Source organism: Panthera pardus, unplaced genomic scaffold, assembly GCF_024362965.1.
Source record: "Panthera pardus isolate Hobbes unplaced genomic scaffold, ASM2436296v1 HiC_scaffold_27, whole genome shotgun sequence".
Taxonomy (NCBI): Eukaryota; Metazoa; Chordata; class Mammalia; order Carnivora; family Felidae; genus Panthera; species Panthera pardus.
The window spans coordinates 55,951,524-56,509,554 of NW_026526843.1; the positions used below are offsets into that span (position 1 = coordinate 55,951,524).

General features: G+C 36.1%; 1 protein-coding gene and 3 pseudogenes across 2 annotated transcripts; 2 read left to right on the plus strand and 2 right to left on the minus strand.

The window, feature by feature from the left end:
• Positions 1-19,765: 19,765 nt before the first annotated feature.
• LOC109255075 (uncharacterized) lies at positions 19,766-463,120 on the minus strand. 2 transcript variants are annotated; one of them, XM_053891448.1, is made up of 14 exons: positions 462,975-463,120; positions 461,185-461,378; positions 459,312-459,458; positions 373,397-373,560; positions 348,388-348,426; positions 302,931-303,130; positions 299,344-299,431; positions 212,771-212,812; positions 172,594-172,713; positions 95,017-95,138; positions 93,099-94,609; positions 80,826-80,915; positions 23,230-25,841; positions 19,766-20,133 (listed from the first exon to the last, which is right to left on the minus strand). In XM_053891448.1, exons 3-14 carry the CDS (start codon positions 459,388-459,390, stop codon positions 20,095-20,097), a joined length of 5,106 nt encoding a protein of 1,701 aa, XP_053747423.1. In that variant the 5' UTR covers positions 459,391-459,458; positions 461,185-461,378; positions 462,975-463,120; the 3' UTR covers positions 19,766-20,094. The 2 variants fall into 2 exon arrangements, with proteins under 2 accessions (XP_053747423.1, XP_019285039.2); XM_019429494.2 differs by lacking the exon at positions 348,388-348,426.
• On the minus strand, positions 36,144-36,765 carry LOC109255055 (chromobox protein homolog 3-like; annotated as a pseudogene).
• LOC109255054 (natural resistance-associated macrophage protein 2-like) lies at positions 340,342-348,249 on the plus strand (annotated as a pseudogene).
• On the plus strand, positions 451,615-452,096 carry LOC128773806 (UPF0547 protein C16orf87 homolog; annotated as a pseudogene).
• Positions 463,121-558,031: the final 94,911 nt, after the last annotated feature.

Consider the following 558,031-nt stretch of genomic DNA (forward strand, 5'->3'; position numbering starts at 1 on the left):
GAGAAAGAGAGAGAAAAAGTGCTAGAAGGGTTATGTGAGCAAATCATAGAAGAAAACTTTCCTAACCTGGGGAAAGACACAGACATCAAAATACAGGAACAGAGGACTCCCATTAGATTCAACAAAAACCAAACATCAACAAGGCATATCAGAGTCAAATTCACAAAATACTCAGGCAAGGAAAGAATCATGAAAACAGCAAGGGGAAAAAAAGCCCTTAACCTACAAGGGAAGACAGATCAGGTTTGCAGCAGAAACTTGGCCTATCCACAGAAACTTGGCCGGCCAGAAAGGAGTGGCAGGATATAATCAATGTCCTGAATCAGAAAAATATGCAGCCAAGAATTCTTTACCCAGCAAGGCTGTTATTCAAAGTTAAAGGACAGATAAAAAGTTTCTCAAACAAAACCTAAAGGAGATTGTGACCGCTAAACCAACCCTGCAACAAATTTTAAGGGGAGCTCTGTGAGGGGAGAAAAGACAAAAAAAAAAAAAAAAAAAAAAAGACCAAGAGCAACAAAGAGGAGAAAGGACCAAAGAACACCACCAGAAACTCCAGCTCTACAATAAACATAATGGTGATAAGTTCATATCTTTCTGTACTGTAAATGTCAATGGGCTAGATACTCCAATCAAAAGACATAGATTAACAGAATGGATAAGAAAACAAGATCCATCTATATGCTGTTTACAGGAGACCCACTTTAGACCTAAAGACACCTTCTGATTGAAAGTAAAGGGATGGAGAAATATCTATCATGCTAATGGCCAACAAAAGAAAGCCAAAGTAGCCATACTTACGTCAGACAATCTAGACTTTAAAATAAAGACTGTAACAGGAAATGAAGAAGGACATTATATCATAATCAATGGGTCTATCTACCAAGAAGACCTAACAATTGTGAACACTTATGTGTCAAATGTGGTAGCACCCAAATATGTAAATCAATTAAACACAAACATAAAGGAACTCGTTGATAATAATACCATAATAGTAGGGGAAATCACACCCCACTTACATCAATGGACAGATCATCTAAACAGAAAATCTACAAAGAAAAAATGACATTGAATGACACACTGGACCAGATGGGCTTAACAGATATATTCAGAACATTTCATTCTAAAGCAACAGAATACACATTCTTCTCGAGTGCACATGGAACATTCTCCACAACAGATCGCATACTGGAACACCAATCAGCCTTAAACAAGTAAGAAAGATCGAGATCATACCGTGGATACTTTCAGACCACAACACTATGAAACTAGGTATCAACCACAAGAAAAAATTTGGAGAGGTAACAAATACTTGGAGACTAAAGAACATCCTACTGAAGAGTGAATGCACTAACCAAGAAGTTAAGGAGGAAATTAAAAATTACATGGAAGTCAATGAAAATGATAACAATGCAGCCCAAAACCTCTAGGACATAGCAAAGGTGGTCATGAGAGGAAAGTATATAGCAATCCATGCTTCCCTAAAGAAGGAAGAAAGGAAGGTCTCAGATACACAACCTAATCTTACACCTTAAAGAGATGGAGAAAGAAAAGCAAATAAAACCTAAAACTAGCAAAATACAGAAAATAGTAAAGATTAGAGCAGAAATCAGTGCTATCAAAACCAAAAAAAGAAAAAAAAAACACAGTAGAACAGACCAATGAAACCAGAAGCTTGTTCTTTGAAAGAATTAACAAAACTGATAAACCAGTAGCCAGTTTGATCAAAAAGAAAAAGGAAAGAAACATATAAACTACCATATATACATATAAGCATATAAACCAGAAATATATAAACTACCAAAACTGAAACAGGAAGAAAGAGAAAATTTGAACAGAGCCATAACCAGTAAATAAATCAAATTACTAATAAAGAAAATCTCCATAAAAACAAGAGTCCAGGGCCAGATGGCTCTCCAAGGGAATTCTACCAAAGTTTTAATGAAAAGTTAACACCATTCTCTTGAAGCTGTTCCAAAAAATATAAGTGGAGGGAAAACTTCCAAAGTCTTTTTATGAAGCCAGCATTACCTTGATTCCAAAACCAAATACCTCACTAAAAAGGAGAATTAGAGACCAATTTCCCTGATGAACATGGATGCAAAAATCCTCAACAAGATGTTATTCAACCGGATCCAACAATATATTAAAAAAATATTCACCACGACCAAGAGAGTTTATACCTAGGATGCAGGGCTGATTCAATATCTGCAAAACAATGAATGTGATTCATCACATCAATAAAAGCAAGGACAAGGACCACATGATCCTCTCAATAGTTTCAGAGAAAGCATTTGACAAAATGCTTTCCTTGTTAAAAACCCTCAAGAAAATAGTGAGAGAAGGATCATACCTCCAGATCATAAAAGCCATGTATGAAAGACCCAATGATAATATCATTCTCAATGGGGAAAAACTGAGTGCTTTCCCCCTAAGGTCAGAAAAAGACAGGGATATCCACTCTAGCCTCTGTTATTCAATATAGTATTGGAAGTATTAGCCTCAGCAATCAGACAAGACAAAGAAATAAAAGGCATCAAAATAGGCCAGGAGGAGGTCAAACTTTCACTCTTCACAGATGACATGACACTCTGTATGGAAAACCCAAAAGTTTCCACCAAAAAACTGCCAGAACTGATTCATGAATTCAGCAAAGTAGCAAGATATAAAATCAATGCACAGAAATTGGTTGCATTCCTATACACCAACAATGAATCAACAAAAAGTGAAATCAAGGAATCGATACCATTTATAATAGCACCAAAAACCATAAGATAGCTAGGAAAAAATCTAATGAAGGAAGTGAAAAATCTATACACTGAAAACTATAGAAAGCTTATGAAAGAAATTCAAGAAGACACAAAAAAAATGGACAAGGAGGTTGGAGGGAAGATGGCGGCGTAGGAGGACGCTGGGCTCACCGCGCTTCCTGCTGATCACTTAGATTTCACCTACACCTGCCTAAAGAACCCAGAAAACCGCCAGAGGATTAGCAGAACGGAGTCTCTGGAGCCAAGCGCAGACAAGAGGCCCACGGAAGAGGGTAGGAAAGGTGGTGAGGCGGTGCACGCTCCACAGACTGGCGGGAGGGAGCCGGGGCAGAAGGGTGGCTCGCCGGCCAAGCAGAGCCCCCGGGGTCTGGCTGGCAAAAGCGGAGGGGCCAGACGGATTGTGTTCCGACAGCAAACGCGACTTAGCGTCTGGGATGTCATAAGTTAACAGCTCTGCTCGGAAAGCGGGAAGGCTGGAGGACAAAGGGAGGGAGAGCTGCTGAGCCCCCGACGGCAGAGCTCAGCTTGGCGGGGAACAAAGGCGCTCGCCAGCGCCATCTCCCCTGCCCATCCCCCAGCCAAAATCCCAAAGAGAACCAGTTCCTGCCAGGGAACTTGCTCGCTCCGCACAAACACCCAACTCTGTGCTTCTGCGGAGCCAAACCTCTGGCAGTGGATCTGACTCCCTCCCGCTGCCACAGGGCCCCTCCTGAAGTGGATCACCTAAGGAGAAGCGAGCTAAGCCTGCCCCTCCTGCCCCCGTGCACCTTGCCTACCCACCCCAGCTAATACGCCAGATCCCCAGCACCACAAGCCTGGCAGTGTGCAAGTAGCCCAGATGGGCCACGCCACCCCACAGTGAATCCCGCCCCTAGGAGAGGGGAAGAGAAGGCACACACCAGTCTGACTGTGGCCCCAGCGGTGGACTGGGGGCAGACATCAGGTCATACTGCGGCCCCGCCCACCAACTCCAGTTATACACCACAGCACAGGGGAAGTGCCCTGCAGGTCCTCACCACTCCAGGGACTATCCAAAATGACCAAACAGAAGAATTCCCCTCAGAAGAATCTCCAGGAAATAACAACAGCTAATGAACTGATCAAAAAGGATTTAAATAATATAACAGAAAGTGAATTTAGAATAATAGTCATAAAATTAATCGCTGGGCTTGAAAACAGTATAGAGGACAGCAGAGAATCTCTTGCCACAGAGATCAAGGGACTAAGGAACAGTCACAAGGAGCTGAAAAGCGCTTTAAACGAAATGAAAAATAAAATGGAAATGATGACAGCTCGGATTGAAGAGGCAGAGGAGAGAATAGGTGAACTAGAAGATAAAGCTATGGAAAAAGAGGAAGCTGAGAGAAAGAGAGATAAAAAAATCCAGGAGTATGAGGGAAAAATTAGAGAACTAAGTGATACACTAAAAAGAAATAATATACGTATAATTGGTATCCCAGAGGAGGAAGAGAGAGGGAAAGGTGCTGAAGGGGTACTTGAAGAAATTATAGCTGAGAACTTCCCTGAACTGGGGAAGGAAAAAGGCATTGAAATCCAAGAGGCACAGAGAACTCCCTTCAGACGTAACTTGAATCGATCTTCTGCATGACATATCATAGTGAAACTGACAAAATACAAGGGTAAAGAGAAAATTCTGAAAGCAGCAAGGGATAAACGTGCCCTCACATATAAAGGGAGACCTATAAGACTCGTGACTGATCTCTCCTTTGAAACTTGGCAGGCCAGAAAGGCTTGGCACGATATCTTCAGTGTGCTAAACAGAAAAAATATGCAGCCGAGAATCCAGCAAGTCTGTCATTTAGAATAGAAGGAGAGATAAAGGTCTTCCCAAACAAACAAAAACTGAAGGAATTTGTCACCACTAAACCAGCCCTACAAGAGATCCTAAGGGGGGATCCTGTGAGACAAAGTACCAGAGACATCACTACAAGCATAAAACATATAGACATCACAATGACTCTAAACCTGTATCTTTCTATAATAACACTGAATGTAAATGGATTAAATGCGCCAAGCAAAAGACATAGGGTATCAGAATGGATAAAAAAAAACAAGACCCATCTATTTGCTGTCTACAAGAGACTCATTTTAGATCTGAGGACACCTTTAGATTGAGAGTGAGGGGATGGAGAACTATTTATCATGCTACTGGAAGCCAAAAGAAAGCTGGAGTAGCCATACTTATATCAGACAAACTAGACTTTAAATTAAAGGCTGTAACAAGAGATGAAGAAGGGCATTATCTAATAATTACAGGGTCTATCCATCAGGAAGAGCTAACAATTATAAATGTCTATGTGCCGAATACCGGAGCCCCCAGATATATAAAACAATTACTCATAAACATAAGCAACCTTATTGATAAGAATGTGGTCATTGCAGGGGACTTTAACACCCCACTTACAGAAATGGATAGATCATCTAGACACACAGTCAATAAAGAAACAAGGGCCCTGAATGATACATTGGATCAGATGGACTTGACAGATCTATTTAGAACTCTGCATCCCAAAGCAACAGAATATACTTTCTTCTCGAGTGCACATGGAACATTCTCCAAGATAGATCATATACTGGGTCACAAAACAGCCCTTCATAAGTTTACAAGAATTGAAATTATACCATGCATACTTTCAGACCACAATGCTATGAAGCTTGAAATCAACCACAGGAAAAAGTCTGGAAAACCTCCAAAAGCATGGAGGTTAAAGAACACCTTACTAACGAATGAGTGGGTCAACCAGGCAATTAGAGAAGAAATTAAAAAATATATGGAAACAAATGAAAATGAAAATACAACAATCCAAACGCTTTGGGATGCAGCGAAGGCAGTCCTGAGAGGAAAATACATTGCAATCCAGGCCTATCTCAAGAAACAAGAAAAATCCCAAATACAAAATCTAACAGCACACCTAAAGGAAATAGAAGCAGAACAGCAAAGACACCCCAAACCCAGCAGAAGAGGAGAAATCATAAAGATCAGAGCAGAAATAAACAATATAGAATCTAAAAAAACTGTAGAGCAGATCAATGAAACCAAGAGTTGGTTTTTTGAGAAAATAAACAAAATTGACAAACCTCTAGCCAGGCTTCTCAAAAAGAAAAGGGAGATGACCCAAATAGATAAAATCATGAATGAAAATGGAATGATTACAACCAATCCCTCAGAGATACAAACAATTATCAGGGAATACTATGAAAAATTATATGCCAACAAATTGGACAACCTGGAAGAAATGGACAAATTCCTAAACACCCACACTCTTCCAAAACTCAATCAGGAGGAAATAGAAAGCTTGAACAGACCCAGAACCAGCGAAGAAATTGAATCAGTTATCAAAAATCTCCCAACAAATAAGAGTCCAGGACCAGATGGCTTCCCAGGGGAGTTCTACCAGACGTTTAAAACAGAGATAATACCTATCCTTCTCAAGCTATTCCAAGAAATAGAAAGGGAAGGAAAACTTCCAGACTCATTCTATGAAGCCAGTATTACTTTGATTCCTAAACCAGACAGAGACCCAGTAAAAAAAGAGAACTACAGGCCAATATCCCTGATGAATATGGATGCAAAAATTCTCAATAAGATACTAGCAAATCGAATTCAACGGCATATAAAAAGAATTGTTCACCATGATCAAGTGGGATTCATTCCTGGGATGCAGGTCTGGTTCAACATTCGCAAATCGATCAACGTGATACATCACATTAACACAAAAAAATAGAAGAACCATATGATCCTGTCGATCGATGCAGAAAAGGCCTTTGACAAAATCCAGCACCCTTTCTTAATAAAAACCCTTGAGAAAGTCGGGATAGAAGGAACATACTTAAAGATCATAAAAGCCATTTATGAAAAGCCCACAGCTAACATCATCCTCAACGGGGAAAAACTGAGAGCTTTTTCCCTGAGATCAGGACCACGACAGGGATGCCCACTCTCACCGCTGTTGTTTAACATAGTGCTGGAAGTTCTAGCATCAGCAATCAGACAACAAAAGGAAATCAAAGGCATCACAATTGGCAGAGATGAAGTCAAGCTTTCGCTTTTTGCAGATGACATGATATTATACATGGAAAATCCGATAGACTCCACCAAAGGTCTGCTAGAACTGATACATGAATTCAGCAAAGTTGCAGGATACAAAATCAATGTACAGAAATAAGTTGCATTCTTATACACTAACAATGAAGCAACAGAACGACAAATAAAGAAACTGATCCCATTCACAATTGCACCAAGAAGCATAAAATACCTAGGAATAAATCTAACCAAAGATGTAAAAGATCTGTAAGCTGAAAACTATAGAAAGCTTATGCAGGTAATTGAAGAAGATATAAAGAAATGGAAAGACATTCCCTGCTCATGGATTGGAAGAATAAATATTGTCAAAATGTCAATACTACCCAAAGCTATCTACACATTCAATGCAATCCCAATCACAATTGCACCAGCATTCTTCTCGAAACTAGAACAAGCAATCCTAAAATTCATATGGAACCACAAAAGGCCCTGAATAGCCAAAGTAATTTTGAAGAAGAAAACCAAAGCAGGAGGCATCACAATCCCAGACTTTAGCCTCTACTACAAAGCTGTCATCATCAAGACAGCATGGTATTGGCATAAAAACAGACACATAGACCAATGGAATAGAATAGAAACCCCAGAACTAGACCCACAAACGTATGGCCAACTCATCTTTGACAAAGCAGGAAAGAACATCCAATGGAAAAAAGACAGTCTCTTTAACAAATGGTGCTGGGAGAACTGGACAGCAACATGCAGAAGGTTGAAACTAGACCACTTTCTCACACCATTCACAAAAATAAACTCAAAATGGATAAAGGACCTGAATGTGAGACAGGAAACCATCAAAACCTTAGAGGAGAAAGCAGGAAAAGACCTCTCTGACCTCAGCCGTAGCAATCTCTTACTCGGCACATCCCCAAAGGCAAGGGAATTAAAAGCAAAAATGACTTACTGGGACCTTATGGAGATAAAAAGCTTCTGCACAGCAAAGGAAACAACCAACAAAACTAAAAGGCAACCAACGGAATGGGAAAAGATATTTGCAAATGACATATCGGACAAAGGGCTAGTATCCAAAATCTATAAAGAGCTCATCAAACTCCACACCCGAAAAACAAAAAACCCAGTGAAGAAATGGGCAGAAAACATGAATAGACACTTCTCTAAAGAAGACATCCGGATGGCCAACAGGCACATGAAAAGATGTTCAACATCGCTCCTTATCAGGGAAATAGAAATCAAAACCACACTCAGATATCACCTCACGCCAGTCAGAGTGGCCAAAATGAAGAAATCAGGAGACTATAGATGCTGGAGAGGATGTGGAGAAACAGGAACCCTCTTGCACTGTTGGTGGGAATGCAAATTGGTGCAGCCGCTCTGGAAAGCAGTGTGGAGGTTCCTCAGAAAATTAAAAATAGACCTACCCTATGACCCAGCAATAGCACTGCTAGGAATTTATCCAAGGGATACAGGAGTACTGATGCATAGGGGCACTTGTACCCCAATGTTTATAGCAGCACTCTCAACAATAGCCAAATTATGGAAAGAGCCTAAATGTCCATCAACTGATGAATGGATAAAGAAATTGTGGTTTATATACACAATGGAATACTACGTGGCAATGAGAAAAAATGAAATATGGCCTTTTGTAGCAACGTGGATGGAAGTGGAGAGTGTGATGCTAAGTGAAATAAGCCATACAGAGAAAGACAGATACCATATGGTTTCACTCTTATGTGGATCCTGAGAAACGTAACAGAAACCCATGGGGGAGGGGAAGGAAAAAAAAAAAAGAGGTTAGAGTGGGAGAGAGCCAAAGCATAAGAGCCTGTAAAAAACTGAGAACTATCTAAGGGTTGATGGGGGGTGGGAGGGAGGGCAGGGTGGGTGATGGGTATTGAGGAGGGCACCTTTTGGGATGAGCACTGGGTGTTGTATGGAAACCAATTTGACAGTAAATTTCATATGTTAAAAAATAAAAAATAAAAAAAAAAAGGAAAAAAAAAAAAGAACTGAGAACAAACTGAGGGTTGATGGGGGGTGGGAGGGAGGGCAGGGTGTGTGATGGGTATTCAGGAGGGCACCTTTTGGGATGAGCACTGGGTGTTGTATGGAAACCAATTTGACAGTAAATTTCATATGTTAAAAAATAAATAAAAAAAAAAAAAATAAAATAAAATAAAATAAAGGAAAATCACAATCACTAAAAAAAAAAAAATGGACAAGGATTTCATGCTCCTGGATAGGTAGAACAAATATTATTAAAATGTCGATATTACCTAAAGCAATCTACATATTCAATGCAATCCCTATCAAAATAGCACCGGCATTCTTCACAGAGCTAGAACAAACAATCCTAAAATCTGTATGGAACCAGAAAAGACCCTGAATAGCCAAAGTGATGTTGATAAAGAAAAACAAAGTGGGAGGCATCACAATCCTGGATTTAAAGCTGTATTACAAAGCTGTAATCATCAAGACAGTATGGTACTGGCACAAAAATAGACACACAGATCAATGGAACAGAACAGAGAACCCAGAAATATACACACAAACTTATGGCCAACAAATCTTTGACAAAGCAGGAAAGAATATCCAATCGAATCAAGACAGTCTCTTCAGCAAGTGGTGCTGGGAAAACTGGACAGCGAAATGTGGAAGAATGAACCTGGACCACTTTCTTACACCATACTCAAAAACTCAAAATGGATGAAAGACCTATACATAAGACAGGAAGCCATCAAAATTCTCGAGGACAAAGCAAGGAAAAAACACTTTGAATTTGACCACAGTAATTCTTACTCAACAGGTCTCCAGAGGCAAGGGAAACAAAAGCAAAAATGAACTTTTAGGACCTCATCAAAATCAAATGCTTCTGCACAGTGAAGGAAACAATCAGCAAAACTAAAAGTCAACTGATGGAATTTATTTGCAAATGACATATCAGATAAAGGGTTAGTATCAAAAATCTATAAAGAACTAATCAAACTCAACCCTCAAAATACAAATAATCCAGTGAAGAAATAGGCAAGAGACATGAATAGACACTTCTGCAAAGAAGACATCCACATGGAAAACAGACACATGAAAAAATGGTCAACGTCACTCATCATCAGGGAAATACAAATCAAAACCACAATGAGATACCACTTCACACCTGCCAGAATGGCTAACATTAACAACTCAGACAACAACAGATGTTGGCTAAGATGCAGAGAAAGAGGATCTCTTTCACACTGGTAGTGGGAATGCCAACTGGTACAGCTACTCTGGAAAACATTATGGAGGTTCCTCAAAAAATTAAAAATAGAACTACTGTATGACCCAGCAATCATACTACTAGGTATTTATCCAAGGGATACAGGGATGTATCGAAGGGACACATGCACCCCAATGTTTATAGCAGCACTATCAACAATGGCCAAAATATGGAAAAAGCCCAAATTTCCATCGATGGATGAGTGGATAAAGAAGATGTGGTATATATATATATACAATGGAGTATCACTCAGCAATCAAAAAGAATGAAATCTTGCCATTTGCAACTACATGGACGGAACTGGAGGGTATTATGCTAAGCGAAATTAGTCAGTCAGAGAAAGACAAAGATAATATGACCTCACTCATATGAAGACTTCAAGACACAGAACAGATGAGCATAAGGGAAGGGAAAAAGTAATATAAAAACATGGAGGGGTCAAAACATAAGAGACTCTTAAATATGGAGAACAAATAGAGTGTTACTGGAGGGCTTTGGGAGTGGGGATGGGCTAAATGTTTATGGGGCATTAAGAAATCTCCTGAAATCACTGTTGCACTATATGCTAACTAATTTGGATGTAAATTAAAAATGTAAAAGTTAAAAAAAAGAAGCATTTCAAATCAATAACCTAAATGTATAATTTAGGGAACTAGAGAAAGAACAAACTAAAGTAAAGGTAGAAGGAAGGAAATGATAAAGATTACAGCAGAGTTAAAACAGAGAAAAAAAACTAGAGAAAAGAAAATGTATAGGAAAAAAACAATGTTAGTTCTTTTAAAAAGTTGACAAAATTGAAAACCCTTTAGCTAGGTTGTCTAATAAAAGAGACTCAAGTTGCTGAAATAAAAAATGAAATTTGGTTCAGTACTACAAATTCTAAATAAATAAAGATTATAAGAGAGTACTATGAACAATTATATGCAAACAAATTGATAACCTAAATGAAATGAACAAATTCCTGGAAACCTAACATTTACCATGAATAAATCATGAAGACAGAAAATCTAAATAGATCTATAACTAGTAAGGGGATTGAATCAATAAGACTCTTCTGACCAGTTAAAACCATGGACCTAATGGTTTCACTTGTGAATTCTGCCTAACTTCTTTTTTGTTTCTCCACAATTTATTTTTTATTTTTAAATTTTCCCTCTTTTTTAAAAATAGAATTTATTGTCAAATTGGCTCACACAAAGTGTATAAAGTGTGCTCTTGGTTTTTGGGGTAGATTCCCATGGTTCATTGTTTACATACAACACCCAGTGTTCATCTACCAAACTTTTAAAGAATTAATTACAATCTTTCTCAAATGTTTCTAAAAAAATTAAAAGGAAGGAACACTTCCTGACTTATTCTGTAAGGCTAGTTTTATCCCGATGCCAAAGTCAGAAAAAAAATCTCAAGGAAAGAAAAACATATCAATATCCCTTATGAACACTAATTCAAAAATCCTCAACAAAATAGTAGGGAACAATTCAGCAACATAGTAAGAGGATTTCACATCATGACCAAGTAAGATTTATTCATTGAATTCAAGGATATTTCAGCATATGAAAATTGGTCAATATACTGTACCATATTAACAGAATGATGGGAAAAATCACATGATCATCTTGTTTAATGTAGAAATAAATTGACAAACTTCAACGCCCTTCTATGATAAAAATATATACTATACTGGGGATAGCAGGAAACTACCTTAATATAATAAAATCCATATATGAAAAACCCAGAGAAAAAATCATACTCTATGGTGAAAGACTGAAAACTTCTCTTCTAAGATCAGAAATACAGAAAGGATGTCCTCTGTCAACACTTCTATTCAGCATAGTGGTGGAAGCTGCAGTCAGAGCAATTATACAAGAAAAAGAAATAAAATGCATCCAAATTGAAAAAAAAAAGAGGTAAAATTATCTGTTTACAGATGACATCTTATATATAGAAAACTTTAATGATTCCACACTCAAAAAGAAAAAAAACCTCTCTGGTGCTAATAAATGATTTCAGTGATGTAGCAAGATATAAAGTAACACAAAAATCAATTGCATTTCTAGGCATTAACAATGCACAATTTAAAAAGTAACTCAAAAAAGTTCCACTTAAAATAACATGAAAAGTTAGGAATTAACTTTACGAAGGAAGTTAAATACTTGTACAGTAAAAACTACAAAACATTACTGAAAAAAATTAAAGAAGACATAAATAAATGGCAACAAAACTGTTCATAGATTGGTGGCATTAATACTGTTAAGATGTCGGGGTGCCTGGGTGGCTCAGTAAGTTAAGCATCTGACTTTAGCTCAGGACATGATCTCACAGTTCGTGAGTTTGAGTCCCGCATCAGGCTCTGTACTGACAGCTGAGAGCCTGGATCCCGCTTCAGATTCTGTGTCCCCCTCTCTCTCTGTTCCTCCCCTGCTCATGCTCGCTCTCTCTCTCTCTCTCTCTCAGAAATAAATAAATAAATAAATAAATAAATAAATAAATATTAAAAAGTACTGTTAAAATGTGAATACTACCCAGAGTGATACATAGATTCAGGAAATCTCTGTAAAATCCCAATGATTTTATTTCCCAAACTAGAAAACCCATCCTATAATTAATTTGGTATCTCAAGGGATCCAAAATAGTTAAAATAATCTTGAAAAAGAACAAAGCTGGAGGACCCACAATTCCTGATTTCAAAACTTACTGCAAAGTTACAGGAATCAAAACAGTGTGTCACTCTCATAAAGACAAACATACAGACCAATGAAAAAATTAGAGAAGCCAGAAATAAATTTTTGCATACATCATCAAATGATTTTTGATAAGGCTGTCAAGATCATTCAATGATGAAAAAACTGTTTTTTTAAAAAAATATATTTTTAATGTATTATTTATTTAGACATAGAGAGAGGGAGACACAGAATGCAAAGCAGGCTCCAGGCTCTGAGCTGTCAGCACAGAGACCGACGTGGGGTTCGAACTCACAAACCATGAGATCATGACCTGAGCCGAAGTCAGACGCTCAACAAACTGAGCCACCTAGGCGCCCCTTGAAAGAACTGTTTTTTTCAAGAAATTGTGCTGGGAAGATTGGTTATTTACATGCAAAAGAATGAAATTGGGCCTTTACCTAACACCACATACAATAATTCAAAAATGATAAAAACCTAAATGCGAGACCTAAAACTATAAAATTCTTAGAAGAAAAAAAGGCAAAATCTTCATAACATTGGTTTGGAAGTGATTTCTTTAGTATAACACTGAAAGCACAAGCAACAAAAGAAAAACCAAATTAGATTTCGTGAATAAAATTTTAAAATGTGCATCAAAAGATGATGTCAACAGAATAAAAAAGCAACCAACAGAATGGGAGAAAATATTTGCAAATCATATATCTGACAAGTGATTAATATCCACAATTATATAGAGATATCCTAAAATTTAATAACAACACAAATAATGATTAAAAATGGGCAAAATATTTAAATAGACATTTCTCCAAAGAATATGTAAAAATGGCCAATAAGTCCGTGAAAGGATGTTCAAGATCACCAATCATTGGGGCGCCTGGGTGGCTCAGTTGGTTAAGCGTCCGACTTCAGCTCAGGTCAAGATCTCATGGTCTGTGAGTTCGAGCCCCACATCGGGCTCTGGGCTGATGGCTCAGAGCCTGGAGCCTGCTTCCGGTTCTGTGTCTCCCTCTCTCTCTGCCCCTCCCCCATTCATGCTCTGTCTCTCTCTGTCTCAAAAATAAATAAACATAAAAAAAAATTTTTAAAGATCACCAATCATTAAGGGAATGCAAATCAAAGCTTCATTTGGATACACCATTTCACACTCATTAGGACAGGACCCATAAAAAAAAAAAAACACACACACACAAAAAAACATAACAGAAGATAACGTGTATTGCCCAGGATGTGGAGACATTGAAACTCTTGTGCGCTATTGGTGGGAATGTAAATTGGTACAGCTGCTGTGGAAAGCAATAAAGCAGTTCCACACACATACAAAAATGGAATTACCATATGATGAAGAAATTACACTTCTGGGTATATGCTCAAAAGAATTGAAAGCTGAGTCTAGAAGAGATATAGTACTCCCATGTTTGTTAACAGAATTATGTCATTAAATCTAAAACATGGAAGCAACACAAGTGTCCATTGTTGGATGAATGGATAAGCGAAATTTGGTATAAATACACAGTGGAATATTATTAGCCTTAGAAAGGAAGAAAATTCTGACATATAGTACAACATAGATGAACTTTGAGGACATTATGCTAAGTGAAAGAAGCCAGTCACAAAAAGACAAATACTGTATCATTCCACTATATGGGGTACTTAGAGTAGTCAAAACCACATTGACAGAAAATAGAATGGTGGTTTACATGGGCTGTGGAAAGGGGTGGATTTTAAGTTATTGTTTAATGTATATATAGTTTCAATTTTACAAGATAAAGAGATTTTATGAAGGTGGATGGTGATGATGGCTGGATAACATTATGATTATATTTAACAGCACTAAGCTGTACACTTAAAATTGGTTAAGATGGTAAATTTTATGTTAGGTGCATTTCACCACAATAAAAAAATAGGTGAAAAAAGGAAATTTATTTTTTAGGTAATTTATATCTATGCAGATAAAGCAGTAATCTACAAAAATTAATTACACATATAGTAGTTGTTTTATGTAAACATTTAAATTGTTACTTTCTTCTTGAAGGTTTTCATCTTTAGCATAAAGGAACACAATATTGATTCTAGCATTAAATAGAATTTGTTACAAGCATTTTTTTTCTGAGCCATGGTTTACTTTCTGGAAATCATCACTGCCATACAAATATAAGTGTTCCAGTTCCAAGTTCTTGGAACTTGTATCATCTTGTATTTGTAGCTTGAGCAACGTATTTTGTCTTTTGAAACTTTGTTCCGTATTTTCATATACAACAAAGCTACTATTACATGTGAGGATCACTCTAAAGGGTAATTGTTAAGATCAAATATTTTGATAATGATTCATGCAATTGCTAACCCTACATATAAATGCAATGTCAATAAACATGTTTTTTTCCCCCTCTTCTACATCTGGGGTATATTAAAGGTCAGGGCTTATTTTAGATGAATTTTGAACATCAGCACCTAATTGTTACTCAGGAATCTCAATCTTAATTTGTCACAAACTGGTATCAGTGCCACCACCTCATCTCCATTCTCCTTCTTTATATTTCAACTTGCTTAGTGGCACCACCATCTTCCCAAACCAGAAAGCTGGGAGTTGAACTAAACTTTTACTACTTCCTTTCCTCCCACATCAAATAATCCAGTATTCCAGCCATGTTTGTCTTAATAGCTTTCAAATGTGTATTCTCTTCTTCATTCTTACTACTTACTGTTTTGTTTCAAGCTCTTTGGAATTAGATTCTGGACCACCATAACTGTGTCTTAACAGATGTTCTATCCTTCTTTTTCCCTGTGCCTTCTCCTTAAACCCATCCTCCACACCACCACCAGAGTTATTTCTCTAAAGTGCAGTCACATTGCTACCATGCTTAAAACTTTTTAAAGGTTACCCATTACCTCTGGGATGAGGTCTAAATTTTCTAATATGGCAAACAATTTTCTTGCTTAATTTTTAAAAAAATGTTTTTATTTTTTGGAGAGAGGGACACAGAAAGAGGGAGACTGAGGATCTGAAGGAGGCACCGCGCTATTAGTGCAGAGCCCCATGTGAGGCTCAAATTCACAAACTGTGACATCATAACCTGAGCCGGTCTGACGCTTAACTGACTGAGCCACCCAGGCACCTCTCTTGCTTGTTTTTCCAATCCAACTTTTCATCAGCACATCACACCAGGTATTATACGCATACCAAACTATGGGTGGTTTCCCCAAAAGTGCAATGATCTTTCTCAGCTGACTTTAAGAATAGAAACTTGAAAATAGAAGGAGCAATATTGTTATTGAAATCTGAGGCTTTATGGATGAGATAGATTTTGAGTTGAGGGAAGGTACCAAAAAGAATATGGTGCCTACATACACAAGTAAGTCAATGTAGGGGAAAAGTGGGGAGATTCACCTCGATGGAGCAGAGGGTTGAATTTCAATAATAAAAACGAGGCATACGAAGAGAGTGGTGACAAATAGTGGAGGTCTTATAAAAAATTTTGGTAGGTCATCAGGCTTGATTGCCTGTGTGTCCTGTAGTCCTCAAAGTGTATCTGGTGTTAATTCGTCACAAAAAGTGGTTTTTTTTGTTTGTTTGTTTTTTGTTTTTTTTTTTTGTTTTTTGTTTTTTTTAGTAGACCTGGCAACCCAGCCCTTGTTTCTAACTGTAAAGGAAAAAAAATGTAGGCTTCTTTTAGTTAATTCACTATATTTTCAGCTCTTTTTCCATGAGCTATAAAAAATCTGTAACATTTTTTGAGTTGCTTTACGGCAGCTCCAGAGACAGCTTTATTGCATCCAATTCATTCATATCTAAAACTTCTTGGTAAATGACATATGTTATCAATTTTTCTAGTTCAGCAAGGTTGAATGGGATATATTGTAAGTTAAGACTCCAAGACACTGATGAGTCTCAACTATTTTAATTATGTGCACCACATTCATAAAACAATAACAATAATAAACATTAACAATAAAATAGCAATTGATTATGGCTGATATCAAATCTAGATTGGACATCACAATATTAAAAACATCTGTCATGAGATTTACTAAAAGTTAAGACCATCTTCTTCTGGAGACAGAGACTTATACACAAAAGATGAAGAGAATTTATGGATGGAGAATCTAACTGCACTTTTGAATCGTTAACAATACAAAATAATTTTTATATAGTGGCTAGAAAGGAACACAATGTGCCTTTTTTCTTATTTCAGAATCTGCCAGAAGCAAATAGGATGAATGGGGTGATTGTCACAGGGTATTTTGCAGCAACATTGTTGGCCCCATGGACATGCAATGAGGAGGGGATAAAATAATAAACATATAATAAACATTGCTCAGGGATCTCTGCAATTTTTGAAGTTATTTGCTCATATCCTCAAACCTTCTTGGCTGTGCTTTTGTCCTTTCCATTTCAAGGTATTCTTTTCACTAATCAAGGGTCAAGGTTTTATCTGCTACCTGTCTGGAGGTTGAGCTGCAACAATAGGATAAAAAGAAACTTGGGAGTTAAAAGTTGTAATGAAAGAAAAAAATATTTTTATCAGAATAATTTTGGTTATTTAATAGAAAATATTAGATATCATGACCCTTGAAAGCTACAGACCCATGCTCAAAAAACTACTTTGATTATCTAATAATCACAACTATAAGACTGTAACCTGGGTTTCTGATAACATTAGGTTAACACAATATTTACTACACTTGACACCTTTAATTACATGTTATTTTCAATAAATGAAATTAACTCTGAATTTTTCATTATAGACTCTGATTCTTTTTTCACTTTGTAGTTGTGTGACCATAAAAAGGCTAGTTTACTACATAATGTAGTCCTCATTTGTAAAATAAGAATAAGGAAAACGACGTAATTTCATCAGGTTGTTTAAGAGGGTTAAATGAACTATTACATGTAAAACTCAAGAATGCATGTCAGACAGTAAGTGCTATTAAATGTTGGTTATGAAATGGCTGCCTGAAGACTTGCATTGAAGTTTATGTATTTTTATATATTTTCTAATTTCAACATTGATGTCTTTGTTTTGTAACATATTCTATTTCTAAAATATATTCAAGACTAGTAGAAAGCCATGGAAATACTCATACTGAGAACTGATTGTTTTTGGAACTTTTGCTTTAAACTCTCAAAATTAGCAATCTTATTCTGATTCAGAGCCTTTTGCAACTATCTATAAATGGTCATATCAAGGCCTAGGATAAAATTTTGTTTGTCTCATTATCTATCACTGTGTAGTCATGTAAGATGAACTATGCTTCTTGGCTGTGAACAGTGTCCATTTGTGGTATAATATTTATGTGATGAAATAAGATAGTGCTGGTGCTTGTTTCTTCTATTGTTTCCACTTCATTTACAACTTGATCGGTCATTCTTTTATTCAGGGAGTACCAAGATAGTAAGCGTGAACAAACAGATTGTTCCCAACTTCTTATAAAAAGTATTATTTGTAATAAAAATGATATTCTTACCAAAATCACTGTAGAAATTCAGATGGCTGTGGTTCTCAAAGTGACACAAAAGCAGAACAAGTTATCAATGGTGTGTATGTGTGTGTGTGTGTGCGTGCATGTGTGTATATTTGTATAGGTTCTTTGTAACAGGGTGAAAATGAGGTGGTAGTGGATATATTAGGAGACTCACTTTCAAGAATCAGCAATCAGGAGGTACACTTTGAACAGCTTGACAGCTTTGTTACTTTCTGAATGGAGTTAGTAGATCGGGGTGTTAAAGTGACCTCAGAACAGGAAAAACAGAAACTGATGGTGAACAAGTGAGCATTTGTTAATGTAGCATGCTTATATTCTTGGCATTTGAAACTTTAAAAAGTCTGCAATTGTCTCTCTCTCTCTCTCTCTCTCTCTCTGTGTGTGTGTGTGTGTGTGTGTGTGTGTGTGATGAGATAGGGACAGGTCAGGAAATACAAAGGATGGTATAGAAGAAAAATATTTTTTCAAATGGACTTGGACTAGCCAGAACACATTGGGATTCAATGATATGGTAAAAAAAAAAACAACAAAGATTACTGCAATCATGTTTATTATTCCACAATATCCCTCTTTCTCCATATGACATTATTTCCTTTGTCTTTACCTCAAATATAATCCCCTCTTGCTACTACCTTCTTATCAACATTCTTCATTTTACTGAGGGACTCTATTACAATGGGTCAACAGTTTATATCCCATAAACATTCCACTTAATGAATCTAGGTATCTTAGAAGTGGATTGGTTGACATGACTCATGAGAGACAAAAACTGAAATTTCATACTTTGCTTATTTAATCATTTCACATTTATTGTCTTTGATACCCAATACATCCAAACTCAGACTTAAAAACTTTGGAAAATGTAGTTTATTAATTGTCCCTCAAGTAGAAGATGAAATAAATTCAGACACAGCTGTTCCAAACCTGGAAAACATGGCATATTGCACAGACCCTGCAGCTGTTGAATGCACCACATCTACACTGGTGTCACTGTAGCAAACATTTGTGATATTTGAAAATCTAGTGAAATCTTTTTGAGAATAAAATGCCTCTTTAGTCAATTATTTAAGATTTATGATGTTGAGTGATAGTCTTAAATTTCTCATAAGTTTGTCTATACCAATTTTTGGACTCAGGTTGATGTTGTCTGTTTTTCTTTATCTCCTCAGATAAGATTCATCATTGATCCTGTGGTTAAATTTGAGGAGGCTAGGCCAAAGACTCGTGAGGCATCAGGAAAAATATATAACTTTGAAATTCCTACAGAAAGAAGGTCATTGGCACAGATTTTCGGTAATGGTGGCAGTAATAAAGTGCACTTTACTTTGAACTTGGGATAACTGGTTTTGCTTTGGACTGCTCACTTGGGTCATTGTATATTTGTGGTTGGGTCATAAAACTATACATGGTGCAGATAAAGGGAGAAGGCTGGATTCAATGTAAGACTTTGATCTTTTAACAAACCAACAATTGTTTTTTCCCAAACTATTCAGAGAACAATGAGAAGAACACATGGTTGGCAGGAGGAACATTTTTATTTGCTTGATATTATTTATTCAGTTACATTCAATTTGAGATCTTTTACTAATTCATTTCAAAAAGAGATGCCAACTTAGTTCACCATATTTTGATTAAACACTTTCAGGACCCTATCTTATCTAACAAGGAATCCAGCAATAGGATACCTGGGAAACACTTTAGTATTATGAAGAAATCATCAAATTGATGTATAAAGGAGTGAATTTATGGAAAGGTTTGGTGCACAGATGACCTCAGTAAAGAAATTCAGCAATTAACAGACCTTGAGCAAGTTGACAGTATATTTGGATAGGAGATGGTTTGTTGTTATTTTAGATTGAAAATCCCCAGAAAGCTTGTCTCCCACTGTAACAAAACACAACATATCACCTTTTAAAAAGCTAGAAATAGAAAAACTGTTTATCTGTATGCAAAATACTTAATTAAGAAGCTACAAGGCAGGGCATTGCTTTGATTATCTGTAGTATATTGGTAAAATATACATAAATATGCCTAAAGGTTAGGTTTAAACAAGATTTACTTCAATGAATATTAAGCAGAAGAATTAAACCTCTTTATGTATCTTAATGGCTCTATGATCAGAAAGGAAATGATACACTTGCATGGACCATTTTGAAATGAAAATATGAACACTTCTGGCCACTTCAGTTAATCCATTTGATAACATTATACTATGAATTTAGCCTCTCATGAACCAAGACTTACCTGTAGACTTCCTCAAGTATTCAAGATATTTATAAACAAAAGACTTAATTTTGAGACAATTACTAGAAACACCAATTTAAGAGAACTTTGGTACAAAAAGCATAACACATTTGATATGTTCAGACATCTGTCACTAAGAAGACTTGTATACCTCTGTATTTAAAACACTCTGGTTATAGTAGACTATACTATATGAAAAATTTCTTCCATATCACTACTGAATCATTTTTTTATTTTTTTAAATATATAATACATCAGAGATTACCACTTCTTTTATGACCCCAATGCAATTTTTATTAACTACATTGGATGCTGTCAAGAGGTTCAACTAATTAAACACTTGCATGATTTTTTATAAATAAAATCTATTTTCAAAGTTTAAGATAGGGTATTACTCCTATCTATTTTATATGGAATCATATTGTTTCTTCAGAATTGTAAATAATTTCTAGATAACTTATTAAATGATACTAGGATTTTAATAACATGGTTCTAAAACCACTATCCATGGAAATCAATGTTAACCCTCACAAAAAGGAAGATAGTTTCAAGAGTTGTGACCTTGTTTGGTTATTTCTGAAAAGTTCAACACAGTATAATAATTAATGCACACGTATTTCCAACTATTTTAATACATTGGTGACATGTGATCTGAACAATGAAAATGTTTTCTAACCATTCTTGAAACTCAGTGAGATGTCATTTTATTTGTCTTCACATAGTTTCTCTTCTCCAATAGCCACTTGTTTTCCCATTAAGATAGAAAATGGTTAAAAGCACTTTAAAGGGCACTATGTTTTTTACTTTGCATATTTTTTGAGCCTTCTACACTGCTTAATTATTAAGTGCCTATTGAAATAATGAATGAAGATGGTACAAATGGCTTGACTATATATTCTTATGTTAAGTTGGTTGTTTGATTCATTTATGGTTAGTAGAAAAGTTTTATAGCTTTTAAAATGAGCTTCTCTCACTTCTTAAATTGTTTTAATGGGGAACATACCTCCATTATCCTCATTGTAGTTGTTTGTGATGGAGATATAGAAAAGGATGTGATAAACCAGGAAAATGTGGAAATACAAAGGCTCTGAGGGAAGAATTCTCTGTTTCTCTACATCCTCTATTTGAAAAACATGATTATTTTTGGGGGAGAGGGAAATGCCTTACTTTGAAGGTAATTTTCATTTAAAATTAACATGATATGTTTCACATACCCATACTTAGGAAACAATTCTTATATACTAGGATTCAAACTGCAAAGTGTTCCTTAACTAGTAAACTAGAACTTATGATAACCATGTTTTCACTAATCCAAAAACATCAAAGCCATAAAATAAACATACTTCAAAAGTTTTCATGCTACTATAAAAGTTCATTTGTATAAAACAACTAGGAAAAGTATCTCTTTTTTTCTGGTGTTGAGGCTTGTATCTTAACAATATTATTTTTGTTACTTATTGGACATTACCCATAAATTTATATAAGGTGGAGTTATTCAACTATACTAGGTATTTACAACTGTTTCCAGAGAGGGGGTTCTCTTGGAAAAATCACAAAATTGTTCTCTATTAAAGTAAAAGCACTAGAGAGATACCAATTTTGTACTTTCTCTTGGCTATAAGAATATATGTTTTATTTTAAAATGTACATTTATATTCAATTACACATCTATTAGAAAACAAAGTAATTTTTTTCAAGTTGCACATTTAGGCACACAGACACTACAATCCAAATTAAATGTATTTGTTTACGGTGTCTAATAAGACTAAAATTCAATTGTGTACCAACTTAATTATGTCTCAATGACAGTATGTTGGTATAGCTTCATCAGAATGAATATTAGTTGATGGTGTCAAAAATAGTTTTCAAGGGGCGCCTGGGTGGCGCAGTCGGTTAAGCGTCCGACTTCAGCCAGGTCACGATCTCGCGGTCTGTGAGTTCGAGCCCCGCGTCAGGCTCTGGGCTGATGGCTCGGAGCCTGGAGCCTGTTTCTGATTCTGTGTCTCCCTCTCTCTCTGCCCCTCCCCCGTTCATGCTCTGTCTCTCTCTGTCCCAAAAATAAATAAAAAACGTTGAAAAAAAAAATTTAGAAAAAAAAATAGTTTTCAAAACATATAGCAATCTTAGTTTGTGCATACAATTCAGAGTTCTAGAAGAAATATTTGATAAAGATTAAAAATATAATGTTACTTATTTTGAGGAAAATAAGATAAAGCAAATTTTAAGTCAAAAGTAGAAAAAGTTTAGGGTTCTTTGCTTCTTAATATGTGAAAAAACTAAGTAAAATTATATTTATTTAAATTAGAAATTAGAATATAATACTTTTGCCAGCTTCCTTATAAAATGGGAATTTTGGAGATAGTAGTTTCAAATGTCTTGATTTATGGTATTTAAGATTCATTTGACTTTACTCTTTATGCAAATAGAGGGATGAAACCAATACTTGGCTATTTGTACCCTTGATGGAGGTAGTATATGAGCCAGCCACAGTGCAATCAAAGCCATGTTTCTATTTACCAGCTGTATAGCACATGTATTTTTCAAATGGAAAACCATGTTTCTGGCTACAGGAGTCAAAAAATAAGTAATACTGGACATCTTGTCTCCTCTCTTCCATGGCTTACATATTCAAGTAAATTTTGAAAAGGAAGACTTTTTGGTCCTGTTCAGTGACCTAACACTATGAATTGTAGGAAATGGAGAAGAAAATCAAAGTCTACATTTATATAAACTTACCTTAAAAAATAGATTCACAGCCCCTGATGATACAGCAAACTTCACAACATCTGGTGGTTCAGCTTCTACTATAACGTCAAAAATAGGGAGTGGAATACTTGAATTGGAGTGAAAGTTTAAATCGGCAGGATACTTGACACCAATTGGATTCTGGATCCTGGACAAATCTTTTAAAAAGCCAACTTCCTTGGCATCAAGGACATCCTTGGACTTAGTGGTATGATTAAAGCTAGAAGAATCCATGGAGCCAGAAGAGTCCTTGAGGCAGGCACCAAATTTGTGGTTATCAACAACTGTATAATTTATACCAAGCTTAGATGAATCAGAAAATTCAGAGGTGATCAAACTTTCGGGAGTGGAAGTATAGTTTGTGCCAGCAGCAAAAGTGGGGGAGTTAGCATAAACAATATTAGGAATGGAGGAACTGGTACCAATTTCTAATTCAGGCTCAGACAGATTATTAATATTGCTTATACTGGTGGAATTATGAACATTATGAATATTTGTGGCATCATAGTTGGAGTTGGTGACAAAGTTGGAATCAAAGGCATGAATCAATCTAAGGTCATGGTTAATGCCTGAGGCACAGTTGGTGCCAGCAGTATAGCTAGGGCTAACAGCACCACTACAACTAGTTGTATTGCTAGTGTCAATGACATTGGCAGTAGTTGTAGAGCTGTGTCTGGCAGCATAACTGTTTTTGGCAATATAGTTGGGGTTGACTACAGAGCCAGAACCTACTGCATGGGTAAATCTTGAGACACAGTCATGGTCTGAGTCATAGTTTGGGACAACTGCATAGTTGTGTCCAGCAGCAATGGTGGGTTTTGTATCATACTTGGAGTCAGCATCCTTGTTAGAACTAATAGCACTATTGTGGCTTATAGCACTACTAGGCCTGACATTATAGTTAGATCCAGGGTCAATTTTAAGGCCAGAGCCATTGTCACTGGGGCCAGGGCTATTGTCGTTCAGGCCAGGACCATTGATTTTGAGGCGGGAGTCATTGTTGCTGGAGTCAGGGCTGTTGGGACATAATACGATATTTTGGGGGTCAGGGGCATTGTTTTGGAGGCCAGATATATTGATTTTAGAGCCATGTCTATTGTTGGGGCTAGTACCATTGTTGGGGCAAATGTCATTGCCTGATCCAGTGGCATTTCTAGTGCCAGCACCATTATTGGAACAAGAAGTGCAGTTCAGGCCAGTTCCATTCTGCAGCACAGAGGTAGAGTTTGTACTAGTGCCATTGCTGAAGTTAACAGTACAGTCCTGATCAACACAATTGTCTAGGCCAGAGGTATTGTCTGAATTAATGGTATGTTTCCCCCCATCAGAATCAGTGCTGTATTTGGAATTAGCATCATTGTTAGTGGCATCATCAATGTTAGAGTCAGGTTCATTGTTGGAGTCAGTTCCATTGTTAGAGTCACCATCACCGTTGGAATCAGCTCCACTTGTAGGGTCAGCATCACCACCAGGATCAGATCCACTGTTTGTGTCTGCATTATGTTCAGCATTGCTATCTTTGGAATCACTGTCATCAGGGTCAGACTTATCTTTGGGATCTTTCTTATCTTTGGTGTTGTTTTCATCCTCAGGGTCTATTTCCTTTTCAGAATCTTTTTCATCTTCAGAGTCTGTCTCATCTTCATGTTCTGTCTCATATTTGAGAAGAGGCTCGTAATTGGCACTAGCCTTATCTTTGAGGTTTCTAGCAGTAATCAGTTTAGTATCATTGTCAGGTTTGGCCTCATTTTCAAGTTTAGCAGTAAGGTTAAACATGCCCTCATTTTCAAGGCCAGGAACATTGCTGGTGTTGATAACATTGTCTGGGCCAAGTGTACTATGGGAGCTCATAGTATTTTGAGGATTCATGGGAAAGGTATGGGTAGCAGTAGAGCCTATGTGATTTTGGACAGCTGAGCAACTTTCACAATGTAAATAAGAACTTGAGCCCAAGGAATATTTAGAATCCTCCTGGTGTAAAGGACAGCAAAAGCCCACAGAATGCTTAGGATCCAGGGATCGAGATAAAGGGTTATTCTGAGAAGTCTTGTGATATCTAATAGATTTGAGGTTCAGAGAATATTTAGAATCCAAGGGAATTTGGAGATGTAAAGAAGAATCAGGGTCTGAATCATTATCAGAGTTTACAAGACATTTATGAAAAGGAGAATTACCGATTTTCATAAAACATTTGGAACATACAGGAGCCCCAGTGTCTAAAGAATATGTGTTATTTCTGTGAGTCTTGGGGTGTACAGCATACTGAGGGCTCATGGACATAGGGTGGCAGAGAAGTGCTGAGACTTTGGAGGTATAATCCTCAGCATTTAGAAGATTAAGAGGATTCATTTGAGACTGGGAACTCCGAACATTTTGTGGGAATTGATAGTCGTTGCAACAACTTTTACAGACAGAAATTTTGTGCCTTCTGTTTCTGTGATACTTGTTATCTGTGAATGTGTTTGGGTCTGAAATGCTCTGGCTGTGCTCTTCCTTTAGCTTTTGCTGTGACTTTTGATTGTCATTGAGAGTTGGAGACACTTCTTTAAATCTCACAATCTTGTCATCACTCAGATATCTTACAAATTGAATTCTGGAAACTGCTAGGAAAAGAATAAATATGAGCAAAAATAAAAAATAAATAATAAAGTTTTACCTTGACATTCACATTACAACACAAATATGTGCAAAGAAAAAATGCCATTTTATTCAACAGATTATTGCTAACTGGTATTTCAAAAGGAGGCCATGATCCTAAATTTTCTGCTCAAGTAGGTGTCATCTTGAGCTTATTAATAAATAAAAAAATGAAAGATTTTATCTTATATTTCTTATTAACAAATAAAAAATGAAAAAAATCATCTTATATTTCTATACTACTCAGATTCAGAGAGCTTATTTTTAAGGAGATAACTCATTTAACAGGAATTCATTGGCACAATGTGTCCAAAATAAAACTGACTTTAGAAAGTTTGGTTACCACATATCTGCATTATCTTTTTCATTTTGCTTCCAGAAATACGAGCTATTTATTATTTACTGGAATATAATCCCTGTAATTTATACCATCTCCATGCTTGGAGACAAAAATTTTCTTTGGCTTGATATGTATGTCAAAATTGAAAATTTTTCTGATATTATCAAGGATCAATTTCTGTAGCTATCATGAACTCATTGGAACATGATTTTGAAAATATAGACATTTACCAATAAAACTGAACTAAAAAATTCAGTAAATGTCATTGTTTTCTAGGTAAATGGGCAGAAAAAAAAATAAAAAGCAACAAAAGAAGACCTCCTTCTACCATTTCCTCAAGGTCTTAAAGACATTTTTGTTATGTTTTGGCACTAAACATAAAATCATACTTGGGAAAGAGTCAAAGAATGTTGGGTGGTAGTTTCCACTTAGAAATTGATAGTGACTTTTTACAGAGAAGGAGATATGTCTTTTCATAAACTTTCCTTTAAGGGCATATAGAATCCTTAAGATAAATTTTTAATTGCATACTCTTTAGGCATTTATAAAAGAGACAAATTAAATTAAATACATTCTGAAAAGTATTCAATAGGGTATGCTACATATGACATTATCTACAATGAAACTTTTTTTTTACTGTATAACCCTCACAGATTTATTTCTAAGAAAAGGAGCTCATATTCTTGTAAATACATGAAGTCATTATGTTGCTTTTGATAACATGATAGCATTCACTGGTGCTCACGTAATGCAAAAGACATGAGATGTTCATAGTATTTATATGTTTTATAGTAAATACTAGAAGCACAACTACAGATTTTCTATCCCAAGCCATGTATAAACAAATATTGAAGGAAAGTGGTATTAATATCTGGTATTCAACAGCACGTATTATATATTTTACTCATACACTGATATTATTATAAATTAGTGACAGGGGTTTAGAGCCTGACAGAAACAAAAAAGTGATGTAATTTTGCTATTTGTAGTACTTATTCACATTAAAGATAATAGTCAAATATACTAAAACAATTATAAACAATATGGCTGTAAAACAAATTGGAAGTATAAGGGTATTCAAGGTATACAAGGTTCTTAAACTGGATGAGAAAAGAACACTGAAAAATGTCATATCAAATATGAGAGCTATATCACTAAATTGATTAATATCTTAAAACTAAGAGTGAGATGAAAATCAGACAGCAGTACTCAGGCTGCTCTATAGAGATAGAGAACTTAAATTATAATCAAGAAAGTATCTCTCAGTTAAAGCCTGAAGATGTATTTCTGACTTCCAAAAACCAAAGGATATGTTCATATGCATAAGAAAAATAAAAATCAACTTATTTAAACATGATTATCTGTACTTGCAGAGTTTGGTGTGGCTACAGCACAGAATGCATTGGGTGTATAGTGGAGATCTCAATCAGAAGTACTCTTTTTATGCCTTTTAAAGGAGGAGATAGAAATGAATAAATGACAACATAGTAGACTCTTAATGACATTATCAGAGAATAATAGTGGTTTTTATATGATTTAGAGGACTCAATATTATGTGTGTAAGAAAGATCGCTGGTTTTCAAACAGCCTGTGTTTGAGAATTTGGTTCTATCATGTGTTAGTGATATGATTTGGGCAAGTTATACAACATTCAAAAGCCATCGTTTCTTCAGCCTAAAACAATTATATCTACCTTTTAAAGCTGTTGTATGGGTTACATGAGATACTCTATAAATGTTAGGTATTTCTATTCTCTCAAGATACAAAAATATAATATTGTGGAGATTGTTGTACTAGTTTTTCCCCTTGTGAATCTTATATACCTAGTGACTAGTAGCCAATTTTGAACTATTCTGTTAATTTTCTAATTTTCTGAAAGTTGGGAAGAATAGTTATAAGGACTAAATTTTAGGCATTTTAAATTTATATACAGAATTACAATACTATTGTTCCAAGAAGTCCAATAGCTATATTTCCCACACTGTTTCATAGAGTGAAAATAAAGCTGATTCATCATAAAATATGTTGTTACTAAAAAAGGTATTTATTTAAATATAATTAAAGAAATAGTTATCAAAACAAACTATAGACACAGCAAGATTATGACAAGTGCAAATTCCTACAAATTGACAATTATTATTACTATAATTGTGATAGCTTGAATGATATGTAATTGATACTCATGTCATTAACTTTGAAAAAAGACTTGATATTCAAATGAAAGGAGACAACTTTTATTTTATTTTATCTTACTTTATTTATTTTATTTTACTTTATTTTATTTTGTAAAATAATAGAAAAATATTTATTGACCACCGTTTACCAGTATTTACAATAAAGTAAACAATATATACAGTTGGAGAACGTTCTGATTACTACAAAGTTATTTTTCCTGGTTTCTGCTGAACCAGTAACTCAAATACTGAGAAGATTGAACCTACATGTAAGGAAGGAGTTGAGGTAAAGAGTAAAAATGCAGGTCAAGAATTTAGATTACAGAAGTTTGTTTACCCATTTATTCCAGCAGGTCTTAAATTGCCAACATCTCTAACCATCTGGTTATTATTAGGTTTCCATGAGTGAAGTCTTAGATATTTCATGAATCATGACCTTTTAGTCAATATAGCACAGGGATTTCAACTTCTTGAAAAGGAATGGTGTGCTAAGAGGAACCTTTAATGTCCATTTAAGTTTTGTTTACCTAAATAAAACACACCAGGACTTGATTAGTTTTCTCATTTGGGTGGGGAGGTTGTTGGTAGTGATAATATTTTCCTTTCAAGGATCTTGCAAATAAACTTGTATTTAAATGACTATAGATCTGGATATGGATACTAATATGGCTGCTTTTAAACTGTCCAATTTAAATTGTTTACATTATATTTAAGTTGTCCAATTAGTTACAAAACTTGAAAGGTTAAAGCTTCAGGAATTTTCAATTTAACTTAAAGTGATTTATTTCTAAAGTTTCTAAAAATGATGCTATTCCAGAAACATGGGCTTATCCATGGTTATTAAATGCTGTTTTTGTTTTAGTGAATGTTAAAAAAAAAGAAAGAAGGAAAGAAAAGAAAACCTCTACGTATATATTTTTACACACACACACACACACACACACACACACACGCCTAAAAAACCAAAAAAAATCAGAATGGTCCTTAGGCATATAGGAGTTAAACACAAATTCTGATTGAATAACATCTATGGAGATTTCTCCCAGTATTTAGAAAAACTGTTCTCGAATGCAGGGGAATAATATACCATGGTCTCAAATATTATTTTCTGATAAAGTAATTGCAGAAAGCCTTTATTTGTTCAAAGTAAACAGTAGATGCAAAAAACAAAAACAAAAACAAAAAACCCCAACAACTTCCCCAATACTACTTGAAAATAAAACTTGATTTTTATTAGCATGTTATCTATTCACACTAATAAATTAAAATCAAGACCCAAAGAAACACAAGCAATTACTGAACTTCACTTTGGGACCAGAATGTCAAGTTAGTCTCTCTTCATAAAAAGCAAAAATATTTTTTTTAATTTTATGTATTTATTTATTTATTTATTTATTTATGTTTACAGGTGTGTTTATTTTCTTTAACATTTTTTATTTTTTAAATATAAACATTTTTGTCAAATTTGTTTCCATACAACACCCAATGCTCATCCCAAAAGGTGCTCTCCTCAATGCCCATTACTCGCCCTCCCCTCCCTCTCACCCCCATCAACCCTCAGTTTATTCTCAGTGTTTAAGTGTCTCTTATGGTTTGGCTCTCTCCCTCTCTAATTTTTTTCTTTCTTCCCCTCCCCCATGGTCTTCTGTTAAGTTTCTGAGGGTCCACAAAAAGGTGAAAACATATGGTATCTGTCTTACTCTGTATGACTTATTTCACTTAGCAGAACACTCTCCAGTTCCATCCATATTGCTACAAAAGGCCATATTTCATTCGTTCTCATTGTGAAGTAGTATTCCATTGTGTATATAAACCACAATTTCTTTATCCATTCATCAGTTGATGGACATTTAGGCTCTTTCCATAATTTGGCTATTGTTGAAAGTGCTGCTATAAACATTGGGGTACAAGTGCCCCCTATGCATCAGCATTCTTGTATCCCTTGGGTAAATTCCTAGCAGTGCTATTGCTGGGTCATAGGGTAGATCTATTTTTAATTTTTTGAGGAACCTCCACACTGTTTTCCAGAGTGGCTGCACCAGTTTGCATTCCCAGCAGCAGAGCAAGAGGGTTCCAATTTCTCCACATCCTCTCCCGCATCTATGGTCTCCTGATTTGTTCATTTTAGCCACTCTGACTGGCGTGAGGTGGTATCTGAGTGTGGTTTTGATTTGTATTTCCCTGATGAGGAGTGACGTTGAACATCTTTTCATGTGCCTATTGGCCATCCGGATGTCTTCTTTAGAGAAGTGTCTACTCATGTTTTCTGCCCATTTCTTCACTGGATTATTTGTTTTTCGGGTGTGGAGTTTGGTGAGTTCTTTACAGATTTTAGATACTAGCCCTCTATCCAATATGTCATTTGGAAATATCTTTTCCCATTCCATCGGTGGCCTTTTAGTTGTGTTGATTGTTTCCTTTGCAGTGCAGAAGCATTTTATCTTCATGAGGCCCCAAGTGTTCATTTTTGCTTTTAATTCCCTCGCCTTTGGAAAAAAGTCAAGTAAGAAATTGCTTCGACTGAGGTCAGAGAGGTTTTTTCCTGCTTTCTCCTCTAGGGTTTTGATGGTTTCCTGTCTCACATTCAGGTCCTTCATCCATTTGGAGTTTATTTTTCTGAATGGTGTAAGAAAGTGATCTAGTTTCATTCTTCTGCATGTTGCTATCCAGTTCTCCCAGCACCATTTGTTAGAGACTGTCTTTTTTTTCCATTGGATATTCTTTCCTGCTTTGTCAAAGATTAGTTTGCCATACTTTTGTGGGTCCAATTCTGGAGTCTCTATTCTATTCCATTGGTCTATGTGTCTGTTTTTGTGCCAATACGATGCTGTCTTGATGATTACAGCTTTCTGGTAGAGGCTAAAGTCTGGGATTGTGATGCATCACACTTTGGTCTTCTTCAGTATTATTTTGGCTATTCGGGGTCTTTTTTGGTTTCATACAAATTTTAGGATTATTTTTGTTCTGCTTTGAGAAGAATGCCAGTGAAATTTTGATTTGTATTTCATTGAATGTGTAGAATTCTTTGGGTAATATTGACATTTTAAAAATGTTTTTTCTTCCAATCCATGAACACGGAATGTTTTTCCATTTCTTTATGTCTTCTTCAATTTCTTTCACAAGCTTTCTATAGTTTTCAGCATACAGATCTTTTACATCTTTGGTTAGATTTATTCCTAGGTATTTTATGCTTCTTGGTGCAATTGTGAATGGGATCAGTTTCTTTATTTGTCTTTCTGTTGCTTCATTATTAGTGTATAAGAATGCGACTGATTTCTGTACATTGATTTCGTATCCTGCGACTTTCCTGAATTCATGTATCAGTTCTAGCAGACTTTTGGTGGAGTCTATCAGGTTTTCCATGTATAATATCATGTCATCTGCAAAAAGCGAAAGCTTGACTTTGTCTTTGCCAATTTTGATGCCTTTGATTTCATTTTGTTGTCTGTTTGCTGATTCTAGAACTTCCAACATTATGTCAAACAACAGTGGTGACAGTGGACATCCCTGTCATGTTCCTGATTTCAGGGGGGAAGCTCTCAGTTTTTCTCTATTGAGGATGATGTTAGCTGTGGGCTTTTCATAAATGGCCTTTATGATGTTTAAGTTTGTTCCTTCTATCCCGAATTTCTCGAGGGTTTTTATTAAGAAAGGATGCTGAATTTTGTCAAATGCTTTCTCTGCCTCGATTGACAGGATCAAATGGTTCTGTTCTGTTCTTTTTTTCTTTTCTTTTCTTTTCTTTTCTTTTCTTTTCTTTTCTTTATTAATGTGATGTATCACAATTGACTGATTTGCAAATGGTGAACTAGCCCTGCAGCCAAGGAATGAATCCCACTCTATCATGGTGAATAATTCTTTTTATATGCTGTTGAATTGGATTTACTAGTATCTTATTGTGAATTTTTGCATCCATATTCATCAGGGATATAGGCCTGTAGTTCTCTTTTTTTTACTGGGTCTCTGTGTGGTTTAGGAATCAAAATAATGCTGGTTTCATAGAATGAGTCTGGAAGTTTTCCTTCCATTTCTATTTTTTGGAACAACTTGAGAAGGATAGATATTATCTCTGCTTTAAATGTCTGGTAGAATTCCCATGGAAGACATCTGGTCCTGGACCTTTTTGCGGGGTGGAGATTCTTGATAACTGATTCAATGTCTTCCTTGGCATGGGTCTGTTCAAGTTTTCTATTTCTTCTTGCTTGAGTTTTCAACGTGCATGGGTGCTTAGGAATTTGTCCATTTCTTCCATGTTATCCAGTTTGTTGACATATAATTTTTCATAGTATTCCCTGATAACTGCTTGTATTTATGAGGGATTAGTGGTAATAATTCCATTTTCATTTATGATTTTATCTATGTGGGTCATCTCCCTTTTCTTAATGAGAAGCCTGGCTAGAACTTTATCAATTTTGTTTATTTTTTTCAAAAAAGCATCTCTTGCTTGCATTGATCTGCTCTACAATTTTTTTAGATTCTATATTGTTTATTTCTGCTCTATTCTTTATTATTTCTCTTCGTTTGCTGGGTTTGGGGTGTCTTTGCCATTCTGCTTCTCTTTCCTTTAGGTGTGCTGTTAGATTTTGTATTTGTGATTTTTCTTATTTCTGGAGTTAGGCTTGGATTGCAATGTAATTTCCTCTCAGGACTGCCTTCACTGTATCCCAAAGCATTTGGATTGCTGTATTTTCATTTTCATTTGTTTCCATAAATTTTCAATATCTTCTCTAATTGCCTGGTTGACCCATTAATTCTTTAGTAGGGTGTTCTTTAACCTTCATGCTTTTGGAGGTTTTCCAGACTTTTTCCTGTGGTTGATTTGAAGTTTCATAGCATTGTGGTCTGAAAGTGTGCATGGTATGATCTCAATTCTTGTATACTTATGAAGGGCTGTTTTGTGACCCAGCGTGTGATCTCTCTTGGAGAATGTTCCATGTGCACTAGGGAAGAAAGTATATTCTGTTGCTTTGGGATGCAGAGTTCTAAATATATCTGTCAAGTCCATCTGATCCACAGTATCATTCAGGGCCCTTGTTTCTTTATTGAACCTGTGTCTAGATGATCTATCCATTGTTGTAAGCGGGGTATTAAAGTCCTCTGCAATTACCACATTCTTATCAGTAAGGTTGCTTATGTTTGTGATTGTTTTATATATTTGGGGGCTCCTGTATTCAGTGCATAAACGTTAATAATTGTTAGCTCTTCCTGATGGATAGACCCTGTAATTATTATATGATGTCCTTCTTCATCTCTTGTTACAGCCTTTAATTTAAAGTCTAGTTTGTATGATATAAGTATGGCTACTCATCTTTCTTTTGACTTCAAGTAGCATGATGGATAGTTCTCCATCCCTTCACTTTCAATCTGAAGGTGTCCGCAGGTCTAAAATGAGTCTCTCGTAGACAGCAAATAGATGGGTCTTTTTTTTTAAATCTATTAAATCTATGTCTCTGGTACTTTGTGGTCCTTGCAACATTTCATTCACAGAATCCACCTTAGGGTCTCTTGTAGGGCTGGTTTAGTGGTGATGAATTCCTTCAGTTTTTGTTTGGGAAAACCTTTATCTCTCCTTCTATTCTGAATGACAGACTTGCTGGGTAAAGGATTCTTGGCTGCATATTTTCTGTTCATCACATTGAAGATTTCCTGCCATTCCTTTCTGGCCTGACAAGTTTCAGTAGATAGGTATGCCACTACTCTTGTGGGTCTACCTTTGTAAGTTAGAACGTGTTTATCCCTAGTTGCTTCCAGAATTTTCTCTTTATCCTTGTATTTTGCCAGTTTCACTATGATATGTCATGCAGAAGATCGATTCAAGTTATGTCTGAAGGGAGTTCTCTGTGCCTTTTGGATTTCAATGCCTTTTCCTTGCCCAGGTGAGGGAAGTTCTCAACTATGATTTGTTCACATATGCCATCAGTGCCTTTCTCTCTCTCTTCTTCTTCTGGAATTCCTATGATACAGATATTGTTTCGTTTGATTCCATCACTTATTCTCATATTCTCCCCTCATACTTCTGGATTTTTTTATCTTTTTCTCAGCTTCCTCTTTTTCCATAATTTTATCTTCTAATTCACCTATTCTCTCCTCTGCCTCTTCAATCTGAGCTGTGGTTGCCTCCATTTTATTTTCCACCTCATTTATAGCATTTTTTACTTCCTCATGACTTTTTCTTAGTCCCTTGATCTCTGTAGCAATAGATTCTCTATTGTCCTCTATACTTTTTACGAGCCCAGCAATTAATTTTATGACTACTATTCTAAATTCTTGTTCTGTTGTATTGCTTAAATCATTTTTGATCAATTAGTTGTCTCTACTACCTGAAGTTTCTTTTGAGGAGAATTCTTCTGACTTCTCATTTTGGGTAGTCTCTGTGGTGGCTCCAAACTGCAGGGCACTTCCCCTGTGCTGTCAGGAGTAACTTGTGTTGGTGGGTAGGGCCGCAGTCAGACCCGATATCTGCCCACAGCCCACTGCTAGGGCCACAGTCAGACTGGTGTGTACCTTATCTTCCCCTCTCCCAGGGGTAGGACTCACTGTGGAGTGGTGTGGCCCCTGTCTGGGCTACTTGCACACTGCCAGGCTTGTGGTGTTGCTTCTATGGGATCTGTTGTATTAGCCAGGGTGGATCCAGAAGGTGCACATGGCGGGAGAGGCAGGCTCAGCTCGCTTTGCCTTCAGTGGTCCCCTGCGTGAGTGGCCCTGCAGCACTGGGAAGGAGGCAGGCCGATCAGAGGGATGGATCCGCAGAAGCACAGCATTGGGTGTTTGTGTGGTGCAAGTTCAGTAATGGGAGCTGGTTCCTTTTGGAATTTTGGCTGGGGGATGGGAGAAGGAGATGGCTCTTTCCAGTGCCTTTGTTCCCCGTTGGAGCTGAGTTCTGTCTTCCAGGGCCCAACAACTCTCCCTCCTTGTGTCCTCTTGCCCTCCCCAGTCTCTGAGAGCAGAGCTGTTTACTTTCAACATTACAGATGTTAAGTCCCACTGGCTGTCAGAACTCATGGAGTCTGGCCCCTCCGCTTTTGCAAGCCAGGCTTCAGCGCTCTGCCTTGACTGGTGGGGTTCCCCTCCACTGATCTGGCTCCCTCTCACCAGTCCGTGTAGCATGCATTGCCTCTCCGCCCTTCATATCCTCTTCTGTGGGCCTTTTGTCTATGCTTCACTCCTGAGAGTCCGTTCTGCTAGCCTTCTGGTGGTTTTCTGGGTTATTTACACAGATGTGGATGGAATATAAGCAATCAGCAGGACGAGGTGAGCCCAGTGTCTTCCTATGCTGCCATCTTCCCTTCTGAGTCCCCCAGGAATCACCATCTTCAGTTGTGTTTTTTTAAAAATGCATACGATGGTTTGCAAATGCCTGGGAACGGCTGCTGGATCTTCCCGTCCTCTGTGAAGACCCAGTGCGTGGTGGTGAAGGCCCCTCGAGCTGCCACACTCAGCAAGGTGGAAAGACTCAAATGTTTATTTTTGAGAGATAGATAGATAGATAGACAGTATGAGCAGGGGAGGGGCAGAGAGAGAGGGAGACACATAATCCAAAGCAGGCTCCAGGCTCCGAGCTGTCAGCACAGAGCCCAACACGGTGCTCAAACTCACAAACTGTGAGATCATGACCTGAGCTGAAGTTGGATGCTTAAACACCTGAGCCACCCTGGCACCCCCCAAAAGCAATTATAATTTGAGGACACTTTATATTTGCCTCTTTTGCCAGTACTAAGTCTGCCTCATCTGAGTCTTTCATTTCATGAGAAGTATTAATTTTTCACTGCTGTCTGTAGCATGAATAATTCATTCAGGATCAAGACCTCTGGAAAAATCTCTTGACTCAGCAGCAGCATCTCTTTCTCCTTTGCTTTCTTATTATCAGATTCGCTGTCAGATATTTTCTTTGTGTACCATCTTTTTCTTTGTCAGCTTTTTGATGATTAAGAAATGCTTTGGGGCGCCTGGGTGACTCAGTCTGTCAAGTGTCCAATATTGGCTCAGGTCATGATCTCATGGTTTGTGAGTTTGAGCTCCGCATAGGGCTCTGTGCTGACAGCTCAGAGCCTGGAGCTTGCTTTGGATTCTGTGTCTCGCTCTCTCTGCCTCTCTCACACTCTGTCTCTCAGTCTATCAAAAATAAATGAACATTATTGTTTTTTAAAAAGATGTTTCAATTAACTCTGGACTATCTAAATTTTATTCAGGTTCCCAAGTATTATTAGCGTCTGTAAGTCCTTTACACTTCAGGAAATACTCCATCTTCCCTTTCACTATACATTGGTTCAGTACTTTTTCCACCAAAATTCTTCAGGGTATGCCTCTTCTACTTTTTTTATTCTTTCCATTCTGTTTCTTTCCCATTTTTTGCAATGTAGTTTTATTGGAAACCATTATTAAAAGTTTTTCTTTAAATTCTAGTTAGTTATCACACAGTGTAATATTAGTTTCAGGTGTACAATACAGTGATTCAACACTCACGTACAACACCTGGTTCTCATCACAAGTGCATTCCTTAATACCCATCACATATTTAACCCATTTTCCCACTTACTCCCCTTCTGGTATCCATCAGTTTGTTGTCTATAATTAAGAGTCTGTTTCTTGGTTTGCCTCTCTCTTTTCCCTTTGTTTGTTTGTTTTGTTTCTTAAATTCCACATGTGAGTGAAATCATATGGAAAAGCATTCCACATTCATGGATTGGAAGCACAAATATTGTTAAAATGTCTGTATTATCCAAAGAAATCTACACATTTAATGTAATCCCTACCAAAATTCCACCAACATTTTTCCCAGAGCTTGAACATACAATCCTAAAATTTGTATGGAACCACAAAAGACCCCAAATAGCCAAAGCAAAGCAGGAGGCATCATAATTCTGGACTTCAAGGTATATTACAAAGCTGTAGTGATCAATACAGTATGATACTGGCACAAAAACAGACACATAGATAAATGAAACAGAATAGGAAACCTAGAAATGAACCCACATCTATATGGTCAATTAATCTTTGATAGAGATGGAAAGAAAATCCAATGGAAAAAAGTCTCTTCAACAAATGGGGCTGGCAAAACTGAACAGTAACATGTAAAAGAACGAAAATGGACCACTTTCTTACACCCTACAGAAAAATAAATTGAAAATGGATGAAAGACCTAAATGTGGGACCGGAAACCATCAAAAACCTAGAGGTGAACACAGGCAGTAACTTCTTTGAAATCTGCTGTGGCAACTTCTTACTGGACACGTCTCCACAGGTGAGGGAAACAAAAGCAAAAATAAACTATTGGGACTTCATCAAAATAAAAACCTGAACAGTGAAGGAAACAGTCAACAAAACTAAAAGACAACCTAAGGAATGGGAGAATAGGTTTGCAAATGACATATATGATAAAGGGTTACTATCCAAAATCTACAAAAACTTGTCAAACTCAACACCTAAAAACCAATCCATTTAAAAAGTGGGCGGAATACATGAATAGACATTTTTTTCCAAAAAAGACACGCAGATGGTTAACAGATATATGAAAAGCTGCTCAACAACGCTCATCATCAGGGAAATACAAATCAAAACTATTATGAGACATCGTATCACACCTGTTAGAATTGCTAATGAACAACACAGGAAACAACAGGTGTTGGTGAGGACGTGGAGAAAAGGGAAACTTCTTACACTGTTGGTGAGAATGCAAATGGATATAGCCACTCTGGAAAACAGTATTAAGGTTCCTCAAAAAGTTAAAAATATCACTCTCCAGGATCCAGCAATTGTACTACTAGGTATTTACCCAAAGGAAACAAAATACTAATTCACAGGGATACATACACCAGAATGTTTATAGCAGCATTATCAACAATAACCAAATTTTGGAAAGAGTTCAAATGTCCATTGACTAATGAATGGATAAAGAAGATGTGGTATATATATATATATATACACACACACACACACACACACACACACACAATGGAATATTACTCAGCCATAAAAAATGAATGAAATCTTGCCATTTGCCAACAATGTGAGAGTATTATGCTATGTGAAATAAGAGAAAGAAAAATACAATGGAATTTTACTCATATGCAGAATTTAAGTAAGAAAATAAATAAGCATAGGGGAAAAAAGGAAAGACGAACTAAGAAACTGACTCTTAACTATACAGATGAAACTGATGGCTACTGGAGAGGAAGAGGGCATAGGGAGGATGGGTTAAACAGATGATAGGTATTAAGGAGGGCACTTGTGATAAGCACCTGGTGTTGTATGTATGTGATGAATCACTAAATTCTATACCTGAAACTGATATTGCACTGAATGTATGTTAACTAGCTGGAATTGAAATAAAAACTTGGAAAATAATTAGAACTACCCTAGGATCCCGCAACTTCACTACTAGGTATTCACAAAAAGGAGACAAAAATACAAATTCAAAGGAATACATGCACCCCAGTGTTTTATAGCAGCATTATCAACAATAACCAAATTATGGAAAGAGCCAAAATGTCCATTAACTGATGAATGGATACAGAAGATATGGTGTGTGTGTGTGTGTGTGTGTGTGTGTGTGTATAAATAAATATATATATATATATTTATGTATGTGTGTGTATATATATATATATATATATATATATATAAAGAATATTACTCAGCCATTAAAAAGAATGAAATCTTGCCATGTGTAATGACATGGATAGAGCTAGGGAGTATTATTCTAAGTGAAATACATCAGTCAGAGAACAACAAATACCATTTTTAATTGCAGACTCGAATAGCTATTATCCACCATCTCCAAGCTGTTCCAGTCTCCAGTCTGCAGTGTTTTTGGCCCTGTATGCCTCAAGCTCCAGCCACATCAGAGGGGGTTGGGGGTGGGGAGCTGTTCTGGGCTGGTGCCAACAGGAGTGGACGGTAAGGGGTGTGGGTGGGATTACAACGTTATTTTACTGGGTGGATAAAAACACTGTCAGTAGTCAAACGAAAAAAAAAAATGTTTGTTACTTTCTTTAGTGTTAGGCATAGATTTAGAAATTAAATGTTAAGATAGTAAAAAGACAGCAGTACTTTTACTGAGAATTCTTCCATTTACTGAATTTTCATGATTCTCAATTTTTAATAAATGTTTAAAATTTGTTTATGTTTATTTATTTTTGAGAGAGAGAGAGAGTGTGAGCATCAGTGGGGGAGAGGCAGAGAGAATGGGAGAGACAGAATCTGAAGCAGGCTCCAGGCTCTGAGCTGTCAGCACAGAGCCCGATATGGGGCTCAAACTCACGAATTGTAAGATCATGACATGAGGCAAAGTCGGACGCTTAACTGACTGAGCCACCCAGGTGTCCCTTTAGTAAATGTTTTAAAAAAAACATTGATAAGCTTATAATTTTGTTATATAGAAATCAGAACACTTATATAATTGAGGTTTTTTTTTAGTTTTTCTTACTAATGATATTTTCAAATACCTTACTTTTAAAAACTACACAAGAGGGTTGATATCACTAAAACTGGAATAGTAAAAAGGCACTACAGGACTCCATACCTCTGCAAAGCAAGTAATGAGGTAGCAAAAGCTATTAAAATCAACTTCTTCAAAAATACGGAATCAATGAGTGGATAAAGAAATTGTGGTTTATATACACAATGGAATACTACATGGCAATGAGAAAGAATGAAATATGGCCTTTTGTAGCAACGTGGATGGAGCTGGAGAGTGTTATGCTAAGTGAAATAAGTCATAGAGAGAAAGACAGATACCATATGTTTTCACTCTTATGTGGATCCTGAGAAACTTAACAGAAGTCCATGGGGTAGGGGAAGAAAAAAAAAAAGAGGTAGAGTGGGAGAGATCCAAAGCATAAGAGACTCTTAAAATCTGAGAACAAACTGAGGGTTGATGGGGGGGGGGGGGTGGGAGGGAGGGGAGAGTGGGTGATGGGTAGTGAGGAGGGCACCTTTTGGGATGAGCACTCGGTGTTGTATGGAAACCAATTTGACAATAAATTTCATATTAAAAAATAGTGGGGAAAAAAAGAAATAGACAGCAGGCAGGATTTGGCCTACAGGCGATAGTTTGCCTTTTCCTTTCATAAAAAGTTACACTTTATTTGGGATACACCAGCCCTTACTAAATTAGTATGCCATATGAGCTTCTGCATCATTACTCTTTTATTATTAACAAAGAAAGCACTAAATGTGAATGTGATTTCTTCAAATAAAAAACCAGATTAAACTAGTAAAAAAAAAAAAAGAAAGAAATACGGAATCAAAAACTTACAAAAATCAAAACAAAGCTTGATGAAGAAAGCTGTTGTTTTGTAATAAAAAGTGCCGTGGCATTTAAACTGCTCAGTTATCTTCCATACTGCAGATCAATGGTGGCAATGAGGATGACAGCCTTCATTGACAGTGAAAGTTGCTATTATGAGAGGGAGCAAGATATTCAGTATTTTTACATAGTTGTAGCTGTGAGTTTCAGCTTGTCTGTTGGCTCCCTGATGGATTGCTGCAAGAACTTCATTTTTCCTTGCCCAACTTGGAGCATTTCCATGGCTGAGGAGCGTCCTGGATAGATTTTACTAAAAGCATTTAAAGGAACAAGCATTGTCCACAGCAACCAGGGTCAAGGGACAACTGTTTGAATAAGCAATAGACAGAATTAAAAAGACCTGAGAAGGAAGAAGTTATAAAAGAGGGTACATAGGTGGAATAAATATTTTTTTAAGTTTATTTACTTATTTTGAGGGAGAGAGAGAGAGGCAAAGAGAGATGGAGACAGAATCCTAAGCAGGCTCCAGACTGTCAGTGCGGAGCCTGACACAGGGCTCAAACTCACAAACTGGTGAGATCATGACCTGGGCCGAAATTGAGTTGGGTGCTTAACCAACTGAGTCACTTAGGTACTCCAAGACTTTTAGCAATATCAAATATACTTGAGAATTAAAAATGCTACATTCAAGTTCCAGTCCAAGATGACAATGTAGAAAGACCCTGAATTCATCTCCTTCATGAAACACATCAAATTGCACATGTGTATAGAATAATTCCTCCTGAAGAACTGTGGGCTGACTAAACAGCTTCTGTACAACAAAAGATAGAGAGGCACAAAGAACATCAAGAAAGATAGAGACATGGTAACAGAGAAAACCCCCACTGTCTACTCTGGGAACTGTAGTGGGGAGTGATAGTAATGAGGGACTGGGAACAGACTCCTCTATCCTTGGGCATAGAAAAAAAAACTGCAATTAAAAGAGCAACTAACATATAACAGACAACTCTAGAACTCCACCAAACTGCTATAAGAACTGTTGAAAAGTTCTCTGGGTCATAGGGACTGGAGAATTATAGGTTTACATTCCCCTTCCACCTCAAAAGTGCATACCTGAACAGGGTATGGATGCCATAACTGGATTGCCACCTCAGTGAGTCCAGGGTTCACAAACTCACACCAGCTCTGGCTGCACTGGACAAAAGGGCAGAGGAGCTATGGGAATGGTCAGAGAAACCAGCTTACCACGTCAGCAAGTCCAAGGTCTGCAAGTCCATACCAGTCCCAGCTGGGCCCACGACCGAATGAATGAATGAGTGAGTGAGTGAATAAAGCTGTTTTTTTTCTTGACTTTTTTTCTTTTCTCTTTCCCCCTCTTTTCTCTTGTTTCAAAAGCCACAGTTTAAAACAGCCACTAGCATATAAAAAAGGCAGAATTAGAATTCTGCCAAATGGCTGGAGGAGCTACTGGAACTTTCTTCAGGTGGGAAGGCCTTATGGAAATGTCCTACACTCCCCCCTACCTTGAAAGTACAGTGCATAGTCCGGGTGCCCTAATCTGCCTGCCACCTCTGTGGCCCATAGCCAATACCAGCCCCAGTTATCCCACCAAGGTTACCATAGAGTGGTTGGTGTATGCCAGGACACCCTTGGCTAGTGCTCACTACAACCTCAGCCTTTGCATCAAGGTGACACAGGTGTAAAGCACTGTGGAAAACTTCAGGCCTACAACATTTTGGCCTTGGGAAGCTTGCTAGGGCACTCCTCATGCAGAGTGCTCTGGAACATCTTAGACATCTGTTTCATGTCCAGCCACCCTGCTAAAGTGCTCTCTGCACAAAATACTCTGGGAATCCTTGGCCTGTGCTTGCATTAGTTTCAGTGACCCCCACCAGGGCACCCTGTGTGAAAAGACCCCAAGAACACACCTAGCCATAACAGCCTCATCTCCAGTTACCAGGACAAGGCACACCTGTGCTAAACAACTTGTGACATCCCAGGTTCTACTCGACTTACCTTCAGCTATCCGGTCAGAACTTTTGTCCATGAATTCTAGGGACCCCACCAGACCATGCTGATTTAGCTTCAGCTTTCCTATTAGGGTACCTCCCTAGAAACTCCAAAACTGTACCCTGGCATGGCTCCTGTCACCCCTTAAGGGTACCCTCTGTGTGGAGAGTCCTGGAACACCTTGGTTTGTATCCACATCAGCATCAGATACTGTATCCAGGTACTCTATATGCATAGAGCCTGTGGACCCCCATCTTTCACCCACTTTAGTTTCAGCTATTCTGCCAGGGTGTCCTCTGTGCAAAAAGCTCAGGAACATCCCAGCTTACACACTGCCTCAGCTCCAGCTGCCCCACCAGGACACCTTATCCATGGAACACCCTGGGGCACCTAGCTTGCACCCATTTCAGCTTCATCTGGCTGCCAAGTGTATCATCAATACATATGACCCTGAGTCAACGTGGAAAAAGGGCAATAGAAAGCATTCAAGCTGAACAGTAAAAAGAGAAAATAATTTAAAAAATAAAGACAGGTTAAGGGCTCACTTGGGCAACATCAAATGAACAAAAATTCAAATTATTCCCAGAAGGGAAAGAGAAAAAGGAGTAGAAACCTTATTTGAGGAAATAATAGCTGAAAACTTCCCTGACATAGAAAAGGAAATAGATTCTTACTCGACACATCCCAAAAGGCAAGGGAATTAAAAGCAAAAATGAACTATCAGGACCTCAGCAAAGATAAAAAGCTTCTGCACTGCAAAGGAAACAATAAACAAAACTAAAAGGCAACCAACGGAATGGGAAAAGATATTTGCAAATGACATATCAGACAAAGGGCTAGTATCCAAAATCTACAAAGAACTCACCAAACTCCACACCTGAAATACAAATAATCCAGTGGAGAAATGGGCAGAAGACATGAATAGGCACTTCTCTCAAGAAGACATCCAGATGGCCAACAGACACATGAAAAGATGCTCAATGTCACTCCTCATCAGGGAGATACAAATCAAAATCACACTGAGGTACCACCTCACGCCAGTCAGAGTGTATAAAATGAACAAATCAGGAGACTATAGATGCTGGCGAGGATGTGGAGAAACGGGAACACTCTTGAACTGTTGGTGGGAATGCAAACTGGTGCAGCCACTCTGGAAAACAGTGTGGAGTTTCCTCAAAAAAATTAAAAATAGAACTACCCTATGACCCAGCAATAGTACGGCTAGGAATTTGCCCAAGGGATACAGGAGTGCTGATGCACAGGGGCATATGTACCTCAGTGTTTATAGCAGCACTTTCAACAATAGCAAAATTATGGAAAGAACCTAAATGTCCATCAACTGACAAAGGGATAAGGAAGATATGGTTTATATATACAATGGAATACTACATGGCAATGAGAAAGAATGAAATCTTGCCACTTGCAGCAATGTGTATGGAACTAGAGAGTATTATGCTAAGTGAAATAATTCAGAGAAGACAGATACCATATGCTTATACTCATACGTGGATCCTGAGAAACTTAACAGAAGAGCATGGGGGAGGGAAAGGGGGAGAAAGTTACAGAGAGGGAGGGATGCAAACTATAAGAGACTCTGAAATACTGAGAACAAACTGAGGGTTGATAGGGGGTGGGGGAGACGGGAAAGTGGGTGATGGGCATTGAAGAGGGCACCTGTTGGGATGAGGACTGGGTGTTATGTGGAAACCAATTTGACAATAAGTTATATTTAATAAAAAAAGAAAAGGAAATAGATACCTATGTCTAAGAAGCATAGAGGATTCCAAATAAGATGAACTCAATGAAATCTATAACATGATATATAATAATCAAAATGTCAAAGGTAAAGGTAAAGAGAGAATTTTAAAAGCAGCAATAGAGAAACAAAAAGTTACCAAAGGGGGAACTATAAGGCTATTACCTGATTTTTCAGCAGAAACTTTGCAAGTCAGAGGGGAATGCCATGATATATTCAAACTGCTAAAATGGAAAAAATCGCTACAACCAGGAATACTCTATCTAGCAAGATTATCATTCAGATTTGAAGGAGAAATAGAGTTTCCAGATAAGTTAAAGGAGTTTATCACTACTAAACCAGGATTACAAGAAATGGTAAAGGGACTTCTTTCAGTGGAAAAGAAATGGCCATAATTAGACAAGAGAAAATTATGAATAAAAAGATGTAAAATATGACAGCATATATATATAAAGTGGAGGAAAGAGTAAAAGAAGAAAGAAGTTCTTTTTTGAGAATATGTTTGAACTTAAATGACCATCAACTTAATACAGATTGCTATGTACTTAGGATGCTATATAAGAACCTCATGGTAACTCCAAGCCAAAAACTTATAATAGATACCCAAAAAATAAAGAGAAAGAAAGCCAAACATAATGCTACAGAAAATCATCGATCACAATAAGGAGAGCAAGAGAAGAGGAACAGAGAACTGCAAGGCAATCAGAAAACAAATAACAAAATGACAATAAATACATACCTATCAATAATTACTTTGAATGTAAAAGGCCTAAATGCTCCAATAAGAAAACAAGGTGGTGGAATGGATAAAAAACAAATCTATCTATATGCTGCCTACAAAACACTCATCTCAGACCTAAAGACACATACACATACACAGAAAATGAAGGGATGGAAAAACATTTACCTAACAAATGGAAGCAAAACATCTGGGGCAGCAGTACTTATATCAGAAAAAAAGTAGATTTTAAAACAAATACTATAACAAAAGACAGAAAAGGACAGTACATAATGTTAAAGGGATCAACCCAAGAAGAGGATATAACAATTTTAAATATCTATGCATCCAACACTGGAGCCCCTAATTATATAAAGCAGATATAAAAGGACACAAAGAAAGAACTTGATGGTAATGCTGTAATAGTAAGAGACTTAAACATCTCACAACATCAATCAATAGATCATCAAGGAAGAAAATCACTAAGGAAATAGCGTCTTTAAGTGACACATTAGATTAGATGGATATAACAGATATATTCAGAACATTCCACCAAAAATGACAAAATACAAATTCTTTTGGGGTGCACACGGAACATTCTCCAGAATAGATCACATGATAGGCCATAAAATAGTATCAATAAATTTAAGATTAAAATCATACCATGCATCTTTTCTGACCACAATGGTATGAAACTAGAAATAAATCACCAGAAAAATGATTGGAACACAAACGTGTGGAGGCTAAACAAAATAACACTAAACAACTAATGAGTCAACAAAGTAATCAAAGAAAACAATTAAAAATACATAGAAACAAATGAAAATGAAAACACAATGGTCCCAAATCTTCAGGATGCAGCAAAAGCATTTGTAACAGGGAAACATATAGCAATACAGACCTACTTCAAAAAACAAGAAACAATTCAAATAAAAAACCTAACCTTACACCTAAAGAAACTAGAAAGAGAAGAACAAAGCCCAATGTGAGTAGAAGGAAAGAAATAAAGACTTGAACAGAAATAAATGACACAGAGACAAAAGACAGAAACAAACTGATGAAACCAAAAGCTGGTTCTTTGAAAAGATAAACAAAATTGATAAATCCCTGGTCATATTCATAACAAGAAAAGAAATATATAAACAGAACAATAAACTAAAGAGGAAAAGTAACACTGTCACTACAGAGGTATTGGCTTATAAAAGAGTACTAACCAAAATTATGTCCTAACCTAGAACAAATGGATAAGTTTCTGGAAACATATATAACCTCCCCAAACTCAATCAATAATAGATAGAAATTCTGAACTAAATTCAGCAATGAAACTTAATCAATAATAAAAAAACTCCCAAGAAACAAAAGTCCAGGACTAGAATTCACAGGTAAAATCTAACAAACACGTAAAGGACAAAAAATACCTATTATTCTCAAAGTATTCTAAAAAAAAAAAAAAAGAAGAGGAAAAATATCCAAATTCATTATGTAAGGCCAGAATTACCTTGATACCAAAAACTGTTGGGGTTATTACTGAGGATGACAAGATTATACACAATGCTTGGCTAGCTAAAATGTAACACAGAGATTTCTGGTGGGTTGCAATTAAGCTTGGGAGAGGCGTGGGTCTCTTGGAATGCTGGAGGCCTGTGGCAACTGCCCTGACTGTGGAATTCCTTGGGAAGGCCCTCCCAGGTATTTCTGCAGTCCTTGGGGAACTCCATCATCTATACATTGTATACAAAGTTTAGCAAAACAATAGGACACATAGACCCTTGTTGTATATCTATGATTTCATTATCCTCTTATGATTGTTCACCTTTAAGTCATACACCCTTTGTTTTTGCATGCCCAAAATGTTATATGCCCTCTGTACACAACGAGCCAACTGAGACTTGTGATTGGCATGACACTGCAATAAATGAGAATTTGAGTGAGGCAAAGGGGGTCTTCATTTGTGAACATTGACCCCCATGCCTTCTCTCTTTCTCAGCAAAGTGTAGAGTAATCTTTCATCAGTCGGCCCAGGGTTTGCTGGCCATTCCCAGCAAAAAACATATAAAGACACTAACATAAAGAACCACAGGCTGATATCTCTGATGAAGAGAGATAGAAAATTCCTGGATAAAATGTTAGCAAACTGAATCCAACCGTACATTAAAAAAATCATTCACCACCACCAAGTGTGTACCAGGATGTAAGAGTGGTTCATTGACCAATCAATCAATGAGATAGATCACATATATATGAGAAAGGAAAACATGATAATTTTAATAGATGCAGAAAAAGCATTTCAAAAAGTACAACATCCATTCATGATAAAAGCCCTCAACAAAGTAGGTTTAAAGGAAACATACCTTGGGCGCCTGGGTGGCGCAGTCGGTTAAGCGTCCGACTTCAGCCAGGTCACGATCTCGCGGTCCGTGAGTTCGAGCCCCGCGTCAGGCTCTGGGCTGATGGCTCGGAGCCTGGAGCCTGTTTCCGATTCTGTGTCTCCCTCTCTCTCTGCCCCTCCCCCGTTCATGCTCTGTCTCTCTCTGTCCCAAAAATAAATTAAAAAAAAAAAAAAACGTTGAAAAAAAAAAAAATTTAAAGGAAACATACCTTGACATAATAAAGGCCATGTATGAAAAAAGCCACAGTTTAACATCAAACTCCATGGTGAAAAACCATAGAGGGCTTTTCCCCCAAGGTCAGGAAAAAGGCAAGGATGTCCATTTCCATCATTTTTATTCAAGATAGCACTGGGAGTCCTAGCCACAGCAATGAGACAAGAAAAAGGAATAAAATGCATCAAAATTGGTAAGGAAGAAGTAACATTTCAATATTTGCAGATAATATGATACCATATACCAAAAACCCTAAAGACTCCATCAAAAAACTACTAGAACTGATAAATTCAGTAAGGTTGTAGGACACAGATCAATATACAGGAATATGTTGAATTTCTATACATTAATAATGAATCAGCAGAAAGAGAAATTAAGTAAACAATCCCATTTACAATTGCACCAAGGATAATAAAATACCTAGGAATAAACTAAGCCAAGGATGTGAAAGACCTTTACTCTGAAAAGTATAAAACAATAATGAAAGAAATTGAATATGACACAAATGGAAAGATTTTCCATGCTAATGGATAGGAAGAACAAATATTGTTAAAATGTCTATCCTACCCAAAGCAATAAACAGATTTAATGCAATCCCTATCAAAATACCATCAGCACTTTTCACACAGCTAGAACCAATAATCCTAAAACTTATATGGAATCACAAAAGACCTTGAAGAGCTAAAGCACTCTTGAAAAAGCAAAGCAAAGCTGGAGGAATCACAATTCCAGACTTCAAGTTATGTTACAAAGCTGTAGGGAGAAAAACAGTATGATACTGGTACAAAAACAGAAACAGATCAATGGAACAGAATAGAAAATCCAGATGTGAACTCACAACTATATGGTCAATTAATTTTTGACAAAACAAGAGATAATATCCAATGGGAAAAAGACAGTGTCTTTCAAAAATGATGTTGGGAAAACTGGACAGCTACATGAAAAGAATAAAAATGGACCAGTTTCTTACACTATCCATAAAAATAAATTCAAAATGAATTAAGGACCTAAATGTGAGTCCTGAAACTATAAAATCCTAGAAGATAGCACAGGCAGTAATGTCTCTGAAATTCCCCATAACATTTTTCTAGATATGTCTCCTGACGTGACAGAAACAAAAGAAAAAAATAAACTATTGAAACTACATAAAAATTAAAAGCTGCATGGGAAAGGAAACTATGAACGAAACTAAAAGCCAAACTACTGAATAGGAGAAGATACTTGCAAATGAAGACAAACAGATTGCCAACAGACACATGAAAAGATGTTTAACATCATTCATCATCAGGGAAATGCAAATCAAAACCACAATGAGATATCACCTCATACCTGTCAGAATGGCTAACATCAAAAATAGAAGAATAACTGGTATTGGTGAGGATGTAAAGAAAAAGGAATCATTTTCCATTGCTGGTGGGAATGCAAACTGGTTCAGCCACTGTGGAAAACAGTATGGAAGTTTTTCAAAATATTAAAAATAAAACTAACATATTATCCAGTAATCACACTACTTGGTATTTACTCAAAGAATATGAAAACACTAATTCAAAAGGTGCATACACCCACATGTTTATTGCAAAATTATTTACAATAGCCAAATTATGGAAACAGTCCAAGTGTCCTCTCTGATAGATGAATGGATAAAGATGTGATACACACACACACACACACACACACACACACACACACACACACTGGAATATTACACAGCTATTAGAAAGAATGAAATCTTGTTATTCAGAACAACATGGATATACCTAGAGGGTATTATACTAAGTGAAAAAAGTCATACAAAGGTAAGTATCTTGTGATTTCATTTACACATGGAATCTAAAAACAAAGAAATTAACAAACAAAAACCAGAGTGATAAATACAGAGAACAAAGTGGTGGTTGGCAGGGTGTAGAGAATGGGGCATAGGTGGCATAGGTGAAGGAGATTTAAAGATACAAACTTCTAGTTATAAAACAAACACCTCATGGGGATAAAAAGTAGAGCATAGGGAATATAATTAGTAATATTGTAATAGTATTGTATGGTGATAGGTAGTAACTACACTTATTTTGATGAGCATTTTATAATGTATATAATTGTCAAATCACTATGTTGTACACCTAAAACTAATATAATATTGGATGTCAACTATACTTCAATTAAAATAAAAAAATAAATTTTTTTTGGTATCGAAGTCCACTGTCAACAAAATGAAAAGACAACATACAAAATCCAAAAAAATATTTGCAAATTATATTTCTAATAAGTTTCTAGTATTCAGAATATACAAAAACCAATACAAGTTGTTATGGGTTGTATTGTATCTCTTAAAACAGGTATGTTGAACTCCTAACTCCCAGTACCTTGAATGTGAACTTATTTGGAAATAGAGTCTTTACAGAAGTAATTAAGTTAAAATGAAGTTACTAGGGTGTTCTCTAATCCAATATGACTTGTGTCTTCATAAAAAGGGCAAATTTGAACACAGAGATAATGAGCGAAGACTATGTGAGAAGACACAAAGAGAACATCAAGTGAAGATGGAGGCAGAGATTGAAATTATGCCGACACAAGCCAACAAACACCTGCAGTTACCAGAAGCTGGAAAGGGCAAGGAAAAAATCCTCTTTCTAGAGCATTGAGAAGGAGTATGGTGCTGCTAAAAACTTTATTTTGTAATTTTAGCTTCCAGACCTATAAGATGTTTTTTTTTTTTTCCTAAGCCACTCAGTTTGTGGCACTTTGTTATGGCAGACTTAAGAACCTAATATACAACCCAACAACAAAAACTAACTCAATAAAAAACTGGCTTTTGTTTGTTCATTTATTTTATTTTTTAGATTCCACATATAAATAAAATCATACGGTACTTGTCTTCCTGTTTATTTTTTTCCTTTTAGTTTCAGGTGTAGAATTTAGTGATGCATCACTCACATACAACACATACTGCTCATCACGAGTGTCCTCCTAAATAATCATCACCCATTTAACACCCCCTCCAGCCCACCTCCTCTCCAGCAACCCTCAGTTTCATCTCTATAGATAATAGTCTGTTTTCTGGTTTGCTTCTCTTTTTCCCCCATGTATGATCCTCTGTTTCGTTTCTTAAATTCCACATATGAGTTAAACCATATGGTATTTGTCTTTCTCTAACTGACTAATTTCACTTAGGATAATACTCTCTAGCTCCATCCATATCATTGCAAATGGAAAGACTTTTGTTATTTTTATGTTTATTTTTGAGACAAAAAAAGAGACAGAGTGCAAGTGGGTGAGGGGCAGAGAGAGAGAGGGAGACACAGAATCTGAAACAGGCTCCGGGCTCTGAGCTCTCAGCACAGAACCCAATGAGGGGCTAGAACTCAGGAACAGTGAGATGGTGACCTGAGCTGAAGTTGGATGCTTAACCAACTGAGCCACCCAGGTGTCCCGCAAATGGCAAGATTTCATTTTTTATGGCTGAGTAATATTCGATTATATATATATATATATATATATATATATATATATATATCCATTATGTATATCCATGAATATATATGGATATTTTTATGGCTGAGCAATATTCCATTATATATATATATATCCATTCATATATCCATGTGTATATATATATATATATATTCATTTATCAGTTGATGGACATTTCATAATTTGGCTATTGTTGATAATTTTTCTATAAACATCAGGGTGCATGTATGTTTGAATCAGTATTTTTGTATTCTTTGGGTAAATACCTAGCAGTGCAATTACTGCATTGTAGTTATTTCTATTTTTAACTTTTTGAGGAACATCCATACTGTTTTCCAGAGTGGCTGCACCAGTTTGCATTTCAACCAAAATTATAAGAGGGTTCCCCTTTCTCTATATCACTGCCAACACATGCAGTTCCCTATGTTGTTAATTTTGGACATTCTAAAAAGTGTGAGGTGACATCTCATTGTAGTTTTCATTTGTGTTTCAGAGTTGAGCATCTTTTCATGTGTCTGCTAGCCATCTGCAGGCCTTCTTTGAAAAAAATGTCTATTCATGTTTTCTGTTAATTTCTTAACTGGATTGTTTTTTTAGGTGTTGAGTTTGGTAAATTCTTTATAGATTTTGGATAGTAACCCTTTATCATATATGTCATTTGCAAACATCTTCTCCCATTCCTTAGGTTGCATTTTAGTTTTGTTGATTGGTTCCTTCACTGTGCAGAAGGCTTTTATTTTGATGAAGTCCCAATAATTTTTGCTTTTGTTTCCGTTGCATCGGGAGACATATCTAGTAACAAGTTGCTATGGCTTATGTCACAGCCATATATCTAGTAACAAGTTACTATGGCTTATGTCACAGGTTATGGCTTGTTCTCCTATAGGATTTTGATGGTTTCCTGTGTCACATTTAGGTCTTTCATCCATTTTCAATTTATTCTTGTGTATGGTGTAAGAAAGCGGTCCAGTTTCATTCAACTGCATGTTGCTATCCAGTTTTCCCAATACCATTTGTTGAAGAGACTGTCATTTTTCCATTAGATATGCTTTCCTGCTTTCTCAAAGATTAGCTGACCACATATATGTGGGTTCATTTCTGGGTTTCCTATCCTGTTTCATTGATCTATCTGTCTGTTTGTGTACTAGTACCATATTACCTTGATCATTACAGCTTATTAATATAACTTGAAGTCCAGATTGTGATGCTTCCAGCTTTGCTTTCCTTTTACAAAATTGCTTTGGCTATGTAAGGTCTTTTTTGGTTCTGTACAAATTTTAGGATTCTTTGTTCTACTTCTGTGAAAAAGGCTGGTGGTATTTTATTTTATTATTTTATTTTTTTAATATTTATTTATTTTTGAGAGAGATAGACAGAGACCGAGTGCAAGTGAGGGAGGGACAGAGAGAGACACACACACAGAATCCGAAGCAGGCTCCAGGCTCCAAGCTGTCAGCACAGAGCCCAATGCGGGGCTCGAACTCACAAACTGTGAGGTCATGACCTGAGCCAAAGTCAGACCCTCAACCGACTGAGCCACCCAGGCGCCCCAAGGGTGGTAGTATTTTAAAAGAGATTGCGTTAAATGTGTAGTTTGTTTTGGGTAGTATAGACATTTTTGTAATATTTGTTCTTCCAATCCATGAGCATGGAATATTTTTCCATTTCTTTGTCATCTTCAATTACTTTGATCAGTGTTTTATAGTTTTAGAATACAGATAATTTACCTCTTTGGCTAGTTGTATTCCTAGGTATCTTATGGGTTTTGGTGCAATTGTAAATAGGATTGATTCCATGATTTCTATTTCTGCTGCTTCATTATTGGTGTATAGAAGTGCAACAGATTTCTATACATTGGTTTTGTATCTTGCGACTTTCCTGAATGCATGTAACAGTTCTAGCAATTTTTTGGTGGATTATTTTGGGTTTTCTATACAAAGTATCATGCCATATGCAAATAGGGAAGTTTTGACTTCTTGACAATTTAGATGCCTTTTGTTCCTTTTGCCTGTCTCATTTCTGGGGCTAGGACACCCAGGAAATATTGAAGAACTGTGGTGAGAATGGAATCCCTGTCTTGTTTCTGACCATAGAGGAAAAGTTCTCAGTTTTTGCTCATTGAGGATGATATTAGCTGTGAGTTTTTAATATATAGTGTTTATGATGCCAAGGTATGTTGCCTCTATCCTTACTTTGTTCAGTTTATATGTTTCTAGGAATTTATGCACTTCTTCCATATTGTATGATTTGGTAGTGAATATGTTTTCATAATATTCTCTTATAATTGTTTATATTTCTGTGGTGGTGGTTGTGATATCTCTTTTCTCATTTGTGATTTTATTTATTTGAGTTATTTATCTTCTCTTTTTGATAAGTCTGGTTCTAGGGGTTTATTGATTTTATTAATTTTTTCCCAAGAACCAGCTCTTGATTTCATTGATCTGTTCTACTTTTTTTTCTATACCATTTATTTCTTCTCTAATCTTTATTATTTACATTTTTGTGCTTACTTTAGGTTTATTTGGTGTTTTTTTCCTAGCTCCTTTATTTGTAAGCTTAGGTTGTTTATTTAAGATATTTCTTGCTTCTTGAGGTTGGCCTACATTACCATATATTTTCCTGTTATGACCACTTTTGCTGCATCTCAAAATTTTTGGTCTAATGTCTTTTCATTCTCATTTGTTTCCATGTGTTTTTTTCCTCTTTAATTTCCTAGTTGAACCCATTCATTCTTTAGTGCCAAGTTCTTTAACTTCCATGTATTTGTTATCTTTACAATTTTTTCTTGTGATTGACTTCAAGCTTCATAGTGTTGTGGTCTGAAAATATGCATGGTATGATATCAATCTTTTTGTACTCGTTGAGGGCTGATTTGTGACCTGGTATGTGGTGTATTCTGGAGAATGTCCCATTTGCACTTGAGGAGAATGTGTATTCTGCTGCTTTAGAATGAAATGTTCTGAATTTATCTGTTAAGTCCATCAGGCCCAGTGTGTCATTCAATGCCATGATTTCCTTTTTGATTTTCTGCTTATATGATCTGTACATTCATACAAGTGTGGTGGTAAAGTCCCCTACTATTATTGTATTATTATCAATGATTTCTTGTTTGTTTGTAATTATCTGTTTTGAGCAAATCTTCAGCTGTGACTTCTTGATCTTTCTTTTGGGGAGAATTCTTCTACTTTGTCATTTAGTCTAGCTTTCTGTATTTTGAGTATTATGAAAGCCAATTATGTTTCCTGCTCCTGAGAGTAATGATATATTAAGAAGGGGTATACACTGTCCAGGACTTGGCACTTCAGAAGTGTTCCTGGTGTATATTGTTTTTACCCTGCTGTTGTGCTTTGGCTGCTATTTCCCACAGGTCAGTCCTCCACAGAGTTCCTCCTTGCTTGCTTCCGTGGTGGGGGGTGGTATTTGGACCTTTAACTAGGTGTGCTTTTATTTGTTTGTTAAAGTAAGCCTGATTAAAATGACTGATCCAAAAGAAAGAGAAAAGGAAAAGGAACAACAACAACAATAACAACAACAAAAAGACAGACAAACAAAAACCTATAAGCCTGATTCCAGTGAAAAGAAAGAAAGAGAATCCTGATTCAAAAAAAAAAAAAAAAAAACAAGAAAAGGAAATGAAAAAACCGACAAATAAACAACAAAAACCTATAAGCTCGATTCCAAAGGAAAAAAGAAAGAAAGAAAGCCTGGTCCAATTTCCACTAGAACTGAAGGTGATGCTTTGCTGCACTCTATGATCAGTAGACTTGGTGCATACAGGGGGCCTTTATTGGTCCTCTGGGGGAGAAGCCCACTGCGCTGGTTCACAGACCAGCCCCAGTAAAGATGTCCCTGCAGGGCGCCAGTGGGTGATTTTCTGTAAGCAGCTTCAGGCTCTACTGAGGGCTCTCTGTTGCTCACTGAATTCCGACCATGCTGGTGGGCAACGAGGGGAAGATGGTGTCACCCTGCTCTCTCATCCCTGGGAAGGGGAGCTCACACCCGCCACTGTTCAGGAAACCCTCACAGTAAAGTGAACAATGTCCCCTCCTATGTCCCATGCTTCTGTTAGATCCCTGCCCTCAATCTGTCTGTGCCTGGGTAGTAGGCATGCCCATGCCACAGTTCTCCTGTGTTTTATATCTGTTGCCTGACTTGGATTCAAGCCTCCAAATCATAAAGTACCTGGCAAGGCATAGACCAGCTCCTCTCCTCTGGAGGAAAGCCTTGCAGCACTGCACCTGGCAACATTCTGCCCCAGAAAAGCCATTGCATGACAGTGAAAGTGCCTGGAATTTATGGTGAAGCACAGCAAAAAGCTGCAACCAGGTAATCTGACGTCTGCACTTCTGCCCTCTGAACTTCTGTCCCCTGTTGTTGAATGGCCACTAAATGATGCCCTCTCAATGACGTCTTTTGTCCTTGGAGAGGCAATATACACTCTTCTAAATGTTCTCCAGCAAGAAGAATGTTCTCTCCCAGTGTGAACAAGGGGATCTCCACACCACACTGTCCACTGTCCACTGTCCACTGTCCACTCCCAGGCTTCTGCCATTCTTCCCAGGAGCACCACTGTCTGCCTGTCAGCAGGACTTCTAAAACCTCAGAGTTTGAGCTCCACTGTTTGCAAAAAATTGTGATAGTCAGTTCTTCTTGATTCTCTAGTCAATAGTTTTGAGGGAGTGTTTTTCTTATACAGGACCCCAACATGCTTACATCTCTCCCCTTCTCTCCTTCTCTGTCTTCTCTCCATGAAAAGGGCTCCCTCTCCTCCGCAGCACCACAGCTTTTCTCTCCCCCAATTCATGTCTCTGCACCTCTTACCCGCCATGTTCTTTCCCTCTAATTAAATAGATTGTTCTTTAAATCCCTCAGATGAATTATCCTAGGTGTTCAAAAGGATTTGATGTTGATCTAGCTCGAGTTCAAGGAACAAGGCAACCATGGGTCCCCCTACTATGCCATTTTAACTCTTCCTCCCCTTTATATTTGTTATTAATTTAAAAAATATATTTGGGTGTTTCAAGTTGGGGGCATAGATATTTACCATTGTTAGATATTCTTGTTGTCTTGTCCCCTTTATTATGATATAATGCTCTTCTTCATCTCTTGTTAAAGACTTTGGTTTAAAATCTAGTATGTCTGGAGAGCCTGGGTGGCTCAGTTGGTTAAGTGTCTGACTCTTGGTTTTCATTCAGGTCATTATCTGGCGATTCATGGGTTTGAGCCCTGAGTTGGGCTCTGTGAAGGCAGTGAGGAGCCTGCTGGGGATTCTGTCTCTATCCTTCTCTCTCTGCCCCTTCTCCACTCACTATTTCTCTCTCAAAATAAATAAACTTAAAAAAATATGTTAAAATCTATTATGTCTGCTATAATAAGCATTGCTACTCTGGCTTTCTTTTCACCTTCATTTGCATGATAAATATTTTTCCACTCCCCTCACTTTCAATCTGCAGGTGTCTTTTGGCCTAAAATGAGTCTTCTGTAGGCAGCATATAGACGGGTCTTGTATTTATCCATTCTGACACTGTATGTCTTTTGATTGGAGCATTTAATCCATTCAAATTCAGAGTAATTACTGATAAATATGTATTTAGTGCCATTTTATTACTTTTTTTGTTGTTGTTTCTGGATATTTTCTCTGTTCCTTTCTAGTCTTTGTCACTAATGGTCTTGCTTTTCTTGCATGGTTGATTTAGTGGTCCCGAACTCCTTTAGTTTTTGTTTGGGGAACTCTTTATGTCTCTTTCTATACCTTTCCTTGCTGGATAGGGTATTCTTGGCTGAAGATTTTTTTCCATGCAGCACATTGAATATATCATGCCACTCCCTTCTGGTTTGCCAAGTTTCTGTGGAAAGACCTGTTGCTAACCTTATTAGTTTTCCCTTGTAAGTTAGGGACTTTTTTGTCTTGCTGCTTTTAGGATTTTTTCTTTATCACTATAATTTGCAAATTTAGCTATAATATGTTTTGGTGTTGGCCTAATTTTGTTGATTTTGATGGGAGTTCCATGTGCATCCTGGATTTGGATGTCTTTTTCCTTTCCCAGATTAGAGAAATTTTCAGCTCTAATTTCCTCAAATACATCTTCTGCCCCTTTTCTCTCTTCTTTTCTGGGATTCATATGATATGAATGTTATTAAATTTGATGGAGTCACTGAGTTCCCTATGTCTACTTTCATGATACATGATTTTTCTCTCCTTTTGTTTAGTGTCATTATTTTCCATAATTTGATCCTCTACATCACTTATTCATTGCACTGCTTCTTCCATCCTTGTGGTCATTACATCCAGTCAGCATTAAATCTTGGTTATTCTATTTTTCATTTCAGCCTGATTGTTTTTTAGCTTTTTTGCCTCTGTGGTAAGGGGTATGTCTCCCTGATGTCTTCCATGCTTTCCTGAAGCTTAACTAGTATCTTTATAATTGTTGCTTTAAATTCTGTATCAGACATATTACTTGTATCTGTTTCCATTAGATCCCTGGCCATTATCTTTTCTTCTTTCTTTCAGGATGAATTCTTCTGTCTTGGCATTTTGTCTAGGTCTCTGTCTTCTTCTGTTTGTTAGGAAAGCCTGTTATGTTTCCTACTCCTGAGAGCAATGGCTTTATGAAGAAGAGGTCATAAAATGTCCAGGGCCTGGGCCTTCATGAAATGTCTCTGGTGTGTGCTGCATGCACTCTACTGCTGTGTTTTAGCTGCTCTATCACTGTGGTCAGTTGTCTGCAGAGTTTCTTCTTGCCTGCTATGGGAAGTGTTTTGACCTTGGCCAGAGTGTGGCAAGTTTCATCTAGGTGTGTTTTTGTCTACTTGCTAAAAGAGACCTGATGCTATTTCCACAGGAGCTGAAGCTTTGCAGAACTTTATTGTCAGTAGATGTGGTGTGTGTTGGGGGGAGGAAGTTGTGTTGGTCTGGGAAAGGGGCCCACTGTGTTGGTTTTTAGGCAGAGAAAATCACTTCCAGCAGAGGGCAGCAAGATGAGACTTGGAATAAACAGATTAGGCAAACAGTGTTGGTGCTGTGCTGTTTACTGAGGTTGGGTCTGTTGAGGGGGCAGGGGAGGGAAATAAAACTCCCAGGAGAGGGGAGTCTGTGCTTGAGTGCTCTGAGGGTAACACTTTGAGTAATGAATAATTTCCCCTAATGCATCGTAGGCATTTTTCAGATTGCTGATTTCACACTGTTTCTGGGTTGGTTGCCTGCCTGGAGCAGTGCAGTGTACCTTGGGCTCTACCCTAGCCAGGTCTGCTGAACTTTTAAAACACAAAACTTCAGGGACCTGGTGTGGCAGGGATCCGCACTGGTCATCTGAGGAAGGGTCTTGCTGCACTGAGACTGATGCAGGTTTGACCAAGAAAGGCAGATGTGCCAGAGTATAGGGACATAGGATTTGGAGCAAAGCAGACTAAATAGTCAGTTTACAAGTAGCTGCCTTCAGCAGGTGTCTCTGAGCCTATACTGTGGGGCAGAAGTGGGGGGAATGGCACCTACTGGTTCTTTTGTCCCCAGAGAGGCAATGCCACCTGTCACAAATGCTCCAAAAAGTGCAGTCTCTCACTGTGCCCCTTTAGGTGATCCTCAGATCATCTAGTCTTTCTGAAGGCTGTCTGTATCTTCTCCAAGAGCAGAACAGCATCCTGAGATATGTATTTCAGCCAAGCCGGGTATCTCTAAAACTCAGTCGTTGAGCCCCACTGCTTGCAAAAACTCATAAAATTCAGTCCCTTTACTTCTCCCAACCAAAGGCTTTGGGGAAGTTTTCTCCTTGTGCTTATCCCAGTGCACTCTACATTCTTTTACCTTTCTCTGTGACCAAGGTTCTCTATTTTTTCTATTTGTTCTATTAGTCCTCAGGCCTATTTTTTAAGTATTTAGAATGATTCGAAAGTTATCTAAGCTGTGTTCAAGGGCAAGCCTAGCATCTTCTTGCTACACCACTGACTTAGTTCATTGTCTTTCTTTTTCTGACTTATTTCATTTAGCATATTACCTTCTAGGTACATTAATGCCATCATAAATGGCAAGATTTCATTCTCTTTTTTGGCTGATTAATATTCCATTGGTTATATATACACCACATATTCTTTATCCATTCATCTATTCATGGACACTTGGATTGCTTCCATATCTTGGCTATTGTAAATAATGCTGTAATAAACCTGGTGGTGCATATATATTTTTGAATTAGTGTTTTTGTTTTCTTTGGTCAAACATCCAGTTCAGAGAACAAATTCACTTGCCAGAAGGGAGTTGGGTGGGGGATTGGTAAGATAAGCAAAGGGGACTAAGAGGTACAAAATTCCATTTTTAAAATAGGTAACTCATGAAAATAAAAATTACAGTAAAGCTAATATAGTCAGTAGTATTGTAATAATGTTGTTTGGTGACAGATGGTGATTACACTTACTGTGGTGATTGCTGAGTAATGTTGAATCAATATGTTGTACACCTGAAACTTATATAATGTTACATGTTATTCATACTTTAATAAAGAAGATTCAAGGCAAAAATAAAAAGACACAGAAACAAATACTTTCTCAGAAATAAAATAGCAAATGACTTGAATAAACATTTCTCCAAAGCAGACCCACAGATGTTCAAGAAACACATAAAGAGATGTTTAATTTGATTAAGAAAATGTTAATCAAAACCATAATTATATACCAGTTCACATTCAATAAGATGGCTAAAATTAAAAAAAAGAAAAGAACTAGTGTTGGAGAGAAATTGGAACACTCATACATTGCTACTAGGAATACAAAATGGTAGAGCCATTGTAGAAAACAGTTTGGATGTTCCTCAAAAAATTAAAAAGTATAATTACCACTAATATAGTGTGTGTGTGTCTGTATATGTGTGTGTGTGTGTGTGTGTTTGTGTGTGTGTGTGTGTGTGTGTAGCTAGCTATCCATATTCATAGGTATATACTCTAAAGAATTGAAAATAGGTATTCAGAATTGAATGCCTATATATACTCTAAAGAATTGAAAATAGGTATGAATAGGTAAATATTCATAACAGCATTTCACTTGGAAGCTATTCAATTATCTATCAACAGGTGAAAGGGTAAACAGAATGTTGAATATACATACAATGGAATATAATTCAGCCATAAAAAAGAATGAAATACTGATACATACTATAATATTTGAACCTCAAAAACATGCTAAACCAAAAAAAGTCAGACCTACAAGGTCACATACAATAATATTTCATTTTTATTTAGAAATATATAGAATAGAGAAAGTTACAGATAGAAAGCAGATTAGAGGTTGCCAGGCCCGATGAGGAGGTAATGGGGCCATAATTTACTCAAATTTTAAAAGTAATGTGTGCTACATTTTCTCAAATGGTTTTTAGGAATCTCTTATAGATCACCTAAAAAGTTTTCTTTTTTATTTTGTTATGTGATAAATTATTAGTTTATTTTTGAATGTTAAATCAGCCTTATATTTCTAGAATAAACTTTAGTCATGATGCAAAATCTTTTAATAGTTTGCTGAGTTAATTGGCTGATATGTTGTTTAGGATTTCTGCATCTATGTTTGTGAATGATAATGTTCTGTAATTCTTCATTCTTGTCATATATTTGTCAAGTTTTGGTGTCAGAGTTATGCTATCCTAGTAAAACAAGGGTTGGGGGGCTTCCCTTTTTCTATTCCCTGAAATAATTTGTGTAAGATTTGATTAGTTTCTTCCTTGAATGCTTGTTAAGTTACACCAGTGAAACCACCTGAGCAAGAATTTTATTTATGGAAAGATTTTTTTAATTAAAATTTCTCTTCCTGGGTCTCCTGGGTGGGTTGGTTGAGCGGCCAACTCTTGATTTGAGCTTAGGTTGTGATCCCACAGTCCTGGGATCAAGCCCCATGTCTGGCTCCATACTGAGCATGTAGTCTGCTTAAGATTTTTCTCTCCTCCTTCTGCCCCTCTCCCCCACTCTCTCTCTCTAAAATAAATAAATAAAATAAAACAAAAACTTTAAAAAATAAAATTTCAATATTTTTTTTCACATAGAGCTTTTCTATTTCTTCTGCTTTGGATGTGGTTTTATTTTTATGCCAATTTGTCCTAAGTTGTGATATATTTAATAGAGGAGTGTTAAAACTTCCAACCAAAATTGCAAGTTTGTCTATTCTTTTAGCACTTCCAATTGTTGCCTTATATATTTTGAAGCTGTGTTATTAAGTGCACACAATTTTAAGAAAATAATATCTTTGACACATAGTATCATTTTATAATTATTAAATATACTTATTTTTATTTGGTAGTGCAATTGGTTTTGATCTCTAATCTGATATCAATCAGCCACACAAGCTGTCTTCAGGTTAATATTAGCATGGTATATATTTTTCATTAAAATGTTTCAACATATATCTGTTCTTATATATCAATTGTGTCTCTATTAAACAGTGTGACTTGTGTCTTGTTTCTCAATTCAGTCTTACAATCTCTGTAATTTAATGAAAGTTTGTGAAATTTTTTCCAACTAAATTTCATGTATTTATTAATACATTTGCATTTATTTCTTCTATTTAACTGTTTGATTCATATTTATCCTATCTGATACTTGGCTATTTAACTGTTTGGTTTATATTTAGCTTATCTGATACTCGGATCTTTATTCCCTCTTTTCCAGTTCTTGGGCTGTCCAATATAGTAGCCATTAGCCACATTTGCCTATTGAACACTTGAAATGTAGCTAGTGTAACTGAGAGAACATTTAATTTTTTTAACAGCTTTATTAAGTTATAAGTGGACATAGAAAAACTACACATATTTAAACTGACAATTCAGTAAATTTAGTATATGTATAAACCCATAAAAACATCCCCCAAATCAAAATAGTTTACATAGGAAAAAGACTGGGAAGATGGTGGAGTCTAAGCTCACCTTGTCCCATGGATACAACTACATAACACTCATATCAGTTAAAAAAACCCAGAAAATGACCTGAAGACTGGAAGAAGAAACTCCACAGCTAATGGTAGAGAAGATGCCACATCAAAAAAGTGGGAAGGGCATAGATGCAGTTTGGGAGGGAAATGGACCATGGGTGACTGCAGTAGGGACCATGGGAGTAGGGCAAAACACAGACTATTATACCAGAAAGCACACACAGGGAAAATGTATCCTCATCACATTTGGCTTTGAAGCAAGAGGGGCCAAATCTCCTAAGTTCATACAACCAGTGGGACTTACAACCTTAAAATCAGCAGCTGGGTTCTGAAGGAGTTGCTATGGAATTAAGAAGAGTTCTCACCCTTAAGGAGACAGCTCCACATACAGCTGGCAGAGATACAGCTTGGAAGCACCAGTTTGAAAAATTCCACCATGGGCAGATAAGAGGGAAGTTATTTATTCATCTCAAAGCATGGCCTGGACAAAGATCATGAGGAGACCCTTCCAGGAACAAAGGAATTGGCAGGTGCCATTTCCCTCCTTCAACCCCAGCATAAACACACAACCATCTGTGGGAAATAGCAGATCACCAACACTCCTTACCTAATGTGTTTACACCAAGCTCCCAGCCCCCATAATTTGGTAGATCCACACTTCCCAGCCATGCTTTCCACAATTCTGTTGCTGTGGGCTCCCTCCCCAAGAAGACCAGCACAAAAACACCAACACTTAAGTCCCAACAAGAGCATTTTTTGGGACCTCAGTTCCTATGGCAGAAGCAGCCGTGGAGGTGGAGGCAGTGGCAGCAGCATGGGCAGCAATGGCAGGTCTCTTAGGGCGAGCAGACCAGCACATACTTTGTTAAAATATATCCCTCCCACCTGGTGACCAAAGAATGCCCACAACAGGCAAAGAGAGCTTCTTCAGACAACTGGACTGAAGCAAAAATCAGCCAAGACTAAACAGCAGGACATACAAAACACACAGAGGAGAAACCCCCTGAAGCACCAGGTCCTAGGGAATAGGGGACACTGCACTGCAGGGCACTACAGGACCTCTTTTACCTTCAAGAGTAGGAGATGTGGCTGACTTTCCTCATACACAGAAACAGAACAGAGAGTTAGAAAGAATGAGGAGACAGAGGAATATGTCCCAAATGAAAGAACAGGGCAAAACCACAGCAAGATATTTAAGTAAAATAGATATAAATAATATACTTGATAAAGAATTTAAAGTAATGATCATAAAGATACTAACTGTATTTGAAAAAGAGTAGAGGATATCAATGAGAGTTAACAAAGAGTTCAAAAAGAACCAACCAAAGATGAAGAATACAATAAATGAAATTAAAAATACATGTGATAGAATAGATAAGAGCCTAGAGGAAGCAGAGGAACAAGTAATGTCCTAGGAAACAAAGTAATGGAAATTGATCAAGCTGACCAAATGAGGGGAAAAATTATGTAAAATAAGAATAAACTTAGGGAACTCAGTGACTCCATCAAGTGTAATAACATTCACATTATAGGTATCTCAGAAGAAGAGAAAAAAGGGGTGGAAAATCTATTTGAAAAAGTAAGGGGTTAAAAGTTCCCTAATCTGGGAAAGAAGACAAATATCCAGATCCAGGAGGCACAGAGATCCCATAACAAAATGAATCCTAAGAGGTCCACATAAAGACACATAATAATTAAAGTGGCAAAAAGTAATGATAAAACATTAAAAGCAATAAGAGAAAACAGTTACATACAAGGGAAACCCCATAAGGCTATAAGCAGGTGTTTCAGCAGAAATTGTGCAAGCCAGAAGGGAGTGGCATGATATATTCATAGTGCTGAATAGGAAAAATCTGCAGCAAGAATACTCTATCCACAAAGGATATTATTCAGAAAAGAAAAAAAGAGTTTGTCAGACAAACAAAACTTAAAGGAGTTCATGACCACTAAATCAACTTTACAAAGAATATTAAAGGGTACTCTTTGAGTAAGAGTATAAAAAGTTGAAGCATAAAAACAGTAAAAATCAGTATATGTAAAAATCAGTCAAGGGATTCACAAAATAAAAGAATATAAAATATGATTAAATTTACCTAAAATGTGGAAGGGAGAGGAGTAAATAAAAGGCTCAAACTTTAAACAACCATCAAGTTAATACAGATTGCTATATTCAGAAGATGGTATATACAAACCACAAAAAAATCAATAAGCAGTAATTGATATGCAAACTATAAAGAAAAAGTAATCCATGTATATCACTAAAGAAAGCCAGCAAACCATGAAAGAGAGCAAGAGAATAAAGGATCAGAGAAAAACTACAGAACAAACCACAAAACAAGTGACAAAATGGCAATAAATAAATGTAGGTCAAATAACATGCTATGAAACAATGAATGGGTCAACCAAGAAATCAAAGAAAGAAATTAGAAAGTACATGAAAACAAACAAAAATGAAAACACAATGGGCCAAAATCTTTGGGATGCAACAAAAATGGTTTTAAGAGGGAAGTTTATAGCAACACAGGTCTACCTAAAGAAGCAGAAAAATCTCAAATAAACAACTTAACCTTCTACCTAAAGGTGCTAGAAAAACAAAAACAAAAACAAACCCCAAAACCAACAGAAGGAAGGAAATAGTAAAGATTAGAGCAGAAATAAATGATATAGAAGTAAAAACAACAACAACAATAATAGAACAGATCAAGGAAGCCAGGAGCTGGTAAAAATCAATAAAATTGATAAACAGATAGCCAGACACTTTGAGAGAGAGAAAGGACTCAAATAAATAAAATATCCAATAAGAGAGGATAAATAACAACAAACACCACATAAATGCAAGCAATTGTACAAGAATATTATGAAAACTATTTGCCAACATATTCAATAACCTAGGAAGAATTGATAAATTTAGAAACATATAACCTACCAAAACTGAAAAGGAAAAAACAAAAGTTTTTTTTGAGCAGACTAAGTACCAGCAAGGAGGTAGAATCAGTAATAAAAAAATTGACAACAAACAGAAGTCCAGGACCAAATGTGTTCATGAGCAAATTCTAACAAACTTTTAAAGAACCATTAATACCTATTCTCTTTAAACTAGTCCAAAAAACGGAAGAATGAAAACTTCCAAATTCATTCAATGAGTCCAGTATTATCCTGATACCAAAGCCAGACAGGCCTATAACTCTGGTAAATACATGCAAAAATATTCAAAAAAATACTAGGAAACCAGTACATCTGGGCGACTCAGATGGATGACCCTCTGACTCTTGATTTTGGCTCAGGTCATGATCTCACAGTTGTGAGATCAAGCCTCATGTGGGGCTCCATACTAGGTGTGGAGTCTGCTTGGAATTCTCTCTCTCTCTCTCTCTCTCTCTCTCTCTCTCTCCCTCCCTCTTTCTCTCTCTATCTTTATCCCCCTCTGCCCCTCTTCCCCACTCACACGCTCTTTCAAAAAAAAACATACTAGGAAACAGAATCCAATAGTACATTAAAACAATCATTCACTACAATTAAGTGGAATTTATTCCCAGGATGCACAGGTGGTTCGGTATTTGCAATCAATGTGATACTTCACATCAATAAGAGAAAGGATAAAAACCAAATAAACAGTTCAATAGATGCAGAAAAAAACATCTGATGAAGTATAACACCCATGCACAACAAAAACCCTCAACAAGGTGGGTTTAGAGAAAACATACCTCAACATAACAAAGGCCATATATAAAATATCCACAGCAAACACCATACTCAATGGTGAGAAACTGATAGCTTTCTCCCTAAGGTCAGGAACAAGACAAGGATTTCCTTTCTCACCACTTTTCTTCAACACAGTACTGGAAGTCTTAGCTACAGCAATCAGACAAGAAAATAAATAAAAGTCATCCAACTTGGTAAGGAAGAAGTCAAACTTCACTATTTGCAGATGACATGAAGACCTATATATGGACACTCTAAAGATTCCACCATAAAGCTATTAGAAATGATAAATGAATTCAGTAAATTCACAGGATACAAAATCAATATGCAGAAATATGTTGCATTTATATATACCAAAAAATGAAGCAGCAAAAAGAGAATTTAAAGAATAAATTCAACTTAAAATTATACCAAACAAAATAAGATACCTAGGAATTAACCTAACTAGAGATGTAAAAGACCTGTACTCTGGAAACTATGAAAAACTAGTGAAAGAAATCAAAGATGACAATCAGAAATGGAAAGACACCTCATGCTCATGGATTTGGAAGAAAAAATATTGTTAAAAAGTCTATATTACTCACAGCAATCCGAGGCAATTCCTATAAAAATACCAGCAGCATTTTTTTTACAGAACTAAAACAAACAATTCTAAAATTTATATGGGACCACAAATGACTCTGTATAGCTAAAGTAATTTTGAAAAAAGAAATGCAAAATGAATATATCAGAATTACAGACTTCAAGTTATATTACAAAGCTATAGTAATCAAAAGACTACTATGGTGCTTGCACAAAAATAAACACATAGATAAACAGAACAGAATAGAAACCCAGAAATAAACCCACAATTGTAGGATCAGTTAATCTTTGAGAAAGTGGTGAAGAATATCAAATGGGAAAAAGACAGTCTCTTCAGCACATGGTGTTGGGAAAACTGTGCAGTTACATACCAAAGAATGAAACAGCACCACTTTCTTACACCATCCACAAAAATATACTAGAATTGATCAAAGACCTAAAAGTGAGATGTGAAACTATAAAAATCCTAGAAGAGAGCACAGGAAGTAATGTCTTGGCTATGAGTCATACAGACATTTTTCCTAGACATTTCTCCTTAGGCAAGGGAAATAATAGCAAAAATATACTATTCAGACTACATCAAATTAAAATGTTCTGCACATCAAAGGAAGCAACCCACAAAACTAAAAGGCAGCCTATTGAATGGGAGTTGATAATTGCAAGTGACATATCTGATAAAGGATTAGTATCCAAAATATACAAAGAATGTATTAAACTCAATACCCAAGAAACAATCTAATTTAAAAAATAGGCAGAAGTCATAAACAGACATTTTTTCAAAGAAGACATCCAGATGGCCAACAGACACATGAAAAGATGCTCAACATCACTGAACATCAAAGAACCGCAAATCAAAGCTACAATGAGATACCACATTACACCTGTCATAAGGCTAAAATCAAAAACACAAGAAACAACCTTTGGCAAGAATGTGGAGAAAAAAGAACAGTTGTGAAATGTTGACGGGAAATACAAACTGGTATGGGTAATGTGGAAAGTAGTATGGAACTTCTTTAAAAAGTTAAAATTAAAACTATCCTACTGCTATCTAGGAGTTTCACTACTGTGCATTTCCCCCCAAAATTAAACACTAATCCAAAGGTATACATGCAACATTATTTAAAAAAGACAAACAATGGAAGCATCCCAAGTTTCCATCCATAGATGAATGGATAAAGAAGAAGTGATGTGTATATAAATATATATACAATGGGATACTATGCAGCCATAAAAAAGAATCAAAGCTTGCCATTTACAATGACATAGATGGAGCTAGAGAGCATAATGCTAAGTGAAGTAAGTCAGTCACAGAAAGACAAATACCATATGTTTTCACTCATATGTGGAATTTAAGAAACAAATCAAACAAGCAAAGGGAAAAAGAGAGAGTGAGTGGCAAACAAAGAAACAGACTCTTAACTATAGAGAAGAAACTAATGGTTAGCAGAGGAAAGGCGGGTAGCAGGATGGGTAAAATAGATGATGAGGATTAAGTAGCTCACTTGTTTTAGTGATCACTGGGTGAAGTATGGAATTGTTGAATCACTATATTGTACACCTGAAACTAATATAACACTGTATGCTAACTGTACTGGAATTAAACATTTTTAAAAAGTTACCTCTTTGAAAAGATTAGCAAAATTTGAACGTCTTTGGATAAACTTATTAAGAAGAGAGAAGTCTAAAAAAAAAGAAGAGAGATGTCTCAAAGTATTAAATACAGAAATGAAAGTGGAGCATTACTGAAGACTTTATAGTAATGAAAGAGATTATAGGGGAATACTATGAACAATTGCATAAAAATGCATTAGATAACCTAGATAAAACATACAAATTCATAGAAACACACAAAATTCCAAAACTGATTTAAATAAAAATAAAAGTTTTGAATAGACATACTATATGCAAAGAGATTGAATCAGTAATCAAAATCCTCCCAACAAAGAAAGGCACAGGACCAGATTATTTCACTGATGAATTCTATCAATATTTAAAGAATTAACCCAATCCTTCTCAAACTGTTCCATTACACAAAAGAATAGCACTTCCTAACACATTCTGTTAGGTTGGAATTACCCTGATAACAAACCAGATGAAAAAATCACAATAAAAGAAAATTATATATAGATTAATATTTCTTTTGAATATAGATCTAAAAAATTCTCAACAAAAGAAGAGAAAACAGGAAACAGACTTCAGCAGCATACTTAGAGGATTATACTTGGAAAAATAAGTAGAATTTATTCCAGGAATGCAAAATCAATTTTATATGCAAATATCAGTTAATGTTATACTCCATATCAATACAATAAAAAATCACATGATCATATCAATATATGCAGAAAATTCACTTGACAACTTTCTATAACCTTTCATGGCAAAAACATTCAACAAACTAAGAATAGAAGGAAATTTCCACAATATCTACAGCCACTAGAAAAAACAAAAACTAACATAATACTTAATGATGAAAGGCTGAGTTTTCTTCATCTAGAAGGAGGAACAAGACAAGGATTTCACTTTTTTCTCTCTTCTCTTCAGCATTGTACTGGAGGTTTTAGCTAGAGAAATTAGGGGAGAAAGAGAAAAGCATCCAGATTGGAAAAGAAGAGGTAAATTATCTCTATTCACAGATAATATAATTGTATACCTGGAAAATTCTGAGTAATCTATTAAAAACGATTAGTACTTATGAAGGATTTCACCAAGTTTCAAGATACAAGATCAATATTCAAAAATCAATTGTATTAGAAGGGGAGCTAAGATAGTGGCATAGTAGAAGGACTTGATGCTTGTATCATCCTTTGAACACAGCTAGATAACTATCAAATCATTATGAATACCAAAGAAATCAACCTGGGGACTGACAGAACAAACTGCACAACTAGAGGGAGAAAAGAGGCCACTTTGAGGAAGGCAGAAAGTGTGGAGATGTGGTTTGGGGAGGAAAAGGATCACGTGTCCTGTGGAGGGGAGGGAGCCCTGGTTGTAAAGAGAGGTGAGAGAGAGTGGAGCATACAACAATATGCACAAGGCTAACACTTCCCTAAAGCCATTGGCTTGGAAAATGAGAAGGGCTGCTTTTCATGAGTTTTTCTAACCAGCAGAGATCAAAGACTGGAGTTTTAGTGGTCCTCAGGCTTGGCTAGGATAGAGACATAAGGACACTGCCCTACTCCTGAAGAAGAGGAAGGCTAGAAACTCCAGGATAGACTGCATGCTATGAGGATTCCCTAAGTTGCACAGGGAGAGTCTACTCCAGACTTTTTGGAGTGTATCTGTGTGAGGTAGCATAGCTTCTCTGGAGACAAAAAACTAGAGGGCAGCCTTTCCTTCTTTATCCTGTAGCATTGGTGCAGAGACAGTGTTTGAGGGTGGTTGACTGGGAAACTGGCACTTTAGCCTGCTTTACTCCAAATACCATGGCCCTGTACTCTGTAAAAATTGCCCTTTTGGATCAAACATGCATCAGTTCCAGTGTGGCAAGACCCTTTCCTAGAGGACAAGCATAAGTCCCTGCCACACCAAGCCCCTGTAGGTTGGAATTTTAAAAATAAGCAGGCATGGCTGAGATAGAGCCCAAGGTGCCCCGGGCTGTTCCAAGCAGGCAAATAACCAAGAGACAGACAGTGTGAGATGAGCGATCTGAAAAAAACCTGTGATGCTTGAGGGAAAATTATTTGCTCCTCTGAAAGTCCTTCTCTGAGAGCACCTAGCACAAACCCTTCTCTCTAGGGACAAAAGAGCTGGCTGGTGCCATTACCCTACCCTACACCTAAGCAGAAACCAACTTCCATAAACAGCATTGTGCCAACACTGGCTGCCTAACCTGCTTACACCAGGTCACAACCCTGAACTTTGCTGGTACTGCTTTTCTCAGGCAAGTGTGCCTATGGATCAGTGTAGCAGGACCTTTCCCCAGAAGACCAGCACAAATCACCACAAGCACCACCTCTCCTGACTGTAGGGTTCTGCAAAGCTTAAGTTCTAGTAGAAGTAACATCAGGTCTCTTTGAACAAGCAGACCAGAGCATATCTAGTTAAATTTTGCCACACTCTGGCCAAAGTCAAAACACTCCTAATTTCAGGCAAGAATAAACTGCAGATTACTGACCACAGAAATAGAGCGTCAAAACAGCAGCAGAGTGCATGCAGCACACATCAGAGACACTTCAGGACGCATTAGGCCTGGGACATTATATGACCTCTTCTTCATAAAGTCATTTCTCTCAGGATCAGGAAACATAACAGGCTTTCCTAACAGAAAAAGACAGAGACCTAGACAAAATGGCAAGGCAGAGGAATCCATCCCAAAAGAAAGAACAAGATAAGGTCATGGCCAGGGATCTAACTGAAACAAATAGAAGTAATATGCCTGATCCAGTATTTAAAGCAACAACCATAATAATACTAGCTGGGCCTGAGAAAAGCATGGAAGACATCAGGAAGACCCTTATTGCAGAGATAAAATAACTAAAAAAAAGATCATACCTAAATGAAAAATTCAATAACCAACATTTGAAACCAACTGATTGTAATGACCACAAGGATGGAGGAAGAAGACGAACAGGTAAATGATATAGAGGATAGAATTATGGAAAATAGTGACACTGAACAAAAGTGGAAAGAAAAATTTTGGATCATGAGAGTAGAATTAGGAAAGTCAGTGACTGTATCAAATGTAATAACATTCGTATCATAGGAGTCCTAGAAGATGAGAAGGAAAAGAAGGCAGAAGGTCTGTTTGAGGAAATAATAGCTGAAAATTTGGGATAGGATACAGACATCCAAATGTAGGTGGCACAGAGAACTCTCATCAAAATAAATAAAAGCAGGTCAACACCAAGATATACTGTAGTTAAATTTGCAAAATATAGTGATAAAGAAAAAATCTTAAAACAGGAAGACAAAGGGGTGCCTGAGTGGCTCAGTCAGTTGAGCGTCTGACTTCGGCTCAGGTCATGATCTCATGGTTCGTGAGTTCGAGCCTTATGTCAGGCTCTGGGCTGACAGCTCAGAGCTTGGGGCCTGATTCGGATTCCATGTCTCCCTCTCTCTCTGCCCCTCTCCCGCTCTCTCTCTCTCTCTCTCTCAAAAATAAACATTAAAAAATTAAAAAAAAACAGGAAGGCAAAGAAAGTCCCTAACTTACAAGAGAATACCCATAAGGTTAGCAGCAGATCTTTCCACAGAAACTTGATAGGCAAGAAGGGAGTGGCACGAGTGGCAATGTGATGACTGTGAAAAGACTGCAGCCAAAAATATTCTATTCAGCAAGGCTATCACTCACAATAGAAGGAGACATAAATAATTCCCCAAACAGAAACTAAAGGAGTTCATGACTACTTAACCAGCCCTGTAAGCATTATTAAAGGGGACTCTTTAAGTGAGAAAGAAAGACCAAAAGTGACAAAGACTAAAAAGGAACAGAGAAAAACTTCAGAAACAATGACAAAATGAGTAATAAAATAGCACTAACAACATATCAATCAATAAGCACTTTTAATGTAAGTGGACTAAATGCTCCAATCAAAAGACATAAGATGTCAGAATGGATTAAAAAAAGACAAGACCCATGTATATGCTGCCTACAAGAGATTCATTTTAGACCTCTGCAGATTGAAAGTGAGGGGATGGAAAAACAATTATCATGCAAAAGAAAGGTGGAGTAGCAATACTGAAGTCAGACAAACTATATTTTAAACCAAAGACTGTAACAAGACATGAAAAAGAGCAGTATATCATAATAAAGCTGAGTATCAAAGATCTAACGATTGTAAATATCAATGCTCTCAACTTGGAACAACTAAAATATATGAAACAATTAATAAAAAACCTAAAGGAACTCATTGATAATAAAAATATTATAATAGGGGACTTTAACACCCCACTTACATCAATGGACAGATCATCTAAGCAGAAAACCAACAAGGAACCATGACTTTGAATGACACACTGGAACAGATGGACTTAACATATATTCAGAATATTTCATCCTAAAACAGCAGAATACACTTTCTTTTCAAGTGCACATGGGACAGTCTCCAGAATAGATCACATGCTAGGTCACAAATCAGCCCCCAACAAGTACAAAAAGTACCATGCATATTTTTCTGATCACAGTGTTGTGAAACTTGAAGTCAATCACAAGAAATATTTGGAAAGACCACAAACATATAGAAGTTAAGAAACATCCTACTAAGGAATGCATGGTTCAACAAGGAAATTAAACAAGAAATAAAAAGAAAATGGAAACAAATGAAAATGAAAACACAATGTCCCAATACCTTTCAGATGCAGCACAAATGGTCATGAGAGTGAAATATATAGAAATAGAGGCCTACTTCAAGAAGTCAGAAAAATCTCAAATACACAACCTATCCTTACACCTAAAACAGATAGAAGAAGAAAAACAAAGCATAAAGCCAGTTGAAGAAGGGGAATAAAGATTAGAGCAGAAATAAATGATGTAGAAAAAAATCAGTAGAACAGATTACTGAAACCAGAATCTGTTTTTGAAAATTTAATAAAATTGATAATCCCCTAGTCAGACTGATCAAAAAGAAAAGATAAAGGACTCAACTAGATAAAATCTCAAATGAAAGAGGAGACAGGAGAGATCACAACCCAAATAAAAGAAATATAAACAACTATAAGAGAATATTATGAAAAATTAACACCAACAAATCAGTCTGGAATAAATGGATAAATTCCTAGAAACATAAACTACCCAAACTGAAACAGGTATAAATAGAAAACTTGAATAGACCAATAACCAGTAATTGAATCAGTATGAAAAATCTCCCAACAAACAAAAGTCCAGGGTCAGATGGCATCACAAGTGAATTCTACCAATTATTTAAAAAAATAATATTGATTTTCAAACTATTCCAAAAATAGAAATGGAAGGAAAACTTCAAATTCTATGAGGTCTGTATTACCGTGATTCCAAAACCAAAGACTCCAGTGAAAAAGAGAATTGCAGGCCAATATCCCTGATGGACATATATGCAAAAACTCTCAAGAAAAAATTAACAAACCAAATCCAACAATAAATTAAAAGAACGATTCACCAAGATCAAGTGGAATTTATCCCTGGGCTGCAAGGATGGTTCAACATTCACAAAACAATGTGACATATCACAATAATATAAGAAAGGACAAGAACCATATGATCCTTTCAATAGATGAAGAAAAATCAATTGACAAAATATAATTTCCATTCATGATAAAAACACTCAGCAAATTAAGGATAGAGGGAACATACCTCAGGATATTTAGGCCATATGTGAAAAAAAAACAGCTAATATCATCCATAATGGAAAACAATTGAGAGCATTTCCTCTATGGTCAAGGACAAAACAGTGATGAGCACTCTCACCATTACTATTTAACATAGTACTGGGAAGTCCTAGCCTCAGCAATCTTATATCAAAAAGAAACAAAAGGCACCCAAATTGGCAAGGAAGAATTCAAACTTTCAGTATTTGCATATAATATGATATTCTGTATAGAAAACTAAAGATACCTCCAAAAAATTTCTAGAACTGATACATTAATTCAGTAAAGTTGCAGGATAAAAATCAATATACAGAAATCTGGTGCATTTTTATACACCAAAAATGTAGCAGCAGAAAGAGACATCAAGGAATCAATCCCATTTACAATTGCATGTAAAACTAAACATACCTAGGTAAACCTAACAAAAGAGTTAAAATCTGTACTGTGAAAAATATAAAACACATCTGAAAGACATTGACGATGACAGAAAGAAAGAGGAAAACATTCCATGCTCGTGGATTGGAAGAACACATATTGTTAAAATGTCTATTATACCCAAAGCAATCTATATATTTAATGCAATCCCTATCAGAACACCAAAAACATTTTTTAACAGAGCTAGAACAAACAATCTTAAACTTTGGAACCACAAAAGACCCTGACCAGCCAAAACAATCTTGTAAAAGAAAAGCAAGGATGCCTGGGTGGCTCAGTTGGTTAAGCATCTGACTTCGGCTCAGGTCATGTTCTCACCATTTATGAGTTCAAGCCCCACATTGGGCTCTGTTCTGACAGCTCAGAGCCTGGAGCTTGCTTCAGATTCTGTGTCTCCGTCTCTCTCTGCCCCTCCCCTGTTTGTGTTCTCTCTCTATCCCAGAAGTAAATAAACATTAAAAAAAATTAAAAAAAAAAAAGAAAAAGCAAAGCTGGAGGCATCACAATTTTGGACTTTAAGTTATATTAAAAAGCTGTAGTGATGAACATAGTATTGTACTGGCACAAAAATAGACACATAGATCAATAGATCGCAACAGAAAATCCAGAGAAAAACCCACTACTATATGGTAAACTAATCTTTAACAAAACAAGAAAGAATATCCAATGGAAAAGAGACAGCCTCTGCAAGAAATGGTGTTTGCAAAACTCATCAGAAACATGCAAAATAATGAAACTGGACCACTTTCTTACACCATACACAAACATAAATTAAAAATGGATGAAAGACATAAATGTGAAACAGGAAACCATTAAAATCCTAGAGGAGAACATATGTAGTAACCTATTTGACATAGGCTGTAAGAACTTCTTACGAGGTATGTAAACAACTATTGGGACTTCATCAAGATTAAAAGCTTCTGCACAGCAAAGGAAGAAATCAACAAAATTAAAAGCCTTCAGGATAGGAGAATATATTTGCAAATGACATATCTGATAAAGGATTAGTATCCACAATATATAAAGAGCTTATAAAACCCAACACCCAAAAAATGAATAATCCAATTAAAAATGGTAGAAGATATCAATAGACATTTTCCCAAAGGAGACATCCAGATGGCTAACAGTCATATGAAAATATCCTCGACATCACGTATCATCGGGGAGATACAAATCAAAACCATGATGAGATAACACCTCACATCTGTCAGAATGGCTAAAATTAATGACACAGGAAACAACAGGTGTTGGCGAGGATGCAGAGAAAGGGAAGCACTCTATAACTGTTGGTGGGGATGCAAACTGGTGCAGCCACTTTGGAGAACAGTATAGAGGTTCCTCAAAAATTAAAAACAGAACTACCCTATGATCCAGCAATTGTGCTAATGGGTATTTACCCAAAGGATACAAAAATAGTGATGCAAAGGGATACATGCACCCTGATGTTTATATCAGTATTATTAATAATAACCAATTATAGAAAGAGCCTCAATGTCCATCAGCTGATCAATGCATAAAGAAGCTGTAGTACATATACACAGTGGAATAATACTTAGCCATAAAAAAGAATGAAATCTTGCCATTTTCAATGATGTGGAATGAGTTAAAGAGTGTTATGCTAGGTGAAATAGAGAAAGACAAATACCACCTGATTTCACTGGAAAGTGAAAGGTAAGAAATGTGGAAGGTAGGAAATAAACAAAAAATGAACATAGGGAAAAAAAAGATAGAAAGCAAGGCAAACCATAAAACATAGTGTTACCTAAGGAGAACAAACTGAGTGCTACTAGAGGGGAGGTGGTCAGGTGGAAGGGTGAAATGGGTGATGGGTATTAATGAGGGCACTTGTGATGTGCACTGTGAAAGTGGTGAATCCCTAAATTCTACACTTGAAACCAATAGTACACTGTATGTTAACTCACTGGAATTTAAGTAATAACATAAAAAAAATCAATTTTATTTCTGTATACTTGAAATGAAAAGTGAAAGAATATAATTAAAAACTCAATTTATAATAGCATTAGAAAGAATAAAAATTTTGCAATAAACTTAATAGAATATGTTAAAAAATTACACTTTAAAAACTACAAAACATTGAAGAAAAATTTTTTAATATAATTTATTGTCAAGTTGGTTTCCATACAACACCCAGTGCTCATTCCAACAAGTGCCCTCCTCCCTGCCCATCACCCACGTTCTCCTTTCCCCCACCCCCCATCAACCCTCAGCTTGTTCTCAGTATTTAAGAGTCTCTTATGGCTTGTCTTCCTCCCTCTCTGTAACTTTTTTTTCCCCTTCCCCTCCACCATGGTCTTCTGTTAAGTTTCTCAAGATCCACATATGAGTGAAAACATATGGTATATTTCTATGACTGACTTATTTCACCTAGCATAATACCCTCCACTTCCATCAATGTTGCTGCAAATGGCCAGATTTCATTCTTCTAATTTCCAAGTAGTATTCCATTGTATATATAAACCATATCTTCTTTATCCATTCGTCAGTTGATGGGCATTTAGGCTCTTTCCACAGTTTGGCTATTGTTGAAAGTGCTGCTATAAGCATTGGGGTACATGTGCTCCTATGCATCAGCACTCCTGTATCCCTTGGGCAAATTCCTAGCAGTGTTATTGCTGGGTCATAGGGTAGTTCTTTTTTTAACTTTTTGAGGAACCTCCACACTGTTTTCCAGAGTGGCTGCACCAGTTTGCATTTCCACAAACAGTGCAAGAGGGTTCCCCTTTCTCCACATCCTTGCTAGCATCTGTAGTCTCCTGATTTGTTCATTTTTGCCACTCTGACTGCCATGAGGTGGTATCTAAGTGTGATTTTGATTTGTATTTCCCTGATGAGGAGTGATGTTGAGCATCTTTTCATGTGTCTGTGTCTGACACATGGTGTCTCCTTTAGAGAAGTGTCTATTCATGTCTTCTTCCCATTTTTTCACTGGATTATTTGTTTTTCAGGTGTGGAGTTTTGTGAGCTCTTTATAGATTTTGGATACTAGCCCTTTGTCTGATATGTCATTTGGAAATATCTTTTCCCATTCCGTTGGTTGCCTTTTAGTTTTGTTGATTGTTTCCTTTGCAGTGCAGAAGCTTTTTATCTTCATGAGGTCCCAATAGTTCATTTTTGCTCTTAATTCCCTTGCCTTTGGAGATGTGTTGAGTAAGAAATTGCTGCAGCTGAGGTCAAAGAGTTTTTTCCTCCTTTCAGGGTTTTGATGGTTTCCTGTCTCACATGTAGGTCCTTCATCCATTTTGAGTTTATTTTTGTGTATGGTATAAGAAAGTGGTCTATTTTCATTCTTCTGCATGTTCCGGACTCATTCTATGAAGCTAGCATTACTTTGATTCCCAAAACAGACAGATACCCACCAAAAAAGAGAACTACAGGCCAATATCCCTGATTAATATGGAAGAAAAAATTCTCAACAAGATCCTAGAGAATTGAATTCAACAGCACATGAAAAGAATTATTCACCATGATAGAGTGGGATTCATTCTTGGGCAGGGATGGTTCAATATTTGCAAATCAATGTGATACATGACATTAATAAAATAAAATATAGGAACCATATGATCATGTTAATAGATGCAGAAAAATACATTTGACAAAATACAGCATCTTTTCTTGATGAAAATCCTCAAGAAAGTCAGGATAGAAGGAATATACTTAAACATCATAGAATCCATTTATGAAAAACCCACAGCTAATATCATCCTCAATGTGGAAAAAGTGAGAGTTTCTCCCCTGAGATCAGGAACACGACAGGGATGCCCACTCTCACCGCTGTTGTTTCACATAGTGTTGGAAGTCCTAGCATCAGCAATCAGACAACAAAATGAAATGAAAAGCATCAAAATTGGCAAAGATGATGTCAAGCTTTCACTTTTCACAGATGACATGATACTTTACATTGAAAAACCCACAGACTCCACCAGAAGTCTGCTAGGACTGATACATGAATTCCGAAAAGTCGCAGGATACAAAATTAATGTACAGAAATCGGTTGCATTTTTATATGCTAATAATGAAGCAATAGAAAGAGAAATAAAAAAAAAACTGATCCCATTCACAATTGCACCAAAAACCATAAAATACTTAGGAATAAACCTAACCAAAGATGTAAAAGATCTGTATGCTGAAAACTATAGAAAGTTTATAAAGGAAATTGAAGAAGATACAAAGAAATGGAAAATCATTCTGTGCTCATGGATTAGAAGAATAAATATTGTTAAAATGTCAATACTACCCAAATAAATCTACACATTTGATGCAATCCCAATCAAAATTGCACCAGCATTCTTCTCAAAGCTAGAACAAACAATCCTAAAATTTCTATGGAACCACAAATGACACCAAATAGCCAAAGTTATATTGAAGTAGAAAACGAAAGTGGGAGGCATCACAATCCCAGACTTTAGCCCCTACTACAAAGTTGTAACCATCAACACAGTATGGTATTGGTACCAAAACAGACACATAGACCAATGGAATAGAATAGAGACCCCAGAATTGGACCCACAAATGTATGGCTGACTAATCTTTGAGAAATCAGGAAAGTGTATCCAATGGAAAAAAGACAGTCTCTTTAACAAATGGTACTGGGAGAACTGGAAAACACTGAAGAAATTTTAAAAGATCTAAATTAATGGAAATATTCTATATTTATGTATCAGAAGACGTAATATTGTTGGGATGGCAATAATTCACAAATTAATCTACAGATCAACACAATCACTATCAGAATCGAAGTTGACTTATTTTAATGAATTAACAAGTTGATCCTAAAATTTTACGTGTAATTTTAATGGACCTAAAATAGGCAAAGCAGTCTTTAAAAAGAACAAAGTAGGAGTACTCATGCTTCCATTTTAAAAATGTATTACAAAGCAACAGTAATTAAGACAATGTGGTAAAGCATAAGATAAGCTTATAGATCAGTGGAATAAGACTAAGATACAGAAATAAAACTACAGATCTCTGGTCAACTGATCTTTTTTTTTAAATTTTTTTTTCAACGTTTTTTATTTATTTTTGGGACAGAGAGAGACAGAGCATGAACGGGGGAGGGGCAGAGAGAGAGGGAGACACAGAATCGGAAACAGGCTCCAGGCTCCGAGCCATCAGCCCAGAGCCTGACGCGGGGCTCGAACTCACGGACCGCGAGATCGTGACCTGGCTGAAGTCGGACGCTTAACCAACTGCGCCACCCAGGCGCCCCTGGTCAACTGATTTTTGACAAGCAGCCAATACCATTCCATGGAGGAAAATAGTCTCTTCATCACGTGGTATTGAGTCAACTGGACTGTCACATTCAAAAGATTAAATTGTTCCCTCACATCACACTATACAGAAAAAAAATAACTCAAAATGCATCAAGAAATTAAATGTACAAACTTAAACTATAACATTATTAGGAAGTAACATAGTTATAAATCTTCACAATCTTGGATTTGGCAAATAATTATTAGATATGACACTCAAATTATGAACAATAATAGGAAAAGAATAAATAATCTTAACTGTATTAAAGTTAAAAAGTTTTGTATTTCAAAGGACACCATCCGAAAATAAAAAGGCAATACAGAATGGTATAACATGTTTGCAAATTGTATATCTGATAAAAAACATGTATTCAGAATATATAAAGAACTTACAACTCACTAACAAAAAATAATAAAAATATAGACTATAAAAGATATTTGGATGGATAGATATTTATCCAAGGAAGATCTACAATGGTCAAAAGCACATAAAAATATGTTCAACATTATTAGTCATTGGGGACTTACAAATAAAAATCATAAATTAATAACATTTCATACTACTAGGATGGTTAAAATAAAAAGGTCAGATAATGAAAAGTGTTTACAAGAATGTGGATAAATAGGAATCCTCATACAATGATGGTGGGAGTGTAAAATTATGTAGTCACTTTGGAAAACAGCATGACAATTAAACATGGAGTAACCATGTTATTTAGCAATTTTTCTCCTATGCATATAATGAAGAGAAATGAAAACATGCTACAATATGGACTAACCTTGAAAGCATTGTACTAATTGAATGAATGCAGTCGCAAAGGGCCATGTATTATATTATTGTACTCATAAAAAATGTCCAAGATAGGGAAATCTATATAGACACAAAGCACATTAGTGGTGTCTTAGGGATAGGGAAATGGGAGAGGTAGGCAGATGATAAATATAGAGTATAGGATTACCTTTTATGGTGATAACATTTTTCCAAAAGGGATTTTTGTGATGACTGCACATATCTGTGAGTATACTTAAAACCACTGAACCATGTTGAGTGGGTGAATTATATCACAATAAAGCTGTTTTTTTTTTTAATTTTCTGGAAACTGAGAATTTAATGAGCTTCCCTGGTAGACAACATCTCACAGATGTTGTCATAACTTGCTAGATGAATTAAATGAATTTCGTATGACTCCGTTGGAAGTGTGGACTCTTGGAACCTTGTACCTGCTTCCTGATAGTCTTCATTCTATGCGCCTTTTCTCATTACTGATTTTATCACGTGATCTTTTGCTGTAGTAAATTTTAGCCTTTAGTACTACTGTATGTTGAGTCCAGTGTATACTCCTAGAGAATGACTGTATTCAGATATTGCCTTGGGGATCCCTGATACAACAAATACTGGCTTAAAATTTTCCAAATATTGACAGAAAATATCTAAAACCATTTGGCAATTTCTATCGAATATACTCACCTCTGTTATCAATTTGTTGTGCAGACTTTTGTTCTTCAGTTCTCTTTCTTTGGCTAAATGGAGATGACAAGAAAACAGGCCTCCAAAAACCTGAAAACATTAAATAGACATAACTATTTTCCAATTCCTAATAAGATTGTAGAAAGGAAACATTATATGATTCTGCAGTGAATTAATGTTTATGATAGTACTATTTTTATTCAAATTAATGGAGATCCTCTTCCCAATTTTCATGGAGCTTATTAAAGCAATATTGAAGATGAAGTTAAAAATATTCTACCATATGCTATTGATATAGTTACCTCACATAAAAATTCAGAATATTCTCAGTTAAGTTTTTCTAAAAACTTTTATAGTCAATTCATGTCCTAATAAATGAAATATTGGCATAAAATTGCCTAAAAAGCACCCATTAGGATGACTACTGCACAAAAAACAGGGGCACCTGGGTGGCTCAGTCAGTTGAGTGTCCAACTCTTGATTTCAGCTGAGATCGTGATCCCAGGGTCATGGGATCAAGCTCTGTGTTGGGCTCCATGCTAAGCATGAAGTCAGCTCAAGATTTTCTCTCTCTCTCCCTCTGCCCCTCTCACTCACTAATGCACTCTCTCTCTCTCTCTCTCTAAAACTAAATAAAATTAAAAAATTGAAAAAAAAACATAAAACAATTATTGGTGAGGATGTGAAATGGTACAGATATTGGAACCCTTGTGCACTGTTAGTGGGAATGTAAAATGGTAGAGCCATTATAGAAAACAGTATGACAAATCTTCAAAAAATGAAAAAATATATATATAATTAACATATGATCCAACAATTGTCCATTGATTATATACCCCCCAAAATGAAAGCAGGATCTCAAAGAGATATCTACCACTCATATTTATAGTGACATTATTCACAATAGCCAAAAGATGAAAGCTACCCAACACCAACATCTATCCAGGGAGACATGAATGGATAAACAAATTCAGGTATATCCATACAATAGAATACTATTTATCCTTAAAAAGGAAGGAAATTTTGACACATGCAACAACATGGATGAACTTCAAGGATATTATGCTGACTTCAAGAAGGCAAGCAGATATACACAAATACTATATATGAAATAAATACTTATATGAGATGCTTTGCCAAAATCATAAAGAAAATAAACAAGCGTGGGGATAAAAGAGAGAGCGAGGCAAACCAAGAAACATATGCTTAACTACAGACAGCAAACTGATGGTTATAAGAGGCGAGGTGGGTAGGGGAATGGGCTAAATAGGTGATGGGGATTAAGAAGTGCACTTGTGATGAGCACAGGGTGTTATATGGAAGGTTGAATCACTAAATTGCACTCTTCAAACTAATATTACACTATGTTAACTAACTGGAACACAAATAGAAACTTAAAAATATCATAGAGAAAGGAAGTAGAATTGTGGTTGCCAGGGACTGAGGAAAAAGGGAAATGGTAAGTTATTGTTTAATGGGTATAAGGTTTGTTTTGCAAGATGAAAAGAGTTCTGCAGACTGGTTGCACAACAATCTGAACTTACCACTAAACTGTACATTTAAAAATGATCAAGATACTAAATTTTATTTTATGCATATTTTACCACAATTTTTTAATGAAACAAAAATGGCTAACAACAGGCTATGTAGGATATGGAAATATTCTCATGTCAGACGGAATGGAGAATTCAATTTAATAATCCCAAAATGGTTGTACTTGGTGTAAAATTTTAAGGTGCAAGATAAATTCTAAATATAATTATAACAGACATAGAAGTTGAGTAAACTAGTTAATATTATTAATGAGATTTATACTGTTCCCAGGAAAAGTAGTGTGTGAAAAAGATAAAAAACTGTTTTATAACCAGCTTTTCATTTAAAAATATTATTTAGAATCCATAGTCAGAGGAGCAAAACGACTTAATTTTTGGCCTAGGAAATGCAGCAAAGTCATTTCTCCTGTCTCTTTACCATAGAAAGCATAGATAAGGGGCAGACACAATGCAAGCTCTGACTTTAAGAAGAGTGTATTGCTAATCAACATCACAGAAATATAAATAGTCATGAGAATATTATGAAGCATTATATGCCAACAAACTGGGTAATCTCAAAGACATGGATAAATTCCTAGAAACATACAAACTACTAAAACTTAAACAGGAAGAAACAGAAAATTTGAACAGACCTGTAGGGAGCAAAGAAATGAATCAGTAATCAAAAATCACAAAAAACAAAAGTCCAGGGCCAGATAACTTCCAAGGGGAATTCTACCAAACATTTAGAGAAGAGTTAACATGTATTCTTCTCAAACTGTTCCAAAAAATAGAAATGGAAGGAAAACTTCCAAACTCCTTCTATGAAGCCAGCATTACCTTGATCCAAAACCAAAGACCTCACTTAAAAAGTCCAACATCCCTGCTGAACATGGATGCAAAAAATTATCAAAAAGATACTAGCAAATCGAATCCAACCGTACATTGAAAGAATTATTCACCAGTACATTGGAAGAATTATTCACCATGATCAAGTGAAATTTATTCCTGGGCTATAGTGCTGGTTCAACATTTGCAAATCAATCAATATGATAAACCACATTAATAAAAGAAAAGATAAGAACCATATGATCCTCTCAATAGATGCAGAAAAAGCATTTGACAAACTACAGCATCCATTCTTGGGTCTTTCATATATGGCCTTTATGATGTTCAGGCATGTTCTTTCTATCAGTTTATGTTTTCCATATAGAACATCTGAAGATAGGTGAAAGCAGCTAGCAAACTTTTGATTTATATATGAAAGGGCTTCACCTATGGATTGACTATACCCAAGTGCATGCTTTACATTAATAATAATCCACATATTAAATACAGTCTAATTGCAAATATTTAAAATGTGCCAAAGACTTTTATAAAAAAAAAAATTAGGCTCAGGTAAAGTGTAGTTAATTGACTGGTTTCATGTGGAATATTTCCTCAGTTAGATTATAAACTTCATGAAGTCACAGATGTAGTTGAGCTAACAGTAGACTAGGAGTTTCTATACTCTAGCCTAACCACTGATTACCTATGTTACATTTAGGAACGTAGTCTGCTTGAGTCTCATTTTCCTCATTTTTTAAAGCAGAAATAATAATTTTTTACTGTAGTAGCTCTTTCTAAATAAGAATAATGTGACGTTAGGGGAGGAGTTAAGATGATGCATAAGTAGGAGGACCCTGGTCTTTCCTTGTCCCTCAAACACAGCTGTATTGAGGTAAGATTACTTGGAATATTCAGGAAATAGAGTTGCAGAGTGGCAGAAGGATCTTCAAAGTTACAAGGAGACAGCATGGCAGATTAGAGGTGCATGAATGTGAATTGGGGGAGAGAAAATGGTGGAGACGCAGAAGGGAGGAACCCTTTATGTGGAGAGACAAAAAAATAGGAAAAGAGAGGGGTTGAGAAAGTGTCTCATTGAGTTAGCACAGGAGGAAAACCTCTCTGGACCATGGAATGGGGAGCAAGAAGTACCGAGTATCTCAGTTCTTTTTTGCAAACAGCTTTTGGAGCTCAAACTCTGAGGTTTTGGAAGTTTGTGACTTTGTCAGGAGCAGAGCTGTTGCACATGCTCCTGGAGAAGGGAGCTGGCCCAGGACTGTATAGTGTCGTGAAATGATCTCCAGGGTGCCCTGAGAGAGAACAGTCTCTTTCCTGAAGTACTTTTGGAATAAGGTTTATTGCCTCCCCGAGGACAAAAGACCCTGATGTTGCGATCTAAAGGCCTTTCATCAGCAGGATGGAGAGGCTCTACTCCCGAGGAGGGGAGGAGATGCACACTGTGTTGGGTCCTTTAAGACTTTGGATTTTGAATCCCAGCCTGCACCAATGAAAAAGTGCAAGAGAGTTTTGGTGAAGGGAGAGTTAATTTCTCTCACTATACTGTGAGGGCTGCCTGAATAGCAGAGGTGGAGATCTCTGGTCTGGTGATGAGAGATTGGGGTGGTGCCATTTTCCCCTTAACACCAACATGGTGGGACTTCGGAAAGGAACACATCAGCCCCCAGTGGGGCAAGACACATGTACACCAAACCCTGCCACCTCCGTGACTGGCACCTGATTATTTACTGGGGCAAGACTGACTCTGAGATGACACAGTCAGTCTCTCCTCCAGACCAGCACAACCACCACCCCTCAGGCACCAACAGACAACTGTGTATTTTCTTTTTTACCTCCTTCTCCTTTCTTTTTTCTTTGGAAATTAGGCTCATGGTTTCTGATTTGTTTTCTCTCATTCCTTTTATCTTTTCTTTTTATTTTGGATCAGGCTTTTTTACTCTTTTCTTTACCCTTCTTTTCTCCTTTCTTTTGCTTTTTTTTCATTTTTTTTTTGCTTTATTTCTCCTTGGAGTAAGCCTGATATATTTTTCATTCAAATTTTCTTGTTCCTTTTCCTTTTCTCTTTTTAGTATAAGGCTACCCTCCCTTTTTGCCCCCAGGGTTACTTCAACAAGCAAATCAAAGCACACCTAGTTAAAGGTCCAAACCCTCCACCAGTGCAAGCAAGGAGAAACTCTGCAGAAGACTGACCAGTGGGAAAGAGTAGCCAAAACACAACAGCAGAGTGCACACAGCATACACCTGAAACACTTCCTGGAGTGCCAGGCCCTGGACAGTGTATGACTCCTTTTAAATATAGTAGTACTCTCAGGTGTAGGGAATATAACAAACTTATAAATCACTCAAAAGACAGAAACTGAGCCAAAATGACAAGATGGAAGAATTCTCCCCAAAAGAAAGGTCAAGAAGAAATTAGTCATGGACTTGCTCAAAACAGATATAAACAATGTATCTGAACACGAATTTAGAACAGTCATAAGACTACTATCTGGGCTTCAAAAAATCATAGAAAACACCATAAAAACCCTTGCTGCAAATATCAAAGACCTAAGAACTAGTCAGGATGAATTTAAAAATACTATAACTGAAATGCAAAATAAACTAGATACAGTGACAGCAAGCATGGAAGAAGCAGAGGAGGGAATAGGTGAAATAGAAGATAAAATTATGGAAAATAATTAATCTGAAAAAAGAAGGAAAAGAAATTACTAGATAATAAAGGGTGACTTAGAGAACTAAGTTATTCCGTGACTCAAAACAATATCCATAACACAGAAGGCACAAAAGAAGAAGAGCAAGAAAAAGGGACAGGTTTATTTGAATAAATTATAGTTGAGAACTTCCCTAATTTGGGGAAGGAAACAAGCATTCAATTCCTAGAGGCACAGAGAACTCCCTTCAAAATCAACTAAAACAGGTTAACACCACAACATATCTTGGTGAAACTGGCAAAATACAAAGATAAAGAGAGAATTCTGAAAGCAGCTGGGGACAAAAGGTCCTTAACCTATAAAGGTAGACACACAAAATTAGAAGCAGACCTGTCCACTGAAACTTGGCAGGCCAGAAAGGAGTGGCTGGAAATATTAAATGTGCTGAATAGGAAAAAATATGTAGCCAAGATTCCTTTATCAAGCAAGGCTGTCACTCAGAATAGAAGAAGAAATAAAGACTTTCCCAGACAAACAACAAGGAAAGGAGTTCGTGACCACTAAGCCAGCCCTGTAAGAAATTTTAAAGGGCACTCTCTGCATGAGAAAAAAAAAAGGCCAAAGCAGAAAAGACTACAAAGGAGCAGAGAACATCACCAAAAACACTAACTCTACAGATAACACAATGGCTCTAAATTCATATCCTTCAATAATCACAGTAATGTAAATGGACTAAGTGCTCCAATCTAAAGACACAGGGTATCACAATGGATTAAAAAAAAAAAAGATCCATTCAAATGCTGCCTATGAAAGACTCATTTTAGTCTTAAGGACCCTGCATATTGAAAATAAGGGGATGGGGATCCATGTATCATGCTAATGGAGGTCAAAAGAAAGCTGAAGTAGCCGTACTTATATCAGACAAACTAGATTTTAAACCAAAGACTGTAACAAGAAATGAAGAAGGGCATTATATCATAATTAATGGGTCTATCCATTAAGAAGATCTAACAATTATAAATATTTATGTCCCCAACTTGAAAGAACCCAAATATATAAATAAATTAATAACAAACATCAAGAAACTCATTGAGAATGATACCATAATAGTAGGAGACTTTAATACAACACTTACAACAATGGACAGATCATCTAAGCAGAAAACTAACAAGGAAGCAATGGATTTGAATGACACACTGGACCAGATGGACTTAACAGATATCTTAAGAACATTTCATCCTAAAGCAATAGAATACACATTCTTCTTGAGTGCACATGGAACATTCTCCAGAACAGATCACATATTGGGTCACAAATCAGCCCTCAACAAGTACAAAAAGATAGAGATAATAACATGCATATTTTCAGATTATAATGCTATGAAACTTGAAGTCAAGCACAAGAAAAAATTTGGAATGCATTTAAATACAAGGAGGTTAAAGAACATCCTTCTAAAGAATTAATGGGTTAACCAGGAATTTAAAGAAGAAATAAAAAAAATACATGGATGGAAATTAAATGAAAACATGACAGCTTAAACCCTTTGGGACACAGCAAACACAGCCCTAAGAAAAAAGTACATTGCAATTCAGGACTATCTCATGAGGCAAGAAAGGTCTCAAATGCATAACCTAGCCTTATACCTGAAGGAGCTAGAAAAGGAGCAGCAAATAAAGCCTAAAGTCAGCATAAGAAGGGAAATAAAAGGATTAAAGAAGAAATAAATGATATAGAAACAAAGAAAACAATGGTAGAACAGATCAATGAAACTTAAGGATAGTTTTTTAAAGAATAAGCAAAATTGATAACCCCCTAGTGAGACTTATGAAAAAGAAATGAAAGAGGACCATAGCAGATAAAATCTGGAATGAAAGAGGAGAGTCATAACCAACACCACAGAAATACAATTATAAGAGAATACTATGAAAAATTGTATGCTAGCAAACTATACAATCTGAAGGAAATGGACAAATTCCTAGACAATCACACACTACCAAAACTCAATCAAGAAGAAATAAAAAATTTGAACAGGCCCATAAACAACAAAGGAATTGAATCAGTTATCAAAAATGTCCCAGCAAATAAGAGTCTTGGGCCAAAGGCTTCCCAGGACAATTCTACCAGACATTTAAGGACAGTTAATACTTATTCTTCTGAAACTGTTCCAAAAATTGGAATGGAAAGAAACCTTCCAAACTCATTCTACGAAGCCAGCATTATTACATTGATTCCAAAACCAAAGACACCATTAAAATGAGAATTACAGGCCAATATCCCTGATGAACTTGGATACAAAAATTCTCAATAAGATACTAACAAATCAAATTCAAAAATTATTCACCATGATCAATTGGGATTTATTCCTGGGCTTCAGGGCTGGTTCAGTATTCACAAATCAATCTATGTGATACATTACACTAATAAAATAAGGCATAAGAACCATACAATCCTTTCAATAGATGCAGAAAAAGCATTTGATGAGACACAGCATCCTTTCTTGATAAAAACCCTCATGAAAGTAGGGGTAGAAAGAACATGTGTTAACATAATAAAAGGCATGTATGAAAGGCCCATAGTTAATATCATTCTCAATGGGGAAAAATGAGAGCTTCCCCCCTAAGGTCAGGAACACAACAGATATGTCCACTATCACCACTGTTGTTCAACATAGTACTAGAAATCCTAGCCGCAGCAACCAGACAACAAAAAGAAATAAAAGGCATACAAAATGGCAAAGAAGTAGTCCAACTTATACTCTTCAAAGATGACTTGATACTCTACATGGAAAACCAAAAAAGACTCCATCAAAAAACTACTAGAATTGATACTTGAATTCAGAATAATCACAATATATAAAATAAACACACAGAAATCTGTTGCATTTCTATACACCAATAGTGAAACAGTAGAAAGAGAAATGAAGGAATTGATCCCATTTACAATTGCATACAAAACCATAAGATACCTAGGAATTAACCTAACCAAATAGGTTAGGTCTGTATGCTGAAAACTACAGAAAGCTAATAAAAGGAATTGAGGAAGACAGAAAGAAATGGAAAAACATTCTGCACTCATGGATTGTAAGAACAAGTACTGTTAAGTCTATACTACCCCAAATAAGCTACACATTCAGTGCAATCCTTATCAAAATAACGCCATCATTATTCACAGAGCTAGAACAAACAATCCTAAAATTTGTATGAACCACAAAAGACCCAAAATAGCCAAAGTAATGTTAAAAAAGGAAACCATAGCTGGAGGCAGCATAATTCTGGACTTTAAGCTGTATTACAAAGTTGTAATCTGTAATCATCAGGACAGTATAATACTGGCACAAAAACAGACACATAAATCAATGGAACAGAATACAGAACCCAGTAAAGGACCCACAAATGTATGGCCAACTTCTTCAAAAGTCTTCAAGAAAGCAGGAAAGAGTATCCAATAGAAAAAAGAGAGTCTCTTCAGCAAATGGTGCTGGGAAAACTGAACAGCAGCAACATGCAGAAGAGTGAAACTGAACCACTTTCTTACACCATACACAAAAATAAACTCAAAATGGATGAAATACCTTAATGTGAGACAAGAAACCATCAAAATCCTACAGGAGAAAACAGGCAGCAACCTCTTTGACCTTGGCCACAGCACCTTCTTACTAGACATGCGTCCAGAGGCAAGGGAAATAAAAACAAAATGAACTATTGGGACTTCGTCAAGATAAAAAGTTTCTGCACAGCTAAGGAAACAATGAACAAAACTGAAAGGCAACCAACAGAATGGGAGAAAATATTTGTAAATGACTTATCAGATAAAGACTTAGCATCCAAAATCTATAAAGAACTTATCAAACTCAACACCAAAATAATAATAATAATAATAATAATAATAATAATTCAATGAAGAAATGGGAAGACATGAATAGACACTTTTCCCAAGAAGACATCCAGATAGCTAACAGACACATGAAAAGATGCTCAACATTACACATCATCAGGGAAATACAAATCAAAACCACACTGAGATACCACCTCACACCTGTCAGAATGGCTAAAATGTACAACTCAGAAAATAATAGATGTTAGCGAGGATGTGGAGAAAGGGGAACTGTTTTGCACTGTTGGTAGGAATGAATACTGGTGCAGCTACTCTGGAAAACAGTATGGAGGCTCCTCAAAAACTAAAAACAGAACTACCCTACGACCCAGCAATTGCACTGCTAGGTATTTATCCAAAGGATACAAAAAATGCTGATTTGAAGGGGCACATACACCCCGATGTTTATAGAAGCACTATCAATAATAGCCAAATTATGGAAAGACCCTAAATACACATCCACTGATAAGTGGATAAAGAAATGTGTCATATATTTACAATGGAATACTACCAGTGATAAAAAAGAACAAAATCTACATTTGTAACAATGTGGATAGAACGAGATTGTATTATGCTAAGTGAAATAAGTCAGGCAGAGAAAGGCAAATATATGATTTCACTCATATGTGGAATTTAAGAAACACAACAGATGAACATAGGGGAAGGGATGGAAAAATAAGATAAAAACAGAGTGGGAGACAAACCATAAGAGACTCTCAAATATAGAGAACACACTGACTGTTGTTGGAGGGGAGGTGTGTGGGGGGATGGGCGAAATGGGAGATGGATATTATGGAGGAAGTTTATTGGAATGATCACTGGGTGTTATATGTAAGTGATGAATCACTGTGTTTTATCCGAAACAAATACTACACTGTATGTTAGCTAACTTGAATCTAAATAAATTAAAAGTAAATAAATAAAAATTACAAAAAAGAATATGAGGTTAAACAAGAGTTGAGATATAAACAACATACTTAAAAACTCAGGCTCTGGAGGCAGATAAATCCAGTTTCAAAGTCCAGCACAACTCTTTTGAGGATTATAGCCTCATTTTTCTCACTATAAAATTGGGATAATTCATGTTCTTCTAAATTATTTTAATGTTCATTTATTTTTGAGAGAGAGAGAGAGAGTGCAGAGGAAGGGCAGAGAGAGAGGGAGACACAGAATCCGAAGCAGGCACCAGGCTCTGAGCTGTCAGCACAGAGCCCAACACAAGTTTCAAACCCACAAACTGTGAGATCATGACCTGAGCCGAAGTCGGACGCTTAACTGACTGAGCCACCCAGGCACCCTGGGATAGTATATATTCTTCTTAGCTGAAAGATGTCTTCATGTTTAACAGCACAGACTTTGGAGCATGGGTTAATATCTTGACTGCCATGTATTATGTTACCTTGGTTAATTATATAATTTCTTTGTGCCCCAGTTTCTTTATTGGTCAACTAAAAATGATAAACGTGACTATGTCCTAGATTGCTGTAACGGTTTAATGAATTCACACATGTAAAACTTGTGAATTAGTATTCATTAATTGGTTCTGGTGAATTGGTACTAACAGATTAGTATGCATACAATGCTTAGAGTTTTTCCTAGCAGTGTCGTATAAAGCTTAGGTATTATCAGTAAAGGATGGGTTTAGATGTAATAATGCATGTGACTTGTGTAGCACAGTGCTTGACAATATTAGATGGTAGTTATTTTAATATTAATGGACTTTGGAAGGCTGAAAGGTGTTATATAAATTTAAGGTATTATACATTTATGTTTTTATTATATGCTGAGCATATAGTAAGCACATGATTGGCAAAATTTTACAAAGCACATCAATAACAGTGCAGTTGAGTTCTTTAGACGTAGTTATGCTATTTCACTGGACATTTATTAGATACTGTTTGAAAATATCAAAACTGAAGCTGAATGTGAAATGTTAATCTTTATACCCTCCATGCTGATTTATACAACTCTTAAAGAATCACTAATATTGCCTTGTTAGAAGAGAATGATATTTGGTTAGGAGAGAATTCAACTTAGTGTTACAAAATTCAAATCCAGTAAAAACATTGTTTTAAGGGTTTTCCCCCTCTTCATGAAAGGTAGCATACTTCTTTCACCACCCTACCAATATGTTGCATTGTAAGAGGATCTCAGAAATTCATTTCTTACACTCCTTAATCTTTTCCAATAGAATTTCATTTCTAATTGAAACCAGATTATTTTTGTTAGGGAATATAAAGAATGAGATGAATATTTTCCTCTGACTGTTCAAATAAAATATTGCACAGTTAATCCAATTGAATTAATGGCTTGAGGATAAATGTACCTGTCTGACAATCAAGGAAACCCTTGGATAACACTTTGTGTTAGTAAATGCCCAAAAATGTATAGTATATTTTTATTGGATTCAATAACCTGTTCTACTTAAAAGAATATGACATGTAAAAGTTAGTATTATATAGGATAAATTTCAAAGACTCCTGTATAAATAGCATATTAAAATAGGAAACCTTTATCATACATTAAATATATACTATTTCAAATGATCTATTTTTGAAGAGTCACTGGAGTTTATTGAAGCACCAAATTTCTTGTTATATTTTCAGAGGTAAAATCTCTTTTGAATGTTTAGGGGTCAAGTTCTTAGTTTTTTTTTTTCTCCTTTGAATTGTAGCTAAAGGACTCTGTGGAAAATGAATAATACGAAGAAAAACATTTTATGAAATGATAATAGTTCCTTTGTTTTAAGCATACCTTAATGCAATGGTTTAGGAAATGGAGAATTATAATGATGTAGTGTGAAGTAAAAGTAAATGTGACTAACAAGGTAAATGCCAAGTATTTATTGAGAATTATGCAGCTTTTATAATAATTTTGAGAGAAGCAAGTTAAGTTGGATGTCTGTATAGTTAGGCTTGGATACTTCTTTTCACACCAACAAATAATGGGGAAAAGTTTATGAGCAATTTCTACTGACCCATTCCAGAACAATCAGAGCAAAATTTAGCATGCTGTTTTCTAGGCAAAAATAACCATCTTTGCTAATAATCCTCTAATTTTTCTTCTTTTATGAAGTATATAAAGAGAGATGATTTGTCTAATTTTATCGAAGATTTTAAGTAACCTCTACACCCAACATGGGGCTTCAATTTACAACCCCAAGATCAAGAGTCACATGCTCTACTGACTGAGCCAGCCAGGTGCTCCTATTTGCCTAATTTTTAAAAGTGAATGGAAATCTAGAATGAAGATGCCTTTTCTCTGAGCTTCTGATGAAATGATCTCAGGCCCAAACCCGTTAAAGCTACTGACATTTTGTAATTGTCACCATGTTATTAATTATACTTTCAAAAGTCACACATATTTAGGCTTACCCTGAGGACGATTGTCCTTCTTGCGAGCACCAAGCCTTTGTGCTTCATTTTCTGAGTCAATGGGGTGTCTTTCATTGTGAAATACAATCTTGTGCTCTTGTTCACTGTCAGATGTTATGAGATACCTTTTCTTGTCTTCATCTGTTTGAAGTCTCTTATTTTCAAATATCAGACACTGTTCCTTCGCCATATCCATCATGAGTCTTTCACTTTCAAACTCATTTTTATGTCTTTTATTTTCAGAATCTGCTAGATATTTTCCAGAATTGGGGTCTATTTGATGTCTTTCAAAGCTATCCCAACGTTTTTGAGGGTCATCCCTACATTTTCCAGAGCTATGCTGAATTCTTTCAGACCTAAATTGATATCTTCCAGAGCTATCCCAACATCTACCACAGTCAAAGTCCAATTTTTGTCTTTCAGAGTCAGTCCAGCATCTTTTAGATTCAAACCTGAGGCCCATCCATAAACTTTCCAAGTCAGAGGCCCTCTGGCAATTTTCAGCCTTAACTGTGTGTTTCACTGAATCAGAGACCATCTCTGGGCTTTCAGAATCTAAGTCATTTGTATGTCTTTCAGACCAAGAATCCATCCAGCATCCCTCAGTATCAGTGCTGAACTGGAATGTTTTAGCATCCATGACACATTTCACAGCTGTTGAGGCTAGCCCATATCTTTCTGAGTCTGAGTCCATCTCACATGGTTCAGAATCAGATTCCATTATATATCTCTTAGATCTTATCTTTTCCTGGTGTTTTTCTTCCCCCATCAGACATACTGACGATGCAGAAGCTAAGTCCATTTCATCTCTATCCATGTCTGAGTCCATCACATACCTCTCAGAAGCAGAGAGCATCCAGTGTTGTTTTGTCTCCCTCAACATTTTCGGAGATTCCATCAGGCTTTTTACAGAATCTGAAGCTATTTGGCATTTTTCTGCCTTTAGCAGGTGTTTCACACATGCAGAAGCCATATGGCATTTTTCTGAGTCTGAATCCATCTCAGGTCTTTCACTGTCTGAGTTCAACCCATATTTTTCAGAGTCAGAGTCTGCCAAACATTTTTCTGAATCTGAGTCCATCCAGTGTTTCAAAGAGTCAGAGTCCATCTGGCATTGTTCAACTCCCACTAGCTGTTGCTCTGACTCCATCAGGTCTTTCATAGAACTTGAAGCCACCTGGTATTTTTCTGCTTCTTGCAGATGTTTCACAGAGTTTGAGTCCATGAGACATTTTTCTGAGTCTGAGTCCATTCCCCATATTATTGAATCAGAGTCTTTTGAGTGATGTTCTAAGTCAGAGTCCAAACCAATGCCTCTATCAGAGTCAGAATCAATCACACATCTTTCAGAGCCAGATTCCAGCAAGAGGGTGTCACTTTCAATTATTTTTAGGTCTTGGAGACTTTTATAGGCCAAAGAACCTGCTGAAATCTCAGAAATTTTTGTATCAGAAGCTTCTGTTTCAGACTTGCTTCCTTCATCATGTGACATCACAATTGCTCCTTCATTACTTAAAGAAAGACAAACATGAACACCTTAAAAATATTCATCAAATGTTAAATGTTTTCTCTGTTGAAAACCTTTCTGTGTGAACAATACTATAGAGTACACATTTCTATCAGGTTGTAGAAAGTAAGAAACACCACCAACATTCTTGTGAACAAATTGGAATAGTATCAGTGTAAGCAGATTTTACACTTGTATTTACCCTTACATTAACTGTTTTCCATTACAGCTGAAAGTAATAGCCTGCCTAGGATACTCTCTTGAAATGTACTATTTTCTTGTTCCTTTCTAATCAATGAATCATTATATTGGGACTTGAATATCATGTTAAGAATGTAGTGGAAAATAAAACAAACTTTCTATATTCTACACCAAGTAAAGGTTGTAGATCTGGTTTTTAGTGAGGCTTACCTTGGAGTGTTGAGCCTTTCTGGGCAAAAATATTCAAATTTGTCTGGTACTATTTCAATTGGAGGGGACACATCTTGAAGTGAGAATATAAGTTCACTTGATGAATTAGTTGTAGTTATTGGCTGTAAAAGCAAAATAAATCATAAACCAAGTTATAAGTTCTCAGTTGCATTTACCGTGAAAAATAGCACACTTAGTAATTTTGACTGAGGGGAGTATATCACTTCATTAGCTTCACTTGTGCTTGAGGGAAAGTCATAGTGAGAACCTCTTCCAAAGTAAAACTTCAGAATTAATATTTAAGTATAAGGGCAGACATGATAGATATGTTGTAAGGTGTGTTCCTAGCCTCTACCTTTCCAAGAACTAATGACCATTCCCAATGCTGCATTGGTACTGTTACCAAGTCCCTTGGTTGTAGGTAGCTGGAATATTACCCAAACTGGAGTAGATTCTCTTTACTTGGGACTTAGAGTTAGAATTCAGAAGGTGTTTTTCTGCTGTGTTTGAAGTGTGGACAGGTAATCTCAGGCACTATGAGAAAACAGTCTGTCATATGCCTAGAGAAGTAGAAAAAAGTCAAGAAGCAGAGAATGTGAAGAATAAAACAGCAATACATAAAGGAAGTTAAAACCACATACCATATGACTCTAGACAGACAAAAACATTTTTACATGGGTTCCTGATTCCAGTTCCTCCTAAATATTTACTTTCTGTCCTTGAGTTCTCTATGGTAATGATGATCCTTGACTTAAGTTCTTATCACCTTCCTTTTGTTTTTTCTCGAGGTAGTATGAATGGGGTTCTGTTTCTTTCAACCAAAAGGAGCCTTCAGGGACATCATAGTTGCTGTTAATATTTTATTGTTAGCCTTCACATATGAAGGCTTCACACACATTTCATGAACAAAATGAATTTTATCTACACAAAAGATTTACTCCATTTTCAATAAAACCCGTGCAAAAAATAGACTTATAACATGACATTTAGGTATGATATAAGAAAAAAAACATTCCACGAGGTGTAATATACTCTATAATTGATTATAACAAAAGATTTAGAATGTCCTGTCTCAGCAGACAACTGTGAGGCTCACATGAACTAGCGATTAAGAGAAAACACTCACTATGAAAACTGGTAAAGACATAATGTGTAAAGGAAATGTAATGTTGATTTATATGGCAAACAAACATGAACAATACTGAAATTTTCACACCCTAGGAGAGGTAGATAAGAAATAAATTTCATGTGCTTCTAAACATTCGTCTAAAACATGCCAGTACTCAGAATTTCTTTTACTCATAGTCTCAAATCATAGTAATAGCTTTTCTATTATGACTCCAATTCACTAGTTTTCATTAGTTTGAAAGTCAAGACAAAAAATTAAAGGGTGAGGAAAAATATAAGCAAAATTTATTCAACTAAACATAATATATGCTTAATAAAATAATATTTGCCTTTATGAATTTGTAACTAATATCCTTTCATGTATTGGATTTATCAGGATACCTGGCCTCCTCAGGAACTATATAGATTATGTTTCTATTCTTTCCAAAAGAACCAAAGGCAGCTACATATTCTACTACATTGATAAAAAAATCTAACAGAAAACACAATAAATATGGAATTCACAGTGGTTATTTAGGATTGTCATACTTCCTGATGTTTGGGGACTTTGACTATAACAAACATTTATGTCTGCTTTTTGTAAAACTAAACCAAATATCTTCCTTAGTAAGAATACTTTAAAAGATGGTGTAGAGTATCAGAAGGTTTAAGTATTCTTCCTAGTAATACCACTTTCCAGAGGTGACACTTTTGAAATAAATATTTTCTGCTAGCTGATTACACTTCAACTAACATCAAAAGAGGGGAAAAGATATTTATAAATTAATTAGAACTCTGTAAAAGCTAATGTATCTTTATCTCTAAGGCTATGCTTTCTTGAGAACTGTAATTCTGAACAGTACTGATTTCTAATTGAGAGAAAAAAATGCTATGAAAACTAAATTCAATTAGATTGTTAAATAAATGTCTCCAACTAATGAATCTGTAAAAAGTTCCCCCTCTTTCTAGAAAGTTGCTTCTTTCCTCTAAAGCATTAATGTACAGTTTTGGGGTGCCTAGGTGGCTCAGTCGGTTGAGCGTCTGATTTTGGCTCAGGTCATGATCTTGCGGCTTGTGTGTTCAGGCCCCACATTGGGCTCTGTGCGGACAGCACAGAGCCCGGACCCTGCTTCTGATTCTGTGTCTCCCTCTCTCTCTACCCCTCCCCCACTCACACTCTGTCTCTCTCTCAAAATAAATAAACATTTAAAAAAAGAATTAATGTACACTTTTATACTGTACACTAAACTGATTTTTAGTTAAGTCAGTAAAACTCTGTCCAAAGGTTTATATCCACATTTTTCCTTTATTCCTTTACCTATTTTTACTGCATCTTATATAGAACAAAGTTGTAATTTTATCCCATAATCTTAACAGATTACTTTAGCCATTAAGAAGAATAAATTTATTAGACCATTTCCTGATCTGATGACATCAGTGCCATGGCCACACACCTATAATATATAATTGTATTCTAGTTAGCCACTGTTCTAAAAGAAATAGACTCACTGTTATCTAGGCCTTAGAGTCTAACAGCTGACTCCCAGGCAAACTCCTAGGTGCATGGGGAATGTGAAGATAACAAAAAGGTTTGGTTAATAAGCTACATGGAAAGGTTTTGCTCCATAATGTTGTTTTTTTTTTACTAAAAAGTATTTTTGTGTAACTAATGTTAATCTTAATGCAATTATATGATAAGGAAGTCATAGCATGTGATTTGAAAAATTTTGAGGATGCCAAGGCTTAAATAGGGAGTTTAAGGGGAGCAGGGATAGAGCACAGTAAGAATCCCCTTTACTTTCTAAAAGAAGTAAGACCCAGGGGCACCTGGGTAGCTCAGTCGATTGGGCATCTGACTTTGTCCCCAGTGATCTAGCAGTTCATGAGTTCAAGCTCCACACCTGGCTCACTGCTGTAAGTGCAAAGCCACTTCAGATCCTCTGTCTCCCTCTCTCTGACCCTCCCCTGCTTGCACTCTCTCAAAAATAAATAAAATATTCATTGAGTAGGGCACTTGTTGGGATGAGTACTGGGTGTTGTATGTAAGCCAATTTGACAATAAATTGCATTCGTAAATAAATAAATAGATAGATAAATAAATAAATAAATATAAAACTTTTTAAAAAATCTAAAAAAGAAATAAACGAAGTAAGGTCTGTACTTATGAAACTTAACTCTTAAATGGTCCTCCTTTTGGTAAACTATCCCCATCATTATACATGGTACATTTCCCTAGAGGTTTACTTTGGGAAAGCATCACTTGTAAGAATTCCCATTTGCTATTCAATTTCAAGGAAAGAAACCAGAATATACAAGTATGTTAATAAGCACCCAAAGTAGAGCCCAGTTTAAGAAAACATGAGCTAGATGAGGGGCTGGAAAACTATGCCCTATTGGCCAAATCCAGCCTATGATCTGTTTTTGTATGACCCAAGAGCAAAGGAAGACTTTTATATTTTAAAAATGTAAAAAAAAAAGTAAAGTGCAAAAAAGTTTTTTAGCCCAGCAGGGAGAATAATTCCTTCAACAGTTTAGGAAATAGTCTCTTGGCCTGCAAAGCTCCAAATATTTAAGATCTAGTGGTTTACAGAAAAAGTTTTCCATCCTGTGAACTAGATGATTTCCAATGACTTTTCTGACTAAGAGTCCATGAGCTTAGTTTTAAATTAAAAGCCTTATGTTTTAAATTAAAAGCCTTCTAAGTACTCTGAGATGGCTTTCCCATGTAGATAAATGATCAATTTGCTTAACTTTCTAAGAGTTCAGAGGCTTCTCTTTACATCTCTTATGGGGTTAAAGTCATACAGCAGTTTGCCCCTAGAGAAATTTGTGACTAATGCATCTGAAAATGTAATCTGTGAGTTTCCTAAGAAGGATTCTCTGTGGATCCTCTCATTTGGACTAAAGAAAAAAATGATTCAATTAATTCACAAACACTACACATAGGCCTTTTTACATTAAAAATTATGTGGAATTATGGGGGCGCCTGGGTAGCTCAGTCAGTTAAGTTTCTGACTTCAGCTCAGGACAGGATCTCACAGTTCATGAGTCTGAATCCCACATTAGGCTCTCTGCTGTAAGTTCAGAGCCTGCTTTGGATCCTCTGTCCCCCTCTCTCTCTCTGCCCCTTCCCTGTTTGCACTCCCTGTTTCAAAAATAAGTAAACCTTAAAAAAAAGATTTTTTGGAATTATAGAGTACTGAACTACCCAAGATTTTGTTTTCCCTACACCTAAAAGGTGATTCTAAGAGTTGCCAAGAGAAGGGGTGAATCTTAATAATAGACTCTGTTTCCAGGAGAGTTCCTAGGAATGGGGATCTCACATATAATAGGATGCGGCTACACAGAAAGTGGATAATGAATATTACTCCTCTACCTTACAAAATAAAAGCTTTCCATTTTAATTTTACAAGCCTCACAGTGGCTTCTCCTTATGAGTGGGATGATTAGATATAATATAAATTAATCACTTCAGTTGACAATGTTTTTATCACTCCCTACTAAAATCTCTTTTAGTCATATATATTTTGCCAAACTACTGTATAACATAGGGAAGATTAATAGTGCCTAAAGTTATCACAGATCTAAAAAATGTAAGGAAGTATTTCTAATTACATGCCAAAGAACAGTAAACATTATTATGAGATCATTACTTTCTCTTGGTTTGATTTTTTTTCTTATTCCATATACATATATAATTGTTTCCTCATTTTTTCTAGTTACCTATTATCTTGGCAATATGCTTGAAATATAAGTTCTATATAATTTGAATATGATTCTATTAAGCAAACATAACTATTTAAATTAACAATTACCAGGTTTCCATCAGCAATACATTTTTTCAACCTTTTATAGTTAGTGAGTCATGCTGCATTCTTACAAAATATGTTGGAAAGGACACTCCAGAGAAAAATTAATTTGTAATAAGTGTCAAATAATCTGTATCAAGATATTTATTTAATTATTGTACTGTCTTTTAGCATTTGTTATTGTAAAATATAAGATTATAAATTTAAATAGATCTATTTTTTAAAAATTTATTTATTTATTTTGACAGGTAGAGGGGCAGAGATAGAGGGAGACAGAGAATCCCAGGCAGGCTCTGCATTGCCAGTGTGGAGCCTGACGCAGGGCTCAAATTCACAAACCATGAAATCATGACCTGAGAAAAAATCAATTTGGATGTTTAACCGACTGAGCCACCCAGGCACCCATAGATCTATGTTTTATATAAAACATTTATTCTCTATAAAAAATAATGAGATACATCCTGATATAAATTTTTAAATGTGGGGAGTCTATTAAAAGTAATTTTGATAAAAAATTTCACATCACAATTTTCCCTTGGATTGTCTCCCAGCTCCTTCCCAGTACATTTATACTATTACAGGAATCAACCACAAGGATATGATTAACAATATGGGCTATGGAATTAGACTTACCTGGGTTTGAGTTGGGGCTTTGCTATTAATTATTGTATGAACTTGGGGGAAGTTACTTAACCTATCTATGCCTCTGTTTCCTTTTCTATAAAAGTGAAGATAAAAGGGTTCATGTGGCATCTGAACAGCAAAGGGAGCAATCGACACAGCTAAAAGACAATCTAATGAATGGGAGAAGATACTTGCAAATGACATATCTGATAAATGGTTAGTATCCAAAATATATAAAAAATGTATACAACTCAATGTCAAAATATCCCAAAGAATCCAATTAAAAAATGGACAGAAAACATGAACAGACATTTCTCCAAAAAAAAAAAAGACATATAGATAGCTGAAGACACATGAAAACTGCTCACCATCATTCATCATCAGGGAAATGCAAAAACACAATCAGGTATCACCTCATACCTGTCAGAATGGCTAAAATAAAAAAACACAAAACAAGTATTGGTGAGAGTGTAGAAAATAAGGATCCCTCTTGCACTGTTGGTGGGAATGCAAACTGGCACAGCCCCTGTGGAAGACAGTATGGAGGTTCCTCAAAAAATAAAAATAGAACTACCCTACAACCCAGCAATTGCACTACTAGGTATTTATCCAAAGGATACAAAAATTATGATTAAAAAGGGCACAACTATTGCACTACTGGGTATTTACACAAAGAATGCGAAAACATTAATTTGAAGGGATACATGCACCCCTATGTTTGTTTATTGCAGAATTATTTACAATAACTAAACTGTGGAAGCAGCCCAAGTGTCTATAGATAGACGAATGGATAAAGAAGATATGATATATATGTATATATACATACACAATGCAATATTAATCAGCCATATAAAGAATGAAATCTTGCCATCTGCATTGACACGGATGGAACTAGAGAGTATAATGCTAAGTGAAATTAGAGAAAGACAAATATCATATGATTTCACTCACATGTGGAATTTAAGAAACAAAACAAATGAATAAAGGAAAAAGGAGACAAACAAAAAAGCAGACCCTTACCTATGGAGAACTAACTGGTAGTTGCCAGAGGGGAGGTGGGTGGGGGAATGGGTGAAATAAGTGATGGGGATTAAAGAGTACATTTATCATAATGAGCACTGAGTAATGTATGGAATCACTGAATCACAATATTGTACACCTGAAAGTAGCATAACACTGTAAGTTAACTATATTGAAATTAAAATTTAAAAAAACTTGATAAAAAAAGAGTTGATGTGAAGATTGTAGGAAATATAATTAGATTGTAGGAATATAATTGTTTAACACAATGTTTGGTAATTAATAAAGCATTTTATATGTACTTACTGTTATTATTATTATTAATTTATCCAAATTATCTTTAAGTTAAAATGTAGCTAAGAAAATTCTGCTCTATTGTAATTTTACTGAGTATTTGCTAGTAGTTTATTGAGTTGTATAATTAGTATATTATAGGGTACAAAATATTTAAAACATTTAGTAACATAAAGCATTCAGTTTTTGTTTTTATATGACTACTTAGGCATATAATAGGCTATGTGACTAGTGATTTGCCTGCTGTTACTCATTACCACTTTTTCCCTTTCCAGTTAATTTCATTTATGTTTATTTTTTTGGTTGTTATAATAATAATAGAAATAATTGCCGTCCATAAAATTAAAGAGATTACATTCTGGTTGAATCCTAGAACACTTTTATATGTTGATATAGTGAATAGATAGCAAAAAGCAGGTATGATATACCAATTTTTTTAAGGCTGAGATGACTAAAATGTTCAAGAAATAAATCTTCCTTTCCTACTAAAGTAAAGATGCACTAGTTAGAATTCATAGATGATGTCATGGGCATTGGTTTAATATGCTTGTGGCTGTTGTCCAATTGTATCACGCTATAGATGTGCATGCTTTCTGAAACATAGTTATAGGGTATCATCTTTCTCAAAGGTACTCTTAAGAGCATAAGACTGATGTAGAAGTAAGCTCTCACAATTTATGGTATGTTTGCTATTGCATGACAATGGTAGAATATATGAGTAGCTAAAGACAAAAGATGTCTCATATCCACATGTACAAAATCATAATTACCGAAGTTATGTATTACATTGTTTATTCCATTGTTCAAAATTATGAGTTTGTTAACCTAAATATTTCATTATGAGTTTATTACAAGTTTCAATATATGCACTGATTGAATTTGACTCCCCAAAATAAAATGTAACATTTGTAAGCATCTAATTAATAATCTATTCAATTTGGTCATTAAGTGACCTCATTAAGGTAGAAGCACTTAAAGGAAATAGTTTTTCTAGTGAAGAAAAGCTAAACAGTAAAATTAGTGAATTTTCTAATTTTTCCTCCATGTTTTATGGAGGAAATATTTCAGATACAGTATTTCAGATATAATATTTCAGATACAGTACTTTGTGGATTCTATTATAAAATAAGTTTACAAAACTTTATTTTTATTTAAAATAAATTTTAATGTTTATTTATTTTTGAGAGGCAGAGAACGAGTGGGGGAGGGGCAGAGAGAGAAGGAGGGACAGAATCTGAAGCCGACTCCAGGCTCTGAGCTGTCAGCACAGAGCCTGGCACGGGGCTCAAACAAACGAACCATGAGACCATGACCTGAGCCAAAGTCAGATGCTTAACTGACAGAGCCACCCAGGTACCCCTACAAAACTTAAAACTTAAATTTGTTCCATGAGTTTTTATAAAATCAGGACCAACTTTCTAACATAATAGTTTTAATACTTCTCTCTTTTCATTTTTTTTTGTTGGTTCTTCTGTATTATTGGCTAGTAGCAAGAAAGGCTACACAGGAAAGATAATGATACTGAATGCAAGGCCAAGGAATTAGGACTTGGTATTATGTAGAAAATACAGATGCTAAGGAGCCATCAATCCTACTTCTAGCACATAGTACTTGAACTCTAAATATGAAAAGGATGGTGCTAGATGATGCAAAGGAACACCAGGATAAATCAAGCATGGATCTTCCATCATATTGCTGTCACACAGGGTTATGGAAAGGACTAATATATTATTAGGAATAACAAATATAAAGAAGATACAGGTAAGTGTAACAGAGGAAACAAGGGAACATGGTATCTTGCTAGCTGTATCTTGTGTATACTTAATGGAAAAGGTGATGTTCAAGCTTGAATTTAAAGATGGGTAGAATCTGGATAAACTTAAATGAGGGAGAAAGAGCATAAGAGACAGAAAGCATGAGGAAACACACTGAAGTGACAGAGCACAGAGCATATAGTGTCAAATTGGCACTATCAAAGTGTGAGTGGAAACCAATGTGGGAAATATGTTTGAAAAGGTAGAATTAACAACAGATTATGGAAGACCTTAAAAGCCATTCCAGGGATGCCTGGGTGGCTCAGTTGGTTAAGTGCCCAACTTCAGCTGAGGTCACGATCTTGCTGTTTGTGAGTTTGAGCCCCATGTGGGGTTCTGTGCTGATGGCACGGAGCTTCATATTCTGTGTCTCCCTCTCTCTGTATGCCCTCCCCACTCACACTCTGTCTCTCTCTCTCAAAAATAAATAAACATTAAAAAATTTTTAAAAAGTCGTTCCAAAGAATTTTGATTTTGTTCTGTTGACAATTAAGGAAATACTGAAGGTTAAGAAGCACCAACATGGTTAAGTTTATGGTTTGATGAGATTAACACAGCAGCAGAGTATAAAATATACTGATAAGGTAAGCAAAATGGGGAGAAAACCCTGGAAAATACTTAAAAGGGAGTGCTGATTATAGTGATGTAAATAATTTGGCAATCTTTCTCTGCAAAATAAAAGTATAAAAATGGACAAAATCAAGGAAGATGGTGGCAGAGTAGGAGGACTCTATGCTTATCTCATCCCATGAACAAAACTAGATAAATATAAAATCATTATAAATAACCCAGAAATCAACCTGAAAACTGACAGAACAAACTCTAAAACTAAAGGGAGAGAAGAAGCCACATCAAAGAACGTAAGACTTGCAAAGACATGGTTTAGGGGAAAAATGGATCATGGGTGTTGGGGAGAGGAGGGAGCAGTGTTTACAGAGAAGGGTGAGAGAGAGTAGAGCATATAGAGGTATGTACAAGGTGAATATTTCTTCAAAGTCATTATCTTGGAGAGCGAGAGGAACTGAATTTTGTGTTTTCAACCAGCAGGACTTAAGGCCTGGAGTTCTAAATGTCAGAAGGCATGGCTGGGATAGAGCTCAGAGGGCACTGCCCTGCTCATGGAAAGAAGGCAGGCAAACAATGCGGGGATAGAGTACTGGAACAACAATTTGAGGAATGCATAGAGCATACAGTGGGGAAGTTATTCACTCTTCTAAGAGACTGTCCCTGAGAAGCATTCACTTGAGATGCCTCTCTGGGGACAAAGGAGCTGGCCAGAGCCATTTGCGTCCCCCGCCACTCAGCATAAACACAGGACCACCTGTGAGAGGCAGTGCAACAACACTGGTTGCTTAATTTGCATACTCCAAGATCCACACCCCTATGCTCTGGTGGGACTGCCCTTCTCAGCCAGGTTTCCCTCAGTCCAAGCAAGGCAGACACCTCTGACAGAAGACTAGCACAAGCATCTGCCCACACATCTCTAAACCTGGAGTTTTAAAGGTCAGCAAGCATGGCAGGGATAGAGCCCAGAGAGTACTGCTCTGTTCCTGAAGAGAAGGCAAGCAAAAAACTCAGAGGCAGACAGCATGGAAGCAGCAATCTGAAAACACCTGGGAACACAGAGGGGAGATTATTCCCTCTTCTCAGAGTGCTTCCCCAAGAAGCAGTATTTACAGAGACTCCTCTCCAGGGACAAAGAAACTGGATGGTGACATTTCCCTACCCTCAGCATAAACACAGAGCCAGCTGTGGTAAGCAGCACAGCCCCAACACTGGCTGTCTAACATGCTTACACTAAGCCCCAACCCTTTGTGCTCTGGCTGCACTACCCAACTCAGTCAAGCTTACCTCACTTCCAGTGTGGTGGACTCCTCTTCCAGAAGACCAGCAAAAATCCCTGCCTATAAGAGGTCTCCAAGCAGTGAATTCTTCAGGGACTCAGTTCCAATGGAATTAGTATCAGGTATGATTTCATAAGCAGACCCAGAATACACTTAGTTAAAAATTGCCACATTCTGGCCAAGGACCAAACACTGCCTAGCAGGCAAAGAGAGACTCTGCATACAACTGGCCTGAAGGATAGAACAGCCAAAACACAAAGCAGAGTGCCTTCAGCACACATCAGAGACACTCCATGAAGCACAAGGTCCTAGACACTACCTATTCTTTTCTTCATAACAAATTACTTTTGGGAGTGGGAAACATAACTGCCTTTCTAATACAAAGAAGGCAGAGACTTAGACAAAATGCCAAGATGGAGGATTTATCCCAAATGAAAGAACAAGATAAGGCCACAGCCAGAGATCTAAGTGAAACAGATATAAGTAACATACCTGATGGAGAATTTAAAGTGACTATCACAATGATACTCATTGGGCTTGAGAAAAGAATATAAGACATCAGGGAGACCCTTACTACAGAGATAAAAGAGTTAAAAAATAATCAGTCAGAAAAGAATAATGCAATACATGAGATTGGAAACAGGGTTGATGCAATGAACGGCAGGCTGGAAGAAGCAGAGGAAGGGATTAGTGATACAGAAGACATAATAATGGAAAACAATAAAGCTTAATTAAAAGAAAGAATTATGCAACACAAGAATAGACTTAGGGAACTCAGTGACTCCATCAAATGTAATACAATTTATATAATTGGAGTCCCAGAAAAGAAGACAGAGAAAGGGGGGAAGACCAATTTATTTGAAGAAATAATAGCTGAAAACTTCCCTAACCTGGGGAAAGAAACAGATATCCAGATCCAGGAGCCATAGAGAACTCCAATCAAAATCAACAAAAGCAGGCCAATACCAAGACTTAGTGTAATTAAATTTGCAAAATATAGTGATAAAGAAAAATCTTAAAACCAGCAAGACAAAAGAAATTCTTGACTTGCAATAGAAGGCCCATAAGACTAGCTGGAGATTTCTCAACAGAAACTGACAAAGCAGAAGGGAATGGCATCATATATTCAAAGTGCTGAATGTGAAAAATCTGCATCCAAGAGTACTTTCTCCAGCAAGGCTGCCATTCATAATAGAAAAAGAGATACAGAATTTCCTAGACAAACAATAACTAAAGGAGTTCATGACTACCAAACCAGTGCTGCATGAAATATTAAATGGAAATTTTTGAGTGGAAAGGAAAAACCAAAAGTGACAAAGACAAGAAAGGATAAGAGAAATCTCCAGAAGCAATGACAAAACAAGTAATAAAGTGGCAATAAATACACATCTATCAATAATTACTTTGAATGTAAATGGACTAAATGCTCCAATCAAAAGATATAGGGTTTGAAAATGGATTAAAAAAAGACCTACTTATATATTGCCTTCAAGAGACTCATTTTAGACGTAAACGCACCTGCAGATTGAGAGTAAAGGGATGGAGAAACATTTATCATGCAAATGGATGTCAAAAGAAAGCTGGAGTAGCTATACTTATATCAAACAAAGTAAACTTGAAGACAAATACTGTAACAAGAGGTGAAGAAGGGCACTATATCATAATAAAGGGGACAATCCAACAAAAACAATTATAAATATTTATGCACTCAACATGGAGCACCCAAATATATAAAGCAATTAATAACAAACATAAAAGACCTAATTGATAATACAACAATAGTAGGGGAATTGATCACCTCACTTACAGCAATGGACAGATCATCTAAGCAGAAAATCAACAAGGAAACAATGGCTTTGAATCACTGGACTAGACAGACATAACAGATATATTCAGAACATAAAACAGCAGAATGTACATTCTTTTCAAGTGCACATGGGACATTGTCAAGAATAGATCACACATTAGGTCACAAATCATGCCTCAACAAGTGCTAAAAGACTGAGATCATACCATTCATATTCTTTGACAACAATGCTATATAATTACAAGTCAACCACAAAAAATATTGGAAAGTAATAAATACATGGAAGTTAAACAACATGCTACTAAAAAACGAATGTGTCAACCAGGAAATATAAGAAGAAGTTTAAAAAAAATACATGGAAACAATGAAAATTAAAACACAGTGGTCCAAAACATTGGGATGCATAAAAGGAGTCCTAAGAGGGAAGTATATAGCAATATAGGCCTACCTCAATAAGCAAGGAATATCTCTAATAAACAACCTGACTTTACACATAAAGCAGCTAGATAAGGAACAACAACCAAAGCTTAAAGCTAGGGAAAGGAAGGAACTAATAAAGATTAAAGTAGAAATAAATGATATAGAAAGGAAACAAAAAACCACAAAACAACAAATCAATGAAACTAGGAGCTGGTTCTTAGAAAAAAATAATAAAATTGATAAGCCTCTATCCTCACTTATCAAAAAGACAGAAAAGGATCTAAATGAATAAAATCACAAATGAGAGAGGAGAAATAACAACCAATACCACAGAAATACAATGGAAGTGAGTATTATGAAAAACTATATGCCAAGGAATTGGACAACTTGGAAGAAAAGGAAAATTTCTAGAAATATATAAAATACCAAATCTGAAACAGGAAGAAATAGAAAAGTTGAACAGACTGATAAGCAGCAAAGAAATTGAATCAGTAAACAAAAATCTCTCAACAAACAAAAGTCCAGGACCAGGTGGATTCACAGGAGAATTCTACCAAACATTTAAAGAAGTTAATACCTATTCTCAAACTATTCCCAAAAAATAGAAAAGGAAGGAAAACTTATAAACTCATTCTATGAGGCTAGTATTATCCTAGTATCAAAACCAGATAGATACACTAAAAAAGAGAACTACAGGCCAATATCCCTGTTGAACATGGATGTAAAAGTTCTCAATAAAATACTAGCAAACTAAATCCAACAATGTATTTAAAAAATCATTCATGGATGCCTGGGTGGCTCAGTTAAGCATCTGACTTTTGATTTCATCTCAGGCCATAATCTCACAGTCATGAAATCAAGTCCCTTGTTTGGCTCCATGCTGGGCATGGAGCCTGCTTAAGTTTCTCTTTCTCCCTCTCCCTCTTCCCCTCTCCTGCTTGTGCTTGTTCTCTCTCTCTTTCTCCCTCACAAAACAGTATTTCAGTACAATCAAGTGGGATCTAGTCTTGGGTTGCAAGAGTGGCTCAATATTGGCAAATATATCAATGTGATACATCACATTAATAAAAGAAAGAAGAACCATATGATAATCTCAATAGATTCCAAAAAAGCATTAGACTAAGTACACCCATTCATTATATAAACCCTCAACAAAGTAGGGATACAGGGAACATACCTCAACATAATCAAGACCATCTATGAAAAACCCATAGCTAATATCATCCTAAATGGAGTAAAACTGGCAGCTTTTCTTCTATAGTCAGGAATAAGACAAAGTTGTCCACTCCCACCACTGTTAATTAACAGAGTACTGGAAGTTCTAGCCACAACAGTCAGACAACAAAAAGAAATGAAAGGCAGTCGAATTGGCAAGGAAGATGTAAAACTTTGACTACTTGCAGATGACATGATACTCTGTATAGAAAACCTGAAAGACTCCACCAAAAAACTGCTAGAACTGATAAATTCAGCAGTCTCATGATACACAGTTAATGTACAGAAATCTGTTCCATTTGTATATACCAATAATAAAGCAGCAGAAAGAGAAATGAAGGTATCAATTCCATTTACAATTGCACCAAGAACAATAAGATGCTTAGGAAAAATGCATCCAAAGTGGTGAAATACTGGTACTCTGAAAACTATAAAACACTGTTGAGGGGCGCCTGGGTGGCTCAGTCGGTTAAGTGGCCGACTTCGGCTCAGGTCATGATCTCGCGGTGCGTGAGTTCGAGCCCCGCGTCGGGCTCTGTGCTGACCGCTCAGAGCCTGGAGCCTGTTTCAGATTCTGTGTCTCCCTCTCGCTGACCCTCCTCTGTTCATGATCTGTCTCAAAAATAAATAAAATGTTAAAAAAAATTTAAAAAAAACTATAAAACACTGTTGAAAGAAATTGAAGATGACACCAAAAAATGGAATGCTCCATCTATTCTCGTGGATTGGAAGAAGAAATATTGTTACAATGTCTATATTACCAAAATAACCTACACATTTAATAAAATCATTATCAAACCACCACCACCAACAGCATTTTAACAGAACTACAGCAAACAATCCTAAAATATGTATGAAACCACAAAAGAACCCAAATAGCCAAAGCAACCTTGAAAAAGAAAAGCAAAGCTGAAGACATCATAGCTCCAGACTTCAAGTTATATTGCAAAGCTATAGTGAACAAAACAGCATGGTAGTGGCACAAAAAGAGACACATAAATAATTAGATTACAATAGAAAACCTATAAATGAATCCACAACGATATGGCTAATTAATCTTCAACAAAACAGGAAAGAATATCCAATGGGAAAATGTCTCTTCAACAAATGGTGTTGGGAAAAGTGGACGGCAACATGTAAAAGAATGAAACTGGACCACTTTCTTACACCATACACAAAAGTAAATTCAAATGTATCAAAGACCTAAACATGAGACCTGAAACATCAAATCCTAGAAAATACAGGCAGTAACCTTTTTGATATTCAGACATACAAACTTCTCTGTAGATGTTTCCTGAGGCAAAGGAAACAAAAGCAAAAACAACAACAACAACAACAACAAACTATTGTAACTTCCTCAAAAAAAGAAAAACAAAAAACCCCAAAACTTCACAATGAAGGAAATAGTCAACAAAACTAAAAGTCAACCTTTGGAATGTGAAGAGATATTTGCAAATGACATATATGATAATGGGTTTGTATCCAAAATATATGAAGAACTTATAAAACTCAATATTCACATAATGAACTGTCCAATTAAGAAATGGGCAGTAGACATGAATAGACGTTTTTCCAAAGAAGAAATTCAGATGGCTAACATGAATAGATGCTCAACATCATTGATCATCAGGGAAATACAAATCAAAACTACAATGAGATGTCACTTCACACCCATCAGAATGGCCAAAATTAACAACAGAAGAAACAACAGGAGTTGGCAAGGATGTTGAGAGAAGGAAACCTTACACTGGTGATAGAAATAGAAACTGGTACAGCCACTCTGGAAAATTATACGGAGGTTACTCAAAGATTTAAACTAGAACTACCTTATGTTCCAGAAATTGAACTACTAGGAATTTACCCAAAGATTACACAAATACTATTTCAAATGGATACATGCACACTAATGTTTATAGCAGCATTTTCTACAATAGCCAAGTTACAGAAACAGCCCAAGTGTCCATGGACTAATAAATGGATTGAAAGAAGTGGTGGATACATAATGGAATATGAGTCAGCCATAAAAAGAATGAGATCCTGTCATGTCCAACAATGTGTATGTAGCAGGAGAGTATCATGCTAAGTGAAATAAGTTAGTCAAAGAAAGAAAAATACAATATATCACTCATATGTTGAATTTAAGAAACAAATGACTGAAAGGTAAAAAAAAATAGAAAGAGGCAAACTAAGTAACAGACTCTTAGCCATAGAGAACAAACTAGAGGGTAGAATAATGGGTGAAATAGCTAATGGGGATTAAAGATTGTACTTATTGGGATGAACACCAGATGCTGTATGGAAGTGTTGAATCATTACATGTTACATGTTAAACTAATATTACACTGTATGTTAACTAACTGGAATTTAAATATAAACTTAAAAACAATAAAATGTCTTCATTTGAGACTTCATGTCATATCAAATTATCTCATTGGAATTACTTTTTCCAAAATGTGAATTCAACTTCACGTAGGCTAGAGGGGCTTGAAAGAGAAAAGCATAAACATTTTTATAAAATATCTCAAGAATAAAGTTTACAGTATATTAACTTATGATATTTTTAATGTGTATGGATACTTATTCAAGAAAAATACACCACAAGTATATGTTTTCACTGGTATTACCTTAAACTATTTAAATGTTAGTGTTTAAATTTAGCCAACTATGTTTAACCCCTCCTATAAGTTCAGTTATTTATTGGAAAAAATTCTTGACATCATTTGGATATAATCTGGGGGGGGAGGGTAAAAGTTGTTTTGAATATTATAGATAACAACAAATATTCGCCTTTAATTTGAACTAAGAACATTATTTTCATAAATTCCCAAGAAGACAAGTTTAAAAGAAAATGTCAGATATTAAGGGATTAGACAAAATTAATATATTTCTCCCTGCCTATATGACCTTACCCAGTTTTGTCCATCAAAATCTTCTAAATCCAGATTATATCTTACTCTATGAAAAAATTTTCAGATTAACAGTTTAATTTCATTTGAATTTACAATACTTTAGTTTTTTGTGTGCACTTAATTCTTGGACAATCATCTATTGCCTTATTTTATTTTATTATTTATTATCTTTTTAAAAAATTTTATTTTGAGAGGGAGAGACATAGCATTAGAGGGGAAGGGGCAGAGAGACAAGGAGACACAGAATCCGAAGCAGGCTCCAGGCTCTGAGCTGTCAGCATAAAGCCCCGATGTGGGCCTCGAACCCATGAACAGTGAGATCATGATCTGAGCTGAAGTTGGTCACTTAACCGACTGAGCCACCCAGGTGCTCTATTGCCTTATTTTAGTAGTTGGTGAGTCTAATCTGATTCTAAAACTTTTTATGATTGACCAGCATGGTACAATCTTTTTTTTTTTCAATATATGAAATTTATTGTCAAATTGGTTTCCATACAACACCCAGTGCTCATCCCAAAAGGTGTCCTCCTCAATACCCATCACCCACCCTCCCCTCCCTCCCACCCCCCATCAACCCTCAGTTTGTGCTCAGTTTTTAACAGTCTCTTACGCTTTGGCTCTCTTCCACTCTAACCTCTTTTTTTTTTCTTCCCCTCCCCCATAGGTTTCTGTTAAGTTTCTCAGGATCCACACAAGAGTGAAACCATATGGTATCTGTCTTTCTCTGTATGGCTTATTTCACTTAGCATCACACTCTCCAGTACAATCTTTTAAAATACATTTGAATTTGATAGTGTTGCTATAAACATTGGGGTGAATGTGCCCCTTCAAAACAGCATACCTATAGGAAAAGGGGTTCCGGAAGATGGAGGCGTAGGAGGACGCGGGGCTCACAGCGCGTCCTGCCGATCACTTAGATTCCACCTACACCTGCCTAAAGAACCCAGAAAACCGCCAGAGGATTAGCAGAAGGGAGTCTCCGGAGTCAAGCGCAGAATAGAGGCCCACGGAAGAGGGTAGGAAGGGCGGTGAGGCGGTGCGCGCTCCACGGACTGGTGGGAGGGAGCCGGGGCGGAGGGGCGGCTCGCCGGCCAAGCAGAGCCCCCGAGTCTGGCTGGCAAAAGCGGAGGGGCCGGACAGACTGTGTTCCGACAGCAAGCACGACTTAGCGTCTGGGAGGTCATAAGTTAACAGCTCTGCTCGGAAAGCGGGAAGGCTGGAGGACAAAGGGAGGGAGAGCTGCTGAGCCCTCGGACGGCAGAGCTCAGCTTGGCGGGGAACAAAGGCGCCAGCGCCATCACCCCGCCCATCCCCCAGCCAAAATCCCAAAGGGAACCAGTTCCTGCCAGAGAACTTGCTCGCTCCGCGCAAACACCCAACTCTGTGCTTCTGCGGAGCCAAACCTCCGGCAGCGGATCTGACTCCCTCCCTCTGCCACAGGGCTCCTCCTGAAGTGGATCACCTAAGGAGAAGCGAGCTAAGCCTGCCCCTCCAGCCCCCGTGCACCTTGCCTACCCACCCCAGCTAAGACGCCAGATCCCCAGCAACACAAGCCTGGCAGTGTGCAAGTAGCCCAGACGGGACACGCCACCCCACAGTGAATCCCGCCCCTAGGAGAGGGGAAGAGAAGGCACACACCAGTCTGACTGTGGCCCCAGCGGTGGGCTGGGGGCAGACATCAGGTCGGACTGCGGCCCCGCCCACTAACTCCAGTTATACACCACAGCACAGGGGAAGTGCACTGCAGGTCCTCACCACGCCAGGGACTCTCCAAAATGACCAAACGGAAGAATTCCCCTCAGAAGAATCTCCAGGAAATAACAACAGCTAATGAACTGATCAAAAAGGATTTAAATAATATAACAGAAAGTGAATTTAGAATAATAGTCATAAAATTAATCGCTGGGCTTGAAAACAGTATACAGGACAGCAGAGAATCTCTTGCCACAAAGATCGAGGGACTAAGGAACAGTCACGAGGAGTTGAAAAACGCTTTAAACGAATTGCAAAACAAAATGGAATCCACGATGGCTCGGCTTGAAGAGGCAGAGGAGAGAATAGGTGAACTAGAAGATAAAGTTATGGAGAAAGAGGAAGCTGAAAGAAAGAGAGATAAAAAAATCCAGGAGTATGAGGGGAAAATTAGAGAACTAAGTGATACACTAAAAAAAAATAATATACGCATAATTGGTATCCCAGAGGAGGAAGAGAGAGGGAAGGGTGCTGAAGGGGTACTTGAACAAATTATAGCTGAGAACTTCCCTGAACTGGGGAAGGAAAAAGGCATTGAAATCCAAGAGGCACAGAGAACTCCCTTCAGACGTAACTTGAATCGATCTTCTGCACGACATATCATAGTGAAACTGGCAAAATACAAGGATAAAGAGAAAATTCTGAAAGCAGCAAGGGATAAACGTGCCCTCACATATAAAGGGAGACCTATAAGACTTGTGACTGATCTCTCCTTTGAAACTTGGCAGGCCAGAAATGCTTGGCACGATATCTACAGTGTGCTAAACAGAAAAAATATGCAGCCGAGAATCCTTTATCCAGCAGGTCTGTCATTTAGAATAGAAGGAGAGATAAAGGTCTTCCCAAACAAACAAAAACTGAAGGAATTTGTCACCACGAAACCAGCCCTAAAAGAGATCCTAAGGGGGATCCTGTGAGACAAAGTACCAGAGACATCACTACAAGCATAAAACATACAGACATCACAATGACTCTAAACCCATATCTTTCTATAATAACACTGAATGTAAATGGATTAAATGCGCCAACTGAAAGACATAGGGTATCAGAATGGATAAAAAAACAAGACCCATCTATTTGCTGTCTACAAGAGACTCATTTTAGATCTGAGGACACCTTTAGATTGAGAGTGAGGGGATGGAGAACTATCTATCATGCTCCTGGAAGCCAAAAGAAAGCTGGAGTAGCCATACTTATATCAGACAAACTAGACTTTAAATTAAAGGCTGTAACAAGGGATGAAGAAGGGCATTATATAATAATCACAGGGTCTATCCACCAGGAAGAGCTAACTATTATAAATGTCTATGCGCCAAATACCCGAGCCCCCAGATATATAAAACAATTACTCATAAACATAAGCAACCTTATTGATAAGAATGTGGTCATTGCAGGGGACTTTAACACCCCACTTACAGAAATGGATAGATCATCTAGACACACAGTCAATAAAGAAACAAGGGCCCTGAATGATACATTGGATCAGATGGACTTGACAGATCTATTTAGAACTCTGCATCCCAAAGCAACAGAATATACTTTCTTCTCGAGTGCACATGGAACATTCTCCAAGATAGATCATATACTGGGTCACAAAACAGCCCTTCATAAGTTTACAAGAATTGAAATTATACCATGCATACTTTCAGACCACAATGCTATGAAGTTGAAATCAACCACAGGAAAAAGTCTGGAAAACCTCCAAAAGCATGGAGGTTAAAGAACACCCTACTAACGAATGAGTGGGTCAACCAGGCAATTAGAGAAGAAATTAAAACATATATGGAAACAAACGAAAATGAAAATACAACAATCCAAACGCTTTGGGATGCAGCGAAGGCAGTCCTGAGAGGAAAATACATTGCAATCCAGGCCTATCTCAAGAAACAAGAAAAATCCCAAATACAAAATCTAACAGCACACCTAAAGGAAATAGAAGCAGAACAGCAAAGGCAGCCTAAACCCAGCAGAAGAAGAGAAATCATAAAGATCAGAGCAGAAATAAACAATATAGAATCTAAAAAAACGGTAGAGCAGATCAACAAAACCAAGAGTTGGTTTTTTGAAAAAATAAACAAAATTGACAAACCTCTAGCCAGGCTTCTCAAAAAGAAAAGGGAGATGACCCAAATAGATAAAATCATGAATGAAAATGGAATGATTACAACCAATCCCTCAGAGATACAAACAATTATCAGGGAATACTATGAAAAATTATATGCCAACAAATTGGACAACCTGGAAGAAATGGACAAATTCCTAAACACCCACACTCTTCCAAAACTCAATCAGGAGGAAATAGAAAGCTTGAACAGACCCATAACCAGCGAAGAAATTGAATCGGTTATCAAAAATCTCCCAACAAATAAGAGTCCAGGACCAGATGGCTTCCCAGGGGAGTTCTACCAGACATTTAAAGCAGAGATAATACCTATCCTTCTCAAGCTATTCCAAGAAATAGAAAGGGAAGGAAAACTTCCAGACTCATTCTATGAAGCCAGTATTCCTTTGATTCCTAAACCAGACAGAGACCCAGTAAAAAAAGAGAACTACAGGCCAATATCCCTGATGAATATGGATGCAAAAATTCTTAATAAGATACTAGCAAATCGAATTCAACAGCATATAAAAAGAATTATTCACCATGATCAAGTGGGATTCATTCCTGGGATGCAGGGCTGGTTCAACATTCGCAAATCGATCAACGTGATACATCACATTAACAAAAAAAAAGAGAAGAACCATATGATCCTGTCAATCGATGCAGAAAAGGCCTTTGACAAAATCCAGCACCCTTTCTTAATAAAAACCCTTGAGAAAGTCGGGATAGAAGGAACATACTTAAAGATCATAAAGGCCATTTATGAAAAGCCCACAGCTAACATCATCCTCAACGGGGAAAAACTGAGAGCTTTTTCCCTGAGATCAGGAACACGACAGGGATGCCCACTGTCACCGCTGCTGTTTAATATAGTGCTGGAAGTTCTAGCATCAGCAATCAGACAACAAAAGGAAATCAAAGGCATCAAAATTGGCAAAGATGAAGTCAAGCTTTCGCTTTTTGCAGATGACATGATATTATACATGGAAGATCCGATAGACTCCACCAAAAGTCTGCTAGAACTGATACATGAATTCAGCAAAGTTGCAGGATACAAAATCAATGTGCAGAAATCAGTTGCATTCTTATACACTAACAATGAAGCAACAGAAAGACAAATGAGGAAACTGATCCCATTCACAATTGCACCAAGAAGCATAAAATACCTAGGAATAAATCTAACCAAAGATGTAAAAGATCTGTATGCTGAAAACTATAGAAAGCTTATGCAGGTAATTGAAGAAGATATAAAGAAATGGAAAGACATTCCCTGCTCATGGATTGGAAGAATAAATATTGTCAAAATGTCAATACTACCCAAAGCTATCCACACATTCAATGCAATCCCAATCAAAATTGCACCAGCATTCTTCTCGAAACTAGAACAAGCAATCCTAAAATTCATATGGAACCACAAAAGGCCCCGAATAGCCAAAGTAATTTTGAAGAAGAAGACCAAAGCAGGAGGCATCACAATCCCAGACTTTAGCCTCTACTACAAAGCTATCATCATCAAGACAGCATGGTATTGGCATAAAAACAGACACATAGACCAATGGAATAGAATAGAAACCCCAGAACTAGACCCACAAACGTATGGCCAACTCATCTTTGACAAAGCAGGAAAGAACATCCAATGGAAAAAAGACAGTCTCTTTAACAAATGGTGCTGGGAGAACTGGACAGCAACATGCAGAAGGTTGAAACTAGACCACTTTCTCACACCATTCACAAAAATAAACTCAAAATGGATAAAGGACCTGAATGTGAGACAGGAAACCATCAAAACCTTAGAGGAGAAAGCAGGAAAAGACCTCTCTGACCTCAGCCGTAGCAATCTCTTACTCGGCACATCCCCAAAGGCAAGGGAATTAAAAGCAAAAGTGAATTACTGGGACCTTATGAAGATAAAAAGCTTCTGCACAGCAAAGGAAACAACCAACAAAACTAAAAGGCAACCAACGGAATGGGAAAAGATATTTGCAAATGACACATCGGACAAAGGGCTAGTATCCAAAATCTATAAAGAGCTCATCAAACTCCACACCCGAAAAACAAAGAACCCAGTGAAGAAATGGGCAGAAAACATGAATAGACACTTCTCTAAAGAAGACATCCGGATGGCCAACAGGCACATGAAAAGATGTTCAACGTCGCTCCTTATCAGGGAAATACAAATCAAAACCACACTCAGATATCACCTCACGCCAGTCAGAGTGGCCAAAATGAAGAAATCAGGAGACTATAGATGCTGGAGAGGATGTGGAGAAACAGGAACCCTCTTGCACTGTTGGTGGGAATGCAAATTGGTGCAGCCGCTCTGGAAAGCAGTGTGGAGGTTCCTCAGAAAATTAAAAATAGACCTACCCTATGACCCAGCAATAGCACTGCTAGGAATTTATCCAAGGGATACAGGAGTACTGATGCATAGGGGCACCTGTACCCCAATGTTTATAGCGGCACTCTCAACAATAGCCAAACTATTTAAAGAGCCTAAATGTCCATCAACTGATGAATGGATAAAGAAATTGTGGTTTATATACACAATGGAATACTACGTGGCAATGAGAAAAAATGAAATATGGCCTTTTGTAGCAACATGGATGGAACTGGAGAGTGTGATGCTAAGTGAAATAAGCCATACAGAGAAAGACAGATACCATATGGTTTCACTCTTATGTGGATCCTGAGAAACATAACAGAAACCCATGGGGGAGGGGAAGGAAAAAAAAAAAAAAAAAAAAAAAAAAGAGGTTAGAGTGGGAGAGAGCCAAAGCATTAGAGACTGTTAAAAACTGAGAACAAACTGAGGGTTGATGGGGGGTGGGAGGGAGGGCAGGGTGGGAGGGAGGGCAGGGTGGGTGATGGGTATTGAGGAGGGCACCTTTTGGGATGAGCACTGGGTGTTGTATGGAAACCAATTTGACAGTAAATTTCATATATTAAAAAAAAAAAAAAAAGAAAAAAAAAATTAAAAAAAAAAAAAAGAAAGACATAGGAAAACAAAAACAAAAAAAAAACAAACAGCAAAACATAATTAAATTAAGGAGAAAAAAGAAGCCCAATAAAAGACCTTTAATAGTTAATTAAAATCCTCCAGATTTTAACGAATTATTAAAGGAGAGGGAGGGATTGTTTAAAGCACAATTTGAGTATATATATATATATATATATATATATATATATACATAATAAATCCTGTTATATTTTGTGGTAATCTGGACTATATACATAATATTCCATTTTAATTATGGTGCATATTTCACCTTGTGTAGCTGTTAAAATATCTAATACCATTTTATTTTGTAGAACTGTTTTATCTATTTGAGTTATTTTAGTGTTTAATAACATAATGTTATTTTGAGAGTCATTTAAGTCCTAAATCATGTACCAGGTGGTATTTACCAGCATAGAGACTGTTTTGTTTAGCAAAATATCAGATAATTAATAAGAGACACTTTATGAAAATAAAAGAAAAATATGGGTGAATAGAGCAAATTATAAAAAAAAAAAAACAAACAAACAAACAAAAAAAAACAGCATACCTGCAATAGCCAAAGTATGGGAAGAGCCCAAAGTTCCATTGATGGATGAATGGATAAAGAAGATGTGGTTGTGGTTACTCGGCAATCAAAAAGAATGAAATCTTGCCATTCGCAACTATGTGGTTGGAACTAGAGGATATTATGCTAGGCGAAATTAGTCAGTCAGAGACAGACAAATATCATATGAATTTACTCACATGAGGACTTTAAGATACAAAACAGATGAACATAAGGGAAGGGAAGCAAAAATAATATAAATACAGGGAGGGAGACAAAACATAAGAGACTCTTATGGAGAACATACAGAGGGTTACTGCAGGGGTTGTGGGAGTGGGGATGGGCTAAATGGGTAAGGGGTATTAAGGAATATACCCCTGAAACCATTGTTGCACTATATGCTAACTAACTTGGATGTAAATTTAAAAAAAATAAATTAAAAAAATACATTTGAATTTGAATACATTTAGGCAAGCCCATGACTCCTGGTCCACATCTTTCCCAGTCACTTCTTATTTTTATATATCTGGCCTGCTTCAATTATTTAAGGTACCATTCTGAACCCTAAAGTTATCTGATTATAACCCTTGAGTTCAAGTTTTGATTTCTAACTATGATGTAAGTTACTAGGAAGGAAAAACTCATAATTTATAATCTCATTTTAAGAATTCAATGACTTCAAATAATACTTAAAACTAAGGAGGAATCTCCATATGTCACCATTGGATGAATAATAGATTAAAACAAAGTTAAGGAAATAACAGAAGAACTATATTGCTATAATTTTTTGTTGTTCCTAGTTATTGATTTGCTGACAAATACCCAAGACATAGCTATAATATCTCTGAATTAGATTTGAAAATGTTTTTTTTATAGATCAACTAACTAATGTATATCAACATTTAGGTTATTAGTTTGTAAAATTTACAGTGTGATTTTCCCCTGCAGATTGGTTACTATTGACTACATATGAAGTTGCTGAGCTGCAAATTATTATTCTTTGCTAATAGAAATGTTAGTAATTACAAAGGTCACATTGATTTATGTCAAATGACAAACTCTGGAAGCAGTATTAAAGGGATAGCATGTGACTTATGGATGTAGCAAAATCCTAGCTAATAGGTCAGTTCTTCATTTTTTAAAATTTTCTTATTGTCATGACTAAACTACCAGTTACAGTGTTCAAAATGTATTTGTAAAAAATAGATTTAAACAAGCTGTATTTTTTCTGTTTAAAGATAAGAATAATTATCAAAAATAATAAAACACATAGGAATACATTTAACTGAGGAGGTGATAGATCTGTACACTGAATACTATAAAATAATAATAGAAGAAATTGAAGACATAAATAGATGGAAAAACACCCATGTTCATGGGTTGGAAGAAATAATATTAATTAAAATTTCTATACTACCCAAAGTTATCTACAGATACAATTTAATTCTTATAAAAATACCAATAACATTTTCACATAAATAACAATTCTAGAATTCATATGGAACCACAAAAGAACCTAAACAGCCAAAGCATTTTTGAGAGAGAAGAACAAAGCTGAAGTTATCACACTTCCTGATTCCAAAGTATGTTACGAAACTATATTAGTCAAAACAGAATATTACTGGCATAAAAAACAAATACATAGACCAATGGAAAAAAGTAAAGAGCTCAGAAATAAACCCATGCATATATAGTCAACTAATTTTGACAAAGGCACCATGAATACAAAATTGGGGAAAGGATGGTCTTTTCAATAAGTGGTAGTGGGAAAACTGAATATTCTCATACAGAAGAGTTGCACTATACACAAACATAAACTCAAAATGGCTTAAATATTTAAATATAAGATCTGAAGCTGTAAAACACCTAGAAGAAGAATAGGGAAAAAAACTTTTTGGCATTCATCTTGTAATGATATTTTGTATATGACACAAAAAAGTACAAACAATAAAAGCAAAAACAAGTGAGATTACATAAAACTGAAAATGTTCTGCACAGGAAAGGAAACAATCAACAAAACAAAAAAGTAGCATATAGAATGAGAGAAAATATTTGCAAACCATATATCTTATATATGGATATAAGTTTAATATCCAAAAAATATAAGTAAATCCTACCACCCAATAGCAAACAAAAACAAAAACAAAAAAACTACAAATAACCAAATTTAAAACTGGGCAAAGGACCCGAATAGATAGTCTTTCAAAGAACACATAGAGAAGAGAATGAGTTAAAATGATGGATAGTAGGAGGACCCTGTGCTTTCCTCACCCCTTGAACACAGCTAGATAAGTACCAAGTCATTCTGAACACCCAAGAAATTGATCTGAGGACTGAGAAAACAAACTGCACAGCTAGAGGAACAAAACTGATGGAAGTTAGGAGGTTTCCAGAGATGAATTGAGGGGAGAAAAGAATCACAGGTGCTGTGGAGGTGGGGGAGCCCTGATCACAGAGATGAAAGACAGAGAGACAGAGACAGAGACACAGAGAGGAGCAGGGGATTGAACAAGAAAAGCACTTTCCCAAAATCATTGACTGGGAAGACAAGAGGGGCTGCTTATCACAAAGTATTTATAAACAGCAAAGCTCAAAGTCTAAAGTTTCAGGAGTCCCTGCCATGGTCTGAGTCGAGCCTGGTGGGCATAGTGGCACTCCTGAAGAGGAGGGTATAGGCCCTGGAGCAGACAGCATGGTCTGGGGATCCCCCTGGATCACACTGGGAGAGACAGGTCCCCTTCTTATGGTGCATTTGGGAGAGGTGGCACTTCCTCTCAGGGGACAAAAGGCAAGGCAGGTGCCATTGAGTTTTCTCCTTCATCAGCATAGCAACAGAAGTGTCTGCTGAGGGCAGCTAAACTGGGAAACAGCATTTGGCTGCACTTTACCATGAACTCTAAGCCCCTGTGTTGTCATGCAACTACTTTTCTGGGATAAGCCAGCACCAATAATTAGGGAAGCGAGACTATAGCCTAGAAAATCATTGCAGCCTGAACCATGCCAGGTCCCTAAAATCTGGAGTTTTGAAACCCAGCCATGTGCCTGAGATAAAACACAAGAGCACTGTGCAGTGGGGTGGGGAAAATGGTTCAGACACAAACAGGGGAAAGGCATGGATTTGACAGAAGCCTGGGACACAAGAGGGGAGATATTTTGCTCTTCTGTGAGAGCTTCCTGAAGAGCAACAGTCAAGAACTCCTCTCTCCAGGTAAAAAAAAAAAAACCTGCCCAACTCCATTTTTCCTCCTCCCATCAGCACAGATCCACTTCAGTCAGAGTCACAGCGCCCCATAGCGGAAGCTTAAACCACTTACACCAAGCCCTAGCCCCATGGGCTCTGCAGGTGCCTTTTTTATTAGAGCAAGTGTGATTAAGAGCCACAGCTGTAGTAGACCCCTTCACTAGAAGACCAGCACAATACCCCAATATGCAACAGGTCTACAGATCATAGGGTGCTGCTTCAGATCTAGTGGAAATAGAACTAGGCAAGGCTTTCCTAACACACAAAAGACAGAGACCTAGAAAAAATGCCAAGATTGAAGAATTCATCCCAAAAGAAAGGACAAGAAGAAGTCACAGCCAAGGAGCTAATCAAAACACATATAAGTAATATGCCTCAACCAGAATTTAAGACAACAATCGTAAGGATACTGGCTGAGCTTGATGAGAAAAGCATAGAAAAAATCAGAGAGACCTTGACTACAGAGATAAAGACCTAAAAACTAGTCATGCAAAAATTTAAAAAAATGCTATAACTGAGTTTCAAAACTGACTGTATATAATAATGACCACAAGGATGAAAGAAGCAGAGAATGAATAAGTGATAGAGAAGATAAAATTATGGGAAATAAAGAAACTGAAAAGACTAGGGAAAGAAAAATACTAGACCATGAAGATAGAGTTAGGGAACTCAGAACCTCCATAAAGTCTAATAACATTTGTATCCTAAAAATCCTAGAAGAAGAAGAGATGGAAAAAGGGGGAAGAATGGTTATTTGAGTAAATTATAGCTAAAAATTTCCTTAATGTGAGGACAGAAACAGACTTCCAAATCCAGGAGACACAAAGAATTACCATCAAAGTCAACAGAAGCAGCCTAACACCAATATATCATAGTAAAAATTTGCAAAGTACAGAGATAGGAAAGAATCCTGAAAGAAACAAGGGTAAAGGAATCCCTAACCTACCAGGAAAGACATATAAGTTAGCAGCAGCTCTCTCCCCAGAAGCCTGGCAGGGCAGAAGGGAGTGGCATGGTATATTCCATGTGCTGAATGAAATATGCAGCCAAAAATACTTTATCCAGCAATACTGACATTCATAATAGGAGACATAAAGAGTTTACCAAAGAAAAACTAAAGGAGTTTGTGACCACTAAGCCAACCCTGCAAGAAATATTAAAGGAGACTGAGTGGGAATGAAAGACCAAAAGCAACAAAGACTAGAAAGGAACTCAGAAAATCTCCAGAAACAATGACTTTACAATGTATTACAGGTAATACACTGGTACGAAATTCATATTTACCACTAATCACATTGAATGTAAATGTACTAAATGCTCCAATAAAAACACATAGGGCAGGGGCTCCTGGGTGGCTCAGTCGGTTAAGCGTCCGACTTCAGCTCAGTTCAGGATCTCATGGTTCCTGGGTTTGAACCCCGCATCGGGCTCTGTGCTGACCGCTCGAGCCTGGAGCCTGCTTCAGATTCTGTGTCTCCCTCTCTCTCTGCCCCTCCCTCGCTCATGCTCTGTCTCTCTCTCTCTCTCTCTCTCAAAAATTAATATTTTTAAAAAATTTTTAAAAAACCACATAGGGCATCAGAATGGATAAAAAACAAGACCCATGTATATGCTGTCAACAAAAGCCTCATTATAGATATAAACACATTCAGATTGAAAGTGAGGGGATGGAGAACTATATATCATTCTAATGTATGTCAAAAGAAAGCTGGAATCTGATACTTATATCAGACAAAGTAAATTTTAAAGCAAAGCCTGTAACAATAGATGAAGAAAGAGATTATATCTTAATAAAGGGGTCTATCCAACAAAGTACCTAACAAATTTGAATATTTATGCCCCCAATATTCGAGCACTCAAATATGTTAATCAATTAATAATAAAAATTAAGAAACTCATTGATAATAACACAATAATAGTAGGGGAGTTTAATATCCCACTTACAACAATGGAGAGATCATCTAAGCAGTAAATCAAGGAAACAACGGCTTTGAATGACACACTGGAACAGATAGATTTAACAGATAAATTCAGAACATCTCATCTTAAAGAGGAAAAATACATATTCTTTTCAAGTGTACATTCTCCAGATTAGATCACATACTGGGTCACAAATCAGGCCTCAAGAAATAAAAAAAATAAAAAAAAAAGATTGAGACCATACCATGCAAATTTTCAAATTACAATGCTATGAAATGAAAAGTGACCCACAGAAAAAATTGGTAAAGACCACAAAAACATGGAGGTTGAAGAAAATGCTGTTAAAGAATGAATGAGTTAATCAGGAAATTAAAGAAGAAAAACACATGGAAGCAAATGAAAATGAAAACATGACATTCCAGAACTTCTGAGATGCAGCAAACAAGGTCCTAAGAAGGAAGTATATAGCAATACAGGGCTACCTCAAGTAGTAAGAAAAGGCTCAAATACCCAACCTATCCTGACACCTAAAGAACTAAAAAAGGAACAGGAAATAAAGGGTAAATCCAGCAGAAGGGAAATAATAAACATTAGAGCAGAAATAAATGATATAGAAAACAAACAGTAGAACAGATCAATGAAAGTTAGAGCTGCTCCTTTGAAATAATTAAGAAAATTTATAACCCCTAGCCACACATATCAAAAAGAAAAGAAAAAGGACCAAAGTAAATAATATCGTGAATTAAACAGGAGAGATCACAACACCACAGAAATACAAGTAATAATTAGAGAATATTAGGAGAAATTTTATGCCAACAAATTATGAAATATGGAAGAAATGAATAAATTAATAGAAAGGTACAAACTACAAAAATTGAAACAGGAAGAAATAGAAAATTTTAACAGACCCATAGTCAGCAAAGAAATGGAATCAATAATCAAAAATACCCCCCCAAAACAAACAAACAAAGAAAAAAAACAGGGTGAGATGGCTTCCCAGGGGAGTTCTACCAGACAATTAAAGAGTATTTATTAACTATTTTTTTTTTCACATTGCTCCAAAAAATTGATAGAAAGAAAACTTCCAAAGTCATTCTATGAGGCTAGCATTACCTTGATGCCAAAACTAGTCATAGATCCCCACTAAAAAGGAGAATTACAGGCCAATATCTCTGATGAAAGTGGATGAAAAATTTCTCAACAAGATACTAGCAAATCGAACTGAACTGTACATTCAAAGAATTATTCACTATGATCCAGTGGGATTTATTCCTAGGTTGGGGGTGGTTCAATATTCACAAAAATAAATTAACATGATACACCATATTAATAAGAGGAAGGAAAAGAACCATATAATCCTGTAAATAGATGCAGCAAAAGAGTACACTTATCATGATGAGAATTAATATACAGAATTGTTGAATCACTATACTGTATACCTGAAACTAATATAACACTGTATGTTAACTATACTGAAATTAAAATTAAAAACATTGAAGGTAGAAGTTAAGACAGCAGAGTAGTAGGGGGACCTTATGTTTGCCTCATACCTCAAACACAGTGAGAAAATTATCAAATTATTTTGAACACCCATGAAATTGATCTGAGGACTGAGAGAACAAACTGCACTACTAGAAGTAGAAAAGAGGCCACACCATGGAAGGCAGGAAGTGAGGAGATGTGATTTGGGGGATAAAATAATCACAGGTGCTGCACCATAGAGCACTTATGAAAGAAACTGAAGAAGACACAAAGAACTGGAAAAACATTCCATCCTCATGGATTGGAAGAACAAATATTGTTAAAATGTTCATACTACCCAAAGCAATCAACACATTTAATGCAGTCTCTATGAAAATACCACCAGCCTTTCTCACAGTGCTAGAACAATCCTAAAATTCATATGGAACCACAAAAAATTCCAAATAGACAAATCAATCTTGAAAAAGAAAAACAAAGTTGGAGCTGTCACAATTCTGGGCTTCAAGCTAAATTACAAAGCTGTAGTGATCAAGACTGTATGGTACTGACACAAAAACAGACACATAGATCAATGGCACAGAATAGAGAAACCATAAATAAACCCACAACTGTATAGTTAACTAATCTTTGACAAAGCAAGAAATAATATCCAATTTAAAAAAGACAGTCTCTTCATCAAATGGTTTTGGGAAAACTGGACAGCGACACACAGAAAAATGAAACTGGATCACTTTCTTACATAATACATGAAAATAATTTCAAAATGGATGAAAGACTCTAATGAGAGACAGGAAAACATCAAAATCTTAGAGAAGAACACAGGAAAAAAACATCTTTGACATCAGTCATAGCCACTTCTTACTAGAAATGTTTCTGGAAGTAGGGAAACAAAAGCAAAAATAAACTATTGGGACTTCAAAATAAAAAGCATCTGCCCAGTGAAGGAAATAATCAAGAAAACTAAAAGGCAACCTACAGAATGGGAGAAGAGATTGCATATAACATGTCTAAATAAAGGTTAGTATTTAAAATCTATAAATAACTTATAAAGCTCAACACCCATAAAAGACATAATCAGTTAAGAAAACACTAGAAGACATGAATAGACATTTTTCTAATGAAGACATACAGATGGCTAACAGATACATGAAAAGATGCTCAACATCACTCAAAATCACAATGAAATACCACTTCACAGCTTTCAGAATGGCTAAAATTAACAGCACAGGAAACAACACATACTGGCAAGAATGTGCAGAAATGAGAAGTCTCTTACACTGTTGGTGGGAATGCAAATTTGTGCAGCCACTGTGAAAAACAGTATGGAGGTTACTCCAATAATTAAAAATAGAACTACTCTATGACTCAGCATTTGCACTACTAGGTATTTACCCAAAGGGTACAAAACTACGGATTTGAAGGGACACATGCATCCCAATGTTTACAGCAGCATTATCAACAATAGCCAAGTTATGGAAGGAGACCAAGTTTCCATCAATTGATGAATGGGTAAGGAAGATGTTGTATAGATAGACAATGGAATATTACTCAGCCATAAAAAATGAAATTTTGTCATTTGCATTGACATGAATGCAGCTAGAGTACATTTTGATAAGTGAAATAAGTCAGTCCAAGTTAGACAAGTACTATATGATTTCTTTCACATGTAGAATTTAAGAAACAAACAGATGTACGTAGTGGAAGGGAAAAAAGAGAGAGGGAAAGAAACAATAAGAAACTCTTAACTATAGAGAACAAATGGACTGGATGCAGGTAGGGGAATGGGCTAAATGACTGATTGGTATTAAGGAAGGGACTTGTGGTGTTGAGCACTGGGTGTTAAATATAAGTGATGAATCATTAAATTCTACTCCTGAAACCAATATTACAGTATATGTTAAGTAACTAGAAGTTAAATATAAATTTGAAAATAAAGTAAAATAAAATGAAGGTAAAAAATTAAATTAAACTAAAATAGAAAACTTAAAAAATAGTTAAAATAAGTTAAAATAAATATTTATTACAGTGGATCAACAAAAATTTTGAATAAACAGAAGAAAGGATGAGTGAACTTGAAAACTGTCAATTGCAATGATCAATTCTGAGCAAGTGAATTTAATAGGAATTTTTTTTTAAATGAGCAAAACCTTGGAGACTGATGGGACAGTGATACGTGTACTGACATACATAATAGGAGTTTCACATTAGAGAGGAAAGACAAAAGGGAAGAAATTATAATTGAAGAAAAAATGGTTAAAAATTCTAAATATTTATGAAAAATTTTAAACTACACGTCCAAGAAGCTCAATAAACACAGGATAAACTCAAAGAGGACTCCACCAAGACACATCATAACTGTGAAAAACAAAGAGGAGATAATCTAGAAAAGCAGCAAGAGAAGATGACTCAAATGTACAAGGCGAAGTCTTAATAAGATTGAGATTGATGCTGAATGAGATTAATGTACTATTTCTCATCAGCAACCAAGGAGGCCAAAAGAGGGTGGGCTGATATAAAGTGCTGAATGACAAAACAAAAACAAAAACAAACAAACAAAAAAAAACCTATAGCCAATAATCTATATTTAACAAAAATCTCCTTTAAAAAATGAAGGAGAGGGGCGCCTGGGTGGCTCAGTCAGTTAAGTGTCTGACTTTGGCCTAGGTCATGGTCTCGCGATTCTTGAGTTCGGGGCCCAGGTCCGGCTCTGTGCTGACAGCTCAGAGCCTGGAGCCTGCTTCGGATTCTGTGTCTCCCTCTCTCTCTGCCCCTCCCCCACTCACACTCTCTCTCTCTCTCTTTCTCTCTCAAAAATAAACATTAAAAAATTAAAAAAAAAATAGATTGCTGTAAGTTAGGATGTTAAATGTAACTACATACGAACTATATATGTAAGTTTTTATATACTTGAAATTAAGTTGGTTATTAACCTCAATTAGATTGTTATAAATTAAGATGTTAATTGCCAGAGCAACTGCCATTAAAATAACTAAAAGACACAGAAACAAGAGAAGTAAAATGATACACTAGGAAAATGTATTTAACACAAAAAAGGTAGTGATGGAATATAAAAAGGGACATTGAAAAAATAAGGCATATAGAAAACAGCAAAATGGCAAGTGGAAATCCCACCTTACCAATAATTATATGAATTCAACATTCCAATTAAAAGGCAGAGATTGGCAGAATGGATAAAATTTTAAAAAATGTGATGTGACTGTATGTCTTCTACAAAAGACACTGTTTAGATTCAAAGATACAAATTGGTTGAAAGTAAAATAATGGAAAAAATATACCATGCTAACAATAACCAAAAGAGAGATGGAATGACTATACTAATATAACAAATACATTTTAACAAATTGTTACTAGAGACAAGTATATTTGATAACAATAAAAAAGGAAATCAATCAAGAACTTAGAACAATTCTAAACATATATGACCCTAGCAGGAGAGCTCCAAAGTACCATGAATATGGATAATAGGTGATTGCTCACACCAACTTAATGATTAAGCAGAAAGAAATTTCCCTGATATCAAGAGCAAATTACCTTTTTTAAATACTAAATTTATTGTCAAATAATCCAGTGAAGAAATGGGCAGAAGACATGAATAGACACTTCTCTAAAGAAGACAACCAGATGGCCAACAGGCACATGAAAAGATGCTCAACGTCACTCCTCATCAGGGAAATACAAATCAAAACCACACTGAGATACCACCTCATGCCAGTCACAGTGGCTAAAATGAGCAAATTCTGTTTAATATTCCTTTAGAATGTATTAGTAACAGATGGGGCAAATCCATCATTTAATGCATTGTATAGAGCTGTGAAAATATAGAAAATGACAGCAGTGTTTTACAAATATTAAAAAAAAATAAAAAGAACTATTTTTCACTGCTATCTGAATAAGAATTCCCTTCAATGTAAGAGTGCTCAAAATGGAGAGGGTGTTTGGGCAACTGTCCTTTACTAAAGTTTTCTTAGGTTCAAACAAAATATTTCAACTACAGAAGCAAGAGACAAGAGCATGCTTTTTAAACACACACACATACACACAGACACACAGACACACAGACACACACACACACACACACAGGCTAAACATAGATTACTTGATCCAGAATTTCAAAACATAGTTTTAATCCTTTAAATAAAAACAGAGATATCACCATAATACTAGAGTTGAATGATTTTCTATATTACATGTTTCATAGAAGGGATAGTGATCATTACTATTCTACCTACACTCTTCTCCAAATAGAACTCTCGAAATTTTAAGTCATTCATCTTTACCCATTGCAAGTAAACAATGAGTTTGAAAACTTCACTTATATAACTATCATTTCACTCTTTTGTATAAAAGAGACCACCACTTTCCAGAAATATGTTTCACTTGGAACCAATAATGGCACAATGAGGAATACAAATTTATTATTTTTTTTCAATCTGATGATGACAGAACTGCATTACTTCTGCTGCCCTAAGCTCCTCATGGCTCTGTTCTCCAAGTTCTGACATTTTAGGCTTTGTGTTAAGAGTACCCTATTACCTTTTCCTAATCCTGGAGGTCCTCTTCAGTTTAACCTTTTTCCCATTTATTTCAGAATTTCTTCCTTGACTGGAGATATTACTAACTATAAAGTCTAGGCTTTGTACAAATATTTTCTTGGGGCACCTGAGTGGCTCAGTTGGTTAAGCATCCAACTCTTGATTTTGGCTCAGGCAATGATCTCACAGTTCATAAGTTTGCGTCCTATGCTGTCAGCACAGAGCCTGCTTGGGATTCTCTTTCTCCCTCTCTCCCTTCCCCTTTCTCTCTTTCTTTCTCTTTCTCACAGAGCCTGCTTTCTCTCTTTCTCTCTCAAAATAAGTATACATTTAAGAAAAATAAATAAAAGCATATTTTCCTTCTCTTGTTGGAGAATATTTAAAGTGGCTAATATGGTTCTGGTCCAAATGGTGATGTAGCAGGACCCTGAACTCACCACCTCCATGGAACATACTAAATTACACATATTTATAGAACAATTCTGCCTGAAAAGAATTGAGGACCAACTGAAGAGCTTCTGCACAACAGAAGACAGACAATGGCAAAAAAAGAACTGCAAGACAGATGGGGTAACCATCTGTTAATGGTAACAAAATGAACCTTCACCCCTGACACTGGGAACTGCAGTGGGGAGAGATAGTACTGAGAAACTGCGAACAAATTCATCTGTCTTTGGCACAAAAATAAAAGCCATGGTTTAAAAGAGCAATTAGCATATTAAAGAGCCAGCCCTAGAACTTCAACAAATGGTGAAGGGAGCTGTTAGAACACTCTACAGGTGGGAGGGGCTAGCAGACATAGTTTGTTTCCTTACCACCTTAATAACATGAATGGAAGCAGAGCCTGGTTGCCCTAGCTGGCCTGTCACCTCAGCAAAAACCAGGTTTCCAGCCCACATCAGCCCTGGATGCCCTGGGGCACAGGAAAAAAAATACCTTGATTTAAAAGAACAACTAGAATATAAAAGAGCTAGCCCTAGAACTTTTCCAAATGGTGAAGGAGCTACTGGAACTCTCCCTGGATGAGAGGCGCTGATAGACACAGTCTATGCTTCCCCTTCACCTTGAAAGCACAGACAAGTGCATGGTCTAGGTGTCCTAACTGGCCTGCCACTTCCGTGATCTTCAGGCTTCATGACAAAAACCAGCCCCAGACATTCCACCAAGGTGGCCACAGGGTGCACACCAGGACATACCTGGTTAACACTTACTATAGCTCTAGCCTTTGCTGCAATATGAAACAGAAACAAAGCACTTTGAAAACTCCAGGTTCACACGACTTCAGCTTCAGATGGCTTGCTCAGGCACCCCTAGCACAGAGAACTCTGGAACCTCCTGGCTGATGTTTGCTTCAAATTCAGCCACCTTGCAGCCACCACCACCACCCCGTGTTGAGTGCCCCTGAAAGTCCTGGCCTGTACCTGCATTGAGTCACCCCCTGGGAGCACCCTCTGCATGGAGTACACAGGAAGACCCTTGCCTGCACTGGCTTCATCTCAGGTTGCCAAGCCATTGCACCCTTTGTGCTGAGCACACCGGCACATCTCAGCTTACACCCAACTTCAGCTTCAGCTGTCTCACCAGGTTGCCCTCAGTGTGGAGAGCCTGGGACATCTGGCTTGCACTCATTTCAGCCTCAGGTGTCTTGCCAGAGTGCTGTCAGCATACAGAAACCCGGGAAACCCTGGCCTGCATCCACTTCAGCTTTATCTGTCCTGTGAAAGCCTCCGGACCTCTCAGTTTGCACATTTCCTCAGGTCTACCTTCCCCACCAGGGCACCCTCAACACAGAGAACCCTGTGATACCCCAGCTTGTACCAACTTTAACTTCAGCTGACCTGATGGGGTCCCCTCAGTACTTAAACTCTGGGCCTGAACCCAATTTAGTGTCAGCTGTCAGCTGTCAGCTTTAGCTGTCCTGCCAAGGTGCTCACTGCATGGAAAGCCCCACAAACTCTTGACCTGCATGTTTCCTTAGCTTCAGCCAACATGCCAGGGGACATTCTGCATGAAGAGCTCTGGGACAACCTGGATAATACCAATTTTACCTGTAGCTATCCTACTAAGATTCCCTCTGTTTGTAGAGCATTGGGACACCCCAGTTTGCACCCATTTTAGCTTTACCTGTCCTTCCAGGGAACCCATTGCATGAATAGCCCAGGGACTACAATGATCTGTTCTCACTTCAGCTTTAGCTGCCTGACAGGTCACCCATTGCATACATAGTCTGGGGACCCCCATCCCATGCTAGAAACAGCTCCAGACAGTCAGCAGAAGTCACCAATCACACTCATTCTACACAGAGTGACCATACACAGGACCATTCCTTCAAGTTTAGAAGAAATATCTGTTCCACCTAATCTGTAGATACAAACACAGAAAGTCAAGCAAAATGGGAAAACAGAGGAATATGCCCCCAAAGAAAGAACAAGAAAATATCTCAGAAAAAGGACTAAATGAAACAAAGATAAGCAACATGTTTGATAAAGAATTTAAAGTAATGATCATAAAGATGCTCACTGGACTGGAGAGAAGAGTAGAAGAACCAAGTGAGACCTTCAGTAAAGAGACAGAAAACATAAAAAAGAGCCAATCAGAGTTGAAAAATAAATGAAATTATATATATATATATACATATATATATATATATGCTAGAGAGAATCAACAGTATATTAGTAGATGGAAAAGAAAGTATCAGTGATCTGGAAGACAGGGTAATGAAAACTACTCAGGTAAATAGCAAACAAAAGAAAAGTTTAAAAAATGAAGATAGGTTAAAGAATCCCTTTGAAAACATCAAGTGAACAAATATTCATATTATAGGGGTCCCAAAAGAAGAAAAAGATAAAGGGGCAGGAAAATTATTTGAAGAAATAATAGCTAACAATTTCCTTAACCTAGGGAAAGAAATAGACATCCAGGTTCAAGAAACACAGAGAGTTCCAAACAAGATAAACCCAAGGAGATGCACATCATAATATATAATAATGAAAATATCAAAGACTAAAGATATAGAGGGGACTCTGGGTGGCTTAGTGGGTTAAGAATCCAACTTTGGCTCAGGTCATGATCTTGTGGTCCATGAGTTTGAGCCCCGCGTCGGACTCTGTGCTGACAGCTCAGAGCCTGAAGCCTGTTTCAGATTCTGTCTCCCTGTCTCTCTGACCCTCCCCCATTCCTGCTTTGTCTCCCTCTCTGTCTCAAAAATAATTAAACATTAAAAAAATTAAAAAAAGAGAATTTTAAAAGCAGCAGGAGAAAATAAAACATTTACCTACAAGGGAAACATTATAAGGATATCAGTTGAGTTTTCAGGAGAAATTTCAGTCTAAAAGGGACTGGCATTACATTTTCAAAGTGCTGAAAGTAAAAATAAATAAATAAAACATAAAAACAAAACCTCTAATCAAGTATGCTCTACTTAGCAATGTTATCATTCAGACTTGAAGAAAAGATAAAGAGTTTCACAGACAAAAATTAAAGTAGTTTATCATCACTAAAACAGCCTGCCAAGAAATGAAAAAGGACTTCTTTAAGTGGAAAAGAAATAACCATAGTTAAGCATAAGAAAATTATGAATAAAAGTTGTAAAATATGACAACATATACATAAAATGTGGAGGAGGGAGTTTAAAAGTTTTTTAAGATTTTGTTTGAGCTTAAATGACCATCAACTTAACATAGACCACTATATAGTTGGCATGTTTTATATGAACTTAATGGTAACCAAAAACCCAAAACCTATAATAAATATAAAAAATGTAAAGAGAAATAAAGTCAAACAATACTACAAAAACTCATCATTCATAAAGAAAGAGAGAAAGAAAAGAAGAAAGAGAGGACTAGAAAAACAACCAGAAAACAATTAACAAATGGAAGTAAGCACATACTTATTAATAATTAATTTAAACATAAATGGCTAAAAAGCCCAGTCAGAATACAGAATGGTGAAATGGATTGAAAAAATAAGACTCATCTGTATCTTGCCTGCAAAAGACTCATCTCAGACCTAAAGACCCATGGAGACCGACAGTGAAGGGATGAAAAAAAAAAGATATCTCATGAAAATTGAAGTGAAAAAACAAAGCCACGGTAGTAATACTGATATCAGACAAAATAGACTTTAAAGCAAAGATTCGTAAGAGACTAAGAAAGGCATTACATAATGATAAAGAGATCAATAAAGGAAGACAATATAACAATTGTAAGTATTTATGCATCCAACACTGAAGAACTTAAATACATAAAGCAAATATTAATGGACATAAAGAGACAAATTGATGGTAATACAATAATATTAGAGGTCTTTAACTCCTCACTTATATCAATGGATAGATCATAAAAGCAGGAAATCAATAGGAAAACATTACCTTTGAATAACACGTTGGATCAGATGGACATAACAGATAATATACAAAACATACCCTCAGATTATTGCTGGGGAGATGGCAGCGTAGGACACTGGGCTTACCACGCGTCCTGCTGATCACTTAGATTCCACCTACACCTGCCTAAATAACGCAGAAAACCGCCAGAAGACTAACAGAATGGAGTCTCCAGAGCCAAGCACAGATGAGAGGCCCACGGAAGAGGGTAGGAAGGGCGGAGAGGCGGTGCACGCTCCAAGGACTGGCGGGAGGGAGCCAGGGCAGAGGGGCGGCCCGCTGGCCAAGCAGAGCCCCCCGAGTCTGGCTGGCAAAAGTGGAGGGGCCGGAAGGAGTGTGTTCTGACAGCAAGCGGGACTTGACATCTGGAAGGTTATAAGATAACAGCTCTGCTCAGAGAACGGGAGGGCTGGAGGACAACAGGAGGGAGAATTGTTGAGCCCCAGACGACAGAGCTCAGCTTGGTGGGGAGAAAAGGTGCTTGCCAGCACCATCTCCCTCGCCCATCCCCCAGCCAAAATCCCAAAGGAAACCAGTTCCTGCCAGGGAACTTGCTTGCAACACGCAAACACCCAACGCTGTGCTTATGTGGGTCCATCCCTCTGGCGGCGGATCTGACTCCCTGCCGGTGCTGCAGGGCCCCTCCCAAAGCGGATCTCCGAAGGAAAACCGAGCTGAGCCTGCCCCTCCCGCCTCTGTGCACCTTGCCAATCCACCCCAGCTAATACGCCAGATCCCCAGCACCACAAGTCTGGCAGTGTGCAAGTAGCCCAGACAGGCCATGCCACCCCACAGTGAATCTCGCCCCTAGGAGAGGGGAAGAGAAGGCACACACCAGTCTGACTGTGGCCCCAGCAGTGGGTTGGGGGCAGACATCAGGTCTGACTGCGGCCCTGCCCACCAATGCAAGTTATTCAAGACAGCACAGGGGAAGTGCCCCGGAGTTCCACACCACTCCAGGGACTATCCAAAATGGCAAACGGAAGAATTCCCCTCAAAAAAGGTCCAGGATATAACAACAGATAACGAAATGATCAAAAACGATTTAAACAATATAACAGAAAGTGAATTTAGAATAATACTCATAAAATTAATCGCTGGGCTTGAAAAGAGTATAAAGGACAGCAGAGAATCTCTTGCTACAGAGATCAAGGGACAAAGGAACAGCCAGGAGGAGCTAAAAAATGCTATCAGTGAGCTGCAAAATAAAATGGAGACAACCACGGCTTGGATTGAAGAGCCAGAGGAGAGAATAGGTGAACTAGAAGATAAAATTATGGAAAAAGAAGAAGCTGAGAAAAAGAGAGATAAAAAAAATCCAGGAGTATGAGGGGAAAATTAGAGAACTAAGTGATGCATTAAAAAGAAATAATCTACGCATAATTGATATTCCAGAGGAGGAAGAGAGAGGGAAAGGTGCTGAAGGTGTACTTGAAGAAATAATAGCTGAGAACTTCCCTGATCTGGGGAAGGAAAAAGGCATTGAAATCCAAGAGGCACAGAAAACTGCATTCAGACGTAACTTGATCTGCACGACATATCATAGTGAAACTGGAAAAATACAAGGATAAAGAGAAAATTCTGAAAGCGGCTAGAGATAAACGTGCTCTAACATATAAAGAGAGACCTATAAGACTCGTGACTGATCTCTCTACTGAAACTTGGCAGGCCACAAAGGAATGGCAGGAGACCTTCAATGTTATGAACAGAAAAAATATGCAGCCGAGAATCCTTTATCCAGCAAGTCTGTCATTTAGAATAGAAGGAGAAATAAAGGCCTTCCCAAACAAACAAAAACTGAAGGAATTCATCACCACTAAACCAGCCGTACAAGAGATCATAAGGGGTTCCTGTGAGACAAAGTACCAGAGACATCGCTACAAGCATGAAACCTATGGACATCACAATGACTCTAAACACATATCTTTCTATAATAACACTGAATGTAAATGGACTAAATGCTCCAACCAAAAGACATAGGGTATCAGAATGGATAAAAAAAACAAGACCCATCTATTTGCTGTCTACAAGAGACTCATTTTAGACCTGAGGACACCTTCAGATTGAGAGTGAGGGGATGGAGAACTATTTATCATGCCCCTGGAAGTCAAAAGAAAGCTGGAGTAGCCATACGTATATCATACAAATTAGACTTTAAATTAAAGGCTGTAACAAGAGATGAAGAAGGGCATTATATAATAATCACAGGGTCTATCCATCAGGAAGAGCTAACAATTATAAATGTCTATGCGCCAAATACCGGAGCCCCCAAATATATAAAACAATTACTCATAAACATAAGCAACCTTATTGATAACAATGTGGTAATTGCAGGTGACGTTAACACCTCAATTACAGAAATGGATGGATTATCTAGACACATGGTCAATAAAGAAACAAGGGCTTGAATGATACACTGGATCAGATAGACTTGACAGATATATTTAGAACTCTGCATCCCAAAGCAACAGAATATACTTTCTTCTCGAGTGCACATGGAACATTCTCCAAGATAGATCACATACTGGGTCACAAAACAGCCCTTCATAAGTATACACGAATTGAAATCATACCATGCATACTTTCAGAACACAATGCTATGAAGCTTGAAATCAACCACAGGAAAAAGTCTGGAAAACCTCCAAAAGCATGGAGGTTAAAGAAGACCCTACTAAAGAATGAATGGGTCAACCAGGCAATTAGAGAAGAAATTAAAAAATACATGGAAACAAATGAAAATGAAAAGACAACAATCCAAACGCTTTGGGATGCAGCGAAGGCAGTCCTGAGAGGAAAATACATTGCAATCCAGGCCTATCTCAAGAAACAAGAAAAATCCCAAATACAAAATCGAACAGCACACCTAAAGGAAATAGAAGCAGAACAGCAAAGGGAGCCTAAACCCAGCAGAAGAAGAGAAATAATAAAGATCATAGCAGAAATAAACAATATAGAATCTAAAAAAACTGGAGAGCAGATCAATGAAACCAAGAGTTGGTTTTTTGAGAAAATAAACAAAATTGATAAACCTCTAGCCAGGCTTCTCAAAAAGAAAAGGGAGATGAACCAAATAGATAAAATCATGAATGAAAATGGAATTATTACAACCAATCCCTCAGAGATACGAGCAATTATCAGGGAATACTTGGAAAAATTACATGCCAACAAACTGTACAACCTGGAAGAAATGGACAATTTCCTAAACACCCATGCGCTTCCAAACCTCAATCAGGAGGAAATAGAAAGCTTGAACAGACCCATAACCAGTGAGGAAATTGAATAAGTCATCAAAAATCTCCCAACAAATAAGAGTCCAGGACCAGATGGCTTCCCAGGGGAGTTCTACCAGACATTTAAAGCAGAGATAATACCTATCCTTCACAAGCTATTCCAAAAAATAGAAAGGTAAGGAAAACTTCCAGACTCTTTCTATGAAGCCAGTATTACTTTGATTCCTAAACCAGACAGAGACCCAGTAAAAAGAGAACTACAGGCCAATATCCCTGATGAATATGGATGCAAAAATTCTCAATAAGATACTAGCAAATCGAATTCAACAGCATATAAAAAGAATTATTCACCATGATCAAGTGAGATTCATTCCTGGGATGCAGGGCTGGTTCAACATTCGCAAATCAATCAACGTGATATATCACATTAATGAAAGAAAAGATAAAAACCATATGATCCTGTCAATCGATGCAGAAAAGGCCTTTGACAAAATTCAACAACTTTCTTAATAAAAACCCTCGAGAAAGTCTGGAGAGAAGGTACATACTTAAAGATGATAAAATCCATTTATGAAAAGCCCACAGCTAACATTATCCTCAATGGGGAAAACCTGAGAGCTTTTTTCCCTGAGATCAGGAACAAGACAGGGATGTCCACTCTCACCGCTGTTGTTTAACATAATGTTGGAAGTGCTAGCATCAGCAATCAGACAATAAAAAGAAATCAAAGGCATCAAAATTGGCAAAGATGAAGTTAAGCTTTCAATTTTTGTAGATGACATGATATTATACATGGAAAATCCCATAGACTCCAACAGAAGTCTGCTAGAACTGATACATGAATTCAGCAAAGTTGCAGGATACAAAATCAATGTACAGAAATCAGTTGCATTCTTATACACTAATAATGAAGCAACTGAAAGACAAATAAAGAAACTGATCCCATTTACAATTGCACCAAGAAGCATAAAATACCTAGGAATAAATCTAACCAAAGATGTAAAAGATCTGTATGCTGAAAACTATAGAAAGCTTATGAAGGAAATTGAAGAAGATATAAAGAAATGGAAAAACATTCCGTGCTCATGGATTGGAAGAATAAATATTGTCAAAATGTCAATACTACCCAAAGCTACCTACACACTCAATGCAATCCCAATCAAAATTGCACCAGCATTCTTCTTGAAACTAGAACAAGCAATCCTAAATTTCATATGGAGCCACAAAAGGCCCTGAATAGCCAAAGTAATTTTGAAGAAGAAGACCAAAGCAGGAGGCATCACAATCCCAGACTTTAGTCTCTACCAGAAAGCTGTAATCATCAAGACAGCATGGTATTGGCACAAAGACAGACATATAGACCAATGGAATAGAATCGAAACCCCAGAACTAGACCCACAAACGTATGGCCAACTCATCTTTGACAAAGCAGGAAAGAACATCCAATGGAAAAAAGACCGTCTCTTTAACAAATGGTGCTGGGAGAGCTGGACAGCAACATGCAGAAGGTTGAAACTAGACGATTTTCTCACACAATTCACAAAAATAAACTCAAAATGGATAAAGGACCTGAATGTGAGACAGGAAACCATCAAAACTCTAGAGGAGAAAGCAGGAAAAGACCTCTCTGACCTCAGCCGCAGCAATTTCTTGCTTGACACATCCCCAAAGGCAAGGGAATTAAAAGCAAAAATGAACTACTGGGACCTCATAAAGATAAAAAGCTTCTGTACAGCAAAGGAAACAACCAACAAAACTAAAAGGCAACCAACGGAATGGGAAAAGATATTTGCAAATGACATAGCAGACAAAGGGCTAGTATCCAAAATCTATAAAGAGCTCACCAAACTCCACACCCGAAAAACAAATAACCCAGTGAAGAAATGGGTAGAAAACATGAATAGACACTTCTCTCAAGAAGACATCCAGATGGCCAACAGGCACATGAAAAGATGCTCAACGTCGCTCCTCATCAGGAAAATACAAATCAAAACCACACTGAGATATCACCTCACGCCAGTCAGAGTGGCCAAAATGAACAAATCAGGAGACTATAGATGCTGGAGAGGATGTGGAGAAATGGGAACACTCTTGCACTGTTGGTGGGAATGCAAACTGGTGCAGCCACTCTGGAAAACAGTGTGGAGGTTCCTCAAAAAATTAAAAATAGACCTATCCTATGACCCAGCAATAGCACTGCTAGGAATTTACCCAAGGGATACAGGAGTACTGATGCATAGGGGCACTTGTACCCCAATGTTTATAGCAGCACTCTCAACAATAACCAAATTATTGAAAGAGCTTAAATGTCCATCAACTGATGAATGGATAAAGAAATTGGGGTTTATATGCAGAATGGAATACTACGTGGCAAAGAGAAAAAATGAAATATGGCCTTTTGTAGCAACGTGGATGGAACTGGAGAGTGTGATGCTAAGTGAAATAAGCCATACAGAGAAAGACAGATACCATATGTTTTCACTCTTATGTGGATCCTGAGAAAGTTAACAGAAACCCATGCGGGAGGGGAAAGAAAAAAAAAAGGAGGTTAGAGTGGGAGAGAGCCAATGCATAAAAGACTCTTAAAAACTGAGAACAAACTGAGGGTTGATGGGGGGTGGGAAGGAGGGGAGAGTGGATGATTGGTATTGAGGAGGGCACTTTGGGATCAGCACTGGGTGTTGTATGGAAACCAATTTGACAATAAACTTTTTATATTAAAAAAAATTAAAAAAAACATGCCCTGAAAAAAAAAAAACACAACAGAGTACACTTACTTTTCAAATGAACAAAGAACAGTCTCCAAAAATAGATCATATGTTAGGCCACAAAAAAAGCTTCAGTACATTTAAGAAGTTTGAAATTATACCATGCATCTTTTCAGACCACTATCCTATGAAAGTAGAAATCGATCATGAGGAAAAAAAAACAGAGAAAACACAAACAAGTGGAGGCTAAACAACACAGTACTAAACAACCAATGGGTTAATGAAGCAATCAAAGACAAAATAAAAAAAAGAATACATGGAGACAAATGAAAATAAAAATACAATGGACCAAAAATTTGGGGATTCAGAGAAAGCATTTCTAAGAGGGGAAATATATACTGGTACCACCTTATGTCAAGAAACAAGAAAAACAAGAGGCCAGGGTTACCCTGATACCAAAACCAGACAGAGACCACACACACAAAAAGGAAAATTACAGGTCAATATCCCTGGTGAACATAGATGCAAACATCCTCAGCAAAATATTAGCCAACTGTGCTAATAAGTAAGCAAAATGTATTAAAGAGCTAAATGTGAGACCTGAAGCCATCAAAAATACTAGAAGAGGACATAGGCAGTAATTTCTCCAACACTGGCCATAGCAACATTTTTCTAGATATGTCTCTTAAGGTAAGGGAAACAAAAACAAAAATAAACTATTGTACTACATCAAAAGAAAAAGCTTTTGCACAAAAAGGGAAACCATAAACAAAATAAAAACAAACTTACTGAATGGGAGAAGATATTTACAAATGATACATTTGATAAAGGGTTAATATCCAAAGCTATAAAAAACTTATATAGCTCAACACCAAAAAGAAATCTGATTTAAAAAATGGGCAGAGGACCTGAATAAACATTTTTTTCAAAGAAAGCATACAGATGGGCAAAGGTACATGAAAAGATGCTTAACATCATTAATTATCAGTGAAATGCAAATCAAAACCACAATGAGATATTACCTTACACCTGTCAGAACAGCTAAAACTAAAAACACAAGAAATAGCAAATGTTGAGAAGATGTGGAGAAAAAAATCCTAATGTACTGTTGGTGGGAATGCAAACTGGTGTAGCCACTGTAGACAACAATGTGGCAGCTTCTCAAAAAAATTAAAAATGTGGGGGGCTGGGTGGCTCAGTAGGTTAAGTGTCCTTCCTCAACTCAGGTCATGATGTTGTGGTTCACGGGTTCAAGCCCCACGTCAGGCTCTATGCTGACAGCTCAGAGCCCGGAGCCTGCTTCAGATTCTGTGTCTCCCTCACTCTCTGACCCTCCCCCACTCACTCTCTGTCTCTCTCAAAAATAAATAAAGATAAACATTTTAAAAAAAAACTGATCTTATTCAACTGTTGGAAGAGTAAAAGCTGTTGGAGAGTAAAAGACTAACAGCTACTATATTTTAGAGTATCTAGTATCCATCAGGCACTCTACTTGAGACTATTCCTCAATTATAGCAAAGTTGCAGATAATCTGAGGAGTTAAGTGATTTATCCTTGGCCACAAAAATAGTAAGGAATGAGACAAGACTAAACCTAGGTTTGAGTAGTTCATTTGTTTAAATTTTTTTAACATTTATTTATTTTTGAGACAGAGAGAGACAGAGCATGAATGGAGGAGGGGCAGAGAGAGAGGGAGACACAGAATAGGAAGCAGGTTCCAGGCTCTGAGCCATCAGCCTACACAGCCTGACGCGGGGCTCGAACTCACGGACTGCAAGATAGTGACCTGAGCTGAAGTCCGACGCTCAACCGACTGAGCCACCCAGGCGCCCCTAGGTTTGAGTAGTTCTAAAGCCAATTTTCTTGCTATAGTTTATACCAGTAATTCTCAAAATATAGTCCTCAGATTGTAATGGTCAGCATTAGCTGTGGAATTTTTAGAAATGCAAATTCTTGGACCACACCCCACACCTACTAAATTAAACACTATGGGGTTAAGGTCAGGCATGTAAGCTCATTAAGAATTGCTCTCAACCAAAATGACACATCTCAGCCAAAAACAAGGAATGGAAAACAATGGATTTCCCACAGAATGTAACTGGCACTAAGCATTTAGGTAAATATTCTAAATACATGTAAATTCTAAAAAACATGTACATAAAATAAAGGGAGTTATAGATGCAGTAGAGTCATGAGTAAATTCTTTAAATGGAGCAAATTTAGGGAAGCTTTTGAATTCCCCATTGTAATCTTCAGTATCTTTATTCTGCCTTTATTGTGAGTGCCATCTATTTTAATATTTTATGTTGCTTTTAAACAATTTGATATTTAATTGGACATAATAGGCTCATGAGTCGTCATTTTATATAATATTGTTAAAATGTATGTATTATATTAAATCCGAACTATTTTAGTATTTCTTATGATGTTAATATGTGGTTTCCTGTTCAACAAACTATAAGAATGTTAAAGCAATTCCTTTTATAACATATATAGGGATTGTCAACCTATTCACATTATCTAGTGGAGGTAATTTTTAACATACTATGGTCATTTTTTTTATCATGGTCATTTTTAAGTATTCATGATAACCATGAATATAGGTATATTTTTATATATATTGTGTAGAATTTGTAGATCATCAAAAAATTTTTATGGAGCTTGATGCTGGGTAATATCCATCAAAGTAAGATTCACAATAGAATACAATAGGAAAAAAATACTAAAGGAACAAACCAATTATTAAGCTGACACTGTATTCATCAGACAATGTCATACTATCTATTCTGAGACTTGTTCAAACACTTGAAAATGCAAACCAGGCCTTCCATCTGGAAGCATGAATTCTCATGACATTAGAATAACTGAAAGTTTCAGTAAAAGTACAGCTGACCCCTGAAAAACACAGGTTTGAACTGAGCAGGACCACTTAAACACACATTTCTTTTTACAATACAATACCATAAATGTATATATTATTCCTTATGATTTTCTTATTAACATTTTATTTTCTATAACTCACTTTATTATATGAATACACTATATATTACATATAAAATAAATGTATCACTTGACAGTATGTGTTATCAGCAAGGCTTCTGGTCAACAAAAGGCTACTAGTAGTTAATTTATTCACAATCAAAAGTTATTCATGGATTTTTAAGGAGAGAGAGACACGAAACGATCAGGGAAAATGTGCAAACAACCACATACCAAATAATAAAATGACAATAAATACATATCTATTAATAATTACTTTGAATGTAAATGTATTAAATGCTCCAATCAAAGACATAGGGTGACAGAATGAATTTTAAAAAATGACCCATCTATATGCCACTTGTAAGACACACATTTAAGACCTAAAGGCACCTGAAGATTGTGAGGGGATGGAGAAGCATCCATCATGCAAGTGGATGTCAAAAGAAAGCTGGAGTAGCAATATTTATATCAGATTAAACAGCCTTTAAAACAAAGACTGTGACAAGGGACAAAGAAGGATACTATAAAAACATAAAGAGGACAATCATAAGAAGTCATAACAACTGTAAATATGTATGCACCTAATATGGGAGCACCCAAATACATAAAACAGGTAGAAATAAACATAAAGGAACAAACTGATAACAATACAATAAAGTAGGGGACTTTAACACCGTTTACATCAATGGAGAGATCATCCAAACAGAAAATCAACAAGGAAACAATGGCTTTGAATGACATACTGGAATAGTTGGACTTAACAGATATATTCAGAACATTCCATGCTACACAGCAGAATACACATTCTTTTCAGATGCACATGGAACATTCTCCAGGATAGATTACATATTAGCCCACAAAACCAGCCTCAACAAATTCAAAATCAAAGTCATAAAATGCATTTTGTTTCATAGCAATACTATGAAGCTAGAAGTCAAACACAAGAAAAAAATCTGGAAACAAAAATACACACAGATTTTTCCTTTATTTTAATATGAAAATTTATTGTCAAATTGGTTTCCATACAACACCCAGTGCTCATCCCAACAGGTGCCCTCCTCAATACCCCTCACCCACCCTCCCCTCCCTCCCACCCCCCATCAACTCTCAGTTTGTTCTCAGTTTTTAAGAGTCTCTAATGTTTTGGCTCCCTCCCTCTCTAACCCTTTTTTTTTCCTTCCCCTCCCCCATGGTCTTCTGTTAAGTTTCTCAGGATCCACATAGAATTAAAAACACATGGTATGTGTCTTCCTCTGTGTGATTATTTCACTTAGCATAACACTCTCCAGTTCCATCCACGTTGCTACAAAAGGCCATATTTCATTCTTTGTCATTGCCAAGTAGTATTCCATTGTGTATATAAACCACAATTTCTTTATCCATTCATCATTTGATGGACTTTTAGGCTCTTTCCATATTTTGGCTATCATTGAGAGTGCTGCTATAAACATTGGTGTACAAGTGCCCCTATGCATCAGTACGCCTGTATCCCTTGGGTAAATTCCTAGCAATGCTATTGCTGGGTCATAGGGTAGATCTATTTTTAATTTTTTGAGGAACCTCCACACTGTTTTCCAGAGTGGCTGCACCAGTTTGCATTCCCACCAACAGTGCAAGAGGGTTCCCATTTCTCCACATCCTCTGCAGCATCTATAGTCTCCTGATTTGTTCATTTTGGCCACTCTGACTGGCGTGAGGTGATATCTCAGTGTGGTTTTGATTTGTATTTTCCTGATGAGGAGCGACGTTGAGCATCTTTTCATGTGCCTGTTGGCCATCCGGATGTCTTCTTGAGAGAAGTGTCTATTCATGTTTTCTACCCATTTCTTCACTGGGTTATTTGTTTTTCGGGTGTGGAGTTTGGTGAGCTCTTTATAGATTTTGGATACTAGCCCTTTGTCTGTTATGCCATTTGGAAATATCTTTTCCCAATCTGTTGGTTGCCTTTTAGTTTTGTTGACTGTTTCCTTTGCCGTGAGGAAGCTTTTTATCCTCATGATGTCCCAAGAGTTCATTTTTGCTTTTAATTCCCTTGCCTTTGGGGATGTGACAAGCAAGAAATTGCTGCGGCTGAGGTCAGAGAGGTTTTTTCCTGCTTTCTCCTCTAGGGTGTTGATGGTTTCCTGTCTCACATTCAGATCCCTTACACAGTTTGAGTTTATATTTCTTAATCGTGTAAGAAAGTGGTCTAGTTTCATTCTTCTGCATGTTGCTGTCCAGCTCTCCCAGCACCATTTGTTAAAAAGACTGTCTTTTTTTTCCATTGGACATTCTTTCCTGCTTTGTCAAAGATTAGTTGGCCATACTTTTGTGGGTCTAATTCTGGGGTTTCTATTCTATTCCATTCCATTGGTCTATGTGTCTGTTTCTGTGCCAATACCATGCTGTCTTGATGATTACTGGTTTGTAGTAGAGGCTAAGTCTGGGATTGTAATGCCTCCTGCTTTGGTCCTCTTCTTCAAAATTACTTTGGCTATTTGGGGTCTATTGTGGTTCCATACAAATTTTAGGATTGCTTCTTCTAGCTTCAAGAAGAATGCTGGTGAAACTTTGATTGGGATTGCATTGAATGTGTAGATAGCTTTGGGTAGTATTGACTTTTAACAATATTTATTCTTCCAATCCATGAGCATGGAATGTTTTTCCATTTCTTTGTACTTTTTCAATTTCCTTCATAAGCTTTCTATAGTTTTCAGCATACATTTCTTTGACATCTTTGCTTAGGCTTATTCCTGGGTATTTTATGCTTCCTGGTGAAATTGTGAATGGGATCAGTTTATTTCTCTTTCTGTTGCTTCATTGTTAGTGTATAAGAATGCAACTGATTTCTGTACAGTGATTTTGTATCCTATGACTTTGCTGAATTCATGTATCAGTTCAAGTAGACTTTCCATGGAGTCTATAGGATTTTCCATGTATAATGTCATGTCATCTGCAAAAAGTGAAAGCTTGACTTCTTCTTTGCCAATTTTGATGCGTTTGATTTCCTTTTATTGTCTGATTGCTGATGCTAGCACTTCCAACACTATGTTAAACAACAGCAGTGAGAGTGGACATCCCTGTGGTGTTCCTGATCTCAGGGAGAAAGCTCTCAGTTTTTCCCCATTGAGGATGATATTAGCTGCGGGCTTTTCATAAATGGATTCTATGATGTTTAAGTATGTTCCTTCTATCCCGAATTTCTCGAGGGTTTTTATGAAGAAAGGATGCTGAATTTTTTCAAATGCTTTCACTGTATCAATTGACAGGATCATATGGTTCTTATCTTTCTTTTATTAATGTGATGTATCACATTGATTGATTTGCAAATGTTGAACAATCCCTGCAGCCCAGGAATGAATCCCACTTGATCATGGTGTATGATTATTTTTATGTTTTGTGGAATTCAATTTGCTAGTATCTTGTTGAGAATTTTTGCATCCATATTCATCAGGAATATTGGCCTGTAGTTCTCCTTTTCCTGGGTCTTTGTGTGGCTTAGGAATCAAAGGAATGCTGGCTTCATAGAATGAGTCTGGAAGTTTTCCTTTCCTTTCTATTTTTTGGAATAGATTGAAAAGGATAGGTATTATCTCTGCTTTACATGTCTGGTAGAATTTCCCAGGGAAGCCACTAATACTCCAACCAAAAGACAAAGGGTATCAAAATGGATAAAAAACAAGACCTATTTATTTGCTGTCTACAAGAGACTCATTTTAGACCTGAGGACCCTTCAGATTGAAAGTGAGGGGATTGAGAATTATCTATCATGCTACTGGAAATCAAAAGAAAGCTGGAGTAGCCATACTTATATCAGACAAACTAGACTTTCAATTAAGGGCTGTACCAAGAGATGAAGAAGGGCATTATATAATAATTACAGGGACTATCCATCAGGAAGAACTAACAATTATAATTGTCTCTGCACCGAATATGGAAGCCCCCAAATATATAAAACAATTACTCACAAACATAAGCAACCTTAGTGATAAGAATGTGGTAATTGCAGGGGACTCTAATACCCCACTGACAACAATGGATAGATCATCTGGACACAGGACCAATAAAGAAACAAGGGACCTGAATGATATATTGGATCAGATGGACTTGACAGATACATTTAGAACTCTGCATCCCAAACCAACAGAAAATACTTTCTTCTCGAGTGCACATGGAACATTCTCCAAGATAGATCACATACTGGGTCACAAAACAGCCCTTCATAAGTATACACGAATTGAGATCATATCATGCATACTTTCAGACCACAATGCTATGAAGCTTGAAATCAACCACAGGAAAAAGTCTGGAAAACCTCCAAAAGCATGCAGGTTAAAGAACACCCTACTAACGAATGAGTGGGTCAACCAGGCAATTAGAGAGGAAATTTAAAAAATATATGGAAACAAATGAAAATGAAAAGACAACAATCCAAACGCTTTGGGATGCAGCGAAGGCAGTCCTGAGAGGAAAATACTTTGCAATCCAGGCCTATCTCAAGAAACAAGAAAAATCCCAAATACAAAATCTAACAGCACACTAAAGGAACTAGAAGCAGAACAGCAAAGACACTCCAAACCCAGCAGAAGAGAAATAATAAAGGTCAGAGCAGAAACAAACAATATAGAATCTAAAAAAAACTGTAGAGCAGATCAATGAAACCAAAAGTTGTTTTCTGAAAAAAATGAACAAAATTGATAAACCTCTATCCAAGGCTTCTCAAAAAGAAAAGGGAGATGACCCAAATAGATAAAATCATGAATGAAAATGGAATTATTACAACCAATCCCTCAGAGATATGAGCAATTATCAGGGAATACTCTTAAAAATTATATGCCAAAAAACTGGACAACCTGGAAGAAATGGACAAATTCCTAAGCACCCACACACTTCCAAAACTCAAACAGGAAGAAATAGAAAACTTGAACAGACCCATAACCAGCAAAGAATTGAATCAGTTATCACAAATACACAGACGTTAAACAACATGCCAGTAAACAATGAATGGGTCAACCAGAAAATGAAAGAAGAAATAAAAAAGAAGATGGAAACAAATGGAAAAGAAAAGCCCAAAACCTCTGGGATGCAACAAAAGTAGTAATAACAAGGAAGTTTATAGCAATATAGGCCTAAGTCAAGAAGCAAAAATAAATCTCAAATAAACATCCTAACCTTACATCTAAAGCAGCTAGAAAACAAATAAATAAAACCTAACACCAGCAACAAGAAGGAGAATATAAAAAATAGAGCAGAAATAAGTGATGTAGAAACTAAAAAAAAATAATAGATCAATGAAACCAGGAGTTAATTCTTTGAGAATCTCAATAGAATTGATAAATCTCTAGCCAGACTTATTAAGCATAAAGGAGTAATAAAATAAAATAAAATAAAAATAAAATAAAATAAAATAAAATAAAATAAAATAAAATAAAATCACAAATGAGAGAGGAGAAATAACAATCAACACCACAGAAATACAAACAAGTATAAGAATATGATGAAAGTATAAGCCAACAAATTGAACAATCTAGAAAAAATGGATAAATCCTTTTTTTAATGTTTATTTATTTTTGAGAGTGAGAGAGTGTGAATAGGGAGGGGCAGAGAGAGAGGGAGACACAGAATCCAAAGCAGGCTCCAGGTTCCGAGCTGTCAGCACAGAGCCCAATGCAGAGCTTGAACTCACAAACTGTGAGATCATGACCTGGACCAAAGTAAGATGCTTAACAGACTGAGCCACCAGACACCCCAAAAATGGATAAATTCTTAAAAACATGTAAACTACCAAAAGTGAAAAATGAAGAAGTAGAAAATTTGAAAAGACCAACTACCAGCAATGAAACTATATCCTTAATCATAAACTTGAAAAAAAACAAAGTCCAGAAGCAGAATTCTTTACAGGTAAATTTTACAAAACATTTAAAGAAGAGTTAATATCTATTCTTCTCAAACTATTCCAAAAAAAAATAGAACATAAAGGAGAATTAATAAATTAATTCTATGAGGCCAGCATTATCCTGATACCAAAACCAGATAAAGGCACCACTACAAAAGAGCACTACAGACCAATATCCCTAATGAACATAGATGCAAAAATCCTCAACAAAATACTAGCAAAGCATATACAACAATGCATTAAAAAATTCACAACTATCAAGTGGTATTAATTTCTGGATTGCAAGAGTGGCCCAATATAAACAAATTCATCAATTTGATACATCACATCAATAAGAGGATAAGAATCATAATATCATTTCAATAGATACAGAAAAAAACATTTGACAAAGTACAGCATCCAGTCCTGATGCAAACCCTCAGCAAAGTAGGTAAAAAGCAACATACCTCAATATAATAAAGGCAATCAATGAAAAACCCACAGCTAATATCATCTTTGATGGGGAACAACTGAGAGCTTTTCCCTTAAGGTCAGTAACAAGACAGGGATGTCCGTTCTCACTACTTTTATTCATCATAGTACAGGAAATCCTAGCCACAACAATCAGAGAACAAAGAGAAATGAAAGGAATCCAAGTAGGTAAGGAAGAAGTGAAACCTTCAATATTTGCAGATGGCATGATACTTTCTGTAGCAAACTCAAAAGACTCCACCAAAAAATTGCTAGAACTGGTAAATGAATTCAGTAAAGTCACAGGATACAAAAATAAATGTGCAGAAATCTGTTGAAATTCTACACACCAGTAATGAAGGAGCAGAAAGATAAATCAAAGAAACAATCCCATTTACAATTGTACCAAAATAGTAATATACCTAGGAATAAACCTAACCAAAGGGGCAAAAGACTTGTTACTCTGAAATCTATAAAACACTGATGAAATAAATTGAAGATGACACAAAGAAATGGAAAGACATTCCATGTTCATGGATTGGAAGAACAAATACTGTTAAAATGTTTATACTAACCAAAACAATTTACCCATTTTTTTCTTCTTAGAAAGAAAGACAAATCTGGGGAGGGGCAAAAGGAGAGGGGGGGGCAGAATCTCAAGCAGGCTCAATGCCCAGCATGAAGCCTGACTCGGGGCTCAATCTCATGGACTGTGATATCATGACCTTAGCCAAAATCAAGGTTCAAATGCTCAACCAATTGAGCCACCTAGGCGCCCCTACATATTTAATTCTATCTCTATCAAAATATGAACCAACATTTTTGGCAGAAATAGAACAATCATAAAATTTTTATGGAACCACAAAAGGCCCCTAATAAACAAAGCGATCTTGAAAAAGAAAAGCAAAACTAAAAGCATCACAATTTCAGAGTTCAAGTTAAATTACAAAACTGTAGTAATCAAAATCATATGATACTGGCACAAACACAGACATAGATCAATGGAACTGAATAGAAAATACAGAAATAAACCCACGATTATATGATCAATTAATCTTTAACAAACTAGAAAAGAATATCCATTGGAAAAAGACAGTCTCTTCAACAAATAGTGCTGGGAAAACTAAACAGAAACATGTAAAAGAATGAAACTGGGCCACTGGCTTACATTTACAAAAAATTAAATTCAAAAGGGATGAAAGACCTAAATGTGAGACCTGTAACCATAAAAGTCCTTGAAGGGAACACAGGCAGTAATTTCTTTGACTTCAGCCTTAGCAACTTCTTTGTAGATATGTCTCCTGAGGCACAAGAAACAGAAGCAAAAATGTACTATTGGGACTACATCAAAATAAAAATCTTCTGCACAGTGAAGGAAACCATCAACCAAACTGAAATGCAACCTACAGAATATATGAAAATTAAAATTAAAATTTTTTGTGAAGAAAAAAAAGAGAAATGTTTGAAGACAATGACATACAGGGAGAAGGCCTTGCCAACTCCTTGATTTTTAAACGCCTCACTTTTTTTTTTTTGCATTTATATATTTTTGAGAGAGAAAGAGAGACAGAGCACGACCAGGGCAGGGGCAGAGAAAGAAGGACACACAGAATTGAGGAAGGCTCTAGGCTCTGAGCAAGCTGTCAGCACAGAGCCCGACGTGGGGCTCAAAACCATGAACCATGAGATCATGACCTGAGCTCAAGTCAGACACTTAATTGGCTGAGCCACCCAGGTACCCCTCCTGGATTTTTGACTACTAGCCTCCAGAACTATGAGAAAAAGTTTTCTATAGTTTTAAATCTCTCAATTTGTGACAATTTGTTATGGCAGCTTAGGAAATACATACAACTTTTATAAAGTTCAGTTCCCTTGTCTGTAATGGTACTTACATTTAATTCAGTCATTTTGAGAATTAAAGGATACAGTGCATATGAAGTATGTATAGTGCTGATCAAATATTAGCTCTAATTATTGCTGGTTGGCACATTTGTAAACGAAATAATACCTCTGATTCAGATGATTTCATCCATTGTAGTGAGGATCAAATGAGAGACTGAATGGGAAAATACATTTGGAGTGGTAATGCATCTTATCATCAAAGGTAATTTCCTGGATAAATTAATGATCCTTCTATCATGTGACAATGACTATGTTTATGTCAAAACTACATAGACTCTAGGACCATCTCCTCTACATGAAAATTATAAATAATGGACACATATAAGCAAGTGATTAGTCATAAATCTAGATGTAATAGATCTTTGTGTTTCCAGCCTAGAACAATTTCTAGAAGCCTGAAGAAAATTATCAAAATACTTTAAAATTTTTTAATGTTTATTTATTTTTGAGACAGAGACAGAGCATGAACAGGGGTGGGGCAGAGAGAGAGGGAGACACAGAATCCGAAGCAGGCTCCAGGTTCTGAGCTGTCAGCACAGAACCTGACACAGGGCTCAAACTCAAACCGTGAGATCACGACCTGAGCTGAAGTCAGATGCTTAACTGACTGAGCCACCTAGGCGTCCCCCAAAGTGCTTTTAAAAACTGAGGACATAAGGTGTTAGTGACATTGTGCCTATTAAATTTACTTCCAGTAGTCTAAGGAATTCTTGTTTGGGATTTTTGACCATTTGTTTGCCTAACAGTCTCCCAAAAAATATCATCACATAACAAACATATTTGCTAGACTCCTGCAGACAAGATGACTAGGGGCATGGGTAGCAGTGCAGTGGCTCTAGTATAGTGCCCTTCTACATCTAGTATTCTAGAATGGTTCAGAAATAAGGCAGTTATGCAAGAAGGAAAGTCATTTCCTTCACCTTATTTGAGACTGCCTAGTATAATTGTGATGTGACAGCTTTGCATAAAACAAAGTCTAACTACCATTCCCTACTAGGCAAAACCCCAAGACTACCCTTAAAATTTATCACTATTTCTTATATTGATTCATTAACTGTAATGTCTCTTTTATTCATTCCTCTCTCTCTTCTTCCACTACTATGTAAAAATGACAGACCTGGAATTTAATCTTATGAAAAGCTCTTGACAAGCAGATTGAAGGCTAGCATGCTATTTAATACCTTCCAATTGCTTTTTCATCTGTGAAATGGGGAATGATATAGAATTTCTTTTTTTTAATTTTATTTATTTTTCCATATCAAATTTTAATTTGAAACAAATACATATGTATTTATTAATTTAAGGGTATTACATATAGTCAACAAACATGATTAGATATGAAGTTTTTAAAGTTTATTTTTATTTTTTTAATGTGAAATTTATCGTCAAATTGGTTTCCATAAAACACCCAGTGCTCATCCCAACAGGTGCCCTCCTCAATGCCCATTACCCACTCTCCCTTCTCTCCCACTCCCCATCAACCGTCAGTTTATTCTCAGTTTTTAAAAGTCTATTATAGTTTCCCTCCCTCCCTCTAACTTTTTTCCCCCTTCCCCTCCCACATGGTCTTTTGTTAAGTTTCTCAGGATCCACATGAGTGAAAACATATGGCATGACTTATTTCACTTAGCATCACACTCTCCAGTTCCATCCACGTTGCTACAAAAGGCCATATTTCATTTTTTCTCATTGCCACGTAGTATTCCATTGTGTATATAAACCACAATTTCTTTATCCATTCATCAGTTGATGGACATTTAGGCTCTTTCCATAATTTGGCTATTGTTGAAAGTGCTGCTATAAACATTGGGGTACAAGTGCCTATGCATCAGCACTCCTGTATCCCTTGGGTAAATTCCTAGCAGTGCTATAGAATTTCTAAAGGAATGCAATGAAATAATACATTAAAACAGCAGAGCAAGGAGAGTTAAGATGGTGGAGGTAGTGGGAGGTCCCTATGTTTGCTTTATCCATTAAACACAGCTCGATAAGTGTTAAATCATTCTGAACACTGAAGAAATTGATCTGAGGACTTACGGAACAAACTGCATAACTAGGGAGAGAAGAGGCCACATTATGGAAGGTAGGAGATGTGGAGAAGTGGTTTGGGGGAGAAAAGGGTCATGGATGCTGCAGAGAGACGGAGCCCTGATCATGGAGATAGGCAAAAGAAAGAGAAAGAGAAAGAGATAGAGAGAGAATGCATTACACAGGGGATCACAACAAGGAAAACACTTCCCCAAAGCCATTGACTGGGGAAACAAGAGGGGTTGATTATTGTGGGTTTTTACAACCAACAGAGCTCAAAGGCTAGAGTTTTAGAAGTCCCTGCAGTAGCTGATATTGAACCCCAGGGTGCTGTGCTGCAGTGCTCCTATGGAGAAGGAGGGCAGAGGCCTGGGAGCAGAGCTCAGTTAATAATGGATAAATAGATAAATTAATCCCCTAGGATGCATTGGGAGAGACAACTTCTTCTTCTTGGAGTGCATCTGGGAGAGATGGCATTGCTTCTCAGGGTACAAAAGAGCTGGTGGGTGCCATTGCGCTCCCTTGTCCCTTAAGCATCTGGGCAGAGATGCCTGCTGAGGGCGGCTAAATGGGACTCTGGCCTTTTGCTACACTTTACTCAAAACTCCAAGCTTCTGTGTGTTGTTGCGACTGCCCTAATAGGACAAACTAGCTCCAGTCCAAGTGTGGCAAGTCCCTCCCTTAGTGGACCAGCATGGGTCCATGCAGTTCTAGGCCCCTAAACTTTGGAGTTTTGAAACACAGCCAGCATGCCTGAGATAAAACAAAGGGACACTGTGCTACTAGGTGGGCAGACAACCCAGACACAGGGTGAAGGCAGGGATCTGAGGGATGCCTTGGACATAAGAGGGGATTGTTGCTCTTCTGTGAGGGCATCCTGGACAGCAGCTGGCACGAACTACTTTCTCCGGGGACGAGGGAGAGAACTGGTGCCATTTTTCTCCCCCACCCATCAGCACAGACTGAGTTCAGGGAGCAGCACAGTGCCAACAGTGGAGGCCCTAGCCGCTTACACCAAGACCCACCCTACTGCACTTCTGCAGGTTTTTTTTTATTAGGGCAAGCATGACTGAGAACCAGAGCAGTGGGCCCCTCCCCAGAAGACTAGCACAAACCCCCCTCATGCACCACATCTACTGATCATAGAGTACTGCAAAGCTTCAGCTCTAGTGGAAATAGAGATCAGTCCTCTTTTAACAAGCAGACAGGAGCACATCTAGTTAAAACTCACCATACTCTGGTCAAGGTCCAAACACTCCCTACTACAGGCAATGAGAAACTTTGCAGAGGACTGACCTGAAGGAAAGAGTAGCCAAAACACAGCAGCAGAGTGCACACAGAATACGACAGAACATTTCCTGAAGCACCAGGCCCTGGACAGTATATGACTTCGATTTAACAAAGCCATTACTCTGGAGCAGAAAACATGACAGGCTTTCCTAACACACAGAAGGCAAAGAACTAGACAAAATGCCAAGATGGAGGAATCCATCTGAAAAGAACAAGAAAAGTTCATGGCCAGGGATCTAATCAAAACAGATATAAGTAATATTCCTGGCCCAGAATTTAAAACAACAATCTTAACTATATTAGCTGGGCTTGAGAAAAACATAGAAAACACCAGGGAGTCCCTTACAGCAGAGATAAAAGACTTAAAAGGTAGTCAGGCTGTAATGTAGTAATACATCTTGTGATTCTCTGAATATTAAAATAAAAATGTAGAAATGCAATTTAATTAAGTACTGTTATAAATTTTGCTGGCTTTGAAAAGAAAAACCTTAATGTTATTCATAAGTAACTAGAGAATGAATTTCGTAAGTTTAGAGGAAATAATGATAAACACTACTTCTTTTAAGCAGGGATACATTTGTCATTCACTTTTAGAATGTGAACTCCATAAGTGTTAGGGAAGATGTCAGTTTCTGTTTACTGCTTCATGTAGAACATTTGCTAACATATTGTACGTACTCAGTTAATGATTGATAAATAGATAAATTAATACAGGAGGATAGTGTTGTCCCTTTATAGTCATGTTGAGCCATAGACATTGTAATCATCAGAGGAAATCACCAGTTAAAACAAGAATAATAACTGGAGTGCTGTCTATGAAAATCCAAGACATGGACATTTTTCTGGCAAGGGCAAGGAGGGAGAAATCAAGCCCATTTATTAGTAAATATAGTAATCAGAAAAGTTTCCAAGAAGTAGTTTACATGGGAAAAATGAAACAATGTTATTTTCATTATAGTTTTAGTTAGGATTTTCATTACACACACACACATGCATACACACACATACACATACACACACACTTATTATCTCCAGTGGATCTTTTGCAATAAACACCATATTTAGAAAGAAAGGGGCTCAAAGAAGGATGCAAACCATAAGAGACTCTTAACTATACAGAACAAACTGAGGGTTGCTGGAGGGGAGGTGGGCAGGGGATGAGCTAAATGGGTGATGGGGTTTAAGAAGGGCACTTGTTAGGATGAGCACTGTGTGTTATGTGTAAGTAAGTGATGAATCACTAAATTATACTCCTGAAACCAGTATTACACTATATGTTAACTAATTAGATTTAAAGACAAACTTTAAAAAAGGGAAGGGACTCAAATATGGAACTAACTTCCTCTTGTGAATACCTGGAATTTCTAAAGCTTTAATTTTCCCAAGGAGTCAGTCAGAGAAGGTATATCATTGAAGGTTCGTTGGCAGTAGCATTACAAATAGCTGCTTTTTAATCCAAGGCTCCACTTGCCTGGGCACAAATAGGTGTGTATTTAATATAATCTATTTGCATAATTGAGAAGCAGTACCCTGGTGGAAACAGCTGTTTATGAAGCATGATATGTATGATATTATATGGCAGTGTTGACTATTGACCTTTGTATCTACAGATAGCAGTCTATTGATAGGAGTTAATAACTCTCTTTACACGAAGAGTTAAAATTTCCTGCTCACACAGAGGTGGACTCCTATTTCTCACTTCTGCTATGCCCTATTTTCTCTTTCTTGAGTGTCATGTTGAAATAAAAAAAAAAGACTTGAAATGTCCCAGGAATTGAGAAATTGGAAGAGGAAGGAATCAGAGGGCATTTGGGATACTGATTCATTAGGGTTAAAGCAGATGGATCATATGCCCTCTTAATCTATACTAGATCAGTAGTACTTCCACTGGAATCTAGTGAAAATTTCACTGAAGGGACACAAATAAGATGTTAATAATACAAGAATTGCTTGGAAAAACACAAGTGGCACACTGCAAAAGGTGATATTTTGTCAAAATAAAGATTGAGGATATAAACTGGCAGCAGTTCAGGAAATGTACTTTTATAAATAGAAGTAAACATTTTGGGAAACAGATAATCTCCTAGAATTACACATCTATATTTACACATTGGACAAAGTCTGTTCTGTAATTTCATCTTTATACTGATGAATTCTTCTTACCTGCTAGAATCTATTTCAAGAAATAGCTGCAGAAAGTGATTTTGTTACTTTTAAAATTTCTCTTATTAATGAGGAGCAAACAAATGCTCTTAGGATCTAATTGTATGTCATAAATTCACCTTTCTGAATCACACAATTCTCATTTATATTACAAGGGGATTAGTTTTTAAGGTGGTATATAGACTTTTCTATTTATTTATTGAGCATCTATGATGAGATGGGTAATTTGATTCAGTAACACAGTGATTTTTACTCTCGAATCTACAACTCAGTTAAAATATTTTATTAACAATATCTTTGTATAATTGGTGAGAATAAGGTTCTACATACATGCCAAATTCTATTTAAAAGGAACAATTTTATTATTAAAAGTAAAAAAATTATTGGCTTTTATTGAACCAAAACATATACAAAAGCATCTTCAAATTATTTTCCCAATTGTGAAATTCAAATAATCATTGGAGTGGGCCTATTTAAATATTTAAATTCCAGAGAGTCAATTAAAGCTTCCACTATAATAGAAGTCAACTATGTAGTAGATTATAATATACAAGTGGCTTAAAATTAGTGTACTAGGTCATGTGGGTTGGTAGTCCTTTTGGATAACCTCTTCCAGGGGTTATGAACACAATTAAATGTAACAGATTATGTATTGACTCAGAGTACTACTTGGAGTTACTAGCAAGATTCATTTCAATTAAGTATTTTGTAGGAATCAGTTTGAAATTGTAGTGGAACATAGTGTAAAAATCACATCATATTAAATATTCACCTTATATATACAAAACTTATTAGAATGATTTCTGTAAGTAAAAGTAGGGTATAAAGGTACATTTGAAAACTAATCTCACATTTTTGGTATATCCAAACCAAATACATATGACAACTGTTTATTTAATGGATACTTAATATCATATAGGTCCAAGACGCTAACAAGATAGAGCAACATTAGCTAATTGGCTGACTATGGTGTTGTTACACAGATTCCAAGATATTCCAATTAACTATGAAATGTTATAGACATATCGCTTTTGGTAAAGATTTTCATTACTGGGTCTTTCACTAAGGAAAATTAGTCATATTATGTGTATGACTTTATGTGTAGCAGAGGAATCAGAATACTTATTTTACAAGGTCTGAGTTATGCTGGAAAATAATTGAAACAAATCTAATTGGTGATGGAAGTAGAAAAAGAACATTTAACAGAGAAATGATTGTTATACATAATGAACATGATTTTATCATTATATATAGTAAGGAGATTAGTTAATATTAAAACAATAAAAATAATACATGCTTTTGATTGCATTCTATTCCCATTCTATTACTGTTGATTATCGAATTGTATTTTCTGTATTAATATAGAGTCTCCCATCACCTCCAACTTCACTTTGCATTAGGTCTAATCCTTTTTTCTCAAATTAAACAAATACATGCCATTTATGTGTTTTGTACCAGGTAGAAACAGCCTTTGTGTGACAAGATAGCTAAGTCATATAAACAGAAATATTGTTTTAATTGCTTCCTTTATTTTTTTAATATTGGTGCAACCACAACTAGTATAGCCAGAGTGTCAAAAGTTACCTAAAGATTATCTCCCAGGGTATTCATATTTAAATGCAAAATAATACTCTAGTATGCCTTTTTTCTTGCTTGATTCCAAAGAAAAACACAAATTTGTTCTCTCCTTAGAAAACCATTGTCAGAATAAATGACAATTTATGTAATTTAGTTAGATTCTGAAGTTAAATAGTAGTAAAGAATAAAATTCAAACACCTATACTAACCCTCTCACAAAAGTTGTAAAAAACTCTAGGGGCACCTGGGTGGCTCAGTCGGTTAAGCCTCTGATTCTTGATTTCAGCTTAGGTCATGATCTCACTGTGGGTTCAAGCCCTGCCTCAGCACTGACACTGGAGACCGCTTGAGATTCTCTCTCCCTCTCTCTCTGCCTTTCCCTCACTAGTGTGCTCTCTCTCTCTCACTCTCTCAAAATAAGTAAACTTAAAGAAAAGAGTTGTAAAAAATTCTGAAGTTGTTAAACAATGTATACACAGATTATTGAATTTGATATTTGAGAACTGAGTTTTGCCATTTAGGACACTGGCCAACACTAAAGATTACAATAATATTTAAAAAGGAGTCAGAAAAATTTACAAAATGGTTGTGCAGAAAGTCACATGGGCTCACCAAGTGATTGGCCAGATTTTTCAAACCTTATCTAATCTGCTATCAGATATATAGACAGTATTGAAAGCTTTCATTGTTTTCATATTACTCTTTTTTTATACATTCTTTTTTTTTCTGAATCAAAGCAAGGTCATCTATTGCTTGTGTGGTGTGATGTAGTCATTTTATAGATTGCCAAAATACTTTCCCTTTGGCTAATTCAGAGAATAAAATTCCAAACCATATATAGCTTCTTTTTTATAAACACAATATATCCAAAACCATTTATAAAATATAAATATTTAGCCAAAGATTTAGCACTCATTATTATATTATCTGTGAATAGGATCCAGGTAAGGTTATTTTTGATTTAAAAAGATCTGAAATGCAGTTTTCTGCTTGGAAGATCAAAATCTCTGGATCCATTTTCTTGCTTTACCATCACATATCATTTTTTTCTAGGTCAGAACCATACAAATATTTGAATTCCATGAGATATATCCTGAGATATATCATGATTGAGTTATTGGTCCCAAATAATACAAAACAACCAGTCAGTTTAGACCCAAACTTTACAAAAATAGTTATTTTGTGCCACATGAACACAGCTTAAATCTATATTGCTACTCTTCACCTTCATGTTCTATTTATCAATAATGAAAAAATATGTATGTAAGCCCTGTTGATTATGGATCTCTACAGGAAAATTAATCTGTGTATTTTCAGTTTGCCAAACAAATGTTGCAAACATTTATTGCCAAATACATTCTGTGTATTTTAACTTATTAATAGTAAACTTTCTATGTATCGCATAAGTGCTGTTTAATAAAAATAGAAAAATTCTGTCATTAAAGCTCTCAATTTTAGCACCTGGAATGCCAAATGGAAAAAATACCATTGCAAAACGCAAAAAACTCTGGGCACAAAACAACTCCATCCAACTCCAACACTAAGATACTTGAATATCTAGCATGGCTTTTAATAGCTTAAGGCCATGTCCCTAGGATGACCCCAGCCTCCCTTAAAATGCCTGCCTGGAAAAGCTTAACATTTCCAGAATTTACAGTTTGTTTCAGCCAAAATTCAGTGATAGGCTGGTAGGTCCCTGAAAGCCATGTTAGAACAGTTAACTTTTAAAAGCTTGCGAATATAAATCCTTCCTTTCTCCTTTGAGTTGTAAATCTTCTATCACACAGAACTCTTTTCTCAAGGAGTCAGGAGCCATCACCTTGAAATGCAAACATTCAAGGAGAGAGCTTTTACTTCTACCCACTGTGGTAGGGAAAGGGCCTAACTTTGGTGGGTGCCTTACTCCAACTTGCAGCACTACCTCCTTAATAAAGATATGAGAAGTTTTTTTTTTTTTTTTCTCTTCTGGATAAATGCCAATTAACAAACCCAGGTGGCCTAATTGTATGGACCAATCCTCATTTAATGCCATCCAGTGCATTTAGCAAATGAAAACCTTCAGTATTAAAAAAAAAAAATCTCCTGCCTTTTGTTTTGGCAGGGTTGAGCACAGGTTACATTGAGGTCTCTCCCTTACTGCAATAGGTATTACTGAATAAAATCTGTCTTTACCACATTTAACAAGTGTCTGGCTTTATCCTTGACATTATAATCATGTTCTTGGAAAATGGCAGCAGAAGACCTTATTTCCAAATTTTGTATTTTGAATGGTATTATAAGAAACCATTTATATTATCATTATCTTTGGAATCACTGGTATTGTCAGTAAACACTAACAATTACTTAAGTCACAATCCTTGCACTGACCATTATATAATTTGTAAGAAAAATCTTGATAGCATGGGTTACTCATGCTCCCCCCCCCACTTTCATCTGACCTAAAACTCTAGGGGAAAGTAGGTGTTAGTAAAAAGAATTAGCAGTGGATGATATTTTAAAAAATGATTCTATTGGATTCCCACAAGAAAGAATAAGAAAAAAAAAATGAAAAATAAAACCCTCTCAACCTTTGTTTCAGATTCATGAAGAAAGAAAATTGTATTTACCCATATGTATGTTTTGTTTGTTTTTCTAATATATAGTGGTGATTGGTAAGTCACCCAAATAAAATCAATGACAGTATTTACTGTTAGTTCAGAGACAACAATATGATTTCTCTTAATTTACTACTGTCCACTATGTGTAAAAACAGATTTCTCTCTTGCACCAACGAAGATAATTCCTGCTCACAACCCCCAATTTAAAATGACTGTGGATTATTAAGGCATCTTTTGACTTTATTTAAAATAAAATGATCAGACAAAATAACTGTTTTGGAATTAACTACTTAAGGGTTTCTACTTAAAACTAGAAGTATTTGTGAAAACATTACCTTAGAGTATAGAAACATAACTTCATTATTAAGATTTACTGACATTTCTTGGTTGGGTCAGTAAAGATTTAATAATGCTAGACAAACAGTGGAGCTACCATAGCATCATAAGTTAAATTATCATAACCACACAGAATGTTTTCTATAAATTACTACTAAATGCCCACTTTTGACATGAATTATGGGGCACTCACTTGAGTCATGTACCCTCAAAATAATACTTTTCTTGACTGATACAACTTTTATCTTCCAAAAGAGATCCATGACAGATTCATTTAGAATGACTTCATGATCAAGAAAATAAAGGTTGACTTTTTTCCAGGTTAAAATAATATCCCTTTTACTTCGTAGTCCTTTGTTAGACTGTGAATTCCTTGGGAGATAGAGCACATTTTCATTAGCAGATTACCTGGCATATATTAGACATTCAAGACACGATTACTGAATAAATCAATGAGTCAATGAGTAAAAACGTTGTTCTAGTCCTTCTCTGTAGCACACTAATTTGTGGCAAAATATTACTTTCTTTTTAAGAAATACATCTCACATCTTATTTATTTTAATATTACTCAGCCACAAAAATAATCAAATCTTGACATTTGCAACAATGTGTATGGAGCTAGAGAGTATTATGCTAAGCAAAATAAGTCAGAGAAAGACAAGTCCATCTCACATTTTTTTTACTTCTGTGCAAGCTTATCATGCTTATCAGATATAAATATTTGTAGATTTGGTGCAAATTTATATTTCAAAGGCAATCAAATCACACAACTACATTTTTCTTTAGAAATAATAATTATTCTACTAGAATATTTTCACATTTAAACATCGATTTTGAAAATTAATGTGATCAATTTTATTTATTTTTCTACTTTTTTATGGGAAAGCAAAAGGATAAATAATTTATTGGAATGCATTATAAACAATAGCCTGTTAAGAAATGAAGTATTAAGATGGCTAACAGATACATGAAAAGATGCTCAGGATCACTGATCATCAGTGAAATCCAAATCAAAACTACAATGAGATATCACCTCACACCTGCCAGAATGGCTACAATCAACAACACAAGATACAACAGGTGTTGGTGAGGATGTGGAGAAAGAGGAACCTTCTTGCACTCTTGGTGGGAATGAAAATTGGTGCAGCTATACTGGAAAACAGTATGGAGGTTCCTCAAAATGTTACAAATGGAATTACTCTATGATCCAGCAGTTGCAATACTGGGTATCTACCCAAAAGACAAAAAAAAAATACTGATACGAAGGGATACATTCACCCTGATGTTTATAGCAATATTATCTACAATAACCAAGTTATGGAAACAGCCCAAGTGTCCATTGATGGATAAATGGATAAAGAAGATCTATATATCTACATATATCTATATATCTTTATCATCTATATCTAAATATATACATATCACATCTTATTTATTTTAATATTACTCAGCCACAAAAATAATGAAATCTTGGCATTTGCAACAATGTGTATGGAGCTAGAGAGTATTATGCTAAGCGAAATAAGTCAGAGAAAGACAAATACCATATGATTTCACTCATGTGGAATTTAAGACACAGAACAAATGAGCAAAGGGGGAAAAAGAGAGAGAGGCAAACCAAAAAACAGATTTTTAACTATAGAGAACAAACTGATGATTGCCAGAGGGAAGGTAGGTGGGGGGATACTTTAAATAGATGATGGGGATTAAGGAGTGCATTTTTTCTGATGAGCACTGGGTGTTGAATGGAAATGTTGAGTCACTATGTTGTACACTTGAAACCAATACAACACTACGTTAAGGAATTGGAATTTAAGTAAAAACTTAAAAAGAAAGAAATTAAGTATTATAATATTTATTAAGATTCTTTTTTATAACAATAGTGCTATCTCTCATTTTTATTGAGCACTTCATATATGTTAAATGTATTTCAATTTATTTTTACAATAACCTTTATGGGTATCATTAACTCCATCATACTTTTGAGGAAACTAAGAGCAGTTAAGTAATTTATCTAATGTTACATGGTTTAAAATTTACCTATTATAACCCCTTTATTTTTACAAATGAGGATTTGAGGTTGTGTGTGGTTCAGTTAATTGACAAAGATCACAAAGCTAGTATGAATAGAACCAAGACTACAATCTAAGTTTCATGACTCTTAGTGCATTACTCTTTGCAATTTGAATAACTTTCATATTATTTCTATGTTTTAGAACTTTATAGGCTTTAGCCAAATTACCTTTCTGCCTTCTTTCTCTAGACAGACTGATTTAATCATAGTTGAATTTTGACTTAGGGGGCAAGTCTAGGTAGACATACAGATTGGAAATTATCAGCATATGAATAACAATTAAAAACCATGAGGTTTCCCTTAGGTAAAAGGAAAGATAGTCCTTCTCAAACATTGGCCTGCATCAGAATTACAGAGAGTTTGTTAAAATTTGCACATTCCTAAGCCCCAACCCTATACATTCTGATTCAGAACGTATGGAGGTACAGTTCAGGAATCTGCATTATTAAAAAGCACCTCTAAGTACTTCTGATGTATGTAGTGAAATAATCATAACTTGAGAAATACTGAAGTAGAGGGAGCTGAGAAAAAGCTCATTACAAAGTATGGGAGAAAAGCAACATTTATGGAATAAAAAATTGGATCCAAAAGAAGACACTGAGAAAAATGGTCAGATAATTGCGAGAAGAGTTCCAGAGAGTACAATGTCACAAAGCCAAGGGAAGAAACAGTTTCAAGGAAGCAGTGGTCAACTGTGTGAAATGTTGCAGATAAAGTAAGATGAGGACTGAAGTTTCAGTAGAGTATTGACGGAAGAAGGTTGGGTTCTACAGGTTGGGTAGTGGATGAGATGTAATGAATTCATAACACAGACTGTCCTTTTAGGAATCTTGGTTTAGCAGTGAAGGATAAAGGCAATAAAATAGTTAATGGAAGATGCAGAATCAAGTACTATTTTATTTGGGGGTATGGGTGTTTTGAGAGTGACTACAGGTTGAGTGGAAAGAGTAGGTGAGTAGGAAAGTTCCCTCTTATAATAAACAAGGTGTGGAGGACATAAGAAGATGAGGACCATTCTTAGAAAGGAGGAGAAACATGTTCTTCTCTGTGCCTAGAAGGGAAGAAAGAAGACTGCCTGTGGATAAGAATCATTTTGAAGGTGGGAGTACAAGAAGTAAAAAGTTTCATACCTTATGCTTTATTTACTTTGAAGCTATATTATAATTTTTTGCATAACAAATTCAAACTGTTTTAATTTTCTGATGAAAGTAAATTTTATCTTGTAAAATATCCACCTTTATTTCCCATGATGATTTTTGCCTTAAAGCCTACTTAGTCTAAAATTCAAAATTTCTTTTGGTAATTGTTTGCATGTCACATTTTTTCCATCATTTTACTTTCAAACATTCCAAATTTTTATATTTCAAACATGTTTTTTGTAAGAAGCCTATAGTTGGGATTTTTATGCCTAGTGTAACATTTGTTTTATCTTAATTGGAGCAGTTTATTTACATTGGATGGTATTATTGATATATTTGGGTTTAAATCTACCACATTATTACTTGATTTCCACTTTTTCTGCTTACTTCCTTCTTCAATTTCCTTTTACTTTCTTGTTTTCTTCTGGATTATTATTTTCCAATTCCCTTCTATTGCATGACAGTTATACATTATTTTATTATTCTTTTAGTGGTTACCATAAGCATCCATGGTTTACCAAAGTACTTTTTCATTTTTTGGATAGTGGAAGGACGTTAGAATACTTTAACTCTATTTACCTCCTCCTTTCTTATTGGTTACTTTTGTAATGGGTTTAAATTCTATATATTCTAAGCCCCATATTATTGCTATTATTATCATTTAAGCCAGTCAATAATCATTTATATTCACATACATGTTTATAATTTGTGTTGCTCTTCATTCCCTTCTGCATCCTTGACCTTCCACCTGGAAATACTTTTCTTCTGCTGAAGAACCTTAAGTTGAGTGTGCTGGTTACAAACTCTCAGATTAGTTTGTCCAAAGAGTCTTAATTTCACTTTCATTTTTGAAGGATATTTTTATAGGGAACTGAATTCTAAGTTGGCAATTATTTTCTTTCAGCACTTTCACTTCACTTTTTGAAAACAGCATTCCATTTTCTTTTCTTTTCTTCTTTTTTTTTTTTTTTTTGGAATTGCTTTAGTCAAGGTTTCAATCTTCTCCCAGGTCTTGGCCCCATTTATTTTTATTTTTACTGACTGTTATCTACCTAATGCCTTTACAGTTTTTTTTAATGCTTATTTATTTTTGAGAGAGTGGGGAGGAGGGGCAGAGAGAGAGAGAGGGAGACACTAAGGCAGGCTCCAGGCTCCAGGATCTGGGCTGTAAACATAGAGCCCGACGCAGGACTTGAACCCAAGAACTGCAAGATCATGACGTGAGCTGAAGTCAGACACTCAACTGACTGAGCCACCCAGGTGCCACTGCTTTAAAGGTTTTTAAAATTTGTCAAACTTTTCTGGTTGTTTTCATCTGGATATTTGACACAAAATACCAAGTCCATAGCTACTAGAAGTATTCCCTCAGTGTTCATAACTGATTGGTTTGATATTTTTGCTGAAGGGAATATGAGGCCATACAATAAAATTTAAAAATGGCTGGAGTTGGATAAGGGATCTCTTTTGGAAGTGGTAAAATTTTGGACTAGCTTCTGAGAAAAGACAGCCAATCACAGATGATTAAATAAACAAGTAATACAATCCAACTAAACTTGATAGACAGCAGTGACAAGCAGGGGTAGAGAGTGGTATAATGTATCTGGGTCTCAATTTTCTAGTTTAAAAAATGAATGTGGGGGCACCTGGGTAGTTCGGTTAAGTGTCCAACTCTTGATTTCAGCTCAGGTCATGATCTCATGGTTCATGATTTTAAGCCCCACATAGGGCTCTGTACTGACAGGTCAGAGCCTGCTTGGGATTCTCTCTCTCCCTTTCCCTCTGCCCCATCCCAACATGTGCTCTCTCTCTCTCAAAAATAAATAAATAAACTTAAAAAAAATAATGTGAAAATAGTTTCTGCCCTACTTATCACAGTCGTTTTTAGAACCAAATGAAGTGATGGTATGTATTTCTAAAAAAATGACAGATGTGAAAGTAAATTATGAAGTGGTACAAATTTTGGCTATTTATACATATGCAGATTTTAAAAAATAGAATAAAACATACTAAATTTTAAATCATCTTTTTTTTAAAGTTTTACTTATTTAAGTAATCTATACACCCAACATGAAGCTCTAACTCATGACCCTGACATCAAGACTCACATGCTCTTCTGACTGAGCCAGCCAGATCCTCTGAAGTCATTTTTTTTCCTTCAAAGGAATAAAATGCATGAAAATGAATCTTTATTTTGAGGATTATATAAATTTATTTATTTATGTTTAGGTGGTTTTTTTGTTTTATTTTGTTTTGTTTTCTGTTTTTTTGTTTTTTGTTTTTTAGTAGGTTCTGAGCCCAGTGCAGAGCCCAGTGCAGGGCTTGGACTCATGAGATCAAGACCTGAGCTGATATCAAGAATCAGATGCTTAACTGACTGAGCCACCCAGGTGCCCCTAGGTTTATATAATTTCTTTACATTTTCACTCACAGAACTTGCATATACTGCCACGTTCCCACAGCACTGGGGGAAATATTCTTGGAGGAAGGCTCTGAGTAGGCAGTAACTGAACATATCTCAGAGCGATTGAAACAGAATATGGTGGTAAAGAAGTGGGATAGAATTGGAGAAAAAGTGAAGAAAAAAGACAAGCAGGTGCTCTGTGGGTTTCAAATTTATACTTCCTTCTTTAAACCTGAGTTCTCATAAAGCTCCCTGATGAGGATAAATTAACACAGCTGTCTCACCCATACTAGCTACTTCTGGAAGACTATCAAGGTCAGTGGTCAAAGGGTTACTGCAGAATGGTCCAGGGAGAGCCCAGCAAGCCTAATGCCTGATTATGGTTTTATCCCCTGGGTCTTGCCATTTGAGTGAAAATAAGATGTCAGTCAAGTAGTTTTAGGCTTCCACTACTGAGCAGAGATGAACTATTTATGATGGACGATTTTATAACATAGTTCATTATTTGCAATTGTCACATGGGAAGAAATGGAATTTGTTTCAGATGGTAGAAGGACAAAGCCACTTTTTTGAGCTATATGATAGATTTTCAGAATGTACTATAATAACACATTTTGGGGATAGAAAACACTCTTCTTAAGGAATCCATATTTCAATGAAAATACCTTGTAGTCATGCAATATTTCAACATACAAACATGCATTTTGTAACTCTGTTCTAACTTTTCTAACACTTGAAAATGATTCCACTATTGATTTATTTTACAACATAAAGTCTATAAAGTAGCCTTTTGGTTTTTAAATGTTAAAAAAGTGCTAAACTTTCCATTAACTAAGGTAAAAACAGTTACTTCTTAGATTTATCCCTTTGTAGAGCATAAAGGTTGATTTTTTCCTTCCATATAATCATTCTGGGCAGCCTTTTTCTACTGCTCATCAGCTTCCTCAACAAAGCATACTGTTTATACCCACATCTATTAACTAGAATTCTGTATATTATATCCCAAAGTTACAATTAAATTTTATCTTTAATTTTTATTTTGGATTGCTGATGCTAATAACCAAGAGCTGGCATAGATGTCACAATTTCCTTAAACATGAGAAAATCTCAAAATCAAATAGGGTATCATTGACTACTCACAGCATTGCAATGTTGAAAAGACATTTTGGATGACTGCCAAGAACACAGGAAATTGTGATTGAAAACCATAGCATACAATACAAATCTCAGATTGTGTAAGACTTTATAGGCTATGATAATGAAAACATTTGTGTCTTCACAGTCATTGATCAAATTAATGATCATAGTCCACATAACAAGTGCATGAAAAGCACATAGAGCCAGGCATCTTAGATGAAAGAAGAGTATGACAAGTTGTTGGTAGAGATGATGCCAGGGTGCCAGTATACTTTCCTGGGCATGAAATAATGGTCCCAAAAGAAAAACTTATTGCTTATTCTAATTGTGGTTGGTATTGGCCCACATTTGTGGTTAGTTTCTTTAGCTGTTTAAATGAAAGCATCTTGTAAAGTTTTCACCCATCCCAAAGAAGCTGCAACTTTGTGGCCAGTGTTTAATGCAATATAGGAAGAATAATTCAGGCAGCTGATAAAAGAGGGAAGCATAGTGGCTTGGCACATTGTTTGCTGATGCAAAAGCCATATCTACATAGTATTTACTGTTTGACCTCCAATGTTGTTTAATTCTGTCACATTACTTGTGCCCATGGAGTTAGATGAACTGTTAAAGATAAGGAGTGGAGCCAACAAGAAGTATGCAAAGGGAAAAACATGTTTAATCTCAGAGACAGATTTATCATGAAGCCAATGAAGCTTAAGTTTTAGGGCCCCTCACTTGTATAAGCCCCTTCCAAGGCCCTGAGAGTATTTTATGTTTGAAATATTTTTCAAATTTATATATTTTTTGATTTTCTAATTTGAAAGTTTAATTTGTGGGGCACCTGGGTAGCTCAGTTAAGCGTCCTATTTCAGCTCAGGTCATGATCTCATGGTTCGTGAGTTCAAACCCTGCCATTGGGCTCTGTGCTGACAGCTCAGAGCCTGGAACCTGTTTCTGATTCTGTCTCTCCCTCTCTCTCTGCCCCTCCCGTGCTCACATACTGTCTCTCTCTCTCTCAAAAATAAACACTTAGAAATTTTATAAAGTATAAACTTATACTCTCAAACTCTGTGAAGTTTAGGGTCTTCAAAACCTGGCCTCCCCTGTTAAATGTGTGCCTCACCAGTAGTCAGTTTGTGAATTTGATTTGATATCCTTCAAACTCCTTACACCATCCCCATATTCCCAACACGTCTGAATCTATAGCTACAAAACAAACATTTTGATGAAAATCAATAATAATCCATTTCCATGTTAGGAATTAATCAATCCCTAGTCAGGATATATGCACTAGTTAATGATTTCTTTCAGAGGCCACTACAGTAGGAAATACAGTTGTAGGCTTGTGAAACAATATGAGATTCATAGAATTATAAGTGGCCTTAGCTGTCATTCACTCAAATCCTACATCTTACATAGGAGAACCTGAGATTTAGAGAGGAAATATTACTTAAGTTTATATCTAGGTTATTAGTGGTAAAGTAAGGATTTCAAGAAAATTATTTAATCCTCATGCTAATTTGTACTATTGTTTGAATTTATTTGGTTCATCATTTATAAAGTTTATTTCCTAACATGCTTGGATTTGAATATTTTGCAAATCAAGGTTAAAATTCTATGTGTCTCTACAACTGAGAGACAAATCATTTTCAATATTTGAAATCATTACTTTGTGTACTTCACCACCAACAAAGAATGTCATATTTTTGTATGTAGCTTACAGTTTAATTACATCCTTGATACAATTGAACAATAAAGATAACAGTTTATATTTTAAAGGTCTACCCACTTTTCAGGTCATTTACTTACTATTTCAACACAAACAATTCTGTATTAAGAATCTCTGCTCTCTCTCTTTAATTAAATTATAATGCTAAGATTGTTTTCTATGAAACTGTAATAATAATTGTGTTATGTTTACAAAGATAACAATAAAGTAAGACTTAGCAATAAATTAAAATGATCCTTGGAATACAAGCATGACATTTGAAAGGTTATTTAAAATTATAGCTTTAAAAAATGTCATGTTAAGTCATTTACTTTTTCGGTTGGAGCAAGTCTAAAAGCTATTTTTCCCTTTCCTTAAAATGGAGACATAAGTCATAACTACATTACTTTGTAAAAGTACTGGAAACTCACATAAAATACTAAGACAGATGTAATCATTTGTAATTGGGCTAAAATGATGCACATAAAATATGCTACCTGACTTCACTGAAACTAATCTTCAGGCTTATTATTTCTGAACTTAAAAATTCCTTAACTCAATGCATTATAAAAATCTTTACAAAAAGTTTGTAACATAATACATACAAGTAATAAAAAATGCAGATAAGTTAATACTAGACTCAGTGGTTAAATGAACAAAAGTTACGAACAGGCAATTCAGCTGAAAGGAAATAAAAATGGCTAATAAATATAATGAAAAACATTTAACCTCATAAATTGTAAGATAAACAAATTTGACCAGGATTATGGCTATGACTGTCACATAATTCTATTTATATAAATAGTAAAAGCATAATGGAATAGTTATGGATGCATGCTGCTGATAAAAGTATAAATTAATACAACCCTTTAGGAAAAAATTTTTTTTCAATATATATTAAGAAACTAAAAATATTCCTAAAGCTTCAACCAGTAATTTCATGCCTAAGCAACTAAGACTGAAAAAAGGCTTAATGTGTAGAAATTCATAATTATGCACATCAAAGCAGTATATATAATAGCAAAAACTTGAAATAATTTGAATACCAACAATGAAGAAAATAACAAGTTAATTATATGATCAAGTTATATGATCAAGTTTATATAATCAAGTTATATATAATATATATACACACATGCACATATATATGTGAATATATATATATATAAATATTGTTAATGATTAAAGCAATTCATGCTTTTCTATATTTTCCACATTTTAGATAATGAGCAGTTACTTCTTTCAAATTCAAAAAATTAATTTTAATAATAATGATAAAGAAATGTAGAAAATAGGAGAGACATATATTAGTGTATAAGGAAAATGTCCAAGCAATCAAACACATACTTAAACAAAAATGAAGCTTGATTTTATAATTCTAGTAGGAACAAAGACAGATAAAATCCAATACTGGTGAAAATATAGGTTTTAATTTGGCAGAATTCTTCTGGTCAATAATTTGATAATATAAATAAGCTTAAAACAATATTACATTCTGTCACCATAATCAAAATCATAAGAATGTAACCTATGAAAAAACCCTGTACCATTTTTTAAGAACTTTGTTTAAAAAAAAAATCTGAAAGAATCATAGTAAGGTATTCATGAAAATTATTTGAATAATTAAAATACATTATACTTACAAAGACAATTATATCAGCTTTACTTTAAAAAATGTTTAATTATTTATTTTTGAGAGAGAGTGAGAGGGAGGGGCTGAGAGATGGAGAGAGAGAAACCCAAGCAGGCTCTGAGCCGGCAGTGCAGAGCCCAATGTGGTGTTCAAACTCAAGAACCTTGACATGATGAACCGAAATCAAGAGTTGGACACAGACTAAACCACCCAGGTGCCCCTAAAAGCTTTACTTCTAACAACTGAAAGTTGGTGGCAATCTACATAATCCAACAATAATTGAATGATCATATAAGTTACAGTATATAAATTCAAGAGTAAAAAAAGGCACTTACTTAAAATTAATGTAACGGAAAAGAAAGATGTGATTACATCATTTCATATACTGTATTCATTGAGAAACATTGGAAGGAAACCAAAACTTCATAAATAATTGCTGTATTAAATTAGAGACGATTTTACAGACATTTAGAAATCTTTTTAAAATGCTTAATATTAATGATAAATCTTTTTTTTAATTGCTTACCACTTGCATCCTAGACAGTTTATTTTCAGGGGTAAGGAATGCTAGAATTTGTGTTTCCGTTCTTGTAAGATCAGGTGGCAGAGCAAATATGTAGTGACAGATTTTATTCACACTCTTGCACTACAAAAGAAGAAAACAAAGAAAGAAAAGAAAGAAGATGCATAAAATCAACGTCTCTAGATCAATTCTAAAATGTAATTGACATAATTTTCATTATTCAAAAAATGACCATATATATAAATATACAAACACATGTGTGTTTCTATTTACGTTCAGTGGAAGATACAACATGACACACCAACAAGATGAAAAATATATTGTCTGTTTTCAGTCAACTGTGTAGTATCCAAGTATAAAACTGGGTTAATTTTTAGGGATTCTCAATTGTGGTGTAGGCAACATGCCAATGAATAAGAAAAATTTTAAAAAAATAGATATTAAATATTCATTTATTTTTGAAGAAAAATTCATGGAAATTTTAGAAAATGTTGAAGAAACTAAGAAATTATCTATCATCCAGAATCCTGCCCACAGAGAAACAAGGTAAGTATTACATTTACTTATCATGACTTCCATAAATAACTATTTACTGTGAATTTATTTTAAAATGCACTTTTTTTTCTTCAATTTTTACCAAATTTCACTTTATATTTTTGCTTCCCCCATAAAACAAATAAAAATCCAAATATATTAATTTCAACTATAAATATTTTCAAATGTACAACTAATAGTTATAAACTTTTAAAAACACTTCCATAATAATATCACAACCAGCAAAATTAACAAAGCTTCTTAATATAATCTAATGTTCAGTCCATGTTAAATTTTTTCTTTTTCAATTATTTTGTTTGAATCTGGATCCAAACATGAAAATGCACTTTGACAGAAATTTCTGTATAGCCTGTATATATGCTCTCAGGGGCCATATTGTAATTTCTTTTAAATATGGCATACTGTCTGAAAGAAATTTGAACTGTGTGAATTTTAATATTTTGACATAACATAGAATGTTATTCTGAACTGTCAATAAGAATTTTAAAAAGGAAGGTCTCAACAAGTACAAAAAGACTGAGATCATACCATGCATATTTTCAGACTACAATGCTACGAAAACTTGAAATCAACCACAAGAAAAAAATGGGGAAGACCACAAATACATAGTGGTTAAAGAACATCATACTAAAGAACGAATAGGTTAACAAGGAAATTAAAGAAAAAAATTTAAAATACATGGAATCAAATGAAAATGAAAACACGATAGTAAAGAATATTTGGGATTCAGCAAAGGCGGTCCTAAGAGAGGAGTATATAACAATACAGACCTACTTCAAGAAGGCAGAAAAGTCTCAAATACACAGCCTAACCTTACCCATAAAGGAGCTACAAAAGGAGCCAACAAATGAAGCCCAAAGCGAGCAGAAGAAAAGAAATAATAAAGATTAGAGCAGGAATAAATGATATAGAAACAAAAAAATCCCAGAACAGATCAATGAAACTAAGAGCAGGTTCTTTGAAAGAATTAATAAAATTGATAAGCCCCTAGACAGACTTATCCAAAAGGAAAGAGGAATTACCCAAATAAATGAAATCACTAATGAAAGAGGAGAGATCACAACCAACACCACTGACATGCAAACAGTTGTAAAAGAATATTATGAAAAATTATGTGCCAACATATTGGCAATCTGGAAAAAATGGACAAATTCTTAGACACATATAAACTACCAAAATGGTAAAAGGAAGAAATACAAAATTAGAACAGACCCATAATCAGGAAATAACTTAAATCAGTAATAAAAAATCTTCCAACAAACAAAAGCCCAGGGCCAGATGGCTTCCCAGGGGAATTTTACGATTAAAGAAGAGTTAATACCTAGTCTTCTCAAACTGCTCCAAAAAATAGAAATGGAAGGAAACCTTCAAAAACTCATTCTACAAGATCAGGATTACCTTGATTCCAAAACCAGGCAAAGGCCCCACTAAAAAAAGAGAATTACAGGCCAATATCCCTGATGAACATGGTTGCAAAAATTCTCAAGATACTAGCAAATCAAATCCGACAGAGCATTAAGAAATGATTCACCATGATTAACCAGGATTTATTCTTGAGCTGCAGGGCTGGTTCAGTATTCACAAATCAATCCCCATGATACACCATATTAATAAAAGAAAGGATAAGAACCATATGATGCTCTTTATGCAGAAAAATCATTTGACAAAGTACAGTATCCATTCTTGATAAACACCTTCAACGAAGTAGGGATAGAGAAAATATACCTCAACATCATAAAAGCCATTACGAAACATCCACAGCTAATATCATCCTCAATTGGGAAAAACTGAGAGGTTTTCCTCTATAGTTAGGAACAAGACAGGGATGTTCATTCTCACTATTGTTATTTAACATAGTGCTGGAAGTCCTAGCCTCAGCAATCAGGTAACAAAAAGAAATAAAAGGCATCCAAATCAGCAAAGAAGAAGTAAAACTTTCATTATTCACAGATGACATGACACTCTATGTAGAAACCCAAAGACTCCACCCCAAAATTGCTAGAACTGATACACAAGTTCAGTAAAGTCATAGGATACAATATCAATGTACAGAAATCTGTTGCATTTCTATATACCAATAATGAAGCAGCAGTGCAGAGCCCACTTCAGATTCTGTCTCCCTCTCTCTGTCCTTCCCCTGCTCATGCTCACTCTTTCTCTCTCTCTCAAAAATAAACACTAAAAAAATATTTAAAAAAATAAAGAAATCAAGGAATGGATTCCATTTACAATAGCACCCAAAACCATAAGATAGCTAGAAATAAACCTAACCAAAGAGGTAAAAGATCTTTACTCTGAGAACTATAAAACACTTATGAAAGAAATTGAAGATTACACAAAGAAATGGAAAAAGGTTCCATGCTTATGGATTGGAAGAGCAAATATAGTTAAAATGCCTACACTACCCAAAGCAATCTACACATTAAATGAAATGCCAATCAAAATACCACCAGAATTTTTCACAGAGCTGGAACAAACAATCCTAGAATTTTTATAGAACTACAAAATGTAGTTTTGATTCAAGCAGCAGCAGAAGCAATACCACCTGTGTCAGAGAGTGGGATCCCCAATTCTCTGTTTGTAGATTTACTAGGACTCATAGGGCTCAGCATATAGTTGTACCCATGGTTTAGATTTATAAGAGTAGAGTAGTAAGAATACACAGCAGGTTCATAAAATAAAATGACACAGGCAGATTCTGAAATAATCCATGTGTAAGTTTCCTTATGCTTTCTCCCTCCTGTAAGGGATCACAGAAAGCAAATTCTCTTCCCAGGAACAAAAATTGCAGCAATACCAGTTTGATTTTTTTTACTGGGGATTGGTCACATATACAATTTCTGCCTAGTACATATCAAAATTTCAGATTCCCAAAAGGAAATCAAGTATTCAGCATAAATCACATTGTTTGTACAAATACTATAGGTACAATGAGCCACTCTTACCATTTACCTAACAGAGAAAAGCCAAGTTACCAAACTTCAACCAAGCCCAACTTTGCAGAGTTTTCTAAAAATTACAATCTCAATATTGATAAGTTAATTTTTTTCACACCACCACTACCCAAATGGTATTCCTGTTTTTCATACCACCACTACCTAAGTGGGACTCCTTTCCAAGCATTAAATGAAAGCAATTTTAAATGCAACTGAAATGCCATCAAAGAAATACATATCTTACCTGCAGAACCTGAATAACTAATGAGAGGTATGGAGTAGGTGGTAGCACTTAGGACAGAAATCAAGTTTCTATGCTGCAGGATGTTATTTGCATTTAACAATATTGAAAAAATGTAATCTTATTTCTTAGTACTATTAAAACAGTCTATAAAGCTCAGGCAATTCAAAGTACCTATTTTCTTAACTCTTGAAATAAATCCTGTCTGGGAACCATATTCAAGTCACTGATAATAAATCATAAAGTTCAATTTGGTACTGAATAAGAAAGGTAATTTGGGGAGAAAATAAAATGAGAGGTTAGAAAAATCTATCATATTAATAAAACAAACCAGTACCAGAAATTTTACATATTCTTCCTACTAGTGTCTCTCCAACTTTCTTGACCATAATGATCATAAGCAGCCCTTTTTAAAAATATAGGTTCACAGGCCACTTTACTTGAAGATTATGAATAGATAATATAGCACTATGGTCAAAGTTACCAATTTTAGAACCAGACTTCCTAGGCTCAACTTAGCTCTACTGCTTGGTAGCTGTGTAACTGCAGGTAAATTAAACAACCTCTATATGCCTTAGTTTCCTTATGTATAAAATGGGGATAAAAATAAAATGCTACCTCATAGGATGGTTGTGTGGATTAAAAGAGTTAATATATGTAAAACAGAGCCTGGTAGCCTATATGTGAAAATATGCATACCTATTGATATACATATCAAATTGATATACATGCAAATGCAAGCATAAATTACATATGTGTAATATATATAAAAAGCTTTTGTATATAAAAGGCACAAGATGATGATGATGATTCATAGGCCTAGTGTAGGTCATAAAAAATATGTATATTTAACAAGTGCCCCAAGTGGTAGTTATGAGTGTGAGAAACTCTACATTTGAACATGTAAGTAGAGATGTACTCTAAGATTTAAAGACTTCTTAAAAAACTGTAGTAAATAAGACAAAGTGGTATTGGCACAAAGATAGACAAATTAATATAACAAAAAAGAGCATCTAAAACCTGATACAAGTATATATAGAACTTGGCATATAATAGAAGTGGTGTTGTAAAATGGTATAGAAACAGCAACTACTTAATAGATGGTGTTAAAAGAATTGGTTAGCCACTTGGAGAAGAGTAAAATATCTGACCTATCTTATAAAAAATCATGGATTTTTATCCATGTATTAATAACCAATGTGAAATGTAAAATTTTAAAGCTTTTAAAAGAAAATAATGGGGAACAACTTTCTGATCTTGAGGTAATGAAGGTTCTCTTAAATAATACAGAAAAATAACTAGCCAGAAAGGATAAGATTGATATATTCTATATCAAAATAAAGACAATCATGAAGAAGGTAGAAAGACAAGCCACAAACTAGGAGAAGATATTTGAAACATGAGTAACCTCTAAAGACTAGTATCTCTAATATAGAAATAGCAAAGTACAAACCAATAAGAAAAAAGACAAACAATTCAATAGATCAGATATTTCACAAAGGAGAAAATATATAGCCAATAAACACCATAAAAATGGGGACTCAAGGGTCATTAGACAAATGACAGAATAAGAGATCCTTAACCTGTATCCCCACTCTACAACAATAATTTGGTAGTCCTCTACAGACAAAAGTGTCTTTGTGGAATCTTTGGGATCAAGGGAAGAGATTGTAAAATCTCGCTAAATTACAAGACTGAGGAGAGACATTTTGAGAAAGCATGCTTGCACATATCCTGGTGGCTAACCTACTGACCATGGTCCCAGCTACAGACCCAGAAAAGCTCCACATCCCTGTGAACTCAGCTACAGCTTGTTTGGCTTTGGTCGTGCTAACAATATCATACACTAAGGGACTCAGGAGGAATCAAACCCATCTGCGCATTGGTTGGGCATGCCAACTGGACAAAATGCCAAGACAGAGGAATTCATCTCAAAAGAAAGAACAAAATAAGGTCACAGCCAGGGATCTAATTGAAACAAATAAATGTAATATGTCTGAACCAGTATTTAAAACAACAATCATAAAGATACTAGCTGGGTTTGAGAAAAGCATAGAAGACACCAGAGAGTCCTTACTGCACAGATAAAAGACCTAAAAACTAGTCAGGCCAAAATAAAAAATGTGGTAACTGAGATGTAAAACTGATTGGATGTAATGATCATAAGGGTGGAGGAAGTTTAGAGGAAGCAGAGGGATGAGAGGGAGGTTAGGATGGCAGACTAGTAGGAGGACCTTGAGTCTGCCTCATCCCTTGAACACAGGTATATCAACATCAAATCATTTTGAACAACCAGGATATTGATCTAAGGATTAAGAAAACAATCTGCACAATTGGAGGGAGAGAATGTGGCAGATGCAAGAGTTGGAGCTGTGACTTGGGAGAGAGGAAAGGAACCTCAGAGTGAAAGGAACCTTTTTTGCAGGAAATGGTCAGGAAGAGAGGGAGAGAGTGGTGGGTAGTGAGCAACGTGTAGGATTCATGCAAGACTCCATGGTGTGGGGAATCTCCTGGGTCACACTGGGAGATATTGCTCCCCTTATAGGGATACATTTGGAAGAGGGTTTTTGCCTCTCTGAGGACAGAAAGCCTGCCAGGAGCCACTGAGCAGCCATTCAACAGCAGGAAACAGAGGTGCCCAAAGATGGTAGATATCCTTTTCGCAGCTTTTCATTGTGCACCACAATAGACTCGAGCCACTATGTGTGCCTTGTGTTACTGCTTTTCTGGGACAAAAATGGCACAGGGGAAAGAGGTGTATACAGATTACAGATAACCAATTGCAGCATTTTGCCGTATGCCACAATAGACTCCAGCCACTGGGCGTGTGCTGTGTGACTACTTTTCTGGGACAGAATGGTGAAGGATGCACCATGAGTCTCTCCTCCTGAGAAGGGGAGCAGGATCTACTGGGCCCTTTAAAATTTGGAGTTTTGAATCCCAGCCTCTAACCAGAGATAAAATTATGGAGAACTGTGGCTCTGGGTATGCCAATTGCTGGGCACAGACAGGTTAATGATAGGAATCTGATAAAAGACTGGGACACTTTTCTGTGAGAATCTCTTGAACAGAGGTGGTCACCAGTTCCCCTGCGAGGGGAGGAAAAGGCAGGGTGACACCATCATCTACCCATTCCCCAGCCCCACTCCAACCACCAGCATGGTAAGACTTCAGAGAGAAACACAGCACCACCTAGGTGAGGCCATAGTCAGTCACTTAACCAAGCCCCACCCACCTCACTCAGGATGGGCATTTACCTGAAACAAGTACCCTGAGAATCAGCATAGCAGACTCCTCCACCAGAAGACCATCAAAAATCCCTTTGACCCACTTAGTCTAGGGATCATAGTGAGCTGTAATGCTTCATTTCTAGGGTAAACTCAATCTAGCTTAATTGGGCTTCTTTTTGTTCATTTGTTCATTTTCTTTGCTTCTGTATTTCCTTTATGTTTTTTTTCCTTTATTTTATTTTTCTTTCTTGGCTATGGAAGGAGAAAATTTTTACATTTATTTTAATTTATTATTATTTAAAAATATATTTTCTTTCTTTTCTCCCTCTTTTTTCTTTTTCTTTTCTATCAAGCTTCTCTCAACAAGCAGACCAAAACACACTTAGGATTTACCTTCCTTTATTTAATTTTTTTGGTTTTTAGTATTTTACCTTTAATTTTTATTTTATTTTATTAATTTTCTTCTTCCTCCAAAATGACAACACAGAAGAATTCACCCCAAAAGAAAGAATAGGAAGAAATGACAGCCAGGGATTTAATCAACACAGATATAAGCAAGATGTCTGAACTAGATTTTGAAACCATGATTATAAGAATAGTAACTGGGGTTGAAAAAGCATAGAAGACACCAGAGAATCCCTTTCTGCAGAGATAAAAGAGCTAAAATATAGTCACACCAAAATTAAAAATGGTGTAACTGAGATGAAAACTTGAATGGATGTTATGACAGCAAGGATGGACGAAGCAGAGCCATGAATCAGTGATATAGAAGAAAAAAATATGGAAAATAATTAAGCTGAAAAGTAGAGGGAAACAAAGGCAAAAGATTGTGATAAAAGACTCAGAGAATTCAGTGACTTATTAAAGAGGAATAGCATTCTTATCCTAGGAGTACCAGAAGATGAAGAAAGAGAAAAGGGGCAGAAGTTTTATGTGAAGAAATTTGAGCTGAAAACTTAACTAATCTGGGGAAGTATTTAGACATAAAACTCCAAAGAGCACAGACAGCTCCCATTAAATTTATAAAAGCTGACTATCACTGAGGCATATCATTCACAAAATACACAGACAATGAAAGAATAGTGAAAGCAGTAAAAGGAAAAAAAAGTACCTAACATACAAGGTAAGATATATCAGGTTCACAACAGATCTGTCTACAGAAACTTGGCAGGCCCAAAAAGAGTGGCAGGGTATATTCGATGTGCTGATTGGGAAAAATATGCAGCCAAAAATTCTTTATCCAGCAAGGCTGTCATTAACAATAGAAGAAGAGATGAGGCACCTGGGCGGCTCAGTAGGGTAAGCTTCTGACTTCAGCTCAGTTCATGATCTCACAGTCTGTGAGTTCAAGCCCTGCATTAGGCTCTGTTCTGACAGCTCAGAGCCTGGAGACTGCTTCGGATTCTGTGTCTCCCTCTCTGCTCCCTCCCCCACTAACACTCTGTCTCTCTCTGTCTCAGAAATAAATAAACATAAAAAAATTAAAAAAATAAAGAATAGAAGAATAGATAAAGAGTCTCTCAGACAAACAAAAACTAAAGGAATTTGTGACAAATAATTCAGCCCTGCAAGAAATTTTAAGGGGGACTCTTTGAGTGGAGAAAAGACAAAACAAAAGACCCAAAGCAACAAAGACTAGAAAGGACCAGAGAACATCACCAGAAACACAAACTCTACAGGCAACACAATGGCACTAAATTCATATCTTACAATAATCCCAGAATGTAAATGGGCTACATGCTCTAATAAAAAGATATAGCATATCAGAAGACATAAAAAAAGAGATCCATCCATATGCTGCTTACAAGAGACTCAGTTTAGACCTAAAGACACCTGAAGAGTGAAAATGAGGGGATGGAGAACCATTTATCATACTAATAGACATCAAAAGAAAGCCGAAGAAGCCATACTTATATCAGACAAACTAGAATTTAAAACAAAGACTCTAAGAAGAGATGGAGAAGGGCATTATAGCATAATTAAGGGGTCTAGCCACCAAGATTTAACAATTGTAAATATTTATGCCCCAAATTTGAAACACTCAGGTATATAAATCAATTAATAATAAACATAAAGACACATATTGATAATAATACAATAATAGTACGGGACTTTAACACCCCACTTACAACAATGACAGATCATCTAAGCCTAAAATGGCTTTGAATGACACACTGGATTAGAAGGATTTAACAGATATATTCAGAATATTTCATCCAAAAGCAGCAGAATATACATTCTTCTTGAATGCACATGAAACATTCTCCAGAATAGATCGCATACTGGGTCACAAATTAGCCCTCGACAAGTACAAATAGTTCAAGACTGTACCATGCATATTTTTAGACCACAAATATTGTAAAAATTGAAATCAATCTCAAGCAACGTTTTGGAAAGTTCACAAATACTTGGAGATTAAGGAACATCCTACTAAAGAATGAATGGGTTAGCCAAGAAATTAAGGAGGAAAAAGGGGTGCCTGCATGGCTCAATCAGTTGAGTGTCCATCTCTTGATTTCGACTCAGGTCAAGATCCCAGGGTCATGGAATTGAAACCTGTTCCAGGCTACGCAAGAATCAAGATTCTCTCTCCCTCTGCCCCTCTCCCTACCCATGCACTTTCTCACTAGAATAAAAAATTTTAATTAAAAAAAGAAGAAATAAAAAAGCACATGGAGGCAATGAAAATGAAAACATGACAGTCCAAAATATTTGGGATGCAGCAAGGTTAGTCATAAGAGGGAACTATAAAGCAATCCAGGCTTTCCTAAGGAAGAAATGCCTAATATACACAACCTAACCTTACACCTAAAGGAGCTGGAAAAAGAATAGCAAATAAGTACCAAACCAGCAGAAGAAGGCAAATAAAAAAAGATTAGAGCAGAAATGAATGATATTGAAATTAAAAAAAAGGCAGTAGAAGAGATCAATGCAATTAGGAGCTGGTTCTTTGAAATAATTAACAAAATCAATAGACCCCTAGTCAGACTTATCCAAAAGAAAAAGAAAAGGACCCAAATGAATAAAATCAAGAATGAAAGGGGAGAGATAATAACCAACACCACAGAAACACAATTATAATAGAATATTATGAGTAATTATATACAAAAAAAATTTTACACAATCTGGGAGTAATGGATAAATTCCTAGAAACATATAAACCACCAAAACTGAAACAGAATGGCATAGAAAATTTGAACAGATGCATAACCAGTAAAGAAACTGAATCAATAATCAAAAATCTCCCAACATGCAAGAGTCCAGGATCAGACGACTTCCAAGGGAAATTCTACCAAACATTTAAAGACCAATTAATACCTATTTTTCTGAAACTGTTCCAAAAAATAGAAATGGAAAGAAGACTACCTAACTCATTCTCTGAGGCCAGCACTACCTTAATTCCCAAATCAAACACACAATATAAAGAAAAAATACAGTCCAATTTTCCTGATGAAAATTGAGGCAAAAATTCTCAAAAAGATACTAGCAAATTAGAATCCAACAATACATTAAAAGAATTACTATCAAGAAGGATTTATTCCTGGGCTGCAGGGTTGGTTCAATATCCACAAATCAATCACTGTGATATACCACATTAATAAAAGAAAAGATAAGGACCACATGATCCTCTCAACAGATCCAGAAAAAGCATTTGACAAAGTTCAGGATCCATTTTTGACAAAAACATTCAACAAAGTAGGGGATAGAGGGAACATACCTCAACATCATAAAGCCCATATATGAAAGACCCACAGCAAATATCATCTTCAATGGGGAAAAACAGAGTTTTTTCTTTATGATTAGGAACAGACAAGTATGTCCACTCTCACCACCATGATTTAATATAACACAGGAAGTCCAACTCTCAGCAATTAGATGACAAAAAGAAATAAAAGGCATCAAAATCAGCAAGGAAAAATTCAAATTTTCACTACTTACAGAAGACATGATACTCTATGGAAAAACACAAAAGACTCCAAAAAAAATTGCTAGGACTGATGCATGAGTTCAGTAAAGTCACAGGATACAAAATAAATGTACAAAAACCTGTTGCATTTCTATACACCAACAATGAAGCACCATAAAAAGAAATCAACAAATAAATCCCATTTATAATTGCACTGAAACCCATAAGATACATAGGAATAAATCTAGCTAAAGAGGTAAAAGTTCTATACTCTGAAAACTATAGAACATTTATGAAAGAAATTGTTAATGACACAAAGAAGCTGAAAAACATCCCATGCTCATAGATAAGAAGGACAAATATTGTTAATATATCTATACAACCCAAAGCAAGATACACATTTAATGCAATCCCTATAAAAATAACATTAGCATGTTTCACAGATCTATTACAAACAACAGTAAAATTTATATGGAACCACAAAAGACCCTGATTAGACAAAACAATCCTGAAAAAGAAAAGCAAAGTTGGAGGCATCACAATTCTGGACTTCAAGGTACATTGCAAAGCCTTAGTGATCAGGACACGATGGTACTGGCACAAAAATAGACACATACATCAATAGAACAGAATAGAAAACTCAAGGGGAGTCTGGGTGGCTCAGTCCATTAAGCGTCTGACTTTGGCTCAGGTCACAGTGTCACATGGTTTGTGAGTTTGAGCCATGTCAGGCTCTGTGCTGACAACTCAGAGCCTGGAGTCTGCTTCAGATTCTGTTTCCCTCTCTACCCCTTCCCAGCTCATGCCCTGTCTGTCTCCCTCTCTTTCTCCAAAACAAATAAACATGAAAAAAAAAAAACTCAGAAATGGACCCACATGGTATGGTCAATTCATCCTTGACAAAACAGGAAAGAATATCCAGTGGAAAAAAGACAATCTATTCATCAAATGGTATTGAGAAAACTGGACAGCAACATGCAAAACAAGGAAACTGGACCATTTTCTTACACCATACACAAAAATAAATTCAAAATGGACAAAAGACTTAAATGTGAGACAGGAAACCATCAAAATCCCAGAAGACAACAGAAGCAGCATCCTCTTTGACATGGAACATAGCAACTTCTTAACAGACACATCTCTGGAGGGAAGGGAAACAAAAGCAAAGATGAACTATCGGGACTTGATTAAGATAAAAAGCGTCTGCATACAAAGGAAACAATCAACAAAACTAGAAGGAAATCTTCAGAACGGGAGAATACATTTGCAAATGACATGTTTGATAAAGGGTTAGTATCCAATATATAAAGAACTTACCAAACTCAACACCCAAAAATCAACTAATCCAGTTAAGAAATGGGTGGTAACATGAATAGAAGTTTTTCCAAAGAAAAAGTACTGATAGATAATAGCCACAAGAAAAGATGCTCAACATCGTTCATCATCAGGGAAATACAAATCAAAACCACAATGAGATATCACTTTACACCACAGAATGGCTAAAATTAACACAGGAAACAACAAATGTTGGCAAGGATGAGGAGAAAGAGGAATCCTCCTACACTGTGGGAATGCAAACTGGTGCATCCACTCTGGAAAACAGTATGGAGCTTCCTCAGAAACTTAAAAATAGATCTGCCCTATCACCCAGCAATTGCACTACTAGGTATTAATCTAAAGGACACAAAAATACTGATTTGAAAGGGCACATACACCCCAATGTTTACAGAAGCACTATCAACAATAGCCAAATTATAGAAAGAACCCAAATGTGCATCGACTGATGAATGGATAAAGAATATGTGGAATATATATACAATGAAATATTACTCAGCTATCATAAAGAATGAAATATTGCTTAGGGCACCTGGGTGGCTCAGTCGGTTGAGCATCCAACTTCAGCTCAGGTCATGATCTCATGTCGTGAGTTTGAACCCCACGTCAGATTCTGTGCTGACAGCTCAGAGCCTGGAGCCTGCTTCTGATTCTGTCTCCCTCTCTTTCTGCCCCTACCCCACTCATGTTCTGTCTCTCTCTGGCTCTCAAAAATGAATAAACATTAAACAAAAATAAGAAAAAGAATGAAATATTGCCATTTGCAATGACACAAATCTAACTAGAGTGTATTTTGCTAAGAGAAAGAAGTCAGAGAAAGGCAAACATCATATGATTTCACTCATATGTGGAATTTAAGAAATACAACAGATGAACATAGGGAAAGGGAAAGAAAAATAAGATAAAAACAGAGGGAGGCAAACCATAAGAGACTTTTAATGGTAGAGAACAAACTGAGGGTTTCTCAAGTGGATGTGGGCAGGGAAATGGGCTAAATGGGCAATGGGCATTAGGAGGGCAATTTTGGGGATGAGCACAGGATGTTATATGTAAGTGATGTAAATTTTACTCCTGATACCAATACTTCACTATGTGTTAACTAACTTGAAGTTAGACAAACTATTGGAAGAAAAAAATAGATAATAGAATTAGAAATAACTATAGCTAAATTTTTATTAATAGATGTACAATATAAAAAGATGTAATATATTTCATCAATAGCATTAAAGGTTGGGGTAGGGAAAGTAAGAAAGTATAGATTTTATGACTTAAGGTAAGTTGTTATCACTTTACAATAATTACCTTAAAATCAATATACAAAATATAAACAGAAAGAAATTCAATACAAAAAAAAAAACACTGAGGAAGACAGCAAGAGAGGAAGAAAGGAACAAATGATCTACAAAACAGGAATCAATTTACAAAATGGCCATAACTCCTAATATACCAGTAATTACTTTAAATATAAATTTAAATATTAATTCTCTAATCAAAGTACATACAGCAGCTGAATGGGTTAAAAGAAAAAAAACAAGATCCAATAATATGCTGCCTATAAGAGGCACAATTTAGCTTTTAGGATACACATAGAGTAAAAGTAAAGGGATGAAAATACACATATCATACCTATGTTAACCAAAGGAAAAAACAAAGCAAGAGAGGCTATGCTTATATCAGATAAAAGAATTTCAGTCAAAATCAGTCACAAAAAGAAAATGTTGCTATATAGTAATAAAGAGAAAGCATTCTTTCATCACGAGAAAGAACAAGCATAAAATATATGCCCCCCAACAATGCAACACATAAATATTTAAATGGAATATGACACACCTGAAGGGAAAAGTAGCAAGACAGTACTAGAAGAGGACTTCAATAATCTGCTTTAAACAATGGATAGATCATCCAAATAGAAAAATAAGTAGGGAAACTTTGGATAAACTATACTTGAGATGAAATGGACCTAACAGACATATGAAGAACATTCCATCCAACAGCAGCAGAACACACATACATCTTGCACCAACAGAATATTTCACAGGAGAGGTCATATGTTAGTCCAGAGAGTGAGTAAAACAAATATAAGAAGTCTAAAACCAAAATGTCATTTCTCATCACAATGTAGGAAATTAAAAGTGAATAACAAAAGGAAAAATGGAAAACTCACAAATATGTATACATTAACCACTCTCCTGAACAATTCAGGGTCAAGAAGAAATCCATAGGAAAATTATAAAGTATATTGAGCAAATGAAGATGAAAACACAACATACCAAAACTTATGGAATGCAGTAAAAGAAGTTCTAGAGGGAAGTTTATATCAATAAATGCCTACATTAAGAAAACAGACAGGTCTTAAATAAACATAGTACCTTTATATCCAAAGAAATTATAAAAACAAGGAAATACTAAACCGAAAGTTGGCAGAAGGAAGGAAATAACAAAGATTAGGGAAGAAATAAATTACCGACTGAAAAGAAAATTTAAAAAATCAATGAAACTAATTGCCAATAATTGATGATGATAATAATGACGATGATGGTGGTGGTGGTGGTGGTGATTATCATTCCCATAAAATAAAAGTTACGGACCAAATGTATTCACAGATGAATTCTACAAAACATTTAAAGAATTAATACTTATTTTCCTCAAACCATTCCCCCAAAAAATAGAATAGGAATTAAAATTTCCAAACATATTCTATGAGGACAGTATCACCCTGATAACAAAACCAGACAAAGACAACACATACACAAACACACACACACACAAACAATTCTGGCCAATATCTCTGATGAACACAGATGCAAAAATTCTTAACAAAATTTTAGTAAAGCATATTCAACAATATGTTGAAAGGATAATTTACCACAATCAAATAGGATTTATTCCAGGGATGCAAGGATACTTCAACATTCACAAATCAATCAATGTGATGCACCATGTCAAAAAAATGAAAAGTAAAAATCACATGATCATTTCAGTAGGTGCAGAGAAAGTATTTGATGAAATTCAACATTCATTCATGATAAAAAATCTCTATAAAGTGGGTTTAGAGGAAACATACCTCAACATAATAAGGATATATGAAAAATCCACAACTAACATTGTACTCACGGTGAAAAATAGAGATTTTCCTCTAAGAAAAATGGAGAGATTTTCATGCTATAACTCAAAAAAGTGGGTTTAGAGAGAACATATATCAACACAATGAGGATTATATACGAAAAACTCATAGCTAACATCATACTCAATGTTGAAAACGAGAAAGCTTTTCCTATAAGATCAGAAAAATTACAAGGATGTCCACCCTTATTACTTTTATTTAACATAGGACTAAAAGTCTTAACTATAGAAATTAAAGGAGAAAAATTAACAGGCATCCAAATTGGTAAGGAAGAAGTTAAATTGTCACTATTTAAAAAAGACATAATACTATATACATAGACAACCCTGAAGACTCCACCAAAAAACTCTTAGTAGAAATAAATTAATTTAGTAAAGTTGCAGTACAGAAAATTAATACCTAAATCTTGGTCGTGTTTCTTTACACTAATAATGAAGTAGCAGAAACAGAAAATATGGTAAAAAAATCCATTTACTCTTGCACCAAAACAAGATACCTAGGAATAAACTTATGCAAGGAAGTAAAAGACCTCTATTCTGAAAAGTATAAAACATTCAGAGAAATTCAAGATGCTAGAAACAAATGGAAAAATAGTCCATGCTCTTGAATTGAAAGAATTTACATTATGAAAATGCCCATACTACTCAAAGCATTCTGTAGATTCATTGAAATCCCTTTCAAATTAATAAAAAAATTGAAAGAATAACAAGAAATAATACTAAAATTTTATGGAATCATAAAGACCCCAAATAGCAAAAGAAATCTCTAGAGAGAAGAACAAAGCTGCAGGTATTACAATCCAAGGTTTCAAGACATACTACAAAGTTGCAGTAAACCAAACAGTATGGTACTGGCACAAAAAAAGACACATAAATGAAGAGAAAGCTTATAAATAAACCATTGCTTATATGGTAAATTAATACATGACAAAAAAAGCAAGAATATACAATGCCTATATGATAAATTAATCCATGACAAAAAAGAAAAAAAAAAACAAGAATATACAACAAAGAAAAGACAGTATGTTCAATAATTGGAGCTGTGAAAACAACACTTACATGGAAAGGAATGAAACTGGACTCCTTTCTTACAAGTTACACAAAAAACAAACTCAAAACGGGCTAAAGACTTAAATATGAGACCTAAATATAAGCTACTAAAATACAAGATAGGCAGTAATTTATCTGACAACAGCTATAGTAATATTTTTCTAGATATGTCACAAAAGCAAAAATACACTATTTGTAAGTGATAGATCCAATGAGGCATTAATATGCAAACTATATAAAGAAATTATACTCCTCAACACCAAAAAAAAAAAAGCAGATAATCAGAATTTTCTTTTTCAGTATTGCTTTGGCTATTCAGGTTATTTGTGGTTCCATACAAATGTTAGGATTGTTTCTTCTAGCTCTGTGAAAAATTCTGGTTGTATTTTGACAGGGATAGCATTAAATGTGAATATTCCTCTTGGTAGTATAGATATTTTAACAATGTTTGCTCTTACAATCCATGAGTATGGAATGCTTTTCCATATCTTTGTGTCCTCTTCAATTTCTTTCATAAGTGTTACATACGTTTCAGAGGAAAGATCTTTTACCTCTTTAGTTAGGTTTATTCCTAGGTATCTCATTTTATTTGGTGCAACTGCAAATGGGCTTGATTCCTTGATTTATTTTTCTGCTGCTTTGTTATTGGTGTATAGAAATGCAACAATTCTGGATTTCAGGCTATATTACAAAGCTGTAGTCATCAAGACAGTATGGTACTGGAACAAAAATGGACACTTAGATCAATGGAACAGAATAGAAAACCTAGAAATGGACCCATAACTATATGGTCAACTCATCTTTGACAAAGCAGGAAAGAATATCCAGTAGAAAAAAATACACTCTGCTCAATAAATGGTGTTGGAAAAACTGGACAGCAACATGTGGAAGAATGAAACTGGACCACTTTCTTATACCATACAGAAAAATAAATTCAAAATAGATGAAAGACCTAAATGTGACATGGGAGACCATCAAAATCATAGAGGAGAACACAGACAGCAATCTCTTTCACCTCGGCCAGAGCAACTTCTTACTAGACATGACATTGAAGGCAAGGGAAACAAAAGCAAACAAGAACTGTTGGGACTTCATGAAGATAAAAATATTCTGCAAGGCAAAGGAAACAATCAACAAACCTAAAAGGCAATCTATAGAATGGGAAAAGGTATTTGCAAATGACATATCTGATAAAGGGTTAGTATTCAAAATCTATAAAGAACTTCTAAAACTCAACAGTCAAAAAAATCCAAATCATCCAGTTAATGAATGGGCAGAATACATAAAGAGACATTTTTCCAAAAAAGATATCCAGATGGCTAACAGTCACATGAAAAGATGCTTGGGGCACCTAGGTGGCTCAGTCGGTTAAGTGTCCAACGGTGGCTCAGGTCATGATCTCATGGTTTGTGAGCTCAAGCTCCATGTCTGGCTCGAGGTGACAGCTCAGAGCCTGGAGTCTGCTTCAGATTCTGTGTCTCCCTCTCTCTCTGCCTTCCTCCACTCACGCTATGTCTCTCTCTTTCTCTCAAAAATAAATGAACATTAAAAAAATTAAAGAAAATAAAAGATGTTCAATATCACTCATCATCAAGGAAAGGTAAATCAAAACCACAATGAGATACAACACAAGAAACAACAGGTGCTTGTGAGGATGAAGAGAAATGGGAACAAGCTTGAACTGTTGAAGGGAATGAAAACTGGTGCAGCCACTCACTCTAGAGAATAGTATGGAGGTCCCTTAAAAAAACTAAAAATAGAAACACCCTGCAATCCACCAATTTCACTATTAGATATTTACCCAAAAATACAAAAATAGAGATTTGAAGGGAGACATGAACCCAAATTTTTATATCAGCATTATAAACCACAGCCAAACTATGGAGGGAGACCAAATGTTTATTGACTGATGAGTGGATAAATAACAGGGTGATTATCTATCTATCTATCTATCTACCTATCTAATGGAATATGACTCAGCCATCAAAAGGAATGAAATCTTGACATTTGCAACTATCTGGATGGAGCTAGAGACTTATGCTAAACAAAATGAGTCAATCAGAGAAAGGCAAATACCATGTGATTTCATTCAAATGTGGAATTTAAGAAACAAAACAGATGAACATATGGGAAATCGTGGATAGGAAAGAGGGAAACAAACCACAAGAGACTCTTAACAATAGAGAACACATGGAGAGTTGCTGGAGGGAGGTAAGTGGGAGATGGGTTAGATGGGTGATGGGAATTAAGGGGTGCACTTGTTTTGATGAGCAATGGATGTTGAATGTAAGTGATGAATCACTGAATTCTACTGACACAAATAATGCACTGTATGTTAACTAAAATTTAAATTAAAAAATAAAATAAATTACAAATGGGTTGACAAACTGAAGAAGACAAAGAGCCAACAGACACATGAAAATATGCTCAACGTTACTAATCTTGAGGGAAATGCAAATCAGAACCACAATGAGATATCACTTTACACCTAAGAGAAAGGCTAGTGTCAAAAAGAGAATATAGGGGTGCCTGGGTGGCTCAGTCGGTTAAGCGGCCGACTTCGGCTCAGGTCATGATCTCACGGTCCACGAGTTCGAGCCCCGCGTCAGGCTCTGTGCTGACAGCTCAGAGACCGGAGCCCGTTTCAGATTCTGTGTCTCCCTCTCTCTCTGCCCCTCCCCTGTTCATGCTCTGTCTCTCTCTGTCTCAAAAATAAATAAATATTAAAAAAAAAAGAGAGAATATAACTAGTGTTGGGTTGGATGTGGAGAAAGAGGAACCCTCATGCAGTATTGGTGGGAATGAAAATGGGTGCACCCACCTTGGAACACATTATGGAGGTTCCTCAAAAATTAAAAATAGAAATACCATAAAATTTAGTAATTCCACAACTGTGTATTACACAAAGAAAACAGAAACATTAATTTGAAAAGATATGTGCATCCCTATGTTTATTGTAGCTTTATTTATTTATTTATTTATTTATTTACATTATAGGTATCTTTTATTTTTTAAGTTTTTATTTAAATTCTAGCTAGTTAACATATGGGTAATATTAGTTTCAGGTTTACAATATAGTGATTCAACACTTCAATAAAATACCTAGTGTTCATCGTAACAAGTGCACTCCTTAATCCCCACCACCTATTTAATCAATTCTGCCACCCACCTACTTTCTGGTAACCATCAATTTGTTCTTTATAGTTAAGAATCTGTTTCTTGGTTTGCCACTCTCTCTCTTTATTCTTTCTTTTATTGCAATATTATTTATAATAGCCACAATATAGAAGGAACTTAAGTGTCCATTTATAAAGGATTAGATAAAAAAGATATGGTATATATATAAATTATTATATAATAACAGTAATATTTAATATTACTTAGCCATATAAAGGATGAAATCTTGCCACTTGTGACAGACAACATGGATGTGCCCAGAGGGTATAATGCTCAGTGAAATAAGTCAGAAAGAGAAATACAAATATCATCATTTCACTTACATGTAGAATCTAATAAACAAAACGAACAAATAAAAATCAGAAACATATCTATAAATACAGAGAAGAAACGTATGGTTGCCAGAGGGAAATGAGGTGACAAGATTGGCAAAATGGGTAAAGGGCTGGGAAATACCAAAGTCTAGTTATGGAATGAATAAGTCACAGGGATAATAAGTACAGTACAGGGAATATAGTTAATGGATTGCAGTAGTATTGTGTGGTGACAGACTGGAGCTACACTAAAGATGAGCATAGCCTAACATGTAGAATTGTCAAACAATTATATTGTACATCTCAAAATAATGTCAACTATACTACAATAAAAAAAGAAAATATCAAAATAAAATAAATACAATGAATCATATGAAACTACTATAAACAATGATATGCCAACAACTTGTACAACATATTAGTGAATAAATTTGAATAAACATACAAGTTTTAAGACTGAATTATTAAGAAATAGCTTGAGGGGAACCCGGGTAGCTCAGTCGGGAAAGCCTCTCACTTCGGCTCAGGTCATGATCTCACAGTTCGTGAGTTTGAGTTCTGCGTGGGGCACTGTGCTGACAGCTCAGACCCTGGAGCCTGCTTTGAATTCTGTGTCTCCCTCTCTCTCTTGCCCCTCCCCAATGTGGGGAATAAGTTTAAGGATTCTCTGAGCTTGCACCAATGGGTTAACAAGGCCTAGGGTGGAAAGATGCCATAGGGCAAAAGTGCCCAGAGTAGAACAAAGCATACAGCAGAAAGGTGCTTCCACAGGATGAAAGCATCCATCCGAGAACAGGTAGAGGTGGAAAGCCACCTCTGCAGGGCTAAAGTGCACATGGCTAATTAGCGAGAAAAATGCCTTGTTAACCCTGAGGTAGCATGCTCTATCTGTCTTAGCTCCTAGAAAAGTTAAGATAAACAGATACGGTGACTGGTGCCTGCAGTAAATGGTCATCTGCTTGGCGCCAAGATTTTGATTTGTCTTGATCTAACCCCTAACACTGCATATCTTTGAAACCCCTTTTTTCCACACACGAGTTAATGGTTACTGTTTTATCATTTCTTTCTGCACATCCATAATGTATGTAAGCCTTCTGATCTTAATAAATATGGAGGAAGGACCCTTACTCAGAGCTCTTGTCTCCTCCTGGACATTAGCCTCTCTCATATTCAATTCTGTGTCCCCTCTCTTGCTGGACAAAAGAGAACTCCAGACTCAAAGTTGATGGCACCCCAACTCATGCTCTTTCTCTCTCTCAAAAATAAATCAATATTAAAAACATTAAGAAATAGAAAGTTTGGAAAAAATAAATAGAAAATCTGAATAGACCCATTGGTAGTAAGGAGATTGAATCCATAATCAAAAACCTCTCTCAATACAGAAGTCCATAAGAAAACCCTCCACAGGAGAATTCTACAATCATTTCAAGAAGAAGCAACACAAATCCATCTTGAAGTCAGCCATGAGAAAAAAAATTGAAAAAACCACAAATATGTGGAGGTTAAATCACATTCTAATAAAGAATGAATGGGTCAACAAGGAAATTAATGAAGAAAATTTTAAAAAAATACATGGAAACAAATAAAACTGAAAACATTATGGTCCAAAACCTTTGGGATGCAACAAAAGTGATAGCAAGTGGGAAGTATATAGCAATGTAGTCCTACATTAACAATCAGGAAAAATCTCAAATAAGTACCCTAAACTTACACCTAAAGGAGTTAGTAAAACAGCAATAAATGAAGCCAAAAGCCAACAGAAGAAGATAAATAATATAAATTATAGCAGAGGGGAGCCTTGTTGGCTCAGTTAGTTAAACATCTGACTGTTGATCTCAGCTCAGGTCTTGATTTCAAGCCCCATGTTTACTTAAAACAAATTATGGCAGAAATAAAATGATATAGAACCAAAAATAAATACCCAGTAGAACAGATCAATGAAGAGACAGTTCTTTGAAAACATTAATGAAATTGATAACCCCCTAGCCAGACTTATCAAAAAGAGAAAAGGCCCAAATAAATAAAATCACAAATGAGAGAAGAGATATAAGAACCAGTATCACAGAAAAACAAACGATTATCATAGAATATTATGATAAACTATATGCCAAGAAATTGGACAGTCTGGAAGAAATGAATAAATTCCTACAAAAATATCCACTACCAACACTGAGACAAGAAGAAATAGAAAAGTTGAACAGATGGAAAATCAGAAAAAAAATTGAATCACTAATCAAAAATCTCTCAACAAACAAAAATCCAGTGCCAGATGATTCCACAGGGCAATTCTATCAAATATTTAAAGAAGAGTTAATACCTATTCTTTTTAAACTATTCCCCAAAAACTAGGGGTGGCTCGGTGGCTCAGTCAGTTAAGCACTGACTTCGGCTCAGGTCATGATCTTGTGGCTCATGAGTTCAAGCCCTGCATCAGGCTCTGTGCTGACAGCTCAAAGCCTGGAGCCTGCTTCGGATTCTGTGTCTCCCTCTCTCTGCTCCTTTCCCACTCGTGCTCTGTCTCTCTCTGTTTCTCAAAAATAAACAAATATTAAAAATAAAAAAAACCTATTTCAAAAATATAGAAATGGAAGGAAAGCTTCCAAATTCATTCTGAGGCCAGCATTACCTTGATTTTTCCCCACATCTTTAACAACACTTGTTACTCCTTGTCTTTTTTATTTTAGCCATGCTAACAGGTATAAGGTAATATATGTCATTGTGGTTATGATTTCCATTCCCCTGATCATTAGCGATGTTGAGCATCTTTTCATGTGTCTGTTGGGAATCTGCATGTCTTCTTTGGAAAAAAAAATATCTATTCGGGTCCCCTGCTCATGCTTTTAATCTGATTATTTGTGTTTGTTTTTTGGCCTGGAGTTGTATATGTTTTTATATATTTTAGATATTAACTCCTTATCAGACATATCATTTGCAAACATCTCTCATTCAATACTTTCCCATTTTTGTTTTCTTGATGGTTTCCTTTGCGTGAAAAACTTTTTCATTTTGATGTAGTAGAAATAGCTTATTTTTGTTTTTGTTTCCCTTGACTTAGGAGACATATCTGGAAAAATGTTGCTCTGCCTGATAGAGCAATTATTGCCTTTGCTCTTTTGTAGGATTTTATGGTTTATGATCTTACATTTAGATCTTTAACCTATTTTGAGTTTATTTTATGGTATTATGATAGCATCTGAATACTATTCTGGTCTGGGCTTTTAAGGTGGATCGGGAATGTAAACCCTGTCATTCTCTAGTTCTTACCTGGAGAGTGTTCCCACAGCTTCTCAGCTTTCGGTGAAATTCTAATATTGTATCTTTTACATGCTAGTTTCTCTTTTAAACTGCAGCTTTTTTTTCTGTGCCCAAGGACAGAGAAATCCATTATTGCTCCTTCAGTACTATCCCCTTCTGCTGCAATTTACAGCTTTTGGAGGGGAGGTGGGAAAACACTTTGTTACTGTGTCTCAGTCTTTCTTGCTGTTGTCTTTGGCTATTCTATCTTTGGCTGTGAAGAAGCTGTTCAGTTAGTCCTCAGTTCTTTTTCAGGAAGCATTGTTCTATAAACAGGTGCAATTTTGTGTGTTCCATGGAAGAAGTTGGTTCAGGGTCTTCCTCTCTCACCATATTTCACTGGAATCCTGGAGTTTTGTTTTACTGGAATAATATTTTATGAATATCCAGGATGCTTTTGCAAAGTCAGTTTTGAGGAATCTATTTTTTAAAATTGTATATTTATTATTTTGAGAGAGAGAGAGCATGAGCAGGGAAGGGGCAAAGAGAGGAGGAGAGAGGATCACAAGCAGGCTGCATGCTCAGTGCAGAGTCTGATGCAAGGCTCCATCTCATGACTGTGATTCATGACCTGAGCTGAAATCAAGAATCTGACGCTAAATTAACTGAGACAATCAGGTGCCCCGAGACATCTCTTTTAAATCTTTTTAGATGCATGCTATTGTAAAAAATAAAACAAACTTCTGGATACCTATATGAATACTATGCCATCTGCTGATTAGATGTGTAATCATGTATAAATCAACTCATATTTCTATGATTTGAAGTTAGAAAAAAGAATATATTGGCAACAATTATAGTGGAAAAATTATATTTATAATGATGAGTTGGCTTTATAATAAAGTCCTTTATGTCCACATTTAAACTATTTTGAGAAGGTAAAGTTATATATTTTCAAACTAAATTCTGCTTATAGTGGAAAATACAGAGTTAGGTCCCCAGGTACCTCTAATATCTCATTTCATTGATACACTGTCAGAGAATTTTATTTGTTAAGCAATTTTATATTCTCATAACTAGACAAAAGCACAATTTATTGTTTCTCTAAATTGTTAAAATATCTATTTGGGGGGAAGAGTTCTGTTTCTTGCCAATATGGAAGAGAAAATAAAGCTGAACTCGTGAAATAAAAAGTATATATAAAATTCAGAACAATTTGAAATTCCAGACAATATCATGAGGATGTAAAGAAGGCTATAATAAAATACTTGTTATGAGGAAGACAAAGATATTGATAAGTTTAAGAAAATAATAGTAATAAATGTATGTGATAATGATGTTAAGGGCAACTATTATAAGAAAAAAATAGAATTTATAACTTAAACAAGAAAAACAAGATCTACATTCATAAAATGAAGAGAAGAAATTAATAATAAAGGAAGTAAACACTAAGAATATATGAAACATGATTACAAAATGAAGCTCTAATCTAATAATAATAATACAATAAATATAAATGGGTTAAATTCACCATTTTAAGACAGAGACTCATATGCAAGATATGAAATAAATCTACCAATATGTTGCCCACTAGTCATATTTTTTAAAGAAAATAGAAATATTAAAAATAAATGGTTTGAAAATGATACACAAACATATTAACTAAAATAATGATGGCTTAATTATATTTTCTGGAAAAATAATTAAGTGCAAACAATCATAAGGTATATGAAAGATGCTATGTACTTTTAAAAGGAAAATTGGAATAAAAATAAACATTTAGCAAATTGTATTAAGCAATAAATCTGCAAATAGTAAGAGCTAAATCAAAAAATTCAGACAAAATTAAGAAAAAATCCTCTTCCGGAAATTGAGAGATCAAATATACAAAGACAGTAGACATTAAGGACTTAAATAATGCCATGCATAAGGCTGAGTTATTAATTATGAATAATATTTCTCTAACTCACCCACAGAGAATGCACATTATATTAGAGCACTCACAAAAAATTATATAAATAGACCAATTTATGCTGCACCTGTGTGGCTCAGTCAATTAAGCATCTGAGTTTGGTTTCACCTTAAGTCATGATATCACGGTTCATGAGATTGAGCCCCATGTCAGGCTCTGCTTGAGATTCTCTCTCTCCCTCTATTTCTGCCCCAAACTCATGCACACTCTCTCTCAAACTAAATAAACTTAAAAAAAAGAAACAGACCAATTTATTACAAAGAAATTCTCAATAAATTCTAAAGGATTAAAGAATCATACAAACTGTTTTTCAATCATATTTTTGAAACTAAGTATCATATTGTTAAATAACATATGGAGTATAAAAAGAAATCACAAAACAAATAAACAGTTAGAATTCAGTGATAATAAAAGCACAACATGATAAAATTTGTGTTTTGTGATTAAAGTGTTCACTGGAAATTCATAGCTTCAAATGCATTTAACAATAAAAATGAAAATTCAAAAAATAAACTATAAATTCAATTCAAGAAATTTGAAAAAGCAACAAAATAAACTCCAAAGGAAGAAGGAAGTCATACTAAATAGGGTAGAAATAAGTATGATATAAAACAAAAATATAAAGGGTTGATAACCAAGAATATGAAAGAACCTCCTCAAAATCAAAGGAAAACAATAACAACATCAAATAAAATTGCCCAAATATCAAAGGAAAACAATAACAATATCAAAGAGAATTGCCCAAATATATGAACAGGTAATTTATATAAACAAAAACTAGAAAGTTAACAACCATATGAAGAAATGATCAAATTATTTGTTAGCAGAGAAAATAAAATGAAGAAATTTTATATGAATCATACTTTCAGAGATAGACAACTGAATAATGCCAAGTATTGTTGGGAATATATAAAATCTTCATGCTCTACTGGTGGACATATTACAGCCATTTTGGAGTGCAATATTTCAGTAGTTAGTCAAATTAAATATACTCGTATCCTAGACACAGCAATTGTGCTACTGGATGTCAAATATTAAGTTATTTGAACTCATATCCGTAAAGGAACATGTATTGGGGTGTTTACTACAGTGCTATTTGTGATTGCAGCCATTCCAAATGGCAAAAAATAATGTATCTCCTCTAATAATATTAGCATAGCAGCAAATTCATTCAGTGGAGAAGATATTTATTGATCTTAATACAGTTTCAAAACTGTCAATGAAAGTGATAAATAGGGACTTTTAATATAAAAATACCCATGATGATACATTAGAAAATTTGTTAAAAACTGACCCAAAGTTTACACACTATATTATTTCTCTTACCTCCTCTTATGTACTTTCTGTAGACTATGAATGATAAATTCCTACTGAGAAATAAGTTTTCCAAGTCTCCAGTGGAAAATGCAACACTTATGAATCACTGAAGATAATTTTCAGTTAATAATAAATACTACATTAAAGCATGAATACCTACTACCATTTTTTAAAATGTTTATTTATTCTAGAGACAGAAAGCATGAGCAGGGGAGGGGCAGAGAAAGAAGGAAAGAGAATCTCAAGCAGGTTCTGCATTGTCAGCACAGAGCCTGACACTGGGCTTGATCTCACAAACTGTGAGATTATGACCTGAGCCAAAATAAAGAGTCAGATGCTCAATCGACTGAGGAACCCAGGAAACCCGCTACTACCTTTTTTGTTTTTGCAATGAAGACTGAAACAAAGTAAGGGAGTTCTATCCTTTGAGAAAACTAATGTCAATGAGCTGAATCCATAAATATGTAACTTGGAAGATAGACGTGGGACAATGTTATATGCCTACTAGTACATGGCTTTGAACTGAATCAAAGTGAGTAGATCAAAACTAATATTTCAAAAATTCACTAAGTTTGTGATCTTTTTGACTAGACAGTTAATACTCTTAAATAAGTTCACCAAAATAAAAATATATGCAATTGTAAGCTTATATAATTAAATATTGCTATTTATACATTCTTATCAACTAATAATATAATGAAAAACTATTATGTTTATTTTGGTATTTATGTTTATTATGTTTATTGTTATACAAATAATTGGGTTTGAACATTTATTTTTAATGCCCAGTTAATATTTAAAGTCTTTCAAGTAGAAAATTATAGACAACCACACAAATCAATATTTTAATCAACTATAAAACAGTTAACTGGAGACTTTTTAACCACACTTCACTAACACTCTTATCTCTATTTCATCATTTACTATGCAGAAATGACATATTTTAAAAAAATTTTTTAAGGTTTTATTTATTTTTGAGACAGGGAGAGACAGAGAATGAACAGGGGAGGGTCAGAGAGAGGGAGACACAGAATCTGAAACAGGCTCCAGGCTCTGAGCTGTCAGCACAGAGCCTGACGCGGGGCTCAAACTCACGGATCCCGAGATCCTGACCTGAGCCAAAGTTGGCCACTTAACCGACTGAGCCACCCAGGCGCCCCGAAATGACATATTTTTAACACATGAAAGTTAATACTTCAGTCCTAGTGTTCAGGTTTGCGCATGCACACTTTTTATGTTTTCCATATTCAAACATTGAGTACCAGAATAGATCACATGCTGAGCCAAAAATCAGGCCTCAGCAAGTATAAAAAGACTGAGATCATAGCATGCATATTTCAGACCACAACACTATGAAACTTGAAGTCAACCACAAGAAAAAAATCTGGAAATACCATATATACATAGAAGTTAAATAACATTTTACTAAACATGACTGTTTCAATCAGACAATTAAATAACTTTTAAAAAAAATACATGGAAGCAAGTGAAAATGAAAACGTGATGATCCAGAACCTTTGGGATGCAGGAAAGTTGGTCATAAGAGAGAAGTAGATACCAATACAGGCTTACCACAAGAAGTAAGGAAGGTCTCAAATACACAACCTAACCTTATACCTAAAGGATCTAGAAAAGGAGCAGCAATTAAGCTTAAACAAGAATGGAAATATTAAGGTGTTAGAAAAAGAAATCATGATATAGAAACAGAAAAAAAAAAACAGTAGAAGAGATCAAAGTAACTAACAGCTGGCTCTTTGAAAAAATTAATGAAATTGATAAACCTCTAGCCAGACATCAAAATGGAAAGAGAAAGGACATCAAATAATTTTTTTTTTATTTTTTTTTCAACGTTTTTTTTTTATTTATTTTTTTTTGGGACAGAGAGAGACAGAGCATGAAAGGGGGAGGGGCAGAGAGAGAGGGAGACACAGAATCGGAAACAGGCTCCAGGCTCCAAGCCATCAGCCCAGAGCCTGACACGGGGCTCGAACTCACGGACCGCAAGATAGTGACCTGGCTGAAGTCAGACGCTCAACCGACTGCGCCACCTAGGCGCCCCATGGACATCAAATAATTTTTAATGAAGAAGAGAAGAGATGACAACCAACAGCACTAAAATACAAACAATTATAACAGAATATTATAAAAAAAATAAATGCCAACATACTGGACAATCTGGGCAAAATGGATACACTCTTAGAAACATGTAAACTACTAAAACTGAAGCAGGAAGAAATAGAAAATTTCTTCAGACCCATGAACAGAAAAGAAATTCAATCAGTAATCAAAAATTTCCCAACAAAGAAAGTTCCAGGGCCAGATGGCTTCCCAGGGGAATTACACCAGACATGTAAAGAATAGTTAATACCAATTCTCATCAAATTGTTCAAAAAAAAAAGGAAAGCTTCCAAACTCATTCTATGAGGCTAGTAATACCTCAATTCCACAACCAAAGACCCCACTAAAAAGGAGAATTACAGGTCCATATGCCTGATGAACATGGATGCAAAAATACTGAACAAGATACTTGCAAATCAAATCCAATAGTACATTGAAATAACTATTCACCATGATCAACTGGGATTCATTCCTGAGATGCAAGCATGGCTCAATATTCGCAAATTGTTTACTGTGTTACACCACATTGATAAAAGAAAGGATAAGAACCATATGATCCTCTCAATAGATGCAGAAAAATCATTTGATAAAATACAGCATCGTTTCTTGACAATATGCACAACAAAGTAGGGATAGAGGGAACATACCTCAACATTATAATGACCATGTATGAAAGACTTACAGCTAAAATCATATCATTCTCAATAGGGAAAAACTGGAAGTTTTTCTTCTAGGGACCTGAACAAGACAAGGATAGCCACTCTCACCACTGTTATATAACAGTACTAGAGGTCTTAGCCTCAGCAACTAGACAACAAAAAGAAAGAAAAGGCTTCCAAGATGCAAGAAAGAAGTCAATCTTTCACTATTTGCAGACAACATGATACTCTAGGTAGAAAACCTGAAAGACTCCACCAAAAAATTGCTACAGCTAATACATCAATTCAGCAGAGTCACAGGATATAAAATCAGCATACAAAAATCTGTTGAATTTCTACACACCAATAATGAAGCATCAGAAAATGAAAACAAGGAATCTATTTCATTTACAATTGCAACAAAACCCATAATATATCTAGGAATAAACCTAACCAAAGAGGTAAAAGATCTATACACTGAAAACTATGGAACACTGTGAAAGAAACTGAAGATGACATAAATAAATGGAAAAACATTCCATCCTCATGGAATGGAAGAACAAATATTGTTAAAATGTCTCTACTACCCAAAGCAATCTACACTTTTAATACAATCCCTATCACAATACCACCACCATTTTTCACAGAGCTAGAAAAATCCTAAAATTTGTATGTAAATGACAAAAGTCCCTTAATAGCCAAAGAAATACTTTAAAAAATGGTTAGGCATCCTGATTCTGAACTTTAAGCTATATTGCAAAGCTGTAGTCACCAAAGTGGTATGGTACTGCCAGAAAAGCAGACACATAGATCAATGGAACAGAATAAATAACCCAGAAATGAACCCACAACTGTATGGTGAACTAATATTTGACAAAGTAGGAAGGAATATCCAATGGGAAAAGACAGTTTCTTCAAAACAGAGTGTTGGGGAAATTGGAGAGCAACATGCAGAAGATTGAAACTGGATAACTATCTTATACCCTACATAAAAATTAATTGAAAATTGATGAAAAACCTAAATGTGAGAAAGAAAACCATCAAAATCCTAGAGAAGAACACAGGTAGCAACTTCTTTAACGTCAGCCATAGCAAATTCTTACTAGACAGGTCTCTGGAGTCAAGGGGAAGAAAAGCAAAAATGAACAATTGGGACTTCATCAAGATAAAAAGATTCTGCATAGTGAAGGAAACAATCCACAAAACTAAAAGGCAACCTATGGAATTGGAGAACATATTTGCAAATGAAATATCAGATAAAGGGTTAGTATCGAAAATCTATAAAGAACTTATCAAACTCAACTCACATAAAATAAATAATACAGTTAAAAAATGGGCAGAAGACATGAATACACATATTTGCAAAGAAGACATGCAGGTGAATAACAAACACATGAAAAAATGCTCAACATCTCTAATCATAAAGGAAATACAAATCAAAACCAAGATGAGACCAACCTCATACCTGACAGAATGGCTAAAATTAACAAAAGAATCAACAGATGTTGGCAAGGATATGCAGAAATGGGAACCTTCTTACACTATTGGTGGGAATACAAACTGGTGCAGCCACTGTGGAAAACAGCATGGAGGTTCCTCAAAAAGTTAAAAATAGAATTATCCTTCAACCAGTAATTGCACTACTAGGTATTTACCCAAAGGATGCAAAAATATTGATTCAAAGGGTCACATGCACCCTGATGTTTATAGCAGAATTATCAACAGAAACCAAACTATGGAAAGAGCCCAAATGTGCATCAACTGATGAATGGATAAAGAAGATGTGGTGTATATACAATGGAATACTACTCAGATATCAAAAAGAATTAAATCTTGCCATTTGCAATGACATGGTGGTAGATAGAGTCTATTATGTTAATCAAAATAAGTCAGTCAGGGAAAGAAAAATACCATGTGACTTCACTCATATACTGAATTTAAGAAACAAAACATATGGGAAGGAAAACAAAAGAGAGGGGAACAACCCATAAGAGACTCACGGGTAGAGAACAAACTGAGGTTTAATGGAGGGAGGTGGTTGGCGGATGGGCTAAATGGGTGATGGTTCTTAAGGAGGGCACTTGTTATGATGAACACTGGGTGTTATATGTAAGTAACAAATCACTAAATTCTATTCCTGAATCCCTAAATAAATAAATAAATAAATAAATAAACATATACAAAATAAAAATACAACAATCAAAGCATAACATTTGGTTATGCTATACAAATGGAAGAGATTAGATAATGTGATAAATTTTTAGAATACCAGAGACCACTTGAAAAATCTAGTCATATAAACACTCATTTTTTAGCTTTCAGAAATCATGATGCATGCATTGAATTTCTTTTCGAATTAATAGTTTACTTTACAAGTAATAGAAGCAGTCATTTTGGATGATGAGTAAGGAAGTATTTCCTTTCTCATCTACTATGCCTTTTGATGCATCTCAGAAAAAAAGCACCTGGGAAATTATAGAGGCAAATAGGGAAATGACTTTCCAATTATGGTAGAAATATCTCATAATCTCTTTTAATATTGTTTCTTTCAAACTAGATACTATTATACACTACACTAGAACTGCAGGGTTGGCTTTAGACTAAAGGTTCCTCCTTCTACTTCTTCTCTATTCTACTACAATTCAAAACATACAAACAAAATAAGCAACAGTCTTGTCAAAATGGTGCTAATAATGTCAGCAGGAAACAATGTGTTAATGCATTACTGCACACTGTAAAATGGGTTAACATGTATGGTTTCAACAGGGTTCTTTCTAAAAATCTAATATTTGAATCCTAGAATGACAGTGTGATACTGGCATAATGACTAATAGGTAATGAGACAAAATGGAGTGGTCAGAAACAGACCTTCACTTACATCGTCATCCAATTTTTGACAAAGGAGACAAAACAATCCAATGAAAAAGGGAAACTCTTTCCACAAATGGTACTAAAACAACTTAAAACCCACATGGAAAATACAATGATATGAAATTCCTATATTAAACCATACACAAGAAAATATTTTGAGACAGATCATAAATCTAAATGTAAAAACTAAAATTATAAAACATTTAGGTGAAAACAGAAAAGAGTATCTTCCCAACTTGGGGTAGGCAAAGTTCTACTAGACATGACACAGAAAGCAGTAGATAAAAGAAAAAAAACACAGACCTCATCACAGTTAAAAACTACTACTCACCAAATGATTCCATTAAGAAAATGTACAAGCAATCTCTACACTGGGAGAAAATACTTGTAAACTAACTACATACAGAGAACTATTACCTAGTCTATATTAAAAACTCCAGGGATGCCTGGCTGGCTCAGTTGGTTGACTGTCTGATACTTGATTTTGGCCCAGGTAATGATCTCATGGTTCATAAGATAGAGTCCCAGGATGGGCTCTACACTGACAGTGTGGAGCCTGCTTGGGATTCTTTCTCCCGCTCTCTCTGCCCCTCCCCTGCATTTTCTCTCTCTCAAAGCAAATACGTAGATATTTTAAAACCCCCAAACTTCAATAATTCAATAATAAAAATACAAACAACCCATGTTCTAAAAATAAACAGATGTTGTGAGCAGACACTATACACACACACACACAAAATGATATATGAAAGGACAAAAAAAGCACATATAAAAGTGCCAAACATAATCAGTTAACACAAAATGCAAATTAAAACTGCAATGAGACACAACTAAATACTCACCAGAATGACTAAAATTGAAAAGCCTGATAATTCCAAATTTTGGCAATGATGTGGAACAACTGGAAATTTTGTACATTTATTATTGAAATATAAAATATGCTGTTTGGGAAAAGTTCTGGAATATTCTTATAAAATTAAACATGCAGGGGTGCCTGGGTGGCTGAGTTGGTTAACCATCTGACTTCAGCTCAGGTCATGATCTCGTGGTTTGTGAGTTCGAGCCCCACATCGGGCTCTGTGCTGACAGCTCAGAGCCTGGAGCCTGCTTTGGATTCTGTGTCTTCTTCTCTCTCTGCCTCTCCCCTACTTGTGTTCGATCTCTCTCTCTCTCTTTCTCTCTCTCCCTCTCTCTCTCTCTCTCTCAAAAATATATTAAAAATGTAAAATAAATAAATAAATAAATAAATAAATAAATAAATAAAATTAATTATGCATCTTCACCAGCAATCTTACTCCTAGTTATTTCCAAAGAGAAATGAACACATATGACCACAAAAAGACTGTAAACAAATCTTTACAAAGCATATAGGATTTTTAGGGCAGGGAAATAGTCTATGATGTTATAATGATGGCTACGCACCATTGTACCTTTGTCAAAACTCACAGAATGCACAACACCAAGTGTGAACCATAAGGTAAACTATGGACTTTGTGTGATTGTGATGTATCAATGCAGGTTCATCAATTGTAACAAATGTATCACTCTAGTGGGGGATGTTAATAACATGGGAGGCTATGCATGTGTGGGGTTAGGGAGAGTATGGGAAATCTCTGTACCTGCATTCCAATTACAAGCTGCTCTTACAAGAATTTTCTTACAAAAATCCTGCTATAAAATGTTCAGAACACCTTTATTCATAGTCTCCTTAAACTGAAGACAATAGTAACATCCATCAAAAGAAGAAAAGCTAAAGTGTGGTATATTCATACAATGGAATTCTACATATCAATATAACAGGGAAAATCAGCTGAAACCAAAAATTAACGTTGAACCTTTATGCTGAGTGAAAAACAAATCTTATAAAAAAGCGTATAATATACAATTCCACTTACATGAATTTGCAGAATTGTCAAAACTAATCTGAGTTGGGAAAAACTGGGGAAGATGGCAGTGTAGGAGGATTCTGGGCTCACCTCATACTGATGATCACTTAGATTCCACCCATATCTACCTAAATAACCCAGAAAACCGCCAGACTAGCAGAACAGACTCTCCAGAGCCAAGAGTAGACAAGACATTCACGGAAGAGGGTAGGAAGGGCAAAGAGTCGGTCAATGCTACACAGACTGGTGGGAGGGAGCTGGGGCAGTGAAGGGGCTGCTAGCCCAGCAAGGCAGAGCCCCCAAAGTCTGGCTTGAAAAAGCAGAGGGGCCAGACTGTGTGAGTTCTAACAGCCAGCGGGACTTAACATCTGGGATGTTAAAAGTCAACAGCTCTGCTATCGGAGAGTGGGGAGGGCAAGAGAACACCGGGAGGGAGAGTTGTTGAGCTCGGGAAGACAGAGCTCAGCTCAGCAGGGAAACAAAGGCACTGGAAAGCGCCATTTCCCTCTCCCATTCCCCAGCTGAAATTTGAAAGGGAACCAGTAGCCTTCACCAAACATGCTTGCACCACACAAACGCCCAAAGTTGTCTTTCTGTGGATCCATCCCTCCGATGGGCCTGCCTCCCCCCATGTGCTGCAAGGCCCCTCCCGCAGGGGACCACCAATGGCAAAGTGGGCTAAGCCTACCCATCCGGCCCATCCTGCCCCTATGCAACTTGTGGATCCACCCTTCTAATATGCCCTTGGTCAGATCACATCGAAGCAGCACCACAAGCCTGGCAGTGTCCAAGTAGCCCAGACAGGGGCCACACCACTCACCACAGTGAGGCCTGCCCCTGGGAGAGGGGAAGATAAGGTACACACCAGTCTGAATGTGGCCCCAGCAGTGGGCTGGGGGAAGACATCAGGTCAGACTGTGGCCCTGTCCACCAACACAAGTTACTCCAGACAGCACAGAGGAAGTGCCCTGCAGGTTGGAGCTACCGCAGGGACGAACCAAAATGGCAAAAAGGAAGAATTCTCCTCAAAACAAACTCCAGGAAGTAGTGACTACTAACGAATTGATCAAAACTGATATAAGTAATATATCAGAAACAGAATTTAGAATGATAGTCACAAAATTAATCGATGGGCTTGAAAAAAGCATAGACGACAGCAGAGAATCTATTGCTACAGAGATCAAGGGACTAGGAAATAGTCATGAGGAGCTAAAAAATGCTATAAATTAGGTGCAAAATACAATGGAGACGGCCATAGCAATGATTGAAGAGACAGAGGAGAGAATAGGTTGAATTAGAGATAAAATTATGGAAAAAGAGGAAGCTGAGATAAAGAGAGACAAAAAAAAATCCAGGATCATGAGGGGATAATTAGAGAACTAAGTGATGAAATCAAATGGAACAATATCAAAATCATAGGAATTCCAGAAGAAGAAGATAGAGAGACAGGGGTTGAGGTGTACTTGAACAAATCATAGCTGTGAACTTCCTGATCTGGGAAAGGAAAAAGGCATTGAAATCCAAGAGGCACAGAGAACTCCCTTCAGACTTAACTTGAATTGATCTTCTGCAGGACATATCATAGTGAAACTGGCAAAGTACAAGGATAAAGAGAAAATTCTGAAAGCAGCTAGGGATAAACATGCTCTAGCATATAAAGGGAGACCGATAAGACTAGTGGCAGACTTATCTACTGACACTTGGCAGGCCAGAAAGGAATGGCAGAAATCTTCAATGTGTTAAACAGAAGAAATATGGGGCCAAGAATCCTTTCTCCAGCAAGTCTGTAATTCAGAATAGAAAGAGATAAAGATTTTCCCAAACAAACAAAAAATGAAGCAATTCATCACCACTAAACCAGCCCTACAAGAGATCCTAAGGGACACTCTGAGAGTGAAATGTTGCAAGGACCAAAAAGTACCAGAGACATAACTACAAGCATGAAACCTACAGATCACAATGACTCTAAACCCATATTTTTCAATAATAACACTGAAAGTAAAAGGACTAAATGTTCCAAAAAAAAGACACAGGGAATCAGAATGGATGAAAAAAACAAGACCCATCTATTTGCTGTCTACAAGAGACTCATTTTAGACCTGAGGACACCCTCAGATTGAGAGTGAGGGGATGGAGAACTATCTATCATGCTACTGGAAGTCAAAAGAAAGCTGGAGTAGCCATACTTATATCAGACAAACTGGACTTTCAATTAAAGGTTGTAACAAGAGATGAAGAAGAGCATTATATAATAATTACAGGGTCTATCCATCAGGAGGAGCTAACAATTATAAATGTCTATGTGCTGAATACGGGAGCCCCCAAATATATAAAACAATTAATCACAACCATAAGCAACCTTATTGATAAGAATGTGATAATTGCAGGGGACTTTAATATACCACTTACAACAATGGATAGATCATCTAGACACACGGTCAATAAAGAAACAAGGGACCTGAATGATACATTGGATCAGATGGACTTGACAGACATATTTAGAACTCTGCATCCCAAAGAGACAGAATATACTTTCTTCTCGAGTGCACATGGAACCTTCTCCAAGATAGATCACATACTGGGTCACAAAACAGCCCTTCATAAGTATACAAGAATTGAAATCATACCATGCATACTTTCGACCACAATGCTATGAAGCTTGAAATCAACCACAGGAAAAAGTCTGGAAAACCTCCAAAAGCATGGAGGTTATAGAACACCCTAATAAAGAATGAATGGATCAACCAGGCAATTAGAGAAGAAATTAAGAAATACATGGAAACATATGAAAATGAAAATACAACAATCCAAACGCTTTGGGATGCTGTGAAGGCAGTCCTGAGAGGAAAATACATTGCAATGCAGGCCTATCTCAAGAAACAAGAAAAATCCCAGATACAAAATCTAACAGCACACCTAAAGGGAAGAGAAGCAGAACAGCAAAGACACCCCAAACCCAGAAGAGGAGAAATAATAAAGATCAGAGCAGAAATAAACAATATAGAATCTAAAAAACTTGTAGAGCAGATCAACAAAACCAACAGTTGTTTTTTTGAAAAAGTATACAAAATTGATAAACCTCTAGCCAGGCTTCTCAAAAAGAAAAGGGATATGACCCAAATAGATAAAATCACCAATGAAAATGGAATTATGACAACGAATCACTCAGAAATGCAAGCAATTATTAAGGAATACTATGAAAAATTATATGCCAACAAACTAGACAACCTGGAAGCAATGGACACATTCCTAAGCACCCACCCACTTCCAAAACTCAAACAGGAAGAAATGGAAAAGTTGAACAGACCCATAACCTGTGAAGAAATTGAATCAGTTATCAAAAATCTCCCAACGAATAAGAGTCCAGGACCAGATGGCTTCCCTGTGTAATGCTACCACACATTTAATGCAGAGACAATACCTATCCTTCACAAACTGTTCCAAAAAATAGAAAGGGAAGGAAAACTTCCAGACTTCTATGAATCCAGCATTACTTTGATTCCCAAACCAGATAAAGACCCACCAAAAAAGAGGACCACAGGCCAATATACCTGATGAATATGGATGCAAAAATTCTCAACAAGATACTAGCATATCGAATTCAACAGCACTCAAAAAGAATTATTAAACTATGATCAAGTGGGATTCATTCCTGGGCTGCAGGAATGGTTCAAAATTCACAAATCAATCAATGTCATACATCACATTAAGAAAATGAAAGATAAGAACCATATGATCCTGTCAATCGATGCAGAATGCATTCTGCATCCTTTCTTCATAAAAACCCTTGAGAAAATCGAGATAGAACGAACATACGTAAACATCAAAAAAGCCATTCATGAAAAGCCCACAGCTAATATCATCCTCAATGGGGAAAACTGAGAGCTTTCCCCCTGAAATCAGGAACATGACAGGGATGCCCATTCTCACCACTGTTGTTTAACATAGTGGTGGAAGTTCTAGGATCAGCAATCAGACAACAAAAGGAAATCAAAGGCATCAAAATTGGCAATGATGAAGTCAAGCTTTCACTTTTTGCAGATGACATGATATTATACATGGAAAACCCGACAGACTCCACAAAAAGTCTGCTAGAACTGATACATGAACTCAGCGAGAGTCGCAGGACACAAAATCAATGTACAGATATCAGTTGCATTCTTATACACTAATAATGAAGCAACAGAAAGACAAATAAAGAAACTGATCCCATTCACAATTGCACCAAGAAGCATAAAATACCTAGGAATAAACCTAACCAAAGATGTCAAAGATCTGTATGCTGAAAACTATAGAAAGCTTATGAAGGAAATTGAAAAAGATATAAAAAAATGGAAAAACATTCCGTGCTCATGGATTAGAAGAATAAATATTGTTAAAATGTCAATACTACCCAAAGCTATCTACACATTCAATACAATCCCAATCAAAAATCAACTAGCCTTCTCCTCAAAGCTAGAACAAGCAATCCTAAAATTTGTATGGAACCACAAAAGACCCCAAGTAGCCAAAGTAATATTGAAGAAGACCAAAGCAGCAGGCGTCACAATTCCAGACTTTAGCCTCTACTACAAAGCTGTAATCATCATGACAGCATGGTATTGGCACAGAAACAGACACATAGACCAATGGAATAGAATAGAGACTCCACAATTGGACCCACAAAAGTATGGCCAACTAATCTTTGACAAAGCAGGAAAGAATATCCACTGGAAAAAAGAGTCTCTTTAACAAATGGTGCTGGGAGAACTGGACAGCAATATGCAGAAAAATGAAACTAGTATATTTTCTCACACCATTCACAAAAATAAACCTAAAATGGATAAAGTATTGAATATGAGACGGGAAAACATGAAAACCCTAGAGGAGAAAGCACGAAAAAACCTCTCTAACCTTGCCGCAGTATTTTCTTTATTGACACATATCCAAACGCAAGGGAATCAAAAGCAAAAATGAACTACTGGGACCTTATGAAGAAAAAAACCTTCTGCACTGCAAAGGGAACAATCAACAAAACTAAAAGGCAATGGATTGAATGGGAAAAGATATTTGCACATGTCATATCAGACAAAAGGCTAGTATCCAAAATCTATAAAGAACTCACCAAACTCCACACCCAAAAAACAAATAACCCAGTGAAGAAATGGGCAGAAAACATGAAGAGACACTTCTCTAAAGAAGACATCCGGATGGCCAACAGGCACATGAAAAGATGCTCAACATCACTCCTCATCAGGGAAATACAAATCAAAACCACACTCAGATATCACCTCACGCCAGTCAGAGTGGCTAAAATGAATAAATCAGGAGAGTATAGATTCTGGCGAGGTTGTGGAGAAACGGGAACCCTCTTGCACTGTTGGTGGGAATGCAAACTGGTGCAGCTGCTCTGGAAAACATTGTGGAGGTTCCTCAAAAAATTAAAAATAGATCTACCCTATGACCCAGCAATAGCACTGCTAGGAATTTACCCAAAGGATACTGCTGTACTGATTGCATAGGGGCACTTGTACCCCAGTGTTTATAGCAGCACTTTCAACGATAGCCAAATTATGGAAAGAGCCTAAATGTCCTTCAACTGAATAATGGATAAAGAAATTGTGGTTTATGTACACAATGGAATATTACTTGGTAATGAGAAACAATGAAACATGGCCTTTTGTAGCAATGTGGATGGAACTGGAGAGTGTTATGGTAAGTGAAATAGTTCATAGAGAGAAAGACAGATACCATATGCTTTCACTCTTATGTGGATCCTGAGAAACTTAACAAAAGACTATAGGGGAGGGGACGGAAAAAAATTACAGAGGGAGGAAGCCAAAACATATGGGACCCTTAAAAACTGAGAATAAAATGAGGGTTGATGGGGCGCAGGAGAGAGGGCAAAGTGGATGATGGGCATGGAGAAGGGCACCTGTTGGGATGAGCACTGGGTGCTGTATGGAAACCAATTTGACAATAAATTTCATATTAAAAATAAATAAATAAATAAATAAAATTACACATTTTTCAACTAATTCATAGCTTATTTTTGTCTCAAATTTTAGAATACTATCATTAATTTTAATTTAAAATACTTAATTTTCCTTATTTCATCTATTTTGTTGTGTGTGACACAAAGGGAAAATAAAATATACTTAAACATTCACTATATATGTATGTCTCTATATTTTACACAGAGTACTAAAGAAAATATAATTATTTAGCACTCAGGTATCAAAAAGTATGTATATGTGAAATATTTTATTGTATAAAAAAACTTAGAAGGCCACTTACCACATCTATCATATCTGATTCCATTTCAAGGCTGAGGTAAGACTACAAGGAAAAGTAATAAAGAAATTAGTGTTGAATATTTCATATAAATCTGTTATTCTTTTACAGTTACAGAGTAAAGTATTGAATGATAACACTTAATGTGTTTCAAATAATCTATTTCCAGGTTATAGAAAGACATCTTTCAGAATCTGAGGAAATAGCACCAATCTGAAAGCTTCTTTTAACAGATGGCTTTTTTCAATTTATATTTATTGTAATTATGATAATTTGGATTTATTCTACCATCTTATTTTGTCTTCTATGTACCCCATTTTTGTGTCCTCCTTTCATCCATCTTATCTGCATGTTATTAATATTTTTCTTAATTTTCTACTCTATTGGTCATGACATAACACATTCTATGCATGTACCTGAACCTAAGTTTTAAAATGTATAGAAAATAATCTAATCAATACCTATATCCTCCTCTGATCACTAAAATGACTTTAAAACCTTTATACTTTAATCTCCTCTCTTCCACCTTTTATATTATCATGGTCCAATATTTCAGTTCCGTATATTAAACTGGCAAAATTAGTCTTAACTCTCAAATCTTATAAAATGAATGATATGTTTTATCATTTTCCTGCCAGAGTTTCTTTTTAAGAAACTTGTTTATTTATATTAAACAGATAACATACAAGTGCCATACACACACAACACACACACACACACACACACACACACATATGATATCTTTACATATGTACATACCTGCATAATCACAACAAAATTATGAATATAGAAACTATCTAGCATTTCATAAGGTTCTCTTATGCTCCTTTCCAGTCTATACTCTGAGTGGTAAGCAATATTCTATTCTATTGCATAATCAATCATTTTTGTCTACTTCAAAGCTCATACAAATGAAAACATATAGCACAATTCCTTTGTCTCTGGCTTTTTTTTCAGTCTTTATATTATCTGTAAGAGTCATGTAGGATGAACACCTCTTGATTTTTTTAAGTTTTTATTTCAATTCCAGTTAGTTAACACACAGTGCAATATTAGTTTCAGTTCTACAATTTAGTGATTCAACACTCACATACAACACCCTGTGCTCATCAGAAGGGCACACCTTAATCCCAATAACCTATTTAACTCATCCTCATACCCACCTCCCATCTGGTAACAATCAGTTTTTTTCTGTAAAGTTAAGGGTCCACTTCTTGGCTTCTCTCTCTCTCTCCTTTTTTCCCTATGCTCATTTGTTTTGTTTCTGAAATTCCACATATGAGTGAAATCCTATAGTACTTGTCTTTCCCCGACTGACTTATTTTGCTTAACGTAATGCTCTATAGCTCCATAAACATTGTTGCAAATGATAATATTTCATTTTTTTGTGGCTGGGTAATATTCCATTCTATATCTATACCAACTCCTATTCCATTGTATATCTATACCAACTCCTCTTTTTTTTCCAATATATGAAGTTTATTGTCAAATTGGTTTACATACAACACCCAGTGCTCATCCCAAAAGGTGCCCTCCTCAATACCCATCACCCACCCTCCTCTCCCTCCCATCCCCTATCAACCCTCAGTTTGTTCTCAGTTTTTAACAGTCTCTTATGCTTTGGCTCTCTCCCACTCTAACCTCTTTTTTTTTTCCTTCCCCTCCTCCATGGGTTTCTGTTAAGTTTCTCAGGATCCACATAAGAGTGAAACCATATGTTATCTGTCTTTCTCTGTATGGCTTATTTCACTTAGCATCACACTCTCCAGTCCATTCCACTCTAACCTTTTTTTTTTCTTCCCCTCCCCCATGGGTTTCTGTTAAGTTTCTCAAGACCCACATATGAGTGAAAACATATGGTATCAGTCTTTCTCTGTAAGACTTATCTCACTTAGCATAACACTCTCCAGTTCCATCCATGTTGCTACAAAGGGCCATATTTCATTCTTTCTCATTGCCACGTAGTACTCCATTGTGTATATAAACCACAATTTCTTTATCCATTCATCAGTTGAAGGACATTTCGGCTCTTTCCATAATTTGACTATTGTTGAGAGTGCTGCTATAAACGTTGGGGTACAAGCGCCCCTATGCATCAGTACTCCTGTATCTCTTGAGTAAATTCCTAGCAGTGCTATTGCTGGGTCATAAGGTAGGTCTATTTTTAATTTGTGAAGAATCTCCACACTGTTATCCAGAGTGGCTGCACCAATTTGCATTCCCACCAACAGTGCAAGAGGGTTCCCGTTTCTCTACATCCTCGCCAGCATCTATAGTCTCCTGATTTGTTCATTTTGGCCACTCTGACTGGCGTGAGGTGATATCTGAGTGTGGTTTTGATTTCTATTTCCCTGATGAGGAGCAAAGTTGAGCATCTTTTCATGTGCCTGTTGGCCATCCGGATGTCTTCTGCCCATTTCTTCACTGGGTTATTTGTTTTTCGGGTGTGGAGTTCGGTGAGTTCTTTATAGATTTTGGATACTAGCCCTTTGTCCAATTTGTCATTTGCAAATATCTTTTCCCATTCCGTTGGTTGCCTTTTAGTTTTGTTGGTTGTTTCCTTTGCTGTGCAGAAGCTTTTTATCTTCATAAGGTCCCAGTAGTTCATTTTTGCTTTTGATTCCCTTGCCTTTGGGGATGTGTCAAGCAAGAAATTGCTACAGCTAAGGTCAGAGAGGTCTTTTCCTGCTTTCTCCTCTAGGGTTTTGATGGTTTCCTGTCTCACATTCAGGTCCTTTATCCATTTTGAGTTTCTTTTTGTGAATGGTGTGAGAAAGTGGTCTAGTTGCAACCTTCTGCAAGTTGCCGTCCAGTTCTCCCAGCACCATTTGTGAAAGAGACTGTCTTTTTTCCATTGGATATTCTTTCCTGCTTTGTCAAAGATTAGTTGGCCATACGTTTGTGGGTCTAGTTCTGGGGTTTCTATTCTATTCCATTGGTCTATGTGTCTGTTTTTGTGCCAATATCATGCTGTCTTGATGATTACAGCTTTGTAGTAGAGGTTAAAGTCTGGGATTGTGAAGCCTCCCGCTTTGGTCTTCTTCAAAATTGCTTTGGTTATTCGGGGCCTTTTGCGGTTCCATATGAATTTTAGGATTGCTTGTTCTACTATCGAGAGGAATGCTGGTGCAATTTTGATTGGGATTGCATTGAATGTGTAGATAGCTTTGGGTAGTATTGACATTTTAATAATATTTATTCTTCCAATCCATGAGCACGGAATGTTTTTCCATTTCTTTATATCTTCAATTTCCTTCATAAGCTTTCTATAGTTTTCATCAAACAGATCTTTTACATCTTTGGTTAGATATATCCCTAGGTATTTTATGCTTCTTGGTGCAATTGTGAATGGGATCAGTTTCTTTATTTGTCTTTCTGTTGCTTCATTATTAGTGTATAAGAATGCAACTGATTTCTGTACATTGATTTTGTATCCTGCAACTTTGCTAAATTCATGTATCAGTTCTAACAGACTTCTGGTGGAGTCTATTGGATTTTCCATGTATAATATCATGTCATCTGCAAAAAGTGAAAGCTTAACTTCATATTTGCCAATTTTGATGCCTTTGATTTCCTTTTGTTGTCTGATTGCTGATGCTAGAACTTCCAACACTATATGAAACAACAGCGGTGAAAGTGGACATCCCTGTGGTGTTCCTGATCTCAGGGAAAAAGCTCTCAGTTTTCCCCATTTAGGATGATGTTAGCTGTGGGCTTTTCATAAATGGCTTTTATGATCTTTAAGTATGTACCTTCTCTCCCGACTTTCTCAAGGGTTTTTATTAAGAAAGGTTGCTGAATTTTGTCAAAGGCCTTTTCTGCATCAATTGACAGGATCATATGGTTCTTATCTTTTCTTTTATTAATGCGATGTATCACATTGATTGATTTGCAAATGTTGAGCCAGCCCTCATCCCAGGAATAAATCCCACTTGATCATGGTGAATAATTCCTTTTATATGCTGTTGAATTCGATTTGCTAGTATCTTATTGAGAATTTTTGCATTCATATTCATCAGGGATATTGGCCTGTAGTCCTCTTTTTTTACTGGGTCTCTTGTTTAGGAATCAAAGTAATACTGGCTTCATAGAATGAGTCTGGAAGTTTTCCTTCCCTTTCTATTTCTTGGAATAGCTTGAGAAGGATAGGTATTATCTCTGCTTTAAACGTCTGGTAGAACTCCCCTGGGAAGCCATCTGGTCCTGGACTCTTATTTGTTAGGAAATTTTTGATGCCTGATTCAATTTCCTCACTGGTTATGGGTCTGTTCAAGCTTTCTATTTCCTCCTGACTGAGTTTTGGAAGCGTGTGGGTGTTTAGGAATTTGCCCTTTTCTTCCGGATTGTCCAGTTTGTTGGCATATAATTTTTCCTAGTATTCCCTGATAATTGCTTGTATCTCTGAGGGAGTGGTTGTAATAATTCCATTTTTATTCATGATTTTATCTATTTGGGTCATCTCCCTTTTCTTTTTGAGAAGCCTGGCTAGAGGTTTATCAATTTTGTTTATTTTTTCAAAAAAAACCAGCTCTTGGTTTCGTTGATCTGCTCTACATTTTTTTTTCGATTCTATATTGTTTATTTCTGCTATGATATTTACTATTTTTCTTCTTCTGCTGGGTTTGGGGTCTCTTTGCTGTTCTGCTTCTATTTCCTTTAGGTGTGCTGTTGGGTTTTGTATTTGGGATTTTTCTTGTTTCTTGAGATAGGCCTGCATTGCAATGTATTTTCCTCTCAGGACTGCCTTCGCTGCATCCCAAAGCGTTTGGATTGTTGTCTTTTCATTTTCATTTGTTTCCATGTATTTTTTAATTTCTTCTCTAATTGCCTGGTTGACCCACTCATTCGTTAGTAGGGTGTTCTTTAACCTCCATGCTTTTGGAGGTTGTCCAGACTTTTTCCTGTGGTTGATTTCAAGCTTCATAGCATTGTGTTCTGAAAGTATGCATGGTATGATTTCAATTCTTGTATACTTATGAAGGGCTGTTTTGTGACCCAGTATGTGATCTATCTTGGAGAATGTTCCATGTGCACTCGAGAAGAAAGTATATTCTGTTGCTTTGGGATGCAGCATTCTAAATATATCTGTCAAGTCCATCTGATCCAATGTATCATTCAGGGCCCTTCTTTCTTTATTGACCGTGTGTCTAGGTGAGCTATCCATTTCTGTAAGTGGAGTGTTAAAGTCCCCTGCAATTACTACATTCTTATCAATACGGTTGCTTATGTTTGTAATTGTTTTATATATTTGGGGGCTCCCGTATTTGGCACATAGACATTTATAATTGTTAGCTCTTCCTGATGGATAGACCCTGTGATTATTATATAATGCCATTCTTCATCTCTTGTTACAGCCTTTAATTTAAAGTCTAGTTTGTCTGATATAAGTATGGCTACTCCAGCTTTCCTTTGACTTCTAGTGGCATGATAAATAGTTCTCCATCCCCTCACTCTCAATCTGAAGGTGTCCTCAGGTCTTAAATGAGTCTCTCGTAGACAGCAAATAGATGGGTCTTGCTTCTTTATCCATTCTGATACACTATGTCTTTTGGTTGGCGTATTTAGTGCATTTACATTCAGTGTTATTATAGAAAGATATGGGTTTATAGTCATTGTGATGGCCATAGGTTTCATGCTTGTAGAGATGTCTCTGGTACTTTGTCTCACAGGATCCCCCGTAGGATCTCTTGTAGGGCTGGTTTAGTGGTGACGAATTCCTTCAGTTTTTGTTTGCTTGGGAAGACCTTTATCTCTCCTTCTATTCTAAATGACAGACTTGCTGGATAAAGGATTCTCGGCTGCATATATTTTTGTTCATCACACTGAAGATCTCCTGCCATTCCTTTCTGGCCTGCCAAGTTGCAGTAGAGAGATCAGTCACGAGTCTTATAGGTCTCCCTTTATATGTGAGAGCACGTTTATCTCTAGCTGCTTTCAGAATTTTCTCTTTATCCTTGTATTTTGCCAGTTTCACTATGATATGTCGTGCAGAAGATCGATTCAAGTTACGTCTGAAGGGAGTTCTCTGTGCCTTTTGGATTTCAATGCCTTTTTCCTTCCCCAGATCCGGGAAGTTCTCAGCTATTATTTCTTCAAGTACCCCTTCATCACCTTTCCTTCTCTCTTCCTCCTCTGGAATACCAATTATGGGTAGATTATTTCTCTTTAGTGCATCACTTAGTTCTCTAATTTTCCCCTCATACTCCTGGATTTTTTTATCTCTCTTTTTCTCAGCTTCTTCTGTTTCCGTAATTTTATTTTCTAATTTACCTATTCTCTCCTCTGTCTCTTCAATCTGAGCCGTAGTTGTCTCCATTTTATTTTGCAGTTCATTGATAGCATTTTTTAGCTCCTCCTGGCTGTTCCTTAGTCCCTTGATCTCTGCAGCAAGAGATTCTCTGCTGTCCTTTATACTGTTTTCAAGCCCAGCGATTAATTTTATGACTAGTATTCTAAATTCACTTTCTGTTATATTGTTTAAATCGTTTTTGATCTGTTCGTTAGCTGTTATTTTCTGGACGTTTTTCTGAGGGGAATTCTTCTGTTTGGTCATTTTGGATAGTCCCTGGAGTGGTGCGGGACTGCGGGGCACTTCCCCTGTGCTGTCTTGAATAACTTGCGTTGGTGGGCGGGGGCCGCAGTCAGACCTGATGTCTGCCCCCAGCCCACCGCTGGGGCCACAGTCAGTCTGGTGTGGGCCTTCTCTTCCCCTCTCCGAGGGGCGGGATTCACTGTGGGGTGGCGTGGCCGGTCTGGACTACCTGCACACTGCCAGGCTTGTGGTGCTGGGGATCTGGCATATTAGCTGGGGTGGATTGGCAAGATACACAGGGGCAGGAGGGGCAGGCTCAGCTCGCTTTTACTTCAGAGATCTGCTTCAGGAGGGTCCCTGCAGCACCGGGAGGGAATCAGACCTGCTGGAGGGACGGATCCACAGAAGCACAGTGTTGGGTGTTTACAGGGTGCAAGCAAGTTCCCTGGCAGTAACTGGTTCCCTTTGGGGTTTTGGCTGGGGAATGGGTGAGGGAGATGGCGCTGGCGAGCGCCTTTGTTCCCCACCAAGCTGAGCTCTGTCCTCTGGGGCTCAACAACTCTCCCTCCCATTGTCTTCCAGCCCTCCCGTTCTCAGAGCCGAGCTGTTAGCTTATAACCTTCTAGATGTCAAGTCCCGTTTGCTGTCGGAACACCCTCCGTCCAGCCCCTCCGCTTTTGCCAGCCAGACTCCGGGGCTTTGCTTGGCCGGCGGGCCACCACTCAGCCCCAGCTCTCTCCTGCCAGTCTGTGTATCGTGCACCGCCTCTCTGCCCTTCCTACCCTCTTCCGTGGGCCTCTTGTCTCTGCTGGGCTCCGGAGACTCCGTTCTGCTAGTCTTCTGGCAGTTTTCTGGGTTATTTAGGCAAGTGTAGGTGGAATCTAAGTGATCAGCAGGACGAGTGGTGAGCCCACGTCCTCCTATGCCGCCACCTTCCCAGGAACACTATACCAACTCCTCTTTATCCATTCATCAGTCAATGGACATTTGGGCTCTTCCCATTATTTGGCTATTGTAGATAATGCTGCTCTAAACATCAGGGTATATGTATCCATTTGAATCTGTATTTTTGTATCCTTTAAGTAAATACCTAGTAATGCAATTGCTGGATCACAGGGTAAATTCTATTTTCAACTTTTTGAGGAACCTCCGTACTGTTTTCTAGAGTGGCTACATGAGTTTGCATTCCCATCAATAGTTCAACAGGGTTATCCTTTCTCCACATCCTCACCAACATGTGTTCTTTCTTCTGTTGTGGATTTTAACCATCCTGACAGGTGTGAGGTGATATCTTCTTGTAGTTTTGATTTATTATTTCCCTGATAATCAAAGATGTTTATCATCTTTTCATGTGTCTGTTGGCTATTTGAATGTCTTCTTTGGAAAAATGTCTATTCATATCTTCTACCCATTTTTAATTGGATTATTCATTTTTTGGGTGTTGAGTTTTATAAGTTTATATATTATGAATATTATTCCTTCACCAGGTATGCCATTTTCAAATACTTTCTCCCATTTTGTAGGTTGCCTTTTAGTTTTGTTGATTATTTCCTTCGCTGTGTAGAAGTTTTTTATTTTGATGAAGTCCCAATAGTTTATTTTTACATTTGTTTCCCTTGCCTCAGGACACATATCTTGTAAGAAGTTGCTATGGCCAAATATCAAAGAGGTTACTGTCTGTATTCTTTAGGATATTAATGGTTTCATGTCTCACATTTAGGTCTTTCACCCATTTTGAATCTATTTTTGGGTATGGTGTAAGAAAGTGGTCTAGCTTCATTCTTTTACATGTTGCTGTCCAGTTTTCCCAACACCTTTTGTTGAACAGACATTCTTTTTCCCATTGGATATTCTTCCCTCCTGCTTGTCAAAGATTAACTGAACATATAGTTATAAGTTCATTTCTGGGTTTTCTATTCTGTTCCATTGATCTATGTGCCTATGTTTCTGTCATTACCATACGGTTTTGATCACTATGGATTTGTAATATAATTTGAAGTCTGGAATTGTGATGCCTCCGGATTTGCTTTTCATATTCAAGATTCTTGTGGGTCTTCAGGATCTTTATGGTTCCATACAAGTTTTAGGATTGTTGGTTCTTGCTCTGTGAAAAATGCTGGTGGTATTGTGATAGGGATTACATTAAATGTGTAGATTACTTTGGGTAATATAGACATTTTAACAATATTTGTTCTTCCAATCCATGAGCACAGAATATCTTCCCATTTCTTTGTGTCATGTTCAATTTATTTCATCAGCATTTTCTATTTTTCAGTAATACAGCACTTTCACCTCTTTGGTTGAACACCACTTAGTATCAGTTCTACATGTTATATATTTTCCATCTTTTCAATTTCTATCTTCTGTATCCACATATGTAAACTGTACCTCTTATAACATAATTTAGGTCTACTTTTAATACATTCTTAAAATATTTGTCTTTTAAATGGTGTGCTAAACTATATACATTTAAGGTAATTGCTGATATAATTGTGTTTATATCAATCAGTTTTATAGCATTTGTTTGGTCTGTATTTTATCTGTTATTTGTTTCTTTATTCCAATTTCTTGGAGGATTTTTTGGATTAATTATTGCACTATTCCATTTTTCTCATGTATAATGTTTTAACTTATTCTTTTTCTAAATTTGAGGATAATTTACACACAATGTTACATTAATTATATTAGTTACAGAAACAAATAATGTTTCCTTTAATATTATTTCCATCCTGGGTTGCCTGGGTGGCTCAGCCGGTTAAGCGGCCGACTTCGGCTCAGGTCATGATCTCACGGCTCGTGAGTTCGAGCCCCGCGTCGGGCTTTGTGCTGACAGCTCAGAGCCTGGAGCCTGTTTCAGATTCTGTATCTCCGTCTCTCTCTCTGACCCTCCCCCGTTCATCCTCTGTCTCTCTCTGTCTCAAAAGTAAATAAATGTTAAAAAAAAAATTTTTAAAAAAAATATTATTTCCATCCTTATTGTAGTGTAAGCTTGTCAGGTGTGGTTTGGGAAACTGTGTGTCTTCAAGATCTTTCAGGGGTACATTAGGTCAAAATTATTTTCATAATAATGAGATTATTTGACTTATTTGCTTTCCTTATTCATTAGTATAGAATGGGGAACTCCAGAGTTTTATGCCATGTAATATGACAACATATTAAATGCAGAATATGAATATCGAACTATCTTCTATTAAATCACAATTAAAAGGATTTGAAAAATATACAAAATATAATTCTTATTTTTTTGTTTTAGAAATACTTACTTTTTAAAAACATAATCTTTATTTTAACAAGTAATGGGTCTATTACAACATTAAAAATAATGTGTTTAACAGTTTATTAGTGTGAATTTTTTTCTAAATATATTTTATTTTTTATTAAATTTTTAATTTTAATTCCAGTATAGCTAACATACAATGTTATATTAGTTCCATGTTTACAATATAGTGATTAAACAATTCTATCTATCATAACTCAGTGCTCATCATAAGTATACTATTAATCTCCTTCACCTATTTCACCCATCACCAACCTCCTCTCTGATAAGCTTTATTATAAATGAATATCCTCCATTAGTTATTATTTTCAGCAAGAGCATTTTTTACTCGAATCATAATTCTTAATACACAGTCCTAAAATATATATATAAAACATTCCATCCAATAAAAACAGAATACACATTTTCTTCAAGTATACACAGAAGAATCCCCTGATTAAATCACATAAACAGGAAATAACAAATATTACAATTTTAAGAAGGCTATAACCTTGCCAAGTATATTTTTCAACCACAACGGTACAAAATTAAATATCAACAATAAAGCTGGAAAAACTACAAGTAAATATTAAATATATAATATGTATATATTAAACAACAAACAACTTACAAGCAAGAAACCAAATAACAAATCAAACAGCAAATCAAAATATGTCTCAAAACAAAGAAGAAAGGAAACACAGTATTCCAAAACTTATGTAGTGCAGCAAAAGCAAATGGTAGAGTGAAATTTATGCTGTAAATGATTACATTAAGAAAAATAGTTCAATTAAACAACTTATCTTATTATACCACCAGGAACTAGAAAAAGAAGAAAGCCAGCTGAGATTTAGCAGAGGAAAGAAATAACAAAGAAAAATGAGAAATATGAATGAAGTCATATGGTATTTGTCTTTATCTGACTGACTTATTTCACTTAGCATAATCCACTTTAGCTCCATCCATGTTGTTGCAAATGGCAAGATATCATCCTTTTTGATAGCTGAGTAATATTCCATTATATATATATATATATATATATATATATATATATATATATACCTATCTTCATCCATTCATCAGTCGATGGACATGTGGACTCTCTCCATAATTTGGCTATTGTTGGTAATGTTGCTATAAACATTGGGGTGCTTGTGCCCCTTTGAATCAGTATTTTTGTATGCTTTGTTTAAATACCTAGTAGTGTAATTGCTGGGTCATAGGGTAGTTCTATTTTTAACTCTTTGAGGAACCTCCATACTGTTTTTCAGAGTGGCTGCAGCAGTTTGCATCCCCACCAACAGTGTAAGAGGGTTCAACTTTTTCTGCATCCTGGCCAACATCTGTTGTTTCTTGTTTTGTTAGTTTTAGCCATCCTGACAGATGTGAAGTGGTTTAAGAAATAAAACAAATGAACATAGAGGAAGGGGAAAAAGGAGAGAAAGAGGGAAGCAAACCATGAGAGACTCTTAAATATAAAGAACAAACTGAGGGTTGATGGAAGGAGGTGGTCAGGAGATGGGCTAATGGGTGATGGTTAAAGAGATCACATGCTGTGATAAGCACTGGGTGTTGTATGTAAATGATGGATCACTAAATTCTACACCTGAGACCAATTTTCCCATATATGTTAACTAAAATATAAATACAAACTTTAAATAAAAAAGAAAAATCAGAAATCAATATGAGACCAGAATAAATAATAACATAATACATTATCTAAGAAAAAAAGAGAAGATTCAAAAACAAAAATGAGAAATGAAAGAGAAAACAATTCAACAGATACTCACAGAAATACACAGTGTGAGAACAGATTACTATTAACAATTACATACTAAAAACATCAGATAACTTAGGAAAAAGAAAACACAGGTAACTCCTAAAGACACACAAGTTACCAAGATTGAATCATGAATCTTGAATCCAAGAAATGGGAAATCCTAGATCAATAACAGAAATGAAGTTTGCATTATGAATCAAAAGCTCCCAGCACAGAAAAGCCCAAGACCATATGGTTTCATTATTGAATTCTACCAAATATTTTAAAAATAATAATTAATGACAATCTTTATCAAAACTATACAAATAATGGAATATAGGGAACACATTCAAAATCATTCCAAGAGGCCAGTACTATCCTGATATCAAAGCAGGATAAAAATAATACAAGAGAAATAAAGTCTAGTTTTCTGATATAAGTATTTCCACTTCAACTTTCTTGTGACATCCATTTGCATGATAAATGTATCTCCACCCCCCCCCCCCAATTTTCAAACTGCAGGTGTCTTTAAGTCTAAAATGAGTCTCTTGTAGGCAGCAAAAACATGGATTGTTTTAAAAATCAATTCTGACAAACTATGTCTTTTGATTGGAGCATTTAGTCCATTTACATTCAAAGTAATTATTGATAGATATGCATTTATTGTCATTTTATTACCTGTTTTGCCATCTAGAGATTTTCTCTGACATTTTCTCATCTTTTTTACTTTTGGTCTCTCTTTCAACTCAAAGAATCCTCTTTAATATTTCTTGCAGGGCTGGTTTAGTGGTCATGAACTCTTTTTAGTTTTGTTTGTCTGGGAACACTTTTTATCTCTTCTTATATTCTGAATTATAGTCTTGCTGGATAGAGTCTTCTTGGGTGCAGATTTTCCCAATTCATCACATTGAATATACTGTGCCACTTCCTTCTGGCTTGCCAAGTGTCTGTTGAGAAATCTTCAGCTAGCCTTATGGGTTTTCCCTTGTAAACTAAGAACTACTTTTGTCTTGCTCCTTTTAAGATTTTTTTCTTTATCACTGTATTTTTAAAATTAATTGCAATATGTCTTGGTGTTGGACTTTTGTTTATCTTGAAGGGAGTTTGTGCCTTCTAGGTCTGAATTTCTCTGATGATTAGTGAAGTTGAGTAACTTTTCATGTGTTTGTTGACCATCCGTATGTCTTCATTGAAAAATATACATTCAGGCCCTCTACCCATTTTTTAATTGGATCATTTGTTTTTCTGGTGCTGGCTTGTACAAGTTCTATATATATTTTAGATATCAACCCCGATCAGATATATCATTTGCAAACATCTATCATTCAGTAGATTCCCTTTTTGTTTTGTTGATTATTTCCTTCACTGTGGAGAAAAGTTTGTATTTTGGTATAGTCCCAGTAGTTTTTTCTCATTTCCCTTGTTTCCCTTATCCGCGAAGATATATCAAGAAAAATGTTACAGCCAAGGTTCAAGAGACTAATGTATGTTTTCTTCTGGGAGTTTTATGGTTTTAGGTTTCACACTTAGCTATTTAATCCATTTTGAGTTTATATTTGTGTATGGTGTAAGAAAGTGGTCCACTTTTTTTTTTTTTTTTTTTTGGCATGTAGCTGTCCTATTTTCCCAGCACAACTTATTGAAAAATAATGTATTTTATTCATTGTATAATCTAGCTTCCTTTACCATAGATTAATTGACCATACAAGTATGAGTTTATTTATGGATTCTCTATCTTGTTGCATTGATCTACATGTCTTTTTTTGTTCCAGTACCATACTATTTGATTACTATAGGTTTGTAGTGTATATTCAAATCTAGGATTGTGATACCTCCAAATTTGCTCTTTTATTTCTTAAGTTTTTTTTTTTAACTACTTGGGATATTTTGTGGTTCCATAAATTTTTTTAGGATTATCTATTCTAATCCTGTGAAAAAAATTAGCATTTTGATAAGGATTGTATTGAATATATAGAATGCTTTGTGTAGTATGAACATTTTAATAGTATTAATTATTCTAAACCATGATGAGCAAGGTATAGCTTTCCATTTGTTTTGTCTTTAATGTTTTTCATTAGTGTTATATAGCTTTCAGAGTGCAGGACTTTATCTTTCTTGATTAAACTTATTACCAGGTATTTTATTGTTTTTGGCACAATTGTAAATGGGACTGTTTTCTCTATTTCTCTTTATGCTACTTTGCTATTAGTGTATAGACTCACAACAGATTTTTGTGTATTAATTTTGTATCCTGAAATTTTATTGAATTCATTTATTAGTACTAATTTTTTTTTGATAGTGTCTTTAGGATTTTCTATGTATGGTATCATTTCATCTGAAAATAGTAACAGAGTTATTTCTATGTTATCATCTGAAAATAGTAAAAGAGTTATTTCTATGTTACCAATCTGGATGCCTTTTATTTCTTTTTATTGTTTAATTGCTACAGCTAGGACTTCCAATTGAATAAAAATTTTGGGAGTGGACATCCTTGTTGTTTCTGATCTTAGATGAAAAGTTTTCAGTCTCTCACCACTCAGTATGTTGTTAGCTGTGGGTGTGCCACATATAGCCTTTATTATCTTGAGGTATGTTCCCTCTAAACCCACTTTGTTGTTTTTATCATGATGTTGAAATGTAAAATACTTTTTCTGTGCTACTGAGGTGATCATATGATTTTTATCCTCCATTTTATTAATGTGTTGTACCATATTGATTGGTTTGTTTATATTGAACCATCTTTGCACCCCTGGAATAAATCCTACCTGATCATAATGAATGGCCCTTTTAATGTATTATTGAATTCAGCTTGTTAATTTTTTGAGGCTTTTCCATCTATGTTCATCAGGAATATTGGCCTGTAGATTTCTTTTCTTGTAGTGTCTTTATCTGGTTTTGATATCAGGGTCATGCTGGCCACAATAAAATAATGTGGAAGCTTTCTTTTCTAACTTTTGGAATAGTTTGAGGAAAGTAGGTGTCAACTCTTCTTTGAATTTTAACTATAATTCACTTATGAAGCCATCTGGGCATGTACTTTTTTTTGTTGGGAGTTTTTCAATTACTGATTCAATTTCATTTGTACTAATCAGCCAGTTCAAATTTTGTATTTCTTCCTGATTCAGTTTGGAAGATTGTATTTCTAAGATTTATCCATTTCTTCTAGGCTGCCCAATTTGTTGCCATATAACTTTTTACAGTAGTCTCATAATCCTTTTTATTTCTGTGTTGTTGGCTTTTACTTCTCTTTCATTTCTGTTTTGTTGTTGTTGTTTGCTTTTGTTTGTTTATTTGGTTTCTTAGTTAAGTCCTCTCTTCTTTTTCTTGATGAGTCTGGTTAAAGGTTTATCAATTTTGTTTATCTTTTCAAAGAACCAGCTCTCCGTTTCCTTGATTTTTCTATTGTTTTTTTAAATCTTTATTTCATTTATTTCTACTGTTTTATTATTTCCTTCCTTCTATTAACTTTGGGCTTTGTTCTTTTTTGTTGTTTTTGTTCCCTTAGGTGTAAGGTTAGATTGCTTATTTGATATTTTTCTTGTTTTGTTTTGTTTTGTTTTTGAGATAAGCTTGTATTGATATAAACTTTACTTTTATACTGATTTTCCTGTGTCTCAAGACTTTGGACTGTTGTGTACTCATTCACATTTGTTTGCATGTATTTTTTTTATCTCTGATTTCATTGACCACATTGGTTATTAGCAGCATGTTGTTTAGCTTCCTTGTCTTTGTGCATTTCTTTTCCCCACTTTTTTCTTATAATTGATTTCATACCATTGTGGTTGGAAAAGATTCTTGATATTATTTCAGTCTTCTTACACTTATTGAGACTTGTTTTGTGACCTAAAATGATCTCTCCTGGACAAGGTTCCATGTGCACTTAGAAAGAAATTTTTCTGCTGTACTTGGATGAAATATTCTGTATATATCAGTTAAGTACTTCTCATCTACTGTGTAGGCCAAAGCCACTGTTTCCCTATTGATTTTCTGTCTGGATGTTCTATGCATTGATGTAAATAGTGTGTTTAAGTCCCCTACTAATATTTTATTACTAATGTATTACTGTCAATTTCTTCCTGAATGTCTGTCAGCATTTACTGTATGTATATAGGTGGCTCTAAGTTGGGTGCATAGATATTACAATTATTATATACTCTTGTTGAATTGATCCCTTTGTCATAATTAATGTTGTTCTTTGTTTCTTGTTACAGTCTGTTTTGAAGTACATTTTGTGTGATATAATATTTCTACCCAACTTTATCTTCACTTCCATTTGCATGGACTCTTTTTTCATTCCCTCACTTTCATTCTGTAAGAATATTTAGATTTGAAGTGAATCTCTCATTGGCATCATATAGGTGGATCTTGTGTTTTTGATCCATTCAGTCACCTATGACTTTTGATTGAAATATTTAGTCCATTTCCATGTAATTACTGATTTGTATGTACTAAATGACATTTTGCTAACTGTGATCTAGTTATTTTCATAGATCTTATCTGTTCCTTTCTTCTCTTTCCCCTTTCCTTAAGGTTTGATGATTTTCTTTAATGTTATGCTGGGATTATTTTGTATTTGTTTGTGTATCTATTATAGGTTTTTGGTTTGTGGTTCCCATGAGCTTCCTATATAACATCTTAAGTGTAGAGCAGTCTAGAGTAAGATAATGTATGCTTAAGGTTGATCACATTCTGAAAATAAAACTTCATTTTTACCACTCCATATTTTATCTATATGATTTCATATTTTACATAGTTTTATTTTATGAGTCCCTTAACTAATTTTCTAGATACAATTGATTTTACTGCTTTTATATTTTAAACTTAATTTAGCTTTATTTATTTATTTATTTATTTATTTATTGTGAGTAGGGGAGGGCCAGAGAGGGAGAGAGAGAGAATCCAATCAGTCTCCATGCTATCAGCACAGAGCCCAGCACAGGGCTTGATATTAACCATGAAATCATGACCTGAGCCAAAATCAAAAGTCAGATGCTTAACTAACTGAGCCACCCTGCCACCCCATAAACTTCATTTTAGCTTTATAAGAGATTTGTCTACTTACTTTACTACATGTTTTCTTTTACTTGTGCAATGTTTTCCCTTTCATAATTTTCTTCTAATTTAGACTTTTTCTTTTTTCTTAAAGAAGTCCCTTTAACATTTCTGGTAAAGATGGTTTAGTGGTGAATTCCTTTAACTTTTGTCTGGGAAACTATTTCAATTCTGTATGATAACCTTGCTGAGTAGAGTATTCTTGGTTGTAAGTTTTTTTTTTTTTTACTTTTTAGTACCTCGAATATATCATGCCATTCCCTTCTGGCCTGCCATGTTATTGCTGAAAAATCAGGTGCTAGCCTAAAAGGATTTCCCTATATAATCTTATATATACGGATTTTCTGCACATAATTATATTTGCTTCTCTTTTGCTGATTTAAAAATTTTGTCTTTATGTTTAATCTTTGACATTTGAATTATTTTGTGTCCTGATGCATATACCTCTTTTGGTTCATATTGTTTGGAATTCTCTGGACTTCTGGATCTGGATGTGTCTTTCTTTTTCCACATTAGGGAAGTTTTCAGCTATTTTTTCTTCAAATAATTTTCTGCTCCTTTCTGTCTCTCCTTTACTTTTGGAACCCTTATAATGCAAATGTTAGTGTGCTTGGCATAGTGTCCTGGAAGTTTGTTAACCCACCCTTATTTTTAAATGCTTTTTTTTCTTTTTGCTGTTCATATTGGGTGTGTTTCCTTGTCTTGTCTTTGAAGTAGTTAAACCTGTTCTGAATTCTTTAACCTGTTGATTCCCTCCAGTGTATTTTTCATTTCAATTATTTTATTCTTAAAGTATACTTGGTTTTCATATTTTCTGTCTTATTGTTAAAGTTCTCATTGAGATCATCCCTTTTTTTCTCATGTTCAGTGAGCATCTTTATGAAAGTTATTTTGAACTCTTTATCAGGCAGATTGCTTACCTCTGTTTCATTTAACTCTTTTCTGAGATTTTTATCTTGTTCTTTAACTTAAAGTATATCCCTCTGTTCCTCATTTTGTTTGAATTTCTGCATTTGTTTCTATCAAACAAGTAGAACAACCATTTCCTCTACACTTGAGGAAATGGACTTCCTCTCTATAGACTGGATGTTCTTGGTAGGTTTGGCTGGCTTTCTATAACTCTAGCATATGTTGTTTGGGATTCCTGGGATAGTCTATAGTGGGGCTGCCCTGGCGGGATGGAAGGAGCAAAGGAAGTTTGGGCCAGGAGGTCTCAGGTTGTTCTATGCAGAAAAGGAGGCTGAATGGGCAACTGGAGATGATGTAGGTGTCGGCTTGGAGGTCTGAGAGCACTTCTCACAGGGTGTGCCCTGGCAAATCATAAAGGCTGATGTGAGTATGGGTCTAGAATATTATGGGATGCTTTATGACTGTGTTGCCTTGGCAAAATGACTGGATCTCTATTGGTTGCTGTCCAGGGGTGTTCCTGTGTGTTCCATCCTGGGACTTGGTGGAATTGGATATCTGGAAATTGGTTGGCATTGTGGAGGAGCTTCTTGCAGAGATGGCTGGGGATGGTTTGAGTTACGGGCCCATGCATACTGAGGCAGGCTACCTAGGGCATCCAGACCCTACTTTCATCTGTATTATCTAGTTGGAGGGGTAAAACAAACTGGCACTTGCCAACCCCTCTGAGCCTGCAGAGAGTTCCAGAAACTCTCCCACCATTTGGCAGAGTTCTAGGACTGTGTTTCTTTATAGTCTACTTTCTCTTTAAACTGAAGCTGATTCTTCCTGCACCTAAAGGATTTTGAAGCTAGTGTGGGATAAGGGTCTAGGGAAACTCTGAGCAGGCTAGTACACTGGGATCCTGCTCCCATCTGCACTGTCAAGGTGGAAGGGCAATGTAAACAGTGGCACACACCAGCCCATCTGACACTTCAGAGAGTTCCAGGAGGCTTCTGATATTTGGTGGATGGTTAGATACTTTATCTAACCATCTTGTTTATATTCTTGTTTCCTTTTTAAACCACAGCTTTTTTTTCTGTGCCAATGGAAGGTAAGTTTGACCCTGGTTCTTTAGTACTATCTCTCCCCACTGCAGTTGACAGTATGGGACGGGGTCTCTATCATTACCATGTCTACACCTCTCCTGCTATTCTCTGTGTGATCTCTCTAATCTTTGTTGTGAAGAAGTTGCTCAGTCAGTCCTTAATTCTTCGGGAGGAATTCTATATGTAAGCATGAATTCAGTGTGTCTGTCAAGGTGGTGAGTTAAAGCTCTTCCTGAACTTCACCATCTTGGATCATCCTTCTGTTTTTTTTTTTTTTTTTATTTCAGCCTAATAAATAACATCTACACAAACGTACATGTGACATCATACTAATGGCAAGAAAGTATATTCTTTCTCCTTAAGATCAGGAATAAGGCGAGGATGTCTTCTTTTACTGCTCCTATTCATCTTTGTACTATAAGTCTTACTGAAGGCAATAACATAAAAATGAAATAAAAGGTATACAGTTTGAGAATGAAGAAATAAAACTTTGTTTGCAGATGACATGACTGTGTAGAAAAAACAAACAATTGACAAAAACTATTTGAATTAACAAGAAATTATACCATTGTTACAGGATACAAAGTCAATACATGAAAGTCAATTATTTTCCTATATACCAGCAATGAGTCAGTGCAATTTGAAATTTAAAAGGAAACACCATTTACATGAACACCAAAAAAATCAATATTTAGGCATAAATCTAACAAAATATATATAAGATCTATATAAGGAAAACTACGAAGTGCAGATGAAAGGAATCAAAGAACATATAAATGGTAAGATAACCCATGTTCAAGAATAAGACACAATATTGTTATGATGTTAGTTATTTCCCACTTGATCTGCATATTTAATATAATATCAATAAAATACCAGAAAAGTACATTTTGAATAAAAACAAAATGACTCTAAAGCTCATTTTAAAAGACAAAAATAGTCCAGAGTAGCCAACACAATATTGAAAAAGAAAAAAGTCAAAGGACTGATGCTATCCAACACAATGATTAATATGGAGCTACAGTGATCAAGATAGTGTGGTATAAGTGAAATAACAAACAGTTCAATAGGATAGAATACAGCCAAGAAATAGGTTCACACAAACATAGTCAACTGATCTCTGACAAAGTAGCTGAGAAGATCAATGGAAAAAAGATAGTATTTTCAACAAATGACGCTAAAGTAACAGGACATCCACATGACCAAAAAAAATCTAGATACTGATCATACACTTTTCACAAAACTACCTCAAATGGATCATGATCTAAATGTAAAATGCCAAACAATAAAAGTTTTAAAAGTAAATAGAAGAGGGGCACCTGGGTGGCTCAGGTGGTTAAGCATCTTACTCTTGGCTTTGGCTCAGGTCATGATGTGGGTTTGAGCCCCATGTTGAGCTCTGTGCTGATGGCATGGGGCCTGCTTGTGACTCTCTCTCTCTCCCTCTCTTTCTACCCTTCCCCTGCTCTCACCCTTTCTCTCAAAATAAATGAACTTAAAAAAAGATAAAATAGAAGAAAACTTATGGGACCTTACATTTGTTAATAAGTTTATAGATAAACATCAAATGCACTAGTGGAATAAAAAATTAATAATTACATTCATTAAGATTTAAAACATCTGCTGTGCAATAGCCACAAATAAGAGAATGAAAAGAGAAGACTGAAAGAAAGAATTTACAAAACACATATGTGATAAAAAGAACTCAAAGCTCTACAATAAATTTCTAGACATTAAAATGGCAGAGCAATATGGAGACCCTGAGCTTGTCTTGTACCTGAAATGCAGGTAGATCAGCAGAAAACCATTTTGAACACCTAGGAAATTGATCTGAAGATTAACACAACAATTTGTATAACTGGAGCCACAGAACTCGGCAGGTATGTGGTACAGAGAGGTGAACTGGGGGATAAAAAAGCCATGCAGGGTAGGGAGTTGTTTCTGCAGAGAGAGGACAGAGAAAGAGAAACAGGGAGAGTGCAGCACATCTGGATGGTGCAAAAAAAAATACCCCAAAAGTAGCTGGAGAGAAAGAGAGAGAAAGAGTGAAAGGACTCACAGAGGATTGAATAAGAAAACTGTTCCCAAAAACCATTGATGGGGAGAAAGCAGAGGGTTTCAATAGCATTAGGATTCTATAAACAGTGGAGTGCAGTGTCTGAAGTTCTGGAAGCTCATTGCCTGGCGGTGCTCTGGTGAAGAAGCAGGGCAAATCCACAGGAACAGGCAGCAGGGTCTGAGGAATTCCTGTCCCACATGGGAAGAAGCAGTTCCCCAGCTTGGAGTGCATTTGGTAGAGGCCATATGGCCTTCCCACAGACAAAAGTCCCAGCGGACCCCAGAGAGCAGCCACATTTTCTGCTATTGGTACAAAGACACCAGAGGACAGTGTAAGCTGGCATCGGCTGTGTGTTGTGGTTTGCCATAATCTCTGAACCTCTGCTACTGCATGATCACAAGAATATTTTCTGGGGCAAGCTGGCACCTGGCCATTGCTGTGCGAGAGCTTCCCCCAGAGAGTAGGCATGAGTCAAAGCTATGGGGGTCTCTCAAGTGTGGGGAAACACAACTCCATTTGAGATAAAACTCTTGAGGGAGGTGCTGACTGGCAGGCAGACAGCTTGCACATGGACAGGGTAGAGATTGGGAGTGAACAAAGGCCTGAGACAAAGGAGAGGTGCTTCATCACAGGTCAGTGAGAGTGTGAAGTGCCAGTGACAGAGACAAGGGAGCTGGATGGAGCCATCTCCACCTGTCACACACATGAACACACATGCACATGCATGCACACATACTGATCCATCCCAGTAAGCTAAGCAGCGCCACCAAGTGGAGAATGGAGCCATTATACCAAGCGCCACCCAACTGCACCCTCTAAGCACATCCTCTAGAAGATCAGCAAAAGTCATTCTACCTGCTTAGCATAAGGACTATAGAGGGTTTCATAGTTTCAGTTCTAGGGCAAACTGGATGTTACTGCATTTGTTTCATTCTGTTTCCTGATTTATTTATTTATTTATTTATTTAATTTACTTCTGTTTTGCTAAAATTGTTTTCTCTTTTTCCTCTTTCTTGGATACAAAAAGAAAATTTTTATTTTATTTTTTTAGCTTATTTTTTAGTTTTTAAATTTTTTATTGTTTCATTTTGTTTCATTTTATTCTATTCTATTATATAAATTTTGTGATTTTTTAATATTTTCTTATTTTTTTTCTTTCTTTCCATTTTCTTTTCTATCCTATCAAACTTCTTTAAACAAGAAGACCAAAACACACCTAGGATATAGATTCCTTTATTTGATTTTTTTGTTTTGTTTTTAATTTCATAATTTTTAATTTTTATTTTATTAATTTCTTTCTACTGCCAAAATGACAAAGTGAGGGAATTCAGCCCAAAAGAAAGAACAGGAAGAAACAACAGTCAAAAACTTAATCAAAACAGATATAAGCAATATGTCTGAAATAGAAGTTAGAACTATGATAATAAGAATACTAGCTGGGGTTGAAAAAACCATAGAATCCCTTTCTGAAGAGATAAAAGAAGTAAAATCTAGTCAGCATGAAATTAAAAATGTTATAACCAAGATGTAATCTCGAATGGATGCTAAGACAACAAGGATGGATGAGGCAGAACAGTGAATCTGCAATATAGATGATTAAAATTATGAATAAATAAGCATAATAAAAGAGTGAAACAAAGGCAAAAGGTCATGATACAAGACGTAGAGAACTCAGTGATTTATTAAAAAGGAATAACATCTGAATCATAGGAGTCCCAGGAGATGAAGTGAGAGAAAAAGAGGCAAAAGATTTATGTGAGCAAATTATAGTGGAAAATTTTCCTAATCTGGGGAAGGACACAGACATTGAAATCCAAGAAGCACAGAGAACTCCCATTAGATTTAACAAAAAACAACCATCACCAAGGCATATCATAGTCAAATTCACAAAATACACACACAAAGAAAAAAAAATATGAAAGCAGCAATGGAAAAAAAAAAGTCCATCACCTATAAAGAAGATAGATCAGGTTAGCATTACACCTATCGACAGAAACTTGGCAGGCCAGAAAGGAATGGCAGGATATATTCAATGCACTGAATCGGGAAAAAAATATGCAGCCATAGTTGTTTAAAAAATTTTTTTTTAACATTTATTCATTTTTGAGAGACAGAGAGAGACAGAGTGTGAGCAGGGAAGAAGCAGAGTGAGACACACACACACAGAATCCAAAACAGCCTCCAGGCTCTGAGCTGTCAGCACAGAGCCCTATGCAGGGCTAGAAATCACTGATTGTGAGATCATGACCCGAGCTGATGTCAGATACTTAACTGACTGAGTCACCCAGGCACCCCAGCAAATAATTCTTTATTCAGAAAGGCTGCCATTCAAGGTAGGAGAGGTAAAGATTTCCCAGGCAAAGAAAACCTAAAGGAGTGTGTGGCCACTAAATCAGCCCTGTTCTGATAACTCTGAGCCTGGAGCATGTTTCAGATTCTGTCTCTCTCCCTCTCTACCCCTTTCCTGCTTGCACTCTGTCTCTATCTTCCTCAAAACTAAATAAACATTAAAAAATTAAAAAGAAAAAGGAAAGGACCCAAATACATAAAATCATGACTGAAAGAGGAAATATCACCACCAATACCACAGGAATACAAACAAGAGAATATTATGAGCAATTATATGCCAACAAACTGGGCAATCTGGAAAGAATGGAAAAATTCCTAGAAACATATAAACTATCAAAACTGAAACAGGAAGAAATAGAAAATTAGAACAGATGCATAACCAGTAATATATTGAATCAGCAATTAAAAATCTCCTAACAAACAAGAGTCAAAGGCTGGATGGCTTTTCAGGGGAATTCTACCAAACATTTTAAGAGGAGTTAACATCTATTCTTTTGAAGCTGTTCCAAAAAATGGAAATGGAAGGAAAACGTCACAACTCACTCTAGGAGGCCAGCATTACCTTGATTCTAAAACCAGACAAAACCGCACTGAAAAAGGAGAAATCCGTATTTCCCTGATGAACATGGATACAAAAATTCTCAACAAGATACTAGCCAACTGGAGCCAACAATATATTACAAGAATTTTTCACCACAGTCAAGTGGGAATTATTCCTGGGATGCAGAGCTGGTTCACTATCTGCAAATCAATCATTGTGATACATCACATTAATAAAAGAAAGGATAAGAACCACACGATCTTCTCAATAGATACAGAAAAAACATTTGACAAGATAGAGCGTCTTTTCCTGATAAAAACCCTCAAAAAGGTAGGGATAGAAGAATCATCCCTAAGGATCATAAAGGCCATATACAAAAGAACCACTGCTAATATCATTTTCAATGGGGAAAAACAGAGATTTCCCACTAAGGTCAGGAACACGACAAGGATGTCCACTCTCACCACTCTTATTCAACATAGTGTTGTAAGTCCTAGTCTCAGCAATCAGACAATACAAAGAAATAAAAGACATCCAATTTGGCAAGGAGAAAGTCAGACTTTCACTCTTTGCACACAATATGGTACTCTATGTGGAAAACCCAAAAAAACTCAACAAAAACTGCTAGAACTGATCCATTAACTCAGCAAAGTCACAGGATATAAAATCAACATATAGAAATCAGTTGCATTTCTATACACCAATAATGAAGCAGCAGAAAGAGATATCAAGGAATTGATCCCATTTACAATTGCACCAAAACCCATAAAATATCTAGGAATAAACCTAACCAAAGAGGTGAAAAATCTATACAATGAAAACTATAGAAAGCTTATGAAAGAAACTGAAGAAAAAAATGGAGAAGCATTCCATGCTCATGGATTGGAAGAACAAATATTGTTAAAATGTTGATAGTACTCAAAGCAATCTACATATTCAATTCAAGTCCTATCAAAATAACAAGAGCATTCTTCACAGAACAAACAACCCTAAAATTTGTATGGAAACACAAAGGACGCTGAATAGCCAAACAATGCTCAAAAAGAAAACCAAAACTGGAGGCATCACAATTCCAGACTTCAAGCTGTATTACAAAGCTGTATTCATCAAGACAGTATGGTACTGGCATAAAAAAATACACATAGATCAATGGAACTGAATAGAGGACCCAGAAATGGACCCACAAATGTATGGGCAACTAATCTTTGACAAAGAAGGAGAGAATATCCAGTGGAAAGAAGACAGTCTCTTCAGCAAATGGTGTTGGGAAAATGGGACAGTGACATGCAGAAGAATGAAACTGGACCACTTTATTACACAAAGATAAATTCAAAATGGTTGAAAGACCTAAATGTGAGAGAGGAAGCCATCAAAATCCCAGAGGCAAAAACAGGCAACAACCTCTTTGACCTCAGCCACAACAACTTCTTACTCGACATGTCTCCAGAGGCAAGGGAAACAAAAGCAAAAATGAATTACTTGGGCTTCATCAAGAAAAAAAGCTTCTGCACAGCAAAGGAAACAATCAGCAAATTTAAAAGGCAACTGAAGGAATGGGGGAAGATTTGCAAATGACATTATCAGATAAAGGTTTGTATCCAAAATCTATAAAGAACTTATCAAACTCAACACCCAAAAGACAAAGAATCCGGTGAAGAAAGGGGTAAAAAACATGAATAGACACTTTTCCAAATAAGACATCCAGATGGCCAATAGACACATTAAAAGATGCCTAACATCACTCATTAGAAGGGAAATATAAATCAAAACCACAATGAGATACCACCTCACACCTGTCAGAATGCCTAAAGTTAACAACTCAGACAACAGATGTCGGCAAAGATGTGGAGAAAGGGGAACACTTTTGCACTGCTGGTGGGAATGAAAACTGGTGCAACTACTCTGGAAAACAGTACGGAGGTCCTCAGATAATTAGAAATAGAACTACCCTACAATCCAGGATTTGCACTGCCAGGTATTTATCCAAAGGATACAGTAGTGCTTATTCGAAGGGGTACATGCACCCCAATGTTTATAGCAGCATTACTGACAATAGCCAAAGTGTGGAAAGATCCCAAATGTCCATTGAGTGATGAATGAATAAAGAGGATGTGGTGTGTGTATACACACACACAATGGAATATTACTCAACGATCAAAAAGAATGAAATCTTGCCATTTGCAACAACATGGATGGAACTAGAGTGTATTATGCTAAGTGAAGTTAAGTCAGTCAGAGAAAGACAGATATCACATGATTTCACTCATATGTGGAATTTAGGATACAAAACAGATGGACATAAGGGAAGGAAGCAAAAGTAATATAAAAACAGAGAGGTAGACAAACCATAGGAGACTCTTAAATACAGAGAACAAACTGAGGGTTTCTGGCAGGGTGTTGGGTAGGCGGGTGTTCTCAATGGGCAAGGGGTTTTAAGGAGAACACTTGTTGGGATGAGCACTGGGTGCTATATGTAAGTGATGAATCACTAAATTCTATTTCTGAAGTCTTTATTACACTATATGTTAACTAACTTGGATTTAAATTTAAAAAAATTTCAACAATAAAAATACACGGAACTCAATCCAAATGTGGACAAAGACTAGGACACTTTATGTACATAGACACAGAGATAGCACATAAGCATCAGAAAAAATAAAAGCCATATATGAAAACCCACAGATAATATCATACTCAATGGTGAAAAACCTAGAGCTTTCCCTCTAACATTCAAAACGAGACCAGAATTTCCACTGTCACCTCTTTTATTTAACATAGTACTGGAAGTTTTAGCTTCAGCTATCAGACAGCAACAACAACAACAAAAAGAAATAAAGGCCTCCAAATAGTTAAGGAGGAATTAAATTGTCACTATTTGCTGATGACAGGATGCTATACATAGAAAACCCTAAAGACTCCACCAAAAAACGATTGGAATTGATAAAAATTCATTAAAGTAACAGAGTACACAATTAATCTATTGTATACAAATGCAAACCTGTTGCATTTATATATAATAAAGTAGCAGAAAGAGAAAGTAAGAAAACAATTTTATTTACAATTGCACTAAAAAGAATGAAATACCTAGGAATACACTTAACCAAGGAGGTGAAAGTCCTGTATCCTGGAAAGTATAAAACTGATGAAAGAAACTGAAGAAGACAAAACAAATGGAAAGATATTCCATGCTAAAGAGTTAGAATAATTAATATTGTTATAATATCCTTACTACTCAAAGCAATATACATACTCAATGCAATCACCATCAAAATACCAACAACATTTTTCACAAAACTAGAACAAAAAATACTAAAATGTGTATGGAATCACAAAGGACCCTGAATAGCCAAACCAATATTGAGAAAGAGCAACAAAGCTAGAGGTATCACAATTCCAGATTTCAAGATTTACCACAAAGTTACAGTAAACAAAACAATACGGTACTGGCAAAAATAATAGACACATTGATTAATGAAACAGAAGACAAAGCCCAGAAATAAATCAACACTACTGTGGTCAATTAATCCATGACAAAGGCAAAAATATACAGTGGGGAAAAGACAGTCTCTTTAATAATTGTTGCTGGAAAACATTGACAGCTACATGGAAAAGAATGAACCTGGACCACTTCCTTACAAGTTACACAGAAACACTCAAAATGGATTAAAGGCCTAAGTGGGAAACCTGAAACTATAAAACTCCTAGAAGAAAATGTAGGCAGTAATCTCTTGGGCACTGATGTTAACAGAGTTTTTCTAGATATGTCTCCTAAGGCAAGCAAAATAAACTATTGGAAATATACCAAAATAAAACGCTTTTGCATGGCAAAGGAAACTATCAAGAAAACAAAAAGGCAACCTACTGATGGAAGAATATATTTGTAAATGATATATCTGATAAAAGGTCAATATACAAAACATATAAAGAACTTACACAACTCAACACTTCAAAATTCCAAACAATCCAATTAAAAATGGGCAAAAGACTTGAACAGACATTTTTCTAGAAGTCATACACATGGCCAATAGATACATGAAAAGATGCTCAACATCACTAATTAGGGAAATTCAAATCAAAACTACAATAAAATATCACCTTACACTCATCATATTGTCTAAAAGACAAGAAATAACTAGTGTTAAGTTGTGAAGAAAATGGCGCCCCCGTGCACTGTTGGATGGAATGTAAATTGGTGCACCTACTTTGGAAAACAGTATGTAGATTCCTCAAAAAATTAAAAATAGAAATACCTTATTTTTCCTTCCCTTCCCCTATGGTCGTCTGTTGTGTTTCTTAAATTCCACATATGAGTAAAATCATATGATATTTGTCTTTGATATCATATGATATTGATACTGACTGACTTATTTCACTTAGCATAATACACTCTAATTCCATCCACGTTATTGCAAATGGCAAGATTTTATTCTTTTTGATCACCAAGTAGTATTACTACACATACACACACACACACACACACACACACACACACACGCACCTTCTTTATCCATTCAGAGCAAACCATAAGAGATTCTTAAATACAGAGAACAAACTGAGGATTACTGGAGGGGAGATGGGTGGGTGTATGGGCTAAATGAGTGATGGACATTAAGGAGGCCACTTATTGGGATGAGCACTGGGAGTTATATGTAAGTAATGAACCACTGGATTGTACTCCTGAAACCAACACTACACTGTATGTTAACTACTTGAATTTAAATAAATAAATTTTTAAAAATAAAATAAAATCACAAAATAAAAATGATAGAAATACCACATGATCCAGCAATTCCACCACCAGGTATTTTCCCAAAGAAAATTAAAACACTAATTCAAAAAGATATATGCACCTCTGTGTTTACTGCAGCAGTATTTACAATTGCCAACATATGGAAGCAACCTAAGTAACCACCGATAAATGGATAAAGAAGATGTGGTAAATAAACACAATGGGATATTATTATACCATAAAAAAGGATGAGATGTTAGCATTTGTGATGACATGGATGGACATAAAGTGTATTATACCGAGTGAATTAAATTACAGAATCAGAGAGAGACAAATACTATATGATATCACTTATATGTGGAATTTAAAAAACAAAACAAATCAACAAACAGAAAAACAAAAATACACATTATTAAATATAGGAAAAAACTGGTGGTTGCCAGATGGTATGTGGGTTGGAGAATGGATGAAACAGATGAAGGAGATTGAGAGGTACAAACTACTGGTTATAAAAAAAAATAAAATTTTTGAATAATGTATTAAAAATAAATTAATCAATATATTCAATAATACTGTAATAATATTGTATGGTGACAGATGCTGACTAATGAATCATGGTGAGCACTGAACTGTTATGTACACAATTCCTGAAACTATGTTGTATACCTGAAACCAATATAACATTATATGTTAATTATACTTCAATAAGAAAACTTTAAAAGTGGACAAAAGATCTGAGCAGATACCTCATGTAAGAAGATACAGAGATGACAAATATGAATATGAAAAAATGTTTAATATTATTTGTTATTGAGGAATTTCAAATTAAAATAATGAGATACCACTAAAAAACTTATTAGAATGGCTTAAATCCAAATAACTGGCACTGCCAATTTGGGTAAGGATATTGAGTGCCAGGGATTCTCATTCATTGCTGGTGGAAATAAAAAATGGTATAGTCACTTTGAAGACAGTTTGGAAGTTACTAAGAAAAAGAAAAGTGAACATAATCCTACCATATGATCTGGCAGTCACATTCTGCAGCATTTATCCAAGTTAGTTGAAAATTTAAATCCACAAAAAAACCTGCATACAGATGTTTATAGAAGCTTTATTCATAATTTAAAAAAAATGGAAGCAACAAAAATGTCCTTCAGTAGATGAATGGGCAAACAAACTGGGTGCAGACATACAATGGAATATTATCCACTAGTAAAAAAAAATTGACCAAGTCCCAAATAGACATGAAGGAACCTTAAATGCATATTGCTAAGTGAGGGAAGCCAGTCTGAAAGGTAGACACAATATGATTCCAACTACATGATATTAAGTAAAATTACTTAATTTTAAATGGTAAAATATTTAGCCATTGCTAGGGGTAACAGGAAGTGTATAGGAGGGAATGATGAATAGGTATAGCACAGGTGATTTTTTGGGGGAAGAAACTATTCTATATAAATCTGTGATGGTAGATACACAATACTATACATTTGGAAAAACCTTTAGAAATGTACAACAGAGTGAACCTTAATATAAAATATGGATTTTAGTTACTAATAATATTTTCTATATTGATTCATCAATTCTAACATATGTACCACAAAAACTTTGGGGGGAGAGAGCATACTCTGTTTACTTTCTAGAAGATTTTTCTGTAAACTTAACATTGCTCTAAGAAGTAAAGTAAATTAATAAAAAGCGGAAAGAGGGCACCTGGATGCCTCAATTGGTTAAGAGTCCAACTCTTTGTCTTGGCTCAGATCCTGATCTCATGGTTTGTGAGATGGAGCCCTGTGTAGGGTTCTGTGCTGATAGTGCCAAGCCTGCTTGGGATTCTCTCTCTCCCTCTCTCTCTGACCTTCCCCTGCCTCCTCTCTCTCTCTCTCTCTCTCTCTCTCTCTCTTTCTCTCATAATAAATAAAATAAACTTTAAAAAAAATTGTAAAGAGAAAAAGATGATACAGCCATTGTGGAAAATAGTTTGTCTGTTACTCAAAAAGTTAAACATGGTATTACCATATGACCCACAATTCTATTTCTATGTATATACACCAAAGTATTGAAACAGATATTCAAACAAAATGTTGTACACAAATTTTCATAACAGCACTATTCACAATGGCCAAATAAATATCCATACAAATAAAACATCTATGAACAAATGAATTGATAAACAAAATGCAACATATCCATACAATGGATTATTATTCAGCCATAAAAGGGAATGAAATACTGATACATTCTACATGAATGAGCCTCAAAAATATTATTCTAAGTGAAAGAAACCAGACACAAGAGTTCAAATATTGTATGATTTGATTTATATGAAATATCCAGAATAGAAAATTATACAGACACTGAAAGGAGGTCAGTGGTTGCTAGGACCTGGGGAGAGGGGAAAAGGTAGAAGTGACTACATAATGGGTACAGGGTTTACTTTTGGAATAATGAAAACATTTTGGGATTAGACAGAAGTGATGCTTGCACAACATTGTGAATATATTAATGACTGAATCATACACTTCTAAAATGGTTGATTTAATGTTATATGAATTTTTTTAACGAAAATATAAAAAAGGAAAAAGCAAGAATTCTTCCTTTAGGTGGGGCATCTTCAACTGGCCTATTTAAAAGCAACTTTCCATAAACTACACAATAACCAGTATGTCTACATCATCTCAAATGTGTTGATATTCAAAGTAGAGAGCTGTTAGAATCTGGAAAATAATCCCCTGAGCAAAAGCACTGGGATCAGAGAAATCTGGTGGCTATTTAATAGTGCTTGAACTCCAATTTAATAATATATTAAAGATTAATACTAATTCCAGCTTTGCAGGGTTACTGTAAAAATTAGAATTAAGCATGGATAGAAATTAGCACAGTTCATGGCACATTATTTTATTAAACCAATTTTCTGATTCTGTTGGATGACGTAACATATCATTTAATAGGTTACAATGAATAAACAAGATCCAAATTTTGTTATTGACTTTATAGTAATTAAATGAGGAAAAAATATATTTTTCAATATAGAGTAGTTCATTTATCAACAAATGAATTAATAAATCTAGATCTTGTGTTGAACTAGCTTTAGAAAGTGAATGAAAGACTCTTAACCAACTGTTACCATTTTAAACTTACTATACTACTTACTTAAAACTTTCTGTCAACAAACATTAAATCAGTTGAAAAAAAAAAGATCTTAACACAGTTAATTATCAAACCTTAGTCTGAATCAGAATCATCTGAAGGGTTTCTGGGCCCTAAACTCAGAATTTTTAATTCATTTAGTCTCTGACAAGGTCAGATAACTTCCATTTCTAACAAGTTTCCAGGTGATGGTGATGAGAACCATTGCCTTAGGGCATCATTGCTAATACTTCACATTTGAGGCCATATTAATGAAAACAGGCATATCATTTATGGTAAAACTACACATGCTTTAAATACTGTTTACACACACTGTTCGTGAAATCTAACTCACTGAATTTATTGCACTCATATGTTTGCTCATGCTGCTGTCTTAATTACTTTGATATTTAATAAAACAATTCACTGACCTTGTTACTCAAAAATGTGATTCACCTTAAAACATTATTCTAAACAATCTTCCATGCTAAGTTAGTCACATCAAACACGAATTTTCCCTTTTGGTAGCTTTTTGGTGATGGTTTAAACTGTAAAAACAATCAAAAACAAACAAAAAGTCCTAGATACCTGGAAAAAGAATCAGTATTTCTTCTACACATTGAATATATGTCATAATTAAGCAACTTTTATTCTTCTGGGAAAGCAGTCTCTTCCATATTTTAAATGACATTTACTAATTAAAAGAGCATTACTGTAAATAACTGGAAAAATGTGTTAGTTTTCTATTTTTCAGGAAAAAGTTTACAGTTCTTTACAACCTGACATTTTGTTATTCAACATTCAACTTAGGGCTGTACAATTCTATAGGTATTATGCAAATTAGATACATTAAATGATTTTTTTAGAGTAATTTTCTCCTGAGTCAGAATTTAGGGCATGTGGGTTTGAGTTTCTATGTATTAACACTTATGCTACTATATGATTCATGGCATCACACTAGAAAATATATTGGGCAACAAAAAATTAAAGTTTTAAAAAATAAAGGAATGAATTAAAAGTAAGAATTAAAGAGGGGGAAATGGTAGCAATAATGATATGATGACTCTATTGCTTCAATAAAGGTGGAACTGGCTTCCAGATATTAGCACTGGCTGCATTGAAATACATGGCTTACTAAATGAAAGTGAAGAGACTTCTGACATTGATAAATGCAAATATAAATTATATTCCCCAGGCATAGAATAGGTTAGAGAGAAACTAGCATAAGCAGGATCTACAGCCATTTGTCTTGCGTGGCTAAGGGGTAGTGTGTCAGGAAGCTAAAGTGGTAGATATCGAGCCTGATATGGTACTTTAATATTTTTCCATATTGAAAGCTGGCTGTCAATACCTTAGAATTGAAAAAGTAAAAGAGTGAAGACAAAGATGTGAGTCCTAAAACCAAAATGTAAATAGGACCAAACACTCATACAGGAGATCTAACAGTCATAAATTCTGATTGCATCATTATGGAAAATTTATTATGAGTCCAAACATACGAATATACAGCAAAAATGAAAGAAAACCAAATTCTACCTGAATAGCAGATGAAACCCTTCAAAAACTAGCTTTCAAGATAAATTTTAGCTTTTATTAAAGACTAATTAATTCATCTAATTTTGTTTCTCTTTGGTAAGCCTGTAATTTTGGAGGAATTCAAACCCTCTCTGAGAAGTGAGAAACAATCTCTGAAGCTAAAGTACATATATTCAGAAAACCAAGAAAGAATCTGGCACAAAGGAGACAATTATACTATATAATCTATGTTATGAGATAAACTGTACTTTCTGTAACATTTTTGCTGCCATAGTGGCTTGCAAAATTAACTATAGCAACTAAAAGACACTTCTTTATAACACATCTTGAAATTTGCAAGTATGTTTTTCTTGTCCATGAATTCAGAGTTACTTCCACCTGCAAAACAGGTATTATATCGCTAGTCATTTTTCCCTTACCCTGCATTAAGAGTCCATAAACAAATGTGCTCTTCGACAATACAAATTCCACTGCTAATATTAAAATAAGTCTTCGGTTTGTATAGTTATTTGTACTTCAAAGTGTGTTATATAAATTATATCTATATAATAAGAAAGTCATACTTTCTACCTCACAAAGTATGAGAAAGTATGACTCCTAAAATTAAAATATATCTGTATTGGTGAATGATTTGGATCACCTATGCTCCTTTCTGTAATTATGACAACTGAGTTAGAATGAATAGTAAAGGCTTGTTTGGAAGTCACAAACCACAAAGTGCCTCCTCAATGTACTGTTTAGAATAGCAGGTTTTCAGGGGCACCTGGGTGGCTCAGATAAGTGACTCTGGATTTCAGTTCAAGTCATGAACTTAATTGTTCCTGGATTTGAGCCCCACATTGGGCTCTGCACTGACAGCACAGAGCCTGGTGAGGATTCTCTGTCTCCCTCTATGCCCCTCCCTCGCTCATTCTCTCCTTCTCTCTCTCTTTCTCTGTCTCAAAAATAAACTAAAAAAAGAGAGAGAATAGCATGTTTGTGATATGTTGAGTACACGAATTCACCTAGAAATATACAAAATATATTAAATGCATCAGATTCACTTAGAGAACATTACTTTAAAAGTAGGTTTATACTCACCTAAGAGCCTGGTTCTCATCCCTGGCTGCATATTATAATTTCTTGGGGAGCTTTGGAAAATAGCAAAAGCCAGTTTCCATCTCATAATATCAATTAAATCTTAAATATCTGGGGCTGGGCATGAGCATCAGTATGTTTTAAAAACTCCTCCGGTGGGTTGATGGGGGTGAGGAAAATGGGTGATGGGCATTAAGGAGGGCCCTTGTTGGGATGAGCACTGGGTGTTATATATAAGTGACCAATCACTGGATTCTACTCCTGAAGCCAAGACTATACTGTTATGTTAACTAAATTGAGAATATTTTTTTTTTGAAAAGTAAAGCATAGGGGATATAATCAGTAATATTGTAATAACTTTGTAGGTGACATACAGTAACTACACTTATTGTGCTGAGAACTTTGTAATGTATATAATTTTCAAATCACTATCTTGTACACCTGAAACTAATATGATATATGTCAGCTATACTTAAATTAAAAATGCAAATTGAAACAAATTCCTCAGGTAATTTTAATATGCAGTTAGGGTTGAAAACCAATGATAGTGAATCAGTATCTCTGAGGTAAGACCTAGAAAGTGGGCCGTAGTAGCTCCCTGGGTGATAATTTGCACTTGATGGTTTGAGGACAATTGTAGAAATCCTGACTTTTTCTGTGAGGAAGACTTTGCCCTTCACAGATGACTGATTGAGCCAAATATTACTCTACTTTAGATCTTTCTTGCCCAACGGAGATGCTAATGAAGGCTGTCGTCTTTTAATTGTAGATCCATCTTTCTGGAAACCACATAAAATAGCATTTTCTATCAAGCTCTCTTGGTTGTGTTTCTTCAAGATCAAGATTGATTGATCAAGACTGTGGCTTTGATGAGCTTTACTCACTTCTTATGCTCTTGTTCCAGACACTTAGAATTTCCTCTTCTAAGCTTTTTGTGGATTATGTTTATTTGTACAACCCCAAATATGATGATTCTATTATTTTTTAGAAGTGGCTATTAGCAAACCTCTTTAACTTATCTCTCAATTTGGCTTTGATAATTTATTACCACTTTTTTTTTCCACCTGGAATATTCCAGGATTGTTTATCATTTAATCATTTTTTACCCTATGTGATAGGTTTTGTAAAGTGAGATTTTATTTTAACTTCTGCAAAGATTACAATAACAGAAAAATTGATACTTAGAAGAAACTAGTTTATGGTAATATTCCTGATTGAATTAAAAAATTTAACTGGGGTTTATGTGAAAAAAATGGTTATGAAAAAGGGAAATTAGTAGTAGAAGGGGAGGATAAGGTGTGAACACTTTCTAGACAGTGCAGAGTCCTTGCCACAGGCAGGTCTCAACAAATAATTTTCTAAGATTTATAGAAAATGAAAATGAGATAAAAATGAGATAAAATGAGATTTTATAACTTAATTTTCTTCTAAACACTCCATATTTTTATTATTTTGAATCCTAAATTAAGCCATTTGGAGACATCAAACTAATATAATCCTACCCAGAGATAAATGAAGCTATGTGATCTTCAAATAATCTACCAGATTTTATTATTCTTGTTTTAGAGTTGTTAAAAATTATGTTTTTGATGACTGAATGAGGATTTAAACATCACATTAACTTCTGTAAATATCTTTAAAACTATTGTCCTAATATTGGTGAATGTTAGGAGAAATGAATGAAAGAAAAGAAGCATGGCTGGGGTGGAAGGAAAAAGAGGGAAGTAAGGTAAATATCATAATAAGGAGAGATTTTTATTATTTTCCTTTTTTTGTAATTTAGTCTTCAGTGATATAAAGCCTTTGCAATTTATTTTTTCCACCGTTTAAAAAATATAATCTTGGGAAAGAAAAAGAAAACAATGGGCAAAAATACCTAAGTCTTGGTATTTCATTACTATGTCAGAAAAAGAAGTAGGGTAGAGTTAAACAGCTCAATCAGAATATTCTTCTATACATTATGAACAAGGTTGGAGTTAAAGCTAGGTAATCTTATGAATTAGGAAGTGTGGAGAAATTAAAACTACTTAAAGGTGTTTATAGAGATTGTTTCACTCTAAACCAAATTGAACAGACTAAATAAAGACGATGCAAAGCTAGTTATTAAATCTCTAGAAGGGATTCAAGAGATAATGGAAAACAACAGTTAAAAATAAATCCAAATAACACCTATTTGTTATTTCATTCACAAGTGGAATCTTAAAAAAATGAATAAACAAAAACAGAATCAGACCTATAAATACAGAGAACTGACAGGTGTCAGAGGGGAGAGGTGAGGGGGAAACACAAGCTTCCAGTTATGAAATGATTAAGTCACAGTAATAAAAGGCACAGCATAAAGAATATAGTCAGTTATATTGTGACAGTGATGTATGGGGATAAATGGTAGCTACACTTGTGGTGAACGTAGCATAATGAACAAGCTCATCAAATCAGTATGTTGTACACCTGAAACTAATGTAACATTGTATACCAAGTATACTCAAATTAAAAAACAATTTTGAAAAAAATCATCAACTTAAATATTTGTATTTATATAAATATATATTCACTGATTCAGCAGTATTATTTTATTAAGTAAATAGCAAACAAGGTAAAGAATTTTGAAATACTCTGTAAAGGCAATGATGGTTCAGAGTTCAGACTCTAGAGCATTGGTTCTTAACCAGAGGCAATTTGGTCCCACAGGTGAAATTTCACAATGTTTGGAGACATTTGGAACATCCGTCTAAGCACAAGAGAGCTCCCCCCAACACCAAAGAACTCTCTGTCCCAAAATGCCAATAGTGCTGAGGCTGAGGAATCCTGCCTTAAACAAGACACCTGGATTCAAAATCTTGGCTCTACTACTTAATAGCTGCATGACCTCAGGCAATTTACTTAACTCCAAATGCCTATTTCCCAGTATATTAAATAGGGATAACATAGCTTTCTCTTATGGCACTTATGGAAATTAAATAAATTAATATACCCACAGAGCTTGGCATGTAATAAGTGCAATACAAAATGTTTATGTGGTAGCCATTTGATTAGAGAGCTAGGCCATGACCACCACTCGTTGACTATCCAGTATGTGAAAGGGACTTAAAGAAATGTCAAGCAACTCTCATGAGTTATCTGACTTTGCCCTTGCCAATATTTTTGGACTGGAATTAAGTGAAGCAAGGACCTAGGGTGCAATTTCAGAAGCTGACCTTTAGAGCAGTGTGCATGTAATCTCATTCAGAATGTAAGTATGCTGAAAACTATACCACCTGTTAAATGGAGCTGAAAGTTATCATTACCATCTGGAAGACTATGAGCATTGGTTCTAGAATTAGATGCAGTATACTTTTTCAACAACTATTGGAATAGTAAGCTTGGAAAAGTAACTTCCCCTCTCCGAATTGGTGTTTACCCACATGCAAAGTGAGGCAGATAAACTAGATAGTCATTAGGGACATTTTCAGGTCTGAATTTATAGGATTGAATTTACAAAGCTTTTCTTCAACACTCCCAAGTCCCTACTTTCCCAGAAATTGATGTCCTCATGCTGCAGAGGTTGTCTAGCCCTGTTTTAAGATAAAGACTGCTTCATCTCAGCATCTTTAGTGACTAACACAGGGTCAAGCACATAGTAGGTTCTTATGAGTCTTTAAGGTTCCTTCTATAAGCACAGGACAGGACAATAATATATATGAGGTTGTGGCTACTGAGAAGAACTATATACACACTGTAAGCAATGTCTTAAGGACTAATTCTGATCATTGATGGAGGAAGGCAGAGCAATGGTGGGAGATGCTTATTTGGCAACAGTTGCTTATTTAAGTCTTAGTTACTTATTTCTCACTGAGTTTTCCAAGACTCATTTTGGGATAGAGTACAAATATTTCATTTTACTTTTTCAGGCTTTGTGACTTTTAATGAGCTTACAGATGATAAGCTTCCCATTTTTGGTCATGGTAGCCACTTCCATCAGAAATTCCAGGTAGAGAGTATAGTATAATAAACTACTAGGAGTTAGGTTTGAATAATGGCCAGCATTCTAGGTAAAATGGAATTTTCCTAATTAGGGTGAAAATGGGTAATACAGCTTAAAAATGTCCCTTAGGCTCAATTTATGGAAGACCCTAAATGCTATAACTAGAACTTTTAATTTAAAGGCATTGTAAAAACAATGATATAATTAAAGCTGTGCTTTAAGTAATGTGACAGAGTATGATGACTAAATTGGAGTAGAATAAGATAGGAAGTGGGGATGGTAGATTAGATATGATATTTTAGTGGTCTCAGGCTGAGAAAAACAAAGCCAATACCTATTGTGATAGTTTCTCCTCCATCTAGGCAAATGATAGGGCTGCATTTCCACACTTACTTGATCCATTTAAAGTTACCAGAGGCTATGTGGCATGCTATGACCAAATGAACAAAAACTATGACTATCTCTTCTTGTTGAAAGCTTTAGTGTGCAATTTGACGTATTCCATTTTCTTGTCTTCAATTGTGTAAGTGTGTGTTGAGAAGAAGCTTCCATAATCATGGATCTCTATGTAACTACAAATTACCCCTCTTCCTACAAGTGTTTTACTTGTATAACAAGAGAAAGAAATAAACCTTTGTTGTATTAAGCCAGAGGTCAGCAAAGCAAACTCTGTGAGCCAAATCTAGCTCAATGTTTCTGTACAGCCCATGAGCTAAAAAGTGTCTTTTACATTTGTAGATGTTTGAAAAAAATAAATATTTCATGACTGGTGAAAATTATATGAAATTTAAACATCAATGTCCATAAATAAAATTTGATTGGAACAGAACCATGCTTATTTGTTCAGATATTATTTATGGTTGTTTTCACAGTATAGCTGAAAAGTTGCAATAGAGACCTTATGTAGCAGTCTCATTTTTTTGCACTGCTGCTTGGCCATGACAAATCCCAGTGATGCAGTTATAAATTAACAGTGCTTCAAGTGCAACATATGTTATTTTATTATGGTGTTTCATTTATTACTAGTGCATATCCATCATGTTAAAAGAAGAAACAGAGAGAAAAGTAGCCCCTTAAAGTTATGATTTTAAGGCACAGCAGAGTGTGGATCATTCTGTTATCGAACTATATAGCAAAACATTGTGTTTATTAGGCAATGACCCCATAGTTGTACTAAAAGAATACAGTATATTTTTACATGACCAGACAGCACTTATTAAAATATTCCCAACTCATCAGAAAGCAGTGGTCAAAAAATTAGCAAATTTGAAGGAGACTATTCCATCACAACAGAATTTCTTCACACACACACACACACACACACACAAAGAAAATGATTGAGAGCAACATCAATAGTAAATTAAATAAAAGGGAAAATGATGTATGTAAAGTACTATTCCTTGGCTCTTGATGAGTTGAAAAATATTACTGATACTGTTCAGTTGTTGCAGTTTATTTAAGGAGTCAAAGCTGAGCTGGAAGTAAGTGAAGAAGTCTCTATGAAACTTTGCATGAAATAATAACAGGCAAAAATATTTTAAAACAAGTTAATAAAATATTAATTCAATTCAACCTGAAGTGGAATCTGACAAAATGTGTTAGAACTGATGGTGATAAAAATAAGCGTGGCAAAGTAAAAGGCTAGTTGGATAAATGTACAAAACTTTGTGAAAATGTAAATTGTTTAAAGTTTTTGGTTATCTACTACATCATTCATTATAAGGCACTTTATAGAAAATACTTGAAAATAAATAGGTGATGGGGGTTAAGGAGTGAACTGGTTGTGATAAGCACCAGGTGTTTTATGTAAGTGTTGAATCACAAAGTTGTACACCTGAAGCCAATATTGCACTGTGTGTTAACCAGAATTTAAATAAAAACTCAAAAAAAAGAAAGAATATATCATGTGTTGTTGAACCAACAGTGTCAACAGCGAATTTTATTCACTTTTACAGACTTAACCATCATCAGTTTTGCCAATTTTATTAGAAATACAAGCTAAGTATCTGGACTTGTCCTACTATACAGAAGTTTGATGCATTAACAGTGGTAAAGTTTTATTGTGATTTTTTAAAATGAGTTTGGAAATTAGTTTTTGCTGTGGACTTCATAATATTTCTTAGTAAATTCAACCTAAAATTACAGGGAAAAAAGAACACTTATTATGAGAAACGTATAGCGTGTCAAAGTCACCTCAATGATAACTATTATTGTTTGAATAATAAGTAATGTCAAGCTGCTTCATAAATTTCTAGTGTTGTCAAAATTTAAAAAAAAAGTGAAATGTCCATTCCCATGCAAATTTGCATCAGCTATATTTCCTTTTTTTTACGTTTATTTATCTTGAAGGGGGGGCAGGGGAAGAGAGGGAGAGATAGAATTCCAACAGGCCCCCCCGCTGTCAGCACAGAGCCTGATGTGGGGTTTGAACTCGTGAACCATGAGATCATGATCTGAGCCAAAACCAAGAGTCGGATGCTTAACTGACTGAGTCACCCAGGCGCCCCAGCAGATATATTTTCTGCATCTAAACTACATCCCCAGCAATATTTTTAAGTCTCAATGGTAGTGCAAAGGAAATTTCAGCATTTCAAATTCTAACTGTAGGGGCGCCTGGGTGGCTCAGTCGTTAAGCGCCCGACTTTGGCTCAGGTCATGATCTCACGGTTCGTGAGTTCAAGCCCCGCATCAGGCTCTGTGCTGACAGCTTGGAGCCTGGAGCCTGCTTCACATTCTGTGTCTCCCTCTCTCTCTGCTCCTTCCCTGCTCATGCTCTGTCTCTCTCTGTCCCAAAAGTAAATAAACATAAAAAAAATCAAATTCTAACTGTGCAGTTAATAAGCTTCTATCTAACCATTAACTAGAAATGATTATTCTACAGTGTAATATTATGCTAAAACAAATATCAAGAAAAAATGTAATGGAATTCTCTAAATGAATTTTTAGTAATTAGTATGACTAATTAAAATCATATGTCTTTGTAACAATATCGGTATTTGGTAATACCTATCTGTGTGAAAACACATTTTTCTGGATGAAATATGTAAAATTTCATTACATGTCAACATTAACAGAGGAAAGTTTACAGTAAAATTTGATGGTAAACAGTAACTTTGAACTCAAATTAAATGAATGTTATCTACCTTAAAAAATTACATTCTTCTCATTAGACCTGTATTACTATATTATCAGCAGATCTGTATTACTACCTATATTATCAATTATCATTATATGTTGAATTTTGTCAATTAAAATTGTGAAAATTTACTTTTCTCACTTATCTTATACAAGTACCTATGTAATTATCCTCAATTATGCCTTTTAGCTCATAAATCCTGAAACACTTATTATTTAGCCATTTTTGGAAAAAGTTTGCTGAACCTTTCTGTAAGGCACTGATTTTGGCCTTCTTTATTTAATGCATAATCTAGTTACATCCTAACTAGAGTACAAAATAGATATACAATAGATTAAAATGATGCAGAGGAAAAATATGTAAATTAAAATCGCATGAAATATATAAGGTATAACAAAAGATTTGTTTAAGTATTACAGTCTAAAAGGTGAGTAGGAGAGGGTTGATATCATGAAAAGGAATATCAAAGTTTTGTGGACTTGCTATTTTCCACTTAATTTTGGAAATGCTAATCTTAAGGTACTGATAGGGTAACCATATGAAAGAGTGTTACACAGACAATAAATTATAAAAGTATGTTTACTGAGAATTTTCTTAATTCTCATTAACACTGCTATCACTTTTATAAATTAAAATAAATTTGATTTAGAGTATCAAGCACACTTTTGAGGACTTTCAGACCCATTTTTTATGTGAAGCAATTGGTCTAAAAGTAAATTAGAGAAATGAAACATAGAAAAATATTTTAGGCAAAGTATTACAATAGTATTTATAAAATCTTAGGTAAATGATATCGAAAATAGCCTCTACTATGCTATAAGTTCCTTAAATGAAGAATCCAATCTGATTTACATTTATATCCTCCACAATGCTTGTTCACAGTAAGCACCCAGTATTTGTTGAATACATGAAAAAATAAAAGCAACTTAAAAGTTTACTTCTCCAAACTTTAATTAATAAACTTCAGTAAATCACAAATCCAGATATAAAAATATTTATGTGTCAGTCTTTTAGAACTACCTCTATACTTAATTAGGCTTGCAAAGGTGGGCACACTTGGTACATATCCTTGATACTAATATTTATACTGAACTATTCTGACATTTACTCAGCAGTATGTGTAGGTAGGTAGCTCTTTTACTCTCAACCTCAGGTTTATTGGATCTTATTTAATATAACATTGCTCATTATTATAATGTTGTTTTACAGCAACATTTTTCAGACAAATATCCACCTCAAACTGGTAAATTTGCTGTTCACAGACATTAATCTCAATGACTAGTACATTTTATTTTTTTATTTTTATTTTTTTAATGTTTATCTATTTTAGAGAGACAGAATGTGAGCGGGAGAGGGGCAGAGAGAGACACATAATCTGAAGTAGGCTCCAGTCTTTGAGCTGTTGGCACAGAGCCTGACATGGGGCTCAAACTCACAAGCCATGAGATCATGACCTGAGCTGAAGTTGGATGCTTAACCAACTGAGCCACCCAGACTCCCCTGACTAGTACATTTTAAAAGAAAACTCTCATCTATTATTTTAAGTTTTATTTTAATTCTAGTTAGTTAACACAGTTTAATATTAATTTCAGATGTACAATATATTGATTCAACAACTCCATCCAAAACCTGGTGCTCATTACAAGTTCACAACTTGTAGTGCATCATCTATTTAATCCACCCCCCAACTACCTCCCCTCTAGTAACCATTAGTTTGTTCTCTATAGTTAAGAGATTGTTTATTGGTTTGCTTTCCTCTGTTTTTGTCCCTTCCATAATTTGGCTATTATAGGTAATGCTGCTATAAACATCAAGGTACATGTATTCCTTTGAATCAGAATTTTTGTTGCTTGGATAAATAACTAGTACTGCAATTGCTGGATCACAGAGTAGTTCTATATTTAACTTTTTGAGGCATCACCTCCTGTTTTCCAGAATGGCTACACCAGTTTGCATTCCCACCAACAGTATAAGAGGGTTCCCCTTTATCCCAGCTTCACCAACACCTGTTGTTTTTGTATTGTTGATTTTGGCCATTCTGACAGATGTAGGTGATATTTCTATTTGTTTTGGTTTCTACTTCCCTGAAAATGAGTGAGTTTGAGCACCTTTTCATGTGTATGTTGGCCATCTGTATATTTTCTTTGGAAAAAAATGTCTATTAATTCCTTCTGCACATTTATAATCAGATTATTTGCACAGTATGTTAACTAACAAGAATTTAAATAAAAACTTAAGGGAAATAAATAATAAATAAATCATTAAAATATTTATATCTGAAAAAAATAAAAGAATCATTCTGATAGCAAAACCAAGTAAAGATATGACAAGTAAACTATAGACCAGTATCCTTTATGAATACAAAAAATAAAAATCAAAAATTTTCAATGAAATATTATCAAGCCAAATCGCCCAGCATATAAACAAAGTATATGTCATGAACATATGGTATTTATCTTAGGAATACAGAGTTGGTTTCACATGAAAGTCATTCAGTGCAATATAAAATATTACTAGAATTAAAAATATAAGATTACCACAATATATGATACAGAGAAAGTATTTGATAAAGTCCACCACCCTTTCCTCATACTCAAAAAGCTAGGAATGGAAGGGAACTTCCTTAAACTTGTAACTCATATTTACTAAAATTCTCATAGCTAACATCATAAGAATGATTACTTCCTGCCTAAGGTCAGGAAAAAGATAGGGGTGTTGACTCTCAACATTGCCATTCAAAATTTTACTGGTGGTTCTAGCCAGGGCAATTACACAAGGAAAAGGATTACAAGGGAACAAGATTGGAAAGGAAGAAGTAAAACTATCCCTATTTGCAGAGGACATGACCTTATATATAGAAAATCTTAAAGCATCCACTAAAAATAAAGCTTATATTAACAAACAAATCAAAGCCCACCTCAATAAAGGTCCAAACACTCTGACTGCAGGTAAGGAGAAACTATGAAAAGGACTCACCTGGGGGAAAGAGCAGCCAAATCACAACAGAGTGCACACAGCATACAACAAAAACATTTCCTGAAGTGTCAGGCCCTGGACAATGTTTTAACCCCTTCTTAAAATAGCTTTACACTAGGAGCAGGGAAACATAAACTTTCATAACATGCAAAAAACAGAAACTTGGACAAAATGACAAGATGGAAGAATTCTCCACCAAAGAAAGATCAAGATGAAATCACAGCCATGGAATTCCTCAAAACAGGTATAAGTAATATATATGAACAAGAATTAAAAAAAAAACAGTCATAAAAATACTAGCTGGGCTTGAAAAAGGCATAGAAGATACCAGATAAACCTTTGCTGCATATAAAAGACCTAAAAACCAGTCAGGCTGAAATAAAAAGTGCTATGACTGAGATGCAGAACCAACCAGATGGAATCACAACAAGGATGGAAGAAGCAGAGGACCAAATAGGTGATACAGAAAATAAAATTATGGCAAATCATTAAGCTGAAAAAGGAGAGAGATGGTCATGATTATAGACTTAGGGAAATCAGTGATTCTATAAATTGCAATAATATCTGTATCATAGTAGTCCCGGAAGAAGAAGAGTGGGAAAAGGGAACAGAAGGTTTATTTAAACAAATTATAGCTGACAACTTCCTTAATCTGGGGAAGAAAACAGGCTTTCAAGTTCAAGGGGCACAGAGAACTCTCCTCATAATCAACAAAAATAGGTCAACACCAACACATATCATAGTGAAACCTGCAAAATACAAACATAAAGAGAGATTTCTGAAAGCAGCCAGGGACAAAAGGTCCTTAACCTACAAGGGTAGACACATAAGTTTAGCAGCAGACCTGTCCACAGAACCTTGGAAAGCTAGAAGGGAGTGGCATGATATATTCAAAATGCTAAATGGGAAAAATATGCAGCCAAGAATATTTTATCCAGCAAGGATTTCGTTCAGAATACAAGAGATAGAGTTTCCAAGACAAGCAAAAACTAAAGGAGTCTGTGAACACCAAACAAGCTCTGCAAGAATTATTAAAGGGTGGTTTAGAGAGTAATAAAGAGAGACCAAAAACAACAAAGATTAGAAAGGAACAGGGGAAATCTACAGGAGTAGCAACTTTACAGGCAATACAATAGCACTATATTCATATATATAAATTAAGTGGACAATCGACAAGAATATCTAATAATTGTAAGTTTTTATGCCTCCAACGTGGTATGCCCAAATATATAAATCAATTAATAGCAAACATAAAAAAAAAAACTCATTGATAATAATACCATAATAGTAGGGAACTTTAACACCCTGCTTACAGCAAGGGGCAGATCATTTAAGCAGAAAATCAACAGGGAAACAGTGGCTTTGAATGACACATGGTACCAGATGGATTTAACAGATATATTCCAACATTTCATCCTAAAGCATCAGAATACACATTCTTGTTGAGTGCACATCGAACATTCTCCAAAATATATCACATACTGGGTAACAAATATGGCTTCAACCAGTACAAAAAGATTGAGATTATAGTTTGCACATTTTCAGACCACAATGCTATGAAACTTGAAGTCCACCAAAGAAAAAATTTGGAAAAAACACTAATACATGGAGGTTAAAGAAAATCCTATTAATGAATGAATAGGTTAACCAGGAAATTAATAAAACAATAAAAAATTACATTGAAGCCAATGAAAATGAAAACATGACAGTTCAAAATCTTTGGGATGTAGCAAAGGCAGTCATAAGAGGGAAGTATATAACAATTCAGGCCTTTCTCAAGAAGGAAGAAAAGTCTTAAATACAGTCCTAAACTTATCCCTAAAGGAGATGTCAAAAAAATAGCAAATAAAGCCCCAAAACAGCAAAAGAAGGGAAATAACAAGGATTAGAGCAGAAATAAATTATATAGATATCAAAAAACAGTAGAACAGATCAACGCAATTAGGAGCTCATTCTCTGAATGAATAAACAAAATTGATAAACCCCTAGCCAGACTTATCAAGAAGAAAGGAGATAGATTCAAATAAATAAAATCATGACTGGAATAGGAGAGATCACAGCCAACATCACTGAAATGCGAGTTATAAGAGAATGTTATGAACAATTATATGTCAATAAATTGGACAATCTGGAAGAAACTGATAAATTCCCAGAAATATACAAACTACCAATCTTAAACAGGAAGAAATAGAAAATTTGAAAAGACCCATAACCAGTAAAGAAATTTAATCAGTAATCAAAAATCTCCAACAAACAAGCCATCAAAAGCTGGATGGCTTCCCGGGGGAATTCTACCAAACATTTAAAGAAGGCCTAATACCTATTCGTTTGAAAATGTTCCAAAAAATAGAAATGGAAGGAAAACTTCCAAACTCATTCTATAAGCCCAACATTACCTTGATTCCAAAACCAGACAAAGTCTGCACTAAAAAGAAGAATTACAGATCAATATCCCTGTTGAACATCAATGCAAAACTTCTCCACAAGATACTAGCAAAAAGTATCCAACAGTACATTAAAAGAAGTATTCAGCATGATCAAGTAGGATTATTCCTGGGATGAAAGTTTGGTACATTATCTGCAAATCAATCAATGTGATAGACCACATTAATAAAAAAAAAAAGTATAAGAACCATATGAATCTCTCAATAGATTCAGAAAAAGCATTTGACAAAATCAAGTATTCATTCTTGATTAAAAAAAAAACTCAAGAAAGTAGGGATAGAAGGAACATACCTCAACATCATAAGGCCATATATGAAAGACTCACAGCTAATACCATCCTCAGTGGGGAAAAAGAGAAAGCTTTTCCCCTAATATCATGAACACGACAGGAATGTCCACTCTCACAACTGTTGCTCAAAATAGTACTGGATGTCCTAGCCTCGGGAATCAGATAACAAAAAAGAAATAAAACGCATCCGAGTTAGCAAAGAAGTCAAACTTTCACTCTTCACAGATGACATGATACTCTACATGGGAAACATGAAAGACTCCACCAAATAAATTGCCAGAACTGATACATGAATTCAGCAAAGTCACAAGATATAAAATTAACATACAGAAATCTGTTGCATTTCTATACACCTATAATGAAGCAGCAGAAAAAGAAATGAAAGAATGATCCCATTTATGATCGCACCAAAAACAATAAGAGACATAGGAATAAACCAACCCAAAGAAATAAAAGATCTGTATTCTTAAAACTATAGAACATAGGAAATAAACTTAAGAAGACACAGAGAAATTGAAAAACATTCCATGCTCATGGATTGGAAGAAAAAATATTGTTAAAATGTCTATACTACTCAAAGCAATCTATACATTCAATGCAATCCCTATCAAAATAACACCAGCATTCTCAACAGAGCTAGAACAAACAATTCTAAAATTTGTATGGAAACAGAAAAGATCCTGAATAGCCCTAGTAATGTTGAAAAAGAAAAGCAACACAAGAAGCATCACATTTCTAGACAACAAACTGTATTACAAAGTTGTATTCATTCAAGACAGTATAGTACTGGCACAAAAACAGACACATAGATCAATGGAACAGAATAAAAGACCCAGAAATGGACCCACAACTATGTGGTCAACTCGTCATTGACAAAGCAGGAAAGAATATCCAATGGATAAAAGACAGTCTCTTCAACAAATGGTATTGGGAAAACTGGACAGCGATATGCAGAAGAATGAAACTGCACCACTTTCTTACACCGTGCACAGAAATAAATTCAAAATGGATGAAAAACCTAAATGTGGAACTTTTAGACAGGAAACCATCAAAATCCTATAGAAGAACAGAGCAGCAAACTCTTTCACGTTGGCCATAGAAACTTCTTACTAGGTATGGTCTCCTGAGGCAAGGGAAACAAAAGCAAAAATGAACTATTGGAACTTCATCAGGATAAAAAGCTTCTGCATGGTAAAGGAACCAATCACCAAGACCAAAAGACAACCTACATAATTGGAGAAGATATTTTCATATTACCTATCAGATAAAGAATTAGTACCTAAAATCTGTAAGGAATTTATCAAACTCAACATCCAAAAAGTAAATAATCCAGTTAAGAAATGGACAGAAGATATGAAGAGGCACTTCTCCAAGAACACATACAAATGGTAACAGACATATTAAAAGATGCTCAACATCACTCATCAGCAGGGAAATACAAATCAAAACTACAATGAGATACCACCTCACACCTATTAGAATGGCTAAAATTAACAACACAGGAAACAACAGGTGTTGGCGAGGATGTGGAGAATGGGAAACCCTCTTACACTGTTGGTGGAATGCAAACTGGTGTAGCCACTCTACAAAGCAACATGGAGCTTCCTCAGAAAGTTAAAGATAGAACTACCCCATGACCCGTCAATTTCACTACTAGGTATTTATCCAAAGGATACAAAAATACTGATTCTAAGGGGCACGTGTACTCCAGTATTTATAGCAGCATTATCAACAATAGTCAAATTACGGAAAAAGCCCAAATAAATGTCCGTTGACTGATGAATGGATACAGAAGAGGTGGTATATACATTCAGTGGAATATTACTCAGCCATCAGAAAGAACAAAATCTTACCATTTGAAAAGAAATAGATGGAATACACAGAGTGTATTATGCTAAGTGAAATAAGTCAGAGAAAGACAAATATCACATGATTTCACTCATATGTGGAATGTAAGAAAACAAACAGATGAATATAAGAGAAAAGAGAGGAAAATAAAATAAGGTAAAAATACAGAGGGAGACAAACCATAAGTGACTCTTAACTATATGACAACAGAGTTTCTGGAGGGGAAATCTGTCGGGGGATGGGCTAAATGGGTGATGTGCATTAAAGAGGGCACTTGTGATGAGCACTGAGTGTTATATGTAAGTTATGAATTGCTAAATTCTACCCCCAAAACCATACTACACTATATGATAACTAACTTGAATTTAAATAAAATATTGGAAGAGAGGAAATTAAAATTAAAAAATAATTACAAAGCAAAAAAAGAAAACAATTCTATTTAATATAGCATCCAAAAAAATAAAAACACAATATAACACTTAAATATAAACATAACAAAAGTTCAAGACATGTACACCAAAAATTATAATTGTTAAAAGAAATTAGATTTAAGTAAAGGGAGAGATATCTCCTGCTCGTGGATTATAAGACTTAATGGTCAAAATGGCAATACTCTGAAACTGATGTACAGATTCCATAACATCTGTCTCAAAATCATTGCTACTTCTCTTTTTTTGCATAAATTGATAAGAAAATCACAAAATTAATATTGAAATGCAAATATGGAATAATGGAAATAATATTTAAAACAAACAATTTTTTGGGGCGCCTGGGTGGCTCAGTCAGTTGAGCGTCCAACTTCAGCTCAGGTCATGATCTCAAAGCTCATGATTTCGAGCACCGCGTCAGGCTCTGTGCTGACAGCTCAGAGACTGGAGCCTGCTTTGGATTCTGTGTCTCCCTCTATCTCTGCCCCAACCCACTCACAGTCTGTCTCTGTCTCTCTCAAAAATAAACAAACATTAAAAAATAATTTAAAACAAACAATTTTGGTGGACTCAACCAATTTTTAAATTTACTACAGAACCACAGCAGTAAAGTTAAGTGTGGTACTGGCCTACAGGTATACAATGGGTCAACAGACCAGAATTTACAGTTTAGAATTGCCTTCTTACATTTATGATCAATTGATTTTCAACAAGAGTACCAAGACAGTTAAACATAGAAATAATAATCTTTTCAACAAATGGTGCTAGGACAATTGGGTATCCACATGCAAATGAATGAAGGTGGACTCCTACCTAGCCCCATACAAAATATTAACATATACTTTATCATAAATTTAAATTAAGAGCTACTACTATTAAAATGTTAGGAAAAATATAGGCATAAATATTTATGATCTTGAATTAGGAAATAGTTTTTAAAATATGAAAAACCACAAACACAAAACAAAAACACGAGTAGCAATGGAATAAAGCAAAAAAAAACCGGACTTCATAAAAATTAAAAACCTTCATGGTCAAAGAAAACTATAAAGAGTGAAATGAAAACCCACTGAATGACAGAAAAGTTTTGCAAATCTATATCTGATAAAAGACTTGTATCTAGAACATATAAAAGATACAACTCAATAATGAAAAGACAAGTCTATTATAAAATTATTGTGATCAATCAATCACAGTTCTCCAAGAATGATAGAAAAATAGCTAAAAATGCCATTACCATTAACCAACAGGGAAATGTAAATCAAAACCACAGTGACATAACACTACACACCCACAATGAAGGCTGCAATCAAAAAATCATATGATACCAAGTGTTGGTCAGGATATGGATAAACTTAAATCTGCAAACACTGTTTATCGGAATGTAAAATGGTGCAGACACATTAGAAAATAATCTAACATCTTTCTCAAAAAGTTAAATATAATGTTAGCATTTGACCCAGAAATGTATCTCCTAGGTAATTACCTAAGATAAATAAAATTGTATATCCATGTCAACTATTGCATGAAAGCTCACAGCAGCACTACTCATAAACCAAAGGGTAGAAGCAATGCATATGTCTATCACTGAATGAATTGATAAACAAACTGTAGTTTTCCAGAAGGGAATATTACTTCCCAATAAATCAGAATGAGATATTAATTTATGACACAACATGAATGAGCTTTGAAAACATCATCCTAAGTGAAAATAGCAAGTCACAAAAGATCACATATTATATGATTTCATCTATGAGAAATATGCACAATAGGAAAATCTATAGAGACACAATATAGTTTAGAGGTTACCTACAGCTGGGGTGGGCATAGTGGTAGTGGTGGGATTGGCTGATGATGAAGATGTGGTATTTTGGGGGGGGGGGGTAAAAATGTCTTAAAATCGATTGAGGAAATTGTAGATCTTCAAAAATACAAAAATCACTGAGTTTTTCTGTTTGAATTGTTAAACTGTATACTATATACATTATATTTCAATAAAGTGTTTTTTTTAATTTTTTTTAATATATGAAATTTATTGTCAAATTGGTTTCCATACAACACCCAGTGCTCATCCCAAAAGGTGCCCTCCTCAATACCCATCACCCACCCTCCCCTCCCTCCCACCCCCCATCAACCTCAATTTGTTCTCAGTTTTTAACAGTCTCTTATGCTTTGGCTCTCTCCCACTCTAACCTCTTTTTTTTTTTCCTTCCCCTCCCCCATGGGTTTCGTTTAAGTTTCTCAGGATCCACATAAGAGTGAAACCATATGGTATCTGTCTTTCTCTGTATGGCTTATTTCACTTAGCATCACACTCTCCACTTCCATCCACGTTGCTACAAAAGGCCAGATTTCATTCTTTCTCATTGCCACGTAGTATTCCATTGTGTATATAAACCACAATTTCTTTATCCATTCATCAGTTGATGGACATTTAGGCTCTTTCCATAATTTGGCTATTGTTGAGAGTGCTGCTATAAACATTGTGGTACAAGTGCCCCTATGCATCAGTACTCCTGTATCCCTTGGGTAAATTCCTAGCAGTGCTATTTCTGGGTCATAGGGTAGGTCTATTTTTAGTTTTTTGAGGAACCTCCACACTGCTTTCCAGAGCGGCTGCACCAATTTGCATTCCCACCAACAGTGCAAGAGGGTTCCTGTTTCTCCACATCCTCTCCAGCATCTATAGTCTCCTGATTTGTTCATTTTGGCCACTCTGACTGGCGTGAGGTGATATCTGAGTGTGGTTTTGATTTGTATTTCCCTGATAAGGAGCGACGTTGAACACCTTTTCATGTGCCTGTTGGCCATCCAGATGTCTTCTTTAGAGAAGTGTCTATTCATGTTTTCTGCCCGTTTCTTCACTGGGTTATTTGTTTTTCAGGTGTGGAGTTTACCGGAGCCCCCAAATATATAAAACAATTACTCATAAACATAAGCAACCTTATTGATAAGAATGTGGTAATTGCAGGGGACTTTAACACCCCACTCACAGAAATGGATAGATCATCTAGACACACGGTCAATAAAGAAACAAGGGCCCTGAATGATACATTGGATCAGATGGACTTGACAGATATATTTAGAACTCTGCATCCCAAAGCAACAGAATATACTTTCTTCTCGAGTGCAAATAAAGTGGTTTTTAAAAGAATGTCTCCTATTGGGGCGGCTGGGTGGTTCAGTCGGTTGAGCGTCCGACTTCAGCTCAGGTCATGATCTCACAGCTTGTTAGTTTGAGCCCCACGTCAGGCTCTGTGCTGACAGCTCTGAGCCTGCAGCCTGCTTCAGATTCTGTGCCTCCCTCTCTTTCTGCCCCAACCCAAACACATTCTGTATCTATATGTCTCAAAAATAAACATTAAACAAATTTTTTAAAAAAGTTTCTCTTATTAAAAAATAGAAAAAAATAGTTTATATCTGATGAGGGAATCTTATTCTTCAACTAAGCAACCCTGAACAATACTATTATACTGGAATAATGACTTAAAACATACTTGGAAATTTGAAAAATTCTTTCTAGGCTTTCAAAACAATAAAAAATTCAGTCTGCTTACTTTAATTGAAGAATAAAATGCAAGGTTTAATGTTGAAATATAACGTGATTTTGTTAAGAATGATAACAAATTTTGTCATGCTGAGATTGAAATGATGATCCCCCCACAAAAGTTGTATTTAATTTTTGTCTTCTCACCTTCAGAATGAAAATAAGGGGACAGAGAACCATCTATCATGCTAATGGTCAACAAAAGAAAGCTGGAGTAGCCATACTTAGACAATCTAGACTTTAAAATAAATACTGTATCAAGAGATGCAGAAGGACATTATATCATAATCAAGGGGTCTATCCACCAAGAAGTCCTAACAATTGTAAACATTTATGTGCCAAATGTGGCAGCACCCAAATATAAAAAGCAATTAATCACAAACATAAAGAAACACATCGATAGTAATACCATAATAGCAGGAGACTTCAACACCCCACTCACAACAATGGACAGATCATCTAATCAAAAAATCAACAAGGAAAAAATCAAAAAATCAATGGTGTTGAATGTTGAATGACACACTGGACCAGATGGACCTAACAGATATATTCAGAACATTTCATCTTAAAGCAGAAGAATATACATTCTTTCCAGTGCACATGGAACGTTCTCCAGAATAGACCATATACTGTGACACAAATCAGCCCTAAGGAAGTACAAAAAGATCGAGATCATACCTTGCATATTTTCAGACCACAATGCTATGAAATACGAAATCAACCACAAGAAAAAAAATTATGAAGGTAACAAATACTTGGAGACTGAAGAACAGCCTACTAAAGAATGAATGGGCTAACCAAGAAGTTAAAAAGGAAATTAAAAAGTATATGGAAGTCAATGAATATGATAACACCACAATCTAAAACCTCTGGGACGCAGCAAAGGTGGTCATAAGAGGAAAGTAGATAGCAATCCAGGATTTCCTAAAGAAGGAAGAAAGATCTCAGATTCACAACCTAACCTTATACCTTAAGGAGCTGGAAAAAGAACAGCAAATAAAACCCAAAACCAGCAGAAAGACAGGAAATAATAAAGATTAGAGGGGAAAATAATGCTATGAAAAGAAAAACAAAACAAAACAAAACAAAAACAAGAACAGAACAGATCAATGAAAGCAGAAGCTGGTTCTTTGAAAGAATTAACAAAATTGATAAATCCCTAGCCAGTTTGATCCAAAAGAAAAAAAGGAAGGACACAAATAAATAAAATCAAGAATGAAAGGGGAAAGATCACAACCAACACAACAGAAATGAAAACAATAAGAGAATATTATGAGAAATTATATGCCAATAAAATGGGTAACCTGGAAGAAATGGACAAATTCCTAGAAACATATACACTACCAAAACTGAAACAGGAAGAAATAGAAAATTTTCACAGACCCATAACCAGTAAGGAAATTGAATTAGTAATCAAAAATCTGCGAAAAAACAGAGTCCAGGGCCAGATGGCTTTCCAGGGGAATTCTACCAAACATTTAAGGAAGAGTTAACACCTATTCTCTTGAAACTGTTCCAAAAAGTAGAAATGGAAGGAAAACTTCCAAACTCTTTCTATGAAGCCAGCATTACCTTGATTGCAAACCCAGACAGCGACCCCACTAAAAAGAACTATAGACCAATTTCCCTGATGAACATGGATGCAAAAATCCTCAACAAGATATTAGCCAACTGGATACAACAATACATTCAAAAAAATTACTCACCACCACCAGGTGGGATTTATAATTGGGATGCAAGACTGGTTCAATATCCACAAAACAATTAATGTGATTCATCCCATCAATAAAAGAAAGGACAAGAACCATATGATCTTGTGAATAGATGCAGAGAAAGCATTTGACAAAATACGGCATCCTTTCTTCATACAAACCCTCAATTAAGTAGGGATAGAAGGAGCATACCTCGAGATCATAAAAGCCATATATGAACAACCCAACCCTAATATCATCCTCAATGGGGAAAACCTGAGAGCTTTCCCTCTAAGGTCAGGAATAAGACAGTGATGTTCACACTCGCAACTGTTACTCAACATAGTATTGGAAGTCTTTGCCTCTGCAATCAGACAACACAAAGAAATAAAAGGCATCTAAATCGGCCAGGAGGCGGTCAAACTTTCACTCTTTCCAGATGACATGACACTCTATATGGGAAACCCAAAAGATTCCACCAAAAAACTGCTAGAACTGATTCATGAATTTAGCAAAGTTTCAGGATATAAAATCAATGCACAGAAATCGGTTGCATTCCTATACTCCAACAATGAAGTGACAGAAAGAGAAATCAAGGAATCGATCCCATTTACAACTGCACCAAAAACCATAAAATACCTAGGAGTAAATCTAACCAAAGAGGTGAAAAATCTATATGCTGAAAACTATAGAAAGCTTATGAAAGAAATTGAAGAAGACAGAAAAAAATGGAAAAAGATTCCATGATCCTGGAGAGGAAGAACAAATATTGTTAAAATATCGATACTACCCAAAGCAATCTACATATTCAATGCAATCCCTATCAAAGTAACACCAGCATTCTTCACAGAGCTAGAACAAATAATCCTAAAATTTGTATGGAATCAGAAAAGACCATGAATAGCCAAAGCGATCTTGACAAAGAAAACCAAAGCAGGAGGCATCACAAACCCAGACTTCAAGCTGTACTACAAAGCTGTAATCATCAAGACAGTATGGCACTGGCACAAAAACAGACACTCAGATCAATGGAACAGAATAGAGAAACCAGAAATGGACCCACAAACCTATGGCCAACTAATCTTTGACAAAGAAGGAAAGAATATCCAATGGCATAAAGACAGTCTTCTTCAGCAAATGGTGCTGGGAAAACTGGACAGCGGCATGCAGAAGAATGAACCTGGACCACTTTCTTACACCATACACAAAAATAAACTCAAAATGGATGAAAGACCTCAATGTGAGACAGGAAGCCATCAAAATCCTCGAGGAGAAAGCAGGCAAAAACCTCTGATCTTGGCCTCAGCAACTTCTTACTCAACACATCTCCAGAGGCAAGGGAAACAAAAGCAGAAAGGAACTACTGGGACCTCATCAAAATAAAAAGCTTCTGCACAGCAAAGGAAACAATCAGCAAAACTAAAAGGCAACTGACAGAATGGGAGAAGATATTTGCAAATGGCATATCAGATAAAGGGTTAGTACCCAAAATCTATGAAGAACTTATCAACCTCAACACCCAAAAAACAAATAATCCAGTGAAGAAATGGGCAAAAGACATGAATTGACACTTCACCAAAGAAGACATCCAGATGGCCAACCGACACATGAAAAAATGCTCAACATCACTCATCATCACAGAAATACAAATCAAAACCACAATAAGATACCACCTTACACCTGTCAGAATGGCTAACATTCACAACTCAGGCAACAAAAGATGTTGGCAAGGATGAAGAGAAAGAGGATCTCTTTTGTATTGTTGGTGGGAATGCAAGCTGGTGCAGCCACTCTGGAAAATAATATGGAGGTTCCTCAAAAACTAAAAATAGACCTACCATACAACCCAGAAATTGCACTACTAGGCATTTATCCACAGGATAAAGGTGTGCTGTTTCGAGGGGACACATGCACCCCCATGTTTATAACAGCACTATCAACAAGAGCCAAAGTATGGAAAGAGCCCAAATGTCCACTGATGGATGAATGGATAAAGAAGATGTGGTATATATACACATTGGAGTATTACTCGGCAATCAAATAAAATGAAATCTTGCCATTTGCAACTACGCGGATGGAACTGTAGGGTATTATGCTAAGTGGAACTAGTCAGTCAGAGAAAGACAAAAATCATATGACTTCATTCATATGAGGACTTTAAATAGCAAAACAGATGAACATAAGGGAAGGGGAACAAAAATAATATGAAAACAGGTAGGGGGACAAAACATAAAAGACTCATAAATATGGAGACCAAACTGAGGGTTACTGGAGGGATTATGGGAGGGGGTGGGCTAAACGGGTAAGGGACTCTAAGGAATCTTGTCCTGAAATCAGTGTTGCATTATATGCTAACTATTTTGAATGTAAATTAAAAAAATATTGTCTTCTACCTTTTCAGACCTTCATATATGAAAGGTGACTTGAAATTATAATAAATCACATTGCATATGTTTAATAAATGCCAGGTGTAGTTCGCTATTCTTAGAACATAAATTATAATATATATAAGAATATTCTGTATAACAGTTCCTTGAATAATAAAGAAACGAAAAAGTCTGGAAAACTACCATGATGTCAACTAATTATAAAGTCATTCATTGGTATCCATTAGGAAAATCTAAATATAAATTCAGAAGTTTTAAAAGTTTTAAATCATTACTTTTATTTTTGTGACATGACGACTCTTTGAAAAAAAATATGCTTATATATGAAAAGACATGCCTTCAGGTGTATTGTCTTTGTGAAATGTTCCTACAAAAGGTATTTTTGAAAATAATACGATTATAAGAAACTTTACACAACATAGTCAAATATTTTCATGAATATGTAAGGGGAAATTTCCATCTAAAATCAAGACCATAGGAATGTATAAAAAAAACAAGACCAATCTATATGCTGCCTACAAGATACATCAGACCTAAAGACACATACAGACAGAAAGTGAAGGAATGGAAAATGATTCCATGAAGATGGAAGTGAAAAAACCTGCCAGGGTAACAAAGCTTATATCACACAAAAGAGACATTAAAACCAATACTGTAACAAAAGACCAAAAAGTTCATTACATAATAATAAGGAAATCAAAACAAGAGGATATAATAATTATAAGTATCTATGCAGCCAACTTAAGAGCACCTAAATACATAAAACAAATATTAACATATATAAAGGGAGAAACTGATGGTAATAAAAGTCTTTGACACCCCACTTATATCAATAGATAGACCATTCACACACAAAATCAATAAACAAACATTATCTTTGGATGACATATTAGATCAGATGGACCTAACAGATATATACAAAATATTTTATCAAAAATTGTGGAACACACATTCTTTTCAAGTGCACATAAAACATTCTCCAAGATAAATCACATGTTAGGCCACAAAATAAGTCTTAATAAATTTTAGAAGACTGAAATTATATTATGTATCTTTTCTAATAACAATAGAATGGAAGTAGAAATGCATCACAAGAAAAAAGCTAGTTAAAACACAAACACATGGAGGCTAAACAACATGCTACTTAACAACCAGTGGGTTAGTAAAAAAATATAGAGAGAAATATAAAATTGCAGGGGGGACAAATGAAAATGAAAACACAGTGGTCCAAAATCTTTGAAACATCATGAAAGAATTTCTAAGAGAAAAAGTTGCAATGATACAGGCCTACTTCAAAACACAAGGAAAAGCCCAAATAAACAATCTAATCTCAGATCTAAAGTAACTAGGGAAAAAAAGAACAAAGCCCAAGGTTAGTAGAAGGAAGGAAATAATAAAAATCAGAACAGAAACAAATGAAATAGAGAAAAAAAAAACAAAAAATTAAAGAGTTCAATGTAACCAAGAACTAGTTCTTTGAAAAAAAAATTGATAAACCTTTAGCCAACTCATCAGAAGAAAAGAGAAAGGAAACAAATAAATAAAATAAGTAGTGAAAGAGTGAAAGAGTAACAAAAAATTCCACATAAATACAAAGGATTATAATGGACTATTACAAAAGAAATTACATTCCAACAAACGGGTCAACCTAGAGAAAAATGAATGGATTCCTAAAAACATATAATCTTCTAAAACTGAATCAGGAAGAAATAGAAAATATGAACAGAGCCATTACCACTAATGAAATTGAATCAGTAATCAAAAAACTACCAAAAAATAAAACTCCAGGACCACATCTATGCACAGGTGAATTTCATCAAACATTTAAGAAGAGTTAATACCTGTACTCCTCGAATGATAACAAAAAATAGAAGAGGAAGGCAAGCTTCAAAATGCCTTCTGAGACCAGCAACCTTGGTACCAAAATGAGACAAAGGCACGAAAAACAAACAACAACAAAAAACCCACTACAGTTCAGTATCCCTGATGAACATAAAAACATAAATCAAAAAATCTTCAACAAAATAGCAAACCACATACAACAATACGTTAAAAGAATCCTTCATCACAATTAAGTGGGACTTATTCCAGGGATGCAAGAATGGTTCAATATTCACAAGTCAACATGATAGAACACATTAAAAAATTAAGGAAAAAATCATATGATCAATTTAATAGAAGGAGAAAAAGCTTTTGACAAATACATCTGTGCATGATAAAAATTCTTAATAAAATGTGTCTAGAGAAAACACATCAACATAATAAAGGCCATCTATGAAAAACCCACACATAACATCATACTCAATAGTGCAAAACAGAGAGCTTTTTCTGTATCAGGAACACAACAAAGATGTCCACTCTGGCCTCCTTTATTCAACATAGTACTAGAAGTCTAGCCATGGCAATACGACAAAGAAAGAAGAAATAAGAGGCATACATATTGGCAAAGAAGTCAAACTGTCACTATTTTCAGATAACATGATACTATACATAGAAAATCCTAAAGACTCCACCAAAAAAAAAAAAAACTGCTAGAAGTAATACATGAATTCAGAGAAGTTGGGGGATACAAAAATAATACCCAGAAATCAGTAGTGTTTCTATACCCTAATGACGAATAGCAGAAAGAAAAATTTAAAAATAAGACACTATTTACAACTGCACCAAAAGAATAAAATACCTAGGAGTAAACTTAAAGAAGTGAAAGATCTGTACTCTGAAAACCATAAAACATTGATGGCAGAAACTGAAGACCACACAGACAAATGGAAAGATATCCCATACTCATGGACTGGAATAATAAATATTGTTAACGTGTCTGTATTACCTAAACCAACCTACAGATTCAATCTTTGTCCAAATACCAACAGCATTTTTCACAAAACTAGAATAAATACTACTAAAATTTGTATGGAACCAAAAAAGATCCTAAATAACTAAGGCAAGCATGAGAAAGAAGTACAAAGCTGGAGGTATCAAATTTCAGATTTCAAGATATATTACAAAGATGTAGCAATGAAAACAGTATGGTATTGTAACAAAAACAGATATATAGATCAACAGACAGAATAGAAAGCCCAGAAATAAACTCACACTTTATGGTCAATTACTCTATGGAAAAGGAAGCAAGAATAAAGAATAGGGAAAAGACAGTCTCTTCAATAATTGATGCTGGGAAAACCAAACTGCCACATGCAAACAAATGAAATTAGACCACATTTAAACTAGTTATGGAATGAATAAATCATGAGAATAAAATAAACAGCACATGGAATATACTCAAGGTAATAGCATTGCATGGTGACAGATTGTAGCTACTCTTGTGGTGAGCATATAATAGAGTGTAGAGTTGTTTAATCACCATGCTGTATATCTGAAATGACCATCTTGTGTCAGCTACTCATATTAATTAATCAAGGCCATAAAATATTTAAGTAAATTTTCAAAGTCGCATATCATGAAATTCAGGTAAAATCAGGGACCAGAGTCCTAAATAACATGTACCCCCTCTCTCATGAGTATCTCTCTTGTGAGATATTCAGGAGATGATGTATTAATCTAGAAAATGAACACTGATATGGGAATTTCATGCACTCTGGAAAGTTAACATGAAATGAACCTATTTATAAGGGTGTCATTCATAAGAATAATATAAGGAAGAGTTACATCTAAAAGAAGACATGGAGTATTTTGAGGAACATAGAACAAAGAGTTTTATTAAAATATAGACTACACGAAGAAAATTACACAAATCCTAATTGTACTGATGAATGAAATAACCCAAAATGAGAACAAACATATAACCACCACCCAGATCAAGAAATGGGAAGTAATTTGGAAACTCTTCTTGTATCATTTCCAGTCTTTACCACCCTTACTTTTTCAAATGTAACCACTATTATGACTTTTAATACCATGAGTTAGATTTGTTGTTTTGCAGTTTATGTTTTTTTCTTCTGTTTTTATTTGAATTCCAGTTAATTAACATACAGTATAATATTAGTTTCAGGTGTACAATGTAGTGATTTGACATTTTCTTACAACATCTAGTGTTCAGTTGCTCATCACAAGTGCACTCCTTAATCCCCATCACCCATTTCATCCATGCCACGAACCTCCTTCTCTCTGGTAACCATCAGTTTGTTCTCTATACTTAAGAGTCTGTTTTATGGTTTGCCTCTCTTTTTTTTTGTCCCTTTGCTCATTTGTTTTGTTTCTTAAATTCCACATATGAGTGAAATCACATGGTATTTGTCTTTCTCTGACTTATTTTGCTTAGCATAAGACTCTCTAGCTCCATCCACGTCATTGCAAATGGCAAGATTTCATTCCTTTTTATAGCTGAGTAATATTGCATTATATATACGTACATATACACACCACATCTTCTTTATCCATTTGTCAATTGATGGATATTTGGGCTGCTTCCATATCTTGACTATTGTTGATAATGTTGCTATGAATATTGGGGTGCATGGGCCCCTTCGAATCAGTATTTTTGTATCCTTTGGATAAATACCCAGTAGTGCAATTGCTAGATGGTAGAGTAGTTCTAGTTTTAACTTTTTGAGCAACATTCATACTGTTATCCAGATGGCTGCACCAGTTTGCATTTCCACCAATAGTGTAATAGGATTCCCCTTTTTCCATATCTTTGCAACACCTGTTGTTTCTTGTGTTGTTGATTTTAGCCATCTGACAGGTGTGAGGTGGTATTTCATTGTAGTTTTGATTTGCATTTCCCTGATAATCAGTGATGTTTACCCATACTTATCCAAAGTATGTCTTCTTTGGAAAAAATGTCTATTCATGTATTCTGCCCATTAAAATTTGTTTTTTACATTTATTTATTTTTGAGATACATAGAAAGACAGAGTGTGAGTGGGGGAGGGGCACAGAGAGAAGGAGAAACAGAATCCGAAGCAGGCTCCAGGCTCTGAGCAAGCTGTCAGCATAGAGCCTGATGTAGGGCTCAAACCCATGAACTGTGAGGTCATGACCTGAGCCAAAGTCGAACGCTTAACCGACCGAGCCACACAGGCGCCCTGTATTGCGCCCATGCTTAACTGGATTATTCATTTTAGGGGTGTTGAGTTTCATTAGTTCTTTCTATATTTTGTACACTAATGTTTTATCAAATATGTCATTTGTAAATAACCTCCAATTCAGTGGGTTACATTTTTGTTTTGTTGATTGTTTCCTTCACAACGTACAAAAATCTGTTGCATTTCTATGCACCAATAATGAAGCAGCATAAAGAGAAATTAAGAAATCGATCCTATTTATAACCACATCAAAAACAGTAAGATACTTTGAAACAAACCTAACCGAAGAGGTGTTTTTCACTTTATATAACTGAAATAATGCAGCATATGTTCATCTGTGTCTACCTGCTTCCATTCAGCAATTTTTTCTTGAGTTTTATAAGCTGTTCCTTTACATTGTTATCTAGTATCCTATTGTATGAATATACCACAATTTATTTCTCCATGACAGTATTTGAGGTATATTTATTTCTTTGTGGTTTGGGGCTATAATGAATAGTCCTGCTATGAACATAAAGTTTAGTCCATATATGTATACATAAACATACACTGTATATGTTGGGTATATTCCTAGGAATTAAATGCTGTGTCATATTATATGTGTATAATTACCTTTAATAGATACTTTGAAACTGTTTTTCTATGTGATTATACAACAAACTGTACTTCTTTAAACAGAGAACTGAATTCCTTCTCATACTCCATAACTGTTGGGATTGTCAGTCTTGGTAATTTTAGCCTTTCTTGTGCATGCCTGGTGGCATCTACATAGTTTGATTTGCTTTTTCCTGATGATGAGTACGATTGAAGATCTTTCCATACCTTTTTTGGCTATTTCAATATATTACTTTCTGAAGTACCTATTCAGGTATTTTCCCATTTTCTCACCAACTTGTCTGTTTCTTACTAACTGGTAAGATGTCTTCATAAATTCTAATTTTAAATCTTTTCTTGGTTATATCTATTGCAAATACCACCTCAAATTTTATAGCCAATGTTTTGTTCTCTCAATATCTTTAATGAACACAAGTTATTTTTATCAAGAGAAGTCCAATTTATCAATCCTTTCTTTTATACTTAGTGCTTTTTGTGTATTGTTTAAGAGATGTTTAACTACCATAATATTTTACCTTTGATATAGATTTGCAGTCCACCTAGTACTGATCTTTGACTATGGTGTAAAGTATAAATCAAGAGATCATTCTTACATTCTCACAGCTTTTCACTGTCCTTTAAGGATAAATCAAGTATTCTTTTAGGTGTCAGGTTTTTCAGTACCCTCCATTCATTTTCATTGTTCTATGTGCTGGTCATTTGCGAATATGACACTGTCTTAATATAGATTTATAAGTCTCTATATCTAGTAGTTTAGGTTCACAAACTTCTTTTTCAATATTAGCTATTTTTGGTCTCATATATATATATTTTTTTTAAGTATAATCTCATTTTTACTTTTTTTTATTTTTTAATTGTGTTTTTAAAATTTACATCCAAATTAGCATACAGTGCAACAATGATTTCAGGAGTAGATTCCTTAGTGCCCTTTACCCATTTACCCATCCCCCCTTCCACAATTCCTCCAGTAAACCTCTGTTTGTTCTCTATATTTAAGAGTCTCATGTTTTGAGGATAACTTCCATATCTTCCATATAGTTCATTTATTTTTACCTAGGCATTTGATATTTTGTATGCTATTGAAAATGGCATACTGTATTTTTTATTACATTCTGTAAATTTTTGAAGTTAGTATATAGAAATGAAATTGATTTTAGTGTTCTGACCTTGTGTATAGAAATCCTGTTGAATTAAATTATCAATTCTAATATTTAACCTGTAGAATTATTTTAATTTTCTATGTACACAATTCTTTCATGTAAATACAATGACAGATTCATTTCTTCCTTTCCTATACTTACATATTTCTTTTATTTTTCTGGTCTTATTGCACATTCTTGGACTTTGAGTATTATGTGGAATAGAAATAATGATAGTACATACTTGTCTCATTACTAATTTCATGGAAGACGGTTTATATTTCACCATTAAGTATGATATTGCTGTACTTTATACGTAGACAACTTTTATCAAAAAAGGTAATTACCATGTATTCTTAGCTAAAAGTTCTTATTATGAATAGATAATGAATTTTACTCAATGCTTTATTTACACCTTTTAAGATTGCTATATATTTCACTGTTTTCTTTTTTACTCTGGTTAATTATATGGATTGTTTTTCAAATGTTAAACCCACACTGCATCCTGGAATAATGCTAATGTGTCCATGATATAATTTTAATTTATCACTGAACTCAAATTGCTATTTTTTGAGATTAATACTTCTTTTTTTTTTTCAGAGAGATTGGCCCATATTCCTTTTCTTATGATGTCCTTATAAAACTTGGGGCGCCTAGGTGGCTCAGTAGGTTAAGCGTCCTACTTCGGCTGAGGTCATAATCTCAGGGTTAGTGAGCTCAAGCCCTGCGTTGGGCTCTGTGTGGAGCCTGCTTCGGATTCTGTGTCTCCCTCTCTCTCTGACCCTCCCCCATTCATGCTCTGTCTCTCTCTGTCTCAAAAATAAATAAACATTAAAAAAAATTTTTTTAACTCTTTAGCAACATTACAGTTGGAAAGTACGGTTTTTTTTGTTTTTTTTTTGTTTTTTTTTTTTTGTTATAGGGACGTTTGTATAGGGTTAGTGATATCTCCTTCTTAAATGTTTTTTTTTAAGAATTCACACATGAAGTTATCTAGGTCGGAGCATTTTTTGTGGGCAAGTTAATAATTGCAGATACACTTTATTTAATATAATGCTTCCCAACCATTAATGTATATATGAATTACATGAGAATCTTGCTAAAATTCAGATACTGATTCAGTAGGCTGGTGTGAGACTTGAGATTACCTTTCTCACAAGATACCAATGATGCCAATGTTGCAGAGCAGGATCGTCACTTATTTAGTAATGTTTTATTGTATATGACAATTCCAATTTTTGTTTATTTTTGTGTCAATTTCCCTGCTGTGATTCTCTAGAAATGTTTCCATTTTGTGTACAATGTTATTTTTTCTTTTTCCATTTTTCTCAACTTTAATCAAGTTTTACAGAGCAGTCAATGAAATATTTACAGGTAATGAGACAAAATTACCAATTCTTTGCTTTGACAATTAATTTCTTGGCATAAAAGATATAAAAAGTCTTAGAACTACTTTATGTATGTAGAATCTCTAGTGGTATCCTTTTGATTTATGATACTGTATTTGTGGGGTTTTTTTAAATGGGTCAAAGTTTGAAAAAATAAAAGCTTGAAAAAATAAAATTTAAGATTTTTAACTTACCTAATGTTTGATTTACATTTCATTATCTTCTGCATTCATTTTAGTTATGTTTTTTCTATGTTTATTGTGTGTTTAATTTGCTGTTCTTTTAGTAGCTTCTTCAAATTCATGTTTTTTAAATGAAATATATCGTCAAATTGGTTTCCATACAACACCCAGTGCTCATCCCAATAGGTGCCCTCTTCAATGCTCATCACCCACTTTCCCCTCCCCCACCCCCTATCAACCATCAATTTGTTCTCAGTATTTAAGAGTCTCTTATGGTTTGCCTCCTTCCCTCTCTGTAACTTTTTTCCCCCTTCCCCTTCTGTTGAGTTTCTCAGAATCCACATATGAGTGAAAACATATGGTAACTGTCTTTCTCTGCCTGACTTATTTCACTTAGCATAACACTCTCCAGTTCCATCCACATTGCTACAAATGGCCAGATTCCATTCTTCCTCATTGCCACGTAGTATTCCATTATATATATAAACCACATCTGTATCCATTCCTCAGTTCATTGGACATTTAGGCTCTTGCCATAATTTGGCTATTGTTGAAAGTGCTGCTATAAACATTGGGGTACGAGTGCCCCTATGCATCAGCACTCCTGTAGCCATTGGGTAAATTCCTACAAGTGCTATTGCTGGGTCATAGAAGAGATCTATTTTTAATTGTTTGAGGAAACTCCACACTATTTTCCAGAGTGGCTGCACCAGTTTTCATTTCCACTAACAGTGCAAGAGGGTTCCCCTTTCTCCACATCCTTTCCAGCATCTATAGTCTCCTAATTTGTTCATTTTAGCCACTCTGACTGGCATGAGGTGATATCTCAGTGTGGTTTTGATTTGTATTTCCCTGATGAGGAGTGATGTTGAGCATCTTTTCATTTGCCTGTTGGCCAGCTGGATGTCTTCTTTAGAGAAGTGCCTATTCATGTCTTCTGCCAATTTCTTCACTGGGTTATTTGTTTTTCGGGTGTGGAGTTTGGTGAGTTGTTTATAGTTTTTGGATACTAGCCCTTTGTCTGATATGTCATTTGCAAATATCTTTTCCCATTCCGTCGGTTGCCTTTTAGTTTTGCTGATTGTTTCCTTTGCAGTGCAGAAGCTTTTTATCTTCATGAGGTCCCAAAAGTTCATTTTTGCTTTTAATTCCCTTGCCTTTGGAGATGTGTCAGTTAAGAAAATACTGCGGCTAGGTCAGAGAGGTTTTTTCCTGCTTTTCCCTCTAGGGTTTTGATGGTTTCCTGTCTCACATTCAAGTCCTTTGTCCATTTTGAGTTTATTTTTGTGAATGGTGTGAGAAAGTGGTCTAGTTTTATCCTTCTGCATGTTGCTGACCAGTTCTCCCAGCACCATTTTTTAAAGAGACTGTCTTTTTTCCATCAGATATTCTGTCTTGCTTTGTCTAAGGTTAGTTGGACATACATCTGTGGGTTCAATTGTGGAGTCTGTGTTCTATTGCATTGGTCTATGTGTCTGTTTTTGTGCCAATACCATGCTGTCTTGATGATTACAGCTTTGTAGTAGAGGTTAAATTCTGGGATTGTGATGCCTCCCGCTTTGGTTTTCTTCTTCAATATAACCTTGGCTATTCGGGGTCTTTTGTGGTTCCATACAAATTTTAGGATTGTTTGATCTAGCTTCGAGAAGAATGTTGGTGAAATTTTGATTGGGATTGCATTGAATGTGTAGATAGCTTTGGGTAGTATTGACATTTTAACAATATTTATTCTTCCAATCCATGAGCACGGACTGTTTTTCCATTACTTTGTATCTTCTTCAATTTCCTTCATAAGCTTTCTATAGTTTTCAGCATACAGGTATTTTACATCTTTGGTTAGGTTTATTCCTAGGTACTTTATGGTTCTTGGTGCAATTGTGAATCGACCAGTTTATTTCTCTTTCTGTTGCTTTATTATTCTTGTATAAAAATGCAACCAATTTCTGTACATTAATTTTCTATCCTGGGACTTTGCTGAATTCATGTATCAGTTCTAGCAGACTTTTGGTGGGGTCTATCAGATTTTCCATGTATAATATCATGTCATCTGCAAAAAGTGAAAGCTTGACTTCATCTCTGCCAATTTTGATGCCTTTGATTTCCTTTTGTTGTCTTATTCTTTATGCTAGAACTTCCAGCCCTATGTTAAACAACAGCAGTGAGAGTCAGCATCCCTGTTGTGCTCCTGATCTCAGGGGAAAAGCTCTCAGTTTTTCCCCATTGAGGATGATATTAGCTGTGGGCTTTTCATAAATGGCTTTGATGATGATTAAGTATGTTCCTTCTATCCAGACTTTCTCAAGGGTTTTTATGAAGAAAGGATGCTGAATTTTGTCAAATGCTTTTACTGCATCGATTGACAGGATCATATGGTTCCTATCTTTTTTTTTGTTAATGTGATATATCAATGTGATAATTGATTTGTGAATGTTGAACCAGCCCTGCAGCCCAGGAATGAATCACACTTGATCATGGTGAATAATTCTTTTTATATGCTGTTGAATTCGATTTTCTAGTATCTTGTTGAGAATTTTTGCATCCATATTCATCAGGGATATTGGCCTGTAGTTCTCTTTTTTTGCTGGGTCTCTGTCTGCTTTGGGAATCAAAGTAATGCTGGCTTCATTGAATAAAGCTGGATGTTTTGCTTCCCTTTCTATTTTTTGGAACAGCTTGAAAAGGATAGGCATTATCTCTGCTTTAAATGTCTGGTAGAATTCCCCTGGGAAGCCATCTGGTCCTGGACTCTAATTTGTTGGGAGATTTTTGATAACTGATTCAATTTCTTCGCTGGTTATGGGTCTGTTCAAGTTTTCTATTTCTTCCTGTTTGAGTTTTGAAAGTGTGTGGGTGCTTAGGAATTTGTCCATTTCTTCCAGGTTGTCCAATTTGTTGGCATATAATTTTCCATAGTATTCCCTGATAATTGCTTGTATATCTGAGGGATTGGTTGTTTATAATTCCATTTTCATTCATGATTTTATCTGTTTGGGTCATCTCCCTTTTCTTTTTGAGAAGCCTGGGTATAGGTTTATCAATTTTGTTTATTTTTCAAAAACCCAACTCTTGGTTTCATTGATATGCTCTACAGTATTTTTTAGATTCTATAGTGCTTATATCTGCTCTGATATTTATTATTTCTCTTCTTCTGCTAGGTTTGGGGTTTCTTTGCTGTTCTGCTTGTATTTCCTTTAAGTGTGCTGTTAGATTTTGTATTTAGGATTTTTCTTGTTTCTTTTTATTTTTTTATTTTTTTTATTTTTTTTATTTTTTAATATATGAAATTTACTGTCAAATTGGTTTCCATACAACACCCAGTGCTCATCCCAAAAGGTGCCCTCCTCAATACCCATCACCCACCCTGCCCTCCCTCCCACCCCCCATCAACCCTCAGTTTGTTCTCAGTTTTTAACAGTCTCTTATGCTTTGGCTCTCTCCCACTCTAACCTCTTTTTTTTTTTTTTTTCTCCTTCCCCTCCCCCATGGATTTCTGTTACGTTTCTCAGGATCCACATAAGAGTGAAACCATATGGTATCTGTCTTTCTCTGTATGGCTTATTTCACTTAGCATCACACTCTCCACTTCCATCCACGTTGCTACAAAAGGCCAGATTTCATTCTTTCTCATTGCCACGTAGTATTCCATTGTGTATATAAACCACAATTTCTTTATCCATTCATCAGTTGATGGACATTTAGGCTCTTTCCATAATTTGGCTATTGTTGAGAGTGCTGCTATAAACATTGTGGTACAAGTGCCCCTATGCATCAGTACTCCTGTATCCCTTGGGTAAATTCCTAGCAGTGCTATTTCTGGGTCATAGGGTAGGTCTATTTTTAGTTTTTTGAGGAACCTCCACACTGCTTTCCAGAGCGGCTGCACCAATTTGCATTCCCACCAACAGTGCAAGAGGGTTCCTGTTTCTCCACATCCTCTCCAGCATCTATAGTCTCCTGATTTGTTCATTTTGGCCACTCTGACTGGCGTGAGGTGATATCTGAGTGTGGTTTTGATTTGTATTTCCCTGATGAGGAGCGACGTTGAACATCTTTTCATGTGCCTGTTGGCCATCCGGATGTCTTCTTTAGAGAAGTGTCTATTCATGTTTTCTGCCCATTTCTTCACTGGGTTATTTGTTTTTCCGGTGTGGAGTTTGATGAGCTCTTTATAGATTTTGGATACTAGCCCTTTGTCCGATGTGTCATTTGCAAATATCTTTTCCCATTCCGTTGGTTGCCTTTTAGTTTTGTTGGTTGTTTCCTTTGCTGTGCAGAAGCTTTTTATCTTCATAAGGTCCCAGTAATTCACTTTTTCTTTTAATTCCCTTGCCTTTGGGGATGTGCCGAGTAAGAGATTGCTATGGCTGAGGTCAGAGAGGTCTTTACCTGCTTTCTCCTCTAAGGTTTTGATGGTTTCCTGTCTCACATTCAGGTCCTTTATCCATTTTGAGTTTATTTTTGTGAATGGTGTGAGAAAGTGGTCTAGTTGCAACCTTCTGCATGTTGCTGTCCAGTTCTCCCAGCACCATTTGTTAAAGAGACTGTCTTTTTTCCATTGGATGTTCTTTCCTGCTTTGTCAAAGATGAGTTGGCCATACGTTTGTGGGTCTAGTTCTGGGGTTTCTATTCTATTCCATTGGTCTATGTGTCTGTTTTTATGCCAATACCATGCTGTCTTGATGATGACAGCTTTGTAGTAGAGGCTAAAGTCTGGGATTGTGATGCCTCCTGCTTTGGTCTTCTTCTTCAAAATTACTTTGGCTATTTGGGGCCTTTTGTGGTTCCATATGAATTTTAGGATTGCTTGTTCTAGTTTCGAGAAGAATGCTGGTGCCATTTTGATTGGGATTGCATTGAATGTGTAGATAGCTTTGGGTAGTATTGACATTTTGACAATATTTATTCTTCCAATCCATGAGCAGGGAATGTCTTTCCATTTCTTTATATCTTCTTCAATTACCTGCATAAGCTTTCTATAGTTTTCAGCTTACAGATCTTTTACATCTTTGGTTAGATTTATCCCTAGGTATTTTATGCTTCTTGGTGCAATTGTGAATGGGATCAGTTTCTTTATTTGTCTTTCTGTTGCTTCATTGTTAGTGTATAAGAATGCAACTGGTTTCTGTACATTGATTTTGTATCCTGCAACTTTGCTGAATTCATGTATCAGTTCTAGCAGACTTTTGGTGGGGTCTATCAGATTTTCCATGTATAATATCATGTCATCTGCAAAAAGTAAAAGCTTGACTTCATCTCTGCCAATTTTGATGCCTTTGATTTCCTTTTGTTGTCTGATTGCTGATGCTAGAACTTCCAGCACTATGTTAAACAACAGAGGTGAGAGTGGGCATCCCTGTCGTGTTCCTGATCTCAGGGAAAAAGCTCTCAGTTTTTCCCCGTTGAGGATGATGTCAGCTGTGGGCTTTTCATAAATGGCTTTGATGATCTTTCAGTATGTTCCTTCTATCCCGACTTTCTCAAGGGTTTTTATTAAGAAATGGTGCTGGATTTTGTCAAAGGCCTTTTCTGCATCGATTGACAGGATCATATGGTTCTTCTCTTTTTTTTTTGTTAATGTGATGTATCACGTTGATCGATTTGCGAATGTTGAACCAGCCCTGTATCCCAGGAATGAATCCCACCTGATCATGGTGAATAATTCTTTTTATATGCTGTTGAATTCGATTTGCTAGTATCTTATTGAGAATTTTTGTATCCATATTCATCAGAGATATTGGCCTGTAGTTCTCTTTTTTTACTGGGTCTCTGTCTGGTTTAGGAATCAAAGGAATACTGGCTTCATAGAATGAGTCTGGAAGTTTTCCTTCCCTTTCTATTTCTTGGAATAGCTTGAGAAGGATAGATATTATCTCTGCTTTAAACGTCTGGTAGAACTCCCCTGGGAAGCCATCTGGTCCTGGACTCTTATTTGTTGAGAGATTTTTGATAACCGATTCAATTTCTTCGCTGGTTATGGGTCTGTTCAAGCTTTCTATTTCCTCCTGATTGAGTTTTGGAAGAGTGTGGGTGTTTAGAAATTTGTCCATTTCTTCCAGGTTGTCCAGTTTGTTGGCATATAATTTTTCATAGTATTCCCTGATAATTGTTTGTATCTCTGAGGGATTGGTTGTCATAATTCCATTTTCATTCATGATTTTATCTATTTGGGTCATCTCCCTTTTCTTTTTGAGAAGCCTGGCTAGAGGTTGGTCAATTTTGTTTATTTTTTCAAAAAACCAACTCTTGGTTTCGTTGATCTGCTCTACAGTTTTTTTAGATTCTATATTGTTTATTTCTGCTCTGATCTTTATTATTTCTCTTCTTCTGCTGGGTTTAGGCTGCCTTTGCTGTTCTGCTTCTATTTCCTTTAGGTGTGCTGTTAGATTTTGTATTTGGGATTTTTCTTGTTTCTTGAGATAGGCCTGGATTGCAATGTATTTTCCTCTCAGGACTGCCTTCGCTGCATCCCAAAGCGTTTGGATTGTTGTATTTTCATTTTCGTTTGTTTCCATATATTTTTTAATTTCTTCTCTAATTGCCTGGTTGACCCACTCATTCGTTAGTAGGGTGATCTTTAACCTCCATGCTTTTGGAGGTTTTCCAGACTTTTTCCTGTGGTTGATTTCAAGCTTCATAGCATTGTGGTCTGAAAGTATGCATGGTATAATTTCAATTCTTGTAAACTTATGAAGGGCTGTTTTGTGACCCAGTATAAGATCTATCTTGGAGAATGTTCCATGTGCACTCGAGAAGAAAGTATATTCTGTTGCTTTGGGATGCAGAGTTCTAAATATATCTGTCAAGTCCATCTGATCCAATGTATCATTCAGGGCCCTTGTTTCTTTATTGACTGTGTGTCTAGATGATCTATCCATTTCTGTAAGTGGGGTGTTAAAGTCCCCTGCAATGACCACATTCTTATCAATAAGGTTGCTTATGTTTATGAGTAATTGTTTTATATATCTGGGGGCTCCGGTATTTGCGCATGGACATTTATAATTGTTAGCTCTTCCTGATGGATAGACCCTGTAATTATTATATAATGCCCTTCTTCATCTCTTGTTACAGCCTTTAATTTAAAGTCTAGTTTGTCTGATATAAGTATTGCTACTCCAGCTTTCTTTTGGCTTCCAGTAGCATGATAAATAGTTCTCCATCCCCTCACTCTCAATCTAAAGGTGTCCTCAGATCTAAAATGAGTCTCTTGTAGAAAGCAAATAGATGGGTCTTGTTTTTTTATCCACTCTGATACCCTATGTCTTTTGGTTGGCGCATTTAATTCATTGACATTCAGTGTTATTATAGACAGATACGGGTCTCGAGTCATTGTGATGTCTGTATGTTTTATGCTTGTAGTGATGTCTCTGGTACTTTGTCTCACAGGATCCCCCTTAGGATCTCTTGTAGGGCTGGTTTCGTGGTGACAAATTCCCTCAGTTTTTGTTTGTTTGGGAAGACCTTTATCTCTCCTTTTATTCTAAATGACAGACTTGCTGGATAAAGGATTCTCGGCTGCATATTTTTTCTGTTTAGCACACTGAAGATATCGTGCCAAGCCTTTCTGGCCTGCCAAGTTTCAAAGGAGAGATCAGTCACGAGTCTTATAGGTCTCCCTTTATATGTGAGGGCACGTTTGTCCCTTGCTGCTTTCAGAATTTTCTCTTTATCCTTGTATTTTGCCAGTTTCAGTACGATATGTCATGCAGAAGATCGATTCAAGTTACGTCGGAAGGGAGTTCTCTGTGCCTCTTGGATTTCAATGCCTTTTTCCTTCCCCAGTTCAGGGAAGTTCTCAGCTATAATTTCTTCAAGTACCCCTTCAGCACCTTTCCCTCTCTCTTCCTCCTCTGGGATACCAATAATGCGTATATTATTTCTTTTTAGTGTATCACTTAGTTCTCTAATTTTCCCCTCATACTCCTGGATTTTTTTTGTCTCTCTTTTTCTCAGCTTCCTCTGTTTCCATAATTTTATCTTCTAGTTCACCTATTCTCTCCTCTGCCTCTTCAATCCGAGGCGTCGTGGTTTCCATTTTGTTTTGCATTTCGTTTAAAGCGTTTTTCAGCTCCTCGTGACTGTTCCTTAGTCCCTTGATCTCTGTGGCAAGAGATTCTCTGCTGTCCTCTATACTGTTTTCAAGCCCAGCGATTAATTTTATGACTATTATTCTAAATTCACTTTCTGTTATATTATTTAAATCCTTTTTGATCAGTTCATTAGCTGTTGTTATTTCCTGGAGATTCTTCTGAGGGGAATTCTTCCGTTTGGTCATTTTGGAGAGTCCCTGGCGTGGTGAGGACCTGCAGGGCACTTCCCCTGTGCTGTGGTGTATAACTGGAGTTGGTGGGCGGGGCCGCAGTCCGACCTGATGTCTGCCCCCAGCCCACCGCTGGGGCCACAGTCAGACTGGTGTGTGCCTTCTCTTCCCCTCTCCTAGGGGCAGGATTCACTGTGGGGTGGCGTGTCCCGTCTGGGCTACTTGCACACTGCCAGGCTTGTGGTGCTGGGGATCTGGCGTATTAGCTGGGGTGGGTAGGCAAGGTGCACGGGGGCAGGAGGGGCAGGCTTAGCTCGCTTCTCCTTAGGCCATCCACTTCAGGAGGGGCCCTGTGGCAGCGGGAGGGAGTCAGATCCGCTGCCGGAGGTTTGGCTCCGCAGAAGCACAGAGTTGGGTGTTTGCGAAGAGTGAGCAAGTTCCCTGGCAGGAACTGGTTCCCTTTGGGATTTTGGCTGGGGGATGGGCGGGGGAGATGGCACTGGCGAGCGCCTTTGTTCCCCGCCAAGCTGAGCTCTGCCGTCCGGGGGCTCAGCAGCTCTCCCTCCCTTTGTCCTCCAGCCTTCCTGCTTTCTGAGCAGAGCTGTTAACTTATGACCTCCCAGAGGCTAAGTCGCGCTTGCTGTCGGAACACAGTCCGTCGGGCCCCTCCGCTTTTGCCAGCCAGATTCGGGGGCTCTGCTTGGCCGGTGAGCCGCCCCTCTGTCCCGGCTCCCTCCCGCCAGTCCGTGGACCGCGCACCGCCTCGCCGCCCTCGCCTCTTCCGTGGGCCTCTCGTCTGCGCTTGGCTCTGGAGACTCCGTTCTGCTAATCCTCTGGCGGTTTTCTGGGTTCTTTAGGCAGGTGTAGGTAGAATCTAAGTGATCAGCAGGATGCGCGGTGAGCCCAGCGTCCTCCTATGCCGCCATCTTCTGGAACCGGATTTTTCTTGTTTCTTGAGATAGGCCTGCATTGCTGTGTATTTTCCTCTCAGGACTGCCTTCACCGCATCCCAAAGCATTTGCATTGTTGTCTTTTCATTTTCATTTGTTTCCATATATTTTTTAATTTCTTCTCTAATTGCCTGGTTGACCCATTCGTTCTTCAGTAGGGTGTCCTTTAACCTCCATGCTTTGGAGGTTTTCCAGACTTTTTCCTGTGGTTGATTTCAAGTTTCATAGCATTGTGGTCTGAAAATGTGCATGGTAGGATCTCAATTCTTTTACACTTATGAAGGGTTTTTTTGTGACCCAGTATGTGATCTATCTTGGAGAAGGTTCCATGTGCACTTGAGAAGAAAGTATATTCTGTCACTTTTTGATGCAGAGTTCTAAATATGTCTGTCAAGTCCATCTGATCCTATGTATCATTCAGGGCCCTTTTTTCTTTATTGATTCTGTGTCTAGATTATCTATCCATTGGTGTGAATGGGGTATTAAAGTTCCCTGCAATTACCATATTCTTATCAATAAGGTTGCTTATGTTTGTGATTGTTTTATATATTTGGGGGCTCCCATATTCGGCGCATTGACATTTATAATTGTTAACTCTCCCTGATGGATAGACCCTGTACTTATTATATAATGCCCTTCTTCATCTCTTGTTACAGCCTTTAAAGTCTAGTTTGTCTGATATAAGTATATAGTTTGCCTGATATAAATATGGTGTTTAATTCCATTTACATTCAGTGTTATTATTGAAAGATATATGTTTAGAGTCATTGTGATGTCTTTAGGTTTCATGCTTGTATGGATGTCTCTGGTACTTTGTGGTCCTTGCAACATTTCACTCACAGAATCCCCCTTAGGATCTCTTGTAGGGCTGGTTTAGAGGTGATGAATTCCTTTGGTTTTTGTTTGTTTGGGAAAACCTTGATCTCTTCTATTCTAAATGACAGACTTGCTAGGTAAAGGATTCTTGGCTCCATATGTTTTCTGTTCATCACATTGAAGATTATTTTGTAGGGATAAAGAATATGTGAGGTATCTTTTTCTAGCTTTATCTGTTTATCTATCTATCTATCTATCTATCTATCTATCTATTATGTAGAGATTTATCTATCTATATAATGTAGCTATGTATAGCTATACATAATACAGCAATGTAAGTTAGCTATATATTATATATAGTTACATATAGCATTATATAGCTATATATAATGGAATATAATTCAGCTTTTAAAAGAAAGAAACCTTTCCATTTACAAGTACATGGATAGAGTTAGAGAGTATTATGCTAAATAACATAACTCAATCAGTGAAAGACACATGCCATAGGATTTCACTCATATTTGGAATAAGAAGTAAAACAAATGAACAAAGGGGGAAAAATGAGAGGGAGGCAACCAATAAACATATTTTTTTACTTAATTTATTTTTTAAAGTTTACATCCCAGTTAGCATACAGTGCAATAATGATTTCAGGAGTCGAATCCAGTTATTCAACCCCTACATAGAACACCCAGTGCTCATGACAAGTGTTCTCCTTAATGCCCCTTGTCCATTTAGCCCATCCCCTCCAGCCAACAACCCTCCAGAAATGCTGAGTTTATTCTCTGTATTTAAAGGTCTCTTGTGTTTTGCGCCCTTCCCTGTTTTTATATTATTTTGTTCCCTTCCCTTATATTTATCTGTTTTGTATCTTAAATTCCACAGGGTAGTTCTATTTTTATTTTTTTGAGGAATCTCCATACTCTTTTGCAAAATTGCTGCATCAGTTTTCATTCCCACCAGCAGTGCAAAAGGGTTCCTATTTCTCTGCATCCTCGCCAACATCTGTTGTTGCCTCAATTATTAATTTTATCCATTCTCACAGGTATGAGGTGGTATCTCATTGTGGTTTTGATTTGTATTTCTATGATGATGAGTGATGTTGAGCATTTTTTCATGTGTCTATTAGCCATCTGGATGTCTTCATTGGAAAAGTGTCTATTCACATCTTTTGCATATTTCTTCACTGTATTGTGTTTTTTGGGGGGGTGTTGAGTTTGATAAGTTGTTTATAGAATTGGGACACTAACCTTTTATCTGATATGTCATTTGCAAATATGTCCTTTCATTCCCTCTGTTGCCTTTTAGTTTTACTGATTGTTTCCTTCACCATGCAGAAGTTTTTATCTAGAATGATGTCCCAATAGTTCATTTTTGCTTCTGTTTCTCTTGCCTCTGGAGACATATTGAGTAAGAAGGTGGTGTGGCTGAGGTCAAAGAGGTGTTTGCCTGCTTTCTCCTCTAGGATTTTGATGGCTTCCTGTCTTAACGTGTAGGTCTTTCATCCATTTTGAGTTTATTTTTGTGTATGGTGTCAGAAAGTGTTCCAGGTTTATTTTTCAGGCATGTTGCTGTCCAGTTTTCCCAACACTAATTGCTGAAAAGACTGTCTTTATTCCACTGGATATTCTTTCCTGGTTTGTCAAAGATTACTTGGCCATAAATTTATGGGTCCATTTCTTGGTTCTCTACTCTGTTACATCGATCTATGTGTCTGTTTTTGTGTGAGTACCATAATGTCTTGGTAATTACAGCTTTGTAATACATCTTGAAGTCCAGAATTGTGATACCTCCAGCCTTGGTTTTCTTTTTCATGATTGCTTTGGCTATTATGAATCTTTTCTGGTTCCATGCAAATTTTAGGATGATTTGTTCTTGCTCTTTGAAGAATGCTGTGTTATTTTGATAGGGACTGCATTGAATGTGTAGGTTGTTTGGGGTGGTATTGACATTTTAACAATATTTGTTCTTACAACCCATGAGCATGGACTATTTTTCTAATTTTGTGTGTGTCTTCTTCAGTTTATTTCATAAGCTTTCTACAATTTTCAGTGTATAGATTTTTTTTTACCTCTTTGGTTAAGTTTATTCCTAGGTATTTTATGCATTTTGGTACAATTGAAAATAGGATCAATTCCCTGATTTCTCTTTCTGTTGCTTCATTTTTGGTGTATAGAAATGTAACCAATTTCTGTACATTGATTTTATATCCTGCGACTTTGCTATATTCATGGATCAGTTCTAGCAGATTTTTGGTGGAATCTTTTTGGTTTTCCACACAGAGCATCATATTTTCTGTGAAGAGTGAAATTTTGTCTTCCTCCTTGCCAATATGGATGCTTTTCATTCCTTTGTGTTGTCTGATTGCTGAAGCTAAGACTTCCAATAAAGTGTTTAATAACAGTGGTGAGAGTGGACATCCCTTTTGTGTTCCTGACCTCAAGGGAGAAAGTCTCAGTTTTTCCCCACTGAGAATGATATTAGTAGTGAGTCTTTCCTATATGCCTTTTATGATCTTGAGGTATGATCCTTCTATCCCTACTTCCTTGAGGTTTGTTTTTTTTTTTTTTTACCAAGAAAGATACTATCATTTATCAAATGCTTTTCTCCATCTATTGAGAGAATCATGTGGTTTCTATCCTCTCTATAATTAATGTGATGTTTCACATTGAATTGTGGGTATTGAACGAGCCCTACATCTCATGCATAAATCCCACTAGACTGTGGTGAATAATTGTTTTAATGTAGTTATATCCGGTTGTCTAATATCTTGTTGAGTATTGTTTATCCGTGTTCATTAGGGAAATTGGTCTGTAGTTCTCCTTTTAGTGGGGTCTTTTGTCTGGTTTTTGAATCAAGCTAATGCTGGCCTCATAGAATGAGTCTGGAAGATTTCCTTCCATTTCTATTTTTTGGAACAGCTTCAAAAGAATAGGTGTTCACTCTTCTTTAAATGTTTTGTAGAATTCCCATGGAAAGCCATCAGGCCTTGGATTCTTGTTTTTTTGGAAGATTTTTGATTACTATTTCAATGTCTTTACTGGTTATGGGTCTGTTCAAATCTCTATTTCTTCCTGTTTAAGTTTTGGCAGTTTATATATTTGCAGGAATTTGCCCATTTCTTCCAGATTGCCCAATTTATTGGCATATAATTGCTCATAATACTCTATTATTATTGTTTGTATTTCTGCAGTATTGGTTGTGATCTCTCTTCTTTCATTTATGATTTTTTTTTAATTTGGGTCATTTCTTTTTCTTTTTAATCTGACTAGAGGTTTATCATTTTTGTTAGATCTTTCACAGAACCAGCTCCTGGTTGCATTGATCTGTTTTACTGTTTTTTTTCTATTTTGATATCATTGATTTCTGCTCTAATCTTTATTATTTCCTGTATTCTGCTGGTTTGGGGCTTTCTTTGCTGTTGTTTTTCCATCCCTTTTAGGTTTAAGGTTATGTTGTATATCTGAGACCTTTCTTCCTTCTTTAGGAAGACCTGGATTGCTATATAATTCCCTCTTATGACCATCTTTGCTGCATCCCAGAGGTTTTAGGCTGTGGTGTTACCATTTTCATTGGCTTTCATGTACTTTTTAATTTCCTCTTTAATTTCTTCGTTAGCCCATCCATTCTTCAGTAGGATGTTCTTTAATCTCCAAGTATTTGTGGTCTTTACAATTTTTTTTCTTGTGGTTGATTTTGAGTTTCATAGTGTTGTGATCCGAAAATATGCATGGTATGATCTCAATCTTTTTGTACTTGTTGAGGGCTGATTTGTGTCCCAGTATGTGATCTATTCTGGAAACTGTTCCACGTGCACTCAAGAAGAATGTGTATTCTCCTGCTTTGAGATAAAATATTCTGAATATATCTGTTAAGTCCATCTGGTCCAGTGTCATTCAAAGTTATTTTTATCTTGTTGATTTTCTGCTTACATGATCTTTCCATTGCTGTAAGTGGGGTTCAAGTACCCTACTATTATGATATTATCAATGAGTTTCTTTGTATTTGAGATGAATTAATTTATCTATTTGGGTTCTCTCACATTGGGGGCATAAATATTTACAATTGTTAGATCTTCTTGGTGGAAATACCCCTTAATTATGATATAATGCCTTTCTTAATTTCTTGTTACAACCTTTAATTTAAAGTCTATTTTGTCTCATAAGACACTGACAAAGAATCTAGAGACTTTCTAGGCCTAAATTGCTGTAGAGTTGGAGTTTCTGGTGGTGTTCTCTGGTCCTTTCTAGTCTTTGTTGCTTTTGTCTTTTTTATTTTGTTTCATCTTTCCTCCCCTCAGAGAGCTCCCCTTAAAATTTTTCACAGTGGTCACAAACTCCTTAGTTTGTGTTTGTCTGGGAAACTCTTTTATCTCTCCTTTATTTTGAATGACAGCCTTACTTGATAAAGAATTCTTGGCTGCATATTTTTCCAATTCAGCATGTTGAATATATCCTGCCACTCCTTTTTAGCCTGCTAAGTTTCTGTGTATAGGTCAGCCATAAACCTAATCTTCCCTTATAGGTTAAGGACATTTTTTTCTCTTGCTGTTTTCATATTTTTTTCTTTGTGTATTTTGTGTATTTGACTATGATATGCCTTGGTGATGGTCAGTTTTTATTGAATCTAATGGGAGTTCTCTGTGCTAGTTGGATTTTGATGTCTGTGTCTTTCTGCATATTGAAAAAGTTTTCTGGTACAATTTGCTTACATAAGCCCCTTTTTCTTTCTTTTCATCTTCTGGGACTCCTACGATTCAGATATTATTCATTTTTAATAAGTCATTGAATTCTCTAATTCTTGTATCATTCTTTTTTGCCTTTTCCCCCTCTTTTATTCTGCTTATTTATTCTCCATACTTCTATCTTCTATATAGCTAATTTGCTGCTGTGCCTTGCCCACCCTTGCCATCTTGGCATACATTTGAGATTGTATTTTGGTGATAGCATTTCTAATTTCATCCTGACTAGATTTTACTTGTTTTATCTCTGCATAAAGGAATTCTATGTTTTTTTTTTCAACACCAGCTAGTATTCTTATTATCGTGATTCTAAATTCTAGCTCAGACACCTTGTTTCTATCTGTGTTAAGTCCCTGGCTGTTATTTTTTCCTGTTCTTTCTTTTGGGGTGAATTCCTACTGAGCTTTGTGGCTCAAGTTATGTAGATTTTTGTGTTGATCTTCAGATCAATTTTCTAAGTGTGCAAAATTGGTGCTGATCTAGCTACATTTCAGGGATGAGAGAAGCTAAGAACTTCCATGCTACTCTGCCATCTTATGATAATTTTTTCCCTAAGAAACAGATTTTTAACTATAGAGAAAAATTGATGTTCAATGAAGGGGATGTGGGTGGGGGGTGGTTAAAATAGGTAGTGAGGATTAAAGAGTGCATTTGGTGTGATGAGCAACAGGTGTTCTATGGAAGTGTTGACTCACTATGACATCTGAAAGTAATATTACACTATAGGTTAACTAACTTGAATTTAAATAATTTTTTAAAAGAAAAAAAATGCAGCCAAAGAAAATTAACTTGTCAACTCATTAAAAATACAATAAATGTACTACTTAGAGAAAGAAGTCATAGGAGTAAATTCTAGGTAGAAAAATAATATGGTAAAAAAGATAAAGGTAGAATTGTACACAATCATTTAAAGATGAATGAGTAAAACATCTTAATGGTGGGCATTAAGACGGTGGATTGGAGGAGGACTTTATCCTTGCCTCTTCCCTCGAACACAGCTAGATAATTATAAAATTCTGAACACCCAGGAAATTGATCTAAGGACTGAGGCAACAAACTGCACACCTAGAGGGGGATAAGAGGCTACATACTGGAAATTAAGAGGTGCAGAGATGTGATTTGGGAGAGAAAAGAATCACAGGTGATGTGGAGGGGAGGGAGCCCTGATCACAGAGGGAGAGATAAAGCATCATGCAGGGGATTGCACAAGAAAAATGCTTCCCAGGGCACCTGGTGGCTCAGTCATTTAAGTGTCTGACTCTGGCTCAGGTCATAATCTCATGGTTCGTGAGTTGAGATCCACATCAGGCTCTCTGCTATCAGCACAGAGCCCGTTTTAGACCATCTGTCCCCTCCTCTTGCTTCCTCTCCCCTGCTCTCTTTCAAAATAAATAAATAAACTAAAAAAATACTTCCCCAAAGTATTGACTTGTAAACCAGAGGGGCTGATTACCCCAAGCTTTCACAAGTAGCATGGCTGAAAGTCTGAAATTTTAGATGTCCATGCCATCACCAGGGTCCAACCTGGCAGGGATAGTGGTGCTCCTGTGCATAAGGAGGGTAGAGGCCCGGGAGAAGACTACATGCTCTGGGGAACCTCTGGTCCTGCTCAAAGAGACAGTTCCCCTACTCAAAGTGCATTTAGGAGAAGCAGCAGATGGTCTCAGTGGTAAAAGAGCTTGTTGGCACCATGGAGCTGCCCTGTTTACTACCATATAAGCAGAGATGCCTGCTGAAGGCAGCTAACTTGGATGCCTGCTTTTTGTTGTGCCTTATCATAAACTCTAAGTTCCTGCACATTTGTGGCACTGTTTTTCTCAGACAAACTGGTACCAGCCACAGCTTGGTGAGATCCTCCCTCAAAGGATCAGTTCGGGTTCACAATGCACTAGGTCCCTAAAAATGGAGTTTAGAAACCCAGCCACACAACTGAGATAAAACACAGGAGCACTGAACCACCAGAAAGGCAGATGCCTCAGACACAGACAGGAAGAAGGCGGTGATCTGAGAAAAATATGCAGCCAATAATACTTTATCCAGGTAGGCTGTCATTCACACTAGAAGGAGAGATAGTTTACCAGAAAAAACTAAAGGAGTTCATAACCACTAAACCAGCCCTACAAGAAATATTAAAGGGGATTATTTGAGAAAGTCCAAAAGCAAGAAAGACTAGAAAGGAACAGAGAACATCTCCAGAAACAACTATTTTACAGGTAATACAATGGCACTATATTATATCTCTCAATAATCACTCTGATTTTAAATAGATTAAATGATCTAGTCAAAAGACACATGATCTGAGAATGGATAAAAAAAAAAACAAGATCCATCTATATGCTACTTACAGAAAATTATTTTAGAACTAAAGACACCTGCAGATTGAAAGTGAGGGGATGGAGGACCCTCTATCATGCTAATGGACATTAAAAGAAAGCCAGAGTATCCATACTTATATCAGACAAATTCGGTTTTAAACGAAAGAATGTAAAGGCACCTGGGTGGCTCAGTCGGTTAAGTGTCTGACTTCAGCCCAGGTCATGATCCCGCACTTCGTGGGTTTGAGCCCTGCATTGGGCTCTGTGCTGACAGCTCAGAGCCTGGAGCCTGCTTCAGATTCTGTGTGTCCCTCTCTCTCTGCCCCTCCCCTGTTTGCACTCTGTCTCTCTGTCTCTCAAAAATAAACATTTAAAAATTTTTAAACAAAAGAATGTAACAAGAGATGAAGAAGGACACTATAGCATAATAAAGTTGTCTATCAAACAAGAAGATCCAATAACTGTAACTACTTATGTTCCCATCTTGGAGCCACCCAAATATATAAATCAATTAATAACACACATAATGAAAGTCATTGATAATAATACAGAAGTAATAGGGGACTTTAATACCCCACTTACAACAATTGACTGATCATCCAAGCAGAAAATGGAAGAAGGAAACAATGGCTTTGAATGACACTCAGGACCAGATGGACTTAGCAGATATATTCAGAGCATTTCATTCTAAAGCAGAATATACATTCTTTTTGAATACACATGCCACATTCTCAAGAATAGATCACATACTGGGTCACAAATCAGGCCTCAACAAGTATAAAAAGACTGAGATCATACTATACATATTTTCAGACCACAACACTAGGAAACTTGAAGTCAACCAGAAGAAAAAATTGGGGAAGACCACAAATACATGGAGGTAAAAGAACATCCTACTAAAGAATTAATGGGTTAACCAGGAAATTAAAGAAAAAAAATTAAAAGAATACATGAAAGCCAATGAAAATGAAAGCACTATAATTCAGAACCTTTGGGATGCAGCAAAAGCGGTCATAAGAGGGAAGTATATAGCAATATATGCTTACCTCAAGAAGAAAAAAGTCTAAAATACACAACCTAACCTTACACCTAAAGGAGCTCAGAAAGGAACAGCAAATAAATCCTGGAATCAGCAGAAGAATGAAAATAATAAAGATTAGAGCAGACATAAATGATATAGAAACAAACAACAAATATTGGAGAACAGATCAATGAAACTAAGATCTGTTTCTTTGAAAGAACTAATAAAGTTGACAAACTGCTAGCCAAACATATCAAAAAGAAAAGAGAAAGAACCAAATACATGAAATAATAAATGAAAAAGAAGAGATAATAAATGACACCACAGAAATACAAACAATTATAAAAGAATATTATGAGAAATTATATGGCAACAAATTGGGCACTCTGGAAGAAATGGATAAATTCCTAGAAATATAAAACCTACCAAAACTGAAACAGGAAGAATTAGAAAATTTGAACAGACCCATAGCCAGGAAAAAAATTGAATCAGTAATCAAAAATCTCCCAATGAACCAAATCCAGGGCTGCATGGCTTCTGATGGGAAATCTATCAAACATTTAAAGAGGAGTTAATACTTATTCTCAAACTGTTCCAAAAAATAAAAATGGAAGGAAAACTTCCAAACTTATTCTACAGGGCCAGCATTACCTTGATTCTAAAACCAGACAAAGATCCCACCAAAAAGGAGAATTAAAGGTCAATATCCCTTTTAACATGGATGCAAAAATTCTCAACTACATACTAGCAATTCGAATCCAACAGCACAGAGAATTAATCAGCACAATTTAGTGGGATTTATTCCTGGGTGTAGGGGTTGTTCAATATTTGCAAATCAATGAACAGGACATACCACATTAATAAAAGAAAGGATAAGAGCAATGTTATCCTCTCAATAGATGCAGAAAAATCATTTGAAAAAGTAAAGCATCCATTCTTGATAAAAAAAAAAAAAAAACCTTCAACAAAGTAAGGTAGAGGGAACATACCTCAACATCATAAAGGCCATATATAGTAGACTCACAGCTAAGATCACCCTCAATGGGGAATAGCTGAGAGCTTTTCCTCTATATTCAGGAACAGGACAGGGATGCCTACTCTCAACACTGTTATTAAACATAGTACTGGAAGTCATAGCCTCAGTAAGAAGGCAACCAAAAAAATGAAACACATCCAAATCAGCAAAGAAGAAGTGAAACTTTCAATATATGCAGATGACATGATACTCCATGTAGAAAACTTGAAAGATACCACCAAAAAATGCCAGAACTGATACACGAATTCAGCAAAGTCACAGGATATACAATAAACTTACAGAAATCTATACACTAATAATGAAGCAGCAGAAAGAGAAATTAATGAACCAGTCCCATTTATAATTACACCAAAAGCCATAAGATACCTAGGAATAAACCTAACCAAACAGATAAATAATCTGTACTCTGAAAATTATGGAACACTTATGAAATAAACCAAAAATGACACAAAGAAACGGAAAACATTCTGTGCTCATGGATTAGAAGAACAAATATTGTTAAAATCTCTATACTACCCAAAGCAATCTACACATTTAATGCAATCCCTAGCAGAATAGCACCAGCAATTTTCACAGAGCTAAAACAAACTATCCTAACCTTTTTATGGAACCACAATAGACCCTTGGTAGCCAAAGTATCCTGGAAAAAAAAAAAAAGCAAACCCGGAGGCATCACAATTCCAGACATTAGGCTATATTACAAATCTGTAGACATCAATACGGTATGATAATGGCACAATAACAATCACATAAATCAATGGAACAGAATAGAAAACCCAGAAATGAAACCACAACTATATGGGCAACTAATTTTCAACAAGGCAGGAAAGAATATCTGATGGAAAAAAAGTCTCTTCAACAAATGGTTTTGGGAGAACTGGACAGCAACATACAAAAGAATGAAACTGCTCACTTTCTTACACCATACACACACAAAAAATTCAAAGTGGATGAAAGACCTAAATGTGAAACACGAATCCATCAAAATCCTAAAGCAAAACACAAGCAGAAACCTCTTTGACATTGGTTGTAGCAACTTCTTACTTGCTAGACATGTCTCTGGAGACAAGGGAAACAAAAGCAGATGGGGACTATTGGGACTTCATCAAGACAAAAGCCTTCTGAAGAGTAAAGGAAACAATCAATAAAATTAAAAGGCAGCCTACAGAATGGGTGGAGATATTTACAAATGACTTATGTGGTAAAGGGTTAGCATCCCAAGTCTATAAAGAACATATCAAACTGAACACCTCAAGACCTAATAATCCCATTAAGAAATAGGCAGAAGGTCTTGCCATTTGCAACTACATGGATGGAACTGGAAGGTATTACGCTAAGTGAAATTAGCCAGTCAGAGAAAGACAAAAATCATATGACTTCACTCATATGAGGATTTTAACAGACAAAACAGATGAACATAAGGGAAGGGAAACAAAAATAATATAAAAACAGGGAGGGGGACAAAACAGAAGAGACTCATAAATATGGAGAACAAACTGAGGGTTACTGGAGGGGTTGTGGGAGGGGGGATGGGCTAAATGGGTAAGGGGCACTAAGGAATCTACTCCTGAAATCATTGTTGCACTGTATGCTAACTAATTTGGATGTAAATTAAAAAAAAAATAAAAAAATCAGAGAAAAATGAAAAAAAAAAAAAAAGAAATAGGCAGAAGACATGAATAGACATTTTTCCAAAGAAGACATCCAGATGGTCAATAGACACATGAAAAGATGCTTATCATCACTCATCATCAGGGAAAATACAAATCAAAACCACGATGAGATACCACCTCACACCTGTCAGAGTGGTTAAAATTAACAACACAGTAAACAACAGATGTTGGTGAGGATGTGGAGAAGGGGGAACTCTTAGAACCAACTTTAAATATGTAATTTTGCTGCCTCAACTTTTGCAGCAAATCCAACTACTTATTGGACTCCAAAAAAAAAATCTTGAGGATAATATAGGGGTCACATAGAACAGAAAAATGACACGTCATTATGGACTAAGGAAGGTTTTGAATGATAGTTTAACAATTTTAGAACATGTTCACTGGATGATGGTAAGCATTTGAAGGTTTCTATTCAGCTCAATAGTTGTTTTAGAATAATGCAGCAATAAGGGTAAATTCCAATTGAATGAAAAAGATGTTTGAGTTGAGAAATCCATTGCATAGTTATACAAATATTTTAACTGTATATAACCAAATATGGATCTGAATTTCAGTGTTGGCATTGGATATGGTAAAGAAACTGGCTATATAGATGTTATTGAAAATAATTTACAGTATTTGGTAAATAAATACATATGAGAATGTATGGAGAACATCACAACAAAACCATGTCTTACCTGCTCAGAGAAATGCTTCAGTAATGTGATGCATTTAATGAGTTGGCTTTTCAAACTGGAAAATTCTGACATACAATCAAATGGAGGCCTGCCAGGAAAGATGAGAAGAGATTCTGTCAATCTCAGTTTCATTGAATGTCATAGCTTTATACCTTAGGAAATTGAAAATTATAACTCACAATATATAGAGCTTTAGATCACTTTGAAAAAGTGCCGAGGGTCAGCTAAATTCTAGACATCACAAAGTTATACAAATAGTAACAGAAAGCTTATATGGAAGCTGATCAATGTAATGTATCTACGGTGTCAATAAACTGCTAAGATGGTAGGTACACAATTTACAATAGTTATCCCTATTTTCAAGTTACTATAAAAAGGTGGAAGACAGAGTAGGGAACTTTTTAATTTTTTTAATTTCTTTTTCCTTGGCTAGCTTACTGTAGAAATCAGTAAGCCAGTTAATATTTTAATGACTAATAGAAATATAATATAGTCAGAGAAGCCATTGTCAACAGACTCTAAGATTTCTATTATCATAATTAAGAGCTTTTTAAAACCCACAATGTCCACAGTAAATCTTAATATGTTACTTCCATTACTAATAAAGTGACAAATAAAGCTCTATCATACATATCTAAGCTTATAATGTTGGCAAAGCCAATCTTTTGTATACTGTAGTTCCATTGAAAAATGTTCAAATAACTCAATAAAAAGTCTAAGTCTTTTAGAAAAATACAAAAAAAGAAGAGGAAACTTCTTGGGAGGAGGTTATATAACCAACTTTTCCCTTTTTTGCCATGATGGCATATCGAATTAAAATCTTGAATTAACATCAATTCTATCTCAAAAGTACTTATCTCTATTACCAAGGTGACTCACTAGATTTATATTCTTCTTTTTAATAAAGTAAAAATAAGTTTTAGGCCTGAAATCATAGATTTGATTAAACCAAGTCAAATAATTGTTTGAATCACAATTTGACAAAAAAAAAATCAATATTAAAACTAATAATGGAAAATTTACATTTTTATAGCATCTTTCCCATGTTGTATTTTAGAAGCATAGAGATAAGGCCAATTTTAGGATAAACCATAGAAATAATTTTCCTGGAAACACAATTATTTAAATTCAGAGAGAAAATAAGAAGCAATTTTTTCAATTAGCACGCTAAACAGATATCTGGTAAAAGAAATTTAATTTTTCTATAAGAAATTCAATTAGCCTGAGCCCTAAACATTCTTTTGCTTTTGAGCCCCAAACATTCTTAAAACCCATGTTACTATATGAAAAGAAATGGGGCAAATGAGTCTCTGACACAACTTTCAAGACATGGTCTTTACTAGGAGGTCTTTGAAAAATCAGAAGCAGCTAAAGCTAAGAAATTTAAAAGTACCTAGATGTTTAATAGCAACTATGTCCAGTGCAAGGTATGTAGTGTGTTTTTTGATTCAATTGCCACTACTTCTTATGCAAGGACTATGAGGATCTGTAATGTTTTAAACTAAAGTTTAACAGTCAGACTTCTTAAAAAAAAAAAAAGAAAAGATATTTCAGCTTCAATAAGCTCACAGATTATAGAATAAAACTATATAAAAATAAGTAAAGGAAACTACAAAAGTGGAGCAAGAGCTGTTATAAAATCAAGAATAATCATAAATTTGATATAAAACAAAATAAAATTAATTTAAGGGTAAAGCTAATTATATGAAAATATTTTTGTTTTAGTGATGAGAGTAAAAAGTATGACAAACTTTTCAGTTTTTTTAAAAAAAAATGTTACATCTAAAACTGTCTTGACATTTGTAAAATAGGGTTGAATGGGAATAAAAATTAAGAAAATTGGGAAAACTAATATGACATTTCAATAAATTTGTTTCAATGACTTAGCTGATAATAGAGATATGTTGAATACATAAAAATGTCAGACAGTATCCAAAGGTCTGGAAATATTTTGAATGTAATTATTACCCATTTAGCTTGAGCTGAAGAGAGACTTCGGTCCCATGAACAACACTATCACTATTAGGAGAAATTACTTATTGAGATTACAGGTTGTATAAGACTATAAATGCAATAAAGGTGTAATTGGGAAAAAAATAAAGTTTAAAATATTCAAGCTGTTAGGAAAGAAGGTGCTAAGATGAACCATAAGTTTGCCATATTCAAAAGCTGTTATATGAGGTCATTTCACATATATTATATCATTTTTAAAGAGGAATCTGCTACTACAAAATATTAAGGACTACTTACAACAAAATACTGTAAGAACAATATAAACCCCTTTTAATCTTACATGGTTTCACTGTTCAGAGAGCTAAGGAGCCCTCAAATTAGTTATATAATGAAAATGTCCAAAGCATCCTTCTCAATAATGCAGCCATGATTTGAGTTTTGTAATGAGACTACTTTAATAATACAAGACAATTTAATACTGTGAATAATCAGCTATCAATGAAGGAAATTATATTCACTTTGGGGGTCTTCTGTTGCCACTACTCATTCCTGTGGCTATCTCTGTTGAGTGACCATTATTCCTTTCCCTATTTTCCTTAACTTGAGCTAATTCCAAGGATTTCAATTATTTTCCGTTTCAACTTGTTGCCAGACAGATATCTGTAAGGGGCTCAGACGAGAGGAAGTAGTGGAATTTATGAATTTCTTATGCTTTATCTAACATCCAATTTTAAATTTATTTGAAAAAGCAGGTCAGTCATTTCATCCCACTTTATCCGTTCATGTGAACAAAATGGGCTTGTCACTCAAGCATCAATTGAAATGAAAAGAGATGAAAAAGAATGAATAAGAATAACAAAGAGGGAAAACTATTGTGACTTGTCCTCTTCTCTCATTGATCATAAACACATGCATCCCTCTCTCACTACTTAGCCTGTCTATCTTTGGGGTATAATACTTTCTGATAGCAGAAGCAAAAGGCATAAGAATAAATATCCGTATAATGCTTCATTTGTGTGTAGAATATAGAGTTGACTATGTAGTCTTTGATCAAGATCACAATTAGGAAACTGATTTTTTTATGAAACTGAAATATTAATGTTACCTAAAGGTTATTATCAGAATAAGATTAGAAATCATTAGCCTTTGATTTCTAAACCTTTCTCTGAGCAACACAGAGTTTTAAAAGCACTATTGACTCTTGTTTATCCTAATATAATAAATATATAAAAAAAGCATTATTTTGTTGCTGTAAATAGTCCAGAGAAAGTATTTTAGGGCTTTGGTGTTAACTTTTGTGCATTCCTAAAGGACTACAGAAAAACAAGTGTTTCTAATACAGCAGCAGAATTTGATCTATAAAGGAAGCCCAAAGAAAGTCCTTGGTAAAACAAATATTACTTGTAAATTGTTTTATTTCTGTAAAAAGTAAGATGATCAAATATTTCATTTAAAGCGAGTTTTATAAAAATATTTTTTCACTCTAGGGAGATATTCAGAGTATCAATAAAAATCTGTAATTGTATTTGAAAGATTTGTAGAAATAAAATCTAATCTATACATAAGTTTTCTGAAGAGGGAGAAAGAGGAAAAAATGCATCTTAAGGCTTTACAGATCAGATGTTAGGAATTACCTCTCCAGAATGTTTAGTATCATCTTGACCACATTTATCAGTTCAAGAGTAGCTGTTAGAATGTTATGAGGTGATTGTTCATTAATGCCATGTAGAATACGGGCCCTTCTTCTTTCCGATATCAAGACAAGAATACAATCAATAGCATGCTCAAGATGTTCACTTTGTTTTTTGAATGTTGTAGGCATCTTTTTGTCATTCTGAAATTAAAGTGAGAGTTTGGGGTAAGAAATAAGGCAGCACTTATCTAACACACTTATCTAACACACTATAAATATATTCAACAGCAGCACCATTTAGCCAAAGTAACATAAAAGGGATGCAAAATTACCACCAAACACTTTTCATACTTTACATATTGCTTTTGGTAATACATACACCATTCATGGCAGTAGTTACATAAAGATGTGAAAGGAATGAGGTTCAGTCATGTAAATATTGAGGGAAGTAATTTTATTAATGTGGCAACAACCATTTGCCTACAGTTAGCACATGTTAATTCTGGTACTGCCTTATTTGTATACCTATCTCATTTCCTTATTAAAGTATAGTCTACTGATGGAAAACTCTATATTACTTTGTGTTCTGAACAGAAATGGGTATAGATCTAAGAGACAGGAAAGGAGATTCTTACTTTTAATTTATCTCAGAGCCCTGCTAAATATATATAGTCCTTTCTGAGAGCTGGCAATTTAAATATACATACATTCCTAATATAACATACGAGTATTAATTGGCACTGGTATTTAAATGTACCACTTCGGGGCACCTGGGTGGCTCAGTCGGTTAAGCGTCTGAGTTCAGCTCAGGTCATGATCTCGCAGTTTGTGAGTTCAAGCCTCATGTCAGGCTCTGTGCTGACAGCTCAGAGTCTGGTGCCTGCTTCAGTTCCTGTGTCTCCCTCTCTCTCTCTCTGCCCCACCCCCACTTGCACTCTCTCATGTGCACTCTCTCCTTCAAAAATAAATAAACATTAAATGTACCACTTCAAGTGATTTGACACTTATCTCACATATGTGTTTTCTCTTTTTTTAATGTTTATTTATTTTTGAAAGAGCAAGCGAGCAGGGTAGGGGCAGAGAGAAAAGGAGACAGAGAATCCCAAGCAGGCTTCATGAACAGAACCTGATGCAGGGCTTGAACTCCCAAACCAGGAGATCTTGACCTGAGCTGAGATCAAGAGTCAGTCACTTAACCAACTGAGATACCCAGGCGCCCTACATATATGTGTTTTATCTTTGCATGAACATGTGTACACACATTCCCATTCATCATGCTTTTGTCCAAAGCCTCATCAAATGGTTATCAGGATTAACCACAGGGTTGCAATAATGAATTCTCCCTCTTCGGAAGAAGTTACTCTAGCTTCCTGGTTTAATGATCAGTGAATTTGATTTACTAAGTAGTAAAGAAACCTACTGAAAAAGGACATACCCTTTTTTAGGTTTTGAAATTCTGAGGTGCAGAGAATTTTATTTAATTATGTGAGAAATGAGTTTATGATTATTTTTAGCCTAGGTCCAATAAGATATGTGAAAAGACCATATTAATGACTTCCATGAAACCAGAGAACCAAGACCACATTTCTTCAATAATTACTTCTTCCTAATATAAAATCTATTACGTGATGTGTTCAGATGTTCACTCTTAGTGTTTCACTTTAAAAATGATAAATCAGGGTGGCTCAGTCAGTTAAGCACCCGACTTTGGCTCTGGTCATGAACTTGCAGTTCATGAGTGCAAGCCCTGTGTCAGCTCGGTGTTGACAGCTTAGAGCCTGGAGCCTGCTTTGGATACTGTATCTCTCTCTCTCTGCCCCTCCCCTGTTTATGCTCTGTCTCTGTCTTTCAAAAATAAATAAATGTTAAGTTTTTTTTAAAAAAAAATGATAAATCAACCTAAAAATAGGCCCTTTAAGATTTCTGATGAATAGCTTTGTTTTTGTAGCATCCACCTCCTGAAATAAGCTTGCTTTACATTTGCTGATTAGAAAAGTAAGATGTATATTTGGGCATTTTTCCTTCTTTCAAGTGGTTTTAGAATAAGAAAAAGAAAGTAGTTCAAAATGATGAAATCTACTTTTCTTATAGATGTCATAATGAAATTGCCATTGCCAGAATTTAAGATATAAACATTAGCATGTTTTTATTTCCATCTTTGGCTTCCCAGCATTTTCCAGCATTTATTGATATAATCTGGGATTTCAGATACAAATTATCATTAATATTAAAATAAATTAATATTATTGGGCTATATACTTTAGCTTTCCAGAGTTTTTCAAAATTTTGTGTTAAGTATATAACCATATTAACAAAGATTATTTTGAAAAACTATGCTTTACTACTTTCATTGCTCATTGCTGGTTCTTTTATACTACAACATACCTGTCCTTGAATTATTTATTTTTATTCATTTTTTAGTCACCTGAAGTACATCTTCCAGTAATTTTAAGGAATTAATAGGTAATACATTTGCTGAGTTTATAGACTTAAGAACATTTTTCAGTCTCCAACTCACATAAATGGTTTCCCAAGATCACACAGCTAATTATTAGCAGATCTTATCCTGGGAACAGAAGCCTCTTGATACTCACTGTTCTTTCTACTACATTATTAAATGTATTAGCCCCTAGAGTGATAGGGAAATATGGGAATTTTTTGATGTATGCCATGCTACTGTCAGAGTGGTGAAATGGAAAGACATTTAGGTACACAGTGTGAGATCTGAATTTTCACAGATCACTTAAACGTATCAGAGCCTTGGCTTGTTTTATTTATCTCTAAAATGTAGATACTAACACCTGTTTTATCCATGCATAGGATTGTTATAGATATCAAATGCTATACAAATAAGAGCTGTTATTATTTATATATAATTAGTATATACCAAAAACATATAAATTTTTATGTAATTTTTAACTACCAGACTCTATACAGTGGGCAATCTCTTTGCAATCTTAAAAAATCTTCAAGGAAATTAAATAGACCGTCTGATATTATGAATTTGAATTGACTTTCTTTTTTTTTATTTAAAAAAAAAATTAATGTTTATTTATTTTTGAGACAGAGAGAGACAGAGCATGAATGGGGGAGGGTCGGAGAGAGAGGGAGACACAGAATCGGAAGCAGGCTCCAGGCTCTGAGCTGTCAGCACAGAGCCCGACACGGGGCTCGAACTCACAGACTGTGAGATCATGACCTGAGCCAAAGTCGGAAGCTCAACCGACTGAGCCACCCAGGCGCCCCTGAATTGACTTTCTAATGTAGTTTTTGAAAATTCTGTTAAGATTAAACAATTGATAAATACTATCCTTGTTTTGGTGTATACTTCACTAGACCTTTTTTAAAGAGTGAAATAAGATATATGTCTTCTCTTTTTTTTTTACTTTTTGTTTTAAGAACATTTTGCAGAAAGAAAACATTCCTTTCAGTAAACTCAAAAACAACTAGGTCAAGTAACTTACACTTTGGGAATATTTAGAAAAGAGAAATGAAAACCCAGGAGTGCCACAATGGTGATTATTTTAGCATGAATAACTAACAACAAATAATGTTATTTAAACTGTAAAAAAAAGGGAACCATGTTGAAATTTTTAAAAGCCATTTATATTAACATAGTAATGGGAAAGTTTCATTATTAATTACATATACCAATGAAGTCACAAAGGTGTCCAACCAAAAGTGTTCCTCAAGTGTTAGTTTGCCCTTGATATTGAATTTCTTATTTTTTTGAATTTTAGGTAATCTCTATCCCAAGCGTGAAGCTTGAACTCACAACCACAATTAAGAGTCACATGCTCTACTGACTGAGCCAGCCAGGCACCCCTTGAATTTCTTCTGAAACTATGAAGGTCATAATGTGCCAAAAGACATATTTTTACATCAACCCCTTTATGATACTATAAGCATGATGACAGCCAAAAAAGAACCCCTCATCTTTCCATTAAAATTTGAATTACAGGCTTTTCAGATTCCATTATGACTCATGAAATTAAATAAATCCATTTGTTTTCCATTTGACATTTAATTACTTTTTGTTTGTATATAATCTTCATTAGTTTTACACAGCTTTCATGAACTGATGACAGTAGTAGCAGTAGAAATTAATGTTTCAGAAACACATTTTATCCCTTCAAAGCTGGCAGAGGAGTTTATTCTCTATGTACCACCACCTTCCTCCAAATACTTTTGATAATTCTAGTGGATTCATTATGTGTGCTGCATGTTCTAACACTATTCTGTCCAATGTTTGTGGTGTAAGAATAACAGCTGAATAATTTTATTGTAGTACGCACAGTCAGAATTTGAGAATGGAACAGATCAATTTAGAGTATATACACCATCTGTATATTATGTGTATACAAGTGATACCTACAATATGGGAATTTTTTCAAGGGTTTATGCAAAAGGCAATGGGAATTTGTATGATTGAAAATAAGCTAAATATTACACCAAATCATTTCCTTTATTTACATACCATAGTCTTATAGAAAGGTAGAGGAACCATTTTAAATTCCATACTGTGAACATTGCTTATTTCTAAAGTAAGGCTCCAATATATATTTGTTTATATCTTGCATCATAAATAAGATCTACATATCTTTATACCTGGTCTTACATATATTACACATAAGACAGAATATTTGTTTATACTTTCTGCTTAATTTTTCTGTTATCCATTGAGTGGAAGCATCCACCTATTTTACAATTTGCCTAAAGTCAACCATGAATACACAAAAAGTCAAAACATGGAGAAATATTTTGTTTCTAGGACCATGTAGAATAGGTAGTAACATAAAAAGAAAAACATATCATTTTTAAAGTCTCATACTATGATGCAAATGGAATTATATCCTCCAAAGTCATGTCTATATGATACTAGTAAATGGAAGATTTTGATTAAAAGTTTCTATATTGCTTAGTGATTACCTGACACAAGCTCCTAATGTTTAAAAAAAGAAAACATTCACAACACTTGTATTTTCCAAAAGCAATACATTTATGACCTTCATTAATAGAAGTATAAACAGTATAAAATAATTCCCAAGCACTCAGATACTCTTTTCTAGCACTGGACTTATAGTCAGAGATCATTACAATTTGCTAACCACATAATTGTTCCACTTAGTATTTAATTATCTTATTTTTAATTTTTTTTAAATGTTTATTTATTTTGAGAGAGAGAAAGAGAGAGAGAGAGAGAGAGCATGTGCACACAAGTGGGAGAGGGGCAGAGAGAGATTCCCAAGCAGAATCCCAAGCAGGCTTTGTGCTGTCAGTGCAAATAAAGAGGTGAAATGAAGAGTCAGACACTTAACCAAGTGAGCCACCCAGGAACTCCTAATTATCTTATTTACAAAATGCGATTCTTCATGAAAACTCTAGGTTGTAGTCAAAGATTGAAAGCTAAAAACATTAAGTTATACTTGAGGATAAAATGAATTGATATGAAATAACTCTTTAAACTGTAATTTATTCTTTTCATGACTGCCTTTATTAATAATTATGAGAGTAATAATCACAAATCACCAAAAAGTAACCAAAATGTTTCATGATTAAAGTTTTAAAACAAAAATATTTATAAAGAGAGAGACAAACCAAGAAACAGACTCAACTATAGAGAATAAACTGATGATTACTAGAAAGGTGGGAGAGAGGAAGGGTTCAGTAAGTGATGGGGATTAAGGAGTTTGCTTGTGATAAGCACCAGGTGTTGTATGGAAGTAATGAATCACTATATTGTACACCTGAAACTAATATTACACTGTAGGCTAACCAACTGTAATTTAAATACAAAGTTGGAAAGAAAAAAAATTAATGAAAATATTATTACATGGTATTTATTTTCTTCCTTTTCTAGCACAGATTACTTGTAAGATCTAAACTATAGTCATTTACACATGATCATTAACTTCTAAAAATGTCCATACCTTACCATTTATCCACTTTTTTCTCTTTCATATATTGCCTTTATGATAAAATTATTGGCTACAATTTTATGCTTCTGTTTTAAAATTTCTTTCATCTCTTAGTAGTAAATAATGCCATCTCATTAGTTTTCCTTTTCAGACATGAGGATGCATCTTTTCCTTTTTTTGGTGCAAAACTAGGGTGACTTTATTAAAGCAGAGACACAACCCATGGGCAGAAAGAGATGTGTTATAAGTGTGAGGGGTGATTCTTTTATATACTATGGAGTGGGGGAGATAAAGAGGAAGTTTCTTAAAGGGATTTTCATATGCTAAAGAAGACTTACAGATTACTGGAGGCCTAGCTGTTGTCAAGCTAAGGTTGTTTTTCCCTCTCGCAAGTCATTAACATTAAGACAGTAGGGAGTTCCTGGAGAAATGTTAATTTCTTCATTCCCCTGGGAATAAAGAACCAGTCCCTAAACACACTTTTGTACACACATTTTAAAATCAAATTCTTCCTTCCATGAATATCTCTGGTGTGTTAGATCTCTAACTCACAAAAATATCACATTTCATTTAACCATTCTTTTATTTTACATTTTATAGCAAACTATGTATTTTTAAATATTTTACCCAATATTTCTACTTTGTGCAGTCTTTTATAAGTCTTTAGGTAGCTATCTACTAGTCTTCATATTTCTGGAATGTATAAATTCAATAAAGTCAATCCATGAGTTTTTGTCTCACCATATCCCCCACATCCAGAAGAATGTCTCACATGTTGAAGGAGTCAAAAGAATGTATTTACTGAGTGAATGAATGAAGGCTAACGTAAACGTAAAGGATCAGGAGTCTCGTTATCTAGTACTGCCAATTCCACTACCTAACTCTGTATTTTTGAAATTTTAATTCCAGTATAGCTAATGTGAGAAATAAGCCCACTGACCCAATCAAAGAAGGGATGCAGAGATTCAGAGCACAGTGAAATGAAGCTTTAATCAACATTCTTGCAAGAGCAGGTATCTGATGGACAGGCATACTATGGGCACTTATAGTAAACAATTTATCTCTTCGTGTGCAAGTCCCTCCCCTAATTCCTCACTGCCTGAGTACTTCAGAGGTTACAGACTTACCCAGATGTCGCCTATGCCCATGTAAGGCAAAAAGTAGTCTGACTGGAACAAATATACATTCCCTGATGTGATGCAGAGACTTTCAGTCCCTCTTTTGTTCTTCAGCACATGCTCATTGCAAAACCCACAAAAATAAGCCCATGAAATCGAGGGGAAAAACCAGGAATTGAAGGATTTAAAGATTTGGAACTCCATTGTTGGGGAGTGGGAATCGTACATATTTCCAGTAGGAAATATTGTTAACTACACAGCACAGCTTTTATTTGGTATTTCTGAAAATGAATCATCTCCCTTATTTCTCACAGTTAACATACGGTGTTATATTAGTTTTGGGTGTACAATATAAAGATTGAACAATTCTATATGTTTATTGCATTATTTACAACAGCCAAATTATGGAAGTAGCCCAAGTGTCTGTCCATCAATAGGTGAATCTATAAATAATATGTGGTATATACTAATTTTGAGCAAATGATTTAACCACTGCATCTCAGTTTCCCAGTCTGTCAAATAGAAATAACAAACTCTAAAATATTATTGACATAATGTAGAGGAATAATGGGAAAAAGAAACAATATTTGAAAATCATTTTAAAATACATAGTGTATAATAACAATGTACATACATCTCCATTATTGTAATATATTTTGTATCCCATATTTGATGTAGCATTCAAAAGGAGACACTAGGTATTAAAGATAATTCTTTTCTGATAAGCGTTTACTTAACAAAAATAAAATGATTTTGAAAACTGTCTCCCTATACTCTCTTCAGAATCTCACTGTGACATGCCACTGGAGTGTTTAATTTATATTCAGTATAGGTCATTTTAAATTCTGATTCTGTATTCTGATCAATTACCAGTGAACCATACCTTAACATATTATAGTTTGACATTTTCTTAGCACTTAATGAATCTTTTCATTATTTTGTATCCATTTTAATGGATGTTTAATGAAAACATAAAAAAAAAAAAAAAACAGTGAACCCAGAGAATAATTGTGGGGGATAAGCTTAGGAATCCCCTGGGGCTTACACCAATGGGTTAAGAAGTCATAAAGAAATACAAAGTCATAAAATGCTCACACCCAAGTTTGGGTAAACCAGATTGGCACTCCAAGATAGGGGGGTGCAAAGACACCCTGAGAATAGGGAAATACAAAGGTGCCAGGAATAGGGAGTTGCAAAGGTACCCCAAAATAGGGGATGCAGAGCCCACAGAATAGAGAGGGAGAGGCAAAGGCTAAAATAGGAGCAGCGCAAAGGTGCCTAATACATAGGTATATGAAATAAACAAGACTATATATTCAGGATGGAAGCACCCCCAATTTAGTACTATAGCAGAAAAGCTCCCTTCATAGGAGAATAAGGCCAGGTTAGGTAAATTGGTGGACTATGGACCTCTGTGCTGCAGGCAAAGCAGGCCAAAGCAGAGAAGGTTAACCAAATAAAAGGTGCCTTATTAACCCTGAGGTTATTCCCCCTGTCTCATCCCCTAGGCTAGCAAAGATAAATAAGCACAGCGCCTCATGTGTGCCATTAACAACCATCGACCCATCTGCCCGGCAGCCAGATTTTGTTTTCTATTGACCCAAACCCCACACACTGTATATCTTCAAAACCCCCCTTTTCCCTCATGTCCCCAAGTTAATGATCCTAGTTTGTCTCTTTGTACACACCCACCATGTTTGTAAGCCTTCTGAGCTGAATAAATATGGGGCAAGGACCCTTATTTGGGGCTCTTGTCTTTTCCCGGACATTAGCCATCTTTCACTTTAATCCTGGGTCTGCTCTTTTGTTGGACAAAAGAGAACTTTAGACTTAGAGTCTACAACAAATAATCATTATTGTATTTTTTTTCTTGTTGATTGAGAAGCCACTTTCTGAGTATGTCACCTTTATTACAGTTGTGTATCCATTTCAAATTCCCTGAAAGACACATGAACTAAAACTATCACATGAACTATCTAAATATAAGGCATACCTCATTATATTGTGCTTCTCTTTATCACATTTTATTTTTTATCTATTTATATATTTATTTATTATCACATTTTAGATATTGCATTTTTTAATATATATTAAAGGTTTATGGCATCCAGCAAGTCTATTGACATCAGTTTTCCAACAGCATTTGGTTATTTCATGTCTCTGTTGCATTTTGGTTATTCTTGCAATTTTTCACCTTTTCATTTTTATTATAATTGTTATGGTATCTGTGATCAGTGACCTTAACTGATACTATTGTTTCAGGGGGTCATGAACCACACCCACACAGGACAGCAAACTTAATTAATAAATGTGTGTATTCTTACCACTCCATCAACCAGTCATTCTCCCATCTCTTTCCCTCTCGTCTAGCCCTCCTATTCTTTGAAACATAACAATATTGATGTTAGGCCAGTTAATAACACTACAATGGCCTCCAAGTGTTCAAGTGAAAAGAAGAATTGCATGTCTCTTACTTTAAAATCTTTAAAAGTTTAAACTTAGTAAAGAATTCATGCCAAAATCTGGGATAGTTTGAAAGAAAGTCCTCTTGCACCAGTTAGCCAAGTTGTGAATGCAAAGGAAAATTTCTTGAAAAAAGAATTAAAAGTGCTACTCCAGTGAACACAAAAATTATAAGAAAGCAAAACAGCTTTATTGCTGATATGGAGAAAGTATTAGTAGTCTGGACAAAAGATCAAACTAGCTACAAATACCCTTAAACCAAACCCTAATCCAGAGCAAGGCCCCAATTCTTCAATTCCATGAAGGCTGAGAGAGGTGAGGAAAGTTTAGAAAAAAAAAAAGTTTGAAGCTAAAAGAGGTTGGTTCATGAAAATTAAAGAAGCATTCTCCATAACATAAAAGTGAAAGTGAAGTATCAAGTGCTGCAGAGAGTTATCCAGAAGATCTAGCTAAGATAATTAATGAAGCTAGCTACACCAAACAGATTTTCAATGTAGGTGACACAGCCTTCTATTGGAAGATGACATCTAGGATTTTCATAGCTAGGAGGAGAAGTCAATGCCTAGCTTCAAAGGACACGCTGACTCATTTACCATTCCAAAAATCCTAAGGCTCTTAAGAATTATACTAAATCTATTTTTCTTGTGCTCTATAAATGGAACAACAAAGCCTAGATGACAGCATGTTTGTTTATAACATGGTATGCTGATTATTTTAAGCCCACCATTGAGAACTACAGTTCAGAAAAAAAAAATCCTTTCAAAATCTTACTGATTGTTGACTATGCACCTGGTAAATCAAGAGCTCCTATGGAGATATACAAGACTGATGTTGTTTTCATGCCTGCTAAAACAATTTCCATTCTGAAGTCCATGAATTAAGTAGTGATTTTGACTTTCAAGTCTTTATTTAAGAAACACATTTTAAGGCCATAGCTACCATAGATAGTGTTTCCTCTGATTGATCTTGGCAAAGTAAATTGAAAAACCTCCTGGAAAGGATTCACCATTTGAGATGCCGTTAAGAATATCAATGATTCAAAAGAAGAGTTCCAAATAGCAACATTAACAGGAGTTAGGAAGAAGTTGATTCCAATATTCCTGAATGACTTTGCCAGGTTCAAGACTTCAGTGGAGGAAGTATCTGCAGATACGGTAGAGATAGCAAGAGAACTGGGTAGAATTAGAAGTGGAGCCTGAAGATGTCAATGAATGGCTGCAATCTCATGATCAAACTTTGACAGATGAGGAGTTTTTTATGGATGAGCAAAGAAAGTGTTTTCTTAAGATGTAATCTACTCCTGTAAAGAATTTCCCAAACAAAAGTTAAAAGAATTTATGACCACTAAACCAGGGTTATAAGAAATGTTAAAGATGACTCTGTGAGTGTAAAACAAAAGCCATGAGAAAAATAGAAAGTACAAAAACAAAAAAAAAAAGTATACCTGCAAATATCTTCCAAGAGAAGCACGAAAGAAAAAAAAATGAAAATATATCAAATATCAGAAATGAGGAGGGGAGAGGAGTAAAGAATAGGTTCAAAATTAAGCAACCATCAGCTTAATATAGACTGCTATATGCAAAATATATTATATACAACCTGAATGGTAACTATAAATAAATGACAGTAATAAATATGCAAAATATAAAGAGTAAAGAATTCAGGTATATCATTAAAGAAAACCAGCAAATCGTGAAAAAGAGGAGAAGAAAGGATGACAGAAAAACTACAAAACAACCAAAAAAAAAAAAAAACGAACAAAATGGAAATAAATACATATCTACTGATAATTACTTTGAATGAAAATGGACTAAATGCTCCAATCAAAAGAGATAGGGTGACAAAATGGATAAAATAATACAAGACCCATCTATATGCTGTCTACAAGAGACTCGTTTCAGACCTAAAGACACCTGCATGTTCAATGTGAAGGAACAGAGAATTACTTAACATGCAAATGCATGCCAAAAGAAATCTTGAGTAGCAATACTTATACTAGACATGATAGACTTTAAAACAAAGTCTAAAAGTAGACAAAGAAGTACCATGTAATAATACAGGGGACAATCCAACAAGAAGATATATCAAGTGTAAATATTTATGCACTCAAAATAGGAGAAACCACATTCATAAAACAGTTATAAACAAATGTAAAGGAACCAACTGATAATAACACAATAATACTAGGGGACTTTAGCACCCTATTTACATTGATGAAAATATCATCCAAACAGAAAATCAACAGGGGAGCAGTGGCTTTAATTGACATACTGGAACAGATGGATTTAACAGATATATTCAGAACATTCCATCCTAAAACAGCAGAATACACAATGTTTTGAGTACCCAGAGAACATTCTCCAGAACAGATCACATACTAGGCCACAAAAGAAGCCTAAACAAATTTAAAAATATCAAATACATACCATGAATCTTTTCTGACCACACACTATGAAACAAGAAATCAACCCCAAGAAAAAAGTCTGGAAAGAATGCAAATACAAAGTGTTTAAATAACATACTACTAAACAATGAATGGGTCAACCAAGAAATCAAAGAAGAAATCAAAAATTACATGGAGAGGGCACCTGGGTGGCTCAGTCAGTTAAGCATCTGACTCTTGGTTTCAGCTCAGGTCACGATTTCATATTTCATGGGATTGAGACCCATGTTGGTCTCTGTGCTGACAGTGCATAGACTGCTTGGGATTCTCTTTCTCCTTCTCTCTCTTCCCCTACCCTACACATGCACTCTCTCTCCCTCTCTCTCTGTCTTTCAAAATAAATAAATAAATATTTTTAAAAATTACATGGAGAGAAGTGAAAATAAAAACACAACTGTCCAAACCCTTCAGGATGCAGAAAATGTGGTTCTAAGACAGAAATTTATAGCAAGACAGGAATAACTCAAGAAATAAGAAAAATATCAAATAAACAACCTAACTTTACACTGACAGGAGCTACAGAAAGAACAACAAAACCCAAACCAGCAGAAGGAAGGAAAGAATAAAGATTGGAGAAAAAAAAAAACAACCAAAAAAACAAACAAGACCAAAAAAAAAAAAAAAAACAGTATGGAAACTAAAAGAAAAATAGAATCCGTCAATCAAGCCAGGACCTGGTTCTTTGAGAAGATCAACAAAATTTATAAACCTGTAACCAGACTAATCAAAAATAGAAAAAAGGTAGAGAGAGAAAGTACTCAAATAAACAAAATCACCAATGAAAGAGCAGAAATAACAACCAATACCACAGAAATACAAACAACTGCAAGAGAATGTTATGAAAAATGACAAATTAGACAACCTAGAAGAAACCAATAAATTCCTAGAAATATGTAAACTACCAAGACTGAAGCAGGAAAAAAATAGAAAACTTGAACAGACTAATCACCAGCAAGGAGACTGAATCAATAAAAACAAAACAAAACAAAACTCCCAACAAACAAAAGTCCAGAAGCAGAGGGCATCACAGACAAATTTTATCAAACATTTAAAGGACAGTTAATAACTATTCTTCTCAAACTATTCCAAAAAAATAGAAGAAGGAAAGCTTCTGAATACATTCGATGAAGCCAGTATAACCCTGATACCAAAACCAGATAAAGATAACCACACAAAAAAGGGAACTACAGGCCAATATCTCTGATGTACATAGACTCAAAAATACTCAACAAAATACCATCAAAACAAATCCAATGGAATGTTAAAAAAAATCAATCAATATGATCAAGTGGGATTTAATCCTGGGATGCAAGAATAGGTCAGTATTCACAAAATAATAAATATGATACATTACATCAATAACAGGAAAAAACATATTATCATTTCAATAGAGACAGAAAAAGCATTTGACATAAGACAACATCCATTCATGATAAAAACCATCAACAAAGTAAAGAGAAACATTGCTAATCATAATGGAGGCCACATATAAAAAACCCACAGAAAACATTATACTCAATAGGAAAAACTGAGAGCTTTCCCCTAAGGTCAAGAACAAGAAAAGCAAGTCCACTCTCATTACTTTTATTCATAATAGTTCTGAAAGTACTATCCACAGCAAACAGACAATGAAAAAAATATGTGTCCAAATTGGTAAGGAAAAAGTAAAACTTTCACTCTTTGCAGATGGCATGATACTCTATATAGGGTATCTTAAACACTTCACCAAAAAACTACTAGAACTGATATAGAATTCAGTGAGTCTCAGGATACAAAATGCAGAAATTTGTTGCAGTTTTATACATTAATATTGAGGGAATATAAAAAGAAATTAAGAAAACAATACTAGTTACAACTGCACCAGAAACAATAAGATACCTAGGAATAAACCTAACCAAACAGGTGAAGTACTTGTATTCTGAAAGCTAAAAGTTATAACATTGATGAAAGAAACTGAAGATGACACAAAGAAATGGAAAGACATTCCATGCTCATGGATTAGAAGAACAAATATTGTTAAAATGTCTATACTACCCAAAGCAATCCACACATTTAATGCAATCCTTATAAAAATATCAATAGCATTTTTACACAGAACTAGAACAAACAATCTTAAATTTTATATGGAGCCACAAAAGACTGTGAATAGCTAAAGCGATTTTGAAAAAGAAAAGCAAAGCTGGATGTATGACAATTCTAGATTTCAAGTTACTATTACAAAGCTGTAGTAACCAAAACAGTATGGTAGTGGCACAAAAATAGACCCAGAGATCAATGAAATAGAATAGAAAACCCAGAAATAAACCAACAACTATATGGTCAATTAATATTTGACAAAGCAGTAAAAAATTGGTAATGGGGAAAAGATAGCTTCTTCAATCAATGGTTCTGCAAAAACTGCAGCTACATGCAAAATAATAAAACTGGACCACTTTATTACACCACCCAGAAAATAAACTCTAAAGGGATTAAACACATAAATATGAGACCTAAAACCATAAAACTCCTAGAAGGGAGCATAGGCAGCAATGTCTTTGACATTGACCATAGCAACACTTTCTATGTATATCTCCTGAGGCAAGGGAAATAAAAGCAAAAATATACTATTGGGATTACATTAAAATAGAAAGCTTCTGCACAATGAAGGAAACAAACAATAAAAATAAAAGACAACCGAAGGAATTGGAGAAAATATTTGCAAATGATATATTGGAGAAAGGGTTAGTATCCAAAATATATAAAGAACTGATACAATTCAACACCCAGAAAACAAATAATCCAAAATGGGAAGAAGACATGAACAAATATTTTCCCAAAGAAGACATACAAATGGCTAACAGACACATGAAAAGATGCTCAGTATTATTCATCATCAGGGAAATGCAAAACAAACTACAGTGAGATATCACCTCACACCTATCAGAATGGCTAAAATCGAAATGAAAAGAAAAGACAGGTGTTGGCAAGGATGTGGAGAAAATAGAACTCTCTTGTACTTTTGTGGGAATACAAACTGGTGCAACCACTGTGGAAAACAGTATGGTGGTTACTCAAAAATTTAAAAATACAAGCACCCTATGATCCAGTAATCACACTATTGGGTATTTACAAATAATATGCAAAAACACTAATTCAAATGAATACAATCCCCCCTATGTTTATTTACAGCAGCATTATTTACAATAGACAAATTATGGAAGTATACCAAGGTCCACTGATAGATGAATGGATACAGAAGAAGTGGTATACACAATGGAATATTACTCAGCCATGAAAAAAAATAAAATCTTGACATTTGCAACTACAATGATGGAGCTAGAGTGTATAATGCTCAGTGAAATAAGTTAGTCAGAGAAAGGAAACAAGTACCAAATGTGAAATTTCATATGTGAAATTTAGTGAACAAAACAAAGGAGCAAAGGGGAAAAGAGAGAGAGGGAGAGAGAGAGAAATAGACTCAACTATAAAAAACAAACTGATGATTACCAGAGAGGAGGTAGGTTCAGGGATGTGTGAAATATGTGATGAGGATTGAGGAGTGCAATTGCCATTATGAGCACTGGGTGATATATGGAACTGTCAAATAACTATATTGTACACCTAAAACTAATATAACACTGAGTGTTAGTTATACTGGAATTACAATAAAAATTTTTAAATGTGGTGTACCCAAAAATATGTTACAATCTACTCCTGGGTGTGATGCTGTGAATATTGTTGAAATGACAATAAAATATTTAAAATATTACATAAACTTAGTTGATATAGCAGTGGCAAGGTTTCAGGGAATTGACTTCAATATTGAAAGAAGTTCTGTGGGTAAAACGCTATCAAAGATATTGCATACTATAGAAAAAAAATTTCATGAAAGGAAAAGTCAATTGATGCAACAAACTTCATTATTGTCTTATTTTAAGAAATTGCCACAGCCATTCCAACCTTAAAAAGCTGATCAATCAGCAGCCTTCAACACTGAGGCAAGATTCTCTACTTATAAAAAGATTATGACTTGCTGAAAGCTCTGGTGATTATTAGCATTCTTTAGCAATAAAGTATTTTAAATTAAAATATGTACATTGTTTTTAAGACATAATGCTATCGCACACTTAATACAGTATAGTGCAAAATACCTTTCATATGCAATGGGAAACCAAAGCATCTATTTGACTCACTTTATTGTGATATTTGCTTTATTGTAGTGGTCTAGAACCAAACCCCCAACATCTTCCAGGTATGTCTATAGGACGTAGTGAGTTTTAAATATAATTTATTTCCAATTCAGTAGGTGGGAGCCCAAGTACAATGTATTGTTTTACACTTAACGTTGGGCTGAGAACCAGAGCAAGTATTAAGGAAACTGCTATAAGTAAACACAATCCAAAACATTCAACTTCCTAGAGTGGATTGTACTAAAGCCATCAAAAATCAGCAAATGGTGCTTAATCAGGAAACAGAAGTGTTTGTAGATCTAAGCATTGAGCCTATGCAGCCATCAAAATGTGAGTGAGAATAGTTCTAAGGAGCAAATGTAGGCCAAATATGTTCTATAGAAGAAATTGATATAATGACAAGAATTGATTAATGTAAGTAAGAAAAAAAGTAACACGTAAAGAAGATATGGATTAAGAGAGAATCGAGGAGTCTGAGAATGTCCTGGTGTCTGGTCAGGTGGTGGGGCCTGCTCGGTTTATAAAAATACAGCCTTGATGGAGTGATATCCACAAGATGGATGAACAAGGTGTCCTTCACTCATATACCACTTCATCAATTATTTTATATACATCCACGGACAAGATTGCCTTTATGGGAGTTTTGTGATGCAGACAGAACATTATGAAACCCAGGTCAATCCAGGACCTACAAGAGTCATATTGAGGAGGCAAAAGGCAGGCCCACACCCAGGTGGTGGACTCATCAAACATAGTTCTGACTTGAGACACAGAATTAGCTTTTTATACCCCTGAGGACTTGGCTAAAGCTGTATTTACCTTTGGTCTGGGCAACAGTACCATATGCTAAGGGGTCAGAAGGAATCATGCCCATCTGTGCTTTGTGTAATAGGTATACAGACGTTGGTCCTGGGTGTGGATCCTGAAGTGGCTAGTGAACCAGCTCCAGTCCCTTTTGGCTTCAGTCTGAAAGCCCTGGAGGTAAGCTCACCAAATTCAATCTAAATGTAGATTCCATAATGGCTCTAGACACCTCTAGCTGCAGTCTGCAAACAGTCCTGGTAGCACCTAGTGAGAAATATTCCTAGTTGTAACCCCAGAGATCTTGAAATGGCCCTATACTTTGCTCTATCTCCATCAATACCACAGTCTACCAACAGACATGCCAGCCATGAGACCAGGCAGGAGACACTCATGTATGCAACCCTGGAGATACTAGAAAGGTCCAGATACATGGCTCTAACCCCCTTCCAGACACAATCTACCAGCATTCCTGTTAACCCAGAGACCCACTGGGAGACAATCTTGTCTGAAAGCCAGATCCTAAAACGGGCCTTATACCTGGCTCCAGCCACAGTCCACCAGCAGACATGCTGGCCCAGGGACCCAGCAAGAGATATACTGGTTTGTTTCCCCAAGGATCCTAAAAGGGTCCCCTATTCAGCTCTGTCCCCTACTAGCCACAGTTCATGAGTAGTAATGTCTCAGGAACACAGTGAGAGACACTCCTGTCTATGCTCCTGTAGATCCTGAAAAGAGGCCTAAACTCAGTAACAACCCCTCTCAGCTTCAGTCTATGAGCAGTCCTTATAGCATAAGGATTAAGCGGGTGATGCACATGTATATTCCTCAGGAGTACCTGAAACAGACCTCTACTAGGCTCCAGCCCCTCCAATTATAGTCAGGGAACAGTCATGCCCACCTTGGGAAATATTCAAACCCATGTTTCAAAAATATTGAGGTTTGCAAACCTCAATATTGGTTGTGAAACCTGAAACAGCCACAGGGCTCAGTTCCAGACCTTCTCAACCATAGCTTAGGGCCAGTGCTGCCCATGCAGGTATCCATAGAATGACCAGAAACAGAGTCCCTCCCAGGGATTTAGCAGGAGTCACAAATGTCTGCACATCTGGTAATAGGCCCATTCTCTGAGGACCCAGCTGTTGGCCCTGAAGCAGATCCTTGTCCCAGTGCCACCCTACTGAACAATGTACTAAAGGTACACTTATCTACCCAGGGACATAATCCATGCTATTCAGAGCCCCTGGTAACAAGCTTAATCAATGGTGGAATGCACTGTAGACCTAGAGACAGTTTCATAATTAGCTCCAACACAGTGCAACTGTGAATCTGGAGATAATGGTATCAGAAGGGGGAACTAACAGGAGGTCTTTACCTATGGACCAGTCTTAGAAAGTGCAAAAGGTGGGAGGAGCCAAGATGGCAGAACAGCATGGAAGCTTTTTGTTGTGTCTCACATTCATGAAATACAGCCAGACCAACACTAAACCATCCTACACACCTAGAAAGTTATTGGAGGATTAACACAGCAATATGCACAACCTGAACCACAGAATTCAGCAGGTAAGTGGTGCAGAGAGCTGAACTTGGGGAATGAGAAGCTGCAAAAGGTAGGGAACCCCTTTTGTGGGCAGAGAGAGGACGGAGACTGAGGAGGGGAGCATACCGGAAAAGCACCCCTCCCCAAAAGCAGCTGGAGAGAAAGTGGAAAATTGGAAACAGCCACAGAGACTAAACTAAAAAGGGATAGAGGAGAAAGGAGAAAGGAAAGGGTTTAAATTCCATTAAGACTGTGAACAAGGGGAGTGCAAAGGCTGCAACTCTGCAGCTCGATACCTGGCAGTGCTCTGTTGGGAAGGGCAAATCCCCAGGAAGAGTGGGGTCTGAGAGGTTCTCGGGCCACACAGGGACAAGCGGTTCCACTGTTGGAAGGACATTTGGTAAGACTGTTGAAGCCACCTGGTCCCAGCAGACCCCAGAAGGCAACCACATTCCCTGGTGCTGGGGCAAGGTCTTTGAGGGTGAAGCCTGGTATCAGATGTGTGTTGTGATTTTCCATAATCCCTGAAACGCTGATGCTACACTGTCTCATGAACTTTTGCTGGGGCGGGCTGGCACCTGGCCACAGTCTCGGGGCACCGGCAACAGCAGGGTCCAGCGGGCATTCCTGGGTGCAGCCGACATTTGGTCATTGCTCATTTGGCCATTGCTCGGTGAGACCCTCCCACAGAGGGGTAAACGACTCAAAGCTGCAGTCCTTCAGAAGTAGGGGGCCAGGGAAAGCAGCTGCATCTGAGACAAAACTTGGGAGAGAGGTACTGCCTGGGGCCTGGTCATGGAGAGTGAAAAAGCAGGGGATGGACAAGAGCTGAAGACAGGACCAGTGCACGATTGCTGATCCAAGACAACAGACTGGGTAGCTGGGTGGTGCCATTTTCACTGCTCCCACGCATGCACATAAGCACCTATGAGCACTGCAACAATCCACCCCAGTAGGCTAGCAGGGCCATCTAGTGGAGAGTGGAGCTGTTACACTGAGCCCCACCCAACTGGGCCAACTTCGCTCTTCAGGAACACAAGCCTCGGGGGGTTCCGGAAGATGGCGGCGTAGGAGGACGCGGGGCTCACGGCGCGTCCTGCCGATCACTTAGATTCCACCTACACCTGCCTAAAGAACCCAGAAAACCGCCAGAGGATTAGCAGAATGGAGTCTCCGGAGCCAAGCGCAGACTAGAGGCCCACGGAAGAGGGTAGGAAGGGCGGCGAGGCGGTGCGCGCTCCACGGACTGGCGGGAGGGAGCCGGGGCGGAGGGGCGGCTCGCCGGCCAAGCAGAGCCCCCGAGTCTGGCTGGCAAAAGCGGAGGGGCCGGACAGACTGTGTTCCGACAGCAAGCGCGACTTAGCGTCTGGGAGGTCATAAGTTAACAGCTCTGCTCGGAAAGCGGGAAGGATGGAGGACAAAGGGAGGGAGAGCTGCTGAGCCCCCGGACGGCAGAGCTCAGCTTGGCGGGGAACAAAGGTGCCAGCGCCATCTCCCCCGCCCATCCCCCAGCCAAAATCCAAAAGGGAACCAGTTCCTGCCAGAGAACTTGCTCGCTCCGCGCAAACACCCAACTCTGTGCTTCTGCGGAGCCAAACCTCCGGCAGCGGATCTGACTCCCTCCCGCTGCCACAGGGCTCCTCCTGAAGTGGATCACCTAAGGAGAAGCGAGCTAAGCCTGCCCCTCCAGCCCCCGTGCACCTTGCCTACCCACCCCAGCTAAGACGCCAGATCCCCAGCAACACAAGCCTGGCAGTGTGCAAGTAGCCCAGACGGGACACGCCACCCCACAGTGAATCCCGCCCCTAGGAGAGGGGAAGAGAAGGCACACACCAGTCTGACTGGGCTGGGGGCAGACATCGGGTCGGACTGCGGCCCCGCCCACTAACTCCAGTTATACACCACAGCACAGGGGAAGTGCACTGCAGGTCCTCACCACGCCAGGGACTCTCCAAAATGACCAAACGGAAGAATTCCCCTCAGAAGAATCTCCAGGAAATAACAACAGCTAATGAACTGATCAAAAAGGATTTAAATAATATAACAGAAAGTGAATTTAGAATAATAGTCATAAAATTAATCGCTGGGCTTGAAAACAGTATACAGGACAGCAGAGAATCTCTTGCCACAAAGATCGAGGGACTAAGGAACAGTCACGAGGAGTTGAAAAACGCTTTAAACGAATTGCAAAACAAAATGGAATCCACGATGGCTCGGCTTGAAGAGGCAGAGGAGAGAATAGGTGAACTAGAAGATAAAGTTATGGAGAAAGAGGAAGCTGAAAGAAAGAGAGATAAAAAAATCCAGGAGTATGAGGGGAAAATTAGAGAACTAAGTGATACACTAAAAAAAAATAATATACGCATAATTGGTATCCCAGAGGAGGAAGAGAGAGGGAAAGGTGCTGAAGGGGTACTTGAACAAATTATAGCTGAGAACTTCCCTGAACTGGGGAAGGAAAAAGGCATTGAAATCCAAGAGGCACAGAGAACTCCCTTCAGACGTAACTTGAATCGATCTTCTGCACGACATATCATAGTGAAACTGGCAAAATACAAGGATAAAGAGAAAATTCTGAAAGCAGCAAGGGATAAACGTGCCCTCACATATAAAGGGAGACCTATAAGACTCGTGACTGATCTCTCCTTTGAAACTTGGCAGGCCAGAAAGGCTTGGCACGATATCTTCAGTGTGCTAAACAGAAAAAATATGCAGCCGAGAATCCTTTATCCAGCAAGTCTGTCATTTAGAATAGAAGGAGAGATAAAGGTCTTCCCAAACAAACAAAAACTGAAGGAATTTGTCACCACGAAACCAGCCCTACAAGAGATCCTAAGGGGGATCCTGTGAGACAAAGTACCAGAGACATCACTACAAGCATAAAACATACAGACATCACAATGACTCTAAACCCATATCTTTCTATAATAACACTGAATGTAAATGGATTAAATGCGCCAACTAAAAGACATAGGGTATCAGAATGGATAAAAAAACAAGATCCATCTATTTGCTGTCTACAAGAGACTCATTTTAGATCTGAGGACACCTTTAGATTGAGAGTGAGGGGATGGAGAACTATTTATCATGCTCCTAGAAGCCAAAAGAAAGCTGGAGTAGCCATACTTATATCAGACAAACTAGACTTTAAATTAAAGGCTGTAACAAGAGATGAAGAAGGGCATTATATAATAATCACAGGGTCTATCCACCAGGAAGAGCTAACTATTATAAATGTCTATGCGCCAAATACCCGAGCCCCCAGATATATAAAACAATTACTCATAAACATAAGCAACCTTATTGATAAGAATGTGGTCATTGCAGGGGACTTTAACACCCCACTTACAGAAATGGATAGATCATCTAGACACACAGTCAATAAAGAAACAAGGGCCCTGAATGATACATTGGATCAGATGGACTTGACAGATCTATTTAGAACTCTGCATCCCAAAGCAACAGAATATACTTTCTTCTCGAGTGCACATGGAACATTCTCCAAGATAGATCATATACTGGGTCACAAAACAGCCCTTCATAAGTTTACAAGAATTGAAATTATACCATGCATACTTTCAGACCACAATGCTATGAAGCTTGAAATCAACCACAGGAAAAAGTCTGGAAAACCTCCAAAAGCATGCAGGTTAAAGAACACCCTACTAAAGAATGAGTGGGTCAACCAGGCAATTAGAGAAGAAATTAAAACATATATGGAAACAAACGAAAATGAAAATACAACAATCCAAACGCTTTGGGATGCAGCGAAGGCAGTCCTGAGAGGAAAATACATTGCAATCCAGGCCTATCTCAAGAAACAAGAAAAATCCCAAATACAAAATCGAACAGCACACCTAAAGGAAATAGAAGCAGAACAGCAAAGGCAGCCTAAACCCAGCAGAAGAAGAGAAATCATAAAGATCAGAGCAGAAATAAAAAATATAGAATCTAAAAAAACTGTAGAGCAGATCAACGAAACCAAGAGTTGGTTTTTTGAAAAAATAAACAAAATTGACAAACCTCTAGCCAGGCTTCTCAAAAAGAAAAGGGAGATGACCCAAATAGATAAAATCATGAATGAAAATGGAATGATTACAACCAATCCCTCAGAGATACAAACAATTATCAGGGAATACTATGAAAAATTATATGCCAGCAAATTGGACAACCTGGAAGAAATGGACAAATTTCTAAACACCCACACTCTTCCAAAACTCAATCAGGAGGAAATAGAAAGCTTGAACAGACCCATAACCAGCGAAGAAATTGAATCGGTTATCAAAAATCTCCCAACAAATAAGAGTCCAGGACCAGATGGCTTCCCAGGGGAGTTCTACCAGACATTTAAAGCAGAGATAATACCTATCCTTCTCAAGCTATTCCAAGAAATAGAAAGGGAAGGAAAACTTCCAGACTCATTCTATGAAGCCAGTATTCCTTTGATTCCTAAACCAGACAGAGACCCAGTAAAAAAAGAGAACTACAGGCCAATATCCCTGATGAATATGGATGCAAAAATTCTCAATAAGATACTAGCAAATCGAATTCAACAGCATATAAAAAGAATTATTCACCATGATCAAGTGGGATTCATTCCTGGGATGCAGGGCTGGTTCAACATTCGCAAATCGATCAACGTGATACATCACATTAACAAAAAAAAAGAGAAGAACCATATGATCCTGTCAATCGATGCAGAAAAGGCCTTTGACAAAATCCAGCACCCTTTCTTCATAAAAACCCTTGAGAAAGTCGGGATAGAAGGAACATACTTAAAGATCATAAAGGCCATTTATGAAAAGCCCACAGCTAACATCATCCTCAACGGGGAAAAACTGAGAGCTTTTTCCCTGAGATCAGGAACACGACAGGGATGCCCACTGTCACCGCTGCTGTTTAATATAGTGCTGGAAGTTCTAGCATCAGCAATCAGACAACAAAAGGAAATCAAAGGCATCAAAATTGGCAAAGATGAAGTCAAGCTTTCGCTTTTTGCAGATGACATGATATTATACATGGAAAATCCGATAGACTCCACCAAAAGTCTGCTAGAACTGATACATGAATTCAGCAAAGTTGCAGGATACAAAATCAATGTGCAGAAATCAGTTGCATTCTTATACACTAACAATGAAGCAACAGAAAGACAAATGAAGAAACTGATCCCATTCACAATACACCAAGAAGCATAAGATACCTAGGAATAAATCTAACCAAAGATGTAAAAGATCTGTATGCTGAAAACTATAGAAAGCTTATGCAGGTAATTGAAGAAGATATAAAGAAATGGAAAGACATTCCCTGCTCATGGATTGGAAGAATAAATATTGTCAAAATGTCAATACTACCCAAAGCTATCTACACATTCAATGCAATCCCAATCAAAATTGCACCAGCATTCTTCTCGAAACTAGAACAAGCAATCCTAAAATTCATATGGAACCACAAAAGGCCCCGAATAGCCAAAGTAATTTTAAAGAAGAAGACCAAAGCAGGAGGCATCACAATCCCAGACTTTAGCCTCTACTACAAAGCTGTCATCATCAAGACAGCATGGTATTGGCATAAAAACAGACACATAGACCAATGGAATAGAATAGAAACCCCAGAACTAGACCCACAAACGTATGGCCAACTCATCTTTGACAAAGCAGGAAAGAACATCCAATGGAACAAAGACAGTCTCTTTAACAAATGGTGCTGGGATAGCTGGACAGCAACATGCAGAAGGTTGAAACTAGACCACTTTCTCACACCATTCACAAAAATAAACTCAAAATGGATAAAGGACCTGAATGTGAGACAGGAAACCATCAAAACCTTAGAGGAGAAAGCAGGAAAAGACCTCTCTGACCTCAGCCGTAGCAATCTCTTACTCGGCACATCCCCAAAGGCAAGGGAATTAAAAGCAAAAGTGAATTACTGGGACCTTATGAAGATAAAAAGCTTCTGCACAGCAAAGGAAACAACCAACAAAACTAAAAGGCAACCAACGGAATGGGAAAAGATATTTGCAAATGACACATCGGACAAAGGGCTAGTATCCAAAATCTATAAAGAGCTCATCAAACTCCACACCCGAAAAACAAATCACCCAGTGAAGAAATGGGCAGAAAACATGAATAGACACTTCTCTAAAGAAGACATCTGGATGGCCAACAGGCACATGAAAAGATGTTCAACGTCGCTCCTTATCAGGGAAATACAAATCAAAACCACACTCAGATACCACCTCACGCCAGTCAGAGTGGCCAAAATGAAGAAATCAGGAGACTATAGATGCTGGAGAGGATGTGGAGAAACAGGAACCCTCTTGCACTGTTGGTGGGAATGCAAATTGGTGCAGCCGCTCTGGAAAGCAGTGTGGAGGTTCCTCAGAAAATTAAAAATAGACCTACCCTATGACCCAGCAATAGCACTGCTAGGAATTTATCCAAGGGATACAGGAGTACTGATGCATAGGGGCACCTGTACCCCAATGTTTATAGCGGCACTCTCAACAATAGCCAAACTATGGAAAGAGCCTAAATGTCCATCAACTGATGAATGGATAAAGAAACTGTGGTTTATATACACAATGGAATACTACGTGGCAATGAGAAAAAATGAAATATGGCCTTTTGTAGCAACATGGATGGAACTGGAGAGTGTGATGCTAAGTGAAATAAGCCATACAGAGAAAGACAGATACCATATGGTTTCACTCTTATGTGGATCCTGAGAAACATAACAGAAACCCATGGGGGAGGGGAAGGAAAAAAAAAAAAAAAAAAAAAAAAAAAAAAAAAAGAAGTTAGAGTGGGAGAGAGCCAAAGCATTAGAGACTGTTAAAAAACTGAGAACAAACTGAGGGTTGATGGAGGGTGGGAGGGAGGACAGGGTGGGTGATGGGTATTGAGGAGGGCACCTTTTGGGATGAGCACTGGGTGTTGTATGGAAACCAATTTGACAGTAAATTTCATATATTAAAAAAAAAAAAAAAAAAAAAAAAAAAAAAACACAAGCCTCACAGCCGGCTTAGCTTATGGACTATAAAGGGCTACATAGACTGACTTCTAGGGGAAAACAAAGCAATTTCAGTCCTACTTCAATCTGTTAGCAGGTTCATCTATTCAATTTTTTTCTTTTTTTTTTTCCTTTTTCCTTTTTCTCTTTTACAATTCTTTTCTTTTTCTTGACTAAAGAAAGAGAAAAAATCATTTTTATTTTCAATTTTTATTAAATATATCTGTCTTTAATTTTTATTACTATATTTTTTACTTTTGTGTACATTTTCTCAAATTCTACTTTACTTCCATCATTTGATTTTAGTCTACTTGAGTAGACTAAATTTTCAAACAATCTCCTTTTTTTCTTTTTCTTTTTTTGTCTTTTTCATTTCTTTTTCTTGAATGCAGAAAGAGAAAAAATTCATTTTTCTTTCGATCTCTTTTAAAAATATTTTTATTTAATTTTTATTACTATATTTTTGCTTTTATATAATTTTTTTCAAATTCTAACTCCCATCATTTTATTTTAGTCTACTACAGTGTATTCACTTTTTCAAATTTTCAAATGATTTCTTTTTTCTTTTCTTTGTTTTTTTTCTTTTTGTTGCTTTTCTTTTTTCTTAAATACAGAAAATGAAAAAATTCATATTTATTTTTAGTTTTTATTAAAATATTTTTCTTTAATTTCTTTCTATTATATTCTTTTCTTGTGTATATTTTTTCAAATTCTATTTTACCCCCATCATCTCATTTTAGTCTACTTCAGTGTATTTATTTTTTCAAATTTTCAAATGATTTCCTTTTTTTTCTTTCCCCCCTTTCCTTTTTTTCTCTAATCTGTCAACTACTTTAAACACTCAGACCAAAACACACATAGGATCTAGCATCATCTATTTGACTTTTGTGAGTATGCGTGTGTTTTAATTTTTAATTTTAATATTTTTTAATTTTAATTTTTAATTACAATTTTTCTACCTACTTAATTCCTTTCGTCCCTTCAAAATGACAAAATGAAGGAATTCACCCCAAAAGAAAGAGCACAAAGAAATGACAGCCAGGGATTTAACCAACACAGATACAAGCAAGATGTCTGAACAAGAATTTAGAATCATGATAATAAGAATACTAGCTGAAATCGAAAATAGATTAGAATCCCTTTCTGCAGAGATAAAATAAGTAAAAAATAGCCAGAATGAAATAAAAAATGCTACAAATGAGCTGCAATCACGGATGGATGCAGCGGTGGCAAGGATGGATGAGGCAGAACAGAGATCCAGCAATATAGAGGACAAACTTATAGAGAATAATGAAGCAGGAAAAAAAAGGAGGGAGATTAAAGCAAAAGAGCACGATTTAAGAATTAGAGAAATGAGTGACTCATTAAAAAGGAACAAAAACAGAATCATAGGGGTCCCAAAATGAGGAAGAGAGAGAAATAGGGATAGAAGGGTTATGTGAGCAAATCATAGCGCAAAACTTTCCTAACCTGGGGAAAGACACAGACATCACCATCCGGGAAGCACAGAGGACCCCCATTAGATTAAAAAAAAACCAACCATCAACAAGGCATATCATAGTCAAATTCACAAAATACTCAGGCAAGAAGAGAATCATGAAAGCAGCAAGGGAAAAAAAGTCCCTAACCTACAAGGGAAGACAGATCAGGTTTGCAGCAGACCTATCCACAGAAACTTGGCAGGCCATAAAGGAATGCTGGGATATATACAGTGTGCTGAATCAGAAAAATATGCAGCCAAGAATTCTTTATCCAGGAAGGCTGTCATTCAAAATAGAAGGAGAGATGAAAAGTTTCCCAGACAAACAAAAATTAAAAGAGTTTGTGACCACTAAACCAACCCTGAAAGAAATTTTAAGGGGAACTTGTTGAGGGGAGAAAGGATATATATATGTAGAAAGGATATATATATGTGTAGAAATGTCCTTAGAAAGGACCAGAGAACACCACCAGTAACTCCAACTCAACAAGTATCATAATGGCAATAAATCCATATCTTTCAGTACTCACTCTAAACATCAACGGACTCAATGCTCCAATCAAAAGTCATAGGGTAACAGAATGGATAAGAAAAGAAGATCCATCTATATGCTGTTTTAAAGGAGACCCACTTTATACCTAAAGACACCTTCAGATTGAAAATAAGGGGATGGAGAACCATCTATCATGCTAATGGTCCACAAAAGAAAGCCGGAGTAGCCATACTTATATCAGACAATTTAGACTTTAAAATAAAGACTGTATCAAGTGATGCAGAAGGGCATAATATCATCATCAAGAGGTCTATAGACCAAGAAGACTTGACACTTGTAAACATTTATGCGCCAAATGTGGCAGCACCCAAATATATGAAGCGATTAATCACAAACATAAAGAAATTCATTGATAGTAATATCATAATAGTAGGAAACTTCAACACCCCACTCACAGCAATGGACAGATCATCTAATCAAAAAGTCAACAAGGAAACAATGGCGTTGAATGACACACTAGACCAGATGGACCTAACAGATATATTCAGAAAATTTCATCCTAAAGCAGAATACACATTCTTCTCCAGTGCACATGGAACGTTCTCCAGAATAGACTATATACTATGACAAAAATGAGCCCTAAGGAAGTACAAAAAGATTAATAACATACCATGCATATTTTCAGACCACAACACTATGAAACTCGAAATCAACCACAAGAAAAAATTTGGAAAGGTACCAAATACTTGGAGACTGAAGAATTTCCTACTAAGGAATGAATGCACTAACCAAGCAGTTAAAGAGGAAATTAAAAAGTATATGGAAGTCAATGACAATGATAATACTATAAACCAAAACCTCTGGGACGCAACAAAGGCCATCCTAAGAGGAAAGTATATAGCAATCCAGGCCTTCCTAAAGAGGGAAGAAAGATCTAAGCTATACAATCTAACCTTATGCCTTAAGGATCTGGAAAAAGAATGGGAAATAAAACCCAAAAGCAGAATTAGACAGGAAATAATAAAGAATAGAGCAGAAATTAATGCTATTGAAACAAACAAAACAAACAAAACAAAAACAGAACAGATAAATGAAACCAGAAGCTGGTTCTTTGAAAGAATAAACAAAATTGATAAATCCCTAGCCAGTTTGATCAAAAAGAAGAAGGAAAGGATCCAAATAAATAAAATCAAAAAACAAAGAGGAGAGATCACAACCAACACAACAGAAATGAAAACAATAAGAGAATATTATGAGAAATTATATGCCAATAAAATGGGTAACCTGGAAGAAATGGACAAATTCCTAGAAACATATACACTACCAAAACTGAAACAGGAATAAATAGAAAATTTTCACAGACCCATAACCAGTAAGGAAATCAGATTAGTAATCAAATATCTGCCAAAAACAAGAGTCCAGGGCTACATGTTTTTCGAGGGGAATTCTACCAAACATTTAAGGAAGGGTTAACACCTATTCTCTTGAAATTGTTCCAAAAAGTATAAATGGAAGGAAAACTTCCAAACTCTATGAAGCCAGCATTACCTTGATTCCAAACCCAGACAGCGACCCCGCTAAAAAGGAGAACTATAGACCAATTTCCCTGATGAACATGGATGCAAAAATCCTCAACAAGATATTAGCTAACTGGATACAACAATACATTAAAAAAATTATTCACCACAACCAGGAGGGATTTATACCTGGGATGCGGGGCTGGTTCAATATCCGCAAAACAATTAACGTGATTCATCACATCAATAAAAGAAAGGACAAGAACCATATGATCTTGTCAATAGATGCAGAGGAAGTATTTGACAAAATACAGCATCCTTTCTTGATACAAACACTCAATTAAGTAGGGATAGAAGGTGCATACCTCGAGATCATAAAAGTCATATATGCATGACCCAACTCTAATATCATCCTCAATGGGGAAAACTGAGAGCTTTCCCTCTAAGGTTAGGAACAAGACAGGGATGTCCACACTCACCACGGTTATTCATCATAGAACTGGAAGTCTTAGCCTCTGCAATCAGACAACACAAAGAAATAAAGGCATCCAAATCAGCCAGGAGGAGGTCAAACTTTCACTCTTTGCAGATGACATGATACTCTATATGGGAAACCCAACAGATTCCACAAAAAAAACTGCTAAAACTGATTCATGAGTACAGCAAAGTTGCAGGATATAAAATCAATGCACAGAAATCGGTTGCATTCCTATACACCAACAATGAAGCAACAACAGAAGGAGAAATCAAGGAATCGATCCCATTTACAACTGCACCAAAAACCATAAAATACATAGGAGTAAATCTAACCAAAGAGGTGAAAAATCTATATGCTGAAAACTATAGAAAGCTTATGAAAGAAATTGAAGAAGACAGAAAAAAATGGAAAAAGATTCCATGCTCCTGGAGAGGAAGAACAAATATTGTTAAAATGTCGATACTACCCAAAGCAATCTACATATTCAATGCAATCACTATCAAAGTAACAACAGCATTCTTCACAGAGCTAGAACAAACAATCCTAAAATTTGTATGGAACCAGAAAAGACCCAGAATAGCCAAAGCAATCTTGAAAAAGAAAACCAAAGCAGGAGGCATCATAATCCTGGACTTCAAGCTATATTACAAAGCTGTAATCATCAAGACAGTATGGTACTGGCACAAGAACAGACACTCAGATCGATGGAACAGAATAGAGAAACCAGAAATGGACCCACAAACGTATCGCCAACTATCTTTGACAAAGCAGGAAAGAATATCCAATGGAATAAAGACCGTCTCTTCAGCAAGTGGTGCTGGGAAAACTGGACAGCGGCATGCAGAAGAATGAACCTGGGCCACTTTCTTACACCATACACAAAAATAAACTCAAAATGGATGAAAGACCTCAATGTGAGACAGGAAGCCATCACAATCCTCGAGGAGAAAGCAGGCAAAAACCTCTGATCTTGGCCTCAGCAACTTCTTACTCAACACATCTCCAGAGGCAAGGGAAACAAAAGCAGAAAGGAACTACTGGGACCTCATCAAAATAAAAAGCTTCTGTACAGTGAAGGAAACTATCAGCAAAACAAAAAGGCAACCGACAGAACAGGAGAAGATATTTGCAAATGACATAGCAGATAAAGGGTTAGTACCCAAAATCTATGAAGTACTTGACAAACTCAACACCCAAAAAGCAAATAATCCGGTGAAGAAATGGGCAAAACACCTGAATAGACACTTCTCCAAGGAAGACATCCAGATGGCCAACCAACACATGAAAGACTGTTCAACATCACTCATCATCAGGAAAATACAAATCAAAACCACAATGAGATACCACCTTACACCTGTCAGAATGGCTAACATTAACAACTTAGGCAACAACAGATGTTGACAAAGATGCGGAGAAAGAGGATCCATTTTGCATTGTTGTTGGCAATGCAAGCTGGTGCAGCCACTCTGGAAAACAGTATGGAGGTTCCTCAAAAGACTAAAAATAGAATTGCCCTACAACCCAGCAATTGCACTACTAGGCATTTATCCACAGGATACAGGTGTGCTGTTTCGAAGGGACACATGTACCCCCATGTTTATAGCAGCATTGTCAACAATAGCCAAAGTATGGAAAGAGCCCAAGTGTCCATCGATGGATGAATGGATAAAGAAGATGTGGTATATCTATACACAGTATTACTTGGCAATCAAAAAGAATGAAATCTTGCCATTTGCAACTATGTGGATGGAACTGGGGAGTATTATGCTCAGTGAAATTAGTCAGTCAGAGAAAGACAAAAGCCACAGGACGTCACTCATATGAGGACTCTAAGAGACAAAACAGGTGAACAAAAGGGAAGGGAAGCAAAAACAATATAAAAACAGGGAGAGGGACAAAACAGAAGAGACTCATAAATATGGAGAACAAACTGAGGGTTGCTGTAGGGGTTGCGGGAGGGGGGATGGAGTAAATGGTTAAAGAACATTAAGGAATCTACTCCTGAAATCATTGTTTCAGAATATGCTAATTTTGAAGTAAATTTTTAAAAATAAAAAATAAAATAAAATAAATGAAACTGCAAAAGGTGTTTGATACCTCAAATGCAAATACACTAATGCAAAGCTACATAGATCACAATCAGGCAAATGTGACACCACTAGAAGAAACTAATAAAACTTCAGTAACCAACACTGAAGATATGGTGATCTATGATTTGTGTGACAAAAAATTCAAAGTAACCATCTTAAATTAATTCAGTGAAATGCAAGAGAACACAGACAACTGAATGAAATCAGGAAAACAATAAGCAAACTGATAATTTTAATAAATTAATATAAACTATAAGAAGGACCAAATAGAAATCCCAGAGCTGAAGAATACAAAGACAGAACTGAAAATTTCAACAGACAGCTTCATTAACAGCCATGATCATACAAAAGGATCAGTGAAGTTGAAGACAGACCATTTGAAATTATCTGGTTAAAGAAACAAAAAGAAAAAAAAATAACAGAAAAGAGTAAGAAAGCTTGCATGAATTATGAGACCCCATAAAGTGAATAAAGAATCACATCATGGGAATCTCAAGAGAAGTGGAGGCATAAAGCTTTTTTAAAGAAATAGTAACTGAAAACTTCCAAAATTTTGGAAGTCATAAAACATCAAGGTACAGAAAGCTCAAAACCCTAAGCAAGATCAGTCTAACAAAGATTACTCTGAGACACATGACAATCAAAATGTTAAAAGGCAAAGGAGACTTTTGAGATCAGCATGAGAAAATGACACAATACAGTAGGAGACCATCATAGGGTTTTCAGTGGGTTTATCTGCAAAAACCTTCCACGCTAGAAAAGAGTTGGATAGTATATTTGAAGGGCTGAATGAAAAATGAAACTGACAATTCAGAATACTATACCAGGCAAAACTGACCTTCATAAATGAATGAGACAAAAAGATATTCCAAAACAAAAGGTAAGAGAGATCCTCACCACAGTCCTCCTTAAAATAAATCTCAGAGAGCTCTTCAAGTTGAAATAAAAGCATGCTAAGTAACAACATGAAAACATATAAAAGTATAAAACTCATTGGTGAAGGTAAATATATAGTCAAATTCAGAATACTCTATCAATTGAGAAGTGATATCAGCAAGAAGGTAACATAGGTCATTCCCGACTTTGCTCCCACTCACCAGAACAACTAATGATTACTCATGAACAAGACACCACTGAGAGGTTCCTAGAACACAGGGGTCAGGTGGAAGCATCCCCCTTCACCAAGAGACCAAGACAGACTGCATTAGAAGGGCAAAAGAAATGGCTACACAGTAACCACAGAGCGCCTCACACGGGCCAGCACAGAACCATGTGGAGAGGTCTCCCCTGAGCCTGTAGTTTCTCCATTGGGAAAAGGGAGCCCAGAGGAGACAACCAATGTCCTCAGCATTTTGAGTAACTTCATGGAAGCCTGTAGTCTAGTCTCGCCCTATAGAAATTACAGGGGAATCTTCAAGTCTCAGCCACTGTGAATCTGCGAAGGAGAAGGGAGAGGGGCTTGAAGTATACAGCACATGGATCTTGACAGATCAAGTTTATAATTACAGTGCCCAAGTAGTAATCCCAACCAAGCGGCTTTGTGCATCTGCAGAATCAAGTCAGTGACACACTCTGACCAAGGAACTCACTGGGATGCAAATATTCCTGATTCAGGTCTTCAAACAAGGAGTTTTGCTGGTCCTAGAGTTTGGTTTGCCTATGCACAGGCAAGGAGCTGAGTCATAGCCCCACCTGATGGTTAGAGTGTTTCCCAGACCCATCTGGGCAAAGAGACTGGTGAGAGCACTTGAAAGCTGAGTAAACAAAAATGTTCAAGCTGAGAAGTGAGTGGGTAGAGATGATCACCCCCAGAACAGTCCCTACTGAGCATGGAGGGTTCCTTTGCTATAACCAAGCAGAGATTCATTCATAGTGAAGGCTGAGAATATCTTCTGACCCTTCCTGACCCAAAAACCTCTTGAAAAAATTTGGGAGTTGCCTGGAGTGGCTCCTCCCCATCCTGTTCCCACAAAGGAACTGAAACATAGCCCCAACCACTGTGATTCTTGGGCCTCATTAAGGACTTCCAAGAATACCTAGAAGCTGTGCAACCAGCGGTACTCAATCAAGACACAGGTAGGCTATGCTAATCACACTCAAAGCAAAGCCAATACCAAGTTTTTCTGCTACACCCAGGCAGAGGGATTAATGCGTAGCCAGAATACCATAATACTTTAATGGTGCTATGTAAATCACGTTTGTTTCTAGTATAAAAGTTAAAAAGCAATATTCAAAACAACTATAGACTCTGATATTTTTTAAATTTTATTTTTAATTTTTTTTTAAATTTACATCCAAATTAGTTAGCATATAGTACAACAATGATTTCAGGAGTAGATTCCTTAGTGCCCCTTACCCATTTAGCCCATTCCACCTCCCACACCCCCTCTAGCAACCCTCAGTTTGTTCTCCATATTTATGAGTCTCTTCTGTTTTGTCCCCCTCCCTGTTTTTATATTATTTTTGTTTCCCTTCCTTTGTTCATCTGTTTTGCTTTTTAAAGTCCTCATATGAGTGAAGTCATATGATGTTTGTCTTTCTCTGACTAATTTCACTTAGCATAATACCCTCCAGTTCCATCCACATAGTTTCAAATGGCAAGATTTCATTCTTTTTGATACTCCATTGTATAGATATACCACATCTTCTTTATCCATTCATCCATTGATGGACATTTGGGCTCTTTCCATACTTTGGCTATTGTTGATAATGCTGCTATAAACATGGGGGTGCATGTGGAAACAGCACACCTGTATCCCGTGGATAAGTGCCTAGTAGTGCAATTGCTGGGTCATAGGGTAGTTCTATTTTTAGTTTTTTGAGGAACCTCCATACAGTGAAGAAATGGGAAAAAGACATGAATAGACACTTCTCCAAGGAAGACATCCAGATGGCCAACCGACACATGAAAAAATACTCAACATCACTCATCATGAGGGAAATGCAAATCAAAACCACAATGAGATACCAACTTACACCTGTCAGAATGGCTAACATTAACAACTCAGGCAACAACATATGTTGGTGAGGATGCAGAGAAAGAGGATGTCTTTTGCATTGTTGGTGGGAATGCAAGCTGGTGTAGCCACTCTGGACTCTGATAATTTTTTACTAAAGCCAGAATATAGACAGATGTAAAATGTGACATCAGTAGCATAAAATATGTGGTGAGGAAATGTAAGAGTGTACCGATTTTATATGTGATTTGAATGTAAGTTGTTATCAGATTAAAATATACTGTTGTAAGATATTTTATGTAAGCCTCATGGTAACCATAAAGAGAAAAACCTACATTAGATACACAAAAGATAAAAAGACAAGAATACAAGCATACTATCATAAGGAAGACAGAAGGAAAGGAATAAAGAAATGAAATAACTAAAAAAGCCAGAAAACAATTCACAAAATGGCAATAGTAAGTCTTTATGTATCAATAATTACTTCACATATAAATGTACTAAATTCTCCATTCAAAAGACGCAGAGTGGTTACAAAAGAAACACGTGTTGGCAAGGATGCAAAGATAAAGGAACCCTCTAGCACTGCTTGTAGGAATGCGAACTGGTGCAGCCACTGTGCAAAACAATATGGAGGTTACTCAAAAAATTAAAAATAGAGCTACACTATTATCCAGTAATTGCACTACTGGTTATTTACCCCAAAATACAAAAACACCAATGCAAAAGGATATGTGCATCTCTATGTTTATTTGCAGCATTATTTACAATAGCCAATGTATGGAAGCAGCCCAAGTGCCCATCCATAGATGGATGGATAAAGAAGTGGTATATATATGTATGTGTGTATATATATATATATATATATATACACACATACATACATATATACATATATATATATATATATTATTCAGCCAAAAAAGAATGAAATCTTGCTATTTGCAACAACATGGATAGAACTAGAGAGCATAATGCTAAGTGAAATAAGTCAGTCAAAGACAAATATCATGATTTCACTCATGTGGAATTTACTAAATGAAACAAAGGAGCAAAGGAAAAGAGAGATAGAGACAAATCAATAAACAGATTCTTAACCATATAGAACAAACTGATATTTACCAGAGAGGTGGTGGGTGGGGGGATGGGTAAAATAGGTGATGGGAATTAAGAAGTACACTTATCATGATGAAAAAATAATAAAAAAATAAAAAAATAATCAGTGGGGAAAAAAGACAGGGTGGCTAAATGGATTAAAAAACAAGTTCCTAAATCTGATCCCTCTAAGATACTTAAAAATAGCCTGAAAGTAAAGGGATGGATGGAAAAAAGATATTCCATGCAAACAGTAACCTAGAGAGTAGAAATGGTAATATTTATATCAGATAAAATATTTTCAGTCAAAATTTTTATGAGACAAAAAAGATACTATATAGTGAGAAAGGCATCAATTCATCAAAATAATATAAAATTATAAATATATATGCTCCCAATATTGGAGCACTGAACTATTTAAAGCAAATATTAACAGAACTAAAAGGTCAAATGGATAACAATAGAATAATAGTAAAAGACTTCAATATCCTACTTTCATCACTAGACAGATCATTAAGAGAAAATTAATAGGGAAATGGGGGATCTAAATAACACTATAAACCAAATGGACTAAACAGACATACACAGAACATTGTGTCCAACAGCACCAGAAAACAAATTCTCAAGTATAAACGGAACATTCTTCAAGATAGATCATATGTTTGGCCACAGAACAAACATTAACAAATTCAAAAAAGATTTAAATCATATCAAGTATCATCTTTAGCTATAATGGCATGAAACTAGAAATCAGTAACAGGAGGAAAACTGAAAAATTTTCAAAATATATGTAAATTAAAAAACATACTCTTGAATGAACCATTAATCAAAGAAGTAACCAAAAGGGAAATCAGAAAGTATCTTGAGACAAACAAAAATAAAAGCACAATATACTAAAATCCTTGGGATACAGCAAAAGTAGTACTGAGGGGAGCATATAGTAACAAATGTCTACTTTAAGAAAAAAAAGAAAGATATGAAATAAACACTCTAACTGTATAATTCAAGGAATTAGAAGAACAAACTAAGCCCAAAGTTACTAAGCCCAAAGTTATAAATTAAGTATTAAATCATATGATCCTCCCAATAAGTACAGATAGTTTTTTCACAGAATTCAGTATTATTTTTTGTCAAAAGCTCTTAAAACTTTGGGCATAGAAAGACCATATCTCAATATTAAAAAAGGCTATATATGAAAAACCCACAGCTAACATTTTACTCAACATTGAAAAGTTGAAAGCTTTTCCTCTAAAATCAGGAACAAGACAATGATGCTCACTCTTGACCTTCCTTTTCAACATAGTACTGGAGTTGGTGCTAGCTCCGGGATGTGGAGTGGGTGCTGTGGGAGATACTGTCAGGTGCTTGCAGAGCTGAATGTTATTCTAAGAACTTGGGAATTCAGGCTTCCACTGTGGTGTTAGGTACTGATTAGAAGATGCCAGATGATGGGAGTGCCTGGGTGGCTCAGTCAGTTGAGCATCCAAGTCTTGGTTTCAGTTCAGGTCATGATCTCATGGTTTGTGAGTTTGAGCCCAGTCAGGCTCTGCACTGACAGTGAGAAGCCTGCTTTAGATTCTCTCTCCTCCTGCTGCATGCTCTCTCTCTCTCTCTCTCTCTCAAAAACAAACAAACAAACAAACAAACTTAAAAAAAAAAAGATGTCTGATGATGATGCTTCTGGAGACCATGGGGTGTCTGCCAGTCTTGGTATCCTCAGCCATGTCTACAATAATGTGTCTCTTCCCCCAGTCCACCAGGCACTCACAACAGTCATTCATCACCTACTTTGATGAGAAGATCACCATTCCTGAGGAATAGTATTCTTGTTTTAACTTTCATAAACTCTGCGCTTTCATGGGACCCAACTTTCTCATGAGTACTGCCTACTTGGATCCAGGAAACATTGAATCTGATTTGCAGTCTGGAGCAGTGGCTAGATTTAAGTTGTTCTGGTTCTTTCGTTGGCCACCATCATGGGACTCCTGCTCCAGCACCTTGCAGCTAGATTGAAAGTGGTCATGGGGTTGCTGAAGTGTGTCACCATCAGTATCTCACGGTCTTATAAATTATCCTATGGCTAATGGTGGAGTTGGCTATTTTTTGCTCAGATATGCAAGAAATTATTGAATCAGCCATTTCCATCAATCTTCTGTCTATAGGAAGGTATCCACTATGGGGTGGAGTTCTCATCACCATTGCAGATATCTTTGCATTTCTCTGGAAAAATATGGCTTATGGAAGCTATAAGCATTTTTTAGACTTTCTCATAACTATTATGGCCCTCACATTTGGATATATGTTACAGTTAAACCTAGCCAGAGCCAGGTACTCAAGGGCATATTCCTGCCCTCCTATTCAGGATCTCACCTCCCACAGATTGAGCAGGCTGTGGGCATCGTGAAAGCTGTCATCATGACACACAATATGTACCTGCATTCTGCCTTAGTCAAGTCCAGAAAGGTAAAATAAGCCAATAAGCATGAAGTTCAAGAAACTAATATGTACTTTTTCATTTAATCTTGCATTGCTCCCTTTGTTTCCTTTATTATCAACATCTTTGTTATCTCAGTCTTTGCTGAAGCATTTTTTGAAAAAAAAACAAAACTAAGTGGTTGCAGTCTGTAAAAATAACGGCAATCCCCACACTGCCCTTTTTCCTGATGATAACTCAACACTGGCTGTGGGCATCTATAAAGGGGGTGTTGTACTGGGATGTTACTTGGGCCTGCTGCACTATACATCTGGGCAGTGGGGATCCTGGCTGCAGGACAGAGCTCCATCATGACAGGAACCTATTTTGGCCAGTTCATCATGGAAGAATTCCTGAACCTAAAATGGTGACACTTTGCTTGAGTGATTCTGGCTCACTCTATTGCCATCATCCCCACTCTGCTTGCTGCCATCTTCCAAGATGCAGAGCATCTAACAAGGATGAAGGAGTACCCTACAATCCAGAAATTGCACTGCTAGGTATTTACTCAAAGAATACAAAAATGCTAATTCAAAGGGATACATATACCCTGATGATTTAGCAGCATTATCTATAATAGCCAAATTATGGAAACAGCCCAAGTGTTTATATACATACATATACTGTGGAATATTACTTATAGCCCAAGTGTATATATACATACATACATACGCTGTGGAATATTACTAGTCATAAAAAAGAATGAAATCTTGCCATTTGCCGTGATATGGATTGAGCTAGAGAATATTATGCCAAGAAAAATAAGTCAGAGAAAGACAAATACCATATGATTTTACTCATATATGGAATTTAAGAAATAAAAGAAATGAACACGGTGGGGGAAAGAGAAACAAACCAATTAACCGAGTATTAACTATAGAGAACAAATTGAGGGTTACTTGAGGGGAGGTGGGCTGCTGGATGGGCTAAAGACGTGACAGGTATTAAGGAGGGCACTTGTGATGAGCACTGGGTGTTATACATAAATGATGAATCACTAAATTCTCTACCTGAAAGTAATATTACATTGTATGTTAACTAACTAGAATTTAAATAAAAATTTGGGCAACAATTTTAAAAAATAACAAAGTTGAAACCAGTCCTCTCACAACTAAAAAAGAAAACAAAAAGAATATCTGAAATCAAATCTGTAATCCCATGATATCACCAGCCTGGAGTTTACAACAATAGTTCAACTAATAGGAAAACTGATATGTTTTATGCAGTGAGAAAAAAAAAAAAAACAAATGTGTATAACACTGCAAGATTTTGCTCCTTACTGCAATCTATGAATTTAAAGTTGAACTTACAACCTGTACAAATCTTCAAATTGGTAATGAGTTTGTATTTCCATGTGCAACAAGAATTTCATTTAATTCACCTCTCTCATTGACATTTGAAATACTTGTAAATTTTGTGACTCAGCCCTGTATCCTACATGCTTCAACATAGTAACAGGAATCATTCATTCATTTATTTACAGAAGCTAAGCTTATAAGTTATTTCTATATATAATGTGGAAGATGCATTCCTACTGTGCTTTAATCAAGATGCAGGCCTCAGTCAACCAACTCCAGTACTACTAAATCGCGATTTGGTTAGCAACTCCCTGGAAAAAATAGATAAGTATAATCCTTACAATGTGTGGCATGAATTGTCACACACAAATAGAAATAGTTACTAGGGAAGCATCATTATATATGAAGATGCTGGAAAGAAGCTACATCATTGGACTGTTGTAAAGATTCATTAAGACTGGTACACATAGTGTTTAAGATAGTGCCAGGTATATAGTAAACTTGTAATAAATGGTGCTAGTATACTGTGCTTGTTAAAACTTTTCTGCTCCATTTAGCCAACCAGATAGTTTTTAAAAGCCTGAAGTTCTTTTTAAGCTAGTTATTATAAAAATCACAACAGTAGTTGGTTAATAACTGACATAACTTCATAAAATTTACTACATACAAAATTTACTAACTTTATAAAATTTACTCTGTATTATTAGTATATTAGTCTATTAACTAATTAAATATGACATATATTTTATAAGTAAAATTAATGTCCATATGTAAATATAGTATGAATCTGTCATTAAAGAGAATTAAAAATTACAAAAAATAATAACTATTTAAAAATTTAAAAAACAAAAAAATAAATAAAAAATAAACAGATTCTTAATTATAGATACAATCTGATGGCTACCAGAGGAGAGGGGGGTGGGGAGAGATGTTAAGTAGATGATGCAGATTAAGGAGTGCACTTGTGATGAGTACTGGGTGATGCCTGGAGTTGTTGTTGAATCACTATATTGTAAACCTGAAACTAATATAAACTGTATGTTAACTAACTGAAATTAAAATAAAAAGTTTAAAAAAATCAATGGAAGTATTCTCTGGAAATCAATTGACTATATGGAATTTACAATGAAGAATACCATGCATTTAATTATTTTATTTTTATTTTAAATTATTTTTATTTTAAATATTATTTTCATGCCTGTTTTTCCAAACAATAGTTGAACATTTACTAACACAACACTGCTTCATAATTTCATTTTGCTTAGTCAATTTTCATTCATTCTGCTAAAACATTTAGACTTTATGTCTTTGTGGGAGGATGCGTTAAATGGGTGATGGGTACTAAGGAGGGCACGTTTTTGGGATGAGCACTGGGTGTCATATGTAAGAGATGGATCATTGGGTTCTACTCCTGAAGCCAAGTATGTTAATTAACTTGACTAGAAACAAAAAATAACAAAAAACAGTTAGACTTTAGTACATAGATGCAGAAAGCAGTAAATACAAAACCCCTGCCGTCTAAAATGGGCACAACATCCAAGGATAATAAGAATCTTGAATACTTTGACATGTGATGAAGGGAAAGGTAACGATGTTTCTTTTTTCTTCTCTGTTAAGTGTGGTGATAACGAAAACATGAGGGGAAAGAAATCTATAAAATGACTTTTTAAACAAAGCCCAACAGTAGTCTGTTCAGGCCTTAAGAATCAAGGGGTTAGGACTCTCTGTATTAGACCATAACCCTCCACAACTTCTATCCATAGAAATCCAAAGCATTACAGACACCTACAATGACACTCCAGGCTAGTCTTTTCTTTACATCCTTCCAGAAAAATTATAGACTTTCATTATCTCTCAAACACATGTAGTGCTCTCCAATCTCTGTTCCTTGCTCAAACTCTTTTTTTGTTATCTCTTGTATACCTAGGGGGACTTTGTCATCAATTCTGAATATACTTATCTGTATGTTCTAAGGCTTATTGTATTATTAAAAAAAAAAAAGACTCTTCATGGTCCAGTCAAATACCCACAAATTCATGTATTATTTATGTATGTTTATTCCTTCAGACAAATTCTTGCCCCTGTCTAAATGAGAAAAGTTAGGAAAGTATCTGTAAAGCATTTTGTAAGCCTGTACACACACACACACACACACACACACACACACACATGCACACACACATATGTATTTTGCAGATGGTAAAGCTTATATGTGTAAGCTGATAATATTATTGCTTTTATTGTTACCATCACAATTTTTCAAGATGGCCGGCCTCCTTTTCTTTTTATTCTTAACACCTGTTGTTTTTGACCAACAATAACAGGAGGATTTAATTGCCTGAAATAAAGTAGAAAAGTCAGGAATGCCGCAGAGTGCCTGAGTGATTCAGTCAGTTAAGTGTCTGACTTTGGTTCAGGTCACTATCTTGCAGTCCCTGAGTTCGAGCCCTGCATCAGGCTCTGTGCTGACAGCTCAGAGCCTGGAGCCTGCTTCAGATTCTATGTCTCCCTCTCTTTCTGCCCCTCCCCGCTTGAACTCTGTCTCTCTCTCTCTCTTTCTCTCTCTCAAAAATATGTAAACAGTAAAAAAAAATTTAAAAAGTCAGTAATGCTGAAAAATGAATTGGAGAACTAGCATTAAAGATAAGCCTTTATAAAAAAAAAGAGAAGCATCAAATTAACAAAGAACTTTTTAACACTTTAATTCATTTTTAGAAAGACAGATGTAAGCGGGGGAGGGGCAGAGAAAGAGGGAGACACCAAATCTGAAGCAGGCTCTGAAAAGACTGCAACATGGGGCTCCAACCCACGAACCACGAGATCATGACCTGAGCCAAAGTCTGCCACTTAACTAAGCCACCCAGGTGCCCCAACAAAGAAACTTTAATGGCAGATTTAGCAGTCTTATTTTAATCAGTTAGGTTTTTGCACAAGGTTGTGTTTTAGGATAATGCCAAAGAAAGATTATTATGGATAAACTTTGTAGTGTGGATTGGAACAGAGAGCCAGGAGACTGTGAGTTAGAGCCAATACTACTATGGAGAAGGAGGAGAAGGAGAATAAGGAGGAGGAGGAAGAAGAGGAGGAGGAGAAAGAGGAGGAGGAGGAGGAGAAGAAGAGGGGGTGCCAGTGCCAATGGAGTGAAAAGAAGAGATGGAAGAAGGAGAGAAATAGCAACTACAGCTAATATTCAGCACTATATATAAAAACTAAAGCTAATTATCTCAGGTAATATTTACAACAATTTTAGCATTGTCGTGATCTCCATTTTTCAGATAAAACAAGAGAAGATCTGAGTCATTGAGTAATGTGTGCAACATCATAGCTAGTAATTTTTATCTGGAATGTAAACCTAGCCAGACTGACTCTAGAGCTTAAATTCTAAATCTGAAGTCTATATTCCAATTCTGAATAATTTAAAGATGGGATTTCTCCCAGGTGCCACACCCTCAACCAATTGAATGCATGTTCAATAGTGTGTCCTTGAGTTAAAAACACATAAAGGAACAATCTATAACAACCAGAAGTATCTGTAGATAAATGAACAGGATGGCCCAAGATAGGATTAACTGAAATAGCATTTTTTTTAATGCTAAGTGAAATAAGCCAGTCAGAGATAGACAAGTACCACATGATTTCATTCATATATGTAATTTAAGAAACAAAACAAACAAAGAAGAAAGAGACCAAAATCCCCCAGACTCTTTTAACTATAGAGAACAAACTGTTGGTTGCCAGAGGGGAGGTGGGTTGGGGGATGGGTGTTACAGGGAAGGGGATTAAAAGTACACCTATCGAGGGGCACCTGGGTGGCTCAGTTTGTTAAGCTTTCAACTTCAGCTCAGGTCATAATCTCGCAGTTTGTGAGTTTGAGCCCCGTGTCAAGTCTCTGTGCTGACAGTTCAAAGCCTGGAGACTTCTTCAGATTCTGTGTCTCCCTCTATCTCTGTCTCCCCCACTCATGCTGTCTCTTTCTCAAGAATAAATAAACATTAAAGAAAAATTAAAAGAAAAAAAGAGTACACTTAATGTGATTAGCACCAAGTAATGTATAGAATTGTTGAATCACTATGTTGTGTATTTGAAACTAATGTAACACTGTATGACAATTATAATCAAATTTAAAATAAATTAATTAAAAAAAGAAATAGCATTTTGGTAATATTTTACTTGAGAACTCTAAACTTGACAAAAGTTTTCAATTGTAAATATATTTGTCTCTTCCTATTGGGAGTTACTATAGACATTAAAAAAATATACTGTTATCCTATTGGGAGTTACTATAGACACTAAAAAAATATACTGTAGCAGCAGGTTGAAAATGATTGAAAACAGAAGATATATGAATCTCTCCAAATGTCAAAATTCATGACAGAGCTCATATCATTCCTCAAAAGTAATTAAACAGAGAACTTCTACAACTAGGCTATCTTCAAGATATCTGTCTGCTAATAAGGGATAATCAAATTTTCTAATTGAATGTTTACACATCCAATTTAATCCCACCAAGGATTTTAATGACATATTTTTAAAAATCCATAAATTATGAACTCATATATAAACAATCTATACTAAGATGATTGCCTAGAGGGGAATTTACAAAAGAATCTCTAAGTGTCCGTTTCAAACCTGCTGTTGCTAACCATATTTGTTTGTGTGTGGTGTGTATGTGTGTGTGCATGCATGTGTGAGAGAGAGAGAGCACTACTAAGTGAATTCCTGAAAATGTTCTCAGAAAATATGTTTAGCCCTCTACTTTGAAGGCCAATTGGGTAAGCAAGTGATTCTACTTCAACTAAATCTTTTGAATATATTAAATTGTGTACCTTGAGCCTGACTCCCTGGTGTGAAATGCCAAACTTGCAAAAGAAAATACACCTTATAAAGAATATATTTTCATATAGTAATTGTAGCTTTTCTAAGTTCTGTGACTATAAATTAAAAAACCAGTATCTCTTTGCTGAAATACATTCATGTTTTAATAGTCCTTCTGTGTATTCACTTACAAACTCTTCTCACTTGCAAAAACACATCTTTAAGACAATGGTAAATTACTTATAAAAAAATTTCCTGGTAAAGAGATATACTCCTTACAAAAAATGAACAAAAACAGAAAAAATTCCCACTATTTAGAAACTCTTGGGGCACGTGGGTGGCTCAGTCAGTTAAGTGTCGGATTTCTACTCAGGTCATGATCTCGTGGTCCGTGGGTTCCAGCCCCACACTGGCTCTGTGCTAACAGTTCAGAGCTTGGAGCTTACTTCGGATTTTGTGTCTCCCTCACTCTCTGTCCCTCCCCCCTCATGCTCTGTCTCTCTCTCCTTCAAAAATAAATAAACATTAAACAATTATCTAGGGGCGCCAGTGTGGCTTGGTTAAGCATCTGACTTTAGCTCAGGTCATGATTTCAGGGTTTGTGAGTTCCAACCCCATGTCGGGCTCTGTGATGACAGCTCAGAGCCTGAAGCCTCCTTCAGATTCTGTGTCTCCCTCTCTCTCTGCCCCTTCCCCACTTATTCTCTGTCTCTGTCTGTCAAAAATAAATAAATGTAAAATAAATAAATAAATAAATAAACAAATAAATTTAAAAAAAATTGTCTAGAAACTCATACTCTAGCAGAAACAAAAAATAACTTGGACATTATATAGCCATCTCTCTCTCTCTCTCTCTCTCTCTCTCTCTCTCTCTCACACACACACACACACACACACACACAGAGCTTAGACAATACAGAAGAGAAAGAAGGTGACAATATATTCAACTACCCTGACATCCAAAAGCCCAGAGCCAAAAAAGATCAGGTGCTAGAACTTTTACAGAAACAAAATTAAATAGTACCCAGGAAAAGTGAACCAATTAGTCATCCAGATGTTTCCAGCTGGATATTTGGTGTACGAGAAGAAAAGATCCCACTTGACTCACTTTTTCCCACATTGCAGGCAGCTCTTAATAGTAGCAATTCCAAAGCAATTCAGTAACTATACTTTGGACCATAAAATTATTAAATTGAGTACATTCTGTCTCATCATACTTAGGTTCTTAGTGTGAAGACAAATACTTTTTACTTAGTTCTCCTCAATATAATTTTGTTGCTGTTGTTACTATCATTTTCTTACCTGATATTCTCCTGGCATATCTTGCCTTTCAACTTTATTCTAAGAGGAAAAAAATCAAGATAATTTAGGAAGAATATACAGCCAAGGAAGAGGAAACTATATTTTAAAAAGAAGTTAAGCTGTTAAGAAAGCCAAGATAAATTGAACTATAATTAATGCACAATGAGCTTCAATTCTACTTCTGTGGGAATTAAGCTTAAATGCATTAAATACTAGTATTTTAGTGCAGTTATTTAATCATCTGCAAATTGTGTTTATATCCATCCAACATTTTTATATCTCACAGAATATTAATGTTTGGAGATACTTTGTAAAACAGCTCTTTAAGACAAAAGTTCTAACTTCTTAAACTTCTGGCATCTCTCCTATAAGATTATTGACCCTCCTTCTAAAGTAATAATGATGAATATTTAGTTTTCATCCCCATACCCTGAGAAAAACTTCACCTGAGTCTGAAGACTTGCACTCTTGGCAATTTCATTTCTCAGAAAAGAAAACCATGAAAGGAAGTTTCTCCGGTCCAAATTTTGAACAAAAAAGAGCTATTTAGAAGACCTAGAAGCCTTGGAAAAAAGTGACCATGTCTTCTCTTAATAAATTTTAATGAAGGAAGGGAATGGCGGGCATAGTCAGACACATGTCTTGCTATTAATAGAATGACATTTCCAAGCAGCTGTCCAAATAGTTCAAGTCCCCCATCACAACTGTAACTTACCTCAGAGTCAATATAAAAAATCAACCAGCTACCAATTCTTGAATTTAAATAACTATGAAAGAACTTGAGGAAATTCCTGCTCTTTAGAATACTTAAGTGATAAACCACCTAATGATAGTAATGTAATTTCCCTAACTTTTGGCTTACCATGCAATCAGCCAGTGTAGAACCAGATATCTGGTAAAACAGTTGTCCAGGAATTGGTTGTTTTTTCTTTTTTAAATTTTTTTAACATTTATTCATTTTTGAGACAGAGAGAGACAGAGCATGAATGGGGAGGGGCAGAGAGAGAGGGAGACACAGAATCGGAAGCAGGCTCCAGGCTCTGAGCCATCAGCCCAGAGCCTGACGCGGGGCTCGAACTCACAGACCGCGAGATCGTGACCTGAGCTGAAGTCGGACGCTCAACTGATGAGCCACCCAGGCGCCCCGGTTGTTTTTTTTTTAATATTACACATCCTTAGTACTTATATTTAATTTCTATTAATGGGGCTAGAAAAATGAGATTGTAGAAGAAAGACCAAAAGATAGGGTTATTTGGATTTCATGGCTTTATAAATACTTAAGCTTTTTATTGTAGAATGCTAAGGAATAAAAAGAAAGGGCAATGAGTTTTAATTGCAAATATATATTGATGGTAAGGCCTAACAAGAGCTGTAAAAATTAACAGATATGAAAATGAGCTGCATTGGCTTCCTTCACAGAACAGAGAGCCACCCATATTTCTCCGGGTAAAAAAGAAGAGCACTGAAAGGGAATTATTTGAACCATGAGTTTAGGTAAACTTCAATATAACTATAACATAAATAATGAAAAGAATATTTAAAAAGTGATAACGTTTTAGAACATAGAATTAGTTAGCCAGAACTATGATATCACAGAAAGTAGAGTAAGACTATGTCTAGTTTACACTCATAAGCAGACCCAGTTATTTTCATAACTGGGTATTTTTTCATTCCCAGTACAATTAAATTATTTTCATTATAATGTAATTTCCTCAAAATTTTCCATCCATTAACACATTGTTCTGGGGTACTTAGTAAATAAATTAATTGAAGGCTTTTTTCCTTCTATTTATGCTGTTCAGACCTATTGGAATCTAACTTCATTTTATTGGGAAAGAAGAAGAAATAAAGGACATTTTAATGAATAGTGTACACATGCCAGAAAGGTTTGTATTTCTGAGATGGGAGACAAAGATTTTTAAATCTTGTTCTTAGATAATCTCCAAAGAATTTCATTGCAGGTAAAATTAACTTGAATGAGTTAAGTAAGTCTTGAAGCCAAGAAATCAGTTACTGATCTTTCCTTCTGACTGCTGAACATTAAAACATCTGCTTTGTCATCATGTAAATCACATTCCATTCTGTTAACATGGTTACAACTAACCACCATTTGTTATAGCAATGTGGGACAAAGGAGCAACTGGACATATTTTGAAAGGAGGCTGTACAGTAATCTCTATATTTCCCGGGGATGAAGCAGGGAACAATAGCCTGAGTATCTTAAAAGACTGCTTGCCAGTCTAATGTTATTGTGTGCTTTATTTTGTAGTGTGCTTTATGAATTAGTTCCACCATGGAAGTATAGGTAGACATTTTTACATACTTCTACTCAATATTTAAGAGGAGTCATATAGGAAAATAAACTTTCAGAATGTCTAGTATTCTATTCCAAACTTCAAAGTACATGAGACTTTATATAAAATTGAGCAATAGTGGCATAATAATGCAACAGTGTTTTTCTTCTTTTTCTGAATTTCTCAGATACAAGAAAATATTCCATAAAATAAACGTTAACCCACACTTGATGACATTTTCTGTTCTGAAAAGTTGGATACAGGAAGTAACAACTTAGATTTCTTATAATAGAGTGATGGATTCTGCCCCATATTTAAGCATGAGCTACATAAACTAGCTAAATTCAGAAAAGAACACAGAAATAAATTAATTTTCCATATGATAAAGGATTGGATTATAATTTGTAATTTTTGAAATATGATTATCACCTTTCCTTCTATTTTTCTATTTTGAAAAATTTGTATGCTGATTATTCCCCAGTTACTATTTTTCTTGTAATAACGATCAATTGTAAATCTTCGTAAAGGCTTCCCAAACTCTTTAAATGGCACTGATAGTAATTATGGTGATCTGGGATACTAAGTGGACATATTGGAGAGCTATAGTTCAATTAATTCCTATTACTTGATTCCAAACACAAAAAATTCCCTACTCCTCTGAGGGATGCAAACCCTTGGAGTCACAGGGTTGAATTTCTACTTGTAATGACATTATCTTATGATAATTGTCAGTAATTATGTTCATATTAACTTAAACTTTAATTATATGAAATACAATTTTCATTTATTAAATGTTATTAAATCTCAATGATTACTTTTGACACATGTCCAAATTAATTTACTGTATCCACACTGTCAAATGCATACAAACACATGTATAAACATCTACTACATCAATAATCTCTTTCTTTCTTGATATTGTTCTTGCCTATTACTGTTCTTTGTAATTAGCTCAAAGAGAAGAGAAAGCCCAATTGCAAAAATAAATCTTTTAAAGAAAACTCCATGCTTTGATGACAAATCTGTTGAACATTTCCTCACTGCATGGCAATACACAGTTAAAAATATGTAATTATATGTTGGTATCTAACAACCAATGTTAACTTGTCTTTCCAAGAAAGAGGGACCTTCCTCCAGAGTCATAAAAGTCCTGCTGAGGTTTTTAAGAATACATGATACTACTTTCTTGACCAAGAAAAGATGAATACTGGTCAGTATAAAAATTCAAAACCTTTTTCTTCTTGTTTAGCTGATTTAAAAAATGAAAACTGGGAGGAAGAAGAGTTAAGATGGTGGAGAAGTAGGAGAACATTATACTTGCCTCATCCCTGAAACACAGCTAGCTAATTATCAAATCATTCTGAACACACAGGAAATCTATCTAAGGACTGAGAGAACAAACTGCACAACTGGAGGGAGAAAGGAGTCCACATTGTGGAAGCTAGAGGTACAGAGATGTGAGTTGGAGGAGAAAAGAATCATGGGTGCTGTTGAGGGGAGGGAGCCCTGTTCAGAGAGATAGGAGAGACAAAGAGAGAGAGAAAGCAGAATGCAGGGGATTGCACAAGAAAAACACATGCAAAAACTGTTGACTGAGAAAATGAGAAGGTCTGATGATCACCGTTTTTATAAGCAGCAGAGCTCAAAGTCTGTCAAGACCATCAGGCATAGTCGTACTCCTGTGGATAAGAAAGGCAGAGGTTCGGGATTGGACAGCATGCGCTGAGGATCTTCAGGTTGCGCTGAGAGATAATAGTTCTACCCTTCTTGGGGTATATTTGGGAGAGGTGGCACTACTTTTCAGGGAACAAAAGAGTTGACAGGTGCTATAGGGCTACCCCTTTCATTAGCATATGAGCAGAGATGCCTGCTGAGGGCAGCTAACCTGGATGGAAGCTTTTTGCTACACTTTACTGTGAAATCCAAGACCTTCCAGAATCATGCTGTGCCCTTCTGGAACAAACCTGCACTAATAACAGCAGGGTGAGACCCATGTCCAGAGGATCAGTTTGAGTCTGCACTGTGCCAGGAGCCTAAAATTTGGAGTTCTGAAAAACAGGCATGCACATGAGATAAAACACATAAGCATGCACTGCCATATGGCCAGATGGCTTGGACACAGAGTGAAGGCAGAGATCTGATGGAAGTCTAGGACATAAGAGGGGAGATTGTTCGTTCTTCTATGAGGGCTTCCTGAACAGGGGCTGGCACTCCTCTCCTCAGGGAAGAGATTGAAGCAATGTCATTTTTCACCCCTCCCATCATCACAGATGGACTTCAGGGAGCAACACATTGCATACAGTGGAGACTTGAGCGGCTTACACCAACACTGCTCTCCCCGTTCTCTGATGGTGCCTTTTTATTAGGCCAAGTGTGATTAAGCAACAGAACAGCAGCAAGCCCCCCCCCATAAGATTAGCACAACCTCCCCCCCACACACACCTCAGACACCAGATCTACTGATCATAGACTGCTGCAACACCTCAGCTATAGTGGAAATAGGACCAGGAACAGGCTTTACAATCACACAAAAGACAGAGACCTACACAAAATGCCAAGCTGGAGAAATTCATCCCAAAAGAAAGAACAAGAAGAGATCATAGCTAGGGAGTTAATCACAATATACATAAAGAATATGCCTAAACCAGAATTTAAAACAAGAATAATAAAGATATTACCTGGGCTTCAGAAAAGCATAGAAGAAACCAGAAAGACCCTTATCACAGAGGAAAAAAAAAACTAAAGACTAGTCAGATCGAAATAAAAAATGTTATAACTGAGATGTGAAATGAACTGGATGTAATGACCAGAAGGATGGAAGTAGCAGAAATATGAATAAGTAATATAGAAGATAAAATTATAGAAAATAAAGAAGCTGAAAATAAGAGGGAAAGAAAAATATTGGGTCATAAACATAGATTTAGGGAACTCAGCAACTACATATAGTGTCATAACATTTGTATCATAGGAGTCCCAGAAGAAGAGAGGGAAACAGGGAAGAAGGTTTATTTGAGAAAATTATAGCTGAAAACTTCCCTAATCTAGGGAAAGAAACATATATCCATATACAGAAGTCACAGAGAACTCCCATCAAAATCAACAAAAGCAGGCTGACACCAATACGTATCATCGGAAAACTTGCAATATAAAAAAACATAAGCAAAGAATCCTGAGAGTAGCAGTGGAAAAGAAATCCCAAAACTACAAGGGAATACAAATCAGGTTAGTAGCAGATCTCTCCACAGAAACCTGGCAGGCCAGAAGGGCATGATATATTCAATATGCTGAATGGGAAAGATATGCAGCCAAGAATACTTTATCCAGCAAGTCTGTCATTCAGAATAGGGGGAGAGATAGTTTCCCAGACAAGCAAAAACTAAAAGAGTTCATGAAAACTAAGCCAGCTCTGCAAGAAATACTAAATGGGACTCTTTGAGTGGGAAAGAAAAATAAAAGACAACAAATATTAGAAAGGAACAGAGAAAATCTCCAGAAACAATGACTTTACAGGTAATACAATCCACTAAATTAATATGTCTCAATAATTACTCTAAATGTAAATGGACTAAATGCTCCAAACAAAAGTGTTAGAATGGATAAAAAAACAAGACCCATCTATATTCAGCCTAAACCATACTCACTTTATTTTATTTCATTTTTTTAAAGAGAGAGAGGGAGCATGAGCAGGGGAAAGAGACAGAGGGAGAGTGAGAGTATCTTAAGCAAGCTCTACACTTTCATGGAGCTTGATGCAGGGCTCAATCCCACTACCCTGGGATCATGACTTGAGCTGAAATCAAGAGTCAGATTCTCAACCAACTGAGCCACCCAGCAGTCCCAGACTCATTTTTAGACCTAAAGATCCATGCAGATTGAGAGTGAGGGGATAGAAAACCATCTGCCATGCTAATGGACATCAAAAGAAAGGCAATGTGGCCAGACTTATTTTGAGAAACTAGATTTTAAACCAAAGACTGTAACTTTTAAACCAAATACTGAAGAAGAGCAGTGTATTATAATCTAGGGGTCTATCCAACAAGAGGCTTTAACAATTGTAAATATTTATGCCCACAACTTGAAAACACCCAAATATATAAACCAATTGATAACAAACATGAAGAAACTCATTGATAACAATAAAATAATAATAATAATGGACTTTAACACCCTACTCACAATGATGGACAGATCATCTAAGCAGAAACTCAACAAGGAAACAATGGCTTTGAATGACACATGGGGTCAGATGGACCTAACAGATATATTCAGAAAATTTCATTCTAAAGCAGCCCAATACACATTCTTTTTGAGAGCACATATTCTCCAGAAGAGATAACATACTGAGCCACAAATCAGGCCAAACGAGTTAAAAAAGATAGAGATAATACTGCACATATTTTCAGACCACAGTGATATGAACTTTAAGTCAACCACAAGAAAAAAATTTGGAAAGACTACAAGTACATGGAGGTTAAGGAACATCCACTAAATGAATGGGCTAACTAGGAAATTAAAGAATAAATTAATAAAAAATACATGGAAGCAAATGCAAATGAAAACAAGACAGTCTAAAACCTTTGGACTGCAGCAAAGATGGCCATAAAAGGGGAAGTATATAGCAATACAGGTCTAACTCAAGAAGCAAGAAAAGTCTCAAATATACAAACTAACGTTACACCTAAAGGAAGTAGAAAAAAGAACAGCAAATAAATCCTAAAGCCAGCAGAGTACAGGAAATAATAATGATTAGAGCGGAAATAAATGATGTAGAAAAAAAATTCATTAGAACAGATCAACAAAATTAAAAACTAGTTCTTTGAAAGAATTAATACAATTTATAAACCCCTAGCCAGACTTATCAAAAAGAAAAGAGAAAAAACCCAAATAAATAAAATCACAAATGAAAGGGGAGAAATCACAACCAACACAGCAGAAATAAAAACAATAAGAGAATATTATATGCCAATAAAATGGGCAATCTGGAAGAAATGGACAAATTCCTAGAAACATATACACTACCAAAACTGAAACAGGAAGAAATGGAAAAGTTGAACAGACCCATAACCAGTAAAGAAATTGAATCAGTAATCAAAAATCTCCCAAAAAACACAAGTCTAGAGCCATATGGATTCCCAGGGGAATTCTACCAGATGTATAAAAAAAGAGTTAATACCTATTCTTCTCAAACTCTTACAAAAAATAGAAATGGAAGGAAAACTTCCAAACTCATTCTATGAGGCCAGCATTACCTTGATTCAAAAACCAGAAAAAGGCCCCAGTAAAGAAGAATTACAGGCTAATATCCCTGATGAACATGGATGCAAACATTCTTAACAAAATATGAGCAAACTGAAAACAACATTACATTGAAAGAATTATTCACCACAATCAAGTGGGATTTATTTCTGGGTTGAAGGGGTGGTTCAATATTTACAAATCAATTAGTGAGACACATCACATTAATAAAAGAAAGGATAAGAAACATATGACCCTGTCAATAGATGCAGAAAAATCATTTGACAAAATACAGCATCCATTCTTGATAGAAACCCTCAACAAAGAAGGGATATTAGGAACTCATTTCAACATCATAAAGAACAATATAAAGACCCACAGTTAATTTTGTCCTCAATGGGGAAAAACAGAATTTTCTTTTATGGTCAGGAAAAAGACAGGGATGTCCACTCTCACCATTTTTATTTAACACGGTCCTCTAAGTTCTAGCCTCAGCAATCAGACAACAACAACAACAAAAGTAAAAGGCATCCGGATGGGCAAGGAAGAAGTCCAACTTTCACTATTCACACATTACATGATACTCTGTCAAAACCAGAAATATTCCACGAAAACACTGTTAGTACTAATACACAAATTGAGCAGAATTGCAGGATACAAAAGCAACATACAGAAATCTGTTGCATTTCTATACAACAATAATGAAGCAGCAGAAAGAGAAATCAAGGAATTGATCCAATTAACAATTACAGCAAAAACCTTAATAATACCTTGAAATAACCTAGCCAAGGAGGTAAAAAGATCTGTACTCTGAAAACTATAGAACACTTATTTTTTTAAGTTTATTTATTTTTGAGAGAAACAGAGACAACATGAGCCAGGGAGGGGCAGAGAGAGAGGGAGAGAGAGCTCTGTCAGTGCAGAGCCTGATGTGGGGCTCAAACTCACAAAACTGTGAGATCATGACCTGAGCTGAAACCAAGAATTGGACGCTTAAACAACTGAGTTGCCCAGGCACCCCTAGAGCACTTATGAAAGTAACTGAAGATGACACAAAGAAATGGAAAAATATTCCATGCTCATGGATTGGAAAATCTAATATTGTTAAAATCTCTATACTACCCAAAGCAATCTACACATTTAATGCAATCCTTATCACAATACCACCAACATTTTTTACAGAGCTACAACAAAAATCCTAAAATTTATATGGAACCAAAAAAGACCTTGAATAGCCAAAGCAACCTTGAAAAAAAAAAGCTGGAGGCATCACAATTCTAGACTTCAGGCTATATTAAAACATTGTAGTCATGAAGACAGTATGGTACTGGCACAAATACAAACACATGGATCAATGGAACAGAATAGAAAACTGAGAAACGGACCCACAAGTATATGGTAAAATAATCAGGAAAAGAATATCCAAAGAATATTTGACAAAGCAGGAAAGAATATTCAATGGAAAAGAGACAGTCTCTTCAACAAATGGTGTAGGGAAAACGGGACAGCAACATGCAGAAGAATGAAACTGGACCCCTTTCTTACACCATCCACTAAAACAAATTCCAAATGGATGGAAGACCTAAATGTGGGACAGGAAATCATCATCAAAATCCTGAAGGAAAACACAGGCAACAACCTCTTTGACATTGGCCATAGCAACTTCTTAAACCTCTATGACATTGGCCATAGCAACTTCTTACTAGCTAGACACATCTCTGGAGGCATGGGAATCAAAAGCAAAAATAAACTATCGGGACTTCATCAAACTAAAAAGCTTCTGCACAATGAAGGGACCAATCAACAAAACTAAAAGTCAGCCTAGGGAATAGGAGAAGATATCTGCAAATGACATATCTGATAAAGGGTTAGTATCCAAAATCTGTAAAGAACTTATAAAACTGAATACCCAAAAAAACCCCAAATAATCCAGTTAAGAAATGGGCAGAAGTCATGAATAGGCCATTTCCCAAGAAGACATCACATGGCCAACAGACTCATGAAAAGGTGCTCAGCATCACTCTTCATCAGGAAAACTGAAATCAAAACCACAATGAGATACTATCTCAAGCCTGTCAGAATGGCTAAAATTAACAACACAGGAAACAACAGATGTTGGTGAGGGTACAGAGAAAGGGGAACTCTCTTATACTGTTAGTGGGAGTGCACACTGGTGCAGCCACTCTGAAAAACAGTATGGACATTCCTCAAAAAGTTAAAGATGGAGCTATCCTACAACCTAGCAATTGTGATACTAGGTATTTATTGAAAGGATTAAAAAATATTGATTAAAAGGGGTACATGCACATGTATCTACTTTTGACTTGACATTAAGGAAATTATCATGGTTTCTATTAAATATATGCCAAGAATAGTTACATTCCACTATTGCTGATGTCTTCTCTCATTTTTCAAGTTCCATCTCTCCATGAAAGCACAGAAATAAAACAGATATACTCTTTACTAAGAAATCATTTATTATTTAGAAACTTTCCCATCACCACTTTTTCTGTTTGATTATTTCTAGGTCATATTTTTTGAGAATTTTTCTTCTAATCAAATTATCATTTATTCTACCCTGGAAACTCCAGATATACAGTTAAAATATAATATTATAATATATATATTATATGATATGATACTTGATTCATTTTCAGAATTTGAAACAGTAACCTCCTTATCAAAAGTCGTTGTTAATTCAGCTACATGAAAACTTATCTATGACCTCTAGGAACATGTGTTACTTTTTAGTTTGATCTTTCAAAACATTATCACAATCTGTGTCTTAGGGACCATATAAACTTACAAATACAATATTTCAATGTTTGGAGAAGGTAGATGTATTTTTGTATTTTAAAATTTCTTAAATCAGGATGTTATTGTTTACCCACATGGGTAGAAAGCATTGGACTAGCTTAATTGGTAGCTTTTATTTTTTTCACAGTGATAAATTATATAATGGCACATTTCAATGGTTTATTCTTAAATTCAATGAAATATGGTTTATAGCTTGGCTTTTGGCCAATGTGTTTTATTCAGGCAGATCCCAGGCAAGATAAACATTGTCATGGAACATTTATAGGGTATAAGTTTTTAAGATATTCAGGCTCATATATACCTCCATAATTTGAGTGAAGTACTGACACATTACAAATCCTTTTTCCCTTTTTATCAAAAGAATATTCTTTAAAACATGCTGCTAAAGATGGGTAATGTGGTAGCATAATCACAAATATTTATGAAATTATCTAATAATAAGAAACAATGTTGATGTCAAGATATTCTAGAGAATTGCTGGCTGGTTGGAAGAAATTGACACTTTTATTAGTTTTTCCCACATCAAATATTTTTATTCTTCTTTTCATCCAGTATTTTTAAAATCGCATTCTGCTCTGCAGGGAAAAACTACTTGACCCCTTGATATAATCAATAGTCTCCAATATAAGTCTTCCATGTAGAAATAAACTGGTTTTTAAATAGTATATGTGACTGTTAAAACTAAACCATTTTATGAGGGGAGCCAAGATGGCAGAACAGCACGGAAGTTTTTTGAGTGTCTTGTGTCCATGAAATATAGCCAGACCAACGCTAAACCATCCTGCACACCTAGAAAACTGAATGGAGGATTAACACAACAATTTGCACAAACTGAACCACAGAATTCAGGAGGTACACGGCATGGAGAAGTGAACTTGGGGAGAGAGAAGCTGCAACAGGCAGGGAGCCACTTGTGCAGGCAGAGAGAGGATGAAGACGGGGGGATGGGGTTATGGGAAAAGCACCCCTCCCCAAAATCAGATGGAGAGAAAGTGGAAAATTGGAAACAGCCACAGGGACTAAACTAAAAAGGGAGAAAATAGAAAGAAGAGGGTTTAAATTCCAATAAGACTGTAAATAGGTGGAGTGTAGAGTCTGAAACTCTGCAGCTCGATACCTGGCAGTGCTCTGGTAGGAAGGTCGAATCCCCAGGAGCAGAGTGGGGTCTAGGAGGTTCTTGGGCCACACGGGGAAAAGCGGTTCCACTGATGGAAGGACATTTGGTAGAGACTGTTGAGGCCACCAGGCCCCAGCAGACCCCAGAGAATGGCCACATTTGCTGGTGTTGGAACAAGGTCATTAAGGGTGAAGCCTGGTGCCAGATGTGTGTTGTGATTTTCCATAATACCTGTAACGCTACTGCTACACTATCTTGTGAACTTTTTCTGGTGCGGGTTGGCACCTGGCCGCAATCTTGGGGCACCAGCAGCAGCAGGGTCCAGCAGGTGTTCCTGGGTGCAGCCAGCATTCGGCCATTGCTCAGTGAGACCCTGCTGCAGAGGGGCGGAACGGGTCAAAGCCGCAGTCCTTCAAAGTAAGGGGCCGGGGAATACAGCCACATCTGAGACAGAACTCGGGAGAAAGGTACTGCCTGGGGCTTGGTCACAGACAGTGAAAAAGCGGGCAGTGGACGAAAGCTGAAGACAGAGGATGGGTGTGCAATTGTTGATTGGGGAGAAGAGAGTTCTGATACTAGAGACTGGGTAGCTGTGCGACGCCATTTTCACCACTCCCACGCATGCGCATACACACCTATGAGCGCCCCAACACTCCACTCCAGTAGGCTAGCAGCGCCATCTAGTGGAGAACGGAGCTGTTACATTAAGCCCAGCCCAATTGGGCCAACCTCACTCTTCAAGAAAACAAGTCTCACCACCTGCTTAGTTTAAGAACTATAAAGCATTTCATACTCTGACTTTGAGGGGAAAACGAAATAATTTCACTCGTATTTCAATCTGTTATTGGGTCCACCTATTCAATTTTCATTCTTTTTTCTTCTTTTTACCTTCTTTGCTTTCATTGAATACATAAAGAGAAATAAATAATTTTTATTTTCAATTTTAATTAAAAATATTTTTCATTCTTTTTTACTATATTTATTACTTTTATGTAATTTTTTTAAATTCTATTTTACTTCCATCAATTTATTTTAGTCTACTACAGTGTATTAACTTTTTCAAATTTTCACCTGATTTCCTTTTTTTCTTTTTTCTCTTTTTTGTTTCTTTTATTTTTCTTGAATAAAGAGAAAAAATAATTTTTATTTTTATTAAAAATAATTTAATTTTTTCTACTATATTCTTTACTTTTGTATACATTTTTTTCAAATTCTATTTTACTCCCATAATTTCATCCTAGTCTATTTCAGTGTATTCATTTATTCAAATTTTCAAACAATTCCTTTTTTTCCCTCTTTTTATCTCTAATCTATCAAACAACATTCAACACCCAGACCAAAACACACCAAGAATCGAGCATGATTTATTCAATTTTTTTGCATGTGTGTTTTTAATTTTAATATATTTTTAACTTTAATTTTTTTATTGTTAAAATTTTATTTATTTATTCATTTATTTATTTATTTTTAATATGAAATTTATTCTCAAATTGGTTTCCATACAACTCCCAGTGCTCATCCCAACAGGTGCCCCGCTCAATACCACTCACCCACCCTCCCCTCACTCCCACTCCCCATCAACCCTCAGTTTGTTCTCAGCTTTTAAGAGTCTCTTATGGTTGGCCTCCCTCTCTCTTAACTTTTTTTTTTCCTTCCCTTCCCCATGTTCTTCGGTTAAGTTTCTCAGGATCCACATAACAGTGAAAACACATGGTATCTGTCTTCCTCTGTGTGCTTATTTCACTTAGCATAACACTCTCCAGTTCCATCCACGTTGCTACAAAAGGCCATATTTCATTCTTTCTCATTGCCATGTAGTATTCCATTATGTATATAAACCACAATTTCTTTATCCATTCATCAGTGGATGAACATTTAGGCTCTTTCCATAATTTGGCTATTGTTGAGAGTGCTGCTATAAACATTGGGGTACAAGTGCCCCTATGCATCAGCACTCCTGTATACCTTGGGTAAATTCCTAGCAATGCTATTGCTGGGTCATAGGGTAGGTCTATTTTTAATTTTTTGAGGAACCTCCACACTATTTTACAAAGTGGCGGCACCAGTTTGCATTCCCACCAACAGTGCAAGAGGGTTCCCGTTTCTCCACATCCTCTCCAGCATCTATAGTCTCCTGATTTGTTCATTTTGGCCACTCTGACTGGCGTGAGGCAAGCCTATGGGAGGAATGGATCCACAGAAGCACGGTGTTGGGTGTTTGCTGGGTGCAAGCAAGTTCCGTGAAGGGAACTGTTTCCCTTTGGGATTTTGGCTGGAGGATGGGTGGGGGAGATTCCGCTTCCCAGCGCCTTTCTTCTCCGCCGAGGTGAACTCTGTTCTGGGACTCAACACTTCTCCCTCCCGTTGTCCTCTAGCCCTCCTGCTCTCTGAGCAGAGCTGTTGACTTATAACATTCCAGGTGTTAACTCCCGCTGGCTGTCAGAACTCAGGCAGTCGGGCCCCTCCGGTTTTGCAAGCCAGACTCAGGGCCCCTCCGCCCTGCTCCCTCCAGCCAGTCCGTGTAGTGCACACCACCTCTCTGCCCTTCCTACCTTCTTCTGTGGGCCTCTTGTCTACACTTGGCTCCGGAGTGTCCATTCTGCTAGTCTTCTGGTGGTTTTCTGGGCTATTTAGGCAGCTGTGGGTGGAATCTAAGTGGAATCTAAGTGATAAGCAGAACGCGGTGAGCCCTGCGTCCTCCTACATGACCATCTTCCTCAAAAACCCCTGAAAATCTTTTTATATGCTGTCGAATTTGATTTGCTAGTATCTTATTGAGAATTTTTGCATCCATATTTATCAGGGATATTGACCTGAGTTCTCTTTTTTTTGATGGGTCTTTGTTTGCTTTAGGAATCAAAGTAATGTTGGCTTCATAGAATAAGTCTGGAAGTTTCCCTTCCCTTTCTATTTTTGGAACAGCTTCAGAAGGATAGACATTATAACTGCTTTAAATATCTGGTAGAATTCCCCAGCGAAGCCATCTGGTCCTTGACTCTTATTTGTTGGGAGATTTTTGATAAATGATTCGATTTCTTCGCTGGTTATGGGTTTATTCAAGTTTTCTACTTCTTCCTGTTCAAGTTTTGGAAGTGTGTGGGTGCTTAGGAATTTGTCCATTTCTTCCAGGTTGTCCAGTTTGTTGGCATATAATTTTTCATAGTATTCCCTGATAATTGCTTGTATGTCTGAGGGATTGGTTGTAATAATTCCATATTCAATCATGATTTTATCTATTTGGGTCATACCCTTTTTAAGAAACCTGGCTAAAGATTTATCAATTTTGTTTACCTTTTCAAAAATGAAACTCCTGGTTTCATTGTTCTGCTCTACAGTTTTTTTTTTTAAGATTCTATATTGTTTATTTCTGCTCTGATCTTTATTATTTCCCTTCTTCTGCTGAGTTTGGGTATCTTTGCTGTTCTGCTTCTACTTCCTTTAGGTGTGCTGTTAGATTTTGTATTTGGGATTTTTCTTGTTTCCTGAGATAGGCCTGGATTGCAATGTATTTTCCTCTCAGGACTGCCTTCACTGCATTCCAATGCATTTGCATTGTTGTCTTTTCCTTTTCATTTGTTTCCATATACTTTTTAATGTCTTCTCTAATGGCCTGGTTGACCCATTCATTCTTTAGTAAGGTGTTCTTTAACCTCCATGCTTTTGGAAACTTTCCAGAATTTTTCCTGTGGTTTATTTCACGTTTCATAGCATTGTGGTCTGAAAGGTGCATGGTATGATCTCAATTCTTGTATACTTATGCAGGGCTGTTTTGTGACCCAGTATGTGATCTATCTTGGCGAATGTTCCATGTGCACTCAAGAAGAAAGTATATTCTGTTGCTTTGGGATGCAGCATTCTAAATATATCTGTCAAGTCCATCTGATCCAATGTATCATTCAGGGACCTTGTTTCTTTATGGACCCTGTGTCTAGATGATCTATCCATTGTTGTAAGTGGGGTATTAAAGTCCCCTGCTATTACCACATTCTTATCGATAAGGTTGCTTATGTTTGTGATTAATTTTTTTTATATATTTGGGGGCTCGTGTATTTGGCACATAGACATTTACAATTGTTCACTCTTCCTTATGGATAGACCTTGTAATTATTATATAATGGCCTTATTCATCTCTTGTTACAGCCTTTAACTTAAAGTCTAGTTTGTGTGATATAAGTATGGCTACTCCAGCTTTCTTTTGACTTCCAGTAGCATGATAGATAGTTCTCCATCCCCTCACTTTAAATCTGAAGGTGTCTTCAGGTCTAATATGAGTCTCTTGTAGACAGCAAATAGATGGGTCTTGTGTTTTTTTATCCATTCTGATACCCTATGTCTTTTGGTTGGAGCATTTACTCCATTTACATTCAGTGTTAGTATAGAAAGATATGGGTTTAGAGTCATTGTGATGTGTGTTGTTTTCATGCTCATAGTGATGTCTCTGATACTTTGTGTTCCTTGCAACATTTCACTCACAGAGTCCCCCTTAGGATCTCTTGTAGGGCTGCTTTAGTGGTGATGAATTCCTTCAGTTTTTGTTTGGGAAGACCTTTGTCTCTCCTTCTATTCTGAATGACAGACTTGCTGGATAAAGGATTCTCGGCTGCATATTTTTTTCTGTTCATCACATTGAAGATTTCTTGCCCTTCCTTTCTGGCCTGCCAAGTTTCTGTAGCTAGGTCTGCCATTAGTCTTGTGGGTCTCCCTTTGTAAATTATAGCTTGTGTATCCCTAGTTGCTTTCAGAGTTTTCTCTTTATCCTTGTATTTTGCCAAGTTCACTATGTTATTTTGTGCAAAAGATCAAGTTACACTTGAAGGGAGTTTTCTGTGCCTCTTGGATTTCAATGCCTTTTTCCTTTTCCAGATCAGGGAAGTTCTCAACTATGATTTGTTCAAGTACAGCTTCACCCCTCCTCTCTCTTCCTCTTTTGGAATTCCTATGATAAGGATACTGTTCCGTTTTATTGCATCACATAGTTCCCTAATTTTCCCCTCACACTCCTGGATTTTTTATCTCTCTGTTTCTCAGCTTCCTCTTTTTCCATAATTTTATCTTCTAATTCACCTATTCTCTCCTCTGCCTCTTTAATCTGAGCTGTGGTCGCCTCCATTTTATTTTGCCCCTCATTTATAGCATTTTTAGCTCCTCATGACTATTTCTTCGTCCCCTGATCTCTGTAGCAATAGATTCTCTGCTGTCCCCTATACCTATTTCAATCATAGCAATTAATTTTATGACTATTATTCTAAATTCTTGTTCCATTATATTTCTTAAATAGTTTTTGATCAATTCGTTAGCTGTTGTTACTTCCTGGAGTTTGTTTTGAGGAGAGTTCTTCCATTTCATCATTTTGGGTAGTCCCTGCGGTGGCACCAAACTGCAGGGCACTTCCCCTGTGCTGTCTGGAGTTACCTGTGTTGGTGGGTGGGACCGTATTCAGACCTGATATCTGTCCCCAGCCCACTGTTGGGGCCACAGTCAGACTGGTGTGTACCTTTTCTTCCCCTCTCCCAAGGGCAGGACTCACTGTGTAGTGGTGTGTCCCCTGTCCAGGCTACTTGCACACTTCCAGGCTTGTGGTGCTACTTTGATTGGATCTGGCATCTTAGCTCAGGTGGATCTTCTTCCATAGGACTCTGGTCTATGCTTGGCTTCAGAGAGCCCATTCTGCGAGATTCTGCCGGTTTTCTGGGGTATTTAGTCAGGTGTGGGTGGAATCTAAGTGATCAGCCGACTGAGGTGAGCCCAGCTTGCTCCTATGCTGCCATCTTCCTTGGCTTGGGATTTTTAATTTTTTTAATTTTCTTTTTTCTACTGTATTAATTCCTTTTCTCCCTTCAAAATGATGAAACAAAGGAATTCACCCCGAAAGAATGAGCACAAAGAAACAACAGCCTGGTATTTAACCAACACAGATACAAGCAAGATGTCTGAACCAGAATTTAGAATCATGATAATAAGAATACTAGCTGGAGTCGAAAATAAATTAGAATCTCTTTCTGCGGATATATGAAGGAAACACTAGTCAGGATGAAATAAAAAATGCTACAAATGAGCTGCAATCTCGAATAGAGGCCACTGCAGCAAGGATGGATGAGGCAGAGATATCAGCAATATAGAGGACAAACTTAATGGCGAATAAAGGAACATTAAAAAAGTGGGAGATTAAGGCAAAAGTGCACGATTTAAGAATTAGAGAAATCAGTGACTTATTAAAAAAGAACAACATCAGAATCATAGGGGTCCCAAAAGAGGAAGAGAGAGAAATAGGGATAGAAGGGTTATGTGAGGAAATCATAGTGGAAAACATTCCCAACCTGGAGAAAGACACAGACATCGAAATCCAGGAAACACAGAGAACCCCCATTATATTCAATGAAAAATGACCATCAACAAGGCATATCACAGTAAAATTCACAAAATATTCAGGCAAGGAGAGAATCATGAAAGCAGCAAGGGAAAAAATTCCCTAACCTGCAAGGGAAGGCAGATCAAGTTTGCAGCAGACCTATCCACAGAAACTTGACAGGCCAGAGAGGAGTGGCAGGATATATTCAGTGTGCTGAATCAGAAAAATATGCAGCCAAGAATTCTTTTTCCAGGAAGGTTGTCATTCAAAATAGAAAGAGAGATGGAAAGTTTCCCAGACAAACAAAAATTAAAGGAATTTGTGACCACTAAACCAGCCCTGCAAGAAATTTTAAGGGGGACTCTCTGTGGGGAGAAAAGAGGAAAAATAAATAAATAAATAAATAAATAAATACCAAAAGCAGCAAAGATTAGAAAGGACCAGAGAACACCACCAGACACTCCAATTCTACGAGCATCATAATGGCAATAAATTCATCTTTCAGTATGTCAATGGACTCAATGTTCCAATCAAAAGACATAGGGTAACAGAATGGATAAGGAAAGAATATCCATCTATATGCTGTTTACATGAGACCCACTTACACCTAAAAGCACTTTCAAATTGAAAATAAGGGGATGGAGAACCATCTATCATGCTAATGGTCAACAAAAGAAAGCCAGAGTAGCCATACTTGTATCAGACAATCTAGACTTTAAAATAAAGACTGTATTGGGGCACCTGGGTGGCTCAGTCAGTTGAGCATCCGGGTTTGGCTCTGGTCGTGATCTCACAGTCTGTGAGTTTGAGCCCCGCGTCGGGCTCTGTGCTGACAGCTCAGAGCCTGGAGCCTGCTTCGGATTCTGTGTCCCCCTCTCTCTCTGCCCCTCCCCCACTCATGCTCTGTTTCTGTCTCAGAAATAAACATTAAAAAAAATTAAAAAAAATATAAAAACTGTATCAAGAGATGCAGAAGGGCATTATATCATAATGAAGGGGTCTATTTACCAAGAAGACCAAACAATTGTAAACATTTATTCACCAAATGTGATAGCACCCAAATATATAAATCAGTTAATCACAAACATAAATAAACTCATCGATAGTAATACCATAATAGTAGGAGACTTCCATACCCCACTCACAACAATGGACAGATCAACTAATCAAAAAATCAACAAGGAAACAATGACTTTGAATGACACATTGGACCAGATGGACTTAACAGATATATTCAAAACATTTCTTCCTAAAGCAGCAGAATATACATTTTTCTGCACTGCACATGGAGCGTTCTCCACAATAGACAATATACTGGGACACAAGACAGCCCTAAGCAAGTACAAAAATATCGAGATCATACCGTGCATATTTTCAGACTACAATGTTATGAAACTCGAAATCAACCACCCACAAGAAAAAATTTGGAAAAGTAACAAATACATGGAGACTAAAGAGCATCCTACTAAAGAATGAATGGGCCAACCAAGAAGTTAAAGAGGAACTTAAAATGTTCATGGAAGCCAATGAAATGATAACACCACAATCCAAAACCTCTGGGACGCAGCAAAGGTGGTCATAAGAGTAAAGTATATAGCAATCCAGGCCTTCCTAAAGAAGGAAGAAAGATCTCAGATACGAAACCTAACCTTACACCATAAGGAGCTGGAAAAAGAACAGCAAATAAAACCCAAAACCAGCAGAAGACAAGAAATAATAAAGAGTAGAGCAGAAATTAATGCTATACAAACCAAAAAACAAACAAACAAACAAACAAACAGTAGAATAGATCAATGAAACCAGAAGCTGGTTATTTGAAAGAATTAACAAAATTGATAAATCCCTAGCCAGTTTGATCAAAAAGAAACTGGAAAAGACCCAAATAAATATAATCAAGAATGAAAGAGGAGAGATCACAACCAACACAGCAGGAATAAAAACAATAATACGAGAAGATTATGAGCAATTATATGCCAATAAAATGGGCACTCTGGAAGAAATGGACAAGTTCCTTGAAACATATACACTACCAAAACGGAAACAGAAATAAATAGAAAATTTGAACAGACCCATAACTAGTAAGGAAACCGAAGTAGCAGTCAAAAATCTGCCAAAAAACAAGAGTCCAGGGCCAGACGGTTTTCCAAGGCAATTCTACCGAACATTTAAGGAAGAGTTAATACCTATTCTCTTGAAACTACTCCAAAAAATAGAAATGGAAGGAAAACTTCCAAACCCTTTCTATGAAGCCAGCATTACCTTGATTCCAAAACCAGACAGAAACCCCACTACAAAGGAGAACTATAGACCAATTTCCCTGACGCATATGGATGCAAAAATCCTCAACAAGATATTAGCCAACTGGATACAACAATACATTAAAAAAATTATTCACCACGACCAAGTGGCATTTATACCTGGGATGCAGAGCTGGTTCAATATACGCAAAACAATTAACGTGATTCATCACATCAATAAAAGAAAGGACAAGAACAATATGACCCTCTCAATGGATGCAGAGAAAGCATTTGACAAAATACAGCATCCTTTCTTGATATAAACCCTCAAGATCATAAAAGCCATATATGAATGACCAATGCTAATATCATCCTCAATGGGGGTAAAACAAAGATTTCCCCCTATGGTCACGAACAAGACAGGGATGTCCCCTCTCACCACTGTTATTCAACATAGAATTGGAAGTCTTAGCCACTGCAATCAGACAACACAAAGAAATAAAAGGCATCCAAATTGGCCAGGAGGAGGTCAAACTTTCATTCTTCACAGATGACATGATACTCTATATGGAAAACCCAGAAGATTCCACCAAAAAACTGCTAGAACTGATTCATGAATTCAGCAAAGTTGCAGGATATAAAATCAATGCACAGAAATCGGTTGCATTCCTATACACCAACAATGAAGCAACAGAAAAAAATTAGGGAATCTATCCCATTTATATTTGCACCAAAACCCATAAAATACCTAGGAATAAATCTAATCAAAGAGGTGAAAAATCTGTACACTGAATACTATAGAAAACTGATGAAAGAAATTGAAGAAGATACAAAAAAAAATGGAAAAAGATTCCATGATCCTGGAGAGGAAGAACAAATATTGTTAAAATGTCGATACTACTGAAAACAATCTACACATTCAATGCAATCCCTATCAAAATAACACCAGCATTCTCCACAGAGCTAGAACAAATAATCCTAAAATTTGTATGGAACCAGAAAAGACCCTGAATAACCAAAGCAATCTTAAAGAAAACCAAAGCAGGAAGCATCACAATCCCAGACTTCAAGCTATACCTCAAAGCTGTAATCATCAAGACAGTATGGTACTGGCACAAAAACAGACACTCAGATCAATGGAACAGAATAGAGAACCCAGAAATGGACCCACAAATGTATGGCCAACTAATCTTTGACAAAGAAGGAAAGAATATCCAATGGAATAAAGACACTCTTTTCACCAACTGGTGCTGGGAAAACTGGACAGCAACATGCAGAAGAATGAACCTGGACCACTTTCTTACACCATACACAAAAATAGACTCAAAATGGATGAAAGACCTCAATGTAAAACAGGAAGCCATCAAAATCCTTGAGGAGAAAGCAGGCAAAAACCTCTTTGATCTGGACTGCAGCAACTTCTTACTCAACATGTCTCCAGAGGCAAGGGAATCAAAAGCAAAAATGAACTATTAGGACCTCATCAAAATAAAAAGCTTCTGCACAGCAAACGAAACAATCAGCAAAACTAAAAAGCAACCTTCAGAATAGGAGAAGATATTTTCAAATGGCATATCAGACAAAGGGTTAGTACCCAAAATCTATGAAAAATGTATCAAACTCAACACCCAAAAAACAAATAATCCAGTGAAGAAATGGGCAAAATACATGAATACATACTTCTCCAAAGAAGACATCCAGATGGCCAACTGACACATGAAAAAACGCTCAACTTCACTCATCATCAGGGAAATACAAATCAAAACCACAATGAGGTACCACCTTATGCCTGTCAGAATGGCTAACATTAACTCCGGCGACAACAGATGTCGGCGAGGATGCAGAGAAAGAGGATCTCTTTTGCATTGTTGGTGGGAATGCAAGCTGGTGCAGCCACTCCGGAAAACAGTATGGAGGTTCCTCATAAAACTAAAAATAGAACTACCCTACGACCCAGCAATTGCACTACTAGGCATTTATCCAAGGTATACAGCTGTGCTGTTTCGAAGGGACCCATTCACCCCCATGTTTATAGCAGAACTATTAACAATGGCCAAAGTATGGAAAGAGCCCAAAAGTCCATCAATGGATGAATGGATAAAAAAGATGTGATATAATGGAGTATTACTCGGCAATCAAAAAGAATGAAATCTTGCCATTTGCAACTATGTGCATGGAACTGGAGGGTATTATGCTAAGTGAAATTAGTCAGAGAAAGATAAAAATCATATGACTTCACTCATATGAGGACTTTAAGAGACAAAACAGATGAACATAAGGGAAGGGAAACAAAAATAATACAAAAACAGGGAGGGGGACAAAACATAAGTGACTCATAAATTTGGAGAACAAACAAGGTTATGGGAGCAGTTATGGAAGGGGGGATGGGCTAAATGGGTAAGGGGCACTAAGGAATCTACTCCTGAAATCATTGTTGCACTAATTTGGATGTAAATTTAAAAAATAAATAAAGAAAAAGAAAAAGAAAAAGAAAATAAACCATTTCCAATGACACAGTAAATCAGTTCATGCAGTATGCAAGGATTCTCATGGTGTTTGCTATTTAACAGTCTCAATTGAATACCTAACCTAATGGGATATAAAGTAGAATCAAATATACATATCATCATACTCTTGTAAGGCTATGATGGAAAAGATACATAAAGACTACTTTAAAAAGGAGTAAACATTGACCTTACAGAAAGTAGAAGGATAAGAGTTTTCAAAAATCAATAGGACATATTAGAACATTTTAAAATCCATCAGAAATAGTTTTTATTTTTATTTTTTTTATTATAGTTAACACACAATGTTACATTAGTTTCAGTTGTAAATAGAGTGATTCAACATCTGTATATGTGATGCTATATTCACGACAAGTATAGCTACCATTTATTACCACACAATGCTACTACAATATCATTGATGTTATATCTTTGATTGCCAGGAATTATTCATTCCATATCTGTAAGCCTGTAACTCCCACTCCCCTTCACCCATTTTGCCCATTCCCCTGCCCACCTTCCGGTCGAACATTAGTTTCTTGCCTGTTTTTATAGGTCTAATTTTGCTTTTTTTTTGTTTATTCATTTGTTTTGTTTTTTTAGATTCCACATATGATAGAAATCATATGACATTTGTCTTTCTCAGTCTGACCTATTTTGCTCAGCACAATACTCACTAGGTCAATCCATGTTGTCACAAATGGAGAGATTTCATTCTTTTTAAAAAAAAATATTGTTTATTTTTATTGTTGAGAGAGAGACAGAGTGTGAGCAGGGGAGGGACAGAGAGAGAGGGATATGCAGAATTCAAAGCAGGCTCCAGGCTCTGAGCTTTCAGTACAGAGCCTGACGTGGGGCTTGAACTCACAAGCTGTGAGATCATGACCTGAGCCAAAGTCGGATGCTCAACCGACTGAGCCACCCAGGCAGCCCAATTTCATTCTTTTTTATGGATCCAAAATATTCCATTGTAAAAATTGGCAGAGGACCTAAACAGACATTTTTCCAAAGACGATATATTGATGGCCAACAGATACATGAAAAAATGCTCAACATTAATAATCATCACAAAAATGTAAATCAAAACCACAATGAGACATCACCTCACACCTGTCAAAATGGATAAAATAAAAGACAAGGAATAACAAATGTTGGTGAGAGTACAGAGAAAAAGGAAATTTCATGAACTGTTGGTGGGAATATAAATTAGTACAGCCAATTTCTAAAAATAGAAATACCATATGATTCAAAAATTCCACTAATTGGTATTTACCTAAAGAAAATGACAACTTTATTTACAATAGCTAAGATATGGAAGCAACCTAAGTGTCCACTGATAGATGAATGACTAAAGAAGTGGTATATACATACAATGAAATGTTATACAGCAACAAAAAGGACAAGATCTAGCCATTTGCAAGAACATGGATGGGCCTAGAGGGTATTATGCTAAGTGAAATAGGTTGTACTGTGAAAGAAATAGTTTTTAAGCCTGTCAAATGAAAATTTAGGGGCATGGCTCAGTCATTTAAGCGTCCACCTCTTTATTTCAGCTCAGGTCATGATCTCATGGTTTGTAAGTTTCAGCCCCACGTTGGGCTCTGCACTGACAATGCGGAACATGGTTGAGATTGTCTCTCTCCTCTCTCTCTGCCCCTCCTGCACTCTCTCACTCTCAAAATAAGTAAATATAGTTAAAAAAATAAAAAATAATGGAAAATGAAATTCAGTAGACACAATTAGGCATATGATATTGTTTGAATTACTCAAGTAATTGAAGGTCCTCGATCAATATTTGTTGAATAGGTAGATGGATTTTGATCACAGTCCTGAAATAATGAAAAAATCCAAATCTACTTCATCTTTGTTAATGAGTTCCAGACTTGTCCTTTGTATTTATTATTGAATTTTGGTTTGACTGAGCTATTATATAAAGTGACCACTCTATTTCTAGGTGCAAAGACAACTGTCTAGAATATTGTGTCTGGCCTTGATAACTCTTTTATCATTCTTTGATTCATTTTAAGATTCAGTGGATATAGCAATTCTCTCAATCCTTTGATCTTATAAAAATTTGTGAGTTTATTTCTTAGAACCTCCATCTCTCACTTTCAATTCTATAAGGCAGAATAACCTTCAGTTTAGGCAGAATATCTCTGAGTTTTCCCAGGAATGATGGGACACATTATCCTCACGGTGGAGCAAGAAACAGCAACCACTTAAGACAGTGCCATGATTCAAATACAGGATTATGAACGATCCACAGAGTAATTAGAGACCATATCAGTCATAATTACTTTTGAACTAGAAAGGCAAAAAACTGAAATTCACTGTAGATCACGTATCTGATGGAAACACACTCTTTTCTTTAATTCATTTTTTGTTAATTAAAAAGAAAGGCAAATTAGGACAGTGTTATAATAATAAATAGGACTATAAAAATAAAAAGGACTCACCTTTTTATTAATATTAGCAACCGCTTTTAATATGATGTCCTGGTGGTCAGTCTGTATTATGCCAAGTTCATTAAGTTTTTGCCGAGTAATGTTAAGTAGCTTCTCCCCATTGATTTTTGCTCTTTCAAAGTGTTCTCCATATATCAGAAAATTATAATTCAATTCTGAAAAAAGACAAAAGAGGTAGAGGAAATGTCAAAGAAAATAGAGACCATACCTCCTTTAAAGACAACTATATAATTCAACCAGTATAGAATTACTTGTGTCTTTTTTCTTATTATGAATGAGCCATTTACAGTTTTTATTCCAACACTTCATCTTAAATTCAGCGTCCTTAGTTAGAAAGGCTTAGGAAGGACAGATTTTTGTAGGCCTTCACAGAAATGCTTAAGTAGAAAATTTAATTAATAAAAGATACCCTGTTAAATATACACTTAGAGATTATAACTGAAAGTATATTTATAATCTGTTATAATAATATTGAAGATGGACTTCACAGAACTGAGATAAAATGTACTTCTTGATTTGTGACTGCTTTAACATTTGGAATTTGATCAATTAAGAATCCATATAGTTAATATATGTGAACTATTTGGGGAGGGTACAATCTCTTGGGTAAACTGCTTCATAACTATAATTAAGAGGGAAAAATCCAAAATTATTCACATATATATTTTAGTAACCTGCTTCTGCCATTTCTTTAGCTCTATTTAGAAAGAAGTAATTAGAAGATACATAAGTAAAACAATATAATATATTAAATAATGGAGAAAAATTAACATAATCTTATATAAAAGAAAGCTGAGCTTATATGAATAACTAAAGGCATCAGAAGACTAAATACATTATGGAGGCACCTGGGTGGTTCAGTCGTTAAGCGTCTGACCCTTGATTTTGGCTCAAGTCATGATCTCAATGTTCATGATCTAGAGTCCATAGTTGGGCTCTGTGCTGTCTGCTTGGGATTCTCTCTCTCTCTCTCTCTCTCTCTCTCTCTCTCTCTCTGTTTTTCTGCTCCCTAAACTTAAAATAAGACTAAATTATGAAATTATCATTCTTCTTTGGTTACACATAGTAAGAGTAAGGGTACAGTGGAAATGGTCCCAGATTAACATAATTTATTTGAAATTTGATGAACTTCCCTATGAAAGTGAATGTGGCTAATATCCTGGGAACTAATGATATAAGCTGATTAATACAGATCTTACTACTTTGATTTTTTAAAAATAACTCAGGAAAGTGTTTACCTTTATAATATCTTTAGATAATCTGCTAAAGAATTAGATAATATAAATGGCATTTCATGAGGAATATTTAAACTTCTTTTAAAACTTCTCAAGTACAGGGGCATCTGGGTGGTCAGTCAGTTAAAATTCTGACTCTTGATTTTAGCTCAGGTCATAATTTCACAGTTTGTGAGTTCAAGCCCCATGTGGGGTTCTGTGCTGACTCATGGAGCCTGCTTGGGATTCTCTCTCTCTCTCTCTCTCTCTCTCTCTCTCTCTGCCTCTCCCCTACTCATGCTCACTCTCTCTCACTCTCTCTCAAAATAAATAAATAAATAAATAAATAAATAAATAGCTTGTCAAATACAGGTATACCCTTCACTATACTCATATGCTAATTAAGTAATATTTGCATTCTTACCTATTTATTAAAACAAGTCCTGTCAATGACCTCTGATAAATTTACCTTGTTAGTTTCATTCTTTTTTATTTAATTTCTTTTATTCGAGTATAGTTGACACACAATGTTACATTAATTTCAGTTGTACAACTTAGTGATTTGACAAGTTTATACATTATGCTATGTTCACCATAAGTATAGGTACCATCTGTCCCATTACATCATTACAGTATCATTGACCGTATTCCTCTTGCTCTGTGCCATATTACCATAACTTTATCATTTCATAACTAGAGGCCTGTATCTCCCCCTCCTCTTCACCCATTTTTTCCAATCCCCCCCACATCCTTCCCCCCTGACAACCATCAGTTTTTTTTTCTCTGTATTTGTAGCTCTGATTGTGCTTTTTGTTTTTTTATTCTTTTTTTTATTTTTATTTTTAGATTCCATGAGTGGAATCATATGGTATTTGTCTTTCTCAGTCAGACTTATTTTACTTAGCTTAAGTAGGTCCATTGATGTTGTCTCAAAAAGCACAATCTCATCTTTTTTAAGGCTGTTTAATATTCCATTATATATATTATATATAATATAATATGATATATAATCATAATATATGATTTATATAACATTTTCCTCATCCATTCATCTTATAATGTATCACACATATATAATACATAATAATATACCACATTATATATATATATATATATATATATATATATATATATATATACTACATTTTCCTTATCCATTCATCTATTGATGGACACTTAGTTTGCTTCCATTCTTGGCTACTGTAACTAACGCTGCAATAAACATAGGGGTGCGTATATCTTTTGAGTTAATGTTTTCATTTCCCTTGGGTAAATACCCAATAGTGGAATTATTAGCTCATATAGCATATCTATTTTTAGTTTTTTGAGGAACCTCCATACTGTTTTCCACAGTGGCTGTACCAATTTACATTCCCACCAACAGTGCATGAGAGTTCCTTTTTTTCCACATCCTCACCAACACTTGCTATTTTTTGTCTTCTTGATTTTAGCCATTTTGACTTGTGTGAGGTGATATCTCATCATGGTTTTGGTCTGCATTTCCAAGATTAGTGGTGTTGAGCATCTTTTCATGTGTCTGTTGGCAATCTGCAGGTATTCTTTCATAAAATGTCTATTCAGTTATTCTGCCTATTTTTTATTTAAAATTTTTTTCTGCCCACGTTTTAATCAGATTCTTTTTGTGCTTGTTAGTTTCATTCTTATTACAACCTACCCTTTAAAGGCATAAAACTATATTTCTTTTATTTTAAATTTTTGTAATTCTCTATTGCTACATATTTAGACTGGTTTTACCCTTGATTACTCATAAATTAGTAAAGTTTCTCATTGAATTAAAAAAATTTTAAAGTAAAGCCACCTGGAATAACTCAACTTTTGTCAGTTTATTATTCAAATTTCCCATTTCCATCCATTGGAGCATTATAACAGAGAACACTTCTCTGTTCCATGCTATAAAATAGCATGCTATAAAATAATTCAGAGTTACAAAGTACCTATCTAAACTTGGGTGTATGTCTCTCAGCTTATTTTTTCAGGCTATTACTTCCTTTCATTGGACAGAGAGAGATAATTCAGTACTTGATTTATAAGAGTACATATATGAGTGAATAAAAGTAAATAAAAATATCAAGAGGAGAGATTGTCTTTTTCCCATTAGATATTGTTTCCTGCTTTGTTGAAGATTAATTGACCATATAGCTATGGTTTCACTTCTGGGTTTTCTATTTTGTTCCACTGATCTATGTGTCTATTTTTGTGCCAATACCATACTGTTTTGATCACTACAGCTTTGTAATATAACTTGAAGTCTGGAATTGTGATGCCTCCAGCTTTGTTCTTCTTTTTCAGGATTGCTTTGGCTATTTGAGGGAAGCTGTATAACTATGTCAAAATAAATCTGAAAGCTGAATTTCTCAAGGTAATCTTCCTATTATCTTATAGAAGACTTTGCTGTACTTATTTCATTACACTGGTTAAATATGATAAATAAACTGAAATTTCTATCGGTCAGTTCTCATGCTATCAATTGGCTAAGAGAAAATTATATATAGATTTGTCCAAAATAATGATATATATATTATTATGGATGGTGCTTATATGTACTTGAAACTTTACTCAGTAAATATATTTGAATGTTGAATGATTTATCAGAGGGGATTTTATATTTTCTTTACTCTTCATGTGTATATGAAGAGTGAATAGTAATGCCTTGAATATTTGACACCCCCCAGTGTCACATTCTGTTTATGAACTGCAACAGATACTTGCACTGAAATGTAATATACTGTCAACTAGATTGTAGGAATAAATTAAAGAATTGTGATGTATACAAATTAAATAAAATAACTTAGTCTATATAGATGATTGAGTATCTGATGTAGTACATGTCAGTTATTTCTCCTAGGTTACTTTACCTTGTTTTTATAAACCCTTTTATTAAAATTTCCTTAGAAAGCATATGGACCAGATAATAACTATGGACCTGAAACTAGTTGCATGCCTTCACCAACCAATAGCCTGCATCCTTTTATTACAGGATTCTGGATTGAATCTATACATATAATTTTGTCTTCATTTATATATAGGCCTTTTGAGTCATTAATGGCATAATTATCAAGTTGGTCTGATTAACATATATCAGCTATAAGCATATAAAGCTTGCAAATCAGAGACGAGGCCATTTCTGTAAGGAAGCATGAAGACTGAAGAGGCTAAATGTTCATGATTCAAAAAATCCATGGCAAATGTCCAAGGAGACATTCAGCAAGCCTAAGAATTGATTACAATTCCACAATCAGCATGCCCCTTCAAAGCGATACCACCAATGAAAGGCAGAAAGCTCATTCTCAATATCTGGCACACAAGCTTCCAGGTTTGTAAAACCATCTATATTTTGATATATTTTCACAATTCATAGTGGTGCTGTTCAAATTACTTCCAAGGATAAATTTTTTGGATACTAAGCTATCAATAAGAAAATCTATAACTTTCAAATTGATTTATATGACATACACATCCACACCTACCCGGTTTTTATTTTTATCCCATGTCACTTTGTCCCGTCAGAGCTTAATATTAACAATATTGATTTATAAGTTTGAGTCACAGTATTATTCTTAAATGTTGTGTATATGAATGAATATGTGCATGCATGTGTTTGTATATGTTTTAAATTTATTTTCCCAAATATGTGAGTAATTTATATAGTCATGACCCCATTGTATATGCATGGATTGACATAAGCCATTAAGAGTAGATTGTATATTTTGTTTATAAATATAAAAATGATCAGTTTTTTTCTCTTAGTCTAAGAAGCTGCAAGACCCACTGTAATAATAATAACTAATATTTGCCATTTTAAGCACTTTTCATATATTAACTCAATTCTTACAACAATTCTATGACAAAGGAACTACTATTATCTGCACTCTGCAGATGCAAAAACTGACTCAAGGAGAGGTAAGTCACTTAACAAAGGATACAAAGCTAGTAAGTGGCTGAGTCAGGATTTAAAGCCAAGACGTTTGACTATAGATCTCATGCTCTTAACCACTATGCTATACTACTTCTCATAGTAATTGAGATGGTCTAAAATTGGAAATGACTACTTATGACACCCACAAAATATCTTCTAGAATGCCATGTAAGATACAGCTGGCCACAATCTCAGAGTAATCTAAGTGCAGTCAGTTATCCACAACTGTGAATTTTTGTAAAGATCATAATCCATATGTACAGCTCACCATTCCTTAATCTCACTCATTCATTTGTTCAGCAAAGATTTAATAAATGCTTTCTATGTGCATAATAATTGTTACAAATTGAGGGGGACAGGAGGACATACAACACAATCCCTGCATTTAAAGAGCTTACAATTTTATTTTAGGACACTAAACAGAAACACAAAAAATGTTAATATCATGTATCTTAAACTAAAAGAAATATGCCCCAAGAGTTAAGTGACTGAGAAATATTGTAGGCTTTAGTTAATAAAAGAAATGAGAGATCAGAATGAATTTGAGTGATGGGGCAATGTTTTCACACATTCATATCCTGCACAATAAAACTGCAATCTCGTGTTTCCTAACACTGTACGTAGCATGTAATTTAACTTCACCAGTCAATTCTTTATGTTCCTAAAATCCACCATACTGTATATAGATTAATACAATACTATTTTGGGTCTAACTGGGTTTCTTATTTGTATGGGCTATGACTTTATCTAGAAGAGGGCAAAAAAATACTGAAAACAATTCAGGGAAAATATATATATTGTTGAATTATATTAGTCACAAATAGGCTAATTAAATTATTTAAACCAATAACACAACTGAAAATTAAAGAAATATTTATACAGCCAAAAGCATTTAAAATGTCCTAAAACTCAACAATTAAGAAAATTTCACCTCTCTATATTTTATAAGAAAGTGGCATATACTTGTAATAAAAAAGGGCCAAAAAAGACACCCAATGCATTTTAAAACTCTTCGTTTACTGAATTTCAAGCAACAGCATTTTAACTGAGAGCTTCTTCAAATTAGCAACTCATACAAACCATATGTGACAAAGCCTAGACATACTACTATGAAGAAACTACAAAATTAGATTCCAAAGACATCCAGGAATTTCAAATGTACAAAACAAACCTGGCACCAACAGAAAACTATCACTTTCATTTTATGTTATAGAACAACAGTCAAACATAAGAAAGATGCTCAATATATCCAAGAGGACTCAATTTAAAATACATTAAGAATAAAATAAAATAAAATAAAATAAAATAAAATAAAATAAAATAAAATATAAAGTAAAAAGAAAGTTGAAATAAACTGGCTTGAAAAAATGGTAAACAATTATAAAGCTAAATAAGCAAGCTATAACTTTAAATATTGAGAATTATACCCAAAATGGTATTTTAAATTATATACAAAATTAATTCTTAATGTTATCTTCTTTAATGAGACTAAAAATGTAGAAAATCCAAAGTAAATGCATATACATTTTATATATATTTGGAATCCAAGGGGATATGCTAATTTTTATATTTATGTATGTATGTACATTTTGTGGGAAATATGTTTCTTAATTTTTAAATGGCTTATGATGCTATTTAAATTATAACAGTTTGCTACTTCTATATACTCAGAATAGTGTAATATCAGTAAATGATATCTATACAGTCTGCAAAGCATATAGTGAAGTGTTTAAGAACACTTGTAATAAAGGTGTTTCTAAGAATGATACTTGCTTACTATATAGAGGTTAATATTCTATCAGTCAATAGAAGTTATAAATATTCTGCAATACATGTAGAATGGTGTTTAAGAATACTTCTAACAAAGATGTTTGGAAGAACACTGTTTACATATTCCTTAGAATGTGTATCCTAAAAGTGTTTTACATATACTTAGAAGAGTGTATTATAACAGTGATAGTTATACACATTCTTCAATGGATGCAATGAAGTGCGTAAAAACACATGATAAAGATGTTTCTAAGAACACTAAAAAATTATCAATGTCAAATGATGAGGTGGGGGTAGGTAGGCTGATTTAGAATAAAGACCAAAATATTAAACTCTGAAAAAGCTACTAATAAAAAAAAAATTGAGATCCAATTTGGTTGCTGCCTAGAGGACAGCTTTTGTCTCAACATGAGTCATTGACAAAACAGATCACAGACAAAATTGTGAAATCAGAAAAGTTGGTCTTGGGGCTTTGTAATTGATTTCAACATCCACTGATGTGAGCCACTGAAATGTACACTGTCACTAAAAACTTCAACTCATACATATCCATATACATACTACTCAATGTTTAACACATTGAGGCATTCATTACATAATTATATTTTATTATTTTTTCATAGAAGCACAGGGTATAGCAATGAGAGAATATTTTCATTAACAAATACCTAATGCTCACTTGTTTTCTATTAAAAAAAAAGAGAGAGAGAGACAGAGGGGCGCCTGAGTGGCTCAGTCGGTTGAGCGTCCACCTTCAGCTCAGGTCATGACCTAACAGTTCGTGGGTTTGAGCCCCATGTCAGGCTCTGTGCTGACAGCTCAGAGCCTGGAACCTGCTTCAGATTCTGGGATTCCCTCTCTCTCTGTTCCTCCCCCGTTCATATTCTGTCTCTGTCTCAAAAATAAACGTTAAAAGAAATACAAAATGATAAATTATCCAAGTAATAATAAACTTAGAAGGAAGTTTAAAAACAGGAAAAAATATGTACACACATTCTAAAAATACAGGTGTTAAAGGTTTAAATAAGATTTGATAATAATAAACATATATTTTCTTAGATTGATACTGGTGAAATCATGTGTGGAGATGCAATATCTAAAATAACTGAAGTAACTGTACAAAATGAATGAAACTCAGGGGAGATCCCCACTCTTACTTGTTTGGAAATATTCAGAGAAAGGTTTATTCATGACCCTTAATTTGCTTTAGTACCTGAAAATTAGATTATTTTAATTGTACCTACCTAGAGCTCCTTCACTGGAGTTTTTCTAAACAACTGAATATCAAACTAAAACCTACAAAATCAGTTGTTTCTAAGTCTTGCAAAAAAATAACCAAGAAACAAAATAAACCAAAAATACCAAGGGAAAACCTAAAATTTTACCCAGAGTTAAAACATTTATTTCAAAAATCAGTCTTCATTTTTTTTAATCATACCACAACTGGTATGAAAGAATATTGTGTTTCCTGAATACACCTGGGAAAATTGTTACAATCTGGGATAGCAATCAGATCTATCTTATACTTTACTGTTTGAAATATTCAATGGAGTAAGTGTGGATTTTATTTTTGTGTATTTGCTTTTTACTTGTGTTTTTTTCTTTTTTTTCTTTATTTAATTTAATTAATTAATTTATTTTTTTCAATATATGAAATTTATTGTCAAATTGGTTTACATACAACACCCAGTGCTCATCCCAAAAGGTGCCCTCCTCAATACCTATCACCCACACCCTATCCTCCCTCCCAACCCACTTCAAACCTCAGTTTGTTCTCAGTTTTTAAAAGTCTCTTATGCTTTGGCTCTCTCCCACTCTAACCTCTTTTTTTTTCCCTTCCCCTCCCCCATAGGTTTCTGTTAAGTTTCTCGATCCACATAAGAGTGAAAACATATGGTATCTGTCTTTCTCTGTATGGCTTATTTCACTTAGCATAACACTCTCCAGTTCCATCCACGTTGCTACAAAGGGCCATATTTCATTCTTTCTCATGGCCACTTAGTACTCCATTGGGTATATAAACCACAATTTCTGTATCCATTCATCAGTTGATGGACATTTAGGCTCATTCCATAATTTGGCTATTGTTGAGAGTGCTGCTATAAACATTGGGGTACGAGTACCCCTATGCATCAGTACTCTTGTATCCCTTGGGTAAATTCCTAGCAGTGCTATTGCTGGGTCATAGGGTAGGTCTATTTTTAATTTATTGAGGAACCTCCACACTGTTTTCCAGAGTGGTTGCACAAATTTGCATTCCCACCAACAGTGCAAGAGGGTTCCCATTTCTCCACCTCCTCTCCAGCATCTATAGTCTCCTGATTTGCTCATTTTGGCCACACTGACTGGCGTGAGGTGATATCTGAGTGTGGTTTTGATTTGTCTTTCCCTGATGAGGAGCGACGTTGAGCATCTTTTCATGTGCCTGTTGGTCATCCGGATGTCTTCTTGAGAGAAGTGTCTATTCATGTTTTCTGCCCATTTCTTCACTGGGTTATTTGTTTTTCCGGTGTGGAGTTTGGTGAGCTCTTTATAGATTTTGGATACTAGCCCTTTGTCCAATATGTCATTTGCAAATATCTTTTCCCATTCCGTAGGTTGCCTTTTAGTTTTGTTGGTTGTTTCCTTTGCTGTGCAGAAGCTTTTTATCTTCATAAGGTCCCAGTAGTTCATTTTTGCTTTTAATTCCCTTGCCTTTGGGGATGTGTCAAGTAAGAAATTGCTATGGCTGAGGTCAGTGAGGTCTTTTCCTACTTTCTCCTCTAGGGTTTTGATGGCTTCCTGTCTCACATTCAGGTCCTTTATCCATTTTGAGTTTATTTTTGTGGATGGTGTGAGAAAGTGGTCTAGTTGCAACCTTCTGCAAGTTGCCGTCCAGTTCTCCCAGCACCATTTGTGAAAGAGACTGTCTTTTTTCCATTGGATGTTCTTTCCTGCTTTGTCAAAGATTAGTTGGCAATACGTTTGTGGGTCTAGTCCTGGGTTTTCTATTCTATTCCATTGGTCTATGTGTCTTTTGTTGTGCCAATACCATGCTGTCTTGATGATTACAGCTTTGTAGTAGAGGCTAAACTCTGGGATTGTGATGCCTCCTGCTTTGGTCTTCTTCTTCAAAATTACTTTGGCTATTCGGGGCCTTTTGTGGTTCCATATGAATTTTAGGATTGCTTGTTCTACTATCGAGAAGAATGCTGGTGCAATTTTGATTGGGATTGCATTGAATGTGTAGATAGTTTTGGGTAGTATTGACATTTTGACAATATTTATTCTTCCAATCCATGAGCACGGAATGTTTTTCCATTTCTTTATATCTTCTTCAATTTCCTTCATAAGCTTTCTATTCTTTTCATCATACAGATCTTTTACATCTTTGGTTAGATTTATTCCTAGGTATTTTATGCTTCTTGGTGCAATTGTGAATGGGATCAGTTTCTTTATTTGTCTTTCTGTTGCTTCATTATTAGTGTATAAGAATGCAACTGATTTCTGTACATTGATTTTGTATCCTGTAACTTTGCTGAATTCATGTATCAGTTCTGGGAGACTTTTGGTGGAGTCTATCGGATTTTCCATGTATAATACCATGTCATCTGCAAAAAGCGAAAGCTTGACTTCATCTTTGCCAATTGGGATGCCTTTGATTTCCTTTTGTTGTCTGCTGATGCAACACTATGTTAAATAACAGCGGTGAGAGTGGACATCCCTGTCATGTTCCTGATCTCAGGGAAAAAGCCCTCAGTTTTTCCCCATTGAGGATGATGTTAGCTGTGGGCTTTTCATAAACGGCTTTGATGATGATTAAGTATGTTCCTTCTATCCTGACTTTCTCAAGGGTTTTTATTAAGAAACGGTGCTGGATTTTGTCAAATGCCTTTTCTGCATCGATTGACAGGATCATATGGTTCTTACCTTTTCTTTTATTAATGTGATGTATCACATTGATTGATTTGCGAATGTTGAACCAGCCCTGCATCCCAGGAATGAATCCCACTTGATCATGGTGAATAATTCTTTTCATAAGCTGTTGAATTCGATTTGCTAGTATTTTATTGAGAATTTTTGCATCCATATTCATCAGGGATATTGGCCTGTAGTTCTCTTTTTTTACTGGGTCTCTGTCTGGTTTGGGAATCAAAGTAATACTGGCTTCATAGAATGAGTCTGGAAGTTTTCCTTCCCTTTCTATTTCTTGGAATAGCTTGAGAAGGATAGGTATTATGTCTACTTTAAATGTCTGGTAGAACTCCCCTGGGAAGCCATCTGGTCCTGGACTCTTATTTGTTGGGAGATTTTTGATAACCAATTCAATTTCTTCGCTGATTATGGGTCTGTTCAAGCTTTCTATTTCCTTCTGATTGAGTTTTGGAAGTGTGTGGGTTTTTAGGAATTTGTATATTTCTTCCAGGTTGTCCAGTTTGTTGGCATATAATTTTTCATAGTATTCCCTGATAATTGTTTGTATCTCTGAGGGATTGGTTGTAAATAATTCCATTTTCATTCATGATTTTATCTATTTGGGTCATCTCCCTTTTCTTTTTGAGAAGCCTGGCTAGAGGTTTATCAAGTTTATTTATTTTTTCAAAAAACCAACTCTTGGTTTCGTTAATCTGCTCTACAGTTTTTTTAGATTCTATTTTGTTTATTTCTGCTCTGATCTTTATTATTTCTCCTATGCTGGGTTTGGGGTGTCTTTGCTGCTCCGCCTCTATTTCCTTTAGGTGTGCTGTTAGATTTTATATTTGGGATTTTTCTTGTTTCTTGAGATAGGCCTGGATTGCAATGTATTTTCCTCTCAGGACTGCCTTTGCTGCATCCCAAAGCGTTTGCATTGTTGTCTTTTCCTTTTCGTTTGTTTCCATATATTTTTAAATTTCTTCTCTAATTGCCTGATTGACCCACTCATTCTTTAGTAAGGTGTTTTTTAACCTCCATGCTTTTGGAGGTTTTCCAGACTTTTTCCTGTGATTGATTTCAAGCTTCATAGCATTGTGGTCTGAAAGTATGCTTGGTATAATTTCAATTCTTGTATACTTATGAAAGGCTGTTTTGTGACCCACTATGTGATCTATCTTGGAAAATGTTCCATGTGCACTCGAGAAGAAAGTATATTCTGTTGCTTTGGGATGCAGACTTCTAAATATATCTGTCAAGTCCATCTGATGCAATGTATCATTCAGGGTCCTTGTTTCTTTATTGACCATGGGTCTAGATGATGTATCCATTTCTGTAAGTGGAGTGTTAAAGTCCCCTGCAATGACCACATTCTTATCAATAAGGTTGCTTATGTTTATGAGTAATTGTTTTATATATTTGGGGGCTCCCATATTCGGTGCATAGACATTTATAATTGTTAGCTCTTCCTGATGGATAGACCCTGTAATTATTATATAATGCGCTTCTGCATCTCTTCTTACAGCCTTTAATTTAAAGTCTAGTTTGTCTGATATAAGTATGGCTACTCCAGCTTTCTTTTCGCTTCCAGTAGCATGATAAATAGTTCTCCATCCCCTCACTCTCAATCTGAAGGTGTCCTCAGGTCTAAAATGAGTCTCTTTTAGACAGGAAATAGATGGGTCTTGTTTTTTTTATCCATTCTGATACCCTATGTCTTTTTGTTGGTTCATTTAGTCCATTTACATTCAGTGTTATTATAGAAAGATATGGGTTTAGAGTCATTGTGATGTCTGTATGTTTTATGTTTGTAGCGATGTCTCTGGTACTTTGTCTCACAGGATCCCCCTTAGGATCTCTTGTAGGGCTGGTTTAGTGGTGACGAATTCCTTCAGTTTTTGTTTGCTTGGGAAGACCTTTATCTCGCCTTCTATTCTAAATGACAGACTTGCTGGATAAAGGATTCTCGGCTGCATATTTTTCTGTTTAGCACACTGAAGATATCGTGCTAATCCTTTCTGGCCTGCCAAGTTTCAGAAGAGAGATCAGTCACGAGTCTTATAGGTCTCCCTTTATATGCTAGGGCACGTTTATCCCTTGCTGCTTTCTGAATTTTCTCTTTATCCTTGTATTTTGCCAGTTTCACTATGACATGTCATGCAGAAGATCAATTCAAGTTATGTCTGAAGGAAGTTCTCTGTGCCTCTTGGATTTCAATGCCTTTTTCTTTCCTCAGTTCAGGGAAGTTCTCAGCTATTATTTCTTCAAGTACACCTTCAGCACCTTTCCCTCTCTGTTCATCCTCTGGAATACCAATTATGGGTAGATTATTTCTCTTTAGTGCATCACTTAGTTCTCTAATTTTCCCCTCGTACTCCTGGATTTTTTTATCCTTCTTTTTTCAGCTGCCTCTTTTTCCATAATTTTATCTTCTAGTTCACCTATTCTGTCTTCTGCCTTTTCAATCCGAGCCATGGTCATCTCCATTTTATTTTGCAGCTCGTTTATAGCATTTTTTAGTTCCTCCTGACTATTCCTTAGTCCCTTGATCTCTGCAGCAATAGATTCTCTGCTGTCCTCTATACTGTTTTCAAGCCCAGCGATTAATTTTATGACTATTATTCTAAATTCACTTTCTGTTATATTGTTTAAATCATTTTAGATCAGTTCATTAGCTGTTGTTATTGCCTGGAGATTCTTTTGAGAGGAATTCTTCCGTTTGGTCATTTTGGATTTTCCCTGGAGTGGTGCGGACCTGTGGGGCACTTCCCCTCTGCTGTCTGAATAACTGGAGTCGGTGGACAGGGCTGCAGTCAGACCTGATGTCTGCCCCCAGCCCACTGCTGGGGTCACAGTCAGACTGGTGTGTGCCTTCTCTTCCCCTCTCCTAGGGGCGGGATACACTGTGGGGTGGCGTGGCCCATCTGGGCTACTTGCACACTGCCAGGCTTGTGGTGCTGGGGATTTGACGTATTAGCTGGGGTGGATAGGCAAGGTGCACGGGGGCAGGAGGGGCAGTGTCAGCTCGATTCTCCTTAGGTGATCCGCTTTGGGAGAGGCCCTGTGGCAGTGGGAAGGAGTCAGACCCACCGCTGGAGGGGTGGATCTGCAGAAGCATAGTGTTGGGTGTTTGCGCGGTGTAAGCAAGTTCCCTGGCAGGAACTGGTTCCCTTTGGGATTTTGGCTGGGGGATGGGCGAGGGAGATGGCCCTGGCCAGCGCCTTTGTTCCCCACCAAACTGAGCTCTGTCATCCTGGAGCTCAGCAACTCTCCCCCCCATTGTCCTCCAGCCTTCCCGCTCTCCAAGCAGAGCTTTTAACTTCTAACCCTCCAGATGTTAAGTCCCGCTAGCTGTCTGAACACACTCCGTCCAGCGCCTCCGCTTTTGCCAGCCAGACTCGGGGTCTCTGCTTGGCCGGTGGGCCATCCCTCTGCCCCGGCTCCCTCCCACCAGTCCGTGTAGCGCGCACCACCTCTCCGCCCTTCCTACCCTCTTCCATGGGCCTCTAGTCTGCGCTTGGCTCTGGAGACTCCTTTCTGCTCAGATTTTATTTTTAAAGCATACCAAATAAAGTACAAGTTATTCAAAAATTGAAAATGGATTTCAATTTATGAAAAGACATAGTCCAAAGCTCTAGGTCATAACATACTCCATATACATGTATGTATGTGTAAATATACAATATGCATATAATATATGCTTATAGGCATAATCCATATAATGCATAATAAAAGTGGTATATGATGATAAGAACAAAGGCAAGAAAAATGTAGCTAAAATTAAGTCTCCTTACAACTTACAGCCCACTGATAAGTACCTGAGACATACAGAGCTTGATATTCTTCCAGGAACTCATGGATGCCTTAATGTTGTTTCATTAGAGATTAAAAGCAACCTTATCTTGACAATAGCCAGACCTCCAAGGTTCCATAAACCCTACCTTTAGCATGCAGAAATTCCTTAGAAACTTATATTACCTCTACCCTCCTCCCTCCACAAGCTTAAAAGTATTAATCAGTCACTCCTCACAAGTGTAGCTCTTTCATCCCATAGGTCCTGTCCCCCTGGTATAATAAAAGAATGTTTTTGTACCATAAAACGTCTCAAAAGTTCTTTATTGACCATCGCACTTGATGGTCCTGCATCAGTATATACGATAGTTATGAGTAAGAACACTAAAACCAAGCTGCCTCAGATCAAATCCAGGCCTTGATATTTACTAGTTTTATGATTTCAGGCAAGTTATTTCATCTTTCTAAACCCCAACTTCCTAATGTTTAAAATTAAAATAATAATAGTACCATGACCATACTGATTGTTAGTATTAAATAAGATAATAGAAGTAAAGTGATCTCAGCACAGTGCATGATATATAATAAACAAGCAATAAACCTGTAGTGTCATTATTGCTGATGATAGGATGGGTCTCAAGGAGATACAACAGGCCTAAATAACTCCATGAATAGTTCAATAGAATCCCTTAATAAATAAAAGGGCTAAAATTAAATCTAGTTTATTGATATCCATCTTTATTCCTATTTCATCCCAGATTCTTTTCAGTAAAATATGACCGAGAAGTTAAATGGCAAGGATGCTAGAGGACTGGGAAATAACAAGGTAAGGAAAATATCACTTTCAAAGAATGCATAGATCATCCCCCCTAAAATAGTGTTTTTCTAATCCCTGTTCCTTGCACCTGTCCCACTCCAGAAAAAAAGTAAAACAAAACAAAATATGCACTCTTTCACCCATATAACTCTTTACCTCCCCTCCCCCAAAATAGCATAAACTTCAGGGGTTAGAAATGGTTGCAGGAATGTGAATATTGAACTTTGACTTTTTTTGGGGGGGGGAGGATGAGGGGTTGCAGCTTTAGTCCATCTTTAAATAGCACTTGGGAAGCCTGGGAAGATGACAGACTTAGAGGACCTTTGGCTCACCTCATCCCACCAATACAGCTAGATAACAATCACATCATTGTAAACAACCTAGAAAAATGAACCCAGAACAAACTCCACAATTGAAGGTAAAGAAGAGGCCACATAGAAGAGGGTAGGAAGGAAAGAGATGCAGTAGGGAGTAAAACGAACCACAGTTGTTAATGGTGCAAAGGGAGCAACCAGTATGGAGAAGGGTGAGAAACAGACTATCATGCTGGGGAGCCCACATGGGGAAGATTAATCCCCCCCCATAACATTTAGCTTTGAAAGTAAGAGGAGCAGAATTTAATGAGTTATTAAAACCAGAGGGACTTAAATTCTACAATTTTTTTCTATTATTATTTATTTTATTTTTTTTAAATATGAAATTTATTGTCAAATTAGTTTCCATACAACACCCAGTGCTCAAGCCTACAATTTTAAATATCAGCAAGCTCTGTTCTGGGAGAGCCCAGAGAGCAACAGGCAGCAGGATCCTCACCCTTAAAGAGACAGCATGAAAAACACCCAGTAGAGACAGTGTAGAAGCCGCAGTTTGAAAAAGGCCTGTGGCATACAGGAGGGAGAGCTGTTTACTCATCTCAGAACATGTCCAGGAGAGACAGGGATCTCAGAATGACCTCTCCAGGAAAAAAGTGCTGGCATGTGCCATTTATCTCCCCTGTCCCTAAGCATACACACAGGGCCACCTGCAGGAACCAGCACAGTGCCCACATTCACTACTTAACTCGCTTACACCAATGGTAAGAATAAGTGATAAAGAACTTTAAAAACAGCGAGAGAAAAGAAGGGAGTTGCATACAAAGGAAACGCCATAAGGCTATCAGTGAATTTTTCAGCAGAAACATTGCAGTTGGAAGGAAGTGGCATAGTATATTCAAAGTGCTGAATGGGAAAAATATGCAGACAAGAATAGTCTATCTGGCAAAGTTATCATTCAGAACAGGAAAGAAAATAGTTTTTCAGAAAAACAAAAGCTAAAGGAACTCATGAGAAATAAACCACCCCCCAAGAAATGCTAAAGAGGACTCTTTGAGTGGAAAGGAAATACCATAAGTAAAAGTATGAAAAGTAGGAAACACGAAAGCAATAAAAATAAGTATACCTATAAAAATCAGTCAAGGGATTCACAAAATAAAATAATGTAAAATAAAATACCATATACTTGAAATATGAGGGAAGGGAAGAGGAATGAATAATGGGTATAAACGTAAATGACCATCAACTTAATATAGACTGCTGTATACAGAAGATGATGTATACAAACCTAACTGTAAGCACAAATCAAAAACAGTAATAGATATGCAAAAACTAAAAAAAAAAAAGAATCCAAGTATATCAACAAACAAAGTCAGCAAACCATGAAAAAGAGCAAGGAAGAAAGGATCAGAGAAAAGCTACAAAAACAACCACAAAACAAGCAACAAAATGACAATAATTAAATATCTATCTATAATTATTTGGAAAGTAAATGGACTAAATGCTCCAACCAAAATCAAAGGGTGACAAAATGGATAAAAAACAGGGCCCATTTATATGCTGCCTACAAGACACTAATTTCATACCTACAGACACCTGCAGATTTAAAGTGACAGGGTAGAGAAACAGTTATTAAGCAAATGGATGTCAACAGAAAGTCAGGGTAGCAATAAATTCATTGGACAACATAGACTTTATTTTTTAATGTTTTTTTAAATTTTTTTATTTATTTCTTAAGAGCGAGAGACAGAGTGTAAGTGGGGGAGGGACAGAGAGAGAAGGAGTCATGGAATCAGAAGCAGGCTCTAGGCTACATGCTGTCAGCACAGAGCCTGATGCGGGGCTCAAACTCACAAACTGCGAGATCATGACCTGAACCAAAGTCATACGCTTAACCGACTGAGCCACCCAGGCATCCCCCAAATAGACTTTGAAACAAGAGAAAAATAAATACACCACATAATAATAAAAGAGGCAACCCAGCAAGAAGATACAACAATTGTAAATATTTATTCACCCAAAATGAAAGCAACCAAATAGATAAAACAGTTAAAAGCAAACATAAAGGAATTAGTAATATCACAATAACAGTAGAGGACTTTAATATCCCACTGACATCAATGAACACATCAACCATACAGAAAATTAACAAGGAAACAGTGGCTTTGAATGACACACTGGATCAGATGGATTTAAGAGAAATATTCAGAACATTGCATCCTAAAACAGCAAAATACACATCCTTTTCAACTGCACACAGAACATCCTCCAGAATACATCACATATTGGGCTACAAAACAAGTCTCAACAAATTTTTAAAAAGTAGAAGTCATTCCATACATTTTTTTCTGAAAACAACACTATGAAATTAGAAATCAAACACAAGAAAAAATCTAGAAAGGGCACCAATACATGAGATTAAATAACATGCTACTAAACAATGAATGGGTCAACCAAGAAATGAAAGAAGAAATCAAAAAGTACACAAAAATAAATGAAAACACAACAGTCCAAATTTTGGAGGATGCAGCAGAAGTGGTTCTAAGAAGAAAGTTTATAGCATTACCTCAAGAAGCAAGAAAAATCTCAAATAAACAACCTAACTTTACACCTAAAGGAGCTAGAAAAAGAACAACAAACAAAACTCCAAACCAGAAGAAGCAAGGAAACAATAAAGATTAGGGCAAAAATAGATAATAAAGAAACTGTTTAAAAAAAACAATAGAAGAGGTCAGTGAAACCAGCACCTGGTTCTTTGAAAGGATCAACAAAACTGATAAAACTCTAGCCAGGTTCATCCAAAAAAAATAGAGGACTGAAATAAACAAAATCACAAATAATAAAGGAGAAATAACAACCAACACCAGAGAAATACAAAGGGTTATAAGAGAATATTTGAAAAATTATATGCCAATAAATTGGACAACATAGAAGTAATGGATAACTTCATAGAAACATATACCTATCAACACTGGAGCTGGAAGAAACAGAAAACTTGAACAGGCAGATCAGCAACAATGAAATTCAATCAGTAATAAAAAATCTCCAAACAAACACAAGTCCAGGACCAGATGGCATCACGGATTAATTCTACCAAACAATTTAAGATGAGTTAATACCTATTTTTATCAAACTATATCAAAGAACAGAAGAGGAAAGGAAACTTCCAAATTCATTCCATGAGGTCAGCACTATCTTGATACCAAAACCGGATAAAGACACTACCAAAAAAGAGAACTATAGGCCAATATATGTGATGAACATAGATGCAAAAATTCTCAACAAAATATTAGCAAACCAAATCCAACATTAACAAAATCATTCATCACAATCAAGTGGGATTTATTCCTGGGATGCAATGGTAATTCAATATTTGCAAATCAATCAAGTTGATACATCACATCAATAAGAGAAAGGATAAAAACCATATTATCACTTCAATAGATGCAGAAAAAGCATTTGACAAAGTACAATACCCATTCATGACAAAAATCTTCAACAAAGTAGTTTTAGAGGGAACATACTTAAACATAATAAAAGCCTTATATGAAAAACCCACAGCTGACATCTTCCTCAATGAAGAAAAACAGACCTTTTCCCCAAAGGTCAGGAGCAAGACAAGGATGTCCACTCTCACCACTATCATTCAACATAGAAGTCTTAGCCACAGCAATTGAACAAGAAAAAAGAAATAAAAGGTATCCAAATTGGTAAGAAAGATGTAAAATTTTCACTATTTGCATATGACATGATCCTATACATATAAAACCTAAAAGAGTCCACCAAAACCTACTTAAACAGAAAAATTAATTCAGTAAGATTGGGGTTACAAAGTCAATACAGAGAAAACCATTACATCTCTGTACACTAATAATGAAGCAGAAGAAAGAGAAATTGGGAAAACAATCCCACTTACAATTGCACCAAAAAGAATGAAAGAGTTAGGAATAAACTTAACCAAAGAAGTGAAAGACCTGTACTCTGAAAACTATAAAAACACTGATTAAAAAACTGAAGATGACACAAAGAAATGGAAAGACATTGCATACTCATGGATTAGCAGAACAAATATCGTTAAGATGTATATGCTATCTAAGGCAATATACATATTTAATGCAAAATACCAATAGTATTTTTCACAGAACTAAAACAATCCTGAAATTTGTATGGAACCATAAAAGACCCCAAATAGCACAGCAATCTTAAAAAATAAGAACAAAACTGGAGTTATCACAATTCCAGACCTTAGGCTAAAAGATAAAGCTGCAGTAATCAAAAGCACTATGGCACTGGCACAAAAACAGACACACAGATCAATGTAAAAGAACTTAAAACCCAGAAATGAACCCACAACTATATGTTCAAATAAACTTTGACAAAGCAGGAAAGAATATCCCATGGGAAAAAGAATGTCTCTTCAACAAATGGTGTTGGGAAAATTGGACAGCAACATGCAAAAGAATGAAAGTGTACCACTTTCTTAAACCATCCAAAACATAAATTCAAAATGGACTAAAGACCTAAATATGATTCCTGAAACCATTAAAATCCTAGAGGAGAACACAGGCAGTAATTTTTTTGACATCAGCCATAGCAACTTCTTACCAGATATGTCTCCTTAGGCAAGGGAAACAAAAGCAAAAATAAACTGCTGAGACTTCATCAAAATAAAAATAAATTTAAAAACCTTCTACAAAGCAAACAATCAACAAAGCTAAAAGGCAACCTTTGAAATGGGAGAAGACATTTGAAATGACATATGTGATAAATGGTTAGTATCCAAAATATATAAAGAACTTATAAAACTCAACACCCATAAAATGAATAATCCAATTTAAAAATGGGAAGAAGCCATGAATAGACATTTTCCCAAAGAAGTCATACAGATGGCCAACAGACACATGAAGAGATGCTCATCATTGATTATAAGGAACATACAAATAAAACTACAGTGAGATATCACCTCATACCTGTTAGAATGGATAAAATCAAAAACACAAAAAACAACAGGTGTTGGCTAGAATGAGAAGAAAGGAGAACCCTCTTACACTGCTGGTGACAAAGAAAACAGGGGCAGCTACTCTGGAGAACAGTATAGAGGCTGTTCAAAACGTTAAAACTACCTGACTGTTAGAACTACCTGACTGTCCAGCAGTTGCACTACTAGGTATTTACTCAAAGAACACAAAAATAATATTTTAAAGGGACACTTGCACCCCAATGTTTATACCAGCATTATGTGTGATAGCCAAACTATGGAAACAGCCCGTGTCCATTGACTGGTGAACAGATAAAGAAAATGGGATACACACACACACACACACACACACACAATGGAATGTTACTCAGCCATAAAAATAGAATAAAATCTTTCCATTTACAACAACATGCATGGAGCTACAGAGTACCATTCTAAGTGAAATAAAGACAAATTCCATATGATTTCACTCATATGTGGACTTTAAGAAACAAACATAAAAAGAAAACAAGCATAGGGGGAAAAAAAGAGAGAGGAACACCAAGAAACAGACTCTTAACTATAGAGAACAAACTGATAGTTGCCAGAGGGGAGATGGGTTGGGAGAAAGGGTTAAATAGTTGAAAGGTATTAAGGAGTACACTTGTGATGAGCACCAGGTGTTGTAGGGAATCACTGAATAACTAAATTGTACACTTAAAACTAGTAAAAAGAAATAAAAACTGGAGGTATCACAATTCCAGACTTCAGCCTACATTACAAAGCTTTAGTAATAAAAATATTTATGGTACTGAAAAAAAATAAACACATAGATCAACAGAACAGAATAGAAATCCCAGAAATAAATCCACAATTATATGGTCAATTAATCTTTGACATGAGAGGAATGAATTTCTAATGGGAAAAAGACAGTCTCTTCAACAAATGGTGTTGTGAGAACTGGAGAACTACATGCAAAGAATAAAACTGGACCACTTTCTTATACCATATGCAAAAGTAATCTCAAAATGGAATAAGAATCTAAATGTGAGACCTGAAACCATAAAAATCATAGAAGAGAGGTCGGGCAGTAATCACTCTGACATCAGTCATAACAAAATCTTCCTAGATATGTCTCCTGAGGCAAGAGAAACAAAAGCAAAAATAAACTATTGTGGCTATATCAAAATAAAAACTTCTGCACAGTGAAGGAAGTGAAAACCAACAAAACAAGATGGCAACATACTGACCTGGAGAAGAATTTTGTAAATGACAAATTTGATTAAAGTTTCATATCCAGCATATATAAAGAACTTATACAATTCAATGCCCCCAAAATGTATAATCTAATTAAAATGGGCAGAACATATGAACAGATATTTCTCCAAAAAAGACTTCCAAAATGGCCAAATGACATATCCAAAGATGTTCAATATCACTCATCATTATGGAAATGCAAATCAAAACAATGAGACATTACCTCACACTTGTCAGAATGGGGAAAATCAAAAACAGAAGAAAAAAGTGTGGGTGAGGATGTGGAGAGCAAGGAACCCTTGTGCTCCGTTGGTGGGAATGCAAACTGGTACAGCTACTGTGGAAGACAATATGGAGGTTCCTCATAAAATTAAAATTACAGCTACCCTTCCATCCATGAATTTCACTACTGGGTATTTATCCAAAGAATACAAAAATACTAATTCAAAGTGACAAATGCATCCCTATGTTTATTGCAGCATTATTTACAGTAGGCAAACTATGGAAGCAGCCCAAATGTCCATCGGCAGATAAGTTGGTAAAGAAGTGGTGTATATATTCAATGGAATATTATTCAGACATAATAAAGAATGAAATCTTGCTATGTGCAACAACAAGGATGGAACTAGACAGTATAATGCTAAGTGAAGTAAGCCAGTTAGACAAAGACATATGATTTCACTCATATGTAGAATTTAAGAAACAAAACAAATAGAGGGGTTTGGGGAGGGGGGCATGGGCTAAATGGGTAAGGGGCATTAAGGAATCTACTCCTGAAGTCATTGTTTCACTATATGCTAACTAATTTGGATGTAAGTTTTAAAAAATAAAAATTAAATTAAATTAAAAAAAGAAACAAAACAAATGAATAAAGAAAAAAGTTGTATGTATAGTAATGTTGAAACACTATATTGCATATCTGAAAGTAATATTGCATTGTATGTTAACTAACTGGAATTTAAATAAAAACTTGAAAAAAAAAGACTCTTAGCTACAGGGAATAAACAGATGGTTACCTGAGGAAAGATGACAGAAGGGATGGGTGAAATAAGTGAAAGGGATTAAGAGTATACTTATCTTGATGAGCACTGAGTAATATATGGAACTTTTGAATCACTATGTTGTACACCTGAAATTAATATAACACTATATGTTAAATACATTGGAATTAAAAAACTAAACATCACTTCAGAATCCACTGCCATTAGAAATTCATTCAACAAACCGGAAAAAAAATGATTCAATATAAAGTAAATAGGTCTTATTAATGACAGAACTAAATTTTTGAATAGAACAATTTAACTTGAATTAGATTTTGCCATTACCAAGCAAATAAATAAATCAGCAATGTAGCCACCTGTGCTGGCCAAATGCTTACCTTTCTTTTATCAGATTATTAAACTCCTGATGTTTACATTTTATATGTAAGGTGTGCTCTTTTCCTTTGGGAGACACCAATTGATAATTATAATGCATGTATGCAGATATTACTGAAAAATCTGTAAGACCAATACACACACACACACACACATATATATATATATACACATATATATGTATGTATACATACATATATATGTGTATATATATATATATGTGTGTGTATACATACATATATGTGTGTGTGTGTATATATATATATATATATATATATATATATATATACATATATATATATTATATTAGCCATGAGTGAAGTCTGTAGATCACTGTTTAGTGACTGTAGTAGTTGTCTGAAGTGCCTCTCACTGTTTTATAATAGCTTCCTTCTAGATTCTTATTTGGTCTAAAACCTTTGCCTTGTAATTAGGGATGGCAGATACAAGACATTTATCCTTCTACTCCTCGAATCCATCCCATGTCAGATGTAATTACTTGATCATCACACTCTTCTTAAGCTAGGATTCAGTCATAGAATCCTCTATGACATATTGCTTTAGACAGCTAACAGCCACTAACCAACATGTGAAAACTATTTGCTATACTTGATTTAAATGTATACCAACATGTGAAAACTATTTGCTATACTTGATTTAAAGAAAAGCTCCTTTCCTATTTTTTGTACACCAAAGCATTTGACCATTGGCAGGCTTTTCAGCTGTCTAAGCAGCAAAGCATTACTTCTCATTCACCTTTATGATTTTTCCCACTTAAATTTATTGTCCTTATCTATAAATTTAACCTATAATGGCAAGGTTTCATTAAGAATTGCCTCAATGTTCTGATTCATTTCCCTCCCTTGCTCAAAAGCCTTCAATGGCTCTCCACTCTACAAAGTAATCCCTAAAACTTTAACTGGATCTCAACGTCTTTCACAATCTGGCTCCATTTCAAGTTACTTTCATATAGATACTCCTTATTCAAATAAGTGAAACTATTCACATTCCAGAAAAAATCCTAAATTTTCCCATGTCTCTGCATTTGTTATGTTATGCCCCATACCCAAATCTTCCCTCCAGTTCTCACTTAAAATCCTACATCTCCTTCAAATATCAATCTCCGTTTTTCCTTTGTATTTCTCACTTTGCACTTATATCTTCCTTATATGTACTTATTTGCTGACATATGTTGTATACCTACTAGTCTGAAATGTAATGGAAATTATTAAGTATGAATAAATTCATCATTACACCCTTCTTGGCACCCAGAATGAATTGCAGAACACAGTACATACTCCCACAAATGGAATTCAAATGCAAATTAATACTGTGTCACTGATTCAATGGATCTCAACAGACACAACCCTCAATTCCCTCTGCATATTATAAAAATGTACATGATATCTTTGGTTACCGAAACAAATAGAGAGCACTACTGGTATTTCATGGGAAGGAGTCAGGCATACTAAACATCCTGAATCGTTTCAGCCAGACCCTCAAAAACAAGAATTGTCCTCCATCTATGCATACATTTCCCCCTAGATATAAATAACATCCCTCTTGAGAAATAATGGCTATTTTCTTGGATATATGAATGGTAATTTTGTCCTAAAAATTAAAGTTTAATGGGAACTAAATGTTAACAATGATAGAAAAGTTCAAGATGTATGTGCCTTAAAATCAAATGGGACTTCTAGAATGTTATTTAGAGTACTGAATAGCACTTTGTGTCTGACACCAAGTAAGTTTTATTGCTTTCAGGATGGCAATAGGACATTGCCACTATACACATTAGCTCTGCTATGACTCACTAACACCAACAATTTCTATTTCAGCTGTCACTGTGGACTCTAGGAATTCTTCAAGAAAACTGCCTAGTATATTTGCCTGAAGTGCAATAGGAAGAACTGAGATGTCTATCAGGATATTCTCAGTATAGTCTGACAGGTTCTCCAAACACACTGGTCTACAAACTACTCTACCTATAAAGAAAATCTATATTCCTGCTGTCAGTGCCACACATGCTAATAATTTACTCTAAATTTCTGTTATGTAGAGTTTCTTAATCCATAAAGGAGATAAGTTTAGTGTTTCACAACTAAAATGTACTGTAATGTTAAAAAAATTAATGTTTATTTATTTTTGAGAGAGAGAGAGTGCAAGCAGGGTAAGGGCAGAGAGAGAGGGAGAAACAGAATCCAAAGCAGGATCCAGGCTCTGAGCTGTCAGCACAGAGCCTGAGGTAGAGTTCCAACCCATGAACCATGAGATCATGACCTGAGTCAAAGTCACACGTTTAACCAAGAGAGCCAACCAGACACCCCTCTAATGTTAAAATTTTTATTTATTTTTAAAGTCTCCTGGAAGGAGTTAAGATGGCAGAGTAGTATGGGAACCCTATGCTTCCTTCATTCCTCAAACACAGCTAGATAAATATTAAATCATTCTGAACACCCAAGAAATAGATCTGAGGACTGAGAGAACAAACTGCACAACTAGAGGCAGAAAATAAGACACATCATGGAAGGTAGGAGGTGCGGAGATGTGATTTGGGGAAGAAAAGAATGGCTGGTGCTGTGGAGGAGAGGGAGCCCTGATCATGGAGAGAGGAGAGAGAAAAAGAGAGAGAGAGAGAGATAAAGCAGCACACAGGGGACTATACAAGAAAAACACTTCCCTAAACCTATTGACTGGAAGAACAAGAGGGGCTGATTACCATGAGTTTTTATGATCAATGGAGCTCAAAGACTGAAATCAGTTTTAGAGGTCCATGCAGTGGCTGGAGTAGTCTTAGAATCTCCTGGGATGCATTGGGAGAGACAATTCCCCTTCTAGGAAAGCATTTGGGAGAGGTGGGTGGCTCTGCCTCTCAGGGAACAAAACAGCCAGCAGGATCCATTCTGCTGGCTGACTCATTAGCATAGGGACAGAGACACCTACTTAGGACAGAAAACTTAGATGCTTTTACCTGTGCTTTACTCTAAACTCCAACCTACAGCATGCATTCATGTGACTACCCTTCAGGAACAAACTGGCACCACCCCCAACATGGCAAGACCTTCCTGCCGAGGGTCAGCATGGGTCTACATGCACCAGATCCCTAAAATTTGTAGTTTTGAAACTCAGCCAGTATGCCTGAGGTACACTGCACTGCTGGGTGGTCAGACAGCCTAGACACAGACAAGGGTGAAGGCAGGGATCTGAGGGATGCCTGGGACATGTGAGGAGAGATTGTCCACTCTTCTGTGAGGGTTTCATGGACAATGGCTGGGGCAAACTCCACTCTATGGGGACAATGGAGATGGTGGGTGTAATTTTTCTCCCTGCCCAGCAGCACAGACAGACTTCACTGATCAGCACAATGCCAAGAGTGGAGGCTTGAGCCGCTTACACCAAGCCCACTACCCTGCACTTTGCAGGTGCTTCTATACTAGGACAAGTGTGCCTGAGAGTTGGAGCAACAGTGGGCTCCTCTCCCAAAAGACCAGCACAAACCCTCAGCACACACCAAGTCTACTGAAAATAGACTGCTGAAAAACTTCAGCTCTACTAGAAATGGAAACTGCATCTGGTCTCTTTTAACAAGCAGACAAAAGCACACCTAGTTAAAACTTGCCATGCATTGGACAAGGTTATAACACTTCCCACCACAGGCAAGGAGAAATGCTGCAGAAGACTGATCTGAGGGAAAGAGCAGCCAAAACACAGCAGGAGAATGCACACAGCATACACAAGAAACAATTCCTAAAGCACCAAGTTCTGGACAACAAATGACTTCTTCTTAATAAATCCATTACTCTCAGGAGAAAGACACATAACAGGCTTTCCACACACAGAGAAGAAGACAGAGACCTAAACAAAATGTCAATATGGAGGAATTCACCCCAAAAGAAAGAACAAAACAAGATCACAGCCACAGATCTAGTCAAAACAGATATAAGTAATATGCCTGATGCAGAATTAAGAAGAACAAACATTAAGATATAAGCTGGGCTTGAGAAAAGCACAGAATACACCAACGAGTCCCTTACTGCACAGTAAAAGACATAAAAATCAGGCAGACAAAAATAAAAAAAATGCTATAACCGAGATACAAAATTAACTGAGTGTACTGACAACAATGATGGAAGAAGCGGAAGAACAAATAAGTAATAAAGAAGATAAAATTATTGAAAATAATGAAGCTGAAAAGAAAAGGGAAAGAAAAATATTATATCATGAAGGTAGACTTCAGAAACTAAGTAATTCCATAAAGCACAATAATATTTGAATTGTAGCAGTCCCAGAAGAAGAAGAGAGGGAAAAGGGGACAAAAGGTTTATTTCAGCAAATTATAGCTGATACTTTCCTACTTTGGGGAAGGAAACAGACATCCAAATCCAGAAGGCACAGAGAACTCCCATCAAAATCAACAAAAGAAGGCCAACAAGAACACATATTGTAGGAAAATTTGCAAAATACAGACATAAGGGAAAAAAATTGTGAGAGCAGCAAGGAAAAAGAAATCCCTAACTTACAAGGAGAGACAAATAAGATTAGCAACAGACTTACCCACAAAAGCATGGAAAGCCAGAAGGGAGTGGCAGGATATGTTTAACATGCTGAATGGGAGAAACATGCAGCCAAGAACACTTCTTCCAGCAAGCTGTCATTTAGAATAGGAGTTTGTTTCCAAACAAACAAAAACTAAAGGAGTTTGTCACCACTAAACCAGTCCTGAAAGAAATATTAGGGGAACTCTGGGAAAGAAAGACCAAAAATGGCAAATACTAGAAAGGAAGAGAGAAAATCTCCAGAAACAATGACCTTACAGGTAATACAATGCTGCTACATTCATATCTCTCAGTAATCACTCTGAATGTAATGGACTAAAATGCTACAATCAAAAGACATAGGACAGGGGTGGCTGGGTGTCTCCGGTAGTTGAGAACACAACTCTTGATTTCAGCTCAGGTCATTATCTCAGGGATGTAGGATCAAGCCCTGTGTTGGTATCAACACTGAACATGGAGCTTGCTTGATGAACATCGAGCCTGCTTGAGATTCTCTCTTTCTCTCTCTCCCTCTGAGCCTTTCTCCTCTGTTCTTGCTCTCTCTCTCTAAAAAACATAAAAATAAAATAAAAAAAGACATAGATTATCATAATGGATAAAAACACAAGACACATCTATATGCTGCCTACAAGAGACTCATGTGAGACCTAAAGTCACCAGTAGATTGAAAGTGAGGGAATGCAGAACCATTAATCATAGTAATGGATGTCAAAATAAAGCTGGAATAGCCATACTTATATCAGACAAACTACATTTTAAACCAAAGACTGTTACAAGAGATGAAGCAGGGCAATTTATTATAATAAAGGGGTCTCTCCAACAATAAGATCTAACAATTGTAAATATTTATGCCCATAACTGGAAGCAACCAAATACATAAACCAATTAATAAGAAATATGAAGAAATTGATTGAAAACAATAAAATAACAGTAGGGGACTTTACCACCACACTTATAGTAATGGACAGATCATCTAAACAGAAATTCAATAATGGTTCATTATTCAGAAATTCAAAAAATGGTTTTGAATGAAACACTGGACCAGATGGACTCAACAGATTCAGAACATTTCATTCTAGAGCAGCAGAATGCACATTTTTAGAGTGCACATGAAAAATTCTTCAAAATACATAACATAATGGTTCACAAATCAGCCCTCAATAAGTAAAAGAAGACTGAGATCAAACCATAAATACTTTCAGGCCACAACACTATGAATCTTGAAGCCAACCACTAGAAAAAAATTAGAAAGACCACAAATACATGGAGGTTAGCAACATGCTATTAAAGAATGAATGAGCTATCCATGCAGTTGCTAACTGAAATTAGTCAGAAAAAGACAAAAATCATATGACTTCACTCATATGAGGACTTTAAGAGACAAAACAGATGAACATAAGGGAAGGGAAACAAAAATAATATAAAAACAGGGAGGGGGACAAAACAGAAGAGACTCATAAATATGGAGAACAAACTGAGGTTACTGGAGGGGTTGTGGGAGGGGGGATGGGCAAAATGTGTAAGGGGCACTAAGGAATCTACTCCTGAAATCACTGTTGCACTATATGCTAACTAATTTGGATGAAAATTTTAAAAAATAGAAATAAAGTTAAACACAAAGAAGAAAAAGAATGAATGAGCTAACCAGGAAATAGAGAACAAATAAAAAAATACATGGAAGCCAATTAAAATAACATGACAGCCCAAAACCTTTGGGATGCACCAAATGTGGTTCTAAGACAGGAGTATATAGCAATACAGGCCTACTATAAGAAGCAAGAAAGTCTCAAATTTCTAATATGACCTTACACCTAAAGGAGCTAGAAAAGGAACAGCAAATAAAGCCTAAAGCCACCAGAAGAAGGGAAATAATAAAGCTTAGAGAAAAAATAAACAATATAGAAACAAAGATCAATGAAACTAAGAGCTGTTTTCTTAAAAAATATAATAAAATTAATAAACATCTAGCCACACTTATCAAAGAGAAAAGAGAAAGGACCCAAATAAATAAAATCATGAATGAAAGAGGAAAGATCACCACCAACACCACAGAAATATACAATTAAGAGAATATAATGAAAAATTATATGCCAATTAATTGAGCAAACTTGAAGAAATGCATAAATTCTTATAAACATGTAAACTATCAAAATATAAGCAGGAATAAATTTTAAAAAATGAACATACCCATATCAGCAAAGAAATTGAATAAGTAGTAAAAAATATACCAAAAAGCAAAAGCCCAGGAACAGATGGCTTCCCAAGGGAATTCTACCAGACATTTGAAGAAGAGTTAATACTTATCTTTCTCACACTGTTCCAAAAAACAGAAATGGAAGGAAAACTTTCAAACTCAATCTACAAAGCCAGAATTACCTTGATTCAAAAAACAGAAAAGATACTAAGAAGGAGAAGAAGTACAGGCCAATATGCCTATTGGAAAATGGATGCAAAAATTCTGGAAAACATGCTAGCAAATTGAATCCCACAGTACATTAAAGAATTATTCACCACCATCAAGTGGGATTTATTCCTTTGCTGCAGGGGTGGTTCAATATTCACAAGGTAATCAATATGATATACCATATTACTAAAAGAAAGGATAAAAACAATATGATCCTGTAAATAGATGCAGAAAAAGCATTTCACAAAATAAAGCATCCATTCTTGTTTAAAAAAAATCCCTCAGAGGAGAGTACAGGGAGCAACTTCTTTGACTCTGGCCATCTTCTTACTAGACATGTCTCTGGAGGTAAGGGAAACAAAAGTAAATATGAACTATTGGGACCTCATCAAGATAAAAAACAAAACAAAACTTCTGCATAGCAAAGGCAAAAATCAACAAAACTAAAAGGCAATCTATGGAATTAGAGAAGGTATTTGGAAATGACATATCTTATAAACGGTTAGTATACAAAATCAATACAAAACTTATCAAACTCAACACTCAAAAGACAAATAATCCAGCTAAGAAATGGGTAGAGGACATGAAGAGACATTTTTTCCAAAAAAGATATCCAGATGGCTTACAGACACATGAAAAGATACTTAACATCACTCATCATCAGGGAAATACAAATCAAAACCACAATGAGATATCGCCTCACACAGGTCAGAATGGCTAAATTAACAACACAGGAAACAACAGATGTTAGTGAGGATGGGGAGAAAGAGGCACCTTCTTCCACTGTTGGTAGGAATGCAAACTGGTGCAGTCACTCTGGAAAACTGCATGGATGTTTCTCAAAAATTTAAAAATGGAAATTCCCTAAGATCTGGCAATTGCACTACTAGGTATTTACCCCAAAGATACAAAAATACAGATTTGAATGGGTATATTCACACCAATGTTTATAGCAGCATTTTCAACAACAGCCAAACTATGGAACTAGCCCAAATGTCCATCCATTAGCTCAAAAAGAAATTGTGGTGTGTGTGTGTGTGTGTGTGTGTAATTAGTCATACAAAAGAAACCTTGCAATTTGCAATAACATGGATGGAACTAGAGTGTATTTTGGTAAGCAAAATAAGTCAGAGAAAGACAAACACCATATGATTTCACTTATATGTGGAATTTAAGAAACAAAACAGATGAAAAGAGGGAAAGAAAAATAAGAAAAAAAGAGAGAGAGGCACACCATAAGAGACTTCACTATAGAAAACAAACTGAGGTTTGCTGGAAGGGAGGAAGGTAGGTAATGGGCTAAATTGTGGATGTGTATTAAGGAGGGCACTTGTCATGATGAGCACTGGGTGTTATATGTGAGGGATGAATCACTAAATTCTACTCCTGAAACCAATATTACACTGTGTTACCTAACTAGAATTTAAATAAAACTTACAACACAAAAAATAATAATAAAATAGAAGTATCTTGTTTAGACACCATACCAATGGTCCTTAATTTCTTTTTTAATTTTATTAAAATATTGAGTTTATTGCAAACATATATTTATGTCTCTTCACCATTTCCATTTGCCTGTCCACCACTACTACTATGTACTATTATAATATTCCATACATACTTCAAATCAACCAAAGGGTGGAGTTCCATCTTTAAAAACTAAATAGGCATTTTGGACAATACATTCTTGGCAATGGAACCTGGAGAACATTTATCAGACATGGCAAATATGTATGCACCCACCACAGGAACACTCCAAATATATAAAACAATTAATAACAAGTATAAAGAAATTCACTGACAATAATATAAGAATAGTAGAGGACTTTAACATCTCACTTACAGTAAGGGACACGTTATCTAAACAGAAAATCTAAGCAATAAGGAAACAAGGGCTTTCAATGACACACTGGACCAGATGGATTTAACAGTTATATTTAAAACTTGCATCCTAAAGCAGAAGAATACACATTCTTTTCAAGTGCACACTGAACATTCTCCAGAAGAGATCACATATTAACTCACAAGTCAGGCCTCAAAAAGTACAAACTTTAATATATAGACACAGATGGGACTCTAATCTCATTTTAGCCCACAGTTTTTATTCTTTCACCAATCAAGTAACCAAGTAATAATTCTGACCTGTGTTTATTTTCTTTTCACTTTCCCCATTGACTCTTTCCCCATTGAAAGAGTATCCGTCTTTCTCTGGCCTTTTGTAGCAACGTGGATGGAACCAGAGAGTTCTATGCTAAGTGAAATAAGTCATATGGAGAGAGAGAATCTTAAGCAAGCTCCACGCCCAGCATGGAGCCTGACAAGGGGCTCAATCTTATGACTGTGAGATCATGACCTGAGCCTCAATCAAGTGTCAGATGTTTAACCAACTGAGCCACCCAGGTGCCCCAGAAATTATATTTCTTTAGATGATACCTTCTTTGACTTATAAAATACATAGTGAAGTTTTGGCAATTAAGTAAAATCATAGTTTAACATCTTCACATCATCCTCAATCGTCCCAGTAGCAGTAGGAGTTTAATATAAATAAGGAATAATTTACATTGTCTGAAGCATAAGTGATAGCTTTATGCTTTGATACAAAAGCAAACAAAACAAAATAAATATTGTGTTTTTCACTCTATAGAAACTAGCACAACAGAAGCACCTAAGATTATTTATTTCAGAAAATAATCACTTTTTAAGTTGTTACTTTAATTATAGTTAACATACTCTCTTATATTTATTAGTTTCAGGTGTGCAATATAGTGATTCAATGTTTCCATAAAACTCCCTGTGCTTATCACAGCAAGTGGCCACCTTAAACCCCATCATCTATTTAATCCATCATCCCACCTCCCTCCCCTCTGGTAACCATCAGTTTGTTCTCTATAATTAAGTACTTGTTTTGGGGTTTGCCTCTCTCTCTCTCTTGTTGTTTTACATTCCCTCATTTGTTTCTTTCTTAAATTCCACATATGAGTGAAATCATATGATTTTTTCTTTGAATGATTTATTTTGCTTAGCTTTATACTCTCAATCTCTGTCCATGTCATTGCAAATGGAAATATTTCATTATCTTCTGTGGCTGAATAATATTCCATTGTATACATATACCACTTCTTTATCCATTTATCAATCTTTGGACCTTTGGGCTGCTTCCATATCTTGGCTCTTATAAATAATGCTGCTATAAATATCAAGGTGTATATATCCTTTTGAATTTGTGTTTTTGTATCCTTTGGGTAAATACTCAGGAATGTGATTACTGGATCATAAGGTAGTTCTATTTTTAACTTTTTGAGGAACCTCCATACTGCTTTCCAGAGTGGCTGAACCAGATTGCATTCCCACCAATAGTGCATGAGGGTTCCTTTTCCTCTACATCCTCGACAACACCTGATCTTTCTTGTGTTGTTGATTTTAGTCATTCTGACAGTTGTGAGGTGATATCACATTGTAGTTTTGATTTGCATTACCTTGATGGTAAGTAATGATGAATAGCTTTCATGTGTCTGTTGGCCATCTATATGCCTTCTTTGGAGAAATGTCTGTTTGTGTCTTCTGACATTTTTTAAATAGGATTATTAATTTTTTTGGTGTTGAGTTTTATAACTTTATATTTTGGATACCAACCCTTTATCACATGTCATTTGCAAATATATTCTCCCATTCTGTGGGTTGCCTTTTACTTTTGTTGTTTCCTTAGCTGTGCAGAAGTTTTGTGTGTGTGTGTGTGTGTGTGTGTGTGTGTGTGTTTTGATGTAGTCCCAATAGTTCATTTTTGCTCTGCTTCCCCTGTCTCAGGAGACACATCTAGAAAGAAGTTGATATGGCCACTGTCAAAGACGTTACTGCCTGTGTTGTGTTCTAAGATTTTGTTTCAGGTCTCCCATTTTTGTCTTTAATCCTTTTTGAATTTATTTTTTTTTTTTAATTTTTTTTTCAACGTTTTTTATTTATTTTTGGGACAGAGAGAGACAGAGCATGAACGGGGGAGGGTCAGAGAGAGAGGGAGACACAGAATCGGAAACAGGCTCCAGGCTCCGAGCCATCAGCCCAGAGCCTGACGCGGGGCTCGAACTCATGGACCGCGAGATCGTCGCGGGGCTCGAACTCACGGACCGCGAGATCGTGACCTGGCTGAAGTCGGACGCTTAACCGACTGCGCCACCCAGGCGCCCCTTGAATTTATTTTTATGTATGGGGTAATAAAGTAGTCCAGTTTCATTCTTTTGCGCGTTGCTGTCCAGTTTTCCCAACACTATTTGTTGAAGAAACTTTCTTTTTTCTATAGGATATTCTTTCCAGCTTTGTCAAAGATTAATTGACCATATAATTATGGGTGCATTTCTGGACTTTCTATTTGGTTCTATTAATCTATGTGTCTATTGTTTTTGCCAGTACCATACTGTTTTTGATTACTACAGCTTTGTAATACAACTTGAAGTCCAGAATTGTGACGCCTCCAGCTTTTGTTTGTTTGTTTGTTTTTTCTTCAAGATTGCTTTGGCTACTTGGATCTTTTGTGGTTCCATACAAATTTTAGGATTGTTTGTTCTAGTTTCATGAAAAATGCTGTTAGTATATTGATAGGTATTGCATTAAATGTGTAGATTGCTTTGGGTAGTATATACATTTTAACAATATTTGTTCTTCCAATCCATGAGTACGGAATGTCTTTCCATTTCTTTGTGTCCTCTTTAATTTTTTTAATCAGTATTTTTTTAATGTTTCATTTATTTTTGATAAAGAGAGTGTGTGAGCAGGGGAGGGGCAGAGTGAAAAAGGGACAAAGGATCTGAAGCAAGCTCTGTGCTGACAGCAGCAAGCCCAATGCAGGGCTCAAACTCAAACTGTGAGATCATGACCTGAGCCAAATCAGACGTTCATCCAACTGAACCACCCAGGTGTCCCTCTTTCATCAGTGTTTTATAGTTTTCAGAATACAGGTCTTTCACCTCTTTGGACCCTTCTATTGTATTTTAAGTTCAATGATTGCTTTGTTCAGCTCTGCAACTTCCATTTGGTATTTTTAAAATATTTTCTATGCGTTATAATTCTCAATTTGTCTATCTATTATTCTGAGCTCAGTGAGCATGATTATGACCATTATTGTGATCTCTTTATTAGGCACATTATGCACTCCATTTCATTAATGTCTTTTTCTGTTTTATTTTATTCTTTCATTTGGAACATATTTCTGTTTCTTCATTTTCTTGTAATCTCTTTATGGTTTCTATAGATTAGATAAAACTGCAACTTTCCTCCAGTCTTGGAGTGTCCTCATGTAGGATATTAACCATATCATTTAACAATGATCTAGCATTTGGTTGTCTCTGAAAACTTTTTATTGTTCAATATACCAACTTCATTTTTTTGGTTCCCAGCAATTGATGATGTACCAGGACCCATTAGTGTCCCACAGATGAAGATATCATTCAGTCCTAGATTCAGTTTGTTTGGAAGCCAGAATCTCAGGCAGCAGCTTTTAAAGTATGGAAACATATCTCCTTTCAAGGGAAGACTGAGCGATGGGCATTTCTGTTTGCTCCCTGTGCACTGATCCTTAAGGTAATAGCCAGTTAATAATTTTTCTTTGTTTTGCTTCTGTCCTGTTGAGCTTGAGAATATAAACCCTATTGGCCACTAGAGTCAGGCTATCAAAGGATGTGTCCTTTGGCTGGAAGACACAAAACCTGGGGCACCAGGGATTTATATAATCTCCTTTCTCAGAGACACCAATAGTTTGGGGCAAGGCAGAGAGACAGAACAGAATGTCATCTACCAGCTTTCCTGGTCTCTGGAGAAGACTGTTGTTGGATCCTCTTTGTGTGTTTAATTTTAAGCCTAATCTTCAGGCCACAGCTAATAGGTCTCATTGACATAAAGACTGGGTGCCACAGCGTGTTGCTTCTCTGGTGTGCCCTAGAGATGGTAGCTGGTTAAGAAGCCTTTCTCCATTTGTTACAGTCCTATGGGGCCTGTGAGCATATGTCCCACTCACTACCACAGCCATAACATCTAGAGGTGTTTCCTGGGTGGCACGTACAAAAATCAGTGTGCTAGATGAGTGTATAAGCTTCTTTCTGGGAGTTAACTGTAACCTAGAGTGAGGTAGAGGAAGAAAGCAAAGATGGAAATTGACAGCCTCTGCCTTTGGAGAGTATTTCAGTAGACCCCTAAGTTAGTGTTAAAATAGAAACCTTCGGGGCGCCTGGGTGGCTCGGTCGGTTAAGCGTCCGACTTCGGCTCAGGTCATGATCTCGCGGTCCGTGAGTTCGAGCCCCGCGTCGGGCTCTGTGCTGACAGCTCGAAGCCTGGATCCTGTTTCAGATTCTGTGTCTCCCTCTCTCTCTGCCCCTCCCCTGTTCATGCTCTGCCTCTCTGTCTCAAAAATAAATAAACGTTAAAAAAATTTTAATAAAATAAAATAAAATAAAATAGAAACCTTCCCCTCAGGACTATGCTTTAAGATAAGCTAATAAGCCTTTTTCACAGAAAGTTAGGGCACTTTTCAGTTGGCTACCTTTGTGCTTGGTCTTGGGGTAGGTGAGTTCATACAAGCTTTTTAAGAACTGTTTCTCAGTTTGCTATAGCATTGTGAATCTCCTGAATGCAAGCCTTATTGGCTTTTAAAGCTAGATGTTTTGGCTTTTCACTTAGTTGCAGGTCTTAAAACTTTGGGTGCTAGATGTGAGGTTTAAACCATTCCTTTCTCAGTGAAAAGCTTGGAGATTTAAGTTTTCTCCTGATTGGGCATCGCTGCACTAGGTGTGTGGTTTATGGTAAAATTTTGTCTCACCTTTTTTACCTGCTTTGTGGACTTTTTTCTCATTTGCCCAATGTATAAGAGTTGCTTAGCTATGTTTTTTTTTCCCAGAGGAAATTGTTAAATGTATAGCTAAGGATTCAGTGTGTTCATGAAAGGAAATGAATTTAATATCCTCCTTTGTTGCCATCTTGAGTCAGATTTTCTGTTTTCTTTTTTATGTAAACATTTCCCCTTAAGAATCATGTGTAATTTATATTTTGCAATGCTATCTGTTAAGACTTGGTGTTGAAATAGGATTATCTACACACTACCGATGTAAATGAATCACTGAAAACACAAATTTACCCCATTCGGAGATTTGGAATGCTTTGTAGTGCTTGATTCCAAATAGTTATCCCCCAGGTAAATTAGATTTGAGGGTTGTTCAGTAGAGAAGTAACTAGCATCATCTCATAAAAAAGTAAAAACACTTTTAAAACTTCAGAAACTAGGGGCACCTGGGTGGCTAAGTCAGTCAAGCATGTGACTCTTGGTTTCTGCTCAGGCCATAATCTCACTATTGTGGGAGTGAGCCCTGTGTTGGGTTCTGTGCTGATGGTGCAGACCCTGCTTGGGATTCCTTCTGTCTCTGACCCTTCCCTACTCATGCTCTCTCTCTCAAAATAAATAAACATAAAAAACTTCAGTAACTAAAAATAAAACTTTTGATAGATTTGTAGTTACTCAGAGTATGATAATTGAGCTCCCCTTATCATGTCCTTATTCTACTTTGTAGAATAATTTTAAATTAAATGTTTTAATCAATAAACAGATATTTATTAAGTACTAATTATTTATAGTGCTAGGTGCTATGGGGGAATACTTCAGTATATAAACCTAGTCAAAATAGGTAAAGAGATAGGTAAATAAAACATGAAGAGATGAAAATGAAACTAGAAGTTTACAGCTAAACAATATATATGATGATAAATAATATATATGATGAATGTTAATTGCAATATCAACAGCTCAATACTAGAGAGAGGTTCCTCTATGCATAATATTGGAAGACTACAAGGCATCTGTATGTGGATTACAATTTGCACCCCTCTGGGCAGCTAATTAGGAAAAACAAAAGGCAATCTCTCTGAGCAGAAATGAGTGTGGTGAGCACAGTTTTAGAGAAATGACCATACCTTTAAGTGAAGAAAAAGGGGGCAATTCCTCCAAAAAACATACAGCCTCACATCAGGACCCATAGTTTTAAAGGCAGAGGGCAGTTGAATTTTAGTCCCCATTTGCTGCCTAATCTGGTCACATTTGCACAAATGCACATATGATGTGACCTTGTACTTTTTTGGGCTTTTTAAGTGACAAAAATACTTCAGAATAATCTACAAATTTGTTTACTTCATTTTGTATATATATGTCATTTTTAGTTAAGAGTCAATGGCCTTTTGTAGCAAAGTGGATGGAACTGGAGAGTGTTATGCTAAGTGAAATAAGCCATACAGAGAAAGACAGATACCATATGTTTTCACTCTTATGTGGATCCTGAGAAACTTAACAGAAGACCATGGTGGAGGGGAAGGAATAAAAAAAGTTAGAGAGGGAGGGAGCCAAACCATAAGAGACTCTTAAAAACTGAGAATAAACTGAGGGTTGATGGGGGGGTGGGAGAGAGGGGAAAGTGGGTGATGGGAATTGAGGAGGACACCTTTTGGGATGAGCACTGGGTGTCGTATGGAAACCAATTTGACAATAAATTTCATATTAAAAAAATAAGATTCTCTCTCTCCTTCCCTCTGCGCCTCCCTTGCTCTCTCTGTCTCTCAACGAACAACCAAAAAAGGAGTATAATATCTTCTCACTCATTTTTTTTATTTAAATGTAATTAACTTGCAATATTATATCAGTTTCCAGTGTTTAACATATTGATTTGATAATTTATTACATTACTCAGGGCTCACCACAATAAGTGTAGTAACCATCTGTCACCATACAATGTTATTACAATATTATTGACTATATTCCCTATGATGTTCTTTAAATCTCTGTGATTTATTTATTATATAAATGGAAGTTTATAACTCTCAATCCCCTCTATCTGTTTAGCCCATCCCCCCAACCCACCTCCTCTCTGGAAACTACCAGATTTAAGTGTCTTTTTTTGTTTGTTCATTTGTTCATTTGTTTTGTTTTTCATACTCCACATAAGTGACACAATATAGTGTGTCTTTCTCTGACTTATTTTGTTTAGTACAATACCATCTAGGTTCATACATGTTGTTGTAAATTTCAAGATCTCATTCCTTTTTATGGCTGAGTATTAATTATCCGTGTGTGTGTGTGTGTGTGTGTGTGTGTATTACATCTTTATCCATTCACCTATTGATGGACACAGACTGCTTCCATGTCTTGGCTATTGTAAATAATACTGCAATAAACAGAGGTGAAGATATCTGTTCAAATTAGTATTTTCATTCTTCTAACATATTTCTTCAGAAATCAATGATGAAACGTGAGGAAGTGGCTCCATTCTCTTTGGTTCTTCCAATTTGAAAGATCAGTTTTATGGATAATGACCGCTTCCCTTACAGGGATATTAAGGAGTTCTGTGAGTTTGAAATTCTCTTATTTAGTCATCCATCAGCCTGTGTCTGTCTGATTTAACTCATGACAGAACAATACTATAGCATTAACTTCGCTATTTTTCTTTAGTAAAAATCCCTTTTCTTTGGGTCAACATTTCTCAAACTATCTCCACTCAAAAAGTTAAAAAGTATATTTTCTTTGACCATAGATGTTAGGAACTTTCTAATTAGCACATAGAACAAAACAAAGAGAGAACAGAGGAGCAGAAATAATACTTAACTGGGAGCCAGGTCACATGCATTTATTCTCATCTCTTCTAATAAATGTGTTGGCTGGAGTTAATAATTTGCTTTATATTTCCTGACCTTACTCTACTTTTCTGTAAAATGAGGAAGACTAATTGCTCTAAGCTCAAAATAACACTTGGACTCTGAAATACTATGAATGCTGTAATCCCCCCCACTAGTCTTTGTACTTAATAAAAACAGGAATTATATGTGTTTGTTCACCATTGTACTGCCAGCAATTAAAATATGTCTGGAATATAGCAATTTCTCAATAAATGTTTATTGTCTGATTGAATAAATTATATTAAACGTATCAAAAAAAAAGGGGCACCTGGGCGGCTCAGCCAGTTAAGCATCTGACTTCAGCTCAGGTCATGATCTCATGGAGCCCCACACTGGGCTCTGTGCTGACAGCCCAGAGCCTGGAGCCTGCTTCTGATTCTGTCTCCCTCATGCTCTGTCCCTCCCCCACTCATGTACTCTCTCCCTCTCTCTCTCTCAAAAAAAAAACATAAAAATTTTGAAAAAAAGTATTTAAAAAAAGAGTACAATAGTATCATTCTCTAGAATCTAAATTAATCTTCAGATTAATGAGTATCTCAGGGTAACAGATCGAGCCCTCAATGATATCTTCTTCATAAACAACCCAAAAATGTGATTAACTGTAGAAAAGATAGTCTTTTCAACAAATAGTGCTGGAAGAACTGGATATATACATGCAAAAAATATACCTAGACAGAGATATTACAGCTTTCACAAAAATTAACTCAAAATACATCATAAACCTAAATGTAGATTGCAAAACTCTTAAATTAATATACATTAACATAGGAGGAAATCTAGGTGACCTTGAGTTTCATTGTGACTTTTTATATACAATATCGAAAGCAAGATCTATAAAAGAAAAAAAAAATTGACATTTTGGATATTATTAAAATTAAAAAAAAAAAAACCTGCTCTGTGAGACACTATTAAGAGAATGAAAAGACAAGTCACATATTGGAAGAAAACATTTGCAAAACATATCTTATATAGGACTAGTATCCAAAATATACAAGAATTCTTAAAACCCAACAATAAGAAAATAATCCAATTTAAAAATGGGCAAAATACCTAAACAGACATCTCACCAAAGAAGATACACTGATGGCAAATAAGCATATGAAGTGATGCTCAACATGAGATATCATCAGGAAACTGCAAATTAAAATAACAATAAGATACCACTACATACCTATTAGAATGGCTACAACCCTAAGCACTGACACCACCAAACACTAGCAAGGATGTGGAGCAACAGCAACTCTCATTCACTGGTGATAGAAATGCACAAGAGTTCTGCCATTTGAAAGACAGTTTGGGAGTTTCTTACAAATTAAATATACTCTTACCATACAATCCAGAAGTTGCACTCCTCGGCATTTGCAAATGAGTTGAAAACTTATGTCCACACAAATCTGTGCATGGATGTTTCTAGAAGCTTTATTCATAATTGCCAAAACTTGGAAGCAACCACAATATCCTTCAATAGGTGTATGGATAAACAAACTGTGAGACATCCAAGGAAAAAAAGAGCTATCAAGCCACAAAAAGACATGAGGGAATATTAAAACCATGTAGCTAAGTGGAAAAAGCCAATCTGAAAACCTACATGTTGTAGGACTCCAACTATATGACATTATGGAAAAGGAAAAACTATGGTGAGAATAAAAAGATCAGTGGTTGCCAAGAGTTTAGGGGGATGCAGGGAGGGATGCATAGCTAGAACACAGGGATTTTTAGGGCACAGAAACTATTCTTTATGATACAGTAATAATGGACACAAGTCATTATACATTGGTTAAAACCCATCAAATTTATAGCACAAAGAGGAATGCTAATGTAAATAATTGCCTTCAGTTAACAATAATCGGTCAATATTGACTCATATAATGTAACAAATGTACTACACTAATATAAGGTATAAATAATAAGGGAAATTGTATGTGAGGGAAAGGGAGCATTTAGGACTGCTCTGTACTTCCCATCATTTTTTCTGTAAGTCAAAGCTGTTCTAAAAATAATTGTTTTATGACACAAAAATACTAATTCAAAGAGATATAGCACCTCGATGTTTATAGTAGCATTATCAACAATAGCCAAATTATGGAAAGAGCCCAACTGTCCATCAACTGATTAATGGACAAAGAAAATGTGGTTTATAAACACAATGGGATATTACTCAGCCATAAAAAGAATAAATGATTTATACCCACATTTATAACGGTGTATGTAGAGCTAGAGAATATTATGCCAAGTGAAATCAGTCAGTCAAAGGCAAATACCATATTATTTCACTCATATGTGGAATTTAAGAAAAAAAAGCAATGATCAACATTTCTTTTGAGGAAAGATAGAAGCAAACCAAGAAATAGATTCTTAACTACAGAGATAAACTGATGGTTACCAGAGGGGAGGTGTGGAGAAAGAGTTAAATAGGTGATGGGGATTAAGGAGGGCACTTGTGATGAGTACCAGGTGTTGTATGTTAAGTGCTGAATCACTAAATTGTACACCTGAAACTAATATTGCACTGTAAACTAACTGGAATATAAATAAAAACTTGAAAAAAATAATTGTTTTATGATTTTAAAAATGTATTTACTTATTAAATATTACTGATTAAAGGGTTCCTGGGTGGGTCAGTCAGTTAAGCATCAACTTCAGCTCAGGTTATGATCTCATGGTTTGTGGGTTCAAGCTCCGTGTCAGGCTCTGTGCAGACACCTCAGATTCTGTGTCTCCCTCTCTCTCTGCCCTGCTGGCGCTGTCTCTCTCTCTCTCCCTCTCTCAAAAATAAATAAACATTAAAAAAAAATCTTAAAAAATGTTCACTGATTAATAAATTTATTAATTCTTTAAAAAATCAATGTGATGATTTGTGATTTTGCCTTAATTATAACCGATCTTGGGTGCCTGGGTGGCTCAGTCGGTTAAACATCTGACTTTGGCTCAGGTCATGAGCTCGTGGTTCATGAGTTCAAGCCCCTCGTCAGGCCCAATGCTGACAGCTCAGAGCCTGAAGCTTGCTTCAGATTGTGTCTCCCTCTCTCTTTCTGCCCCTCCCCTTCTCAAGCTCTGTCTCCCTCTCAAAATTAAACATTAAAAAAATACTAAAAAATACTGGTTATACCTTAGTGATCAAAAACTATAAACAGAAATTATGTTGGCTTACAACAATTAACACAATTATTTTAAAAATGTATTTTTGGGGGTGCCTGGGTGGCATAGTCAGTTAAGCATCCAACTCTTGATCTCAGCTCAGGTCATGATCTCACAGTTTGTGAGATTGAGCCCCACATCAGGCCCTGCACTGACAGTATGGAACATGCTTGAGATTCTCTCTCTCCCTCTCTCAAAATAACACTTTTTAAAAATGTATTTTTGGTAAAGAGAAATATTTTAATATATGGGGTATTTGAAGAAAAAATGAATAAAGGGGATCTTAATGATGAAAAAAAAAGATTTGGAGGAGTGGGGTATTTATAAAGATGCAAACTGTCTTTCAATAATAATTTGTGGCAATTCTCTATGTGTGATGTTAAATATATGGCACACCATGACAGAGCCTGGATTGAGTTTCTTCTTACTGGTTATAGTGTCTGACATAAGGATTTAGAATAATGGTTTTAAGGTTTTTCAGAAGATGGAGGCATAGGAGGACTCTGGGCTCACCATGCATCCTGCTGATCACGTAGATTCCACCTACACCTGCCTAAATAACCCAGAAAAGCGCCAGAAGATTAGCAGAACGGAGTCTCCGGAGCCAAGCGCACACTAGAGGCCCACGGAAGAGGGTAGGAAGGGCGGCAAGGCTGTGCGTGCTCCACGGACTGGCGGGAGGGAGCCGGGGCGGAGGGGCGGAGGGGCGGCTCGCCGGCCGAGCAGAGCCCCCAAGTCTGGCTGGCAAAAGCGGAGGGGCCTGATGGACTGTGTTCCGACAGCAAGTGGGACTTAGCATCTGGGAGGTCATAAGTTAACAGCTCTGTTCAGAAAGCGGGAAGGCTGGAGGACAAAGGGAGGGAGAGTTGCTGAGCCCTGGGACGACAGAGCTCAGTTTGGCTGTGAACAAAGGCACTCGCCAGCACCATCTCCCTCACCCATCCTCCAGCTAAAATCCCAAAGGGAACCGGCTCCTGCCAGGGAACTTGTTTGCTCCACACAAACACCCAATGCTGCGCTTCTGCAGAACCACCCCTCTGGCAGCAGGTCTGACACCCTCCCACTGCCACAGGACCCCTCCTGAAGTGGATCACCTAAGGAGAAGTGAGCTAAGCCTGCCCCTCCTGCCCCCGTGCACCTTGCCTACCCACCCCAGCTAATACGCCAGATCCCCAGCACCACAAGCCTGGCAGTGTGCAAGTAGCCCAGACGGGACACGCCACCCCACAGTGAATCCCGCCCCTAGGAGAGGGGAAGAGAAGGGACACACCAGTCTGACTGTGGCCCCAGCGGTGGGCTGGGGGCAGACATCAGGTCTGACTGCGACTCTGCCCACCAACTCCAGTTATACACCACAGCACAGGGGAAGTGCCCTGCAGGTCCTCACCACTCCAGGGACTATCCAAAATGACCAAACGGAAGAACTCCCCTCAGAAGAATCTCCAGGATATAACAACAGCTAATGAACGGATCAAAAAGGATTTAAATAATATAACAGAAAGTGAATTTAGAATAATAGTCATAAAATTAATCTCTGGGCTTGAAAACAGTATAGAGGACAGCAGAGAATCTCTTGCTACAGAGATCAAGGGACTACGGAACAGTCACGAGGAGCTGAAAAACACTTTAAACGAGATGCAAAATAAAATGGAAACGACCACGGCTCGGCTTGAAGAGGCAGAGGAGAGAATAGGTGAACTAGAAGATAAAATTATGGAAAAAGAGGAAGCTGAGAGAAAGAGAGATAAAAAAATCCAGGAGTATGAGGGGAAAATTAGAGAACTAAGTGATACACTAAAAAGAAATAATATACACATAATTGGTATCCCAGAGGAGGAAGAGAGAGGGAAAGGTGCTGAAGGGATACTTGAAGAAATAATAGCTGAGAACTTCCCTGAACTGGGGAAGGAAAAAGGCATTGAAATCCAAGAGGCACAGAGAATTCTCTTCAGACGTACCTTGAATCGATCTTCTGCACGGCATATCATAGTGAAACTGGCAAAATACAAGGATAAAGAGAAAATTCTGAAAGCAGCAAGGGATACACGTGCCCTAACATATAAAGGGAGACCAGTAAGACTCGTGACTGATCTCTCTTTTGAAACTTGGCAGGCCAGAAAGGATTGGCAGGAGATCTTCCATGCGATGAACAGAAAAAATATGCAGCCGAGATCCTTTATCCAGCAAGTCTGTCATTTAGAATAGAAGGCGAGATAAAGGTCTTCCCAAACAAACAAAAACTGAAGGAATTCGTCACCACGAAACCAGCCCTACAAGAGATCCTAAGGGGGATCCTGTGAGACAAAGTACCAGAGACATTGCTACAAGGATAAAACATAGACATCACAATGACTCTAAACCCATATCTTTCTATAATAACACTGAATGTAAATGGATAAAATGTGCCAACCAAAAGACATAGGGTATCAGAATGGATAAAAAAAAACAACCCATCTATTTCCTGTCTAAAAGAGACTCATTTTAGACCTGAGGACACCTTTAGATTGAGAGTGAGGGATGGAGAACTATTTATCATGCTACTGGAAGCCAAAAGAAAGCTGTAGCAGCCATACTTATATCAGACAAACTAGACTTTAAATTAAACGCTGTAACAAGAAATGAAGAAGGGCATTATATAATAATTACAGGGTGTATCCATCAGGAAGAACTAACAGTTATAAATGTCTATGTGCCGAATACGGGAGCCCCCAAATATATAAAACAATTACTTATAAACATAAACAACCTTATTGATAAGAATGTGGTAATTGCAGGGGACTTTAACACCCCACTTACAGAAATGGATAGATCATCTAGACACACAGTCAATAAAGAAACAAGGGCCCTGAATGATACATTGGATCAGATGGACTTGACAGATATATTTAGAACACTGCATCCCAAAGCAACAGAATATACTTTCTTCTCGAGTGCACATGGAACATTCTCCAAGATAGATCACATACTGGGTCACAAAACAGCCCTTCATAAGTATACAAGAATTGAAATCACACCATGCATACTTTCAGACCACAATGCTATGAAGCTTGAAATCAACCACAGGAAAAAGTCTGGAAAACCTCCAAAAGCATGGAGGTTAAAGAACACCCTACTAAAGAATGAGTGGGTCAACGAGACAATTAGACAAGAAATTAAAAAATATATGGAAACAAATCAAAATGAAAATACAACAATCCAAATGCTTTGGGATGCAGCGAAGGCATTCCTGAGAGGAAAATACATTGCAATCCAGGTCTATCTCAAGAAACAAGAAAAATCCCAAATATAAAATCTAACAGCACATCTAACGAAAATAGAAGCAGAACAGCAAAGGCAGCCTAAACCCAGTAGAAGAAGAGAAATAATAAAGATCAGAGCAGAAATAAACAATATAGAATCTAAAAAAACTGTAGAGCAGATCAACGAAACCAAGAGTTGTTTTTTTGAAAAAATAAACAAAATTGACAAACCTGTAGCCAGGCTTCTCAAAAAGAAAAGGGAGATGACCCAAATAGATAAAATCATGGTTGAAAATGGAATTATTTACAACCAATTCCTCAGAGATACAAACAATTATCAGGGAATACTATGAAAAATTATATGCCAACAAACTGGACAACCTGGAAGAAATGGACAAATTCCTAAACACCCACACTCTTCCAAAACTCAATCAGGAGGAAATAGAAAGCTTGAACAGACCCATAACCAGTGGAGAAATTGAATCAGTCATCAAAAATCTCCCAACAAATAAGAGTCCAGGACCAGATGGCTTTCCAGGGGAGTTCTAACAGACGTTTAAAGCAGAGATAATACCTATCCTTCTCAAGCTATTCCAAGAAATAGAAAGGGAAGGAAAACTTCCAGACTCATTCTATGAAGCCAGTATTACTTTGATTCCCAAACCAGACAGATACCCAGTAAAAAAAGAGGACTACAGGCCAATATCCTTGATGAATATGGATGCAAAAATTCTCAATAAGATACTAGCAAATCAAATTCAACAGGATATAAAAAGAATTATTCACCATGATCAAGTGGGATTCATTCCTGGGATGCAGGGCTGGTTCAACATTCACAAATCAATCAATGTGATACATCACATTAATAAAAGAAAAGATAAGAACCATATGATCCTGTCAATCGATGCAGAAAAGACATTTGACAAAATTCAGCACCCTTTCTTAATAAAAACCCTTGAGAAAGTCGGGATAGAAGGGACATACTTAAACATCATAAAAGCCATTTATGAAAAGCCCACAGCTAACATCATCCTCAATGGGGAAAACCTGAGAGCATTTTTCCCTGAGATCAGGAACATGACAGGGATGCCCACTCTCACCGCTGTTGTTTAACATAGTCTTGGAAGTTCTAGCATCAGCAATCAGACAACAAAAGGAAATCAAAGGCATCAAAATTGGCAAAGATGAAGTCAAGCTTTTGCTTTTTGCAGATGACATGATATTATACATGGAAAATCCGATAGACTCCACCAAAAGTCTCCTAGAACTGATACATGAATTCAGCAAAGTTGCAGGATACAAAATCAATGTACAGAAATCAGTCGCATTCTTATACACTAACAATGAAGCAACAGAAAGACAAATAAAGAAACTGATCCCATTCACAATTGCACCAAGAAGCATAAAATACCTAGGAATAAATCTAACCAAAGGTGTAAAAGATATGTATGCTGAAAACTATAGAAAGCTGATGAAGGTAATTGAAGAAGATATAAAGGAATGGAAAGACATTCCCCGCTCATGGATTGGAAGAATAAATATTGTTAAAATGTCAATACTCAAAGCATCCATCATTATTATATTCATTATATACTTGTCTCTATTTTGCATAAATTTGAAATTTCCAAAGTTAAAAATAAAAATAGATTTAGGTTTTAAGGGAGTTTGATAAATCAAAAGATTTAAATGTATGTCACTTCTTTATAAGCAGTCCTTACTCTTAAAGTAATTTATAAAATTAGAAGTTGTTTGCCATTACTTATAATCTAAAGGTTACTACTGAGTCTTTATGATGTGACATAACTGTTACAATGTATTGTAGCATGTACCTTATTAGAGTGAATATAAACTTAGAAAGCTACTAAAAATGATACATTATGCCAAGTTGATACTTTCCCTACCGCTACAAAAATAATCCACATGAAATTCAGTAGGCATGTATTTACTAAAAATTATAGTCATTTTACTAAAAATTGTATCATTCATTTATGGAAAAGGCTGAAGAAGCTTATATCTGAAACTTCCCACACACAGTCACTTCTCACACACCTCCTTATCTCTTCAGTTGTTACATTAAAGTAAAAATAAACCAAAAAAAAATGGGATGAGTCAGTCCTCTTTGGAGTTCAAGTTTTTTTCAGAATTTATTAGTTGTGTATCAGCTTGTATATCAAAAGGAAATCCCACAACCAATTATCCTCTATATCACTTTTCTTTGACTTCTAGATAGTCTCCTGACAGTGTTTGCAAATATCTATGTTGTCAATTATACTAAATTTCTTTTTCATATAAATCATAAACCCAGAAAATTCTTAATTTATTGAAACTCTCCAGCACTTCTTAAAAAGCAGTGCTATAATTGCTCAGTTGGTTACATTTGACCATTTTTGCTTCCCTAAGGAAAGAGTGCCATTTTCACTTCAAATCTACCTTTAAAGAAATCAAAATTTATCTCCCCCTGAAATGCTATATTGTTTTCACTGTTGCTATTCTTCTCTAGCACCAATCTTTTACACCAACATTGTTCCTTCATTAGAGGTTTTCAGGTATTTAAACACTGCCTACCACCCTGCAAATGGAAGCCAAGAAGGGCAAACTCCATGAGAATCCTTATCTTATAGTGTTTTCAAATGCTTAATATTGCCTAACTCCTGCGCACTATGCCCTCCTTATTTATGTGTTTTTGATTCTCACAGAAGTACACCCTATAAACCACAGTTATTTAAATATATTCATATAACATACCTATATCTTTCATTCCACAAAATGGAAATACCTATCCAGAACCCTATTACATGCAACACATATTACATGTACATAAATGTGGGAACCTGAATAATGTCCTCCCCTCCCACAAAATATCCACATACTAATCCTTGGAACCTACAAATTAATGGTAAAAGGGACTTTTAAGGCATGATTAAGTATCCTGAGATGGTAAGATTCTGGATTATGTAGATGGGGCTTAAAGGTAATCATAAGTGTCATTATAAGATAGAGGCAAAGAGAGATATGACTACACAAGAGTAGTAAGAGATGCGACAATGAAAGCAAGAGGTTGGAGTGATAGGGCCAAGGAATTTAAGAGGCCTCTGGATGCTAGAAAATGCAGGGAAATAGATTCTCCCCTAAAGCATCGAGAAAGAGACAGTCCTGCTGACATCTTGACTTTAGCCAAGTGAAACAGAATGTGTACCACTGACTTCGAGACCTGTATTATAATAAACTCGAGTTGTTTGGTCCACCAAGTTTGTGGTAATTCTTTATGGTAGCCAGTAATTCCACTACTGGGTATTTACCCAAGAAAACTGAAAACACTAATTCAAAAAGATATGCATCCTATGTTTACTGGAGCATTATTTACAATAGCTATACAAGCAACCCAAATGTCCACTGATAGGTGAATGGATTAGTAATATGTGGTATATATATGAAATATATATGTAATGGAATATCATGCAGCAATAATAAAGGATGAGATCTTGCCATATGAGACAACATGGATAGATCTAAAGGGTACTGTACTAGGTGAAATAAGTCAGACTGAGAAAGATAACTGTTATGATTTCACTCGTGTGGAATCTAAAAAATAAAATAAATTAATAAACAAGCAAAAAAAAGTTGAATCAGATTTGTAAATACAGAGAACAAACTGATGGTTTCTAAAGTGAAGGGGGTGTGGGAGGATGGGCAACATGGCAGAAGGGTACTGGAAGATACAGGCTTCCAGTTATGAAATGAATAAGTCACGAGAATAAATAGCCCAGCATAAGGAATATAGTCAATGATACTTGAATAATGTATGGTGACAGATGGTAGCTATATACTTGTGGTAAGCACAGCATAACATATGAAGAAGTTGAACCAATATGTTGTACACTTGAAACTAATATAACATTGTATGTAAATTTTGCTCAAATAGGAAACTTTATAAAAGATATCCTTACTTGAAGATAATAATAAAACCTGCTGTAAGCTTACACTCAAAATATCACCTCTATAAATTCATTCTAAAAAAAAGAAATACTTTTTAAAGACAAAAAAACACTGAATTTTACCTAAAAATACTTAAATGGTAGAAGTACATACATTCTAATGTACATACTATAGTCTATGCCCACAATAAGTGTTTCAGGGGGTTCCCTTTCCCTTTTATAATTACATAATAAAGGGATCTCTTACACAAGCTAAGAAGCTTAGGCAGCACTTATACTATGAATAAGAATCCAGAGATGTTACCACAAATACAATTGTGATATTCCTTGAAGCACATTTTTTCCTTGAGAAATGTCACTAACCTCATAAACGAAATTAAAGTTCTATGATGAAAAAAAAGTTTATGTTCATTAAATGTTAAGGATTCACAAAGGATTCACAAAAAAGTTGAAAAATCAAATTGATTTGCATTTTGTGTAAAGAACATAAAATATCTTTTCCTAGTTAACAACAGAAAATTGTACAAAATAGTTTGTCTTTACAAAGTTTAGCCTTGATTTTGTTCACTATCTTGAAACCTTCACTTCATTGAATGTGGGGTGCTATGTGACAATTAAATAATTATTTTTCAATTTGCTTTTTCCTCTTGTTTTTAACACTTATCCATTGTTTCAGTTTGGCCAATTCTGAAGGTCTTTGTAGATGCTGATTATATCTTATCGTAGTCAATCTAGAAGACAGATACAGCTGAATATGATTCCAAAACTACTCTATTTTCTCCCTTACCTATTCCATCTGTTATTAGAACCAACCTGTATCACAAACTTCTGCTGAATTATACTATGATTTACAAATAATAATGCATTGAATTGCATAAAAGAAATTTCCATTAAAAATGGTACTACAGGTGAGAACATGAGAAATAAAGGGAGAATAGGTAGAAAAGCTGTCTTTGGATGCCTTATGATTTAGGAAGATAGTCACATGACAAGGATAATATTCTAAATATTTATTAAAAAAAGAAATTTACTTCTTTCAACACCACCTATAAGGTCCCAGCTCATCATATGCTATAATGAGCTGGACCTATTGCCTGGAGACTTGCACACACCCATCATTAAGAGTTGTTAGTTGACCTCATGACTGACTTCAGAATTATTGCTTTTACTTTTAGTGACTCAGCTTTCCCATTTTCTAAGTAACCTGCTTGATATAAAATGTTCATAAGTGTAAATACTACTGTTAGCCCAAAATCTCAAAAGAGTTTATTGGTGTTTGTATATTTTCAATAAGCTTCTCTTATAACATCATTTCCCTTTGGTATTGCCAGCTTTGAAATGCAGCTAAATAGAAAGAAGTTTTCTCATACACCCCTGAATTGGTTTCAGTGCCAAAAAACAATGTTTTGGATATAATTTGTGACAGAAAATTTGTATAAAATGAGTGAGTGAAGGAGTAATATATGGTAAAATAGATTTGTTAATTAGGCTTATTCATTTTAAAAATGATACTCCCATTAGAAAATTGGCACCTAATGCCTGAAGCAGTTAATAAAGTACATCACTCCCAGGGGAAGATTGCAGAGGAATAAGAGGACACTAGGCTTACCTCATCCCACAAACACAACTAGATAACTACCAAATCATCTTAAATACTCTAGAAATTGACCTGAAGACTGACAGAACAAACTACCAAACTAAAGGGAGAGAAGAGGCCACAGTGAAGAAGTGCAGACACATGGTTGATGGCAGAAACAGATCACAGGTACTGTGGGGAGGAGGGACCCATTGCTTCAGACAAGGATGAGAGAAAGAGGAAAACATAGGGGAATGCACAAGGAGAATGTGTCCCATTTAAAGCCATTGGCTTAAAAAATGAGAGGGGCTGAATTTTCATGAGTTCTTGCAAGCAGAGGGGTTAAACCCTAGAGTGTTAAAGGTAAGCTTGCTTGGCTGGAATAGAGCCCAGAGGGTATAGCACTGTTTCTGGAGAGAAAGCTGGCAAGCAACCCAGGGGCAGACAGCATGGAAAAAGCAATGTGAAGGGCATCTGGGACATACAGGGGGAGATTATTTGCTCTTCTCTAAGTGTATCCCTGATGGGGAGATTATTTGCTCTTCTCTAAGTGTATCCCTGATAGGCAGAATTCATAGAGACACTTCTCCAGGAACAAAGGAACTGGCCCATTCCATTTCCCTACCCTACCCATCAGCACAAACACAGAACCACCTACTAGAAGCAGCAAGGTCAAACACTGGCTGCCTAATTTACATACACCAAACCCCACCCACCCCATGCTCTGGTGGGACTGCCCTTCTCAGTCAAGCTTACCTCAGTCCCAGCGTGATGGACCTATACCCCCCAGAAGACCAGCACAAACTCCTATCCACACCATGTCTCCAGAATAGAGTTCTGCAGGGCTTCAGTTCTGCTGGATGTGGTGTCAGGTCTCATTTCACAAGCAGATGTGAGCACATCCAGTTAAAATTTGTCACATTCTTGGGGCGCCTTCGTGGCTCAATTGGTTAAGCATCTGACTTTGGCTCAGGTCATGATCTCACAGTTCATGAGTTTGAGCCCCGCGTCGGGCTCTGTGCTGACAGCTCAGAGCCTGGAGCCTGCTTCGGATTCTGCATCTCCCTCGCTCTCTGCCCCTCCCCCATTCGTACTTGGACTCTATATAAAAAATAAATAAACATTTAATTTAAAAAAACTTGCCACACTCAGGCCAGAAACCAAGCACTGCCCACAACAGGGTAGTAGAGCCTCTGCAGATGACTGGTCTGAAGGATAGAGAGGCCAAAACATAACAGCAAAGTATATGCAGCACAAATAAGAGACACTCCCTGAAGCACCAGGACCTGGGCACTATATAACCTCTTATTTATAATGCCATTACTTTCAGGATCAGGAGGCATAACTGACTCTTCTAACACAGAAGAAGGCAGAGACTTTAATAAATTACTAACATGGAGGAACTTATCCCATATGAAAGAACAAGATAAAGCCACAGCCAGAGACCTAAAAACAGACAGAAGCAACATGACTGATGAAGAAGTTAAAACAAAAATCATAAGGATATTCACTGGGCTTGAGAAAAGAGACCCTTAATACAGACGTAAAAAAAAGTTAAAACAGAATTGATCACAGATGAACAGTGCAGTAAACAAGATTAGAAACACACATGATGCAACAAACAGCAGGATGAAAGATGTAGAGGAACAAATTACTGACCTAGAAGACAAAGTAATAAAAATAATGAAGCTGGACAAAAGTGAGAAAGAAGAACTATGCAACATGAGAATACACTTAGGAAACTCAGTGACTCCATCAAACATAATAGCATTCGTATTATAAGAGTGCCAGGAAAAGAAGAGAGAGAAAATGTGGCAGTAATTTTATTTGAAGAAATAATAACTGAAAAATTCCCCAGTCTGGGGAAGGAAACAGATATCCTTTTCCAGCAGGCACAGAGAACTCTCATAAAAAATCAACAAAAGCAGGTCAACATCAAGACATATTTCAGTTAAATTTTTAAAACGTAGTGGTAAAGAAAAAATATCTTAAAAACAGTAAGACACAGAAGTCCTTAACTTACAAAGGAAAACCCATAAGGTTAGCTGGAGATTTCTCAACAGAAAATTGATAAGCCAGATGGGAGTGGCATGATATATTCAAAGTGCTAAATGGGAAAAATGTGCAGTGCAGAATACTATCCAACAAGGCTATAATTCAGAATAGAAGGTTAGGTAAAGTTTTCTAGACAAACAAAACCTAAAGGAGTTCATAACCACTACACCAGCACTATAAAAAATATTAAAGGGGACTCTTTGAATGAAAAGGAGAGATTAAAAGTGGCAACATGGAAAAGAATAAGAGAAAATTTCCAGAAACAATGTCAAACAAGTAATAAAATGGTAATAAGTACATATCTATCAATACTTACTTGGAATGTAAATGGACTAAACACTCTAAAGACATAGGGTGTCAGAATGGATAAAAGAAAAAGATGCATCTATATTCTGAATAAAAGAGACTCATTTTAGACCTAAAGTCACATACAGATTGAAAGTGAGGATATGGACAATTATTATGCAAATAAATATTTTCAAAAACAGCGGGTAGCAATAATTATTTGGAATAAAACTAAACTTTAAAACAAAAACTCTATCAAGAAATAAAGAAGAGTACTATATACAAACAAAGGGGACAATACAGCAAGAAAATCTAATGACTGTAAATATTTATGCACCCAACAACATGGGGACACCCAAATATATCAAACAATTAATAAAAAATAAACTAATTAATAATAATATAATAATAGCAGAGGACTTTAACTCCCCACTTACATCAACACACAGACCATCTAAACAGGAAATAAAAAGGGAAACAATGGCTTTGGGTGACACACTGGAACAGATGGACTTAACAGATATATTCAGAACATTTCATCCTAAAACGGCAGAACAAACATTCTTTTCAAGTGCACATGGAACATTCCCCAGAGTAAATCACTTATTAGATCACAAAACAGGCCTCAACAAATACAAAAAGATTGAAATCATACCATGCACCTTTTATGACCACATTGCTCTGAAACTGGAAGTCAACAACAACAACAAAAATATCTGGAAGACCATAAATATATGGTTGTTAAACAAGGTGATACCAAACAATGTATGGGTCAACCAGTAAATCAAAAAACAAATGGAAAATACATTGAAACAAATGAAAATGAAAACACAATGGTGCGAAACCTTCAGGGTGTAGCAATGTCAATGTTAAAAGGGAAATACATAGCAATACAGGCCTATCTCAAGAAGGAAGAAGAATTTCAAATACACTTCCTAACCTTACCCCTAAAGGAGCTAGAAACAGAACAACAAAGGAAGCCTAAAGCCAGAAGAATGACACAAAGTATTAGAGCTGAAATAAATGATATAGAAATTAAAATAACAATAGAACAGATCAATGAAACCAGGAGCTCATTCTTAGAAAAAAAAATTAGTAAAATTGACAAAGCTCTATCCAGACATAATCAAAAAGGAAAGAGAAAGGACCCAAACAACTAAAATCACAAATGACAGAGGAGAAATAACCAACATCACAGAAATACAAACAATTATAAGATTATATTTATGAAAAATTACATGCCAAACAATTGGGCAACTTGGAAGAAAATGATAAATTCCTAGAAACATATAAACTACCAAAACTGAAACAGGAAAATATCAAACACATGAGCAGACTGAAAACCAGCAAATAAATTGAATCAGTAACCAAAAACATCCCAACAAACAAAAGTCCATAGCCAAACGGAATTCTACCAATCATTTCAAGAAGAGTTAATATCCCTTCTTCTCAAAATATTCCAAAAAATAGAAAATAAATGAAAACTTCCAAATTAATTCTAAGATTGAAGCATTACCCTGATACCAAAACCAGATAAAGACTTCACAAAAAGAGAACTACAGGCCAATATTGCTGATGAACCCAGATATAAAATTTTCAATAAAATACTAGCAAACTGAATCCAAAAATACATAAAAACACACACTCACTACGGTCAAGTGGGATTTATTTCTGAGTTGAAAGGGTACCTCAATATTCAAAAATAAATAATGTGATACATAACATTAATAAAGGAAAGGAGGGGCACCTGGGTAGTTTTGTCAGTTAAACATTTGACTCTTGATTTTGGCTCAGGTCATGATCTCATGGTTCATGAGATCGAGCCCCGTGTCAGGCTCTGTACTAACAGCATGGAGCCTGCTTGGGATTCTCTCTCCCTCTCTTTCTGCCCCTCCCCTGCTCTCTCCCTCTCCCTCTAAATAAATAAATACATACGTAAATACATAAAAATAATAAATACAATAAATGTTTTTAATAAGAAAGGATAAAAACCATATAATCATTTCAATACATACAGGAAAAGCATTTGTCAAAGTACAATATGTATTCATGGAAAAAACCCTCAACAAAGTTGAGTTTAAAGGAAACAGACTTCAACATAATAAAGACCATCTATGAAAAACCCACAGCTAATATCATGCACAGGGAGGAAAAACTGAGTGTGTTCCTTTATGGTAACAAACAAGACAGGGATCTCCATTCTCACTACTGTTATTTAAAATAGTACTGGAAGTCCTAGCCACAACAATCAGCAACAAAAAAGAAATAAAGGGCAGCTGAATCAATAAGGAAGTATTTAACTTTTCACAATTTGCAGATGTCATGATACTATATATAGAAGAGCTGAACATTCCCACCCAAAAACTGCTAGAAATGAAATACAAATTCAATAAAGTTGAAGGATAAAAAATAAATGTACAGATATCTGTTGCATTTCTATACACCAATAATGAAGCAGCAGAAAATAAAATCAAGGAATCAGTCCCATTTAAAATTGTACTAAAACAGTGAGATACTTAGGAATAAATCTAAGCAAAGAGGTGACATACCTGTACTCTAAAAACTATAAAACACTGATAAAATTGAAAATGACAGAAAGAAGTTGAAAAATTTCATGCTTATGGATTGTAAGAACAAATGTTGTTAAAATGCATGTATTACCTAAAGCCATCTATACATTTAATGCAATACCTCTCAAAATACCAACAGCATTTTTCACAGACCTAAAACAAACAATCTCTAACTTTGTATCGAACCACAAAAGACCCCAGATAGCCAAAGCAACATTGAAAAAGCAAAGCAAAGCAGGACACATCACAATTCTGGACTTCAAGTTATATTATAAAGCTGTATTAATCAAAACAGTATGGTGCTTAACCAAAACAGTATGGTGCTTGCACAAAAAAATAGACACGTAGATCAATAGAACAGAAGGAAACCCAGAAATGGTCACATAGCTACATGGTCAATTAACCTTTGACAAAGCAAGAAAGAATATACAATGGGAAAAAGAATGTCTCTTCAACAAATGATGTTGGGAAAACCAGAGAGCAACATAGAAAAGAATGAACCTGGACCACTTTCTTACACCAAACACAAAAATAAATTCAAAATGGATTAAGGACCTAGATGTGAGTCCTGAAACCATAAACATCCTAGAAGAGAACACAGACAGTAGTATCTTTGACATGGGCTGTAGAAACTTCTTTCTAGATATATCTTCTGAGGCAAGGGAAACAAAAGCAAAATAAATTATTGGGACTTCATCAAAATAAAAAGCTTCTGCACAATGAAGAAAACTATCAACAAAACTAAAAGGCAACCTTTAGAATGGGAGAAGATATGTGCAAATAACATATCTGATAAAGGGTTAGTATGCAAAAAATATAAAGAAATTATAAAACTCAACATCCCCAAAACAAATAATTCAATTAAAAAGGGGCAGAAGAAAGGAATAGAAAATTTTCCAAAGACATACAGATGGCCAATGGACACATGAAAAGATACTCTACATGACTTATCACCAGGGAAATGCAAATCAAAACTACAATGCGTTATCACCTCATATATGTCAGAACTGATAAAATCAACAACATAAGAAACAACAGGTGTGGGTGAGGATGTGGAGAAAGGGGAACCCTCTTACACTGTTTGTGTGAATGCAAACTGGTGCAGCCACTCTGGAAAACAGTATGTAGGTTCCTCAAAAGTTAAAAATAGAACTATCCATCATATGTATGGACCACCTATGTATGTATAGGACCACTATACATCATTAGTGGTGTATGCATCCTGAAAGAACTAATTAATTATCCTGAAGAAGCAGTATATTTTTTAAAAATAATGTTCACTTATTTATTTTGAAAGAAAGGGAGAAAGAATCCCAAGAAGGCTCCATGCTGTCAGCACAGAGCCTGATGTGGGGCTTAATCTCACAAACCATGAGATCACGACCTATGCCAAAATCAAGAGTCGGATGCTTATCCCACTGAGCCACCTACATGCCCAAAGAAGCAGTATTTTTAGAAAACACTGCTTCTAAATGAACTCCAGCTGGAAGGTACTAAGTGCATAAATTCAAAACTAAAACATCTTCAATAATGAAAAGAACTTGAAATGCAATACTTTTTTAACAAGTGTCACTTTTAGAGTGAACAAACTGCACAACTAGAGGGAGAAAAGAGGACACTCCATGGAAGGTAGGATGTGCAGGGTCATGATTTGGGGGAGAAAAGAACTGCAGGTTCTGCAGAGAGGAGGGATCCCGGATCATGGAGAAAGAACAGAGAGAGAAAGAGAGCAGCACACAGGGGAATGCACAAGAAAAACCCTTATCCAAAACCATTGAGTATGAAAACAAAAGAGGCTGAATATCCTGAGTTTTTACAATTAGCACAGCTCAAAGACTGAGGTCTTAGAAGTCCACACAGTGGCCTGGCAGGGGTGGCAAGCTCCTGTGGAGGAAGGCAGAGGCCCAGAAGCAGACATTGTGGCCTGAAAGGATCCCCTAGGTAACACAGGGAGAGACACTTTCCCTCCTTGGAGTGTATTTCAGAGAGGTGGCATTGCCTCTCAGGGGACAAAAGAGGTGGTGGACTCCATTTTGCTGCCCCATTCATTAGCATAGGGGCACAGACACCTGCTGAGGGCAGCTAACCTGAATGCTGGCTTTTGCCTGCCAGCATATAGTTTTAACAACCCACATACATCAAAGGACAGATAATCTAAGCAGAAAATCAACAAGGAAAAAATGGCTTTGAATGTCACACTGGACCAGATGGACTTAACAGATATATTCAGAATATTTCATCCTAATGCAGCACATTACACATTCTTTTCAAGTGCACATGGAACATTCTCCAGAAGAGATCAATACTGGATTACAAATCAGTGCTCAAAAAGTGCAAAAAGATTGAAATCATACCATGCATATTTTCTGACCACAATGTTATGAAACTTGAAGTCAAGCACAAGAAAATTTGGAAAGACCACAAAATACAAGGAGGTTAAAAACAGCCTACTAAAGAAAGAATGTGTTAACCAGGAAACTAAAAAAGAACTAAAAAATACATGGAAGCGAATAAAAATGAAAACACAACAGTCCAAAACTTTTAGGATGCAGCAAAAGCATATAAGAGAAAAGTATATAGCAATCTAGGCCTACCTCAAGAAGTAAAAACAAAACAAAACAAACAACAAAAAAACCCTCTCAAATACACAACCTAACCTTAAAACTAAAGGATTAGAAAACAAAGAGCAAATAAAGCCTAAAATCAGGAAAGGAAGGGAAATAATAAGATTAGAGTAGAAATAAATGATAAAGAAACAAAGAAAAACAACAACAGTACAACATATCAATGAAACTAGGAGCTGTTTCTTAGAAAGAATTAATAAAATTGATAAACCTCTAGCCAGACCTAGAAAAGGGAGCACCCAGGTGGCTCAGTCAGTTAAGTGTTCAACTCATGATTTCATTTCAGGTCATGATCTCATGGTTCATGGAATCAAGTCTCATGTCGGGTTCTGCACTGACAGGGTAGAGCCTGCTTGGGATTCTCTCTCTCCCACTGCCCCTCCCCTGTGTGCATGCACGCACTCTTTCTTTCTCAAAACAAATAAATAAACTTCAAAAACAAAAAGAAAAGAGAAAGCACTTAAATAAATAAAATCCTAAATGAAAGAGGAGAGATCACAGCCAACACAAGAGAAAAACAAACATTAAGAAGAGAATATTATGAAAAATTATATGCCAGCAAACTAGGTGATCTGGAGAAAATGGATAAATTACTAGAAAAATGCAAGCTACCAAAACTGAAACAGGAAGAAATAGAAAATTTGAAAATACCCATAACCAGGAAAAAATTGAATCAGTAATCAAAAACCAACTAACAAATAAAAGTCCAAGGCCAGCTGGCTTCCCAGGGGAAACCTACCAGATGTATAAAAACAAGTTAATACCTTTTCTTCTCAAACTATTCCAAAAAATAGAAATGGAAAGAAAACTTCCAAACTCCTTCTACAAGGCCAGCATTACTTTGATTCCAAAACCAGATCAAGACCCCACGAAAGAGGAGATTTACAGACCAATATCCCTGATGAACATCAACAGAGAAACTGTCAACAATATACCAGCAAATTGAATCCAACAAAACATTAAAAGGATCGTTCACCACAACCCAAGTGGGCTGCAAGAGCGGTTCAATATTTTCAAATCAATCAACATGATACACCACTTTAATAAAAGGAAGGACAAAAATCACATGAGCCTCTCAATAGATACAAAAAAACACTTGACAGAGTACAGTGTCCATTCTTCACAAAAACCCTCAACAAGCAGGGATAGTGGGAATGTACTTCAACATCATAAAAGCCATATATGAAACACCCACAGCTAATATCATCTTCAGTGGGGAAAAGCTGAGAATTTTTCCTCTATACTCAGGAACAAGATAGGGATGTCCACTCCCACATAGCACTGGAAGGCGTAGCCTCAGCAATCAGATAACAAAAAGAAATAAATGACATTCAAATTGGCAAGGAATAAGTCAAACTTTCACTATTTGTAGACTACATGATACTCTATGTAGAAAATCTGAAATACTCCACCAGAAAATTTCTAGAACTGATACATGAATTCAGTAAACTCAAAGGATACAAAAATCAATGTACAGACATTCGTTGTATTTCTATACACCAATAATGAATCAGAAAGAGAAATCAAGGAATTGATACCATTTATAAAAAACATTAGATCCCTAGGAATAAATTTAACATAAGAGGTAAAAGATCTGCATTCTGAAAACTATAGAACACTTATGAAAGAAATTGAACATGACACAAAAAAAATGGAAAAAACATTCCAGGCTCATGGATTGGAAGAACAAATATTGCTAAAATTTTGGGTAGTCTATACTACCCAAAGTAATCTACAAATTTAATGCAATCCTTACTAAAATACCACCAGAATTTTTCACAGAGCTAGAACAAACAACCCTAAAATTTATATGGAACCACAATAGACCCCAAATAGCCAAAGCAATCTTGACAAAGAAAAGCAAAACTGGAGGCATCACAATTCTGGAACTCAAGCTATATTACAAAGCTGTAATAATCAAAACAGTATGGTACTGTCACAAAACAGACACCTAGATCCATGGAACAGAACAGAAAACTCAGAAATTGACCCATAAATATATGGTGAACTAATCTAGACAAAGCAGGAAGGAATGTCCAATGGAAAAAAGACAGTCTCTTCAGAAAATGATGTTCAGAAAACATGACAGCAACATTCAAAAGAATTAAACTGGACCACTTTCTTATTCTGTACACAAAAATAAATCCAAAATTGATGAAAGACTTAAAGTGAGACCTAAATGTGAGGAAACCATCAAAATCCTGAAGGAGAGCACAGGAAGCAACCTCTTTGACTTTGGTCGTAGCAACTTCTTACTAGACATGTCTCTGGAGGCAAAGGAAACAAAAGCATTAATAAACTATTAGGACTTCATCAAGATAAGAAGCTCTTCACAGTGAAGGAAACAATCAACAAAACTAAAAGACAAGCTATGGAATGGGAGAAGATATTTGCAAATTACATATTGGATAAAGGGCTAATATCCAAAATCTATAAAGGACTTAACCCAAGAAACAAACAATCCAGTTAAGAAATGGTCAGAAGGCATGAACAGATATTTTTCCGAAGAAGACATACAAATGGCTAACAAACACATGAAAAGATTCCCAATATCACTCATCATCAGGGAACTACAAATCAAAACCCTGATGAGATATTACCTCACACCTGTCAGAATGACTAAAATTAACATAGGAAACAACAGATGATGGCAAGGATGTGGAGAAAGGGGAACTCCCTTACATTGTTGGTGGGAATCCAAACTGGTGCAGTCACCATGGAAGACAGTATGGAAGTTTCTCAAAAAGTTAAAAATAGAACTACCCTATGACTCAGCAATTTCATTAGTAAGTATTTACCCAAAGAATACAAAAATGCTCATTCAAAGGGGCACATGCACCCTGATGTTTATATCAGCAGCATCAACAATAGCCAAATTATGGAAACGTCCATCAACTGATGAATGGATAAAGAAATGTGGTATATATATACAATGGAATATTCCTCACCCATTAAAAAGAATGAAATCTTGCGATTTGCAACAACATGTTTGGAGCTAGGATGTATTTAGCTACGTGAATTAAGTCAGTCAGCAAAAGACAAATACCATATGATTTCACTCATATGTGAAATTGAAGAAACAGATGAACAATAGGGAGGGAAGAAAAAAAAAGAGAGGGAGGCAAAGCATAAGAGACTTTTAACTACAGAGAATAAACTGAGAGTTGTTGGACGTGAATTGGGCTCAGGATGGGCTAAGTGGGTGATGGGTATTTAAGAGGGCACTTTGTGTGATGAGCACTGGGTGTTATATGTTAGGTGATGAATCACTAAATTCTACTACTGAAACCAGTATTACACTATATGTTAACTAACTAGAATTTAAATAAAAACTTGAAAAACAAAAGAATAACAAGTGTCACTTTCACTGATTTCAATTTAGTGTTCTAATGTACAATGGGGTTATTAGTCACATAAACAGAGTATACTCATTGGGGCCCTGCTTGGAAATAGTAACAGCTACATTCTCACACATACCTGAAAGTCACTTTATATTTAGTAAATAACTAATTTTAACAATATGCTACCAGAAAAAAATTGAGTTTTATATTTCTATTTCCTACAGAAGAGGTCTATGCTATTAAGATATCTTCCTTATAAGTAATTAACATCTAACATGCCACATTTCCCAGGCAGGTAAGCTGGTAAAACAACAAAATGGCAAAGTTTAATAAATTTGGGAGATTCACAGTTAGGGTCAAGCAGTCTTAATGTAGGTAGTGATATAATGAAAACCAAAAGATTCAAAAAGTTTGCAAAGGGCTGTGTGATGGGAATGCTAAAGACTTCAAATGATGCCAGAAGCTTTTCCTCTCCACTTCTTGCCTCTCCTTCCACCCTCCCTCAAGCTTGCCTGAAGTTAGAGAATGACACATTAAGTAAACCCATAAACTAAATCTATAATCATTCTAAGTAAAATCAATGCAAACTGAATTACCTCCTAGTTTTTGGTGTATCTTTATTTCCTATTAAGGAAAAATACATGTCCTCTCTGCTGAAAGGGTTTCCTTCATGTACTGAAGATGTTTTTTCTCTTTATAGCTTGATATGAAAATTATACATGTCACTCATATCAGATACAAACATTCTTTAACGACTCACTGAAAATTATAATTTGGTACTCTTGTCAGAGGTAGCATTTGTTATTTATATATATGTGGATTTTTATCACTTTGCAATGTTGTAAATATGAACCAATAGTATGTTTACTCTAATAAAGCAGAGGCAAATCAGAGTCATAAAAATATCTCAACTTCACAAAGTCATATGATAAATTTAGAATATATTTTTTAATCCTAGAATTTACTGCTAGATGTTGTTCCTATCACAGAATAAGAGCAAATACAATATATCAATAACTGTAGACATTTTTAAAAATCTGGTAACTGCATTTCAGATTGTACACAATTACTTCATTCAAGTACAAGAATAAAAGGAATGAGACCACAAACTAGCAGGTTCTCAAAGTAAATTATAAATTGTTTTGTTCAGATTTGAAATGAAAGTTATTTGAACGTTTAAAAGTTGTATCAGACATGTTCTGCATTGTATTGTTTCACTAAAATGTAAATATATAGAGGCACCTGGCTATGTTAATTGGTAGAGCATGTGACTCCTGATCTTGGGGTTGTGAGCTGAAGCCCCAAATTAGGCACAGAGCTTACTTAAAACAAATTAAATTAAATTAAATTAAATTAAATTAAATTAAGAAAGAAAGTAAGAAAGAAAGAAATATAAAAAATGTAAAAAACACAAACCCAAGAAGACTTCCATTTTCCAGTCTGGAATGCAAGGATCTTGGAAGTCATTGCTCCATCCTAACAAGTAAAAATTTTAACAAACTGAAAAGTCAACAACTCTTCTTAGATACCTCATAGAAGCAAGGTCACAGGGCAAACTGCTGCTCCAAAAATGGGCAAGACCAACAGGCAGATAAGATGAATCACAATTTACTGAGAACATAACCTTTATTATGAGCAAAAACCTTGGGAACCAGTACCAGGGTAGAAAAATCTAAACTATAATTGATGAATTGTTGGAGATTCAGTGTGGCTAAGTCTTAGAGTTAAAAAACTCTGGAGGTGGGGTCACTTACACAGAGACTTCACACTTTTGTGAGTTTTACCAATAGGAGCCCTACTGCATTCTTACAGTGAATATCAAAGAAAAAACCCCTTATGCTTCCAGCAGGGAGAGGCAAAACGGAACTTTTATAAATGCACCAGAGCTTTCAGTTCTTAGAAAGCCTGACCTCAAGAAAAACTATTTTACCAGAGCCTCACCTATTGGTCTTCTATCAGAGTATAACTTACCTAGGGGAAGAAAATACTCTAGCCTGCTCTGCCTTCCATGTGGGGGAGGGAAAACACAAAATTCCACCCCCACTAGACATCTTGTGCCACCAAAGGTGTGGAAAAAACTTAGAGGCACTTATGAAAGTCATAGCTGAAGGTCACAAGTTCACTAACATCTAAGGCCCAATTATAGGAATATAAAATGCTTACATTCCCACCAGACCTTACCATCACATCACTAAAGGCTTAAAGGCTTATTTACCAGAGTTCCCTTTACCAAGTACATTATGTTTAGCTTTAAAGAAAAAATTACAAGTCATGCTACAAGGCAAAAACAAACACACACACACACACACACACACAAACAACAGCAACATTTATGTTACTTATGAAATAACAACAACAAACATTTTCAAAGAGACACAGAGAGCATCAAAAGCAGACTTGGATATGGCAGGATTTGCTAGGCAGTTAGTTAGACATGAGCAAGGAGGGATAAAACAGATGCTGGCAACACCCTCAGAGCCACCTCTAAGGGCTAACAGAACAGGAAAGGACTAGCCACAGAGTTAGTTCAAAAGCCACAAGGAGACTTCTAAGAGCTGAGCATGCACACATTGGGGGCAATTTGCCCTTAAGTAACTCTAAGGTCACAAAAAAAGCTTATTAGGCACTCATAAATATACATTACATAAGGGAATACAATTATAACAAAATGCATCATGCATAGGGGAATGCACAGAAGCCAAAATGTTATATAACCACCAGCTGCCAATCAAAAAAGTCAATTAAAGCCCAATTTCCAGGTACACAAAGCAGGCTTAAAAGGATGCAGCTAGAGCTTTTCCATGCCATTGCCACTCTTGCTCTGGTAATGGCCTAATTTCTCTCTTGAAGGTGTATTATATTATCTACTCAATAAAGTCTATTTCCCCATTCTGGTCTTGGGTCTCCAATTCTTTGGTGCATCTGCAAAAAAAAACAAGCAACCCAGTAACAGAATGTTTGAATTATCATATCAAAAATTTAAAACAACTATGTTTAATATGATAAGAGTTCTAATTCAAAACGTAAGCAACATGAAATAACAGATGAGTAATGTAAATATTAGAATGTAAATTCTAACAAAGAATCAAAAAGAAAGGTTAAAGATCAAAAACACTATATCAGAAAAGGAATGTTTTTGATGGACTCACGAGGAGGCTAAACACAGTTCTGAAAACAAGTCTGAGTTTATGTCAATAGAAATTTCAAAAACTGAAAAGTAAAGAGATAAAAGACTGAAAAATGAAACAGAATATCCAAGGACTATGGGACAACTACAGAGGGAAATATTATCACAATGAGATTACGAGAAGAAGAAGAAAGGGACAGATAAAATATTTAAAGTATTAATGACTGAGAATTTCCAAATATTAATGTCAGATTTCAAACCACAGATCCAGAAATCTCAGACCAATCAGGATACATGGCAAAAATAAAAAAACAAAAAGCCAAAAACCCTGCATGTAGGCATATCATATTCAAATTGTAGAAAATATAAGAAAAAGAAAAAATCCTGAAAGAAGCCAGATGAAAGTAACTTTACCTATACAGAAGCAAACATAATAATTATACCCAACTTCCAAGAAAATGTGTAAGTAAGAATACAGTATGGTGAAATACTTAAAGTCTTGAGAAAAAGAATCCCACCAACCTAGAATTCTTTATTCCATGAAATTATCCTTCAAAACTGAAGAAGAAATAAATACTTTCAGACAAGAAAAAATTGAGGGAGTTTGTTACACACAGACCTGCCTTGCAAGAAATGTTAAAAGAAGTTCTTCCAGGAAAAGGAAAATGATATAGGTCAGAAACATGGATCTATAAAAGGAAAGAAGAATATTATAAAAAGACTAGGTAAAGGTAAAATATAAACTTTTGTTTTCTTCTTTGGAATTGATCTAACAGATAACAGTGTACTCAAAGTAATAGCAAATGTATACCAAATATTTACAGCTTATACAAAAGTAAAATGAAAAACAGTAATAATACAAGGAACAGGATGAAGGAATTAGTATTTTGTTACTATAAGATACTTGCATTATCAGTGAAGTGATAGAGCGTTATTTGAAAGTGGGCTTGTCCAGACAGGGGCCACACTAATCCACGGTGAGTCCTGTCCCTGGGAGAGGGGAAGATAAGGTACACACCAGTCTCACTGTGGCTCCAGAGGTGGGCTGGGGGCAGACATCAGGTCAGACTGTGGCCCCGCCCACTAACACAAGTTACTCCATTCAGCACAGGGGAAGTGTCCTGAAGTTAGGAGCCACTGCAGGGACTACTCAAGATGATGAAATGGAAGAATTCTCCTCAAAAGAAACTACAGGAAGTAGCAACAGCTAATGAATTGATCAAAAATGATTTAAGCAATACAACGGAACAAGAATTTAGAAGAATAGTCATAAAATTAATCGCTGGGCTTGAAAAAAGTATAGAAGACAGAAGAGAACCTATTGCTACAGAGATCAAAGGACTAAGAAATAGTCACGAGAAGATAAAAAATGCTATAAATGAGGTGCAAAATAAAATGGAGGCGACCACAGCTCGGATTGAAGAGGCAGAGGAGAGAATAAGTGAATTAGACGATAAAATTATGGAAAAAGAGGAAGCTGAGAAAAGGAGAGATAAAACCCAGGAGTATGAGGGGAGAATTAGAGAACTAAGTGATGCAATGAAATGGAACAATATCCATATCATAGGAATTCCAAAAGAGAAAGAGAGAGAGGAAGGGGCTAAAGGTGTACTTGAACAAATCACAGCTGAGAAATTCCCTGATCTGGGAAAGGAAAAAGGCATTGAAATCCAAGAGGCACAGAGAACTATCTTCAGACGTAACTTGAATCGATCTTCTGCACGACATATCATAGTGAAACTGGCAAAATACAAGGATATAGAGAAAATTCTGAAAGCAGCTAGGGATAAACAGTCTCTGACTTCCAAAGGGAGACCCATAAGACTAGTGGCAGACCTATCTACTGAAACCTGGCAGGCCAGAAAGGAATGACAGGAAATCTTCATTATGATGAAAAGAAAAAAATACGCAGCTGAGATTCCTTTATCCAGCAAGTCTGTCATTCAGAATAGAAGGAGAGATAAAAGAAACAAACAAAAACTGAAGGGATTCATCACCACTAAAGCTTCCCTACAAGAGATCCTAAGGGGGACTCTGTGAGTGAAATGTTGCAAGGACCTCAAAGTACCAGAGACATCACTACAAGCATGAAAGCTACAGACATCACAATGATTCTAAACCCATATCTTTCTATCATAACACTGAATGTAAATGGACTAAATGTTCCAACCAAAAGACATAGGGTAACAGAATGGATAACAAAACAAGACCCATCTATTTGCTGTCTACAAGAGAATCATTTTAGACCTGAGGAAACTTTCAGATTGAAAGTGAGGGGATGGAGAACTATTTATCATGCTACTAGAAGGCAAAAGAAAGCTGGAGTAGCCATACTTATATCAGACACCGAGACTTTAAAATAAAGGCTGTAACAGGAGTTGAAGAAAGGCATTATATAATAATTACAGGGACTATCGATCAGGAAGAGCTAACAATTATAAATGTCAATGCGCTGAAAACGGTAGCCACCAAATATATAAAACAATCACAAACATAAGCAACCTTATTGATAAGAATGTGATAATTGCAGGGGACTTTAATACCCCACTTACAACAATGGATAGATCATATAGACACAGGATCAATAAAGAAACAAGGGCCCTGAATGATACATTGGATGAGATGGACTTGACAGATATATTTAGAACGTTGCATCCCAAAGCAACAGAATATACTTTCTTCTCGAGTGCACATGGAACATTCTCCAAGATAGATCACATACTGGGTCACAAAACAGCCCTTCAAAAGTATACAAGAATTGAGCTCATACCATGAACACTTTCAGAACACAATGCTATGAAACTTGAAATCAACAACATGAAAAAGTCTGGAAAACCTCCAAAAGCATGGAGATTAAAGAACACCCTATTAAAGAATGAATGGATCAACCAGAGAAGTAGAGAATAAATTTAAAAATATATGGAAAAAAATGAAAATGAAAAGACAACAATGCAAATACTTTGGGATTCAGCGAAGGCAGTCCTAAGATGAAAATACATTGCAGTCAAGGCCTACCTCAAGAAACAAGAAAAATCCCAAATACAAAATCTAACAGCACACATAAAGGAAATAGAAGCAGAACAGCAAAGACACCCCAAACCCAGCAGAAGAAGAGAAATTATAAAGATCAGAGCAGAAATAAACAATACACAATCTAAAAAACTGTAGAGCAGATCAATTAAACCAAGAGTTGGTTTTGTGAAAAAATAAACAAAATTGATAAACCTCCAGCCAGGCTTCTCAAAAAGAAAAGGGAGATGACCCAAATAGATAAAATCATGAATGAAAATGGAGTTATTACACCCAATCCCTCAGAAATGCAAGCAATTATCAGGGAATACTATGAAAAATTGTATGCCAACAAACTGGACAACCTGGAAGAAATGGACAAATTCCTAAGCACCCACACACTTCCAAAACTCAAACAGGAAGAAAGAGAAAACTTTAACAGATCCATAACAGGCAAAGAAATTGAATCAGTTATAAAAAATCTCCCAACAAATACGAGTCCAGGACCAGATGGCTTCCCTGGGGAATTCTACCAGACATTTAAAGCAGAGATAATACCTATCCTTCTGAAGCTGTTGCAAATAATAGGAAGGGAAGCAAAACTTCCAGACGCATTCTATGAAGCCAGCATTACTTTGATTCCTAAACCAGACAGAGACCCAGCAAAAAAGAGAACTACAGGCCAATATCCCTAATGAATATGGATGCAAAAATTCTCAACAAGATACTAGCAAATCAAATTCAACAGCATATAAAAAGAATTATTCCCCATGATCAAGTGGGTTTCATTACTGGGCTGCAGGGCTGGTTCAACATTCGCAAATCAATCAATGTGATACATCACATTAATAAAACAAAAGAACAGAATCATACGATCCTGTCAATCAATGCAGAAAATGCATTTGACAAAATTCAGCATGCTTTCTTAATAAAACCCTCAAAAAGGTCGGGATAGAAGGAACACAGTAAAACATCATAAAAGGTATTTATGAAAAGCCCACAGCTAATATCATGCTCAATGGGGAAAAACTGAGAGCTTTCCCCCTGAGATCAGGAACATGACAGGGATGTCCGCTCTCACCGCTGTTGTTTAACACAGAGTTGGAAGTTCTGGCATCAGGAATCAGACAACAAAAGGAAACCAAAGGCATCAAAATTGGCAAAGGTGAAGTCAAGCTTTCACTTTTTGCAGATGACATGATATTATACGTGGAAAACCTGGAAGACTCCACCAAAAGTCTGCTAGAACTGATACACTAATTCAACAAAGTTGCAGGATACAAAATCAATGTACACATATCAGTTGTATTCTTATACACAAATAATGAGGTAACAGAAAGACAAATAATGAAACTGAGCCCATTCACAACTGCACCAAGAATCATAAAATACCTAGGTTAAACCTAACCAACGACGTAAAAGATCTGTATGCTGAAAACTATAGAAAGCTTATGAAGGAAATTGAAGAAGATATAAAGAAAGGGAAAAACATTCCGTATTCATGGATTGGAAGCATAAATGTTATTAAAATGTCAATACTACCCTAGTGCTAGCATAAGCAATCAGACAACCAAAGGAAATCAAAGGCATCAAAATTGGCAAAGATGAAGTTAACCTTTCACTTTTTGCAGATGACATGATATTATACACAGAAAACCCAATAGACTCCACCAAAAGTCTACTAGAACCGATACATGAATTCAGCAAAGTCGCAGGATATAAAATCAATGGACAGAAATCAGTTGCATGCTTATCCGCTAATAATGAAGCAACAGAAAGACAAATAAAGAAATTGATCCCATTCACAATTGCAACAAGAGTCATAAAATACCTAGGAATCAACCTAACCAAAGATGTGAAAGATCTGTATGCTGAAAACTATAGAAAGCTTATGAAGGAAATTGAAGCAGATATAAAGAAATGGAAAATCATTCCATGCTCATGGACTGGAAGAATAAATATTGTTTAAATATTAATAATACCGAAAGCTATCTACACATTCAATGCAATCCCAATCAAAGTTCAGCCAGCCTTCTCCTTGAAGCTAGAACAAGCAATCCTAAAATTTGTATGGAACCGCAAAAGACCCCGAATAGCCAAAGTAATATTGAAGAAGACCAAAGCGGGAGGCATCACAATCCCAGAATTTAGCCTCTACTACAAAGCTGTAATCATCAAGACAGCATGGTATTGGCACAAAAACAGACACATAGACCAATGCAATAGAATAGAGACTCCACAGTTAGACCCACAAGAGTATGACCAACTAATCTCTGACAAAGCAGGAATGAATATCCCATGGAAAAAAGAGAGTCTCTTTAACAAATGGTGCTGGGAGAGCTGGACAGCAACATGCAGAAGAATGAAACTAGACCACTTTCTTACACCATTCACAAAAATAAACTCAAAATGGATAAAGGACCTGAATGTGAGACAGGAAACCATCAAAACCCTAGAAGAGAAAGCAGGAAAAAACCTCTCTGACCACAGCCACAGCAATTTCTTACTTGACACATTTCCAAAGGCCAGGGAGTTAAAGGAAAAAATGAACTACTGGGACCTCCTGAAGATTAAAAGCTTCTGCACTGCAAAGGAAACAAACAAAACTAAAAGGCAACCAGCAGTATAGGAAAAGATATTTGCAAATGACATATTGGACAAAGGGTTATTATCCAAAATCTATAAAGAGCTCACCAAACTCCACACCCAAAAAAATGAATAATCCAGTGAAGAAATGGGCAGAAAACATGAATAGACACTTCTCTAAAGAAGACATCTAGATGACCAACAGGCACATGAAAGGATGCTCAACGTCGATCATCAGGGGAATACAAATCAAAGCCACACACACATACCACATCACGCCAGTCAGAGTGGCTAAAGTGAACAAATCAGGAGACTATAGGTGCTGGAGAGGATGTGGAGAAATGGGAACCCTCTTGCACTGCTGCTGGGAATGCAAACTGGTGCAGCTTCTCTGGAAAACAGTGTGGAGGTTCCTCAAAAAGTTAAAAATAGATCTACCCTATGACTCAGCAATAGCACTGCTATGATTTACCCAAGGGATACGGGAGTGCTGATGCATAGGGGCACTTGTACCCCAATGTTTATAGCAGCAGTTTCAACAATAGCCAAATTATGAAAAGAGCCTAAATGTGCACCACCAGAATAATGGATAAAGAAATTGTGGTTTATATAAACAGTGGAATACTTCTTGGCAATGAGAGAGAATGAAATATGGCTTTTTGTAGCAACGTGGATGGAACTGGGGAGTGTTATGCTAGGTGAAATAAGTCATACAGAAAAAGACAGATACCATATGTTTTCACTCTTATGTGGATCCTGAGAAATGTAACAGAAGACTATGGGGGAGGGGAAGGAGAAAAAACGTTAGAGAGGGAGGCAGCTAAACCATAAGAGACTATTGAAAACTGAGAACAAACTGAGGGTTGATAGTGGTGGGAGGGAGAGAAGGGTGGGTGATGTGTTTTGAGGATGGCACTTGTTGGGATAAGCACTGCGTGTTTTATGGAAACCAATTTGACAATAAATTTAATATTAAAAAAATCTGTAAAGAACTTATCAAACTCAACACCCAAAAAACAAATAATACAAGAAGTAATGGGCAAAAGACATGAGTAGACACTTCTCCAAAGAAGACATCCAGATGGGCAACCGACACATGAAAAATGCTCAAAATCACTCATCATTAGGGAAATACAAATCAAACCACAATGAGACACCACCTTACACCTGTCAGAATGGCTAACATTAACAACTCAGGCAACAACAGATATTGGTGAGGATGCGGAGAAAGAGGATCTATTTTGCATTGCTGGTAGGAATGCAAACTGGTACAGCCACTCTGGAAAACAGTATGGAAGTTCCTCAAAAAGTTAAAAATAGCACTACCCTATGACCTAGCAATTGCAGTACTAGGTATTTATCCAAGGGATACAGGTGTGCTGTTTCGAAGGGACATATGCACCCCCATGTTTATAGCAGCACTATCAATAATAGCCAATGTATGGAAAGAGCCCAAATGTCCATCGATGGATGAATGGATAAAGAAGAATTGGTGTATATAATATACATATATATATATATATATATATATATATATATATATACACACACACACAATGGAGTATTACTTGGAAATCAAAAAGCATGAAATCTTGCCATTTGCAACTACATGGTTGGAACTGAAGGGTATTATGCTAAGCGAAATTAGTCAGAGGAAGCCAAATATCTTATGACGTCATTCATATGAGGACTTTAAGAGACAAAACAGATGAACATAAGGGAAGGGAAACAAAAATATTATAAAAACAGGGAGAGGGAAAAACATAAGAGACTCTTAAATATGGAGAATAAACAGAGGGTTACTGTAGGGGTTGTGGGAAGGGAAATGATCTAAATAGGTAAGGGACATTAAGGAATCTACTCATGAAATCATTGTTGCAGTATATGCTAACTAATTTACAATTTTTACAATTTTAAATTGTAAAAAAATACAATTAAAAATAAAATAAAATTTTGATATAAAAAAAGAAGGCAGACTTGGATTAATTATAAATATATATTGCAAAACTTAAAGCAACTATAAAAAATTAAAATATAATTGATAAGCTAAGAAGAGAAAATAAAATCATATAAAATGCTTAGTTAAAATCACAAAGGTAGAAACACAATGGACAATACAAATTTAAAAATACATGTGGCAAAAACTGATCTAATGCAAGAATAAATAGATAAATCCAATAGTATATTTGGAGCCTTCAACATACATTTATCTGAAGTGGAGTATTTCAGTCCTCATAAAATTAGTGAGCACCATCAATCACTAACAGCACCATCAATCATCTGGATATAATTGACATCTACAGACTATTGCATTCAAATATAGCAGAATACACATTCTTATCAAGCTCTCATTTAGCATTTACCAGATGTAGACCATATTTGGGATCATCAAATACACCTTAAAACATTTAAAAGAATAAAAGTTATACAATGTCTGCTGTCAAGCAACAGTGAACTTAAATTAGGAATCAATAACTGAAAGATATATGGAAAATTCAAAAATTTTAGAGATTAATCAGCATACTTCTAATGCATGGATCAAAAGAGAAATCTCCAGATGCATTTAAAAATTATCTTGAAATAAATGAGAGTGAAAATACACCTTATAAATATTTGTGAAATGGGGCAGTTGGGTGGCTCAGTAGGTTAAGCTTCCAACTCTTGATTTCAGATCATACTCTTGATTTCAGATCAACTGTTGATCATAATCTCATGGTTCCTGAGATCAAGCCCCACATCAGACTCTGTGCTGACAGCGTGGCATCTGCTTCAGATTCTCTGTGTCTCTATCTTTCTGCCCCTCCCCCTGTGCATGCATGTGCACTCTCTCTCTCAAAAATAAATAAATTAATTAATAAATAATAAAACATAAATAAATATTTGTGAGATATAGTGAAAGCAGTGTTTAGAGAAAAATTTAGAGCATTGAATGCGTACATTAAAAAAATAAATATCTAAACTAAATAATCTAAGTTTCCATGTTAGGAAACTAGAAAAAGAAAAGTAAAAGTTAATCCAAGGTAAGCAGAAAAAATGAATTAATAAAAACTAGAGCATAAATTATGATTTAAAAATAAGAAATCAATAGAGAAAATCAACAAAAATCAAAAACATTAATAAAATTGGTTCTTTGAAAACATTAATAAAATTGGTAAGCATCTACACAAGCTAACTAAAAAAAAAGAGTCAATTATTAATATCAGAAATGAAGGAGGGGACATCATTATAGATCCCACTACCACTAAAAGCATAATAAAGCAATACTATGAACAATTTTATGTACACAAAGTTGATAAACTAGGTAAAATGGACCAAATCCCTGAGAGACACAATCTGCCAAAATCCATACAACAGTAGACTATCTAAATAGGCTTATATTTATTAAAGAAATTGAATCAATAATTAATGACTTTCCAAAACAGAAAGCATCAGTTCCAAATGGGTTCACTGGTGAATACTGCCAAATTATTTGAGGAAAAAATTACACAAATTATCTACAATCACTTCCAGAATATAAAAGTAGTGGAAATACTCCCTACTCATTCTATGAGGCCAGAATTGCCTAATACCAAAGCCAGACAAAGCACCAAAATAAAATAACAGACAAGTTATCTCTCGTGAACATAGATGCAAAAATCTTCAGCAAAATATTAACCAACTGAATCAAATAATGTATAAAAATAAATATACACCATGATAAAGGGAATTCATCCCAGGTATGCAAGGCTAGTGGTATAATATTTGAAAATCAATGAATGTTACCCATATTATCAACAGTCTAAAGAAAAAAAAGCATACAATTATATCAAAAGATGCAGAAAAAGCATTAGACAAAATCCAACACCAATTCATAATACAACTCTGAGCAAACTATGAATAAAGAGGAACTTCCTCAACTTGATAAAGAACATCTACCAAAAAGCTATATAGCTAACACCTCACTTAATGGTGAGAAACTCTAAGCTTTTCCCCTAAGATCAGGAACATGGCAAGGATGTCCCTTCATACCACTCCTATCAACATCAAGGTGGAAGTCTTAGACAATGCAATAAGAGAAAAAAGGGAAATAAAAAATATACAGATTGGGAAGAAAGAAATAAAACTCTGTTCACAAATGACATGCTGTTTATACAGAAAACCCAAAAGAATTGAAAAAAAAACCTGGTAATAAATGATTCTAACAAGTTTGCAGGATACAAGATACTATACAAAGGTCAACCACTTTCCTATATACCAGAAATTAACAAGTGGAATCTGAAATTTAAAATACAATGCCATTTATATTAAGGACTCCAAAAAATGAAATAGGTATAGATATAACAAAATCTGTAAAAGAAAACTGGAACTAACAAACAATTGTAGCAAGGTTGAAGGATACAAGGTTAATACACAAAAATCAATTACTTTCCTATATACCATCAATGGACAAATGGAATTTGAAATTAAAAACGCAGTACCATTTATATTAGCACTTCAATAAATTAAATACTTAGGTATAAATCTAACAAAATATATAAAAGATCTATATGAGGAAAACTACAACATTCTGATCAACAAAATCAAAGGACTAAATACATGAAGAGATATTCCATGTTTAGAGACAGGAAGATTCAATATTGTCAAGATATCAGTTCTTCCCAAATTGATATATATAGGTTTGATATAATCCCAATAAAAATTTCAGCAAGTTATTTTGTGGATATCAACAAATTCTAAAGTTTATATGGAATGATAAAAGATCCAGAATAGCCAACACAATATCAAAGGGGAAAAAGTTGACAGACTGACACTGCCTTAAACACTTACTATAAAATTGCAGTAATCATGATAGAGTGAAATTGGTGAAACAACAACAACAACAACAACAACAACAACAAATAGATCAATAGAACAGAATAGTCCAGAAACAGACCCACATAAATATAGTTAACTGGTCAAAGGAGCCAAAGCAATAAAATGGAGAAAGAATAGTCTTTTCAAAAACATTAGGGAACTGTAAATGAAAACACCTTTGAGATACCACTACACACCTATCAGAATGCTCCAAATCAAACCACTGATAAGAACAAACATGTGATGCTGAGCATCTTTTCATGTATCTGTTGGCTATCTGTAGTCTTCTTTGGAAAAATTTCTATTCATGCGTTCTGCCCATTTTTTTTTAATTTAATGTTTATTTATTTTTGAGAAAGATAGAACATGAGCATGGGAGGGACAGAGAGAGAGGGAGACACAGAATCTGAAGCAGGCTCCAGGCTCTGAGCTGTCAGCACAGAGTACGATGTGAAGCTCGAACTCAGGAACCACAAGATTATTACCTGAGCCGAAGTCGGATGCTTAACCAACTGAGCCACCCAGGTGCCCCTCTTCAGCCAATATTTTAATTGGATTGCTCATTTTTAGGGTGTTACATTTTATAAGTGCTTTATATACTTGGAGTTCTAACCCTTTCTTAGGTCATTTGCAAATATTTTATCCCATTCTGTATGTTGCCTTTTAGTTTTATTGATTGCTTCCTTCACTGTGCAGAAACTTTTAATTTTAATGAATTCCCAATACTTTATTTTTTTTGTTTCCCTTGCCTCAGAAGACATATCTAATATGAGGTTGCTACAGCCAATGACAAAGAGGGCACTGCCTGTGTTTTCCTCTAGGATTTTAATGGTTTCTTGTCTCGCATTTAGGTATTTAATGCATTTTTAATCTATTTTTGTGTATGGTGTAGGAAAGTGAAAAACAGTATCTAGGTTATTCAAAATGTTAAAAATGGAACTATCCTACAATCCGGCAATTTCACTACTGAGTTTTTATCCAAAGAATATAAAAATACTAATTCAAGGGGATACATGCACCCCAATGTTTACGGCAGCATTATATACAATAGCCACATTTTGGAAATAGCCCAAATGTCCATTGATTGATGAATGGATAAAGAAGATGTGGTGTGTGTGTGTATATGTATACACATGCAATAGAATATTACTTAGACATAAAAAAGAATGTACCCTTGCTATTTGCAATGACATGGGTGGAGCTATACAGTATTATGCTAAGCAAAATAAGTCATTCAGAGAAAGACAAATACATTATGATTTCACTCATAGGTAGAATTTAAGAAACAAACGAGTAAAGGGAGGGGGAAACAAGAGTTAGAGAGAAGCAAACCAAGAAACAGACCCTTAACTACAGACAACAAACTGATGGTTACCAGAGGGTAGGTATGTTGGGGGGCAGATGGGTCAAACAGGTGATGGGGATTAAGGAGTGCACTTGCAGTGAGCCCCAGGTGTTGTTTATAAGTGTTGAATCCCTAAATTGTGCACCTGAAACAAATATTAAACTATGTGTTAACTAACTGGAATTTAAATAAAATATTTTAAAACTACAACAATAAATATGAGGATGTGAAGTAACAGGAGCTCTCACCATTTCTGATTAGATTGCAAAATGATACAGGCACTTTGGAAGACAGTTTGACAGTTTCTTACAAAATTAAACATATTTTACCATAAGATCCTAGCAATCACATTCCTTGGTATTTACTCAAAGTAGTTGAAAACACATTCACACAAAAACGTGCACACAAATGTTTATAACATCTTTATTCCCAATTGCTAAAAATTGGTAGCAATCAAGTTGTCTTTCAATAGATGAATGAATAAACTTTAGGGCATTCAGACAATGAATTATTATCCAGCAGTAAAAAGAAATGAGCTATCAGCCACTGCTGCTGCTGCGAGAGGAGCATGTCTGCAACTCAAGTAAAAAAAGTTAAGATGGCCACCAAATGGTGCCCAGAGTGTGACCAACAGATTCCTGTTGCATGTAAATCATGTCTCTGTGGTTACATATTAGCAGAAAACTTTTAAATGCAAAAGACCCAGAAAAATCACCACCTTCTGCAGAAAACAAGCATGAAGCCAAGGTAAGGTGAAAAGAGACAGTTAAGTGAGAGAAGATAAATTCTACAGTAAATAAAGGTTTAGAAAACAGAAAGAGGTCTCAAGTAACAGCCATTCAGATCATATCAGACGAGGAAGAGGAAGACCCAAAATTGCACCTGCCAAAAACAAAACAAAAACACATAAGAAAAACAAAAAACAAAACTAAACAAAACAAAAAAGCATGAGGAAGAGAGAAACAGGAAAAGGTAATTGACATATATGCTAACCTCTCTGATGAAAAGACTTTTGTGTTTTCCATTGCTTTGGCAGAAATACATAGAAAATTATTAAAGACTTACTCTCTGGGGTGCCTGGATGGCTCAGTAGGTTAAGCGTCTGACTTCAGCTCAGGTCATGATCTTGCAGTTTCTGCGTCTGAGCTCTGCATTGGGCTCTGTACTGACAGCTCAGAGCCTGGAGCCTGCTTAAGATTCTGTGTCTCCCTCGCTCTCTGCCCCTCTCCCACTCGTGCTCTGTCTGTCTCTCTCAAAAATAAATAAAAATGTTTTTTTTAAAAAACGATTTACTCTCTGATATTGGTATGCAAAATGTGTTGAAACTTTCTTCAGGATTACATCAACAAATTTTCAAACAGTTGTGGATTCTCAGGAGAATTCTGATTGCATCAATAAGGGTCATTGTTTGTTTTATTTTCCCTGTCCTTTAGCTTGTGCCACACTTTGGGAGCAAAGCTGTAGGCTTGGACTGTTCTGGGATTTCCTTGTTTACCAAGGAATATTGTCAGTGTTTTGTGTTGGGATATAAGTGTATTTAGCAAAAACAAACAAACAAAAATAATGGATGGGTGTTAAAGGATAAAGGGGTAGAGGTGGGAGTGAAAGAATGAAAACTAGGGAAATAAAATGCTTGATGGTTATCGGGTTTGCCACCAGAGATGCAATATTTTAAGACCTTAGATAAAGAGAGTTTTAAAAATATATATTTCAGATTTTCAGCACTAACAAATTGCATATATACAGTTAATTTACTTTCAATAAATTTGCCATTGATATTTTATTGAATGGAGAATTAAGAATATAAACTGTAAATTTTTGTCTTTTTTAAAATATAATTTATTGTCAAGTTAGCTAACACAGTGTATACAGTGTGCTCTTGGCTTTGGGGGTAGATTCCTGTGATTCATCGCTTACATACAAAACCCAGTGCTCATCCCAACAAGTGCCCTCCTCAATGCCCATCACCCATTTTCCCCTCTCCCCCCATAACCTCAGTTTGTTCTCTGTATTTAAAAATCTCTTATGGTTTGCCTCCCTCTCTGTTTGAACTTATTTTTTCCCCTTCTCTTCCCCAATGGTCTTCTGTTAACTTTCTCAAGTTCCACATATGAGGTGGGAATGTAAATTTTTGTCTTAAATTGATTTTTCTTGGCCTTTATTTTTATGACTTAAGTTATGAGTTATATTCTGGGAGATACTTTCTAGACATTTGGGAAGTTTGGGTGCTATGTGAAGAAAAGCATTTAAGGATATATCATAATATATTTCATATATAAACATCTTGTTTTCTTGAATGTAATTTATTTACTGGCTAAAAAAAAAACCCTTTTCTGCTCTCAAGATGGTGCCTGTTAGCTTAAACATAAAATATATTTATTACTTACCAAATATAGCCACTTTTAAGCAGCAATGTTTTATCTGAATGGATGTTAATTTATACAACCTGATAATTATTTAAATTGTTACTTAACCTCATTCTGGAAAAAAAAAAAGCCTAAATATTGAAACTAATAAAAAAAAAGAAATGACCTATCAAACCATGAAAAGATATGGAACATCCTTAAAAAAGCATGTAACTAAGTGAAAGAAACTAATCTGAAAAGGTTACATAGTGTATGATTCCAACTACAAGACATGTTGGAAAAGGCGAATCTATGGAGACAGTAAAAAGATAAGTAGTTACCAATGGTTAGGTTGTGTAGGGGCCAAGGGCAGGCCACCTCAATGTGCCACTTTGACATACGGATTATTTAAAATAAAAGTTACTTAACAGCCAGTGCAAGGACACTCAGACCCTCCCCTGTCCCACAAAAGCAGGAAATAAATCTCTCATATGAAAAGTACTCTGGCTGTACTAAGAAGTAAAAAGACATTCTTATTATCAGAGATAGTAACTCTAAAGCTGAGAAAGCTACAGGAACAAACTGTGTTCCTTTTTAACTAATCTAGTACCTCAGCCCAAATACTTGGAATGCCTTAGGGATTAAAGTTCCAAAACATCTGTTTCCTTTATCCTGTCAATTCCTCACAAGTTTATTGTCTCTTTGTCTAAAGAGTATAAGAACTACCTGCCTTGGTCATTTCTTTAGGTCTCAATTTCAATATTGCATCCCTTTGCACAAGTAACAAAACTTTCCATTTTTTTTTTATTCCTGTTAACCTGTCTTATGTAAATTTAATTCAATTCAGTTGAAGGATAGAGAAAGAATTTTTCCTTCCCTTCAGGTGAAAAGGGGAATGAATAAACAGAGTGCAGAAACTTTTGGGGGAGCTATTTTATATGATACTACAATGTAGGTACATGCCATACATTTGTCAAAACCCACAGTACGTACAATACCAAGAGTGAACCCTAATGTAAATTATCACTTTGGGTGTTAATGATGTGTCAATGTAGCTAGATCAATTGTAACAAATGAATCACTGTGGCTTGGAATGTTGGTGGGGGAGACTGTGCACATGGAGGAACAGGGAATATATGAGAATGCTCTACATTTTCTGCTTTATTTTGCTATAAACCTAAAATTGCCCTAAAATGTAAAATATATTTAAAAAATAAAAACAACTGAGACCTTTAGTTTCCATTCTGACTGAGGGGAAAGATTGGATTCTACAAATAAATATTATTCTTTTCAATAGGGACTCACTATTCAATTTATATACTGGATATTCAGATATTTTCAGTCCTCTTACCCATAGACCATTACCAGAAATAAATATAGATCACTTTGGTTTTGTGAAAAAGCTCAGCTCAGGATTGTTAAGGGCATGGTGGGGATTGAAGAAAGCACAGAAGTCTTATGATGCCATGTTTTTTGGTGAAGAAATGCAGTCTTTAATGATGTTAAGAAGATCTGCTTTGGAAGAAAACTAAAACAGATACTGAGAAATTACTGTATATATGGTCACTTTTCTATCAACCATTCAGGGCAAAAACAAAAAGCCTACAAGCAGGCAAAAAGAAATTGATAGAAACAACAACAGTTACACAAATTATTTCAAACTGTGGTAGATATTAATACTGTAAAAATACTGCAGATATATAAACATATGGGTGGTTCTTACCCACTTGATAACTCTGGCAACCAATAAGGGAAGTGACTGTTCTTCATGGCAGGAATCTGTTCCTAGTCTTTATGTCTCCATGCTTCTTTTGCTTTATGTATACTATACAACTTTAACTTTTCAGTTAGGAGAGACTGTTTAGGTGCTCTAAATCTGAGCAATAAGCTTAGAAGTATGGGAAAAGGTTGAGAAGAAATGGGAAAAAAAGATCTGCTTATCACACATTAATGATTCATTACCTAGTGAAAGCGTTCCTTGGTCTGGAATACTGGGTGTATAAACTGTCTGATTGTCATGATATGCAAAAGAAAGCATACATGTAAATTTTAAAGGAGAGAGTCTAGGTTTTCATCAGATTTTCAAAGATATTAGGATTTGTGACACTTAATGTTTAAGAAATCATCTGTGCAATAGCATAGGTTGCTGGGATCTCTAACAGACTGTTAAATAAAACAATTACATCAACATACCCAGAAATAGCATTTGGAACTCTGAAAGCAGCTCCCCAAGTGCCTAACTTACAATTTGAATGTAAATAACTTACTATGGTAAATCTGGTATAGGTGGTCTCTAAATAGCAGTTGTAGTCATCCCAACTCAGTATTAATTATCAGGACCAAATCTCCATACCCAGAGCTTGAACAATGATAGAGACAAGGAAGGGTGACATCTTTTTTTTTTCCCTGGGTGTCTATCACTATCCTACTACTCAATACTAGCCTCACATGTGAGATAAAGACAGCACAGCCAGTTATTTGTGAAATGTAATCTAAGAATCACTTGAAAGAATTTTACCCACAAATAAAAATTTTCTCTCTTGTTACTGCATCAGATTTCATAACTGGTGATTTGTACTCAACCTCTTCCAAAATCTATATATGTATTTTTAGTATTTCAGGGAATAAGCTATAACAGTTACTTTGTCTCTTTCTTGATGTTTTGATACCTACCATTCTCAACTTATATGAGCCCTCTGCTCATTCACAGGTATCTTCCAGAATAATAAACTCACTATTGTCATAGTCACTATAGCAGAATGATCCCCCTATCAAATACACCCTGTATAGCTTATGATTTTGACAATATGCATGTACATCATCAATGAAGGGAGAGGCCCTCACGGCCCGTTATTATGATCTTTCCTAATTTCCTAATTTTGCAAGCTCTCCACCTTAATTCATCTTTTCCAGACAAACAAATATATTCTTAATGAAAATTATCCCCTAATCAATGTTTTCTAAGTTGAGGTATACCTGGCTTTGCTATTAAAATCCACATATAGATAGATCTAACAACCTTCTAAACCTGTAAGATCCAAGAGTCCATAAATAGTAACAATATGTTGGTGCTTCTGACAGTGTAACACTAACATAACAATAACAATAGTTGAATTGATAGTTGGATAAACATAAGTAGAACAATGATAAAATACTTGTCACATTTATTTTGTACTTAACCTTCTCCAAATACTTGTTATTACTGATTATTATTTTTCATTGCAATATACCTCTCAGACATACATATGTGAGTTGCCAGTTTGAGAAGGAAGGAAAGAAAGAGAAAGAAAGAAAGAAAAAAGAGAAAGAAAGAAAGAAAGAAAGAAAGAAAGAAAGAAAGAAAGAAAAAGAAAATCAATTAAAAAAAAAAACTTTAGAAATCCTAATGACCCAGTGGCTTGTCTACAGTCACAATGGGGTTTAATGGTACAATCAAGCCTAGAAGTTAGGGATCCAAACTCAGCTTATGTTCTTTCAATAGATTCAAATCCTCCAACTGTCAAATTTAAATCACATTTTCTATTCTGTACTAAAATCCACAAAATTATTTTACGTAAAAACAAATCATATATTTTGGATACTAATGTTTCATTGGACATGTCATTTGCAAATATCTTCTCCCATTCAGTAGGTTGTCTTTTAGTTTTGTTGATTGTTTCCTTTCCTGTGCATAAGACTTTTATTTGATGTCGTCCCAATAGTTTATTTTTGCTTTAATTTCTGTTGCCTCAGAAAACATATCTATAAAAATGTTGCTAACAGGCATATGAAAAGATGCTCAACATCACTCATCATGAAGGAAATACAAATCAAAACTACAATGAGATATCACCTCACACCAGTCAGAATGGCTGAAATCAACAACACAGAAAACAAGTATTAGCAAGGATGTAGAGAAAAAGAAAACCTCTTGCACTGTTCATGCAAATGCAAAATGGTGCAGCCACTCTGGAAAATAGTATGGGGGTTCCTCAAAACATTAAAAATTGAACAGTAATTACACTACTGGGTATTTACTCAAAAAATACAAAAACCCTCTGGCATTCTCAGTTTTAATAGTGCTAGACTGCTCTAGGTTTTTCCCTCTAAATTAACTGTGTGAAAAGGTCTCCAGTAAATCAAATTGTTATAATCATCTTTGGTTTTCTGTCCATATAACAGAAACTGTTTTTTTTTTTTTAAAATAATTTCGTAACTTACCACTAATCAAATACCAAATTCAAGCTAGGATACCAATAAGGTATTGAGGTCTGGTATCTATAATTCATAGCCTGCTTATTTAAAATTACTTTCTTTTATAATTATTGTTTTAAGAATATGCCAATATCACCAAACAAAAGTTAACTAAGAGTGGCAACCTGAAAGTTTTTGGGCATTAGGCCAGTTTTATAGGAAAAAATGAGAACTGGAATATTAAAGTCATTATTTTGTCAATAATAAAAATATTTGCTAAGTACCTACTCTTTGCAAGGTATTGTGCTGAGTGTTGTCAGAGATACAAAGATAAGTAAAATATTACACTTTGCCTTTAAACTATTTTCAATTTGATAACGAAAAGATGAAACACACACACACACACACAAATACAGTGATAGGCACAAAATGCTTTGAAAAGCAAAGGAAATATTATGGAATCACAGGGGAAAAAAGACATTTCTTCTTGAATTAGTATTATTTTCAGTAGTTTGCAAATGCTACTGAAAATAATGCTACCTTTGCAAATGCAAAGGCCTGAAGTTTAAAAGCAATTACTCAGAAAAAAATAACAATGCAGCTAAGAAAACTTGGAATTTCCTTCCAAAGGCAGGAACCAATACTTTATTCCCTAAGTTAGTGAGGGTGATGAAAGAATATTTAAGTTTCCTGATGTTAAAAATGATAAAAGTTAGGATTAAAGCATGATTCAAGAAAACTTGGAGTTTATTTTTCATTTGAAATTCCTCTGAATTAAAATAATTTTATTCACATAATTGAAATTACTTTATAATAAATTTTCACATATATCATGCTATAAATCTGTATGAATTCAATGTATTGGGAGGGAAATCTTACTGCACTGAATTTTATGGATGGGGAAATAAAACTTTAAAAAGATACTATAATTCTGTAATGATAATATATTATTTTCATCTATGTAGTGTCTAATCCATTATACTTAACACAACAGAATATGCTAAACCAGCTATACATAAAGAAAACACTGCAATAGAGCAAAGCTTCATAGTATCATCTTTAGAAGAGTTTCTGTAATTAAAAGTGGTAAACATCGCCAATCTTTCCTAAAGTGCTCCTTAGCATGATGCTAATAAAGACAGCTGGCAATAAAGAACACTTTGGATCTTTCCTACCTCTTAAATCATTGGATATATTATTATTTTAGTAACTATTAATGCAAACAGTAAGTGATAGAAGCAGGCATAGCCTTTGCTCTCAAATGTAAACTATATATTAAATGTAATAAATTATAATTAATAATAAAATTATTTAAATTAATTGCATTTTACTCTTCCTTTCATTGCATCTATTCCTTTATACAATCCATCCTCTTCGGTCAGCAATGGCTCATTCCAATAGAAGAATGTAAATCATATCTTTTAAGTAGTGTGTTTTACTGTTTATCTAATGTCATTATTTTAGAATATTTGGTTGCTTCTAATATTCACATATAACCACATTAATATGTTAAGTAAAAATAATACATTAATTCCAATATTCATACAAAAAAGATATTAATCAAGGCAAGGAAATTATTCTTGGGATGTGTTTATTAAAACAATGTTAAGAACTTAAAATTACAGATTTAAGGTTCAAGTGTTTAATATTGAAGCATTTTCTGTAAGAGACTGCAAAATAATATGTGAAATCTTGTCAGCTGAGCCTGCAAAAGATGAGAAGTGATGTGCAGAGTTAAACATCTTACCTTCTATCCACACACGAACTTCAGTAGGAGAGGATGTCACAGTAGGATCTTGTTGAAAAAGATTAAATGATTGTGCCATGTCTCAGGATCGATAAATAGAGCAAATCCTCTGGTGGTTAATATTTAAGGCTTAGATAATCCAAGTAGCTAAGAATGAAATAACAGAACTTAATCAGGTTCAGGCATTATCTGTTCATACAAACTACATTATATTAGCATATGCTGTCAGGTGTGGAGTTTGGGATAAAATAATCCACCATCAATTAACTAATTAGTATGTATTGCACACCTCTTTAGTAAAATACAAAAACTCAAATATAAATCCGAATGAAATACTGATACATGATACAATGTGGATGAACATTGAAGACATTATGCTAAGTGAGAGAAGCCAGATACATAAGGTTGCATATTGTCTGATTCCACTTAGTTGAAAAATTCAGTATAGGTAAATACATAGACACGGAAAGATTAGTGGTTGCTAGAAGCCGGGGAGAGATAGGGAAGAGAAACTGTTTAATGGGTACAAGGCTCTTTTTTGGGGTGATGAAAATGTTTTGGAACTAGATAAAAGTGATGGTTGTACAACATAGTGAATATATTAAATACCTCTGAATTGCACACTTTAAAACTGTTAATTTTGTTATGTAAATTTTACCTCAATGAGATAAAATTGAAAAGGCCAAAAAATAAAAACCAAATATAAACCTGATACAACTTCTGTCAAACAAAAATTGTGAATCTATTAAGAAATATAAAAAGCACATTAATGGCATTAAGACAAGTACTATACAGAATAAGTGCTAAGGAGTTTATGTTTAACTGCAAGGAAAAGAGATAGCTTCACGCAGCAGGTGGCATCTGAGTTAAGCCAAACTAGACAGAAAAGAACCTCGAGAGAAAAATAATAATACCTTCCCTGCCTACATCAGGAGTGTCTTGTGAGACCTATGGAAAGAAAAACAAATGGGAAGGAGAACACTTTCTAAAATATAAAACATTCATTATGGAAATGTGAATCATTATTAGTCCTGGTAGTTTTGAAACTCCAATTTGTTGCAGCTTTCAGTTTTCCTTACCTATATTACTCAGCTTTTGAAACCAAGATACAAAGGACATAGTAATGACAATTTTAAAAGTAATATTGTGTAATTGTGATAATTCTGGAAAAATCAATTGTTCTCCCCTTCCATTTTACCATCTTTAAACTAAATTTTATGACCTTGTATATAGAAATGCTTTGCAAATGTAAATCATTGATGTTCACATTAAACAAATGGTCTACAATCACAGCTAAGTCCACTTCTGAAAAAAACTTGAATATGGGTAGCACTTTCCCAGACAAAAGAAGTAGGACCATATTAGACGAGTGGGCTGCCATGTTTTATCATCCTCTTCACTCAGCCAATTAACTCAGGCCCTGCCTTTCATAGCACTTCTTGAACTACTACAGCATATTTGTGTTTACTTTTATCTTGCCCCTCAAGAAAATTGGATTTTAATCTGAATATCTTTTAAACTGAAGAAATGACAAGGGGCAGACAAACTTTCTAAAGCAGCACTGTCCAACATAACTTCCTGCAATGTTGGAATATTCTACATCTGCACTATTCAATATAGTAGCTACTGACCACATATGGCATGTAAAATGTGGCTAGTGAGACTTAGGAACACATTTCCTAATTTTATTTAATTTTAATTGATTGAAATTTAAATAGCCACATGTGGTTACCTGGTAGTTTTGAAACTCCAATTTGTTACAGTTCTAGAACTTCCAATCAAGCATTAGGGTTATATACTTGGTGGACAAGCTCAGACTGAAAATGAGAGCTGCTAGGGGAATAGGAAGATCTGAAAGAATCCTGATGCTTACAGTCAGATTATCTGTAGTCTTAAAATTCATGATGAAATTGGCAACACGAGCAAGTTGCTGATCATTCTCTGATTTCACCTTCACCTGAGGTGTGAGGGTAGGAGAGGCTGTACACAGTGTGGGTGGTGGATAAAGGAAAGAAGATTTGGGTAGCCTCCAGCGGTGAAGTGAATCTCCAATAGGTTTCAGTTATTCTAAAAAAATAAAAATAAAAGTTAATAGAAATACATAGTGAAGTTCTTACATTCAGCAGAGACTTGGTTAAACAGGCAAAAGTTGCATTTCCTTCAAGCATATTCAACAAATGGGTAATGATGCACTTACTATGTGTCAGGCAGAGGAAATTTCATTGATTAAAAGATGTGGTTGTGTTTTATATAATTGTACAACATCACTTAAAGTCCTCTAATTTTGAGGAAAGGGGGTTTTGGTGTGCAGTGGTTTCTCTATTCTTTTGTTTTTTGTGTTTTTTTTTTTTTTTGTTTGTTTGTTTGCTTTTTGGTTTTTTGGGGTTTTTTTGTTTTTTTTTTTGTTTTTGCTATTTAACATTTACATTATTTCTTGAATCTACCTAAATGACTTTTTTTTTCTCTCTTTTTGTTTGTTTGGTCTTTCCAACTTGCATTGCTTTCTTAATTTAAATTCAGTTCAGAGGACTAGTGCCTATTTTCTCTTCTTATAATTACCTATAGATGTTTATGCAAAATATTGACCAAGGTGTTTCATCTCGGGTTTAAAAACTCTCAGCTAAAAAACTTTTATTTTTTGCTTAAAAACAAAAAAAGGGAGGGAAAGGAAAGGAGGTAAACAAAACTTGTAAAACAAACACTAAAAATAAGTAAAAGTTAATGAGATAAGATAGTGGAAAAATTCCCTCCTCAACACTTCAGTGTCTATTTTTATAAATGTTGACTAGCTTTAAATTTTTTTTTCAATTACATTCCTTTATGTTGAAAGGTTTGGGTCTATAGGACTATGTAGGGGGATAACTAGACGCTAAATGTCCCCTAAGTGTTAGCATTTTAATTAAGCCTAATGTATTTCAAAGGCACAACCACAGAAGTCCTATTATCCATATCACAGACAATAAAGTAATAAGATTCAAAACAAACAATTCTAAATTATATCATCAGCCATTCTGAGCATGGTGAATTTCTTTTTCCATAACAGAATAATATAAATAATGCTGAGATGGATTATTATATTATTACTATAAAGGGAGAATCATCGACTCAGGGGATTTTAAAACATAGAGGTGATATCTAACCAAAAGGTTGGAATTCGACAGTTGGAATAGCTTTCACAGAAGTGGTACAGAGCTTGATGAGGCAGCAGCGTAAGCTTGCCAACAGGTAAAATTATTTGGGAAGTTTTCCTCATGTTTAGTTGAGGTCAACCTTTTCTGAACTCTTGTTCTTACTCCTATTTTTGTCCTAGTTCTGCCTCATGCTGTTCCTGGGAAGGAGTCTCTGAAGATTTTCACGAGCATCAACCAATCTGCCAACTCTCAGTGAGCTGTCAGTTGGCCAATCTAACCCTCCCGCACACCCTTTTTCCATCTTGGTTTTTCATAAGACAGTTTTCCAGCCCTGTCCCCACCCAAAGGTTGGCCACTAGTCTATCTATCAGGACCTCCATCTACAATGTGAGGCTCAGAGCTGAGGTTGAAGGCCAAGGCGGCCTTACCACATGAGCCTGGGGGTGGGGTCAGGGGCTGCGTGGTCACCCTCACACTAAACCCGCCCCTCCTCCCTGTTAGTTACTGTAAGCCACCTCCCATCGAGAGGTACCTTCATTCCTGTCAGACCGCGTCGCCAGTTAGGGCTTTCGAAGGGAGGCTCTTCAGAAAAGGAAACACCTCCCTCTACAGCCCCAAGCAAGGGCTACAGTAAGCAGTCTTGTTACTTGCCTTTTTCCCTACCCTCTCAGCTTGAGGCCGCGGGGAGAGGATCCCCACAGCTACCAACCGGCAGCTGGGTCTGGAAAAGGGAGTTCTCAACTGCCCCGCACTGTGCATGCGTTGCCCCTAGAGCCTGGTGCATTTCCGGGAGTTTCTATGACGTAGCTCTTGGCCTACAATGTGCAGGGAGGGGCCTGTTGACAGGGAGTTTGTCTTCACCCTTCACTGCCCATAATAGCCGTTGAAAGTTTGTTTCCCTTAAGATACTGTCCAAATATATGTTGGCTACTGTAAGGATTCGCATGAGAAGATTACACACACACACACACACACACACACACACACACACACACACAATCAGAGTGAATATGAGTTCGAGGAAAGAAGAAAACTAACCTGGAAGCAACAAGTGGTCACAGATTTCTCAATAAAAAACGTTTGCTGAAATGCTGAGACAAGTGAAGTCAAGCACCTCTCTGGCATTTATGGGAGATCCACCTTTTTTTCCCCTTTTTCTCTTAAGATTTTATTTTTTTTAAGTTATCTGTACACCCAAGTATAATCCCAAGGTCAAGAGTTGCATGCTCCACCAACTAAGCCAGCCACGTGGTTCTTTCAGTCTTTTTATTTATTTTTGAGAGAGAGAGACACACACACAGCATGAGCAGGGAAGGGGCAGAGAAACAGGTAGACAAAGAATCCAAAGCAGGCTCCATGCTCTGAGCTCTCAGCACAGAGCCCACTAGAGGCCTAAACCCGTGAACCACAAGATCATGACCTGAGCCGAAGTCGGGCACCCAGCTGACAGAGCCATCCAGGTGCCCCATCTTTTCTTAATGTAACTTTATGGACCCTAAAACTGAGGTCCACAGTTGGGAGTGAGGAAAGGCTAGAATTAGGGTCTCCAGTAGTCTTACACTCTTAGGATTACTGAAAGTGGATCCTATTTTGATGTGCTATTGGATTTACATTATGCCAGTTTAAAAGGGGACCCGCAGTAGTACTTAGTGTTCAAAATGAAATTTAAAAGAATAGCTTGTTTCGTTTGAACACAATCACCAGAACACTGCATCCCTTGACTTTTTGAGTTTGTGAGCCCCATTTTAAACAAAGCTGAAATAGTTCTTTCATGTTATTTTAGTCCTTCTCAATATCATATTTGAATATTCCTTTTCCTGCACCAGTTGTTCTTGAAGCTGTGATCCCATAAATGTGTTTAAAGCACTTTTATGTTTATGTTTAAAGTGCTTTATCAAAGCCAATGTCTAAAAGCAGTAATGAACAAAATTAAAATTTCTATTTAATAGTTATATTAACTGGAAAACATTTCCCGGGGCAGTCCATATAACCAAGTATAACAAACACTGAATGTAGCTAGCATTAATCTGAAATATAACCTTATCTAATCCCCTCATTTACAGATAAGAATACTGAGGCCCTGATAGAAGAGACATGTTTTAAGTTATATAATAATTTAGTGGCAGTTAGAAAAAGAGCCCAGGTATCTGAACATCAGTGATCCTTCCACCAAACCCCATATACAGCAGAATTAAATGGCATCTCAAGCAAATGGAGAAAGTTTTGGGAAGAAGTCACACAAAGGGTTTCTGTCTCCCAGGATGTAGACACAGGAAGGGGTGAAAAACCAAACCAAACAACCAAAAAGCACCCAAACACTGATGATAAGCGAGGAAAGCAGGGGATGATGAGTGGAAGAGCTAGAAGCAATATAGAAAACTATGAGTTTTTTTTTTTTTTTTTTAAGTGGGAACATCCATGAATCACTTCTGGCCAAATAAAATTGTTAGAATAAGTTAGCAAACAGGGTGAAATATTTTGGCTCACATCCACTTTTACAAACAGATGTTTGCCACCTTAATCAGTTGTCCCAAAGTAGCTTCTCTCCTATTTGCTCAGCCACTGAATCTTATGCATACCTCATATTATACTGCACAAATTTAAGTAATTATGATTATGGCTATAATTAATGTAACTTCTGGATTCCTGCAGCCAAAAACTATCTTTTTGGCAGTTGAGTGTGTCATTCAAAAGTGTCTGTATTACAGAAGGTAGATTAGCACTGGCATATTCAAATTGTGGAAATGTTACTTTTTGTTATTTAACTAATAGAATATGTCTCTTTGGAGTTTAAACAGAACACTATTTGCTGTTATTCTCCAGGATTTCAACTTCATGAAAGTTAATCTTATAAACTAGTCTGTGCTAATTTGTTAATAATTGTTGCTAATATCCATTGTAAAATATTTGTAATTTAGCAGATTTGTGTACTGAATTGCAATCAGGGAAACCTGGCAAGGTTTAATTATCCCTCAATTTCCTTTCTGTTTGTCCCTTAAAACTACATATATGTGATATGTTTAATACATGTAATATATTAAAATGTTCACAATGGCTAAAATTAATAACACAAGAAACAACATGCGTATGTGTAGAAAGGGGACCCCTCTTACACTTTTGGATAGAATACAAACTGAGGCAGCTACTCTAGAATATGGAGGTTCCTCTAAAAGTTAAAAATAGAACTATCCTATGATCCAGCAGTTGCAGTACTGGGTATTTACCCAAAGGATACAAAAATACTAATTCAAAGCTATACCTGCGCCACAATGTTTATAGCAGCATTATATACAATAGCCAAATTATAGAAACAGCCTAAGTGTCCATCAACTGATTAATGAATAAAGAAGGTATGGTATATATATATATATATATATGAATATTACTTGGCCTTAAAAAAGAATGAAAACTTGCCATTTGCAATGATGTGGATGATGCTAGAGAGTATTATGCTATGCAAAGTCAGTCAGAGAAAGACAAATACCATATGATTTCACTCACATGTGGAATTCAAGAAACAAACAAATGAGCATGGGGGGGAGATAGAGTCAAACCAAGAAACTGTGTCTTTATTAAAAAAAAGTTTATTTTTTATTTATTTTGAGAGAGAGTGAGCGAGCATGAGCAGGGCAGAGGGAGAGAGAATCCCAAGCAGGCTCCACACTGTCAGTGTAGAGCCTGACACAGGGCTCAATCTCACAAACTGTGAGATAATGGCCTGAGCCAAAATCAAGAGTTAGACACTTAACCAGCTGAGCCACCCAGGCACCCCCAGACTCTTAACTACAGAGAAAAACTGGTAGTTACCAGAGGGGATGTGAGTGGGGGAATGAGTTAAATAGGTGATAGGCATTAAGGGGTGCACTTGTGATGATGAACACCAGGTGTATGTAAATGTTGAGTCACCAAAATGTACACTCGAAAGTATTATTACATTGTATTTTAACTAACTGAAATTTAAATTAAAAATTTTTAAAGTTCATATATTTACAAATACTTATAAATATAAATATTTAAAATATGTATAATAAAAACCTAATAATGAAAAATACAGTAGTAGGGCTTATGAATATCATGTCCAGATTTCAAAGAGCTTTCCCCATCTATTTTCTCATTTCCTTCCAGTGATGATATACCATTAGCCAGAAAACAAGACTAAATTCTTATGAATACATAGCCACTGCTACATTTTGTCAACAGAGATAATTAAATTTGTGGCTTGATAATAGCTATTAATTAAAATGTAATAAAGTCAATAACTCATTTTGATGAATATTACAACTACAACATATTTGGTGAGTTTCATATTACTCCTGAGAAGTATTTGCAAAGAACCTCTGGCACAATTTCCATAATAATAACCATACCAAACATTAGTGTAAAAAGTACAGCTTCCCAAGATTTTCAAAAATGTTATGGATTTGCTATTTTCATATATTATCTCATAAACAGAATATTTTGCTTTTTTTGTCTCTTCTACTTCAAGTGCAAAATTCTGCCAAATATCAAGACAGGGTTAAAATGCTATTAGCAAATTTCCTTATTTTATTAAGATATAAATGAAAACATGAATCCAATTTAACTGTGTAATCACACTTGATTCATATTTCCCATTTCTTTCTTTTTATTGGTAAAGCTCAAGTACTTCAGACAAGATAGACATCTGATTGTTTTAAGCAGGAAAGTTTCCATTAATATATATATATATATATTATATATATATAATATATATACATTACATATGTAATGTAATATGTATATGTAATATATATACATATACATATATATGTATATGTAATATATATTACATATACATATATATGTATATATGTATATATTATATATATATTAATATATATGTATATACATTATATATAAATATATTATATATATATATGTTATAAAGTCCTGTTTCCCAAAAATTTAACCCTGAAGTTTAGCATTTACAATAAAATTCAGTTCTCCAGATTAAAAACTCACAAACATCCTTCTGAGATACTAATTGATCCTTTAACTCCTAAAATATCTATTCTTCATCTTTCCATTAGCTGATATAAGTAGTAGCAACAAAAGCACTTGATGTATTTCTTTCCTATTTTCTTCACTGAAGCCCCCATATAAGTCAGGCACAGTTGTTTACAGGGATTTGATTATAAATATAAGAAAGAATGACTCAACTATGAATAAGCAGCAGGTTTTCACATTCAGAATGGAATTTAAACAACACTGACACTTAGGGGCGCCTGGGTGGCTCAGTCAGTTAAGTGACCGACTTCGGCTCAGGTCATGATCTCACAGTCCATGAGTTCGAGCCCCGCGTCGGGCTCTGTGCTGACAGCTCAGAGCCTGGAACCTGTTTCAGATTCTGTGTCTCCCTCTCTCTGACCCTCCCCTGTTCATGCTCTGTCTCTCCCTGTCTCAAAAATAAATAAATGTTAAAAAAAATTTAAAAACAACACTGACATCTCCTGCATTTGTCTTATGTCATGTGAAGCATCTTTACATATATTATCTTACCTGAGCCCCGCAGAAAATTTTTGAAAATGACAGCAAGGAGGGACTATTTTATATATCAGAAGATGAGAAAACTGAAGCTCGGGGGTTTAAAAAATTTACCAGCTGGGGGCGCCAGGGTGACTCAGTAAGTTGAGCGTCTGACTTTGTCTCAGGTCATGATTTTGAGTTCATGAGTTTGAGCCTTGCATTGGGCCCTGTGCTGATAGTTCGGGGCTTGCTTCTGATTCTGTGTCTCCCTCTCTCTCTGCCCCTTCCCCATTCTTGCTCTGTCTCTCTCACTCTAAAAATAAACAAATCTTTTTTTTTTTTTTTTAATTTACCAAGTGCAACACTACTGGCAAGTAGAAGGGCTGATAATTGAACTTAGATTGCAAAACTTATGTCTTAGTTTTCTTTCTACTATCGCTAAAACGGAAATATCAGTGATTTTTAATGTTTTGCACATTTTGTTGCCAATTATTTCATTTTTACCTTCATAGATTAATGTACAATTAATTGCATATTACAAGCAAAGGTTTGGTTTTCTAGATGATACACTATTATGACTCCAACCCTAACTCTCTAGAAATTCCTTCTCTGTCACCCATATATGTGCAAATTATGGAAAGTTCTGTAGGTATGTATATGTGTATGTGAATTCACAGAACTACCCATAATTAAAAATAAAACTGTTAACAAAAGCATGGCTGAGTCATATTTGAGTGTAATAGAAGCCAAAGAAGGGAAAAGATTCAAAGAAATGGTGTTCACTCTTTATTTTTTTAATTTTTTTAATTTTTATTTTATGATTATGAAATTTATTGTCAAATTGGTTTCCATACAACATCCAGTGCCCATCCCAACAGGTGCCCTCCTCAATACCCATCACCAACCCACCCCTCCCTCCCACCGCCCATAAAGCCTCAGTTTGTTCTCAGTTTTTAGGAGTATCTTATGTTTTGGCTCCCTCCCTCTCTAACCATTTTTTCCTTCCACTCCCCCATGGTCGTCTGTTAAGTTTCTCAGGATCCACATAGGAGTGAAAACATATGGAATCTGTCTTTCTCTGTATGACTTATTTCACTTAGCATAACACTCTCCAGTTCCATCCATGTTGCTACAAAAGGCCATATTTCATTCTTTCTCATTGCCACGTAGTACTCCATTGTATATACAAACCACAATTTCTTTATCCATTCGTCAGTTGATGCACATTTAGGCTCTTTCCATAATTTAGCTATTGTTGAGAGTGCTGCCATAAACATTGGGGTACAAGTGCCACTATGCATCAGTACTCCTGTATCCCTTAGGTAAATTCCTAGCAGCACTACTGCTGGGTCATAGGGTAGGTCTACTTTTAATTCTTTGAGGAACCTCCACACTGTTTACCAGAGCGGTTGCACCAGTTTGCATTCCCACCAACAGTGCAAGAGGGTTCCCGTTTCTCCATATCCCCTCCAGCATCTATAGTCTCCTGATTTCTTCATTTTGGCCACTCTGACTGGCGTGAGGTGATATCTGGGTGTGGTTTTGATTTATTTTTCCCTGATGAGGAGCAATGTTGACCATCTTTTCATGTGCCTGTTGGCCATCCGGATGTCTTCTTTAGAGAAGTGTCTATTCATGTATTCTGTCCATTTCTTCACTGGATTATTTGTTGTTCGGGTGTGGAGTTTGGTGAGCTCTTTATAGATTTTGGATACTAGCCCTTTGTCCGATATGTCATTTGCAAATATCTTTTCCCATTCCCATGTCTTTTAGTTTTGTTGATTATTTCCTTTGCTGTGCAGAAGCTTTTATCTTCATGAGGTCCCAATAGTTCATTTTTGCTTTTAATTCCCTTGCTTTTGGGTATGTGTCAGGTAAGAAATTGCTGCGGCTGAGGTCACAGAGGTTTTTTTCCTGCTTCCTTCCCAAAGGTTTTGATGGTTTCCTGTCTCACATTCAGGTCCTTCATTCATTTTGAGTTTATTTTTGTGAATGGTGTGAGAAAGTGGTCTAGTTTCATCCTTCTTCATGTTGCTGCCCACTTCTCCCAGCACCATTTGTTAAAGAGACTGTCTATTTCCCATTGGATATTCTTACCTGCTTTGTCAAAGATTAGTTGGCCATACTTTTGTGGGTCTAATTCTGGGGTTTCTAATCTATTGCAGTGGTCTCTGTGTCTGCTTTTGTGCCAGTACCATGCTGTCTTGATGATTACAGTTTTGAAGCAGAGGCTAAAGTCTGGGATTGTGATGCCTCCGGCTTTAGTCTTTTTCTTCAAAATTACTTTCCTATTTGGGGCCTTTTGTGGTTCCGTACAAATTTTAGGATTGCTTGTTCTAGCTTTGAGAAGAATGCTGGTGCAATTTTGATTGGGATTACATTGAATGTATAGATAGCTTTGGGTAGTATTGACATTTTGACAATATTTACTCTTCCAATCCATGAGCACGGAATGTTTTTCCATTTCTTTATATCGTCTTCAATTTCCTTCATAAGCTTTCTATAGTTTTCATGATACAGATCTTTTACATATTTGGTCAGGTTTATTCCTAGGTATTGTATGCTTCTTGGTGCAATTGTGAATGGAATCGGTTTCTTTCTTTGTCTTTCTGTTGCTTCATTTTAGTGTATAAGAATGCAACTGATTTCTGTACATTGATTTTGTATCCTGCGACTTTGCTGAATTCATGTATCAATTTAAGCAGACTTTTGGTGGAGTCTATCGGGTTTTCTGTGTATAATATCATGTCATTGCGAAAAGTGAAAGCTTAACATTATCTTTGCCAATTTTAATGCCTTTAGTTTCCTTTTGTTGTCTGATTCCTGATGCCAGAACTTCCAACTCTGTGTTAAACAACAGCGGTGAGAGTGGACATCCCTGTCACGTTCCTGATCTCAGGGAGAAAGCTCTCAGTTTTTCCCCATTGAGGATGATATTAGCTTGGGCTTTTCATAAATGGCTTTTATGATCTTTAAGTATGTTCCTTCTATCCCAGCTTTCTTGACGGTTTTATTAAGAAAGGATGCTGAATTTTGTCAAATGGTTTTTCTGCATTGATTGACAGGATCATATGGTTCTTATCTTTTATTAATGCGATGTATCACATTGATTGATTTGTGAATGTTGAACCAGCCCTGCAGCCCAGGGATGAATCCCACTTGATCATGGGGAATAATTCTTTTTATATGCTGTTGAATTCGATTTGCTAGTATCTTATAGGGAATTTTTGCATCCATATTCATCAGGGATATCCGCCTGTAGTTCTCTTTTTTTTACTGGGACTCTGGTTTAGGAATCAAAGGAATGCTGGCTTCATAGAATGAGTCTGGAAGTTTTCCTTCCCTTTCTATTTTTTGGAACAGCTTGTGAAGGATAGGTATTATCTCTGCTTTAAATGTCTGGTAGCATTCCCCTGGGAAGCCTTCTGGTCCCAGACTCTTATTTGTTGGGAGATTTTTGATGACTGATTCAATTTCTTCGCTGGTTATGAGTCTGTTCATGATTTCTATATCTTCCTGTTTGAGTTTTGGAAGTGTGTGGGTGCTTAGGAATTGGTCCATTTCTTCCAGGTTGTCTAGTTTGTTGGCATATAATTTTTCATAGTATTCCCTGATAATTGCTTGCATTTCTGAGGGATTGGTTGTAATCATTCCATTTTCATTCATAATTTTATGTATTTGGGTCATCTCCCTTTTCTTCTTGAGAAGCCTGTCTAGAGGTTTATCAATTCTGTTTATGTTTTCAAAAAACCAACTCTTGGTTTCGTTGATCTGCTCTACAGTTTTTTTTAGATTGTATACTGTTTATTTCTGCTCTGATCTTTATTTTTTCTCTTCTTCTGCTGGTTTTGGGGTGTCTTTGCTGTTCTGCTTCTAGTTCCTTTAAGTGTGCTGTTAGATTTTGTATTTGGGATTTTTCTTGTTTCTTGAGATAGGCCTGGATTGCAATGTATTTTCTTCTCAGGACTGCCTTCGCTACATCCCAAATCGTTTGGATTGTTGTATTTTCATTTTCATTTGCTTCCATGTATTTTTTAATTTCTTCTCTAATTGCCTGGTTGACCCATTCATTCTTTAGTAGGGTGTTCTTTAACCTCCATGCCTTTGGAGGTTTTCCAGACTTTTTCTTGTGGTAGATTTCAAGCTTCATCGCATTGTGGTCTGAAAGTGTGCATGGTATGATCTCAATTCTTGTACAATTATAAAGGGTTGTTTTGTGACCCAGTATGTGATCTATCTTGGAGAATGTTCCATGTGCATTCAAGAAGAAATATATTCTGTTGCCTTTGGATGCAGAGTTCTAAATATATCTGTCAAGTCCATCTGATCCAGTGTATCATTCAGGGCCCTTGTTTCTTTATTGATCCTGTGTCTAGATAATCTATCCAATGTTGTACATCGAGTATTAAAGTCCCCTGCAGTTATCACATTCTTATCAATAAGGTTGCTGATGTTTGTGATGAATTGTTTTGTATATTTTAGGGCTCCCATATTTGGCACATAGACATTTATAATTGTTAGCTCTTCCTGATGGATAGACCCTGTAATTATTATATAATGCCCTTCTTCATCTCTTGTTATAGCCTTTACTTTAGAGTCTAGTTTGTCTGATATAAGTATGGCTACTCCAGCTTTCCTTTGACTTCCAGTAGCATGATAGATAGTTCTCCATCCCCTCACTTTCAATCTGAAGGTGTCCTAGGTCTAAAATGAGTTTCTTGTAGACCACAAATAGATAGATCTTTTTTTTTAATCCATTCTGATACCCTATGTCTTTTGGTTGGAGCATTTAGTCCATTTACATTCAGTGTTATGATAGAAAAATATGGGTTTAGAGCCATTGTGATGTCTGTAGGTTTCATGCTTGCAGTGATGTCTCTGGTACTTTGTCTCACAGGATCCACCTTAGGATCTCTTGTAGGGCTGGTTTAGTGGTGATGAATTCCTTCAGTTTTTGTTTGTTTGGGAAGACCTTTATCTCTCCTTCTTTCTAAATGACAGACTTGCTGGATAAAGGATTCTCAACTGCATTTTTTCCCGTTCATCACATTGAGGATTTCCTGCCATTCCTTTCTGGCCTGCCAAGTTTCAGTAGACAGATCCGGCGCAAGTCTTATCAGTCTCCCTTATATGTTGGAGCATGTTTATCCCTAGCTGCTTTCAGAATTTTCTCTACATCCTTGTATTTTGCCCGTTTCACTAATATGTTGTGCAGAAGATCGATTCAACTTACGTCTGAAGGGAGTTCTCTGTGCCTCTTGGATTTCAATGCCTTTTTCCTTCCCCAGATCAGGGAAGTTTTAAGCTCTGATTTCTTCAAGTACACCTTCAGCACCTTTTCCTCTCTCTTCCTCCTCTGGAATCCCAATTATGCGTATATTATTTCGTTTAATTATGTCATTTAGTTCTCTAAATCTCCCCTCACACTCCTGGATTTTTTTATCTCTCTTTTTCTCAGCTTCTTCTTTTTCCATAATTTTATCTTCTAATTCACCTATTCTCTCCTCTGCCTCTTCAATCCGAGCTGTGGTTGCCTCCATTTTATTTTGCAGCTCATGTATAGAATTTTTTAGCTCCTCCTGACTGTTTCTTAGTCCTTTGATCTCTGTAGTAATAGATTCTCTGCTGTCCTCTGTACTTTTTTCAAGCCCAGAGATTAATTTTATGACCATTATTTTAAATTCATTTTCTGCTATATTGCTTCAATCTTTTTTGATCATTTCGTTAGCTGTCGCTACTTCCTAGAGTTTCTTTTGAGGAGAATTCTTCCATTTCATCATTTTGGATAGTCCCTGGAGTGGCGGGGAACTGCAGGGCTCTTCCCCTGTGCTGTCTGGAGTAACTTGTGTTGGTGGGTGGGGCCGCAGTCAGACTTGATTTCTGCCCCCAGCCCACAGCCGGGGCCACAGTCAGACTGGTTTTTACCTTATCTTCCCCTCCTCCTGGGGCAGGACTTACTGTGGAGTGGTTTAGCCCCTATCTGGGCTAGTTGCATACTTCCAGTCTTGTGGTACTGCTTCGATGGTATCTGGCATAATAGCCAGGGTGGATCCGCAAGGTGCACAGGGGCAGGAGGGGCAGGCTCAGCCCACTTTGCCTTTGGTGGTCTGCTTCAGAAGGGGCCCTGTAGCACCAGGAGGGAGGCAGATCCGTAGGAGGGATGGATCTGCAGAAGCACAGTGTTGTGTGTTTGTGCTGTGCATTCAAGTTCAGTGATGGGAACTGGTTCCCTTTGGGATTTTGGCTGGGGGATGGGCGAGGGAGATGGCATTTCCCAGCGCCTTTGTTCCACGCAAAGCTGAGCTCTGTCCTCCAGGGCTCAACAACTCTCTCTCCCACTCTCTAAGCTGAGCTGTTGACTTATAACATTCCAGATGTTAAGTCCCGCGGCTGTCAGAACACACTCTGTCTGGCCCTTCTGCTTTTGCAAGCCAGACTCAGGGGCTCTGCCTTGCAGGGTGGGCTGGCTGCCCCTCCACCTCCCTGGCTCCCTCCCGCCAGTCCATGTAGTGCGCACCGCCTCTCCGCCCTTCCTACCCTCTTCCGTGGGCCTCTCATCTATGCTTGGCTCTGGAGAGTCTGTTCTGCTAGACTTCTGGTGGTTTTCTGGGTAAATTAGGCAGATGTGGATGGAATCTAAGCAATCAGCAGGACATGGTGAGCCCAGCGTCTCCTACACCGCTATCTTCCCCTGATCCCCCTATTCACTCTTTAAATAGAAAAAGACATTGTATACATTAGTGAACTAATCATAGAAGTGGAATTCAAACTGCAATCACTAGCAATAAAAATTATAATAGCCACAATTTTTGAGCACTTACTCCATGCCAGGAACTACACTATCATTTATTTAATTTTAAACATAAAAGTATAACATATATTATAACATATATACCAAAAAAGGCAAATGTCATTTGTGTACATGTCAATGAACTTTCCAGAAATGAACATGCCTATATAACTGCACCAAGATAAAGAAGCAGAATGTTACGCACACTAAGAACTTTTTTAAATACAGTATTTCATTCTTACAACAAGTCAATGAGACAGTTATTCTCATACCCATTTTTTATATGAGGAAACTGGCTCCGAGATGTTAACATGTTTAAGATTATCCAATTTGTAAGTAATAGAGAGGGGGTTGAGATATTTCCCTCTACCTGCAAAGCTCATGCCGCACATGACTTTTAAAAGTTTAACAGTGATATAAAGAATAGATATGGAACTAAAATTTGAGTAACCAATAGAGCTGAGGGAAGATTTGAAAGAAGGAGGTAGTTGCAGACTACAGGTAAGGAGTTAATGGAGAGGAAACGATCAGAGATACAAGAAAGAGAGAAGTTATGTTGCTAAAGAAATGGGAGAGAAAGGGATAACCAAGAAAACCAGGAACATGTTATTTTACAACAGAAGGAAAGAAGTATGAACATATGGGGAAATCCTGAGGTCCAGTGAAGATCGTAGAGGTAAATGAGTCCATCTGTATTGAGAATAAGAAGAACAGCGGTAAGGTATAATTTTAAGTATCATTTCAGGTCAAACTCATGCTTTAATTAAAGTAAAATGGAAGAAATATAATAATCAGCCAACATTTAGTGAACAACTAAAATATTACAGGAATTCTTCTAGGTGATTTACATATTTTGACTCATCTAATGCAATAAACAACCTGTAATATAGGAACTAATGGTCTCCACATTTTACAGATCAAGAAACTGAGGTTAAGTATCCAGGTTAAGTTCACATAAAAAAAAAAAAAAGCTAATAAGTGGTGGGTGGATTCAGAATTTGAACCCAAACTATCTGGTTCCAAATCCCTTGCACATAGATATGGAAGTGTTTATTCATGAGAAAATGACTGTTGGGGTATCTAGGTGGTTCAGTCAGTTGAGCATCCTACTCTTGATTTCAGCTCAAGTCGTGACCCCAGGGTGGTGGGATCGAGACCCATGTCAAGCTCCTCACTGAGCCTGCTTAAGATTCTCCCTCTCTAGGGGCGCCTGGGTGGCTCAGTCGGTTAAGCGTCCGACTTCAGCTCAGGTCACGATCTCACGGTCCGTGAGTTCGAGCCCCGAGTCGGGCTCTGGGCTGATGGCTCAGAGCCTGGAGCCTGCTTCCGATTCTGTGTCTCCCTCTCTCTCTGCCCCTCCCCCGTTCATGCTCTGTCTCTCTCTGTCTCAAAAATAAAATAAACGTTAAAAAAAATTAAAAAAAAAAAGATTCTCCCTCTCTATTTCTCCCTCTTTCCATCCTCCCCCACTCACGCTCTCTCTCAATAAAGTAAAGAAAACGAGAGTGTCAAATATACAATAGATGAGATACCAGAGAGGTGGACTGATGAGACAGGAGGAAGGATATATGAATAAGTAGAATTGAATTCAATGGGATTATACAGTTTTTTGGTTTTTTTTTTTTCAAAATTTTATTTACATTCCAGTTAATAAACATATAGTGTAACACTGGTTTCAGGAGTAGAATTAAGTGAATTATCACTTACATCTAACACCCAGCGCTCATCATAACAAATTCCCTCCTTAATGCCCTTCACCCACCCCACCCATCTCCCTCCATCAACCCTCAGTTTGTTCTCTATCATTAAGAGTATCTTATGGTTTGCTTACCTCTCTTGTTCCCCCTTCCCATATGTTCATCTCTTTTGTTTCTTAAACTCCACATATGAAAGAAATAATATGGCATTTGTCTTTCTTTTACTGACTTATTCGCTTAGCATTATACACTCTAGCTCCATCCATGTCATTGCAAATGGCAAGATTTCATTCTTTTTTATGGATGAGTAATATTCAATTGTATATGTCTATATGCCACATCTTTATACATTCATCAATGAACATTTGGGCTCTTTCCATAGTTTGGTTATTTTTTAAAGTTTTCTTACTTATTTTGAGAGAGAGAAACAGAACGAGGAAGGGAAGGAGAGAGAAAGAGAACTGAAGGGGCAGAGACAGAGGAAGAGAGAGAGAATTCCAAGCAAGCTCCACACAATCAGTGCAGAGCTGAATGCAGATCTCCAACTCACAAACCGTGAGATCATGCCCTAAGCTGAAATCAAGAGTTGGATGCTTAACTGACCAAGCCACCCAGGTGCCCCCATAGTTTTGCCTCTTGATAATGCTACTATAAACATTGGGGTGAATGTGTCCCTTGAATTAGTATTTTTGTATCTTTGGGTAAATACCTAGTAGTGAAATTGCTTGATGGTTGGGTAGTTCTATTTTTATATATATATATAGAACTGTCCATACTTTTCTTGAGAGTGGTTGCACCAGTTTGTATTCCCACCAACAGTGTAAGAGGGTTCCCCTTTCTTCACATCTTTGCCAACATCTGTTGTTTCCTGTGTTGTTAATTTTGGCAGGCATGAGGTGGTATCTCATCATGGTTTTGATTTGTATTTCCCTGTTAATGAGTGATGTCAAGCCTCTTTTCATGTGTCTGTTAGCCATATGGATGTATTTTTTTAGAAAAATATTTTTCCATGTCTTCTGCCCATTTCTTAACTGGATTGTTTTCTGGGTGTTGAGTTTGATAAGTCTTGTATCGATTTTGAATACTAACCCTTTATCAGATATGTCATTTGCAAATATATTTTCCCATTACATAGGCTTCCTTTTAGTTTTGTTGACTGTTTCCTTCATTATGCAGAATATTTTTATCTTCACGAAGTCCCAATTGTTTATTTTTTTCTTTTGTTATCTTGCCTCTGGTGATGTGTCTAGTAAGAAGTCACTCTGGCCAAGGTCAAAGAGGTTGCTGCCTGTGTTCTCCTCTAGGATTTTGATGGTTTCCTGTTTCACATTTAGGCCATTTTTAATGTATTTTTGTGCACACTATATGTATTGGTCCAGTTTCATTCTTTTGCATGTTGCTGTCCAGTTTTCCAAACAACATTTGTTGAAGAGACTGTCGTTTTTCCATTGGATATTCTTTCCTACTTTGTACAAGAGTAGTTGGTCATACAGTTGTGGGTCTATTTCTGGGTTTTCTATGCAATTCAGAGGGCTTAAAAACATGGAAGATAGAGAGCAGGGAGAGTGGTTTATGCTTTGTGAAAATTCTGATATATTAGAAACAAATTGCTTTGGAATTAGGCACAAATAACTGAATTGAAGTCTCAGTATGGCACTTACTAGATGTGTTCTAGTAAGCATAGAAAATAAGTAAATTATCCCAGTGAGAACTACTCTGCAGAAGGTCTGTGTGCTACTAATCCCAGAAATCATTATTATATGGGTAAGTATAGAATCTTTCATGTTTTGAAATCAAAAGCATTAATTTGAGGAACATCTCCCAATTCCTCTCTTTACCACCTTAACACCCTTGGCTTTTAAATTCTCCACCATAATTTAGAGTACATCTACAAGTAGTGAAAATACCTGTATATAGTGTCAAAAGAGGGACATGTAAAACACACATCATCCCTCAAATTCCCTAGTAGCTAATAGCTTGTCACAGTGGGCAATATTTTCACTTCCTCCTATGGCTTAATACCCAAATCTGAAGGTCTAAAGAATGAAAGATTAAATATAATTTGTGCTTATTAACAATTTACTGGTAGGTTATCAATTTCTTAGCCAATAGATTGAGGTAGAGGGCATTAAAGTTTTAGTTTAAGTGGAGAAGGGGGAAAAGATACCAGTAAAAGATACAGAACTTCAGGTGCTACATTAACGGTAGCATCCCTACAGAAAGGTAGGGAGTTGGGATTAAAACATACTTGTCATATTTCTCATTTTGGCCAAATATCAAGTCTTATGCCTCAGCTTTGCCATCTATCAATTTGTGTTCTTTCAAATCTGAGCACACTTCCTTCAGAAGGTAAGCTTGGTGTTTACTATGGCTTCTTTCCTGAGTAAATCTGTTCTACTATCAGACAAATCAAATAGATTTCCTCCTCAAAGAATACACTGCAAAACATTAAAGGAGAGGAGCTAATGTCAAAATAGCAAAGCCAAAACATATCTGAAAGGTAATACATATAGCTTTGCTGAACACTTGCTGTACTGCCGGTCCAAATCCTGCAAAAATACTCCCTATTTATAAAGTTTCCAAGTTCCTTAGTGGTTCAGTGTCATGAGAAAACAATATATTCACCATATCAAAAGTAGTTACACGTAAGGGAAAACTGACTGCATTCTCAATATTCTTTGTGCACTAAGGAAATGCCTTCACTAAGGAAATTAGGGACGGTAGATCCCCTTGGGATTGCAGTAATAGTATTTTTGCCTACTCTAAAGGCCAAGTGATGTCTGACCAAGAATGTGACCTTACCTGTTTCTTGACTGTACAAAATAGTGATTTCTCTGTTCAAATAAGATACTTTAAAAAACATGGATATCGTGCACTGATTCTGAATGGGAAGATTTAAAATGCTTCGTTTCACTATTATTTTTTGGTAGTTGTAAATGGAGATTTGAATATACTTATGTAGACTACATTCAAAAGTCCTACATTCACTTAAAAAATATTAAAAGCCTTGTATCCACTTGCTTCTTAAACTGACAAATGAATCTTCTCAACACTTCTATGATCTAAAGTATTTCACTGATCTGAATTTCTGTTTTTCCTTTTACGTAGAAATCCAACAGTTTTATTCCTACCTTATCTGTCATAACTGAGGCCAAAAATATAGATTCATCTCAGTAGCCAAAGGAGGCACAAAGGGAATAAAGACAATTACGTCTTTAGCAAGTCATTTAATATTTCTGAGTCTCAATTACTTTATCTGCAAATTTGGACTAACAGCACTTCAAAGTGTTACTTTGATGATGACATTAGTGCTAATTTGAAGATCAAATTACATAATTTATGAGAAAATGGTTTGTATAGTAAATGTAAGGTAAATCATTTCATAGGAATACTATGCAAGTAAAAACATTTTTTTTTTTTTTGGTCTTTTAAACTGGTTGTCCATTCTTGCTTAACAACATTAGAAAAAAGAAAAAGGAAAATTTTATCTTTCATGTTATAAAAGAAGCAAGACAAAATGGCCTCTAATATTTTTTGTCTTTTTACAAAGAGACAACTGAATAGGGACATTTAGAAAGGCGTGCTCAACACTAAATCATCCCTTACACATACCAGCCTGTAATGAGCCTCATTAGGAAAAAGAGAAAAACACACAGATAATCATATTGCTCATCACTGTCTAGTTTTTATACTGACCACCTGGTCTATGGTTTTTATACTAATTCAACATTTTTCAATAACAGTACTTGGCCAAAAAATACTGGCCTTCAACGAGGGCCTGACAATTTAACTGGCTACAGAGCCACAATAGGACTACTTCAAATGACAATGCCATTTCAATTTTCTAATGAGAAAAAGGATGTAATAGAGGAAGGCACAAAAAGGCTAGACATGAGCATATTGACTGAGAACTCACATCACCTGTTTAATCATGACTATGCTATTGGTACAGCATCCTTAAAAGTATCACACCTTAGTTCATGGCAAGGGCACAGCTGACATGAAGCATAGGACTCTAACATGTTTTCAAACATCCCAGGCCTATTTTGGACTGGAATGACAAATACCTCATTTTGTTCCTCTATTTGGATAGTAAGAAAATCATGGTAAACACCTAAATAAAAGTTCCTATGCCTGAACTTGTGCTGTTACTCCTCTATGTCTCTCTCTCTCTTGGTTAAAGGTATTCAATTCTCCTTGTGCCTCCTTTTGGTACTGAGTCAAATCTATATTTTTGGCCTCAGTTATGACAGATATACTACCTTGTCCTCATTTTTAGGATTCTAAAATTTTATTATTTGCTATGGATGACCAAAGAGATAGGGCTTAAAAGAACTGCAAGCTTCTGAGGAATGTACATAAAAGCATATCTTATTCGTATATCTATCATTATGCCCACAATTTAAATCACTGTTTAAAAATGTTATACCAACTGAAGAGTTCACCATGCTGTAATAACACAAAGTAACTGATTTAATGAAAAGAAAAAAATGAAAAGAAGTCACTAGACTGTGTAATTGGATTGCTAACAAGGTCCACTAACATCAGCAACATCTCTGCTCCCTCTTGGACCCTTCCTCATTTATGAGCCACTTTGAAATCAATGAATTACATTTTAAGGAAAACCATTTACCCAAACTTAATTCATCTGAATGAGGATCAATGCAGTCCAGTAAGTCATTTCACCAACTGAATTAATTAATTTTATTTAAATTTCTGTTTCTGGAACACCTCTTAGGAATACATGGATCAAGGAATAATATCAATGAAAAATAAGTAATATTTGTAAAAGAAATACTTACATGTGAATAGTCATTTTAGTACATGCCTTTCCTCCTAGCTGCTCTGACAATAATCACTGTAATCAATCAGCACCAACTGAGAATAACTGGCTTCACATGGAGCTGTTACCAGAAGGGGCACAGTTGGAGTGCAGTCTATTTAGTTTCCTAAACTCCAACTGGATAACCATATTGAAGTATGTTAATGCTATTAGTTTCAGGATAAAATTTGTTTTAATTTCTTTTTTTTAATTTTTTAAAGTTTATTCATTTTGATGGAGAGAGAGAGAGTGCATAGGAGGTGCAGAGAGAGAGAGAGAGAGAGAGAGAGAGAGAGAATCCCAACCAGGGTCCACACCATTAGGCCAGGGTCCCACCATCTCACCAACCGTTGAGATCATGATCTGAGCTGAAATCAATAGTTCGACACTCAACTGGCTGAGCCACCCAGGCGCCCCAAATTTGTTTTGATTTCTAACCATAATATCTGAGTGTCTTCCATGAGATGTATTTTGCAAGAGAAATCAGCATTGCTAATCTACCCTAGGGCTAGGAAACATAAAGATTGGTTTAGATAGTATTTTAATAGTCATGTAGTTTTTTCCCATATTCTTTTTTAAAGAATGATTATTTATTTATTTTGAGAGAGAGAGGGAGAGAAAGCGAATCCCAAGGAGGCTCTGCACTGTCAGCACAGAACCCAACATGGGGCTCAATCTCACAAACATTGAGATCATGACCAGAGCCAAAATCATGTGTCAGGCGCCCAACTGACTGAGCCACCCAGGCATCCCTTGTTTTTCCTGTATTCTATCTCCATTTTCAAATTAAGCTATGAATAGGGAGACAATTTAAAGAACACATGACTCTATTAAGAAGTTTTGAGTTCAAACTCCAATCTTAACATGTAAGATTCTGAGCAACCTTAGGTAAGTCACTTAACCTCTCTGTTCCAGTCTGTTTCATCTGCAAAATTAGAGTTAGGATTATATGATTCCTTATGTGTAACATTATATAACTTTTGCCTCATTTTAAGGCCAAATTAGGTCAACAAAGAAGCTGTCTTAAGTAACTTTTACCTTTACACCCACCACAACCAACAAGTGAAACTGGTTATATTCTATTGTTATATGTCAACAAGTTGGACAACCTAGATGAAATGGATAAGTTCCTAAAAACACATAACCTTCTAAAACTGAATCAGGAAGAAATAGAATATTCGAACAGACCAATTACTAGTAGCAAAATAGAATCAGTAATCAAAAAACTCTCAACAAAAAAGTCCAGGACCGTTTGGCTTCACGGTGAAGTCTATTAAACATTTATTTTATATTTAAAAATTTTAAATCCAACTTAGTTAACATATAGTGTAATAATGATTTCAAGAATAGGATTTAGTGATTCATTACTTGCATATAACACCCAGTGCTCATCCCAACAAGTGTCCTCCTTAATGTCCCTTGCCCATTTAGCCCATCCCCCAGTAACTTTTAGATTGTTCTCTGTATTTAAGAGTGTTTAATGGTTTGTCTCCCTCTCTGTTTTTATCTTATTTTTGCTTCCCTTCCCTTATGTTCATCTGTTTTGTATCTTAAATCCCACATATGAATGAAATCATATGATATTAGTCTTTCTCTGACTTATTTCACTTAGCATAAGACACACTAGTTCCATCCACAATATTGCAAATGGCAAGATTTCATTATTTGGAGCACTGAGTAATAATCCATTGTAAATATATACCACATCTTCTTTATCTATTCATCAGTTGATGAACATTTGCACTCTTTCCATACCTTGGCTATTGTCATTAGTGCTGCTATAAACATTGGAGTGGATGTGCCCCTTCGAATCAGAACTCCTGTTTCCATTGGATAAATACCTAATAGTGTAATTTTTGGGTCGGAGGGTAGTTCTATTTTTAATTTTTTTTTTTTTAATTTATTTTTGGGACAGAGAGAGACAGAGCATGAACGGGGGAGGGGCAGAGAGAGAGGGAGACACAGAATCGGAAACAGGCTCCAGGCTCCGAGCCATCAGCCCAGAGCCTGACGCGGGGCTCGAACTCACGGACCGCGAGATCGTGACCTGGCTGAAGTCGGACGCTTAACCGACTGCGCCACCCAGGCGCCCCTATTTTTAATTTTTTGAAGAACATCCATACTGCTTTCCAGAGTGGCTGCACCAGTTTGTAGTCCCACAAGCAGCACAGAAGGGTTCCTCATTCTCCACATCCTCGCCAACATCTGTTGTTGCCTGTGTTGTTAATTGTAGCCATTCTCATATGTGTGAGTTGGTATCTCATCACGGTTCTGATTTGTATTTCCCTGATGATGAGTGATGTTAAGCATTTTTTCATGTGTCTTTTAGCCATCTGTATGTATTCTTTGGAAAAATGTCTATTCATGCCTTCTCCCAATTTCTTCACTGGATTATTTGAGGTTTTTGGGGGTGTTAAATTTGGTAAGTTCTTTATAGGTTTTGGATACTAACACTTCATCTGATATATCATTTGCAAACATCTTCTCCCATTCCATTAGTTGCCTTTTAGTTTTGCTGATTATTTCCTTCTCTGTGCTGAAGGTTATTCTCTTGATGAGGTCCCAATAGTTCATTTTTGCTTTTGTTTCCCGTGCCTCTGGAGAAATGTCAAGAAAGAAGTTGCTTTGGCTGAGGTCACAGAGGTTGTTGCCTGTTTTATTCTGTAGGAATCTGATGGCTTCCTGTCTTATGTTAAGGTCGTTCATCCATTTTTATTTTAGTGTATGGTGTAAGAAAGTGGTCCAGGTTCATTCTTCTTCATGTCACTGTCCAAGTTTTCCAACACCATTTGCTGAAGATACAGTCTTTTTTCCATTGGATATTCTTTCCTGCTTTGTCAAAGATAAGTTGGCCATATATTTTTGGGTCCAGCTCTGGGTTCTATATTCTGTTACATTGATCTATGGGTCTGTTTTTGTGCCAGTACCATACGGTTTTGATGATTACAGCTTTGTAATGCAGCTTGAAGTCCGGAATTGTGATGCCTCCAACTCTGGTTTTCTTTTTCAACAGTACTTTGGCTACTCTGGGTATTTTCTGGTTCCACACAAATTTTAGGATTGTTTGTTCTAGCTCTGTAAGGAATACTGATGTTATTTTGATAAGGATTGAATTGAATATGTAGATTGTTTTGGGTAGTATCAACATTGTAACAATATTTGTTCTTCTACTCCACAAGCATGAAATGTTTTTCCATTATTGAAGGGGTATTCTTCAATTTCCTTCATAACCTTTCTATACAGTTCAGTGTATAGATTTTTCACCTCTGTGGTTATTATACCTAGGTATCTTATGGGTTTTGGTGCAGTATCTTGTGGTTTTTGGTACAATTGCAAAGCGGTGGATTCCTAGATTTCTCTTTCTGCTGCTTCATTATTGGTATATATAAATACAACAGATTTCTGTACATTGTTTATCCTGCGACTTTGCAGAATGCAAGGATCAGTTCTAGCAGATTTTTGGTGGAGTCTTTTGGGTTTTCCACATAGAGTATTATGTCCTCTGCAAAGAGTGAAAGGTTGACTTCCTCCTTGCCAATTTGGATGCCTTTTATTTCTTTGTGTTGTCTTATTGCTGACGCTAAGATTTCCAACATTATGTTGAATAAGAGTGGTGAGAGTGGAGGCGCCTTGGTGGCTCAGTCAGTTAAGCGTCTGACTTTGGCTCAGGTCACGATCTCACAGTTTGAGAGTTTGAGCCCTGCATTGGGCTCTGTGCTGCTAGCTCAGAGCCTGGAGCCTGCTTCAGATTCTGTGTATCCTTCTCTCTTTGTCCCTCCCCCACTTGTGCTCTGTCTCTTTCTGTCTCTCAAAAATAAATAAATGTAAAAAAAAATTAATAATAAAAAAAAAAACAGTGGTGAGAGTGGACATCCTTGTTGTGTTTCTGACCTTAGAGGGAAGTCTCTGTTTTTCCCCATTGAGGATGATGTTAGCAGTGGGTCTTTCATAGATGGCCTTTATGATCTTAAGGTATATTCCTTCTATCCCTTCTTTCTTCAGGGTTTTTATCAAGAAAGGATGTTTATTTTGTCAAATGCTTTCTCTGCATCATTGAGAGGATCATGTGGTTCTTAACTTTTCTTTTATTAATGTGATATATCACAATTGATTGATTTGCAGATATTGAACCAGCCCTGCATTCCAGGAATAAATCCCACTTGATCATGGTGAATAATTCTTTTAATGTATTGTTGGACTTGGTTTGCTAGTATTCCTTGAGAATTTATACATCCATGTTCATCAGGGAAATTGGTCTGTAGTTCTCCTTTTTAGTGGGTTCTTAGTCTGGTTTTGGAATCAAGGTAATGGTGGCCTGACAGAATGAGTTTTGAAGTTTTCCTTCCATTTCTATTTTTCTGGAACAGCTTCAAAAGAAGAGGTGTCAACTCTCCTATAAAGGTTTGGTAGAATTCCCCTGGAAAGCCATCCAGCCCTAGACTCTTGTTTGTCAGGATATTTTTGATTACTGATTCAATTTCTTAACTTGTTTCGGATCTGTTCAAATTTTCTATTTCTTCCTGTTTCAGTTTTGGGAGTTTATATGTTTCTAGGACTTTTTACATTTTTATAATTTTCAGAGTACAGGGTATTTCACCTCTTTGGATAAGTTTATTCCTAGGTATTTTATTATGTTTGGTGCAATTGTAAATGAGACTATTTTCTTAATTTCTCTTTCTGCTGCTTCATTTTTGTGTGTGTGTGTGTAGGAATGCAACAGATTTCTGTACATTGATTTATATATCCTATGACCTTACTGAATTTATTTATCAATTCTAGTAATTTTTTGATAGAGTCTTTAGGGTTTTTATATGTAGTATTATGTTATCTACAAACAATAAATGTCTTACTTCCTCCTCACCAAATTGGATATCTTTTATTTATATTTGTTGTCTGATTGCTGTGGCTAAAACGTCCAGTACTATGTTGAATATAAGTGGTGATAGTGTATATCTCTGTCTTTTTCCTAACCTTAAGGGAAAATCTCACAGTTTTTACCATTAAGTATGATGTTGGCTGTGGGTTTTTCATATGATTCCTTTATTATGTTGAAGTATGTTCACTGTAGACCTATTCTGTTGAGTGTTTTCATCATGAGTGGATGATATACTTTGTCAAATGCTCTTTCTGCACCTATTGAAATGATTGGCTTTCATCCTTTTTTTATTGATGTGATGTATCATGTTGTTTGATTTGTGAATATTGAACCATCCTTGCATCCCAAGAATAAATCCCACTTGATAGTGGTGAATGATTCTTTTAATGTATTGTTGAATTTGGTTTGATAGTATTTTCTTGAGGATTTTTGCATCTAACTTCATCAGTGATATTGGCTTATAATTCTTTTTTTTTTTTTTTTTGGTGTCTTTATCTGGCATTGGTATCATGGTAATGCTGGCCTCATGGAATTAACTTAGGAATTTTCTTTTCTCTTCTATTCTTTGGAATAGTTTGAAAAGAATAGGTATTAACTCTTTTTTAAATGTTAGGTAGAATTCTCCTGTGAAGCTGTTTGGTCTCAAACTTTTGTTTCTTGGGAATTTTTTGATTACTCATTACATTTCATTGTTGGTATTCTGTCTATTCAAATTTTCTATTTCTTCATGCTTCAGTTTTGATGGATTATATATTTCTCTGAATTTATCTATTTCTTCCAGGTCTTCATATTTATTGGAATATAACTTTTCATAATATTCTCTGACAACTGTTTATATTTCTGTGGTGTTGGTTGTTACTTGTCCTCTTTCATTTATGATTTTGTTTATTTGAAACCAATCCTTTTTTTCTGATGAGTCTTTCTGGATATTTGTCAACTTTAATAAGTTTTTTCAAAGAACCAGCTCTCGGTTTTACTGATCTGTTCTATTGTTTTTGTTTATTTTATATAATTTATTTCTGCTGTAATCTTTATCATTTCTTTCTTTCTGCTAGTTTTGTTTTTTTCCTGTTCTTTTTATTCTTTTTCTAGATCAGTTAGGTGTAAGGTTAGTTTGTGTATTTGACATTTTTCTTGCTTCTTTGTGGTAGATCTGTATTGCTATAAACTTCCCTCTTCTGACAGCTTTTGTTGCCTCCCAAAGATTTTGTACTATTGTTTTTGTTTAATTTAATTTAATTTTTTATTTTTTAAAATTTATATCCAAATTAGTTAGCATATAGTGCAACAATGATTTCAGGAGTAGATTCCTTAGTGCCCCTTACCCATTTAGCTCACCCCCCCTCCCACAACCCCTCCAGTAACCCTCAGTTTGTTCTCCATATTTATGAGTCTCTTCTGTTTTGTCCCCCTCCCTGTTTTTATATTATTTTCCCCTTATGTTCACCTGTTTTGTCTCTTAAAGTCCTCATATGAGTGAAGTCATATGATTTTTGTCTTTCCCTGACTAATTTCACTTATTGTGTTTTCAATTGCATTTGTTTCCATATAATTTTTTAATTTCTTCTTTGATTTCCTGGTTGACCCATTTATTGTTTAGTAGCATTTTATTTAACTTCCATGTATTTGTGCTCTTTTTAGATTTTTTTCTTGTGGTTGATTTCTAGTTTCATAACACTGTGGTCACAAAAGATGCACGGAATAAGTTCAAGCTTTTAAAATTTGTTAAGGCTTGTTTTGTGGCCCAATATGTGATCTGTTCTGGAGAATGTTTTGTGTGCACTTGAAAAGAATTCGTATTCTGCCATTTTAGGATAAAATGTTTCTGAATATATCTGTGAAATCCATCTGTTCTAAGTGTATAATACAAAGCCACTGTTTTCTTGTGATATTCTGTTTGGGTGGTCTGTCCATTGATGTAAGTGAGGTGTTAAAGCCCTCTACTTTTATTTCATTGCTATCAACTAGTTACTTTATGTTTGTTATTTATTATTTTATGTTATTTGGGTTTCACCATGTTGGGTGCATAAATATTTACAATTGTTATATCTTCATGCTGGATTGTCCCCCTTATGATTATATAGTGTCATCCTTTATCTCTTGTTAGAGTCTTTGTCATAAAATATAATTTGTTTGATATAAGGGCTGCTATTCTGTCTTTCTTTTGACATCCATTTGCATGACACATATTTCTTCATCACCTCACGTTCAATCTGTAGGTGTTTTTAGGTCTGAAATATAGATAAGTCTTGTTTTTAATACATTCTGTCACCGTATGTCTTTTGATTGGAGCATTTAGGCCATTTATATTTGAAGTAATTGAAAGAAATGTATTTACTGAAATTTTGTTACTTGTTTTCTGGCTGAGTTTATAGTTTTTCTCTGATCCTTTCTTCTCTTCCTCTTACATGTTTTTTGTTTTTTTGTTTTTTTCTTAGTGATACACTTGAATTCCTTTCTCTTTATTCTTTTCATATTTATCACTGAGTTGCCATTAGGTTTGTATATAACATCTTGTCTAAATAGCAGTCTCTATTAAGTTGATGGTCACTTAAGTTCAATACCATTCTTTATCCCTGTTCCCCTCCACCCCCCCACACACAATATTTATGTTGGTGTCATTCTTTTATTTTGTGAATCATTTGACAGATTTTTACAGATATACATATTTTTAATGTTTTTTTTTTTTTTTTTTTTTTTTGCTTCCAACTTTTCATACTCTCACATATGGTCTTTTGCTTTCACTCAGAGTCCCTTTTAAAATTTCTTGTAGGGTTGGTTTCGTTTTTGGGAGCTCTTTTAGTTTTTGTTCATTGAGAAATTCTTTATCTCTGCTACCATACTGAATGATAACCTTGTTAGATAGAATATTCTTGGCTGCAGATTGTTCCCATCCAGTACTTTGAATATATCATGCTACTCCCTTCTGTCCTGCAAAGTTTCCGATGAAAAATCTGCTGATGGCCTTTTGGGGTTTCCCTTTAATGTAACTGTCATCCAAGAAACATGAAAGTTCAGGTTGTTTGTATTGACAATCTTAAAAAGAAGTTAATTTTTTTTTGTAGCTGCTATGGACATTTTAAGCATTCACTATGCTGTCCTTAAAACTATAAAGGATATTTAGACTTTCTTTCTATAATTATGAACTACCCAAAAATAAACAGAAACTATATGATAACAGGAAGAATGCCTTTAATTAATAATAATAATTAATTAATTAATATATAACAGAGAAAATATTACCAGAGAGATTTGAAGATTCATTACTGACATTTTATATCAATGAAACACTGACAGAGCTATGTAATTAGGAAGTCATTTTTAAGAATAGAATTATTCTGTTAATTCTTCACTTTTGTTGCTATACAACAAACAAAACTGCCACATCACCAGTAGAAATAAATCTTTTCCCTTTGTATTTGTCATTACTAAGTAAAACATTCACTTTAAATTGTTTAATTATTAAAGTATTTAATAAAAAATTCAGCAGACTCCTTGCCAATCTTTTCATAGCCACCTGCAATTCTCCATTCTTATTGTTTTTGCTTTTAGCTGCATCTCTGAGGCACTCAATGGCTGCTTTAGTAACTGCATCAGGAAAATAGGTAAAAGCTGCACTTTATTTAACCATGTAAGTCACCATGTAAGTTTATAGTCTGGGTGATTTAATTATTTTTGTCTGTCACAAAAGGGACTTTCTGCTGTAGTAGATAGCAACTGAGTTCTTATTATTTTATTGTGTGTATATTAATTAGTTGGAAACGGTTTAGTTAATTACTGATGTTCCTGCGTATGTAAAAACTGCAGTGAATGATTACTAAAAGGAACTAAAGCATACAATAACCAATAAAATAAATAAAATAATCAGAAATGGCTTCATCTAGAGTTGGCAAGGGAGAAATCATTGACCAGATACAATCTCTGACTCTAAAACAACTTTTTTCTCAAGATAGAATCATGGCAAATAGGTTCATTACTGGCGCCCAAAATATTTCAGGAGTATCTAACTCACACAGATAAACATCTTCATGACAGGAGATAAATAACTATCTGTGTTCACCACCACTTCTCTCCAAAACTACACTTTCAGTTGACCCTTGAACACCAGGGCTTAAACTATACAGGTATGCTTATATGCACATTTTTCATAAATAAATTGCAGAACTGTAAATATATTTTTCCTTATGATTTTCTTTCGTTTTTTAATATGAAATTTATCGTCAAATTGGTTTCCATTAAACACCAAGTGCTCATCCCAACAGGTGCCCTTCTCAATGCCCATCACCCACTTTCCCCTCCCTCCCACGCCCCATCAACCCTCAGTTTGTTCTCAATTTTTAAGAGTCCCTTATGGTTTGCTCCCTCCCTCTCCAATTTTTTTTTCCTTCCTCTCTCCCATAATCTTCTCTTAAATTTCTCAGGATCCACATAGGAGTGAAAATGTATTCTATCTGTATTTCTCTGTATGACTTATTTCACCTAGCATAACACTCCCCAGTTCTATCCACGTTGCTACAAAAGGCCATATTTCATTCTTTCTCATTGCCACGTAGTATTCCATTGAATATATAAACCACAACTTCTTTATCCATTCGTCAGTTGATGGGCATTTAGACTCTCTCCGTAATTTGGCTATTGTTGAGAGTGCTGCTATAAACATTAGAGTACAAGTGCCCCTATGCATCAGCACTCTTGTATCCCTTGTGTACATCCCTAGCAGTGCTATTGCTGGGTCACAGGGTAGATCTATTTTTAATTTTTTTGAGGAACCTCCACACTGCTTTCCAAAGTGGCTGCACCAGTTTGCATTCCCACCAACAGTGCAAGAGGGTTCCCGTTTCTCCACCTCCTCTCCAGCATCTATAGTCTCCTGATTTGTTGATTTTGGCCACTCTGACTGGCATGAGGTGATATCTGAGTGTGGTTTTGATTTGTATTTCCATGATAAGGAGCGACGTTGAGCATCTTTTCATGTGCCTGTTGGCCATCCGTATGTCTTCTTTAGAGAAGTGTCTATTCATGTTTTCTGCCCATTTCTTCACTGGGTTATTTGTTTTTCGGGTGTGGAGTTTGGTGAGTTCTTTATAGATTTTGGATACTAGCCCTTTGTCCGATGTGTCATTTGCAAATATCTTTTCCCATTCCGTTGGTTGCCTTTTAGTTTTGTTGGTTGTTTCCTTTGCTGTGCAGAAGCTTTTTATCTTCATGAGGTCCCAGTAATTCATTTTCGCTTTTAATTCCCTTGCCTTTGGGGATGTGTCGAGTAAGAGATTGCTACGGCTGAGGTCAGAGAGGTCTTTTCCTGCTTTCTCCTCTAAGGTTTTGATGGTTTCCTGTCTCACATTCAGGTCCTTTATCCATTTTGAGTTTCTTTTTGTGAATGGTGTGAGAAAGTGGTCTAGTTTCAACCTTCTGCATGTTGCTGTCCAGTTCTCCCAGCACCATTTGTTAAAGAGACTGTCTTTTTTCCATCGGATGCTCTTTCTTGCTTTGTCAAAGATTAGTTGGCCATACGTTTGTGGGTCTAGTTCTGGGGTTTCTATTCTATTCCATTGGTCTATATGTCTGTTTTTGTGCCAATACCATGCTATCTTGATGATTACAGCTTTGTAGTAGAGGCTAAAGTCTGGGATTGTGATGCCTCCCACGTTGCTTTTCTTTTTCAGTGTTACTTTGGCTATTCAGCACCTTTTGTGGTTCCATACAAATTTTAGGATTGCCTGTTCTAGCTTCAAGAAGAATGCTGGTGCGATTTTTTTTTTTTGTTTTGTTTTTTTTTTTTTTTTAATATATGAAATTTACTGTCAAATTGGTTTCCATACAACACCCAGTGCTCATCCCAAAAGGTGCCCTGCTCAATACCCATCACCCACCCTGCCCTCCCTCCCACCCCCCATCAACCCTCACTTTGTTCTCAGTTTTTAACAGTCTCTAATACTTTGGCTCTCTCCCACTCTAACCTCTTTTTTTTTTTTTTCCTTCCCCTCCCCCATGGGTTTCTGTTATGTTTCTCAGGATCCACATAAGAGTGAAACCATATGGTATCTGTCTTTCTCTGTATGGCTTATTTCACTTAGCATCACACTCTCCAGTTCCATCCATGTTGCTACAAAAGGCCATATTTCATTTTTTCTCATTGCCACGTAGTATTCCATTGTGTATATAAACCACAATTTCTTTATCCATTCATCAGTTGATGGACATTTAGGCTCTTTCCATAATTTGGCTATTGTTGAGAGTGCCGCTATAAACATTGGGGTACAGGTGCCCCTATGCATCAGTACTCCTGTATCCCTTGGATAAATTCCTAGCATTGCTATTGCTGGATCATAGGGTAGGTCTATTTTTAATTTTCTGAGGAACCTCCACACTGCTTTCCAGAGCGGCTGCACCAATTTGCATTCCCACCAACAGTGCAAGAGGGTTCCTGTTTCTCCACATCCTCTCCAGCATCTATAGTCTCCTGATTTCTTCATTTTGGCCACTCTGACTGGCGTGAGGTGGTATCTGAGTGTGGTTTTGATTTGTATTTCCCTGATAAGGAGCGACGTTGAACATCTTTTCATGTGCCTGTTGGCCATCCGGATGTCTTCTTTAGAGAAGTGTCTATTCATGTTTTCTGCCCATTTCTTCACTGGGTTATTTGTTTTTCGGGTGTGGAGTTTTGTGAGCTCTTTATAGATTTTGGATACTAGCCCTTTGTCCGATGTGTCATTTGCAAATATCTTTTCCCATTCCGTTGGTTGCCTTTTAGTTTTGTTGGTTGTTTCCTTTGCTGTGCAGAAGCTTTTTATCTTCATAAGGTCCCAGTAATTCACTTTTGCTTTTAATTCCCTTGCCTTTGGGGATGTGCCGAGTAAGAGATTGCTACGGCTGAGGTCAGAGAGGTCTTTTCCTGCTTTCTCCTCTAAGGTTTTGATGGTTTCCTGTCTCACATTCAGGTCCTTTATCCATTTTGAGTTTATTTTTGTGAATGGTGTGAGAAAGTGGTCTAGTTTCAACCTTCTGCATGTTGCTGTCCAGTTCTCCCAGCACCATTTGTTAAAGAGACTGTCTTTTTTCCATTGGATGTTCTTTCCTGCTTTGTCAAAGATGAGTTGGCCATACGTTTGTGGGTCTAGTTCTGGGGTTGCTATTCTATTCCATCGGTCTATGTGTCTGTTTTTATGCCAATACCATGCTGTCTTGATGATGACAGCTTTGTAGTAGAGGCTAAAGTCTGGGATTGTGATGCCTCCTGCTTTGGTCTTCTTCTTCAAAATTACTTTGGCTATTCGGGGCCTTTTGTGGTTCCATATGAATTTTAGGATTGCTTGTTCTAGTTTCGAGAAGAATGCTGGTGCAATTTTGATTGGGATTGCATTGAATGTGTAGATAGCTTTGGGTAGTATTGACATTTTGACAATATTTATTCTTCCAATCCATGAGCAGGGAATGTCTTTCCATTTCTTTATATCTTCTTCAATTTCCTTCATAAGTTTTCTATAGTTTTCAGCATACAGATCTTTTACATCTTTGGTTAGATTTATTCCTAGGTATTTTATGCTTCTTGGTGCAATTGTGAATGGGATCAGTTTCTTCATTTGTCTTTCTGTTGCTTCATTGTTAGTGTATAAGAATGCAACTGATTTCTGCACATTGATTTTGTATCCTGCAACTTTGCTGAATTCATGTATCAGTTCTAGCAGACTTTTGGTGGAGTCTATCGGATTTTCCATGTATAATATCATGTCATCTGCAAAAAGCGAAAGCTTGACTTCATCTTTGCCAATTTTGATGCCTTTGATTTCCTTTTGTTGTCTGATTGCTGATGCTAGAACTTCCAGCACTATATTAAACAGCGGCGGTGACAGTGGGCATCCCTGTCGTGTTCCTGATCTCAGGGAAAAAGCTCTCAGTTTTTCCCCGTTGAGGATGATGTTAGCTGTGGGCTTTTCATAAATGGCCTTTATGATCTTTAAGTATGTTCCTTCTATCCCGACTTTCTCAAGGGTTTTTATGAAGAAAGGGTGCTGGATTTTGTCAAAGGCCTTTTCTGCATCGATTGACAGGATCATATGGTTCTTCTCTTTTTTTTTGTTAATGTGATGTATCACGTTGATCGATTTGCGAATGTTGAACCAGCCCTGCATCCCAGGAATGAATCCCACTTGATCATGGTGAATAATTCTTTTTATATGCTGTTGAATTCGATTTGCTAGTATCTTATTGAGAATTTTTGCATCCATATTCATCAGGGATATTGGCCTGTAGTTCTCTTTTTTTACTGGGTCTCTGTCTGGTTTAGGAATCAAAGTAATACTGGCTTCATAGAATGAGTCTGGAAGTTTTCCTTCCCTTTCTATTTCTTGGAATAACTTGAGAAGGATAGGTATTATCTCTGCTTTAAATGTCTGGTAGAACTCCCCTGGGAAGCCATCTGGTCCTGGACTCTTATTTGTTGGGAGATTTTTGATAACCGATTCAATTTCTTCGCTGGTTATGGGTCTGTTCAAGCTTTCTATTTCCTCCTGATTGAGTTTTGGAAGAGTGTGGGTGTTTAGGAATTTGTCCATTTCTTCCAGGTTGTCCAATTTGCTGGCATATAATTTTTCATAGTATTCCCTGATAATTGTTTGTATCTCTGAGGGATTGGTTGTAATCATTCCATTTTCATTCATGATTTTATCTATTTGGGTCATCTCCCTTTTCTTTTTGAGAAGCCTGGCTAGAGGTTTGTCAATTTTGTTTATTTTTTCAAAAAACCAACTCTTGGTTTCGTTGATCTGCTCTACAGTTTTTTTAGATTCTATATTGTTTATTTCTGCTCTGATCTTTATTATTTCTCTTCTTCTGCTGGGTTTAGGCTGCCTTTGCTGTTCTGCTTCTATTTCCTTTAGGTGTGCTGTTAGATTTTGTATTTGGGATTTTTCTTGTTTCTTGAGATAGGCCTGGATTGCAATGTATTTTCCTCTCAGGACTGCCTTCGCTGCGTCCCAAAGCGTTTGGATTGTTGTATTTTCATTTTCGTTTGTTTCCATATATGTTTTAATTTCTTCTCTAATTGCCTGGTTGACCCACTCATTCGTTAGTAGGGTGTTCTTTAACCTCCATGCTTTTGGAGGTTTTCCAGACTTTTTCCTGTGGTTGATTTCAAGCTTCATAGCATTGTGGTCTGAAAGTATGCATGGTATAATTTCAATTCTTTTACACTTATGAAGGGCTGTTTTGTGACCCAGTATGTGTTCTATTTTGTAGAATGTTCCATGTGCACTCGAGAAGAAAGTATATTCTGTTGCTTTGGGATGCAGAGTTCTAAATAGATCTGTCAAGTCCATCTGATCCAATGTATCATTCAGGGCCCTTGTTTCTTTATTGACTGTGTGTCTAGATGATCTATCCATTTCTGTAAGTGGGGTGTTAAAGTCCCCTGCAATGACCACATTCTTATCAATAAGGTTGCTTATGTTTATGAGTAATTGTTTTATATATCTGGGGGCTCGGGTATTTGGCGCATAGACATTTATAATAGTTAGCTCTTCCTGGTGGATAGACCCTGTGATTATTATATAATGCCCTTCTTCATCTCTTGTTACAGCCTTTAATTTAAAGTCTAGTTTGTCTGATATAAGTATGGCTACTCCAGCTTTCTTTTGGCTTCCAGGAGCATGATAAATAGTTCTCCATCCCCTCACTCTCAATCTAAAGGTGTCCTCAGATCTAAAATGAGTCTCTTGTAGACAGCAAATAGATGGGTCTTGTTTTTTTATCCATTCTGATACCCTATGTCTTTTAGTTGGCGCATTTAATCCATTTACATTCAGTGTTATTATAGAAAGATATGGGTTTAGAGTCATTGTGATGTCTGTATGTTTTATGCTTGTAGTGATGTCTCTGGTACTTTGTCTCACAGGATCCCCCTTAGGATCTCTTGTAGGGCTGGTTTCGTGGTGACAAATTCCTTCAGTTTTTGTTTGTTTGGGAAGACCTTTATCTCTCCTTCTATTCTAAATGACAGACTTGCTGGATAAAGGATTCTCGGCTGCATATTTTTTCTGTTTAGCACACTGAAGATATCGTGCCAAGCCTTTCTGGCCTGCCAAATTTCAAAGGAGAGATCAGTCACGAGTCTTATAGGTCTCCCTTTATATGTGAGGGCACGTTTATCCCTTGCTGCTTTCAGAATTTTCTCTTTATCCTTGTATTTTGCCAGTTTCACTATGATATGTCGTGCAGAAGATCGATTCAAGTTACGTCTGAAGGGAGTTCTCTGTGCCTCTTGGATTTCAATGCCTTTTTCCTTCCCCAGTTCAGGGAAGTTCTCAGCTATAATTTCTTCAAGTACCCCTTCAGCACCCTTCCCTCTCTCTTCCTCCTCTGGGATACCAATTATGCGTATATTATTTTTTTTTAGTGTATCACTTAGTTCTCTAATTTTCCCCTCATACTCCTGGATTTTTTTATCTCTCTTTCTTTCAGCTTCCTCTTTCTCCATAACTTTATCTTCTAGTTCACCTATTCTCTCCTCTGCCTCTTCAAGCCGAGCCATCGTGGATTCCATTTTGTTTTGCAATTCGTTTAAAGCGTTTTTCAACTCCTCGTGACTGTTCCTTAGTCCCTCGATCTTTGTGGCAAGAGATTCTCTGCTGTCCTGTATACTGTTTTCAAGCCCAGCGATTAATTTTATGACTATTATTCTAAATTCACTTTCTGTTATATTATTGAAATCCTTTTTGATCAGTTCATTAGCTGTTGTTATTTCCTGGAGATTCTTCTGAGGGGAATTCTTCCGTTTGGTCATTTTGGAGAGTCCCTGGCGTGGTGAGGACCTGCAGTGCACTTCCCCTGTGCTGTGGTGTATAACTGGAGTTAGTGGGCGGGGCCGCAGTCCTACCCGATGTCTGCCCCCAGCCCACTGCTGGGGCCACAGTCAGACTGGTGTGTGCCTTCTCTTCCCCTCTCCTAGGGGCGGGATTCACTGTGGGGTGGCGTGTCCCGTCTGGGCTACTTGCACACTGCCAGGCTTGTGTTGCTGGGGATCTGGCGTATTAGCTGGGGTGGGTAGGCAAGGTGCACGGGGGCTGGAGGGGCAGGCTTAGCTCGCTTCTCCTTAGGTGATCCACTTCAGGAGGAGCCCTGTGGCAGCGGGAGGGAGTCAGATCCGCTGCTGCCAGAGGTTTGGCTCCGCAGAAGCACAGAGTTGGGTGTTTGCGCGGAGCGAGCAAGTTCTCTGGCAGGAACTCGTTCCCTTTGCGATTTTGGCTGGGGGATGGGCGGGGGAGATGGCGCTGGCGCCTTTGTTCCCCGCCAAGCTGAGCTCTGCCGTCCGAGGGCTCAGCAGCTCTCCTTCCCTTTGTCCTCCAGCCTTCCCGCTTTCCGAGCAGAGCTGTTAACTTATGACCTCCCAGACGCTAAGTCGCGGTTGCTGTCGGAACACAGTCTGTCTGGCCCCTCCGCTTTTGCCAGCCAGACTCGGGGGCTCTGCTTGGCCGGCGAGCCGCCCCTCCGCCCCGGCACCCTCCCGCCAGTCTGTGGAGCGCGCACCACCTCGCCGCCCTTCCTACCCTCTTCCGTGGGCCTCTAGTCTGCGCTTGACTCCGGAGACTCCCTTCTGCTAATCCTCTGGCGGTTTTCTGGGTTCCTTAGGCAGGTGTAGGTGGAATCTAAGTGATCGGCAGGACGCGCTGTGAGCCCTGGGTCCTCCTACGCCGCCATCTTCCGGAACCCCCCTGCTGGTGCGATTTTGGTTGGGATTGCAATGAATGTGTAGATTGCTTTGGGTAGTATCGACATTTCAACAATATTTATTCCTCCAAGCCATGAGCATGGAATGTTTTTCCATTTCTTTGTATCTTATTCAATTTCCTTCATAAGTTTTCTATAGTTTTCAGTATACAGATCTTTTAGATCTTGGGTTAGGTTTCTTCCAAGGTATTTTATGATTCTTGGTGCAATTGTGAATGGGATCAGTTATTTATTTGCCTTTTTGTTGCTTCATTATTAGTGTTTAAGAATGCAACTGATTTCTGTATGTTAATTTTGTATCCTGTGACTTTGCTGAATTTGTGCATCAATTCCAGCAGACTTTTCGTGGAGTCTACTAGGTTATCCATGTATAATATTATGTCATCTACAAAAAGTGAAAGCTTAACTTCATCATTGCCAATTTTCATGCCATTGATTTCCTTTTCTGATTGCTGATGCTAGCACTTCCAACACTATGTTAAATAACAGCGGTGAGAGTGGACATCCCTGTCGTGTTCCTGATCTCAGGGGAGAAAGCTCTCAGTTTTTCCCCATTGAGGATGATGTTAGCTGTGGGCTTTTCATAAATGGCTTTTATGATGTTTAAGTATGTTCCTTCTATCCCGACTTTCTTAACGGTTTTTATTAAGAAAGGACACTGAATTTTGTCAAATGCATTTTCTGCATCAACTGACAGGATCATATCGTTCTTATCTATTCTTTTATTAATGTGATGTATCACATTGATTGATTTGTGAATGTTGAACCAGCCCTGCAGCCCAGGAATGAATCCCACTTGATCATGGGGAATAATTATTTTTATATGCTGTTGAATTTGATTTGTTAGTCTTATTGAGCATTTTTTTTGCATCCATATTCATCAGGGATCTTGGCCTGTATTTCTCTCTCTCTCTCTCTCTTTTTTTTTTTTTTTTTTTGCTGGGTCTCTGTCTGGCTTAGCAATCAAATTAATGCTGGCTTCATTGAATGAGTCGGGAAATTTTCCTTCCCTTTCTATTTTTTGGAATAGCTTGAGAAGGATAGGTATTATCTCTGCTTTAAATGTCTGGTAGCATTTCCCTGGGAAGCCATCTGGTCCCAGTCTCTTATTTGTTGGGAGATTTTTGATAACTGATTCAATTTCCTCACTGGTTATGGGTCTGTTCAATTTTCTATTTCTTCCTGATTGAGTTTTGGACGTGCGTGGGTGTTAGGAATTTGTCTATTTCTTCCAGGTTGTCCAGTTTGTTGGCATATAATTTTTCATAGTATTCCCTGATAATTGCTTGCATTTCTGAGGGTTTGGTTGTAATAATTCCATTTTCATTCATGATTTTATCTATTTGGGTCATCCTTTTCTTCTTGAGAAGCCTGGCTGGAGGTTTATCAATTTGGTTTATTTTTTCAAGAAACCATCTCTTGATTGCATTGATCTGCTCTAATTTTTTTTTTATTCTATATTGTTTATTTCTCCTCCGAACGTTATTATTTCTCTTCTTCTGCTGGTTTTGGGGTGCCTTTGCTGTTCTGCTTCTATTTCCTTTAGGTGTGCTGTTAGATTTTGTATTTGGGATTTTTCTTGTTTCTTGAGATAGGCCTGGATTGCAATGTATTTTCCTCTCAGGACTGCCTTCGGTGCATCCCAAAGTATTTGCATTGTTGTCTTTTCACTTTCATTTATTTCCATGTATTTTTAAATTTCTTCTCTAATTGCCTGGTTGACCCATTCATTCTTTAGTAGGGTGTTGTTTAACCTCCATGCTTTTGGAGGTTTTCCAGACTTTTTCCTGTCGTTGATTTCAAGTTTCATAGCAGTGTGGTCTGAAAGTGTGCATGGTAGGATCTCAATTCTTTTACACTTATGAAGGGCTGTTTTGTGACCCAGTATGTGTTCTATTTTGTAGAATGTTCCATGTGCACTCGAGAAGAATGTATATTCTGTTGCTTTGGGATGCAGAGTTCTAAATGAATCTGTCAAGTCCATCTGATCCAGTGTATCATTCAGGGCCCTTGTTTCTTTATTGACCCTGTGCCTAGATGATCCATCCATTGCTGTAAGTGGAGTGTCAAAATCCCCTGCAATCACCACATTCTTATCAATAAGGTTGCTTATGTTAGTGATTAATTGTTTTATATATTTGGGGGTTTCCGTATTCTGTGTATAGACATTTATAATTGTTAGCTCTTCCTGATGGATAGTCCCTGTTATTATTATATAATGCCTTTCTTCAAATCTTGTTACAGCCTGTATTTTGAGGTCTAGTTTGTCTGATATAAGTACGGCTACTCCAGCTTTCTTTTGCCTTCCAGTAGCATGATAGATAGTTCTCCATCCCCTCACTTTCAACCTCAAGGCGTCCTCAGGTCTAACATGAGTCTCTTTTAGACAGCAAATAGATAGGTCTTATTGTTTTATCCATTCTGATTCTCTGTGTCTTTTGGTTGGAGCATTTAGTCCATTTACATTCTGTGTTATTTTTTAAAGATATGGGTTTAGAGTCATTGTGATGTCTGTAGGTTTCATGCTTGCAATGATGTCTCTGGTACTTTGTCGTCCTTGTAACATTTCATGCACAGAATCCCCCTTAGGATCTCTTGTAGCACTGGTTAATGGTGATGAATTCCTTCAGTTTTTGTTTGTTTGGGAAGACCTTTATCTCTCCTTGTATTCTGAATGACAGACTTGCTGGATAAAGGATTCATGGCTGCATTTATTTTCTGTTCATCACTTCATCATTGAAGATCGTGCCATTTCTTTCTGGTTGCCAAGTTTCAGTAGATAGATCTGCCACTACTTTTATGTGTCTACCTTTGTAAGCTAGAGCCTATTTATCTCTAGCTGCTTTCAGAATTTTCTCTTTATCCTTGTATTTTTGCCAGTTTCACTGTGATATATCATGCAGAAGATCGATTCAAGTTACATCTGAAGGGAGTCTTTGTGCCCCTTGGATTTCAATGCCTTTTTCCTTCCCCAGATCAGGGAAATTCTCAGCTATGATTTGTTCAAGTACACCTTCAACCTCTCTCTCTCTCTTCTTCTTCTGCAATTCCAATGATACAGATATTGTTCCATTTGATTGCATCACTTAGTTCTCTAATTCTCCCCTCATGCTCCTGGATTTTTTTATCTCTCTTTTCCTCGGCTTCCTCTTTGCCCATAATTCTATCTTCTAATTCACCTATTCTCTCTTCTGCCTCTTCAATCCGTGTTATGGTTGCCTCCATTTTATTTTGCACCTAATTTATTTATAGCATTTTTTAGCTCCTCCTGTTTCTTTGTGCCTTGATCTCTGTAGTAATAGATTCTCTGCTGTCCTCTATACTTTTTTCAACCTGGCGATTAATTTTATGACTATTATTCTAAATTCTTGTTCCATTATATTTCTTAAATTGTTTTGATCAATTTGTTACCTGTGGCTACTTTCTGAAGTTTCTTTTGAGGCGAATTCTTCCATTTTGTCATGTTGGGTAGTCCCTGTGGTGGCTCCAACCTGCAGAACACTTCCCCGGTGCTATCCCTAGTAACTTGTGTTGGTGGGCGGGGCCACAGTCAGACGTGTTGTCTGCCCCCAGCCCACCTCTGTGCCCACAGTCAGACTGGTGTGTACCTTATCTTCCCCTCTCCCAGGGACAGGACTCACTGTGGAGTGGTGTGACCCCTGTTTGGGCTACTTGCACACTGCCAGGCTTGTGGTGCTGCTTCAGTAGGATCTGGCATATTAGCCAGGGTGGATCTGCAAGGTGCACAGGGGCGGGAGGGGCAGGCTTAGCTAGCTTTGCCATGGGTGGTCCCCTGCAGGAAGGGCCCTGCAACACCGTGAGGGAGGCTGACCAGTCAGAGGGATGGATCCAAAGAAGCACAGTGTTGGGCATTTGCAAGGTCCGAGCAAGTTCGGTGACAGGAACTGGGTCCCTTTGGAATTTGCCTTGGGAATGGGAGAGGGAGATGGTGCTTGCCAGAGCATTTGTTCCCCCACTGAGCTGACCTCTGTCTTCCATGACTCAACAACTCTCCCTTCTGTTGGCCTTTTTCCCTCCCCACTCTCTGAGAGCAGAGCTGTTGCCTTTTTAACATTCCAGATGTTAAGTCCCTCTGGCTATCAGAACTCACAGATTCCTGCCACTCCACTTTTGCAAGCCAGACTTCAGTGATTCTGCCTTGCTGGACCGGCTGCCCCTCACCACCCTGCTCCCTCCTGCCAGTCCATGTAGCATGCACCGCCTCTTTGCCCTTCCTACCCTCTTCTGTGGGCCTCTTATCTATGCTTGGCTCCAGAGAGTTCATTCTGCTAGTCTTCTGGTGGTTTTCTGGGTTATTTAGGCAGATATGGGTGGAATCTAAGTGATCAGCAGGACGAGGTAAGCCCAGGGTCCTCATATGCCGCCATCTTCTCCCAAGGGCTACTTTTCTTTTTCATGATTGTTTTGGCTATTTGGGGTCTTTTGTAGTTCCATACAAATTTTAGGAATGTTTGTTTTTCTAGCTATGAGAAAAATGTTGGTGTTATTTAGATAGGGATTGCATTAAATGTTCAGATTGCTATGGGTAAAATAGACATTTTATATTTGTTCTTCAAATCCATGAGCATGGATTATCTTTTAATTTCTTTGTGATCTCTTCAATTTTTTTCGTCAATGTTTTATAGTGTTCAGGCTACAGATCTTTTACTTGTTTGGTTAGGTTTATTCCTAGGTATCTTATTGTTTTTGCTACAACTGTAAATGAGATTGATTCCTTGATTTCTTTTTATGCTGCTTCATTAGTGGTGTATAGGAATGTAACAGATCTCCATTGATTTTGTGTCCTGCAACTTACCAAATTCTTTTTTTAATATTTATTCATTTTGGGGCACCTGTGTGACTCAGTTGGTTAAGTGTCTGACTCTTGATTTTGGTTCAGGTCATGATCCATGGTTCATGGATTTGAGCCCCACGTTGGGCCCTGTGCTGACACAGTGGAGCCTGTTTGGGATTCTCTCCCTTCTTTTCTTTCTGCCCTTTCCCTGCAGAGAAAGAGGTAGAGAGAATTCCAAACAAGCTATGCCCTGATATTGCACAAACTATGAGATCATGACCTGAGCTGAAATCAGAAGTTGGATGCTTAACCAACTTATCCACACAGGTGCCCTAGATTTTACTGAATTCTTTTACAGTTCTAGCAAGTTTTTGGTGGAGTTTTAGGTTTTTCTATATACAGTATCATGTCATCTGCAAACAGTGGAAGTTTGACTTGTTCCTTGCTGATATGGATAACTTTTGTTTCTTTTTGTTGTTTGATTGCTGTTTCTAAGACTTGTAATACTATGTTAAATAATAATTATAGGAGTGAATATCATGCCTTGTTCTTGACTGTAGATGAAATGCTCTTAGTTTTTCTCTGTTGAGAATGACACTAGCTGTGGGTTTTTCATATATGGTTTTTAATGTGTTGAGATATGTTCCCTCTACACTTATTTTTTGAGTTAAAATTTTTTTTTTACATTTATTTATTTATTTATTTATTTTTTTTTGAGAGAGAGTGAGACAGAGTGTGAGCAGAGGAGGGGCAGAGAGAGAATGAGTCACAGAATCTGAAGCAGGCTTCAGGCTGTGAGCAAGTGTTCAGCACAGAGCCCAATGCAGGGCTCAAACACATAAACCATGAGATCATGACCCGAGCCAAAGTCGGACACTTAACCAAATGAGGCACCCAGGTTCCCCTTTTTTGAAGGTTTTTATCATGAATGAATGTTGTACTTTGTCAAATGTTTTTTTTTTCTGCATCTATTGAAAAGATAATATGGTTCTTAGCTTTTATTTTATCAATGTGGTATGTCATATTGATTGATTTGTGAATATTGTACCACCTTGGAGCCCAGTAATAAATCCCACTTGATCATGGTAAATGATTATTTTTTAAGGTACTGTTAGATTTGGTTTCCTAGTATCTTCTTGAGAATTTTTGCATCCATGTTCATCAGGGATATTGGCCTGTAGGTTTCTTTTTCTGGTTTTGGAATCAGGATAATGTTGGCCTCATAGAATGAATTTGGACGTTTTCTTTCCATTTCTCTTTTTTGTAACAGCTTGAGAAGAATAGATACTAAATTTTCTTTCAATATTTAGTAGAAAACGCCTTTGTAACCATCTGTTCTTGGACTTTTGTATTTGTTGAGGCCTGATTTGTGACCTAGTATATGATCTATTTTGGAGAATGTCCCCTGAGCAGTCAAAAAGAATGGGTATTCTGCTGTTTTAGGATGGAAAGTTCTGAATATATGTTATGTCCATCTGCTCTAGTTGGTCATTCGAAGCCATTGTTTTCTTGTTGATTTTCTGCTTAGATGATCTGTCCATTGATGTAAGTGGGATGTTAAAGTTCCTTATTATCAATGAGTTCCTTTGTGTTTAGTATTAACTCTTTTGTATATTTGGGTGCTACATTTTGGATGCAAAAATATTTACAATTGTTATATCTTCTTGTTGGAGTGTACCCTCTATTATGATAGAATGCCATTCTTCACCTCTTGTTACAGTCTTTGGTTTAAAATATAGTTTGCCTGATGTAAATATGGCTACTTCGGCTTTCTTTTAATATCCATTTGCATGGTAAATGTTTCTCCATCCTCTCACTTTCAATCCTCAAGTGTCTTTATGCCTAAAATGAGTTTCTTTTAGGGAGCGTATAGATGGGTCTTGTTTTTTTTTTTTTAAATCCATTTTGATAAATGGATATCCATTTGCATGGTAAATGTTTCTCCATCCCCTCAATTTCAATCCTCAAGTGTATTTATGCCTAAAATGAGTTTCTTTCAGGGAGAATATAGATGGGTCATGTTTTTTATCCATTGTGTTATCATATGTCTTTTGGTTGGAGCATTTAGTCCCTTTACATTCAGAGAAGTTATTGATAAATGTGTATTTAGTGCCACTTTATTACTTGTTTTGTTATTATTTCTGGAGATTTTCTCTGTTCCTTTGTTGTCTTTGTAATTTTTTTTGTCTCTCCTTTCAACTCAAAGAGTCTCCTTTAATATTTCTTACAGGGCTGGTTTAGTGGTCACTAACTCCTTTCATTTTTGTTTTTCTAGGAAACTATCTCTCCTTCTATTCTGAATGAAAGCCTTGCTGGATAGAGTATTCTTGGTTGAAGATTTTTCCCATTCAGCATTTTAAATATATCATGCCACTCCCTTCTGGCTTGTTAAGTTTCTGTTTAGAAATCTGCAGCTCGTCTTATGAGTCTTCCCTTTAAAGTTAGGGACTTCTGTTGTCTTGCTGCTTTTAGGATTTTTTCTTTATCACTTTATTTTGCAAGTTTAATTACGATATGTTTTGGTGTTGGCCTGCTTTTGTTGATTTTGATGGAAATTGTGATTCCTGAGTTTGACTGTCTGTTTCCTTTCCCAGATTAAGGAAGTTTTCTGCTTTCTTTTTTTTTCCAAATAAATTTTCTGCCTCCTCTCTCTCTCTTCTTCTGTTACTCCTATAGTATGACTGCTACTATATTTGATGGAGCCACTGAGTCCCTAAATCTATTCTAGTGTTATATAATTCTTTTTCCTCTCTTTTGTTCAACCTTTTTTCTTTGCCATTATTTTAATCTTCTATATCACATATTCATTCTTCTGATTCTTCCATCCTTGTGTTCATTGCATTGATTCTGTTTTGAATCTCAGACACTGGATTTTTTTATGTAACTGTTTTATCTTTGCAGTTAGGGCCTTCTTGAACTCTACCATTCGTTTCTGAAGCCTCTCAAGTTTCCTCATGATTTTTTCTTTAAATTCCCCATCAAGCATGTTACTTATACTTATTTTGCTTAGATCTCAGGCTGTGACCCTCTCTTCTTGTTTCATTTGGGATGAATTCCTCCATCTTGGCATTTTGTCTAAGTCTCTGTCTTATGTGTGTTAAAAAAGCCCATTTTGTTTCCTTCTGCTGAGAGTAATGGATTTATGAAGAAGAGGTCATATAGTGTCCAGTGCCTGATGTTGCAGGGAGCGTCTCTGGTATGTGTTGCTTGCAGTCTGCTGTGGTGTTTTGGGTGCTCTGTCCTTTATGCCAGTCATCTGTAGAGCCTCTCCTTGCCTGCAGAGTTCAGGGTTTGGACCTTGGTCAAAGTGTGGTGAATTTTAAGTAGGTTTGCTCTGATCTGCTTGTTAAATGAGACCTGATACTACTTCCACTAGAACTAAAGCCTTGCAGAAGCTTCTGCTTGGGAGATACAGTGTGGGCAGGGTTTTTACTGGTCTTCTAGGAAAGGCGCCCACACTGCTGAAATTGAGGCATACTTGAATGAGAAGGGAAGAACTGGCAGATTGCAGCAGTGTGAAAGTTGGTGTAAGCAGGTTAGGCAGCCAGTGTTGGCACTGTGGTCTTTACTGAAGGTAGTTCTGTGTTTATGTTAAAGGGTGGGGGATGGAAATGGCACTGGTCAGCTCTTTTGTTCCTGGAGAGGAGTCTCTGTGTTTTCTGCTCTCAGGGAAACACCCCCAGAAAACAGAATATTCTTCCCACTGTGCATGCCAGGTATTTTTCAAATCGTTTTCACGTTGTCTGCATCTGGGTTCTTTGCTTGCCTTCTCTCTGGGAGCAGCACAGTGCCCTCCAGCCCATATCCCAACCAATTCTTTTGATGTTTAATAGATAAGTTTAGGGATGTAGTGTGGTGGGGACCTGCACTAGTTTTCTAGGGGAGAGACTTGAAGCACTGAGACTATTGTAGGTTTCACTGAGGAAGACATCTGGACCAGAGCACAAGGGTGTTGACTTGGAGCAAGTAAGCTAGGCAGCCAGTTTCTCGGCTAAGCTCCCCTTGGCAGGCTACTCTGTACCTATGCTGAGGGGTGGGGGAGGGAAAAGTCACCCACTGGCTCTTTTGTCCCTGGAATGGTGTACCAATGATGCCACTGCTCACCCAGGAGCTCCAAGAAGAGCAAGTCATCTCCCCACTGTGGGCCCGAGGTATTCTTCAGATTGCATGGTGTGCCTCCAGGTTAACTGCTTTCCTTCTCTCCAGGAGTAGGGCAGAACCTCAAGGATCTACCCCAGCTAAGCCCACAGACCTTTAAAACTCCAGTCTTCAAGCCCAAGTGATTGCAAAAAACTCAAAAAAGTCAACCCGTCTCATTTTCCCAGCCAATGGCTTTGAGAAAGTGTTCCCTTTGTGTATTCCCCTGTGTACTCTTCTCTCTTGCCTTTCTTCATGGTCACGGCTCCCTCCCTTCCACAGCATATGATCTGTTTCTCCTTCAAACCACATCCCCACCCTTCCCACCTTCTGTGTTGTGGTCTCTTTTTACACTAGTTGTGCAGATTGTTCTATCAATTCTCAGGTCAATTTTTTGGGTCTTCAGAATGATTTGATAATTATCCAGTTGTGTTTGAGGGATGAGATGAGCCTAGGGCCCTCCTATTACCCTGCCATCTTATCTTCCGAGTCTTAACTAGTATATTTTAATGGAAACAGTAAGCACTGAGTGACATAATGATAAATAAATTTTAGAAAAGTGGCACTTCCATTGTATGACTGCGTATGCATTCATGTGGATAAGACTGAGTATGACTGTTTTAAGATTATAAATCTATCATATGAGACTATGAATATGAATCATCTTTTCCAAGTTATATGTCAATAGTCTGTGTTATGAGGTACATTATAATATTAAAAAAACAAACTCCCACAACATACATTATTCTAGAACAGATAAGAAAAATTATGACACATTTAAAAAAACAGTCATGGAAAAAATATTCAATTTATTAATTATTCTTGAAGAATAAAGTATGGATTTCTCCTGCAACTTTAAAATATGATGGATAAAGTTATTTTATAAGACAATAATAAGATGCAACTATAGATAAGGGCTCCAAATCCTTCATTTTTTGTTAACTTGGTTAATGAAAGATAATGCATGACTTGACAATCCGAAGCAACAAGTGATCTAACCATTATTCCAATTTGGATTAACATTGTATTCTCGTGTGCATTTTTTTTTTACTGAGTAGATGGGTTCCTTGAATTTAGTTGTGAATATGTGCATATGTGAGAAATCATATCTGATATTGTTTAAAGTTAATCATTGTTAAATAAATTATTTTATAAACTAAAAAAAATAGTATGTTTCATATTTCAAGAAGACATAGCTATATAGCACCTTTCATTATGTAGAGGAATGTGGTATGTGATAAGATGTGCAAGATACAGTCCCTGTATACCAGTTTATGAGTTAGTGAAAATATATGTATATACACAAAGTATAATAATATCAAGCTGATGGTGACAAATGCTATAGTTAAAAATGTAAAAACATTCTTCATATTATTTTCTTCTATGGGATTCACAATAAAATATTAAAATGTAGTTATGCAAACACCTTTTTTGAGGAATTTAACTACTTTGGTCCAGATGAGTACCTTTCTCAGGCTCTAACTTAGTATAAGGCTACAGTTTATAAATACTAAAAGACTGAATCTTTAATGTGTTCCTTTGACTATCCCAAATATCAAAAGCCTGAAGAGGATTTTGCAGAAACTAGACTGTGATTGAGCTCACTGTGTTCATTACCAAAAGGAACTTCTTAAACTACCAACCACTTTATCAGAGGTACAATATGCTATTAAGAGCATAAATAGGAAATAAATAAAATATAGGGAAGAGATTCTGTGATTAAGGATTCACAAAAGATGTACTATTATTTAAGTGTGTTGCAGGGTGTGGTTATAGCTTTAATGTAAGATGTGTGTGAGTTCAGACAAGAGTATATAGACAGGAAACTAGATGGTAGGTTAGGAACAGATTAATGAGGACCTTCAATACTACTGTAAAGAGTTTGGGCTTTATGCCGTAGGTAATAAAGAACCTTGAGTGAGTATCCATGTAATAAAAGTGGAGGCACATTCTTAGATTTTTTTTTTCTGCCAGCAATGTGAACACTATATTGAAGTGGAAAGTATTAATGGCATGGAAAACAGTTGTAGCTATTGTCATAGTCCAGTTGTGAAATTATGAGAGCCTAGACTATGATAATTGTCTCACATATTTAAGGAAATTGACAGGTATAATAAAGATTGCAAAGGTAAAATTAGAAGGACTTGACACCTATTTAGATGTGAGGAAGTAAGTAAAGAGTATATGGTGACTCTAGATGCTTGCGAAGATAGCAAATCCATTAGTAGAGTTTGGGGACCCAACAGGAGATATAAACTTGAAGAAGATGAGCTTCATTTTTCATGGTACCAATAGAAATTCAGAAGCATTTGGAAATATGGATCTGTAGATCAAAATAGGAAGCCACAGGGTAAGAGAAGAAAGAAACACTTATGATTAATTATTAACAATAATGGTAGTAACGTTTTTTTTTTAATCATGATACGTCACTAGGTGGACATTTTTTAGGACATTTTTAGGAAACTGGAGGGGAGTAGAGATAATTTTATTTACTAATGTAATAGTCTATATGTTGCCAAACTCAAATATGCTATTTCTAAGATATTTGATGACTTTACACTTATCATCTAAACATTATGTATATAACAATTAATATTCTTTTGGCATAAGGTTTATAAAAAACAATAGCCACCATCTCCTACAGATAAGCATCAGTAGTATTTGGACCAGGGAAGACTAACAATTTCTTACTTGAGAAAAGAAATCTGAACGCTTTAAAGTAAGTTAGTGTTTCTTAATACTGAATTAGATATTAGATAAAAGGTTAAAAGAACATCATGTGTAATAAATTAAAGTGGATATATAAATCTTCCATGGATGATGTTTCTAAGACAGTTCATTTAACTGCCTTTAATTGATCTCACTTGAATTATAAAATTGAATGCTTAATTCCAAACTGTTATTAGATGTAAATTCCTCTTTTTACTTTAAAAGTAACTTTTCTTCTGAAATCTTGCCATTTGCAACAATGTAGATGGAATTGGAGTTTATTATGCTAAGCAAAATCAGTCAGTCAGAGAAAGACAAATATCATGATTTCACTCACATGTGAAATTTAAGAAACACAATGATGAACCTAGGGGAAGTGAAAGAAAAATAAGATTAAAAACAGAAAAGGGAGGCAAACTGTAAAAGAATCCTAAATAAAGAGAACAAACAGGGTTGCTGGAGGGGTGGTGAGTGGGGAGATGGGCTAAATGAGTGATGGGCATTAAGGAGGCACTTGTTGGGAAGAGCACTGGGTGTTATATGTAAGTGATGAATCATTGGGTTCTACTCCTGAAACCAATATTACTAACTTGAATTTAAATAAATAAATTTTAAAAAATAACTGTTTTGTAGCCCATATCCTTCTACCAGCATGTAAATTCCATGGACATTATCTGGTTTAGATCAGTGCCTTGAAGGTAGTTGTGAAATGAATAGGTGGAAGGATGGATGAAAGGCAAATGAATGAAAGAAGGCATGGAGATGAAGGGAATGGAACAATTTCTCCTATCTGTGATACCTTCGTTACAGCTCGGTTTGTAGCAGACTGGCAGCAGATCTGTAACTCTTCCCTTACGTCTTGTCCTCACCAACAAACTGACATTTGAGGGTTAGAAAATCACACTTGATGAGCACTGGGTGTTATATGGAAGTGATGAATTACTGGGTTCTACTCCTAAAACCAATACTATTCTATATGTTAACTAACTTGAATTTAAATGTAAAAAATACACAAAAAATAAAAATAAATAAAAGAAACTTTTCTTCTACTTCTGAATCAATCTTCTGAGCTGAAATTTCAGAAGTGTCCAGAGGTGAAATATAAACCCTTACGGGGGCTTAAGTTAAATAAAACTGTTCGTAGAGTTATGTGGGTGGTTGTGGGTGTAATAAAATGCTTTTATGTTTTTTGAAAGGGTTGGGGAAGAATTAGTAAAGAAAGGTTTAGTAACTTAGAAAAACCTCAGTGTCTTTTTATGGGAGTTTAAGTCTATATCTGTTGCCTCTATGTGCAATTGAGAACATCAGAAAAAGTGTCATGCTGCTATTAAGGCAGGGAGGAGTTGGAAATTAAATTTTCTTCTGCAGATCTTTAATCTGCAATGACCACTGCAGTAAGTTCTGTGATAATAGCAATCTTATTTTGAGCCAGCCCAGAAAAATCATTAGAGCAAAGTCAAGTCTATATGATTCTCAGACCTCAGCTGCAGGCATCATAGGCCAAAAAATTATTATTCCCCAGAATGAAAATATTTTGTTTGAAGATACAAATTTTTAATGAATTTTGCATTATATATCAAAAATCCAAAACTACAAAATGGCTAAGAGCAATTTCAGGTGGCATTGAGCTATATAACATATATTCAAATAACACCTTTTTTTCTAGCATCATCAAAAACAGAGGCTATATAAATGTGTCCACTTAAGATATTGGAAATCTTGCCAGCGGATGGCATATCATCTCATTACATGTACAGTTTAAATAGCTATCACTTTTACACAAAGGTGAAGTTGGCAAAAATAAGTTCTGAAGTCAAAAATGTATCTTTAAAATTGTGACTGATTGTTAAGATTGATCATGTGATATATGTTTTGTAAGTGTGCTTACTGAGTCCAAAATGAAAAAAGGCAGTTTTCATGATTTAAACTATCAAATTAAAATGTGGAAACAAAGTAGGCCAGAGAGAGAATAGAAATTAGTCACTTAGGGCTGTTAGGCAAGATGGCAGAGCAGCATGGAAGTTCTCAGCTTGTCTCATCACTGAAATGCAGCTAGATCAGCACCACAACATTTTGCACACCTAGGTAATTGGTCTAAGGATTAACATAACAGTCTGCATAACTGGAGCCACAGAACTCAGCGGGTACACAGTGTGGAGAAGTGAACTGGGGGAGAGAAAAGCCAAGGAGGGTAGGGAGATGTTTTTGCAGAGAGAGGACAGAGAAAGAAGTGGAGAATGTGGCACACCAGGAAAGTACAGGAAAACTACTCCCCTGAAAGTAGGTAGAGATAAAGAGAAAGAATGAAAACACTCACAAGTGACTGAACAAGAAATCTGTTCCCTAAAACTACTGATAGGGAGAAAGCAGAGGGTTTCAACAGCATTAAATTCTATAAATAGTGGAGCACAGAGTCTGAAGTTCTGGAGCACAGTGCCTGGTGGTGCTCTGGTGAAGAAGTAGTGTGAATCCCCTAGAGCAGGTAGTGGAGTCTGAGGGGTCCATGTGCCACACAGGGAGAAGCAGTTCCGCTGTTTGGAGAGCATTTGGTAGAGGCCATATGGCCTTCCCACAGGCAAGGGTCCCAGCGGTCCCCAGAGAGCAGCCATGTTTGCTGGTAATGGGACAAAGATGCAGGAGTGTGGTGAAACCTGGCACCAGCTTTTTGTTGTGATTCAACATAATCTCTGAAACTCTGCTGCTACATGATTGTATGAATGTTTTCTGGGGCCAGCTGGCACCTTGCCACTGTTCAGTGAGACCCTGCCCCACAGATTTGGCATGGGTACAAGCCACATGGTACTCTGAAGTGAGAGGTTTTGAAACACAGCTCCACCTGAGATAAAACTCTGGAAGGAGGTGCCACCTGGCAGGCTGACAGCTTGGACATGGGCAGGGCAGACACAGGGAGTAGACAGAAGCCTGACACAAAAGAGGGATGCTTGACTGTAGGTCAGTGAGAATGCAAAATTCCTGTGCCAAAGACTAGGAAGCTGAGTGAAGACATTTTCACCTCTCCAGCAAAAGTGCATACATGCACATGCACATGTGAACTATACCAATCCACTCAGTAAGCTAAGCAGCTCCACCTAGTGGAAAACAGAACCATTACACCAAGCCCAGCCTAATTGCACCATCCAAGCATATCCCCTAGAAGCCAACACAAGTCTCTCCATCTGCATAGTGTATGGACTGTATACAGTGCTTCATAATTTGAGTTCTAGGGAAGACTGGATGTAACTTCATTCGAGTTTCATTCTGTTTGCTGGTTCATCTATTCGTTGTTTTTTTTTTTTTAATTTATTTTTTTCCTTCTGTCTTTGTTTAAATTGTTTTTTCTTTCTTTTTTCCCTTCCGTTCATTTCTTTATCTTGGATACAGAAAGAGAAAATTTACTATTTTTAGTTAAAAAATAGAAAGATATGGGTTTAGAGTCATTGTGATGTCTGTAGGTTTCATGCTTGCGGTGATGTCTCTGGTATTTGTCTCACAGGATCTCCCTTAGGATCTCTTGTAGGGCTGGTTTAGTGGTGATGAATTCCTTCAGTTTTTGTTTCTTTTAGAAGACCTTTATCTCTCCTTCAATTCTAAATGACAGACTTTCTGAATAAAGGATTCTCAGCTGCATATTTTTTCTCTTCATCACAATAAAATACCTAGGAATAAACCTAACCAAAGATGTAAAAGATCTGTATGCTGAAAACTATAGAAAACTTATGAAGGAAATTGAAGAAGATACAAAGAAATGGAAAAACATTCCATGCTCATGGATTGGAGGAGTAAATATTGTTAAAATGTCAATACTACCCAAAGCTATCTACACATTCAATGCAATACCAATCAAAATTGCACCAACATTCTTCTCAAAGCTAAAACAAGCAATCCTAAAATTTGTACAGAACCACAAAAGGCCCTGAATAGCCAAAGTAATTTTGAAGAAGAAGACCAAAGCAGGAGGCATCACAATCCCAGAATTTAGCCTCTACTACAAAGCTGTAATCATCAAGACAGCATGGTATTGGTACAAAAGCAGACACAGAGACCAATGGAATAGAATACAAACCCCAGAACTAGACCCACAAACGTATGGCCAACTAATCTTTGACAAAGCAGGAAAGAATATCCAATGGAAAAAAGACAGTCTCTTTAACAAATGGTGCTGGGAGAACTGGACAGCAACATGCAGAAGAATGAAACTAGACCACTTTCTCACACCATTCACAAAAACAAACTCAAAATGTATAAAGGACCTGAATGTGAGACAGGAAACCATCCAAACCCTAGAGGAGAAAGCAGGAAAAAACCTCTCTGACCTCAGCTGCAGCATTTCTTACTTGACACATCCCCAAACGCAAGGTAATTAAAAGCAAAAGTGAACTATTGGGACCTCATGAAGATAAAAACTTCTGCACTGCAAAGGAAACAGTCAACAAAACTAAGAGGCAACCAACGGAATGGGAAAAGATATTTGCAAATGACATATCAGACAAAGGGCTAGTATCCAAAATCTATAAAGAACTTACCAAACTCCACACCCAAAAAACAAATAACCCAGTGAAGAAATGGGCAGAAAACATGAATAGACACTTCTCTAAAGAAGACATCCGGATGGCCAACAGGCACATGAAAAGATGCTCAACGTCACTTCTCATCAGGAAAAAACAAATCAGAACCACACTCAGATATCACCTCACGCCAGAGTGGCTAAAATGAACAAATAAGGAGACTATACATGCTGGAGATGATGTGGAGAAACGGGAACCCTCTTGCACTGTTGGTGGGAATGCAAACAGGTGAAGCTGCTCTGGAAAACAGTGTGGATGTTCCTCAAAAAATTAAAAATAGACCTACCCTATGACCCAGTAATAGCACTGCTAGGAATTTACCCAAGGGATACAGGAGTGCTTATGCATAGGGACACTGTTCCCCAATGTTTATAGCAGCACTCTCAACAATAGCCAAATTATGGAGAGAGTCTAAATGTCCATCAACTGATGAATGGATAAAGAAATTGTGGTTTATATATACAATGGAATACTACATGGCAATGAGAAAGAATGAAATATGGCCTTTTGTAGCAACATGGATGGAACTGGAGAGTGTTCTGCTAAGTGAAATAAGCCATACAGAGAAAGACAGATACCATATGTTTTCACTCTTATGTGGATCCTGAGAAACTTATCAGAAGTCCATGGGGGAGGGGAAGAAAAAAAAGAGGTTAGAGAGGGAGGTAGCCAAAGCATAAGAGACTCTTTCTCAAAAAAATTTTTTTAACGTTTATTTATTTTTGAGACAGAGAGAGACAGAGCATGAACGGGGGAGGGTCAGAGAGAGAGAGACACACCGAATCTGTAACAGGCTCCAGGCTCTGAGCAGTCAGCACAGAGCCCGACACGGGGCTCGAACTCACATACTGCAAGATCGTGACCTGAGCCGAAGTCGGACGCTTAACCGACTGAGCCACCCAGGCGCCCCCATAAGAGACTCTTAAAAACCGAGAACAAACTGAGGGTTGATGGGGTTGGGTGGTAGGGGATGGTGGGTGATGGGTATTGATGAGGGCACCTTTTGGGATGAGCACTGGGTTTTGTATGGAAGCCAATTTGACAATAAATTCAAATTTTAAAAAGTGTAATAAAAAATAAAAGAAACATTTGTAATAGTTAAAAAATATTTTTACTATGTTTTTCATTTTTTGTAAAGTGTTTATGCTATTTCACTTTCTTCATTTCATTTTATTTATTTTGTTATATAGATTTTTTAAATGTTTAAGTGTTTAGTACCTTTTTTTTCCTTCTCTTTCTTATTCTTTCCATTTTTTTCTCCATTCTATCAAGCTTCTTTCAACAATCAGATCAAAATACGCTTAGGATCTAGCTTCCTTTATTTGATTTTTTTGTGTTGTTTTTAATTTTTTAATTTTATATTTTATTAATGTTTTTCCTCCAAAATTACAAAATGTAGGAATTCACCCCCAAAAGAAGAACAGGAAGAAATGATAACCAGGAGCTTAATCAACAAAGACATAAGCAAAATGTGTGAACTAGAATATTAAACCATGATAATAAGGATACTAGCTGATGTTGCAAAAGCATAGAATCACTTTCTAATAAAAGAAGTAAAATCTAGTCAGGATGAAATTAAAAAATGCTATAACTGAGATGCAATCTTGAATGGATGCTACGGAGGCAAGGGCGGACACAGCAGAGCAGTAAATCAGCGATATAGAAGACAAAATTATGGAGAATATGAACCAGAAAAAAGAGGGAAACTAAGACAAAAGAGCATGATACAAGAACTAGAGAACTCAGTGAGTTATTAAAAAGAATTAACATCTGAATCATCAGAATCCCAGAAGATAAAGAGAGAGTAAAAGGGGCTAAAGGTGTATGTGAGCAAATTATAGTGGAAAACTTTCTTAATCTGGGGAAGGACACTGACATCAAAATCCAAGAAGCACAGAGAACTCCCATTAGATTAAACCAAAACCGACCATCACCAACGCATATCATAGTCAAATTCACAAAATACAGAGACAAGGAAAGAATCATGAAAGCAGAAAGGGAAAAAATGTTCTTAACCTTTAAGGGAAGACAGATCAGGTTCACAGCTGACCTGTCCACAGAAACTTGGCAGGCCAGAAACGAGTGGCAAGATATAGTCAACATGCTAAATTGGACAATATGCAGCCAAGAATTCTGTATCCAGCCAAGGCTATATGGTTATTTACAGAGATTGTATCCTACGCCCTGGGAAAGTGAATGGGGTAATTGCTGAAACATCAGGATTGTTCTGGTCTCAAGGCTTTCAACGCGATAGCACTATGAGATCCAGAGCCCCATGATCTCCCAGGAGCCAGTTAGGGAACAAACCCTCTGTAATTGCCTAGCAGTCCTTGAAACTGCACATCTTCCCTGCATGCTTTCACATAAACACCAGATGTGTATTTGTTCTATGTCTGGAGGCTTTTTGTGTTTTCCTCCCATGCTTTGACATTCTTTGATGTTTATACCTGGTGAACATGAAATAAAGACTATTTCTAGTTTGCTGCTGCTGCTGCTGTTTTGCTGGCAGAGGCAACCCTGCACATCTACTCAATCTAAGTGACTGAGAATTTTTTCCTCAGTTTGTGGCTACAAGTGGCGCCTGAACAGAGACTAGCAGAATCGACTGGCTCCTAGCTGCATACCTCATATCTCAGACCCTTAAAGGGAAAAGGACATCCGCTAATTCAGGTAGGAACTACTACCACTCAGTGTCCAAAAGGAGACCAGCAAATATCCCTAATCTTTCCTTTTCCAATCAGGAGTGCATAACCCTTCATTTTTTTGTCTCTTTTACTTTTGCTTTCATGTTTGCCTGTCATGGGAGTTTCACTATCTAATTTTTTTTTTTAACGTTTATTTATTTTTGAGACAGAGAGAGACAGAGCATGAACGGGGGAGGGTCAGAGAGAGGGAGACACAGAATCTGAAACAGGCTCCAGGCTCCGAGCTGTCAGCACAGAGCCCGACGCGGGGCTCGAACCCACGGACCGTGAGATCATGACCTGAGCTGAAGTCGGCCGCTTAACCGACTGAGCCACCCAGGCGCCCTGGGAGTTTCACTATCTAAACAGCAAAATATACATAAGGAGCAACTCCATATGCTTTTGCACTCATCAGGATGTAAAGCCCCAGACAAAGATTTAACCCAATTGTTTTCCATAATTTATCAGCAATGCCCATGGTACCCCACTGAAGGATCCCTTGAAATGGCCTTTTGGGAGTGCATAGGTAGCTACTTAAAAAAATGCTCTTGGACCAATAAAGATCACTCATTTACATAACTAGAACTTATGCCACATTGCTACTCATGCTTTACAAGAAAAACTTGATTAAAATAGTTGGCAGGAATTGAAAAAAATTCTGCCTCTACTCATCTATCCAAACTAATAGGCTTTAAAACTGGGAGACTTTTTTCTCTGTCTTCTGGGATTTTATCCATCTCCAGCCTTCTTGGTGGCATCATCTCTTCTATGTTCCTCCATCACCTGGGTTATGAGAAATTCCATGACATATGTTGTTTTAACATAACTAATAATTCTCACAGATTCTCACAACTAATAGTTGACATTCGGGCACAATTGGACAAAGTCAGTGTCTCTCCTGGGTTGTTTAACTGGTTTGGAAACTGGGGACATTATCTTAGAGATGCCATCTTGTTGGTCAATATAATTCCTTAGTTTGTGTTTTTCTCTTTATGTCCACCAATGTTTATGTCACCTCATGAATGCAAGCCTTCCTATGAAGCTTTTGAACCACTTAGCCTACCCTTTGGTAGACTCTGACTGCTGTACCCCCACACCGTTTTTTATCACCTTGAAGAAGACAGAAATATAATTGTTCCTGTTCCCTAACGGCAGTTAGAGGCCCTATTCCAGGCGGAGAAATATGTAGGGAAAAGGCTAACATTAGCCAGGAAAACATAAGGGACCTTCAGGGAGGCAGGAAATAGCTGCAAATTGGAGACTGAGAAAGTAGCAATGGCAATGTCGGTGGTGTTTGTGAAAAAAGAGGATGAGATAAATATGTTCCAGACCTGCCTGAGTTAGATGCCATAACAGTACTATCTTACAGTTAGATCTGTGTCACAGAAGAGAAGGTAAATAGTCAGAAGTTCCTTATATGCAGGTTTTCTTTGCTTTACATGACCAGGCAAACTTATGTAAGAGTTGTAAATTAGGTGCTCACTTCGTGTCCACTTTAAGCAGCCAAGAAAGGCAAGTACTTGCAGACTTCCCCTCTGAGGGCTCCTCTCAGGAAAAGCCACCTGTTAGACCTTCATACCTTCCTTATCCAGGGTTGTCAGGGATAAAAAATCTTCCCCCTAAAAGGAAGGCACATGTAATGTATCTATTGACTAAAATACCTCATGGTACCTTTGGCCCCATAAAGGTTCCATTTTCCTTGCAAGATTTTAAACAAATAAAAATGGACCTAAACAAATTTTCAGACAACCCTGATCAATATATATACAGAAGTGTTCCAAAACCTAACCAAACTGCTGGAGAACACCCCGGCCATCCCTAATGAAGAGAAGTGTAACACTGTCTCGCTGTTTTTCCTAATACACTAAAATTCTGCTAAATGTAATTAAGACTGATGGAAATAAGTAAAGTAACTCTGTATGTAGAAAAATAGGAGATATATAAGAAAGATACAAGTAATTAGAATACATTTTTGTTAAAGGTAAAAGAAAGGAATTTTGTCCAAAATGAGACTAGTTATTTGGAAAAAATGGCTTGGGACAAAGTCTAAATGCAAAGGGTAAGTTATAGAAGATACATAAAGGGAAATCTTAGAAAAAATTATATGTATGCTTAAGAAAGACTAAGATTAAAATAAATGGATTTTAAAAATACACTAATACAACGTTAAAATTCTACCTTTCCCTCTATTCATAAAACAGTTTTCTTGGATTGTGGCTTTGCTCTTGAAAAAAAAAAAAGTAAACTAAGGTCTTTTCTCTTTTGTCTACCAAAAAACACCAAAGTTTTATGTTTTGTATTTATCAGGTCTTTAATTACTCAGTCAAAACTTCTCAACGTTAAAAACTAGGTTTTGCTAAGAACTATATAATCCTACATATTTCCCTTTAAAATTTCTTATTGCCACCTTGGTTAAATAAATAATTAAAATTTATAATGAAATATAATCTTATTTAGGATATGCTTCATAACTTTCTAAGATTTTAACAAATTTCCCAAGATTTAAATTGTAAATAAATCTTTTTAACCAATTGGCCCTTTTAATTTAATATGTTACTTAAAAAGCCCTGCCAAACAAATAATGATAAACCTTAGGTTGTATTGCTTAGGTCAATGCTATAGCTATTCAAAAATTTATATATAATTCTTAAAATTTTAATATGTTTTCATATAAGGTCATCACTTGATATTCTAATTATCAAAAAGTTTTATGTTCCAAAAATAACCAAATTTCCTTGTCAATTGCACCATAATAAACTCTCATATCACATTATTAACCATGTCCAATTTTAAGTCTTTTATCATTTATACTTTTTGTACTGATTCTCTTACAAAATATGTTTCATATTCAAAGAGATTTATAAAAATAACTTCTGAGACAAATGCAGGTGTTTGACATCTTTAAGATTATAAAACGTATGAGTAAAAATTTCCAAAATTAAATAACTACATTCAAACTAAACAAAAATTAATAACATAAAACTAAATAAACAAAAAAATATCAACTATCAAAAAACTCTTATTTAGACTTCTTTTTCTTTTTGTTATTCTAATCATGCTTTGCCAAAAGGGGGGAAATGCCACCCATAAGGCCAGACTAATGAGAGCCTTATTCACATTAAATCATTTACAGTTAGATAGAAATTTTCATTCCACAATGCTCAAACATTTTCAAATGGGACAGGAACTCCCAAAACCCAAGGTATGGTACAGATTGCCCAACGAGGGGCCAATATGGAAGGGTCCAATACAATTGTTAACCTGGTGGAAGGTTGTGCTGATGTGTTTTCTCCTCAGGGCCCTGTGTAGGTACCTGCTTAGTTAATAAAACCATATCATGAGCTGGCAGGAGGGACTCAAGAATCCAATACCAAACTTCAAACTGTTGGCAGTGCCCCTCCCAGTGGGATCTATAATCAAAAGAAGAGGAAGATCAATAATCCAACTGGGAGATCTCCTGGGGTGATGTTAAAAAATTAACCTCAAAGGCTGAAGAGGTTTGAAGCAACATGTGTATGACCATGACTCCTAAAAACATGTTTCTATCCATCATCTCTTGCCTTACTGCCAACTCAACCAAGGTAATACTCCTGCTAATATGTATGCATATTCACCCACACTCTACTTTTACCTACTGGACTCATCTTCTTAGCCCTCTGATGTTTGATCTATTCTCCTAGGAAGATCCTGAAATTCCTATATCACCTAATGACTCCTCTATTACTGGAGGACACTGAGTTTCCATGAACGCTGATGATTCGTCTAACTATCCATCCCATAGGATCTCTATAAATTGGAATCTTTCTCACTTGGACATCTATGTTTCTATTATAATCCTAACACTCAAAATACTAACCGAAGTCTCTGTGTCCCTCTTCACAAACAATGGTATATTAATAGCATACCTAAAACACCAGAAGATGAATCTCAGGTAAGTATTACCAAATATCAACATTTTTTCCCTCACAATACGAATAGTAAGAAACCTAACTGAGGTAAAACGAGTACCAGAACCTCCAATGCCAGTATGTACTAGACCACGACTAGAGATAGGGTCCTAGTATGGCTTCTCAGGGGACTTCTGCCATTCTTATAATTTTACCCAAATATCCCTATTTAACAATACATTCCTTGAGAATTGGGGACCCCAACGACTGATGGTGATGGAAAGTAATAGAACTTGGGAAGCACGAATCTGCAATTGGTCACTTCCTTTTCATTATGACACTTGTAACCCCATATGGAGTCCCGAATTTGCAGTCCGATACTTAGACTCAAATACTCCACTAATACCTCTTCCTGTATTAAAACTTCCTCTTGGAGGATTGGCTTGCCATTTATCCAAAGAAAATTTAGACACGGTCCTGCTACATTTATACATGGCAAATTTAACTGGTCCTATACTGATGGAATCAACAGCACTCTTATAGGAACTACAAGACCATATATTTTCTTACTTACATCTGCAGCTCCATATTTTAATGAGACACACACTGTTTTCATAGAAAAAAAAACACGGGTGACCCCTTGTTTCTTTACTACAAACATACCACATTTACATATGACTTTTGCCTATATTGTCAAACAAAAGGCACAACTTTGGCTGCCAGTCGAATTAAGTCTGCCTTGGCAAGTGGAGGGGGGGCTCCTTGCAACAGCTTGCCTCTGCATTGGCAGACAGAAAGAGAGTCAAAAGGTTTCTAGACATTGTGTTGGAGACTATTTTGACCATTAGGGCACTTGCAACAACAGCAGCCACCGCAGCTGCCTCTATAGACATCTCTTTACAGACCACACAACAAATAAATCAATATATGCAAAGCACTACATTAGATTTAGAAAAGCAGGTGAAGATTCACCAACAAATCGTCACCCAACTTCAGGCATTAGAAGCCTTTATTGTCTGGATAGGAGAAAATCAACAGGCATTGTGCACCCAATCAGAACTTGTATGTGACTCAGTTTTCACAACCTACTGTATCACTTCCACTTCATACGATGGGTACTGGAATCAAATACATCAACATCTAAGTCAGGCATTTGACTTGCCCTTAAAGATGAATTAAAAAATGTAAAATCTCCATTAACAACTGAAAAATCAAGTTGCAAAAACAATTACAAGAACTTCGACAAGAAAGCCAACAGGCCACAATTAACACTCTCAACAATAATTCTAACTGGATCAACCCAAAAAACTGGCTCTCTGGGTTCAATTTCTACTCCTGGTTCAACACTATTACAATATTGCTAATAATCTTATTTTTTGTTGCAGTTGTCAAGCTGATTATGTCTCTTTTCCCCTCTAACAAGTCACCCAAGTAGTTCTTTACCAATATCCAGATGCTCACCACTTCCGTGACAACTCCTGGTCATGCAAATAAAATACAAAAGGGGTGAGGGAGATGTGGAGTTATTTCTAGAGAGTGTATTGTAAGTCCTGGAGGGTGAATGGGGTAATAGCTGAAATGTCAGTAATGTTCTGGCATCAAGGCTGTCAAGCATGTAGCATTATGAGATACAGTGCCCCATGATCCCCCAAAGGATAGTTTAGATACAACACCTGCTGTAACTCCCTGACATTCCTTGAAACCACATGCACTCCCTTCATACTTTCACCAGACATAGGTCTGGCTAAGGTTTAAAGATTCTGTGCTGTCTTTCCGTGCTTTGATATACTTTGATACTTACACCTAATGAAATATGAAATAAAGACTAAGACAGAAATATGAAATAAGACTAAGGCAGACTAATGCCACTGCTGTTTCTCTCACAGAGGCAGCCCTGCATGTCCATCAGTCTTGTGTCTGAGAACTCTTTCTTCAATGTGCGGCTACAGATGGCACTGTTATAAACATTAGGGTGCATGTGCCCCTTCAAAAAAGCACTCCTGCATCCTTTGGATAAATACCTAGTAGTGCAGTTGCTGGGTCATAGGGTAATTCTATTTTTAACTTTTTGAGAAACCTCCATACTGTTTTCCAGAGTGGCTGCACCAATTTTCATTCCCACCAGCAGTGCAAAAGTGTTCCTCTTTCTCTGCACCTTCACCAACATCTGTTGCTGCCTGAGTTGTTAAGGTTAGTCATTCTGACAGGTGTGAGGTGGTATCTCATCAGGGTTTTGATTTGTATTTCCTTGATGATAAGTGATATTGAGCATTTTTCATGTGTCTGTTAGCCATCTGGATGTCTTCTTTGGAAAAGTTTCTATTCATATGTTCTGCCCATTTCTTCACTTGATTATTTGATTTTTGGGTGTTGAGTTTGATAAGTTCTTCATAGATTTTGGACACTAATCCTTTATCTGATATTTAATTTGCAAATGTCTTCTCCCATTCCATCTGTTGCCTTTTAGTTTTGCTGATTGTTTCCTTCTCTGTGAAGAAGTTTTGTTTTTTTTTTTTTACCTTAATGAGGCCCCAATAGTTCATTTTCCCTTTTTTTTCCCATGCCTCTAGAGACATGAAAAGTAAGAAGTTGCTGCAGTCTAGGCCTAGGTTGCTTGTTTTCTTCTGTAGGATTTTAATGGCTTTTTGTCTCACATTTAGGTCTTTCATCCATTTTGAATTAATTTTTGTGTACGGTGTACACAAAATGAAAGTGGTCCAGTTTCATTCTTCTAATGTCACCATGCAGTTTCCCCAACATTTGACAAAAGACTGTCTTTTTGCCATTGGATATTCTTTCCTAGTTTGTGGAAGATTAGTTGGTCATATATTTGAAGCCCATTTCTGGTACTGTGTTCTGTTCCATTAATCTATGTGTCTGTTTTTGTACCATTACCATACTGTCTTGATGATTACAGCTTTGTAATACAGCTTGAAGTCTGGAATTGTGATGCCTCCAGCTTTGGTTTTCTTTTTCAGGATTGTTTGGCTATTCCAGTTCTTTTCTGGTTCCATACAAATTTTAGGATTGTTTGTTCTAGCTCTGTGAAAAATTCTGTTGTTATTTTGATAGGGATTGCACTGAATATGTAGATTTCTTTGGGTAGTATCACCATTTTAACAATATTTGGTCCTCCAATCCATGAGCATGGAATGTTTTTCCTATTTTGTGTGTGCCTTCAATTTCTTTCATAAGTCTTCTATAGTATCAGCTCAGAAAACTTCTAGATGGTTTTTGGTGGAGTCTTTTGGGTTTTCCACATAGAGTATCATGTCATCTGCAAAGAGTGAAATTTTGACTTCTTCCTTGCTAGTTTGGATGCCTTTTATTTCTTTGTGTTGCCTGACTGCTGAGGCTAGGACTTCCAACACTATGTTGAATAACAGTGGTGAGAGTGGACATCCTTTTTGTGTTCCTGACCTTAGGGCAAAAGCTCTCAGATTTTCCCCACTAAGGATGATATTGGTAGTGGGCCTTTCGATTATGGCTGTTATGGTCTTGGGGTATGATCATTCTATCCCTACTTTCTTGAAGGTTTTTATCAATAAAGGATTCTGTATTTTGTCAAATGCTTTCTCTGCATCTGTTGAGTGAATCATGTGGTTCTTATCCTTTCATTTATTAATATGATGTATTACATTGATTTGTGGTTATTGAATCAGAGTTGCATCCCAGGAACAAATCTCATTTGATCTTGGTGAATAATTCTTTTAACGTATTGTTGGATCCAGTTTTCTAGTATCTTGTTGAGAATTTTTGCATTCATGTTCATAAGGGAAATTGGTCTGTAGTTCTCCTTTTGAGTGTGGTCTTTGTCTGATTTTGGGATAAAGATAATGCTGGTTTCATAGAATGAGTTTGGAAGTTTTCCTTCAATTTCTGTTTTTTGGAACAGCTTCAGAAGAATAAGTGTTAACTCTTCTTTAAATGTTTGGTTGAATTCCCCTGGAAAGCTATTTGGCCCTGGACTCTTGTTTGTTGGGAGACTTATGATTATGTATTCAATTTCTTTACTGGTTATGGGTCAGTTCACATTTTCTATTTCTTCATGTTTCAGTTTTGGTAGTTTGTGTGTTTCTAGGAATTTGTCCATTTCTTCCAGATTGCCCAATTTATTGGCATATAATTTCTCATAATATTCTCTTATTATTATTTGTATTTCTGTGGTGTTGGTTGTGATCTCTCCTCTTTCATTTGTGATTTTATTTATTTAGGACCTTTCCTTTTTCTTTTTGATCAATCTGGCTAGGGGGTTATCAATTTTGTTAATTATTTCAACGGTCTACCTCCTGGTTTCATTAATCTGTTCTACTGTTGTTGTTTTTTTTAATTTCGATATCATTGTTTTCTTTATTATTTCTCATCTTCTGATGATTTGGGGCTTTATTTGCTGTTCTTTTTCCAGCCCTTTTAGGTGTAAAGTTAACTTGTGTATCTGAGACCTTTCTTCCTTCTTTAGGAAGTTCTGGATTGCTCTATGCTTCCCTCTTATATCCACCTTTGCTGCATCCCAGAGGTTTTCGACTGTCATGTTTTCATTTTCATTGGCTTCCATGTACTTTTTAATTTCCTCTTTAATTTCTTGGTTAACCCATTCATTCTTTAGTAGGGTGTTGTTTAACCTCCATATATTTCAGGGCATTCCAAATTTGTTCTTGTGGTTGATTTCAAATTTCATAGCGTTGTAATCTGAAAATATGCAAGGTATGATCTGAATCTTTTTGTACTTGTTGAGGGCTGATTTGTGTCCCAGTATGTGATCTATTCTGGAGAAGGTTCCATGTTCACTTGAGAAGAATGTGTATTCTCCTGCTCTAGGATGAAATGTTCTGAGTGTATATGTTAAGTCCATCCAGTCCAGTGTTTCATTCAAAGCCATTATTTTCTTGTTGATTTTCTGCTTACATGGTCTGTCCATTGTTGTAAGTGGGGTGTTGAAGTACCCTACTATCATGGTATTATTATCAATGAGTTTCTTTATGTTTGTGATTAATTGATTTATATAGTTGGGTTCTCCCAAGTTGGGCACATAAATATTTATAATTGTTAGATCTTTTTGGTGGCTAGACCCCTTCATTATGATATATTTCCCTTTTTAATCTCTTCTTACTGTCTTTATTTTAAAGTCTAGTTTGTCCGATAGAAGTATGGCTACTCCAGCTTTCTTTTGGTGACCATTAGCATGGTAGATAGCTCTCCATCCCCTTACCTTCAATCTGCAGGTGTCTTTAGGTCTAAAATGGGTCTCTTTTAAACAGCATATAGATAGGTCTTGTTTTATTATCCATTCTGGTACCCTATGTATTTTGAATGGATCCTTTAGTCCATTGACATTTAGAGTGAATACTGAAAGATACAAATTTAGTGCCATTGTATTGCCTGTGTTGTTGGAGTTTCTGGTGATGTCCTCCAGTACTTTCTAGTCTTTGTTGCTTTTGGTCATTTTTGTTTTGTTTCATATTTTCTCCACCCAAGGAGTCCTGCTTAAAATTTCTTGCAGGACTGGTTTAGTGGTCACAAACTCTAGTTTTTGTTTGTCGGGGAAACTCTTTATTTCTCCTTATCTTTTGAATGACAGCCTTGTGTAGCCAAACAATGAAGAAAAAATTCTCAGTCACTTAGAATGAGTGATGGGCAGGGCTGCTTCTGCTAGCAAAACAGCAGCAGCAGCTGCAGCATTAGCCAACTGGAAAGAGTCTTTATTTCATGTTCACAAGGTATAAACATCAAAGAATGTCAAAGCATGGGAGGAAAACACAAAAAGCTTCCAGACATAAACCAAATACATATCTGTTGTTATATGTGAAAGCATGTAGGGAAGATGCGCAGTTTCAGGAACTGCTTGGCAATTGCAGTAGGTCTGCCTCCTAACTGGCTTCTGGGAGATTATGGGGCTCTGGATCTCATAGTGCTATCGTGTCTGAACACCTTGAGACCAGAACATCACTGATGTTTCAGCAATTACCCCATTGACTTTCCCAGTGCTTACAATACACTCTCTAAAAATAACTCCACATATCCCCCCTTTTATTTTTTATTAGCAGGACCAGGAGTTATCATAGAAGTGGTGAGCATTTGGGTATTGGTGAAGAACATCTTGGGTGACTTGTTAGAGGAGCAAAGAGACATTTTGACAACTGAAACAAAAAACAAGATTAGTAACAATGTTATAGTAGTACTAAACCAGGAGTGTAGATTGAACACAGAGAACCAGTTTTTTGGGTTTATACAGTGAGATATATCATTAAGAGTGTTAATTGTAGCCTGTTGGATTTCTTGTTGAGGCTCTTGTAATTGTTTTTGCAATATGATTTTTAAGTTGTTTAAAATTTTTTGAACAAATGGTAAACTAACGCATCAAGAGGAAGTCTTAATAGAGGAATAGGTATTAGTAGGGTATTTGAGTCTGAGTATTGGACCCACAAGCTTAGGATTTCATATGGGGCTAAAATTATCATAATGGAAAGAAGTTAGGTTTCTTACTATTCATGTTGTCAGGAAAAAATGTTGACATTTGATAGTACTTACCCGAGATTCATCTTCTGGTGTTTAAATATGCCATTCATATACCATTGTTTGTGCAGAGGGACACAGACACTTTGACTAATATTGCAAGTATTAAGATTATAATAGGAACAAAGGTGATGCCCAAATGAGAAAATGTCCAATTTATTGGGAGCTTATGGGATGGATAGTTAGATGAATCATCAGCATTAATGGGAACCCAGTCTAATGACTCCAGTAATAGAGGAGTCATTAGATAAGAATTTCTGGATCTTCTCAAGAGACTAAATTAAACATAGGAGGGCTAAGAAGATGAGCCTAGTAGGTAAAAGTAGTGTGTGGGTGACTAGAAGAAACAGGTAAAGAATGCAGGCACATTAGCAGGAGTATTACCTCAGCTAAGTTGACAGTAAGCAAGAGATGACAGAAAGGAACATATTTTCAGGGATCACAGGCATGCCCGTGTTGATTAGAGCCTCTTCAGCCTGTGAGGTTAATTTTTTAACATCACTCCAGGAGATATCTTGGCTGAGTGATTAGTCTTCCTCTTCTTTGGATTCAACATCCCATTGGGAGGGGTCACTGTTAGTTTGAAGTTTGGTATTGGATTCTTGAGTCCCTGGTGCCACGTCATGATGTGGTTTTAATAACTGATCAGGTACCCATACAGGACTTGGAGGAGAAAACACAGCAGCGTAACTTCTTTATCAGGTTAACAGTTGTATTGGACCCTCCCAGATTAGCCCCTCTTTGGGCAATCTATGCCATACCTTGGATTTTGGGAGTTTTTGTTTCATTTGAAAATGTTTGAGCATTGTGGAGGGAAATTTTCTAATTGTAAATAATTTAATGTGATAAGGCTCTCATTAATCTGGCCCTAAGGGTGGCATTGCCACCCTTTTGTTTTAATAAAAATAATTTTAGGGGGCCATTTGCATGTTCCCTGATGGCTTGACCTTGTGGGTTATAAGGAATTTTAGTGGAGTGGCACATATTCTATTGTAAGAAGAGCTGTAATTGTTTTGAGATGTAAGCTGGGGCATTAAAAGTTGTAATCTTTTCAGGTACATCCATCACTGTAAAACATTCCAATAAATGAGAAATAACTCATGAAGTGCACTCATGCACTTCATGCACTCATGAATTGCACTCATGAAGTGCATTCCTCCCTCTGGGCAGAAGCCCATATGTATCCAGGAAAAGTGTATACAGATACATGTGTCTATAGATACAAGTGTCTATAGATACATTCAGTTTTCCCAAAAGATGATATGGGTAAAAGATCCATTTGCTGTAATTTGTTGGCTGTTAAGCCCTGAGGATTTACTCCGTGGAGCAAGTAGGTAGGGGGGAATTGTTTACATTCTGAGCAAGAATGAATGAGATTTTTTGCTTGAGAAAGAGGAATAGAAATTTGTTTAGATAGAGAATGTGTGTTCTGGTGAAAAAAGAATGAAAAGAGACATTGTTTAGTCACAATTGTGACTATATGACCTATGTGACCTATGTTTAATAATCAATGCTTCAGCATTCCATTAGAATTGGAAAAGGCTTAAATGTCCAATGAATTCAATCCAGTTTATAAACCAAGCAAAACTTTAAAGTTTCATGTTATCAAAGACTTTGAAAGCTATTTTAACAATTACCCATGAAAAGGTTTGAGATATAATGAGTCATCATCTTAAGTTGTCTTTTTGTTAACAAATTGCAACAGAGATAACATGAGGTTGTTTGACCTTTGGTAAACGTAGGTAGAAAAAGTTTAATATATTAAATGCCACTGGCTATAAAAACATGTCTGTCTTAAATTAGTTTAAATACCAAACATGTTCCATTTAGGTCCACTTAAGAAGTCAAGCAATTTGGTTTCTTGCTTGGGAAGATGGGGGCGTAGGAGGATGCAGGGCTCACGGCATCTTGCTGATGACTAAGATTCCACCCACATCTGCCTAAATAACCCAGAAAACCACCAAAAGACTAGCAAATCAGACTTTCTGGAGACAAGAGTAGACAAGAGGCCCACGGAAGAGGGTAGGAAGGGTGGAGAGGTGGTGCACGCAAACACGGACTGGCGGGAAGGAGCTGGGCAGTAAAGGAGCAGCCCTCCCTGAAAGGCAGAGCCCCAGAGTCTGGCTTGCAAAGGCGGAGGGGCTGGACTGTGAGAGTTCTGACAGCCAGCAGGACTTAACATCTGGATTGTTAAAAGTCAACAGATCTGCTCTCGGAGAGCCAGGAGGGCAAGAGGACACCAAAGGGAGAGTTGCTGAGGCCCAGAAAACAGAACACAGCTAGGTGGGGTACAAAGGCACTGGCAAGTGCCATCTCCCTCTCCCATCCCCCAGCTGAAAATCCAAAGGGAACCAGCTCCCGTCACCAAACTTGCTCGCACATTGCAAACGCCCAACAATGTGCTTCTCTGGATCCATCCCTTCTATGGGTATGGCTCCCTCACAGTGCTGCAGAACCCTTCCCACAGGGGACCACCCATGGCAAATCCAGCTAAGCCTTCCCCTCCCAACCCTGTGCACCTTGCGGATCCACCCTAGCTAATATGCCAGATCCTATTGAAGCAGCACCACAAGCCTGGCAGTGTGCAAGTAGCCCAGAAAGGGGCCACACCACACCAGAGTGAACCCTGCCCTGGGAGAGGGTAAGATAAGGTACACACCAGTCTGACTGTGGCCCCAGAGATGGGCTGGGGGCAGAAAACGAGTCTGACTGCGGCCCCAGGCACCAACACAAGTTACTGTGGACAGTACAGGAGAAGTGCCCTGCGGTTTGGAGCCACCCCAGGGAATACCCAAAATGAAGGAACAGAAGAACTCTCTTCAAAAGAAACTCCAGGAAGTAGCGACAGCTAACGAATTGATCAAAAATGATTTAAGCAATATAACGGAACAAGAATTTAGAATAATAGTCATAAAATTAATTGCTGGGCTTGAAAAAAGCATACAGGACAGCAGAGAATCTACTGCTACAGAGATCAAGGGACCAAGAAATAGTCATGAGGAGCTAAAAATGCTATAAATGAGGTGCAAAATAAAATGGAGGCAACCATAGCACGGATTGAAGAGGCAGAGGAGAGAATAGGTGAATTAGAAGATAGAACTATGGACAAAGAGGAAGCCGAGGAAAAGATAAAAAAAATCCAGGAGCATGAGGGGAGAATTAGAGAACTAAGTGATGCAATCAAATGGAAAAATATCTGTATCATTGGAATTGCAGAAGAAGAAGAGAGAGAGAAAGGGGCTGAAGGTGTACTTGAACAAATCAAGCTGAGGACTTCCTTAATCTGGGGAAGGAAAAAGCCATTGAAATCCAAGAGGCACAGAGAACTCCCTTCAGATGTAACTTGAATCGATCTTCTGCATGACATATCATAGTGACACTGGCAAAATACAAGGATAAAGAGAAAATTCTGAAAGCAACTAGGGATAAACAGGCTCTAGCTTACAAGGTAGACACGTAAGAGTAGTGGCAGATCTATCTACTGAAACTTGGCAACCAGAAAAGAATGGCACGAAATCTTCAATGTGATGAACAGAAAATATATGCAGCCGAGAAACCTTTATTCAGGCAGTCTGTCATTCAGAATAGGAGAGAGAAAGGTCTTCCCAAACAAATAAAAACTGAAGGAATTCATCACCACTAAACCAGCCATACAAGAGATCTTAAGGGGGATACTGTGAGTGAAATGTTTCAAGGACCACAAAGTACCAGAGACAGCACTACAAGAATGAAAGCTATAGACATCACAATGACTCTAAACCCATAACTTTCAATAATAACACTGAATGTAAATGGACTAAATGCTTCAACCAAAATACATAGGATATCAGAATGGATAAAAAACCAAGACCCATCTATTTGCTGTCTACAAGAGACTCATTTTAGACCTGAGGACACCTTGAGGTTGAAAGTGAGGGGATCGAGAACTATCTATCATGCTACTGAAGTCCAAAGAAAGCTGGGGTAGCCATACTTATATCACACAAACTAGACTATAAAGTGAAGGTAGGGCATTATATAATAATTACAGGGACTATCCATTAGAGAGAGCTAACAATTAAAAATGTCTATGTGCCAAAAACGGGAGCCCCTAAATATATAAAACAATTAATCACTAACATAAGCAACCTTATTGATAAGAATGTGGTAATTGCAGGGGACTTGAATACTCCACTCACAACAATGGATAGATCATCTAGACACAGAGTCAATAAAGAAATAAGGGCCCTGAATGATACATTGGATCAGATGGACTTGACAGATATATTTAGAACTCTACATCTCAAAGCAACAGAATATACTTTCTTCTCAAGTGCACATGGAACATTCTCCAAGATAGATCACATACTGGGTCACAAAACAGCCCTTCATAAGTATACAAGAATTGAGATCATACCATGCACACTATCAGACCACAATGCTATGAAACTTGAAATCAACCACAGGAAAAAGTCTGGAGAACCTCCAAAAGCATGGAGGTTAAAGAACACCCTACTAAAGAATGAATGGGTCAACCAGGCAATTAGAGAAGAAATTATAAAATATATGGAAACAAATAAAAATGAAAAGACAATAATCCAAACGCTTTAGAATGCAGTGGAGGCAATTCTGAGAGGAAAATACTTATCAATCAAGGCCTATCTCAAGAAACAAGAAAAATCCCACGTACAAAATCTAACAGCACACCTAAAGAAAAGAGAAGCAGAACAGCAAAGACACCCCAAAACCAGCAGAAGAAGAGAAATAATAAAGATAAGAGCAGAAATAAACAATATAGAATCTAAAAAAAAAAAAAACTGTAGAGCAGATCAATGAAACCAGGAGTTGGTTTCTTGAAAAAATAAACAAAATTGATAAACCTCTAGCTAGGCTTCTCAAGAAGAAAAGGTAGATGACCCAAATAGATAAAATCATGAATGAAAATGGAATTATTACAACCAAACCCTCAGAAATACAAGCAATTATCAGGGAATACTATGAAAAATTATCTGCCAATAAACTGGCCATCCTGGAAGAAATGGATACATTTCTAAGCACCTACACCCTTCCAAGACTCGAACAGGAAGAAATAGAATACTTGAACAGACCATAACCAGCAAAGAAATTGAATCAATTATCAAAAATCTCCCAACAAATAAGAGTCTGGGACCAGATGGCTTCCCAGGGGAATTCTACCACACATATAAAGCAGAGACAGTACCTATCCTTCTGAAGCTGTTCCAAAAAATAGAAAGGGAAAGAAAACTTCCAGACTCATTCAATGAAGCCAGCATTAATTTGATTCCTAAACCAGACACAGACCCAGCCAAAAAAGAGAACTACAGACCAATATCCCTGATGAATATGGATGCAAAAATTCTCAATAAGATACTAGCAAATCGAATTCAACAATATATAAAAAGAATTATACACCATGATCAAGTGGGATTCATTCCTGGGCTGCAGGGCTGGTTCAACATTCATAAATCAATCAATGTGATACATCACATTAATAAAAGAAAAGAAAACAACCATATGATCCCGTCAATTGATGCAGAAAAAGCATGTGACAAAATTCAGCATTATTTCTTAATAAAAACCCTTGAGAAAGGTGGGATAGAAGGAACATACTTAAACATCATAAAAGCCATTTATGAAAAGCCCACAGCTAATATCATCTTCCATGTGGAAAAACTGAGAGCTTTTTCCTGAGATCAGGAACACGTCGGGGATGTCCATTTTCGCTGAAGTTGTTTAACATAGTGTTGGAAGTTCTAGCATTAGCAATCAGACAACAAAAGGAAATTAAAGACATGAATATTGGCAGAGATGAAGTAAAGCTTTCACTTTTTGCTGATGACATGATACTATACATGGAAAACCCGATAAACTCCACCAAAAGTCTGCTAGAACTGATACATGAATTCAACAAAGTCGCAGGGTTCAAAATTAATGTACCTAAATCAGTTTCATTCTTATAGACTAATAATGAAGCAACAGAAAGACAAATAAAGAAGCTGATCCCATTCATAATTGCACCAAGAATCATAAAATACCTAGGAATCAACCTAACTAAAGATGTTAAATAACTGGATGCTGAAAACAATAGAAAGCTTATGAAAGAAAGTGAAGAAGATACAAAGAAATGGAAAAACATTCCGTACTCATAGGTTGGAAGAATAAATATTGTTATTGTCAATAGTACCCAAAGCTATCTACACATTCAATGAAATCCCAATTAAAATTGTACCAGCATTCTTCTCGAAGCTAGAACAAGCAATCGTAAAATTTGTATGGAACCACAAAAGGCCCCAAATAGCCAAAGTAATATTGAAGAAGACCCAAGGCGGGAGGCATGACAATCCCAGACTTTAGTCTCTACTACAAAACTGTAATCAAGACAGCATGGTATTGGCACAAAAACAGACACAGAGACCAATGGAATAGATTAGAAACCCCAGAATTAGACCCACAAAAGTATGGCCAACTAATCTTTGACAAAGCAGGAAAGAATATCCAATGGAAAAAAGACAGTCTCTTTAACAAATGGTGCTGGAAGAACTGGACAGCAACATGCAGAAGAATGAAACTAGACCACTTTCTCACACCATTCACAAAAATAAACTCAAAATGGATGAAAGACATGAATATGAGACAGGAAACCATCAAACCCTAGAGGAGAAAGCAGGAAACAACCTCTTTGACCTCAGCCACAGAAATTTCTTGCTCCACACATCTCCAAAGGCAAAGGAATTAAAAGCAAAAATCAACTATTGGGACCTCGTGAAGGTAAAAAGCTTCTGCACTACAAAGGAAACTATCAACAAAACTAAAAAGCAACCAATGGAATAGGAAAATATATTTTCAAATGACATATGAGACAAAGGGCTAGTATCCAAAATCTATAAAGAACTCACCAGACTCTACACCCAAAAAACAAATAATCCAGTGAAGAAATGGGCAGAAAACATGAATAGACACTTCTCTAAAGAAGACATTTAGATAGCCATCAGGCACATGAGAAGATGCTCAACGTCACTCCTCATCAGGGAAAAAAAAATCAAAACCACACTGAGATATCACCTCACGCCAGTCAGAGTGGCCAAAATGAACAAATCAGGAGACTAAAGATGCTGGAAAGGATGTGGAGAAATGGGAACCCTCTTGCACTGTTAGTGGGAATGCAAACTGGTGCAGCCACTCTGGAAAACAGTGTGGATGTTTCTCAAAAAATTGAAAATAGATCTACCTTATGACCCAGCAGTAGCACTGCTAGGAATTTACCCAAGGGATACAAGAGTGCTTATGCATAGGGGCACTTTTACTCCAATGTTTATAGCAGCACTTTCAACAATAGTCAAATTATGGAGAGAGCCTAAATGTCCATCAACTGATGAATGGATAAAGAAATTGTGGTTTATATATACAATAGAATACTACGTGTCAATGAGAAAGAATGAAATATTGCCTTTTGTAGCAACGTGGATGGAACTGGAGAGTGTTATGCTATGTGAAATAAGTCATACAAAGGAAGACAAATGCCATTTGTGTTCACTCTTATTTGGATCCTTAGAAACTTAACAGAAGACCATGGAGGAGGGGAAGGAAAAAAATGTTAGGGAGGGAGGGAGCCAAACCATAAGAAACTCTCAAAAACTGAGAACAATCTGAGGCTTGAAGGGAGTTGGAAGGGAGGAGTGGGTGGGTGATGGGTATTGAAGAGGGCACCTATTGGGATTAGCAGTGGGTGTTCTATGGAAACCAATTTGACAATAAATTTTATTAAAAAAGAAAAAGTCAAGCAATTTGTTTACCATTGTTAACTTTTACGTGGGACATTGGTGGGGAAATCTGATGTGGGTGGTTTACATCTAGTGGGGTGCTCTTTGCTCCTTGACATCAAGGGGAGGAGGAGAAGCCCATGGTACCAGTGGCACCAAGAACGTATAGAAGTCAGTCATGTAGGTTGCACCCTAGGTGGTGTACAAGTAGGAGGAGGGAACGAAAGGCAGAAGAGGTGAGGTGCAGCAAAGAAGGGTGGAGATGGATAAAATCCTAGTGGACAGAGAAAAAAGTCTCACAGTCCTAAAGCCTGTCAGCTCCAACAGATCTGGTCTCCGAATGGAGGCATGAGTTAAATGTTTGTTTGAAAATTTACACCTTGACAAGTGCAAAAGCATACGGAGTTGCTCCTTATGTATATTCTGCTCTTAGATAGTGAAACCCCCATGACAAGTGAATGTGAAAATGAAAGTAAAAGAAACAAGAAGACCAAGGATTCTGCATGCCTGACTTGAACAGAAAAGATTAGGGATACTATTCTTGTCTCATTGCAGGCATTGAGTGCTTTAGTTCCTACCTAGATGAGTGGACAACCGTTATCTTCCTTAGGCTTGAGAGACAAGGTCCGCTGCTGGGAACCAGTTGACTTTTCTCATCCCTGTTCAGATGCCACTTGTAGCTGCACACCAATGAAAAGTTCTCAGACACTATACTGAGCAGACATACAGGGCTGCCTCTTTGAGAGAAACAGCAGCAGCAGTAGACTGCCCATAGCCTTTATTTCATATTTCATTAGATACAATTATTAAAGGATAGCAAAGCATGGAAAGATAGCACACAGTATCTTTAGATGTTAACCAGACCTATGCTGGTGGCTATGTGAAGGCATGAAGGGATTGTGTGTGGTTTCAAGCAATGTCTGGGAGTTACAACAGGTGTTGTATCCAAACCGTCTTTTGGGGGATCATTGGCCTCTGTATCTCATAATGCTATAATGCTTGACAGCCTTGAGACCAAAACATTGCTGACATTCCAACTATTACTGCATTCACCCTCCAGGACTTATGATACACTCTCTAGAAATAACTCCGTAGCTATCGACAATGCCAAAGTATGGAAAGAGCCCAAATGTCCATTGACTGATGAATGGATAAAGAAGACATGGTATATATAGTCAATGGAATATTACTCGGCAATCAAAAAGAATGAAATCTTGCCATTTGCAATAACATGATTGGAACTAAAGTGTATTATGCTAAGCGAAATAATTCAGTCAGAGAAAGATAAATATCATATGACTTCATTTATATGTGGAATTTAAGATACAAAAGAGATGAACATAAAGGAAGGGAAGCAAAAATAATACAAAAACAGAGAGGGAGACAAAGAATAAGAGACTCAATTTTTTTATTTATTATTATTATTATTATTATTTTAATTTTTGAGAGAGAGACAGACAGAGTATGAGCAGGGAGTGGCAGAGAGAGAGGGAGTCACAGAATCTGAAGCAGGCTCCAGACTCTGAGCTGTCAGCACAAAGCCTGATGCAGGGCTCAAACTCACAAGCTGTGAGATCATGACATAAGCCAAAGTCATACGCTTAACCTACTGAGACACCCAGGCACCCCCATAAGAGACTTTTAAAAACAGAGAACAAACAGGGTTGCTGGAGGGGTTTTGGGTGCAGCCTGGGCTAAATGGGCAAGGGGCATTAAAGAGGACACTTGTTGGGATGAGCACTGGGTGTTACATGTAAGTGATGAATCACTAAATTCTATTCTTGAAATCATTATTACAACTATATGTTAACTTAGATATAAATTTAAAAAAAAACAATAATAATAAAAAAATGTGGAAACCATCCCTACAACTATAAACCTGCAAATGTCCTGAAACTTAGTATTCTCCAAATACTTGTTTGAAATGTCTCATCCTCTAATGTAGTGATGAAGAAAGATAATTTGGATCTGAATTAAAATACTTGGTTTCCAACCTGGTGTATGTCACTTATTAGCTATCTGGCCTGAAGCAAGTCAATTAACAATTCTAAAACTCACTTCTGGCATATTAAAATAAAAATGTAATACCCACTTCACAGAGTTATTAAAAGACCAAAAGAAAACTACAAAGCCCAAAGAAAAATTCTAAGCAGCTTATAGATTTTAAATAGTGTTTTCTTATCGGTGTATGGGGAAAATATGGGCAAATTATTCATGAAAAGTTGTTATGAAAATTTCCTGAAAAAAAACAATTTAATTTCTATCTCACATCATACACCAAAATAACTTTTAAATAAATTTAAGACCCAATATAAGCTTTTAAACCTAAAATATCAAAGAAAATATAAACAAATAATATATTGTACAATCTGTAATAATAAAGATATTTCCAGGGATTAAACAAAAAAGTAAAAGAGGATTAATGGATTCAATAACACCAGAAACAGAAGCAAATCATCAACTGGAAAAAATATTTGCAAGGTGTATTATAGAATTAATATCCATAAGAAAGGGTTCTTACAAGCCAATTAAGTTATGACTAACTCTTGATTTTGAAAAAATGAGCTAAGATAAATAATAAATTTACAAAAGATTATTTTTAATTGCAGTAATCTAAGAAAGGCAAAATAAAATAAAATTTCATTTTTCCTTTATAGGTTTAGTAAATAATAATAATAATAATAATAATAATGTCAAAAAAGGTAAAATGAAATGCCTTCTGTTGACCATATCATAAATTGGTAAAATCTTTCTGAAAATTTCACAATATGTATGAAACATATTAAAAATGTCCATAATCTTTTTATGCATAAAAGTATTCATTTCAGTATTGTAATATCACAATATTTGAAGACAATCAACATATTTAGCAATGGGGATTGATTAAATCATGGTAAGGTATACAATTTAATAATATGCAGTAATTAAAGTCATATTGTAGGGAAAAGTTCACTTTATTTTGAGTAAATATTTGTAAAATAGGATTTCAGTGTAATTCAAATTTATTTATATACAAATACAAATTCACATATGCACACATACTTGAGAGATACACACCAAAATTTATCAAGTTTTTGCTTTGTGGTGTTTTGTATTTTCTAAAATTTTTTAAATGAACATATGTTAATCAGAAAAAAGTATATATTATTTTTAAAGCCCTTAGTTTTGAATCGAAATATAAATATTAAAGTGAAAAAATTACGGGAACCTTTAGAACAATTCGTATGAAACATTTAGCATATAATAAGCGCTGTGTAAATGTTAGTTATTACTGTTATTACTATTTTCATCATTGATATTCAGCAGAAATATTTAAAGTTCTTTATTTGTACTTACAACATGTCACTCTTTCAGTGACTTAAATGTGCTGAAAAGATAAAGATATTCTAGCCTAATCTCATTATTTTATCAGTAAAATGTTCAGTGTTGAGATGGTTTACTTAAAGGAATACAGTTAGGTTATGGAAAGATGGGGTCAAAATCCAAAACTTCATTAGATCCACGCACATGTTGTTATGTCGGGATGACATTGTTTTAAATATCACTAAAGGAAGAGTTAAAAATAGGACATGACCCCAATAACTTTGCAAATCCTGGGGCCCTGAAAAATCACATGATGGAACACTATGGTTTGAGCCCCATTGGAACATCAGTATGAAGCTTAAGTTATTAGACGTTGAAAGCCAGAACGTTTTTCATAATAACTCTAAGTAATAAAGAATGAATGAAGTAGTCAGCATTGGAGAAATATTGATTCATTTATTCAACAAATATTTACTAAGTGGTTACTATATATTAAGCAATGTACAAGGTACTAGGGAAAAGGTCACCTGCTGGTTTAGTCAGTAGAGCATACAACACTTGATCTCAGGGTTGTGAGGTTGAGACCCACATTGGGCGTGGAGCTTACTTAAAAAAAAAATAAAAATAAAGGTACTAGGGAAATGAATGGTAAACACTATGCCTATTGTGTCTGTGCTCAAGTAGCTTTCAGTCCAGGATATAAAGAAAGCCTTTAGTTCAATCTACAACAGAATTCAGGAAATAATCAAACTCCCATTTCTGTTAAACCTTTCAAACAATGTTATACTTAATTTTACTATCTTCAAAGCTTGATATATTTATACATTTAATTTTGACAGGATTTTAGCCACTGAATTATGAACTGATACTTTCCTATTCTTTCGTCTGGTCCTAGTGATAGGGGATGCAGCCCATACTTCTTAGTGACATGGTATTTAACCCTAGGCATGACTTTCTACCCCAGAATAGAGCTTTTTTTAGGAGGAGCAATTATTTGTAATTGCTACTCCTGACTCTTCATTAAGTATCCAGGTTATTAAGCTTTAATGAACAAACTTTAAAAAAGTTTCAAACTCATTCTGTGACTGAAAATATGTACACCAAAAGCATTTAAAGACTTAGGTCACTGTTGCTGTATCATATACTGTTTTTATTTTTATTTAAGGAAACTCCATACTGTTTTCCATAGTGGCTGTACAGTTTTACATTCCCACCAACAGTGTACAAGGGCTCCAATTTCTCCACATGCTTGTCAACACTTGCTAGCTTTTTGTTTGTAATAGCCATCCTAACAGGTGTGAGGTGATAGCTCATTAATGATATTGAGCATTTTTTTATTTACTTGTTGGCTATTTGCATATCTTCCCTATAGCAGTCTCTTTTAAAATCCTCTGCCCATTTTTAACTGGGTTAATTTTCTAAAATTGAGTTGTAGGAGTTCTTTATATATTTTGGATGTTAAGCCTTTATCTAATGTAGGTATGTAAATGTTTTCTCGTTCCATAGGTTGCCTTTACACTCTGCTGATTATTTCCTTAAATGAGCAAGGTTTTTTTTTTTTTAGTTTAACTTAGTCCCACTTCTTTATTTTTGCTTTTTTTGTGCTATATCCAAAAAATCATTCCCTAGACAAATGCCATAAAGCACTTTCTTCTATGTTGCTTCATGGGATTTTTACAATTTCAGGTCTTAGTTTAAATCTTTAACCCATTTTTAGTTGATTTTGTGTAGGGTGTGCTATAAGGGTCCAATTTCATTCTTTTGCAGGTGGATATCCAGTTTTCCCAGCATAAGATCCAGAAATCCTATTTCTGGATATATATAAATCAGGATCTCAAAGAGATATCTGCATTCTTATATTCACTGCAGCATTCACAATAGCCAGAATATGGGAGCAATTTAAATGTCCATCAAAGGATGAATGGATAAAGAAAATGTGGCATATACACACAATAGATGTTATTAAAAATAAGGAAATCCTACCATATATGACAACATGGATGAACATGGTGGGCATTATGCTAAATGAAATAAGCCAATCCATGAGACAGATACTGCATAATTTCACTACATTAAGGGGGTATGGTCAAACTTATAGAAATAGACAATAGAATTTTGGTTTCCAGAGGTTGAGAGAAAGGGAAAATGGGAAGTTCCAATCAACAGATACAAAGATTAAGTTTTACAAAGTGAATGAATTCTAGAGATGTGTTGTACAACATTGTACTTATATTAAATAATACCATATTGTGCATTTCCAAATTTGTTAAGAGGGTAAATCTTATACTAAGTGTTCTTACTACAATGATAAAAAAAGAAAGAATTAGGCTCCCACAACATTTATTTGGCAAGTTGTTAATTACAAGTAGGGGGAAATTTCAGATCTGACTTTTTCTTAATGGTAGTGTAAAAGGACAGAACAGGCCCTGAGGCTTCATCTCTTATTGCTAAGGTTGGAATCTTAGGGGTTTAAAGATGGGTTTGAAAGGTCAAGGGCCAAGATAACTTAGCCACAAATTAAGATTCAAGACCTGGAGAGTTGAAAGTAATGCAAAGATGATAATTGCTTTTCCAGCAAATTAAAAAATAAATATTTCTTTGGTCCAAGTGTTTGAATTTTGATGTAGCAAGTGGTTAAACCTTTAGTATCTGGAGAATCTGTGAACAGTAAGTACCTATACATTCCAGGAATTTAGAGTTCTAAAGGAAATGGCATATTTCTTGTTTCCTTCAAATGGGGTTCATGACGCATACATACCATCAGGCTTAGCATATTCCTAGTGGTCCAGGTGCTCGATATGAAACCGTCATGAAAATAGAAAAGCAATTATCATGAAAATTTATTAGAGATACTTCCAGGATCCAGAAACTGGTTCTGCCTTTACTTCTTCTTTTTTTTTTTTTTTTCTGGATTTATTTCTAATGACTGAATTTGCTATGAGGATTTGTGGAGATTCTGTCAAAGGAATTATGCTTGAATATCTGAAGCTTAGTCACATTAGAACACACAGTTTTACATGCCACCTTTCAATGACTTTATTTTTTAAACTTTTTAAAATAATAAAATACTTCAGGCATAAACAAACCATAAGTAATAATATTGACAACCTTATTTAGACTCTTCAACTGAAAAAGTCATCATTCATACAATTTAAATCTCTCACCCCTATGTCATTATCCTTGAGCCTTCATGGTTACATATTGCCAATAATAAATATTTGTTCTTTTTTTTTTTTTTTTTGGAAAGAGAGTGCATGAGTTGGGGAGAGGGGCAGAGGGAAAGATAATCTTCTAGATTCTGGGCTCAGTCCCATGACCCTGGGATCATGACCTTAATGGAAATCAAGAGTCTGATGCTCAACCTACTGAGCCACCCAGGTGTCCCACCAATAATAAATATTTATATTATTTTATACTTCTATATTTATGAGAGTTCTTGTTGCCTCACATTCTTCCCATAATTTGTTATTGTCGGAACTTTTTGGTCATCTCCAAAAGAAACCCTGTACTCATTAAACAATAACTCCCAATTCTCCCTCATCCCCAGTCTCTGGCAAACTCTATTATACTTTCTGTCTCTATGGATTTGCCCATTCTAGGAATCACACATAAATGGAATCATGCAATATTTGTCACTTAGCATAATATCCTCAAGATTCATCCATGTTTTACATGTGTCAGAATTTTCTTCTCTTTCAAGCCTGAATAATATTATTATATTTATGTGTATGTACATATATATGCATATGCATATATATGATATAAATATATATATTATATTTTGTTTACTCATTAATCCATTGATGGACATTTGGAGTGGTTTTTAGTTTTACTTTTGGCTATTGTAAATAATGTTGCTATGAAAACTCGTGTCCAATGATCTGAGTCCCTGCTTTCAATTCTTTTTAATATATATCTTAAATTGGAATTACTAGAACATATGTTAATTCTATTTTTAATTTTTTTAGAAACTTCCATACTGATTTCCATAGCTGCTACACCATTTTACATTCTCACTGGCAATGCACAACGTTTCCAATTTCTTCATACCTACACAAAAACTTGTTATTTTCTTCTTTTATGATAATACCCATACTAATGGTTGTGAAATTGCATCTCATTGTGGTATTTTATTTGTATTTCCCTAATAACTAGTGACGTTAAGCATGTTTTCATTAGCTTATTGGACATTTGTATATCTTCTCTGGACAAATTTTTATTCAAGTACTTTGTGCATTTTTTGAAATAGGCTGTATCTGTTGCTGTTGAGTTGTGGAAGTTCTCTATATGTTCTGGAAATTAATGTCTTACCAGATATATGATTTCCAAATATTCTCTCCAATTCCATGGATTACCTTTTCACTTTCTTGATAGTATCCTTTGACTCACAAATTGTTTTAATTTTGATGAAGTTCAATTTATCTATTTTTTTGTTATTGCCTGTGCTTTTGATGTCACATTCAAGAAATCCTCACCAAACCTAATGTTATGAATATTTTACTCAATGTTTCCTTTAAAAAGTGTTATAGTTTTAGCACTTATGTTTATATCTTTGATCCACTTTGAGTTAATTTTTGTATATGGTGTAAGGTAAGAGTCCAACTTCATTCTTTTGCATTCTTTTCCAGTTTCCAAGTACCATTTGTTGAAAGACTGCCCTTTCTCTATTGAATTGTCTTGGCACACTTGTTAAAAATCATTTAACCATGTATGCAAGGGATTCTATCTTAATACCTATTCCATTCCATTGGCCTATGCATCTGTTTTTATGTGAGTGACACACTGTTTTGATTACTGTAGCTTTGTGGTAAGTTTTGAAGTCAGAAACTGTGAGGCCACTGACTTTTTATTTTTTCTTTTCTTTTTTTTAAAACATTTTTTAAACGTTTATTTTATTTTTGAGAGACAGAGAGAGATAGAGAATAAGCAAGGGAGGGGCAGAGAGAGAAGGAGACAGAATCTGAGGCAGGCTCCAGGCTCTGAGCTGGCAGCACAGAGCTTGACACAGGGCTCAAACCACGAACCATGAGAACATGACCTGACCCGAAGTTGGATGCCCAACTGACTGAGCCACCCAGGCGCCCCTGTATATGTTCTTTTAAAGCATATAATTACATTTTTTTAATCCACAACCTTCCAAACTTTATCTTTGAAATAGAGCAATAATTCCATTTAAGTTTTACCATTTTATTTTGCACTATTTTTTCTGTCATTTTTTTCTCTTCTCATCTCCTTTTTGATCACTGGTTTGTTTTAATCATTCAAATTGCTGCCTGATATTTGGAAATTAGAGATTTTATTTCTTAGTATTTATTCCATAAATTATAGCATGTGCACTTAAAATATAAAAGTCTAAAGTCAACAAATTTATTTATTCTCCTCCCAGATAATTCAGAAACTTTCCAGCACTCTAATGCTATTTACCTTTTGGCAACTTATGTTATTGATGTCATGTATTTTAATGGTATGATTTCTTAAAAATTGAATTCCCCAAGTTATTATTATTAGTTTCATGCAGTAACTGCTCATTTAAAATTGCTGACATATTTACCATTTTCTTTTGTTTTCATTTCTTCTATTTAGAACGACCTCTTTTATTTCCTTAAGAGAACATTCTTTTTCTTTGTGATAGTTATCTTAAGATAACTCCTTAAGTTTATTTTTATCTGGCAATGTTTTCATTTGAAAGATATTTTCACTTGAAATATATTTTTACTGGATATAGAATGTTAGCAGTTTATTTGAAAACAATGGCTATACTATTCCACTGCCTTGATTTCTATTGCTGCCATTGAGAAACAAGATATCAATTAACCTGCCATTCCTTTGAATATGTCTCTTTTCTTAGACAGTTATTAAAGTTTTCTTTATTTTTGGTGTTTTGGTATTTCATTATGATGTGTCACTGGTGTGAGTTTCTTTATGTATATTTTTTAGGATTCATCAAAGTTCTTGAATCTTTAGTGTCTTTTGTCATTGCTGGAAAATTCATAGTGAATATCTCTTTAAATATTGATTCTATCCCATCCTTTCTTTTCCCTCCTTTTGGTTCTCTAATCAACCACATGTGAGACCTCTAATTCTATTTTCATTGTTCCTACCTCTTCTACATCTTTTAAATATTTTTATGTCTATGTGATTGCATGATAGCTAATTTATTCTGACTTATGTTCTAGTTCATAAATTCTCTCTTCAGTTATGTCTAATTTCCTATTAAAAGCCACCCATTTTATTTTTGTTATTTTAGTTTTTACTTTTATAAGTGTCATCAAATCTGCTTTCTCAAATCTTCTGAGTCACTTTTTACAGTTTCTTGTTCTCTCTAAAATTATTAATATTCTCTTTTAATTTTTTAAGCTTAGTAAGCATAGTTGTTTTAAAGGTATTTCTGACCACTTTATTACCTAAAGTCTGAAGATCTGCTGTTTTACCACTGTTTTTCACTCCTGGTACCTTGGTTATTTATATACTTGATTATCATTGTGTGTTGCTTACTGTACCTTGAACAATTAACTGTGGGAATAATGTGAGACCTAGAATAAAGTTGACTTAATCTAGGGAGAGTTTGTATTTGCTTCTGGATGCCTAGGGACACTACAAGTTTGTTACCTTGTTAAACTAAATTCAGAGCTTGAGGTTTTCTGGATGAGTTAATATGTATTTGTGTAGAAAAAAATAGTATACGTATCATTTTTCTTTACCTTGGAGGTTTACACTTTAAAGACTCAGCTTACAAGGTTCAAATTTTCCTATATTACCAAATTCTCTCAGGGCCAAATAGCTTCAGTGTTCTTACTTCTCTGATTCTCGCTTTCCCTTCTATTTTTGGCCGGTAGTTTGTAACTATCTTATCATTTCTTTCTTGCTCCTAAGCAAGATATCTTTAAAAAGATATTTTTAAAATAAATATTTTAGCCAGTATTTTAACTTGTTTTCTCAGGAATGGTTGGTAAAAATAGCGTGACCTCTCATTACTCAAATGGAAGTCCTTCCTTTTCTTTTTGCAAACTCACCTATGTATTTAAAATGATGTTATTTTTCCAGAATTTTCAGGTGTACTACAGTGAGGATTTTCATGTTTCTGACCATAATGCATGAAAGGGAACCCTCCCCAGTTTATACTAATGAATATACACAATAAAAGCACTCTAATACACTGGGCCAAAGTATGTGTGAGCTTCAAGGCCACTCTTGCTCTTTCTACCCAATGTTCAGATCAAAGAAAAGTCTGAGGTAATTGCTCTGTGCCTCCCTTTACCTGAGTTGTTTTTTAGTAGCATAATTTCCTAAACTGCCTGCATTGGCTTTTGCCTTGGCTTTACCCTGGTGCAATGTTTTCCAGTCCTATCTTACTGCATCAACCACTTTGAAAGGAACACAGATATTATACTAGTCTAGTACTACTTATATTGCCTTTCCTTACTTCATAAAGTCCCTGATACATGAAACTATTTGTATGCCTAATTGTGGGTCTTTGAGGATTCCATTTTGTCTTAATCATTATCATTATTTTCTTACTGAGAAGTATAATGCAAGGAGTGAATGGGTAGTAGGAGTGTGGTGAAGAGGCTTAAATATTTTCTTAAAAAGTTTATTTACTTATTTTGAAAGATACAGCACAAGTTGGGGAGTTATAGAAAGAGAGGGAGAGAGAGACAATTCCACCAGGCTCTGTGTTGCCAGTGCAGAAGCATTTAATTACTCTAAGGAGAGTGTGTAACCAAAATGAGTCTTGTCCTGTAGCTTAGAAAATTTATATTAATAAGTTTAACTACAGTGAAGAAGGTAGCCAACTTCATGGCCCTTGGGCCACTTGTAGTATTTCAACAATGGCATGCCTGATAGAAGTTTGTAGAACCCCTTTCTTAGTTTCTCTTCCCTTTGTAGCACTTTCCTGGGTCTGAGATTTAACTTCTTTATTTGATATGGTGGGCAAGAAATAATGAACACATTATTACTTCAGATAAATTGTTATTTCTAGAAATTCCTTGAACACATTTTGAATTACCTATAATGTTCTTCTTGTCTTTTCTTCTATTTGTCAACTTTTGGTATTACTTTTATAAAGTTGTAGCTTATAAGGTTGTGTCAGTATCTAACATGATGTAATTTAGATGAAAAATGGCTTCATTTTTTTATAAACTATGAACTTTAAAACTGAATAATTTCTGTATTTTAACATTTTAGTCACTCACTAAATTTGTATATAGTTATTTTAAAAGAAGTACATTTAGAGACCAATATGGTGGTGAAGTAAGGAGATCCGTACTTCCCACATGTCTCAAACAAAAAAGGGATGAAGCCAAAAGACTTTGAACCCTAAGAGTCTGGGAGGAAAAGAGACTGAGTCTACTAGGGAGAAACCGGGACAACCTGATGGGCCATAGATGGGTGATTGGGAACTGGGGGAGATAAAATGGGCCGTGTAGGCATGGAAGGGAGGGATCCCCTTCTGAAGAGAGACAAAAGGAAGAGAAAGAGTTGCTGAGGAAGCGTAAGACTATATCTGGACAAGAGAAAAAAAAAAACTCACATAAAGATGGAGATGTATCTCATCTCTAACTGCATGTTAGAGGATCTCTAAACAGATCCCATCTTCTGACTGGGGCCAGCTGCCCTGTTCGGGCACCTGGGGAGAAGGGGAGCCACCTCCAGGTTCAGTGGTATATACGGGGCACAGTCCCCAGCAGTAAAAAATGGTCCCCTTCCTTGAAGGGCTATGGCACAGGGCAAAACCAGCTGGGACCACTATCCGGAGGCACTTCCCCAGTACTGGGGCACAGAGAGCAGGAGTTTAATTCCCAGCCAAGTGCCAGGCAAAGGAGTTGGCAGAGCAAGACAGGCAACCTTGTCTGCACCCATGGCACAGAGAGAATGAGTCCTAAGGCGTGATTTGGGACACCAGGTCCATGGAGAAGAGACTGGGGGATTTCTGTTTTTCTCCCCATCACCACCAAGGCTGGGCCTCAGGGATCAGTCCTGGGGGCCCACAGTGGAGGAGGGACCAGCCTACACTAAACCATGTTCCTCAATGCCAGGTAACTGCATATCTACTGGAGCAGGACAGAGGCTGTGGAACCAGACAGACCCCTTCCAGACAAGCGCTGCTGTATTGCCTGGATTAATTCAAGGACAATTCTTGTTATATAGATATATTCTCCTTTCCATTTCTCCTTCTTATCTCTTCCCTTCTCTAGGCTGATTACTCTGGTTATTGGTCATAGGGTAGTACTGTTTTTAATTTTGTGAGGAACCTCCACACTGTTTTCCAGAGCGGCTGCACCAGTTTGCATTCCCATCAACAGTGCAAGAGGGTTCCCGTTTCTCCACATCCTCTCCAGCATCTATAGTCTCCTGATTTGTTCATTATAGCCACTCTGACTGGTGTGAGGTGGTAGCTCAGTGTGCCTTTGATTTGTATTTCCCTGATGAGGAGTGACGTTGAGCATCTTCTCATGTGTCTGTTGGCCATCTGGATATCTTCTTTGGAGAAGTTTCTATTCAGGTCTTCTGCCCATATCTTCCTGGATTATTTGTATTTAGGGTGTGGAGTTTGGTGAGTTCTTTATAGATTTTGGATACTAGCCCTTTGTCTGATATGTCATTTGCAAATATCTTTTCCCATTCCGTTGGTTGCCTTTTAGTTTTGTTGATTGTTTCCTTTGCAGTGCAGAAGATTTTTATCTTGATGAGGTCCCAATAGTTCATTTTTGCTTTTAATTCCTTTGCCTTTGGAGATGTTTGGAGCAAGAAATTTCTGTGGCTGAGGTCAAAGAGGTTGTTTCCTACTTTCTCCTCTAGGGTTTGATGGTTTCCTGTCTCATATTCATGTATTTCATCCATTTTGAGTTTACTTTTGTGAATGATGTAAGAAAGTGGTCTAGTTTCATTCTTCTGCATATTGCTGTACAGTTCTCCCAGCACCATTTGCTAAAGAGACTGTCTTTTTTCCATTGGATACTCTTTCCTGCTTTGTCAAAGATTAGTTGGTCATACACTTGTGGGTCCAGTTCTGGGTTCTCTATTCTATTCCATTGGTCTATGTGTCTGTTTTTATGTCAATACCACAATGTCTTCATGATTACAGCTTTGTAGTAGAGGCTAAAGTCTCAGATTGTGAAACCTCCCGCTTTGGTTTTCTTCTTCACTATCACTTTGGCTATTTGGGGTCTTTTGTGTTTCCATACAAATTTTAGGATTGTTTGTTCTAGCTTTGAGAAGAATTCTGGTGCAATTTTGATTGGGATTGCATTGAATGTGTAGATTGTTTTGGGTAGTGTTGACATTTTAGCAATATTTATTCTTCCAATCCATGAGCATGGAATGTTTTTCCATTTCTTTGTGTCTACTTCAATTTCCTTCATAATCTTTCTGTAGTTTTCAGCATACAGATCTTTTACCTCTTTGGTTAGGTTTATTCCTAGGTATTTTATGGTTCTTGGTGCAATTGTAAATTGGATCAGTTTCTTATTTCTCTTTCTGTTGCTTCATTATTAGTGTATAAAAATGCAAACGATTTCTGTACATTGATTTTGTACCCTGTGGCTAGTTGAATTCATGTATCGGTTCTAGCAGACTTTTGGTGGAGTCTGTTGGGTTTTCCATGTAGAGTATGATGTTGTCTGTGAAAGGTGAAAGTTTGGCTTCTTTGACAATTTTGATACCTTTTATTTCATTTTGTTGTCTGGTTGCCCATGTTAGGACTTCCAACACTATTTTAAACAACATTGATGAGAATGGACATTCCTGTCATGTTCCTGATCTCAGGGGGAAAGGTCTCAGTTTTTCCCCATTGAGGGTGATATTAGCTCTGGGCTTTTCATAAATGGCTCTGATGATAAAGTATGTTCCTTCTATCCCATCTTTATTGAAGGTTTTTATTAAGAAAGGATGCTGTATTTTGTCAAATGTTTTTTCTGCATCTATTTAGAGGATTGTGTGATTCTTATCCTTTCTTTTATTAACATTATGTATCACATTGATTGATTGCGAATATTGAACCAGCCCTGCAACCCAGGAATGAATCCCACTTGATCATGGTGAAAAATTATTTTTTTAAAAAATTGTTTTAACGTTTATTTATTTTTGAGAGACAGAGCATGATCAGGGGAGGGGCAGAGAGAGGGGGAGACACAGAATCTGAAGCAGGCTCCAGGCTGTGAGCTGTCAGCACAGAGCCTGACGCAGGGCTCGAACCCACGAACTGTGAAATCATGACCTGAGCCAAAGTTGGACGCTCAACCAACTGAGCCACCCAGGCACCCCTGAATAATTCTTTTTATATGCTGTTGAATCGATTTGCTTTTACCTTGTTGGGAATATTTGCACCCATATTCGTCAGCGATATTAGCCTGTAGTTGTCTTTTTTTGCTGGGTCTCTGTCTGCTTTGGGAATCAAAGTAATGCTGGCTTCATAGAATGAGTCCAGAAATTTTCCTTCCATTTCTCTTTTTAAAAAATTTTTTTAATGTTTATTTATTTTTGAGACAGAGAGAGACAGAGCATGAACGGGTGAGGGTCAGAGAGAGGGAGACACAGAATCTGAAACAGGCTCCAGGCTCTGAGCTGTCAGCACAGAGCCCGATGCAGGGCTCGAGCTCACGGACCGCGAGATCATGACCTGAGCGGAAGTCGGCCGCTTAACCGACTGAGCCACCCAGGTGCCCCACCATTTCTCTTTTTTGGAGCAGCTTGAGAAGGATAGGTATTAACTGTGCTTTAAATGTCTGGTAGAATTCCCCAGGGAAGCCATCTGGTCCTGGACTCTTATTTGTTGGGAGAGTTTTGATAACTGATTCAATTTCTTCACTAGTTATGGGTTTTTTCAAATTTTCCATGTCTTCCTGTTTGAGCTTTGGTAGTGCATGAGTGTTTAGGAATTTGTCCATTTCTTCCAGGTTGTCCAGTTTGTTGGCATATAATTTTTCCTAGTATTCCCTAATAATTGCTTGTATTTCTGAGGGATTGGTTGTGATAACTCCATTTTCATTCATGATTTTATCTATTTGAATCCTCTCCCTTTTCTTTTTGAGAAGCCTGGCTAGAGGTTTATCAATTTTGTTTATTTTTTCAGGAAACCAATTCTTGTTTTCATTGATCTGTTCTACTGTTTTTTGTTTTGTTTTTTGTGGGTTTTTTTTGGTTTTTTTTTTTTTTTTTGATTCTATATTGTCTATTTCTGCTTTGATCTTTATTTTTCCTCTTCTGCTGGGTTTGGGGTGTCTTTGCTGTTCTGCTTTAGTTACTTTAGGTGTGCTGTTAGATTTTGTATTTAGGATTTTCCTTGTTTCTTGAGATAAGCCTTGATTGCAATGTATTTTCCTCTCAGGACTGCCTTTGTTGCATCCCAAACATTTTGGATTGTTACCTTTTCACTTTCATTCATTTCCATATAATTTTTAATTTCTTATATAATTGCTGGTTGACCCATTCATTCTTTAGTTGGATGTTCTCTAACCTCTATGCTTTTGGAGGTTTTCCAGACTTTTTCCTGTGGTTGATTTCAAGTTTCGTAGCATTGTGGTCTGAAAGTGTTCATGGCATGAACTCAATTCTTTTATACTTATGAAGGGCTGTTTTGTGACCCAGTATGTGATCTATCTTAGAGAATGTTCCATGTGCAATCGAGAAGAAAGTATACTCTGCTGCTTTGGGATGTAGAGTTTTAAATATACCTGTCAAGCCCAACTGGTCCAATGTATCATTCAGGGCCATTGTTCCTTTACTGATTCTCTGTCTAGATGATCTACCCATTGCTGTAAGTCCCCTGCAATTACCACATTCTTTCCAATAAGATAGCTTATGTTTGTGATTAACTGTTTTATATATTTGGGGGCTCCCATAATTGGCACATAATCATTTATAATTGTTAGCTCTTCCTGATGGATAGACCCTGTAATTATTATATAATGCCCTTCTTCATCTCTTGTTTCAGCCTTTAATTTAAAGTCTAGTTTGTCTGATATAAGTATGGCTACTCAGCTTTCTTTTAATTTCAAGTAGCATATAGTTCTCCATCCCTTCACTTTCAATCTGAAGGTGTCCTCAGATCTAAAATGAGTCTCTTGTAGACAGCAAATAGATGGGTCTTGTTGTTTTATCCATTCTGATACCCTGTATCTTTTGGTTGGAGCATTTAGTCCATTTACATTCAGGGTTATTATTGAAAGATATGGGTCATTGTGATGTCTGTATGTTTCATGCTTGTAGTGATGTCTCTGATATCTTGTCTCACAGGATCCCCCTTAGGCTCTCTTGTAGGGCTGGTTTAGTGGTGATGAATTCCTTCAGTTTTTGTTTGTTTGGGAAAACCTTTATCTCTCCTATTCTGAATGACAGGCTTGCTGGATAAAGGATTTTCGACTGCATATTTTTTCTGTTCATCACATTGAAGATTTCCTGCCATTCCTTTCTGGCCTGCCAAGTTTCAGTAGATAGGACTACTATTACCCTTATGTGTCTACCTTTGTATGTTAAGGCCAGTTTATCCCTAGCTGATTTCAGAATTCTCTCTTTATCCTTGTATTTTGTCAGTTTCACTATGATATGTCATGCAGATGATCAATTCAAGTTACGTCTGAATGGAGTTCTCTGTGGCTCCTGGATTTCAATGTCTGTTTCCTTCCCCAGATTGGGAAAGTTCTCAGCTATGATTTGTTCAAGTACACCTTCAGCCCCTTTCTCTTCTTCTTCTTCTGGAATTCCTATGATATTGATATTGTTCCATTTGTTTGAATGACCTAGTTCTCTAATTCTCCCCTACGGATCCTGGATTTTTTTTATCTCTTTTTTTCTCAGCTTCCTCTTTTTCCCTAACCTTATCTTCTAAATCACCTATTCTCCCCCCTGCCTCTTCAATCCATGCTGTAGCTGCCTCCATGTTTATTTTGCACCCCATTTTTAACATTTTTTTAAATTTCATCATGACTATTTTTTAGTCCCTTGGTCTTTGTAGTAATAGATTCTCTGATCTCCTCTATCCTTTTTTCAACCTCAGTGATTAACTTTATGACTATTATTCTAAGTTTGTTCAGTTATGTTGCTTGTAACTGTTTTGATCAATTTTTTGGCTGTCACTTCTTCCTGGAATTTCTTTTGAGGAGAATTCTTCCGTTTCACCATTTTGGCTAGTTTTCTGTCCCTTATGGGTTTTAGAAGTTTGTTATGTGCTCTGTACCTGTGAGCACTGCTATATTAATGGAATCTTAATATATATGTTTTATAATATATATAATTATTAATATATATATAATTTTTTCAGCCATAAAAAATAATGAAATCTTGCCATCTGCAATGACTTGGGTGGAGCTAGAGAGTATAATGCTAAGTGAAATGAATCAGGGAAAGACAACTACCATATGATTTCACTCATATGTGGAATTTAAGAAATAAAACAAATGTGTAAAGGGAAAAAAGAGAGAGGGACAAATCAAGAAACAGATTCTTAAATATAGAGAAGAAACTGATGGTTAATGGAAGGGAGTTGGGCGGGGGTACGGGCGAAATGAGTGATGGAGATTAAGGAGTGCATGTTTTGTGATGAGCACTGAGTGATATATGGAATTGTTGAATCACTATGTTGTACACCTGAAACTAATATCACACTATATATTAACTAACTGGAATTTAAATAAAAACGTAAAGAAAATTAAAAAAAAAACAAAAAACAAAAGAAAGATGTTGGAAAGCCTGGGTGGCTCAGTCGGTTATGTGTCCAACTCTTGATTTTAGTTTAGGTTATGATCTCACAGGTTCGTGCAATCAAATACCACGTCAGGCTCTGTTCAGGATGCAGCCTTCTTGAGATTCTCTGCCTCTCTTTCTTCCCCTCCCCCACTCATGCCCACTCTCTTTCTCAAATAAATAAGCATTAAAAAAGATGGTTAAAAATCTATAATCTATATCTATCTATCTATATCTATCTATCATTTTACCTATACATACTTTGTGCTTTAAGCTTCTATGGCTGCTGTTCGTTGATTTGCCATGATTCCTGACCACTCCCTTTCTTGATTTTTAAATAAGTCAAACTGGCCTGGCCTTAGTTTATCCTGTTTGGTCTTTGGCTTCTCTCTTTTCCTTTACTTCCTTTTACTTTATTTTCCTTATCCATAAAAAGTGATGGCAAAATGATGTAACAAATTAAATATTTTTTTCTTAATTTACCTAAAAAATATAGCCATTTAAATCCTTTTTTGTGCAGCATGATTTTTCAAAAAGTTGTCAAATGACTCTGCATTTTTAAGAACTCTTCTTTTTCTTTCCTTTCCCAATCTTCCCTGTAGCCCAATATTGATTTAGAATAATTAGATTTTTTGTTTTGCTATCTTCTTTGGTAATGCAGATACGAAGCATGTATCTGGGTGCTTCTTTAGATAGATTTTGCTTACTTGGACAAAGGTATTTTCAATGTACCTCCCTTGATTTGACCTGAGGAGTACTAGTACTTTTAACTCCTCAGATCTTTTAGTTCCTCTAAAGACAGATGAGATTTCAGATCAAATTATAGGTGTCTGGTTGATATATTTGTGTGGATTGGGGGTGAAAACTTGCATAGGATCCTGATTTGAGGCATTCTGGAATGGCCCATACTTCATAGTGCTAAATAACTGACTAATAGGGACTACTATTAGAACTCTAATGAGCAAATAGTTAATTTTTTGGATCATCTTAATGATATAGCAAAAGAGTTATTTCTGAGGATATAGTCACTCCAGCAAGTTCATGATGATCTATAGGAAATGTGTGTGTATGTTTCTGGAGAAAGGATTCATGGTTATGTCATATTAGCAAAAGGATCCACCAATCAACCAAGTGGTTGAGAACAACTTTAAAATTTAAAGGAAAGACAGTTTAACCTTGAAAAAGTAGTATATGTTTTTTCTCATATAAATAGGGTTCAAGCTTCTTCCAGAAGTCAATGAATGTGAATATGTAGGGCCCCTAAAATCTAGTAAAATTCTACAAATATATTTCAATATGAATTAGAGACACAAAAATAAATTTTATTATGCCCTCAAGGGAGGCATTTAGAAGTGGATTTTTTCCTGGATGTATAGAAAATGTTTCTTTAATTTTTTTAACAGTTTGCTATTGCACAACTGTCAAATTAGAAAATCTAAAGATCTGGTCTCTTGCTTTATCCTGACAACAATAGCATGACTGAAAGGAAAAACATATGGAGCCATATCAAAAATATAGCTGTTGACAAGTGAGAAATAGAACTCCACTATGCAAAAGACAATCACTTATATTCATAGCTTTAGTTTTCCTGTATCCACTTTACAAACTCTGCCCCCACTCCATCCTTATCTCACTATTTTGCATTTTCTCTTTAATTCTTTGACTGCTGTACTAGACTATAAATAGTTTGAGGACAAAAATAATGTTTTAGTAAATTACATATGTCTGTACATAATAGCAACTAAATGAAAGTTTGTGTAATGAAGTTGTCTCCAGTATTCCTTTTATACTTACAGCTTAATACATTGGATCTCAATCTTTATCATACACAAGAATTCTCTGGAGGGTTTATTGAAACAGTGGTTGCCGAGTTTTACTCTCAGAATTTCTGGATCTGTAGGTGGGGCCCTCAGGTCTGCATTTCTAACAAATTTCCAGATGATGATGCTATTGGTTCAGGGAAAAATGCTTGGTTTAAGTAGGAAAAAAAACAAGAATATTAGTAATAACCTTGCATCTCAAAAATCACAGTGCAGCTCCAAAATCAGTTTCATTTTTGAAACTTATTAGAGTGAACTAGTTTCATGAAATATATTTTCCATAAAATAAGTTCCCTTAATAACTAAAATACAATGTAGAAATATAGTGTTCTGCATAGGTTATTTACAGAATCATTACTAGGTATTTACCCAAAGAATACTAAGTTGAAGGGATCATGTACCCCAATGTTTATAGTGGTATTATAAAAAATAGCCAAATTATAGAAAGAGCCCAAATGTCCACCTGCTGATGAATGGATAAAGAAGGTGTGGTATATACATACAATGGAATATTCCTCAGCCATAAGAAAATGAAATTTTGCCATTTGTAACCACATGGATGGAGCTAGAGTATATTATGCTAAATGAACTAAGCCAGCCAGAGAAAGACAAGTACCATATGATTTCACTCATATGTGGAATTTAGGAAACAAAACAAATGATCATGGGAGGGAAAAAGAGAGAAGCAAACCAAGAGACAGACTTTTTTTTTTTTTAAACTATTTTATTTTATTTTTTTTTTTAACGTTTATTTATTTTTGAGACAGAGAGAGACAGAGCATGAACGGGGGACGGTCAGAGAGAGAGGGAGACACAGAATGTGAAACAGGCTCCAGGCTCTGAGCTGTCAGCACAGAGCCTGATGCGGGGCTTGAACTCACGGACCGTGAGATCATGACCTGAGCCGAAGTCGGACGCTTAACCAACTGAGCCACCCAGGCGCCCCAACAGACTCTTAACTATAGAGAACAAACTGATGGTTACCAGAGAGGAGGTGGGTGGGGGATGGGTGAAATAGGTGATGGGATTAGAGAGTGCACTTGTGATGAGCACTGGGTGTTGTATGTAAGGGTTAAATCACTAAATTGCACACCTGAAACTAATATTTCATTGTATGTTAACTAATTCGAATTTAAATAACAATTTTAAAAATAAAGAATCATTAGAGCAGAGGAGAATATGCAAATGATTCTGAAGAGGTTTCCACCAGAAGTTTGTGGCAGAGTGTATTTTTCTTCTTGATTTTACTCTGACTTGGCCCACAGTAAAGCGAGGGAAATTTCTTCAACTGTCATCTGTTTAGTCAGAATACTAAGAACAAGGTTGTCATGGATAATTGAAATCTATTGAGAACGTATACATTTAACATTGCATTGTCATTTTAAATTATTTCCTTCATGCTTTGAATCAAGAACATTTAAAAGGACAACACTTAATTTTAATTTTCTTGTTAATTTTTGTTGTGCAACTTTGAAGATGTCAGTAAGTGGCAAAATGCCTAAAAGTTGGAGAGCAAAAAAATGAAAGAGACGTAAAGAGCCTCGATTATCTACAAAGCATTGACCTTCTGATTAATGAAAATCAACTTGACCAGGGAAATCAACCTAATTTTCAGTAGCTTAAAAGTTAGTTTTTTAAAACCTTTTTTTTAATCCTAGCAAGCCATATTGTTAAGAGTTGTGTTTTGGACTTATATAGGCAGGTTTCACATATGTTAACAAGTGGTTGCCTTGGTTAAGATAAACTGGAAATGAATTGCTTATTAATGGGAAAAAGTTTAAAGAGGAGAATGAAAGTTGAAAGCACTTTCTTTGGTGTATGTAGTCCCACACTGACCCAAAATGCACTGTGAAAATGTTTTATTTAGATTCCACCTACTGAATAATTGGATAAGAGTGAATTCTTTGTCTTTTATTAGTGGTGCCCCAACCTAGAACTCCTCTCCCATTCAGCTCCACCAAACCAAATCCTAAAAGACCAAACCCACTTCTACTCTCAAGGCATATTCTGGACTAATTCCTATCTGGCATGATCCAAAGATTAGTAAAGTCCATGTTGGAATGGATTTTAGCAGTCACTCAACAAAGATAAGCCTTTATTCCTGATTGATTGTCATTATGCTTGAACATTTCCAATGATTTGAAGACTTTGAATTTATAAAGCAGCCCTATCATTTTTGAAAACTTGAATACTAAGCTGAAACTTGCCTCCCTGTCAGTTCTCTTTTTTGGCTTTGGTTTTGCCTTCTTGAGAACCACACAGTAAGTCCATCATTCTTTGCCCTAGTAGTCTTTCAAATATTTAAATGTAGTTATATTGTCTTCAGATCTTCCCTTCTTTATACTAAACATCCTCACTTCTTGGAGCTTTGCCTCTTATCACATATTTTTAATATGCCTCATCATTCCTGGTTTCTCTTCTCTAGATGCAGCCTTTTGTGAAGTTTTTTTTTTTTTAAATGAAACAATTGGCTGAATAGAGCAGATGTTATCTGATAAGGATCAAGGATTGTAAGACTCTTAACTTTCTTGCTTTAGATCTAACTTTTTCTTAATGCAGTTTAAATCTCAATTATTTTGCTTAACACCTATGGTACACCAGCTCATACTAAATTTATACAATTTTTAAATAAAATTTTCCCACTTTAAGTGTTTATTGCCCATCCTGTGCTTGTGCAGTTAATTATTGTAAATCTAAAAGTAAGATTTAACTGTTAAACTCTGCCAAATTTGATCTTGCTGCATTTGAATTTTGAGTTTTTTGAGATGATTGAAATCTTGTTTAATATCTATGCTTTCATTATTCCTCCCAGATTGTTTTTAACCACAAATTCAATAAACATGGCTTTGATTGATACATTGCATGAAGAACAGGTGTGGATACCTATGACATGGTACTGGAAATATCTCTGATTTCTGAATACCAATTACTCTAGCTTACACCACACCATCTATCCTTTTCCACAGCCATTCACTCAACAGAGTTTCACACCACCAACAGTTCTAGGCACTGGGAATATAACAGTAAATAAGAGAGATAAGATTTCTACCATTATGGAAAAGCAAAATAAATAAGCAAATTGTGATTTCCCATAGTGATTTGAGAAGAATAAACACAACCAGAAGATAGAGGAGATAGTATGATTTGGGGATGTTATTTTATTTTATTTTTTTAAATTTGTTTAAACGTTTATTTATTTTTGAGACAGAGAGAGACAGAGCATGAACGGGGGAGGGTCAGAGAGAGAGGGAGACACAGAATCTGAAACAGGCTCCAGGCTCTGAGCGGTCAGCACAGAGCCGGACGCATACTCGAACTCACGGACTGTGAAATCATGATCC

Excerpts from the sequence above, each read along its gene's own strand:
- LOC109255075 (XM_053891448.1), bottom strand. The coding sequence starts at position 459,390 with ATGGCACAATCATTTAATCTTTTTCAACAAGATCCTACTGTGACATCC. Across the intron at positions 172,714-212,770 it reads AATCAGATATGATAGATGTG|TGCAAGAGTGTGAATAAAAT; the intron begins GTAAGTGGCCTT and ends CTTCTTTTGTAG. Across the intron at positions 25,842-80,825 it reads ACAACAAATTGATAACAGAG|CAGTTTCCAGAATTCAATTT; the intron begins GTGAGTATATTC and ends TTCTTTTCCTAG.